At 45.6% G+C, this 576,716-nt stretch overlaps 3 protein-coding genes and 1 non-coding gene across 8 annotated transcripts; 2 read left to right on the forward strand and 2 right to left on the reverse strand.

Moving 5' to 3' along the window:
- The first annotated feature begins 12,582 nt into the window (after window positions 1-12,582).
- Ghsr (growth hormone secretagogue receptor) lies at window positions 12,583-21,461 on the forward strand. Its single transcript, XM_075950699.1, has 2 exons — window positions 12,583-13,510; window positions 16,910-21,461. Exons 1-2 carry the CDS (start codon window positions 12,721-12,723, stop codon window positions 17,212-17,214), a joined length of 1,095 nt encoding a protein of 364 aa, XP_075806814.1. The 5' UTR covers window positions 12,583-12,720; the 3' UTR covers window positions 17,215-21,461.
- Window positions 21,462-53,795: 32,334 nt separating this feature from the next.
- Fndc3b (fibronectin type III domain containing 3B) lies at window positions 53,796-345,522 on the reverse strand. Of its 4 annotated transcripts, none has more exons than XM_075950510.1 (26): window positions 345,389-345,522; window positions 277,320-277,458; window positions 246,565-246,640; window positions 184,510-184,586; window positions 168,988-169,231; window positions 165,870-166,160; window positions 138,337-138,395; window positions 130,996-131,147; window positions 126,912-126,971; window positions 121,175-121,313; window positions 118,426-118,479; window positions 104,171-104,295; window positions 102,962-103,136; window positions 101,029-101,115; window positions 95,465-95,603; window positions 93,551-93,622; window positions 91,365-91,483; window positions 90,056-90,161; window positions 88,905-89,077; window positions 87,367-87,480; window positions 87,022-87,171; window positions 85,304-85,584; window positions 73,203-73,415; window positions 65,914-66,080; window positions 63,164-63,291; window positions 53,796-57,342 (listed from the first exon to the last, which is right to left on the reverse strand). In XM_075950510.1, the coding sequence occupies exons 2-26, from the start codon at window positions 277,428-277,430 to the stop codon at window positions 57,031-57,033; spliced, it is 3,624 nt and encodes a 1,207-aa protein (XP_075806625.1). In that variant the 5' UTR covers window positions 277,431-277,458; window positions 345,389-345,522; the 3' UTR covers window positions 53,796-57,030. The 4 variants fall into 4 exon arrangements, with proteins under 4 accessions (XP_075806625.1, XP_075806629.1, XP_075806626.1 ...); XM_075950514.1 differs by lacking the exon at window positions 345,389-345,522 and adding an exon at window positions 344,604-344,710; XM_075950511.1 differs by lacking the exon at window positions 345,389-345,522 and adding an exon at window positions 344,629-344,704.
- A 169,075-nt stretch (window positions 345,523-514,597) lies between these two features.
- LOC142836689 (small nucleolar RNA SNORA81) lies at window positions 514,598-514,771 on the forward strand. Its single transcript, XR_012908155.1, has one exon. It is a non-coding gene; the product is annotated as a small nucleolar RNA SNORA81 (small nucleolar RNA).
- Window positions 514,772-519,674: 4,903 nt separating this feature from the next.
- Tmem212 (transmembrane protein 212) lies at window positions 519,675-542,172 on the reverse strand. Of its 2 annotated transcripts, none has more exons than XM_075950810.1 (4): window positions 541,993-542,172; window positions 532,186-532,245; window positions 530,603-530,926; window positions 519,675-519,753 (listed from the first exon to the last, which is right to left on the reverse strand). In XM_075950810.1, exons 1-4 carry the CDS (start codon window positions 542,113-542,115, stop codon window positions 519,709-519,711), a joined length of 552 nt encoding a protein of 183 aa, XP_075806925.1. In that variant the 5' UTR covers window positions 542,116-542,172; the 3' UTR covers window positions 519,675-519,708. The 2 variants fall into 2 exon arrangements, with proteins under 2 accessions (XP_075806925.1, XP_075806924.1); XM_075950809.1 differs by lacking the exon at window positions 541,993-542,172 and adding an exon at window positions 540,530-540,688.
- Between the last annotated feature and the right edge of the window lie 34,544 nt (window positions 542,173-576,716).

A 576,716-nucleotide genomic window follows, 5' to 3' on the forward strand; every position in this document is an offset into this window, starting at 1 on the left:
CTGATGTGCACACCTTCCTATGGGATGTGCACACCTTCCTATGGGGATGTGCACACCTTCCTATGCGGATGTGTACACCTTCCTATGCTGATGTGCACACCTTCCTATGGGATGTGCACACCTTCCTATGGGATGTGCACACCTTCCTATGGGATGTGCACACCTTCCTATGGGGATGTGCACACCTTCCTATGCTGATGTGCACACCTTCCTATGGGATGTGCACACCTTCCTATGGGATGTGCACACCTTCCTATGCTGATGTGCACACCTTCCTATGGGATGTGCACACCTTCCTATGCTGATGTGCACACCTTCCTATGGGGATGTGCACACCTTCCTATGGGGATGTGCACACCTTCCTATGGGATGTGCACACCTTCCTATGGGATGTGTACACCTTCCTATGCTGATGTGCACACCTTCCTATGGGGATGTGCACACCTTCCTATGGGGATGTGCACACCTTCCTATGCTGATGTGCACACCTTCCTATGCTGATGTGCACACCTTCCTATGGGATGTGCACACCTTCCTATGGGGATGTGCACACCTTCCTATGGGATGTGCACACCTTCCTATGGGATGTGCACACCTTCCTATGGGATGTGTACACCTTCCTATGGGGATGTGCACACCTTCCTATGCTGATGTGCACACCTTCCTATGGGGATGTGCACACCTTCCTATGGGATGTGCACACCTTCCTATGGGATGTGCACACCTTCCTATGGGATGTGCACACCTTCCTATGCTGATGTGCACACCTTCCTATGGGATGTGCACACCTTCCTATGCTGATGTGCACACCTGCATATGGGGATGTGCACACCTTCCTATGGGATGTGCACACCTTCCTATGCTGATGTGCACACCTTCCTATGGGATGTTCACACCTTCCTATGGGATGTTCACACCTTCCTATGGGATGTGCATACCTTCCTATGGGATGTGCACACCTTCCTATGGGATGTGTACACCTTCCTATGGGATGTGCACACCTGTACATGGGGATGTGCACACCTTCCTATGGGATGTGCACACCTTCCTATGGGATGTGCACACCTTCCTATGCTGATGTGCACACCTTCCTATGCTGATGTGCACACCTTCCTATGGGATGTGCACACCTTCCTATGCTGATGTGCACACCTTCCTATGGGATGTGCACACCTTCCTATGGGGATGTGCACACCTTCCTATGGGGATGTGCACACCTTCCTATGGGGATGTGCACACCTTCCTATGCTGATGTGCACACCTTCCTATGGGATGTGCACACCTTCCTATGCTGATGTGCACACCTTCCTATGGGATGTGCACACCTTCCTATGGGATGTGTACACCTTCCTATGGGATGTGCACACCTTCCTATGGGATGTGTACACCTTCCTATGCTGATGTGCACACCTTCCTATGGGATGTGCACACCTTCCTATGCTGATGTGCACACCTTCCTATGGGATGTGCACACCTTCCTATGCTGATGTGCACACCTTCCTATGGGGATGTGCACACCTTCCTATGCTGATGTGCACACCTTCCTATGGGATGTGCACACCTTCCTATGCTGATGTGCACACCTTCCTATGGGGATGTGCAAACCTTCCTATGCTGATGTGCACACCTTCCTATGGGGATGTGCACACCTTCCTATGGGGATGTGCACACCTTCCTATGGGGATGTGCACACCTTCCTATGCTGATGTGCACACCTTCCTATGGGATGTGCACACCTTCCTATGGGGATGTGCACACCTTCCTATGGAATGTGCACACCTTCCTATGCTGATGTGCACACCTTCCTATGGGATGTGCACACCTTCCTATGGGATGTGCACACCTTCCTATGCTGATGTGCACACCTTCCTATGGGATGTGCACACCTTCCTATGCTGATGTGCACACCTTCCTATGGGATGTGCACACCTTCCTATGGGGATGTGCACACCTTCCTATGGAATGTGCACACCTTCCTATGCTGATGTGCACACCTTCCTATGGGATGTGCACACCTTCCTATGGGATGTGCACACCTTCCTATGCTGATGTGCACACCTTCCTATGGGATGTGTACACCTTCCTATGGGATGTGCACACCTTCCTATGCTGATGTGCACACCTTCCTATGGGATGTGCACACCTTCCAATGGGGATGTGCACACCTTCCTATGGGATGTGCACACCTTCCTATGCTGATGTGCACACCTTCCTATGGGATGTGCACACCTTCCTATGGGGATGTGCACACCTTCCTATGGGATGTGCACACCTTCCTATGCTGATGTGCACACCTTCCTATGGGGATGTGCACACCTTCCTATGGGATGTGCACACCTTCCTATGCTGATGTGCACACCTTCCTATGGGGATGTGCACACCTTCCTATGGGATGTGCACACCTTCCTATGCTGATGTGCACACCTTCCTATGGGATGTGCACACCTTCCTATGGGATGTGTACACCTTCCTATGGGGATGTGCACACCTTCCTATGGGGATGTGCACACCTTCCTATGGGATGTGCACACCTTCCTATGGGGATGTGCACACCTGTACATGGGGATGTGCACACCTTCCTATGGGGATGTGCACACCTCCCTATGGGATGTGCACACCTTCCTATGGGGATGCGTGGATCACTCCTTTAATCCCAGCACTTGGGAGGCAGAGGCACGCGGACTTCCATGAGTTTGAGGCCAGTCTTTTCTACAGAGCTAGTTCCAGGACAGTCAGGGCTATACACAGAGAAACCCTGTCTTGAAACCCACCCCCCAAAAGCAAGAAAATTAAAACTTCTTTTATTTATACCTGTCAAAAGATAATAAAAAATAAACCAGTCTCATAATCATTTAATAAGCCAATTTATCTATATGATGTTATAAACCTACTCATATATTTTAAATAAATATTTAAATAAACATTTAATCTTTAATGTTTATTTATGTATGTGGCGTGAGTGTGCACATGTATGTGAGTGCCCATGAAGCCAGAAGACAGCATCAACGTCTTGGACTTTGTTGGCACAGGTGGTTGTGAGCCACCTAACTTGGGTGCTAATAACCAAATTTAGGTTCCCGTGTAAGAGCAGCAAGTGTTATTAACTCCTGAGCCATCTTTTCAGCCCTGTATGTAGCTTTTAGTGGATAACTATTAACAGAAAATTAAGGTTATTAATCAATGTGACCGTAGTGGTAATCTTCACGGTCCATTTACAGGATTCAGCATCACCTAAGAGACACACTTCTGGACATGTGTGTGAGGCTCTTTCCAGAGAGGTTGACCTGAATTCAGCATCACCTAAGAGACACACTTCTGGACATGTGTGTGAGGCTCTTTCCAGAGATGTTGTCTGAGAATGGAAGGCCTGCGTGGACGTGTGACAGCATCTGCAATCCCAGGCTGAGAAAGAGTGAAAAGGGAAAACACAAGCTAGACCAGCTTTCGTCTCTTCTTCCTTAGTGACAGGGAATGTCTTTATCCCTCTCCCACTCCATTCGTTGAGGCAGAGGCTCTAAATCAAACCTCGAGTCTCCCTAGCCACCTTGTTTTAGGGTACCTGTTTCCACCTTCTGAAGCTGGAATTGCAGGTTGGCCGCCATGCCCACCCTGAATTTACTTGGGTTCTGGGGAATCCCAACTCCAGTCTCCATGCTTGCCAAGTGCTAAAACCGCTGTGCCATCTCCCTAGGCTCCAATATGCTGAGTTTTTTCTTTTCTTTTTTTCTTTCTTTTACTTTTCTTTCTTTTTTTTTTATGCTGCCACTATGGAAGAACATGCTGAGTTTTTAAGGAACATGCTACTCCTCTGATTAGAGAATCTTAATATTTTTAAATGAATTTCTAAGCTGTGTACTTAATTATTCAAAATATTTGCTAATGATAATACATCTTATTCGTTAAATAACAACACTTGTCTTGGATACTAGGAATGATTTCTTTTTATAAATATAATCTTGTATTGATGTACTTAATTTTAAATTTGGATTCTTACAACTTCCTGGTCTGGAAAGAAAGATGTGTGTGCATTTTTACTCTAAAATATGTGCATGAGATTATTTAAATGAGGCCATAAGATATGGTAGAAGGAGTACAAGAGGCCAAGCCAAATGTGTTAGTACATTATCTCCAAAGCTTGAATCGAACATTAACGTAAATGATGTATTTTATGGGAGACACAACGTAATGCTTACATTAAATTAAGTGTCCTATGTTTAAGCATGTAATTTAAATGAAAGATAAATGTAATCAAGTTAGTGAATGTTGCTTGTGGGTACTCCATTGCCTTCACACACACTGCAATAGGTCTCATGGGTCCTGTAATTTCACAGAATATCTTTGCTTTTAAATCATTTGCAACCTGGCTGGGAAGAGCATAGCAAAGAATGCAACTTGTTTTTTCCTCCTTTAGAACTCTGGCAGCAATCTTACGCCCTGCCACAGCACAGGGACCCTCAGTACCTGGTATATACTTCTGTTGTTAATGGCTAATCACCAGAGGTAGACTAAAGTACAATGTCACCAAAGTCCAATTTGGTGAGATCGATGGGTTCATTGGACTTGTGTACAGAGTACGGATGAGGTCACACTTACATGAGTAGGTGACCTCCCACACAGCTTCATCACTGCCAGATCCCAGATCCCGGTGAGGATGACAGCCTCATAGGAGCTCCATCATAGAGTCCCACCTTTAATCAACCTTTTCCTTCTATACTCCAGCATCTCCCAAGATCCCTTGCACCTGGGGGAAGGAATAATCCCGGGCGAGGGTCTCCTCATCTTCAGCATGAGTGTCATTAGCTTCATCGCTGTTACCATTGCAATAGATCTGGTACCACTGTCTTGTTCTGCTTTGGTTGCCGTGGCCACGAGAAAGTCCAAGATGGCATCTTGTTATGCTCACAGGAAAAGATTCCATACAACAACTTCCTTGTCTCTCAGAGATATGTGCTTGGCTAATGCAATAAAGGTGAGAGATTTGAGCTACGTCTTAAGAACATTGTCTTCTGCTCCTTCTTGTTCAGAATTTATTTGGATGAATAGATCTCCTAGTATCAGCCTTGAGCCATAAAGCAAACTTGATGTTGGAAGCCACTCATGAGGGTTAGCAGAACAGAAAGGCAAAGGAACCAGGGGTCCTTAGTATCAGCCAGGAATATTTTCTAATTGAGAAACTTTTGTCTTGTCTCTGTCTCTTTTCAGACTTTGTGGGTGTTTGTTCAATCCTACTCCTTATTAATATGGGAAATATAATGAATAAATACAAAGGTTGAAAGAATGAAGTGAAAGATAATTAGTATTTGGGGTACTGAAAAGATGGCTCAGCAGTTGAAAGTGTTTGCTGCCCTTAAAAAAGACCAGAGTTTGGTTCCTAGGGCCCACACTGGATGGCTCATGACTGTCTGTACCTCCTGCTAGAGGAGATCCTCTTCTGGCCTCTAAAGGCACCTGCATGGGTACACACACACACACACACACACACACACACACACACACACACCTAAATAAGAATAAAATAAATATTTAAAAATAGAATTAGCAGTTTTGCATGCGTACAACACATATGCACATGTGTATGCTGGTTAGAGATTAACTTTGGGTGTCGTTTCTCAGGGCCCACTCACTTGGGATATGTTTTTGGGACAAAGTCTCTCATTGACCTGGAAGTTGCCAGTTCACCTGGGCTGGCTGGCCGGTGAGGCCCAGAAAGCTGCCTGTCTCTGTATTCCCAGCACTCGGATTACATATGTATGCCACTGTGCTTGCCTTTATAAAAGTGGGTTCTAGGCATCAAACTCAGGTCCCCTCCTTGCAAGGCACTGAGCTGTTCCCCAGTCTGTAATTAGCATCTAGTAATTAGTATTTAGTGGAGGAAATGTCACCCAAGAGCAGACAGTTCACTGAATGCCCAAATAAATGCTGCAGAAGTAGAATGTAGGGCCCAAGGGTTGACATTGGAAATATAGAAATTTGATAAATAACAAAAAACAGCTCTAATCAACAGAAGGAAAAAAAAATGAGTGTTTAAATAAATGATGTTGAAACAACTGGATAGGCAGTAAGGAAAAAATAAAATTGGACCCATCCGACACACCATATACCAAGATAAACTGCAAGTAGATTCAGAAATGTGTCAAAAATAAAACATCAAAATAACATAATAAAATGGATGTATTTCTTTGTAAACTGCCAAGGGACATAGCGTCCACAAATGTGGAGACAGCCCGGAGTCACAACAAGCACGGCGAAATAGGCATGAAGATATTTGCATGTCAATAAAGAGGAAAAAAGAATATATAAGCAGAACTGAAATAATAAAACAAATGGAACTTGAGGAAGTATTTTTAATATCCACATTTCCGGGAAGCTCCTCAACACAAGGCTCTTAAAAATTCAGCCAAGAAGAACAATAGCCCCGTGGGAAAACAGGGTGATATCATCACCTAGTGGCTTACACAATAATCAGTAAATTTCTCTCAAATATATGAGATTATGTTCAGTCTCACTCAAACTAAAAGAATGCACATTTAAAACACACAAAAATTTATGTTTTATCTATCAAAGTGGCAAAAGTTCAAGCATTGACAGCCCTGTTCTCATATCCATCACTAGTGAAGATACACTCTGATACGGAGAAACGTGCAATGCAACCCTAGCCGGTTCGCTGCTATCCTGTGATTCAACAGTCTCCCTCCTCGGTATATAACGTGGGTTCTGCCTGTTGCTTTCCACTCAGTTTGCTTAAAGGTTCTTAATGCTTACGCTTCCTGTTTTACCTAGCCTTATCTGTGCAATTTGAAAGATACCAACCTTTGTCATTGTTGGTAAACTGAATTCTTCCTTTTAATGTTATTTCACTCTATCTGCTCATGTAGAAACTATCACAGGCAGCAGTAAACGATTATGAAAACACGCAGCGCATGCCCATGCTTACACATGTGCACACAGACACTCATGGGTGCCCACCACAATAATAACTGAAATAAAATTTTTAAAAAGATAATTTATCAAAGATGTTGTAGCCAGCAGTAAAACCACAGAGGAAGCCCTGTAACTTTCTGTGGATGGAAGTCAACAAACCTTTTAAAAAGGGTATTAACATAAGAGATTCCAGGATATACCATTATGTTTAAAGTAAACAGAAAGGCTACAATATAGTGTAGACAGTCACCTATTAACCACGAGTGGTTTTTTTTCAAGACCTCACATAACCAAAACTTGCAGATGCTCAAGTCCCTTTCATAAATGAGCACAGGATCTGCGGATAATATATGTGCACCTCCTGTGCACACTGAATCATTTCTATATTATTTACAATATTGAATACTATTAGAATCGTGTTGGGAACCCTGAAGAAAAATGTCTCACCTGCTCTCTACAATTACATTTATAAAAGTTGATTGAATTACCCATATCAAACCCGCAGATGTGGAGGAAGGGTGTATTCATCTTTATGTGGCCCAGAACACATGCAGGTTGGGTGAATTTTATTTTATTTATTTTTCATGCTGACTTTTGATATTGTTATGAGTCTACGGCACATACCACATGATAAAGCTATGAGCATATACAATATCTAATGATCAAATCAGAGTAATGCACACTTGCCTCTCTTCAAACATTCATTCTTTCTGCATGTTGGGGAATTTTGTCTTTTTCTAGTCATTTTGAAATCTAGCATGCTGATGACTGGTTCAGTGGGTAAAAGCTTCACTACACTAGCCTGACCACATACTTCAGTCCCTGGAACCCTCGGTGGGAGGAGACAGCGGGGTCCTGAAAGATGTTCTCTGACCTCCATACACACAGCGTGACTTGTGTGTGCTTGCACTCATACACACATAATAATACATCAAATTAAAAAATTAAAATGTAGTGCATCCTAGTTTGTGTGACCAATAGTGAAGCAATGCTTCCTTTCTGTGTGGGTTTTTTTGTTTTTGTTTTTGTTTTTGGTTTTTGGTTTTTGGTTTTTCAAGACAGGGTTTTGCTGTAGTTTTCGAGTCTGTGTTTTAATGGCCACGTTGGAAAGCTTTCTGACCCTCCTCTCCTGGCCCTTCCCAGTCTCCAGTCATCACTCTTCTCTTTTGCTGTCCTACAAGAGCAACTCCTGTTTCTGAAAACGAGTAAGAACATGCTGCACCTTGACTTCCTGTGCCTGGTTTATTTCATTTAACACAATGACCTCTGGTTCTATCGAATTGGCTGCAAATAAAAACACGTAGCCTGTTTTGTGGATGAGTAACATTCCATCATGTATTGTTTATACCACATCTTCCCTTCTATATTCCGCAGCCAATGGATACCTCCCTTGATTTTATATCTTGGATGTTGCGAAGAGTGTTGTGGTAAATAAGAATGCTAGGAACTGCAAATGCCTCTGATATAATTACTCTATTTGTTTTGGCCGTATACTGTTTAATGAGTTGTAATTGGCGTGTGCCAGTGGTGCAATTGCTGGGGTACAGGGACGCTCTCATTTCAGACTGTGCATGCGTGTGAATGTGATATATGTATATGATGAGTGCATGTGTGTACGGAGGTCACATGCCTGTGTGCACACAGAAGCTAACGGGGCATTTGCTTCTCCTCCCTTAACCTCGAGCTACTTTGACTGGTGAGTTGCAGCCGTTCTTCCGCATCCCTCTCATTGCTGGAGTCACAGGGTGAGCAGGATCATGCTGGGTTTGTGATGTTATCACTAGGATCCAAACTCCCACCCTTAGGCTTGCACTCTTGCTCACTGAAACATCTTTCTGGCTCCATCTTCATTTTCAAGGCATCTCCACACTGGTTTCCATTATGGCTGTGCTAACCTATGTGTCCACGAGCAGTGTATGAGCTTCTGTTTCTCTACACCCTTTTCTTGCCAGCATTTGTCATAGCTAACTTTTGGATGACAGCTATCTTACCTGCTGTGATTCAATACCTCATGCTGTTGATTTGCAAGGATTATGATTAGCAGGACTGGGTGTATCTTTGAAAAATGTCTCCTGTCTGTAGTCCATTTAATTGGATTATGGGTAGGGGTTCTTTAATGTAAAATTTTCAGTGTTTCTTATACACACCTTTTGCATGGGAACTCTGTGTGGGAACGCATGATTCCTTTCATCTTTAGACTCTTCCCATCCCACCTTTCTTTGATAAGAAGCAGCTTTCTTTAGTAGAATTTCATTTGACTATTTTCATTTTTTATTGCCTGTTTTTTTTGAGGGGGGAGGTGGATGGATGGAAGGAGATCTTGTCTAAAAATTCTTTGCCTACACATGTAGTAATTTTGTAGTTTCATGTTTCATGCACTTTGAATTGATTTTTATGGGTAGAAGAGGCCGGGACCTAGTTTTCGTCTACAGAAATGACACTGCACTGTCCTTTCTCTGCTCTGTGTTCCACTGGTCTGGCGTCAATGCTTGAACGGCTATAGTTTTGTAGCATTCTGTTTGGCTTTGGTTTTGGTTTTGAGGTGTGGGTGTCAACCCAGAGCCTTGTGCATGCTAGACAAGTTCTCCATGACCGATTCCACCCACAGTCCCCAGAGTGTGTCCTAAGGGCTGGTAACACAGTGCTCTCAGCTTTATTTATGTCTTCTATTTTGCTGTCTATTTCCTTTCAAGGATTTTTTTTTTAGTTATATTCTGGGTCTCCAGAGTGCTGAGATTAAAGGCATATGTGCCATCACTTCAAGCATAAAGTTTTTTAAGTCAATCTATTAGGGAGTATGAAAAGAAACACTTTCCTGGATTTTTTTTTTTATTTTAGAGTTTTACACTTAAGCCATGCTGTGTTTTAAGATCCAATTGAGAGACTAAGAAATGGCTCAGCAGTTCAGAGCCCCAGTTGCTCTTCCAGAGGACCCATCTCTATTCGCAGAACCCATGTGGAGGCCCATAGCCATCTCTAGCTCCAGCGCCAGGACATCTCACTCCCTCTTTTGGCCTCTGTGGGCGTTGCACACACACATACACAAGCAGGCAAAACACCTGTACACATAAAATAAATAAATAAATTGAGAATTCTCTTGAATACACAAGTGCATTGTGTATTTGAAGACAAAGTTGAACATAGCTGCTGAACTTGGAGATAACTGGGAGGTGCATCATGCACTAAGTTGTTAAGGTAACACACGCCGAAGCATTAACCCAGGTAACTGCAGAGCACAGGAATTGCACACACAGGGAATATTTATTATAAGGATAAAAGAGAATTGCAAGAAATTCCCAAGCTTCATTGTCAGTTTTATTAGTAGTGATTTCAATGTTAGTAGGCTGAAATAGATTGAGTATGGTATTAATAAGTTAGATAGTTATGTTTATATTGTTAGGAACATAAATTTAGCTGTTGAAGCTAGATTTCTAACTGCAAGTTGAACTGAGATTATCTACAGAAACATGGCACTCACACCTCTTATGTAAATATGATTTCAAGCTTACAGAAAAGCTGTAAGAAAATACAAGTAAAACTATTATATCATTTTCCCAAATAATCGTGTGTGTGCGCCTGTTGTATGTTTGTGTGGTAATAATCACTTGAGTGTGCAGGTTTGTGCACATGTCTCTAAGTGCATGTGCAGGCCAGAGCAAGATATCTTCCTCATTTCCTCATGATAGGGTCTCCCACTGAGCTTGCCTTTTATGTTAGGCTTGCTGGTTAGTGAGCTCTTGAGATCTGCCTGTCTCCATCCCACAGATGGTACAGAAGGGCTCGACTTTTTCATTAGATGCCAGAGATTCGAACTCAGGTCTCCACAATTGCTGAGCAATCACTTGTACTCACTGATCATCTCCAGCCCCAGACTCAATTGCCATCAACATTTGCACCTCTGTGCCTTATCATTTGCTCTATCTATCCACAAATGGGGACACACACACACCAAGTTATAAGAGAAGGTAAACCATCTAGCAAAGACATGCAGTATCACATTCTGATATGCAAAAATACTCTCAATGGTAGTTAATGGATCCTTTTATGTAGGAGTAGAGGAATGCGGTTAGGTAGGAGCTTAATGGTTGATCTCTATTTGGGTGGATGGTCTCTCTCCTTCCTCACCGAGGTTGTAGGACTGCGCTGTTTGGAAAAGGCTTCAGGCTTGAGGGTGGAGACAGGAGGGCCCGGGCGCTGGCCGAGGTGCTGAAAAGACTCCCGTAAGCGCGTGGAAAGCAGCCAGAGGGGTTTCTAGGCTCTCAAAATGTCTTCTCAGTTTTGTTGGTGGTGGTGGTGGTGAGGTGTGTGTGTGTGTGTGTGTGTGTGTGTGTGTGTGTGTGTGTGTTTCGAGACCTGAACAGCAGATGCATGGGGCTGTTCTCAGAGACCCTTGATACTATAGTGATTCCTTGAAATTCATTTCCACTGAATGAGATTTCCCCCACCCCTTACCAACAACGTGGAGCAACGCAGCCTTTATTAACTTATTGAAAGGTTCATGTATCTCTAAAGTTTGGCTTCCACCCACAATGATCCTCAAGGTGTTTGTAATTTTACAAAAAAAAAAAAAAACAAAACAAAAAAACAAAAAAACCCAACAAACTAAAGTTCAGAAGATTGGAGATCTTGCCAGAAAAAAAAATCACAGATTCTAAACAGCTGATCTCTCCAAGTCCTGCTTTAAAAACATCATGTAAGCTTACTGCGCATCCTCGACGTGTGCCAGCCTTGCAGCACTGGCTGCTTCCGCTCCTGCACTTGCCACCTGCTTTCCTCTGTGCCCTGCTCGGTGGCATTCCCATCCCGCCTGTAGTTTACAACTGGGAAAGGTGACAGACACTCAGGCTCATCCAGCATGCCCCTTCCCCACACCCACTCACAGGGCTAGGATTTAGAACCGCGACTTTTGCACACTGTGGAGTGAACCAGCTCCAGTCTTGTTCTGTTACCTCAGACTGGGAAACATGCTTCTGGTTATAAAATCCGGGCGAACACAAAGATGTGGTCTAAGATTGCCAGAGAGGTTCTTCCCAGGTGTGCACTGCCTCGTCTGATTTGAATACAAATAGCTCCTGTTTTCCCCTCTACCCTTCTTCCCCACCGAGAGGCACGCTCCCCTTTTCATCCTGCCAGGAGCGGAACCTGTTCTCGACCCCTGCGGAGAAAGGGCTTGATACCCCATCCGGCTGCTCAAGGCGTCGTCTTCTACGCCACTACGCCACTACCGTCTCCTCCACCCTTCCCTACTCTACCCGAATGACCTGTCCTTCCCGGCCACCCTAGCGCCCAAGACTAGGGAGAGGAATCCTCACACCCTCACTTTGCAGCGCCTGCCTTCTGTAGAGCCCACGCACTCGGACGCAGTGGGGAGTACGACATGCGACTGGGACGAGATCTCGGGTGCCAGGCAGAGCTGCTGGCTCTGCTCGGGTGACAAGGTGAGGGGTAAGTGACTGTGTGAGCGGTCTCAGATTGGTTTGGGACACAAGGACTATGGGGAAGAATGGGAAGGGGAAGGAAAGAGAGGTGGGGAAGGAGTGAAGAAAAGGAGGGAGGGTGAGAGCCAGGAAGGAAGGGAAAGTGGAAGAGGCACGCAATGGGTCACTTTCTTCCTTTCACCTCTAATCCCTTCATTTTCACCTCATCCCACCTTCTTTCTAGGCTTTTCATTCCCTCTTTCCTCTCCAAACATCCTTCCTGCCACCGGAGCCTATTTCTCCCTCACACTCTCCCGCGCGTTAAGGGGACCTTCTCGGGGGTACCAAATCTCCGCGCGGTTACTACCCCAAGCCTAGCAACATGTGGAACGCGACGCCCAGCGAGGAGCCAGAGGCTAATGTCACTCTGGACCTGGACTGGGACGCTTCCCCAGGCAACGACTCGCTGACTGAGGAGCTACTGCCGCTGTTCCCCGCGCCGCTGCTGGCGGGCGTCACCGCTACCTGCGTGGCGCTCTTTGTGGTGGGCATCTCGGGCAACCTGCTCACCATGCTGGTGGTGTCCCGCTTCCGCGAGCTGCGCACCACCACCAACCTCTACCTGTCCAGCATGGCCTTCTCGGACCTGCTCATCTTCCTGTGCATGCCGCTGGACCTCTTCCGCCTCTGGCAGTACCGGCCTTGGAACTTTGGCGACCTGCTCTGCAAACTCTTCCAGTTCGTCAGCGAGAGCTGCACCTACGCCACGGTCCTCACCATCACCGCGCTGAGCGTCGAGCGCTACTTCGCCATCTGCTTCCCGCTGCGGGCCAAGGTGGTGGTCACCAAGGGCCGCGTGAAGCTGGTCATCCTTGTCATCTGGGCAGTGGCCTTCTGCAGCGCGGGGCCCATCTTCGTGCTGGTGGGCGTGGAGCATGAGAATGGGACCGATCCTCGGGACACCAACGAGTGCCGCGCCACCGAGTTCGCAGTGCGCTCTGGGCTGCTCACGGTCATGGTATGGGTGTCCAGTGTCTTCTTCTTCCTCCCGGTCTTCTGCCTCACCGTGCTCTACAGTCTCATTGGGAGGAAGCTGTGGCGGAGGCGCGGAGACGCGGCGGTGGGCGCTTCGCTCAGGGACCAGAACCACAAGCAGACAGTGAAGATGCTTGGTGAGTCTTGCGCCAGGCAGCTTTTCTTCCTCCCCTGCTTGCCTTTCTCAAGGGCCCCCAATTTTTTGTTTCTAGCCGTCTTTGTGTCCCCATGCCTCCGGAGTCTCTCTTTCTGCACACACCCCCCAGTTCTTGTTCTCCGTTACTGCTTTTCCCTTTCTTTCTCTGTCCCTTCCTGTATCTATCTTCTCTTCTCCACAACAAAGCTTTTTCATATTGGCAATTCCATAAAATGAATATCTCTCGGGAAACCTGCTTTAAGATGGAAATATCTCATCATGGTTTTTTTTGAGGTCCTTGAAGGAGAGGTTCAGCTTCCTGACTCCTATAGAATTTGTGGCCATCAAAGTAACATTACAAACAGAAAAGCATAGGATTGAGAAATTACTCCGTGGTAAATTTAACCAAAAAGTTGGATCACTCTGTTGAAGACTGTTTAATGAATGTATTTGGTTTGCTTTCAATATTGGTTTTTTTTCAGCCCTGTGTATCTTTTGCAGGTAATCACAGCTACACTATTTATTCAGCCCATATAAGGCTTTGTAAGGTGGAATGTGGGAATCTCCTGAGGCTATTTTCGTGATTATCTGTCTCCCCACTAGCACACACCATGGAAGGGTAGAGAAGCTATCTTGCCTGTGCTCAGGAACCTCTGGGGACAGGGTCACAGCTGGGTGCACTGACCATTCCTGCATAGAGTCCTCCTCCTTAGAGGCATGTGAAGTGCATGCACAGGGAAGCCATGAAGGCCGTGCTCATATCCCAGAGGAACAGCTGAGCTCCCTTTCTCTGTTGGCATTTTCTTAGCTTTTGCAGGATGGTTTCCTATTCACAACTTTATTACACTCAAATTCTGCATATCAAAATGTTAGAGAGTTCCCGGGGGATGTCCAAAGTTGTTTCCCAGACAAGGAGGGAGAGATTGTCAGTAAGCTCCCCCTCCCCGTGTCTTCCATGGGGCTGTCTCCCTTGTCCTCCATGGGACTGTCAGCTCTCCAGTTCTCTCACTGAAGAGAGGGACACAGTGCTGCTGTGACATGTCAACTCTTCTTACATGACTTAGTCCGAAGGAGGAATTGCTAATCCCCTCCAGTTTTGTAAGCTACAAATGTTGATGTTTCCCCATTGGCATCTCAATGCTGGTGTCCACTGTATTCTTCCCTTCATCCGAAGAGATTGTTAAGGCAGGATTGGAACCAGAACATTATTTTTCTCTCATTTATGAGTTTTAAAAACTCAAATTTTTAGATTTAGAATTCTTGAAGAAAGTATCTCTCGTATGTGCAATATGAAGCCTTGAATAGGTGGTAATTAATGTTTGCTGGCTTAATAACGCCTTATACTTTATTTATATCTATTGTAGATGACATAGAATGGTCTTTTCAGTTGTTATGAGTCTCTATTGTATATCCAGTCCCCTGTAAAACTTACTTGAAAAATCTGGGTACACTAGTCCATAAAACCTAACAAAACCCTGTCCTAAAATCAGAGAAAAGAAAGGGGAAGACAGGAAAAGAAAACGAAGGTGTTTCCCCCTTCCCTTCCCTAGATAATTTAAGTTAATGAGTCTATTTTATAGTCAAGGAACCTGCATGTGCCCAAGAGGGTGCTGGGGCTATTGCTTAGTGGGAGAGTGCTTACTCAGCATGCTTAGCCCCAGCATGGAGTGGGAGGAGTGCCCTGGGAATTCTGAACCACTGCTGTGGTGGAGTACAAATACCTGGCCTCATTTGTATTTGCGTTCTGTGTAACTCATATAAATGGAGGATAAGCATTAATCAATTGTTTAGTTCAGTCCTTATGGCGAGTCGAACACAAAGTCGAGCAGTTACCAAGTAGGAAGACTGGGAAGATTATTCAGCTGTTTGTCAGTGGGCCTGTCACTCGTGGAATAAAAAAAGCCAAGACTTAAAAAATGTACAGTGGTTTGTGACATGCCCCGCACTGATACAGCAGTGGTTTGTGACATGTCCCGCACTGATACAGTGGTTTGTGACGTGCCTCACACTGATACAGTGGTTTGTGACGTGCCTCACACTGATACAGTGGTTTGTGACGTGCCTCACACTGATACAGTGGTTTGTGACGTGCCTCACACTGACACAGTGGTTTGTGACGTGCCTCACACTGATACAGTGGTTTGTGACGTGCCTCACACTGATACAGTGGTTTGTGACGTGCCTCACACTGACACAGTGGTTTGTGACATGCCCCGCACTGATACAGTGGTTTGTGACGTGCCTCACACTGACACAGTGGTTTGTGACGTGCCTCACACTGATACAGTGGTTTGTGACGTGCCTCACACTGATACAGCAGTGGTTTGTGACATGTCCCGCACTGATACAGTGGTTTGTGACGTGCCTCACACTGACACAGTGGTTTGTGACGTGCCTCACACTGATACAGTGGTTTGTGACGTGCCTCACACTGATACAGTGGTTTGTGACGTGCCTCACACTGATACAGTGGTTTGTGACGTGCCTCACACTGATACAGTGGTTTGTGACGTGCCTCACACTGACACAGTGGTTTGTGACGTGCCTCACACTGATACAGTGGTTTGTGACGTGCCTCACACTGATACAGTGGTTTGTGACGTGCCTCACACTGACACAGTGGTTTGTGACATGCCCCGCACTGATACAGTGGTTTGTGACGTGCCTCACACTGACACAGTGGTTTGTGACGTGCCTCACACTGATACAGTGGTTTGTGACGTGCCTCACACTGATACAGCAGTGGTTTGTGACATGTCCCGCACTGATACAGTGGTTTGTGACGTGCCTCACACTGACACAGTGGTTTGTGACGTGCCTCACACTGATACAGTGGTTTGTGACGTGCCTCACACTGATACAGCAGTGGTTTGTGACATGTCCCGCACTGATACAGTGGTTTGTGACGTGCCTCACACTGACACAGTGGTTTGTGACGTGCCTCACACTGACACAGTGGTTTGTGACGTGCCTCACACTGACACAGTGGTTTGTGACGTGCCTCACACTGATACAGTGGTTTGTGACGTGCCTCACACTGATACAGCAGTGGTTTGTGACATGTCCCGCACTGACACAGTGGTTTGTGACGTGCCTCACACTGATACAGTGGTTTGTGACGTGCCTCACACTGATACAGTGGTTTGTGACGTGCCTCACACTGATACAGTGGTTTGTGACGTGCCTCACACTGATACAGTGGTTTGTGACGTGCCTCACACTGATACAGTGGTTTGTGACGTGCCTCACACTGACACAGTGGTTTGTGACGTGCCTCACACTGATACAGTGGTTTGTGACGTGCCTCACACTGATACAGTGGTTTGTGACGTGCCTCACACTGACACAGTGGTTTGTGACACGCCCCGCCCTGACAGCTTCTCTTGCTCTGTTCCTCCAGCTGCAGTGGTGTTCGCTTTCATCCTCTGCTGGCTGCCCTTCCACGTGGGAAGATACCTGTTTTCCAAGTCCTTCGAGCCCGGCTCTCTGGAGATCGCGCAGATCAGCCAGTACTGCAACCTCGTGTCCTTTGTGCTCTTCTACCTCAGCGCTGCCATCAACCCCATTCTGTACAACATCATGTCCAAGAAGTACAGGGTGGCGGTGTTCAAACTTCTGGGGTTCGAATCCTTCTCCCAGAGAAAGCTCTCCACTCTGAAGGATGAAAGCTCTCGGGCCTGGACCAAGTCAAGCATCAACACCTGACAGCACAGGGCAGCGCCCAGTCATCTCTCACTGCTCCACACCACAAGCCATAGCCGAGCAGAACTTGGGAGGAAGCAGAAAGGCAGGTTAGGATTGGAGACAACTGGGGGCGGGGAGTACAGCCGGATGGGGGGGGAGGGGTCTGTGCGGTTTGATGGGACTGTGCACACATCAGAGTGTTCTTGCGCCATCCCCGCATGTCCCCTGGTTTTGCATTCGGAGCTACTGACAGCTTTGCCACTCGGAGGAAGGAGGAGACAGAGGCTGAGCATCCTTCTTGATGGGCAAACACTAAACTCCATTTGCTTTTCTCATCATAATAAAAATGAAATAACAACACGAATAACTTAAGACACGACTTCTCAAAGCTAGCAATCTCCACAAAGCTCCACAACATTCATGCAAACGCACCGTGACGTAGAGCACATATGTAATCAATGTGAAATGACTGAGAAGTCCCCATTCCTCCCCCCACAGTAATCCTGAAACCTAGCATGTTCCTTACACAGGCAGTGATATTAGTTTCCTTAGTCATATTTGACACATTTAACTTGATCGTGGAAAAATAGATTCAACAGCTTCAATTTCACGAGTACACAAAAACTTAAGTAACATAGTTTATCATTTTTTTAAAATTCAAAGTTACCTAAAATAAGCGATTCAGTTCTTCTAAGTGGTAGCAGGTACATTTCAAGTGTTCAACAGACAAATGCCATTGGTGGTTATCGTAGCAAGCAGACAATCCAGAGTGCATGAGAAATAATTATTAATCTCACATATAATGTTTAAAAATAAGCACCTGTTCCTTCCAAATGATTTTTAGTAGTATAATAGTATTGCAGGGTTTTAGAGCAACAGACGCCAAGGTCACACCTAATGCTCCATCTTCGTGGTGGAAGAGAGCAAACTGCATCTGAAAAGAACCCAGTTTAGTTGCATGCACCAATTCAGGCAGTGAAACATTGTAAAAGACACAGACTGCCTTCACTGACAACGTATTAGCTAATCACGAGCCTTTCATTCGTGGATAGGTAGTTATTATTTATTCTGGCCAGCCCATAGCAACCTAAAGAATATCAGAAAGTTACAAATCGCAAAGTCAGACTCATGCTTTCCCCAACATTTATGCCTTATGTTATCCAAAACTTTAAAAGTTTTAATAATTTATCTCTACTTGTCCCTGCCATGTGACTAGCAAGCTAGACTTGCTGTTCACACCTCATTGCTGAGTGATAGGCACAGCCAATGGGTTTCTGCTCTCATAGTCTCTTAGTCATAATTATGAGTGAGAAAACCTTTCAATAAATATCCTGCATTCGAGCTATGAAGATCAAATTTTCATTTGTAAAGGCACTACTTTCTATATGTTCAACTGCATGATCTAATCTATCTTTCCAAAACGATTGTTTCTGTTCTTCTGTGTACTGCTGTCAAGTAAGCAGCTCCTGCAGAAAGGACTGGTTAAACTATTTAAGGGAATATTACGCTGAAGTAGCAGATTCCCTACTTGCTTTGGAAACATCGAAAAACAAGAATAATGAGAATTACCTTTAAAGAAATATTTCTGGAACCCATGTGGACATGAACTCACCACCCAATGTTCAGTTAATTCCCGGAGTGTGTCAGCAAAGTACGCTGATGTGTTCAGTCCCACGAGGGGTCAGTAGCGCGTTCAGCACGTCCATCTCCTCAAGAGTGCTCAGAAATTAAAAAAAGGAAGTGCAGCTTCCTGATAAGTTTTGTCTGTAAATACAGCACACTTGAGAGGAAACAAGTTTTCAAAACAATGTTTATCACTGTTTTAGAGGGAAACAAGCCTAACTTCTGATTGGGTGCTGAATTTCTGCAGTGGTCCCATCTCTGTGGTCCATGCGACCAGTCCTGAACTCGCATCTGGAGAATGGTCTGCAGAGTAAGGGCTGCTGAGTTTCCCAGTGGCTGTCCTGGGAAGTGGAAGGCTGTGTTTAGAGAAAGGACTCTTTAACTTGTCCTCTCCAACCGTTCCTCCTTTATTACTTGCAAGTTCTTTATGTTATTGCATTCCGTGTATCGTTTAAGACTCGGCTAAAGAAAATTACCCTGAAGGAAACTGTGTGGGAAAGCCTACCATTCCTCAACATTTGGTATGTGCCTGCTACGTTCTGAGCTCTGAGAAATTGATTAACAAGCCAAAGATTTTTTTCTTCTTAGTGATCTCACAGTCATCTGCATGTTGTGTTGCTGTGGGTAGTGGGTAAAAATATTTGAATTATGAAGCGGATCTCTCTAGTATGCCAATATCAAATGTCCCCACCACAGGACTGCAATGGGCTATTCATCCCACTTGGGAGTTGTATTCTTGACTCCAAATATGAATGGGCTGCCACTACAATATTTGTAGACAGAGCTAACATGTTTGTTAGTGGGAATCACATTGAGGGCATTCAAAAAAAGAAGCCAATTTCTCCCTATAGTCCCTGTTTCCGTTGCCTCTATTGTTGTCAGCAGTCAGGGTCCCGTCAAAGTTTATGCACTGACAAAGTCAAGGTCATCATCTTCCGTAGAGGAAGACACTGTTATATGAAGAGGAGCTTTTTAAATAATCATTTATGCCTTTTAATTATTTTAAATCGGAAAATCTAGCTGGGTGTGATGACGCATACTTGTTAAAGTTGAGGCAGGAGGATTACCATTACCAAGGACTGCCTGAGTTTTCTAGTGAGTTCCATCCCAGCCTGGGATGCAGAGTGAAACTCCATTTCAACAAACAAATAAACATGTTAAAATCTGTGACGAGGAAATTTAGAAACACCCTAGCACCCCTCTACCTAGGACAACCATTTGCAGTGACCTGGCTGCAGACAAGGCTGAGGTGAGATCAGACTCAAGTCTAGTTTTGTTTTCAATGCAGCTAGTTTTCTTTTAACTACCCAAGATAGTTATAATTTTGGGTTAAGCATGAACAGTTTAGCTCATTTTTTGTCTTTTTCATTTATCCTTATACTTGAATTTAATATTATTTAAAAAAAAACTGAGATTTTGTGCAAGACTGGTGCCTACACTCTTCCGTCTTTTAAAGAACAGTGTGTACCTCTTTAAAATATTGCAGAATATTTACATATACGAAGTGTTCTTGATGTGTAAGCTAATAGAGTCATTCTGTTTTCAGAAACACTGTGTCTAGTGTAAATAACAGTGTTCGGAGAAAGAGGTGATGTCCTTGAAGACACTGTGCTAGCTGTGGGTGGCCTGTGCCTTCTTGGGGACATAAACTGTAACAGTAGCCAGATAGTACAGCAGTGAGCTGCCCAGAGGACCTGTGACAAACAGAGCTCAGAGAATGGGATCTCATTCTTATTTATTGGTCCATTTTTAGCAGAAAACAAATTACTATTCAAAACCAACAGAGAGCTACATAGTCTGGTGGTGGACACAGACTCCCTACATGAAGCTCAGCCACTGACCAATTCGGGTTCCTCAGATCCGGTCAGCCAGCTCTTTGCAATAATACAAATGTGGAGTCGTTGAGGAGGAAGGTTCTAGTGGGGCTCATCTTTGTGGTTTTCTTTCTGAACGCCAACCTCTTTGGGATGCTGGAGGCAGGTGATTACGCCAACAACATCGCTGTCTTGTTTTCTAAATGCTGCGTGTTGATGCCCCTGCAGTTGGTAGCCTGGCATTGCCATGACTACTTCTTGCCTTTACTGTACAGACCTTTTCTCAAAGGATTGCCTGCTACTCTCAAAACTGGCAAAAAAAGAAGAGACAAACCCTCTACTTTCAGAAAACGTTCCTCATGAAGATGGCCAGAAAGTTCTGTCAAAATATTCACAGATGTCCTTTTTAGTCCCCCCTCCTCACCCAGAACAGAGAGCCCAGGGGGAAACAGCTTGAAAATATGTCCATGGTCTTAACAATTCAAACCCAAATCACATATGCAGCTCAATTCACAAAACTATTTATATTCTTCACATTTCATGTTGTGGATTTAATGTACAAGAGAACATTCGTTCATGTGACTATCGTTAAACACTGTAGTAGCATCACTAAAATACGGAGTCCTGAGCACTTCTGCAGCTGGTCCACGTATGTCACCATAGTGTGTTAGAATGTCACTGGGGGTATTTTGGCTTCTTTCTTCGAAGGATTTGTACATGTTAACTAAGACTTTGCTGTAGCTCTCATATACCTGTCTCACAGAATATGCATTCCCTTTTCTTGGGTGTAATAACCGTCAATTGCTTAATAAATATCTTTTTAAAGCGCGTAGTATTTTGTTAACAGTTATGAGTCCGTGGGTTACTCTCCTGCTCTCTGGTCCTGCTTTAGTTCTGCTTGGGCCTTTACATTCCTACGTCGACAACTTTAAGGAACTGTCTGCTGTACTGAGCCATTTCTCCCAGGCTTTCGGTGTTTGATAAGAAGTCTTGGCCCCGATTTGTGTAAATATTCCGAGGAGCACAGGACCTTGTGAAGGACTGTGATTCTGCCTGTCCCCCAAAGCCATGTGCCCTGCTCAGTGCTGACCTGTGAGCACTTCCGGGCAGGGACAAAGCCCCTTTCACTCAGCAGCTACTCACTTACATTGGTCATATGGGAATTCAAAGGCTGAATACGCACCAGCCACGCACTGGATTCCAGACAGAGCTAAAATTATCCCTAATTAACATCGCCCACTTTCATTTGCTAATTAAAAGGTGTTGGAGTAGTCTACTACCCCGGTGTGACCATCCTTAGTTTCGGTCTTTCTCCAGAGCATTCTCAGGGTGGTCTGCCAGTATCAAGCACCCAAACACCCCTCATTTGCCGAATCATAGCTCATGGCTTCATAGCTAGTTTCCTTCAAGGAATCATAATAAGCATCACAAATCAGTACACAACTCCAAGAACAGCTCGAGAGTCTGTGCAACAAGCTTCCAAATTGTGCATATCTCCCGATGACCATTTCTCATCAACACACGATTGTGGAGAAACACAGAGGTTAATCTACGGAGGAAGCAAACAGTGGTGACTGCATCTGAGTAGCTGGAAAGCCAATCTGGGTGCCAGCCGGAATCCACAGTTTAGAACAATGATGAAGGTCACCATTTATGACACACCATGCTAAAGGCCTGCAATTAATTTTCTTACAATTTCTCCAACATACCCAGGAAGAAATTCTTCTCTTATCCCTTCCAGAAGAAGAAGGAGGGACAGGCGAGGGGGGGGGGAGGGAGAAGGGAGGAGGGGAAGGAGAGATGAAGGGAGAAGAGAAGGGAGAGAGAAGGCTGAGGTTGAGATTAGAACAGGGGGACTGCAGACCCTGAGACAGAGAAGTTTCAGCGCTGCCACGAATAGCAGTGTATCAGATCTGCACTTTGACCACAGATTGGTAAGGCTTGAGACCCCCCATTCCCCCATATCATTTTATTTACGCCAATAAATAAATTGAGTGGGTATATGCACTCAAGTGCAGGTTGCCATGGAGGCCAGAAGCAGGTGTCAGATCCCCTAGAGCTGGACCTGCAGGTGCTTGTGTGCTATCTCTGCACGCTGGGAATGAACTTACATCCTCTGAAAAAGCGACAAGCAATCGTAACGGCTGAGACATCTATCTCGCCAGCACATCATGTCTCTAGGTTAGAGTATCTCATAGACATGAAATCAAACAAAAACGATACTGTAAAATAGTTTTCACAACACGGTTAAACATACTGTCTCATCTTAAAGAAAAAAGGTTTGAACAGTAAAAGGACCAGAAAAATATGAGATTTGGTGGAAAAATTTCTTCTGTTTTCTCATGGTTCCCAAAATTGTTTCTTTGTTTTTCCCCCCGTCATAAATTCAGGGTCTTTAAAATTAAATTTGGGAGGCTAGGTGTACTGGCTAGCTTTTATATCAACTTTACGTAAGCTACAGTCATCTGAGAAAAAGGAATCTTAATTGAGGAAAATGTCTCCAGAAGATTGGCCTGCAGGCAAGTTTGTAGAGTATTTTCTTGTTTGATAATTACTGAGGGAGGGCCTAGATCATTATGGGCTGTGCCACCTCTGAGCCGATGGTGGTCCTGGGGTCTATGAGAAAGCAGGCTGAACAAGTCAGTAAGTGGCATATCTCCATGGCCTCTGTATCACCGCCTGCTTCCAGGTTCCTGCCTCGAGTTCCTGCCCTGACATCTGTGGATGCTGGACTGTGATGTGGAAGTGTAAGAAAAATGAACCTGTGTGCTGACTAGTTTTATGTCAACTTGACACAATCTAGAACCATCAGAGAGGAAGGAGCTTCAACTCCATAGATCTAGTTATAGGCAAACCTGTAGGGTATTTTATTAATTAGTGATTGATGGGAGAGAACCTAACCCACTGTGGATGATACCCCTCTGGGCTGGTGGTCTGAGATTCTGTGAGAAAGCAGTCTGGAAAACCAGAAGACAGACCTCCTCCAAGGTCTCTGCATCAGTTCCTACCTCCAGGTTCTTACCCTGTTTGAGTTCCTGTCCTGACTTCTCAATGATAAACAGTGATATGGAAACATAAGCCAAAAAGGCTCTTTCCTCCCCAAGTTTCTTTGGTCATGGTGTTTCATCATAGCAATAGAAAACCCTAACTAACACAATAAGGGAATGATTCAGTGGCTGAGATGCTTGCTGTGAAGGCAAGAAGACATAAGTTCAAGTCCCCAGGACCCACTTAAAAGTCATCCATGGACACATGCATGCAGAACAAAAAGTTGGGGGCAAAGACAAGCAGATCCTAGGAGCTTGCTCGTCAACTAGCCTAGACCAAAACAGCAAACTTCATAAACTCCATCATCAGTGGGAGACCCTATCTCAAAAACAACTCAAGTCTCTCTCTCTCTCTCTCTCTCTCTCTCTCTCTCTCTCTCTCTCTCTCTCTCTCTCTCTCTCACACACACACACACACACACACACACATACACATTGTACAGCTCCATCAAGCTCCTTAACCTTCTGCTACTCACAGAAGCAGTAGCCACCTACCAGGGACTCATTCCATGCTCACAGTTACTATTTTGTCACTTAGCAAAAGACAAGGTAGTCCCATTTGAGACCTATCCCTGCCCACACTCTGGTATCTACAGGATTTCACTTGCCATCTGGCTTTTCCACTGACCCCAGCCAGGCAGAGGCTTCCCGGTCACTTTACTGATGGTTGTGGAACTCGCGAGAGGTGAGTGAAAGCAGCTGCAGCTCAGCCAGGCTCGGTAATCTCTGCCTTGAGATACTGTCCACGTACTGGCAAGCTGGCCAAAATTCAGCAGATAGAGAAGGTGGAGACAGAGGGCTCCCTGGGCTCCCTGACTAGCCAGTCTAGATGAATCAGCAGGCTCCAGGCCAATGAGGGACCATCTATCAAAAAGCAAGGTGCATGACACCTGAAGAATGATACCTGGGACTGACCTCGGGCCTACACACACACACACACACAGAGAGACAGACAGACAGAGACAGAGAGAGATGACAGAGAGAGACCGTGGTACATATGTACTTGTGTACAGACATACCGTGCAGAAACCCATTGCATCCTCTCCCAGCAGACACAATTTCCTTTATTTCTGGATGAAAATGTAATTTTAGGCTCAGGAGGATGAGGAAGGCTATGGAACCTAGTGAGCATCCCTGGCAGCGTATCTCTGTGCGCATCCCCTTCCTCACTATCCAGGCCTGATCAGTGCTTTAGAACCTGCCCTCAACAGCTTCTTCCACTTGGAGTCTGAACTCCAGAAAGAAGGCTCATGTGGTAAGCATTGACTCTGAAGCCAACAGTTGATGCTATGTGCACCTTCACTACTGACACAGACACTAGTCTCAGACACTAGACAATGATTTAACACCAGACTCTCCACACCGCAGATTACTTGAGCGCACGGTAGGAACAAAGTGCCTTCTTTTGGTCATTGTTGACAGAGTCAAGTATCGTAATCCAAATCTAGTCACACCCTTGCTGTCTCTGCTACCACAAAGGTTACCACATTAGGTAACCACATTAGGTTGTCTCCAATACACTGTTTCCAGCGTTCTGCTTTGTTTCCAGACAGTCTCACTATGTGACCCACATTGACGTCAAACTCAGCCCCCTGATTTCCAGGACTACAGGAGTACACCAGCGTACTGAGTCAGTTTGAAATTTTGATCTTCTTTCTTGAAGATCGAAACTCTAAGTCATGTGTGACGAAGCCTGAACGCAGAATTCTCCCAAGGTTTTTGGACCTTCTTCATCCCAATGTTGAGAGTAACTTCACCTCCATCTGTCAGAAAACTATTCACTGGCTGTCTTTGTGAACTCTTTCCAAAGATTTCAGCATAGTTATGAGAAAACATAATTTTGTGTTGCAATTACATTCAATTCAGGGACATTTTAAGTAAGTAGTTACAATAAAGAGTATAGTTTGGCTAACACAGATCGGTGGAGCAGAAGTGTTTGGACATGTAACAGTGTGGACTTGTGTGACACATGGCATAGTTTGGCCTGAACATCTGTCACAGTCCCTGGGATGCTGAACAGAAAGTGTTGAACCCAAGTCATCTGCTTCAGAGAACTTCTCACCCCTATGCATGAGCACTTAGACCAGAGAATTGTTGATCTCTTGAAAGGGAATAAATTCAAATCCATAACCAACTATTATATATTTTATAAAGGCTTGAAGGGAGGAGTGTGAAGCTTCCCAATACAGAGATGGTGTTTGCAAGAAGAGAGAAATGCTGTTTAGGCCGATCTGGTTATTACATGTTGTATACACGCATCTGAAGATCATGCTGCACCCGATCAATATGTACAATTCTTGCATGCCAACCAAAAATAGCAACAGGTAACATTGTCAAAAAGAATAAACCTGGCACTGGAAACATAGCTCAGTCGGTAGATTGTTTGTCTAGCTGGAAAAACACTCTGGATTTGGTGCCCGGTGCTGCACACAGCGGCCTTGGTGCTGCTCACCTGTGATCCCAGCACTGGGGTGGCAGAGGCCGGAGGAACAGAAGTTCAAGGTCATTTCTGGATACACAGTAGGTTTGAGGCCAGCTTGAATTTCATGAGAACATATCTTTTAAAAACGAAAACAAAGAAAGAAAATAAAAAAATATATAAGTGTTAGAGACTGCCTGGGTTCACCAGAAGCCTTGGCAGCTTCATAAATGGGTTAGTTCCTGTGAGCTGGCTCTTGGACACGCTAAGCTGAGACAGTTTCTAACAGGTTGACACTGAATCCACTCCACATGTGGCAGGGCACCCCTGTTGTCCAGGCACCTCATCCAGTTTGCATTGGGCTTGAACCTTCTCGATTTTCCAGGACAGATCATCAATTAGAAGTAAGCTGGGGTGAGGCCTTTATGTCATCACTGGGTTGCTTCCGGCTTCAGCTACGTCTGTTACAGAGCCCCAGACCTTAGCACCACTGACTCCATGATGGAAGTGCCATTCAGGCTGTAAAACTCAGCACACAGACAGCACCACCTGCCAAAACTAAAACAAAGGCCCAATCCATCAAAACCCATAGTTCTAGGAACGCCTCAAAATGTGCTAACCTTACTTCTTAGCTTCTGTAGTTCCAATTCCGGCTAACTATTCTTGTTAACCGAAGTGTATCAACCCAGAACATGGATTTCGTGCTTAAAAGCTCATCCTGAGAAAGGCTCAGTGCTCTACTGGATCCCAAGCACCCGGTGTAGCTGCTGGCTTGCTAATGAAGGCTGACTGTTGACTTCACCTGTGTCTGAGCAGCCTTCTCTGGTGAATACCCTGCAGCACATCGAGTCACATGACGGGCTCGTGCTCAGGTTCGCTCGTGCTCAGGGAACAGAGCTCTCTCTTCAACCCGCCAGCTGAACTCTTCTCTCTCTGTCTCAGGAAAATTAAGTCTTCTTCTAGAAAGACAGGGGAGGCGCTTACAATTGACTCTGACACACTGGCCGGGCCCTGCTCAATTCATCTCGAGGTGGGGCAGGTGCTTATTGCCCTCTTTGCCTGTGTGGCCATTGTCATTGCTCCCTTTAAGACAGGATGATGTCACCAGGCTGGCAGACATCAGGGTCAATGGGAAATGAAAATTATAGCTTGGATATCTATGGAGTAATGGCAGGCAATAGAAGTTGGACAGCCTTCCTCGGGAGGAAAATGTTACAATGGCAACAGGCTTTTAATTTTTCTGATAAATCTAATCATCTCTCTTTTTTTTTTTTCTGAGACAGAGCTTCTCTGTATAACAGTTCCTGCTGTCCTAGAACTCACTCTGTAGACCAGGCTGGCCTCAGACTCACAGAAATCCACCTGCCTCTGCCTCTGCCTCTGCCTCCAGAGGGATGGTATTAAAGGTGTACACCACACCCGGCTCTAATCATTTTAATAATCCTTTTAAGAAAGCTACACGTTGAGTTGGCCCTTTACCATGGAGGGAGTTTTCAATCCGGTATGCCATATGTGGTTTTTTCACTTAAGTAAGCGATTGTCCTTTCAAACTAATTTTACTGGTTTGGGGTATCCACACCTATACAAAGAGTCCATGGGGCTGCTACTGTGCTGGCCCCATTGCTAGAAGCAGTTCTTGGACACAGTTGATTGGGGCCAATCAGGGTTCCCTGCCCTGTGGGAAGTCCAAGGACCTCCCACCTCCTTCCAGGTCTAGTAAGGTGAGCATCCAAACTGCCTAGGCTCCCACAAAGCCAGTACGTGCAGTAGGATCAAAAACCCATTGCCTGAAGAGCAATCATGGTTTCCTGCTCTTCGGGCTGACGAGGGAGGGGGACTTGATTGGGGGAGAGGGAGGGAAATTGGAGGCAATGGCGGGGAGGAGGCGGAAATCTTTAATAAATAAATTAATAATAATAAAAAAACTATTGCCATTGTTCTTGAGTTCTCAGTAGTCCTCATTGTCTGCTATGTTCAGCGAGTCCGGTTTTATCCCAGGCTTTTTTAGACCCAGGCCAGCTGGCCTTGGTGAGTTCCCGATAGAACATCCCCATTGTCTCAGTGTGTGGGTGCACCCCTCGACCTGAGTTCCTTGCTCGTGCTCTCTCTCCATCTGCTCCTGATTTGGACCTTGAGATTTCTGTCCGGTGCTCCAATGTGGGTCTCTGTCTCTGCCTCCTTTCATCGCCTGATGAAGGTTAATATTCAGGAGGATGCCTATATGTTTTTCTTTGGGTTCTCCTTATTTAGCTTCTCTAGGATCACGAATTATAGGCTCAATGTCCTTTATTTATGGCTAGAAACCAAATATGAGTGAGTACATCCCATGTTCCTCTTTTTGGGTCTGGCTTACCTCACTCAGGATAGTGTTTTCTATTTCCATCCATTTGCATGCAAAATTCAAGAAGTCATTGTTTTTTACTGCTGAGTAGTACTCTAATATGTATATATTCCACACTTTCTTTATCCATTCTTCCATTGAAGGGCATCTCGGTTGTTTCCAGGTTGGCAGTTGCTATCTTATGGCCACATCATAGTGTTTCCCAAGGAGGTGCTGCCTTCTCCTTCGGACTTGTGTGATTACCCCCTCTCTTCTGGCATTTTATATTGCCCCTTTTCTCATGGGATCAACCATCAGTGTTTAAGCCTACTTCACACCATAAGAAATCTTTTTATAGCCCTGCTGTGGACAGAGTTGTGACCGGGACACCCCACCCGTGTTATGTATGAAGTTCTAACCTCCAATGTCATTTAGAAACGTGAGTCTGAGAGGGTGATTAAGCTTAGATGAGGTCATGAGGATGGGGCTCACATGGTAGGATTGTGCCATTGATAAGAAAAGGAAGACAGGACAGGCAAGATGACTTAGTGGATAAAGGCACTGCTGCTAAGCCTAACAGCTTGTGTTAGATCCCTGGGACCCACATGGTGGTAGAAAACTGGCCCCCGTAAGCTGTCCTCTGACTGCGAGGTCACGTGTGTACATATGTGCAAACAGACACACACAAAATCATGGAATTCAGCACTGCCCCCTCAAAAAATGAAAAGACCAGAGCCTCCCTTCCAAGCTGAGGGGACACAATAAGCAAGGGATCATCTACAACCTAGGAAAGAAACTCTTCTGGTGGCCAGTCACACTGGCATTGTAGTATAGACCATATGGCCTCAAGAGCGAGACCCATATTCCTGCGGTTTGATCCAGACAGCCTTGTTATTTAGTACCATAAGCACAGCTTGCCAGTATTACCCACAAATCCCTCTGACTTCTGCCCTAGTTCTTGTTATCCTTTATAAACAAGCCAGTTGAGATATGCAGTCTCCTCTTTCACTTTACACACATATGATTCCCCCAATTTTATTCAGTCCTAAAGAAGAAAATGTAACTCATCCCAGCCATCACAGTGCTGTGACTGACGTTAGTATCCGAGACCACCTGGCCCTGCCCCTTGGGTACCTGGCAGAATGTGTCACCCCTGGGCACATGGCAGGCAGTGCCCTGGCCTCTGTGTAGTCTCTGTGCATGTGTGCTGTGCCCCATCCGTTTAAAAGGCAGAACTCTGTCTACTCCTTCCTCTCCTCTCTCCACTCATCTCTCTCTGATTTCCTGCCTTTCTTTGCCTCTCTCTCTCCCCCTCTCTGTCCGTCTCTCTCTTTTCCCCTCTCTGTCTGTCTGTCTCTCTCCTCTCTCTCTCTTTTCCCAGGGGGCCACTCTGCACTCCCTTTCTCTCTCCCCACACCTTTCCCTTCCCCCAGTAGAACTCCAAGTAAATGCGGTCTGTGTGGCATCTCCTTCACTGACCCACCTGCCAAGGTCCATCTCGTGTCTTATCATAACAGATGCGGTCTGTCCAATGAGGAAAACTAAGGTTACACAAATAATTGCTCAATAGTTATTAATTATAATGGAATTGTGTGCCATAATAGAGATATATTGAGAAACTCTTACATCTACGCAGCGTGCTGGCTACTTTTATATCAACTTGATACAAGGTAGAGTCATCAGAGAGGAGGGAGCCTCAGTTAAAAAAAAAATGACTCCATAAGATCAGGCTGTAGGCGAGCCTGGAGGCATTTTCTTAATTAGTAATTGATGGGGGAGGGCCCAGCCCATTGTGAGTAGTGTCATCCCTGGGCTGGTGGTCCTGGGTTCTATATGAAGGCAGGTTGAGCAAGCCATGAGGAGCAAGCCAGGAAGCAGCACTCCTCCATGGCCTCTGCATCAGCTCCTGCCTCCAGGTTCCTGCCCTGCTTGAGTTCCTGTCCTGATTTGCCTCAGTAATGGAGTAAGATGTGGAAATGTAAGCCAAATAAACCCTTTCCTTCCAAGGCTTTTGGTCATGGCGTTTCATCACAGCAATAGTAAGCTACCTTACAACACAGCTTATAGCACAGGACAGAGCAGGGGTCTTTGAGCGGTGACACTCCACCACGGTGTGAAGAATGAGTGACCACCGAGAGAGAGGGAAGCACTTCCAGAGCAGACCTACAGCGTGAAAGGCGTGAGTTGGAATGGACCATACTTCTGAGTTGTTGAGATGTCTCAGAAGGCTGGAGCAAGGTGGGAGTGGCCCAGTGTGGACACTGCCCCAGGAGTGGGCAGAGCCCAAAAGATATTGCTATGACTTTGGTCATTATCTCTCTTTTATTTATTTATTTTTTCCTTTTGAGACTGGATATCACTATGTAGTCCTTGCAGGACTGAAATTCACTATTTAGACCAGAATGACTTCAAACTTACAGACACGTCCCCTTTCCTCTGCCTCCCATTTGCTGGGATTATGGTGTGAGCCACCACACCTGGTCTGGTCATTATCTTAAGATCAGTGTGGAGCCAACAAAGGCTGGAATAGGAGTCAAGAGGTAGCATTTGCATATAAAGGCTGCCCTGTCAGTGGGGTGGGTTGATGAGAATGAAGCAGAAAATAAAAAGCCTTACCAACAATAAATAAGGGCTTCCCTAGGGAAGTCTTTGAGACAACAATATCACGTCTGACCAGACGGTTGGGCAAGGATACATGAGTATTCAGCCTGAAGAGTGCCCCAGCTTTGCTGAAGACAATGATCAGAGAGGATTCCTCTTCAATCAGGGCCTCAGAATCTCTCTTGTGTTGACCAGCCCAGGGTCCTATGGTTGCTAGGTCACTACATAGTCTGTACGCAGTTGCAAAAGGTCCCTTAAGTGACAAGCTCTGCCTTTTTCCACTCTCTTTCCTTGCTGCTCCCCTGAGGAGGCAGGCTGGTCCTTGCCTCTTCTTCCTCTTCTACTTCCTCTCTGTCTTTCTGCCTTTCTCTGTCTCTCTGTCTCTCTCTCTTCTCCTTTGCCACTCCTGTCCCCAGAGGCTGGTCTCTTCCCTCCCCTTTTCCCTTCCCACATAAGCTCTGCCTGCATGGCGTATTTGTCTCCTGCCCACTGTGAGGCCCTTGGCTCTCACTGCCCAGGTATCTCTTGTGCCATTTCACAACATGTATACTATTTTCATTCCTGGTCTCTTTCCCCAACCCGAGAAGCTTCTTTTGGTTGTAAACAGATATTCATATGCCCTTTACCTCACTTGCTTTATGTATGCGTTCAAATATAAGAAAAGCTATGCCAACGATCCATTATTTACAGTCGGTGGGAAGGTAAACTTGTATAGCCTCAGGGGAAAATCAGTGTAGAGGTTCCTCAAAAATCTAAAACTGCGGCCATCGTGTGGCCCAGCCATATCACTCCTGGGCATGCACCAAAGGACACCATACCTGCACTACTGGGTATGCTTTACCTCTGTTCACAATAGTGAGGAAGCAGAGGCAGCCTAGATGTCCATCAACTGATGAGTCAATGATAAAAATACCAAAAAAAAAAAAAGCAATGGAATTTTTGGAGCCAAAAAGAAAAGTGAAATCACATTTGCTATAAAATGAGTACAAATAGAAATCATAGGAAAAGAAATAAGACATAATTAGAAACAAAACACTGAAATCTTCCCCTAACATATGGAATTGTGATTTAAAATTATATATCTGTGTGTTTTTTTACATGTACACATGCAGGTCATGAACCTAGAAAGAAAATGAGAAAGGAGGTAGAGATCTCAAAGTATGAGGGACATAGAGTAGATCATGGGCCAAATGTGACGAGCAGAAGGTGACTAACCAGGAAGAAAGGGAGCAGTTGGGCGATTGGGGGAGGGAGCACAGAGGGCAGCAGAGTCCAGAGAGAATAAGAGCAAAGTACAGTGACTCCTCTGTGTGAAGATTCCATGAGGAGGCCCATTACTTTTATATTAGCCTACAAAAACGTCTGGATATTTCTCAAAAAAAATAAATAAATAAAAATAGAGCTACCATCAACTCCAGTTATTTAAACCCTGGCCACATGCCCAGAGAACTCCACACCCTACTAATGGAGGAAGGTCATTGGTTAACTAATAAAGAAACTGCTTGGCCCTGATAGGTTAAAAGATAGGTGGGTGGAGTAAACAGAACAGAATACTGGGAGGAAGTGAGGTAAGACACCTCAGACAGACGCCATGCTCCCCTCTCCTGGGCAGACGCGATGAAGCAAGCCACCAGATCAGACATGCTGAATCTTTCCCAGTAAGCACACCTAGTGGTGCTATACAGATTATTGGAAATGGGCTAAATTAATACGTGAGAATTAGCCTAGAAGAGGCTAGATATAATGGGCCAGGCAGTGTTTAAAAGAATACAGTTTGTGTGTTGTTATTTCAGGGTATAAGCTAGCCAGGCAGCTGGGAGCTGGGTGGCAGGAATGCAGGCCCACAGCTCCCTCAACACCCTACTATAAAGATATCCACACCTCTTTGTTTATTGGCGCGTCATTCACCATGGTGAGGAACTGCAATCATCCTGGATGCCCAAAAGACGATGAACAGGTAATGAAAAATTGATATCCATGTATATAAATATTATTCAGCTCTAAAGAAAAAAACACAATCACACAATTTGCAGGAAAATAGATGGATTTAGAATGTATAATATTATGAGGTTACACAATTGCAAAATGAAAAACCTGCATGGTCTCACTCATACATGGAACTTAGTCAATAGTGTGCACATACAGGCAAATAAATGCACATGTAGGTACATATATGAAAACATATATGTAGGCACAGACTGACATGGAGAAAAGGGAAGGCTAAGTAGTAAATGATGAGGAAGGACTGGCCAATGGGCAGGAGTCTATGAGAGAGGATATAAACCTAATTGTTTCTCTAGCTCTAACTCTCACAGTGGTGGGTGAGAATGTCAATATATTTGATAATGGAAGTGTCAAATCCATTGTGAAGCTCGGCAGCTTCCATCACAAATGGCTGCTCTAACTGAATAGACATTCACTGAGATGTATGGGCTATGGATCTGGATAATTTCAGTGTGCAATTTTCCTTTTTAATTTCCAAATACTTGAATGATACAGTTTATTTATTTATTTTTTTTTGAGACAGAGTCTCACTATGTAGCTTTGGCTGACCTGGAACTCGCTATGAAGACCAGGCTGGCCCTGAACTCACAGAGGTATCTACCTTCCTCTATCATCAGAATGTTGAGATTAAGGGTGTGTGCCACCATGCCTGGCCTAATAAAGGTAACTAAGAAAAAATTAATAGAAAAAAAGCTTTCTTTAAATACATAGTACTCTGGTAAACAGGTTTTGAGATTTGACCTCAAAAACTCAGGTAAAAAAGAAAAAAGCAAATAGGCAGGTGGAGCTAGGAGGATCAGATGCTCAAGGTCATTTCCAGTTATATCGCGTTGAGGCCAGCCTTTGTGTGTGTGTGAGGGCGGATGTTGGGGCCCAAACTCAAAGTTTTGTGCATGCTAGGCAAGACTGTAGCACTGATCTAGGTCCCCTTAACCAACACAGGGTATAACAAATACTAACGTAGAGCTTACATTGTATGAAGTGTTAGAAGCAATCTGGAGTTGGTTTAGAGCATAGGATGAGTATTCATGACTTATATGCAAACTGCATCACTTTATATGAGGAAATTGGGCATCCTCAGAGATCCTAGAACCAATTATACTGAGACATCATAGTATGGCTTGACCCATGTATCATGGTACCACTTTGTCCAATAATGTAGTTATAATTTGTTGATATCCTATTATAAAAAAGAAAAGCCTCCCTGGAGGACCATGGGGAATTATAGCCCTTTCCATACCCTTGTTGTATTTACATTCTTCAAACTATAGACCTGGACAGAGTAGAATTCAAGCCATAGGACTGTCAAGAGTGGAAGGTCACTGCAGACTGAGAAACCACGGAGGAGAATATGGACAGCCACAGAGCAGGCTTGGGGAAGAGTTGAGGCAGACAGTAGAGCTTGTAACACAGACCAGGTTTCCTTTGCCGTTGACAGAAGGGAATTTGCTTTTATCAATTACTCTGATGTCTTCCTGTGAGAACCTAGACTCTAATGTGCATGTGAGTTTCCTGGGTATGGGGTTTGTTTTTAGTTTTGGTTTTGGTTTTTGTTTTTTCAAGACAGGGTTTCTCTGTAGCCTGTTTCAGGGTCCTGTCCTGAAACTAGCTCTTATAGACCAAGTTGGCCTTGAACTCACAGAGATCCATCTCCCGAGTGCTAGGAAGGATTAAAGGCATGAACCATCACAGCCCGGTCCGTAGGTGTGTTATTAAGTGTAGTCATGAGGTCTGGGGACAGCCAGAAAGCACACATTTCTAACAAGACCCCTAGCTACTTGAGACTCCTGGTCATAGATCCTTTGGGAGCAGCAGGGGTGTCCCTTGTCCCTTTCTTCCTTCTCCAGAGCTCCTTGCACTGCTGTGTTTCCTTTACCTCAAAGAGTCCTGTTTGCATTTAAGTGGCTTCTGTCCCTGGGTCAGAGTTTGCTCCTACGTGTCTGTTCTAGAAGCCCATGTATGACAATATCCTCGTCTCCAGCTATGGGCTTCAGCTACAGCCTCCCATCGGCATCAGCTGAGATCCAGGCAAAGCCTTTGATGCAGTGTCATGTCCCAAACCAGGTGCAGTCTCTGGAGTCAGAGCCCAGGCTTAAGTATTAACACTACCCAGTGATTCTCTCAAAGGTTCTAATTCTAGATAAATAACCAACTCTACCTGAAATATCTCACACTGAACTTCTTTGAAATTACAAGTACTTATATAGTACAGCTGATTTATTTTAACTTTCATTTAGATTCTGAGACTATATCAATTACTTATTTCTTGAGAGAAATTAAAAAACTGGAAAGTCTGCCTGCTAGCAACTTAGGTATAGAAATACTACCTTATAAAGTATTGAACTGTACACTTTCAGACAATTTTGTTATATAATTCTACTTTGATAAATATGCAAAAAGGAGAAAACCATACTGTTCTTGGGAGATGAATCAAGTTTTCTTAACATGCAAACAATTCAAATGAAGCATATAGACAACATGTCATGGGATATCTGGCTGTGTTGAGTAGGGAGGAACTCTCCCAATCAAAAGACCACTCTAAAAACAATGAGAATTGGGACTTTTCATATTATGGGAATCTCTTCTTTCTAATTACAGGTATATGAAACAGAGATAATTATTTGACGTAAGAGCAGACATGTGATTTGGGCCAATTACTCTTGAGATACTGAATTAATAAAACTCAAAAATCAAGATGAGTTGTCATTAAGAACACTAAACATTTGAAATCAGATCCAGTCTGCCAGGGGTGAAGTTAAAAACTTAAGCAAGTATAAGCCAAATTATAGCCGGCAGAAATTATGACTAAATACAACAGAAGATGAGTGCACATAAGTAGCACATACCTAACCATTAACCATAGAGAAAGATGGTTCACGTGCAGCTCAGGAGTGAGCCCACCTATAATCCCAGCCACTGAGACAGGAGAGCAAGGGTTCGATGTCAGCATGGCCACATAACCAGACTGTGTCAAAAAGCCAGGAAATGGCAGGGCATGGGGGCACACACCTTTAATCTCAACACTTCAGAGGCCAAGGCATGTGGATCTCTGTGAGTTCAAGGCCAGCCTGGACTACATAGCAAATCGCAGGATAGCAATGGTTACATAAATCCCCAGAGTCAGTTTTATTGTGTTCTCTCCACTCTCGGCATATTCCTTCTTGGCACCCTCAAAATCAAATGATGCTAATCCCTCTACAGAACACTTCCTTTCCTTCTTCAACTCCTTGTTGGGCTTCATTTTCCAGAGACTTTAATGTTAAGTAGAATGGATTAGCCCGCCATTCATTCCTTCATTACTAGTTGCGTTTTTATTTATTCCTCCAGACACTTCAGCTATTACCTCCTAGTATTCCATTACAGCCCACTTTCCTCAGCTCATGGTAAATACCATGCTACAAATTTCTGGATAATTTCTTTCTTATTGTACTTACCAAGAAGAGGTAATTATCTACTTCCATGTTTGAGTGGACCACCAGAATGAAAACCTATGTAACCAAGGGGCTCTCCTTTTTAATTTTTCTTCTGGAATAAGAATGGTGCTTTGTACGATGAAAGGGTTTCACCTGTGTTGCTGAAATGATTGAAGGAACATATACTTATGATGTCATGACTTTCTTTCTAAAGACAGAGTCTTACATATCCTAGACTGGTTTCAGCTTACTATGTAGCCCAAGATGACTTTGAACTTCTTACCCTTCGATATCTTCTGAAACACGTGGGTTATAGGCTTGCACCGTCATGCCTCACATCTTGTTTATGTGGTACTGAGGATTGAACCTAGAGTCTCCTGCATACCGGGTAGACACTTTCCTAACCGAGCCTCATGTCATGATTTTTAGACAGTCTAACAATATCTCTGATGACCTGTGCCACACAGTCTAAGACTGCCTGTATGGGTGCCCATCACTGTTGTAATCAAAATCTCATAAAGAATGAGTCTCTAGTTTCACCTCTTAATTAAAAATTGAGCATTGCTACCTACGTCATCGCTTTCACAACACTGTCACACTTCCTCTCTGTCCCACAATGACCTGGTGAAGCAGGACGCATCCTTTCAGTGCAAGTGAACCTCAGCACAGCTCTGTAAGGCACGGTGACCAACAGGATTCTACAGGAGTGTAACCGAGGAACCAGGATTAGAATCTGGGATTAGAGCTTAGCTGTGATGAAGGATGCTCATCATCTTGGGACCAGTTTTATTGACTTAGGAGCAGGTTATTTGGGGGGAAAAACAACCCCAGGCAGGGGGAGAAATCTAGAAACAAGAACCAACAGCAAGGGGAGAAAGCGGCTGTTACTCCCACGCCATTCTTTCCTCCTGATCCTGTAACTCTGTGATCCACCGTGAAGGAAGCAAACAATGCTCCAGTTGTCCAGTACTGTGTTGTAGTTCAAGTTCACCCAATCCATAAACCTTGATGCTACTCCCTCAATGCAAGAGCCTAGGTTAGAACTGAAACAAGCTGAGGGAGAATGCTCTGCCAACCTGGACCTCAATATTTAGTAAAGAGAGTTGGTAATTATATGCAAAAGAATTATCACACAAGAATCTGTGTTCATATAAAAATTTACTTACTCATTCGCTACTGAGTGTCCACTATGTTCTAGGCAGTGTTCGGAGTATATCCTACTATGTTTCATCCCTGTTCTTTTTATTGGAATAGATGATTCAGCTTCAGACAACTGTATGTGGTACACATAGCGACATTTGCTGTAATCCTAGCACTTGGAAGGTAGAAGCACAGAGAACTGAGCATTTGAGACCAACCTGGCCTACACATTACACTGTAGCCCAGGTCGGCCTTAAACTCTAGATCTTTCTGTCTCAGCCGTCTATATGGCGGCACTCCATGTCTGGCTTCATGAAAATAGGTCCTGAAGAAGGGGAAAAAAAGACAAGATCGGAATGACATAATACAAGCAAGTTATTTGGCTATGATGAAATTAATGAGATATCATACATTACTTACAAGGAAGTTTGAGAAATCCACAAAAACATGGAAATTAAATAAAACATTCTTAGATAAGCAATGAAGAAAACAGAGTAGACAGGGATGCCCTTGCAAATGAATGAAAATGAGAAGACAATTTAGGGAACAATTCAAGTTGTACAGAGGCTGTTCTCTATCGTAATTAAATTAGGAAGCACTGCATAAGGCCACCCAGAAATACATCTGAATAACTCACAGTCCAAAGAAGCCAAAAGGAAAATTAGCAAAATATCTTAAACTAAATAAAAATCAAGGCATAGTGGACTTAGGAGACATGGCTCAGTGATTAAGAGCACCTGATGCTCTTGCAAAGGACTGGCTCAAAAGCACCTGTACCTCCAGTCCCAGGGTCACCACTCCTCCTTTTGGCCTCCATGGGCACCAGGCATATGTGTGGAACACAGACACACATGCGAGCAAAAAAAAATACACATAAACAAAAGTGGATAAATCCTTAATAAAAATTCAAGGCACATTTAAAGTTTCTGGGGTGCCATCATCGTAATACCCAGGGAAAAACTAAGTCAGTAAAAGTCATAGGCTAGACAATCAGAATTCTAAATCACAACCTCTGCTTTGGAAACGAGAACCCAGAGTAGAAGAAATCATAAACCAAAGATCCCAACGGAGAATAATGAGACAGAAGTGAGAGAAACAGTAAACTGAGAAAAATAAAAACACTGAAAAGCTGCCGGCCACGCTGACTAGAAGGGAAAAAGACTGAGAGAATAAATTACCAATGTGAAGGAGAGAGATTGCATCATTACAGCCTTTGCAGTTATTAACTGGATAATAACAAGAAATTATGATGTCTTCATGCCAGTAACTTCAGCTTAGATACATTAGACAAAATTCACAAAAGACACTTTCTTAAAGGTGACTAGATAAAAACCAGGCAGGGCAGCACATGTTTACAAAAGGAAACTAGAGTTAAAAGCTACTTTTACAAAGAAATTTGCAAACCGGGCGGTGGTGGCGCACGCCTTTAATCCCAGCACTCTGAGGCAGAGGCAGGTGAATCTCTGTGAGTTCGAGACCAGCCTGGTCTACAAGAGCAAGTTCCAGGACAGGCTCCAAAACCACAGAGAAACCCTGTCTCGAAAAACCAAAAAAAAAAAAAAAAGAAAAGAAAAAAGAAAAAAGAAATTTGCAGGTACAAACAATATTTAACAAATACCATTTTTTGCACAGTTTCTTCCAGAGGGACAAGAGAACGGAATACTTCTCAACCCTTCAGTGTGCGTTACTCCATTCTAACAGCAGGCGAAGGTATTTCAAGAGAGAACAAAATCCCTGCGTCTCAATATTTATCATTGACATTGCTGGTAAATTCCTGGTTTTCAGCAAGTTGAGTCCAATAAAACATATTTGCAACCAGATGGTACCTATCTGGAAGGATGCAAAGTCACATTGACTTTAAAAGTTAACCCACTAAAACAAGAAAACTCTGGCGTGGGTTTGGCGGCAGAATCAAGCAGATCTCTGTGAGTTTGAGGTCAGTCTGGTCTACACAGTGAGCCCAGGCCAGCTGGGGTTACACAGGAAACCCTTCCTAAAAAAAAGGAAAACTCCATGATCATCTTAGCACATATTAAACAAACAAATAAATAAAAGAGAACTTTATCTACTTTATAAAGCCTATTTTTGAAAAACCTATGTATAACTTTAAAAGTTCTGGAGGAATATTGATGATTAACCCTCAGTACAAGAACAGAGCAAGGACTGTCTAGTCTCATTAAATCTTTAGACAGAGGTTCTCAAAAACCAACCAACCAACATCCAATCAACCAAGCATGCAACCAAATCACAACTGGGCAAGAAAAAGAGACCGTGTAAGTCACGTTGGAGAAATCCTTTGGCTATGTCATGAAGGATAAACGGAAGCTTGGAAGGTCTTCACCCTGCATGATATAGGTTGTGTGTGTTAGTTCACAGGCACAGCTCAAAGGTCTTCATGCCCAGCTCCCAGCTGCCACTCAGGAAAACTACCATCATTTGTCTCTACCATTGTAATTAGCATCTGGGAATCGACATCAGGCATTAATTAGGACTCTAATTGTCAGCTGACATAAGTGAACTTTGTTGAAACATTAATATAATTAGTCAGAAATCTTATTGACATTTATTCAAAATTGTGGGACCAGATTTTTCATTTGGTCAGTGTCCCTAAACTGGCCATGGATCTAAGAAGAAACTTCAGAAAGTAAGAAAAAAACCTAAAAATGTGGGTTTATTTCTAAAAAGAATCACATCACCAATCATGAGATAGCAACAGTACACAACTCTCAAGTCCCCCGAGGACTGTAGGAATGGGTTTTGTCTCCTCCCAGCAGCAGAAATGACGAGATCTGCCCCCTACTACTGACCTTGTGTACCTTGGATGCTTGTTTTCTGTTGATCCTGAGCCACCCATGGCTCTCCTACCTTCTACCATTACTTCTGCGACACAGCCCATGCCTGACCTGCTAGCGTGTCCACTACCTTCATCTGAACTCAAAGGAACCGTCAGAGGTTCTTCAGCCACCCACACATCTCCACGGCTTGCTAGGATAAAACTTTCCCGCTTCCACACGAAACCCTCTCACTCGTTTCCCAGGTCAGGCGGTTCTTGCTGGCTATCCTCTAGATGATAACACAGAGGGGCTGCTTTCTGAGAGGCACTTGTTTTTCAAGACACCCCCCTCCTCTTAGCCAGTCATCAACCAAAGAGATTCAATAGGTTTATATATGGCAAACTTCATTGCCAGGCCTGGCAGAGACCCATCACTTCTCCCAACCTCCACAGGACTCCAGCTACTTCCATTGTTGTCAGGAAGCTGCACCAGGACTGGTGTGCCTCCATCTGCCCTAAGGCATCTTCTCAAGGACCATCCAGCAACGGCAGAGCAGTATGACTCCTTGTCCCGGCCTTTCACTATGCACCAATTTTCCTAAAACCTAGAATCCCGGAAGTTAAGTAGAAAATTTGATAAGCAGCCACCTTTGGGAGGAGAAAGCAAGAACAAGACTGGCCGCAAGGTAACTGAAATGCGTGTGGGAGCCTTCTCTGCAGAATTCACACTGTGAAATTCGGTCCCTAACCCATCAGCCAGGAAAATAAACATCGGGCGATAAAAATGTGAGATTTACAGTTGTTTGACATGGTGATCGCACTATGTTTGTAAATTATCTCATGGTGAAGCTATTATTCTATTCGTCTTAGGGGACTCAGTAAAGCGGAGGACAAACTGGATAAGGGAAAAATGGAAGAACAAACTTGGAGGATGTGGGCAGGAAGTGGATGCAATGGCTGACTTGCTAAGACTATTTCCCTGGCTTCTAGTGACTCCTGGGGCTAAGAGACCCTCATCTCTTAAGGAGTAATTACTGTGGGAAAGAAAACACACCGAGTCTGCCCACACCGAGCTAAACACCTCGTGTCTGTCCACACCGGGCTGACAGAGAGACTCCGGCGGGCGATGCTGTCCAAGAGGATGCTTTATGGGAACTGTGCCACTCAGTGATGTCGAGATCAGGATATGGTTCAGGATCATTGCAGAAAAACATGGTAGTGCCATGGTGTTGAGACGGAGACTAACTGTGAGTGCCAGCCCCTTGTTCCTCCTATACAAACTTGTCCAGAGCCAGTGAGAAGGTAACCCAGCTAGTGACAAAGGACTAACAAGCAAGCACGGTTTGTTACAAATGGCACTTAAATGCCATGTGTGGCCCGAGGATAGCCTTGTTTATTAGTTCAGCCATAACAGTAGTGCAGTCCTTTAGAACCGGGAAGAAAACACCCGACAGGCACAGGCCTCTTGAGCTTGGAGTGGCTTAGGTTTCAGTTCAGATGGGGTGTGCCGCTTCGCTGGACGGTGCTAATGAAACGCACGGTCTCACTACTCGTGTCTGCTTGACATTTAATTTGCTTCATGGTTCCTAATATGTTCTGATGTCTGTTGTCACATGGCTTTCTGAGTGAGTAGGGCCTTCTGATTTAAAGAGGTCACAGTGGGACAAGGCACAGAAGGAATGGAAGGTTTAGCTCTGTGAACACTGAAACTCCGAGTTCTAATTCACAAGTTTCTAAATATGACAGGTTGTTTGGGCTCTCAAAGACTGTTGTGGTTTGGGCCTCTTTAAACTTAATGTGGTTGTCAGAAAATCCTGGAGAGCAGTGCAGAGAGTCACCGCATACCTGACACCCTCTTCTGGCATCCACGTGCATAGACGCGCGCGCGCACATACACACACACACACACACACACACACACACACACACACAGAGAGAGAGAGAGAGAGAGAGAGAGAGAGAGAGAGAGAGAGAGAGAGAGAAGAGAAATAAGCCTTAAACAAAAAGCTGGCCTGATACGGTTTTCATGGATCCTGATTTATTCTTTTAAAAAATTATTCATCTGTATTATTTGTACGTTCACATATTATGTGTACTTGAGCACACATATGTGCATGGGTGCACACACATGTGTGCACATCAGTGCAGGTATCTTTGGAGTCTGGAGGCATCAAATCTCCCTGGAGCTGTAGTAGCAGTTTGTTGTGAGCCGCTTGACATGGGTGCTGTGGACCAAACTCAGTTCAGTACACCGAGCCATCTTGCCAGCCAGCCCTTGGGTATTTCTTCTCTGTTGGTATGAGGCTATTATGCATATATTTGTCCTGTTACTCATAACCCCCCAAATATTTGTGTTAGTTACACTTTTCATTGTTGTGGCAAAAAATACCAGACAAAAGCCATCTAAGAAGGAAGGCTGTCTGTTGGCTCGTGATTTGAGCATCATGGCAGATATGGTGTGCTGGCAGGAGCCACAGGCAGCTGGTCACATTTTATCCATAGAGAACACTGCTGCTCATCCTGGCTTTCCTTTTTATTCCACATGAGCCCTGAGGTCATGGAATGGTGATGCCCACATTCAGGCTAGGTCTGACCATTTTAGCTAAACTTTTCTTGAAATGCTACCCCTCCCCATGTCAAGAGGTATGTCTCCTAAGTGATTCTAAAGCCAGATGACAGGGAAGATTCACTATTGATGTAAAGACCAGTAAATTTCTCTGATGATGTTGATCTGAATCTCAGGATGGGGTGAGCTGGAATATTTTTACTTGGAGGGGGGCTTTTAGGGCCTGCAGTCAGATTTCATAAGCTGGGAAGAAAGTCCAGCTGGGTTGAACCAGAGGTGAAAGTAAATGTATACCCATGTTTAGTCTGGACTTCATGGTGGCTGTAGGCATGCCAAAATTCCAATATGTAGTTATCTTAGGATAGAGAAATGTCCAACAGAAACACACGGCATTTCATGACAGTCTTAAAAAGAACATAGGGATATTTTAGACATATTATATTGCTTAAAGGAGTTACAACTCCACCTAGAATGAAGGGGAATTTGACTATTTTGTGAGAAGAGAATGGGCTGCCATATTGCGCAGGATAGGATAGAAAATGTATCACAGCCATCTTTGGTCAGAAGCCATAGTGACCTTGAGGAAATGACTTCTCTGGTAGCTCAGCCATTAAAGGCTAGGCTCACAACCAAACACCAAGAGGAAATAAGTTCTCTGAAGCTCACTTTCCCTATCTATAAAACGAAAAGAATCATGCTATAAAGGATTGCTATGACAAATGAAATCATGCTCATAAGAGGCGTGGCTACATGGGAATTCAACACGTACCTTAAAAATTGTTTGCTAGTCTACTTTTGCTTCTACTTGATAGGCACAAAATCATGTCAGATTTGTTTGGGATCTTCAAATTATAAATGTCTTGAACCCTGCTTCTTACATATCTTTTGAGGTGCTTTTTTTCCTCCTCTGATAATGCTCGACCCCTCCCCAAGTCCTGGCCACTCACTCAGAACGCTGTTTCTTTTCACCCTTCTATGCTGAAGACAATTGCTCGTGGTGAATCGGCACACCATCAAAGGCTGCTCGGTCCTTCCAAAGACATCTTTCCCTGCTTGTCAACATTGTCCTTTCTCCCCAAGCTCTCCATCATCTCCCAGGGCCTCAAAGCCTTTCGCTACTCAACAGCTCTTTCTTGCTTTCCTTGAGAAGATGGAGGTCCTTTTAGGCACGGGATTTCTCATCTCTCTCTCTCCATTACTTTGTTCAGCAGCCATGTTTTCTTCTCACCTGTTTCTGAGGCTAAGTCTTTCAGCTGTTCCAGTTCCCATTTGCTCCATTTTCTGGACTACAGCTTCACAGACTGAACCTCCTTCTACATCTTCTTCAATCGCCTCCACAAGAGTCTACCAAATGCCTATTCCTTTCCTGGTTTCCTGTCTAAACACCAAGCAGCCACACCTTCTCTTCAATCTTGTCTTCCTCTTCAGCTTCTGTATTTGCCTTTTTTCACCTAGGAAACAGCCATGGGATGAGTGGGGTAATTCATTTCTGCATGCCTGTGAGGGTGGGGTAATACACTTCTGCATGGCTGTGAGGGTGGAGTAATACGCTTCTGCATGCCTGTGAGGTACTTTCAGAGAGATGTAACTCATAATGAGAAGGCCTACTTTGAATGTGGCAACTACCACCCTGTAGGCTGGGGTCCCCGGTGGTATAGAAGGGGAAAAGGAGGCCTGAGATTGCTGGAATTCTCTGTCTTTGCTTCCTGGTCCACCGTGATGAGGGGTCTTTATCACACATGTTTTCTGCCATGATCTCCACCATTCCAGACTAAAACCCCCAGATCATGAGACAAAACGAACCTTCCCTCCATTGAATAGTTCTTGCTAGACGATGTGGTCACAGAAATGGGAGAGTGAAGTATATTCTTCCCTACCTTATCTTAGAGAGAGACTAAATGCTGGACAGATTGATGATCCTTTCCTATCTTTCTGTACTAGAAGTTCTTTCATTTTATAGTAAGTTTGGGATGTATTTCCTACTGGGTAAAAATGATCTAATTTTCCACCTTTTTTCCTAGGTATAACTAACATGCTTTGAAATCAACCCTCTAAACATGTCACAAGTCTTCCGGTTCTCATCTTCCAGAAAACTCAGTCAAGAGACACAATGACTTTATCTAAGTTATCTGGTGAGCACAGAAAAGGAAAGTGCACACTCAAAGGGAGACTCTGGCTCTTCTGCGAGGCGAACAACCTGGTGGGTTACCCTGAGCATTTAAAAGTTTTCAGGAGTATTTATTAAGTGGGTGGCACATTCCTGGGCTAAGGCTTCCCCCTTTTCCTCCTGAATCATGGTCGGATTCCCCTCTTAAGGTATTTCCTCCCATGATCCTCGAGAAAAGTCTACAAGGGGGCAGAGAGCTGAAGCTACGATGAATGAGATTTGATAATGAAGTCTGCACCACCTGAAGATGCAGATGCTTCATTAGGACATGTGTGTGACAACTGGAAAAGTGCCCTAACACTTGCATTTCTACCATGGAGATGTCAACTATGGCTCCAACTATGTTTAGCCACAAAGGGGCATTCTGACCTGCAGGAGACACAGCTACCAAGGCAGTGGTGTTTCTTTTCTTGGTTATGTCTAACTCTGTGTTTACCTGGTATCATACAAGTATGTTGTAGAATATTCCTTTATACAGTATGAAGATATGTCTCTGTGACTTATGTAATAGAGCTGAATTCCTGGGTCCTAACATCTTCCTGTGTGTGTGTGTGTGTGTTTGTGAAAAGGCACAAAGTCAATGACCACAGACACAGGGAGTCAGGTAGAAGGCTTACAGCAGACTCGTTTAACAATGGGGAAAAGCTTACATACCCTCCCAGCATCTAGACATTCTGATCCATTGACAGGTGACATTTCATATTTGTCTCTCATTGGCTAGGCATGATCAGGAGCTCTGACAGCGCCTGTTGCTAGGCACTCAGGAAACACCGCTGGTTGCTTCTTATTGGCTAGGCCCTTAGACAGCTCCAGGCAGACTCCAGGTTGGCTCCTTTGGGCCTGGTAAACCTTAACTTCCTACAAAGAGCCATTAGCTAGGTAGGATTAGGTTAGGTGGGACTTCTGGGGACAAAGAGCTTTGGGAAGAAGAAAGGTGGAGTCGCCAGCCAGATGGTGAGGAATCAGGGTGGAAAGTACAGAGTAAAGGTAACTGAGCCACATACAAGTATGTAGATGAATAGATATAGGTTAATCTAAGTTTTAAGAACTAGTTGGGAACAAGCCCAAGCTAAGGTTGAGCTTTCATAATTAACAATAAGTGTCCATGTCATGTTTTTGTGAGCTGGCAGACCAAAGAAAAATCCATTTATATATGGCAACCAATGTAGGATTTGAATATCCAAACACAGGGCCTGAGAAAGCGAAGAAAAGTTCCGGGTAAGGAGCCAGATGTGGCTTTCTAGTCCTGCAGTCTCTCAGGCAGGCTGGTCTCGGTGTGCAGAGGTGTTGCTACTGGCCGCTGCCTATGGGCTGGAGTCAGCTGCTACTGCCATGTGCTGAGCTGAGCCATAGGCAGCTGACCAAGCAGTTTAAGATTTGTCTCATTAGATCACAAAATACTGAAGATGCTCAGTAAAGACAGACCCAGAAGGAAAAAAACTCTAAACAGGTCACAGTGTGTTTAAAAAATGTGTATAGGCTTAAAAAAGAAAATGGGTATAGACAGTCATAGAAAACAAAGTTTAAATAAGATAAAGTCTTTAAAGAGAAAATAAATAATATAAAAGAAATAAGTGATGTGGGATTTCCCTCTGTGTGCTGTGATCACCACTGGTGAGTAAAGAAACTGCCTTGGCCTGTTGGTAGGGCAGAACTTAGGTAGGCGGGGAAAACTGAACTGAACGTTGGGAGAAAGGAGGCAGAGTCAGAAAGAAGCCATGTAGCCCCGCCAGAGACAGATGTCAGAACTTTAGCCGGTAAGCCACAGCCATGTGGTTAAATTAAATAGGTGGTAGGTTAACTTAATAGGTAAGAATTAGCCAATAAGAAGCTAGAGCTAATGGGCCAAGCAGCGATTTAAATAATATGGTTTCTGTGTGATTATTTTCGGGTCTAAGTTGCCAGGAAGCCGGAAACAAGTGATATTTTCTTGCGACAGTCTTTAAAGAGAAAATCAAATAATGTGAAAAAGATCAGCTATATAAAGATGGAAAATATACAAAGAGTCTGGACCTATATGATATCTTGCTGACAATGCTGAGAGACTTTGGACTGTGGAAGGAATTGCTGAATTAAACCAGCCCAGATATTTTAGGAATACCTCAACTTTAAAATAGAACTAAAAAAATGTATTGCTTTGCAGAAGAGGTTATGCTTATGGTTCCACAGAAAACAAAAGGCTGTGAGTTTGTTCAGTTTAAAGAGGATCATGTTTGCCCAGGGCAGGGGGACCCCATGAAAATCCTGGCTACGGACATAAAGAAATAAATGTAAAAAAACAGGTAGGAAGGTAATGTATATTTTACTTGCTCACATATAAAACAAAAACATCATGTTTGGCTGACTTGTGTACATCACATGGTCCATACTTGTGTTAATACAATATATAAGTTATCTTTGAAAGTTACGTGTTTTCAGAGCAAGGGGACCAGACAATGTAAACAGGTGTCTCAGGTGATCCAGCCTCTCTCAGTGCCTCTGTGCAGTTTCCTCAAACTTCTGTATCCAGAGCAGTTCCAAGGCTGCTGGCCGAGCACACTATTAGAATAGCACACAGACTATTCTAGCCACAACTACACATAAGCCTTGCCCTTTCCCATTGCTCAGAGAATGGGCAATAAAAGTCCTAGCTCTGACAGGACTTGACCATTATTCCAATTTTTTCAGGGTCCCCTAAAGGTGTTATTGCTCCCAGAAAATAGGACTCAATCTAGAGAACATGATATCTACATTCCCAAGAGGTGGGTGAGGTGGGTGGTTTTTGGTCATTTGGTGGGTTATGGATAATGTTTGTCATCATTTACAGGGTTGGCTACACTTGGTCTTGTTCAGGGAGAAAGGAGATTAAATTCAGGGATCTCTTCCTGAAGGGAAAAAGGGGGATATAGTATAGAAATGATGGGATAAAAGGGTGCATTGTTGAGTCTACTTTTGAACAACCACTAGTCTCTAATATTTTACATTGGTATGGATTTTTGTATACTGATACAATTTTAAGGTTATTTTTATATTATGTGTGTGTGTGTGTGTGTTTCTAATCTTGTTTAAGGAACTGTACCTATACAGCTCACTTAAAAATGTAAAATTTTAGTCTTTATTATCCTATCACCTAGAATAATAAAGAGATACAGGTTAATAGTAATCTACAAAAATTAAACTTATTGTCATGTCAGGTATGTTTTCAAGGCCATACAGAGATGTATTTTAGATAAGTGATCTTCAAACATTTCAAAGACCTACAGATTATGACATTTAAAATGTTATGGTAAGGCTTTTCATGACAGTGGGATATGTCTGCTCCTGGAAGCAAGAATTTACTTTAAAAAAGGATGATGGGCATTGAAGAACCTCCATATGGATTACTTTCAATGTGGCAATGCTAGCCATTCGAGCAAGAAACTGCCCTTGCCTTGACTGTTGGGAGTTAGGCTGTCCAAACTGGATAAACAGAACACAGAAGAAAATGACTGCTGAACTTTTCCAAAACATGGTAGTAAAGGCCTTCAGAAATTCCTCTTTCACAGAAAAGTCTGTCAGATCTTCTAGGCCCATAGAAGATAGATGTCCTAATGTTACAAAGGAACCTTAGGGTGACTGTCCAGGCAGCCAGAGGTCTCTGTCATTTCTTAGTTTTGGGAGTTGCTTTCTCTGTACTTCCTGTCTTCTCAGGTAATATTACATCTTTCTCAGGTCTTTGATGTGACAAGAGAGATAGTTAATGCAGTATTTTCTCTGAATTTACCAGACACAAATGGACTGAACATTGTTAAGACAGTTCTTACCTGATAATTGTTCTTATTGTATACAGTTTTACTGTGCTAGAGTTAAAACCTTTCCTTTTTATTTAGAGAAAATGGGGGAAATAGAAAATATTCCTTCACTGTGTGAAGATGTGTCACTGTGATTGGTTTAATTAAAAGCCGAATGGCCATTACCTAGGTAGGAAGAGGTTAGGTGGGACTTCTGGGACAGAGAACTATGGGAAGAGGAAAGGCAGATGAAGAAGCTAGATGGAGAGGAAGCAGGATGGGGACCACAGAGTAGAGGTAACTGAGTCACATAAAAGTACATAGATTAATAGGTATGGGTTGATTTAAGTTATAAGAACAAGTCAGAAACAAGCCTAAGCTAAGGCTGAGCTTTCATAATTAATAAGTCTCTGTATCATTATTTGGGAGTTGGCAGGACAAAGAAAGACTTGTTACACAACTACATGATTCTGTGATTCTTAGTATATCCACAAGGCATGAAGCCATCCTCATTTATTTGATTCTTTAATGTTTGATCACCCCCAAAGAAACCATGAACTCACTTAGCACTCACTCTCAATTTAACCGCACGAAGTCCCTGGCAACATCTTTTTGCTTCTTGAATTTCCCGTTCTAAGCATCTCATATAGATATAATGACATAATATGTAGCTTTTTAGCTGGCTTTTTTAATTTAGCATACTGTTTTCAAGATTCACCTGCATTGTAGCAAGTAATAGTACTTTGTTATATGGTATACTCATTCATACAACAAATACACCATTTTGTTTATTCATCTGCTAATGGACATTTGGGTATTATGACTGAACACTGTTCTTTATGTCTGTTAGTGTACTTTGCATTTACAGATGATCTCTTTTGGGGGTAAATCTGGGAACGGAATGGCTGGGTAATATAATTACATGATTAACATTTTGATATTTTGTTCCATTATTTCCTAAAACAGTGGCTCTATTAACAAGTTAATTCCTATTAACAAGGAATGAAGAGTGCTAATACACATTTTCACCAAGTTTTGTCTGTTTGAATATTAAATATTTTGGCACTTTAGTTCATGCACTGACATCTTTGATCCACTTTGACTTTTTTGTTTGTGCTATAAAATAGGGATTTAGGTTCATCCTTTTTGCATGTGGCCATCTGGTCAACCCAACATCATTGAAAGCTGTCCTTCTTCCTTGACTCCTCTTCTTAGTAGCCTTATCAAAAACCAGTTGAAAAATGCAGATTTATTTCTGGACTCCCTGGTCCATTCCAGTTATCTAAGGTTTTGTTTTTATGATAGCATCAGGCTATCTCTATTATTGAATGTTTATATTGAGTTGTGAAATTAGGAAGTGTAACTCTTTCAACTTTGCTGTTCTTTTTCAAGATGTTTTTAACTGCTTTGGGGTTCATGGATATCAAGAATTTTAGCATCTGATTATCGATTTTTCATATGTACCTGGCATTCTCACAGTGACTGTGTTTCAGTCAATTTTAGGAAGTCTCTTTGTGATTTTAAGGTTTCTAACTTATGAACAAAAATTTCTATTTCCATAGAGCTCTATTATTTCTTCTCACCTTTGGTATAGAAGGATTGCATTTCTTTTATTTAACTTGCTGCCAAGCATTTTATTCTTTCACACTGTTGTAGATGGGTTTATTCCCTTAGCTTTATATTTTTGTATAGCTTATTACTAGCCTGGAGAAATGCAGTTCTTTTAATCAATAGCTTATCTTGGAACTCTTGAACCATTTGTTTGGCACTTTCTTTGTACATTCTTTAGGAATTGCTGCATTCATGTCAACAGTAAACACTGTCTCTGTATTCTCTTAAATCTGTAGCCTTTCCCCCTTTTCGGTGCCGCTGCTGGTTAAACTCAGGCATGTTGAACCCCTGACTTTTACTTCTTATTGTTTAGTCACCCCCACCAGAACACTGTACAAAGTCGTATAGGAAGCAAGCGTCATTATACCTGACTTTTTTTGGTGGGGGGTTTCAGTTTTTCTATAGTACCATGTTTATTGTGGGTATGAGATGTTCTTTATCAGGTTGAGAATAAAGCTTTTCTAGCTTGGTAAATATTTTTATTGTGAATTACTTGAATTTTTGTCAAATATTTTGTGCCTTTGGAGGTAGCCTTGTTTTTAAAGAGATCAATTGTTCTATTAATACAGCATAACTTTCATTGGGAGATGTACAATAAAACATCTTTCATTGTTAGCTCATCTTTATTGTCAAGTTGACAGGCTCGCTCCAAAGTTAAATCCTTGGGCATGTTTCTGAGAGTGTTTCCAGAGAGTTTCAACAGTACAGGAAGACCTAGCCCTAATGTGGGCAGCTCCATGCCATGCACTGGACTTCCTGACTGAGTAAAAATGACCAAGTGAGCTGAGCAGCAGACTTCATCTCTGCTTCCTGACTGCAGATGCCTTGTGTGCTCCTCCTGCTGTGCCTTTTCAGCTACCACGGAATTTCTCTTGTTTTAGGTATGTGAGCTAAAGTCAGGCCTTAACTCCTCTTTCCTACTTGATTTTATTAGGAATTTCATCATAGTGGTGAGACATGTAACAAACACATCCATTCTTCAGTAAAACCTCAAGTTGCACTAAAAAGACTCAAGAAAAAAAACCCTTTTACTGAAACAAACAAAAAACAAGCTTCCCAAATAATAAATTTACCATGGTAAAGTAATAGGGCTACATTAGAAAAGTGTATGAACCGTTGTTACTGCTATGCAAACTTTTCCCTGTCAAATTTGTTGAATTCAAGTCAACAGGCCTCTTGTGCCCTCTATTACCTACCCAGATAACATGCCAGCTGCTGCAGTTAGCAGGGGACTCATGCCCTGTCATCTGCACTCCTGCCCAGCTCTTAAGGCACTCATTGACCCTCCAACTTACAACTCTAAAGTCAAAGTGTTGGCATTTTAGCCGTACTTACGGTGACTGGGAAGAGGGTAGGTGAGTGAAAGTTGTATAAATCTATTTGCAGAAAAGGCCAGAGAGCCAAATAGGGGTCTTAAGGAGAAGTATGGAGGTGAGATCCCGTGATCCCCTTTTCCTGTTTTATTATATTACAGGGCAGAGCATATGATGCAGAAATGCCCAGGGGAAGAGCACAATGGAAACCAATCTCTGAGATCTTGCATTTATACAATGTCATCTTTACACTTCATACTATTTCGTTAAGGTGGGACCGGACCTCCTACAGTCTTGAAGTAATGTTGGCTCTGTCTTCTAGCTTCCAACATGGTTCTGGAGAAGTCTAAAGTTACTGAGCTACTATAATCTCTCCATGTAGCCTGATTTTCTGCACTGTTGGAAATCACTCTGGCTCTAGAGTTTTGAAATCTCTGGTTGCCATGGTTTGATGGAAGCCTCCCTTGTCGCTGTGAAGAAGGCATCATGTCTCATTCTGGAAATCAATGTAAGGAGTACCTTTATTTTTCGGCTCCTATTCCCGGAGATTCTGAAGTGTTCTCCTGGGATGTATTGGTCTGATTTTTGCTCTATTTTTTTTGAAGTCTTCACTTTCAGCTTTCTCCCTTCAAAAATTCTAATTTCCAAGATTTTTCTTGTTGCTCTTCAGCTCCTTTCTGGTGCTGTTCATCTTTATGTTACAGACATGCCTTTCCTCCTCTCTGGAGACAGTAATTTAGTGTTTCAGTCTTCTCCCTAATGGGTTCTTCTCAGTTGCTATTTGGGGGTTTATTCATTCATGCTGGAAGCTTCTACCAGCTATCAGGTTGCCTTTGATCGAGACAGAAAACTACAGCAGGCACAACTGGCAGCTGAAATGAGAAAAAGGGTTTCCACCCAGCCATGCGGTGCAGTCAGCTGAAAATCTTAAAATAACCACCAGTCATGACTTCTTGCTTTTGTCTGTGAGTGCAGAGATCTTGAAAAGCTTCCCAGGAGTGTCATCATGCAAGTTAAGATTTAAAAGCCATTTTACTGAGGAGCTTAGAGCTCTGTCCCAGACTCTGTCCTCATCCCTATGGGGCTTCATTGTGCTTGGTACCCTCCTCCTCAGCTCCTGTCACAACTCCTCAGTCAGGGAAGTCCAAGTTGAGCCTCCTCAGGAGCAACTTCTAGGCTGTGGTGAGGATAAGGAGGGGCAATGTACAAGGGGCGGTGATATCAGAGAGCCTCAACCGTTTTGTTCTTCACTCTCATTTCTGGGGAAGATGCGGCCATCTGTTTCCCAGTCTTCAGGACTTTCTGCACTGATTTTGCACTGGTGTTCATTTTCCATCTTGACAAATAGAGATTTTGCATTCCCTGGTCTGGTTTCCAAAATCCTAGTATTAATAGCTTTTTATCCATGTTTCTGTTCGTATGGGAAAACAATCCTCTGCTATATTATCTGCAGTATAAGGTCCATGTACACTTTGATGCTTGTTCAACTTGTCATAGTCCAGTCATGACACAGAGAGGGAGGTATGGATTACTAACAACCTTTGCACACACTCTCCCCATGGGGAGGTGGAGACTAACTAGTGAAACAACTTAACCAAAACGATCAATCAATCACGGGGCTCTGCTCCTCGCCAGCCTAACCTTAACTATTGCAGTTTCTTCCTCCCTGCAGCCTCATGAAGGAGAACACTAGTTTCTTGCTGTTGCTGAGCGACACCCAAAGGAGGAAGGAGTTCAAAACTGTAAGAGTGCATCATGGGACAGGAAACACCCAGTAATGATTGACACAGGGAGACCTGCATGCCTGACTTTCAGCAACAGATAAAGTATCAAGCTAATAACTAACTATACACAGAGACTGAGTAAAGAAGTAGCCTGAAATTTGAGTTACTTTGGAATAGCATTGATGAGATTGAAGGGGGTGCTCCTTCAAGACCTCAAATATCATGAGACAGGCAACAGCAAGCATCATGTATGACGTCACCTGCATGGCTGCTCAAGACACTTAAACTGTAACCCTATTCAAAGCTGAAGAACCCTACTTAAGTCAGAAAGAATTAAAACATTTATTGGGCATAAATATATTACATATACACTACAGATACAGTTAGGTATTACATATAGCATAATATTTGCAAAATCTATACATTAAAATTGATATGGCAGTTTTAATATAATGTATATGAAATAATCTAAAATTTACAAGACAAGAAAACATATGATTATTTTTTTTTCTCCTAAAGTCGAAAAGCTTGGAATGTATGTCCAACAGTGAGGTAAAACATTTCGCCTTTCAATTTAAACAATTGTGCAAGGATAACATTCAGACACATTCTATGAGGGCACTTTTCAATGTTGACACAAATACTGAGTGATTGTAGCCGAAGAAACAGGGTTAGAAAATGTCAACATCTGAAGTTTGATAAAAACAAGGCAGAAAATATGCAAAATAGCCTTTAAAAAAGTTTTCTTGTTAAACATTTTCTTTGAGGACAAAGGGCAGTTTGCTTCAGATGACTGGAATTTCTTGTGTCAGGGATGCGTGTGACATACAGAGAAGCCTCAGAGCATGGGAAAGCCACTCCTACGCTTGGTCAAGGGCAGAAGGAGATTAATAGAACACTTCATCTTACTGTTCCTTTGTAATGACAATATATATATATATAGAGAGAGAGAGAGCTATATATCCATAGCACATATACAGACTTGCGATAGAAAATAGTGCCATGTAGAGGAGTAATTTCCTGACTGAAGAGATTATAATGAAAACAAATAATGGAGAGCAATAGAATAAAGTGCTGTCTGCTCGAGAGTCACACACTTCAGCTCCCTGATGGCCACGGGGCACGGAATCTCCAGAAGATCAGATGCTCAGAGACTTTGGCTGGAAGCATTGTTGCCTTTAAAACCGTTCAACCAGTTCAGAGAATTCTCTACAGCAGCAGTGCTGAAGTGTTTCAAAAAAAGACTCGCCCCACAAATAGCTCTAAAGGTGATCTCGCTGAGTTTGCTCTCGCCTGCTTACACCTGTCTCAGAAAATGCAGATGTAATGTCACAGTGGGTCAGATGACACACTTCGATGAAATGATGAGTTTCTGAAGGCCAGAACTTTGGCAAAAATATATTTACCTTGATACCATCAGTTTACAAGTGTAATTACACTAATTATTATAGTCAATAACAAAATACAGAGCTCTCTAGTACTGAACTACATTGATATAGGCGCACAGTAATGTATTGATCTTAGCACTCTCGAGAGATGATTACGGTTTTCTGGGTACATGTAAACCTTTCAATCACTGATAATGGGATTTTTGGCATTTAATGAGTTAGATGCTCTTCTTATCTTTAAAACCACAAGGAAATGTCAGAAGGTTAATACTACAGATGCTGCCAAGGAACAAACTGACTTAAAATTACAAAAGTATAAAACACACAAAATATAACATGCTACGAGGGCAAATTAGTACATAAGTACATTTAAAATTTTTTACAATAAATAAAGATTGCACTGTAATTGGCATTTAAAGTACTGTATGCAGAATATAGTATAAATAAACCCAAAACAAAATAATGTTGGTTTCCCCATGACTTTGGTATGGGAATATTATAAGCTAGTACAGGGTACTTACTGCATAGACAACATAGACCAAGCACAAAACAGCTATGATCAAGAAAAACCAAGGATCAAAAATATACAAAAAATCAGGAACAGGGGATCGGCTGTGTCTGTCGCACCCTTTTGGAATACAGTTGCACCTCCAACTCTTAAGTGTCCCTGAGGTACTCGAACATTGTGGACTTCATATGAGTAATCCAATGACTTTGGGTTAGAACTGATTATCATGACTCTAAATGAATGTGCGAGATAACATTTGTACTCCAATAGCACCGCTGGATCTAAGATCTCAAAGCACTTACAGATACTGAATCCCCATTTGATTTGACTTGATTTCTCATGCATGGAAAAACAGGCACAGAGAGGTCACAAAGCAAGTTACTGACAGATCCAGGGAGAGAATCTTGGAGGCTCTTTGGCCACAAACACACTGTGCTTCCAGCCGCTTACCACTCCCTCTCTACATGTGGCCGGATGGAGCCCCCAGAAACAGGGCAAGTGTAGATGGTTCCCTTGTGGGCTTTATCAGTAAGACTCGTGTCTACGCTACATTAGTCTTACGGGCGCTGAAATCAGGTACTGGACTTCATTCACTTTACTGATACCCCAAGGGATAGCCAAAGACAAATCTTTCAAAACTAATGGACCAACATGTAAGAAGACAGCCCACAATTGTGAGGCATTCGACTGCCATGAGTTCTCATCACGTAGTTCTGGTCAAACACAACAGAATATAATAACTCTAGTGATTAGAAGTAGTTATATACACAGACAGACAGGCAAGTTAAAGCAGCTTTTAAAGTAGCTGAACAGGAAAACTAACTATTGCACAATGCCCTCTTAAAGTTACTGCTATGGACCGACGTGGAAATCTACAATGCTCCATCACTGATAGGTGCATTTGGCTATGTGATTTCTTAGACAGGCAACTCATAGTGTTAAAATGATAAGGGATACAGAGTAGTAACACATTTAGATTAAAGTACACAGTTTGACTTAAGTGAGCTACACAGTTAAGAACTGAGTGATGACAGATGGTCTGGGTGGCCTCAGCCGAAGGCACACATGTTCTGTATGTTCTCGTGTGGTACTACTCTGACAACAGCAAAATCCCAGCCCTGAACTCCATACACTGTGGTTCTGTTTACAGATGTAGACTGTGAATATAAATTACTAAACTGGAACACACAAAAAAATCAAAGGCTTGTGAAAGACTTCAGTGGAAACAGAATAGAAGCAAACTGGAAAGCTTGAAAACATAAGCTCACTGCGCTCACTGGGCACACTGCGCTCACCGGGCACACCGCGCTCACAGGGCACACCGTGCTCACAGGGCACACCGTGCTCACGGGGCACACTGCGCTCACTGGGCACACTGCGCACACTGCGCTCACTGGGCACACTGTCTCTTGGTGGCTGGTGCTTTCCTGCTGCTCTCCTCTCCTCTTATTTATTTCTTTATTTTTTTTAATCCAGTTTAACCTCTTCCTACTTTTGTATCTCAAATAGGTGCAGCTAAACACCAACTGTTTCTCCTAGCTAAATCTGTAAAACAAGAGAAGTATATAAATCAAAGGACAACAAGGCTGAAAGGGAAGGCTCTGAGTAAATGTGTATTCAATGGGTGGTGCCCCATCCATACCTTTAGTCTGCAGGTCTACTTCATTAAGAAGTACTGTAATATAAAGGCAAATAAAATGGACAAGGTTGCGAAGCCAAGCACAATGAGGGCAGCAAACTGTTCATCAGTAGGCATCATGCCCTTCATTTTGGGATCGTCCATGCTCCCCATGTCTCCTGTAAGCATGACCTCGCGTCGTTGTAACACAAAGGCCACAGAGGGGCTGAAAGCTCCACTGAGCTCCTGGGAGGTGTCCACACAGCGGCGGCACGCGCACACACGGAACCTGTAGTCTGTGTTGTTCTGGAGGCCTGAGATCTGGAATGTGGCTTCTTCTCCCTTGTACACCTTCAGAAAAAGAAAAAGTTGTAGATGAGCAAGTCAGAACGTTGTGGCTGCCACACGAAATATCCTGCACTCCTGGAGCCTTGTGGATACCTGTTCAGATAAACCCTTCACAACAGCAATGTTCTTATGACATCACCCAGGGAACTTACCTGGAACAAAGTGCAATATAAAAATCCAGTGACTTTTCCAGAAGTGGATGCAGCTAACGTGTTAAGTAATCCAGATACACAGAGCTACATTTCTATAGTGCAGACGGCTATTAGAAGAGGCTCAACACACAGCTCTGGCTGTCATCTCCAGACTCAACACCGCTTACAACGAAGCAGTAACCGCTGATGCTGGTGACAAAGCACCGCCTCTCTCTCTCTCTCTCTCTGACAATTGGCTGTCAGGCACATCTAATCTTCTGACATTGTGACGTGTTATCTATGAAGTTCACACATAAGAACTATGTAGTCAAGTCACAAAAGACAAAGCAAAACAAAAAACCACCTTCCCTAACTCTCTCATATTATTAAGAAAATTTGTGTGCTTGTGATGCATCTTATTCCCGGCTGTCATCTGTCCCTGGCTCACCTATCTGCAGCTCACACATGATGATGCAGCCCAGTCACACATGAGACACAGCCCCAGTCATGGTACCCCAGCCCAGGTAAGTACCGCATTGACTTCTAGCTCTGAATCTTCATTTGTCTGTGGTATAAATTCACACATACACACGCACACAGAGAGAGCCTACAGATCAGAGCAGAAGGCCCATGTATCTCTGCACAGAAGAGCCGTCGACACACGTCAAAGGGTACAGAGTACCATGGGTAGGAGATACCATTGGTGCCCCTGTAGTGCTGAGCGTGTGGGAACTAGGGACGGTGGGAGCAGCAGGACCCTGGTGCTGGGAGTTCATGGTCTTAAGTCTTTCCCATGGGTTATAGTAGACCTGCTTTGAGACACAGTCTTTCTACTTTTTCAGTATTAGATCTAAGAAAAATTGAAAACTTCAATCCTTAGATCTACACAAAAACAATCATGATATCAAAAACAAAAGAAAAGAAAAAAAAACCCAAACCCCCAAACCCAAATGTTCACAAAAAAGAAACGAACGCTATGTGCTTTGAAAATCTACTTTTTGGCAGTTTTGTGCTTGCCTATCTGAAGAGATTCGTTGATGCAGTTCAACATAAAAAAAAAAAAACTAATATTGAAGTTAGGTGTGGTACCACATGCCTTTAATTCTATCCAGTCAGGAGGCAGAGGCAGGTGGAAGAATCTCTGTGAGTCTGAGGCCAGTCTGATGATCTACATAGCCAGTTCCAGACACCAGAGTTACATAGTGATAGGCTGTCTCAAACTAACTAACTAACTAACTAACTAACTAACTAACTAACTAGCTAACTCACAAACCCACCAAACCAAACACAAACAAATGCATGCAACTGATAGAGGGGTTTCTTTTAGTAGTCTATGAGCAAAACCAGTCTGCTCTCTCCCATTAAGGATTCTGAGATATGTCCTGCCTCTTAGACCTTGATTGCAATCTCGGAGAGGTTGACTATTTCATAAACTTGAAAGTCAGTTTTCTTAGAAATGATCACACTTTGAATCAGCCGAGCTAACAGGAGGCTGAGGAAGAGTCATTTGTGTGGTATCCATTCTTAGAAAATGTCAAGGAAACAATACATTAAAATGATATGAAAATTAATGGATTGCATTAGGTTTAGCAAATACAGATGGGGGGGGGCTGCAACTAAATCAAATCGGTAATGTTTGGCTAATGAGTGATTTAAGAAACCTGCACTAACTGATCCCTTCCTAGCTGACCCTGTATCTCCCCTGCTGGGACTTTAGAGGATCGCCTACAGCACCTGCGGCGATCAGCTGAAGGAAAGCGCAAAGACCCTGACTTGGTGTGTGGGGCCTGACTGTGGGCACCAGAGCCAGCAGTTCTTATGAGTTGCCATAAAGTCGCTAGGGCCTCAGGCTGTGCCTGTGCAGGGTGATTTCCCAAGGGACCCTGAGATGCCACACAGGTGGCACTGGCTGGTCATGCCTCATATCCTTTTGCTCTGACAGGGCCCTCATTATGGGCCTCTTCTCCTGCCTCAACTCAATTTAGGAGGTGACACTCCATTTAAGATTTTCTTATTGAAGTCATCCATCATAATATGGTAAAAGTAAGGATAGATGTGGAATATTTATTTTTTATAAAGTTATTTTTGTTCTCGATTTGGTGCCATATTTTAAACTCATTTTGAAGTGTTTACACTGAAGCGAGGAATGCAAGAGTTTTACTTCCGATTAACAAGCTGCATGGCTGAAATCCCTTAAGCGGCAGCTTCTGGAGAGGGGCGCCGAGCTGGACTGCTGGGTTTGCTCGAATGCTGCCTCTCCCTCATGGTTTGGCCACACGTTTCCCTGTCACGAGTGGACCGACGTGAGTCACACTGGAACAGTCGAGTTGCTGGGTTAGTAACGGAGGCTTAGCAAAATGAACTAATTCTCCCAAATCCTAGGACCATGGGAGGCAGGCATGTCCTCCCTCAGACATCCTGACTCAAGAGGGAGCCTGCTATCCTGTGACCTCTCCTGGGAGGGGCAGGGGTGGCTGAGCACCCTATGCTGTTCAGCAGACAGGCACGGCAAGGGTGCTGGGTGTCCACTGCAACCTGTCCGTGCACCCGTGTGAACTTCTGCTGAGACACCTCCACAACACAAAGCAGCTGGAAGCTGCAACCTGGGCTCGGTACCTGCACTCAGGAGATCGAACAAATACAGATTATGGGACATTTCAAGTAGATGTTTATACAAGCATTGTTCTAGTTTAGGGGAAGTGGTCTTTATGAGATATGAATATGAAACTGTAAACTTAAAAATTAGTAAAATAAATGATAGCTTGGAAAGATTTCTACTTTGATCTATTTTGTTCTTGCTTTGGATTTGAAACATGGAAAACTTGAGGTGATTAAAACAGCTTTGCAGTTAAGTTATGTGTTCAAAGTCACTGAGACATGCTGGCTCTGGAATCTGCTTTAAAATGACTTTAAAATCAACAGAAGATGCTTCCTCACCAAGCCCCTGGTGAGAACATGAAGGATCGGTATCTACCCCAGTGCTGTCAACATACAGAGACGTGCCAACTCACCAAAGGTGGGCTCCACAGAATTTCTAATGCCTTGGAGGTTTCCCAACTGCAATGAGTCTGAGCTATCATTAACAGGAAATGGTTTCTGGTAATTTGTCAACTCTCTCCTTATCTTTAATGCTTATATTCAGTATTTTTTGGTAAAGACTAATGACGTCTGAAGAGGGATCTGTATACTTCTGCCTCATTCTTTTGTGTGGTGTGCGAAAGTGAACTGCATGTATCTAGAGAAATCTTCACCCTTTCAAGAATGCTTTGCAGTAATGCCGTGGAAAAAAGATTACGATTCTTGAAAACCACTTTGAGCTTGGAATGTTTAAGTGGCAGAAAGACAGACATATACATGCAGTTGAATGTGGAGTGAAGTGCCAGAAAGGATTTGGTAGCTCGTTAAGGCATGCCTGTGTAGTCCTTAAAACAGGCTGCCTGCCACATCATGATGGTGGCAAAAGGGAACTGAACCAAAGGACGCTAGAACCAAAACAAACTCAAGACAGGAAAGGCATCGGACCCGCCTGTCCAGTGGGATCAGCATCACTATTCTTCCTGTCACAAAGCAAACTCACCACTGCAGGTGTAAATTCCCAGCTCCCTGGATCCTGCCTCTTCCATGCACGCAGGATGCACTTGCCGAGTGCCCGAGTATGTGCCAGATCAGAAAACAAATTCAATCAGCGAGCGCTCCTATTAGCGGGTGGTGTGATTAGCACTGTAATGGGGTCTATGCAGTGCAGCATGAGGGTCCTGGCTTGGCTGGGCTGCTGCGCAGGAACAATTACATCCCATCTGCTTTGGCTTTGCTGCTGTGAATTCAAAGCCTGCTTGTCTATTATCCCACACATTATACAAATGGCCTTCATTCCCTCTCCTGTCAGGACAAGGAAAGGCAATACTCAGAACACCACAGCAAGAGAATGGTTACTGAATCGGGAAAGGAAAGGAAAAGAAAAACAACGAAATTCCCAGACCCAGTACTAACTGTCCCTGATAAGCTGTGTCAGCTGAGGCTTCTCATGTCACGACTGCCCTTACTCACTTCTTGGTAAAGGTAGGAACTATGTGGGCATCTCTACTGACGGAAGCAGTCCTGACATGCCACATTCTTGATAATCAATAACCGTTATAGCATTGATGGTAAGAGAATATTCTATGGTAAATATATGACTACACATCGCATCAGGACTTAACACTGAACGGTGGCCTGAGAAAGGCTAACCTGATCAAATCTATTCCTGCAGAGATTAGTCTTCACTCTGACAACGGTGGACGCGCAGAAACTGAGCACACGGTGCTGCCCTTCCTCTGCCAAGCAGCACCCAGTGTGCACTGAGAACAGAACGTCTTTTCCAAGAATTCGTGGAAAAGCATGGTACATGGAACAAAAGGTTTTAAAACCATAGCAGCGAACATGTGATGAATGTCCGGTTGAGAAACGAACTGCTGTTCAGTGTCAAACAAGAGCGAGATGGCCAAGGCTTAACTAGAGCGAGCTGGAGAGAACTCCTTTCTGCTAAGCTGAGCAATGGCATGTGTGACCTGAACGGTTCTGAGATGGCAACAGGATGAGAAGGGAACAGGAAGGTGAAGAGAAGCCCAGGGCTTTGTTCCCTTGTGAGGGGCATGATGGAGGTCTTGGTGACGTCATCGGCTCAGAGGAATCAATACTGGCAGATGTCAGGCTAAAGATAAAGCTTGTGCAGGATGTGGTTAAAATATTCAGCCTATCTGATACTCAGAGTAACAAAATGTATCAACATGTCCAATAACTTCTTTGACATTTTAAGCACATTTTGTTTACAAGTATTTTAAAAATTATCACACAAAACAGCAGCAAGCACTTTAAGCGACATGCTGAATCAGATTTTCCTCTCGTGTGTGCATTTGAAGACTCAAAAGGCTAAAAGCAGCAGCCTTTATAAACAATGCCAGCACTTCCCAGGACAGGCAACACTGAGTTCAATACAAATGGATTATGGAGAGTGCCAAGTGAAGACGGATCTTACTTCCCTGATGGATTAAACAATCACATCCCAGTTCCACCCAAGCTGTCTGTCTTCCAGGGGGCTGAACTCAGTACAGTCAGTGACCCAATAAGGCATTATTCTGTAAGGTATTAAGGATCACGAGGTATGAGAAACAGTAAAACCAAGTTCATGTTTTCTGTTGAATAGGTTTGACTGTGATCTATTTACTCTAACACAACCACATGGCCATGTCACCAAGAGCCATCTCGAATCAGAATCTGGACCCTAAAAGGTCTCCATGTGATGGATATGCATATTAAAGGCTGACAAGAATCAGTCCAGAGCGTGAGTCAGGTCACCCCCCTCACCCTTTCACCGTCACTTCTCTAACAGGCAGAGAGGACCCGGAATTTGAAGGGTAGGTTAAGATGCCTTCCTCTCTGGGGCCACGTCAGCTTCCAATCACACGAAAACTGATTCGTGCAGATTTTACACTGCTAAACAAACACACCGCTTGAATCCCCTCAAGTTTATGCCCGGGGAACTAGGAAGATAGGAAGAACACCACAGATAGGGAAGGAAACGTAAACAATATAAGCCCGTCTCAACCACCGACTCCTAACAAACCCGCAGCTCCCTGCATCAATCAGGGCTGTGCTCAGGGCTCGCAGCCAGCCTGACGCAGAAGAATGGCGCATGCACGGACACTGGGCCTTACCTGTTTGTACTCAGATTCTCTTCCGACCAGTACCTGCAGGATGTAGTTAACAGGATCGCCTTTCATCGGTGGTACCGTCTCCCATAAGATTTCACATGAGTTTCCTTCTAATTGTGTCACTCGAGGTGCTGCGATACAAAACCACACACCCAAGTCAAAACTCAGTCTCCGCGAGTGGTCCCATTCCCGGCACTCAGCCTGGGAGAATGCGACGGTGCCTGTGTCCACCCTGAGAGGGAGCTTTGTTGTTCAGCTTCCTGCGAACCCTACTAGGTAACCCTCACGAAAGGGAGGTTATTCCAGGACCAGGAGGACGGTTCACGGCACGTCTTCTCACTAGCTCATTAACGAGTTGCTGGCCTGGGTCTCGGTTCACTTATTTATCCATCTATCTATTGATCTACCTATCATCCATGTATCTATCCATCCATCTACCTATTATCCATCTACCTACCTATCATCTATCTATCCATCCACCTACCTATCATCCATCTATCTATCCATCCATCTACCTACCTATCATCTATCCATCCATCTGCCTACCTATCATCCATCTATCTATCCATCCACCTACCTATCATCCATCTATCCATCCACCTATCATCCATCTACCTATTATCCATCTACCTACCTATCATCCATCTATCTATCCATCCATCTACCTACCTATCATCCATCTGCCTACCTATCATCTATCTACCTATCATCCATCTATCTATCCATCCATCTACCTACCTATCATCCATCTGCCTACCTATCATCTATCTACCTATCATCCATCTATCTATCCATCCATCTACCTATCATCCATCTATCTATCCATCCATCTACCTACCTATCATCCATCTATCTATCCACCTACCTACTATCCATCTACCTACCTATCATCCATCTATCTATCCATCCATCTACCTATCATCTATCTATCTATCCATCCATCTACCTACCTACCTATCATCCATCTATCTATCCATCCATCTACCTATCATCCATCTATCTATCCATCCATCTACCTACCTATCATCCATCTACCTACTATCCGCCTACCTACCTATCATCCATCTATCTATCCATCCATCTACCTACCTATCATCCATCTATCTATCCACCTACCTACTATCCATCTACCTACCTATCATCCATGTATCTATCCATCCATCTACCTATCATCTATCTATCTATCCATCCATCTACCTACCTATCATCCATATATCTATCCATCCATCTACCTACCTATCATCCATCTATCTATCCATCCATCTACCTATCATCCATCCATCTACCCCCTTCCTTCCCCCCTCCCTCCCATGGCTGTTGATCACCTTCACAAGGTTTATAGCACTTTTCATGTGCCAGGTACTTTAGGGATGTGGAAATGAAGTATATATAAAGGGCACACGACACAGAGAAGTGGCCAAGGTGCCTGTGGGGTGGGGAGCAGGTTGAAAGCACATTGCCATGAAGCAATCCTGGAAGTAGTTACAACAAACCCGGCAGAGCCTAAGCCAGACAGTGATCCAGGTTCTGATAGCCCCTCCTTCCTGAAACCGACTATGTTCCGGGTGTAGGGGCCTCAACTCCTTCATGTGGAAGCCGTCCTAGGGACACATACAGAGGGACTGCCTCCAAAGTCAGTACCCTGCCTGCAGCACACACCACCAGCAGGGTCACTGGACAATGCTGTTTTGTCGGAGAAGTTCCAGGGACCTGTGTGAGAATGTGATGCCTGGTGATAGGGACAAAGCTCTTGTCACCACCAGTTCTCCCATGCAAGTCTGGCACTGACTCATCCACAATTCTGTGACTAGGGACATGGCAGACTTGGAGCCTCGGCCCAGCAGGAGTGTCTCTATCTACCCTCCTTGAGAAAGATGGGAGATTTAGATATTTGCTGTCTTGGCGCTTCTGCAGGACCTGATTCCTCCAAGGGAAAACCTCTGGAGAAACACTTATGGTCACTGCCATAGGTTTTCAACAGTGCCCTCTATGGAGAGGGTATGTGCCCACAGGAAGTGCTGGTGTTGCCCGAATCAGGCTCTAATTTCCAGGCACTAAAATCACCCAGAGATGAATGCCAACCTGTAAAGGGAAGTATTCTCTGTCCCTGCTTGTTTAGACAGAAGGGGTAAGTATTGTGGAAACTCATTCAGCCAACAGCTTTGGGGGGTACTGGACTTAAGGGTGTGGCCTTCAGTCTGTGGACATGATCACTTTTAAGAGAGAGGAGGGGCTCACTCGCTTTCTTGGGTGGTGGTTGGGGACCTGATCACAGTTCCCACCGCCCACAGAGCAGGCCACCACGGCGATTCTCTACCTTGTTCGTGAGTGTTCCCAAATAAACACTCAACATCCTCCTTTATCTCGTGAATCCACTTACACATGCTAGTACTAACCTCTGAATGTCTTCGGGAAAGGAGGCAATTGGTCTTAAGCCACCTCTCACTCACTAACACAAAAGCTGTCATTCACATCAGCTCCCTGTCTATTATGTTTGGAAATTAGAATATCTTTATATATTATACTACTATATTATTTGCAATAAACATGCATATAGAATACAGTAGACTGTCCATGTAGGCATTTACTCCAGATAACCTACCACACAGCTTTTTTTTTTTTTTGAGAAATTCTGATTTCATCTTGTTATTAGAGATATTCAGAATGCATTTATGGTCAGACCTGAACTTCGCAGGTGTGACGTCAGTGCATCCTTCCCCTCCCAGGACAGTGCGGGGTCTACTTCCACACACCTTTGAGGGTGGGAGGGACACTTTTGGTTGTGCTGAAGGTGTAAGTTTCTGAGAAAGGTCCCTCCCCTGCCTCGCTCGCTGCCTGGATTCTGAAGGAGTAGCAGGTGGACTCCGTCAGTCTCTGGACCTTGTAGGTGTGGCTGGGTCCTCTGTAGATGGAAACAAACCTGGACAGAAAGAGGAGCAGAATCCATTAGTCACCTGAGTTCCTTGTGGTGATAAATTCTGAGGCAGACTCATGGAAAGATCAGGGCTAGCTTGATAAATGCCTCGCACCACCTGAAGGGACCGGTTGCTATGTAATGGTTCAGTTCAATGTTCAAGGAATGCTTGTATAAAAGAAAACACACGGTAAAGCACACGCGAAGAGCAGAACTAAGTTCCAGAAACATTAGTCATGCATGTTTTTATTTACTAACAAAAGCAGACTTTTCAAGTGTTTCATTGTGGTTAGTGCTAACCCACGTATTATTTACTTGGCAATGAAGTTACTGTTCAATGGTCACTTGATAAATAAGAGGTCTATTTACTCAGATTTTTCAAATAACGGAAGTTTAAATCCTTTAAATGCTGATCTTTATTTATACAAGACCTCACAAAGCCCTTTCCCAAGCTGGCAAAAAGACATCTATGATTATGTATCTTGGAGAAAATACACAAAAGACAGAAAGGACTGTGTTCGGAATTATCACCGGGGTAAATGAAGTAACATATAAAATGGCACGGGCCATCTGGACAGTTTTTGCTGGCAGATTCTGGTTTCTTCTACCATTTGGTCTGAAACTATTTTATATTTCTGCTAAATTAAAATATTTTTAAAAATCTTAATTTACTATGTGCGTGTGTGACCGAAGCACACTCCTTAATTCTGCACCCACGGCTCTCAAGCTCTCCTCTATGCAGGTGTGCTCAGCAGGTACACTTCCAACCGAGCCTTCTTCCTGCTCTTACTATTACTATGCAACGCAATTACACAAAGTGTGAATTAGAAACAATGCCTTGTACTTTAGGTATTTTCTCAGCATAGCTTGAAAACTTAACTCCTCCCCCAGTGAAACTGGACTACCTACATCTATAAATTGACTTTTATCACCTAATAACTGTATGATTCTGAAAACACAATGCAATTTTTCCAAAAGATCTCCAGTACCTAAACATCACTGGCCCTGGAACATCCTGAGAACCAACACTGAGAAACTCCAGACTCAGGGGCTTTGCTTACACAGGCCATGCTTGGCTACTGGTACCCAGAGCTCCCTCAGCAGTCAAGGACACCCCACTGTCTTCAGAAACGACTGTAAGGCACTAAGTGACAGAATCATCATTGAAAATGTCTGACCTGAGCTTGTTGGGCTCAGGGAGGAGAATTCTTACAATTATTTAGCAGTCATTCTTAGCAGCCTGATGTGTGCTGGGCTCTGGGGTTGAATGAGAACCACACTGAGGTGCTGGCCCTGTGTGGGGGCAGGAAGTTCTGGAGGGCAGTAGCAACTTGGTTCTGTGTGAAACAGTCCTAGGTGGGAGGGTGGGGTGGATCCACGGGCAGTGAGAGACGGACAGACCAAACCCTGTTAACCAATACTCAGTGTACCCCATCCAGGCACGCACCAGTCTTTGAAATGGAGTTCCGGAGCCCTGGCAGGTTCACTTACTGCTCTGCATGTTTTGATCAGGAGGAAGTGTTTTTTTTATTGAAGGCTGAACATCCTCCATTTCAAGGAAAGCCAGAACCCAGGTTGAAACCCACGGATAACCATGGCAACCTACTTAGCACACTCAACACATTACTGCCTTAATGAAGACACCCCAGCTAATGCAGAGGCAAATGGCTACTTATTAACTCAGCTTCACCTGGGCCAGAATCGCCAGCGGGAGTAATTGCCCTTAATTGTATCACAAATGGAAGTCATGGTCTCAGAAGCCACACTGTTAAATCTCCATTATGGTGACCTGCAAGCTCAGTGTTTGTCCGTAGAACTGTTTCCAGCCCCGCCACACTCCAAGGATGGTATTTCCTTTAGAAAAGACGTCTGACACACATTTGTGCCAAGGTCTAATCACGGACCTAGATAGAAGCACTCGCATGCAGTCTCTACGAAACTCCCTGAAGCAAGTCCAGCAATCTGACTTCATACTACGATCCAAACTGAATAAGTAGAACACATATAATTCTCAAAACCATCGAAACTTGCTGACTCTAGACTATTTGGTCCATTCTTGTATTGCTCATGCACTTAACTGGTACTCCGACTTATTAAAAAGCATCGCAGGAAGGGCTAATAGTAATGGCAGATTGATGTCCTTAGGTTCGGAGACAGCGATACCCACATTTGTGAGAAAGGCTGAATTCGTTAGGGTAGAGAAAGTGAATGCAGGGTGAGGACGGTTGGAAGCCATTAACCTGGGGTGCTAACCGCTGGTGGTGTAATGTTGAAGCATCGTGCCTGTAGTGAAGGCAGAATCAGGGAGTCTCAAGAGGCCAACCTGGGACCATCAGTCCCCCTGGGAGGGCAAGCTGGGTCTTGGCAGCCTATAGCTCCCAGTGGGAGGAGTCAGGAATGCCCGGAAAGCAGGCTGCTCTTCCTTTATAACTCCACACCCAACATTTTTTAAAGATTTGTTTTACGTGCATTGGTGTTTTGCCTGCGGAGGATGATCATGTGGACCGGAAGTGCAGGGGGCGGGAAGGAATGGGGAGCACACGGCTGGCTCTGGAATTTGAGAATGGAGCCAGAGTCAGGTCTGTAGCAGAGACTACTGAGAGGGGTCGGTCACACTCTCTAGTCCCTTTAATCAGTTCCCTACAGCATATTCTTTTGGAGTTTAAAGAAACCTTGAAGATGCAGGGTTTTTTTGTTTGTTTGTTTGTTTGTTTTTGTTTTGCTTTTGGTAACAGTCAGTAGCTACCGACACTGGAAGCATACCACAGTTCCATAGTCCCTGGCTTTCGGGGAAGTGTCACAGTTACAGATCCTGATGGGGAGAGCAAGTCGTGACTATTCATTCCACTAGATGCTTCTCCCCTGTCTAATCTCCCTGGAGCCTCACGTTGAAAAACACTGGCTGTCTGAACAAAACCCGAGCAGCAGATTAACCGTAAACACATTCCTGGAATTTACAGCCCTCCTGTTGCAGTCCTGGGCACAATTACCAAGAGCATGGCCCGATGAATTTGGGCTCAACACCAGCTCCAATTCCATTAGACCAGGCACCATTTCATTTCATAAACACAGACAAACGCATCTTCCGAAGTGTCAGGACAGCGCTATGACCTCAGCCTATGAGCTGAAGTTGCTACTCTAGCGAGTGCATCAGGGAAACTTGGCTTTATGAGAATATTTGCTCAGCGTGTGTATTTTTCTCGTGTAACATGGAAACCAGAACCATTCAGATTTTCTATGCTGGATCTGTTAAGAATAATAGACCTAATCACCACAAGGCCAAACTAATCTAATTTTTGCTTTTCTGTTGAAATTAAAATCTCTTGTACTGTCTGTTCACTGTTTAATGCTAATTCATTTTCTCAGCAAGATCAGCTCTTCCAAATCCGCCACATACTTCATGAGGCCGAGCACACGGTGGTGACTCAAGAAAACATTCTGCTAGTTGAATAATCATAATCAAACACTAGGCATAACCTTAGCCCTCTGGAGAGAGGCATGATTGCGATGCTTCTCCATGAACACGGCCCTGCAAGTCTTAGGAAATGCGCGTCAGTCAGCTGGGCCGTAAGAATTCTTGATGTAGTTACCCTGAGGCAAAGCTTTGGGCCATGCTGGCTTGTTCATTTCCTTCTGTTTGTAGGAAAGGAGCTCAAATGGGGAAGGAAAGAGGGAGGAGGGAGGGAGAGGGAAGGAGGGAGAGAGGGAGGGAGAGAGGGAGAGGGAAGGAGGGAGAGGGAGAGAGGGAGGGAGGGAGGGAGGGAGAGGGAGGGGGATATACTAGCATATTTCACTTCTTAGTCAGAGAACTAAATGTAAACAAAGCTCCTAGTGCTTGGCATGTTCTTTGCATGTTCTTGATACACAGAATTTTCCTTCAGAAAGCTTAAAATATGTATTTGAATCCTTGGGTCATCTCGTGCACATGTGTGTGTGTGTGTCAGCACAGGTGTGTGGGTGGGCACATGTGGAGGCCAGAAGTCAACAGTGGTGTTGTCCTCAGGGTAGCTGTCAACCTTTCTTTGCCACAGGGCCTGCCACTTGGACCTGAGAAGGCTAGATTTGCTGGATAGTGAGCTCTTCGGATCCTCATGCCTCCACCACCCCAGTACTGCATAAAATCAAGTGTGGTGTGCATGCCTATAATCTCAGCTCATGGAAGATTGAGGCAGGAACATCAAAAATGTAGGCTCATCCTGGCTACACAGTGAATTGAAAGTCAGCCTGGGATACATGGAACCATCTTGAAGAGAGAAAGAGGGAGGGAGGAAGAGAGGGAGGAAGAAGGAAGGAAGGAAGGAAGGAAGGAAGGAAGGAAGGAAGGAAGGAAGGAAGGAAGGAAGGAAGGAAGGAAGGAAGGAAGGACAGACATTAAGCTAACAGAACTGTGACATATTCAAGTCCAGCGTTTTGTCCTTGATGCTGAGTCAAGAGCTGGCATTAAAGGCTTGGACCATTCACGAGCGTTCACTTTCAGACACTAAGGAAGGTCATCTTCAAACTGAAGTCAGGCTGTCCTCATCCTGTTAAATCCCAGGAAAACGATTCCACAAATAGAATAAGAATGTATTATGCCCAGGACTCACATCACTTTAATAACTTTCTGAGAGCACTGACAAATTTAATTTAGAAAGGATAAATGTGGACTCCAGCTCATAAAATTAAGAAAAATATCGTTCCTAATGGTCAAATTTCTTAAATTGCCAGTTCTGTTTAGGCAAGTGATTTATTTGATGAACAAGGCAAGCCTTAGCATCTCTCTGCCTCCTTCCTTCCCCCACCTCTCTGTCAAAGGAGCAAGCATGCACTGACTCCCGGATTCTGCAGTCTTGTCTGTCTGTCGTATGGAGGTGTCTCATGCGAGCCACACTCCTCTGTAAGATGCTTCTACAGTGTCTGCCCTGTGCTGAGGAGCCACTGTTGACCACCATCTGCGCAGTCTCCACAAAGTACTCCTTGGGTGGCTGTCCCACCAGGGCAGAACTACAGAAGAAAAGAGTGTCTCCCTGCTTCCCAGGTTCTCCAGGTTTATGGAGCAGTACAGCGCAGGCTCCAGCCCTTCTGTGCTATGTTTTTGGAGAACTACACAATACCCCCCAAAAGGTTCTTTCTATTGTCAACAGATGCAAAGGCCTGGAAGAAAAAAAAAACGTTAAGATTTGGAAATATCCCTTAATACTGACTCTCACACATATCGTGACTTCTGTTAGTTCAGAATGCTTGATTTTGCTAGTCCTCTGGGGCTGACAACTTCTTTCAAGGTAGAATAATGGGTAGACCCATTAAAAACAGATCCAAAGAAACATATTCAACAGGATGAATGCTTTTGCATATAAAAGATAATTTTGATCTCCAGTGAACTTGTCAAATCAAGCTCGCTGTGCTTTGGTGCTGGTAATGCCTTCAACAGGACAATGGCTGCTTTCTTTCCACCTGATCTTCCTGGAAAGGCAAGCCAAGTTCAAATGTGTGGTCTGTGTGCACATGGTCCAAACTCTGAGAACATTTTTCCCCATGGCACTAAATTCTAGGGTTTTCTATGAGTTAATGGTATGTACTTGTGCATTCTCCCTTCCTCTTCCCCTCTCTCTATGAATATTATATTTATTTCCATTCGGATATCAACAAGACAGCTGTGACTCTCTCCCGGTTTTTGTTTATTTGTTTATTTTTTTTTGATGCTACCACCCTCTGGTAGAGCTAACTGTGCTGAAGGCCAAGACCTTGCTTTCAGTCTCCACACCAGTTCCTACACCCTATCTTCTGTTCGCGTGTCTCCAGCGACCCTGGGACATTACCAGTGGATAGGAAGGCTGTGTGAGGACATTCAGAACAGAACAGGAAGGCCTAAAGAGGCACTGTGGTCTCTGGAACTTTACCACATCTTTACACATTTGTTTCTTCTTAGCAGACATGGTCTCCACCTCTGCCAACTTCTAAGAAGTTGGCAGAAGCATAGGGGTGCTTTTCCCAGACTCCCTCTGGCACCTTGCACAGTAGACACACAGGACAGTATTTGCCCTGGATTTCTCAGGGTTTCTTTGGCCTTTGCTTGATTGCTTTTCCTCAGCTAAGCACCCACTCACTGCCTATCCCGTTGTCACTGGCCCTGACATTATTTCCACAGAACCCAGGGTACGGCTACTTCTCCGGATCTTGGTTTCCACTCAAGGTCAACAGAGCTCCATGGCAGTAAACTCAGTCTAACCTCCTGACTGCAGAGCAGTGGCCCAAGGACGTATGGGAGAGGAAACCCCATGCACTGGAACAGAATGTGGTCCTATAGACAGGGATACAATAGGGACAACCTCTTCCACGCTTCCCGGAACATCCACTCTAACTCAGGAGTGTCCAACCTGTGGCATACGTATGCCCCATGGCAGCTGTGAATGTGGACCAACACATCTGTATACTGACATCGTGCCATACTGTGGACAAGCTCAACACAGCTAATAGTTCATCACTGCCTTGGTTTTATGATAGTCCTCTTTTCTGCCTGATTCTGATCAGAACCTTTGCTAGCAGAATATTCTGTGACCACTAACTTCTGTCTTCTGATTGGCCATTTTCTGAGGAGATAAAGCTACGATAAGTAAGCGCGATGTGAAAGCCTGAATTTGATTTCAACATCTCCAAGTGTCCTCTGGGCAGGAAGTCTTAGAAGAAACAAATCTCTTATTTGCTCTGGTTAATTTGATATCACAGCACCCATAGTTGCAGAGTACATTCCCCATCTGTACATCACCCACAGCAATTCCAGATTGGTAAACATGTTTGTCCCGATGGTTACTGAATATTTAAAGAGGTACCATTTCTCCCAGGTCCCATTTTCCTCGGCACTTATGACTAATATAATGTTATTAGACAGTGGGGACTTGAATCTGACAATTTTCTCTTTTGATATTTTCTCTCCATCATCGGCCCTTAGAAAGGGAAAAACGTGCATCTGTTGTCACGTCGGGAGATGGGGATGTTTCAAACGCGTAAGAACTCCAGAGGAAGAACAGGGTATACTGCTGAGTAACATGCAAGAGCCTTCTGTAAACAAGGAGGAGGGGTTTCAGAGGAAGACGAGCATAAGACGAACAGCAAAGCTGGACGTGCCAGGAATGCCTGCGCCCCGCTCACCTCTTGCTCCGGTCCTCCAACTGCAGCGTGTACACCAGGTCACCAGCGGCATGCGTCCTGGAGTTACTGTCTCCCCACTTGAGCTTCAGGCTCTGAGGACCAGATGCAGCACACTCTAGTCTAGGAGGCAAGGGTGGCAATGGCCGAGTTTTTGCTTTAATGAACTGACTAAATGGTCCGACTCCAATCTCATTGACGGCCTGAATTCTGATCCTAGAGGTGGGGAAATAAAAAGACAATGAAAGCTTAGGAAGTGGAATTTCCTTCATTCAAAACGGACATTTGCTGTCCTTAAAGCAAGGCTGTGGGAGACCAGCTAGAGTAAACCCTGGGCAGCGAGGAGAGGTTGTGTGCTCTGCTTCTAAACATAGCAAAACAGCGCATTAGCAAATCCCTCAGGATTTTACCTGGAGAAAAGCAGGCTGTGAAGGATTCCTACAGACAAGGTCTTATACTGTGGTCTAGCCACTGACGGTTAGACTACGCATAAAGAATTCATTAAAAGGGGGACACATTCCCGATAGCCCTTTAACAGGACAGCTGGCTTCTCTCCTTAGCCACCTCTGGTAGTAACGGGGTACCACTCAGGTGTACAGAGCTCTTAGCTCGTCGCTTGCTGAGTGCAGTAAGGATGTGTCAATCCTGCCAGAACTTAAAAACCAGCAGAGGTAAATGTGTGCCCGAGACCTCCCACAGTGCAGATACTACCCCCATTTCTGGTCCCTCTGCTTCACCACTTTCTGATTAGCCGGCTCTCCACAGCCACCAAACAACACATGGCTGGCATTGTGCCCCCACTTCAGACCTCTTTACACTGTGTGCTACCGCGGACAGCCCTACCAGCCTACTCCAGGGTATGTCTCCTTTACTGCTCTGAGCAGAGGCCTTCTCTACTTCTCTACCGCGGACGGCCCTACCAGCCAACTCCAGGGTATGTCTCCTTTACTGCTCTGAGCAGAGGCCTTCTCTACCGCGGACGGCCCTACCAGCCTACTCCAGGGTATGTCTCCTTTACTGCTCTGAGCAGAGGCCTTCTCTACCGCGGACGGCCCTACCAGCCAACTCCAGGGTATGTCTCCTTTACTGCTCTGAGCAGAGGCCTTCTCTACTTCTCTACCGCGGACGGCCCTACCAGCCTACTCCAGGGTATGTCTCCTTGACTGCTCTGAGCAGAGGCCTTCTCTACTTCTCTACCGCGGACGGCCCTACCAGCCTACTCCAGGGTATGTCTCCTTGACTGCTCTGAGCAGAGGCCTTCTCTACTCTCGCCTCCTCTCTTTTCTAGGTAATACAAGCGTTTGCTAAAGTTTCACTTTATTAACAGAATTCTCAACCTCATACCTTCATAGTGTCACCCATGTGAAGCACACTTAGGTATGTGGCTTTGAGTTTCTTCCTGAATCCTTACAGCCCCTCCAATCAGACCCTCTCTCCAAATTCCTTGCTAGGTTCCCAGGAATCTCAACTCACTGAGTTGACTGAGAAGGGTAGTATTAACAGCTCAAAAAGTTTCAATATTTAAGACTTGATTTGAATTCATAACAGCTTTTCGAAACACATTATAAGTAATAATATAGTCTAAGAAAGAATATTTAGAAAGCAGATCATTTTTATATATTTCTATGATTTAATTACTTTTATGGTATACTCACTTATAGCTTTTGTACAGGGTTTCTTTGTATAGCCTTGGCTGTCCTGGAACCAGCTGTATAAACCAGGCTGGTCTCGAACTCACAGAGTACCACCTCCTCTGCCTACCCAGTGTTGGGATGAAAGGCGTGCACCGCCTCCCCCAGCCCTCACTACAGCTTTTATTGTTTATACATTAATACAAAGTACCACTTAAACATCACAACACTAAAGCAGAAGCTATGAGGCAAGTTCTTCAAACTCAAAAGAGCGTACAAGTCAACCTGGAGTATCTGTTAACTTAGAAAAAGAAAGGTTTCTCACACACAAGGCAGAACACCACACTCCACCCCTCTTCCTCACCTTGGGGCAAAGGACACAGCTACCTCAGGACTCTGAAACCTTAGGTACCAGCTGGCACACGTCGGCAAGTGTAGGGTTGGGCTTCTCATAAGCCAACAGTATTTGTTTCCCCCTTTATCGTCAAGGGGGTTGGACTAAGCTGAGAAGTGGGCCTCTATGCACAAAGAGCTGCAGAGAAAGGTCACTTCCCTGGCCTTGCATGGCTCTCAATGAGGTGGGAAATTTCCTTAGCAATTCTAGCTTGCTTACAGCCTAAAGGAGAAAAACCAGATGATCATATCAACTGATGAAGTATCTAACACAATCCAATTTCTAGTTGCAATCAAAATGTTTTGCAAACAGGAGACCCTCTTTGATCTGAAGAGGGGCATCGAAGAAAAAGGGCCACAACTACCATAATAGCTGTGAGAGAGGAAATACTGTCCCCCTAAAACTAGAAGAGAGGTCAGCTAGGCCGGACCACAGTGGGGTTGCCTGCCTGGCGGACCACAGTGAGGTTGCCTGCCTGGCGTGCTCTTCTTCCTATTTTTCAGCATTTGTTAAGAATACTACCCTGTCCCGAGAGGAAGAGGTATAGAGAGGTAGAGGAAAAAAGAAAACAGAATCCACAAGATGCCAATGAGAACACTGTAGAGAACCTATCCAGACAAAGAGACACAGGAGTCACAGACTGGGTGCTTCACAGAAAAAGTCTCAGTTGTCTTAGAATTGACCCACAGACAAAATGTCATTAAAATCAATCCTGGTACTTGGGAAGCTGAAGCAGGAGGGTGGAGCGTGTAAGGTCAGCCTGGGCTGCAGTGTAAGGCCTTATCTCCAAAAATCAATAAATACATAAGAATAAACTAAAAAGTCCTGGCAGGATTCTTAGGCAATAAACACAAGCTAATTCTAAAGTTATATGGAAAGGAAGTAGACTGCTAATACAGTGTGAACCCAGACATAAACTACCAAGAGAGTGTGAACCCAGACGTAAACTGCCAAGACAGTGTGAACCCAGACACAAACTGCCAAGACAGTGTGAACCCAGACGTAAACTACCAAGACAGTGTGAACCCAGATGTAAACTACCAAGACAGTGTGAACCCAGACGTAAACTACCAAGACAGTGTGAACCCAGACGCAAACTGCCAAGACAGTGTGAACCCAGACGCAAACTGCCAAGACAGTGTGAACCCAGACGCAAACTGCCAAGACAGTGTGAACCCAGACGCAAACTGCCAAGACAGTGTGAACCCAGACGTAAACTACCAAGACAGTGTGAACCCAGACGTAAACTGCCAAGACAGTGTGAACCCAGACGCAAACTGCCAAGACAGTGTGAACCCAGACGTAAACTACCAAGACAGTGTGAACCCAGATGTAAACTGCCAAGACAGTGTGAACCCAGACGTAAACTACCAAGACAGTGTGAACCCAGACGTAAACTACCAAGACAGTGTGAACCCAGATGTAAACTACCAAGACAGTGTGAACCCAGACGTAAACTACCAAGACAGTGTGAACCCAGACGTAAACTACCAAGACAGTGTGAACCCAGACGTAAACTACCAAGACAGTGTGAACCCAGACGTAAACTACCAAGACAGTGTGAACCCAGACGTAAACTACCAAGACAGTGTGAACCCAGACGCAAACTGCCAAGACAGTGTGAACCCAGACGTAAACTGCCAAGACAGCATGAACCCACTGGTTTTCTTCATCCCACCTGCGACTAGACAAGGTTTGGGGTACAGCAAGTTCATATCCCCAGTAGATGACAGAAAGGCTACCAGCCAACATGATGGGCCTGCCTTTTCCTATTTCTATTATACAAGAAGTCACCTAAAATAACAATAAAAGTCTAGAACTTTCTTTCTTTCTCACAGGAGCCTTCACAAATGCTTCACAGTGTTAGTGGCTGCCCCCTTCTCCACGCCGGAAAGAAAGTGCAACAAAGGCTTCTGCAGCCAGAGAGGGGACATCTTGAAAAGCAGGTTGCGCTGCTGAAGTTATGGCGACCTCTCTCTTCTCAGGGAAAGGGAAGCCATACAGTAAGTCCAGCTCTGCACCGTTGCCTCTAAGGCTGATCTGACAGTCTTTGCAGTGTCCAAGCCATGTGTCTTCCCTTTTATTCAGGACAGGGTCCATCCACACCCCAGGCTGAGGTGTTTCCTGCGATGCTGGCCCACAGCCCTTCAGAGCCACGCTCGCCATGTAGTCCAGGAAGCCCTCTACCCTTTCTTGAGACCTGCGCAGCCCGGCAGTACTCAGTACACAAAAGGCAGCCAGCTGCTTAGGGCTGTTCTTCTGCTGTGCGCATTTCAACATGAAATGAAACCAAACCTAAGACATGAGAATTATTTATAGGAATAAAAATGGTTTTAAAAATTCAAGTTTTAGCTAGTTTGACTAAATTCACTCACTTCCTCAAAGCCTCTAAAGCAGTGGGTCATGACTCCTTTGGGGGTGCTCAGATGGCTTTTTCACAGCGGTCACGGATCAGGTACCCTGCATACTGGCTCTCTACATTACAATTCATAACTACCAAAATTACAGTTATGAAGTGGTAATGAAAATAATTTTCTGACTGGAGGTTGCCCCAGCATGAGGAACTGTATTGGGTGGCAGCATTAGGAAGGGCTCAACACAGCTCTAGGCCTATGGTTTTCTGACTGGTTACGTTTGCTGGCACTTAATCTTCCTTTCATATAACACACCATCAGCCACCAGTGCCAGCAAGAATACCATGGTGGCAGGTATACCACTCTCCTTAGTGGGGCACGTGGTCTCCCCCTTGAAAATATTGCTCATCTGTCCCCAGCACCAGCAGGAACGCTGTGACGACAGCTTCTTTGGGAGCCTCCTCCTCCTCCTCCTGTTCTTCAGCAGTCATCTGACACCTGTAAGCCCGGCTTCCTCATCAGTAAACGAGGGTGGTGCCGCCTTTGCTGAACTAACAGTTAATTAGTTAATTAAGATAGGGAACCGGCTTACTTGCGACTTCTCAATGGGTTTCAATCTGATTCAACCAGAGAAGTGCTGAAGTGGCCAGAAGCACACCGGTGAGATCCAAAGTGATTCTTTATGGCATTCCTGACTCAATGGCCTCAACAGCAGAAGTCTAGCCTTCATATCAAGATGCCATGTCCCATTCTGACCACAAGGCCAGACCTTTGTCTAGTTGACAAAGGAGAGAACCATAGCTCAGCTGCGTTCAGTGGCTCGCACTGACCGACACGTGGGGTGTGCTCAGAGGTGGGTGCATATGGGGTCCCTTTGGCTCAGAATCTTCCTGCATTCCTTAGTTTCCTGTCAAAATCTGGACTCAACATGGCTATGAATCCGATAAAAGGATAATTTTTATTTAAGCCACACGTTCAGGTCACCACCTGCTCTGCTAATAAGAGCCAGTAAGTCTATTTTCACTCATCCAGCATTTGGTCCTAAAACCATCTACACAGACTTCAGAACACGCACTCCAACTGCCCCACACCTACACAAGAATACACTGCGTGTCAGCAGAAACGACATCTGGATCACGAATGCACTGAGCTAATATTAATTAGTCCCAAAGACAAAATTCCACTTGGTGCTGAAATTGAGCTGAAGAGCTAAAAGGAAGCCATCTTGCTCACCAGGGAAATGCCACGTGAGGAACAGAGGTGGCCCGGAAGCCCGGAAAGGACAGACAGCTACCATACTGTTTGTAGGGGTGTGGAAATAATTCCCAATTTCTAAGTTCCTGTGAAAGAACAGTGAGCATGACACACTGGGTAACAACACTAAGAATTCATTTCAGAGAGTTAGAAAAAAAAAGAGCTTTAAGTTTTATTAAATATTAAGATCTATTCCACACCTTAAAGAGAGATGCTTCCTCTTTAGCTGAAGCACGCTCGCCCTGAAACTCAGACAGGACCTACAGAGTTATCTTCAAAGTGTGCATTATGTCAGTTTTCAAAATTTAGAGCAATTAAAATGAATACAAGGGAAGCAGAATACGGCCTCCAAATTAGGAAGTGACATAGTCCTGCTCTAGCGGTATCCTGGCCAGACTGCGGGGGGGGGGGCATTTAAACGTTCCCCAAGTCTGCCCCATTCATCAGTATGCTAATACCACTGAGTGAGTCAAATTAAGAAGCCTGCCTTTCAGGCTTCCAGTATCTTTCTTCTAGATGCCAACTATTCCTTGCTTCAGGAAGTCACACAGTCTTCCACAGTGCACTCTGTATGCACGCTCAGACTTCTGACATTGACTATATTAAAAGAAGAATGACGTTCAAAACAAATTGTCCTTCAGGGAGAAGGTGACTGTCCTTAAGAGATGAGCTACCCAGGCCTCATGTAGCTCTGAGTGTGGGATGGGGTGACTGAGGTCAAGGCCCGGGAAGCCTGGGGTGGCGCAGGCCCCGGGAGCAGGAGAGGCTTCTCACAAGATGCTCAGCATGCCCCACCTCCCTCCTCTAAGAGAAGGTGACTATGGTCAGGGAGAACCTTCTGAAAGACAACGGAGGAAACACAGAATGTTGTTTTTGTGAGGAAAAGTGGACTCAGAGAAAAGCTCTTTGGAGAGGTCTCCCTTGGCCTGGGCCAAGCCCCTCCTGACGCCCCGGTGACAGCAATGCCACCAGCCCACCTCCACACAAGCCCACAAGCCAACCTATAAGGTGGCAACTGCCTGAGTCCTGACTCATTTCTTTCTGATCAAAGCATGAACAGCTAGTAGTCTATTGTGGGCTTATGTCTAACCCAAGAAGGTAGCTGAAACCTCTGCAAACACAGGCAGCACGGCCAGCCGACTGCACTTTTGGCCCGCTTCACAGATGAGGCAACAGAGGCATGAAGAGTTTCAGTTACTTCCACAGGCTGCGAGACACGAGCGAGGGGCTGAACCCGCGGCTAAAGAGTCAGAACTCGGCTCCCCCAAACCCTGCCCCATCTCATTATGGTCAAGGGGTTTATGACTCACTTTCTGCAGTGAACGCTGTGCTTACGACATAGTAAGAACTCAATAAACGCTATTTTCACCCCTTTGACTTAGGAAAAATGGGCATAAGTGAGCCTAACAAACAAACCTATTTTAATTTTTCCTTGTTCTGCAGCTCAGTGTGAGTCAGACATATAATGAGGTTGTGATCTCAGGTGACCTCACAACCAGTTCAGGACGGAGAGAGGCGTCTGCAGCCCTGCCCCCTGCAAGCCACACAGATCACTGCTGCACAGGGAGGCCACCAGGAGACAGGCTGTCAGAGGGGATAATGAAGGAGGCCACGGAAGCCATGCTAGGCAAGAGAGGGCTGATGAGGGGCGAGACACCGGGTGTCTGCCATTATGAGGCCCACTGAGGCTCAGTTTACAGGAGTGGGGCTCAGGCACCTCCCCCTCTCAACCTGCACATGCGTGTACATTCCAGGGCAGAGGTTTCCTTACTTACACACGCTTCTCATGGCGGGCTAATTAAACCGGCACTCCAGATCCCACGCCAGACTTATTATTTTATAGGACACTGCTCTCATTAATGACTGTCACCAAGTTTTACCCATGACCCACAGACAACCAGCCTAGGGTCCTGAAGTTGTAGTTTGCCATGAAGAGCTGGGAACAGGAAAGTTTCTTTACATGGAAGAAAGGAGTTTGGATTCCAGTTCCAAATCTGCCCGGGATCTGTGTGCCTCGGTGTACTTCCTAAATGACAACAATGCTACCTGTCCTCCAGACTGCAAACGACAGTGTGCCATTTCAGGGCCAAGCTCCGTGACCAAGACACATCATCCTTACTATCTCATCCTTAAAATCTCTTACATAATAACTTTTGACCTTTATTTAGTGTGTGTGTGTGTGTGTGTGTGAGAGAGAGAGAGAGAGAGAGAAAGAGAGAGAGAGAGAGAGAGAGAGAGAGAGAGAGAGAGAGAGAGAGAGAGAGAGAGAGAAGAGAGGGCATTTCTGCAAATATGCCACAGCGGAAGTTAGAGAACCATTCACTAGAACCACATTAGCTCTGGGGGTTGAACACAGGCCGGCAGCCTTGGCAGCAGCCACCTCTGCCTGCTGAGCCATACTGCTAGCCTAAATTTTATTTAAAATTCCTTTCCTGTTCTAATTTATAGTTAGTTAATGTGTATGCCACGTGTCTGCGGATGCCTGCAGAGTCCAGAAGAGGGCACTGATTTGCTGAAGCTGAATTACACAGGACAGATGGCTGTGAGCTATCTGATGTGGCTACTGGAGCTGACTGGGTCCTCACAAGAACAGTTAACTGCTGAGCCATTTCTTCAACAACTATCTCAGTTTACTCTTTTTATTTGTTTGTTTGTTTAGGCAGAGACCTATGAGGTAGCCCTGGCTGGCCTGGAACTTGCTATGTAGACCAGGCTGGCTTCCAACTTGTCCCCACCTCTAGACTGGGATACAAGGCACATGCCACCATGCCACGCTTACCCTTTCTCTGCACCATCACTCTCTTTTGCTGACCCATCTTCCTGCACCCAGACTTCTGTACTTCCAGTGGTTTCCCTTTTCCTTTATCATGTGCTCTAGCTCCGGCTCATACGGCTCATTTCTCCCCTTCTTTCGGGCCCCTTTCTGTGTTGGCATCTAACCACTCACTCCATATAAACCTGAGAAGCTGAGGTCCCACTCCTGAGCGAGAGCCTCCTGGATTTACTTTTCTGAGCCGCGGTTACCTCACTATTTCCCAGGCATGGGCTTAGGCCGGATCCTTTGCTCCTCCTCGTGGGTCTTCGGGAGCCACTACTGCTGCTAGCTCTGAGAACTGCTGCTGGAAGAGCGGCTTTGGATACAAAGAGGCTTTGATAAGCTCAAGGGATGAGCTGGACTGCTGGGCAAGCCAAAGCTGGACCACTACCCAGGTCAGGGAGCTGCTCGTGCCCAGGACAGGACAGGTGTCACCAGGTGACCCCCAAGTCTCTCTGCTTATGGTCTGTGACTCTACTTGGCAGGGCATGTACAAAGGAAACCTGTTTTCCATTTTCTCTACAATCCAAAGTAAAATTCAATTTCAGATATAGTTCTAAACTTAAATGTAATACTTTTAACAATTGTTTTTTTTTAATTCCAGCCAAATTTCAAATATAGATTGTGCCAGCAAACCCTTACCAGGCAGTTCTGATAGCAGCGGGCAGAGGGGTCTGTTGGAACGCTGATTTCTGTCCCAAGGGTCATTACAGATGCAGTCTAGAGAGGACAACATGCAACTCCTATACTCACAAACAAACAAAAGGGGCTGGAGAGATGGCTCAGTGGTTAAGAGCATTGGCTGCTCTTCCAGAGGACCTAGGTTCTATTTTCAGTACCTACATGGAAGGTCACAACTGTCTAAAACTCCAGCAGATTCATGGGCACTGCATGTACACTGTGCAGACATACATGCAGGCAAGACATGTAAAAATACTAAAAATAAAAGTAAAAAATAAAGACACAAGCCTTTATCTAAACTTCACACATGGTGATCATCTTAGCTGTATTTTAACCAATTTATGGGACAGAAAAAGGTCAGGGAAAGTTGACCAGACCAAAATGAAGCCCTTAGGTTTGTTTGCAAACAGTGGCAAGACTCACTATAATTGCTCTGACTGTCTCTGAGACAGCAGCACACAGTTCTGTGTTGACTAGACTTCCATGCACAGCATCCAAATGTACTCCTGAGGCAAACAGCTTCACCAGCTGAGCAAGCATCTCACCAGCCATGTTCCCCTTTATTCAGGTCTGACCTGAGGTCCCACTTTTGTGTGTGTCTAAGGATTAAGCATGGGACTCGTGGCTGCACACATTTTAAGCAAGGTCTCCATGTCGAGCCCCAGCCCCAGACATCGCTACTGCCGCCTATGTCATTTAGCGTGACTACAGTGAACCAAGGGACTTGCTCCTTGCACTGATGGTCACCCATTCTCTAAAACTGTGGCGTAAGTGGCCTTGAAATCTTCACATGCGCTCTAAGTCTGCCAGGCACGCTGTGGGCACGTGTGTCCTCAACACGATGAGCGATGAGCATGTTGAAAACAAACAAGGAAAAGTCTGCCACCGCTCTGAAAAGAAAACTGGTTTATGAATTACTCAGAAAAGAGGTATTTGGAAAGAGAGCTGGGAGATAAGAAATGCCAGGATGGAACATCTGGACCTCACAGCTGCTGAGCTGCCTCCTTCTTTAGCTTCTGGCAACAAGGAGAGCCTAGGGCTGGAGACAGCTTCCTCAGCAAATTGCTTGCCCTGCAAGCATCAGGAACTCAGTTCCAGTGTCAGAATTTATGTAAAAAAAAACAAGCCAAATGTATGGCAAGGTCTTGTAATCCCAGCAAAGGGAAGGTAGAGAGGAGTGGATGAGGGCTTGCTGGCCAGCCACCTGAGACTAAGAAGCCAGCACTGGGGGGCTTTAATGCCAGCACTTAGGAGGCAGAGGCACACAGATCGCTGAATTCAAGGCCAACAGGTCTGCATACTGAGTTCCAGGCCAGTCAGGACTACATAGTCTCAAACCAAACAAAATCAAATTAAAACCAAACCATCCCAAACCAACCAAGGTGGGGCTACCTGAGGAAGAGCAGCATCAAAGATCCCTCTGGTTTTTTGTTTGTTTGCTTGCTTTGTTTTGGTTTTTCGAGACAGGGTTTCTCTGTAGCTTTGGAGCCTGTCCTGGAACTAGCTCTGGTAGACCAGGTTGGCCTCGAACTCACAGAGATCCGCCTGCCTCTGCCTCCCAGCTAGATCCCTCTGGTTTCTAGAAGCATGAACACACATGCACACACATAACGTACACACATACACACACATGTGTATCCACGCACACGCGCGCACACACACACACACACTCAAGACTAGAGAATGAGAGCTGGTCCGGGTCTGAAAAAGCATGGGATAAAACCGGACTCGCTGAACATAGCAGACAATGAGGACTACTGAGAACTCAAGAACAATGGCAATGGGTTTTTGATCCTACTGCACGTACTGGCTTTGTGAGAGCCTAGGCAGTTTGGATGCTCACCTTACTAGACCTGGATGGAGGTGGGGGTTCCTCGGACTTCCCACAGGGCAGGGAACCCTGATTGCTCTTTGGGCTGACAAGGGAGGGGGACTTGATGGGGGAGGGGGAGGGAAATGGGAGGCGGTGGCGGGGAGGAGGCAGAAATCTTTAATAAATAAAAAAAAAGACTAGAGAATGAGAAAGCACTGCAGAAAACACAGGAAATGGAAGATTTTCTTCTGAAGCAGCAGCCTGCTGCTGGCCTGCTATCATCCCCGCCCCCAGGAAGCTGGACTTTTGTGGGAGGAGCTTGCTAACATCCCCGCCCCCAGGAAGCTGGACTTTTGTGGGAGGATCGTCAGACTGCTGGCCAACTGCTGTGCTGCTGCTGGCTCAGTGGTCAGCATCTGATACCTTGATACCCACGCATTTCCTCCTTACTTGATGCCCTCCTGGGAATCGGCTTGTTTTCCTCCTAACAGAGGTTGGGACCCGGGCATACCTGGCTTGAAGACAACCAGGTCCCGAGCCTGAGCTGACCCTCCCCCAACCTGATAACCCAGAGCCCCAAAGCAGGAGCTCCTGCTGGGCCACACTTGATTATCCAGACAGGCTTTCTGGATCTCCCCCAGTGAGACACCTGCTGGCTGCAAGCTCTGGGCTTTGCCTGAGTCAAGGCGGCTCTGTGCGAGTGCTAAGTGTTTTGAAAGTGTGAAGGGCCAGCTAGGAGAAACGGTGGGCAAGTGGTATCACCCCACGTGAGGAACTCTGTGAAATCCTGAATGAACCCATGTCTGCTCTGGGGGAGTGAGCAGAATGAGGGTGTCCGCTCTGAAGGTTGTCAGGAAGGTGGCCTGGGATGGAGTATGCAGTCACATGACTCACAGAGAAAAATATACGAAGAAAGGGGAAACCAAAGGTACAAGAGGGGAAAGGGATTTCAAGTCTGAAACAAAATTCTCCCTCAGAAGCTAGGAATTGTGGGAATGTATCACTACTGTAGGTAGAAAGCAGTACAAGCCTTTAAACTATATTTCATCTAGTACCTTTAAAGATGTTAAAGAGGAACGTCTGGAACACAGTAACTTAGGACAGATGCTCAGCCCTGGAACTGACACCGTGGGCCAGATTTCTCATAGCGTTCTGCACTCACCGGTACGTAGTCTCTGGAAGGAGGTCCTTTATCACGTGTGTGGTAGTGTTGCCCACAGTAATGCTAGTGTCTCCGAGATCAACGTTGTAAGCAACGATTTCAGATCCATTATTGCACGGCTCTTCCCAGTTCAGTACAAGACACACAGAGGGCGGGTCCAGGTGGGCATCGAGGGGCTCCTCCTCCAGGACACACAGCGTGGACACAGGGTCAGGGGCAGAGGCAGGTGTCTGGCAGTGGACAAGCTCGCTATACGGCCCTGCACCTGCTGGATTGAAGGCCTGGAAAACAGAAGGGTGTCACCAGGTCACATCATGGCATGAGCACATGCCAGTACCTCCACATTAGCCAATGTTAAATTTTTGGGTGTGTATGTGCGTACATGTATGTGTACATGCATTTGCATGTGGAGGTCAGGGGTCATTCTTAACTGCTCTCCACCTCTGCCCTGATGTCTAGGGTGGCATGTGTACCCTACTGCCTGCGAACACCCAGGAGGTTCCTCAGCTGCCGTCTTCCCTATCCTCCAAGCTGCTCAGGTTGTATCTAGAGTTCTCGGGAGCACCTATGTCCCAGTCACCCACGTCCCGCCCATCAGACCACCTGAAGTCACCCTAGGGCAACCACCTCCTCTCTAGCCAATGTGACACCCTCCCTGGTCTCGGCACTGGCCCCACCCTGGAGTCTGGACCTGCAGTGATTAGAAGGACATGCTAATACAAAAGACAGGACTTCCTGCGGTTTTACGCTTTTCTTTACGTGGAGGAGTGCATGGCACATGTACAGGTGACCCACGTGGCCAGAGAAGGGAGGTGGACATCCTGGAGCTGGAGCAACCTGACATGGGTGCTGGGAATCGAACTTGGGTTCTCTGCAACAACGGGCTTTTAACCACTATGCCCCCTCCAGGACTTTCAGTTCTTTGATGGCATCCATCTTCCCAGAACAGAGACGGAAGCCCTTTATTTACTACAGAAGCACACAGAGACCCTATCTGAGGCTTGTGACCTCACGTCAAAAGCACCATTAGCACTTGGCTTTCATCGCTCACTGTTCTTAATTTCACCAGCTCTGCCGACTTCCTTGCCACTCCTCACGGACATCTACCTCGTCCAGAGGCTTTCCTCCCAGACTTCTCTGGGAGCCCTTGCTAGCATCATGTTTCAGCATCGCCCTCATCACTAGCATAGACAGAGCTTGTTTATCTGCGGGCCTGGAACGCCTCTGACAACTCGACCAGAAGCTGATATGGAAGTGTGTGTGTGTGTTTATGAATCTGTGTATTTGTGCAGATGTGCCCACTCTCTGTGTGTGTCAGTGTGTGCAGTATGTGGTGTGTGGTATGTTTATGTGGTGTGTGTGTGTGTATGTGTGTGTATGTGTGTAGGGAACAGGCCAACATCAGGTGCCTTCCCCTGAGACAAGGTTTTTCACTGAAGGTGGAGCTCACCAGTTTGGCTACTGGTTGCACCACAAGCTCTCTGAAACCCACCTGTATCTAGCCTATCCACCCCAGTGCTGGGGTTCCAGAAAGTATTATAGCACCTAGGTGTTATACGCTGCAGGGATCTGAACTCATGTCTCCATATCTGAGTGGTAAGCACTGCTCCAAGGGAACCCTCTCCCAGTCCACAGAAAATTCTTTCTCCTTGTGATCCTCCCCTACAGCCTTTCAGGGAACACCGGCCTTTGGGAGCGGTGTCCAGATAGTCACCTACCTGTAGTCTGCAGCAATACTGGGCAGCAGGCAACAGATTCTGGATCTCAAAGCAGGTGTCTGGACCATGGTAAATGAGTTCTAAGGATTCTTCATCTTCACCCCATTCCAGCCTGTACTCAGAGATGTCAGCACCAGGGCTCTCCGGGCTCTGCAGGGCACACGTTTGTTAGTCATCTCACTGAGAGGAAGCGGGACAGAACACACGCAAAGGGAAGGGTGGCACTCAGCTTGCTCTCAGCTCTGACCACTTGCACAACTGGAAGTGATACACCCAATCGTCAACTTTGTGTGTGGGTGAAGGCAGAAGCAACAGAAACTGACGGACAGCGCGGGCGTGACTCACCTCCCACCCCACCAAGACGCTTCCATCCGGCGTGAAGGAGATGCATGGAGCTCTGCACTGCCCAGGGGGCCCCGTGGCGGTGGTGATCTCTGACACGTCGGAGTAGGGGCCGTACTGAAAGAGAAGAACACATGTCTCTGCACGTGAGCATGGAAATCTTATAATTGAAGAAAAGGCCAACAGCATCCACAGTACAATTCAATAGCAATATCACCCGATGTTATTTGTTCTGGCCGCTGGCATCCCCACTCCCTTTTGAGACAAGAGTTTGCCATGTAGCCCCAGTTAGTCTTGAACCCACGAAGCTCCTGCCTCAGCCTCTGGAATGGGGAGATTTACAGGCATTCCCACCATGCCCGCTAGTTACTTGTATTCTCTGTTTTGAAAAGCAACACTGGGCTGGAGAGATGGCTCAGAGGTTAAGAGCATTGCCTCCTCTTCTAAAGGTCCTGAGTTCAATTCCCAGCAACCACATGGTGTCTCACAACCATCTGTAATGAGATCTGGTGCCCTCTTCTGGCCTGCAGGCATACACGCAGACAGAATATTGTATACATAATAATAATGAAAAGCAACACTGCTGTAACGTATTTTCAGAATGCCCCTGGGTCTCAAGTGACATGACTTTTCTTTATATTGTCAATGACCTGCACATATTGTCAATTAGCCTTTCTTCTCTTTTTAAATAAATTCTGCCAATTAATGAAATGCGACAATTCTCAGGGAGCTCAGCAGTACACAACACCAAGGCTTTGGGAGCCGCGGGCATCAGCTCATTGTCTTCGCATTTCTGCCCATCCCTTTGTGGGCCACCTACTCCCCATTTCCAAGCCCATCAGTCTACCACTTCACAGAGACAAAAGGACAGTCCCTCTGTGGATCTGTATAGACACACATTCTCTCAGCTTCTGACCTCCAACATCAGACGCATGAGACAGGAGGAGGAGGCAGAGACTTGTGGAGTTTTCAGAGGAATCAAATAAAAACCATTAAGCTGCCCCCTCAGGCCCCACACCCTTTGTCTAGAGAACTAAGCTACTCAAGGCACAGACAATATGTTATAATGCTTTCTGGGGTGTGTATACATTCATGTGTGTACAGTACCTGTGTGTACGTGTGGAGGATGGGAGGCAACCTCTGCTTCTACCTTGTTTTCTAAGGCAGGACTGGACCTCACTAAGTAGGCTAGGCTGGCTGCAGCAAGCCCCAGATATCCCCCTGTTCTCCCTTCTCAGTGTGGAGAGCACAGGCATGCTTCCCCACGCCTAGCTTTCTAAAATGGAGGGTTTGGGCTTGAACTCACCATGTGCAAACGCTCTCCTGACTGACTTTGCCTAATTCCCTTAGAGAACTTTCACTGAGGGAAGCAGAACCTTTGTAGTGCCAGGCCTATAGGAAGTTGTGACAACATTGCTTCTCAAATAGGATCTTACTATATACAGTGCAGCGGCTGTCGGCAGGGGGCACACACTCCTGAGGAACTTGAGGGGGCTGAGGAGGTACGCGTACTCCAGTTATGGGGGTAGCCGCACACTCACCCCTCCGTCATTCAGAGCCCGCACTCGGAAGCGATACACAGTCCCAGGAAGCAGATTGCCGACTGTGCACTCCAGCTCGGGCCCATGGTACACCTCGGAAGCGACATCCTCAGGCTCTGTCATCTCCACGCTGTACTCGGAGACCTCGCAGCCACTCTCAGATGCAGGGACGTCTGAGGATGTAAAAACGGTGTTTCATCTTTGAGCACTGTTTCTGGATTTCTATTTTTTTTTAAGGATGTTTTATTTTTACGGTTGTGTGTGTGGGGGCTGCACGTATGCGCATGCACTGTGTGTGGATGGTGCAGAGGCCAGGAGAGGGCAGTGAAGCCTTTGAAACTGGAGCTGTGTGTGGCTGTGAGACTATGTGGGTGCTGGGAACTGAGCCTGGGTCCCCTGATATAGCAGCAAGTGCTGTCTCAGCCACTGGACCATTTCCTCAGCCTGAACTTTTTGGATTTCAGTTGACTGAGTTACATTTGATTTTTTTAGCAATATTTTCCAAAATATGTAGGTGGTGTGTCCTTTGAGTTTCTGTTCCAAGAGGAGCCTCCCAATTAAAGAAATGAAAAGCTCCTGAACAATCCCAGCCATCCAAAGCAGGTGCGTTTAAACAGGTTTGGTCAGAGTAAAAAGAATCCAGGAATAATGAGCACTAGGAAAAGCATCACACTTCAATAAAGGAGAGGGAAAAAGGGAGGGAAGGAAAAATCTAATGTCAGACGTCATGCCAAGTCTACGGGACCCCACACTGTCTGCTAGCGCTCTACACATTCCACTGGCAGCGTGCATACGCGCTGCTGGCACACTGGAGTGAACGCTGTGGAGAACCAGGACCCACTGAGGAACCAATGAAATTTCTGGTTTAATCTCTACATTTTACACGTTTCCTTCACAGGAATGTGACCTCTGAAAGGTGGAGTAGCAACAGTGTGTGCAGCACCCCAGGAATGGGAGCATGAGCGAAAAGGTGTGGGGTGAGGGGAACCCAGGTGTGGGGTGAGGGGAACCCGCGGTGCAGGTTACGGAGCGCACAGCTATGCTAGCAGGGGCACAGCTTAAGAAGGAAGCCCTGGAGCCGAGTGACAAAGCACCGTGTCTCTACTTCCCACTGTCCTGGCCGATGCCCACATGCAGGTTTATACACTCACCCCACTCTAAGTGGACTTCTTTGTGCTTTGGTCTACCCAAAACCCTCGGCGGTCGGCACTGACCTGGCGCAAGGCTTAGTGTGCGAACGGGGAGGCTTTCAGAACACTGTGGGAGAAACACCGGAGAGACCATTGCTTAGTTACTGTGAACTGCTCAGACCTTACCTACCAGGCTAAGTCTATCCCACAACTGTAAATGGGACGGAAAAGGAATTACACACTAGATGTGTGTGCCTGTCATGTATCAAACTCTTCAGGAGGGCCCACGCCTGTCTACATGTGTGGTGGGCTCTCGCGGCATACAGTGCCGGTTATAACAAGAGCGGCTCCCTCTGACGTCACATGACTAGGATGGAGAAGCGTTTGCCCTAGGCACACTTATTTTCCTTTACGTCAACACTAGAAGGACCCTTTATGAGGATGCGGGAGAACACACACAGCAACTGGATAAATGAAGAATGGCTCCTTAAATGGACAGCCAGTCACAGAAACGGCAGAGGAGGGTCAACGGGAGCACTCGTCCACCAAGCCTGACTTTCACGGTAGTTCTGTAAACGTTAAAATAACTAGGCCTCCCTTTGGTAGGATCTGGCTGTGCCAGGCTGGTGTTAAAAAAGCTCATCATCTTACAAGAATCAAAGAAACAGGGCGCAGCCAGGCAGTTCCAGTTCCTTCCAGAGCAGTGACGAATGGGAAGCGGACTCTGTGCCATCAAGTAACACATATGCTGCCCTGCAGAGCCCTCACGTGGGGGATGCCCCGATGTTCTACGGCTAGGGTCTGGATACACTCCAACAGAGACTTTCCGGGCAGTCCCGCACGGGGGAAGGATGTTCTGACTGGGCTTTTGGAACTGCTATGCTATGCAGGCGTGCATGCGTGCGTGTGAGTGTGTGTAAAATTCAGGAACATGTTAGACAGGGCAAGCCTTATATTCAATAATCAATCTGCTACCGGGTGGCTAGGTCATCTCTCTTTCTCATCACATGGTTCCAAATCATCTACGGTGAAAACACTTTGAACACAGTGCCTATTTTCATGAGTCTCAACACCACACCCACACTCATTTCAAGAGTACTCTGCAAGCATTCGCTGGGTTGTATGGAACCTCTGAGCACTGTGTGTGGCAGAAACCGAGTCTCCTAACAGGTCACCTGGTTGGTCTGCATTCATACAGATGACATGGGAAATTAATCAACAATATTGCTTTTACAACAGCCTCCCAGCAGGTGGCAGTAAAGGACCTGCACGGCTCTGCAGTAAAGGAACTGCCACGTCCGTACGTCCTGTCACACACTGATTGACCAACCTGACTGTGCCCACCGGTGCTGATGCAGCAGACCCGCAGTCTGTACAAAGTGCCTGGTTTCAAGTGGGTAAAGACATACTCCATAGCAGAGCCGCTGTAGGCCACTTCCCACTGACCAGCTGTGAAAGGAGACGCGTGTAAGTTAGAAACAGCATCTGCGGCAGAATACCAAGCGGCTTCCACAGAAGCCCAGCACCACCTGGCACCAATATACACAGGGCCATTTCTTATGGCCACAGAGACGTTGCTGATCATGAGGTTGGGATGTGGGAAGCCATACGCCATGGGCGTTAGCACAGGAGGCGGGTACTAAGACAGTGTTGAGCAGCTGTGAATGCCATGGTGAGGCGGCCACAGGACCAGCTATGCAGGTGCTGCCCAAAGGTGCTTCAGTCGGGACAACTGCACCTTTACAGACCAGGGCCTCCGAGAAGGCTGCTGTGCCCAACGCTGAGGAGTCAGAGGTGGAGCACTTGGAGTGACTCAGGTTGTCTCAGTGGTGCTGAGACTGAAGGGAGCAGATGGGGTGGCTGGGGGGTGTCCCCAGGCTGGTGCCCCTTGGGGAAAGCACCTAGAAGCGATCCCGCCACTGCCTGCTTCAGCATCAGGCTGCAGGGATGTCTGCTCTCATGTGATTTCCAGCTGGGCGCTCTACACAGCCCTCGGATCCACTAGCTATTTCAGGGGAAATACGCTCACCCTGTTCTATGGTGTTTTATACAGTCACGTCCACAAATTCCTTCAGCTGGCTATTACGGTAGACTTTATCCCTCCCTACCTTGTGGTCCTGGGTCTTATTATGTCAGTGTTAGGACAAAGCTCCGTGGGAACTCAGAATTTAGACAGCGGTGCTTGAGTTACGGGCGGACAGCCTACACTGAGGAACAGCTGGGACAACGAGACATGGAAAGTTCTATTAATTACTCCCATGCACGGCCAGCTGCCGGTGCTAAGGTAAAATAAGGCCCACTCTTGCAATGACTCAGCACCCGAGGGAGCTGGATGATGGGAAGCCGACTTTCTCCATAAGCACCTGGGAGACACCGACTTCTCTCCCAGTCTAATGTAAACACTAAGTGTGCTCTTTAGTGCAGAAACGGATTTCGTGTTAAGAACAGCTGTGCCCATCTTCTGGAATTCTCCTATTTTCAGCTTAGTACTTGACAGGCTTTAGAAAAGACAGCAATGAAGCAGCTCCAGATGGGTGTGGTGCACAGACCGAAAGCAGAGTCCCCTGTTCCCAGGGACCCGGGTCCTCTCTTTGGTCACAGGCGTACACACTTTAAACAAATACTGATCACAGCAGCCTTACTGGGAAAGCGAGGCTAGGTTTTAGAGTTTTGACAACTATCTTTGTCTATTGAAGTCCAATGAGCTTTATTAGAAAGAAAGGCAAGAGCATTTTCAGGGCTCTAAAGATTTTCCTTTCTGGCATTGTCCCTCTTAAATTATGACTTCTGTGTGTGGTGGGGATGCACGCTCACGTTCATGTATGTCAGCGCGCATGGGGGTGCTCACAGGACAACCTTGTGGAGTCAGAACACAGTTCCAGGGACTGAACTCAGGTCACTAGACGAGGCAGCAAGCCCCATGGCTGCATCTTAATCCTTGTAGTGAGGCTGCTGATGGGAGTTCTAACTCCAAGGTCACAGTGGAGACCAATTACTATCAAAGTCTGATGCCCATCACTGGCCACACTATGACGTGGCTGCCACTGGACATGGCAGGGTGCCAGGGGGACCATTTCTGACCCTCCGCCCACAATTTCCAGAAGTCTGGCAGCTTAGGGGAGGAAGAGCTTATTTCCCCTGTGGCTTATAATTGACACAGAGAATAGAAAACAAAACAACCCAGGATGCCAAAGATGGGCACTTCAAGCACAGCGAACTGTGGCGTCTGGAAACTGGGATGTACTCAGGGGTACATTCTGGGGTAGAGGGCTTGCTGCAGTACTTGAAGAAAAAACTAACTCAAGATCAAACTCTAGTGAGAGGGAGGGGAGGGTATATATATCATATATCATAGATAGATGGTACATTGACAGACAGACAGACAGACAGGCAGACAGACAGATATAGCTTTACCACACTGCTTGCTGTATATCATAGAACTAAAGGCTGCCTACTGCTGCTACAGAAAGGGTCTGACCACATCAGGACAAGAATTTAAAGTTCCCAAAGCGTCACCTTCAGAAGTTCCATCTGTGATCTCCAGCAGGTACTTCAGGATTTCTGAGCCGCCACTGTCCTTTGGAGCATCTGGAGAGTGGGCAAACACCATCAGTGAGGAGAGGACAGGACGGAACTGGTAAACATCATCACAGAGAACCAAAGAATCTACTGCTACGTGCCCTTCAGTCTGGACAGCACCAAAAGGCGCAATTCCTTATGATCATAACCCCTGCCCCTTTAATTTTTTTTCCTTAAGACAGCATCTCATACTTCAGGCTGGTCCCAAAGTTTCGGCAATCCTCCTGCCTCGGCACCCCACCCGATTATCATGAGATTACAGGTATGAGTGCCCCACTTCCCACACCGGCTCCTCAGTGTCAGGAAGCTGTGACTTTTATCAGGCTTCTATTTAAGGTCGCTGAAATGCAGAACGGAGTGTAAGATTTAGCGTTTATTTAGTGAGACACGCGCAAGACTAGGCAAGCGGAATGGCTTCCAGAACACCGAGTTTACTCTGGAGAATCTGGAGGTGATTCTGAGATTTGGTGACTTTTATGTAAAGTTGAAATGTTTAGATGTTTATCGTGTTTTATTATTTTTACTTCATATACTTTACGAGCAAGCAGATATTTCTGAAAAATGAGAAGGGGAGAGAAAAGAACACGGCACTGACAAAATAAATAAAATTTGGAATGGAGTAAGTTCACTCTGCCACACTTTCTCCCAAATCAACTTTATCCTCACCCTGGAGCCTGGATCAACATGTACCTGGCAGCGTGGGAGGAGGGCTCTGTCAATTTCCAGAGTCCTCTACGTCGCGCTGGGTAAATGGACACACACCCTGCCTGCAAGCGTTTGGTTTTTGAGTATGGAAACGCAAGGCAGAAGAATTTTGCCAAACTGTGAAGAACTCAATTCATGTCTGGCAGCAGCCGGCCACCTCTACATCCCTGGTCATGGGGGAGACTTTGCAAGGCCTGGGCTTTCCTCACACGGACTGAGGAAGCTCACTTTCCCAGATCGTTGCACTACTCAGAGATTTCCATGAAGACAAACCCAGCATAGAGCTGAGGAGAAGGAGGGAGCGCGCAGAGGGACAGGATCCCTGGAGGAAGGACCCACAAGCAGCCCCAAGTCCCTCATCTGCTCTTGACCATACTTGTCCTCCGGGCAGAGGGCCTCAGAGTTCTCTGATAACTCAAGACAGCACACTTGACCTTGGCTGCAGTGATGGCCTGTGCTCTAAACTGCACCCCTCTACAGGACCTTCAGAGCTCTATCTTTTTCTGTTTGCCTTTCACCTGCTCTTTGTACATATCCTCACATGACCTTAGTGCAAAGCACACACGTCTCAACCGTTTCACATGTAACCACAAATGTATCAACCGCACAGTAAGGAATATGCACGTCCCTGAAGTGACCCACACCGCAGAGATGAACTTCACTCTCCTCCCAGGCTGTGTCTCAGCCCGGAGGCTACAGAACAAACAACACAAACTTTTCCTATTTCATTGCGGCACTTTACATGTTAAAAGTTACATTATCTAAATTTGAAATCCAATCTCAGTATTAATTTGAAAATAGTATTCCTATTAAATTTCTAAGGTGAGTCATTAAAGAATGAATTATCTAATTATGAATCCTCAGATTCAAATCAACAATGCATTTATAAAGGGAGGAAAACTGTAATATAAAGAAAATTATGAAATAAATGAGACACTCTTAAAATTGTTCGTTTAAGTAGTCCACTAAAGTCTGGCCATCCATTAAAATCCCATGGCCTCCTCCAGTCCTCAGGATGCTTCTCACACGTGTGTAGCACATGCACGATGCTCCCACACACAATACTGTGTGCTTGCGTTTGATTGGTCACTACGGAAATTAAGATGAGTCAAAAAGGAAAAGCAGCAGCAGAGGCGGAAAACGTACCCCACTTGACACTGAAGCCATGCGATGTGACTGGCCCTTTAATGAGCGGCCTGGTCGGAGGTCCAGGTCGGTCAGGACTGGTCGTACAAACCAGGACTTCACTTGGGCAGCTTCTCCCTTCCATGTTAGAAGCAGTCAGCTGTAACACAGCCAAGAGAAGAGCAGGACACGTAAGTTACAGGCTCCAGCAATGTCGACAGTGACTCTGAGACAGCAAGGCCAGACATGGTGACAGATGCCCAGCCACGCAGCCACCTACCCACTCAGCCACCTACCCAGGCAGCCACCCACATACCCACCCAGCCACCCATCCACCTACCCACCCACCCAGCCAGTGCTTGCTTTCTTCAGACTGTCGATGTGTTTGTCATCATTCATTTTTCTGACATTTGGTTATTAACAATTAAAACTAAAACTATCTAAGGATATTTGCATATCCTTACAGGAAGAAATGTAAGCCTAGGGTAATGGGGCATGCCCATGATCCTAGCATGTGGGAGGTTGAAACCATTCTAGGCTATGTAGGCAGTTCCAGGCAATTCTGAAATAGAGTAAGGCCACGTTTCAATAAAGGAGGGGGAAGAGGAGGCTGTAGTGGAAGTATATATGAAATCAGAATGTTTCCACCTATGTCGTGCTGTTGGGTGAAAGAAAACACGGGCGAGTCAGACAGAAACTTTACTTATGGAAGAGTCAGGCAGTGCCATCTGGTGGAGAAGAGCAGTACAGCTATGATCTGGGAGCCAACACTGGTATTTTTAGCATACCAAAAACAATTATATTCCTCAAATAGTCTCAACACTCCGCTTGATAATCTGACAAATACTGGGGTGACGACATGCCAAATTAAATTACTGTGCCCTAAAATTAGAGACGCGAGGGTGGGGAACCCTCAGGGCACACGAGGAAACTAGTGCGCACCAGTGCCGTGCACAGGACGGACAGAGGAGCTGTGGGACAGGAGGACGCACTGCATGAGCAACGCAAAGCAGCTTCACGTTGCGGCTCTGACACAGGTCCCTGCGGTAACGTTAGCGGTGCCTCTTTATGGGTCCGTGGCTCTCCACCTGTGGGTCAAACGATACTTGCACAGGGGTCGCCTATCAGATATCCTGCATATTAGGCATTTACATTATGATTCATAATAGTAGCAGGATTACAGCTATTAAGTAACAATAAAAGTAATTGTATGGTTGGAGGTCACCACCACATGAGGAGCTGTATTAAAAGGTTGAGAACCTCCGGGCTAAGCTGAGGAAGGAGTGGGAAATGGGAGAGAAGACTAAAACGGGAGGGATGGTCAGAGGGCAGAGCATGCCATCACAGCACAGGAAGGAGGGTATGGCCAGTGAGGGCGGGGACACAGAGTCAGGAGTCACCAGTGAGGGTAGAGACACAGTGTGAGGAGTCCCCAGTGAGGGCGGGGACACAGTGTCAGGAGTCTCTAGTGAGATCAGGGACACACAGTGTCAGGAGTCTCCAGTGAGATCAGGGACACACAGTGTCAGGAGTCTCCAGTGAGATCAGGGACACACAGTGTCAGGAGTCTCTAGTGAGGACGGGGACACACAGTGTCAGGAGTCTCCAGTGAGGACAGGGACACAGTGTCAGGAGTCTCTAGTGAGGACAGGGACACACAGTGTCAGGAGTCTCCAGTGAGATCAGGGACACACAGTGTCAGGAGTCTCCAGTGAGGACAGGGACACACAGTGTCAGGAGTCTCCAGTGAGATCAGGGACACACAGTGTCAGGAGTCTCTAGTGAGGACAGGGACACACAGTGTCAGGAGTCTCCAGTGAGGACAGGGACACACAGTGTCAGGAGTCTCCAGTGAGATCAGGGACACACAGTGTCAGGAGTCTCCAGTGAGATCAGGGACACAGTGTCAGGAGTCTCCAGTGAGGACGGGGACACACAGTGTCAGGAGTCTCCAGTGAGATCAGAGACACACAGTGTCAGGAGTCTCCAGCGAGGACGGGGACACACAGTGTCAGGAGTCTCTAGTGAGGACGGGGACACACAGTGTCAGGAGTCTCCAGTGAGGACGGGGACACACAGTGTCAGGAGTCTCCAGCGAGGACGGGGACACACAGTGTCAGGAGTCTCTAGTGAGGACGGGGACACACAGTGTCAGGAGTCTCCAGTGAGGACGGGGACACACAGTGTCAGGAGTCTCCAGCGAGGACGGGGACACACAGTGTCAGGAGTCTCTAGTGAGGACGGGGACACACAGTGTCAGGAGTCTCCAGTGAGAACGGGGACACACAGTGTCAGGAGTCTCCAGCGAGGACGGGGACACACAGTGTCAGGAGTCTCTAGTGAGGACGGGGACACACAGTGTCAGGAGTCTCCAGCGAGGACGGGGACACACAGTGTCTGGAGTCGCCAGCGAGGACGGGGACACAGAGTGTCAGGAGTCTCTAGTGAGGACGGGGACACACAGTGTCAGGAGTCTCCAGTGAGGACGGGGACACACAGTGTCAGGAGTCTCCAGCGAGGACGGGGACACACAGTGTCAGGAGTCTCCAGTGAGATCAGAGACACACAGTGTCAGGAGTCTCTAGTGAGGACGGGGACACACAGTGTCAGGAGTCTCCAGTGAGGACGGGGACACACAGTGTCAGGAGTCTCCAGTGAGATCAGGGACACACAGTGTCAGGAGTCTCCAGTGAGGACGGGGACACACAGTGTCAGGAGTCTCCAGTGAGAACAGGGACACAGTGTCTGGAGTCTCCAGTGAGGACGGGGACACACAGTGTCAGGAGTCTCCAGTGAGATCAGGGACACAGTGTCAGGAGTCTCCAGTGAGGACGGGGACACACAGTGTCAGGAGTCTCCAGTGAGGACGGGGACACACAGTGTCAGGAGTCTCCAGTGAGATCAGAGACACACAGTGTCAGGAGTCTCCAGTGAGGACGGGGACACACAGTGTCAGGAGTCTCTAGTGAGATCAGGGACACACAGTGTCAGGAGTCTCCAGTGAGGACGGGGACACACAGTGTCAGGAGTCTCCAGTGAGGACGGGGACACACAGTGTCAGGAGTCTCCAGTGAGATCAGAGACACACAGTGTCAGGAGTCTCCAGGGAGATCAGGGACACAGTGTCTGGAGTCTCCAGTGAGATCAGGGACACAGTGTCAGGAGTCTCCAGTGAGGACGGGGACACACAGTGTCAGGAGTCTCCAGTGAGGACGGGGACACACAGTGTCAGGAGTCTCCAGTGAGATCAGGGACACACAGTGTCAGGAGTCTCTAGTGAGGATGGGGACACACAGTGTCAGGAGTCTCCAGTGAGGATGGGGACACACAGTGTCAGGACTCTCCAGTGAGGACGGGGACACACAGTGTCTGGAGTCTCCAGTGAGGACGGGGACACACAGTGTCAGGAGTCTCCAGTGAGTGTGAGGACACACAGTGTCAGGAGTCTCCAGTGAGATCAGGGACACACAGTGTCAGGAGTCTCCAGTGAGTGTGAGGACACACAGTGTCAGGAGTCTCTAGTGAGGTCAGGGACACACAGTGTGAGGAGTCTCCAGTGAGGGTGGACACACAGTGTCAGGAGTCTCCAGTGAGGACGGGGACACACAGTGTCAGGAGTCTCCAGTGAGTGTGGGGACACACAGTGTCAGGAGTCTCCAGTGAGGACGGGGACACAGTGTCAGGAGTCTCCAGTGAGGACGGGGACACACAGTGTCAGGAGTCTCCAGTGAGATCAGAGACACACAGTGTCAGGAGTCTCGAGGACGGGGACACACAGTGTCAGGAGTCTCTAGCTAGGGTGGGGACACACAGTGTCAGGAGTCTCCAGTGAGGACGGGGACACAGTGTCAGGAGTCTCCAGTGAGATCAGGGACACAGTGTCAGGAGTCACCAGTGAGATCAGGGACACACAGTGTCAGGAGTCTCCAGTGAGATCAGGGACACAGTGTCAGGAGTCTCCAGTGAGGACGGGGACACACAGTGTCAGGAGTCTCCAGTGAGGACGGGGACACACAGTGTCAGGAGTCTCCAGCGAGGACGGGGACACACAGTGTCAGGAGTCTCTAGTGAGGACGGGGACACACAGTGTCAGGAGTCTCCAGTGAGATCAGGGACACAGTGTCAGGAGTCTCCAGTGAGGACGGGGACACACAGTGTCAGGAGTCTCCAGTGAGATCAGGGACACAGTGTCAGGAGTCTCCAGTGAGATCAGGGACACAGTGTCAGGAGTCTCCAGCGAGGACGGGGACACACAGTGTCAGGAGTCTCCAGGGAGGACGGGGACACACAGTGTCAGGAGTCTCCAGTGAGGACAGGGACACACAGTGTCTGGAGTCTCCAGTGAGGACGGGGACACACAGTGTCAGGAGTCTCCAGTGAGGACGGGGACACACAGTGTCAGGAGTCTCCAGTGAGATCAGGGACACACAGTGTCAGGAGTCTCCAGTGAGGACGGGGACACACAGTGTCAGGAGTCTCCAGTGAGGACGGGGACACACAGTGTCAGGAGTCTCCAGTGAGATCAGGGACACAGTGTCAGGAGTCTCCAGTGAGGACGGGGACACACAGTGTCAGGAGTCTCCAGTGAGATCAGGGACACAGTGTCAGGAGTCTCCAGCGAGGATGGGGACACACAGTGTCTGGAGTCTCCAGTGAGGACGGGGACACACAGTGTCAGGAGTCTCCAGTGAGGACGGGGACACACAGTGTCTGGAGTCTCCAGTGAGGACGGGGACACAGTGTCAGGAGTCTCCAGTGAGATCAGAGACACACAGTGTCTGGAGTCGCCAGCGAGGACGGGGACACACAGTGTCAGGAGTCTCCAGTGAGATCAGGGACACAGTGTCTGGAGTCTCCAGTGAGATCAGAGACACACAGTGTCTGGAGTCTCCAGTGAGGACGGGGACACACAGTGTCTGGAGTCACCAGTGAGGACGGGGACACACAGTGTCAGGAGTCTCCAGTGAGATCAGGGACACACAGTGTCAGGAGTCTCCAGTGAGATCAGGGACACAGTGTCTGGAGTCTCCAGTGAGATCAGAGACACACAGTGTCTGGAGTCGCCAGCGAGGACGGGGACACACAGTGTCAGGAGTCTCCAGTGAGGACGGGGACACACAGTGTCTGGAGTCGCCAGTGAGGACGGGGACACACAGTGTCTGGAGTCTCCAGTGAGTGTGGACACACAGTGTCTGGAGTCCCCAGTGAGGGTGGGGACACACAGTGTCTGGAGTCTCCAGTGAGATCAGGGACACACAGTTTCAGGAGTCGAGGACGGGGACACACAGTGTCTGGAGTCACCAGTGAGGACGGGGACACAGTGTCTGGAGTCTCCAGTGAGTGTGGACACACAGTGTCTGGAGTTGCCAGCGAGGGCGGGGACACAGTGTCAGGTTAAGGTCTTCCTGGGTGCACAGCTGCCTTCACTGTAACCGCATATTCTCGCATGGGTTTCTGACTAGGGAGTGCGCCTGCTCCTTTGATGGTGCTGCCCACTGTAGCCCTTCTTGACTGCAGACTCCACTGGAAACGTAAGTGGGCAAACACCAAAATGTCAGAGTTAGCGCCGAGGCGATAAGACTCACCCTGAACTTGTACTGTGTGCTTCTTTTGAGATTTTTTACAGTACAGGTCAGATCTTCTCCACTGTACTTCGGGTGGAAATGGTTATCCTGAAAAGGCAAAGACATCAGAATCTTCATACCCACACCTCAAATTCCAAAGAACCCAGGACTTTTTACTGCGGCTTCCTATCACCACCATGAGTCCAGAGGCTGGCATCCATAGCTAAGGGAGGACCAGTCATGGCATGGACAGCTTTCTAACTTAAATTTAGGTCTCATTTGTCACACGGCAGTTGTAGCCTGGCTCTGGCCAATTGTATCATGACAAAGCAGTAAGCATGTGACATATTTTTATTTAACCATTAATTTTTCATGAGAAAAGCCTGCTGTCGGGGAAGCAGACACTGCAAGGGGCTGTGCCATAGCAGGCAGGCAGGGTTCCTGAGCTACAGCACTCTCTTCTTGCTAGCGGAAAAAGCCAGGCTTGGATGGCGAAGGACATACTCCCTCAGGATAGACCTTACCACAGTAGGCAAATGTGCTGAATTCAATCCACAGTGTTCTCTATCCTCCTTCCTTCCCTCCCTTCCTCCCTCCCTCCCTGAGGGACAATGGCCCTATAACCTGTGAAGATTTGTCTCTTGTACTTGTTTAATAAAATGCTGATTGGCCAGTAGCCAGGCAGGAAGAATAGGTGGAGTGATCAGAACAGAATTCTGGGAAAAGGAAAGGGTCAGTCTGTAGTCATCACCCAGACACAGAGGAAGCAAGATGAGAATGCCTCATGATAAAAGGTACCAAGCCATGTGGCTAACACAGACAAGAATTATGGGTTAATGTAAGCTATAAGAGTTAATAAGAAGCCTGAGTTAATAGGCTAACCAGTTTATAATTAATGTAGACCTCTGTGTGTCTTTGGAACTAAACAGCTGTGGGGACCAGGCAGGACAGAAACCTCTGTCAACACTCCCTCCCTCCAAGGCAATGTTTGTGCATCAGGCTCCCTTCAGGCCCGCGGGAATCAGTCCCACTAAAAGACATATAGAGCCTGGTCTGCAAGATGATGGCATATCAGCGAAAGAAGGCAACTGCAAATAGAAAGCCCTACACACAGAGAAGGAGAAGGCATGCCATGTGGGCTGTGAAGGCACAGGGAGGCAAGAGGCAGGCTGCTGGAGCCCCTGGACGCTGTCCCGGCAGCACAAGTTGGTGGCTCTTGGGATTTAAGCTTAATACAATCAAAGACTCCTTTAGTCTGCAGCCATATTTCAAATGCTCACCGCCACACATCCCGCATAAACTACAGGACACATCTACCACTGCAGAGAGTTCCACATGGCCGAGATTGTCCAGAGTGGTCAGGCAAGGGCTATTCTAGGAGGATATTTGCTGAGATGTGAGAGGATACCCAAAGGAAACCAGGAAAGTAAGAAAGGCATCTTCAAGGAGCCCCCGAAGGAGAACACAGGAAATGCAGGTTCACAAGGCCGGGGCACAGTGGGATAAGGAACAAGGGCAGTGAGAAAACCCAAGCACACAGGCCAGTGGGGGTGGGCATTAGGAGAGCCGTGGCTCCTCTGCAAACGGGTGTCTGGGTGGCCTGGGCCCTGTGACAGTGACCACAGAACACCTGGGTGACGTTGGGGCACAGCAGGGGGTCACTGCAGTCATTCAGAGCAAGGGGAAGGCTGCCTAGGAGGCTTTCTCAGCTGTGGAGGTGGTGAACGTCTGTTACATTTCTGGGTAATCCGAAGGACAGTTTAAAGGGTTTGTTGGTTGGTCGTCTCTGGGGTCATAGGGTGACCCCAGCAGAATGGCCAGCGGTCATGTGCAGAGCTGGGAAGGACAGCTGGACCCGCACAGCAACGACAGCAGTGGCAGAAACAAAGAGCAGCCTTGAGTTTGGCCATAAGAGATCATGATGCTTTGCAGGTGTACAGAGAGCAAGACTCACGTTTTCGTCCTCCTGGATGTCCAGGGTGTACGTAATCACTTCCTCCGGCGAGCAGCCTTCAGGCCTGGACCACTGCAGTGTGATCCAGGTGACGCCAGCTCGGACGAGCCTGGGTGCTGAGGGCATCTGTGGGATGTTCCCCAGTGTATAGCACACCACCTCCTGGCTGTAACCACTGCAGAGATGAACAGAGACACCGTGTCGGGAGTCCTGGTGCTTTAAAGGAGGGAGGCGTGCCTCTTCCCAGCCCCACTGCTGTGTGGTGGAAAAGGGTCCTGTACACAGGACATTTCCCACCACAGCTTTCACTTGTCCTCTTGTGCCCCTAGAATCCGCATTTTACGAAAGCACGCCAAGCTATAAGAAAGCAGGTTTATGATTTTATTCCCTCAAAGGCACAGCATGGCAGCACATTTATCGAGGTAAGAGCAGCGGCTACCCAGAGACTGTGGATGACCGTGTACAAACACGTCACGGTGCTGAAGGAACGTGAGTTTTACAAACGGTTTTCCAAGTCTGTGGTGCTTCTGATTCCCTTCAGAATTCCTGAATCGTAGAAGCCTGTATCATTCAACTTTTCTGGCCAGAACACCCTTGAGCTACGCTGCTTTCCAGGCTCTGGGAGCAGTTCTGAGACCTCAGTGAGATCACAGGAGCATCGCCAGGCTGGGGCCACTGAGTGCTTAGAAGGTGCAGTCATGGAACAAAAAGATTTTCCCCTTGATCAACAGTTACGTAGCAAGAACTGAGACATGGCCTCTTTTCAAAGCCCCTAAATCAATGGGTCCTTGGTCAGGTCCCCTTCTTCCCTTCTTCCTGCAGCCTGGGTTTTCCCTGATTCTATAACTTGGCGATAATAGTTGCTCGGCACAAGTTTCTTTGTACTAGCAACAGTTGCACAAATGAAGAGGGAAGACCTGAAGGACAGGCATTAAAAGTGATACAGACCAAGGACTAGGTGTTGGGTGGGGCGAAGGGGAGGGCTTCCTTTATGGAGTTCTACTGCTACCTTCCCCTTGGTCCCTGGGACACTAGTGGGCTGAGTAAGGCCAGTGTGTTCTGTCACCGCAGAGGCTTTCTCCCTCCATAGCACTTCCCCTCAGAATTGCTCGGTGTGGAGGTTGCTTCGTCAAACCTTCACGCAATGTGAGAGACAGCAGGAACCACGCCTCGAAGGCTGAAGGGCTAGAAGCACAGGAGAGGCCATACCTGGTGCCGATGTCATTCCGAGCAGCAAGCCTGAAGGTGTAGCCCATGGCTGGACAGAGTTTTGTCAACTTGCAATGCTTCTGGTTCCCAAAGAAACACTGTCTGAAGCCACTATTCCTCTTTCCCTGGAAGAACAGAGATGAGGGCAGCATTATTATCTACAGAATGGCACCCAGTGCATTGCATTCTTAACTTTCCTGTTTATTATTATCATTAGCCTTGTCAATGCATTCATTTTGAAATTTTAAAAATTATTGTACAAATAAATGGGGCTTTGCTGTGATTTTCCAAATGGATGCAATTAAAGAAACCAAATTACATAAGACAATGAAGAAGTATTTTAAACAACTGTTGAAATTTTAGTTTGGGTAAGCTAGCAACAGAAGAAGATATGCAGAGAGGGACCCATGTGGAGCATAAACGTTGTGGGAGCTCCTTCAGCCAATAGCCTTTAAAAGACACCAGCTCACTTTGGGCATGGTCTCATGTACTATAAATGCAGCCAGAAAGTGTGCACAGCCCCTTTTTCTGCTGGATTCGGTTCCGGTTCCCAGCACACACAGAAGACTACAGATTGCTATCCTTACTGAGAGTTTATCCCCAAATAAATAAACCTTTGTTATCCTCCATTCCGGGATATTGTGGGCCCCCACAGGCCTACCACCAAGGCCCAGAGCCCGTTGGACTTGCACTTCTAACAGTTTTGGTTGACAGTATCCTGGGTGGTGTCCTGGTCAGTCGAGCATGTGAGTTTCTGACAGAGCTGAGGCTCGCCACTGTGGAAGTGGCCTGGTCTTTCTCTGGGGACCTCACACACCCCAAAGACCCATCCCTGTGGGTGAACACCAGGCAGGTGTTTGTCTCTTCTGTCATGGTGGCCCAAAGCCCTTGACACACACATTACAGTGACAATGAGCTGTTTGTTTATGGATCCCTACAAGCTGGTCGCAGTCTTTATAGAAGGGTTCTATAGCAGAACTAGAGCTAGTCTGTGCCAAGGGTCAAGCTGAAGGTGAATCAGGCACCTGGCTTTAGAGACAGCTTTCAGATAAGGTCAGTCCTCCAGGCCCAGGGACATTCTCCAGATAAGGGCAGGGAGAGAGCTGGAAGCCTTGCTGGGGAGGGAGGGAATTCCATATTGCTGAGCTTAGAGAAAGCTGCCAGGCTACTGAAGACTGTGACCTCTGACCAGCCAGCAATGTATTCCAACAAACTCGAAACATATTCATAAAGAACTTAGAATGAATGAAGTGTGGAGAGGGGGAAGGGAGAGGGAATATGTATACTTTCAACCAATCTTCCAAGGATTAACAGACACTGAAGTTCAAGTCCACACGCAGTGCTTGAGCTCTTTTGGGAAGAAAACAGATGTGGTCTGCAGGGATACATGCAGGCAGAACACTGAATACAGTGCCACAGTTAAGGAAAAGGGTCGTTAAATTGGGCTATAACCACAGACATAGAAAATTCATATAAGCAGTTTTCTAGAACAGCATTTCCACACACAGTGCATACTATCTTATTAATGGACAATGAAAACAAACAAGTAAGCACACTACCCTGGCACGGTGGTGCACACATGCAATCCCAACATCATGAGGCACAAGCAAGAAGATAAGCGTAAGTTTGGGGCCAGCCTGGTCTACACACCAAGTTTGAGATCAGCTACACAGGAAAACCCTGTTCCAGACAACACAAAACAAGCTCACATATGAACTAACTAAAAAATCCACAAGAGAGCCAACATCCTCATTGATCCAGAGACTCCAGGAACACACCTGAGACTCTCAGAGACCCCAGGAACACATCTGAGACTTTCAAGAGACCTTAGGACCATGTCTGAAACTCTCAGAGACCCCAGGAACATGTCCGAGACTCTCAGAGACCCCAGGAACACATAGGAGGCTCTCAGAGATGCCAGGAACACATCGGAGATTTTCAGAGACACCAGGAACACATCAGAGATTTTCAGAGACGCCAGGAACACATCGGAGATTTTCAGAGACCCCAGGAACACATCGGAGACTCTCAGAGACCCCAGAAACACATCTGAGACTCTTAGAGAGACTTCAGGAACACATCTGAGACTCTCACAGACCCCAGGAACACATCTGAGACTTTCAAGAGACCTTAGGACCATGTCTGAATCTCTCAGAGACCCCAGGAACATATCTGAGACTTACAGAGACCCCAGGAACACATCTGAGACTCTCGGAGACCCCAGGAACACGTCTGAAACTCTCAGAGACCCCACGAACACATCTGAGATTCCGGAGACCCCAGGAACATATCGGAGATTCTCAGAGACCCCAGGAACACATCTGAGACTCTCCAACCACGTCCTAATCATGAAGTTGGCAGTTTACTTCTAAGCCAATTTAAGCGTCTCCTTTTGGTAAGCAGACTGTGAGCACAGACTGTGAGAACATATTCTAGGTGACATATAATTAAAGACAAATGCACTGCAGTAGACTAAACACAACAGTGTAAACCACACTGCTTATAACCCAACTGCCCCTCTCCTCCCCAAGCACGATGGCAGTGTCTTTGACAGAAGCCCCGACAGTACTGAGGATTCAAAGTTCATTTTGTCAAGGGTTCAGCTATGTCAAAGTTCATTATGTCAAGAGGATAAAAAGTGAAGAATCTTCCATCGCGACAGAGCAGATTCGTTGTGCGTTGGTACACTGCTGATGTGCACTGACCTTCACCTTGAGTGCTAAGGTTGGTATAGTAGATTTGTTCATAGGAAAACTTTATACATCTATTTGCCAAATTACGGCCAGTGTCTGACTATAGCACACGAGCGTCCTAGTGTGTCTGTGTTCCTTTCAGTAGTAGCTGGATCTGCCTTCCTTCTGCCTCTGTTTCAGAACTCCAAGTAAACAGTGTAAGAAAGGCAACCCTGCCAATGAAGCTGCTACCGTTCCAAACCTTGGCTTCCCCAAGTGCTTCGTTTTTCCTTTTTCTATTGGCTTCCATTACCCATTTCTGGTACTTAGAACTAAAGCCAGTAAATAAAAGAGTCCTTTCCTTACTAGACAATTTGCTTTAACATGTAAAAGTCATATTGTCTAGGATTTAAATAAGAATGGAGAGTTGTCTACAGGAGACACTAGTGTTTGCTTTTCAAAGGGGCGTGGCTGTAATGCTTACTGGAGACCTAGCGATGGAAACATCCCAAGTCCTTCAAGACATCGCTCTGACTTTAAATCCTGATGGCTTTAGACGTAATATCCAAACTTTCCTTCTTATTTCTTTTTCCTTTTACATTAAGTGTGTTTGTGTGTAGTTCTTGTTAAGGTCAGAAGAGGGTGTCAGAGGTCCAGGGCTGAGCTCAAGGCAGATGTGAGGCATGAGTGCGGGTGCTGGGACTGACATTCAGGTCTGCAGCAGTTACATGCCCCTAACCACTGGGCGTTCTCTCTCTCACCTCCAAGCTTTCATGCAATAACAACCCCGAGATGTGCTATGACGCAACTAGAACTTAGGAATATGTAGAAAGATTTAGACTTGGTTGGACCTTGGAATTGAATTTCAGAAGCAGTATTTGTAGAGTTTGATCCGGTGATTAAACTTTGCAGGGTTAAAGAATCAAACCTTGTCAGAAGTCCCTGAGTATAAAGCTAATCCAAGAGCAGGCAGGCTGTCAAAAATATTTCACACAATAGAGAGGGTTCTGAATAAAGAAAACACATTCATGTGTGACAGGTTTCCTACTGAAGAGGTACTGGAAAGATAAAGAAAAACTGACATCCATGAAAGCTATTGCTGTTCCAAAAGGGACCACAGGTGAGAGGTTAGAAAGCAGAGATGCAGCAAGAATGCGGTGACACACACGTCTTGCTGGTCTGCCCACCAGCCTGACTTCTACATGGTGAGGCAAAGAGTGTTGAAAACACAGGATTTCTCCTGAAAAATCAACAAATACCATTTATAAAAGACCCCCTCCCCCATAATACATAGGAGGTTTGGGGGAAACGTTAACAAACCAAGTAGGATCCTGGGCTGGTAACATCTATAAATGAAATACTATTGTTTTCTGTGGGCAGAGGTAGGCATGACTAAAAAAAAAAAAACCAGTTAATTCTTTTTTTTTTTTTTTTTTTTTTTTTTGGTTTTTCGAGACAGGGTTTCTCTGTGGTTTTGGAGCCTGTCCTGGAACTAGCTCTTGTAGACCAGGCTGGTCTCGAACTCACAGAGATCCGCCTGCCTCTGCCTCCTGAGTGCTGGGATTAAAGGCGTGCGCCACCACCGCCCGGCCAGTTAATTCTTAAAGATGGAAAAATTCCTACAAACTGACAGGAAGGACAATATAAATGCTCATAATTTTTAAAATCAGAAATTAAATTCATAAAAACTGTCCCTGTCAGTGAAGGTTCACATTGTGTAGATCATGGCTTTTAGATTTAATAGGATTCTGAAAGAGAGAGAGGAGAGAAGAGAGGGAGGGAGGTAGAGGGGGAGAGGGAAAAGGGAAGAGAGAGAGAGAGAGAGAGAGAGAGAGAGAGAGAGAGAGAGAGAGAGAAGCTATGGCATGTTCTCACTTCTAACAAAACCTAACTAAAGTGCCATAGGTTTGCTGATTTGTTTCACCTAGAAAACTTTGTGTTTGTGTGCATACCTGTACAGCTGCACATATCTGAAAACTCTGTGTTTGTGTGCATGTATGTACAGCTGCACATATCTGAAAACTCTGTGTTTGTGTGCATGTATGTACAGCTGCACATATCTGAAAACTCTGTGTTTGTGTGCATGCATGTACAGCTGCACATATCTGAAAACTTTGTGTGTTTGTGTGCATGTATGTACAGCTGCACATATCTGAATGTGAGGACAGAGCTGGAGGACAATCTGGGGTGTTATCCTTGGGCACTGTCCACCCCCTTAAAGACAGTCTCACTGGGTCTGGACCTCACTGGCTTGGCTAGGCTCGCTGCCTCCCTACCTCTGGGGCTGTGTACATCATGGCTTTTACATGTGGGGAGCTGGATTCAGGTACTTATGCTTACATAGCAAGCATTTAACCTTCTTACCCAGGCAACTTTCCCCCCATAACTGAAGTCAGCCATTGCAAAGTTCTCTGCTCCGATGGCCTGAACAGGAATGGATACTATCCTTAGGTATTTCAGGCCTGCTCTCATCAATAATCTGGTCAACGATAGGCAGAAGAGCTGTGGCCAGGCCTAGCTCTGATCGGTCACCCCTCTGGGTTCTCCATGGTGTGGTGCACAGAGAGTCAGGTCCCCTGCAGCAGGACTGCTGCTTGCTGAACCAGGTATGATGAACACGTGCAGTCTGGAGCAGCAGACTGGAAGGCAGGCTCTGTGCTGTCCTTGGTAGAAAATGAATGACAAGTTTATTCCAGTTGGAGAAATGAGTAAGAGTAGCCAAGCTCACGCCCTTGGTCATTTTGAGGCAGACCTGGCTACCAGGCTACTGACTTACTTCGACATGAACTGAAGTAACCCCTGCCATGGTCTGACCTGACTGCGCTGCCAGAGCCTGTGAGTCCCAAAGAAAGGCTGCCTTTCAGGGCTCACTGGCTTGCTTCCGTTCATAAACTGTGGCATGCAGCGATGCGTGTTTCCACAGCTCAACCTGAGTTCATTCCAGGGCAGCGTTAATCTTTACTAGAATGTGAGACCGTCTTGAGAGCAAACTGGGTGCAGACCAGCCTTGAGGTGTTTCACTTCCAATCTCGGGCCGCTTCCTTCTCCAGGCTTCACGATCCCTACCCCCTTGAAGCCCAGTGGTACCAGCTCATCACTCTCGGAACTATTTTCTGAGCAGGGACCAGATGCTGTCCCCGCCCCACAAGCTCCTGGTCAAAACTGCTCTCGAGGAAAAGGACTTGGACTTGCCAGCCAGCTGGCTTGTGTTCACAGCATCTTCAGACCTTCCCATTCCTGAGATCCCATCCCTGTTCCGTTTCCCTCTTCTTTTAGAAGAAAATGCCACTCGGTTCACCCCCTCGACCCTCCATTGTGTTTCTGGAAGCCTGGTCACCATCACAGTAAGGCTAGGGTTCAACTGGCCTAGGCTGAACACTTCATCTGAACTGGGCAAGCAACTGCTTCTCTTTATCCACATTCTAAAGGAGTCCACCATCTTCAGAACTGAACCCCCACGGTCAGCATGTGACCCTCCCACCCCCCTGTAGCCCATTTGGCTGCTCTCAGAGGAATGGCAATCACAGGCAGCTTTCTCTGGCCTGGGAAAGTGCTCAAGCATGGGTAAGTGCGAGAGAAGGGAGCTCAGGGAGGCGCCTGTGTGGGTGCACAGCAGAGCAGGACCCACATTTGCAAACTCTGAGGACGGGATGGGCACTCTAGGGACAGGGACCTTTTCCCCAGGGAGTTCAGATGTCTCACTATATACTTCATGTTAAGTGACACTTGAAGGAGAGATTCTGAGAATTAGGCTACATTTTTCTCTTACCCCTTTAGTGCCTATTTAAATATTTCTATCTTTCTAATCTACAGTGGAAAATTAAAGTTGGTTATGAAGTAAGTTTATAGTTTTGGAAAAGTAATTTACCCCCACCCCAAGGAAATGCTTTGCTGAACTGTGGTGAGTCACCCGAGGAATGGGACACGGGATCCGCTTCTCAGGAGCGCAGACACTCAGGGGTGGGGTCTGACACCCCCAGAGAGCAGGCACAGCGCCTTTCTTCCTGGGGTGGAGAAGAACCAGGGGCACGCTCTTCCAGCTTGCTGGGCTGCGCTGAGGGTCTTATCCTGCTCTCTTACCAAATCCCCCCCCCCTTTCTCTCTCTCTCTCTCTCTCTCTCTCTCTCTCTCTCTGTCTATCTCTGCTTGTCTCTGTCACTGTGACAGGGTCTCACTTCAGAGTTCCAGTTGGCCTGGGACTTGCACGGGGTGCCCTCTCTGCCTCCTGTGTTCTCTGACTACATTTCTGATACCTGTTTCTCCCATTCTTCTTTCTTGCCTGGACACACAACAGAAAAGCAGGAGTAGAAAAAACCACTTTGTGTTCAAAAGTCTGTGATCTTGTATTTGACAGCCTGAGGGCACAGTGCCTGGGCATCTGGTGGTGTCTGTCAGGACTAAAGAAGTCAAGAGAAGCCTATGTCACAAAGGAGCTTTTATGCTCTATCTGTGGAAAAATAAGGTCGTTCTTCAGGCCTCACAGCACAGGGGCATACGTCTCTTAGAACCAAGGTAAAGGAGGGACACACACAACTTCCGGAATGGTGACAAAATCAAATGAAGCATCGGCCTCTTTGTAAGGACATTCACTTTGTAATCCATGCTGCGAGGAATCCTAAGTCCATTAATGGCCTCTGCACCAGAGAACCAAGTAGCTCAGGGGACTCCCACTCAGCCAAAGAGCCCTCCCAGCTGCACCTCAGGATTCCACAGAGCTGACTGCCCATCCGTGAGTTCAGTCCAATCCTTACTCCAGGATCCATGAACACAAGCAAGAGGGGGTAGGGCTGGGATGCGGTCATCTGGCAGAGTGCTCTCCTAGCACGCAGAGACCTGGGTCTGATACCCAGCATCATGGAAACGGGATAATCCCACACATCTGTAATCCCTGCACATAGAGGAAAAGGCAGGGTACCGGGAGTTTAAAGACAAACTAGTCTGCAAAACAAAGTTGAGGCCAGCTTGGGACACAGGAATCTCTGTCTCAGAAACAACCAACTAACTGAAAACTGATCACTGTAAGCCACTGTTCTGGTCACCTGTTCTACAGCTCATACTCATTCATTTGATGGCCCTTGTCTAATTCCAGCAAACTTTTATTGATATCCCTTGCTTGCAGAAGACCACACACCCTCACCTAACAAGGGCTCTGCTTTTTACAGCCTCGTGGACATGCAAAGCCATCCAATAAAGGACCTTTAAGATGCCCCCCAAGTTACTGCAGATGCTGAAATCATCATCAAACTCCTAGACAACAATGATTAACCCAAACTGCCCCTGCAGCAATGTCATTACTTCAGCTATAGAATTACAATTTAGACCAAATAAAACTCTTGCTCTTTTTTTTTTTAGTCCTGAGGGTAGAACCGAAAGGCCCTGGCACAACAGACTAGCATTGCACTACTGAGCCACATTCCCAGTCCCTGGGTTAAAACTTGTTAGCATGCAATTCCAAGGCTTGAGCACAAATAAAACAGCTTTTCCCAGGACCTCGGCTCCTGAGCCGGCTTCCGGTAGCTGAGAGCACACAATGACAAAGGGTCCAGGAGAAAAGCCACTTTACGGGAGGGTCGGCTTGCCTGGAAGCTAGCAGGGAGGCACACAAAAAAGTACTTGATGCTGTTTCTTGGACCTGACTAAAATTAAATTAAAATTAAAGTTAAAATGTGTTTAAAAACAGCATGTCACTGTTTGTGTTAATTTGTCAAAGAATGTAACAGAAAGATTGAAAACAGTAAAAAATACTTTCTCAAGTAGTTTTTTTCTCTGCTGAATATCCTCTGAGCAGCTGTCTTTAGCATGTGGGAAGATGGACTTTCTACAAGGGTTGGCTCCTGCTTCAGGAACTTAACACTTCTGGGCTAATTCTACACACATAATTCACGAGCATCCCAATTAATTCAGGCTCGTGTTTGCCTGCCAGAGTAATTCTGTACACTGTGGGGGCTGTGGTGCCCTGGCTAACATTCCCAGTTAGCTTGGCACCACCAGTGCTGGAAGCGAGGATGTTCGACAGAGCTGGCACCAGCAGATGAAGCTGGCTGGTATTTTCAATTGCCTTGAAATTAATAGATTAGCAATGTCCCCTGTTTATTTTCCACAGCATCTTCATTCTTGGCACACAAGAGTGGGGGCGGATGGCTGACTTGGTAACGCGCCTGCCGTGGAAGCAGGAGAACCCGAGCTGTATCCCAGAATCCATGTAAGAAAAAAGGGTGTGGTGGCACATGCTCGCAATCCAGGGCTGGGGACACAGACACACAGATTCCCAGGGTTGCCGGTCCTACTTGTCTCAAAAACACAAAGCAAAACAAGGTAGACAGTGCCCGAGGAATGTGACACCTGCCTCCACACACGCCTGTACGAACACAGTAACTAAGAACGGCTAAGATGAGGGTGCTAGACCCCATGATGAACCAGCTCTCTCTGGCCACGTGCTTGGATCTGTTGTGGGATCAACTCTCTCCACTGTCCTTCTGACATTACTTTCCAAGTTGCCTGACTGCCTGCTAAGTCAGTTCATGAAGCTGCTGGCGTGTCATCTACTCTGACCATGGCCACGTATCGGGTGCAGACGTGGGCACTCTCTGCAGGAGCTAGTTTAATATGCTAGAAATGCAACTGAAAATCAAAGAAGTGAGGCCGCCCTGGCCAAATGAACTACTGCCAGGTTCTATGCTATAGTTTAGTCTGCTTATGCATCTATATTTAGATGCTGTTCCAGTACTGGCAGACCCTAGGCAACATCAAAGATAAATATTGGCTTGAGATGTGCTCAGCAAGCTATATACTAGGTGGGGACACTCCACATCTGGGTGGATTTATATATTTTCTAGCGCCAGACCTCACTCTGCCCTTTCCAAGACAAGAAGTGGGGTGGGGTGCCTCGTGGCTGCAAACACGGAATAAACAGCTTACATTTCATATTCATTTCCCAGGAGAGGCTTGGTTACCTGAAACAGGCAGGGGTGGTCATCAGGTGCCTAGGTTTAGAGAAGCTGACACGGCTTTGCTACACGCCTCTCCAGGTCCTGGCACAGTCAAGGGCTCTGAGGACTGCTGCAAACGTGTTAAGAATGTTCCAGGGAACGGGGAAGGAAAGGAGCAGCGTGAGTTAACAAAAGCAGCAGTTGCCTGTGGCTGGGGAACGGCTCAGTCTTACAGCACCTGAGGCGGATGTGCCTGTAACGTCAGTGTTGGGGGGTGGCGGCCAGAGGCTACCGGGAGCATGCTGGCCAGTGTAGCTGAACTGGTGATTGCTAAAGTTCAGTGAGAGCTTGTGGTTCAAAAGACAAGGTGGAGAGGATGGAGGAAAAGACGTGACATCAACCTCTGGCCTCCACATGTTTACAAAACACATGATGTGTGTGCAGACAGAGACACAGAGACACAGAGAGAGACAGAGTGGTCTGTACAACTGCTACCTGAACTGAAGGATGGTTGGCCTTGGGCCGCCACACAGGCAAGGCTACGGTGGCTGCCCTCCAGCTGGCAGTAAGCACGACAGATACAGTGGACAGAGTAGGAGTTAGGGATCGAGGTATTTGTGATTTCAGGCAGAACCTTCCTTACTGCTTCCCACTCCATAGCCCCATTCTGCACAGGCAGCGAATAAAGAGAATCTGCCCCTGGTGCCAAGATCCTAATGGGGAGTGGGGAGCTCCTCACCTTCCAACCGTGCTTCTGAGTTCTAAGACCTTTGTGCTGACTAGTTTTATGTCAACTTGGCACAAGCTAGAGTCATCTGAAAGGAGGAAGCCTCAACCGAGAGAATGCCTCTGTAAGATCAGGCTGTAGGCAAACCTGTAGAGCATTTTCTGACTCAGTGATTTATGGGGGTGGGGGTGGGGGTTGTGCCATCGTGGGGGGTGCCATCCCTGGGCAGGTGGTCCTGGGTTCTAAAAGAAAGCAGGTTGAGCAGGCCACAAAGAGCAAGCCAGTAAACAGCACTCCTTGGTTTCTGCATCGGCTCCGGTATCAGGTTCCTGTCCTGATCCTTCAATGATGAACAGTGATGTGGAAGCCCCAGAGGTGTAAGCTCTGTCCTTCCAAAAGCTTTGGCCATGGCCTCTTGTCACAGTAATGGTCACCTAAGACACCTTCTAGGCTGGGTCTCTGGCAGGACACTTATCTGCAAACAGGCAGGGCCATGTTCTCAAAGTCCAGTGGTCACATGACTCACAGCTGCAGGACCCTTGTTTGGTCAGGAAAAGCCACACTACTTCAAATAATGAAAACCATCCCACAGCAAGTGAAAAACTGATCTCACGGCTGAGAAGACAAGGATTTCAGGAGGTTCCATTCTTAGATGTTCATAGTTGGTTATTCCACATGGATTTAAAAACTGAGGAGCTACCAACTTAGTTACTAGGGCAGAAAAATGACCCAGTCTTTTGTTGAAGCCTCACAAGTAACTTTCAAGAGAACTCTATGAGGAAGAAATGGCCACAGGCTTGAATAAGAGTTGTCTGGTGCTGCTCTGTCCCCTTCGGGTCCCCACTGAGTTTTCCCATCCCCTGCAGTGCAGTGCCCAAGGCCCGGCTTTATTCCAGAAGACCTCATGGAGAGGCCTGAGAGCTGAACTTCAGGTATCAATACTTCCAAATGTTTCCTCATCGCCTTATTGGAGATTCTAGATGGAGTTGCCTAGACCATCTAGGTTCCAGGGGCCACCATGCTGTGCTGAGTGCTAAAGCCTGGGGCTCCAGAGGACACCAGGATATATGGTACATATGCGGAGGGGAGCACCTTCCTTCCAGGTTAGCACCCTTGGCCCAGTGAGCTTCCTCAGCACAACCTTGGGACTCATCCATCTTTAAAAAGCATTTTTACATTTATTTACTGCCTCAGTGTGTGTCTCCATGTGTGTGCATGTGTGCAAGGCATGCACACGGAGGTCAGAGGACACGTGAAGGTATTATCTCCCTCCACCATGTCAGGTCCAGGGATTGATTCAGACTGTCAGGCTCTGCAGAGAACAACCTTACTCCCATGACCTTTTTTTTTTTTTTAAACAACATTTTTCACCCATCTTATTCTTGGGCAGTGATCTGTTCCTCTCCATCCCCCACAATTTTTCTCTACACAGGTTTACTTCCAGTCCCTGGACAGCCAAGCCTCTGGGTGTGCGGCTGAGGCAGACACTGGAGAGGCGATGGGAGGTATGTTTCCTGGGAGGGCTGAGCAGGCAGGGCCGGCTGCAGCACAATGGCCATCTCCCAGTCTCTGACACCACCATGCAGTACTAAGGCAGAGACTAGAAACAACCCTGCACCAGGTGCACTGGCTCTAGAAACTTCCAGAAGGTTTCAGAGGGGCAGTCAGGGCTTCATAAGTTTTCATTTCCTGCAGGTGAGACGCCATTTTCTTTCTCTGAACATCAGCTTTGGAACCAGGGCCTGGGCAGTGAGCCACTCCGAGGATGGCCGCCGATCCTCTTGTCCCATTTAGAAACAACAGTACTAGATTATTTTGGTAGAAATTTCACTTCTAAAATGATAAACTGGGCAGGATGAACTAGTTACTATTGTATGTAGTCCCACTGCCATGAACTCCTAGAAACCATTTTTCAACCTTTTTAGGTGGACTGTAGGAGAAACGTGGGGTATAAAACAAAGAGGCAACTAGCTGAAAAAATGTGGAGCCTTTGGCTAGGTTGGCCTTATTTGCATATCATTTACATATGCTCAGAAGTACACAGGAGAAGCACCTGGGAGCCTGCTCAGCTACCAGGGAGGAGGGGCCACCTTCCTCATCATTCTTCCCTCACAGTCTGCCATGTGGAGGCAGGAAGGGGCATGCGCCAAGAATGAATAAGTAGTAAATGAGTACATGAATAACACTGAGAACAATACCCGAATACTCTGATCAGAAAAGGGGAGCACAAACCACCCACACTGACAGCACGGAAGCTTGCGAGCTGATGACTGTCCTTGCTGCCACTTCAGGAGTGGAAAGGTTGGAGAGGAGAGATAAAGAAACATGGAGAGGGCAGAGGATGAAGGAGGGGAAGGGGCAAGAACCCCAGCTAAGCACTGTAAACTCATGACCACCAGTCCACGGTGGGGAGCGCACCAACCCTACAGGAAGGAGGGAGCTGCCCTTCCACCGCTGGCTCCTTTGGGGGTCCACCTAGGAGATTTTCCACTCAATTTTCCGACCTTAGATCGTCACAGTCCTAAGAAGACAAACAGCAAAAAGCATGGGACAAAGAGCCACACACAGGGGATAAGGAGGTGGTTTAGCTGGTACAGTGCTGACAGCATCGTGAAGACCTGAGTTTGATCCCCAGAACCCACGTAAAATCCCAGTGCCACAAGCTTGTGATCTCATCACTGGGGAGGCAGAGACAGGAGGACCCCTGGGGCTTTAGGGCCAGCCAGTTTAGCCTAATTGTTGAACCGAACACATGAGATGCCCTGTCTCTAGAAGCAGGGTGGATGGTCCTGAGGAACAGCATCCGGGTCTCTGCTGGTGCACATACAGGGTTATATACACAGCCCGGGGCTATCGCAGGGTTCCATTGGCTGCTCAAACCACTTTACAATGGAGATCTTTGGAAAGGCAGAGGTTTCACCTATCTCTACCTATGAGGGACTTGTAAGGTTCTACGGCCACCATGGCAATTATCCTTGGTCACTCAAAGCTGTTACGATGCAGCCCAAATGCAGAGACAGCCTACAGAAAGCAGTGAAGATCCCGTGTGTCACTTCAAAAAGTCATCGCTAACTATTTTATGCATCTAAAATGTTCCCTTTTTAAGTTGTCCTCACCTGACAAGTCATGTTTTTGTTCATGCATACGTTCATTTTCAATCTCTTCAAATTCAAGTCACAAAGACTAGTTAACTTCAACTACTCCCCCCGCCCTTTTTTTTTTTACATTTTCTATTTTTTAAGTCCTTAGGCCCTTTCCCAAACCACAGCAAAGGAGACTGAAGCACCGATGGAATGAACACAGCTGAGATAGATCTACAGAACAGACGGCCCAGGACAACTGTCAGGGTCAAGAACTAGCCATGCACACAATCTCCTGCAGGAGGTTCTGGGTGTCTGGGTGTGACGTGTGAGGACAGAGAGGCCGTGGGCACTGGCTCACGGCAGAGTGGCTTTGAGGACAGGCTCCCTCTATCATGGGCACCGTCCCTGTCCACGATGGTCTAATCTACAGGGACTCACGCACGACATGGATGAGACTGCAGGCGCTGTTCCACTCCCAGGCAGATACAAGGAAGACCACCATGTCACACAAGAAAGAAACTAAAGCATGCTTCCCAAACAGCAGGCTTTGTCTTATCAAAACCACCCATGCAGTGGAGAGAACACAAGCATTAATGCCTGGGGAGGCGCTGCGAATTCAGAATGGATAAGACCTCGGCTTTCAGGGGCACTGCATGCATAGAGCAGGTAGATTTATTTTAATGCACGCTCCGCTGTGCTGCTGCAATCTAACTGCTTTTCCATGCCGGCAGCTCCTGAGCAAAATGCTGTATTGATGTGGCATTTCCTTTGTCTGACACGCCTCAGGAAAGACCAGTGTCTTTGAAATGGCATTTTGGATGGATGGACGTAGAAAGATGCTTACCTCATCCCATTCTAAAAGGTAGCTGGTGATTTTTGAACCATTGTCAATTGGAGCCTAAAAAAGAAAATAATGAAATGAGATTGGAGAAAGCTGCTCAGAGACAAGCGAGCAACATGGTCAAAGACAGTGGCTGTCATGGCTCCATGCTATCCCCTCAGAGAAGGAACCAGCAGCTGCCGCGGGGCCTTGGTAGACAGCATTACCTATTAACTTGTACAGCTCAGCTTTAGGAGGGCTCAACCCCAGCAGGCCTCCCGGGACAGTAAAGCAACCAGTCCCACCCCTACCATGCTCCTGCCCTACCGTGCACCCTGCATCCCTAAGACAAAACTCTGAGGAGTCACTTTAGGTTCAGTGCAGCAAGAGACAAAAGACTGCTGTGCTTCAGGACACTGCTTGGAGCTGGGGCAGGAGCGCTCATGCCTGCCATTCTGTGACTTCCCCTCAGAGCTTTGGATTTTTGTTTTGTTCTACTTTTCCTTTAGGTACTTAGGGTTAGAGAACCAGCCGTAGAATTAAATACCTCCATCCCCACTGTACCTCCTCCCCCCTGCACACACGTGTGCCATACACACATGCACACACACACAGACACGCACACACACACAGACACACGCACACACACACGCACACACACACACGCACACACAAGCACACGCGCACAAAAGGAGAGATTACATCCTCTGGATAGACTATCAGAGAGTACTAGCCCTTCACATGTTAGCAAAAACGGGCACCGTCATTTCCTGTGCTCATAAAAGAAAGCTGATACCAGTGTCACTGAGAAGACAAGGTTCAACAAGGCAATGAGAACTTTCTGGGAAAGAGTACTTTACAGAGCCTGAGCTATTGGAAGGGGTGACACCACTGAGCTATCGCAGCACTCAGGGTAAAAAGTCCTCAAAAAACAGACAAAATAAAAGGCAAACAGTAGGAGCCTATCTTGTCTCAAAAATGTGCTTGGGCTTGGTTCTTTCTCAAGAGAGAGAGAGAGAGAGATGTGGGCCCAATGAACTCCACCACACCCTTGCAGACAGAACCCCAGCCCAGCTGTCTGCTTGCCAGTACTCTGGTGTGATCTGTTTAATATCAACACGGAAATTTCATTTCAAGACTGAAGATCCACGATGGGTAACTGGGAGACCTACACATACATCACCCAGGAGCACACCCAGGTTTATAAGAAGCACTCAGCACACGACAGCTGCTACTTTATCATCAGGGCTCTGGAATGGCTAAGGGCCCATCTTCCCCTCCCTCCCTCCTTCCTGCTGAACCAGCTTGCAGGTAAGTGGTGTCAGCTGGGAACTGGTGCTTTGAGCTCTGGTGAGTCTGGGCTGCAGGGTAGGGTAGGGATGTAGGTGAACTTTTAAGTAACTGGCAAAACTTTTAAGAGAACCCAATTCTTTGGCTTTCTTAGTTTCTTTCTGGAGTAAAGAACAGGTGGCAGCCACTTAAACACATAGACGCTGAGCTGAATCCAGGGCCGCCTTATGTTTGCCAATAACTGAATGGAACAGGGTATTTTTGGCCTCCAAGTGACCTCTCTGGGAGCTGCTGGTCCACCTGAGACCCGAATACCACCCGAGCAGAGCAGAGATGCATCAGTGATTCCCAGCTTTAAACCTGTAAGACCCCAGGGTCCCTCTGGTGATCTTCAGATTGCTTATATTTTTTTTCAAAAGAAATAGATTCTAAATCTTTCCTTAGGAAAAGATAGATTTTTATTGACTCACGTAAACTCATTTTTAAATGGATGTGTAATTGCCAAGGAATTAACCAACCATGATGAGCTGTCGGGTGCTAAAACTCTGAAAAGGTGGGAAATCACTGACCTGGATTATCCCTGGAAGCCAGGAAGGAAAATAAAAAAGTTCAGAGTCTAAGCCAGTTGCAATTTTGCCTTTGTCCCAACAACACAGTCAATGTCAGCCACTGACTATGAGCGCATGGCCACACACACCAGGACACAGAAGCCTGGCGACATGTACGCTGTCACTTGCTTCTCTCTCCCGGAACCTCTCACCCCCACTCTCTGGACCATAGCCCTCCATCACCTCCATCCGCCTGACAGTTTCTAACAACATTTTAAGATATCAAGACAGAGAAATAATGACCGGAAAGGATGCAATGATCTGTTTGCTTGGAAACATGAAACTGTGATTAACAGGTTAACTTTAAAGACACGACACACCTAAGACCGCTTGCTAGGCAATGGTTATTTTTAGACAGTACACTGTATCTTATGAGAACTACTACATGGTTCAGGCTGTTAAAAATAGGAATCCTGATTGAGCTAATGACTAATTAGTGAAAATTAATCAAGTCTTAATGGAGTATAGAACACAATATATTCTGGGAAGCTTTAACTATTAAGTATTTCATCTTAGGAAGAAGCTCTAAGAACTCAAACCTACTTTATCTGTAAACCTTCACATTGCATGCTGAAGTTTCCAAATGACCGTAGAAATGAACTCAAGTAGGAGAGTGATGAAACGGAGGTATTTATACCACCCAGGATGCACTGGGAGATCTACCAAGTTCCTGAGAAGGTGCTCATATTGGATCTTGCAGGTCCTTCCTCCACCTCCTTTGCCTCTGCCTGCCATGCAAACATCAACTTCTGATACACCTAACTGGGTTCACGTGGCGATTACACAGGAACCCGAGTCCCCGTGCAAGCGGGCTGTCTGGAACAGCCGCTGACTGCCTCCCATGAGCCGGAGCGCGTTCTTGGCCCTCTACTCACCTTCCACTGCAAGGTGAGCGAACTCCTGCTCCTGTTCGCCAGCTTGGGAGGGAAGGGGCACTCTGGTGCACAGCTGTGGGTGGTGAAGCTGACTGGCTCAGAGCAGGACCCCTTGACAGAATTGTACATGGCATACACCCTGCAAAGGAAACAGACAGGCAGAATGAGTGTCAGTAAACGAGAGCTCTGCTTCCTGGGCTCTCCACAGCGGAGCAGAGTCCTGACACAGGAGCACACTGCGCTCGTGTCCTTGCCTCGCTCTGGTCAGTAAGGACAGTGACAACCATCTCATTCAGCCAGTTCCCACCCAGCCCCACTGCAATGGAGGTAACTCTGCTGACCGGAAAAGACATTGTGCGTATCCGAGTGGAGCCTCACTCCCAAGGTGGCTTCCATATTTACACTCTAAATGCCAACAGGCGTGGCCTGGCTGTCTAGAAAAGGTGAGGAGTGCACCAGCTAGGAGCTGTCGGGAAGGCATGCGAGGCAGCGATCAGAGTCCACAGGCTGCAGAGAATGCACGGAACAACAGGGTAGACACCTCAGCACTACTCAGAGCACCGTGGACATCAAATACGGATGCGTTTCCCTGCGGGCCACTGCCAAATGCACCTCTCTGCAATTCAACAGAGACAGCATTCCAGAACAGTCCATCCACGTGCATATTTAATGCCCACGCACAGCACCGAGGCTAATGATTTTCTCTCGGCACTCTGAAGCACTTGGCTCAGCATTCAACGCATGTGCCTGGTTTTAGCAAAAACGCTAAGCACAAATGTAGACCCGATCCTAAAAGGCAATGTAAGAATCCACCTTGTATTTGTGTTGTTTGCCTTCTGGGAGGACATCATAGCATTTGAGGCAAAGAAATGATACCAATTATGAGGCTGCTCCCTGCCCAACTGAGAAAAGGTTTCTCTGTGCACACAGTGAAGGCGAACAGTTTAACACAAAACCAAACTGCAGTGACCCACCAAGATCACGTCCACATGTCAGGATGGACTTTAATGCATTGTTGCAGACATGGTGGGGTTCAAGCTTAAACTTTATGTCACAATGTTCCTACGCTAGTGGTAAGGTTGTGCCTAGACCAGGATATGTGTATGGGGGGAGCTGGTGTCTTTAAATATCAGTACCTATGAATTTTAGGATTTAGATGAAGATCACCACATAGGAGACAGTCAGATGCTGTGTATCCCCAGTCCATGGTCACAGCACCTGAGCACTATGTGCAGGCCTGATTCTTGCAGGAAGGAGGTCGAAGTGGGATGACCATGAGTTCAGAGGTGCCTTGAGCTACTAACCTAGTCAGTCTTCTGTCAGTGTAACACAAGCTAGAGTCATTTGAGGAAAGGGAACCTCATGGAGAAAATCCCATCATCAGACTGACTTGCAGACAAGCCTGTGGGACATTAGCTTGCCTGATGATTAACGTAGGGTCCCATTGCTTAATAATCAAAGTTCATGGTGGGCAGTGCCATTCCTGGGTAGGTGGTCCCTAGATCGCATAGGAAAACAGGCTGAGCAAGCCAGGAGTGCAAACTATAGGGGTGCTTTCTCCATGGCCTCTGCTTCAGTTCTTCCCGCCTCCAGGTTACTGTCTCGAGTTTCTGCCTTGACTTCCCTCAGTGTGGCCTAAGAGTTTCAACCTCGAGCCAGGTCTGGAGGTGCATGCCTTTAACCCCAGCACTCCAGGGGCGGGGACAGATAGATTTTTGAGTTCAAGGCCAAATTTCAGGATACCTGGAACGACACTCACTCTCCAAAAACAGTGGAAAGCTGAAATAAACTTATTGCTTTCGAAGTAGTTTTTGGTCATGATGTTTTATCACATCAATAGAAACCAACAAATTATAAAATGAGTTCTAGGCTAGCCTATGCTGTATAGTAAGACTAGAGCCTGTGCTGTATAGTAAGACTAGAGCCTGTGCTGTATAGTAAGACTAGAGCCTGTGCTGTATAGTAAGACTAGAGCCTGTGCTGTATAGTAAGATGCACAAACAGAAGATAAGTGAAGAGGACAGGCCACCATATATAAATCTACATGTAGATCTAAGTATATGTCACTGTCACCTTCCCGGAAACTCAGATGACAGGGAAGCCTCAGTCATCTAAAGCAAGTACGGCACACTCCACAGGTCACAAAATGACCCCAATACAGTCATGAGGACCTAAAGGAAACTCTATGGAGTTAAAGAAATTTGAGATCCACTAACCAAATAACATATTCAGGCTACATCTGAATTTTCCTAACAACAGACTTTAAAGAAAGTAAACCCTTCATTTTTAGGACACCTGAGGAAAAGTGAGCAATCTTTGAGCTTTGAAGATACTAAGAATTACTATTGTGTTTTAAGTGGCATGTGAAGAGGGTAACATTATTTTAAAATGAAATACATAATTTCTAATATTGACTTCAGGATATTTGGTAAAACAGAGTCTGGCAGAAAAAGAACCCGAGGGCAGAAGTAAAAGTCCGAGGTGGTTATATGCACCACATGAAGTAAAAGTCTGAGGTGGTTATATGCACCACATGAAGTAAAAGTCTGAGGTGGTTATATGCACCACATGAAGTAAAAGTCTGAGGTGGTTATATGCACCACATGAAGTAAAAGTCTGAGGTGGTTATATGCACCACATGAAGTAAAAGTCTGAGGTGGTTATATGCACCACATGAAGTAAAAGTCTGAGGTGGTTATATGCACCACATGAAGTAAAAGTCTGAGGTGGTTATATGCACCACATGAAGCCACGCTGCTCATCTTTAACTGTGGCGGCTGCTAAATTCGGTGGGTGGACCCTGGTGGGAGAGCGTGCGCTCAGCATGTATGGGGCCCTGGGCTTAATCTCCAGCAAACCCCTCTCCAAAAAGGGACAGCTGTTTAAATGAGAAGTTCAATGATTTCACACATACAAGCTAAGGAAAAATGAGGTTAATTTTAAAGCATACCATTGATGTGCTGCAGATAGTAAAAATTGATACATTATTTAATCACATCAGGATTATTTATTAATCAAAACTGTTCAGCAAATAAATAGTAACTAATTATAACTGTAACAGAGGCTTGCTACATTCTCACCCATGATGTCTATAAAAAGTGAAATCTTTGAAAATGACATATATACTAAATATCCCAGGGGCCAGCAAGATGGCTCAGTGGTTAAAGGACCTGCCGCCAAGCCTGATGACCTGAGTTTGACCCCTGGAACTCATGTCATAGCGAGAACCCATTTCTGCAAGCTGCCCTCTGATCTCCATGCGCAAGCTTCCCTCAAATAAATAAATAAACAGATTAATAATCTGATATGTTTTCCCTAATGTCCTGTAACGGGAAGATCTATAGCACAGGAGAATTTTCTCGGGTTAAATAAATCAGTTGGATTTTCTTTTGCACTTCACCTCCCAAACCAGAACATTTTCCTGCATAACTGATCTGTGTTGGGGTTCCACAGGGTTCCATGTCAATGCCAGGCAAACACTTAGGAAGCAGGTGCTCCAAGAATTTCACCAACAGGCTCGTAGCTCCTTTTCACATGTCTGGGACATCCTAAGAGCCAGAGTCTCCCGGAAGCAGAACCTATTTCATAACTTCACTCTGGGCTGGCCAACCAGGCTTTTAGAAATGGTTCAGCACATCATTTTCTTCTGGGAAATGTCATCCCCTTATGTCACTTCTGGGCACACTGCTACACTGGTGACTGAAAAGTGCCGCCAAGTTTGTCATGGGCTTGCTGTCTATCCCGGCATTCAAATTCCCGGCGGGGCTACACTAACAGAAATAGTAGTTCCTGTTTTTGAAACAAAGCTGGAATTTATTTTTTTTATAGATTGAAGCACAGGCAAAAGAAAGGGGGCAAGGACAGCGATGACAGCGGCTCATGCCCTGCAGTCGGCACAGAGACAGTCTCTAAGGTCTGGGTCCCAGGTTGGCACAGTGGAAACCATCTTAACACCGTATTAACTATAACCCTGACAACTAAAGGAGGAGACACTCCTCTGAGCAATGCCTGGAGCACACGTTTGCAGATCGTTAAATGCTTATTTATAGAAATGTGTGGTGTAGTCAAGCATGAGTACTTACAATGGTATTTTTTACATGATTTTCTTCGTTCCTTTAAAATACGTGTGTAGAGGTGCATGTGTGTGCAGGTGCACATGTGTGTGAGTATTTCCGTAGACAGCAGCTCAAGCTCGGGCACCTTTCCTCTGGAATGCTGTCTACCTTACCTCTCAGTCTCTCCTAGGCTGGGGTTCACCCGTTAGCGGGGTAGGCTAGCAGGAAGTCCCAGGGACCAGACTTCTTAGCACCACGTGCTGTGGTGGCTGGCTGTTTAATGTGTGTTTCAGGATCTCTTTTACTGACTGAAACATCTTTCCACAGGCCAAAACAAAACCAGATTTAAACACGTAATAGTATATGTCTAATGGAAGCACTAATTATACCTTGATAATTATAAATTGATTCTTTTAAAATATTACATCAGTTAATTAAAATTGTTATCTTTATAAAACTCTAAAAATGACCTAAGTTTTATAAATCAATGCATCATTTCATAAAGGTATTCTGCTTCAATTATAATAGTAATAGAAACGTCATGGTGGAACAGATTTGCAGAAATACCACATGTATGTTTATAAAAATGAGAAAGAAAACTTCTTTTAAACATGAAATGAGTTTGGATATAATTTTCCACACAGTACATGGTTCAGATGGCAATGCTAATAAAAGCAGCACATGATTGACAGTTTGGCCTAGAGGATGTCCTGGTCCCAGGAAACCCCACTGATTGGTGGCAGTTTGGCTGGGATTCCAGAGAGGAACTCCCTACTTAGAAAACCAAGCTTCCTGTAGCCCCTCAGTCCTCATAAAGGGTGAGAGAGCTGAAAGCCAGGAAAAGAGCTATGCAGAGACAGCAGACAATCTGTGGGAAGGATAAATCCAAGCAGGAAAATCACAGGAAACCTGAGGCAGAGGACGAGAGCCAGTGAGAAGAGATGGGAACTGAATGAACAAAGTGCAAGGATAAATGAAAATATCACAACGAGGCCCATTATTCTGCACACTGAAACTGAATGAAATCCATGCCCTGCGATGCTGAAGCAGGCATGGGCAGCCCGTGTATGGCGGTTCTGTCGGACTTGTCTGTGTTGGGTTTCATGGTCTAAGTTGATGAGGACGACGGACCAGGTCTCTTCCTCAAGAGACACCAGACCTTATTACAGATGGTTGTGAGTCACCATATGGTTGATGGGAATTGAACTCAGGACCTTCAGAAGAGCAGGCAGTGATGGGGTCCGCACATTAACTCCAGGAAATTCCATCATTAAAGACACAGCAACAAGAAAGTCTACACGTAACTTCAGCACATAATTTAGGAACAAAATATTTATGTGCCAAGATTTCTGTAGGTCTCAATGGAAATGGTAATAGTAAGAACTGGAAAGAGGGCACTGTGTGAACTGGGTGTCGTGGCCCAGACCTGCAATCCCAGAACGTGGGAAGCAGAGGTTGGAAGAGCAGAAGTTCAAGTCATCCCTGGCTACAGAGGCCCTTCCTCCAAACAACAAACAAAACAGAAAAGCGCTGGGTCCTCAAAGCTGCTCTGCTGTGTACAGAGAGTGAACAAATGACCACGGTTCTGGCCCCGCCCTCTCAACACCAGCTTTCTGAAGGGCACGGGACGTATGGTGCCATCTGGGCTCTGCAGCTTCTGCCAGGGCTGGCTCCTAACTCACCTCACGTGGTAATCAGTGGCAGGCCTGAGATCTTTCAGGTTACATTCCAATTCTTCTCCACTGCAACAACAAAGTATTTGTTAGTTTAACATTGGTCTCCAAGGCTTGGGGACTGGGTTTCATGGTTATTAGTCAACAGTAACTTAAGTGCTGCTAAGATCGCATTCACCAAAACCCAGACACAAACCTTATCTGGTGGTTGTCAGCTGTTTTTTTTTTTTTAAATTAAAAATCAGAGTCTTTTGAGTGACACCACTCAGATCTAAAATATAACAAAGTCGATTAAGTTTTAAATGTCTTAATGACTTTCTAAACCAAGACATAAAAGCAAATATGTACACAAACAGGTAGATCTGCAAGAAAACACGCCAGCTGTCTGGCAAAGGTGGTTCCCAGACTTAGCCTGACAGAAACCCTGATGCCCTCAGCACAGCCCCCTCCCCTAATGAACTTGCAGTTCATCCCAGGTCCCCCCAAAACAGTTCTCTGACATAAGTAAAACCACTTCTATGACCAAAAGAGGAAACTGAGCTCAACCTAAGTGATAAAGGAAAAACCCATTCAAAATAAGGCATTTCTGTTTAATTGTTGCCAAAAGGCCAGCTGTGGGAACACACCTGGAATACAGAAAGCAGGATGTTGAGACAGTATAATTGGAAATTTAAGGACAGGCAAGGGAACTACACAGCAAAACACTGATTTAATATTTTTTGAAGTACGCGTGTGTCCATACCTTATTTCTCACTCTTTAAAATTATGAAATGGCCCATTAAAATAGACTAGACAGCTAAGTATATTATCTGACACTGTCCTGAAGGAATAAATCACTATCATGGTTTTCAAATTGAGACATAGTTTTCAAAATAAGAGACTCATAGGGTCAGCTGGTGAAATTGGATCAGGATAATGGGTTAGAAGAAAGTTCTGGGGTGACATGTATTAATAAAATTGATAATTACAACATGGTTATCTACAAAAACATCCTGTGCTCAGAAAACATGAAATACTTAGTGGTAAAGGGTTGCGATGGATGAAACACATGAGAACAAACACACACAGAGAAAAAGACACAGCTAGCGAAGATACGAGGGTGAAAGGTCAGTGACGGAACACAGCTGCCTGCATCCGTTCTTATACCTGATGTCTGAACTTCTCAAATAAAGCTGCTCCTGTTAAGTTTCAAGCCAGAAGCTATGACCACACCTAGCCTACAGCTGCAGCTCGACCTGCATTGCAACTGAAAATGTCTTGTTATCTGCTGGACTAGGTCAACATGAGGAAAACAACACAGGCATTGAGAGCTTTAGCATCTCTTGGAGAGTAAAAATCTCCAAAGAATCAACAAATCCTGACAACTGAGGCCGAGGGGCAGGTGCTCCCTTTGAGCAGAGACAGGCTTCCAACCGCAAGCCACGCTGCATTGTACCTCCTGCCAGGCTCCTGCAAGCCACGCTGCATTGTACCTCCTGCCAGGCTCCTGCAAGCCACGCTGCATTGTACCGCCTGCCAGGCTCCTGCAAGCCACGCTGCATTGTACCGCCTGCCAGGCTCCTGGGCGTACTCGTGACTCCAGCTGCTAGCACCAGAGCTCATCTCTAATCAACAGGATGCAGCCAACTGGGGGCAACGGTGTACACCCATACTCTATGCCAATAGCTCCAGCTCCTGGAGACACTGAGGGGCGAGGATCACATGAGTTCTTCGCCAGCCTGGGCAATAAAGCAATAAAGCCTTCCCTGTCTCTAATTTCTGAGTGAGGACGTGGAGGCTCTATGTTTTTCCACTGAGCACCCGACTGAGGTTTTATTCCAAGCAAAGAGAGCAATCTCTAGAGTGTTCTTGCAAAGCAGTGATGCCACCCATGGTCTCTGGTGTGGCTCTACAGGGAACAGGTCAGATGATGCCAGGGTGAGAGCAGGTGCGGGAAAGTCAGGGGACACAGCAGGGATCAAGGAAGGACCAAAGAGAAGAGTTGGAGGCAAGAGAAATGGTCAGCAGAGGATGGTCCTTTTCCTCTCTTTTCCAGTCCACAAGTCGGCTCATCTGGGCAGCACACCATGAAGGCAGAAGAGAAAGTGGGCAACGCTGCATGGTATCGATGAGATGAGAACTGAAGAAAAATAAGGCTTCTGTGGGAGACACACGTGGGATTCGTGTGAGTTACACGGCTGTGCACAGCTCATCAGGGCTTCTGTGGGAGACACACGCGGGATTCGTGTGAGTTACACGGCTGTGCACAGCTCATCAGGACTTCTGTGGGAGACACACGTGGGATTCGTGTGAGTTACACGGCTGTGCACAGCTCATCAGGGCTTCTGTGGGAGACACACGTGGGATTCGTGTGAGTTACACGGCTGTGCACAGCTCATCAGGACTTCTGTGGGAGACACACGCGGGATTCGTGTGAGTTACACGGCTGTGCACAGCTCACAGGACTTCTGTGGGAGACACACGTGGGATTCGTGTGAGTTACATGGCTGTGCACAGCTCATCAGGACTTCTGTGGGAGACACACGTGGGATTCGTGTGAGTTACACAGCTGTGCACAGCTCATCAGGACTTCTGTGGGAGACACACGTGGGATTCGTGTGAGTTACACGGCTGTGCACAGCTCATCAGGGCTTCTGTGGGAGACACACGTGGGATTCGTGTGAGTTACACGGCTGTGCACAGCTCATCAGGGCTTCTGTGGGAGACACACGTGGGATTCGTGTGAGTTACACGGCTGTGCACAGCTCATCAGGGCTTCTGTGGGAGACACACGTGGGATTCGTGTGAGTTACACGGCTGTGCACAGCTCATCAGGGCTTCTGTGGGAGACACACGTGGGATTCGTGTGAGTTACACGGCTGTGCACAGCTCATCAGGGCTTCTGTGGGAGACACACGTGGGATTCGTGTGAGTTACACGGCTGTGCACAGCTCATCAGGGCTTCTGTGGGAGACACAAGTGGGATTCGTGTGAGTTACACGGCTGTGCACAGCTCATCAGGGCCACCCACAGGCAGGTTCAACAAGGAGTTCAGACAAACCTGACTTTCTGATTTCTTGCTCTGCAAACATGAGCTGTACGAAGGAGAAAGGACTTGACCCTAACCTTTCCATGACATTGAGAAAACAGCTCCAGTCACCAGATCAGCCCCACGTGTGCGGCTCCTTAAAACAGGGGGTGAACTCAACGCAGGGCCATTTAATAAAGCCTCATAACAACATGTTTTAGAGTAACCTTAGTGCAGTATAGAGGGTAAAAGGCAGGGAAAAATGGAAATGAAAATATTGTAGTTTTCAAAAAACAGGCTGTGGTAGTTTGAATGCAATTGGCCTCCACAAGCTCACAGGGCGTACGTGGCACTATTAGGAGGTATGGCTTTGTTGGAACAGGTGTGGTCTTGCTGGAGTAAAAGTACCACCATGGAGGCGGGCTTTAGGTTTTACATGCTCAAGAGTACCCAGTGCCACAGTCCACTTCCTGTTGCCTTCTGATCTAGATGTAGCCAGCACCATGCCTGACTGCATGTTGCCATGCGCCCTGCCATGATGATAATGGACTGAACCTCTGAAGAGTAAGACACCACCTCAATCAAATGCTTTCCTTTATAAGAGTTGCCGTGGCCATGGTGTCTCTTTACAGAAATAGAATCCTAACTAACACAGGCCTAGAAAAAGAATTGGCTCTAACATAATTCACTTCATAGCCACTTAATATATGTAGGAACTGAAAAATTTAGTCACTTTTTGTCCTGACAGACCTTGGTAGAAAATTTTTATTAATACTATATTGGCAATAGTTCTATAAATTTATTTCACCACATAGCCCTATAATATTAATTTATGATCAATAATTACAAAATTAATTAATTCCTAACATGATAATTACCATCCCTCTTTCCAGTACTGAGAGTTGAACCCAAGGCCTCAAGCACGGTAGGCGAGTTCTCTGCCAGTGAGCTATCCCCTCAGCCCTGTCATTACTAATGTTTAAAATTACTGACTTAAAAGGACATTTGTATAGTCTAAATTTCCTAATTTTTCTTTTCAGTGATGCAATTTAGTAGCGATGAAACCCGCGTGGAAACATACACTACCTGTAAATGATCTTGTACTTTCCATCTCGCCCTTTGTCTGATAAGGCAACCTCATAGCTGTAAGGGAAGGAAAGGCCACCGTGGGGTCCACAGGACAGTCCGACAGGGGGTGCCCAGGACAGCACAACTGCTCTTGCCTGGATGTTTGACACCTGAAAAGAGAAGGAGGGGCGGGTTAAAGCGTCTACATGCATTCTACATACATTCAACATGCATTCTACACGCTCCAGCGCAGCTGCCTTGAGTTATGGGTTTGTTAGCAATAACAGCAACACAAAAGTTGATCCAAGGCAACTTTAATTTTAATGAAGGTCTTATCTGTTGCTCTCCTGTCAAAGGCCTGAGGGCCAAAGGACACTCAGCTCCTGCAGTACCATCTTCAATGTGCAGGCTCACGAAGTCTGCCACACACTCAGGCCTCCTGTGCCTGACAACTTCAAGGTAAACAAATATATTCTAGAAGCCTTCACGCTTCACTGGGAGTTGACCTACCCTGTGGAGGTAACACTGGCCCTATGGATTCCCAGTCTCTTCTCACCACTGCTTAGTCTGCTCTAGTTCCAGGCTTTCCTCAGGCATCTCTGGACACTCTGTTGCCCAGAGCTCCAATCTGCTCAGTTTAGAACAAGTCTAGCCTTGGCTGCCTTCCCTGCCTGGCCTCAGCGGCCCCTCTATCTAAGTTATCTTCCCAAACAACTATTATACAACTCTGTTTTCATGCCTGTTTCTAGAGAAACTTAACCTAATGCACAAGGATTAATTCTGTAATACAAATCTAACAACAGACTTCTAAACTTTAATTTCTAAGGACTACCCCGTGGGCCCTGCTCTGGACAACTCATTAGGATGAATAAAGGAGTGAGATCAGTTCAACCTAAAGCTCAGTGTTCACAGAGGCCTCAGAGCTGACGATTTCAGCTCCGGGCGGGAACACACAACCATGCAGGCCTATTGTTTTCTCCTATTTTTGCCACTATCTGATTGATATAAATTATGGAAATCTATATACTCAAAATAATTTGAAAGCACAAACGGTAAGGAGATAAATGCTGAGCACAGCTTTTCAGTTTCAGCAGACATTCCTTCTGTGTAATCTCTGTCCTGTACAGACACGACACCTCGGCGCATTAGCTAGATTCCCATGCATCCTTCGAGATCCCAGGAGAACTTCGCCTCTCTGCCACCAACTAGCCTCGAAGTCTCTCACGCGCTCCACTCAGTACCACACCTGAGTTCTAAGGAACCCAGTGTGGGCTGCAACCACTACTAACCACATCCGCAACCCGGGGACTCTAGCGCCCCCTAAGGGCACAAACCAAGTTATAGTCACTGATGAGCAGCGGCTGCTAAACAAATGTTGGCTGAGTAAAAACTAAACCAGAGAGAATAAGGCACATCCAGTTTCTTTGTTATTTCGTTTTGAGGGAGGGTTTCTCTGTGTAACAGCCCTGGCTGTCCTAAAACTCACTCTGTAGACCAGGCTGGCCTCGAACTCACAGAGATCCACCTGCCTCTGCCTCCCAAGTGCTGGGATTAAAGGTGTGCGCCACCACCACGTGGCTACATTTAGTCTCCCATAGAGGCAGCACAACAAACGACAGCCGATGTGTAGCATCTCCTTGGACACAGGAGAGATCATCAAAGGACCAGTCAGCTGCTGGGGCTCCAGACCACAGCCCTCCTGCTGCCAGCCTTCCGCTCAACTATACCACCTAACGAGCCAGAACGTGGGACCAGGAACCACCCTGCCCTCTGATCTGCAGAATGACCATCCACACCCTCCAAGGTACTCTCCTGCCCCAGACTTGGCTTTGGTCTCTCCTGCTGCCCTAGCCTTAACAAACTTCTAAACGCAGGTCAAAGGTTGCCTTTATTTCTGCATGAGTTGTCACAGTGTCCTTGTGAAGAGCTCTGGACGGAGATGATCAGGACAGTTTCCGGGCTCACAAGTCCAAGGAGTGTGTAATCAAGATAGGCTCTACAAAGGAACAAGCATGCTTCTGTTTGCTTATCGAAGGATTATTGATATCAAATTCATCAAGGTGGGGGGGGACGACCTCCCTGAATGTGGGTGGCACCAATCAATGGGCCAGGGTCCCAGGCTGGATAAAAAGGAGAAAATGAGCTGAGTAACAGCAGTCTTCACCCCTGCTTTCCAGCTAGGAATGCACCTTGACCAGCGGCCTCCTGCGCCTGCCACCAACGCAGCCCACCTTGCTGGGCTATCCTACTTCAAAGTGTGAGCCACTGTGAACGCTTCCTCCCTCGTGCTGCAAGACAAGTAGATAATACAAGAACACGGGGACAGAGCAGGACAGTCTGCACTCGGTGTGCTCTGGGGTACACGGGCTGCAGAACACGGGGACAGAGCAGGACAGTCTGCACTCGGTGTGCTCTGGGGTAGACGGGGGACAGAACACAGGGACAGAGCAGGACAGTCTGTGCACTGGGTGTGCTCTGGGGTAGACGGGGGACAGAACACGGGGACAGAGCAGGACAGTCCACACTCAGTGTGCTCTGGGGTAGATGGGGGACAGAACACGGGGACAGAGCAGGACAGTCTGTGCACTGGGTGTGCTCTGGGGTACACGGGCTGCAGAACACGGGGACAGAGCAGGACAGTCTGCACTGAGTGTGCTCTGGGGTAGACGGGGGACAGAACATGGGGACAGAGCAGGGCAGTCTGTGCACTCGGTGTGCTCTGGCCACATGTTCTGTCTTCTGTGTGGTCATTTCACTGCTGGGACACTGATCTCTTGTTAGCTGGTTTCTTCAATTAGCTTTTCAGACAGTTTCCCACGTAGACCAGGGCATATGCTGGATTCTCCCGCACCCTGACCTATTGGTTATCTTACACAGCCTTACACCGTTCCTTGAACCAGGGGGGCAGGGACATGGACACTAGGATTGGTGGTGTGAACTACACACCCAGCGTTTCAGACACCAAGCACTCATTCATAAAGTTCACGCTTCCTAGCAACTGCTACAAACACACTTTCCTCCTCGAAGACTTAGCTATTTGAATGAGCAGAGACATGTGATGCTAGATGGAACAGCTAATAGTGTTTACTTCTCCCTAGACTATGAGCCAGCCTTGAGATGTGAGTACCTGTGGACCTGCAACCTAGCCAAGGGCTTTCCCGACACAAGTGCACACTGGGAATGCAGCATGCTTCCTAAGGATAGAAGTTCCTATGAATTCCTCCCTTAAGCTCTGAGGGCCACTGGAGTGCTGGGCCTCTCTTTGGACTTAGGAGTCACTACTACCTCAACAAGGACTCCAGGAAACTAGTTTTTGTCTTTGAAGACAATGCCACCCGGGGGGGGGGGGTGTCAATCCTCAGCCCCAAATGTGTTTATGTCAGTGGGTCAGGGCTGGACTGGTAAGGTGAGATGGGACTGGGGGGGGGGGGGGTCAAGCCTATGTCTAGTTACAGCATGTGGCCATGAACTTCACTTTGCCAACTTCTCTCTTTGTGAAAACTTTCTCAGCAGTGCTGATCACCGGGGCAGCCAAGGATGCTGCTCTTTTGTTCACTGCAGTGATCTCCATGGCTACAGAGAATCTCTGGAAGTGTAACAGTTGTATGGACCTTGGAACCACTAGAAGTCAATGCCTTTAGAAGCAGTGATAGAAGGGCTGATTGTTAGTTCTGGTAACACAGGTAACTGATGTCAAAGGGTCTTTGGGAAGTGGATGAGTGAGTCTGCATAGGAATTGGTTAACCATTTAAGAATGCCTCACGGGCTTAGTGAACTATTGTCTACTTCTGAAGGGCTCACTGCCAGAACTTGGACTTTCCCACCTATTTCACAGTGCAGATTCTAACTGGGGAGCGGGCGTGGGTGTGAGCTGTAAAGGGTACCAACTTGTAGCCATCCTTACATCCTTTCTCTCTGCCCCTTCTGCTCAGGGTCTAAATTAGCCTGTAAAAATGTATTATTTTATTCTCAGAATTTAGCTCTGCGGGAGGCCCTCCAATCTGGTGAAGTACTATCCTAAGGAAATATTTCCACAGAAATGCTGGCTTGACTACTGCAGCAGCCTTCATGATGGAGGGAAAGGATAAGTGATGGACACAAAGGCACAACTCTGGGCTCCAATGTGCTGTGCACGGCAGCTGTTCCCAGACCTCTCTCAAGGAAGCACTGACCAATCAACTGTTTCTTCAAACTAAACACTGGCCAATGGAAACGACACACAAACACAGCAGGTTGTCTGCCGCCAATAGGTCCTGAAACCCAGCAGCCCACCAGGACATGGGGGCTGCACTGAGCACCACCATCTGAGAGGATCCAACCAGTGAGTCTGCTAACTCCTAAATCACAGAGGGCAGCATAGAGTTCCCACCTCGGATAGGGCAGTGGCCATGACAGCCAAGTCCGCAAGGCACCCAAGTGCGTCAGCAGACAGGCTTTATGAAACTGGCCAGCTATTTGAGTCTCTTTAAAGGGGACAGTAAGTGACTCACTCAATTTGGGGTGCCTAAAGTTACAGAAAGATGACTGGGGTCTGCAAGCCCCAGATGACACTTCTGCACTTGAATCATTAGCAGTAATTTCAAAGAAAAAGCATTGTTTTTCATTTAGAGTTGGTATAAGAGGTAGCTGAAGGGGACAAGGATAAAGAATTGCTCTTCAATTTATGGCTCAACCTTCTCCTGCAGCCTGGATTTTTCATCTGTTTGGTGCCTGGAGCCCTCCTCATCTCTGAATGCAGTATGGGGCTGCCTCTTGCCTAGCTACATGCTGCAAACTATAAGGAAAGCCTCTTCTAAGTATATAACTTATATAAGTATATAACACAGCATCTAACTCTCTTCTCAGATCCCCATGCTGTCTTTATCACATTAACTTTAAAAGATGAAGATATTGAGGCACTTCAATTAATATCAGGAAGGAGCTAAACCTTGGCTAAGGTCGGGGAGACAGGTAACAGCCATACTGGGTACAAACCTACATGGGTCCCTTCCTCCCAGCTGCTGCCTGGCACTGTGACATCTTCTGTCCGTGCCTTCCTCCACGCTGGCCAGTCTGGAGGCATCTATCCTACCCACCAGAATCCAGGTATGTCTGGCAGACATTTCTTCAGCAACAACTGTCAAGGGTTCAGTATCTGTCAGGGCCAGTGACAGCTAGGTCTGAGGGGCACAAAGACTAAAGACAATCATGCATAAGAACTTTAGAAAGAAGGGACAAGAGAAAGAAGATGGGGTGAGAAAACTATGCAAATACCTAACTGGGCAGGGAATGAGCGGCTGTTAGCCAGCAGAGGCCGTTGACCAGGACGAAGGGACATGTACCAGCAGAACTTCCCACCACCCGCCTCAGTCTGAGAAGCCACCTGGGTCCTACGCAAGAGCAATCCGAACTCTTACTAGCTGAGCCCGCTCTCGGGCCCTCGGCCTACGTTCTGAGACAGGTTCCCTCACTGAGTCTGGGCTCACTGTTTCAGCTGCACCTGTCATAACCAAGCCCTGGGAACCACTCCTCTCTGGCCCTCTCTGCTTAGACTACAGGTGTTCTCACACACTCGGGTTTTTGTTTGTTTGTTTGTTTTGTTGTTTTGATGTGGGTGCTGAGATTCAAGCTCGGGTCCTCATGTCTGCACATCACACATCTGCCCGCTGAGTCATCTCCTTTTCTAACCTCCCTGCTCTTTCCTTCTAGCCCCCATCGGTGTCCACAATGTGGACTTCCATCTCTATGCTACAGTTCCCGTCTCTGCTCTTGGTCCTCCTCTTTCCACAGCACCGAGTCTACCAGACACTCCCAACCGTGTGCTATATTCATTTTCCTGGATGTTCTGCAAGGGAGACAGACCTAATATGTCCAGGAACGGCCAGGAAAACACAAAAGGAGCCTAAGATGAGTGTGCCCTAATGGAAGTGCAGACACCTTCAGAAATACCCTTGAGTGCAATGTGTTCTAAGCAATGGCAAGAATACATCCAGGTCACAGTGGGACTGCAGGCCCCACCAAGTACTACAGACCATGACATCCAGGCCACAGTGGGACTGCAGGCCCCACCAGGTACTACAGACCATGACATCCAGGTCACAGTGGGACTGCAGGCCCCACCAGGTACTACAGACCATGACATCCAGCCACAGTGAGACTAGAGGCCCCACCAGAGGTACTACAGACCATAACATCCAGGTCACAGCTGGACTGCAGGCCCCACCAGGTACTACAGACCATGACATCCAGGTCACAGCGGGACTGCAGGCCCCACCAGGTACTACAGACCATGACATCCAGGTCACAGTGGGACTGCAGGCCCCACCAGGTACTACAGACCATGACATCCAGGCCACAGTGGGACTGCAGGCCCCACCAGAGGTACTACAGACCATGACATCCAGGTCACAGTGGGACTGCAGGCCCCACCAGGTACTACAGACCATGACATCCAGGCCACAGTGGGACTGCAGGCCCCACCAGGTACTACAGACCATGACATCCAGGACACAGTGGGATTGCAGGCCAAAACTCCCCCTCCCCCCCACCCGCCCCACTTCCTCGGCCCATCCTCTTTCCAACTCACCTGGAAACCTGGACCAGTCTGCAAATGCAGCCCTGACTACTTAGCAACTTCGCCTGGGAAATCCCAAAGATCACTGCGTGCCCAGAGTGAGTTCAAATGTCTCAAGTCTCCACCAAGGTCCCTGACAAATGCCCTATAATGTCACCCCCCAACATAACCATGCTCCTTGGTTTAGTGCAGATGAGCCTGAGGTCAATTTGAGGTCTGCCCTTAAAAGGGCTCTGTCTTTGTAACAGACCAAGGATCAAGATTTTCCAATTCAGCCAGAAAAACACTCCCAAAACTTTGGCTCTAGCTCGGACAAAAAGGTTGAATCAACATTATAAATTTCTAGCTGAATTTCAAAACACCTGGCACACAGAACTGCAGTCTAGCATACCACCAGTTCCGCCCTCTTCCCTTGCTATGGTGCCCAGCGTCCTCTAGTATAGAAACACGGCTCTGAAATCTACCCAGGGAGATATCTGCGACCTCTGAGGCTTTCAAAATGTATTCTTCCTCCCTTTACAAAGGTAAAAAGAAATTACCAAGAACAAACTGTTCTGTAGACCCACAAACATCTAGATGCTTCTAACAGAATTCAGAACATCAGCACTAAGGTAGTGGTTCAGTGGGTGGCTACAAAGAATCCCGTTCTAGATTTTCACGATCCATTAATAACTGACTACTGTCTCAAACTTATTATATTTGCAATGGAAAGGGGTCCTTCTGCTTACTGATGGTGTAGCAAAAAGACAAGCACCTGGGAACACTTAAGAACATGCTGTTCTTGCCGAGAGGTCCAGAAGACATACCTGTGGTTTCTCTATTCCCGAAAGAATGTCCTGCACCCTCTTTACTTCCAACTCATACTCTGCAAAGACAAGAAGGGGACAAATGTTAGAAGACTGTCTGTTTCCTTCCCCAAACTGTAGTCACGGAGATCATCAAGTCGCTCAGCTGCACACTACTACACATTGCTGGTGCCACCTGGAGCACTGGCTGATGACATCACTGTGCTTGTGATAGCTTCCCCAGGTACACTGTGTGTACTCTGTATGTATTCTAGCTTCCCCAGGTACACTGTATGTACTCTGTATGTATTCTAGCTTCCCCAGGTACACTGTGTGTACTCTGTATGTATTCTAGATTCCCCGGGTACACTGTATGTACTCTGTATGTATTCTAGCTTCCCCAGGTACACTGTATGTATTCTAGCTTCCCCGGGTACTCTGTATGTACTCTGTATGTATTCTAGCTTCCCCGGGTACACTGTATGTACTCTGTATGTATTCTAGCTTCCCCAGGTACACTGTATGTACTCTGTATGTATTCTAGCTTCCCCAGGTACACTGTATGTACTCTGTATGTATTCTAGCTTCCCCAGGTACACTGTATGTATTCTAGCTTCCCCGGGTACACTGTATTTACTCTGTATGTATTCTAGCTTCCCCGGGTACACTGTATTTACTCTGTATGTATTCTAGCTTCCCCAGGTACACTGTATGTACACTGTATGTATTCTAGCTTCCCAGAGTACACTGTGTGTATTCACTGGGTTGGCTAGATTTGTCCTGCCTCACTCAACACACACTGGGAAATAATGGGTCCTAAGAAGGGCAAGCAGGAGATCCATGCAAATACATAGAACATCTTTGTTGTTGTTGCCTTTTTTTTTTTAAGACAGGGTTTCTCTCTGTGGCTTTGATCCTGTCCTGGAACTCCCTCTGTGGACCAGGCTGGCCTTGAGCTCACAGAGATCCACCTTCCTTTGCTTCCTGAGTGCTGGGATTAAAGGCGTGGGCCACCACCACCTGGCTTCTAAGAGAAGATGATCTTGAGTGACAATGGAGGGATTCCAACTTTTCTTCAGGATGCGTGTATGTACAACGTATCCATGTATTCATGTGTAGTTTTCTTCAGGATGCGTGTGTGTACAATGTATCCATGTATTCATGTGTAGTTTTCTTCAGGATGCGTGTGTGTACAATGTATCCATGTATTCATGTGTAGATTTCTTCAGGATGCGTGTGTGTACAATGTATCCATGTATTCATGTGTAGATTTCTTCAGGATGCGTGTGTGTACAATGTATCCATGTATTCATGTGGAGTTTTCTTCAGGATGCATGTATGTACAATGTATTCATGTATTCAGGTGTAGTTTTCTTCAGGATGCGTGTGTGTACAATGTATCCACGTATTCATTTGTAGTTTGAATTTTACATTTGAACTGCAGTGTTTAAGTGGGAGGACGTATAAGTTGGAGTTTGAAGAAACATTAGACTTCTTCATAAAAATGCACATAAGGAGGGTGTATGTGCTGGGTTATAGTAGATTGCAGCAGTTCTACAGGTAAAGGACATGGCCACCTTTGGCTGGAGTTAGTGGTAAACATGGTGAAAACATGGCTAGGCTGTGAGACACAGCAGCTGCAAAACTGGTGTGACAGCCAGTGGCGAGGGAATGAGCAGGGGCAATTCCAGTCTTCATTAACTAAATAGACAATGGTGTTTTCAATAAGATTAGGAAAGGGACATTTTCATAGTGCAGTAAAACCTGTACTTTAGAAATACAAAACTCTGGCATAGAGGGATGGGAAGGATAGATAGCCAAATTAAAAAAATGTAAGTAAACAGAATTGAATCTGCTTCACTTAAGGAATCTAACTCTTGAGTTGTGGTGGATTCCACACTGTCTATCCTGATTTAACAGCCAATGCTATAAAGATACGATATGATTCCCAGGGCGTAAGTCCTTGACCCCAGTTATTTCTCAGTTCGTGGGGGAAGGCGGCAGGAAATCCAAGAGGTAACTGTAACATCAGAGGACAAAGCTGTCCTCCAGGCAACCTGAGGGAGGGCATCGGGAAAGCTCTAGACCAGCCTAGAAGAAGTAAGTCCCGTGGCCACAGTCATGTGGACACAGAGCTGGGGCAATGATGGGTCAGCCGGCCCTGCACTTCACAGGGCTGCTTGCTCTCTATTCAGGTACAGTCCCATCACTAGCTGAAGGACTGTCTCGCTATCCCCCAGGCTGTCACTTTGGTCCCACTGACTGCTCATCTATTACCAAAATCTGAGAACAGCGATCCTGCTCATTTCCCCTCACGCTCGTGCCTGGTCTTCCCGCTACAATGTGTCTGGAAGGCAGAGATACTTCAGGCCTAGAGCACACGATTTATTTCCCAAATAAAGAAACATGTAATCTCAACACTTGAAAGGAGGAGAACTGAGGATCTGAGTTCCGGGCTAGCCTAGGCTACACAGCAAGATGATAAGCTCCTGACTGAGAATAGCAACAGCTGAAAGAAATAAAAATGGTGATACAAGGTATGGGAGTGGGCTGGGACGACTGAAGAGAAGCCCAATCTAAAATGCTGGAAATGACGGCATGGTGGTCAAGTAAAAAGTTCTGCAGAAATTCCAGTAATGGAGTGGCTCAAGGAGCAGACAGCATGTCTGAACTTGAAGACAAGGTGGAAAGCTGGACAGTCAAGGGAAGGGAATAGTAAGAAGGTACCAGTGGGAACCTCAGGATCTAGGCATGCTCTGGAAAGATCACACCAACCAAGAAAAGATACAAAAGGAAAAGAAACTAATTTTAAAAGGATGGAAACATTGTTATGGAATCCTAAGGGAAACACTTCTTTTTTTTTTCTTTTGTTGTTGGTTCAAGTTTCACCTTGCCCAAGCACCTTTCTTCCCAAGAACTCACAATATCTTTAGCACAGTGAAGGTTAAATTAAAAACACAATAAAGTGAATAGTTTTTCTTTTTTTAAAAAAAGAACACCACACACCAAGGGAGCATGTATTATGTGATGTTTAAACTTTCCATAAATAATGGTTTTCATGTTTGCTCCAAAAAAACACAAGTTCAGACAGTTTAATTAACTGTACAGGCTAAACTAATTTAAACATGACCCCTTTATAAACACAATTTACTCTTTGGATTGTTTCACTTTTTTTTTCCTTCTTAGTAAAGAAACTCGGGTCCACACTTGGCTGTAGCTGTAAAAAGTATTTACATTGTACCAGCACCTTCGTTCCAGCAGAATAATATCCACACTTCCCTCTAGTCCAGACCAGCTGGTGTGGAGATGCCCCTCTGCACATCAGAGACCTCCCAATCTGCCACGGAGCTGCTATGGCTGCCCTTTAAGTGAGCTATGTCTACTGAACCAGTGGGCTAAAATTATAGGCTCTAATCATTTGTCTGTAACAACTAGATGGACAAAAAATATTTGTAGATGAAAAGAGAGCTAGGCATTAATAATAAAAGCAAACTGGAGACCCAGACAAGGTTTGCTAATATTTGTGAAGATGAATAGAGGCAAAGGAAGAAAATAATAAGAATGCTCACAGATAATTCTTTATGTAGAAAATCAAATTGGCTATTACCAATTTAAAAGGTATTACTTCTTGGAGAAAGAGAAAAAAAGGAAAGTACATACAATAGTTTCATTACTCAAGGACTTTCACTTAACGGTTAGGATTTCTAGGTAATGGTCTTAGGTATAAATATGAAAGATAGCTCTCCAGTCCTCTCTAGTGATTTTAGATAGTGCTGTCAGTGTATACTGCCCAAGTACAAGGATTGGGTTCAGAACCCAGCACCCACATAAAGACAGCATGTACCCTGGATATCTTAGCCCCACAGTGGGTGGAGACAGGAGGATCACTGGGGCTTGCTGGATGCCAGCCTAAGCCCCCAAAAATACAACAGGAGCTCTTGCTTTAGCAGAGACCCTAGCTCAAAGGAACAAGGCTGAAAGTGATAAAAGGGGGGGGGGGCTGGAGAGACGGCTCAGAGGTTAAGAGCATTGCCTGCTCTTCCAAAGGTCCTAAGTTCAATTCCCAGCAACCACATGGTGGCTCACAACCATCTGTAATGGGGTCTGGTGCCCTCTTCTGGCCTGCAGGCATACACACACACAGAATATTGTACAATAAATAAATAAATAAATAAATAAATAAATAAATAAATAAATAAATAAAGGGGGGATATCAGATCCCTTCATCTGACCTCCATGCTTGTGCACACAAATGTGTACAAAATACACACATGCATGCACAGACACACCCCAGAACAAAAAAGTTAAGTAAGATCACTGAAAAACACATTTTTATAATATAAGGACATTACAATTGATCGCTATAGAGCAAATATTTAAAAAACAAAAACATAACAAAGTAACCACAAGTGGCTGTGGAGATAACTCAGTAAGTAACATGGCTGGGCTCTACTGGTGAGCCGAGCCATCCCTGTGCCAGATACGGCTCTTTGATTTGGGGAAGACTGATGTCCATGACTGTCCAGCCAGGGCTGGTGCCTCACCTGGGTGTGTGACAGAAAGGCAGTTGCTTTAAGGAGACAGAACACACAAAGGTGATTCAAGTCTGTGCGCCACTTTCTCAGCGGCACCCAGAAGCCTTCCCTCACACAGCTTTTCATTAGGACTTGGTAGGACACAGTGGAAAGTTTTTACTTAGCTTAGTCAATACTTTCTTCAGACCAAGGATGGATGGGCAGAATCCACAGCTTACGGTTCTTTAATACAACAATCCAAGAGAGATCTCCAATAATTATATTATTTACACAGCAAATTTTGAATTGCTTTATAGCAACATTTCCTTAATTATGTTTCATGTAATTAAATTATTTGGGGCTAAGGCTAGACATTCAGTCTACTGTGCTCAGGCACTGACACAAGAATCTCAGGTGGGATCTACTCAAGCATCAGAGTCTGGCACACTGAAAAACTATGACATTATAGGAGACATGCTATTTCCCTCAGGACAGCCCCAGGCGTGTCAAGGCAAATTCGTAGTTAGCAGGCAGAAAATATCAAGGAGTGGAGGAGGCGCTATAAGATGATGAAGAGAAAGAGGAAGAGAAGAAGGAAAAAGGGGAAGAGGAAGAGGAGGAGGAGGAAGAGGAAAAGAAGGAGGAACAAGAAGAAGAAGAGAAGGAGGAGGAGAAGAGAAGAGAAGAAGAAGAAGAAGAAGAAGAAGAAGAAGAAGAAGAAGAAGAAGAAGAAGAAGAAGAAGAAGAAGAAGACGAAGACGACGACGACGACTTTAACTAATGGGACAGCAACAGACATTTAGTTACTCATAGGATAAGCAGTTGGATGAGTATTCTCATTTTTCCAGAGAATATGGAAATTCAATGTTTAATAGGAAATTGCCCAAATCTCTAAAAATGTATACATTAAAATAGTTTAAACATAAAGGGACACCGGAGGAGCATTATACCCACTGATATGGTGGGATGTCTGTTCTCCCGGAATTCATGTTAGCCTCTTTCCAAATGTGATGAGATTGGATGCGGGGTCTCTGAACAGAGATGGGATTAGATGAGGCCTTGGGGATGGAAACTTGGAGACTTGTGAACGGGAGCTGTATTTGAGGATATGGTAGCAAGGTGTGCTCTAGAAAGCAGGAAGCCTGACACTGAATCTGCCCACACAGGATCCAGAGCTTCCCACAATCACAATAAACATTAGTTCCTTAAGCCACCTGGGCTATGACGCTTTGTTTTGGATCCAATGGAGGCCAGATTTCAAGCCTCGGTGTTACTGCTTAGGATGCTGGCCTCCCTGGGACTCACCAACTGGCTGAACTGGCTGGCCAGAACCCCAGAGATCTGTCTGTTTCTGTCTCCCCATGATGGGGATTTCAAGTACAGGTGTGGACCACCACACCTGGCTTTTCCTATGGTTCTGGGGATCAAACTCGGGTCCTCATGGTTGTAGGGCAAGCACTCCCAACCCCTCCAACCCCCAGCTCCCTTCCAGCCTCATATCTTCTCCTTTAAAACACACTTGCAGTAAACAAAGCTGACCTTTGTTAATCTGTATTGTTATGTTGGCAGCTATAAGATAGTGTCTTTCTGAGTCCAACAGTCTATGTGAGTGAGAAGTTCTTTTCATGTTTAAAATATCAATGATTTTTTGTTTTTATTTTATAATCTGTTTACTTAGCACATATGATTTTTAGGTTTCATGGTGGCATTTTCAAATAAAGTCTGTCGTTTCTGTGGGTTCCCCTTCCCCTCCTTGGGCCCTTCTACCCTACCCTGTCTGCTTTATACTTGGGCATCGTGGGTGTCCTACTGCCTCTCTCCCCCAACATCTCCTTTCCATTCCTCAAGTTTCCTTTCTAGTTTCATAGCCTGTACCACAATCATCGCTACTTTCACATAACACGTGAACGTTAGAAGCTTGGCCCTGCAGATGAGAGAGGATTTTCTTTCTGAGTCTGGCTCCTTCCCTTAATAGAGTGCCTCTTAGGAAACACTTTTAATGCCAGTGTGTTAAAACTGGCAAGACTGCATCAGCATCTTTGATATGACGTGCCACAAGGGTAGCCACTGTTCTTTTGTCCCTTGCTAATGGCTTCTCTGTGGAACACCTGTTAAGCACCCTGTTTTAATATGATGTGAGCCACACACTACAAGATACACAGTGCCACCAGACCAGGCTTGTTTAAACATTTTCACCCACGATGCCGGCCGTGTGACTCCGGGTCTGCAGTTACACAAATCAAACATAAGCTGACATAAGCAATTCACAGAGCAACTTCCTTGAAAGCAACTCTTTGCCATACACTTTTTTTTTTACTACTTATTAAGGATGAAACAAATCTGTACACAAATAAAATTGCTGTGCTGACTTATTTTCACATAAAGAATTAAACCTGGCTGCTATCTCATGTGGCGGTTTATGGGGCATCCTAAGTGTTCCAGAGTGGATCACTACTCTCTCTTTATCACCATCAACACTGACAATACTGACAGTGCAGCTGTTTCAGCTCACAGTGTAAAACAGCAGAAGTATGTTTACAGTCATTTCAGAAAGTCTTGGAAATTCCATCTTCACCCAAATCTAAATTTACTGAATGATTTTTTTTAAAAAATGAAACCAAGTCAGCAACTCAAATGGCAGCTTTTACAATCAAGCATTCTGTCACAGCCCAGTCCGGATATGCTCATTTGAGACTCAAATGCAGAGGACTTAAAAGGGCACATGAAAAGTCTGCTTTCTCCAAAACCATTATTTCCATAGGAGCAGACACCTTAGTTTGCACAGGAAACACTTCACGCAAAGCTCAACAACAGCCTTGAACCTGAGCCGAGGTATTTCAGGCAGCAGTGGCCACTGGGATGCAGCACAAGAGCCCAGGCGAAACAACACAAACTGTGTGTGGTCAGAAGGATGGAACCGTGAAATCACGTGACATAACATCTCAGAATCGCTAGGAGTTTAATTCTGAGCTAATTAATAGCTGGTTGCTGAGTGTTAAGGGGTCTTTTATTATTGACCCCGCATCCAGTTACATGCCCTCTCACGAGGGGTGTGGCCCTTGGTCTAAGGTGGGCAGCAGACCACAGACAAGATACTCCAGTAACATACACTGAGTAAACCCAATCATGTTGATCTGTCAAAATCCACTCCTCCCTTAAGGATTTTACTTAACTGTGATTAGAAAGAAAACCCCCAACGGTCAACGTTCCTCTGTTATTTCATAGTACTGAGATTGAATCTTGGGCTTCATGCATGAGGGCAAACAGCCCAGCCCTGAGGAAACCATCTAAGCTCTGTGCCTTTTAGAAAACAAGGTGGAAAGTAAACAAATCAATAACCCAAACTCCATAGTGAGTGACATTTTAGAATATTTCCAACTTCAGTTCTTGCCACTCAAATATGGGCTACAGTACACTTCATGGAGAATCCAGAGCAAATTTACTCTTCTTGTGAGTGTAATTTCTGCCCTCAGTTTAATCGGACTGTGCTTCGCTACCTGCTCTTCCTCATCAACATCTCCCTCTTAGAAACTAGATAATCAAAAGAGACAGCACCATCTGCCTCAATGCCCGGAAGAAAATGTACTGCCTTCTAAGTGCGCCGAGGTGAAAAACGAATTAAAATGAATAGTTAAGATCTGGCGAGGAGGAAGGAAAGCTGGCACTCGGTGCTAGCTGGAGAGGAGGCCAGCTGGGAGCCACTCCAGCACCAGAAGATTCCCATTTACTCTCTGGCATAGGTACGATGAAGAAACATCTGTGGATCCAAGTCAGTCACTAGGAAGGCAGTTTTGATTGTTCTCAAACCTCCTACTTTGTATCAATCTCATTCTAGAGTTCTCCTCAAGTCAAATTACTTGGAACCTAGAGACCCGGCTTTCTATGTAAGGAGCCATCCATCACACGCCATGGGGAGAGATTTCTACTGTCCAAATGGGATGCTCTTGTTGGAAAACATGGCTGACGGCATAAAAATGTCATTTGCACATACATTCACCCCCATTACAATGACACTAACTTTCTCCCAAAATACCAAGAACCGAACACATTTTGACTCCGAATCCGTTCATTTATAGACATGTCGAAGTCTATAGATTCTATGGCACATTCACTTGGCTGCCATATCCTAATAATGGAGGAAGCCATATCCTGAACTCACAGGACTCAAGCAAAAGCAGCTATGTGGATTGTGGTCTAAGCTGGGTGAGAAATAAAATGTACAAAAAGAAAATATAAAAGGTAAGATAGGAAAAATATGAAAGATATGTCCTAAAGTGGGGGATGGTAGATAGAAAAAGGAATGATTGACAGATGAAAAGTTTCAAATTACAGCTTGCAATGACTCTCCTAAACCAATAATTTCCAACCTAGGTAAATAAAATAATTTCTTTGATTTTAATATAAAAATTTCATTATTAATATAAAATTACATAACACAAAAGGTAACAGACAAAATTTAAGTTAACCAGGCCAGGGCAGTGTCAAATATGAAGGGTAACTGTCCCTCCTCTCCTGCCACAGTGGACTCTGCCCACATCACACACCTCTGATGGATGCCAGTTCTCACTGCCTTAGCTCCCAGGGCTACAGTGGCCCTTGCTGTAGGGCTTCCTCTAACATTCTGCCTTCCTTTCCATACATAGTGCAGATTATACAATATTTCAGCCCCTCATCCACGGCAATCTTCCACCTCCCCCCCACACCCCCGTGAATTCAACCTTCGTGAGAGTAGTCAACAAATCTTGGCTGTGGACCACTGACACCCCAGGGCCTGAGTGCCTGGCAAAAGAATTCTAAACAAAAGAGAAATGCAACTCCCGAGACAGACACTGAGTTTTCTTTTCTCATTGTGAGTAAACAAGACATCATGATGGAGTGAACTGCAAGGAAGGTAACTTAGGAAACCACGGCATCGCATCAAATATCACTAGGACAAAACTGTGCCAGCAATCTGTAGATCTCCACTGTCACAGGAGATACAAACACACAATCTAAACACATTCAGTAACCATCTTACATTTCATGTAGACAAGAAATATTTCCCTAGCCAGAGTGAAGTCTGCTTAGCAACACCGTTGGCGGCCATCATACCTGTTGTCAAAGTATAATGTTAAAATGCAGTTTGGGGATTACTGATGCAAGGGAGAGTTCCTGGATCTTGCTGTAGAGGACAGCTTCTTAAACTGTGGGTGACAACCCCAGGTCCCCAGCTGAGGCTACATAGGGAATACGGGTGCTTTGAGAAGTTGGGCAACAGTAAACTGAGCAATGGGTAAAAAGGAACTCAGGACCAAGTTTGCAGTGATCAGAGGTGCATCTGGCAATGCCCCCTCCCCGCCCAGTGCTGGCTGAGGTGTGACCAGGAACAGTCCCCCACAGGCTTGGGCACTAGACTATACTGTCTCCTGCTGCTGTTGATCTCTAGCACATCACCCAGCAGGCAGTGCCACACAAAGTCTTTACAGCAGGGTTAAGGTACGTTTACACTGTTACTATCACATTCAATTACAGAAGCTCAATTTAGAAATTCAAAATCCACGCCTTTAATCCCAGCACTCGGGAGGCAGAGGCAGGAGGATCTCTGTGAGTTCGAGACCAGCCTGGTCTACAAGAGCTAGTTCCAGGACAGGCTCCAAAACCACAGAGAAACCCTGCCTCGAAAAACAAAACAAAATAAAAAAAAATTTCAAATAGAAGCTACTGGAACTCATTTCAAAATCTGGTGGCTAAAAAGACCATTTGCTGGGATAATTTTACAGATTACTTTATGCGAATGTGCTGGAAACACAATATTCTCCCCTTCCCTTCATGCATAGATATATAACATTCAGGATGGTTAGAAGCCAGAGCACTCAGTATTGGGCAATAATTTTATGCTCGAGTGTTTTTGCAGCTGACTATGGCTTGACAGAAAAGGTGCATACCGGTTCCAACAGAACAAAAACTTGGTTGGCCCATAAACTATGGCTGTTTTTGGTGTGCTACACTGTCTGAAATGTCCGAGTGTTCTTCCTGAACAGAGAGTACAGAGTGTTTCCAAACGGCAGAGCTTAGTTGTGACCCCAGCTGCAGCTATTTACGGCACTTCACCCTTGCAGAAGAAAGCAGCCGTTCCTCTCAAGACTTTCAACAAAGATAAAGATTCTGCTCTTATGTAAAGCACCAACCATCAAAATATGAATTCATCTGTGTTAGTTGGATGACATTCTTAACAACCTTAGCAGCCAATGGGCAGAAGTTTCTTTTGTGAAGAAAACACAAAAGTACAGCAAACTTGACCCAGGACTATGTTTTTGAGGATGACTGTGTCAGTCAAAGGCCCCCATGTTATTGCAGGCTAGGACCAAGAAGGCAATGAGGAAGTGGGTACACTAGGGGGACGCAAGTTACACAGGCAGAAAGGAATCAGCAACGAGGAGGAGGAGCTACTGGGGCGAACTGTGCATAAATACTCCTATCAGACATGCACACAAGCTGGAGATGCAGCATCCACTCACAATGAGCTGACCGCCTAGCTCTGGCTGGCTGTGAACTAGTCTTTACTCCCAGGCTTGCAAAATGCGAGTCTTCATTTTGAAAGAAGTGCAGAAGTCTTATTTTCTTCCCTACCCTTTATAGGATAAGCCCATTGTTAAGAGATGGCTACTAAGTTGAGATTTGGAGCAGGAAACTCCAGCATATTATAACGATGCCACCTAAATAAGAGACCTATTAATATTTATCAAATTCAGCAATTTAAAGATCATGAAGGATGAAGCAAGTGAGGAAACCTGGAGAAAATGCCCAGAAGTTTTGTGCAAGCTGTGGTTCTGACTAGCTTCAACTGTGAAACTGCAGGCGCTCCATCTGCTCACCAGCTGTGGCCCTGATCCTCTCTAATAACTTCAGCTTGCGCAAGTCCACAAGAATCAAGATGTCTTCCAAGTTTCATTTCACACTGGCTGCCAGGACTTAGACATCAGCCTAAGTGGAAAGCAGCATCTCCTGGATGTGAGGAGCAGGTGTTTACTGTCGGGGCAGAGAGGGAACAGGAAGGCCAACAGGAGAGGGACACAAAATGGGATGCAAGGTGAGGGCTTTCAGGGGACTGTGCTCACTGGCAGAGGTCCAGGCTTTCAGGGGACTGTGCTCACTGGCAGAGGTCTAGGCTTTCATGGGGACTGTGCTCACTGGCAGAGGTCTAGGGGCCTCAATACAGACTGCCCTCTCCCTGAACTATGAAAATACATTTACCTGAGAACAACATTTGTAGTTAAAAGGTGATGTCTAACTGTCTAGCATGAGGCCATGTCCCTTCCCACTTATCACTTCTGCTGTGTTTGGGGACTGAGCAGAAATGTTCTTAGTCCTGGAACTGTTTCTTGGCCACTGACCTCCACCAAACTCAGAACTGGGTTCTTCAGGCCTATGTGGTACTTTCTTACAAGGCTCCACGCAGGGCAACCATCACAGCCCCACTCCAAACTCATCTGCTAGAGAACACTAAGTCTGAAGGCTGCGGCAGCTCCAGGGTGCTGTTTATTACTCCCATGTGCTGAAGTACGCGTCCACCATGGCCCCAGGATGTTCTTGTTTCTGACGTGTGAGCTTAGCCACACCCATTTGTATTTACTTGTTTACATCCAGTTTTAAGCTCTTGTGCTTTCAATCTATACTGCTAGGATAGTTTTTTCTAAAGCCAGAATTACAAATCTCTGTTAATCCCGCACTGACCTGGACCCAGGTGACAATACACGGGCATGACCTGCGGGCCCTGTTTCTGTGCAGACGTGTATGAGAAGCATGTTTCTATCCCAGGCTACAGCTCTCAAGCGTCCTCTTCCTAGACGCTGTTGTCAGAGAGATGGCTTTGAAAATGCCAGCGCACACACTAACCTGATAGGATCTGTTTGCATCCACGAATAATTCTGCATCTCACACTCTTCCCAACATCTGGCAGGTGACGGTTCTCAGTTTTTATTGTGTTGACATTGTGAACACTCTCGTAAGAACATAGTGACCAGATGGTGCTGCCCTTGCCAGCACAGCCACGTGGACGTGGAGGCAGAGACTCAAGTGTTAGAACCAAGTGCCCAGCAAGGAAGGTTCCACAGTGCCTCCTAACACTTAGGAAGGAGAGTTTTTACCTCATTCTCCGACAGAATCAAGAAGACACAAATCCATCTGAGTCTGGATGGTGCTGACTAATAAAGTTAACACAGCATTTAAAATGCATTTATTCTTCACACGAGTGTTAATGGACTCCAGTGACAGCTGTGACAGAACACACTCCCAAACAAAGACACGCTGAATTGATGGCTCCAAAGTGCTTGTGAAATGGAGTCACAAACATGCTCCTGAAAGTCTGGATTCTCTGAACTGCATGACACATCACAGGATTAGGAGAAAAGAGGGGAGGGACACAAAATTCAGATTCTAAGTGTGGAGAAAAGCCAACGATACAGCTGAGTGGTGGTGGTGCACGCCTTTAATCCCAGCACTTCAGAGGCAGAGGCAGGTGGATTTCTGTGAGTTCGAGGCCAGCCTGGTCTACAACAGCTAGTTCTAGGACAGGCTCCAAAGAAAAACCCTGTCTTGAAAAATAGAAAGAAAATAAAAAACCCCAAAAATAAACAGAAAAAAATGCTAGTAGAAATAACACTGGGCAAGCAGACGTAGCACAGCCACCAAAGGAGGCTCATTCTTCCCTAGAACACATGAAGGAAAGGTGATGGGAATTCTTCACGGTTATTTAGCAGAAGAGAACGCACGGCTTAGTACAGGAGGCCCCATCAGTGAGGATGGGTCAAGCTTAACAGGGAATTTTTACCTGGCATTCAATTTTTCAAGAAAAGCATTTCGTCTCAGCTGTTTCTAATGCCATCCAGCCCTGGTGTGAGGATTAATAAACTATCTCATGATTCTCTCCAGCTACAATGGAATTCTGTATTTTAACAACAGCCTTATAAAATGGAAAACAAAAATGTAAATAAAAAGCAAATTCAGCAATTTATGGTATCTATAAATAATGTTTGGAAGTACCCTTGAGTAAGCTTTGCACCTGAACCTCTGCTGACTCGGTCTGTTCTGGATATATCCAAAGGGTGAGCTCTCATGAGGGATTACAAACAACATGCAGATACACCAATGGATACAAAGGTAGCTAGTGGCTGGAGTCAGCCAACATGGCTCCTTTGACCCTGAATCATTTGGTCTAAGAGAGGAAGGTAAAAAAAAACACCATTGTCCAAAGAGCAGAACTCTCAAGGAGAGAGAAGTCCAGGGCAGGAAGGCTGGGAGCGTGACAGAACTGAAAGGGAGGTGTGTGGTGGAGGCAGGCACAGCCCCTGCTGGGAAGGACCTGCACTCTATGGCTAAGTTTGAAAGGGAAATATGGAGATGGATTAACAGGAGCTCTGCGGCTGCCATGTGAAGAATGACTGGCAGTAGAGAGATGAGAAAACAAGAATTCCATTTCAGACATGGAAGCTCTAGAGACGTGTTCATGCATGTACGCATGTGCATGCACACACAGACATATATACAGACATACGCAGACACACAGATACACGTGCACACACGCACATGCACATAAAGACGGCAGAAAGTTAGGAAAAGTCACACTTCATGAAGCATGTTTTGGATATCCAGAAACTTGTTACTTGTTTTACAAATTTCTCTACCTAAGTGTTCATATATGACACTAACACGTAGGAGGAATTACAAAAGCGCACTCTGAAGAAAGGTTCTGGGACAGAGTGCCTGTTCCATAGTCCAATGGAGCTAAGAAGGGACAGAGCCGAGACTCCGGATCAGCTCCCACCACCACTGTCTCAAACCATCCTGTTTCCATTGCTGCCAGTCAGCGAAACATCAGAGTGGAACATCACTCTAGACAGCAAGCAATACCAAAAGCAGTAAGCCATACTGTCTACATTTAGGATTTCAACATATTTCCACAAATGTGGCCCACAAAAAAGGCAAATTTTAGTAAATGGAAAATATATTCCAGTTTCCAAAGCTGCCCTCAAACAGTAAGATGACTTAACCAGACACACTCAGACAGCTCTGTCCAAAGGCCTTTATTTTTCTCATCTAAATTGGTTCCAAAAGTAACTGGCAGGGCATCCTATCTGCTGTGATCGATGCTCCTCTGGAAAGAACACGTCAGTAACTAAACTACCAGCTCGCAAGGCAGTCAGGGCAAAGCCATGTAGCCGGCGCTCTAGATTCCTCAGAAGTTAGCCTAGAAAAGCTGCCCAGAGAGGCCATGTTGTCTGATGCCCCGCATCCTCCTCGCCCTTCACTGAGATCCCTGCAGCATTCTGAGCAGGGAGCACACAACCAAATGGGCTGATCTGAGACAGACAGCAGGGCGCAGCTCTCGTTACTTCTAGAAGCCTTCTCCTTCCCCTATCTGCAGATAGCCACGCTTACATATCTGCTGTCCTGACATTGTTGGTCATGACCGTGCCTGGTAATTGCATGATCCAGCTGAGTCCGGTCAAAACTTGTTTCGTCTAGATTTGCACAACCTGGGCTCTGTGTCTGAGCTCCACCACTCTCCTCAACTTCCTGTTTTAGAGCACTGTATAGCTCTACAAACTCAAAGGAGAGGGGAGCACCGACTAACTCGATCATCCATTTGATGATGCAGAGGCCGTGTAATGATGCCTTCCGGGCAACGGTGCGTATGTATGTGTGTTTACATGCATGTCCATAACATGGATATAGATCCGTGCATTTATACACATACCTATCCCACCTAATTTGACAAAATTATAGAATTCTGCAAGCAAAGGGAATAACAGGTATCAAATATTATCTTATGTAGTTTATAGTTGGGCAAAATGTCTGCCCAAAAGTAGAAACTGAAAAATCCATAAAGCCCAAGTTCATTGGAACAAGAGAAAATTATTAAAACCACAAGACACTTAGACTTGAATGTATTGCCCAGATGACACACTTACAACTTCAGGAGCCAATAACTCTTTTTCAAGAGCAGACCAAATAGATCTGTATAGATGGCAGCTCTCAAGGAGAAGATACTGGGACCATCGATCATGTCCACAAGCTTGGCCGCTGTGAGTCTTCTTAAATGGAAATAAACTTTGAAGGAATATTACATCTACTAAATTTTCCTTTTAAAAAAAATAACTTGCACAAGCCTTATGCTAGGTAAGAACTGAACTGTTTTTTTTTTTCTTTCAAAGGACATGTACCTAACAAACTGAACAGATTTGTCATTTCTCAAGAAATGGCATTTATTACATCTGCTACTGCATTCTCTACCAAGCTTTCTGGTAGACATGCGGTGAGCGGCTTTCCCAGACCATGTCCTTCCATATGAGTCCGTCCCTGGGCCTGAGAGCAACGGAGCCAGCTGACCACAGACAGACACGGCTAAACCAACCTCCCTCTGTTTGCCATAGCTTCTCTCACGTTGTCTGCCACAACAATAAAAGCTGATGATAAACACAGGAGGGAAGTCATCCCTGCATTCAATCTGAGGACTCACTGCATAAACCACCCTAGATGTGGCCTTCTGTAAGGGCACTGCCTCCCTTAGAAAGGAGACAGTTCTGCCAATGGCTCCTGCCCTGTGTTACTACAGAGACCTGTGTGCTGCCAGGCATTAGACCTTAAATCCTACAGCCATGCTGAGAAGACTAAATTTATCAATCAGACCTAAACAGGACATGTCGTCAAGAGCCAATTCTGCCCAGCTTTTAGAACAGATATGCTGGAAGTAACCTGGGGTGGGTTGAAACAGTCTCTGAAAAGATCCCAGAAACTGACCCTCAGAATGGATGAGTTATCTGATATGGTCCAATCTTCGGGGGATGTGATGGAGGATTCTGAGATGAGAAAACATCCCTGGGTTTTCTAGGTGAGCCCTAAATGAAATCCCATGCAAGAGGAAGCAGAGATAGACTGAACACATGCAGGATCGGGAAAGAACGCTACATGAAGAAAGAGCTAGAGACCTGGAGATGCGAGGGATATGACCACTAGCCAAGGGATGCTGGCATTCACTTATGGGTAGAAAACGTATGGTTTCTTCTAGTGAGACTCTCGAGGGAGCCTGGCCCCACAAGCTAGCTAACCAGCCTCATGACAAACCTCTAGGACCTCTGGCCTCTGAAACTACCCCCAAGCCCTCTACACAAAGAAATAATGATGACTTCCTGTTGCTTTTCACTACCAGCTTTGTTGGACACAGGAAACTAACGGCACTCCCAGTTTTTGATCTATGGTATTAAAATCTGTGGGTGCAGTCAGTACAGTGTGACAAGAGGCAGCAGCGAGAACTGGGCCCCGGAAGAGTGACAGAGATCAGATCTGCCAGGACTGTGACAGCCTCTCTAGACACCATTTTCATACCAAGACAGAACTCAGATCTGCTTTTAATTTTGGTAACAGCAAACAGGCCTATCCAGAATTACCCCAGATAAAGGGTAACACCAGCTAACTCCTGCTCAATGCGGTCTCCTAGGTACAGGAAGTGATGTAGCCTAACTCCTGCTCAATGCGGTCTCCTAGGCGCAGGAAGTGATGAAGCCTAACTCCTGTTGGATCCCGTCTCCTAGGCGCAGGAAGTGACGCAGCTCCATTTCCCCTTCTCATGAGCATCAGAAGAGTTCTGAGCTGTGAGAGAGCATCCACCCGTGACTGGATGCTTCCTAGTGAGCTTGGCTGGGAAGCTCCTAGCAGTAGATTATATACGTGGTGTTCATAGATCCAAGTCTGAAAATGCCCCATGAGACTTGGGAAACTGAATAAAATGGAAAAATTACAAGCAAGTGTTCCCACAAAACATTCAGTCCTCTAATAACCCAAATTTCTCTTGAATAAGAGCAATTTTCCAGGAATGAAACCAGCATCTACATAGAGTATAATTAACATAACTGTCACTCGAATTAGTCCTTCGGAGAGGCTGCCGCTGAGTGGCGCCGTCCTCCCCAGCACTGACAAGAGCATTCCAGTCACTGTAGGAAGTCTCAGACACCAGGCTCCTTCCATTTCAGTCATCAGTATCTTTTGGAGACAAGGTATCGTGTAGCCCAGGCAAGCCCACAGTTCCTATACAGCCAAGGACAGTCTTGAGCTCCTGATCCTGTTTTACATTCCAAATGCTGAGATTCCGGGCATATCCTGCCATGCCAGGCCTTCCTCTTTGATTTCTATAAAATCCAGTGCAGCCTTAAATAGGTTACTGTCCCCACTCCTGGCTCAAAATAGAACATTAAAAAAAATTATGCTAGTTGCAAAAGCTATAGCATTAGTGAACAATTACCCTAGTTCTTTGTGTCCAACGTTCTTCGCCCTAAGCCTTTCAATTACTTTTTGACACTGAAAATAGATGAGAATTAACTCTGGCACAGTAGCAGGTGAGGGAGAGAACAGAGGCACATTGTTTGGATGAATACCAATCGTCAGTCATATTTGAGGTCTGGATATGATCAAATTTTCAATATTTGATTATTACTGACCTAGTAAATAGTAACATCCTTGTACCTATCCAACATTACAAATGAGTCCTAGAAATAAATTCTGAGTAATTCATGTTTCAGCCTTCCTAGGTACAGCAATCTTTACTGCAACTCTTAGCATCAGCAACTGAACATACTCTCTTTTCTAGTCTGCTGACACAGCTACCAAGAAGATTATTAAAGAGAAAAATGGGTAAAAGGAGGTCAGATCCAGTGAAGGTTGAGACAAGAAGATTGTGTGCTCAAGGCCAGCAAGATCTTGGCTCAAAAACATTTAAAAAAATAACAACTGCACAAGTAGACAGAAGGGATAAGCAGGAAGGGTGTGGAAATAGGTGGGGGTCAGTGGGGGTCACCCACCTCCTAAGGGCGGGCCATGGACTTATCTGAATGCCTTCCTAGTCCACAGATGAACCCCGTGAGCATGGAATGGATTTTAATGTAAGAACAATTGAACCTCTCTTTCTTAAAACTTGACAGCTGTGATTTTTTTTTCAAAATGAGTACTAAAAATATCCTTAATATTCATTTCATTCTTTCTGATGTACTCCAAAACATAAAATGAAAATATCTTGGTAAATGGATGAGCAACTTAATAAAAATAAAAAAGATAAAACCCAGACAGGTTATTAGTGATAACAGATATATCTTATAGTCTTATAAGTTAGCTGTAGAGAATGAAGAAATGCAAAGAACAAAGAAAAATATAAAAGAGAAAAGAGAACCCTAACGTCTGTGTGCATCCTATATGTTATCCAGATGAGAAAAACTAAACTTCTGTCATCCTAAGTACAGACAGAGTATGGAGAACATTATATTACAATCATGGAGCGGCCTGGTCACAGAACCACACCAAATGGCCTAACATGATATTTAAAATGTGATACAGGAGGTCTTTAATCCATTTGGACTGGAGTTTTGTGCATGGCGATAGATATGGATCTATTTTCATGTCAGTTATGTTAGGCCTTAGCCAAAGTTGGTTGCTTCAACGCTGCAAATGTGACTTTGGGTGATTGCCCAGGTAGCCAGTTGTCTCTGTGATTTGTTGCATGTTTTGGAAGTTGTTTTACTGAACTTCCTAATTATCCAGGTAACATTATTTCCCTTCTCAGATCTTCGATGGGGCTGAAAACTATATAAATGTAGTTACTTTTCTCTCATGAGTTGGCCAAGTTATTTATTATACAAGACCTAAGCTATTTAGAATAGGATATTTGTACTTATTGTATATAATTTCGTAGTAGGTTTAGAACTCTCTTACTTAAACAAAAGGGGGAGGTGTTGCAGGAGCTCCTCCCACTCCTTCAGCCAATAGCTGCTGAGATACCAGCCCATTGGGGCATGGTCTCTCTCCCTTTAAAAAAGCGACCACTTTCCTCTCCTCTCTCTCTTACTTCCTGCTCTGCTTCTGGCGACTGGACTCCCTTCCTGATTGGGCAGAGGGCTGTTGTCTGGGACAGTGATCTGTAAGTTTTTTCCCCTTTAAATAAATAACCATTCTATTAATCATAATTCCAAACTGGTGTGGGATTGTTGTGAATTACACCTTCGCCTTCATCCAACCCAAAGAAAAACATATAGGCATCCTCCTGAATATTAACCTTCATCAGGCGATGAAAGGAGACAGAGACAGAGACCCACATTGGAGTACCGGACAGAAATCTCAAGGTCCAAATCAGGAGCAGAAGGAGAGAGAGCACGAGCAAGGAACTCAGGACCGCGAGGGGTGCACCCACACACTGAGACAATGGGGATGTTCTATCAGGAACTCACCAAGGCCAGCTGGCCTGGGTCTGAAAAAGCATGGGATAAAACCGGACTTGCTGAACATAGCGGACAATGAGGACTGAGAACTCAAGAACAATGGCAATGGGTTTTTGATCCTACTGCACATACTGGCTTTGTGGGAGCCTAGGCAGTTTGGATGCTCACCTTACTAGACCTGGATGGAGGTGGGTGGTCCTTGGACTTCCCACAGGGCAGGGAACCCTGATTGCTCTTTGGGCTGACGAGGGAGGGGGACTTAATTGGGGGAGGGAGAGGGAAATGGGAGGCGGTGGCGGTGAAGAGACAGAAATCTTAAATAAATAAATAAATAAATAAGTAAGTAAGTAAGTAAATAAATAAATAGAAAAAATGTGATACAGGAAACAAGCATATGTACTTTACAGTATCAGGCAACTGGGAAGTCGAAATGTCAACAACAGAGCTTTCTTTGGGGGAAATATTAATGTGGTGGGGACTACCTAACTCAAAAGAGACAGTTTTGCTTTCAATCATGAGACCACTACAGCCAGAGGTTAAAATACAACAACAACATTTCACATACATGTAATTCTTCTCTGAGCTGAAAACATCATTTTGAAATCAAAGGCATTCTGAGAATTTGAGTCACTGTCCCATGGAGTAAGTAGTAATGATATTGTCAATTTACTTAAAACAAACAACTTGGCAGTTGAGTAACTCAGGCACTGATAGTCCCATTGCACTTACCATCATCTTCCCAAGAGAGTTCCTAAGAAAGAGATCTTGATCCCCTATGAGACTCTTCGGAGCAATACTGCACCAAAAGAGATTGTCCCAAAGGACTACATATTGATTTTTAAAATGTGCTTGGCAAGGCACTCAAATAGTTTTGAGGAACTCAGTGAACCAAAACTATGGTGGCTTCCCTACCCTCTTACTCTAAGACGCTCACTGTTCTCATTTGTCTTTCCAAGTAACAGGAAGAGGTGAGTGGAAGTTCACCGTATGAAGTAGGTCGTAAATGCACTTAAGAAAGACTTGTTCAAAAGATATTGGTAGATCTGGTTCTTCCACACACTTTCCCCATGTCCCTCTCATGGGGATTCGGATAAATCCACAACGCAAGAGTGAGACTTCATGGAAGAACTAACTATACAAATTCTTTCTACTATGTGTAAAGGTAACCTGAGAGAGATTTCAGTTTTCAGAGGACTTAAGAGAATCATGCCAACTCGTCAGAGCAAAGTAACCCAGGGACAAAGGACATGTGTTCATTTCCTCTGTAAGTCTAAATTTTCAACTTAAAACCCAAAATTGGAAAAATTCTGATTCTAGGTTTTAAATGTATCAAAATTCTAAAACATGGTGTAAACCACATTGAATTGACATTCTGAACATGCTGCTATTCTTAAACTCTATTAAACAATCATTTATTTATTTGTTTTGGATAGGGTGTCAGCAGTTCAGATTGGCTCTCAACTTAGCACACTTCGGAAGGTAACCTTTTTGCCTCTGTCTCTGAGAGCTGTGATTATAGGCAAACACCCTCACACTCAGCTTATGCCGGGGCTCAAACCCAGAGTTTCATCAACGCTAGGTAATCACACTTTTTTGAGATCTAAGCTACCTGGTTAGCTTACTGAGCTAGAGCATCTCAGATGCCATATCCGTTTGCTCAACTGCACAGAGGAAGTTAGTGAAACAGAAGATGCTATACACTCAGGTTATGTCATGTCCAGGTAATCACTCCATCCACCATTTCCAGCCAACAACAAAGTAATCTAGATTGCACAGCAGGCTGAGTGGGTTCAGACACAGAGACAATGGTCTATCGCAACTCCCTCCTTGGGCCCACAGAGAGCCCCAATGTGCAGGAAACAGAGGACATTTGTGCTGATAGCTGGTGTCTGGCCCTCTGAAGCACCTTCCTCACCTGTCCCTGACCTCCACTGCCCTATCACTCTGACCCAGACAGCAGGAGGCCTGGCTCCTCTGTACTCTGACAAGAAGCAATTCTCATATCAGGAAAATGTCTTTTTTTCCATAATCCTGAAGATTCTCAAACCCCTCGGTGAGTGTCTGCAATCACACAGAGAGCTCACGGCCTCTGCTCTTACCAATCCCCATTCTATACACAGAAGAAGATGAAGCTATGAGAGCTTTCGTGCCCAAGGCTGCAAGGCTCCCACATGACAGCGACAGGCTGAAAGGAAACCTCAATCCATGAAACGCCAATTCTAAGTGAGTTTGCTTCTAAATACAACACACTGCTGGAGATGATGGCCTCTACCCCAGTTACGCTCAGAATATACTTCAGCAAGAGCAATGTCTCAGTCCAATTGAAAGCTGCACATATACCAGAAAGACACCGTATCATTGCATCTACATGCTGTTTAAAGGGATCTAGGAGATGGCATGCGCTTTGCCGTCATCTAAATGCTGCTCTGATCAGTGTCCAAGAAAGTAAAGCGGCGGAGAAAATAACACAGGTCTGCAGAGCTTGGTGCTAAGTGTGGGGAAACTCCACCAACTCTGCCCTCACCCTTCCATGAACACCGACTTGCAGAGGAAAAGCAGAGGAGTTCTTGTATGTTGTACCTCTGTTTGAAATCTGAGAGGCTCTAAGCATGACGTAATGGGTTAAGATCCAGAAACTGACATGGAAAAGCATCGGTGTCTTGCCTGTTAAGAGACTGTTCCAGGCTGTGGTGGTGCATGCCTTTATCCCAGCACTTGGGGGACAGAGGCAGGAGGATCTCTGTGAGTCTGAGGCCAGCTTGCCTGCTTGGTCTACAGAGCAAGTTCCAGGAGAGCCAGGGCTACATAGTGAAACCCAGACTCAAAAAAGAAAAAAAAATGTCACATGGTTAGCATCTTTAAAATTTTACACTGTAACTAAATACAGGGAGGAGAGAAGGCTAAGGCAAAGGGACATGGCAACTTGACAAGGACACAACTGGCTGCTGAGTTTGGGCTGCCAGTTTCCTCTCTGTGGAGCTTTTAAGTTTTTCTTCATAGAGGTGAAGCTAGCACACCAGTAATGGTGGGGGATGGGCATGCTGCGGCCTTACAGAATCCCTCACAGTTTGGACATAGTTTGGTCCCTCTAGGACCTCACAGAAGAATGGCCCAGTCAGGAAGTTCACATCTGAGCATTACCGTCTGTCTCTCAATCTTCTTCTTCATCCCACAAAGACTAGTCCCTGTGTCAGCTGGGCCCTCACCACAGCCTGCCCGAGGCTGCCCAGGCTGAGGGGCTGGAGCTGGCCACCAATGCAAGACGGAGATGGAAATGGTGGTGCCAGCCGCTGTTTCCCGCTGAGGAGAAAGCTTTTAGCTCTGCTCCAGGGATGCAAACTGTCCTCCGAAAGACTAAAAGCTCTTCGGGCTTGTTCAGACTATTTTCACTTTCCAGACTCTACTTGGCAGAACAAATGGGTGAATTCCAGGGACCTGAGCTCACTTTGAATGCTTTTTCATGTTTTCTTGGTATCTTTGCCATGTTCAAGATTTACAGGAGGCAGAAGGCAAGCAAACACTCGGGATTTCCATCAGCGGCAGAGGTATGCATGGAACACCCTGAAAAGCTACAGTTCCAGTGCAGAGGGGGCAGTTAGTCTCCTCCTCCTCCTCTTTCACATGTGTGTATGCACATCCACACGTGCAGAGGCAGCCCAAAGTTGGTGTCTTCCTCAGTCGCTCTCCATTTTATATACTGAAGGAAGCGTTTCCCAGTTGAACTCTGAGGTCACTGGTTGGCTAGCCTAGCAAGTCCTCTTGGGAAACTGTCACCTCCATTACAATGCTGAGATTAAACATGGCAGCCACACCTGCCTGGCTTTTTCACATGGTGTCTGCTCTCAGATTTGGGTAGCAAGAGCCTTATCCACTGAGCCATTCCCCCAGCACTTGATATTTCTTATTACGAGGAAGTCAACTTGCATGGTAATTTGGGGTAAAAAGACCACTCCCCTCCATGTGTGCTTGTGTGTGCTCTGTTTGTGCGTGTGGGTTCCAGTTTAAGACAGACTCTCTCGATGCATCTCAGGCTAGTCGTCCATCCCCTCCTGGAGAGTACCCCGTTTCTACCTCCCAGGTGCATGTTATTATCCCAAGAGTTAAGTAGGTTCTGAGGACTTGAGGACAGGTGCTCACACTTGCTTGGTCACTGAGCCATTTTCCCAGCTCATGTACACTATCTGAGCAGTGACTGAAAAACATAGGAAGAGAAAAAGATGTCAAGAAGGACCACCCCAGTAAACAGCTGAAATCTAAGCAGTAGATAATGGGGTGTACTGTGGGGGCAGAAGTCACTGATGAAGGAGGAAGGTCAGGAATAACACCCTCCTCCTTGGTGTTCATGCCAGGAGTCTCTCTCTCTGTCTGTCTCTCTCGAGTGGAATCTGCTCTGAAACATACCTGAGTCTTGGGATTCTTATTCATTCCAATGGTCAAATGCCGAAACTAGGCCTGTGTCTGACTCCTCTGTTTGGATTCTTACCATTGTGTCTTCCCCAGAGGTCACAGTGTCAGCTGCCACTCCTATCTTAGCAACACAACAGGATTTCTCCACCATTAATGCATCACTCCACAGAACACATTTCATTTCAACTGAACGATGAATTTTTAGATGCCTCTCACCTCTCTCGACCTGTTCCTACTTCCTTACCCTCGCCACTCTGAATCATGATCAAACTCGATGGCGTTCACCAAGCCACTGTCTGTCCAGCTAAGTGCTGACCATCACTTGGAGTGCCCACTGAGCAGAGGGCAGGCAAGGGCGGGTGATCACTTGAAGTACGAAGCCAGCCTGGTCTATGTATTGAGTTCCAGGCCCGTCAGAGCTACAGAACAAGAAACACTGACCGCTAACTAGGTGGGGGGCGAGATACCCGCTGAGCCTTCTTGCAGGCCCTGTGATTTTTATTTTCTGGTTGTGCCATGTGGAGAGAAGGACCAAGCGATTCTGGAGGCCAAAGCTAACATAATGAGGGAAGGGTCATGGAGAGAGCAGCCCGATCTCATTCTGCCTCTATTCCTTGTGAAACGCTGGGTTCTTTGGGTCCAAAGCAAATGTGAGCTCACCACCACCTTAACAAACAACTGCTTTCTAAACACCAGCCAGGCCACAAGCTCCCCCCAACCATTCCACCCTCTTTCTCTCATAGGGCGTAAAACATGAAATGCCCAAAGACCCAGGAATGCCCATGAGTATTCCGTGGAGACGCCAACACAACGGCAGTTCTTCCACAGGGCGCTGATGCTCACATAGAGCAGAGAGCACACATGGGCACATGCACTGTGAGATAACTGCACACAGAGGAAGTTGTGTGTGTCGACAAAGTGAATCTGCAGCTGCGCTGCGTTCTGCACTACAACACCGCTTCATCCAATCAACCCTCCTCTTTCATCTTTGCCTATGATCTTTTGCTTGAATTTACTTTACTTACTTCTGTTCTAAGTACCTACATCACTTCTGGCAAATCTAGACAACATGAACATTCCCTTTTCACATTTGGGTGAAAAAAATCTTCCTTTGAATAATCTATATTTGTGTGTGTGTGTGAAAGAGAGAGAGACAGAGACAGAGAGAGACAGAGAGTGAGAGAATAACTCTCTTCTTTGGTTGAAATCAAGTATTGTTAATAAAATATCCCTTCTTATATTTAATTTGACACATTATTTCACAATCATAATCAAATAATGTGTCAATCAGGACATAAAATAGTTTAAAATAGGAAAACCAATTCTAAACAGCAACTGTAGCATGATTTGACTGAGTTATTTTAACACGTGGTATGAACCTAAAATCCACAAAACATGGGCGAATGAGCTGGGAAGACAGCTGTGCCCTGGAACACTCCAACAGGAAGCCCCATGCCTCAGAGGAAAGAGTATTTCACAGCCCAGACACAGCACCTCCACTTAGGAGCTGTGTAAAAGATTCTCAACTCGGAGTCTCTTTCACACGCCATCTGTTTGTGTCTTCATTAATAACTGTCCACGTGCAATGATTGCAGGACTCAGCGACAATGCAGAAGATGCTAAGGAGAACATGAAAAGGATTCACACCACCCTCGCAGGCTGTCTCAGCACTGCGCTCTTGAGACGTGACAGCTTCTCGATTGTGAAGGGCCTCCAGGGAAACTCCACCTCCCAGCCTGCCTTCTTCTTACAGGTGCCCATCTTCAGACAGGCAGACACACAGAACTTCTGCCTTTTCCCGCCACAAATGTCGTCACAGCCACAGTCACTGGTTTATGGACATAAGGAAATGGACTAGAGAGAAGACAGAGCAATAGTTCCCAACCTGTGGGTCTCGGCCCCTTGGTTGGGGGCAACCCTTTCACAGTGGTCACCTAAGATCATTGGAAAACAGATATTCACATTACGATTGATAACAGGAGCAAAATTATAGTTAAGAAGTAGCAATGAAAATAATTTTATGGCTGGGGAATCAGCACAACATGAGCAGCTGCACTCAGGAACCCAGCATGAGGAAAGGAGAGACCCACTGGTTTAGAGGACACCCTGCCTGTTGTGCAAGCGTGAGGATGCGAATCTGAATTCAAGCGCCAGGCATGGACATACACACACCTGCACACACTCACACGTATGCACGCACACCCGCACACACTCACACGTATGCACGCACATTCCCACACACTCACACGTATGCACGCACACCTGCACACACTCACACGTACGCACGCACACCCCCACACACTCACACGTACACATGCACATCCCCACACACTCACACGTATGCACGCACACCTCTAACACGAGTGCCGTGGAGCATGGGACAAAAGGATCACTGGGGCTTCCTGGATGCTGGCCTAGCTCCAGGTTTAGCGGAAAGCCCTGTCTGAAAGGAATAAGGTGGAGAGAACAAGCCAGGCACTCAGTGCCCTCCTCTGGCCTCTGCAGTGCACTTAGAGAAGCAATCACAGACATGAGCGCATATACCATACATACCACATTCACATATACACAGTCACACACATATACACACAATGGGCTGGGCCAAATAATCTATCTAAGTCTGAGATTTGTCCATCTTTGCCTGCCAGTATTTATTTAGATTTATAAATTCATAGAGTTGTCAAAATGTTAACTGCTATTTTATTTATATCTTGCATGTCTATATGTTTTTCAGCCATATATATGCATGTCTAATATGTCTCTCAGCCTTCTATATACCTACAGAAAAAGGCTGCTTTTTTTCTCTTGTTGCAATAAAAATGATCACCTCTAAATTTCACCTAAAATATAAATAAAGATAAGCATGCCCTGTCCCCAGCCCCAAAGATCTATCTCCACAAGATTAGGCTACAATGTATACATGGCCTTCTGAGCGGCTGTCTCTGCACATGGTGAGCCTAACCCTGCCGTCTCTTTGGTCTGGGAATGGTGAGAAGATGCCAGTGGACATGCAGGGACCCCTGTCTGAAGCTAAACAGGGATACCCTCCTGCCATGCACGGCCAGCTTCACTACAACATAGCATAACTGCAGCTGTTTTCATGAGGGATTACAGTTAGGACATGCTGCTACAAAGAGATTCAATTCGATACCTTCCATAGCTGTCAATGCAGCATGAAGCAGCAGAAGGTGGCCAATGTGAAAACAATTCCCAACACTGTTTCTGAGATGAAGTGTGATGAAAAATTCACAGAAATAAATAACACTACAGTAGTCTTTCCCTATTAAGAGAGGGATAAGGTCAACTCAACGGTTTCCAGGAAAAGTCATCCATCATGAGATCAAGTTCCCCTGTAACAGACGGGACCCTGAAAATGCCCATGTCTCCACACTACCTTGCAAGTCCGAATCACTGGACTTTGGGCTGCTTCTGGCTCTTCGCTCCGTCTTTTTGATCCCAGGTCCACCTCCGCTTCCACCTCCCACGCCTCCACTGCTTCCAGCGCTGTGGCCCTTCCCATAACCATTGTATACTGTTGCACAGCTGCTCTTATAGATGGTGGAAGGTGGGCTGTTGAGACGGTTCTGGCGGTCAATCTGGCGGTCCTTCAGCTTTTTGTGCGGTGGCTTGCTGTACTGGTCTTCTCGGGTGATGTAGCTTGACATTCCATAAAGTGGGATAATTTCTAGAACGAATGTGGGTAACAGACACGAGCTCAGTTGGCATCGACCACAGTGAGTGATGAAAAAGGTCAAGTAACCTGACCCCTGAGGAAGCAATGCACACAACTACTGTATACATTACAAAACATACTTAGACCATGAGGACACAGCACACGTTCATAGGATCAGCATTCCTTCCCAAATAGTCAAGGTATCATCAGTTATTAAACACAACACAGTGCACTTAGAACTTCCCATAAATTATGGAGAAAGAAGAAGACAAGGTTATTCCCAAAGAATTCCTTGGCTGGTGAATATATAACTAAATCTGACCCTGCCTTTCTTGATATCTTCAGCAGATGCAACACACAGAAGAAATGAAATACCCTTTACATGTATACACGCTAATAACATTTAAAGTATGACTATCTTTAGAGATACAACCGTGTTTCTACTGAAAAGCACAGAGTTAGCATGATATAAAAAGATATTTGGGGCATATCTTTTTTTCATGTGTGTACCACATGTGTGCAGGTAGCATGGAGGCCAGAATCCAGGCTGGACCACCTAGAACTGGAACCAAACACTGGTCCTCTGCAGGCTGGGGAGGTGCTCTGTACCACTGGGCCCCTCTCCGGCCCCAGGACATGTCACACATGGTATTTTAAATTATGTTTTGGCCTCAACAGAAAACGACAACATATAACATAGATGACATTTCCTTATCTCTTTCAGGAATAAAATAGCTTCCCAAATATACAGTAACTATAAATCATATGTCACTGTAGGAATAAAAAGAGAGGACTACCCAGAATTTCTAGATATGAGCGACCTAAAGCCGGACATGCTGAGCAGAAACACACAGGAAACTACATAATTCACCTAATTATAAAAGTACCGCTTCGGTTCTTCAGAGGGAAAACCCCACTGTTCATGTCCTGCCTGTTCACACAGCTTACTTACATCTTTACAAGACAGCCAGTGTGGACTAGAGAATGTCAGACACCGAGCACAGCCATATTTAGAAAGAATGTGTTTAAATTAACTATACTAACATATGTAGAAGCTGGCAACTGTTCTAAACGGCACAAGCATTGCACTCGAGAGTTAAAGAAGGCACTGTGCATACTAATATAAGAACCATTTAAGACAGGGTAAGAATCTTCTAGACATTCATGGTTCCGGGAGTTAATGTTTAATTGCCTTGAGGTATACGCACTGAGAAATCAGATGTTTCTGTGATATGAAGACTTTATCGCCATCTTTAATTGAAGCTAAAGACGGCACCCTCATTATCTGTGTTGCGGTTCTGCGTTACTCTGATGAACTTAGATCAAAGCACACCGTGAAATGTGTGGCAGCGCTGACTTAATTCTAATGATGTTTGAAATCATAGTTTTACCTTGCCTAAGATTTTAGAGCCATGGTTATCCAAGAGTAACTACCAGGCACCCTAGAGGGCATCGTCAGACTGTGAGTCAGAGACCAGGACTCTGCAGGACGTCAGGGAGGTCACAGCCGACCAGACCTGCTGGAACTCTCAGCATTCCACATGGACTATGACAAAGCACTAAATACCTCTTCACACACTAATGAACTGAGTGAGCTGGTACGTGCCTACAATCTCAACACCTGGCTGGCAGAGGCAGGAGGATTGCTGGGAGCTTAACTCCATAGTGAGACCATATCTAAAAAAGGTTAACAAGTTTTTTTCTAAATGTCTTCATAACATGCTTGATTGGCGGGGGCAGGGCTTATGCCATTAAGAAAATAGAGATCAAATTAGTAAATGATTGATGTGGGTGGGGATATTTACCTCGTGTTTGGCTGTGACCTTCCTACACTCCTTTATGAAAGCATGTTAAACTTCCTCTGATTAACTACCAAAACAAACAAAATAATCACATTTCATTCCCAAGCCACAATAGGATATTTAATTAAGATACTCATCTCAGGTTTCTCTTTTGTTCATAATAATAACAGACAATTGACAATGCGAGCTGAACAGAAAGGAGACCATGGGTAAAAGAGCGTTGCTGTGGTAAATGCGCAGGGGAAACTCGCTCAGAATTCCTCTGAACTGACAGAACACACGTTTAAAGCGGCACATGCTCCAATCAGAGTGAGAAGAGCCTTCGCAAAGTCCTAGAGCCAAAGTCTCATTTCGTCCTCCCTCTTCTCCGGCTGCCGAGTGTCCAATCAGACAGTCACAGCTTCAGACTAAATCCACACAGGAACTTTGAAAGACACAATGCCGAGAACTCTGAGACTCTCTTCCTTTCAATGTAAGTATTTGCCTAACAACCAGAGACACTGTGGTCAGGGTAATGGCTAGTCTCAAACTCAAACCAGCTGCGGGACGGCCTCACCAGCAGCAAGATGACTGCTGAGTTCTGCCAAGATAGATCTTTCCGAAAACCCAAAGGATGTGCAGACTTCACAATCTTCTGACCTTTAAAATGGGGCAAAAATCATTTCAATTTCCCTTGTACTGACAGACGATGGTGATGCCAAGGAAATATTGGGGCCCAGCTCTGCCTGAGGCCACCGTTAAAAACCACTCATCAACAGGAACACAGGGCAGCTGGCTGCCTCACTTCCAGAATAAAGAGGAGCTGTCCTACTCCTTGTTCTTGGTGGGGCAGCAGCAAGAAAGAGCCGTGACCCAACCAAGTCAAAGGACTCGTATGAGACAGAACCCAAGACAAAGGAAGCCTGGGACGGCCAGTGGAGTTTCGTACCAGTTAGGTCTCTTTCCACCTTGCTTATCCACAGGAGACGAGGCGAGGAGGCCACACAAGTTACTGCAGTGTACCCAGTTTCCACAGATGCCAGCTGTAACGGACTCACCTTGCTCACTATATATTGTCGGGGGGAGGTGGTGCTGGGGGAAGAACTGTGGCGGCATATCTCCGGGAACGGTGACAGGCGGGTAATAAGCCGTGTGCGAGTTCTGAAGGAAGTGCGGGTGGTGACTCAGATACGGGGGCAGGTGATGGGTTGGAGACATGGCTGAGGGGTAGCTTGGTGGGTAACACTCAGGAGACTGGGGTGTAACCACCACCCGGCGGACTCCAGTACTGTCTTCAATCACCTAAGGAAGGAGACAAAAGGACTGGATGTAATACAGACTATTAACAATCACACCCATGGATACGAAAGTATTAATAACTCCCCTACTAATTATACAAAGGAATTAGTTACTTCCCCATTAATTAAACGATTCCAACTCCACGAAACATTTAGCAAAAATCATTATCTTGCTAGTAATTCTTGTTTTATCATAAAATGTTTATGGTCATAACACTTTTACTGGACAAGTAACTGAGCATGTGTATAAACAGATGCTAGGAGTAACTTTGTACATAACCATAAACTCAATGGGTTTGCAGGAAGAGATTCTATGGGTCATGCAGAACGCTTCCAGGGCTGGGCTTCTGGACCTAGCTGAGAACATAAAGCCTATTTCCGCTTTGGTACACACAGGTCCACGGATATTAGGAAACAAGCCATGGAAATAAACTAAAGTACCATTTACCTAGACTAAGGAGGAGGAAAAAAATGATCCTGACCAACAAATAACTTAGGCAATGGCCAATCAGGATGGTCAAAGGTGTACCTAGCTGTCCTGATTTCACCAAGAACTCTGGCAGACGAGACCTTTCAGGACAACCTATCCTGGTCAACCTCCCACTCGAGGAAGGCAACTAGAGAAGAAGAACCTGAGAAAGCTAATGGTACCTGGCCAGTGCTGAGCTACCATTTTAACCCCAACTATCCTGATACAACCCAGGGAAGGACGAAGTCCATGTAACAGGCACCGCTACGACCAGCAGAGCCGTGAGCCAAGGAAGGGAAATCAGGAAATGTCAGCACTGCAGAAGGCTACAGGGGTCTAAAAGAACCGCAGGGCTGAAGGCTATGGCTCAGTTACAGAGGAAGAGGCCTGGCTGTGGTCAAATTAAAGAAAAACAGGATATACACACACTCATGTACACACTGTTAAACTGGAATCCAGGACCAGGCTCACAAATACTTGAGAGAATCAATTTAAGAAAATGAGGCACACATTCTGATAGGCTTTATTTTTGGTTTCTTTTTCTTTAATGCTTGAATTTGAATCTCTGTATTAAAATAGATTTTTGCATTGCATCTCAAGAAGTTGCTAAGAGGACAAAATAATTTGTGTCTAACAACAAAAACATACTCTATGCTTAGTTTCATGAAAAAAAATAACAAAACAAAAACAACAACAAGAGTATTGCTAAAGTATTGGTGAGTCTCTCAGTGTGTAGTCTACATGTTAGTGCACTAAGTAATTCTGACTTGAATTAACAGGCACTGGCCAGTGTTTAAGAACACAGGAGGTTGCAGAGATAGCTGGATGGTTAAGAGCACTTGCTGCGCTTGCAGAGGACCCAGGTTTATTTTCCAGCATCCTCATAGCTGTTCATAAGAGCCTAGACTCGAGCTCCAGGGATTAGATGCCGTCTTCGGACCCCGTGGGCATCTGCATACACAAGTCGCACATAAACACACACAGGCTCATATACGTGCACATAAAATTAACAAGAAACTTTCTAAACACGAATATTCCATTACAGTCAACATGCACTCCCAGAAACTGAGGCTCTGACTCATTTCCAGCTAGCACCCAGGGCAACCCTTCCTGTCCTTACAGTTGTGAATGAAGTTATCCACTTCCGGGGCACGGCCTGCTAATCATATCACGTTACTTCTGACCATGCAGCTGGAATTTACAAACCCATGTGAAGGAGGGTTTAGGCCAGGACACTGAAAAGCGCGGGGACAGACTGACAGAATCTTGTTCTCAGTCTAAGACACAGAGCACAAATGCTCTTCTCTAGAACATACTTCCTACAACTGCATGTCACACCCGTGCTGGAGATGTGTCTTACCAGTAATACAAAAAACGGCTACCCCAGGGCTCACTCTCCCTCCCTGCCTTCCAGCAGCTACTAGAAAAAGGGGAAGGCACACAGAAGGTGCTCCATTTTCATAAAACATTCCCCGAAGTTCAAAGAAGCAAAGAACTTCCCAGCAGGTCCACATTCCCTCCAGGTGCAGCCACATGGGCCTCACTGATGTAGGGAAGCTGACAGGGGCCACGTTCCACAGCAGTGACTGTAGTGAAATAATTTATCCTCAGCATTTTATAATTTCCGGCTTGCTATAAGCATATTTTTTCTAAAGTTTGTCAACAAGCTAAATGACACACAGATAAAAACCTGTCTTCTTTCCCACTTTTATAAGAACATGTGTCCTTAAAATATTGTTCCTAAAAATTAATAAAATAAGAGGCTGGAGAGACAGCTCAGAGGCTAAGAGCACTGGCTGTGCTTCCAAAGGTCCTGGGTTCAATTCCTGGCACCCACAAGGTGGCTCTGTAATGAAATCTGGTGCCCTCTTCTGGTATGCAGGCAGAACACTGTATATACGTAATAAATAAAGAAATCCTTTAAGAAATAACAATAATAAAATAAATTCACTCTGAAGAGTAAATTATCTTTATCTACACACACGACAGGTTTCTAGGCAGGAAAGTAAGTAGCGTTCTGAAGCTGCAAACTGATGTGCATATAAGCGCTGCCTGAAGTTCTCTGTTCTAATTATCCTGAACTTTCTGTGGTATTTGTGATACCTGCATGCACATATATAATAAGACACTTTCAAAAACCTGTTTTTACCCAAACAGACCTGTCTTTCATCCTCCCAAAATGAAGTATTAATTCTAAAGTAAGAATAAAAACCCAAAACCAAATAATGACAATTTGCCTGCTGCCATTTTATAACACAGATTATAGCACACTTTACTTATCAAATAATGACAATTTGCCTGCTGCTGTTTTATAACACAGATTATATATAACACAGATTATAGCACACTTTACTTCTCAAACTCAGCTGTGAACTCGACCTAAAGAAATTATTCTCAGGTTTCCCTAGAGAATAATGCAACTTCAGAAATGGTGGCAACATTATCTTTTGTTTAATAAAAGTAATTGTCATATATATGCATATATATTTCTAGTAGGAGAAATAAAACATCTGAGAAATTCAGTTCAAAATACTCAAGGCAACAAAATATACCTTCACTCTCCATACTTAATTATTGGAAAAAACAAACTTATTTCCTTTTGTGGGTGAATGAAATTACGGCAATGTCCGGAGGCAGACAAATCCCATATTCAATTCCCCAGTGACTTCCTGACACATATACCGCTGATAACCAATGAATATTCAAAGGAGAGGAGAAAACGGACCTGGGTTCTAATAAGTGCTATTACAAAAGCCCAAATACAATCATTTCAGAAATCAATGGCTCTACAGAAGTGCCACTCACACATCCCTGGGGAAGCAGGGAACTCTGGGAAAGGTGGATGTGTGCTCTGTCTCTGATGGCCACCTACTGTGAGCTGCGCTGTGCACCCGACCAACGTCCCTCTCTTGACTCGTGTGCTCAAGTGTTCCTGTTCAGGACGAGCCTCAGACTGTGTGTGCAGGGAGACGCTAACCCAGAGTGAGAGTAGGCCCACGGCAGACCCTGTGAAGTCACCTAGCAAATACACTCATTTATGGGGCAGAAACAGAGGCCTTGGAAAGTGTTCTGCCATCTTGGACTTTTAGCCTTCAGCAATACGGGACTTTAGGGGCAGCTTTAGTAAAAACCCATGGCACCTACAGGAGTCTTAGGGCAGGGTAGCTGAATCCGGGTCTCCTTTATCTTAAGTCTGTAAGCCTTCCCTGCTACGAAAAACAAAATGAAGTAAAACCAGGAAGTGCTCCGTTCATCTCATACACACAGCGTTCTTCCCTGGTCCACCGAAGAAAGCCAAGCTGACGGCCAACGGTGTCCTGATCTGATTACCATATCTCATCTGAAGTTAGAGAGTCTCACCCTGCCGAGCAGGTGCCCCATCACCGCCTCCTGAGAAGCAGCAGGTGACGGACTAGAGAGTCAGACAAGTGAGACTAGGAGCTGGGCATGCTTGCTGTCTTGTGCCAAAGGCAGAGTGGCCAGTGAGGTGCACCACATTAACGGGGAGCATCTGGTCCTACTTACACAAGTATTTGAGGACATATGACCAAAAGAACCATTAAAAAACACCCCCCCCCAAAAAAAACCAGACTAGTCTAGAGACAACAGCTGAGGGGATCTAGTGGAAGCAGTGTGCAGGGCGGGGGTGGAGCGTTAAGAGGGAAATTCCCAGCCCAATCCCAGCTGTCACACGGAAGCTCCCTGTGCACTGGAGACTTAGACTTGAGCTCGCTGTGTTAGACAAAGAGAGACAGAGCAGAGTGACGTTACCAAGCCGGGGGTCTTTACGATGGTCAACACATCACTTTACCATGAAATTACACAGAAATTCCGAAGGCTAGCCAGTCAATAGGCAATCAACCACTGAGAGTTAGGGCATGTGTGTTGTTAAGAGACATAAGAGGCTTCAAGACACAGCCAAATATACTAAGTCCCTGTAGCTGCTGTGCTTTAAGATCCTCAACCTGAAAGGAGGAAAGGACCTGGAACAGGGCAAGACATGTCCCATTATAAACCTGGTCACCATTACCATTCCCCGTGCCCATCGCCTCGCTAACCCAACAATCCCGAGACATGGAGATATAGCACAGAGCTGGAACAAGCAGGAGGTGCTTAAGGGAGGTCAAGGTAGCTCGCCAAACATGGAACTTACAGGAATAAAAATCAATTTTGATTCCAAGAGTTAGAATGGGCCTTGTAAAACACACGCACAGTTTAAGTGCCTTTTCTCTTAAAATAAAAGCGTTTCACTGGACTGCTTGCTGGGAATGTGAATAAACGCCTTTGTTCTCAAAAGCTTTCTTCCTACTCCCGCCAGCCTGCAGAGGTACAGAAGAAAGGGAGCTTGAAGGGCAGGAGGCAGAAAGCAAAGCAGAAGCCTGCGTCATGGTCAGGCAGGATCTAGGAGTGGACAGAGCAAAGGTTGCCCCACATCCAGACTGGGGTAGCAGGGAACACCCTGAGCTGCACACGCAGAAGCCTGGGACAGAGTGGGAAAGGAAAGGAAAGGAAAGGAAAGGAAAGGAAAGGAAAGGAAAGGAAAGGAAAGGAAAGGAAAGGAAAGGAAAGGAAAGGAAAGGAAAGGAAAGGAAAGGAAGCTAATTGACTGTAACAATCAAAAGCAGTGGTGATGACTTCTGCAATTTATGTATCAATTTATCACTTATAGAGTGCTCGGAACAGAACCTAACTCACAGTAATATACGGTGATCCTAAAGTCTATATGAAAAATCTTCAGGTGAGATCAAGCAATGTAATGTGAGGCGAGTCAGGTAGTCCATATCTTAGATAAAGTCCATATCTAAGTCTGACTAGATACATCACTCCATTTCTATGGGAAAAGTCAGACCAAATTCATCTAACAGTTATGGTACACCAAGGCACTGGGAACATGTAGATAGAATGGTCCCCTAAGTTTCCAGTCACTCCTAAAACAGAGCAATTGCTTCAGAATTAGCACTGCTTTATGGAACAAAGGTCCTATGGTTTAACTCTTTCTGATATTAAAGCAGCCCTTCCCAGCTATCCAGGCATGGTCACGTCCTCAGACTGTTCTAGAGGTACACAGACCTGGGCCCTCTGCAGCCAATTTAATGGGTAAGTAACACCTGTACCACAGTGGCCTCCCCTTCAAGTACTCATTCATGGCCACGCTGTTCGGAGGAAGAACACATACGGGCCCTCAAGACGAAGATATTGAATCAGCAGAGGTAAGCCGGCATCTGGGTGCTCTGAAGTCCATACACGTCTCCTCCTGCACAGTCCCAGTAGAATTTAGGGACCAGGCATCAGGGAATGGAGAAACAGAGCTGCTTTGTTTCCAGTGCTGGGCAGAGGCAAGACTGCAAGCTCCAAATGCTTACTGCGATTCACCAAGTACTAGATCCCAAACCTCAACCAGGACCTCTCCCAAAGCAAGAGAGCACCCGGAGGACCCTCAGTTCAGAAAGCACCCGGAGTACCCCCAGTTCAGAGAGCACCCGGAGTACCCCCAGTTCAGAGAGCACCCGGAGGACCCCCAGTTCAGAGAGCACCCGGAGGACCCCCAGTTCAGAGAGCACCCGGAGGACCCCCAGTTCAGAGAGCACCCGGAGGACCCTCAGTTCAGAGAGCACCCGGAGGACCCTCAGTTCAGAGAGCACCCGGAGGACCCACAGTTCAGAGAGCACTCTGTATTTCTTTCTTAGCTGCTTCCTTTTCTGTTTACAGTGTTGCTAGGGATCAAGCCCATGAGCTTGCACGTGTGTGTTCCAGGGACCAATCTCAAAGCATCACGTGTGCTAGACAAGCAGTCTACCACTGAGCTACAACCCCAGACTGTTTTCTCTAGCTTCTAAACTGTGAATGTCTATTTTCTTTGATTATGAATACACACAATTTACAATGGTACTGGCAGCTACCTTGGCATTGTTACTTATCAAACCCTACATGGTCCCATATCATAAGAGTATTATGGAAATATTAACAATATTTATGCTTCCCACAATGGCGAAGTGACTGTGCTGAACAAAGCCATGCTACACATTGTCATTGAATTTGTTTACATAGCAACAGAACCCAGTGTTATCATCGATTAAAATCTATCTGGCCATTCTATTTGGAACAGCTTGTCTTCCTATCTATCACTTTTTAAAATGCTCCAGCACCATGAAAAAAATTCCTTAGTTCACAAGGTGATTAAGAATCCATTTGGGGGTCGGGTAGTTGTAGCGCACTCCTTTAATCCCAGCATTTGAGAGGCAGAGGCTGGTGGACCTCTGTGAGTTCAAGACCAGCCTGGTCTACTGAGATAGTTCCAGAACAACCAGAGCTGTTACACTGAGAAACACTGTCTCCAAAAGGCAAAACCAAAAGACAAACAACAACAACAAAAGAATCCATTTGGGACCAGTGAGATGGCTAGGCAGATAAAGGTGCTTCAGGATGCTCAGTGGTCAAGGGTACTGGCCGCTCGTCCAGAGAACCCTGGGTAGATCCCCAGCAGCTGACATGGGATCTCACAATCATCTGTATCTCTAGTTTCAGAAAACATGATGCTCTCTTATGGCCTCTGTGGGCACTTCATACACATGGTGCACAGACAAACAAGCAGGGACACATGGGTACACATAACTAAAAATAAGTACAACAAATCAGATATGACAAACGCGTTACTAATTTGGAAAGAGATACTATGATGACTGTGATAAAATCAAATGTTATGTGTGTGGTGTAACAAAGAAACAATTTCTGGATGTGATGCTGTTTCAGTATCAACACTACCATGAACATCGACTGTGGCTCTTGAACGTACGTGAAGAACAGCATTCTAACCAAGAAAGCAGTAAACGCCAGATGGCTGTGCCCGTGAGGGCGGCTGGGGAGACTTAATTACGCTCTCAGGTCATCATCATTGTGAAGGACAAAATAAACAGAAGAGTCGCCTCATTTCCAGTTAGAAGGGACTCAAGATGTCCTCAAATTCTTTCCTCCTCCTGTAAGATAGAAACGGCCCCTCCTCCCAGTGAGTGTTGACAAATGCCTGTGCTATGCCAGGCACCCCCAGATAACTGGGTATCAGTCCACTGATGAGCAGTAATGAAGATAACCCCCCTCTATGGAGCGCCAGTGTTAAAACACAGCTGACATGAGTAGGTAAGAGCCATTCAAATAAATGCCTGGCTGGCACAGGTCCTCTCTGTGTGTTTGCCTACTGACCCTGTCTTCTGTAATCCCATGATGTCAGAATCACAGAAACAAGACAGAAATATGAGAGCAAATGCTGGGCACAGAGAGGGAGAGAGGGCGCAGAGAGAAAACTGCACACCAACTATGTGGCAAGGAGCCGTGCAGAGCTCACTCCTTTAGCTCTGCAATTCTTCCTCATACAAAAAGGTGTAAATTAAGACTAAAACAGCCCCAAATCCACTAACAGTGGACAGGGACTAACCAGGGGCTTTCTCCCTTTCAGGCGCACTCAATGCTGTGGAACAGCCCCCTCACTCCTCATAGGGCAGCGTCTTCAGCAGACCCAAGGCTTGAAAGAGCCCAGCTTCTTTATGACAGCAGCCCAGAGGGCCAGGGCAGAGGGCAACCTCTACCTTCCCTTCTGCTCCTGGTTTCCACAGTGCTGATGGCAGAACAAAGCAGTGGTTTACCCACAGGCTACGGTTATAAAAAGGAGGCAACCTGGGCTAACACTTCCATATAAGCTCATTACTCTGTGACTTTATCTAATCGGTCCATGGCTTCTCTACAGGGGCTCCCATTGCTGGCCAAGTGTGGAGAATAACCAAATAAAAATTTAATCAAAATTTTATTACATTTACTTATTTGTGTGTGCACACACACACAAATATGTAAGGCCATGTGCCACAAAGTATAAGTGGATACTAGAAGACAATTTGCAGGAGTCCCCTTCTCTCATGAGGGTCCAGGGATCTAACACAGGCTGTCAGGCTCGGTGGCAAGCACTTCACCCACGGAGCCATTTTGCTGGCCCACAAATCAAATCTAATGCGTATTCCAATCTATGCTTTTCTCTGCCCAGGCTAGGAGTATCTAATTCATTGAGTACCGATCCATTCACTAACTCCCCCAAAGGAAGGATAGAGGTTAAAAAAAAAAAAAGGTATATCTCTGTTGTCAAAATAAAAAGACACTTATTTGACCAAGGCACGATCTTTCTTATGTCAGCCATCTTGGAGAGGGAAGAGTGGCTCCTAGACCATAGCACACCAGTGGGTGTTCAACTCTTTCCATGTACTTTTTAGATCTTTGGGTCAACATGAAGCTTTCCTATGACATGTGAACAAGCCATCAAAAATTATTAGTTCATAAGGTAGAAAATGAGGTTCATGGCATATGTGTAAGACATCTTTACACATAAATTGTCCAGAAAGCTAAAGGTGGAGGGGCAGGAACCACAGAACCACAGTCAAAATCCAATAGAAGGAAACTCTTTCGTCTGTGTGGTGCACACGGAGCGAGGCAGGCCCTGCCAAACTCTGCGTCTACCAGAGCGGTCTTTTTCATTATGGTGCCTGCAAGGAATGCCACACTTCTACCACACCAAGCAGGCACTCCTGTACCCAGCAAAGGAAAATGGAAAAGTTAAGTGGGAAGGGCTCATGAACAGAGCCTCTATTAATGGGTACAGTGTTTCCGAATGTTCTACTAGCCCTATCTGAAATGCTGTGACCCTTTAACAACACAGTTACTCGTGTGGTGGGGACCCCAACCACGAAATTATTTTCACTGAGACTTCAGAACTATAATTTCGCTACTGTTATAAATCTGTTGTCTAACGGTCTTCGGTGACCCCTGTGAAGGGTCGTGACCCACAGGTTGAGAGCCACCGCTCTGGGTGTGTTTAGGTGAGGGGAATGGCAGCAGTGATGAACAGAAGACCAAGTCCCCTCTGCAACGCTTGCCCTTGACTGCCAGGTCTGGCAGGATTCGGGATCAGGAAACACTGTGAGAACAAAGCTTTGGCAAGTCTGTGAGGCAGTTTCTATATTCGGGTAGTTAAGGAAGCCCTACCCTGAACGTGGGTGGCACCACTTCACAGGGCCACTCAGTCCCAGGCTGGCAAAAGAGGAGAGAAACAGCTGGCAGCAGCACATCATCTCTTTCCGCTTCCTGACGTGGATGTGATGGGACCAGGTGCTTCAGCCCCTGCCTCCTTGCCTCCCCTGCTATGACAGACTGCGGCTTTTGTCAAACACTTAGACAGAAATAGTGAACACGCCGTCTTACCTAGGTGCACTTTCTAGTAGTTGAAATTTTTCTCAAATCTTTCTCAACTCCATAATCCAATCAAAATTAAAGCATCATGCACACACCCCAAATGTGTGAAGTCCTGCTTTATCAGGGGCCACCAAGTCAAATGACAGATGCCTGGCACTCTCGGGTCTTTGGGGAAGTCTTTCTCTCCGAAAGAAATGCAGGCTGTGCCACTGACAGCCCTTCCATGGTTGCTCGCCACTGTGCCTGTCAGCTGTCCTCTCTAAGATTGTCTTCACATGACTGACCACATGAGCATTTAATGCATGGATTTACTGGGTGTATCAGTTTGTCTTCACATGACTGCATGGGCATTTCACGCATGGATTTACTGGACATATGAGTTTGCCTTTAAATGCTTTCAGCTCCTCAACAGCAACTCCAATTACTGCTACATTCAAGATGTCTTCTACCCACCCTGAGATGCTCGTGTGGTAACACAGCTTTATCTGCTTAGCCTCCCTCAGTTTTCTTACACCAACAGACGACACACATAATTAGCAGGTGCTTGTGTTTTGGAGACACACAGCAGGCACACTGCCCAGCGACACTCACACTGCCAGACAGGAGCACCTCCATCAAGGCAGTCTCTGGCACTGACTTGTAGATGGCAGGAAAAGGAAAAGAATCCAGTATATTCAGAAATGCCTGGGCTGCAGACCGACCCTCAGGTTCCTCGCATGTGGTCTGAGGTGAAAACTATAGACAACTAAATCACAGTGGACAGTGTCCCAGACACTCCTACCAGCTCTGCCGCACCAAAAGCACCAAGGCGGCAGGGCTTTCCCCAGCCACCATTATTTCTTGTCTTTCATAGTGCAGTGAGTTTATCACTGTCCCTCTCTTGTGTCACAGCTTTGTTGAATATGATTTGCACAGCAGAAAGTCCATCTTTTGAAAGCATCTGATTTAGTAGATTTCAGCAGTCTCTAGCTTGAACACCATCATCACTATGTACTTTCTGAACAGTCTCATCACCCACACACACTACACCAACTGGTCAGCAGTCAGTCACTCCCCATCACTCCCTCCCCAGCCCTATGCAGCTTTGCACCTAGCTTCTCCTCAATCACCTACCATGTTCTAGTCATCTATCCATTCTTAGCTGACAGGCATGTGGGTTGATCCCACACTGATCATGGCTGATCAGGTGTTAAGAACCTATGTGTGCGTGTGTTTGTACAGTCATGTATTTTCCAGTCTCTTTGCCTACACACCTAATGATGTGGCTGCTGGGACACATGGTAACCCTGCTTCACCACTTGAGACTGTCGTTCAGAGTGGATCGACAACCTGACACCGCCACATACAGTGGATAAGTGTTCCTTGTTTCCCTGGGGTTAGTAATACTTGGTTCTCATTCATATTCTCTGTCTCTCTGTCTCTCTGTCTCTCCCCCCCCCCCCCGTCTTTCTCTCACTACACCCATCCCAGAGTGTGCAATGCATGCTGAACACCTTTACACATCCTAGCTGGCCCAGAGGAGAATGTCTAAGTCTTAGCCTTTTTGCTCTGTTTGCCTGGTTGGTTATTTTCAGTACTGTGTATGAATCCAGGGCCTTGGATGTGTAAGGCGACAGCTCTGCTGCTGAGCTACATCTCCAATGTTTGCTTTATTCAGACAATAAATATGTCTTGCTATGTAGCCCAAGCAGGGCACTGAAAATATCAATACTCATGGCCCACTTTTGGGTTATGTTGTCTGTCCACTCAAGTCATAGGAGGTCTTCACACCCTACAGATACATGAAACTTCTTATGTCATCATATGTGTGTGTGTGTGTTCTCTTATTTTTAGTTGTCTTTGAAACTTTGTTTTTATATATTCTGGAACATACAACAATTCAATTTATAAACAGTCAATGTTACTTTTTCTCCACTATCCTACTGGAGAATACACTCTTCCAGAATCATCATTGTATGTGAAGTCTGTCACTGACCGAAATGATAGGTGGTATGCATCTTACCAACTACATAATACACTCATGCTGTATACAGCCAATATCCTATATGTTCAGCTATAATCCACAGGAAGCAATGATAGTTCTTGGGTGTATATATGTGTGTGTGTGTATGTATATACATATACATACATAAACATCCTGGGACGAAGACAGGACAAAGTGCCCTTTGGTGCTGAGAGAACAGAATGACAGTATCTTAAAGGATTACCTCTATCAGGAGGGTCACTGGGCCAGAAAGGGTGGTTGAACTGCTCAACAAACAAGAGCTCTTAGCTTTTCGAACGGCAAAATAAGGAGCACAAATACATACAATTAAGAAGTGAAAAGTTACCATCTAGAGTCAGATGTTTACCATGCTGAAGTGTGGTTGACGGACCACCATGAAGGTAAGCAAGGCTGAGTGGCAAGGGTCTCAACCCCCAAGCTATGTAACTCTAATAGGAAGTGGGCTCTAGACCTGAGGAAGACACCCATGCCTGCTTCAGGACTGGGCACTGGGAAGGAAACAGAACTGATGGGTTCTAAGCACCCCTGACAAACCCCAGCTGACGTACAACTTCTCTTGGTTTTTATGGTTCTTTCTGTGCTGGCTGATCTTACGTCAACTTGACACACAAACTAGAGTTATCTGAAAGGAGGGAACCTTAATTGAGCAGATACTGACATAAGATCAGGCGGTATGGCATTTTCCTAATTATTGATCACATGGGAGGGCCTAGCCCATCGTGAGTGGTGCCACCCCTGAGTTGGTGGCCCTGGGTCTTTAAGAAAGCAGGCTGAGCAAGCCATGGGGAGCAAGCTAGTCAGAAGCACCCTCCATGGCCTTTGCTTCAGCTCCTGCCTCCAGGATCCTGCTCTCTTTGAGTTCCTGTTTTGACTTCCCTTTAATGATGAACAGTAACGTGGAAGCATAAGTCAAAAAAACCCATTTACTCCCCAACTTGTTTTTGGTCATGGTGTTTCATTGCAGCAACAGAAACCCTGACTAAGACTCTCTCTTCCCACAACTTCATGACAACTCTGTTTCTTGCTCCTCAGATCTCTTGCTGATGACAAGTTTCCCCAGACATTTTTCTCTGGGTTTTTTTGAAGTGTGGAATTCATCCAGCCCTGGAAGATGAACATACATTCTACTGCCTTTTAAATTCAATTTTTTTCATACTAACAACAACTTTCTCGGCCACTTTACCGTAGCATTCTGTTACAGACACAATCTACTGCTGAAGGTTAATAAACTCTCAGCACGCCCTGGGTTCCAAAGCCCAACTGAAACAGCTTCCAGCTGGGACAGAGCTCCTGCCTTGCTGCTTTCAACTTGTGGCCTTGAAAAAAAGTCAGCCTCACACAGGTGGTCACAGGCCTCACAACTGTGGCCTCCTCTTCCTTTCCAACCCCACACCACAATTATTCCATTGTTTCTATATACTTCCAGAATCTTCCAGCAGAACTATCAGCTGGGAAGAACTGTCAGTGTGCTTCAACCATGAATTTACAGCTCTGCTTCTATCCTTTCTATGTTAATTTTAATAGAAGTCTCTCAAAATCAGAAATATCCTAAGGTAGAAAATTTCTCCTTTGTTCTCTTCTAGGATTCCCTACAAATACCGTGCATTTAATAGAACGACAGCAACACCACTAGCAAGAGAAGGCCCACTTTTAACACAGCTTCTCCTCCATTAGAGTGTCCAGTCTTAAATAGTATCCACTAATGGCCTTTAGCAGAAAGGGGGGTGTTATTTCTGCTGTCATAATGGTGAGAACCATACTGTGTTCAATGGAGTGAAACACTTTCTCAAAATAAATGAGCGGGGAGCAGAAGAGAAGGCTGAGATTCTTTGTTCCTCTCTATTAACCGACTGGTGACATGAACGTTATTCATCACCACACCCCGTAAGGAGCCTGGTCTGTACCCTTTCTTCCTCCAGTGAGTCTTATGTGCAGAGATTGAGAGCAGCAGAAGAACTGGCCAACAAACTGGCAACTCAAAGAATGTCAAATTGGCTCACACGAAAGTAAGGGTGGAAAAAAGATGAAATTATAGTGTTTGCTGTATGCCTTGCACGGTGAAGAAATGGCTCTGTTTTTCACATCAAAGAAAGATAAATCTTCATTGATTCTTGCCTGGGCTTCAACAATTTTCCTAAGTAGGTGCCAATTTTTTTTCCTTCTACAAAAGAAAAGAAAAAAACCTCAAAAACCAACCCCCCAAAATATTAATAATGGAAAATTACTGTTTCTAAATATTTTAAGGTATAGATACCAAGGAAAAATTTAAAGGGGGTGTGGAATAGGACCCAAATAAGCTAACAGTGGTCACCATCTCTGAGTAAGCTGTAAATATGTTCTTTTCCAAGTCTTCTGAAGCTTTCTCCCCATTTTCACAATGTTTGTAAGATGTTCTCACAGTTAAGAACAACCAACAAAGGAGACAAAATGAAAAAAATAAAGATGCTTAACTAGTGAGAAATGGTGAAGTATAAGGATCGGCTGAGCCTTGAACAAAAACTCAAAATATAAACACACCCCTGGATTTTAAGCACCCAAACTTCTATCTCCAAACCTCTCCCTCTTATCCAGGCATAGAACTAAAATTTTATCCTTTAAAAGTTTTGTCTTGCCGGGCGGTGGTGGCGCACACCTTTAATCCTAGCACTTGGGAGGCCGAGGCAGGCAGATCTCTGTGAGTTCGAGGCCAGCCTGGTCTACAAGAGCTAGTTCCAGGACAGGAACCAAAAAGCTACAGAGAAACCCTGTCTTGAAAAATCAATAAAAAGAAAAAAAATTTTTTTTGTCTTGTGCAGGATATGGGTCATGCTTGCCTGTAACCAGCATTCAAGAGATGAGGACGGGGGGGTAGACTAGGAGCTCAAAGCTATCCTCGGCCACATGGTCAGTTCAACCTGGGCATTTGAATCATAGGACAGATGGGAGGAAAATCCTAAAACAGAAAGTTCCACAGACAGAGGAATGTCATACAGACATTAGGCGTGTAACTGAACTTATATGTAGGCAGCCTACGGCTCCTTCTGATTTCCTCTGACTCTGGTACCTCAGGTTGCAAGACGTGGGAAGTGTCAACAGTGCCCTAAAAGACAGCAGTCTCTCCTGGTTACATACATTTCTCGTCAACTAAATCTAAGCAGAATTGCCTCTGTCAAATGGCCAATGACAGGTCTGTGGGACAATTTCTGATTAGTGAGTGATGTAGGAGGGTCCAGTGCACTGAGAAAGGTACCATCCCCTAAGCAGGGAGGCAGGGGATGCAGAAGAGAGACAGCTGAACTGTGGGTCTGGGGGCAAGCCAGTTAGAAGGATGCGTTCATGATTCTGCTTAGTTGCTTCCCGAAGTTCCTGCCTTGGCTTCCCCTCCATGAAAAACTGTAATTTGTAGGCTAAAATAAACCTTTTTCCTCCCCAAGTTGGTTTGGTAGTGTTTTTAGCGCAGCAACAGAAAGCAAACAAGGACACGATTCTTTTGTCAGCATAACTAAATTAACTCATGAAAGATGTTTGTTAAGTCTTGAGATGTATTTTGCTGGAAAAATAACAGTATACCAGTGAGGGAGATGCTGGTCAACTGCCATACCTGTGAGATATAACCTGGAGGCACATGGATGGGAGGGATGGACCCATTGGGCGACATCATGGGAACTTCAGCGGGGCCTGAAAGTTATAAGAGCAAAACATTAATAGGTGAAGAGGAACACACGTCATCCAGCGTCATCCCTGGGGTCTGTGACACACCATAACTACTTGAAACCATGGCTGAAGTAATTTCCTGGCTCTACAAGTCAAGGAAACAAACAAAACATATACAAAAAGAGCAACAAGAAAGTTACAACCATCTCTATTAATGTTAAACAATCCCCTACAAGCCACAGATTCCATAAACCAAAACTGTTCTGTCAAAGCCAGCCTAACAGAATGGAACCAAAGCTTTCTCCTAAAGACACAGGGGAATAATTTAAATCTCCTCCTAACAAACGCCAACTCTACTTTTTATAAAAGTGTATTGTAACTAATACATGAACACATTTTTGAAGTGAATGTTTTTTAGTTCAAATGCTCTTATAAGCTTTGGATTTAAGATTTTATGTGATTTTTATTTTCAATAATTTATTATAAAATACCATTAATATGAAACATATAAAATCTTTAAAATACTCCAAAACCTACTGGGCCTGGTAGTAGAGTCCTACAATCCCAGCTAGTTGAGCTGCTATGGCAGGACAAATCACATGTTCAAAGTCTGCCTAAACAACTTCATAAAACTCTACTTCAAAATAAAAAGTTGGGGTATTTTTTTAAAGGGCTTGGAGTATGGTTCAGTAGTAGAACACGTGTTTAATATATGTGAGATCCTAGTTTTAATCCTTAATATCATTAAAAAAAATCAACCAACTGTTTGGTCTGTCTCTCATTAAGTATGGAGAAAAAAATAGATCATATATTAAAATTAAGTAGCATTAAGATTTTTCATGCTGAATAAATTTCTATTTCCCATAGTAAAACGTTAAACTGGCAGGAGCTAGTTCAATGAACGCTTTGCTGTTGTTGCTGTGACTGTCACCTCCCCTTCCCTGCAACTGTTGTTTTGGAGACAGGGTCTCATGTGGTCCAGGCTGGTCTGGAACTCCCACTACGCCCAGTTTTACGCAATACTAGGGATCCTACCAGGGTTTTGTGCATGCTATCCAAGCAATCGACCAACGAATCCTAATCACATGAGTAGGCAATCTAATGAATGGCAAGGTTAACAGTTACCTAAACACATAGTTTGGGTTAATGTTTCATCACAGAAAAACTGCCATGCACCAAAAACAACTTGACTTCCATACAAGGAACCTACAATCCAACAATTTCCCAAGTGAAGGAACCTTAGAACTTCCCGTCCATAGCTAGCTCTCCTATGGAGTTAGCAACTCACCCCCCAAACCTATGTGTTTCTCTATGAGATGCCACTTCCTGGCTCCAAGCACTTAGAACTTCCCGTCCATAGCTAGCTCTCCTATGGAGTTAGCAACTCCCCCCAACCCTATGTGTTTCTCTATGAGATGCCACTTCCTGGCTCCAAGCACTTAGAACTTCCCGTCCATAGCTAGCTCTCCTATGGAGTTAGCAACTCACCCCCCAAACCTATGTGTTTCTCTATGAGATGCCACTTCCTGGCTCCAAGCACTTAGAACTTCCCGTCCATAGCTAGCTCTCCTATGGAGTTAGCAACTCTCCTCCAAACCTATGTGTTTCTCTATGAGATGCCACTTCCTGGCTCCAAGCACTTAGAACTTCCCGTCCATAGCTAGCTCTCCTATGGAGTTAGCAACTCACCCCCCAAACCTATGTGTTTCTCTATGAGATGCCACTTCCTGGCTCCTAGCTCTCGTATGGAGTTAGCAACTCCCCCCAAACCTATGTGTTTCTCTATGAGATGCCACTTCCTGGGTCCCAGCTCTCCTATGGAGTTAGCAACTCCCCCCAAACCTATGTGTTTCTCTATGAGATGCCGCTTCCTGGCTCCTAGCACTGTGCTGTTTATTTGCTTTCTCCTGGTGGGTGTTGAGCTGCTGGCAGTGAAAACTGCCCAGCCGGAACAAAACCCAGGAGAAATCTGCCACTTTACTTGGTAAATGGAGACCACCCTGCCACCCAATCACTGCATTTACAAAACAGCATATGCGCCTTTCACAGCACAGCGCTGCAGCCATGGCAGGAGAGGACGGGCGGGGCGGAGGGTGGGGAAACGGGGTCGAAGGAGCAGGTCTCCAAGCTCAGGGGAAGCAGCAGAAGGGGAGAAAGAGTGAAGGACAACGCAGACAATCCCAAATGAGTGCTCACTGTAAGTTCATGGACAACGCCTCACGTTACTGAACTCCGAGGAGCTCTACACTCGCAAACCCGGTGGTCTCATGCGTGTCTGTGACCAAAACCACAACTCAGTGGTGGAGCATTTTCAAAACCCCGAGTTTGATTTCCACTATGCCCGGCCTTACCAAAACTAAGGATGTCACCATTTTATTTTTAAGTAGAATTAAACTTATATGGTAACCCCTAAGGGTGTTGGTTTCCAAGTTCATCTTCCTCACCAGCCTCCACATTTTTAACACAGCCATCAAGATATAAGGCATTTTTTTAATCCATATTTGAATTGATTCATTTAAAAAGAATTGTACTACCTTTGAAATCCGAAGATGAATGCACATGGTTCCAGAGAGCAGGTTCCAGGAACATGAGCTCCCCCCGTCTCAGACCTGTGTGCCCTTGAACAGTGAGCTCATTCAGCCTCTCTGAGCCTCACTGCTTCACAGTTGTGGGTGAAAATAAGAATGGCTACTTCATAAGGGCAGGATTAAAAACTGAATATATTAATAACTGCAAATGTAGCAAGATCATAACGAGCAAATATCTCTTCGGGACTACAGCACGTACGAAGACCATCTGAGCTAGCCAGGTCATGGATTGAGCAACTACTGGATTTGTGGACTTCCCATCCATAGTCAGCCATTGCTGGGTTAGCTGAACCGCAGCCTCTGAGTTATTCTAATGAACTCCCTTTCTCTATCTAGAGAGTCATTCTATACGTTCCGTTCCTCGAGGGAACCCTGACTAGCAAACGAGCAAAAGGATCAACCAGCCGAAGTATGATAAAAACATCCTAAGGAAAACTGCTACTTTGCATGCTAATTCAAAAAAAAAATCCCAAAATTTAAATGTAAAAAAAGTTTAAATATCATACATACACCTAGGCATGCTAATTCCTCTAATCCAGCGTGTATGAAGCATAGGTAGGATGACCGGACTGCTTGCGAGCTTGAGACCACCCTGATTTACGCAGTGAGTTACTGGCCAAGCAGACCTACCTAGCATGACGGTCTCAAAAGAAAACAAGCTACGGATCCCAAAGAGACAAAAAGAAAGAACTTGGGCTTCCATTTGAGATCATATGTAATGATTAACTCAAAACTGATCATAGAACTAAATATATTCATTGAGTATTAGGTCATGGATCTAATTTTCATGGAAGAAAATCAGACCTAGTCTTTGAGACACCGTAAGTGAGTCAGGCACAATGCCACAAGCACAAGGCACAGAGGAAAAACTGAACTCAATCAAAATTAAAACCTTTATGCATTAAAGTCACTACCAAGAAAATAAAAACTGTATAATGGCAAAATACAAATCCCATTTGAGAATAGACTTCTATCTAGAATATAAAGAATTCTTACACATCAACAGAAAAGAAAAAATACAATAGCTAACTTAAAGATGGGAGGAGGAACTGAATAGACATTTCTCAGAAGAATCCCAAGAGTCACAAGCAGCACTTGGAAAAAGCTCAGCATAGTCAGTTAGGAGGGTTTGGATCAAACCGCAGCAAAAAGCCTCCTGATGCCCAGCAGGGCAGCTTTGTTAATGTGGATGGGGTGGAGATGTGTGTTGGTATGAAAACAGAGAAACTGAACTTTGTATATGGCTGGGGAGAATTCAAAGTGAGAGCTGGAAACTGTACATCCTCACAAAGTGAAGCACAATACTATCTTATGAGCTGATGTCTATGGGAAGCTAACTTGGCTTACACAGTGCGGTCCAAGGCAGCCAGAGCTAGCTAACATGTTTATGCATTCCCCTACCGATTATATACCCCAAAAGTACTACAACAATTACTCAAATAACTACATGCATGGGCATGTTCACAGTAGCACTGTTCACAAGAAACACCACCAAAGTATGGGCCAGGGGATGAACAGGCCAGCAAAACGTATGGTGTGCAAAGAACGCAATAATCTCATCTATAAAAGGCAATACAGCACTGACACGCAACTGGTGGATGAACCTCAGAAACACTCAAGTCACCACTGTCATGCTGTCTGTGACTCTAGTTCCATGAAACATGAGGAAGAAAAATCAACCCACAGAGGGACACTGGTTATAGCTCAGTGAGTGGATGCTAGCTGACCATGTGTGAGGCTCTGGTTTTGATCCCCAGTATGTAAGGAATAATAATTAATCCACGCCGGCAGAACTGATTGATGGCCACAAGAGTAGAGGCAGGGAAGGGAAGCAGAAGAGGACCGGGGGTTACCAAACAGCTGCCCGATGGACAGAGAGTTTCTCTGGCAGTGATGGAAACGTTTAGACAGAGATGGTGTTCACATAGCACAGAAACTAGGTAAATGCCAAGAAACTAAAAATAACTAACTGTACATGCATTTACTTTACTGAAAAAAGTAATACTACAAATAAAACACTATGCATATAACCAATGACAGGTAAGACAGCAGAACTTGAACACAAAGACATAGGGCATACTGGGGCAATGCTTGTTCCAAACACTGCTAGGTAGAGACTGGAACATCCCATCTGCAAGCAGCTAATGGCTTCAGGGTGGACACACAGATATGTTAATAAGGCCTCAAGCACTGATGCAAGCTCGTGTCCTCTCAAAGTGTCATTTCAGATGCTAGGCACTGAGCACATCCCTTTGGCAACAGCAAAGTGGAGAAGGCATACTGCTCTCTCCAACATAAAGTTTCTTCCCAAAGACCAAAAGTTGACTTGCAGAACAGAGCCCTATCCCGACAGAAGCTTGTTTGTGTCTGGCCTGGGCTGCTGCAGTTTCCCCAAGAGGAGAGCACCTGATAATTCCAGGGGTTGCTCTGAGGACAGGACAGTGGGACTCAACAGCACCTCTGCAAGTCTGGTGACTCGGCAACTTTCACACTGCATCTAAGAGAGGCCCAAATGATCTGAAGGAAAAGAATTCCAGCAGAAGCACCAGCCACAGAAACCAAGAGAGCAAGTAACTTGTTTTGCCCTTCAGTTTTTTCTCCAAGTACTTCTATTTTAGCTGCAAAATTATATCCTATTTCAAATATATAAAAAACTACAAATACGTAAATTATAATTTAGACAACAAGAAACAAAAAAGCAAGAGGTGGTTGTTTTCCTTCATTTGGTATCCCTATATCCCTGATCACAACTCCCTATCTCCCAAAATTCCCTGTTCTCGTTCCAGCTTCTAGGAAACCTTCGAGAGTTGGGTGTGCCTAGCTGTCTCAGTGTGCTGGGACAGCTGGATGTCAAAGGGCCGTCCTTGCTCTCTGAAAGTGGCTCTCCTACACTCAACGCTGGCTTTCGGACAAGAATTTCTACTCTGGCCCAACCACTGTTCTTAAAAGCGAACAACCGTAACAGCAAAGGCTTCCTGGAGCTTCCTCCTCAGGTAAATCTCTACCAAGAACCCATGCTTTGTGGGGCAGGGAATTCAGAAGCAGGACACTGTCATCTTCTCAGAAGACAGGGATTAGGGCCCATGGTCTGTCTGCCATCTTCTCTTCTGAGAAGATGGGGCTCAGAGTCTGTGGTCGGTCTGCCCTGTTAGTTTAAAACCTAAATTTTCTTTCAAAGCACTCCTCTAAGAACTGAGTTGTAAAACAAGGCAACAAAAGATGAGGGTTTAGCTCTCACATGAGACTTGGGGCTCAAATCTCAACTTCCTTTTGCTTAAATAAACTCAAGACATCTGTCTACATCACTTATTATCAAATGGCCTTAGACTTCGGTGTTTTAGAAAAATCGGCATAGTTCCTTGTGAATATATCCTACTACAATACATCAGTAAATATTTTATTGATTTCAGTTCAATAAACATTATGCAAGATGTGGAAAGAAAAGTTTCCCGGATTCAATAACAGATCCATAAAAACAACCAACTACCACACAAGGCTCAGCATTTTTTTAAAGAGGCAAACAGCTTTGGGGTTGCAAGGTAGCAATTACTCTTAAAGCAGCTGAGGAATATTTAAGGCCCTCACACTGGCAGCAAACAATAAAGGAGTAGGTGGGCCATTTGCTGCACGAACACTGTACTAACACAGGTTTCAAAGAACTGGATTTAAATTCAGAACTATGAAAACAAAGCCTTAAGATTCTCCAAAGAGATCAGGCCCCAGGGAGAAGCCTGTGATGGAATCTTGAACTCCAGGCTTCCAAACTCTCTTTGGCATGTTCCTGAATTCAGCACACCTTCGTTACATCCAATGTAGGGTCAGGCTATATAGGAAGCCCATGATGGTACAGTGACATTAAAAAAGGGGGGGAGCATTTCCATTCTTAACTGTGTAGAAAAGAACAGAAATCAGCAAGGCACAAAGAGCAATGCAAGGAAGGAGGGGCTCTGAGGTTTGTGACAGACACTAAGTCTCAGCATGGTCTGCGCTTACAGTCCAGATGTCTCTAGCAGATGTTCTTGGTATGTCTAAGCAACAGAAACCGTGAAGGAGTAAGGAAGAAGACCCAAGGGAAAAGGTGCAGGTTGATTTTTGGGAAAACGAAAGACGGTTCATTTTCACTCCCAACTTGAATCAAGCCGATTTCTGAAATTGTGGCGTCCTGTTCTTCATGCTTTGAACCCACGTTAGGAATGAGGCTCACCAGCACTGTGTGCACATGTAAAACATCTGGCACCATCTTATCTGATGTGCCAGCAGCGCGGAAACTCAGACTTCCTGGATTGGTCTTCCATGTGAGACTGGGGATGGAGTATGTCCATGGATTACCTGTTTACAGGGGAGCCAGGACCCTGTACGCTTCAGATCTCTGAAGAATGACACAGATGCAATTCAACAGTGCAGAGGAAGGGTTTCTGGTGGATGAGGAAGGGCTTCTGAGGGACACTGCACATCTACAATCCCTGTGCGCAATAATCACAACTGAGACAGAGCACGTCAAGGCCATGCGCATGTGTGAGCGTGTGTCCATCTGTCCTTGCATGAGGGATGTGTGCACAGTGCATACGACTGTGTGGACACACATGTGGAGGCCAGAGACCGTCCTTACATGCACTCCCCAATCACTCTCCAACTTAAATCTGAGTTTTGGTCTCTCACTGGATGACTGACTTGGCTAGCAAGGTTAGCCCGCTTGCCTTGGGACTTCCCCACCTCCACTGTCCAAATGCTGGGACCACAAGTGGGCTGCCTTCCCTCCATCCATGTAAGTACCAGAGGTCAGACTTGTGAGGCTCAGTTTAAAGCCAGCTCCTCCCAGGATGCTTGTCTGCTACCTACTGGGGTATCAAGTAGAAAGATGCTGCTCATACACCGTGCTGGGCAAAGGAACATTCACTGTTCACCTGATGTTGACTCAAGGGGGGTTTCTAGAAATGGTGTGAAGAAATGGGTGCTCTAGTGATCTTACACATTGTAAAAAGTTTTCCAACGTTGCCCCTTTGAAATAAGGGTATTTCAATTACATTTGAATCACATCATGAGTTAACATGCAAACAATGTTGTTAAAGAATACTATTCAAGTTTATAATCTGGGTAGTAAAGAATCAAAAAGATAGATTGTTTATCATGGGGCAACGCAGGAGAGTTTTGACAGGGCATCCTGAGAGCAGAGCTCACCACTCTGAGTGCTTGGGGCTCCTAAGGGAGTTACAGTCATCTCTCCTAGCAGCTTGCTCCACTCTCTGGAAGGGTCACAAAAGGGAATGAGGAACAGGAGCTTGTGGCTCACTCAGTAGAGTGCCCGCCTAGCACGAAGAAGCCTGAGTTCGATCCTAGGACTGCATCAACATGGCATGTTAGCCCATTCCTGTAATCCCAGCATTTAGAAAGTAGATACAAGAAGTTTAGGAGTTCAAGGTTATCCTTAACTACATAGCAAGTTCCAGGCCAGCAAGGGTTATATGACCTTGTATCAAAACAGGGAGGCCAGGTGGTAGCGGTGAACGACTTTAATTCCAGCACTGGGATCTCTGTGAGTCTGAGGTCAGCCTGGTCTACAAAGCCAGAAAAAAACAAAACAAAACAACAACAACAAAAGCCCCTTGCTTTACCCTTGCAGGAAAGCACCCACTGTCACCAATGGAAGCTATCCCTCAATCCAGTCATTTTCTAAAATGAACTTAAATTTTACAAAGGCATTATACTTGCTAATAAAAATTCTGGAAGCTGCCCAATGGCCAGGACCTGGGAGTAACAGGCTTGGAGATGACTAGTTCCATGAAATTTGCCATCTCCGCCTTTGCTAAACCACACAAAATAAGCCAGCAAGAAACATGAGTTCCTACAGTCAGTCCATGATTGCACAGCCAGGGCTGCACACTCTGGTCGTGAAGGGGGTAACAGCAGACTGGGAACTGGATAATAAAGAGCACTAGCAAGGAGGCTGGGCTGTACCATCTCCTTACTGCCTCAAGTCAGGTGCAGACCTCCAGCTAATTGTGGGTACGGGTGGGAAGTTCGGAAAGGCCTAGAGAGCTGAGCCCAGCTGACTTGGAACCTTCTCAGTGACAGTAAGACTGAGACAGTCCTGTGACTGTACTAAAAGTTCTTTCTCATCCCAGCACACTGTTCCCTAGATCTCAAAAACAACTGGCGATTTCCCAACCGCCAGCTGCTGCACTTTCAAAAGTCAATCCCACGAGGCAGGTGCGGAGACTCATACCTGCAACACCAGCTCCTGGGAGGATGAGGCAAGACTGCCGTTGAGTTTGCCCGCATTTCTATGATTCCATCTGGGTGACCAATTCTGGAAGCACTGGTCTCACTTAGGTCCACAGATTCTAGAGAAGGGCTGTAGGCTGATATTCCCTATAATCCTTCCTGCTGTCACCCTCGGGTGCTTGTTACATGAGAATTTGAGGCCTTTAGAAAATGTTGACTCCTGGGTTTGCTCCTCCGTTCATAAATTGCCCATCTACCCCTCCACCCCGACAGAACCAAGTGATCCACTAGTTCTGAAGCAGATGCTGCTGCATCAGTTTAGAGGGATGGGCGACAGGAAGAACATCACAATCCACCGACAGGGAGACAGCTCAGTGCATAGAGGACTGGCCTATGACCTGAGTCTAGATTCCCTCGAGCTCACATCAAAGCTGGAAGCACAGCTTCTACGAAAAATGCAGGGAGGACACAGGAGAGTCTCCAGAGCTTTGAGCTAGACAGCCTCGCTGACGTGATGGCAAAAGACCTGTCTCCAAACAAGGCGGAGAGGCGAGGGCGGACACCGAAAGCTGTCCTCGGCGTCCACACATACATCACACCACACACACTGACACACATTTGCACATAACACACACAGCAATGCAAGCACAAAAGAACAGCAAACTTCATGAACACTATGAAAAACAGGTGCACACAGATCCTATACGTACAGTTCATTTGTAGTTACTTAAAGTCCAATAAGCTAAGTCTTAATTTCAGTCTAGTATTTTAAAACAAAGAAGAAAAAGTTAACAAGATGTTAACAGAGTACCATAAATTTTATCCTGTTAATGGATATTTAATTTAATAACTTCAACTAACAGAGATGAGTGTAATTTGTCTAAAAATAGTGCCCCAGCTTTCCGCATAATAAATCAATTACTGTGCTTCCATAGCAACAGAACGGGAGTTTATATAACATAAAGTAATAAGCGCTATATTAAGAAGACTTTGTAATTATTGCCTTTTTTTCAATGATTATTAGCTCCTTGTGATAGTTCGATAAAAAAAATGAGCCTAAGTATAAAACAGACAAGCAATAATAGTCTTTCAGAAAATTATTTGAGCATATTATTATATGCATCCATAGGATGTACTAATGTGTTCATGTGGTTCTGTACGTGTGTTGAACATGTGTGTGTGTGTGTGTAGATGTACTGATGTACTCATGTGGTTCTGTACACATGTACGTATGTTGAACATGTGTGTATGTAGATGTATTGATGTACTCACGTGGTTCTGTACACATGCATGTGTATATGAACACACATATACATGTCTGTAGGATGCACTAATGGACCTTTTGGACCATTTGGTTCTATACATATTCATGTGTGCCTGTGCAGAGGCCAGTAAGTCAATTCAAAGTGTCTTTCTTGATCACTTCCTACCTGGTTTTCCGAGAAAGGGAATCACAGAGCCTGATGCTCTCCAACTGGCTGGACCAGCTACCCAATGAGCTCCAAGGATCCACCTGTTTTCAATCCCCGGCGCTGGGGTTACCACACATTCTACCAAGCTTGGCTGCTATTGGCTGCTGAGGATGTGAGCACAGCCTTTCATGCTTGTATGGTAGCGGCATAGTCTCCTGAGTCCAGGATCAGTCAGTAAAATTGTAACATGTTTCTGTCGATAGGGGAACGCAGCAACACACTAACAGTCTCCGTACTCTGGAAACTGAAGGCTGGCCCCGGAATGGCTGTGTCATGTCTTCAAAGTACACACAGTGGGTCAGCTCTCTGGCCACAGTAACTCGACAAAGGAGGCTGATATCCGGATAGAGTGGCAGCTAGGAAGACAGGGGTCGCCCACGATCCTGCAGCAGGCCTAACAGTATCAAAATGTTACATGTCTTATGAGTGTGTGCAGTTCCTAAAACTCTGATTCACAACAATAAAAATAACACAGTTTTATTCCACACTTTGAGAAATCCAGTATCTTCTTAGTCTCACTGAACCTGGGAATCATTAAGTACTTTCCACTAAACGATACTATCTTCTCCATTGGTTTGCCACTTACAATAACGCACTATACCCCTACCTTCTAGGAGAGGGATATATGGGACAGGCTTAAAATAGACACAGGTATTGCTGTCTGAGGGTGGAGAGTGTGCACCTGTCTAGGACAGCTCTAACCACAGTCAGTTCCAGCTACTACTGCCCCGGTAGTGGCTGGGAAAACTGCTGGATTCTCTTACTTGTGCTCCAGCGCACTCTCTGCTTCTCTTCATCCCCAGCCCCAATCACACTGTTCCTACCAATGCCAGTCACAGAGGAGAAAGTTCTTCACAGCTCAGAGGCTCCAAGGAGCGAAAACCAAGTCTTTCCCTTAAAGACTGGGGTACAGGGGTAGAGTATATAAATGTTGGAGTTTTGCTAAGGTACCAGTGTTTCAATTTTACTAGATCTGAGGAAATACAGCTTATCAAAACCTACTAAACAAAAGTAGACTGAAGGAACAGTAAACCCCACTCTCTGACACACAAACTGTGTGTGTGTGTGTGTGTGTGTGTGTGTGTGTGTGTGTGTGTGTGTGTGTTCAAACTTGATACATGATCCACAGGCTGTTCTGGTCACTCTTCTTCCTTTGCAAACCCTGTTGCTAATTTCCCAGCATCCCTCACTGTGGGGCGAGACACTGTGTGGGGAGTCAGAAGAACTGGGCAAGGGTGAAAGGCTTTCATGTGAACTCAAACACAGTGAATCCTAGCCGTTTCTGGTAACTCTTGGGCAGGCAGCATCACGTGGCTTCACTGTAGCCTTGGTTCCGAACGCACAACTTTGCACAGAGCAGGCTGTCATGCCGCCCACGCCAACAATCATGGCCTGAGGAGCCTGGGCTCAGAGCAGAAAAGAAAGCATATGAAAAACGTGGTGACTTCAATGAAGAAATGAAGTTTTCTGCTCTTAGAGAAACACAGGGGTCTAATTATGGGGAAAAGACTTTATATTTTCCTACCAAAAATCTTCAGCATGTGTTTAGATGGCAGTGGTAGCATGTTTGAATTTTAAAACCCTTGTCTGGATTGCTGATTCGAATTTCACTTTCAAATGTTATTAAATGTTCAGGTTTAGAAGAGAATTTCCATCCATTTCTAAATTGACTCTAAACACATTTCTGCTACTTCGTACTACATATTTATGTAACATTGTCTGCACTGACAACTTTAAAAATAAAAGTATCAATTGACTACGAGAAACCTTGTAGATACTTATATAAGGCCACCTCAAATATTTAGCCAGGCTAATTCTTTATTTGGAAAAAAAAACCAAGCATATCTATTTCATTAATATGCACATTACATTTGCTTGTCTTTAGTAAATGGTAAAATTATGTGTACACTGAAGAATTATATAAATATACTTCTTACCAGTTCATGTCTGGTTTGTATCCCTGGTTTAAATACCTATGTACCAAGGTTGTGCAAAACTTCTGCTAAGAAGGGATCAAGAGAGGAAACTTTAAAACGCCTGGTTTGCTTGACACTCACAGAGAGGGACACCAATAACATCGTGAAGCACCTCCATTCCTACTCCTGGGTGCCTGGGGTACAAAGTGATGCTCAACAAAATGCTTCGTATCTCTTCAGCTTATCACGGTAATTAACATCCTGGCCACCTCTGCAGGTGAACCCGTATGTATCTGGGGAGGCCAGCAAGCAGCTAAGAGCAGTACTGTAGCAGTCTCGGGTGGAGCTTAGAGTGTTGGTGCCGGCACATCTGTGGTGAGGGCACCCTTGCTCTGTAGGCCAGAAGCAGGCCCGAGTGGGCACAAGCAGGAAAGCTTGAGAGAAGAGCGGAAAGCTCAAAACAAGGGTTCCAGCAGAAAATCACGGTTCCCTTCTACACTATAATTTCTCCTACAAAAGACAAAACTTGAAAATAAATCAGTTCAGCTAAAACATCTGAAGAAGTTCTCTGTATTCAACAAGTTTGCAAAAACAAATTCAGATACAATGCTTATAAATTACAAAAAATTACAATATATTATGATCCAATTTTATTTCTTTACAATGGATTTTTTTTCAAACTAGATCGCTATAAATACATTCCACAACAAATTTGGGTTCCTGGTGAGCTCCTAGAACTATGTTAATGTTTGGCTTGCGTTTCTCACACCCAGCCATTTGGGGACAGGACTTCCTTTGACAGGTGCTCACAAGAATGCCTGGCACCACTGGCACTCACGTCACACCTTCAGAAAGTCGCCCCAGACCAGCCACGTGCGGTTAGCCTTATGTCCCCTCAAGAAGAGGGAGTTACACTCTCCAATAATCGCATGACTGTGCAGTAGTAAAAACAGTCTGGAAAAGTTCTCTCTCCCCACAAACACACACGCACACACACACACACACGCACACGCACACGCACACACAAAGTCAAAACGCTATGCAAATACTCTATTCTCTTTCTATCATGTAGAAATACATGGTTGCACAATTTACATACCATATATATTGCTTTCTATGTGCATGCATACATACACACACGCACACACATACCTCGTGACTTTGCTCTCAGATACTTTATAATGAACAATTTATTTGAAGCTCAAACTCAAACTGCCAATGAGCTCTGAGCAAACTGAAATGGCCAGCTTTACCTATCAGACCACAACACAATTCAATTAATTTATAATCAACAACAGGGAAAGAATTAAGCAGTAAACTTATTTCCACAATAAAAACAGAAAGATTGATTCACCTACTGAATACAGTATTTATGGTGATCTTAGCTTCATAAATGCTAGATTCTGAGTATCGATAGACCCAAAACCTACAGTGAACTACACATTCCAAACCCTCAGGGGAGATGCATAAAGTCCTGGTCGAGAAGAGCACAGTGGTCTTCGCTGGCCAGTCCCCACTGCACCACGGCAGCACAGGTGCCAAGACCACGCCCCTACAGATTTCACCTCACACTCCACCCCGGGTCTGTTACTAAGCCTCTGTCTATGCCTCAGTCTCCCCCATCCCTAATCCAAAGTGTTCTAGAACCTAAATGTTTCAAGGTCAACAATGTGTGAGCACTGACGATGCTTTAAAGCTCTGGATCTGAATTTTCAGGTTTGGGAGGCTCAGTTAGTAAAGTCACACAACACTTAAAATTCAGATACTTCAACATCCTAGGCATTCCGGTGAGAACAACTGCCCTCCCCCCCATAGAATCAGTCTCTCCAGACTGGTACTGTTTCAGCCAATGAGATGGCATGCATCAAGTGCTCACACGCTCAGCTGGCCAGCTCAGCTAGCTGGTGTCATCATCACAGCCACAGCTGGAGCAGACCTTCCTCTCCTGGCCTAGCCGATACAGTCCAGAGACAAGCCATCAAGGCTTTGGAACTGTACACTTCCAGGTACAGGTATTACTAGATAAGGAAAATAGCAAGTGCTTTGCCTACAGAGTGAGCCAAGAACTGTTTACACCAGCTGAGCGCATCAAGAGTGAGGACTCACTGAGGAGACCAGGCAGTTTTACTTACTGCAGAATGAGACTCTCCTCTCCACTTGTGAAACCATTTGGATCTTGCAGTCAGCTACAGAAAACCCCCTGTGTTTTCTCCACAATGCCAAGCAAAACTCGCCCAGAGCAATAACAGGTACTTAGTAGCCTATTCAGGCCAAAATAAGTAAGCATCTTGTTGTGTGCTCTCAGAGACGGTCTATAAACAGAACTGCTGCCCTGCCCTACTCAACAAGACTTCTTGATTTTAAAACCCAGAACGATGGCTAACCATCGGGGATAGCAATGTTTTCCCATACATCAAGATCTCAATTTATATAGCAAATACTAGACTTTACCAGAACATACAATTACCACAGACTTCAGTACAGAATGTGACATCAGAAAATGCATTTCATTTCATTCTTGTGTACCATAAACTCTGAAATATAAAGGGGTGTTTACAAAGCAACAGGAACTCCTTCATATCAGAAAGCCTTCACGCCTGAGAATTCTTCAGGCTGATGAAAACCTAACATCTACTCAGTAGTACATGACAAGCGTATTCTATGTGGTGGCAGGGCACTACTGTGCTTCGGGGTATGCCAGATCCAAGTGAGCAGAAACACACCATTCCTTGGAAGATCCCTGCAGGAAGTTTTATTTTGCTTAGGAAAAATCAGAACTATTGATACAATTCTATTTGCTAAAAGAACCTGTTTATTTACAAAAACTGGCTACAAGGAGCTAGCAAAAACGCATTTCAATGGAGCTGTCTCTTCCTTTCTTCTGTTCTCTCCACTGCTTTCTCACTCCCCTTGAGAAGTGCCTCCGCTCCATGTTTGGCTTCTAAGGGCCTGATGAGACCCTGGATGCTACATACAGTGAATGCCTGAAAGGATGCTACAGTGAGGCCTGAAAGAAATATTCCTCTCTCCCTCGCTTTGACTCAGAAAGTCTGAACACAACAGGGTCCATTCAAGGCGTGATGGAGTGCCTCACAGAGGCGGCAATATGTTCCCAGTTGGCAAACAGAGACCTGTTTGGACAGTGAGCAAGGCCCATCCACTCAGCAAACACCAGCTTCCCAACGGGTTCAGAGAAGAAAGAGGGAGACGTTCTAGGCCCCCTTTTCAGACTCCAACTCCAATTTGGGACAATCTTTCTAAACAAAACGCCTTTGTTCCCAAAGTCACAATTTAGTGGGTCCCAACTGCTTTCCTAGAAACTATGCCCATCTATTTACAATTGCACTGGGGCCAAAAATCATTTGTAAAGTTCTGAAAGGACAAGAGTGGTGGGAAACACCCCGATTTCCATCTGTATAGTAACAGACAAGGAAGGACTAGGAAGCTGCATGCCGGGCAGCTAGGACGCGGCTGGAAAGCAAAGGATCACGGGGGCTTCTCGGGAGCTCGGGAGCAGAGGTGTTGGTAGTGCTGCAAGCAGGACATAAGATCAAAGGAGAAAATGAGTACGTGAAAGCCAAGCAAATCCTGGTCAGGTTATGTTCCTCTGTGGATGTAGTTCCTCGTTCCATACAGATTTGCAGAAGAAAATCCGTACTCGGCTTCACTAAAACGATTCATATACAGAATGAAATGAAAGACAGAAATTCTGGATAAAAGTCCCACTCAACCCACTTTCGGCCAGTCCTCCAAGACACGAACAAGTCGATGCACACGGAGCACGCGCTTGCCTGGGCTCTGCGTGCTGGGGACGACCTGCTGCAGCTACCAGTATACCCAATGCCAGAAACCTAGCACAATAGGCTTTTGTTAACACAGAGGCAAGGACTAAAATTTGGACAACCTGGGCCCTAGCTCAGTGGGTGGGGATTTGCCTAGTGCTCACAAGGCTCTGAGTCCAGTTGCCAGCATTGCAAACAAGCAAAGGATTTCCAAGGTTTTCACTTTGAAGATAGGGTAATGATAGAGGAGAAGGAGAAGGAGAGAAGAAAGAAAGGCCGTCTCTTCCAGGGCATAAGGGGCCTCACAGTCTTGAAGACATTCTCATTACTTTAAGTGTTGCTTCCCCATCAATGCAATGTGTAAAGGGAAAATGTCAGAGTCCAGACAACTCCCACAAATGTATTTTAAAGAGAACATTCTAACTGGGAAAACGACGGCAGGTCAGTGGCCTTTTGTACACAGAATAAGCAAACAGCTTTCATACTTTTAAAGAGCTATAAGAGAAATACAGAATATATGCAGCAGGACTATATGTCCTCAAAGCATGACATCTTCTTGTCCTTGCCAGAATCAGCATGCCAATCCCTGCACTAAGCGACTACAAAGTCTTAAATAACAATTCCTGGTTCTGCCAGAGACAAATGAAGAATGCATTTTCAAGTAATGCTTGTTAGAGTCAGAGGCCTGAGCCCTGTCAAAGATGAACCGCAAGCGTTAGAACAGAGGACCCAGCTAGGAATCCGCTCACTCGGCAACAAGCAGTTATGAAGACAACTCTAAAACTTTACAATAAGGCAAACCCTTCAGCCTCTGGAAAGAGACCTGATAAATCCTACAACTTGCAGAATTCCTGGCTTATAATAGGCAGGGAAATAACCGCTTGCCTCTACAAGAGGGTATTCACTGACCCAAGTGAGAAAAGGGCCGTGAAGAGAGTGTACCCAGGTGGGAGGGGAGTTACTGTACTGCTGGAGTTCACTCGTCTTCTTGGAGAACATGCCAGAGGTAACACAGACCAAACAGGAGACATCCAAGGAGAGTGTTCTGTCAAACACGCCTCCTCCCGTAAGATGCACACGGGCATCCTCAGATGCCAGTCTGCACCCACACCTTCTCCTTCCATAAGATGCCCACAGTCATCCTCATACAGACAAGTCTGCCCACATCTCCCATAAGATACACACAGACATCCTCAGACAGACCAACCTGCACCCATCCCCTCCCATAACATGCCCACAGGCATCCTCATACTCTGAGATGGGACCCTACTGTCTTGCTGAGTATACCAGATGCCTGACTGTTAGCTTCCAGTCTCTGTCTCCTATATCCCTGCAGAAGCCCCGAGATTACAGCCTTTGTGTGGGCCCTAGGGTTTCAAGCTATGGACCTTAGGAATGCAGGCAAGTACTTTTACCCACTAAAGCATCTCCCCATCCCAAAGAGTCAATTTTCAGAAACTAATCATATATACATGTATGTGAGTACATATGTATATATGCATGCATGGATATGAAATTCTAAATATAACTTCTAGCCAAGACATAACATCATCAAAAAAATTAAAGAGGGTTACCAGGTAAAAGATAAGTCGCACCCAGTTAGCACCAAACTGCCAATGCACTACAAGGAGTTCACACCAGAATGTTCCAGACACTGCATGAGAAAGGCACTAAAAATATATATATTGTATATTTGAAAGTCAGCTTTATCTGGGCATTTCGTGCATTTGCTGGTTAAATGGTACCTTTACCACAGAGACGAAGAAAACATTAACATCTGTTAAACAGCTGCCAGCACACAGCGCTCGCAGACAGGAGGGTGAGAAACTCTGGAGAACAGGGCAGCTCATGTCATCAGAACTTCGTGAAGAGAATAGTCTAGAATGAGGGTTCATGACCTGGCTGGAGGCTGCTGCTGGCCAACTGCAGGGAATCTGGGGGAGACAGTCACCCAAGGACTGCTGCTCTTTCTCAGGAGGTCACTTACCACTTGGCCACGGTGCTGCTGGGAGTTAAGCAAAGGGCCACCCCACTGCACACGCTGTCTTTGTGGCATGAAAGTAACTACAGTGTCATTTTCTCTTTTTACAGAGAAAGAAAAGGTCGGGGAGATGGCTCAGCTACCACGGAACTCTGGATTTTACCCCTAAAATTTATGGTAGAAGTCACTAGTGAAAAATGCTTGTAACCACAGAGCGCGGAAGATGGAGCTAGGAGTATTCCTGGGATTCCCGGGACAGCGTGTCTAGCTGAATGAGTGGGTCAGCCATTTAGGAAACCCCATGTCAAAAAAAAAAGTTAATGAAAGCTAAAAGCTGTAGGGCACTAAAGGTTGACCTCTGGTCTCTAGGCACATGCACACACATGTGCACCTGTACACACACGAGCACACACAGAGTGTGGCAGGGAAGAAAAGAGACTGACTGACTGACTCCAAGGGCATGGAGACTAGCCAAGATGGACCAGGAAAGCTCCGCCCTGTGTGAGCCTTCCCTGCGAGGTGCTTTGTCAGGACATAGACTCTGGGTCTGGTTCCCAAAGGAAGGTACCAAGAGCTCTTCCGTGTGGCAACTGTCAGGGACTGGCAGAAGCAAGGCGCTCTAAGAACAGGGCCAGAGTAAACGGCCACTCAAGTACACGAGCATGAGAATTCATGAAGTTCTGTTCATATAAACCCATCCAGAAGCTGGGCTTAGCTAACAAGGGCTATCCAGACTCAGACTCTGCCTGTGTGCACAGTGAGGAGATTATGGTGGCGATGCCTGCCCCCGTAATAACCGTTTAACCGAAAACACGAGTGTGCATAGGGAGAAAGCACTTCAGCTGTGATTCACGTGACTGGAACAACTCAATTTTTCCCAAGGTGCGACCAGGATGATGGTGTACTTGGGGCAGCTCTACTTGCCCTCACTTGGCATGCTAAAAACACAAACAGTTCTTGTCGTCTTTCTCTTCCTGCTCCTTCTCCCCCACTGGAGATACCTAACACAGGGAAACTGAGCCAGAGTGGGACAGGGAGACATCTGAGTGGGGATCAGACGAGGCTCACATAATGAAGTGAGAGGTACAAAATGCTGGTCCTAGGAACACAGCATCCACGGCAGAGCGCTGGTCCTAGGAACACAGCATCCACGGCAGAGCGCTGGTCCTAGGAACACAGCATCCACGGCAGAGCGCTGGTCCTAGGAACACAGCATCCACGGCAGAGCGCTGGTCCTAGGAACACAGCATCCTTGGGAGCAGATTGGCAATGGTGTCAGTCAAACGGGGTAAAAGGGAGATCTTTGCAAAGTGACAAGAAAGAACCAAGAGGTGAAGCTGAGGAAGCACTGTAGTAGTCACTGTAGTTAGGGTTAGTGGGGCCATACTTACCCCTGTTACCAATATGGTGGGAGTTTCAAAATCAAGCTTGGCACAGTAAAAACAAAATAAAGACGCTATGTGGTACAACACTTGTTTTTTTATAAAGTTCTGGATCATTTCATAAATTCTGATACCAACTGACAAAAATAATTTCATACTTTCTTCCTCACCATCTCCGTCTATCATTCCTCTCTGCATCCCATACATGCTCCCGAGACCACTAATAAATGCAGAGTGTGGGGCAGGGAACACATGCCTAGCCCACAGTTGCTGGGCTCACTACTAGCAAGGATGGCTCTGTTCTATCACCGATCTGACGTCTGAGTCATGACTTAACTTACAATAACTTGGACTTTGCTTTCTGTCAGTTTTCACAAACTCAGGTTGGTTTTTCTCCCGATCAAGATTTATTTGTGACCTGGGAAACAAATTCTGTAAGGTTCTTCATAGCTCTGGTTAGCAACCACCCAGCTAAGGAGTCTAAAGGAGTCATTACCTCACCAAGGCAACTCAAGAGCATAGCAGGTTTCTTAGCAACAGGGTAGTCACAGTAACCATTCACCATGGTGTGAGAATTAGGCTGCCCACTCTCAGTCGAGGCCAGAGCAACATTTTAAACTCATTAAATCTATAGGCTCAAGGTAACCCCAAACTGGCAAAGTCCCATGCAATCCATCTATGAATACATGTTGTTCTCGGATTCTTTGGTGCTGCTGTTCACAATCAGTTCTAATTCTTCCAAATGTTTGTAATACCTTTCTTTTCACATGAAGCCAGGTTTATGCTCAAAATTATATTCTTTCCATAGATTATTCTCCTACAGAGTTATAAGTATCTCAGATCATTTCTATGAGTGGACTTTCTAGGAATGCTGGGGGACTCCATAGCTTTTAAGACGCCAGCCCACTTTGAGCGTGGTCACATATACTATAAATGCAGACAAAAAGCCTGCCTTGAGCCTCTTGGCTGCTGGATTTGGGTCCAGTTCCCAGCACACACAGAGGACTGCAGATCACTACTCTTTCTGTGAGTTCATCCCCTGATAAATAAACCTTTGTTATACTCTATTCTGGGATACTGTGGAACTCTTCTGTATGCCCAACGTGGGGCTCGAACCCACAACCCTGAGATTCAGAGTCTCAGCTTTACTGACTGAGGCTCCATTCCAGGCTACTGTGGAACTCTTTTGTAGGCCAACACAGGAGTTGTGAGGCATCATTTGAAAATGACAAAACAAAGCCACCAAGGATTCTAAATTCCATCTCACAAGCCAATAATCTTTTTTAAAAATAAAGTTATAATGGTTTCAAATTCATTCCAAATCCCTGAGAAACAAAAGAATGGCATTTGCTATGAATGTGCATAGCCATTTGCCTACATATTACAGAAGACTAATAAATGTTCTCCATACAAAGAGACACAAATCCAGAATTTGTATGAATGAAAGTGTCAGAAATAAACATCACATACTGTATGAGCTGAAATATGTCTATTTTGAATTTCAATCAAGAATTACATGCACTACAGGCCTAGGTGTAACTGGACCTCTGCTATGAAGAAACTCAAGAAGGGGATTAATGTCATGAGATCTCTAACTCATAAAAAGCACTGTGTTCCACAAATGTCACTGTTTCACGCTGGGAGCCTCTTCTCAGTCTGTCCCACGCTGTGACGGAATATTCCTAAAGACGCACAGGCCTTATGATTCAATGTGGCCATCACCACATGTGTGCGGCACGCCTGTCCATGCCTTCCTCTCTAGATGGCTGAGCCTGCTCAGACAAGAGCCCCATTTTATGTCACATGTGTGCTACATGCCTATCCATGCCTTCTTCTCTAGATGGGTGAGCCTGCTCAGACAAGAGCCCCACTTCACACCACATGTGTGCTACACGCCTGTCCGTGCCTTCCTCTCTAGATGGGTGAGCCTGCTCAGACAAGAGCCCCATTTTATATCACATGTGTGCTACACGCCTGTCCGTGCCTTCCTCTCTAGATGGGTGAGCCTGCTCAGACAAGAGCCCCATTTTATATCACATGTGTGCTACACGCCTGTCCGTGCCTTCCTCTCTTGATGGCTGAGCCTGCTCAGACAAGAGCCCACTTTACGTTTCCATTACTTTTACAGGGTTCTCAAGAGGCCTCTGGAGCACCTGCAAACTCTGAACCTTCAGCAATGGCTGTTGGGTAAATAAATGTATCCATCAGTATTCAGTTACAAATGCATAGCTCCAGGCATGGTTGTAAACTTTTGTCTGCTCACCTGTAACCAGTCTTGACCCTAAAATGTAACCATTTTTTCCACTCACTGTTGCTCACTGTAGTTCTTTTTTTCAAAGGATGATACAGTTTTGGAAAGACTGTTGATCTTTCTTTTGTGACAATAACTTGCTGCTATTCTCACACATGGGGACCTTTTTAGAAATCAAAAACCTCTTTCTTTCCAACTCAGAGTGCCAGCACGAGAGAAGCAAAGACACCTCACCAAGAAGGACCAACAAATCAGGCTTCCAAATTCAAAGTCCCTGCCCCTCTTGGACTGAGGACAGGCAGCAGAGGTGCCAAACATAGCCTCAGTGTTGTCGTGGGATCTGGGGAACAGAAGACCCCATGAAGAAGGTTGCAAGTCAAGAAAATAAGAAGCACTCCACAGAGGCAGCCTGCAAAGAACCATGCGTGGAACCCTCTGCCACACAGAAGCGGTCTTGCAACTCTCTTATACTTGAGACTAACAAACTAAAAATCGCCAAAAACTTCTGAGTGTCCAAGCAGTTAGATGGCATAAAAGACACAGAGAAGAAAGACTGAGGCCCAAAATTCAACAAAAGTAACACAAAGTATCGGTTTAGAGAAACCAGATGAGAAAGGCAGAAATAAGAGCTCACAAGCCCACTGCACATTTAGATGCTGGTCACCGGCCAATGAGCAGCATTCTTTATGATAACAAACGCTCTGCATATACTTCTCCGAGTTCGGGATTTAAAGATACTGCTCTTTCTGGTCTAGAGAATCTGCACTGGATAAGACCACAGGAACCGATACTAAAGAGTCCCAGTGCTCTGCAACAAAACCCCTGTTAGTCCAGTCAGCCCTAGAGCTTCTGGGTTCTTTATGGGAGGATCCTTGAAACTGCAAAGTCAACCTAAACTAGAGCAACTAGTTTAATCAACCTAAACTGATTTGGATTACAACAGCAAGTCTTCTGCCACCCAACCTCCTCTTCCCTCTGAACTCAATGCTGAATTTCTTATCCCCTCAAAGTAGGAACTACGAAGGTTACGTGGGAAGAAACTGGAGGTCTGGTGACATCCATGGCCCCTGGGCCATCTTGGCTTTACTTCGGGACAGAGCAGGCTAACCCACAGAGCACCACCCCGCCCCCCAGGACCTGAGCGACTCTGGTGAGCACACCAGTCAACTTCAGTGAACTGCCTAGGAGCTGGCAGGGCTGTACACAGCTAACTTTTCCTGTAGAACAGACTATGAGGGGAAATTAGACAAAGTTTGATGCCACAATGAAACCCGTTATTTTATATGCCAATTGAAAATAAAAACAATTTAAACAATAACACAAAGAAGTATCAAGTTGGACCCTTTGTTTGGATGGTTTGCCTAGTTCGTGAGAAACTGGGCTCTCCTGCTGACAGCACGGGACAGGGTGAGAACAGCCTCAGTTCTCCCATGATTGATGGAGACAAGGAGTAAGACCCCAGCCAGGTAAAGCGGTGTTAAATAAGCATCGTTATCAGCTAAACTAAAAACAAACTCCCTCCACCCTCCGCCACCCTCCCTCCCCCTTTCTCCCTCCACCTCCCCTCCCCCAACCCTCCTCAGGCTCTGGCAGAAGCTCCAGTCATCCTGACTCTATAACCCGGGACAGGAAGGTTATCCAGCTGCTCTGGGCCTAGGCCCCTTGGTCCTGAACACACAGGGAGCCGGGTTTACCCTAAGGGACCACTTCCTTCTGAAGCCAGATGACGTCTTAGGTGCCACAAGATAGTCTGTGGTGCAGGATACAAACTCAGCCCCAGCTTTCCCCTATGCTGAAGAACAAGGGGTTAAGCAAAGCAGAGAAGGCTTTACTTTCCTGCCACACCGTCTCTCTAGGATGTTACACTAAGCAAGCCTAACGATTGCAGATGAACTAACTGTCCACTCCTACCAACATTTACCAGCACAAATTTAAAGATGGATCCACACAAAAGGGAGAGCTTCCCTCCTGAAACGGTGGAGATGCTGCTGCGATCAGATGTCCACTGTTCGGAGGAAACTCTCCCCTCATTCTGAACGCTGCCCTACCTCTGGCTCACCTGTATGCAGTCTGCACTAACAGTGAAACTATCTAGTTTGAAAAGTCAGGCCCCGGCATCTGGCCAGCTGAATGTCTGCGCATTTCTACCTTGTACCCTCATCCCCAACAGCACGGTGGTCATCTACTCTTCCAGTCTGTGTGCCCTGAGGCACAATCTTTGAAGGATTTCTCCGAGGAAATTCTCCGAGGCCCGTGCTAAGGGGCCCCACAGGGATGGTGGCATTGTCTAACATAAGGACCTAAAGGCAGGCGACCTGGCTTAGACTCAAATCCCCACTGTTGCGAGTTCCCACAAACCTGTTGAAGCCACTAACTTCATTGAGCTTCTCGGTGTGCGCAACAGACGCAGCTAGTGAGCAAGACCAGTGTCGGTGTCAGGGAATATAGATTCTGAATGTCAGGAATGTGACTATATTGCATAATTTTTAAAGAGGCAAAAAATAACACATCTTCAAAGCTCTGATTTTCTGGAACATCATTTATTATTAGAGATAAGGCAGCACCACTTTTGTGCTCCAAAAATAGGACAGAGTACCTTGTTGCCATGGTGATCACTGGTTGAGATAAGAGCACCCTGCCACAGAAAATTTGGAATGAAAAGCAGCCAATTACCTATGAAGGGCAATTCAGGGACAGAGATGAACTGTGAGCCCCCTACAACCCTATCCTCATCGTGACAACTAATATTGTTACCATGACAATATTGCAATTAAAAACTTCTGTATTCTCTCTTTTAAAACAGAACCATGATAGAAAAAGTAAATTATGTTTTAAAAATTAGAAGCAACTGTGAACATCACATTATTGTGATCAAAATGTATTATTTAGGCATGGTTACCGTTTCTCCATAGCAAATATTAATATAATGGAAAATACAAAGGTCCCCAGTTATGAAAGCATAGCGAATATGTTCTAAATGCTATCCTGTCCTCCATTCCAAGGGCCCCTCTTCCAGTAGGGAAGGAAAACATCCAGCAGAGAAATGGTGATAAACAGAATAAAACCCTGTCAGAAGGAAATGAGCAGACAGCACTAAAAGGACTGTGAAGGAAGGCTGCATGCAGAGCTTCACCCCACAGACAGGGTGCACTGGCCCTGGGGGATCTAGAACAAAGGTCCAAGCGCAGCCCATGCAGGGCGGGCAGTAAAAGTCCCAGACTCCAGCCCCACTGACCCCACCACTCTAACCAGGAGAAACTGCTAGGCTGCTGGGGATAAAATGCTGCTTCAAAATAAAAGCGGGAGGCTGCTGACAGGGCTCAGTGGGTAAAAGGTGCTCACTGCCGAGCACATGGAGGCAGGAAAGACGTGACTCCAACTAGCTGTCCTCTGATCTCTGCGTGGACACCAAAACACTGGTGTGCACGGACACACATATACGTATGGGCAAACACATAAGGAGCAAACATGAAGTAAAAAGTATGGTGGAAAAGCTAATACAAAAGATGTGCTAAGTATAACTCAATGTACATTCTTTAGGTTGAGCTCTAATTTTGTTGGGTTTCTTTTGATTATTATTATTATTTGAGATAGGGTCTCTGTATGTAGCAATGGCTGTCCGGGAAGTCGAGATATAGACCAGGCGGGCCTCAAACTCACAGAGATCCCCTGCCTCTGCTTCCCAAGTGCTGGGATTAAAGGCGTGTGCCACCATGCTTGGTGAGTTCTAATTAATGGTAATACACGTAACGAGATTAATGGTAATACACATATAGAGTTTGGTCAAATATACCTGGAATGTATCTTTGGACCACCACTCATCAGAGTTAATTTGAGAGTTATAAATTAACAAGCTCGTGCATTTTTATTCGGTTTCACTGTTTCTACCACAAACATACTTGAGAATCAATCCATGCTAGGTACATTTCATCATTTCTCTAACGTTCACCTATGACGGAGTCTCGGGCATCACACTGGAATGTGACAAACAAAGCACATAGCATCACTACTCAAATGAGGCTCCGAGAGTCAATGCATATGCAAATAAAACAATTATTTTATTATTTGCATATTATTAGTACTGAACATACACAAAGAGGTCAAGTGTTTGTGTAACACATTTTCATTATTTTTTTTTAAAAAATTATTAAAAAGAGATGACTTTTTTTTCTTTTAGTGCAATCTAGCCAGAACTGGAGTACACTTCTCTAATCCCAGTACCAGGGAGGCTGAGGCAGGAGGGTAGGATGCTCTGAACACGGATTATGATCCATAAAAATAGGATCGCAATACCTACATTTTCAAAAGAAAAAGTTTACAAACACAGGAACATATGCATGCCTGATGCTTTTCATAAGATTTGCGGGAAAGGAGTGAAGCCTGTGTTTCCAGTTTTTGCCATGTTTGTGTTCCCTAGAGTTGGTATCAGGGCCGGTGCCTCTGGTTAACTGAAAGGGTTCTCCGCAGGAAGTGGTAAGTGTCACACAACGGGACCAGGATTTCCCGGTTCCTTACTCCCTGCTCTATTAAAAGTAAGATGGATCATAATGAGTTCTGAAACTCAAGTTACAGAGGCTGGGTGACCTAATCCACTCTGGTTACTGAGGATGACATTGAGACGCCGCAGTGAGGTGCTAGCTGGGAAGAAAGGTCATCTCCACTGTGACTCACAGGAAGTGCAAGCGAGGACAGGGCAGGGCAAGCTGCAGAAATGGAAACTCTTCCATCTTAACCCCTCCACCTTCCCTGTGAAAGGAGGACTGGGGCTTTCTCTTCTGAGCCACTGGGATAGGATTTGGGGAACAGTAGGGGGAAACAGAGATCAGGAAACTGGGGAAAGGCATTTCCCCTCAGGGCAGGCTTCACAGAGTCTGTCAAGACTCTGCAGGGCTACAGGGGCGGCCAAGGAGTCTGGGGACCATTTCCTATGAGGTCACCGCATGGATCCTACCCATAAATCTTTAAATTCTTAACTGAACCAAGAAGACAAATATTTTGGATGTTTCTACAAGGATGTCATCAAGCAGCTGAAATTCCAAATTTGGCGGGTTTTTTTTTTTTTTTGAGGGTTATCATGATGGTAAGGAGAAAAAGCACTTCAGTCTGAGATTCATTTAGATCAAAGAGAGAAAGATGAAGGGCACAGAGTCTCTTGTTTACTTTCTGCAGTTTCCAGAAACTAAACAGAAACTGAAAACAAAAAAAGAAAACGGACTGCACCTCAACAGAAATCACTGCCCTTTTGGTTGAGGGAAGAAGGGAAAAGATGAAATAATGTCGAGAATGCTAAAGGCATGTTAATTCTTTAAGCCCCCAACCCTCTCAACAATTCTCACATCGCTCTTTCTCTTCCAGTCTTTCACCTGAGATGCATATAAGAAATACTACCATTTTCTTAACAGATATATATTCTCTCTCTCTCTCTCTCTCTCTCTCTCTCTCTCTCTCTCTCTCTCTCTCTCTCTCTGTCACTCTTTTTACATCTTAACTCCCAGGTGAAATAGAAGGCAAGCAGAGGCATACATAGGATGCATTTTTTGAAACGCAAAGACAAGAAATTCACACCTAATTCACACAGTACAATTATTTCCTTATAATCAAAACATGTAGCATTGGATAGGCTTTTTGTCTTTGCAGATAGCCAAATTACAAAGCCATGTTTGTTGACTCTATTGGTCCATTATATAACAATATTAAATTTTCTCATAACTAGGAGAAATATACTCTAAAGAAGAATAAACTGGCTGAGTTTGGCGAAGTATGCTTTTAATTCTAGCTTACAGGAGGACGAGGCAGGCGGCTCAGTGAGTTTGAGGCCAGCCTGATCTACAAAGCAAGTTTCAGGACAGCCAGGCCAAACAGAAGCCCTGTCCTGTGGGGGAGGAAGAATAAAGGACATACTATAAGCAACAGGAATTGTTTTGATTGTAAGTTGTTAAAATGAATACATTCCTTTCCAAATCTCAATTAAAATTAAAATACAGATTATTGCAAAAAAAATCCATATCTCTACATATCTTGAAACCAGGTAAGTCGGCCTTGTAGTTCTGAGTGTCTCTAGCCTTCTCAATGGAGGAACTGACATTAAAAATGCTACTTTGTAACACAAATTGCTTTTCAAAGATGAGGCCCTATGTGGGAGAGGGCATCTTCCATGTCTACTTGGTTGCTTGTTTCTAATCAATTTCCAGGTTATCTTTCCAATTAACAAGTGTGGTACAAGGAGGTAAAGGGTAGAAAGAGCTCAGGACATTTTTGGAGTCTGCCTAAAAGAGAAAAAATGGCAGATTCTTTCTCCAGCCTGTTATAAATGAAAAAAATTATAGGTCATGTGAAAAACATTTGGAACTTGACAAAACCTGATGGAGAATGGGAGTTAGGGTCATCCTGTGCCCAAATGATGTCCATGGCAAAGGTCCTTGATGAAATGGCACACCTTCTAAGTGACAAAGTCCAACAGCTTCTCATCCACCCTCCTGAACAACACATAGACAGAAACTTACAGAACAGCCACAACACCCATGACTGTGTGTGTGTGAGAGAAAGACACACACACACACACACACACACACACACACACACACAGAGAGAGAGAGAGAGAGAGAGAGAGAGAGAGAGAGAGAGAGAGAGAGAGAGAGAGAGAATGTGTGTACAAGTGTATACACTATACACCCAGGCACGTGCACAAGCCTACATGCTGCAGATGTCGGAGGAGGAAGTCAGGTGTCCCCCTCCCTCTGTCTCTACTCAGATCCTTACTAACCGTGGGCTAGGCTGGCAGCTGCCGGGCCCCAGGGAAGCCCTGCTCTGCCCTCCACAGCTTGGAGGATACATGTTAATGTGGCCAAATTACCATGGGTGCTGGGGCCCAAATTCAGGTCCTCACGCGTGCCCAGAAAGCACTCTCAAGCATTACGCCATCTCTCCAGTTCCCCAGGTTTGAATTTTAAGTACAAACATATTTTCTAAAGAGAGAAAACATCCATAAGAAAATTCCTCATACATGCTCCCTGATGCAGCTCAGGGACAGCGGATGCTGGTGCTCCTGACTCCCATGCTTTCACCTCTGGGCACTCGGCAGTCCGCTGAGCGCACTATCGAGAGAGGCACGCCGTCACGGAGTTCAGCTCGTCTTCAGGCCAGCCTTCTTTGTTCCAGTACTATGTGAAACAATACGGGTCTGGGTTTCCAGATGTCTTTTCTTTGGATTCTAGAATTGACTCACTTTTTAAGATTTATTTTTAATTAGATCTGTGTATGGATATGTGTACATGTGTGTACATACGGGGGAGAGGTGCTGCCGAGGACAGAGGCACATAACCCTCAGGATGGAATTAGAGGCAGCTGTGAATCACCTAACCTGGATCCTACAAGCCAACAGCTCTGCAACAGCCACAAGAGCTCTGAGCTATCGAGCCATGATCTCCCCAGCCCTGAAAGATTGTGAAATCATGGCCCCCATAGCTGCTTCGGACCACATGACGGCCTCTCATTGATGCACTTGAGAACACAGCACTGGGAGATGCAGAGGGGCCTCTGTTTTTATCATGGCAGGCCAGAGGTTGAGAGAAGGAGAAGCAGAGACAGGAAGTGGGCAGGTGAAACACCAACCTGAAGACCCCCACCAAGACATATTTCTTCCATCTAGGCCCCATTTCAGTTTCCAGAACATTCCCCAAACAGTAGCACCAGGTGAAAAGGAAACTTCCAAAACACAAGCCTGAGGGGAACTTTTCATATCTAAATTTGACTCCATCAAAGGAAATGCGAGTGTGATATCTAAGGACAGAACACTGCATTTTCTTATGAGGCAAGTGAGCAGATGAAGGCTGAAATATTTCCAAGGAAAAGGAACTGTAGATTAAAGATCAATCAATCTCTCTCTCTCTCTCTCTCTCTCTCTCTCTCTCTCTCTCTCTCTCTCACACACACACACACACACACACACACACACACACTGAACATAATTAAGGAAAGTAAATATCTTAATGTGTACTAGTCGTTTACGCATTCATAAAGTAGAGCAGACATTACACACTTTTATACATGGTAAACACACACTTTGGTATTGAAACAGAGAAAGACGGCTCTTTTCATATCCCATTTTATACAAAATTATCAATTAAAACTTATATATGAAAGCATGTCTTCCAAAACCAAATGTCATAGCTCCCTAGTAGAAATGGTGACTCATGGGTCAGAATGTCTTACTTCTTAAAAAGCAAAGAACAAGGTTGGTGTGGATCTGTGCACACAAACTGCAGGAGCCCCGGGCTTGAGGGTGTCACACCTTTCTGTCACGCACACAGCAGCGCTCTAGGACGCTCATCTTTCAGCTGCTCTATCCTGCTCTGACTTGCCAAAGCAGACAAAGCCAACCTTCTGTAATTCCTCTGCTGCCAGGACAGCAGAAGGGTGGAATGCGGTGAAGCTGGGTGCAAAGGTCAGAGTCTTGCTATCCTGTTTCCAAAGTAACTGAACGCAGCGCCTCCACTTCTCCTGTACACTCCCTTTTCAACTGGAGTTTTGTTTCTGTCAGCTTCACACATGTACGTAATGCACTGTGGAGAACCGTCTGGGGATTTTGTTGTCATTGGATGCACTGGGATTGAACTCAGGGCCCCATGCTTGCTCAAGCACTCTACCATAGAGCTATAGCCCAAGCCTGACATACTGCTAGCATATTATGTTCTGATGCCAAATCAAGCAGACCTTCCTGTATGAACAGAGAAAATACACTATAAATATCCCAGTTGTACTTCTCTAACATGAAAGGCATGGAGAGAAAGTCAAGTGGAGAAACCCACTCCGATCCCAGACTGTCCCCTGCCCACAGAGAGTTCTTAGGTTTGTACTTGGTTGCAACAGAAGAGCTTTGCTGGGCTGAGAACTATGTCAAGACAAAAGCATTCATCTTAGAAATGTTGTCAGCAACAGTGTGATAGCCTGGATGAAGAGTGAGCCTCCGTCTGCCAAGATCTTCCATCAAATCCAAGAAGAGCATAGGAGCTCCCTGTCTTGGTGTCTTCACAAACCACATCTCAGGTGTAGCCTGGTCACCAGGCCAGGCTAACTCAACCCAGGTTTCCAGGCTGTATGGAGAAGGTCAAAGGCCTGGAAGTGCTCCTCACTCCTGTGTCCTCTGTCTTCTCTATAGCGGCAGCAGCTCCTTGAGTTGCTCCCTTCAGGGACCTCCCTGTCCTGCTAGGAAAAGGCCTCTCTCCCAGCTGTCCGTTTCTGTTCTGGTAGAGTGATGGGAAGGCACTGCTAAGTGACAGAGTCAAGTCCCTGTGGATCTGGAGCTGGCTCGGTCAATCAGGTGCAAGCACAAGAACCCAAGTTCGATCCTTAGCACCCACCTGAAAAGCCAGGTGTGAAGGCACAAATCTGCGTCGTAGGACATAGGAGAAGGGGTTAAGGCAGATTCCTGGGGCTTGCTGGCTAGCCAGTTGTCTGAGTCAGTGTCCTATTGCTGTAAAGAGACACCATGACCTCAGCAACTCATACAAAGGATTATTTGGGATTGGGCAGTTGGGACTATCTCCATTTCCAATTATATAAGGTGCTTCAACATGGGATCAGAATTTCCACATAAGACCTAACAAAGCTTTAAATTAAGAAGGGTTCTAAACACACAAAAATGGAGCCAAGGGCAGTTTCATAGTTCATGCAGCTCACTGTGGACTGTAGTACAGAACCGAGTTCCCTAGACCAAACCTTGTCCCCTGGTCACAATGGACATGAGCTAAGCTGCATGGTGGGTTCCTGCAGCCTCTTACACAGGCTTTGGTAAAGAAGCTTCTCTCAGCTGCTGCTTGTGGACTCGAGAGCACAGAACACTGCATGGCAGACTTAGGAATTTTGCTCATAACCAAAAATGGTTAGGGATAGACAATAAGGACATATTTAGACAAAAGGGCCTCTGAACAGGTCACAGCATGTTTGAAAAATGACACAGGCTTGAGAGAAAAATGAAAAGGGTATAGACAGTCACAGAAAGAAAGAAATAACTTTAAAAAATGAAGTCTTTAAAGAAACAGTAAAAGTAATATTTAAAAAGGCACATAAACATGGAAAATACAGAGTCTGGATACTATATGCTGTTATGTTGCTTTAAATTGTTTGTTGAGAAAAGAACAAAAGCTACTAAGAGACATTTGATTATAAATGTTGCTGAATTAAACCAACCTATATATTTTAAAAGTGTCTTGACTTCAAATGGAAGTCAAAAGATATGTTACTTTGGAAGAGAGGTTATACCTTTTTTCCCCCACAGGAAATGAGAGGCTCTGAATTCATTCAGGGTTAAGAAAAATCAAGTTTTATCGAGGAAGACTCCCTGAAAATCCTGGCTACAAACATAAAGAAATAAACCTAAAAGAACTACAAGACACATGATATATATTCTCTCTAATCAAACACATAAAACAATTATCTTTGGCTAAGTTGAGTACAATGCACAATCTATACTTGTACTAATACAGACATGTTTGTTACCTCTAAAAGTTTATATATTTTCAGAACAAAGGGACCAAACACCAATGAAAATGTCAGCCCAGGTGATCAGGCAATCCACAACAGCATCCAGGCTGCTGACTGAAATGATCCAGCCTCATAGAATACTACAGTGAAGACTTAACAATTTCATTACCTTAAATTTTCTTAGGGTCCCTCAAAGATCACCAGCACCTACCAATCAGCAGGAAGTAGTCTAGAGAACTAGATTTAAATTCCAAAAATATTGTTTATAAATGTTTGTTTACATTTAAGGGTTGTTGGTTTCGAATTGTTATTGGTCATAGTCAATCTCTTTCTAAAAGAAGAAAGGGGAACATGATACAGAAATGCTGGAAGAAAAAGATAGATTACTATTGAATCTACTTTAATCCAAAACAACTGTACTCAAAATATTTTAAATTGGTATGGATTTTAGTTTATCGATATAAATTTAAGGTTAATTGTGTTATACTGTATGTCTATTTCTACTTTTGTTTAAGGTATTATGTTTATGCAGCACAATTAAAAATGTAATGTATAATTAAGAAATACAGATTAACAAAAATACAGTTAGTTATCTATAATAGTCAAACTTATAGTCATATTAGTTAGGTTTTCTAGATATACAAAGATATTTCAAATAGATAGGTAATTTCAAACATTTCAAAGACCTTAGACTATGGTGTTTAAGATGTTTTAAGAACTTAGACTTTTCATGACAATGAGACATATCTGCTTCTGGCAGCACCAATGTACTCCAGAAAAGATGATGGGCATCAAAGAAACTCTGTGTGGAATTTGTTCTCTTTATGGCAAAAGCTAGTCATGTGGGCAAAGAAATTTCCCTTACCTCAATTTCTGACAGTTGCTGTCCAGCTGGACCAGCAGGACACAAAAAAAAGGAGACTGCTAAGCTTTGCCAAGACAAAATAGGACAGTCCTTCAAAATTCCCTACTCCAAAGAAAAGTCTGTCAGATATTCTAGGCCTGTAGGCCAAAGGTAGATAATCCAATGCTACAGAGGAACCGTGGGTGACTGTCCAGACAGCCAGCTGTTTCTGTCATTTCTCACATTTTTTGGAGATTGCTTGCCCACATTTTCTACTTACTCAGGTAATATATTTCCTTCTTGAGTCTTTGATGCAGCTGGTAGTTATAATTATACATTATAAATAACTATATATAATATATAGAATTATATCACCATATACTGCACTATCCAATAGTGCAAGACACTCTAGGTGTGCCAGGACTGTCTTGTGACCAAAATCATACAAAAGCTCTACATCTCCTTCAGAAAAAGAGCTCTGTGGATGACAGCCAAAAATCACTATTTCCACATGATTTCTTCAAGGCCCAAGTACTTAGAAAACTACTATGCATCCTGATGTTTACCCTAGAAACAATGACTCTACTAATTTTTCCTACACACACACACACACACACACACAGACACACACACACCCCATACTGAATCTCTGAGGATGGTAGACCCTACTACTAAAGAGTAAGCACCCCTATTTCCAGATGCAGAATACCAGGATGTTTCAAGCTCTGCGGATGACTCCGAATGCCCCCCATACTGGTGTGAAGAACATGTACGGCCTTGCTTTTCTAAGCACCGTGGGAAAACACTGAGGCTGCTCAAGCAGACCCACTCACTAACTGGATAACAGACTGCTTCTCCTGCCTTTTGCTTGTTTGGATGTGTTTTGAACTTGCTAGCCATACAATTTGCCAGCGAGCTGCACTTCTTCCCCTGTGCCGTCTTCCCACTAAAGGCCTCCATCTAGCCTTCTTTAGCCTAGAGGGAAGCTGACCTGGTACTGGACAGCTCTCTTATAAAAATACAAGACAACACTCCACTTGGTCCTGAAAAAATAAAAAAACTCAAGGCTTTTTGTTTGTTTGTTTTCGTTTTTGCTCTTAAGAATAAATGTGTTTACTCAGACTGCCTATATCACTTCAAATCTTATTTTCAGGGCTTATGATAGACAAGATTCAAAACCAACTAGGCATTGTTGTTATGACGAAAAAGGAGCCTCCTCAAGTCTGAGAGCAGGTGTGATCTACACACATCCACTAACACCTGCATCTATTGCAGGAGGACCTGAACCAGATCCTCCGAGTGTCCACTTTCCTTAGACTTCAAGAGCCTGAAGCTACATGTCGAAGACCCTCCCACTGATGAGCCATGAACCAGATAGGCATGCTGGCTTTATGACTGCTCGTAGAAATTCAGGCTGAGCATCAGTAGGGTTCCCAAGTCACGGCTGGCTGAGCCAATGCCCATCTCTCTAAAGCATGTAAGATTTCTGTCCCCAGAGAGGTCTTCTGAATCCTCACATACCATCAGCTGCCAAGTCCTGTCCGTTCTGACTCTTCACAGTGTCCTTTCTTCTTGTCCATCACAGTGACTGACACGGTGCTTTGGGTATGACAAGCATGTGGACGCACATTCCAAGAGCAGACAGAGCAGATAAATGCATTGCTTTGAGATGTTCTGGTTATGTTCACTGCCCCCAGCCTCAGCGAGAAAAGATGTGCAGAGGTGAATTAGCCCAGGAACTAGGTGGACAGGCAGTCGGGGAAGAAGAGAGGAGGTACCCATGGCCCAGGAAGAATCAGCAGTTTGGCTGAGGCACAGCAGAATGGCTAGGAATTAACTGCCTACTCAAGAGCCTTCACTGCTCAGCACGGCGGCTAGATAAACACAGGCTTAAGTTAAGAGGAGGCTCGGCCACAACCAAACCAAGACCAGCTGTCTTCACTGCTCACTAGCACAGCAGAAACTCCACCATGCCTTGCCCTCCCCATCTGTTCAGGTGTCTCAATGAGTGTTTGCTTGTTTGTTTGTTCATTATGACGAGACCAATCTCCATCTCAAGATTGATGTTCACAGATTCCAGACATTCATACACATGTACTCAGGAACCAGCTGTTGCAATTAGCAAACTCTTTAGAATTTTTTTCCTTTATCTTAAAAATACTAGATGGAATTTCCAGCAAGTTGAAACTGCCATTCAAATTTGGGAGTTTTTAAATAGATGGGTTTTATGTTTCTCAGGCTAAATATAATAGTCTGCACGTTAAACTCCATGCTGTATAACTAAGCTTCAATTCAAAAGATTCAACCAAGTGGGGGTCTGAGCAGGCAAAAGAAAATACAGCTACAACAGGGCTATTTACGGAATAAGGCCCGGTGTTTGGGAACCTCAAAGAGCTTTCTCAGTAGAAAACATACTCCAGGCTCTCAGATGAATGTGCTGTGGTTGGGGAGAATGGAAACCATTCTGCACCCGGGAGGTAAAGTGGCACTAACTCTCAACCCCCATGCAGAGGCGCCCTCATTCCTCTGGTGTGAGGAGGTACCAAAGGTGGAAACATTTCCCCAATGGGCATCTTTTACTGCACCATGAATGGATCCTCAGTTCGCTGGTGGAGTCCAAGCTTTGCTGGTAAATAACACATTCCTGAGACATACTGTATCAACACTGAACGGGCTTCACTAGAGCTTCCTACCAAGCTGTCTTGGCCACAGCAAGGGCCTTCTATTCTAGCCCAGCAGGAGGTTCCAACCTTCCTAACAAGACTCAAACAAGCTCCAACAACTATGCCTCTTCTCACAGGCCAGTGAAAGAACTCCGCAGAACACGGGAGCACAGATGCTTTCCTCGTGGGAATTTTGAGACGGTATCAATGTGTAGTCCTAGCTGGCCTCAAACTCAGATCCACATGTCTCCCCAGCTGGGATTAAAGGTGTGCGCCACCACGACCAGCCCTCACCTCTTATGGCATCTGTGGATTAACTTTAAACAGTTACAGCCAAATTCAGGACTCACTGATAAGAAGAACTGGAGACACGAGGCCTGTTTCTAGACAACAGCAGATAACATGACAAGCAGAAGAGAGACTGTGTAAATTCCTTTTGGCACATCCCACAACAACAAGGCCCCTTTTTATTTTACTTCTAACATCATACACTAATTTCAGTGTCTTCTTTTCTGACTTCTGAAAGGAGGAATAGAAAACTCTCTTAAACTCCTTACCAATAACTTTTCTATAAATTGTATCAATGGAATTCTCTGTAAACAGCCTAAAGATTGCCACTTGGGCACCCTAAGTATACAGGTAGGAAACACGAGCTGGGATTAAATTTGCCAGGCTGTGGGGAATAGAGGTGCTTGCCACTCAAGTCTGAGGACCTGAGTTCTAATCTCCAGAACCCACAGAGAGCTGGATGCAGAAGAGTTAGCATGTATAGTCCATGCACGATAAGTGGGAGGGGAGGCAGGAGCCCGCCCTGGAGCTCGCTGGCCAGCAGGCTTGGTATAGCAAACTGGAAAAAGGGCAAAACGAAGACATCCCCTCTCAAGTGAAGTGGAAAGTGGGGGCTTACTTGAGGATGTCCTCTGACCCCCACATGTGTACGGGGGCACACATGTATACAGCATTCATACACAGGTGCATGCATGTATGTGCAATCCACATGTATATATCTATCACCCAGAGATGAAATATACTCATAGTACAACTGGCATTATTCATAATAGAAAATATCCTTAGCAACTCACTTCTGAGCTTTGTCTTTTATTGAAGGGTATCTTAAAGGGTGACATACAGGTTCTTACATTTAAACTGTGACCAACGGGAAATCCAGAACGGCACGTTGATGGTGTTATATAGACTAGGGACAGAAACACCCAACCAGAGCGCATGAGCCTGCACTTCAGCAAGCTGCTTCACACACAGGGTTCAAAGGGTCTGAGAATTCTCCAGAGAATTTCCTGGAAACACATCTTCACTGTGTTTTCCTCAACAGACTGAGGAAAACGGTTCACCAGTTTGTTTCCGGTTCTACCTCTTTTCTTCCCCAGAATCGGCCAGGAATGCTCCTTCCCCCCAGGAAATGTGCTGCTTCAGATAACAACATCTTACTTTATCAAATACAAATAAACCAGAAACTGACAGACAGCCAATTCTAGGTCTCCCTACTTGTGGGGGAAGGGAAGTGTGTGTGTGCGCGTGTATGCGTGTGTGTGCGTGTGTGTGCGTGTGTGTACGCACACGTGCGTGCATGTTCATGCTTGTCTCTTCCTCAATCACTGTCTTGTTTTGGGGACAGAGTCTCTAACTGAACCTGGAACTCACTAATCCTGTGAGGCGGGCTGGCCAGCGACCCTAGGATTGTCCTGTCATCTTTTCTCTGTGGTGCCGGCAATGGCAGCAGGACTCGGGTCTCACACCTGCGCAGAGGGCTTTGGCAGCAGGGCCATCTGCCCAGCCACAGAGCTCTATGAGATAGCCTATCATCTAAGTGGTTTTCAGTCATGATAAATACACTTAAAAAATAAAAATGAGCAACAAAGGTGCCATTATGATCCGCTTGGCGGCTTGGCTGGCCCGATGTCTGAACAGAGAGTGGACCACAGAAGTAAAGGAGGAGTACGCAATGGCTGACCAAACACAAAGGCTCTCTAAAAACAATAACCCTTCGACTGCTTCATGTCAATTCCAACAGATCCATTTCACTACACACACACCGACTTTTCCCACAGTCCACATCTCAGATGCTGGCTCCTGCTAGGCAAAATGACATTATAACAGCAGGCAGACATGGGCCAGGCTGGTGTTGACTTGGGAAATCTCTCCATGGGGCGCTCTCTCTCTCTCTCTCTCTCTCTCTCTCTCCTTTCCTCTTTTTAATTTCAGGATCCTTTCATTAGTAATACATCAAGCTGTTTTCTCTGGGCTAACAGCAGAAAGGCAAAATCCATGCCTGCCCACTGCTATGCCAAGCCATTTGTACTGCACTGCAAGAGCAGGACTTGTGAGTCTGGGAGAGCCCTGTACTTTTAGAAGAAACGTTAATACAGCTGTTTTCCTTCCAGGAATGTCCAAAGAATGCAACCCCCAATTCCTCCCCGTAAGCCTCCCCCGAAGCCACCTCCGCAGTACGTGTGAAGGCTGGCAAAGCTGTCTTCTGCTTTGACAGAAAGAATGGGGAGAGGGTGCTATGGATACCAAAGCTGACATTCCCAATGTGTCACAGCGACAACGAAACCCACAGAGGAGATGCTCCGCTGGGTCAGACGTCACTACCCCCGACAAAGGTCACGATGCTCAGGTCACGTCAGAACCAGGTGTTCCGAAGTGCGCATCAGCACATTCTAAGCATATCTTAACATAATTAGCCAAAGTGTTTGCTTTTGTCTGCTGTGACTGTTTCTTAATAAAGGAGCAGCTTCACTGGGAAAATGCAGGTTCAGGAACCACCACGTTCCATTTCTGTAACATCCCCTCACTACCTCCCCAGGGTGATCCTACACAAAAGGTTGCTATACATAATAGAGGTCGGCCATTATCCCCATGCAGCCACAGGCAAAGCCCTCCCCTTATCTCCCTTCTCCCCTGACTGCCCACCAAGGTTTTCTCTCACAGTAGAGATACAATGCTTAACATCAGAGCACCAGTATCGCAGGGCACTGTAAAAGTGGCATCATGAAATAAGCCCAAGTACGCATAATGAAATCCTATTATCTCTGAATACAAAACTAGCTCATTAGCAGAATAAGCAGAGGAGCCGAGGAGGTTCAGCGGGTAAAAATAAGGATCTGTGTTTGGGTCCCCTGCACCCTTGTAAAAAGAAAAGCCACTGCTGGGGAGGTAGACATGGGTGGAACTCTAGGGCCTGCTGGCCAGCTCACTTGTGAGTTCCATGTTCAGGAAAGACTCCTGTCTCAGAAAACAAGGAGGAGAGTGATGGAGCACTGAACTCCATACACACATGCACATGAGCCCCATGACATACACAGAGGAGAGAGACAGAGACAGAGAGAAGTCCACTGTCTAAAGGGTATATATGCAAAATGTTTGAGCTGGCCATTGCAGACCATCTAGGAAGTACCAAAGAGGCAGGAGATGAAAGGCACAAAAGCTGCCAGACGTCTCGTGGATGACATTTGTGGCCGCCGTGCTTCATAGTCTCCAGTCTGACCCTTGGATGAGGCAAGGGTCTACAGATTTGGAGCCTCTCCTTCCCTTCTCCCCATCAGTTTCAGGGTTCCAGAGGAGAAAGGTGGCCAAAGCAAATAAGAAATGGCATGTCCAAAGCAGTGAGCCCGCCTGGCTTGATCCTCTGACCGGTCATTACCACAGCAAAGGGGGACTTCTAGTGCTCGCCCTGGCGCACTGAGCACCTTTGTTCTATGGTCACATCTGCAGCTTGTTGGTCTGGGCAAGAGGGAACACGGAAAGGAGTTCCATGCATCCATGGGCGACCACGGTACTCTGCACCCAGCCAGAAATGCCAGAGAAGTGTGCCAGACCCAGGAAAGGGAGAGCCTGCACATCCTTACAGGGCTGAGAATAATTTCACCTGTGGGCTTACAGGGCATTTATATACTTGTGTGTGCATGTGTGTATATGTGTGTATGTGTATATACGCGTGTGTACACATATATATATGCATGTATGTATATATATATATATATATACAAACTTAAATTTTTAATCAAGTTTTAATTAAATTAAACTTTAGTAATTAAAACATTGCTACCATATTTTAATGTATCATTTAAATAACACAGATAATTAAAATGTAACAAAAAATACCTAGCTCTGAATGCTGGGAGTTCTCCTGAAGTAAAGTACATGGCAAACACTGGTATGAAGTCAGATCAAGGTGACGCGGCAAGAGACGGGGCTAAAAGGACAGGTGAGCAGCTTCAGTCACATGTGAGAGCTAGGGTGGCTCCGAGGTTACCTTGGTCTGGTTGTGCTTGTTTTTGTTTCATTTCTTTCACGTGCTGAGGATTAAACCTAAAGAAAAATGTTCTACCACTAGGCAACACCCCAAGGCCAGCCCTTTCAGTTTCTAAAACTCCCACTTCAGTCGAGTTAAGCCACAAATCTACTCTGTGGGAAGAAAAGGAGAAACTTCATCACGCACGATTTTAGTGAACTTTCAGAGGAAGAACAAGGTGGGTCAGCTTTAAGGCTTGAATGCAAACTGTCCCCTACAGGCTCAATATTCAGTCGCCAGCTGGCAAAGCCACGAACCATTTAGGAGGTGGAGTTTTGCTGGAGGAAGTGTGTCACTGGGCAGCGGGTCTTAGCGGTTAAGGCCAGCCCTGCTTCCTGGTCCACTGGAGTGTAAGAAGCTGCCACCACCAGAGCAGCGCGTCACTCCTTCCGTCATCCCCATCCCTACCATGATGGATCATGTACCCTTCAACCGTGAGCCAGGCAGTTAGTGACCCAGCTGAGGGGCTGAGCCGGGGTGGCCCGCTCCACACAGGCCATGCTCCTCGTCCACTACTGAGTGGCACAGGCTGTGAGGAAGCCAGAGCAGCATCATCAAGTCGGTCCCCGCGGAGAGCTTTCCTGGCTGATGGTCTTATCTATGTAATGTTCTCTAATTATTTGATATTTGCTCAGCAGCCAGGAAACTTATGAGTCATCTCCAGTGTTTTCAATGTTGTTCTCCAACTTAGTTACCCAATCCCTGAAGTAAACAGAATGGACCTGCTGGGGGAAAAAAAAGCCCCTTGGAGGCAGTTAACCCTGAGTCACGGTAACAACTCCATCCCATGTCAGCCAGCCACCAGGTGGCTGGGCTCCCCTGGCAGGCCTGCTTCTGGATCCTGGCCCTCCAACAGATCACATGCAAAACCCTGTGCAGGCAATCCCCCCGATCCCACTGCTGCTGCCCCCAAAGGCCCATGGTGCACCTCTGGGGTACCAACACAGAGGTCCATAAACTACAAGGCTGTAAGATAACAGTGGAAAGGAACCACCAGATGCTGTGGACAGGCTTGCCAACAGTGATGCTTCTAGAGGTTTTATGTGAGAATATGGCTGCCGTAAACAACTAAGCCAAGACAGATGGGGAAAGCTGAGCAATCTAACCTCACTGCTCCAGTGTGAAAACCACTGAACCATATCTCCAAGTGAACCTGTGTTATGAAATGCTAAGTTATCAGCTTTATACATGATCAAACAATAACCAGCTGACCAGAACAGGAGCAAGGATCTACACGCTACTCTTCAAAAGCAACTTTAACTTCCTGAAAAAAAAAAAAAATATATATATATATATATATATATATATATAAATTATGCTAGAATTTAAAAAAAGTTAAGGCTATAAAATTATCCTAGAGCTGTTCATATACAGAAACTGGGACGTTACGGATGGCTTTAAGTAGTAAAAGTAGGTACTGGGTGATCATGAGTTTACGAAGCTGGACAAACTTGAAGGATCAATAGATTCGCCACACACAGTTGTTTGGTTCCTCGCTGAAGGTCTTCACTGCACCTCGCTCTCCTCCTCACTGCAGCTCCCTCTCCTGACTACTGCATTCCTCCACTATAAACAACACGAAAGGAGACAATATCCAAACCCCCTTCTAAGGGTCCCACCGAGCACATGGTGGTAACCTCAGTGCCACAGCCCATGGTGGGGTGAGGAAGACTGGAGTCCAGCATGGCAGCACTCACCGGTTTCCTGGAAAGCCACCTACTCCATGGACACAGTAAGAAAGCAAATGACACTGACATTTTCAATCCTTTTTAAATTTCTCTGAAAGATCTGTATGTAAAGAAGAAAGATGACCAGATCCCCTGAGTGCTGAGCCACCCGACACACGGGATAGCTAATGAGACCACTCAGAGTTCTTTCGGATCCCAGTTTTTCCAGCTACTACCTTAAGACAGCCATTGTTATTTTTGCAAAATAAAAATGGACACAAGATTCCATTGGCCAAGGCTGCAGAGAGGCTGGGTGAAGCCAGCACACGTTGTATGCATCACTTCCGAACACGACGACAAGGGTCGATGGCAAAAGGCCAACACCACCACGTCCCCCATGCTGTCAGCAGTCACACACAGGCTGACAGCCATTCACGCGCTCATTCTTCACGTCATGAAGCCATCCTGGGACAGAGGCATTAAAGGCCAGAAACCATGGAGTCCTCGAAGACTACCTCTTAGCCAAAGGAGCAGAATCTACCTCTGGGCGGGAACGTGCCATTGTCTCCCCCTTAGGAATTAATCCAGTTGGCCCGGCCAATCATCTAGGTACCACCCTTCAGGAAGATGGATTCACTTAATGTTAAGTCAAATAATTGGGAAGAATATTTATTCTTTCCCATGAGATGTTTGCTTCTCCTTCCCAGACTCCCTGCAGTCTTTTATGGTGCCCAGCCACGAAGTCGTGTTAAGTCTGCTCATTACAAGGGTAAATTAACTTTTTTTCCCTATTTATTTTCTAAGCAAACTTGGCTGGCACTTCAGGCTTCCGCACCCTATCTCCACAGGGTGCCATCTCGCGTCCCTGCGCCTGCCATGCAATCACCGTCTGTCATGTGGATGACCTCTACAGAGGAACTGCTGGCTCAACACTAACAGCGTGGCTTTCTCACTTCCTCTTTTCCATCTTCCTCCTCTGGGCAGCTGCCAAGATTCAGAGCTTGCCTGCCCTGGGATTTTTCTTTTAAAGTTTAAGACAACTGTCTTTGAGCTTTCTTCTGAGCTGGTTATGAAATTTTCTATATGACTAAGAACTCTGAGAGGCAATTCAAATACGGCTGATAACAGTTCCCCAAACTTTAGAGGATAGATACTTTCCTTAAGACATTAAAAATCACAACAGGAAATGGAGCTGCCCAGGATACACTGGAAGACCCTGAAGATTCACAAACTGAGAGCTGACTGTTCTCAGGTAAGGGCGGAATGAATGGGCAGCTTTGAAATGCTGGATTTCCACCACAGCAAGCCACACTCTGGAAAGACTGTTGTTTCTTTTATGCTGGGAAGTGACCGCAAGCTCCCTGAAGTATCAATACGTTTGTTAGTAGAAATTAAAGATATTTGTTTACATTTCTCCTGAAGCCAATATTCTTGACACTCTTGGTACTCCACACCTACGATACAGAAAGAGCCTTCAAAGAACAACACCCAGACCTCCTTAAAGAGACAGAATGGAACAATTTCTCCTGCTAGTCAAGGTCTTTCTAGCAGCTGTGCTTGAGATTCCTGTGTTTCTAGACCTCAAGCAATTCATGAAAACTACATAAATTTCGGGTAACATCCGTCTGGATGAGGAGACAGTCCCTGAACTTTCTCTTGATTTGCAACTACTTTCAAACATTGCTTTATATAACAATATATATAATATATATATAACAATATAAATATATAATATAACAACTTTAAGAGATCATCAATAAAAAAATCTTAGCTAGAGAGAACACAAGTAATATCTGTACAATCTTAAGACTGAAATTTAATCTTTCTACGTTTTTATTATTTTGAGCGTGTATGGGGGGTGACACATGTGGGCAGAACTTCCAAGAGTCAGTGTTTTCCTTCCATCACAGGAGATCAAGAGATCAAGGCCAAGTCATCAGGTTGGCAGCAAGCGCCTGGACATAATGAGCCATCCTGCTGGCCCAAAACAAAATCCACAGCACAGCAGATCTAAGTCTAGAATTAAGTTTATAAGACACTGCGGTTACATAAAGAAATTCATAAGGAAATATACCTATAATTTGATGTGAAGCAGTCAAATTCAAACAAAGAATGTAAACCTATTCAGCAGGTTCATCTGATGTCCAGATCAACAGTGCTGCCTCTTGCCTTCTCTTTTTTGAAATTGCTCACCTCTGAAAAAAGTACATAATTCAAACACAGAATTCACTCTGAGGTATGATCTCTTTACAGCATTGAAGAGTAAATAGCCCTGAGCTGTCACTAAATGCCTAACTACCAAAAGCAAACAACACAATTCCTATTAGCTGAAACGCTAATGGGTGGTTATTATTTCAAGAGATGGAGAACGGAGGCCAGCACCTCTCTCCCGCAGATGAACCGAGCCTTGATTTATCCACAGTCAAGGATCAAAAGCAAAGGCAGCAAGTAATCTGTTCATTTTCACCTCTTAAAACATCATATAAATCACTAAGAAAGATGAAATTTAACAAAAATTATTACAATAGTGGATTAGAGCTAAAACAAAGGACATGGGCTCTCCTAGCAAAGGGAGGGCCTCAGTTTGCTCCTCCGTGCAGCAAGTCAATAAATAAGTAAAGAAATGGCATATATAAATACATATACATCTGTATATGTGCATACCCATATATAAAATATGAATAAATGAATCCAAAGGTGAAAATAGGGCTATCTTAAATTATTTTAGACTTTTATTAGTTATAATCAATCTTTAAGTAATAATTTACTATTATGTAGCTTCTTAACTTTTAAACTCAAATAAAAATAACCCAGAGCAAACGTAATAAAAACCAAAGTTTAGCTTCATTCCTTACGGAGCATACATAGTTTTAGGCAGTTCTATAGACCCCCTGGCCACTCCTGCTGTACACTGAGCCTTGGACATCTGACCGGGGCTCGGATTCTTCCCTGACCTTCCCATTTCCTGTAAAGGGACAGCTAGAAGCAGTGTGGCAGTGTTAGTAGCCGTGAGGACCAGGTGGTGGGACTGAAGATGGAGAAAGTCTTGGGTACAGTCAGCAAGGCAAGGCCAGCCCTGGGTGGGAGTCGGGGTGCAAGAAACCCTTCTTCATCAAACGGCTAACTACAGACCCAGTGACTCCATTCAGTCTGGCTCCAGCATGGAGCTATAGCTACAGGGTCTTACGCAGAATTGACGGGGACTGAATTCTAGAGAGGCACCCACTGAGCTTGGCTTCTGAGCCAACTCATATGAAAAAGAGTAATAGCAGGCATATGAGAAGACAGAAGGCCGACAGCCCCCTCGGCCACTGCCCACCTCCCTACTCCCCTTTGGGCTGGGGAAGAAGTGAGGAAGAGGAAGATGGAAAAAATGTTTCTTTTTCAAAAAAAAAAAACTCTGTGTGTGTGTCAACGTGAACATGAATGCCAGTTTGTCCTGCAGAGTGAGCTCTTCAGAAAAACCTGGAAAGGTTACCTCAGCCACTTCTCTGTGGAGGCCAAAGGACAATTTGCAGAAATCGGCTGTCTCTTTCTTAGGTCCCAGAGATCAAACTTCGGTTGTCGGTCTTGGCAGCAAGCACCCCTACCCACTGAAGCCATACTGCCAGCTTTGATATTGTTTCTTCACACTTACAGATATACGCTGGCAGCTTACGCCGTTAAATGTAGACGCCTTGTTGAACACCACAGGTATGACGAGTCACCTGCTCTGCAAGTTTTCATATGCTACATGAAAATGTGACTTTTCTTTCTCTCCTGGTGGATAAAATAGCATCGATGTGTAAGAGCAACACACACATCACCATGTAGACTGTTGAGCACAAATGAGCTTTTTATAGTCTCTAAATCGGTGAAATACACCTCAAAAGGTTAAGCAAACACTCTACAGGGGAAAGTGCTTTGCCCCGGATTTTGATAGGGTTCATTTCCCCCATCAAGATCAAACGGATTAATTAACTCCTTTTTAACCAACAAATTCCAGTTTGCTCTGCAGAGTGAGCACTTGAGAAAAACTTCAAAAGGTGACCTCAGCCACTTCTCTGTAGATCTGTTCCACAGTTGGGCTTTCCAGGTCCCAGATGCAGAAAGAAGACAAAGAAAGCTTCATTCCGCTGGCAATCTGACACCCTCAGGCCTACCTGGTATCCTCTTGCAAATTAACGGAAATTCCTGTGTCCCGTCCTTGCCAACAGAAGGCCACAGCTAGCCTTGGGGGTAATGATTTGCCCAGCTACATTCTGCCCTCAGCTCTAACTTCCGGCTTGCCTTCAACCAACACCAGGATGTACTCCTGCTTGGCAGCGGAGGCAAGCTCTTAGAATGAGATGCCCGAATGTTGGGAACAGTATTTCTGGGTCAGACTTGGTCAAATTACATTTGGGAAAAAGAAAAGCAATTTTAAAAGACACCACACAAATGATGTCCTAAGTTCCTTTCTGCAAAACAATTGCATTAATTTATTCAATTGATGACGGGAAAGCATACGAAACCAATAAAAAGAGAGGCAGTAATGTGGCTTAGCAAGGCTCTGAAGTTTCCTTTAAACAAAGAGTCTCCTGAAAAATCTGTAATGCAGAAATTATCTCATTACCAACACACAAAAGAATGACCGCCCCACTGCTGTGGCTCCCTACGCACAGCTGTATTGGAAAAAAAGATTCACAGGGAACATTAGGAAAAAAAGAGTCTTCGGGCATTTTTCTTCCAGAATGAGTTCAGAAAAAAAGAGGGAGGGGGCCTATCATTGCAGACACAGCACCTCTGCCACTGAGGAGGGAAGACCAAAGAGAGCTATTTCTCCCCTTCTAAGCATGCGAAGGATAACCTCATCTAAAACGCAGCAATAAGAACAGCGAAGGCCTGGGCGATTGACACATGGGAAAGTTATTAAATGACTTACTGAAATGGAATTAGACTTACTGCTGTTGATTTTCCCTCTCGGTCCCATTGCTATGGAATTTGGTGTGCATGCATGAGCTGCACATGCATGGCAGGTGCGTGTGCTACACGGAGGACAGCCTGAGCTGTACCACTCGCGGTCCTATTTAGAGGCAGGGTCTACAGCTGACCAAGGAGACCTGGCTGTCAGGCCAACAAACCCCAGGTATCATTTGTCTTGTCTCCTCAGGCCTGAGATTACACTGTATCCATCATTTTTAACTTTTAAACAGACCAGAAGCTCACTATGCCCATGCTGACCCAGAATTCACAGGACCCTGCTCCTTCTGCCTAAGAGTGCTAACATTAAATATGTGCCTACCTCTTTTCACCTGGGTTCTAGTCAAGCCCTCTAGCTTGCAAGGTAACTGAGCCATCTTCCCAGCCCTGAAATTTAACTTCTAGGAACAGGCCTCTGCTGCCTGACATAGGTATAGAATGACGCGCAGCAAAGGAACACGGCTAACGGACAAAGAGAAACACTGGGGCATTTGATCAACACGAACCATTTCTGAAGTCTAGCTTCGCAAATCCAGGAAAACTGAAACGGGAGAATATTTTTCTCAAACAATTATCTCTGTTAGACGGCCTTCTCTACTTTCTCTCAACCTCTCACTGCCCTCCTCTCTGGACTAGGTCTATAAGATCTTTACATTTTCCTAGAAAGCTTCCAATTCCAATTTCTGTCATCTCTCATCTCTCCCCAGCCCCCATCTCTCTCTCCTGAGGCAGGGTTTGACTTTGTAGTTTGACTTTGTAGCCTGGGCTGGGCTGAAACTCACAGAGATCCTCCTGCCTCTGCCTCTTGACTGCTGAGACAGGCATATTCTACCACATTCGGCAGTGATCATAAATTTAAGCACTGATGGTTCTTCCTCTCAAACGTTCGCCTGCACCTCCACCATCTGTATGTGAGTCCATATGCCAATGTGGGCAGATGTGTGAGCAGGCCTGCGGCTGACATCCGGTTGTTCCTCAGCGTCACTTTCCATCTCATTCAGTGTATCAATAAGCCTGGCTAGCTGGCCACCTCCAGGGATGACCCTCCCCCCACCCCACCTCACCCCTCAGTGCTGTGCTGGCTTTTCCCATGAGCACTGGGGAGCTGAGCTCACATCCTCACCCTCACGTCTCTCTGGAGAGCAGGCTCTCTCCCCAGATTCCGCATCTCTGACCGTCCAGTCACCTGGGAACATCTGGGGGTTCTCTCTGGCCGGCAACCACAACTGCTTCCAGTCTGCGGCACCGCAGAAGCCACTGCACTGGGATCTACAACAGACCCTGCCCACGGCAGGGATCTCATGGACAAGATGAGAACAGTGCCCACAGTCAGTGGTTCTCAGCATGGCTCGAAGTGAGCTCAGGGTGATGGGCAGAGAAATGCCACAGGTCACCACAGGAGAAAGAGAAGCAGGACCTCAGGCAGCAACCTAGACCTCCCGCGGGCACTAGGGTGAGGTAACTGAAGAAACCATTCTGTATCAACTCTAAAAATAGAGGAAACCGAAGAATTATCACTGGAATCGTTCAACCCAGCAAACTGAAAGGTACTTAATGCACAGAACAGCCACCTAGATGCTGCTGCCACAGGCGAAAGGGACCTGTGCGGTTTCTGAATCCTCAGCTTGAGTCCTGAGCAGGCTTCTTCCAACAAGACACACACTCTGCTTGCTAGCTTTTATGCTATGCTTATCTACTTTTTTAGTTTTTTCCTTTGCCCCCAGCATCTGCCTGTCCATCGGCTGCAGGGGACGGCTAAGAGCACAGACAGATGCCCCCAGCCCCAGCAAGAGTATGGCCCCCGAAGGCTACAGCACGCAGTCTAGCTTTCTCCAGCCTATCACACATCTGGGAAGACTGGGTATAATCCCATCCAGGAAGTTCACTCCCACTGGGCTGACTGGGGAATAATCCCATCCCGGAAGTTCACTCCCACTGATAAGACTCCTCCTAGAGCCAAAAAAACCACTATTCCTTGGGCAGCCTTCACTCCTCCCTTCTCCCTCTTCCCCTCCCTCTTCCTCTCCCTCTCCCTCCCTCCCTCTAAGAAAGGTGTCTTTCACAGCTATCTGTAGGGAAACCTCAACAGTTAGGCGCTTGCTTTCCCCCCCTGCTTGCTCCTTGTCCAGCTGGAGACGCCCACCTTCCTGGCTCCCTGCTCAGCACACTGAGATGCTCTGTTCTGCTCAGTGGCAGGAGGCCACGTCAGCAGGAAACAGCATTGGCTGCCAGGTCACATTCAAGGCTGTCTGGAGCAGGGCGGCCCACAGCCTAGGACAGAGGCCGCCTCTGTGGCTTTTCTCCAGCCTAGAGGAAGGCAGGCTCGGAACATCAGCGACAAGAGCTCAGGGAGACACCAAACACCTTGGTTCTGTCTCCCCAAATAGCTGCAGTTACAGTAATCCTCCTCTCCCCCTCCGTCTCTTCTCAGAGCACTCACTGTATTACTTCCAAATTAATATTTGGAAAAGGCTGCCTCAAGCCAAATCAAACTTCAGCGTGGCTTTCTGGCTCCAGAGTGCGACAGAGGAAATTCTACAAACCCAGGCGAGCAATCTCCGCAGCCTGCTAGGCATGAGTCAGGGTGGAAAACTTGACCTAAGGGGCTGACGCAGAACAGTGGTCAGTACAGGTCTCCTTTTCTTTCTTCTGAACTCACACAGTAAATACAGTACACAAAGAAGCCATGTCATGGCAGGCGACACCTCACAAGATGGACTCATGGCAGGCGGCAAGCCGCCCTGTTCGGACATCCCGAAGCAAAGACAAGCCTGTATTCATGAGGCTGCCTCACTAAACACCAAACAAACCATCTTTGAAACCAGCACGATCCAAGCCGATATGTGCTAGGCCAGCAAATGCAAAGATGGGAGTGGAAGCCTCAGGAACTTTTAAAATGGAAAGGACAGGTTTCACAAAAAGGCTAGGTAAAACAGAATGAATACAAGCTGCGGCAGGACTGCAAATGTGAACACTCACAGTACAGATGTGACCACACGCCAACAGGCATATGTACACAGACTTAGAAAACATAAGCATCTTGGGGTTAGGGAGATGGCTCAGTGAATAAATTACTTGCTGTACTAGCAATGAGGTCTTGAGTTCAGATTCGCAGCACCCCCACAAAAAGCTGGGCTTGACAGTATGTGTCTGGAACTCAGGACGGGGTGGAGTGTGCACCAACAGGCAGACGCCTCAGGCTCCCTGCCTTATTCAGTGTGATACCAGTTCAGGAAACAAAGTAGAACGCAACAGAGGAAGACACCCAATATTGAGGTTGGGCGTCACACAGAATGTGCCCGCGGATACATGCACACCACACGCGCACACTCTGGCATGAGACAGAAGCTGAAGCTCATGAAGATCATCGTCAGATCATGACTACAGAAGTCTTCTAGTGCATACTCGTGTGATGTTTAAAAGAATCCAGTCATACTGAGGCACAAACAGCACCTGGCTCAGGACAGGGGAGACGGCAAGAGCACAATCGCCTCACCTGAGTGCCTTGGGGAAAATGATAAATAATTTACTGATTTAGTTAATAGCAGACATAAAAAATAAAATCCACATTTTTTTGAGGCAAAATGTAAACTAGATACTCGTGACAACACTATCCTTTAAAATACATGTGGACAGGAGCCAGTAGATAGCTCAGGGAATAAACAATCTGCTAAGCAAGCAAGAAGGCCAGGATTTGGATCCCACAGCCCACATAAATGCCAGGTGGGCGTCACCATGTATGTAAACCAGACACACACAGACATGGAAAAAATACAGATAATTTAAAAATATAATATACATAAACTAAATGTAATTTCTCAGACACTGAGCATCAAACATTGAATATTTAGTCTTGTGTTGTTTTCTGTATTTAAGTGTGTGTGTGTGTGTGTGTGTGTGTGTGTGTGTGTGTGTGTGTTTGTGGTGTGTGTACACATGTAGAGGTCAGAGGCCAACATCATGTGTGATTCTTCAGAAGCTGTCCAGGAATTCTCCTCATAGGCTTAGAAGGCTGGCCGGCTGGCCAGTAAGCCCCACCTACCTCTGCTTCCCCGTATTCCGAGGATTGAACTGTTTCTGTCCATTACCCACAGAGCAATCCATCTTTTTAACTCTGGGTAATCCAACCTACAGTTAGAATAGATGATGACAGCATAAAGCTATGTGGGTGAAGGTGATAAAACAATGCTAAACCTGTAAGCTAACTAAAAACTAAACAGTAAAGAAAAACACCAGGCCTTTTACTTTATCTTTTGTTACTAGCTCAGGTTAGATACATTCCTACATTTCAGAGAAATTAATATATTACCAAACGTAGAAGTCTCGAGCAATAATTGAATACCTCACTTTCAAATAAAAAAAATCTGAACTCTTGAAATATGTCACATTACAATTTATTCAAATGTTAGCATTCTTGTGGAAGTAAAAATTTAAAAAGAGAAATTTGGTGGCCACAGAATATGAGCAAATGACTGGGTGGCTTCTCCACTGTGTGGTGGGGAACCCCCGGGCCCTGATGAGAGGGACCAGGCTGGACAGAAGTCATCCCTGCATCAGGAGACCCCACTGCTCTTCTCTGGAAGCTCAGAGGTTTGTCAGGTTTTCTTTAGTTAAAAACAAAGAGAAATTTTTCAGCTGTAACCAACCGATTTTTATTGCGTGGGCCCAAGTCCAGTGACCTTTGACATAGACCTGTCTGTAGAAAGTGGCAAGAAGCAGAGAGCGTGGACAGCCCAGTTAGCAAGTTAGAGCAGTGCAGGTCGAGGCCGCCTGATTGGCTTTCCTGCTGAACCATTCCTCAGGCTTTTCAGCACTCGGGCTCAAACTCTAAAGACTTTCACTGCATCAGTCTGTCCTTTGGCTAATTCCCTGCCTTCTGATTGCTCTAGGGAGCGCCAAGAAGCAGGCAGAATGCACCTGTTGTTCTTGAGTTATATCTGAGCTGCAGGCTGGCATTCTCTTTGCTTCTCAAGAATGTTAATTGCAAATACCAGCATGGCAGGTGCAATAAGAAGTCAAAAAATGATCAATAAAGTCTGCTCAAAAAACAGTCAAAGAACGCCTACTCCCCCACCCCCTCGCACCCCTATATCCACCAGCCTCTAAGACACTCCTTGGCATTTTTGACTGCTGTAGACAACTGCTCTGGGAATAAACAATGTGAGCCTCAAACGGGTCTTTAAATGTGAGCCCAAAGTCCTAAAGTTCTACAATGGGCCCCTGTCTACACGGAGCAGTGAAAAATGACAGAAGCAGTCATGTGATCTGTGTTACCATGGCACCCCCTCCCCTCAATGAGACCCTCCCAGGCTGCTTCCCTCTCCTGCAGCCAGGGCTCAGGCAAGCAGGCTCCTGTCTCTCCTGAACTGACTCACTTCCTTTCTCCCTGGTTTTCTGCTTGAGCCCTTTCCTGTTTCTTGAGATTATTTTCCATGCCAGACCTCCCACTTTTGAATTGCCCCCACTTTGGGGCTTTCCTGCACTGTGAAAGCTGACTGAGACATGGGCTTGCTTCTTACAGGCATTCGGATCATGTTCCACATCTAAGTTTCCTAACTCAGGTATCTCCAAGTACTAGGATCTAAAATACCACTAGGATGTCTTTCCTAATCCTAGCATTATGTGGGAACCGAGGCAAACAGAAGAGAAAAGGAACTCCCCAAGCAAACAAACAAACCAACAAAGCCTTTCAAAGCAGAGTCTGGTGCAGACTTCAGTTCACTAGAACTAAATAGAACAAGAAAGAGGAAAATTTCAGACACACAAGAAGGAAAATGATTCTATGAACGAATGCCTTCAGAAATTTGTGTGTAATCTGGGCACTGGTGCACACATCTTTAATTCCAGTACTCAGGAAGGCAGGGGCAGGTAGATACCCATGAGTTCCAAGACAGCCAGGGCAGGTATACAGGGCAACCACGTCTCAAAAGCCCAAGACAAACAGAAGCGTGATGTATATGTGTGTACATGCTTCTATATGTGCAGGTACATGCAAGTGCATATGTTTGTGTGTTCATGTGGAGGCCAGAGGTTGACACTGGCTGTTTTCCTCATTAGCTCTTCACTTTATCTTAAGATTTATTCTTATTACTTATATTTATGTATTATTTACATGAGTGTGTGCCACATTTGGGGGAGGGTACCCAGGAAGCCAAGAACAGTGATTGGAGCTGGAGTTACAGGTGTTTGTAGTAACCCAACAAGAGCACCAGGAACCAAACTCTGGTCCTCTGAAGACCAGCAAGCTTTCTTGACTGCCGAGCCATCTCTCCTGCCCCTACCATATTTTTGATACATGGTTTTGATACATGGCTTACCAATTGGCTGGACTAGCTGACCTGTGTGGTCCAAGGAGCCTCCTATGCTGGCCTCTCAGTGCTATGGTTATAGGCATGTGTACATGCCCATTAACCCGGCCTTTCTAGTTCAGTGCAAATATAGGAGCAAAGCTTTATATTAAAAGAAGAAGAAAAAAACACAAAAAAATTTAGGCAAAATCTAAAAGCCTACAAGCCACGAAGTTAAAAGTGACAGACAGCTGGGTCAGGTGGCATTGTTTGCTCTTCTGGGTTGCCTGACAAGGAAGATCTGTGACATTTAAAGAACTGCAAACAATGGTGTCACCTTCAGAGGTGACATTTTAATCGCTGGTTAACAAGCCTAAAAAGCAAAAGGGTTCAGAAGGTGCATTCCTGTTGCAAAATTCTTAAGCATATTATTTTGAAGTGTTAGGACAAAAATGTTAGACATCTTTAAAAAGAATCACAGTAACTCCAGAGCGTTTTCTGTAATGACAGAGGGTGGAGTAATAACAACGAGGAGCTGTTCAGCCTCTACCCGTGACCTGGAGCTTGGCCTGCCTTGTTTCTGGTGGTCTCTCTGTGACTCAGAAGGTGTGCTTTTTTTCTATTCTTTTTCATGAATATGCATGTATGGTGTGTGTGCATGTAAGTATGCATGTTCCTAGGTATATGTGCATACGAGTATGTATGTTCCTAGGTATGTGGGTATGCAAGTATGCATGTTCATAGGTATATGTACATACAAGTATGTATGTTCCTAGGTATGTGGGTACGCAAGTGCACATGTTCACAGGTGTGTGGACATGCAACTTGAGGGTGTCACTCAACTGAGGGTTAACAGGTGTTTGCTTCTGTCACTCCTCACCTCAATTTTTTGAGTGTCTTCCGCTGAACCTGCAGTTCACCACTTTGGCCAGGCTAGCTAGCAGCAAGCCCCAAGGACTGATCTCCTGCCTCCATCTCCAGGAGACTGGGATTACAGGGATGCAGCAGCATGTCTAACGCTTGCATGGGTGCTGGGAATCTAAACTCCGGTATTCTTGCTTGTGCAGCCAGCACCTGCACTGAGCCATCTCCGCAGTCCTGAATTCTTAGTGCTTTCTGCAGCATCTCCTTTAGACACACAGCAGTCCTTCAATACTGACATTGTTCTAAGTTTAGAGAGGTGGAAACTGAGGGAAGAAAAGGGAAGGGACTCGCTGCATAATTTATAACAGTTATTTCATTTGTGGTATGTTTACTTTTAAGCACACACACACACATACTCACATGTAGGTATGCGCACATCAATACCCTGAAGAAGCCAGGTGAGTGTGGCAGATCCCCTGAAGCTGGAGTTCTAAGCAGTTGTGAGCCACCTCACATGGGTGCTGGGAATTGAACCAGAGGCTTCTGCAAGAGCAGCAAGGGCTCTGAAGTGCTGAGCCACCTGTCCAGGCAAAGAGCTCTAGGCCAGACAATGTCACTTAAGAACCTTACCAAAATGCCTTCCTGCCTGTGGTATTCATTTTCAGTGTCAACTTCCCTGAACTTAGAACCACCTAGAAGGCACTCCTCTGAGAACGTCTGTAGAGGATTTCCAGAAAGGTTTATCTGAGGAGGGAAGATTCCCCCTAAATGTGGACAACACCAACCTGTGGGGGTACCCAAACTGAATAAATAAAAAGGAAAAAGCAAGCTGAGTACCAGTACTGTTTCCTGATGCAGATACAGGGAGCCAACCCCATGGTCCCACCACGACATGACGGGTGTCCAACTGTTCTCAAGGTATGAGCCAATATAAGTGCCTCCTCCTTGAATGGCTTCCGTGACGTGTGGGAGGAAAGTCACTAATACATTGCCCTCTCAGTGTTACTCAAGAACAGGACATATTAGATTAGATAAAGACAGAAAGAAGGCTAAGAGTGGACGGCAATGCCCCCAGACGGGAGGCATCCTGAGAGGGCCTACTTTCCTGAGTATAGTAAGAGGGGCTAAAAGCCTGTGTGGGAATAGCGGCTCAGGCTTTGTGTGAAACTGAACAGCTACGTCCAAAAGAAGAGCGACATCCCAGGCTCGGGCTACAGGAGGCCTACTCTGGATGTGGACAACAGTACCACTGTGCTCCAGACAGGCCTATAGCTGAGCAGTGTGCACAGTCCAAAAGAGCTCCGGCAGAAAGGTTTCCACAGGTGCCGCCATCAGCACCCGGGGAAGCAGTAGGCTGGAGGCCGGACCTTCACCTAACTGATCTCCACAATAGGACTGTAAGTCCCTCCCCACTATAAATCATACAAGTGCTTTAAGAAGACAACTGACATTGTGTACAATACTAGATAATGATGATAATGACGATGACAACAGTGATTACGACGACAATGATATGTCAATAACTGTGACATTGATAGTAGCTCTCACAATGAATTTTCTCACAATCCTATCAGAGAGTTACTGTCACTGGCCCCATGGTAAGACCACAGACACACTAGGCATCGCGTCTGCTGGGAGAGGTGTCAGGCACCAATGGAACCTGGTTCTATGACCCACTCGGTCCCCATGTGACGAAGGCAGTCAAGCCACTCCTAGCCCTCGGTCTCCCCGTCCATACCCTGGACTTCCTGCTCTGCCTCCAGCCAGCTGCCTGCTCTGAGGGCATGCCCATCAGGTCAGCATGCGGGAGGAAGATGTGGCACGACAGCATGCATCGTTCAGTCCATGTTTGGAAAAAGACGACACTGCCTATGAAGTGAAGCTAAGAAGCATCGCAGGGAAAAGGTGTGCCTCAACACTGCCGCCGTTCCTCTCCACTCATGAGAACAGATCTAAGAATGGAGAGGCGTTTTTTAAAGCTAGAAATGAAAACACACAAACAGTTGAAGGAATAGTTTGTCCTGAGGGAACATTCAAGTCTTGTGAGTTGTGGCAACCCAGCTCAGGGATGGAGTATTAACCTAGCTCGCAGGAGGCGTGTGTTTCATACCCAATATAATCCAGATTCTCTTACGAGCTCAGCTATCCGTGGCTTGGAGTCTCCCAGGAGGGAGGAGCTCTTTCTCATGTGCAACAGCTCTGGGACACTGTGAAAGACGGCAAGACACTGAGGCGAGCCTGGGCAAAAGACCTACAAGTTTCAATGCTCAGATTTTCAAATCACAGAATCTCTTCAGCTGTTCGGAATCCTTCACCGAGTCCGAAGCAACTTCTCATGGAGAAAAATGAGCCACCACATCCTAACCCCGGATAGAAAGAATCACTTGTAATATGGATAGGTCACAAGTAAAGACACACCATCAAACCATCAGTTCCATACCCAACATCCTGCAATAAGCGAAAGCAGTAGGTACACTCAGGCTACAGTAACTTCGCCTTCAAACCACCTCAAGATTCACCCCAAAACTCAACATGGTTTCATTTAGGCCCAGGCAGGGTTGGCTTTGGAAGCACAGAAAGCCATCTCTGTTTCCTTGGTTTTAAGTTAGAGAGTAATTTCTCATTAATGTTCAGCTCACATTTAAGAAGCTGAAATTACAGTCTACCTCAGCTTGTGAAGCCCAGCTACAACACCATTCACAGCAAGGAGCAACCTGAGTTCCCTTGGACCTCGGACCTGCCATGAAGTTGTTGGAAAGGGTGAGAGCCACTGTTTCCATGCGTCCAAATCTAACAAATGCACTGGAAGGACACAATGTTTCGGAAGGGCACCCTGCGCAGCTCCTCCTGCTGAATCACATGTTGGGGGAAAGGGACAAATGGGGAAGTCCAACGTGAACTCCTCTCAACAGTGTCATTCACAGAGCCACAGAGCAGAGCGCAGTGTCCGTCAAAGACACAGTTCCCACACTCTCTGCTGGAGGAGAAGAATGGCATGGAGCTGGGGAGGGCTGCGCACACTGTCAGGGATTCAAAGCTTCTTTATCTCAGTGCGGCTCTACGGTCATTTCTCACGTTTCCTCCAGATGCTGCTGTCATTTCAAGGTCTTGACCCACTTAACACAAGTTAGCAGAATAATGCTGTTGTAAAAAAAATACTGAAATCATTCTGGACAAAACTATTGGCAAGGGAACATTTTTAGATAATAATGTATTTACTAAAATAATGATGCTTTCTAAGCAATTTAATCTTTTTTGCTTAAATTGTCATGACATTCCTATTTTTTTTCAGGCCTTAAAACACAGAAACTGTATCATTTACAGAAGGTCATTATGATAATTCTTCACAACTTAAAGATGTTACGCTGGAAATGTTAGTCAACAGAAGAGTGCATGTGTAAAAATCCTGGGTTCAAGTCCCAAGTCCCAGTATCAGGGAGAAAAGGAAGCAGAAGGGGGTGAGGAGGGAGAGTTGGGGGTGGAGGAGGGAGGAAGAGAATGAGCATGCGCAGGAGCAACTGACTAAAAGAAGTCGCTGACCGGTTCTCTAAAGCAAACAGGTGGCTTTGAGCATCAGTGTGATTGAAATTCTCAAAGTTCAAGGAAGATTTCTGAGAAAGCATACTGACTCAACATAATTAAAATCTCACTGAAAGAGTAAAGTGTAAAAGACTCACACTCGGCATAACGCAAACTAGCATGAGTCCACTCACAATCAAGCTGGACTGCTGAGGAGCAGGGTGGAGGAGCGCTGGCCTTCCTAGTCTAACCTAGGGAAAGGTTTACATCCATCAGCAACCCGGGTGCTGCTCCCTACCTGCTCCTCCCTAGGCCAGAGAACAGTCAAAGTGGACTGGCTGTGGTCCAGAAGGGCTCTAGGAACGGGCAGACCTAAGGCCTTCCAGGAAGTGGAATGTTTGTTTTGGCAGGATGCTGCAGAGAGCAGAGAAATGGCCCAGATAAAGAGATGGCATGTGTAGACAGGAAGGAAGGTTACCCTGCCAGCGCCTCGGCTCAGACAGGGACACGACAATAACGAGACCCACACTGCGTCTATTAATTCCTGACTGTAAGCAAAGGCCAGAATTCATATTGATTACTAAGACTCTTTTCCTTGTCTGTTCTTTATACAATTTTGTTTGACCAAAGAAGGAAAATTATTTGGCCTCTGCCGCTTCAGGTATCGTACAGTCTCCAAGTGACTATATGCTGTGCCCTGTGGTGGTCCCGTCTAACACTTAGGATTCATACTTCATGGAAAATATTGAGAAATATTCCATCAGCAATGAATCTGACTTCACAGCATATAGTATGTTTCCTGTGTTGTTCTTCCTTCGTTATCACCAAGGACATTCCCAAAAATACAAATCTTTTTTTCCAAAGCAATCATATTCCTCAACATTAATCTGCTCTCAACTTCCAAGCTGCTGTTTAATGACATCACGCTGGGTTTCTGGGGTCTTTTTTAGTGAAGTCAAAATGATGTAGAGAGAAAGTTATGTGGCAAATCAATTAAACTATAAACAAAAGGGCTGGCCTCAGTATGATTTCAAAATTTCCAGAACTCTAATCTTCTATCACTAGCTTCCCCAAAAGTGTTCTCTAGCCTGCAGGCTGCTGTGCAAAGGCAAGTTAGCAGGCTGACAATGCCAACCAAGGTGCAAAACAATGTGTGCACCTAGGAATTTCTAGGATGGTCACCTCCACTAATGACTTATACTGAGAAATTAACCGGGGCAATCTCATTCTCAATTTAAAGACTTCTTTCAGAGGGCTGTACAATACGACTCAACTTCTAATTCTTTTTTTTTTTCATAGGTTTTGACAAGGCACAAGGGGCTGGGAGACGGTCCTCCCTGGGAAGGAGCTTGCTTTGCAAGCATAGAGGCCGAAACCCAGTCCCCAGACCCACATTAAAAAACTAGGCATGAGCTGGGTGGTGGTGGCACAAGTCTTTAATCCCAGCACTGGGAGGCAGAGGCAGATAGATCTCTGTGAGTTCAAGGTCAGCCTGGTCTACAAAGTAAGCTCTGGGACAGCCAGGGCTGTTACACAGAGAAACCCTGTCTCAAAAAAAACCAAAAAGAGAGAGAAGAGAAGGAGAGAGGGAGGGAGGGAGGGAGGGAGAGAGGGAGGGAGGGAGGGAGGGAGGGAGGGAGGGAGGGAGGGAGGGAGGGAAAAAGAATGAAGGAAGGAAGGAAGAGCTGGGCATGACGATGCGCACTTGTCATCCCAGTGCTAGGGAGAAGGAAACTAGACCTGGGGCTTACTGGAGAGAGCCTCATCTATTAGACAAGCTCAGGATAAGAGACAGTCTTAGAAAACAAGGTAAATGGTACCTGAGCTTGTCCCATGACTTCTGTGTGCACACAGTGACACATGCACAACCACACAGCCACAGTCACACCCACGTGTACCCACAAGCACCCACACAAACATGCAAACATACAAACACACACAGACACAAAGGGAAAAGTGGCTCTCCTGGGCCCCACTACTCCATTGCTATACCCTCCTTTCTCGGGAATGAGAATGAAGTGCCAACGTGGAAGCTGGGTTCAATCGTGGCACTGGACAAAAAGAATTTAAGTTCTACACATTGTCTGCTTTCCTGAACTAATAGGTGCGCCATAGCTCCACCAGCAAAGTGAGTCTGCAGCTATGCAAAGCAGCTCTGCCTCATTCTGGTCTTCGAGTCCCAAGGCTTCTTCCTGGGTAAATCTTGTGATGTGGCTGACAGACAGAAAACCACAGGGCATGGAAATAGAGAAGCTGGGCTATGGAGTCAGCCACATCAGGGACGCAAAGTGGCTCTGCTCTCTCAGGGCACGAGCTTTCAGAATATGTGTCAGTATACACATACCTCAGCCTCCTCCCGTGTCCGTCACGCTCACTAAAGGAGAGCACACGCACTATAGCCCGAGTGCAAAAGACGCTACAGCAACAAGGATGAAATCCTGGTTAACGGAAGGAAGCCATAACACCCTGCGCCAGAAGTTGCCATGGACAGGCAGCCCCCACATCCTACCGACTGAATCAACACATGTGGGTGACCAGTTCACAGTGGCACTCAGGTGAAGACTGAATTTTCTGGCTGGGTGCCTGCCTGTGCTCTAGACCTGGGGGCAGGGCTTATGGGTCCACCTGCCGGCTACTTCCCTTCCACACTTCTAAGCTAGCCCAGTTGCCCCGTCCTCCCCAGAACCCTAGCACAGCATGTAGTTCCTGGTTCCTGCCTCTCTCATTCTGTATGGTGGCATTTCAGCTAACTGGGCCAGAACCCCCAAACTGTAGAAAAGAACAAAGAATAGGAAGGAAGGCTGAGGCAGCCAAAGATAATGAGACTCCATAATTCTGCTTTCGTCAAAGGCATTCTTAAATCACTGGGAGGGTGTTAGGATCCGCTTATCACCAAAATCACCATGAATAAACAAAACACAAAGGTCCCTTGTGAACAAAGCAATGTACTTCCAGCATTGCCTGTGGAGAGCACCGGGTTACCAAAATGGAGTCAAGTTTTAGACAGGTCAACTCTATGAATATGTAGACACATGTCTAAGCACATGTACTAAATAGTCCCATTCGTATCCATACACACACTCCTGCGACACCAACTACAAGGACCTCTGCTGACCTGTGGAGCATTTTGCTTCTGGTTGTTCCATATGGTTCCACTGTCACCATAACGAGTAGAGTCTCAGCCACTATGGAGTTTGTCTGAGATAGAATTTCACAGTAGCCCAGGTTGGCCATGAAGTCTTATTATGTAGCTGAGGATGACCTTAACTTCAGAACTTCCTGGCTCTGTCTCCCAATTGCTCGGGTTTTTGAACTGCTTTCTTCCTAAACTGAAAACCTCAGCTTTTACCTACAGAAGTGAGTTTCCATCTAACCTTCTCGTGTGAATCCGGAAGAGATGGACTTGGAGGTTTTTAACTGCAGACAAAGTCTGTTTATGATGGTGCTAGAAGCAGGAAATATCTCATACTAATTCAAAATGGTTGTCACTCTCGTCCTTGACTTGAAGTTTCATCAAACTTTTTCTGAATGAAGACTAAGTTTATAATATGAAAATTAATTGAAACAGCACTGGCCAGAGAAGTACAGTCAGCAAAAAATCATTAACAAAATCATTAAATTATTCCAGTTTAACTCCAATTAAAATTCATTAGGCTTAAATCTTTAACATATGTTCATTTCTTTAAGTTATAAATTACTGTTCTTCCAATCCAAGCAGTAAAGCAACGATCTGTTGCTATGAAGGCCAGTGCAGTACAGCAAAGACAACACGAGTTTCCTCTCTCCTAATAGGTATTGATAAACATGGCCAGGTTTTATAAATTAATCTTCTGGTTAGATTCTGTCTAATCAATAACCTAACACTGAGCTCAATTTCATCACAATTTACTCCCCGCCCCACAATCCAACCACTATCAAGAAGAGCTCTCATGAGCTACACTTCCAACACGGTCCAGGTGCAGGGTTGGCAGCGTCACTCCACACGGAACTCCCCATGGAGCGGCATGCCTGAGAAGAGCTCTGCAAGGGGCCCACAGAGAGCACAGCAAGCACAAGCCAGCGGATGTCTGGGACGTGGGGCTTAAAGACCTCTATCCGCAGTGTCTCACTCACACATGGGCCTTGTTTAGGAACAAGATTCTGGATTCTGGGGACAGTGGACTAGGGTAAGCCTGGTGGCGATCTCAGGAGGGGCATTTTACATGTGGAAAAAGGCATGAACCATCAGGGGCCACAGGGTAAACAGTGGCTGGCAGCTGCCTCCTGGTATTCATGACCTTGATTTCCCATCTGCAGGAGGGTGGGGGCATAGCTCTGACCCCCTCTTCTCTCGAAGTTAGTCCCTCTGATCAAGCCGGCAGTCACATATGCACACTACTCCATCCTCCACAGAGGTCCCCTCAGCAAGGAAACAAGGGAACGTTCTACGAGGAGCCTCACAAAACCCAAAGTCACCAGCAGGGATCTGAATGTCTAGATGCGTATCTAGCCTTGTCAGAAGACTGCAGTCCATACCCACCCTTTGACTCAAGCTTTCTGAGTCCCAGAGCCCTGGGACACAGCTAAGCCACTCCCTGGGCCACAGAAACTGAGGTGATGAGTGGTCTGTATTATGCCACTCAGCAATGGATAACTAACAGGTATCCAGTACATAATACCACTGGATGTATCATAATAATGTAGACTTGAGACCGACCATATGACAGAAGAATAAAGAGAAGATATATTTGCTTGTAGGAAATCTTACGTAAACACGAGGGGAATGTTTACTTCCTTTATAATGAAGGGGAAACCCTTTGGTTAGAATGTTTACCGAGAGCCTTCCTTACCTTGGATGCACTGCAGTGTCCCATCCTCGGCTCTTATTGTGAAGGTCTCACCCGGGTTAACTTGGACAAGAATAACCTGTGAGAACAGCACAGAAACTTCCAGTTAGCACCAACACGCCGCACATTCTGTTCTCTTCCGACTTGAGATTCTCAAATTGGCAGGAAGCGCATGACACCAAACCAGCGCAAAATTTAGTGTGTAAATGAACTCCACTCAAATTTTGGGAAACATAGGAAAATGTGCATTTGCACACAGCCTAGTATCCTGTCCCATATTGTTCATATTATATAACTAAAGCTTGGCAGTTTTCTTTTCTCTTTCATGAGTTTAGACACAAACATTAGTTATAAAAACAACACACACACAAACTTTACATACAAAGGAAAGCCGCACAAGAAATGACCATTTGACCGGCCACCACTGGGAGACGTGGTTGCATTAAATAATAGTAGAAGGCAATTCACAAAATTAAAAAGGTTGGAAAAGAAGATCTGCATATAAAACAAACAGCATAAACTAAATGAACCTCAGCAAACACCCAAATGTTTCAATACATAACCTAGAATTAGTGTCTTCTTCACACAGACACAGATATTTAACATCGGAAAATAACCTCCAAATCACGCGATGGGAAGCCAACATGGTGAGGCAGGATCTCCCTGGCGGTCTCGCAGATTTGTTGCAAATCAAAGGATAACAGGGAAAATCGCCGATTTGACACTGAAGACAAATGAGGTTCCTAACTGCAGCCGTGCATCAGCAGGGACGACCAGCACTGTCACGTTGTCCCCAGGCACTGACCACAACGCTGCCATTCCCTCACGGGCCTGGCAAAAAGCCTGCTCCAACACTGAAATCTTCAAGAAGGCCCCTTATTCCTGAGCTCGATCCTCCGCACACAACACTGCTCTTTTCTCTAGAACTCATAACTGCACCTAACTAATTATTTTTAGCAGCTACTTCCTTCTTTAACTGAGGTGCTATAAGGATAAGATCTGACTGACTAACCCCATGGGTGACAATACTTTCCCGGAATGAATAATGGTTGCAAAATCTAAGGAAAACTGTCTCAATGGATTAGTCAGGAATTAAGATTTCATAAAGTTAGAGACTGGACTGAGGGCTCAGTGGTTCAGAGAGCTCACTGCTTTCGCTGAGGACCTGAGGTCATTCTCCAAACCCACACAGTGCTCACAGTCACCTGCAGCTCCAGTTTCAGGGGCTCCAATGCCCTCTCCTGACCTCTGCAGATGCGTGTGCACAATATACTCATGTGGGACCATACATAAACACAGATTTAATGGTTTTATTTTAAAGGATCTCATGAGGAGCAATTTAAACATTAACTTCTTTTATGTACCACCATTTATCTAGTTTGTAATGCTATTCAGATCAAAGTCATGTCATTTATAATATAAATCTTTAATATCCACATATATTGTTCAAATAGTAATTCACAGCAGGAAATAATTTTGAGGCATGAATTCCTTTTAATTAGGAAATACATTAACTGTAAAATCATCAGGATCATTCAGAGGAAAGTAGTCCAAGCCTCACCCCAGATGCTTCACCTTATTTTGAAGGATAAATTGTTTCAAGATAATTTGCTTTTCCCCCACGGTACTGGCATCAATAATCTTCCAAACTTCCCCACCCCAGTTCTCACCAATGTGAAAGTGGTGTATGCCCACCCCAGTTCTCACCAATGTGAAAGTGGTGTATGCCCACCCCAGTTCTCACCAATGTGAAGGTGGTGTATGCCCACCCCAGTTCTCACCAATGTGAAGGCAGTGTGTCCACCCCAGTTCTCACCAATGTGAAGGCAGTGTGTCCACCCCAGTTCTCACCAATGTGAAGGCAGTGTGTGTCCACCCCAGTTCTCACCAATGTGAAGGCAGTGTGTCCACCCCAGTTCTCACCAATGTGAAGGCAGTGTGTGTCCACCCCAGTTCTCACCAATGTGAAGGTGGTGTGTGTCCACCCCAGTTCTCACCAATGTGAAGGCAGTGTGTCCACCCCAGTTCTCACCAATGTGAAGGCAGTGTGTCCACCCCAGTTCTCACCAATGTGAAGGCAGTGTGCCCACCCCAGTTCTCACCAATGTGAAGGTGGTGTGTGTCCACCCCAGTTCTCACCAATGTGAAGGCAGTGTGTCCACCCCAGTTCTCACCAATGTGAAGGCAGTGTGTCCACCCCAGTTCTCACCAATGTGAAGGCAGTGTGTCCACCCCAGTTCTCACCAATGTGAAGGCAGTGTGTGTCCACCCCAGTTCTCACCAATGTGAAGGCGGTGTGCCATTTTAAGAAGTCAAAAGGAAATCCCTTTAGATCTCCAAAGTGATTAAAGCATCTCCGCTGCTTTCCCCAGCCGGAGGTTTTAGTCATTCCCTTAACACGGAAACCGTCTGAGTCAGCTTTGTTTTTACATAAACATACATCACGACTCTATTACACTACGCCCAGTAAAGCAGCCCTTCAATAAAGGGAGGGAAATGAGCCCAAGGAGGGGAGGCCACGGAATACAAGGGATAGCAGGCAAAGGGGGGGGGACAGGGAGTGAGGTTTAAGTGGGGAGAGGGATGGGAGAAGAAGACAACGAGGGATGAAGAACAAAGACAGCAGGATGTTAAGGAAAACCACATGGAAATCTAGTACTTCATAAGCTCCCTAAATCTATTTATTATTCATATTTTCATTTGATTGAACTTAACCTACACAGGGGATAATGCTTGTCCAAAACTCCAGTGTCGGGTGTGGGAAATCTCCCCTCAGGTAGTTGGCCAGACCCCCAGAACAATATAAGCTGTTACCATTGCTCTTGGTTGGCCACCGGAACTTGGTAGATAAAACCCTATTGCTGAAGACTCCAGTACTCTGGTCACAGGAAATAGAGGAATCAGGTTGGTACTGACCCCGCAGCTCCCTCAGTGTAGGTGAACTCACACAGTACCACAAGATGCTCTCTAAGCTGCAGGAGAAGGCCATCAGTGCTCCTCCTCAGCTGGGAGCGCTGGGAGCCCAACAGTGGCCAGCATGGTTTCAATAGTGGGGTGAATGTCATGGGGGTATCCGACCAATTTCTAATTCAGAGATCCTTTTTCTTTCATGGACCTTTTTGTAACATTGCTGGGTTGTATTTTCAGGAACACTGCTGACAGATGTGGGGAGAGAGAGTACATGAACTGGTGGTTGTCAAGAACAATCTAGGACACAGTCCAGGTGCGGGTCCACCGACATTTTTCCCTGCCCTAAATCGACAGGCATTCTTTATAAACTTATTCTTAGAAGTTTAAGCATAAAGCAGATGATTTTGATCCCATCACCATGATGCTAGAACTTGCCTAAGGACTTACAAAAATACAAGTATGGCTTTCTTTTAAAAAAAATAATACTTTAATTTTTAATTCTATCCATGTATACAATGTATTTGATCACATTCAGTCCACACTAACTTCTCCCAAGCCCACTGTCTACTCCATGTCATTTTTTTCCCGCAATAATCCACTGATTCAAATTTGTGTTGCCCAAATATTCATAGGTGTGGGACCACCGTGATGTGGGAGTGTCATATATCAATCTGTTGATTTCTTTGGTTAAGCAATAAAGAAACTGCTTGGCCCTCATAGGTTAAAACATAGGTGGGAGGAGTAAACAGAACAGAATGCTGGGAGGAAGAGAAAGTGAGCTCAAGACTCGACAGCTATGCGCTCTGGAGAGAGATGCATGCTCCCCTCTCCCGGGTGGACGTAATAGCTCTGCTCTCTGAGACACACACGATGAAGCTCCAACCCAGGATGGACGTAGGCTAGAATCTCCCTGGTAAGCGCACCTCGTGGTGCTACATAGATTATTAGAAATGGGTTAAGAGGCTGAAACTAGTGGGCCAAGCAGTGCTTAAAAGAATACAGTTTCCCTGTAATTATTTAGGGGCATAAGCTAGCCAGGCGGCCGGGGTGCTGGGGACGCAGCCCTGCCGCTCCTATTACTACACCACCGGAATGTGGCCATGCTACAAAAGGCCACACTCTCCATCCCTAGCTGCCATCAGCTGTCACTAGTTCCTCAACCAGAGGCAGGGGCATGGCGCGCCTTGCCTCCTTCTAGGCCAGGATGTCAAGTGACTGGAGACTGTGTGGCCATGCACAGCTGCTACAAGCACACAAGTGCAGTTCAATTGACTGCACGGCCATGCTCAGCTGCAGCGAGCACACAAGTGCAGTTCAACTGACTGTGTGGCCATGCACAGCTGCAGCAAGCACACAAATGCAGCTCCACTGACTATGGCCATGCACAGCTGCAGTAAGCACATGAGTGCAGCTCGACTGACTATGGCCATGCACAGCTGCAATGAGCACACAAATGCAGCCATGCACAGCTGCAGCAAGCACACAAGTGCAGTTCAACTGACTGCATGGCCATGCACAGCTGCAGTGAGCATACGAGTGCAGCTGTTCTGTCATGGCCAGAAGACTTTCCATCCAGTCCTCCCTGACCTCTGGCTCTTACAACCTTTCTGCCCCATCTTCTATAATGGTCCATGAGCCCTGAGGGAAAGGGGCATGACAGACCCACTTACGGTGGAGCACAGCGCAGAGACTTACATTCTACGTCTTGACCCTTTGGGCTTGCTGACCACTATCCACTGCACATAGAGTTCTCTGATGAGGTCTGATCACTAATCAGGAAAGCTAAATTTAGAGGGTATTTTGATATTATGTTCATTTAGCAAACTACAATAGCAGGCTCAGCCCTGGGCCTATGAGCTTCTGACCAAGAGGTAAGAATCTTGGTCAGATTAAAGTATCAGGCATGTATTTCCTTCTGGAGAGGAGGCTTACTCCGCTTTGACAATTCATGCTCATATGTTCTCTTCTCCCACACAACTGTCTGCAATGGACCAGAGAACACAACCCAGTAGAAAGATGATTTCTGAACTGATGTCGTACCGTCTGCCTACCAGACTGCATGAAAAGTCATTACAGCATTTTATAATCATTGATACCAGACCACAGTTCAAAGCACTGAAACGCCCGGCCTCCTCCACACACACACACACACACACACACACACACACACTAGCTTACAGAGTTCAGTTCCTAATCTCCTATACTTCAATTCTTCAGGAAAAAAGATACATAAATGGCCATCATACCAACACATCTCTCCTCAAATGTTCAGTTCATGTAATTTCACTGCTACAGAGTTGCTATGGCAACCAGATTGTACTCTACCAAGCTACCTTAGAAATGAGGCAAAGTTCATGCCTCCTAATGGCGATTGCTCCTCTCACAAGAGCAGAAGTCACAATTGGAATGGACTGCCCACTGTGCCAATGCCACTGTCAATGGCAGAGATAAAAACAGCTGTGGCACGGCACCCCAGGGGCCCGTCCTGACAGCGGGCATGGATGAGCCACCAGCATCACCTCGCATTGTGAAGCCTGAAGAAGCGTAAGTCACCAAATCTCTTGTGCCGCGCGAGCAGTTCTCTTCTGCCCCCACCTCTCTCCATTGCTGCCCTCCACTGACATGGCGATTGTGAGTTTCCGTTACTGCAGTATGTGAAACAAGTCAGTTCTCTTCGGCCCCCGCCTCTCTCCCCATAGCTGCCCTCCACTGACATGGCGGTTGCGAGTTTCCGTTACTGCAGTATGTGAGTTCTCTTCTGCCCCCGCCTCCCTCCCCATAGCTGCCCTCCACTGACATGGCTGTTGCGAGTTTCCGTTACTGCAGTATGTGAGTTCTCTTCTGCCCCCGCCTCTCCCCATTGCTGCCCTCCACTGACATGGCTGTTGCGAGTTTCCGTTACTGCAGTATGTCAGTTCTCTTCTGCCCCCGCCTCCCTCCCCACAGCTGCCCTCCACTGACATGGCGGTTGCGAGTTTCCGTTACTGCAGTATGTGAAACAAGTCAGTTCTCTTCTGCCCCCGCCTCTCTCCCCATAGCTGCCCTCCACTGACATGGCTGTTGCGAGTTTCCTTTACTGCAGTATGTGAAACCCGTCGTCACTTCTTTTCACTCATTGGTCACTTTCTACTTCTCAAAGTCAACATTAAACCAATTCACATTCATGCTATGCTGTCTGTCTTTTGTCAAAGGGGAAAAAGGGGTTTTTGTTGTTGTTGCATTTGAGATGGTTTCTCTGTGTAGCCGTGGCTATCCTGGAACTCGCTCTATAGACCAACCTGGCCTCAAACTCACAGAGATCTGCCTGCCTCTGCTTCCTGAGAGCTGAGATTAAAGGCATGCGCCACCACACAGATTTTACTTTCCCAGATACAGTGACACAGAAGTAAGCTGTCAGAGCAGAAAGCAGGCATGCTTCAAACCTCAGGCTACATTGCTTATCAGATCTGTTCCAACTGCAAATGCCACCTATGCCAATATGCACACCCGTGTACACACACACATACAAGCACACCCAAACACAGTACACATACACCAACCACTTCAGATTCTCAAACGCATACATTCCACACACACCTTTGACATACTCACCTCTCTGGCACAAAACACAATAGACCTCAGATATAACTGAAGTTGTACAGATTTGTTTCCTGAATTCGGTCTCTTTTCTCCAAAAGGGAAGTGATGGTTTGCAAACAACCAAAACTCACATTTGTAGCAACAATACAGTCGAGGAAAACATCTTGGGCTGAAGAAGCAAGCAGGCAGACCGCAAAGATGCTGCAGGAGACAAGAGAGCACCTGGTATCGTGTCCTGCTCACCCATCCCCTGCACCAGATTTCAGTCTGCAGAAGCGGAGGAGCTAAGATGCCACCAGGTGGGTTCCACAAACACTGGCTCACCCCAGTGTGGCAAAGGCACAGCTGACAAGACAAACTTGGTTATTCTGCTTCTTCCTGGATTTTAGGACTCTTTCCAAAGGGTCCTAGATGTTCTAATATCTCATTTTTCTCAAAAGATCGGAGGTCCACCCGATGAAATTATTAACCAGATTTTATGGGTGGGAAAACGGAAGCTTAAAGAACACAAAAGAAACTGACCTAAAGTAACGTGACTAAACGGCTGGGCTAGGCTAGAACCCAGCTCGGACTGAGCAGAATGGATGCCTTGCACTCACTGACGTCACCTGCACCTCTAAGAGGCATGAACTTCGCCGTCTGAAGTGACACTAATTCTGCCACCCAATGATGCATCTGCCTGCGCACAGCAACAGCCAGTGCGTGTCTCCGGGTGCCTCCTCCTGCCTTCCACATCCTCTTCTGCTGTAGCTGCTGCGTGTGCTCCTGATGCTCCCTTCTTCTGGACTTGCTCTTCCCCTACGTTTATTTCTCTTTTCATTTCCGGGCTTTTGCTCTAAAATACTAGCCGGAAAAGCTCTCAGCAATCAGCTCAGCCTTTTCCTCTGGCCAGCTCCCAGCAGTCACGGTGGACAGTCTCTGTACCTAGTACAGTTTTTCTCTTGTGCAGACCCAAAGAAAAGACTTCCTGGGAAACAAATCTAGGGCTCTAAGGAGAATCCGCACGCTCTCCTTCGGGTCCATGTTAACCGGAGCTTCAGAACGCCCACTTTAACTCCCAAGTAATTCCATTTTAAACTGTCTAAATGATTGGTTCCTTATTTCTTGAAATTACAATCCAGCCTTTATCATATTATACATACTCAAAATGGTCTTAAAAGAATAAGAAATCTAAATTGCAGATAAGAAATAGTATCTCCTAAGCTGAGGATATACCTCAGTAAAATGTTTGCTGCGCAAGCTTCAACTCAGAACCCATAAGCAAAAATAAGCTAGTCATGGTGGCACATGCTCATAATCCCCTGTGGAAAGGTGAAGACAGGTCAAGTGAATCCCGAAGGTTTGCTGGCCAACCAGCCTGATCCAGGTTCCAGACCAAGCAGAGACCTCCCCCCACCCCAACTCAAAAGGCAAGGTAGATGGTGTCAACCCAAGGTTGACCTCTGACCTTTGTGTACATGTGCATCCATGCACAGGGAGGGAAGGAGGGAGAAATGGAGGGAGGGAGGATAAGAGGGAAAGAGAGAGAAAGAAAATGTATCTCTTATAATTCACTTTCAATGGAAAATAAAAAAAATAACCTTAAGTACTTTGAACATGTCAAACCTGAGAACAAGCTCCTAGGCACATAATGTCCGTCGCCTGTAGAGGGCGTTGAGGCCGGAGCTGTGTTCCAACGTTTAATAATATATAAATGCCTTCAGAGCCTTTTAAGGATGTAAACAATGAATCGTTAGGCCACTCTCTGCTAGACTTGGGGGTTTTCTCTGAGTTTAAAAACCAATTAAGGCCGGGCGGTGGTGGCGCACGCCTTTAATCCCAGCACTCGGGAGGCAGAGGCAGGCGGATCTCTGTGAGTTCCAGGACAGGAACCAAAAAAACTACGGAGAAACCCTGTCTTGAAAATAAATAAATAAATAAGATATAACCACATGTCTAAGGACACCAGGACACAGGGAAAAGAGCCAGTGAGAAAGAGGCTTGGCCCTGGCTCTGCCAGGCAGCCCACTTGACCTCGGTCCCAGTTCTGACAGGTATCCCACTTGACCTTTCAAGGCCCGCATTTCCTCATTTATAAAAAGCAGAGAATATTTACCCACCTCCCACAGGAACAGGCCTTACTCAGTTAGTAGTTATTATTAATACTTCTTACCACTGTCAAGTCTGAACTACATGAGGGAGATTAAAGAAAAACAATTTACCCAGTTTACCATGCTTCATGTCCTCAGTAAAATCTAACGCCAGCAGACTCTCACTTCGAGCCCAGTTTCCGCTCAGTCACTATGGCTCACTGACGTGAACCTACCGAGCATGCGCATTCCGGGCTCTGTTCAGCCTCTTTGGAGCCTGGCAACAGGGTAAGTCTAGAATCTACTTGCAGAGGTTCTGAAATCTAAGTCCCTTACAGCTTTGCAATGATGTGCCCTGCCTGGAAACGCTTCTAATAAAGATCGCCACAATGCAAGCAAGCAGTGAAGGTTGCTTATTGTGGAGAGCCCTATCCGGCTGTTTTGGTTTTGAGATCTTAATTTCAGATATTTTGTATTAACATATTTGAAATTTAAGTAGCATACCACACAGTTCCATCTACATGAAGTGTTTTTACTCTAATCACATAGCTGGTAGCCATGACACAAAATATTTTAGGAAATTTTCAACGCCCTGTCTTCATTCCCTACCTTCCCTCAATTCCTGTCTAATGTACTCCTGGTCGCTGTGTGTTTGTCCACTGTGGACCTTACACGAAGACAAAAGTAACACAACGAGAATGAATTCTTTCACTTCACATAGTTACCAAGGCCGTCTGTGTCACCTCGTCACTGCTTCATCCTTCTTTCTCTGAGTAATAGTCCATCTTATGAATATACTCCATTTATCAGTTAACTCACAATTGATTTGTGTCTAAAACGCTGGCTTGTTTTGCATAATCGTGCCCCAAATACTCACAGTCGGATTTCGATGGCAAAATAACTCCTGTTTCTAGAGTACAGGCTCTGCGGAACTTCTAGATAACACTCTAGATATTACTCTAAACCAACTATTTTAGAAGAGCTCATACAGGCGGAAGTACTTAACACCCAAAAGTCATCCTCGCCAAGCACACTGAAGATGCAAACTCAGACAGACCCCTCAGGAGGCTCCAAACATTTAGCTTACTTACAGAATGCACTAAGAGTCGCCCACCACACTCGGATGAAAGAGCTCAACAGGTAAACAAATGGCTACCTCGACCTACATGGTTACACAAATGGCTACCTCGGACCTACATGGTTACTCAAATGGCTACTGAGGACCTACATGGTTACACATGGCTACTGAGGACCTACATGGTTACACATGGCTACTGAGGACCTACATGGTTACACATGGCTACTGAGGACCTACATGGTTACACATGGATACTGAGGACCTACATGGTTACACATGGATACTGAGGACCTACATGGTTACACATGGCTACTGAGGACCTACATGGTTACACATGGATACTGAGGACCTACATGGTTACACATGGCTACTGAGGACCTACATGGTTACAAATGGATACTGAGGACCTACATGGTTACACATGGATACTGAGGACCTACATGGTTACACATGGATACTGAGGACCTACATGATTACACATGGCTACTGAGGACCTACATGATTACACATGGCTACTGAGGACCTACATGGTTACACATGGATACTGAGGACTACATGGTTACACATGGATACTGAGGACCTACATGGTTACACATGGATACTGAGGACCTACATGGTTACACATGGATACTGAGGACCTACATGGTTACACATGGATACTGAGGACCTACATGGTTACACATGGATACTGAGGACCTACATGGTTACACATGGATACTGAGGACCTACATGGTTACACATGGATACTGAGGACCTACATGGTTACACATGGCTACTGAGGACCTACATGGTTACACATGGATACTGAGGACCTACATGGTTACACATGGATACTGAGGACCTACATGGTTACACATGGCTACTGAGGACCTACATGGTTACACATGGATACTGAGGACCTACATGGTTACACATGGATACTGAGGACCTACATGGTTACACATGGCTACTGAGGACCTACATGGTTACACATGGCTACTGAGGACCTACATGGTTACACATGGCTACTGAGGACCTACATGGTTACACATGGCTACCTTGGACCTACATGGTTACACATGGATACTGAGGACCTACATGATTACACATGGCTACTGAGGACCTACATGGTTACACATGGCTACTGAGGACCTACATGGTTACACATGGCTACTGAGGACCTACATGGTTACACATGGATACTGAGGACCTACATGGTTACACATGGATACTGAGGACCTACATGGTTACACATGGATACTGAGGACCTACATGGTTACACATGGATACTGAGGACCTACATGGTTACACATGGCTACTGAGGACCTACATGGTTACACATGGATACTGAGGACCTACATGGTTACACATGGCTACTGAGGACCTACATGGTTACACATGGCTACTGAGGACCTACATGGTTACACATGGATACTGAGGACCTACATGGTTACACATGGATACTGAGGACCTACATGGTTACACATGGATACTGAGGACCTACATGGTTACACATGGATACTGAGGACCTACATGGTTACACATGGATACTGAGGACCTACATGGTTACACATGGCTACTGAGGACCTACATGGTTACACAAATGGCTACTGAGGACCTACATGGTTACACATGGATACTGAGGACCTACATGGTTACACATGGATACTGAGGACCTACATGGTTACACATGGATACTGAGGACCTACATGGTTACACATGGCTACTGAGGACCTACATGGTTACACATGGATACTGAGGACCTACATGGTTACACATGGATACTGAGGACCTACATGGTTACACATGGATACTGAGGACCTACATGGTTACACATGGATACTGAGGACCTACATGGTTACACATGGATACTGAGGACCTACATGGTTACACATGGCTACTGAGGACCTACATGGTTACACATGGATACTGAGGACCTACATGGTTACACATGGATACTGAGGACCTACATGGTTACACATGGATACTGAGGACCTACATGGTTACACATGGCTACTGAGGACCTACATGGTTACACATGGATACTGAGGACCTACATGGTTACACATGGATACTGAGGACCTACATGGTTACACATGGATACTGAGGACCTACATGGTTACAAATGGATACTGAGGACCTACATGGTTACACATGGATACTGAGGACCTACATGGTTACACATGGATACTGAGGACCTACATGGTTACACATGGATACTGAGGACCTACATGGTTACACATGGATACTGAGGACCTACATGGTTACACATGGCTACTGAGGACCTACATGGTTACACATGGATACTGAGGACCTACATGGTTACACATGGATACTGAGGACCTACATGGTTACACATGGCTACTGAGGACCTACATGGTTACACATGGATACTGAGGACCATTACACAGTTTAAGGCAACTGTCTTCCTTAATGATATAAGGAAAAAAGACTGAAAGTTTTCTTCAAAACTGTAGAGTTTTGTGAAAACAGCCGTGTATACTACCAAAATCAGCATTTGGAAAGGGGAGGCAGGATTTGGAGGTCAAAGCCAAAATTGGCTTCAAATGAGTTCAAGGCTAGGCTGGACTACTGGAGACCTTGTCTGGTGTGGGGGCACGAATGATTTGTCTCAAGAAAACAAAGAGGTAATGCTTTGGGGATGAAGACATGCCTCAGCATGAGGACATTCATCCAACATATACAAGGACCTAGGTACAAACCCACCGCCATCATTGTGTGAAGGGAGGGAGGGAAGGGGAGAGGGGGAGGGAGGGGGAGGGCTGGAGGGCGGGCAAATGCTTTCCAGTTTTCTGTTTTGTATTTGAGTCCAGGAGCCTCTCTGCTAAGAAACTGTGGGAAAGCCAGGCCTAGCACACACCTCGTCTCAGGAGAGCAGGCCTTGAGCACACTCGAATGCCAACTTGTACATCACTGATCTTTCCAAACCTTGTCTCTGCACTAAGTCCACAGTCAGGACAGGCACTAGTCTCTGAAGAGTGCACAGACAAGAAACGTGGCAAAGGTTTCCCAGTCTGCCCTGCGGCTCCTCCCCACAGCCCCTTGCTGCACACCAGCACAGAGCTGATTCCCTGCACATTGAATCTAGGGCCAGCTGGTGTACCATGACGTCAGTGCTGCGCTCTGAGCCAAGTGTAAGCTCCATCTGGGACAAATAATGTCCAGGCACACTGTGACTTCTTTTGTTTATATACACTGACTAAATATGTCTTGGTGGTAAATGAACTAACTCTTGAGATTTATTTCCCAAGGCCTTCAGAACAATATTCTGCACCCCAAAGAAACTCCCTGTTGTTTAGAGTTCTTTCCAAGGGTGTGTGTAAGTGATTTTTAACAGAACACATGATTTTGGAACATGTAATTAACATCTTGAGGAGAGTCTAAGTCCAAGCAGCCCTTCCTCAAGCTGAAACAAAGAAAAGGAGGAATTCACTAGCAAGTGGGTGTGGTGAGGATAACACAGTTCAACACAAAGCCACACGACACTTGATCCCACCTCGTTTAAGACCAGTGAAAGCTTTAAGATATAACTGGGCAGCCAATGGGGCCATTTCCCTTCCTTTTGAAGAATAAAACCCAGCTTGTGTTTTTACCCTGGCATTACTTAAGAGAAATAATTGCAAATTCAGAAAGAAAAACAAACTACCTAATAGTTTCAAGTTCTCATTCTCTCTCTCCCTCTCTCTCTCTCTCTCTCTCTCTCTCTCTCTCTCTCTCTCTCTCTCTCTCTCTCTCGGCAGGATGGAACTCACTCTATATCCTGGGACTCACTCCATAAACTAGGCTGTCCTCTAACTCAGAGATCCACCTGCCTCTGCCTCCCTACTGCTGGGGCTAAAGGCATGTGCCACCACCACCATCAAGTCTTCTAACAAGGTTTTTGGCGTCTGAAAACCTGTCTCTAGGATGATTTACCTTTTGAGTGGAAATGAAGGGTGGGTCTGGGAGAACAGACAAAGGGAGAGGCCCTCTCCTACACCCCTCATCTCCATGGGGAAGATTCTTGGCTACCCTTCTCTGCTCACTAGTAATCTCACCAGTGCTGACTCCAGAAGGGAACTGCTGCCAACCCCAAGGAAAGAATCATTACTAATTAAAAGCCCTGGGACCCTACAGAGACCTAGGCTGGATCTGAAAAACTTGACTCCCAACTTCTTTTCCAAAGGAGAATCAGACCTCCAGAAATCCTCATTGTTGCTTGCTTCTCACATCTGAGTCAGTCACTTGCCAGCTCTTGAAAATAATACGGAGATCATAATCATATGAACTAGTGAAGGGGGGTATGTCTGTGTGTGTGTGCGCGCGCATGTGTGTTAGAGAGGAGAGAGAGAATGGTCATCTCTCTCGTACGCACACACTTGTGAAGATCAGAAGTGAATGGTAGGCACCCTCCTCTACTGCTCTTGTCACTCACCTGTACACTACAAATGAAGAAAGGCCCAACCCAGGCAACTCTAGCTTCCTGGAAGTTCCTAAAAGAGGTGAGTTCAAGACACAGCTGTGGGACTATCCAGCTGTAAGCCCTAACCTTTCTCCCCACTGGCCTCTCTAGAAATACAGAAGGTTCAGCTCACATGCTGTATGACCACCTGATGATTAAGTCAGTGCTAAGCACAGACACTCTCACTTCATAAGCCCTCAACTCCAGCATCCTTCCCTTCCTTCAGAAGAAGCAAAGGAATCAAACTTTGAACTAAAATCCATTCTTTCCAGTGGTTCAACTACTGTGCTCAAGTGACTGTTCAACTAAAAGTTATTGAAACTCAAGGTTTTCCAGTGACCAGCAAGTTTACAAATCACACGTTGAACTTGAGGGGAAACCGTAAGTCTAATCAAACACATCTTTGTTTATCACATTGTTAAAGCAATGGAGCATCTTTAGTGTCAGTTCACAGACTGGTGTCCTAAGTGTCCCCCGAGGTTATGGGGTAAACAGCACAGAACCAGCCACTGTCCTCTCTAGCAAGTGCTCATGCTGATGAGATGACGTCTTTAAGGAATGTTCACTGAGAGGCTCAAGCAGCGTGAGGTGGGGGACAATTACTGTAAGGTAGAGGTTCTAAGCACTCAACCACAGCAAGCCACTTTATAAATACAAAAGTGTATAAGAAGTAAAGTGGAAGCCAGGCGGTGGTGACACACGTCTTTAATCCCAGTACTTGGGAGGCAGAGGCAGGCAGATTTCTGAGTTCAAAGCCAGCCTGGTCTACAAAGTGAGTTCCAGGACAGCTGGGGAGACACCAACCACACTTGGCATCTCAAAATACATGTTCTGTCTTTCGGGTGATCTGATCTGGTGGTTGTCTGTGACATAAAAGCAAGAGGCCGAGAAGCAGCTACCAGCATAGGCCGGAGGCTGACAGCACTGAATTCTACTGTTCCTGGGGCTTCACGTTATTATTATAACACTAGGGCTAAGAGGGGTGTGACGGGGGGACAATGGCCACGTAAACAGAGGGAGTAGTATAACCTGAAAGGAGCTGAATCCACGTTACCTAGAATGATGACACATTAGTGGCAACCTACTTAGAAGGGTGTGTTTTACATGTGGAAAAGCAAGAGCGGAAAATGAAGGCGAATATCTATATTCAGGATAAGGAGATTCATGTTTCTATATTATGTGACTTGGTTGCTATGGTCATCTTTGGAATATAACAGTCATACTGTCATACTACACAGTCATTTTTAAACTTTAGTGATTTTAATGAGCTATACATTTTTCTCTGCTCCCCTCCCTGCCTCTCCCTTCACCTTCTACTATCTCCCATGGTCCCCATGCTCCCAATTTACTCCTAATTTACTTTTTCTACTTCCCATGTAGATTAAATCCATGTATGTCTTTCTTAGGGTCCTCATTATTGTCCAGGTTCTCGGGGATTGTGAATTGTAGGCTGGTTTTCTTTGCTTTATGTCTAAAAGTCACTTATGAATGAGTACATGTGATATTTGTCTTTTTGGGTCTGGGTTATCTCACTCAATATAATGTTTTCTAGATCCATCCATTTGCCTGCAAATCTCAAGATGTCATTTTTTTCTGCTGTGTAGTACTCCATTGTGTAAATGTACCACATTTTCCTTATCCATTCTTCGGTTGAGGGGCATTTAGGTTGTTTCCAAGTTCTGGCTATGACAAACAAAGCAGCTATGAACACAGTTGAACACGTCTTTGTGGCATGATTGTGCGTCCTTTGGGTATATACCTAAAAGTGGTATTGCTGGGTCTTGAGGAAGGTTGTTTCCTAATTTTCTGAGAAATCACTATAATGATATCCAAAGGGGCTGTACCGAGTTTTTACATCTATCATTAGACCACAAAATGCCTACCAGAAGCAATTATGTACCAACATATGTCTTAACATATTCTGGATTTAGAAAAATCTCATCTTCCCGCACATATAAATTATTTTTATTATATGATACATCAAAAGCTATCATATCACATCCAATGTGACAAATACATATTCAAAACAAAAGACTACAGGTTGGAAATCTCATCACGTTCAAACAAACCCATTCCTACATGTGTGTTATGATTAGGGTTCTTAACCCGACAGAATCCAGAGCAGCTGGGAGACGGGCATGCCTGTGGCGACTATCTAGGTTACATGAACTGGTCATGGGACGGTTCCCCAGATGGGGGTCCTAGACCGTATAAACAGAGCAAACAAGAGGAGCCCTGGTACTGTGTGTTCATTCCATCGCTTTCTGACTGTGGATGCCACGCGGCAGCTGCTTCACGTGCCACGCAGCAGCTGCTTCACGTGGACTGCATCCTGAACTGTGAGTCTCTAGTGCTGCGAAGAGATCACAGCAACTTCCATAAAGGAAAACATTTAATCGAGGAAGTGGTTAACAGTTTCAGAGGTTTAGCCCATTATCGCTATGGCAGGATTTTTTTTTATTTAATTCTCAATCATTTAATTTTACTGATAAATACTCAGGAGCCAAATGCTGGGGTGAAAGCTTAGAGAGGCAGAGAAAGCACCCGGCTGGCCTTCCCTCTCTGCCAACATGCCACAGAAAGAACTCTCTCCTATGCCACCATCTCAAACAAAACTCAAACTGAATGTCCCTCCCTTCTACTTCCTGTGCATCTCTCTATCCATCCTCCTGACTTCCTCTTTCTCTCTAGGAATATTTCCTGTCAACTGGTTGCTTGCTCTGCCCCCTAACCTAGGATCGATTGTATTTAATCCTGTTTACAACATTTAAGCAGAGGCTCTTGGGTAAAAGGCACGTGTCAGGGCTAAGCCACACCCCAGCTAGAAGCAGGTTTCTCCAGTAAACAAGGCAATCTTGGTTTCATAGTGGGATCCAATGTCCTGCACCCCAGCTAGAAGCAGGTTTCTCCAGTACACAAGGCAATCTTGGTTTCATAGTATGATCCAATGTCCTGCAACAGCAGGGAACATGGTGGCATGTAAGCACATATTTGTTGGGGACTGCAGACACCTGGCCCCCTGACTTTCTTTGCCTGCCTCACGCCGTTTGCCTGCTGGAGTGAAACAACTTGTTTTCCTGTGCCTGCAGCTGCTCTGAGCATGAGACCCTCATGACTTCCCGATGGCAGGGCAGTGAATTCTGGTGGGTTTTACAGCTGGAAATCCCAAGAGCTGGGGCATGGCTATCAGTTAAGGATCCCTATATAAGCTTCCCTGGAGCACATTAAAGTTGGCATTCGTGTTTCAGGATGACCCATGTCCCCGTGTCTCTGTCTGTATGTGTATGTTTTTAAATCTCCGGCCTAGTTCCCGGCTCGTGTACCATCCTCTAATGCAGGCGCTACACATATGGTTCTGGCGGTATCTTGATCAAAGGTAACAGGAAGCAGACCAAGACACTGGGTGGTATCTTGAGCATATATGAGACCTCAAAGCCCCATCCACAGTGAAACACTTCCTCCACCAAAACCACACCTTCTAATAGTGCCATTACCTCTGGGGGACATTTCCCTCCAAATACCACATTATGTTTTGCAAAAAAAGTTTCAGCTAGGCAGTAACATAAAAGTTTACTTTTTAAAAAACTCCCACTCAAGACTCCATGTAAAGAAGCTACATCTTTACCTCTAGAATGCTTACTTGGACCTTGAAACTGTCCACTGTCCCCTAATTGAACTGTAACAGAGGAACCAATGCATCAGGTTTGGTAAGCACTCTATAGAGAAGTTCAAACATTATTCACTGAAAAGCTGGGGCCACAAACAATAAGTAGGCTCTAACCTGTTACAGACACCTTCCTACAAAAACAGCCACCCAAGCTTCCTGCTTCACAATATACATCATCAGGCAAGTCCAACAGAAAGGTTGAATCTGTTTGAGGACATTAAGTATGCCTAAGAATGGGAATGATTCCCATTATAATAAAAATACAATTCACATATATAAAATTGTCAAAGAATAATTTTTTCAAAACTAAGCTATGGTATGCATGAGCATAAGATGCAAGGGCAAGGGCCAATAAGTTTAAAATATTCAGATGAAACTGAGTGAAACTCTGAGGCCAAGTGCCATGTGGTCAGACTGCAGGCTGAGAACCACAGCCCAGCAGACGCAGCGGCTACTCCTGCCAGTCCCCTGCTGATACCTTAGGACATCCAAGCCAGTGTGGCCAGACTGCTGGACTCCCAAATAAGCAAATGAGCTCCCAAAGATCAGGGTTTCATCCTAACCTTCCTCTCTTATCAACAGTTGTTCCTCAGGATTTAAGGGGAATTGGTTAGAGGCCCCATTCTTCCACCAGTAGCCACCAAAATGTAAAAAGACTCAGGTCCCTCAGCTGGGATGGTGGCTGCACATCTAACGATACTTGGGAGACAGAGGCAAGAGCGTGTGGTGTCCAGGGTCATATTCAGTTACAGGCTCGTGGGGAACACAGAGGAGCTTGTCCTGAAAACCCAAGACAAGCAACAAAGGGCAGAATATCTGCATATAACCTTCATACATATTCTGCAGGCTTCACAACATCTTTAAATGCTATGCAAATATGCAACACTGGATTATTACTTAGGGGTTAATGACCAAGGACACATGTTGCTTGACGACACCATTTGCCTTCGTTTCGTAAATATTTTCAATCCATAGCAATTGGGTGAATCTGAGAATAAGAAGCCCAGAGACATAGAAGGCCAACTATTTGGAAAATGAGTCTCCTTTTTTCCTTTTAACTATTATCCAAAAGAGGTACACAGGTGTAATAAAACATTAATTAAGGGGGGGGGGATAGCTGAGCAGGTAAACCTGCTTGCCCCACCCCCAACCTGACAACCTGAAGTCAATTCCTGTAACCTACGTAAAGAGAGAAGGAGAGAATGGATTCCACAAAAGTTGCCTCCAATCTCCACACATGCTCATGCATACACATGGTATGCATTACCACACACACACCCATATACACGCATGCTCATGCATACACATGGTATGCATTACCACACACACACCCATATATACGCATGCTCATGCATACACATGGTATGCATTACCACACACACACCCATATACACGCATGCTCGTGCATACACATGGTATGCATTACCACACACACACCCATATACACGCATGCTCATGCATACACATGGTATGCATTACCACACACACACCCATATACACGCATGCTCATGCATACACATGGTATGCATTACCACACACACACCCATATACACGCATGCTCATGCATACACATGGAATGCATTACCACACATACACCCATATACACGCATGCTCATGCATGCACATGGTATGCATTACCACACATACACCCATATACACGCATGCTCATGCATACACATGGTATGCATTACCACACATACACCCATATACACGCATGCTCATGCATGCACATGGTATGCATTACCACACATACACCCATATACACGCATGCTCATGCATGCACATGGTATGCATTACCACACGTACACCCATATACACGCATGCTCATGCATACACATGGTATGCATTACCACACGTACACCCATATACACGCATGCTCATGCATACACATGGAATGCATTACCACACGTACACCCATATACACGCATGCTCATGCATACACATGGTATGCATTACCACACGTACACCCATATACACGCATGCTCATGCATACACATGGTATGCATTACCACACGTACACCCATATACACGCATGCTCATGCATACACATGGAATGCATTACCACACATACACCGATATACATGCATGCTCATGCATACACATGGTATGCATTACCACACGTACACCCATATACACACATGCTCATGCATACACATGGAATGCATTACCACACGTACACCCATATACACGCATGCTCATGCATACACATGGAATGCATTACCACACGTACACCCATATACACGCATGCTCATGCATACACATGGAATGCATTACCACACGTACACCCATATACACGCATGCTCATGCATACACATGGAATGCATTACCACACGTACACCCATATACACGCATGCTCATGCATACACATGGTATGCATTACCACACATACACCCATATACACGCATGCTCATGCATACACATGGTATGCATTACCACACATACACCCATATACACGCATGCTCATGCATACACATGGTATGCATTACCACACGTACACCCATATACACGCATGCTCATGCATACACATGGAATGCATTACCACACGTACACCGATATACACGCACACGCATGGTCTACATACCCACACATGCATGCACATACACACAGTCACTGTCTGCATGTACCACACACATGCAAACAAGCATGTACACACAAAAACAATAAAGAATTTTATGTGTAAAGGCTTATGGCAAATTTAAAAAGTAGCCAGTTGTTTAAACTCTGTTTTAAATGAATCAAATTTGCTCATTTCTCTCATCCTTCATCCATTCACAAAGATTTCCTGCATGTGAGATGTGGGACACAGAGTGAACAAGAGAGACAGGACTTCTTTCTCCTAATGACACGGAATCAGACAAAGACAGAGAAGTTGCTAACAATGGTAAAGCTTGAACCATCAGAGGCTCTCACTGCCTCTGCTGTGCAGTGCAGCCCAAGCACACCAGTGTCTGCCTTCATCTCCTGAAGGCAGCTCCACTGCCGCCATTTGCTGGCTGCTGCAGACCATTGTTGCCTTTGGCTAATTCAATTCTGAAGTGTCTTTCAACCCAGACAGTTCAGAAATGTCATAATTACGTGTTGTGTGTCCTAATTATTGCGGGTGCCACATATAACAACACCTTCCAAAAATACAGATCAACGTTCACCTTCCCAAGGCCAGGACTCTGACCATGCTGTGCCTTTTTGGAAGCCTCTGTAGTGAGAAGAAACCTAACACAAAAAGGACTGAACTACCAGACCACAGACTGGAAGAACTCATACTTTTTCTAAAGCTGCAAGGAGACCCTGGTATCAAGGCTGACTTTTCTGCAGCTGGGAAACTGCTCTGGATGAGGGATGCTCGCTATCTGTGATTCCAGGGAGTCAGTGATGCTGAGAAACAGACGACACAGGGCGACTAACCACCAGATTGGAACACTGAGGGTTAAGCAGAATTCCTAAAGAAAAAACTAAAAGCAAAAGTTCAAGTAAGATATCAGAGCTTGGGGGGGGGGGGGGGGGACGGGCCCTGCTCATTGGGTAAGGCACTTGCCTCGAAAGCAGGAAGAAGATCTGAGCTCGATTCCCATGATCAGCATAAAAATGCCCGGAGAGAGATGGAAAAAAAAAAGGAGGATCCCTGAAAGGTGGTGGCAGCACAGGCCTGTAATCCCAGCACTTGGGAGACAGAGGCAGGTGGATCTCTGAGTTCAAGGCCAGCCTGGTCTGCAAGATCTAGTTCCAGGACAGCTAGGACTGTTACACAGAGAAACCCTGTCTCGAAAAACAAAAATAAACAAATAAAGAAACAAAACAGAGGATCCCTGGGGCTCACTGGCTAGCTGACCTAGCCTAACTGGTTAGCTCCACCAGTGAGAGACCATTCCATAGACGTAGACAGTGTTCCTGCGGCAGCATGTAAAAACGACCCTCACCCTCAGCCTGCACATGCACACATGCACCTGCACACAAATATGCACAAAAGAGGATTCATTAAAGAGAAATCAAAAACTATTCACAAGAGATTTGCTCGTGTTAAACTTAAAATATTAACTCTCCATTGAACAAATAATCTTTACAGAACCCGATCGTTCAATAAAACTGAAGTAGGTTTGCTGTGGGATAATGCTCTTGTTCACTGTAAAGAGTTGTCGTTCATATTAATTTAATAAAATGGTGATTGGCCAGTAGCCAGCCAGAAGTATAGGCAGCGTGACCAGACTAAGAGAATTCTGGGAAGAGGAAAGGCAGAGAGACAGTTGTCATCCAGAAGCAGAGGAAGCAAGATGAGAATGCCTTACTGAGAAAAGGTACCAAACCATATGGCTAAACATAGGTAAGAATTATGGGTTAATTTAAGCTGTAAGAGGTAGTTAGTGATAAGCATAAACAACAGATCAAACAGTTTATAATTGATATAAGTTTCTGTGTGTTTATTTGGGACTGGATGGCTGTGGGACTGGGCAGGACAGAAACTTCTGTCTCCAACGGTTAACTGATCCGAGACACCTAATGGCTACCAACATCAGAAGATCCTAGGGCAAGGTTGGTGTCCCTTTGCCCAGCTCACGGTTTTCCTCCCTATTCCATTTCCTCAGTCTGTCCTCTATGCTCTGGTATATTCTGCATCCCAAGCATTCACGTAGCCTAACACATACGTAAATACAGAAGCTGGGGACAGATTTAAGCAGCAATTGAACTGCTCGTTCCTCTCAGGCAAGGGTCGTGTCTATTTCTGTGTCTCCAGTGCCTAAGAAGTGGCTGCCATAGAAGACATTTGCAAATCCTTAAGATGACATATCTATTAATCAATCCATAATCCATCCCACGAACCCTACCCTCTTGTTCCTTGGTCTCTCTGGATTTGAATGATGGAGAGAAGCTGGGGACCAGTCTGAAAGAAGGCTAAACGCCTATACAAGGTGTGACTATCCTATGTACCAGATGCTGAAGAGTGTGGCCCAAGGCCAAGCCATGCTTCCTTACCCATTCCAGCTGAAGACCCTGTTCCAAACAGACATTATACCCGAGGAGGAGAGGTGCACATGGCACTATTCACCAGTAGAGCAGCAGCCGCCATTTCAATGGCTGGTCCCATTCTCATTTGAATAAGCAAGAGGTATTTATCCATTTTTACCCACTTTATTAATTGTTAAGACTTCCTTTCCACTGGTTTTTAGCAGAAATGGTGAGTTGTAAATGTACAACTCCACACGGGGCCAAACCTGTGCTGTGTGAGGTTGGAAGCACTGAACGCAAGAGGGAAGCTGTGGGGGGAAATGTTATTAAGAAGAGCTCAGCTACGACGGCAAAGGTCACGGAACTAAAAGAGTATGCTTGATGTCACAGACACACCAGTGACGAGCACTGTCTGAAGCACGGAAACTCCTCAGCCTAGCACACTGCCTAGAGGCATGTATTAAAAAACATCAGGAAAACTCTGGCTGTAGAGTATGTCCTGGTGAAATAAAAGATTTCAAAACAAAACGGGAAAAAAAAATCGGGAAAAAAAAGCTCAATCTCAATAAAACAAAGTGCTACAGTTCAGTCCCTAGGAATAAACCAAGCCAAGACAATTAGAAATGAGATCTCGGTAGCCTGGTCTCAGAACGAGCCAGAGGGCGTTATCCTGGGCTGGCTAGACTGATGAAGGTCTTTACATTTCAGATTAATTCCTGAAGAAGCTTTAAAAAAAAGAAAAACAGAAGCTTAAAAACAAATATTCTAGAAGTTTAAAACTAAGAAGGAAGCCAGAGATAAGAAATATCCCAAAAAGAACATTTACCACATGTCCTGTTCCAAACGCTACACAGTGTAAAGGACCACAGTCCAGGTCCTTGCCCCTGGAGCCGATCCTCAGTGAACTCAACCATTACCTTCTCTCCACATGTAAGTGACAAGGTCTGGGGACACCTTAGCAAGTCCCCTCACTCCAGCAGCTTGTGCGAGCATCTGTCCTTCACCTCACAGTTCCTGGGAGCCCTTACAGTTCCAGATCAGAATGTTGTCAGAAATTGTAGATACTGACTCCTTTCATGCTCAAACCACCTGCTGCATCTTATGCTAAAAACCAGATCAAAATCTGCATTTTATACCAAGAACAGTAAATAACTCGTTATTAAAGAGAAGCAAAGTTTATTTAGCTTTGGTGATCTCTGCTTATCCAGAGTTCGACTGTGGGGGTGCGGTGGACAGACTGTACGGAGGGATTGAAAAGACAGCTCACCAGGCTAAAGGGCCTTGCAGCCACATGGGATCTGCTGTATGAGGGACTGAAAAGACAGCTCAAAAGGCTGAAAGCCCTTGCCGCCACCCTGGGATCCAAGCTGGGTCCCTAGAACTGGTGTGCAGAGAGATTCAAGTCCCGCAAGTTGTCCTCACCTCTGCTGCCTCCCACGGTGCCACACCAGCCCACACAAAATAAACACATCGTTTAAAACGCTTAAAGAAAAGGACACTTGGGAAATAGCAGTTGCAGAGGGGGCTGTTGCCCATCATTCTTGGGATGTATCTGAGAGACATGAAAGCATGTGCACAGAGGTGCACAGGGGACCTGCACATGTGTTCACGGCACCACTGCTTATACTGCCCAAAGAGTGGAAACAACCAAACTGTCAGCCTCTGAATACTGACTGCCAAGCTGCAGGACCAACAGTCACCCAGGAAACACACCTCTGCAGACACCTGTGACAGTCTACCAGGGTTAGCTACAGTCACCCAGGAAACACACCTCTGCAGACACCTGTGACTGTCTACCAGGGTTAGCTACAGTCACCCAGGAAACACACCTCTGCAGACACCTGTGACAGTCTACCAGGTCAGCTGAGGTGGGGAGATGGCACCACCACCCAAGGCTGGGGCACTGAACTGGATTTTGTGAATCCAAAGGTGAGCTGAGCACCAGCATCCATTGTTGGCGACCATCAGTGGTCCCCTGGCTCACACCCTCACTGCTCGACTGTCCCGTCATTGTGGACTGTACCCTCAGACTGAACCAAAACAAGCCCTTTCTTCCTCGAGCTGCTTCGTCAAGTCTTTGTCACAGCGAGGAGAAAGCAATGAACTCACTTGACAGATGACCCAAACAAATGTGCTATTTCATAATATGGACTAATTGGCAAAGAAGAAACAAAACGTTGGTGCACATCCCATACCCCCCTCCCCCATCTCTCTCCCTTCCCCCCTCCTCTCCCTCCCTCCCATTTCATGAAGTGAGCAGTTCTGCCCACTGTGCCCTGTCCGTCATATGCTCTGCCTTGCTTGGCCCCAAAGACAAGGAGCCTCTGAAACACTGAGCCAAAATTAACTTTTCTTACCTCAAGATGTTCAGCTCAGGTTATCTTTCAGTACGGTAAAAACTGACCAGCACACAAAGTTCCATGACTGTTCATGTAAATTCGTGAGGTGCATGTGTGTGACTATCTCAAGATAGCTGCTAAAAAAGGCCAAGGAAGCTAAGGAAGGACTGCAGGGTAAGTCATCCCTGCTCACAAAATATTCTGCTCTTCATTTTCTAAATGATAATGTATCTATTAAATTTTCATTTAGGATGAGGATAACTTTCTTTAAAAATACTGTCTTCCACTATCCACTCATTTCCCCCTTTCTCTTACCTACATAAAACAACAAATCAAAGTATTAAACATAGCATGACTTCAAAGAATGAAAATAATGGCTTCTCTTATCTAGACTAGAGCCAGAACACAGCTGAAAATCCTGACCAGAACTAACGCAACCCAGAAAGCTTCAGACAGGAGGAAGATGAGGCTAATGTCGGCTCCCTTAGCCGGCATAGGCCCTTGGCACTGGTACAAGTGCTGAGAGTGTCCTCTGCACAGCTCTGAAATACTAAGAGCACAGTCAACACAGGCAAGGTGTGCCTGCTCCTCACAAACATTCGAGCCAGCTCCTCACAGGAGAAGCCTGTGGCCGGGGGTCACTGCCTGCAGCAAGTGGTATTGAAGCTGCCATAGCTCTGCTTACCATTCATCACCCATGCATGATGGATCTTGCTCTGGTACCACTGAGTAAGAGATTTCAAATAGTTTGCTTACAAAACAATGTTCCCTTTAAGAAAATTTACATTAACATCAAATTGTTGTGGGATAATCTTTCTGTACACTGTGAAGATCTGACTTTGTTAAGGCACCTTCTGATTGGTTTAATAAAGAGCTTAACGGCCAATAGCTAGGCAGGAGAGGCTAGATGGGGTTTCTGAGAAGAAATGGAAACTCTGCAAAGAGAGGTGGGATCTGCTAGCCAGACATGCAGGAAGTGGGACTCCCAGTACTAAGCAGAGGTAATGAGCCATGTGGCAGAACACAGACGAGCATAAATGGGTTAATTTAAGTTTTAAGAGCTAGTTGGGAACAAGACTAAGCTAAGACCAAGTTTTCATAATTAATAAGTCTCTGTGTCATTATTTAGGGCTGGCAGCCCAAAGAAAGTCCACCTATACCAAATAGTTAAGTGTAAATGTTAAATCTTCCAGAAAAATCTAACACAGATTAAGAAGGCTGAAACACTCTCCATGATGTTGTGTGTGCATATACATGTTTGTGCAAGTGCACACGGATGAGCACACGTGTTTATGCAAGTTCATAAGCATGCACACGAGGGGCCGTTGTGCACGTCTATACATCCATGTAGAGGTCAGATCAACTCCTGTGCTGCTATTCAAACATAGACAACTTTACTCTGAGACAGTCTCTCGCTGACCTGGAACTTGCCAAGTGGTCTAAACCAGCTGGCCAGAATGACTTACAGATCCCTGTCTCCACTATTCCAGCACCGGGATCACGGGATGCCCCCATCGCAGTTTAGTTTGTTTGTTTGTTATTTTATCATGGGTTCTGGGGATCAGACACAAGCCCAATACTTTACTGAGTAGTGAACTCCCATCCCAGACACTGTGATATTATTTAAGTGTACTCTCCAATTGGAAAAGCTTGGCATCTATTTACAAAATATATAAATTGATAAATTTTCCACTTTTAGCTTTCTAGAATTCTTCCTGGTGGAGCAGATTTACTAAGTCAGTGTCGGAGCACAGGGTAGGAACGTGCTATGTGTTCTTCTGGGACACCCAGTCTTTCCGGTCTTCAGTCCCGTCTCTGTGGCCGAGTTCACATTTGAAGGAAGACTGGAAAAGTCTGAAACTGAGGGCTCTTTATGCAGGCTAATAAGCTACAAAAGTCTTCTCTGGGCAAACTGAATCATAAAAATGAGGGCAAAGTCACCAAAGCACAAATCTGGGCTGAAGCAACAAGGAAAGGTGGCTTTGGGAAGCCTGGCTGCGTCTCCACGGGGAGTCCTGATGCTGTCCAAGCTAATCACATTTGAGTACCTTGGATTCTAAAACTCTTTTAATGAGTAAATATGAGGGAGACAGAACTTAAAATCCTGAAACCATTTACAGCACTACCATAGCTTTCCAAAAACAGCTGCAAGACTAGAGGAAAGGAGAGTCCAGTCAGTGATAGAGAAAAGGCCAGGGCACGGCAAGGTTACCAGGCTAAGAGATAGGATTTGCTCCAGGGGCGACAGGGTGGCTTTGAATAAGGGATGAACATGAAAGACACTGTATTTTGAGCAGATGGCTCTGGCTTCTGTCCAGAGAATCGAGCAAAAAATCAGAAGCAGACAGACCAGTGAAGACAAGTGCCAGGCACTGGCAAGGCATGGGCACGGGGCCCAGGTAGTCCCAGAAATGAAACAGACCTGGCAAGGTATGGACTCAGCAGGCACTGCCAATGGAAAGCCCAGAGTTTAGAATGAAATACCAGAACCCTACGGTGAGAAGACACTGTGGAGACTGCAAAGCTGAAGGCTGGGAGGAAAAGAGAGGTGGAGGACTCGGCCATCAGTTCACTGCAGAGGGAGGGGAGGAAGCAGAGCAGCCGTGAGCCGGGCTTGTTTGCTGAGTGCGGTGTGGCTGTTTATGGGTATAAAGGAGCAGGTGTTACACAGTGTGACAGGGTCTGATCCAGACAGAAAGAAGTACTGCTACCGAGGTGATAAGGGGTGAGCCACACCCAAACAACCAACGCTAGAAAGCACGCGTTAGCTGTATGCAGTTTTTTTGTTTTATAAGATTCATTTTGTTTTTATTTGATGATGTGTGAGAAAGGTGTGTGTGTGTGCACGTGTGTGTGTGCACGTGTGTGTGTGTGTACTCATGTGTGTATTCGTGTGTAGTACCCATGAAGGCCTGAAGAGGATGGCAGATCCCCCCAAAGTTGCAGTTACAAGTGGCTAACCCAACATGTTAGGAATTGAACAAATGTTCTTAACTGCTAAGTCATTTCTCTAGCCCTTGTTAGATATATTTCGTTCATAAGAGGTATATTTTGTTGGTAAGAACACCACAATACAGAGGAAAGTAATAAATGATTGAGCATCAAGGTCAGACCCATAGGCAATGCATACAAAGTACCTCTGTTAGGTACCTGACCAAGTATGACATGTCAATATCAGGTCATGATGGGGCAATGGGGAGCAGAAGCTCGTATCAGACAGGTCACTGTTCAACTTACTTGAATTATTAATATGCTTTGATTAACTATTTTTCAAGTTTACTCCCAACTCAACCATTCAAAAAACAAGTATGTTTATGCTTCAAAAAAAATGCAGTGCAGTCTGTACTCACTCCTAAGTGGATACTAGCTGTAAAGCAAAGGCTAACCAGGCTACAACCCACAGCCCCAGAGCAGATAGGTAACAAAGAGAACCATATGAGGGATGTGTGGATCTCCCCGAGAAGAGGAAAGAGAACATGCCCTGGGTAAACTGGGGGCACAGAGGAGTAGGGGGAGGGGATGGGGGATGAGAACATGAGGGATCAGGATGGGGGCAGGAAGGAATGGGAGGGAAATCAAAGAGATGTCATGATAGAGGGGTCCATTCTGGGGTTAGGAAGAAACCTGATGCCAGGGAAACCCCCAGGAATCCACAAGGACAACACCAACTAAGACTCTTAGCAATGTAGAGAGGTTCCTGAACTGGCCTTCCCCTGCAATCAGATTGGTGACCGCCCTAATTGTCATCATGGAGCCTTTGTCCAGTACCTGATGGAAGCAGATGCAGAGATCCACAGGCAGGCACTGGGCTGAGCTCCATGAGTCCAGTTGAAGAGGGGGGAAGGGATTATATGAGCAAGCGGGGGATGGAGATCACGATGGGGAAACCCACAGATAGAGTTTCCCTGAGCTTGTGGGAGCTTATGGATTCTGGACAGATAGCTAGGGAGCCGGTATGGGACCAACCTGGGCCCTCTGCATCTGCGTGACAGTTGTGTAGCTTGGGCTTTTGTGGGGCTCCTAGCAGAGGAACCAGGACCTGTCCCCGGTGCATGAGCTGGCTCTTTGGAACCTATTGCCAGTGGTGGGACGCCTGTTCACCCTTGAAGCAGGGGAAAGCACTTGGTCCTGCCTCACTTTGATTCTCATGGGAGGCCTTACCCCATCTGGATGGAGACAGAGGAGGAGTGGGGGAGTAGAAAGGAAGTGAGGTAGGGGAATGGGAGGAGAGGAGGGAAGAGAAACTGTGCTTAGTTTACAAAATAAGTTTAAAAAATGATTTTAAAAAAAGAAAGAAAGAAAATGGCCCCCAAAGGGAGTGGCACTATTAGGAGGTGTAACCTTGGAGTATGTGTGGTCTTGTTGGAAAAAGTGTGTCACTATGGAGGCAGGCTTTCAGGTCAAGCTCAAAGCTCAAGCCACGCCCAGTGTCTCAGAACACTTCCTGCTGCCTATGAGTCAAGATACAGGACTGACTCTCAGCTCCTTCTCCAGCACCATGCCTGTCTGCATGCCACCATGCCGCACCACAACGATAATGGACTAAACCTCTGAAAATGTAAACCACCCCAATTAAATGTCCTTTCTTTTTAAGAGCTGTTACTGTCATGATGTCTCTTCACAGCAAGAGAAACCCTAACCAAGACAGAAATGTACAAAGAAAAAATATTTAGATAATTACAAGATAGAACAAGCACAATTTTAGTTGTCAGGTTTTTTTAAAAAAAAAATAACATTATTAGGGACAATTCAGTTCCAATGATAAAAGGGCAACTGACCTTACAGTTCAGATTTTCCCTAAGAGCTACAAAGCTGACTTCCTAAACAGCTGCTGTGTGCCACACTGTGAAGCCATGAATGGCGCAGGAGTAGAGCATCTGGTAAATATTCTCATATGGAAACTTTAGGAGTTCCACAGAGGAGGGGTAACCCCAGGTTCCACAGAGGAGGGGTCAGCTCAGGCTCCACAAAGGAGGGGTCAGCCCAGGCTCCACAGAGGAGGGGTCACCCCAGGTTCCACTAAGGAGGGGTCAGCTCAGGCTCCACAAAGGAGGGGTCAGCCCAGGCTCCACAGAGGAGGGGTCACTCCAGGTTCCATAGAGGAAGGGTCACCCCAGGTCCACAGAGCAAGGGTCACCCCAGGTTCCATGGTAGAAGGGTCACCCCAGGTTCCACAGAGCAAGGGTCACCCCAGGCTCCATGGTAGAAGGGTCACCCCAGGTTCCACAGAGCAAGGGTCACCCCAGGTTCCATGGTAGAAGGGTCACCCCAGTTTCATGGTAGAAGGGTCACCCCAGATTCCATAGAGGAAGGGTCACCCCAGGTTCCATGGTGGAAGGTCACCCCAGTTTCATGGTAGAAGGGTCACCTAAGGTTCCATAGAGGAAGGGTCACCCCAGGCTCCATGGTGGAAGGGTCACCCCAGGTTCCATAGAGGAAGAGTCATCCCAGAATTCTGGGTAGGTTCTTCTGGACATGTGCAGATTTGTCAAGTATAATGAATGAATGAATGAATGGTTTCACAATGAGTCATTTAAAAACTAACATATTTTTGGTTCTTTAAGAATATTAGCTGAGTTTCTGATCTCAATTTTTTCAAGTATTTTAAAAATCATACAATACTTATATGATAACAAAAACATCTCTAGAACCAGGAAAGTTCAGAAGGCGAAGACTTCCGAATCCCCAAATCAATCAAATACCAGGTAAGGTCTCCCTGTCAAACAAGGTCACCAACCTGCTGGGCTGCTTCTCCATTCACCAAGTGGGGCATCATGGCCACCTCCCCGTTGAGCAGGGGTGGCAGTTCCAGGGGGATCTGGTCGGTCATCATCATGGTGACGTACATTCATGGAGAATTGCCCTCAACTTGCTATCTGCAAGAGACAAGAGAAACACCCATGCTTACAAAAATAAAAAATAAAAGGCCCATGACTACAGTTATGAGCAATCCAGGTGTTCTCTGTAGGAGTCCATGCACCCTTGTCACAGAGCGCTGCTGGTAAGTTTTATGTCCATCCCCACAGTGAACCAGGGAAGGACAAGGAAATAAGCAGAATTCGAAGACCAAAATCAGGCTCCCAGAATTTTGTTCAAAACTTTAAAACACGAATAATGGTAACAACCCCACCCCATTTTATCTGAGGATAAAATGAGATTGCATTTTCTAAAATAATTATTATGTGTATGCCACATGTGTGCAGACACCGCAGAGGCCAGAGTGTTCTGTCCGGTGAAGCTGGAGCTACAGGCTAGTCGTGAGCCACCCAATGTGGCTGCTAAGAGCTGCACTGAGGTCCTCTGCCAGAGCAACAAGTGCCTGTAATTTGGGGTCACATTTGAAGACAGTAAAAATGACAACCAGAAACTACAGTGGTCATCATAAGGTAATGACCAAAACAGAGGTTACATTCCCAAAGAACTATACTTTCCCTTCCATCGAGATCAACATAATTTAGAAGCATTTAACATGAGCAAACTGATGTTAATACATACACTGGAGCCTCAATTATCACGTAAAAAGACTAAGTAATCTGATAATCACCCATGTTTTAACTATTTCTCCTTGATCATTTCTTTGAGTCGGACACATAGGATCTCTCTTTCTCAGACACTCTTTGGGCTCCCCTGTATCTATTTCACACCCAAACCAGCTGGGCCCCAAAGCTGATTCCCTTGTTTACAAGGAATAAATGAAATTCACACTATATTCAAAATATCATAAATTCAAACGAGCTTTTTTTCTCTTCCATAATTGCACCTTCCTCGTGTAGTCGGTGTGACAGCACACCAGGAAGAAAGTACAATAAATCCCTGGGGAATCACAGCTGTTCCACAAAAACTACATGTGTATTCATGCACTGTGGCACGAAAAGTCTGGGAACACGGAAACATCTGTGTGTATGTGCACGCATTTGCATGTGTGTGATATATATAGATCACACACACCGAATTTTAAATAATTTCAGAAAAAAATATTTATTTAAAGGCCAAAGTTTTATCATTCATAAAAACTCCCTCAAAATTACACATTCAAAGCTATTTGACTAATGAATAATTTATTGTTAGTGTCTCACTGCAGGCTCACACACACACACACATGCACGCGCACACACACTGCAGGCCGGCTTACAGTGCTGTATAGCGGGGCTACTGTTAAGTAAGAAGTAGTCTCTGCTCTTTTCCCCTACTCTTCCCATCCAGGAGCTTCCGGAAGTTGCTGGAGAAAGTGACGGTTGACTCTGCCTTCTCTCTTCCTCACTTTCTGCAGCAATGAGCACTAGGTCCTCTACCTCCTCTCCCACTGAGATGGCCCAACATTCCCTGGACCATCTTCTAGACTACACGGAACCTGAACTCTCTGTTGTCACCCAAAGGCAGGAGTAAACCAATGGTAGGTACTTCCCCACCCCACCTGGACCTGGTAGGTCCTGGAATTCCCACCAATATGTAAGAGTATAGAAAAAAAAGACAGATGTTTCGGAGGCTAGGAAGGAGGGTGCTGGGAGAATGCTTCCCTAACCAGGAGGGTGCTGGGGGAATGCTTCCCTAACCAGGAGGGTGCTGAGAGAATACTTCCCTAACCAGGAGGGTGCTGGGAGAATGCTTCCCTAACCAGGAGGGTGCTGGGGGAGTGCTTCCCTAACCAGGAGGGTGCTGAGAGAATGCTTCCCTAACCAAGGTCTGCTGACAGCCAACGCTATTTATGCTGCACATGGTTCAACACAGCCAACTAACATTGTTTAAACTGGAGTGAGTCTTAACTAGACACAAAATTCAAGTATTCCAGGTCCCCTAGGACTACAGAAAAACTCCACACCACCTAGTCTAAGGCTGACAGTTCATTCTAAAAACCTTCCTGGCTTTCTTCATGTTGAAGAAGCCTGTTATCAAGAAGACATGGCCTACCCAACCCCACTCAGCAGGACTCTCGCACATGAGTGTCCCAGGACAGAGCTAGACTCCAAGTTCTGCAAGAGTGGGTAAGGTGTGATCATAAAAACAACTCCTGGAAGATGCCCTCTGACTCCCATGCACGGCATGGCATACACACAAACAAATACACAGCACACACACAGAGAGATCATACATCATATATAAAATTTTAGAAAACGATTAACTTTATCTTCAACAGACTATAAGGTAGGAGACTAAGGTAGAAGAGATAACCATGCAGTCAGCATTTAAACAGCCATTTCTGTGTGAGCACACATGGGGAACTCACCATCTGACCAGAATGCAAGGCAAACACAGAAGCAATCGGCTCTACCCAGATACTTAAGGCAACCACCTATCACGTTGCCTCTAAAATTATTCTAGGACAGAAACAGCCTAGCACCATGGACCCCAGAGAGAAGAGACAGGCAAGCAAGAGGACTGCCCAAGAATGAAGCGTGTGCAGGAGAAACGTTAGGATAAGCAGTGGATCTTTTGGTGGAGGCTTGCTATCCAGCAGCATTCGTCTGTAAGGATTTGGGGTGGGAATTACAGATTCAAGAGCAGACCACACAGTTTTCATAAAATAGGGCCGGAGCCATTATTCACAACAGTAAATTCATTCATAAGAGGGTGACCTGCCTGGGAGCCCCTGTAACATTCTGGGCTTAGGTACCCAAAGAAACTCACATCTGCTTTGAGGTGTTTCTTGTGATTTCTTTGGCTTACAGAGATGAGTCATGGCTATGTAGCACAGGTTGGCCTCCAACTTGTGAATTTCAAACATTCCACCTCCACAGTTAGCTCCTTAGAGTTGTTATACTCAGTCTCTCTTGTGTCCTATATCCCAAGCCCGCTCTCCTTCCTCCCTCCCTCCCTCTCTCTCCCTCCCTCTTCCTCCCTCCCTCTATCTCCCTCCCTCCCTCTCTCTCTCTCTCACTCTCTCTCTCTCTCTCTCTCTCTCTCTCTCTCTCTCTCTCTCTCTCTCTCACACACACACACACACACACACACAAGTGAGCACACGCACACAGTATTAATGATCACTTTCTCTCATCTCAGGACTACACTATAAGTCTGGAGTCCTTTACTCTGGAAACCCAATTGTCACTTATATACACAGAAGAAGAGCGGTCTCTGGGTGAGGCCTCAGAAACCCCTCATACACCCTAAAACAACATCTGCCGTGGTCACTGCTTCCTCATCAACTTCAAGAGCAGCTGAGGGGCCCGTGTGCACTCTCTGGTGAAGATGGACACCCGAGTCAGAAAGTCTCAGGAGTAGCCACCCTAAGAAGGGATTTGTTTACTTGCCGTCTTCCCAAGAGACGTGGATTTGAACTAGACAAATCTACCTTAAGATTCATGTATTTTAGTCCAAGAAGCTCCAAACCCACAGGATCTACCACCAGTCAGGAGATCTCACACTGTATGGTTAAAGGAGCCCATTAAACTTTACATGCTACAGATCCAACCAGAAGAAATAAAGTGGACCGAGTCTAGAGCATACTCTCTACTGAGCTCAGCGGGCATGTGCACACAGCTCCCCAGTTCCCTCTGTATCTTTCTTAGACCTAGACTTCCAGCTTGAAAGAATCTGGTAACAACCACAGGCCTCACAACCTTTCCCTTTCACCACACAACGAAACACTAAAGCCACAGTGCTTTGTACCCAACCAGTTGTGATCTGAATGAAAGGGGCAGATGCCACGTGAGCCCTTATGGTCACAGCTCTTCTCCTAGGAGAGCACATCCCTGGTTTGCTCCTAGCTACAAAACGCCCACCATTAGTTCCTGAGCTCCAAGAGTGGGGAACAGGCACTCTAGAAACGAAAGGAGCAGCTCCTCCCTGTTAATAATTAACGCCTTTGTTAAAGACTACCTTATTTTAAAATAACTTCACCAGGCCCGCCAGTTTCCCCATCTCTCTAGGCATTTGGCTTGGTGCCTTTTCTCCTTTCTTTGCGCTTTGGCCCTCGTCTAGCCTATGAAACATGAAAGTCAAATCATGAAAAACCTGATTTGCAGAAGAGATCTGATGACCCATCTCCAGAGGAGCAACTGTACACAGGAAGAACGTCTTCTTAGAGGGCAAAGCCTGAAGCACTGCTGAAGTTCTTATGTCTGCAAAGCTACCTTCAAATTAGTAACAAAATGTCCTGATCCTCACTCAGTGGGCCAATGACCCAAATTTCCATACATTAATTCAAGATGTGAGTTGGCAGTACAGTGCACAAATTAGTTTCAGATGACAAGAGAAAGAACAACAGAACACCACCAAAAGGAGCAAGGTAAGGCCACCAGAGCTCTAGGAGCAGGGCCAGGATACAGGAAGAGCAAGCAAAGACAAGCAAAGGCTCAGGCCCAGGCTCACCTCCCAATACGCTGGCCCCTGCGCTACGTAAACCCACAAGTCAGTTTGAACTTTTGCTTCCATGACCAAATTTCAAATGCAATTATTTTTTGCACTGTGTGTGTGCCATGTATGTGCATGTGTGTATACATGTTCAAATGTGTGTAGACACACATGTACAAGTGCATTTGCAGACTATTTATTGAGGCACAGTTTCACAATGAACTTGAAGCTTGGGAATTCTTGCTAGTCTATCCAGCCCGTTCACCCCAGGCTTCTGTCTCCTCACCCCACAAACGCACGTTCCAAAACCAATAAACACAAGGACCTAACAGGAACTTGCAGATAACCTCAAAGTTGATGCTCAGACGTCACTGGTGTTAACTTCTAGTCCACTCACTCCACAGAGCTACTTACTATCTTTTCAATGAAAAACAGTCCAACTAGGCACTATCAGACAGACTAGATACCATGAAAATAATCAAATTCTACATGCTACATGTTTGGTCTGTAGTCTAAGGAACATACTGATGATGGGCTCCCTGGAAAATTCACAGCCCGATTCAGATTTCATGAAAGGCTCCTTCTCTGTTAAAAAATACCAATGGAAGTCAAGTGAGACAGTATGACCTGGAGTCCCACCCGCTCAGGAGACCAAGGCAGGTGAAGAGCCGACACACTGGTACAAATCGGTTCTAATAGTGAGACTAGCACAGGCCAAGTCTCTGAAAACTGTGACTGCTATACCAGAAAAAGGGTCTAGCTATCTAACACTAAAGCAGCCTTTCTAATGGTTCTTGGAAATGGGGAAAGTATACGTGCAGACACTTGTGAAAGCATCAGAAGCCAGGGAGAGGGGTTATGCTGTTGGGGGGGGGGGGGCTGTGCTGTTAGGGATGGGGGATGGGGAGAGAGGGCTGTGCTGTTAGGGATGAGGGAGGTCTGTGCTGCTGAGGGTCGGGGAGAGCTGTGTTGTTGTGGGGGGGGGGGGGGGAGTTAGGAAGGCTATTGAGGAATCACTATATCGTATATTTTCTTTTAAACTAATTTAACCATGAGATGGCTGAGGTTTTACAAGACTGACTTCTAAATCGCTTCCAACAGAAAAGCAAAACCTAATAAAACTTAAGTAATGACAGACATTTGTGCAGCTGATTTATGTGTTTATGTTGAAGTTGTAGCAAAAAAACAAAAATCAAAACCTGACACAGAATCACAGAGAAGAAAAGGCTGCACCCCAGAGCCTCCCCCATTCAGGTGCTCGCTCCATCCAGAGGCTGCCAGTCTCAGGACAGACAGCTTTTTTCTGTCTCTTTAGCAGCAAGCTTCAGAAAGAGGGCCAGGAAACCAGCCAGAGCCTGCTTTACGCAGTTCTGAAACAGAGGCTCCAGCAGCACCTCCATTTCCCTCTCCCCTTCTTGACCAGATACTACTTGGAAATGTAAACCCTTGACTGCTAATTCTGACCTAGAAACTCTGAAGATGTCTCCATCCTATAAGCCTTTCCCAGCAAAGCTAGCCTGTGTGTGTGTGTGTGTGTGTGTGTGTGTGTGTGTGTGTGTGTGTGTGTGTTTGGCTTGTGTGTACCATATGTGCACCTGGTGCCTGAGGAGGTCAGAAGAGAGCATCAGCTCCCCAACTGGATTTTGGATGATTATGGACCAATGTGTGGTTGCCGGGAATCAAAATCGGGCCGTCTGCAAGCACAGGTACTCCTAATCACTGAGCCATTTCTCCAACCACCTAACCAGGGGTTTTTAACATAAAAACTACGAAAACAGTAGCAGAATCAACAAGGGAAGGAGGAAAGGATTAAAACAATATAGAAGTATACTGCCATCTCCATTACCTCCAAACTCCTAAGAACATGTGCTCATCCATGCACACACAGCCGCTTAGACCACGTTCCTGAAACACAGGGCTTCCCCTGCCTCTTCCAGGAGCGCTGTGCTATTTTAGCACAGTGGCCAGCTCAGCCTTGTGGAATTCCAGTGTGGCCACCAGGAGTCTGATGTGGGGACACGGACATTAGATACGAAAGCCCAGGGGTAGTTCCATGAGTTTCCTTGAACTATATCTTTTTGTGTGACCATGAGGAAAGGTAGGCAGTGCAGGTAAATGCTCCCTTTACTGTTTCAGAAACCAAATTAATAGATGGAGGGAAAAGAAAAGGATAGGAAAACAGAGACAGAGGGGTGACCGCAACTGAACTTTCCCCATGTCAACTGCTGAAAACAGCTCAAGGAACCAGGGAGGAGAGGGGAGGGGAGGGGAGGGGAGGGGAGGGGAGGGGAGGGGAGGGGAGGGGAGGGGAGGGGAGGGGAGGGGAGGGGAGACTGATGGGGAGGCTGTCCCAACACTAACTCCTAGAAAACAGGAGATCTAATATGGAGTTTATCAGCCATTGACTCTAAAGTTGAGTAATTAATTTTGTCTTTTATAAAGTAACACAATAAGGGATGAACCTTTGAAGGTCCTTTCTGTTCTTAGCGCCAATTCCCTACCATGGTTACTGAATATAGATTAAACCAAAGCTAGACTCAAGAAGGAGAATCTGAAAACTTCCTGTCTGTCTTCCTTGTTTAGGAGTGCCTTCAGTCTCCTTATTCAAAGGGAGGAACAACTCCACCGGAATGGTGAAAACCAAAACACACTCAGCATGCTGTGCTCGTCCTGGCTGCTGTTTCCGTGCCAGTGAAATCTAACTTTACAGCTGAGCTCCACGCTGCAAGAAAGACACTTGCCATGGCTTGCCACTCGAATGAAGGAAGGGGAGGTGATAATTGTTCATGCAGAAAACCTCTTGAGACATGAGCAGTACCTGGAGGTATGTGCCCAGCTGGTTGGTTGAGGCACGAATAGTCTGGAATTTGCCTTCTTGTCTGATATGTGTTCATTAGTGAAGTCAAGTCACTTGTCTGGGAGAAAAAAATCTTAACCTTAAAAACATTTCAGCTTTTTGCATCCAATTAGAAGCACAGGAGGTTTGACAGAAATCCCGTGAAACTGAGCTCTTCCCATTAAAAATAACACTATAAATAGTCAAAATGAAGGACAAGCCCTGGAGAAAGGGCCCACTTGCTCTTGTGAGAAAGGAGGGTAACTGACTGGTTGGCTGCGCTGGCCCTGTCTTCAGCAATCCCCACATCCATAGGTGCGGCAGGGGATAGAGCCTAGCCTGCTCCCCACATCCACAGGTGTGGGCAGGGGATAGAGCCTAGCCTGCTCCCCACATCCACAGGTGTGGGCAGGGGATAGAGCCTGCTCCCCACATCCACAGGTGTGGGCAGGGGATAGAGCCTAGCCTGCTCCCCACATCCACAGGTGTGAGCAGGGGATAGCCTGCTCCCCACATCCATAGGTGTGAGCAGGGGATAGAGCCTAGCCTGCTCCCCACATCCACAGGTGTGGGCAGGGGATAGCCTGCTCCCCACATCCATAGGTGTGAGCAGGGGATAGAGCCTAGCCTGCTCCCCACATCCATAGGTGTGAGCAGGGGATAGAGCCTAGCCTGCTCCCCACATCCATAGGTGTGAGCAGGGGATAGAGCCTAGCCTGCTCCCCACATCCACAGGTGTGGGCAGGGGATAGAGCCTGCTCCCCACATCCATAGGTGTGGGCAGGGGATAGAGCCTGCTCCCCACATCCATAGGTGTGGGCAGGGGATAGAGCCTAGCCTGCTCCCCACATCCACAGGTGTGGGCAGGGGATAGAGCCTGCTCCCCACATCCACAGGTGTGGGCAGGGGATAGAGCCTAGCCTGATCCCCACATCCACAGGTGTGGGCAGGGGATAGAGCCTGCTCCCCACATCCATAGGTGTGGGCAGGGGATAGAGCCTAGCCTGCTCCCCACATCCATAGGTGTGGGCAGGGGATAGAGCCTAGTATGCTCATGCCCAGGATGTGAGGGGTTAGGACAGTGCTCACAGACGATCCCTTCGGTGACTTGGCTTTGATCACTTCTAAGCAGCTTTGCTTAAATCATACACAGTGCAGTCATGGCAGAACTCAGAGTTACTCGGGAAAAGTACTACCTTCAGGAGGAAAAACGTGCTAATATAAGTCTCCATTAATATGCAGAGGTGGTTTTCAGAGTACCCCCCCCCCAGCCAAACCTTCACAGAAAAAAAATACATCACTATTTACATACAATCTTATGACTTCAAATGCACATTGCACATAGTCTGCAAATATTAACTGAGGGGAGACAGGGGCTTATCTACAGAAAGCTTACCAAAGCTTGTTGGCTTTATTCACTGTATCGAATAGCGTTTAAGCAGGGATGCTGGAATAATTAGACATTTTTATTGGAACACCTAGATTCCAGGTCCCCTCATACCACAGTAACTCCCACACCCCTCTCTGCCATCCCAAAGATGACAGCCTAGCATCACAAGAACATTCCAGAACTATGAGCCCTTCTCGCACACAGCAAAGCCAACTTGGTGGCATACCTTTTCTACGGACAGCAGTGATGGAAAGAATGTATTGTCGGTGAATGTGGAGTTTCATGTACATTTCCTATCCTCTTTTCCATGGGCCGATAGACGGTAAGCTAGATAAGGGCCGTCTGAGAGCCACCTTGAAAGCCTGCTGGGTGGGGGTGAGGAAGTCAGACACCCCGCGCTCCCTACCAGCCCAGCTCCTGCCTTAGCCAGCCTGCAGCAGCCTGCAGATACAGATGCCTGACACCCTGAAAGCACTGTGAGGAGCCTTCTGTACAGTGCACAGGCTCCCTGACTCTCAGGATATCTACCTATAGCGTAAGTGATCGGTTCTTCTAGACTGTTTCATACCACCAAAGCGCACTTTCTGTCTCCACCAGGAGATCACGTATGAACCAAGTTCATGTGCACACGATCTGAGCATCCATCTGGGTACTAACAACCAAGGACAGCATCCTTTCAAGGGGAAGGGTCTTGTGAACAGAATTAATGGATTGCTTTCTGGAAGGGTGTGGAGGAGTTCCACAACATTCCTTCAGCCTGCTGTCAGAGCATCTTCCACACTAATTCCATGTGGCCTCACAACACTCACATGAATAGTCAGCACCGTTTTCATGACAACCAAGTCATCTGCCCAAGGAGAAGCAGACCAAAGTGCACACGGCGGGTGGGGAGCCAGGCTCTTCGGTGACGCTGGAGCTCTAACAACGACGGCAGACTGTGAGCTGGCGAGTTTGACGATTCGATGAAATGGACGCAGTAGACAGAACCCAGGAGTGTGCAAGTGAATTCCAAAGACACCCTAAGAGAGTCAGCCTCCCCTCCCAGCCCACCCCGCCCTTCTGCAACAGCAACTGGCTTCCAGCTTCAGGTGAACCTTTACCAAGACAGAGATTTCATCATTTCACAGGCCATTTTAAGACATCTTAAGGAAAGCTAAACAAATCCAACATACACTAACTTAGCCCAGATGGCGGAAACTTAGAGCAGAGGGCGGAGAGAGAGAACCCAGTGGGTAAAGGTATTTACTTTTACCTAGAGACCTGAGGTCTATCCCTGCAAACAACACAGCAGAAGGAGAGAACCAATTCTAACCTCTGTCTGACTGTCTGTCTCTTTCTGTGTCTCTCTCTGTCTCTGTCTCTCTCTCACACACACACACAGAAAACGAACATGGTGGAAGGAGAGGGCCAATTCTAACCTCTGTCTGACCGTCTGTCTCTCTCTGTCTCTGTCTCTCACACACACACAGAAAACCAACATGGTGAAAGGAGAGGACCAATTTAACCTCTGTCTGACCGTCTGTCTCTCTCTGTCTCTGTCTCTCACACACACACAGAAAACCAACATGGTGGAAGGAGAGGACCAATTTAACCTCTGTCTGACCGTCTGTCTCTCTCTGTCTCTCTCTCTCTCACACACACACACACACACACGCATCATACACATACACATGCAAATATAGTAAAACTTAAAATATAGTAGAAAATGGCATAAATCAAATTATAAAAGACTAAAGTTTGGCTTCTGTAATGACTAGGAGGTGTGTCATCATCGAAAACAAAATTACAGGACAGGGGGCAGCTTTGCAAGTTACTGACTGCTGGGGAGTTGTTCAAGCTTTGCTACAAAAGTTCTCAAGTTTTTAGGGCCTTGTATCTAGTACATAGAAAAAACGCTTGGATGCTTCTCTCTATAAGAAACAAACTAATACCGGCCATGTTCCACAAAGGACTTAGACAAAAGGCACCTTCTAAAATAACATCAGTGAAGCTGACCAGATAACCAACCCCTAGCTAACAAACACCACTGTGTGCCAGGACCTGTTGCAGGAGTCTAAACTACAGGCCAGAGGGTAAGTGACATTGTAATGAAACACTATATGGGATTAGGTAGGAATCAGTCCACACCAGACTTCTGGCAAAACTCCATGCATGTCTGCAGCCCTCCACTCTGCCTGAAGCCTTTCATCTATAAGCCCCATTGTCTAAATTTAGTTTCTCAGCTGTGGCCTCTCTATTATCTTTGAAATCTGGCAGGTGTTGACAAGGTAAATATCTGCAGAACATGCCCCCTGCCTTAATCTTCACTTTAAAATAATATTTATTATTTTTAATTATACATATGTGTGTATGTCTGTGTGTGGTGCCCACGGACCTAAGATCTTCTGGAGTTAGTGACTGCAGACAGGTGCTAGGAACTGAGCTCGGATCCTCGTCAATAGTGTGCTCTCAACCACTGAGGCCACTCTCCAGCACGCACAGTCATTTCCAGCGGGGCCCGACTTCGGTCCCATCGCCTCTGTGCCCGCCAGGCTGTTCAGTGTAGCTCCCACACCTCATCAAAGGCGCATCCTTTTGCAACAATGACTACTACAGAGACCCACATGGTCAAAGCGAAGAGTGTCTGTGGAGTGCCCAGCCACAATGGTACACCTGCAGTGCAAACTCTACACCCCATCCCTCTGTAATCAAAGATCAGCATCACGGATGTCAGGACAATCAACACTGCGCGGGCACTCCTGGACTCTTACCTGCTCAGGTGTCCGCACCCTCCCCGGCTGTGCACTCGAGCCCACTTGAAATCTCGCGAGGATTTCATTAAGTATTGTCTAGCATCGCTCCTCTATTTATATCCTTCAAAGAACCCAAAAAAGAGTTTTCCTGGGGCATAAAGAGAACTCTTCAGACAAGAACCTCAAGTTTCAAAGAGACAGAATGATCAAGAAGACATTGAAATTCACTTCCTAAAGTAGTGAGCTAACAAAATCTAAATACACCACAGCAAACAGACTTGCATTCAGCAAAAGCAATGTGGACGAGAGACTTCCCTTTCACTTTTAAAAATAGATTTAATAGGCATATTAATTTTCCACTGGCCACTATAAATAAGTGGAACTCCAAAATATCTTTCTTTGCAAGGGACTTCTAGCCAGGCCCTGCTCGCCTGACCCCAACTGGAAGGCGTGTTTACATTGCCCAGAGGCTGCATTGTGAGCTGTGGGAACCACTTTTCACAGACCTCCCATTCAAAGGCGGCTCCACAATAGGTGCTCACACAGGAAGCAGGCCTCAGCGCAGAGCACCTCTGCAGTTCCAGAGAACTTGCCAAGGTCGCCAGGATGGTGAGCCACTCCAAATGCCATGTTCACAGGCCCGGGCTGCACTTGTAGGCCAACAAAGCTTGTGTTGTTTATTGCGATTCCCTGGAATTCCTCCCAAGGTGAAAGCAAAGCTGGCGAAGGGAAGGGTCCATTTCATTTCTCTAGATAAATCTTTCAAGGGATCACTTTGCTTAATTAACACACACACACACACACACACACACACAACTGGGAAGCTAACTCAGTGCTGCCTTTCAAGTGTAAGGACCTGGGCTGATCCCAGAACCTACCCTATCCAGTGAGCTGTAAGTCAGTAAGAGACCTTGTCTCAAAAAAGAAGGTGGACAGCCTCTGAGGAGCAACAGTCAATATCTCTCTGGCTTCCATGTGTGAAATGAAACAATTTAAATATATAAAGCCCTGAGCTATTTTCCTAAACTCAATAATAGAAAACCCTCTCAAGAAGCTACTGTTTTTTAATGCCTGAAAAGCATAGCTTCGAAAGCATGGCTACTGATATTTGACAGCGTAGCAAAAAGAAAAATGATCATGTTACCTCAATTAGAAAAGCATAGGTTTTCAGGGATACAGCAAAGGGACTAAAGATACCAGAGGCCACTGACACGTAACTATCAGGTGGATCAACCAGCAGGTGAAAATACAGTGACCAAATCTGGTCAGCTCGGTACTAAATTACTGATATGACTTCTCCCGCTCTACACGGTTAGAACTCTTTCTCTGCGCAAACACAGCCTGCTTCTGTAAGGAACATTTGATTCCACTCTCAATACCTCAGCTTCTCAACTTGCAAAAGAGAAATAATGTCCACTCCCTAGTGGTAATATTTTGAGGCCATAAAAAGTGATGCAATCATTGGGCAAAGGGCAGCTCATCTGGCTTTCTTTTCTCATTTCTCAAATTAAAGTACTCAATTGCTTGTCAGCCTTTAATAAACAACAGACCCCAGGAGAGCAACAAGATCACAATTAGCATAAAGAGTCTCTATATTTTATAGACCACTGCTACAGACCACTACTCTATGCCTGCCAATCAGAAATCATGTCTAGGGGTGTGCACATGTGTGCGTGCATGCGTGCTGTGTGTGCGCGCATGTCCACCTATCCCTGCCTCCCCAACACGGGGACTGTAGACATGCCCCACCATATCCCGCTTTGCGTATGTGGGTTCCAGAACTCAGGCCAAGAATTTTACCAATGGAGCCATCTCCCCAGCCCAGAAATCCTACCTCCCGCTGGCTTCAGGAAGCCACTATGCAATGGGAAGAAGGCTCAGAGAAATGCACACAGCTGGATTATATAAATTATTGAAAAGATTGACCTGCAATAGAAACAAAATGCTGACAGGCTGACCTGCGGGCTAACGCAGCCACGAATGAATTATGGTTTTCCTTTTCTACTTAGACTTTTAACACAACCTAAAATGAGCATCTATCATTTGTATAGTGATAAAAAGTAACTTTTAAAAACCCATATAACTCAATTATTTTACAGCATGTGACTGTTGGAATTTTTATAATGAAATATTCTGAAACTACCATTGAACAAAAAGAGCTGGGGGAGCTGGGTTTGTCCAAATCTCACAGAACTAATAACCACCATTCAACTCTGACTGTGGGACCCAACAATGGCAGAACATCTGTGGTTAAGTAATAGTTTGGTAACATTCACAAAACCAGCCCTTGGGTCATCTTGCTGAGTAATCCCTAAATTAGGCATGCTCACTAAGACCAACCCAAACATCTAAAGGGGGGTGATGGGTGGGGCCCGTTCCCCAGGCTTACTTTTTTTAGATAACCTGATCCATAAAAGCCTCCTCTTTTGCCAAAATAAATCAGACTTTCTGGGTGGAGTGCGCTCTGTCAATCAAGTGAGAACCAGCTAGGCTAAACCTAAGAATAGAATCTGCTACATACTTTAGCTGCAGCAACTATGCTAGTCCCTAACTGCCATAAAAGAGTTCAAAAGCTCTGACTGAGCGGCATACAGGGTGGGGTCAGAGCTGTTCCTGAGAGTGAGTAGGCCTAGTCGGCCAGTACTGAAGAAGCCACTACCCAGTGCTATCTAAGCAGGTTCGCTCTACTCCCAGCCCTCTTTCAGAATCTTAAAAAACCATTTGTGCCACGTTTTTGTCTCACGTTCCCCTATGGAACACACAGGCTCAATCTTAAAATACATTAAAGAATGAAGCCAGGTATAACTGTTCATAATCCCATACTCCGAGACAGCCTCAAATAAAATGATGTCAGCATGTCAATCTTGTTGTGTGTGTGTGTGAGTGTGTGTGTGTGTGTTACACGCACATTACTGTGTAGACACATGCACACACACACACACACACACACACACACACACCCATACATGAGCATGTAGAGACAAAATCAAGCTGTCTGGACTTCCTCTATTGCTCTCCACCTTACCTCTTCTCTTACTGAAGCTGAACCTTGCCGTGTTGGCTACACTGGCTGGCCAGCAAGCTCTCTGGATTGGTCTTTCTCCAGTCCATAATCCTGGGGTTAGAAGCACATGCCTGGCTTTTTACATGGGCGCTGGGGACTTGAAGTTGGGGTCCTATGTTTGCATAGTAAGTATTCTTACCCACTGAGCCATCTCTCCAACCTGTATCTTTTATTTCTGATGGTTATGATGATAAGACAGACAACTTTTGAAAACTAAGACTGGAGAGAGAGCTCAGTTGATGGAGCCTTTGCCCAGCAGGAACAAAGCCCTGGTCTACCCTTACCATGATATAAACTAAGTGAGCTGCTTCCTGTCTGCAGGTCCAGCACTCATGAGGCAGATGCAAGACGGTCAATTCCAGGTCATCCTTGCTATACCCTTGCTATAGAGGACAGTCTATACAAGAGACAATAATAATAATAATAATAGACCTAAGCAAGAACTGGTTCCTACCCTTAGCAGAAAGGTGGAAGAAGCAGCTAGGAGAGCATGCACTGGTGAGCCACGGGTGCACAAAGGCATTTTTGATTTCTTAGGAAATGATAGTAGACTGGAAGGGCGTATCACTCAGATGCATACATCTCTTGAGGAGAATTATGAATGAACTCTAAATTAATTAGAATACAATTATGCATCTATGTCTACCATGCATGCAAGTTTCTGAAAAAACCACAAAGTTCATTCCAAATCTCTATTAGAGCAAAGAAAAGACATTTCCTGCTGGCTGTTCACACCTCTTTCACAACTGGCACACACCAACAATCAAATGCCAGGACACTTGGCCCCAAAACACTTCACCTTGAGCAACGAGGCATATTTTGCCAGTAAAAATATTAATAGAGACAAAACTGGCAAAATGTATGGCATGACTCCAAATACCTTTGCATATAAAGGTAAACACCGAAGCATGGACAGCTGGAAGTTGGGAGGAACTTCATCCATGCAATGAAACACACTATGGCGATTTGAACGGCTGTTGAAAGGAATCTGCTATCACTGCACAGCCATTGAGAGATGAGGGGTTATCACTGCACAGCCATTCAGAGATGAGGGTTATCACTGCACAGCCATTCAGAGATGGGGGGGGTTATCACTGCAGAGCCATTCAGAGATGGGGGGATTATCACTGCACAGCCATTCAGAGATGGGGGTTATCACTGCACAGCCATTCAGAGATGAGGGGCCATCACTGCACAGACATTGAGAGATGGGGGGGGGGTATCACTGCACAGCCATTCAGAGATGGGGGGGAGTTATCACTGCAGAGCCATTCAGAGATGGGGGGATTTTTCACTGCACAGCCATTCAGAGATGAGGGGGTTATCACTACACAGCCATTCAGAGATGGGGGGATTATCACTGCACAGCCATTCAGAGATGGGGGGATTATCACTGCACAGCCATTCAGAGATGGGGGGATTATCACTGCACAGCCATTCAGAGATGGGGGGATTATCACTGCACAGCCATTCAGAGATGGGGGGATTATCACTGCACAGCCATTCAGAGATGGGGGGATTATCACTGCACAGCCATTCAGAGATGGGGGGATTATCACTGCACAGCCATTCAGAGATGGGGGGATTATCACTGCACAGCCATTCAGAGATGGGGGGATTATCACTGCACAGCCATTCAGAGATGGGGGGATTATCACTGCACAGCCATTCAGAGATGGGGGGATTATCACTGCACAGCCATTCAGAGATGGGGGTTATCACTGCAGAGCCATTCAGAGATGGGGGGGGCCATCACTGCACAGCCATTGAGAGATGAGGGGGCTATCACTGCACAGCCATTCAGAGATGAACACATTGACACCAACAAGGCTCAAGCTGCAGGCCTATCTGTGTAAAAAAGAGTGGGTACACGTTGACTCTCTCATGGAATGGGGGTAGGGTTCTAGGGAGGGTGACTGCACACCTGTGATCCCATTGCATCAGAGGTAGAAGCAGGAGTCACAAGATCACAGTCAGTCTGAACACACAAGAAAACTCTCAAGAAAGCAAGGGTGTAGGAAGAGAGGGAGAAAAAAACAGATAGGAGAGAGAAGGAAAAGGAATAGAAATGAAGAGGAAACAAAGAAAAGAGAAAAGCTAACAGTCTTCCCACTATGGAAGTAGGTAAGATGAAGCTTTCCTCTTCTTCCTGGCAGCGCCACAGAGCTCAGGGCCACGCCAAGCTAGAGAAAGCCTCTACCACAGACTCCAGGGCCTCACACAAGCTAGAGAAAGCCTCTACCACAGAGCCCAGGGCCTCACACAAACTAGAGAAAGGCTCTACCACAGAGCCCAGGGCCTCACACATGCTAGAGGAACGTTCTACCACACAGCAGAGTCTCAGCCCTTTTTTTTACTTTTAATTTTGAAATAGTCTCACTCAGTCGCCCCGGTTAAGTCTGAACTCACATTAGAGCCAAGGTATGCCTTGAACTGTGACCCTCCTGCCCCAATGTTCTCAGTGCTTTACCAGGCCCAGCATTTCTGGAGATTTCCATCAGCTGTATCAACCATGGTGGGAATAGAGCAGAGCATTTCCCTACCAACTGCCAGGACCTGGGTTCGGTCCCTAGTCGATTCCTATGTCTTTCCATTACTTCAAGGCAGTAACACACTCAGGGCTACCCTCTCCTACAACCAAATGGTCTTCTGGAACAACTCCAGAAGGATCACATGAGCATGTTTACATCTCATCACCATGGAAATGTGTGATGACATTCGGTGGCAGGAATTGTTCAGAATCTTATGGGACTTCCATAGTTACAGAGAGCATCTTTGGGTAAAACCATGCTGTCAAATGTTCTGGTGAAAAGATGAGAAGCAAAGAATCAACATCTGGGGAAAGACAATTCTATTACAAAAAAAAAACAAAACAAAAAACACCCCCACAACTTCCAGTTCTGAACCACTGGCTGTGACAGCCCACTCCCTACACTCTAGCTCCCCCACAGCCCACCTAACCACACAGCCCACCTCCCCACATCTGTCAGTGAGACAGTTCATCATGGAAGATGTGGATATTAGAAAATATGCCCCCCTTCAATTGCAGGACCCCCTGAGCCACCGGCAAGACCATCATGTTTGTGAACCCCCCAGAAACTACTTTAAATTTCAAAATATACTACAAAATCCGGTCTAAAAAGGAACTTCACAAATTTCAACTCTGACTCAGACTTGCAGAATATGTAAACATCCCCCATATACCAGAGCTTCAAAATATCATAACCCAGAATTTTCTTTTATTACAGCATATCCTTCGGTTAGTTACCCAGGATTTCCTCTGTCGAACAGTCAATAAAATGTACTTGCTACAACAACAGGAAGGTACGAATAGTTAAGGTCGGAATTAGAACTGCTCCTGAGTCAATGAAAAACATGAATTGTTGGATATTTTTAAGCCATGCTTGCTGAATGGTATCTTGATTTGAAGACGTCTGTCACCTCTGCGCCTTCCTCTCCAATGACACTAGTAAGCACAGCAGGCCCCTAGCTCTGAAGTGAATCCAGACACATTTATATTTGAAAAAAAAGGGTAGGACCAGTTTCCCCAGTCCGCTCTTTCTCTCTCTCCTTTCCCTTTGGTCCACTTCATCCAGCAATGCAGGCCACATGACTCACTTCCAGGACATCCTTCCCACCAAGCTCCTTCATTCACTGAGCAGAGATTTTCCAAGCAGGGGCTGGGTCAGAAGAGCATCATGGGAGATGGAACGGTCAAGGGGATAGTTCCACAAAACAACTATTTTGGTTACGGTCTCTCCAGGTCTGTTACTGGGCCTGTTGTCAGCAGAACCCAAGGGGCTGCAGGTTTGAAATGGAGACTCCTGACAGATAACGATGGAAGAGCCACACAGCAAAAACATTTTAACAATAAAAAGAGTGAAGTGCTGATACAGGTTACATGACCCTTGAAAAAATTTACTCAAGGAAAAAGTTCACAAAGGCTCATACATTGTATGATCCCCTCTAAACGAAATGTTCAGAACATGCATAAACAGAAAGAGGACCGTCTTGGGTTGTTTGGAGTTTGGGTAAGAAGCAACTGCTACTCCTAATACAGGCAGAGTTTTGACTTTTTAAAGCATGTGGTAACAGCAATGAATGCACACCTTTAGAAATATGCTTGCGATATTGCCGTTTGTAAATCAAACCAACGGACTGCACTATATATGGACTATAACTCACAGGTATTAAATGGCTCAGTCAGTAAAGTGCTTAGCCAAGCAAGCAGGAGGACTTGAGTTTAATCCCCACAACCCACATTTAAAAAGCCAAGCCCTGGGGTTTTCTAGTTGAACACCCCCAATCTGAAAATCCATAATGCTCCAAAATCATAATAGTTTTAAGTATGAGCTCAGCTCTCAGAAAGTTCGAGAATAACTTCGATTTCCGGGTTGGGGCACCCACCCGCCAATGATGGGGAACACCTGCCAGGGTACAGCTATGCTCACAGCTCACCTTCCTTCGTCAGCTTCAGTAATCCCTGGGATCTCATGGAAGCAGCGACCAAACCCACAGACTTAAACACAGCTGAAGCCTTCAGCGGCTAAATAAAGACCTATGAGCTATGATAGCAAATTCAGCAGGACAGACAGGGGCTGCTGTTCCAACACAACTCCTTCCAAAGCACTTCAGGAGAACGCAATCGCATCCAACTGCCGCCTCTGCCTGTACCCAAGCTCAGTCTTGTCCTGCAAGGCTCTCCCATACTTCTCACGGGCAGGAAAGACCACTGAGATGAAAACCTGAGCATAGTCGTGTATCTTCCGTACCCAGATCCTACAAAGAACAACGTCACTATGTGAGCTGGAGCCCGAGAAAGGCTATTTTCATAACCTCATCCATCCTCCTACGTGAACAAGCAAACTGGTACATAGCCCTGGGCTGGGAAATAAAGGCACCTTCGTTCTTGTGATTCCACCGGGAACTACTTCTCTGTTCCCCAGCGCAATTTGTACTCACTTCCTGGTATTCACTGTTCGGTGACTGCTGACCAGACCCCCATCTGGTGCTTGCCTGGAGAGCGATGCTGAGACAGATTGACTGCCCAGGTTCAGTGGTCATCAGAGATGACTGTCCAAGGCCACAATATTACAGAATAATGAGATACATGCCACACATATTCCCCAGTGGTGTGAAAACAGCATCCATGCAATCCGCCCTTCCTGGAGTTGACACAGGCACACAATGCTGAACAAGTCACACGCACAGTGTCCAGCCCTCCTTCAGAGAGCTGGCCCAGCCTGCACAAAGCCCTGGGGTTCATCCACAGCACTGCATCAAACTGGGTGCGGTAGTACATGCCTGCCACCCCTGCAACAGTCTGGGCTACGTGAAACCACATCCAGAAAACTAGATGGTGGGTGGGTGAGTGGGTGGATGGATGGATGGACAGACGGCTAGCCCATTCAATAGACACCATATCTAAGAGCTGTCACACTTCAAACAGTGATATGGCTGAAGAATATGCACTACAATCACATTGTAACTGAAGTGTAAGAGATGAGAGTAAATTCATCCCTCCGTTGTTCAGACACCCACTGTGCAGACTGTTTCACACCCGTGATTTTCACAGAATGGTCTGTCTGCAATCTGTTTGCAGTGTTCCGAGACCCTCCGTCATAACTAAGACAGTGCTCTGACTGCCGTTGCTCCTTAAAGTCTTTACAGTGTGGAGAGCCTGACAAAACTCACATTCACAGTGGGTGCTGTACTGTGCAGCCGCATCAACCGTCCAATGACTCAAGCCTCACCACCTAGGGCAACCCTCAGACACACACACACACAGCTGTGCCATAAGGCATCCTGTCTCCAACATTCCTCCGGAAACTTACTCATCCCTGATGAATTCCTACTGGTTTTCTGTGGGGGGTTAAGAAAATTCTGTGGTAAGCTTCTTGCCTCTAATGTCATATCCTATCAGCTATTTCATAGGATGTCGTTATATGTTCTTGATTCTTTTATCTAACTCAGAAGCCAAAATCAGTGAAGATTAGCAATGATTTCCTCAAATCTAATTTTTATCTTGTGGGTATTAGTTGATTCCGGTGAGTTTAAGAAACTCAAGAAATTGAAAAGCGTATGTATTCAAAACTAATTCTGTGCAATTCAATTCCCATATACAGTTCTCTATCAATGCCTGCTCTATCCCACAAGAAAGCTAATGTCCTTACCACTTAAGACCCTTAGTGCCATCTGGCCATTGTCTGTACATCTTCAAAGCTTGATGAATGGAATGAATATGTGCTGCTTTTTCTCTCTTCAGTGCACACTTACCACCTTCGGATCACACATTCCATACAGCCCTGCTAGCGTAAACAAAGCCCTGCATTCACGGCTGCTACCTTTTGAGAGCTATTTTGAAAGTGCTTCTTAGCAATCAATTATACTTCTAAACATCATCATGAAGAAACAGGCTCCAGTAATCTACCAAAGAGTAACTATATTTAAGTGGAAAAGACATTTCTCAAGGATTCCAGCCACATGCCATCGTGGCACGAATCAATCTCTGTGATACTGAGGAAGACGTGGCAAGCTTGAGAGCTAAGCCCAATCCGAGTTCCTCCCTGAGTGACTCAATCTCTCAGACGGCTGTGTATTTACGGTATCGAGTACTGAGCCCAGATGACAGACTCCCTCCTACTGTGAGGGTCTGTGATTATGATTTGGAGCTTTGTGTCTGTGAGATCAGAGTTACCAATAGAGGAGGACGCCTGCCCTAGAAAGCTCCTCGCGTAGCCACAGACCTCTGAAGAAAGCAGGACTGCTGTACAACCACTGCGGGGGTCACGCCTTCGAAGATAAGCATTTCTGAACTGCTAGCTGTTCCGGAACAAGACGCGGCAAGCAGTTTCCTGGTTCTACGTCGCTCCTTCCTCACTAAGGAAAATGAACAGCTGGGAGGGGGAGCGGAGATCCAGGAAGAGGACCACACTCCTCTCGGTCCTTACAGGCTGGACTGTCCCTGCTACACACGGATAATTATTTTGAGGGAGGGGTTTCTGGATTTCTTTCATGAGTTATACAAGACAGACAAGGAACACTTTAGTTTTTACAGCCCCTGGCAAACACAAGGATTCCAAATCTATTTTCACATCAGTATTACTGCTCTGCCACTGGATGTGATTTCCCTTCTAGCACATGACTATCGGCACTAATTTGAAAAACTTAACTTCAGCATTTAAAATTTGCAATGGAAATTTTAAAAATATTCTTTAATCGGCAGCCCCTTTGAGATTATCTATATTCTGTTTCTTATTTTTCAGGATCCAAATGACAAAGAAAGGCCTCTTGATTTTCGAATCACTTTGCATTTATAAATATATTCTCCATCTAAGTTTATACAATTTATATTTTCCACACAACCAAGTTACAATCTCTTTACCACATCCACACCAAGACAGACTCCGTCTTATTTACCAGACTCTCTAAATGACACCATTGTCTCTGCCCAGCACATCAGCTTCTGCAGACAGTCCTAACACAAGTGCTGGGAGTCAGGACTACCTCTGAGTGACAGCAGCTCCTCAGGAGCAGGAGCTCTCCCCACGACTAGGTTGGCAGCTTGTAACACAGCCACGGTAAACTGGGTGCCCCGCCTAGAAGCTGGAGGATAACAATTTCTTACAACATAGATAATCTTCTAGTCCCCAAATAAAGACTCAACAATTATTTTCTCCATTCCGTCTCAATTCTAGACCAAATTATATTCCTGAGAGTATCCTTGGAGAAATGTCATTATAAAACCAGGTTAGAAGTAAGGGAAGCAAAAAACAGTCCTCAGACCAAGAGTTACCATGTGTGGTGTCTTTGCTCCCGAATCCATCTGGGCGAGAATTTCCAAATTTTCCATGGGAAAAATACCATACTACATACAATTACATTCCACAGGAAAAGGAATGCCCTCAGCAAGTCAGCTGAGAAAGCTAAGCAGTAGAAGGTTCTTGAACACTAGACCTCAAAGCAGCAACCTGCAGAAGGAATCACCTCAGGATGAACACGGCTGACTATCAAAGTTCCCCAGACCTCATGCTCACAGGAGAATGCCCTGGGTAACTGTGATCTATAACAACATAAATCTCAATTTTTCTAATTAAATCTGAATCTTATAGAGATAAGAAGAACATATAAAATGTTATTAGCATGCCATTTACATAATCCCTTCAAGTAAGAACTTTGTTCAATTCTCAGGTAAAGAGTCAAATAAAATCAGTTCTACTAGCCAAGCCCATAATTAAATAAGCAGTTCGGATGTCTAAAAGAATCATCGCACAATCTTATTCACCCATTTAGTATCAACATAGAAGCTGCTTTTCTCCTCAAGCATAGTTTGAAATCCCCCATTCTAACACTCCAGGGCTTGCTGCCACGTGTAATGACAGGGGACCTGAGATTTGTTCTGTCCTGACAAAGTTTCATTTCCCTAAGCAATTGTTTTTAATCGTTGGCATTTTATAGCACCGTTACAAATAGAAACAATGACTGTCTCTCCAGTAAGAGATATATGTTGTATCTTTAGGGCTCTGCAGTGTTTTATCTGGCTGCCATCCACGTGGCCAACGCCCTCCTCTTTACGCCTGTTAATTACCAGTTAACAACTGAGGTAAATTCCCATTCTCCTACACACAGAGCGCTGAGCTTGTATTTCGGGGATAACTCTCTCTCACTCTTGCATACTGTCAGCAATCAAAACCACAAACTCTAAAGGAGGAGGACTCAGTTCTCTAGACACATAGACATCAGGCGCTACGGTGTTCCCATCAGCACCAAATCTGCCTCCCTGCCCACACAGCACAGAAGATGGCTACAGAGGGCTAGGTTTCCATATTTAGTTGTTTACGCTATTACATGATAGCAAAATTGCTTACTTCTGTGTTACAGAGTAAACAGAGGGAGACATGGGGACACACTGTAGAGCAAGCGTCCCTTCTGAACACCAGGTCATGGAGGCAGGTCACAGAGACAGGTTTCTCAGTATTTCAAATAAAACTAGAAATCTTTTCTATGAATCACTTAAGTACTTAAATGCCACTTCCAATTTTCCATAAACACAAAACGGAAGCCAAAATCTGAGCCAAATCTATAGGTTCCATCTTGTCATCCGAGTTGATAAATTCCGTCTCATAGAATGAGGCGAGGCAGTGCACGGCATCCAAAGACATCCAATACAACCAACCACCTGCCCAAGACTGGGAGCTGATGAGCTGAGAGACTGGCCTTGTCTCCTTGCAGGAGCATGGACATTCACCCTGACAGCTGAATCATGGACACACAGCAGGACACGTACTGTGGTGTAGTGCTGGTAAAGACGCTGGAGAAAGGTCACCAGCCCCCGTTTTCATGAGCTCAGATTATGGTGTGGAGAAATAATGAAAGTAATAACTAAATTACATAATATGCAAGAAAAACCACATAAGATTAAAAACAAACAGGGTAGCTAGAATCGCAAGTTCTCCATACTTAGCCTCCTACATTTTTAGCATGGATCTTACTTGGGGAAAGTGCGCATATGAGAGAGAGTGGGGGAGCAGGTGAGCGCACGGACCAACCCAGGTCAAAGACAGATCCCTGGAGCTGAAGGCAGCTGACTGCAAACCACCAGTCTCTATGTTAGGTAAGTTTCATTTGTGGAGCTGGAAAAATGGTTAAGGACAGCAAGCACTTGCTACCCAAGCATAAAGATGGGGGCTCAGCTGCCCAGCACCCACATCAAGGGATGCTCAGGGCAAACAGGCTAGATGAACTAGCTGAGCCAGGGAGCTCTTGGTCAGCAACAGACCCTCAAAGAACAAAGCACAGAGAAACTGAAGACACTACATGCCAACCCCTAGCCTCCACATGCAGCACACACAGGTGGACATATACCTGTATATGCACACACACACATGTGAACATGTCTACACACATGCACACTACACAGGTGGACATATACCTGTATATGCACACACACACACACATGTGAACATGTCTACACACATGCACACTACACAGAATTAAAAGCAAACAAACTAATTCCTCCCACACCAATTAATCAGTTAATTTAAATGACAAGAATAATGTTTTTCAAATAAAAGTGTTTTTAAACGATAAGAAGCTGGGCTGGCACAATGGCTCAGCAGTTTAGAGCACTGGTTACTCTTCCAGAGGACCTGGGTTCAATTCCCAGCACTGACCTGATAGGTCAGACCATCTTTAACTCCAGTTACAGAAGACTGTGACACCCTCTTCTGGACTCTGCAGGCAATACACACACTATACACAGGCATACATGCAGGCAAAACAATTAAATACAAAAAATAAAAATAAGTAAATCTTTAAGAAATAGAAAAAAAGAGACAAACCGTTTGCCAAGCAACGAACCCGTAAGCTCAGTTCTCTCCATAAGGTGCTCTGTGGCCTGCACACTCCCTTCGGTCCCTCTGTGTAGTCCAAGGTCACAAACAGCAGCCTTCTTGAGCACTGGAGAGGCAAGGACAGGGCTTGCCTTTCCTACCCCTAATCTGAAAATAATTTTTATAAAGAATATGAAGAACTTCTATGCTTTAAACAAAGATCAAAACGCATGGGAAACAGCCAATCAAATGTGTGCATCCAAAGGGCTAACTTTGTTTGAACCTCACAAAAAGATACATGGATTTAATGAGATCCAAAACATGACCTGTAACCCTTTTTGTTTGTTTGTTAGACAAACATGTTAATTTGTAGTGTGAAACTACCGTATCCTGAAGTCATGGTAATGTTGATTTATGAAAGACATCAAATTTAACATCTGTATTTTCCTTCCATTTTGAGGCTCTCGATTATCCAACATTAACATTCTCTATTATGAATATGTTTCTCAAAAAAAAAAACCTATCTTTTCTCTCCTATGAAGCTGCCCGTACTATTCCACTTACTCATCAGTTTCTCCTTTAAAACTTCTTATTGCATTTAGTGTATGTGTGTGTGCATGTACACACACTCACCTGTGCACGTGTGCACGCCATAGCGCGTGTGCTGAGGTGAGAGGACAACCCGTGCAAGTCAGTTCTCTCCTTCTACCAGGTGACCCCAAGGGTCAAACTGAAGTCGTCAGGGTGGTTGGAGGCAAGTGCCGTTTCCAGCTAAGCCTTCGCATTTGCCCTCATCTTTCCTTCCATATAACTGGACAGAAACCAAAGAGCATCACTACTGCGAGAGTCTCCTCTACAGAGCTCTCATCGCATGCTCCTGCGTGTCCTCTCAGCCTGTTTGCACTGGGGTCATTTCTCCGAATTATGTTTGCAGGAACAGCCTTGCTCCTGGAGCAAGAAGCAAGCTCATCTACTGACTGCGTGCTGTAAAAGCAGAGAGGCTCCAAGTTCAGCACTGCTGGGCAGCAACGCAAACTCACTGCTGAGTGAGATGAAGCCATCTGAACAACTCCCTATCACCCCACAGAAGCTAGAGCAAGGACTGACCAATATGTCGATGTGTATCCTATTTGATGACCCAAGCAACAAAGCCCTTACTCCATGAGGCAGGCCTTGCTCCTCTTCTACGGTGAGATAGTCAGAGGCCACAGAGGACTCAAACATGAGTCAAATGGAACCCAAGATTCAATGTCAAGTTAAAGAATGTTTATTTATTCGTTCATTCATATATTTATTCAGAAACATCCCTCTGTCTTTATAAGCCCATGTACATTTGACAACCCCTCAGTTCTAATAGCATGCCTAATTCATTATTATTTGCTCATTTGAGCACACCATCACACATACACATATACACTCCATATTAGGTTTCATAAAGAGTTATGACTCCAATGGAATTCAGCTGTCACAAACTCACCACTTCTAAACAAGGAGCTAGCGTCCTGCTTGTCGAACTGAACCTGCCCACCACCTCCTCCACCCTCCCTTAGCACAGAACACTTCAGAACAGCACTGGAAGTTCTAGGCAGACCTACAAGTCCAGCCAGATGAAGTCACACTGTTCTGGGTCTAAATCTGCTTTCCCTTGTCACAAGAAAGCCAGAGCAGAGGGAACCGAGTCTTTTTCCAGCTTTAATTCCAATAACCCGAGTTCAGTCCATACACAAGGGCAACATTCCTGCTGCTTTGTTCAGTGCTGGGGTGGTTTGTGGACCGTGGCCTTGCTGAAAGGCTAGAGAATGAACTAGATGTCCTCTCAGGATGCCTCTCAGCCTGAGAATCCCATGATGTGCTCCTAATGGAATTTGGCTGCTCTTATAATTAGAAATGGAGCTCGCTAGTCACACATCTGGATCAGATAAACCTGCACAAATAGCATTTCACGAGAAGCAGAAATGCCAGGCATTCAACAGCTGTGTTGTTACATCAGCCTCACAAATAACAAGGAATACTACTTATCCCTGGAAAGGAAATGATTAGGACAGACGGGAATAAAGCTTCAAGTTAATTTTGGGGCAGGAAAATGTTTATAAAAGAAAAAATATGTATTTGACCAAATTTCATATTAATTCATGTAAGTGGTACAGAAAAAGATTCCCATACATAAAAAAGCCTCAATTTCCATTTATTTCTAATAATCTTAGTGAATGAAGAGTCTCGTCGGTCCCCCGACTTACAGCAACATGTTACATGTGACTGTGACTGTTCTTAAACAAAGTAGGATCCGAGCGTCAAATGCACTCGGGAAATAGTCACATCCATAAGCCATGTGCTGCAGGTTAAAAGTGATTTCACCAAAGAAAAAACCGTTGCTCTCAACAGAACAAAAGTTCTTCCGGGGCCAGTCCGGTTAGCATTAAGCACCACTCTGAAGCACATCTCCAAAGTCTAGAAGCTAAACACATGGACCTAATCCCTCTGAGGAATAATGACCACAAAGGCAGGAATGGGAGAGTTGTCCCCTATCAGCACCCTGACCAACACAGGCCCCTGGCTTCTAATTTACAACACTGCTCTTCATTAGCTTTGGCGCCCTAAATGAATTCACTACTCTTTGAAGGTAAAAGAAATCTATACCAAGTCAACACTGTATTACAATCAACGCATGTATGTGTGAGAGAGATGCATACATGTATGCATACGTACACCGCATGATGGCTTCATGCCCTCAAATGTCAGAACAGGGTGTCATGTCCCCTGGAACTGAAGTTACAGGAGATTGCAAAGTACCATGTGGGTGCTGGAAACTGTACCTGGGTCCTTGAAGAGCAGCAAATGCTCTTAACCACTGTGCATTCTCTCCAGGCCTTGGGCCATAGGATTTTTAAATGATAAAATGCAAACCTCAAAATATAGGAGCCGGTTTATATCTGCAGAGAGCACAGGGTTGGTATATGCAAGACCTTTAGCTCAATCCTGGTGGGGAGGGAACTCAAAAGTCTCTTTATACACAGCACAAATGTGGAAAACCTCAATTCTTCCAACCAGCCCAAACTTAAGACTTCTAGATCTTAGGGTGTGGCTCATTGAGCATGAGTAAGGCCTAGGTACAGCCACCACCGCCGAAAAAGATGAGGAGACGAGAGGGTAGAGGGGAGTAGGAAGGAGCAAAAACGGTAAAATTCAAAATGCCCATGAGACAAAAGAAAGGCCACCAGGACTCCACTTTGGATTGGTGAAGAAATAGCTACTCCTACTCAAGACAGAAAAGCGGCACAGAGGCAATTTCCATGGTTGCTACAACAGGAGAACCCAAAAGATAATTAAATCCTTCCTTTTCATAACCTACAAGCACTAGTAAAGACCAAGGTTTCAGCCAATCCTAAAGGGATACAAGAGTAAATGGAACAGATAACACTTAGGCAAACAGTAAATGAACCACAGGTTCCAGTCTTTGCGTATCAAGTTTTAAACAAACAAATCTTTGGCTCCAGTGACCTCCTGACAATCAGCTCACCAGTTTTCAGAGACACATTAGTTACTACCAAGCCCTGGGAAACGTAAGCGATGAGGTTCTTAGCTGGCACTTCCTCACGTGGTCTGAATGGCAGCAGAGGTTCTGCAAAGGCTCCAACACCCAGATTCAAAGACTCTAAACTACGCGAAGTTGTCTGCAGCCTGGGAGATGCCCTAACTAAACTCAAACAACGGACTCACAACTTCTGTATGTGCTCCTTGGGGTGAGCAGGTTTTTACTTAAATGAATGTCAACTTTGAATCCAAGATATGTCAATCTGTCTACCATATTACAGGTGGGAACTGGGCTCTAATCTACACCCCAAAATGAGTTCCAGACACACAGCTTTGTTCCCCTTTAACTAACAACAATCCCAAATTCCAAGCTTTAAAAGGATGCTTTCAAATTGAAGACTCCCAAGATACAGTCACTACTGAACTATGCCAAACCTTGAACAGTCATTCACTACCAAACTACACCAAACCTTGAAAAGCCATACTCTACCAAACTACACCAAACCTCCAACAGCCACAATCACTACCAAACTACACCAAACCTCCAACAGCCACAATCACTACCAAACTACACCAAACCTCCAACAGACACAGTCACTACCGAACTACACCAAACCTCCAACAGCCACAGTCACTACCAAACTACACCAAACCTCCAACAGCCACAGTCACTACCAAACTATGCCAAACCTCCAACAAGTCACAGTCACTACTGAACTACACCAAACCTCCAACAGCCAGTCAGTCTCTACCGAACTACACCAAACCTCCAACAGTCAATCTCTACTGAACTACACCAAACCTCCAACAGCCAGTCAGTCTCTACCGAACTACACCAAACCTCCAACAGTCAATCTCTACTGAACTACACCAAACCTCTAACAGTCAGTCAGTCACTACCAAACTACACCAAACCTCGAACATCCACTCCATGACTCCAAATCTCCCTTGAACTCTGGACTCTGGGGAGCCAGGTGGGACACACACAGCCACACACTCAGTAAGTTTCCTGGGGACGTGAGTGTGACATTTGAACATTTTATAAAGTCACCCTTACTTTTATGCTTTTGGGTTGTGCACTGCTGTTTTGGTGATTGAGACCAACTCCTCGTGGGCATTTGAGAATCTTCACAGCCACAAACAAAGAGGACAGACTACAGCTGTGACTTTCTGCCGCCCTGAGGTTCCCTTCCAGGAACAACACCCTCCATGACAAGTAGAGACTTGCCAAACGAACAAGGAACACTCAGAAACAAGCCTGGCTCCTCCCCACCCAGCACCTTCCTCCATGGGCACTGGCAAGTTCCCAGGCTGCGGCTATCTAGGAATTAGTTATCGCACCACATATCCCACATGCTCCTGCAGATCTGCGTGTCAAGGGAGCCCTCCTGACAAGGCTCTTTCCAACGATCTAAAGACCTATTAATTCACTCCCATTGGCTGACTTCCCCTGCTCTTTCCTTCTCCTAAATTAGCAAAAGCATGTGTGTGTGTGCGTAAGTGTGGGTGTGCACGCGTGCACCAGGGTATAGACCTTGACAAGCTCTCCAGTTTTGGAAAACCCCACAGCCTGTTCAGGATGCTAAGAGGCAAGAGGACGAGGCAGGCCACTAGAATTCTTGTTCTATTTCTTGCTTCTCTTCAACCAGCACTCACAACCCTCAGGTCTCAGCTCAAATTCTGTGTCGACAGCATGACTTCTATCCAGACCTTACAAAAATCCACAAAGTTCTATTTTTAAAGCCATGTCTTCCCAGTTCTGGGATAATGCAGACTAATCACTCCCCCACGCCCCAGAATCTAGAAAACGCTGACTATCCTATTAAGTGTGAGTGAATTACCACCTGCATCGCATATCAGTAGGACAGAAACCATAGACCAGTCTTCCTCATCTCCTGTATCACTGTCAAGGCCTGTCAAAGGAGCACGGCTCCCAGGGATCATGTGACTTCTTCAGCACAGGTCAAATGAGTACAGACCCATCAGGATCTCGTGACTCTTCAAAAAGCTGCTTTGCAGGACGATGTGATACCCCACCCCCAACTCGTATTTGTGGAATGCCCCTCAAATTGTCGAGAATAAGGAAGCCTCCCGGGATGGCAGCCAGGGGAGATCTATCATTAAATGCCTAAGTGTTTACACTTTCCTCAGCCACGGCCAATGTTTTCATCTAAAGCAGCCCAATTATTTCCATACATTGAAATTGCCACACATTTTACACATGCTAGGATGGAAGGTAGAGGTAGGCTTTTTCACAAGCTGAAACTAGCATTTCCATGTAACACAAGGGGACATAACGAGGTCCGTCAGTCGAGTGGCTCATCCCCCTCAGATACAGAGATCGGCATTCCACTGACAGGAGCATGGGCTTCATGTACTCCAAGACTCCGCAGATACTGGCACACTATAACAATTACTTCTACAGATTTCAGTCTGAGGAAAAGGCGCATTTTAAAAACTGAAATGCTGCATGTGCTCCCGGGGATGATGTCGTGCGTTCCTGGGTGTGCAGGAGTATGCACGTGCACAGAGGCCAAAGGTTAACAGCAAGAGTCTTGTCATCTCTCCGCACCCTCCTCAGAGGCAAGGTTTCTTTAGCTACCTGGCTACCAATCTAGCAGCTGCTCTAGGCAGCTTGTCTCCGCCTCCCAGGTGCTGTGATTACAGGTGCTGGTGACACCCACCCACCTGGCATTTTCAAGGGTGCTGAGGAGCTGAAGGAAGTCAGGTCCTCAAGTTTGTATGGTACGTGGTCTATCCACTGAGCCATCTCCCTAGCCCAAGGAATAAACTCTTTATGAAAATCAATCCAAAGGAAAAATGTAAATTATGAAAAATATTAATAAGCTTTAAAACATGAGCTCTATTTTCAGAATTTCTCTCACTTCTCTGGATGCTTTATTTTAGATGCTGGGGACATCACTCTGGTTTGAAACTGAAACCGTGACATTGGAGAATTGAATGCCTCCTGTCTAAGCTCCATTTCAGTCTACCTTCGTGAGCTTAACCTGCAGGCAAATTACAGCATCCATGTTGTAGATTTTCACCATGATACCACAACAATATGGCTTACTAGAGAAGCCCAGGGCAAGTTCAACACCAATAGACAAGCTACATGGAAAGGGGAAATCTCATAAAGCCACGGAAGGAAGGAAGGAAGGAAGGAAGGAAGGAAGGAAGGAAGGAAGGAAGGAAGGAAGGAAGGAAGGAAGGAAGGAAAACTACAGGCAACTAAGAACTGCCAACAGCACAAGGAATAAGGCCTCAGTGATGAGCCCCTAGCTGGTTATCCAGTACTAAGCAGTCAGACCCCAAATCATACACACACAAGGAATACTAAACAGACTGAGCAAAACCAGCAATGACTAAAAAAAGATTTTGAGGGAGCAGGCAAGTATGTACAAGGGCTTTCTGAACATGTATTCACGTCTGGAAACAATGAGATAGGAAAATGTGGCAAAGGGACTTGCAGCCATGCTTGATAACCGAAGTCCAATTCCTCCAGAGACTCACAATGGTAGGAGAAGAAGCGATTCACCCTACCTGTCCTCTGAGCACCAAATGTTTATACACACACACACACACACACACACACACACTTTTTTTAAGTATTCAAGTTTCCTTCTTTGGCAGGGGAAGTCAAATACTTCTATAGTGAGGACCTTTCTTTATGAGATCACAGAAAATAATTCACTGATTTTCTCTCAGACAACCACACAGGAGGCCAAGGTCTTCGTTCCAGGAGGGGAGGGTGCACTCGTGAGTTAAGTCCAGCAGCATTCCCAGCTTGTTTCAAGGCAGATGTAAACTGACATCTGCTAACGTGGACTAGAGAGCTTTAACTGATAGCTGTGTAGATCAGATCACGGAAAGGAGAGCTTTGTGTGAACACTCCCGGATGATCGCCACCTCCTGAGCCACACCATCTTCCCACGGGCTACGGTCACAGAGAGGCTTGCTTCCTGTGCCCCTGTAGCAGCTACACCTCTCAGAGATCTCTTCCTGTCTTCTATGACAAACTCCTAAGTTGCTAATTTTTCAAAAGAAGTCAGATTCAGACAATTTCTACAAGAGAAAAGACAGCAACTTCCCTTCTGCAGATATTTTGGATGACCCGATTCCTTAAATTACCTTCCTGCAACATCCACGGTTACCTTCGATGGCAGGAACCATCACTTGCTTACTTGGTCCACTGCGACTTCTCTCCAGGACCACACATATTTTAATAATTTCAAGCTCTCAGACGATCATTGACTCAAATCCGCCCAAGACAGTATAACTCCAGGTGAGTTTGAATTTTGTTTCCTAAGGACATGTCACGTTCCCAAAGGGCTAACGATGGTCTTGCTGTTCCTGGGACCTGGACTGAGCGTGTCCTTATCTTTGCTAAACCACTCAGGACCTCAGCATGGCCTTCCAGCTCTACCTTCAAACCACCCTGTTCAACAAGCTAAAATTCAAAAGGGGAATAATACACAGCTCTCTTCCCTAGAAACTGTCTCTTCACCTCTCCAAAATGTGTGCTTAAGTGGAGAGGCCGGAGGAGCTCACAGTCTGAATTTCTAATGCCAAACAAGTACGCCATTACCCCGAGCTCAAAGGGCCTCACATAAGCCAGCACTAAACAGGGGCCTCTGAGAAAGAGGCTGGTAGATCTAGTTCACAGTCCTGGAGGCTAGGACAAGTCTCCACAAAGTTCGCCTGAGAGCAGTCTCTGTGACGGTGGTGGCCACAGGAACCATGAACTGTCTTCACACACAGGGGAACCTGTGAACGTGGGCAGGACAAGACTCTACATAAAAAATAAGCAACACGGAAGCAAAAGGAGACCAGGAGGTCCACTTCCAGCTTGCAATTACATGTCTCCATTACTGTACTTTAAGAGAACCCTAGATCCAGAGACGCTGCTCAGGATGGAATTAAGTCAAAATCAAGTTAAATCAAGTCAGGGCAATCTCAAGAGCTGGAACCACAAGCCAGAGAAGAAGGTACACGCTGCAAAGTGACCCAGCCAAGCTGCCTCTGTGAAGACGCAGGTCTCTTCTAGGTTACAACAGGTCAAACCCACTGCTGGACATATAAACAAGTCATTGCATCGCTGACCAGCATTCTTCTGCTAGAAACTAACAGGAGAGAACCACACGGCAAAGAGAAATGCAAGCGTGGATTGTGAAACTTCTGATTCAGTTAGATGCATATAAATACCTCTGTGTTTACAAGCACACTGAAGCCGTTCTGAACTATAAGAGATTTCACAAACCAAGACTTAGTGTATGTCTCTCTCCTCACAGCTGAAGCCCCATGCTGTGGCCGCTCCCAGATTATCAAGCAGGAACCTTCATGGCCATGTTCCGCTTTTCTCCCAGAATGAAGTTACCTACACGCCATGCAGGATGGTGGTATGGAGGCACAGGCTGTGGTTCGCCTGGCTCCTCACGGTTAAGGCTGCATGAGCTAACAGACATCACCCATCTAGCAGGGTCAGACTTGTAGATTATCAGCATACAGACCATGAAGAGACTTCTTTTAGAGAACTCAGAACCCCAAGCATGGTTTAAAGAAATAAGAAAAAAATTAAAAATAAATGAGTGGTCCATAGTAAATCTGGGAAGAGAATTAACTAGCTTTTCTCTAGCTAAAATTAAAATAAGTGAACTATTAAAACTCTGACCTCATCCCCAATGGATCACAAAGGCCTCCTCTCCAACCTTCCTTCGCCCATCCCAGTATCCCAGCCTCCAACATCAGCAGCACTCCCTGTGACCACATCAGCTGAGCAAGACAGGGAAACAGGAATACACTCCAATTTTTTATTTTGTATTCATAAGCAATTCTGGAAGTCTTTTATAAACCTGAAATTCAATATATTTACTCAAACTACACAGGGGACATTTTTATTAAAATTATATAATAATTTTCTGTATATTGGTTAAGTTTACTCACTTTTAATAAAATGGTATGATTATTCTTTTTTTAAAGATTTATTAATTATGTATACAGTAATCTCAGTATTCTGTCTACATGTATGTCTGCAAGCCAGAAGAGAGCACCAGATCTTATTACAGATGGTTATGAGCCACCATGTGGTTGCTGGGAATTGAACTTAGGGCCTTTGAAAGAGCAAGCAGTGCTCTTAACCACTGAGCCATCTCTCCAGCCCCCATAATTATTCTTTAAAGAAAAAACTCTAATAAAGTAAAGATTAGGTTAGTCTCAATGAGAACAAACATACTCTATCTTTAGATAAGTTTTAGAAACTTGGGGTCTTGGAAATCAAAATGCCCCTTTGTTGTGTTTTCCCCATAGAGAGAAGTGAACCCCTAAGCCTCGAGTGTCTGCAGAAAGTAGAAGTGTTTAGGAAGACTGGTTTGCACAGCTCCCCATCTATTACCCATCCCCACTCCATTTACAAGAACAAAATGGCTCCTTCTAGCAAACTCCACAAGAAACATCCACTGATTTCCATAAAACCAACAACCACCATTCAATACTCATAGTATTCAACACTCTCCAGTTACTGGATCACTTTTAGAGGGCCACCTATTCCTGTAATTTCTTTTAGAAAGAAAACACAAAGTAATTGCCATATTCAGGACAATCTTTGTCTCTTCCTCCTAACCCACTTGGTAAGAAGAAACCCACAAATTTCCCAACTATGGGGATGAGGAGAAGGGCAAGATCTTCAGGTTCCGGGGCTGAGGGTAGCTCACTCACGGGTAGAGCTCTTGCCTAGCTCCACACAGGGTCCGGGGTTCAACCCCAGTACGGTACTGGCGGCAGCGGGAGGAGAGTGGTTGCCTCATGTTTAAACCGTAGTTAATTCTACACAAGGAGAGCAAGAAGCTGTTGTCACGGGAAGTCGGCGGGATGGGTGACAGCACCAATTACGCCAGATGCAGTTCTGCAATCAGCTAACGACGGGTCCCCAACTGGCAATCAATCCTGTGACTGTGACCACTAATGAGCTTCGGGCCGGCCAAGTTTCACGTGACTGATAGTTATGAAATCGTTTCCTTTCCATGTGTCTCAAAACAGACTTAAATTACCTTGTTTTTTAGCCTTAAAAGCATGACCAGTGCTGCAAAATAGCAAGCTAGGATATCCGCAACCACCGTGAAATCACCCTGTACAGTCAGAAGATTCCATGGTGCAGGCAACAGACATGGCTGACTGTGGAACAAGTTACGACATACAAAAACATGGAGAGACAATTTGCTCTGAACTGGATCCATCTAATGTTTTTTGGTATGGACTTAACCTTATGCTATTTTTTTCCTGTTGAAAAAGGGGTCAAGGCTAGGGAGTTGGTTCAGTGGATAATACTCTTGCCTCAGAAGCATGAAGAGCAGGACTCAGATCCAGAGCCCATGTCAAAGCTGGAGGCGTGGCAGCCTGCCTGTAATCCCAGCTCTCTGTGAGCAGAGATACAGACGCAGGGCTCCTGGGGCAAGGTGAGGGACACACTAGCCAAATCATCAAGCACCGAATTCAGTCAGAGATCCTGCCTCCCCAAATAGTAGAACATACGTACGAACGCACACAACATGTAATAAATACAACACACTAAACACGTAACTCATTTAATATAGAGATGAAGGATCAAATGTCTTTAGGAATCCTTGTATGGGAGGGGTGGGTCTCATGTGATTACACACATCAGGGTCTGCGTGCCGCCTCGGTTATGGAAACTAAGGAATCTACAAAGAGAGAAACAGCTTTGAACGCCTGCCTAATGGAACACTTCTACTCACACAGCAAGACGGCCCCTCAGAGTCAGTCACGATGTCCACAAGCAGGGGCTCATGAATGCCTCTCTCAGTTCTTTCAAGATGACGTCTAACAGGGTCAGTCCACTCGCAGGCCATTTCAACCTGAGGTCCCCAAGGTCATAACCAAAGTCACCTATGGGACCCATCCCATGCTTGAAGATATACTGAACAATCACCAAAATTAACAACCAAAGGCCTGGCTTTCAAGAAGAGAACAGTTCTAAAGGACAGTTTAACAGGGGAAGAGCCCAGTCTAAGAGGGAAAAGATATACAACAGAAAACTAATTTTGTTTGTCTACTTGCTCACCATGTTTGGAGAAACAAACTTTGTTTTAAAAAAAAAAAAATTCAAAGCTGAATTCCAGACCCAAGACTTAACAAGGAAGTGGGTAACTGCACCTGGCTAGATATTCGCTAATATTAACAGTTCAAACCATAAACATTAAAATGTCTGTGCTAGTACGCTACATGAGAGGACCACAGACATGTTTAAGTTCGTCAGCTGAGTGGCTAATATCCAAAACCTGCCGTCATCTGGAGGCTCTGCCTGCTTCAGAGCTCCTCTGCGGCCGGTGGAGCAGCCACCCAGGCCCTTTTCATCAGCATAAAGAACAGATTAAAATCATCAGGCTTAAGAGCCTCGTAAAGGCTGGGGTGGAAGTGCATTTTAAGAGGCACCCGGCCATGGTTAATGTGATCTCATTGGAAATGAAACTCAGCTTCATCACCGCTGAATCACCTGCTGCACATCCACGGGCAAGGGACTCTGTCAGCAGGAGTCTGCAGCGCCTGACTGCAGGAGGAAGACACTGCACACGGGGACTTCACAGGATGAACACATCACACACTGGCTTCACAGGGTGACACGCAGCACACACTGGCTTCACAGGATGACACGCAGCACACACTGGCTTCACAGGTGACACGCAGAACACACTGGCTTCACCAGGACGCTGTTAACCGAAAAGTCCACTTTAGTCTCTGACCATCACCACTCCCTTATTGTTAAGCTTGATCAAGATGCTGGAGTCTCTACAAATGGGGAGCTCCTGTGAGGCTGGGAAGGACAAAGGCGTCAAAGCAACTTTTGCTGAGCTAAAAGGAATTGAAGAGATCCCTCCAGGTGTGGCAGGCTGGCAATCTCGGATGTAAGTGATCAAACAGGATTTTGTTCTGAGGCATTCTAATTTTAAACATTCAATTATCTGATTTGTAAATCTACCTTCACTCTCATTAACACCACTACTATGTAATCACACAATCGCACGCTACCCTAATAAGGCCAAGACACAGCCACAAAAATGGTCAGATATGGCCATTCCCCCAAGAAAGGACACACTCTAAACTCTTCTGAGTTTCACTCTAAAACCTCCCTGTTGAGTTTAAAAGCTCATTGAAACAAAATAAAATCTTAATTTCTGCTGCTTGGTCTCACTAGCCACATTTTGAGCGCTCAGTGGAGTGTGTGACCAGGTTTGTCAGATAACACACAGGGTGGTTCCACGATTCCAAAAGCACAAGTCAACAGCCAATGCTATGGAACGCCATGAGCTTTGATTTGAGGTTTTGCTATAGTTTTAGCAGGTCACATAGCCCAGGCTGGCCTAACACTCCCCATGTAACAAAAGATGGTCTTCATCTCTTGTTCCTCCCCTACCTCCTAATGCTGGGGTTCCAGGCATGGAACCTGGTTTGCGCGGTGCTGGGTGGGGATGGAGCCAGGGCACCTATATGCTAGGTTAGTACTCTGTGCTATTTCACTAAAGCACAGACACAGCCACCTACAGAATGGAAAACAAGTATTTCACCTCAGAGGGCAAATGAGACTCTGCAGCAGGGCTATTAGTGATAACTCTTCATCCTTGGTCAACCACTTAACTACCAATGGGATTAGGTTAATAACTACACCTCTCTGAACCTCAGCTGTCTATCTGTGAATCAAAGACAATTAAAAGGCCTGCCTACATCTGGGTCAGCAAGTTAGCTCAACAGTAAAGAGGCTTGCCACCCAGCCAGATGACACAGGTTTGATCCCCGGGGAGTAATACCAGGTACAGAAACTAAATCCCTACAGTTTGCCTGCTGACTTCTATTGGAATACACTGATGAAGAAGAACACTTAACACCCAGCTTCCACCACCAAAACCACCACACACAGCAAAATATAACAATAATTTTTAAAGACTGACCTTGAGCTACTGTGAATGGACTTATAAATATTAATTCTCCTATAGTGTTCTTTCTTCAATCTCTACTTATTTTGTGGGTGGAGTGGAGGCCAGAAGGTAACTCTGCAGAGTTGGTTCTCTCCTTCCGCCTTCCTGGGGCTTGAACTCAAGTCACCAAGCTTATGTAGCAATGACTCTCACCCACAGAAGCGGCTCACTGGTCTCCAGGGTTCTTACTTTGAGGAAGCCCTACGTGTTTTCAAAGCCTTCAAAAAAATGCTCATAGCCTTTCCTCGTTAAGAACCATTCCCTCCTTCTTATGTGTGCATCTACTGGCCCACCAATGCGTCCACCAATTCCAAGGGACCTCAGAGAACACAACTGGGATTCCTTCTGAAGGGTTACCGCTAAGCGGAATGCTCGGCCAGCGCATGCTAGCACTGGGGCTGGTCTCTAGCACCGTACGAAGAGAAGCAGGTCATCAGCCAAGATGGCCTCCTAAGTCTAGGACATTTCACAAACTATGTTTTTACCAAGAATGAGTTTAAAAAAAAATTCAACCCTGATTTTGTTTTCATTATTTAAAATAAATCTGTAATCCTGGCATGTGGGAGGTTAAGGCAGGAGGATCAGGAGTTCAAGGCCAGCTTAAGTTACAGGAGAAATGTGAAGCTAGCCTGACCAGGGCTACATGAGACCTGTCTCCAAAAATATTTTTTTTATTGAATCACTTAACTGATTTAACAAATACAAGAGTTTTCCTAGGTAGAATAAATTCACAGCATCCAGTATATAATTTTCTTTTCTCATTATCTATTTATCTATTATGTGTAATGTGTGTGTGCCCGGGAGGCACTTCCTTATATTCTCCAGTCTCCTTAACCTCCTGTAAGTGCACTCTTCAGTGAAGTGTAGGAAAACCTTACGTTCATTTACTATAACTCAAGTCAACGGAGTCTAACGAAAGACTGCGATGCTCTGGGATACTCTGTGAACCACGTAAACAGCTGAAAATACAGCAGCCATAAAATCCAAGCCTGAAAACCACTATGCTCCTACACAGCAGTTTAACAGGTAATAAACCATACTGTTTCTTCCGATAAAAAAGACAAGCGTAAAAAGTACTGACTTTCAGCATTATTAAGGCATGTGTTTGTCAGCCAGAACAGGAAAATGAATATATGATTAGCCCAAGTGACCTCAAGTCAACCGAGTGTTAACTGTTTCATGTAACTTGGTTTTGGATTTTTGTCTCATTCTTCACCAATTCCAAAGTAAACAACGGAGTAAATTAGCAAACAATATGGAAATAGTCAGGGTCTTATTTCATATCATATTATAATTCTTGAGTCTGAGTTCAAAATGTGATCCTTTTGTTCAAAAAGCCAATATGTAAAACAAAATAAACTAAAAACTCAAGGCTGAAGTAGCAGTATCCTTGTGGACCCCGTGGCACTAACGCCTGAAAGCTACAGCCGCCTAGTGCGCTGTCTCTGCTTCCCCTGCCTAGAGAGGACAACGTCAATACACTCCATTAACAACAGTCAGGAGAGCATGTCAGCAGGACGCCCGATGTCAAGCACACAGACACACCTACACGTTTGCAGCTACAGATTAGCGACTTTGAGACATCGTGTCCTAGAAGAAATGGGGCGAGAACGTGGAACTGAACTGTTGCTCAGCGTCCGTGCTCTGTGCTCCCTCAGACTAGCTTCTCTTGCCTGTTAATAGGAACATCAACTGCTCTGTTTACTTCAGGTCACAGTGAGAACACAACAAACGAGACACCGGAAACAGGTCCTCACACATCAGGCGTCAACACGTGAGCTACGTCAGCGGTCTCTCTGGGAATGGGTTCAGGCTAGTCCCCTATTTCAATTCCGAAAGACAAGAAAATAACCTCTGCGGGGACTCCAGGACTCCTTCCTGGAGAGGATGGCATAAGGGCCATTGGGCCAATACCTGAAAACTCAGAGGGAAGAGCCGGGCTTTAGAAAGAGGATATGCCCAAGGGACAGAGGCTTGCAACGGCGACTTGCAAAACCATTGATTCTCTGACTGCATCTCGTGAAGATACTCCAAACAGACCCCGGTGGGCATGAGTCCCTCACTGCATCTCGTGAAGATACTCCAAACAGGCCCTGGTGGCCAGAGTTCAACCCAAGGACCCACGTGGTGAAGGAGAGCACAGACTCCCCCAAGCTGTCCTCTGCCCTCCACACGCGTTCACTCTGGCATGTGTGCACCCCACACTCACACACACACAATCAATCAATGAAGGAAAGCGTGGTTCAAAGACAGTAGACTAAAGGGCTAAGTGGGCAGACATGTGCCCAGCAGGCATGAGGCTCTGGGTTCAATCTTTTAGTTTCCTCACAACAGAGATACTGGAAACTGCCTCCTGTGAGGATGGGAGCAACACGATCACCTCCTGCAGGGCAGGCTTACGGTCTCTCCCCCTTCCCACATCCTCCAGACTTACAAATGCAAGGGAACAAGACAGCACCAGGTAACGCTGACAGTGAGGTTCTACAGTAGCAGTGAGAGAAGCTGACCCAAGCCACCAGACTTGTCGAGGAAACATTCGCTGGGGCTGTTTACAAGGAATCAGACATTTCCAGAAGAGCTCATCTGCCGTTCCCCATCTCACAGACCGCAGAGGAATGGGTACCTCTACTCTGTATCTTAGCTCTAGTGAGGCACGGCTTCTGGCGGCCTCAGTTTCTTCCCTCACCAGGTGGAGGTGATGCCAAGTCCCTGGGTAAGCTGTGACCAGTATATACCAAGAGCTTAGGACCTGGTAGGTAGTAGGAGCTCAGTCCAGGGCTGAGTCCCTAGAAAACACTCTTATTCTTGCATAAACCACTTATTCTTCAAACAAGTTTTTAAAACTAGGTTCTGGTCCAAATACTTGGTAACAGTTCTAAAGGAGACACATTAGCTGAAGTAAACGTCTTAAGGCAGGGAAAGAGTGCTAGTTTTGGTTGGTTGGTTGGTCTTTGTCTTCCTGGGCTCAGCATTATACCCCCTACAACAAATGTCTGTGGTTCTGGGAATATAAAAGGGACGCTACACTCCTTCTGACGGAGCCCAGCTTCGGGAGTCTGGGGGGCAACACCCTCTGACTAATGGCAACCACCTGGAAGACAAAGAGAAGCTGCTGGAAACGCTGTGGGGGCCATTACCTCTTGGACTTTAAAACCCTTCAAAGGCTTTGTCTCCAGCCTTTGGTACTGGCAGGTGATAGAACCTAAGGAGGTGGATCCAACAGGGGCTCTTGAAGGGGTCACTGGCTCCTCCCACATACACATCTTTCTCCTCCCTGAACAGGCTGGGGCAAGCATCTTTGCTACTCCAACCTGCTGCGGTGCCAGAACCATGAAGTCACCACTACTCTGGCCAGCCACTGGCCCCAAACAGCAAAGCCCCTGGGGCACGGACTAAAGCCTCGGAACCACAAGGCAAATAAACCATTCCTCCTCTACATCAATGTCCCTCAAGTCCTGTCCCAGAGAGACAATGGCTAACAGAAGGGCTATGCTCCTGAAAACCAAGAACTGAACACAAATCCTAGACAGAGGAGGAGGAGCTCAGCCGGCATCTGGGGACCACTGGCAAGCAGCAAGCTGAACACCATCAGGAAGGCTACAGAGGCAACAAGATGTCCTGATTACTGGGGTTTCTGGGTGGTACAGATGCTCTACCACCAATTCCCAGAATCCTATTAGAAACAAGCGGGGAAGGAAAGCACTGAAAGGTGTCTCAGGGGTGAAGCAGTAACGGGGTCTTCCTAGCCCATAGTGCAAGGGAGACCACAAGCCCTGGGCAGATTCAAACTTCCACTCTCAATGGGCCTATCAGTAGTAACTTTGTTTCATGAATGATGACATCACATTCTATTAAGGCAAGGAAGAACAAAAAGCACATGAAAAGTCACACCAAGACTTCGTCCGGGTGACAAACCTGTTGAAACTCCAGCTCTGACTCACAGCCTTTGTCTTCTTTTAATACATTAAAAAAAAAAAAAGGAAATGTTCCTTTAGTATTTTATAATGCTTCATTCGTAATTGAAATGAAGACATAAAAGAGAAAAGAGCCTTACTCTGGTGCCACTGTGGAGACAGAAAAGCCTGAACGGTCAGATTGGCAAACCCGCCTCCATACTTTTCATTGTTATTCTGAAAAGGGTGAGGGGCTTCAAGAAGCACATCAATTTAGGACACGGTGCCCAAGGAGTTCAAGAGCTAACTGAGGCAGGTAATGGGCACCTGCTGCGGGAACAGGAGGCGGAGTGTGAGTCCTGGAAACTGAGGCAGAACACGAACACGAAAGGCCTCCAGGCTGCTGCTGGCTCACGCAGACTGGCGGGGGGGGGGGGGGGTGACTGGTGAGAAGAGTCCTGGCCAGGAAGAGCATCAACCTAAGAAACTGTTCCATCCAGAGCAGAAACCCAAGAAAGAGGAAAGGGGAGCTGGTTCAAGTCCCCAAGAAACCACAATAAAGGATCTTGTGTCTGCAACCGAGCAACCACAACATGAATCTGTTCACTTTTCATCGAAGGTGCCTCAAACGCACTGCCTAGAACACCCTTGCAGCCTCTCAGAAGTAACAGTCAAACAGCTATTTAAAAGTTATCTCAACGATACATCGAAATCTCAAGAGGGATAAGTACTCCTTACTGAAGCATGCAATAGAACGTCCCTTCCCGCCTGGGCAGCGTTTTCTTCGAAAACATGAAGCAGTGTTAATGTCTTTCAACCTTCCCAGGTTACTCAATAACCACAGCAGTAACTGAACATTGTTAGAGCAACAGGCCCGTTTAGGGCTTAATCGGAGCCCTGTGACCATGCTTTACTTAAAAGGCTCAACTCAGGCGAGCCTTGAGTTTCCCAGGGGAAAAGGGAGCTGTATTTCATGAAGCCTGTAGCAGTCACCGGAATGAGCAGAGACCTTCTCACGGTTTCACCAGGGCTGCATGTGGGCAGGCAGCAGGGAGTTTCCCTGTTGTTAACCTGGGCAGATACTATTTCCCCCAGTCTCACCGCTCTCATCTGGAAACTAAGAACCACAGTTCACCCCCCTCTGGGGTTAATCAGAAGGAACATAAAGTTAGGTGCAGCCCTTTTAAGAGAACGTTTAGGCCGGTGTATAGCCGTGGGCTTCAGCGCGGCATTTCCTTACTAAGTGTGACTAGACTTAAGGAAGTTCTGGGGTCCAGAACAGCGAACCTTGGTGACCGTTGGTTGCTTAGTGCCCTGACCCCTTTCACTGCTTATCTTGCAAGACTACACAAGAAATTTCATCGTTGCCATAGTGACCACAGAATCCTGGGGAAATGAAAGGAGATGAAGAAAGAAAAGCTACTAACTTACCGGTGAGAACTAGAGCCAGCCTGTCCGAGCAGCACTGGGAACCTCAGTGAAGCTTCCTACCGATGCCCACCTACAACAGCCATGGGAACTAGAACCAGCCTGTTTGAGCAGCATAGGGAACCCCAGTGAAGCCTCCTACCGATGACCAGCTACATCGGTCATGGGCTAGCTCCACGGTCAGTACCTTTCGGCATCCTTTGGAAATATAAAGCCATCACAGCTACCAAAGGGACAGGGCAAGCATATCCACCATAGATCACACCTCCACACCACTCTCACCAAGATCAAAGGTATTCAGAAAGTTAGATTCCGTAAGTCCAGACACAGTGTGTCCTCTCCGAGGCAGAGGTGGTGGAGAGAGCTGTGCAGAGGGACGAAGCAGGAAGGCATTGCTTTCACACAAACGTGATCAGCCCAGGTCTATCGCTGCAATACACTTTCTCACTTTAGCACAAGGCTTTGCTGACCATCTGGAGCTACTCCAGGCACAGGGCCAAAACTTCGTAATTCCTTTGCAAAGTAAATGACAGATCAGTAACTGCCACGTCTCCAGCAGCGGCCAATGAGAGCACCTCACATCCTCTGTGCTCCCTGGAGCTTCACACACACAGTACAAACAATGTGCTTCCAGCAAAACCTGTGAGTAATGCAGCAACAGCATTACTTCGGAAAAAGACAACGTGTGTGTGTGTGTGTGTGTGTACACTACTGCATACACTGAAGTAGGGCATTTGTGAGCTAAATGAAAAGGGCCACCTCTGGACTGCAGTAAAGCTTGTATGCATCCATTACTGCTATGCAGACTGCACTAGAGAAATGTGAAATGCCTGCCCCTCCCTCAGGGCATCAAACATCACAGTCATGTGATTACATTACATACCAGGCTACAGTGGTGAACTCCGTATTGATGGCAACCTGTACATGGGCAGGAGATTCTTAAGCCCAGAGATCAGCAACATCCCTTTTTTCATCACCATACCAAATGGTCCGCTATGATGCGCCGGGTTCAATGGCAAAGGACAAAACACAAATCTGCAAAGTCCTTGATAGGCACCTGACAGTAGGTGCCTCTCACCTAAACATGAGAACCTGAGTCTGGATCTCCAGAATGCAAGTCCAAGGCAGATACGGAAGAGCACATGTGTAACCCCAGCACTGGGGGGAAGGGTGGGGGCATGCAGAGACAGGCAGACCGCGAAACACACTGGCCAGCCAACCTAGCCAAATCAATAAACCTCGTGGTCAATGAGAGACTCTAACTCAAAGTCTCAAGATGGAAAGGAAAGAAAAAAAGACACCTAATATTACTTCTGGTCCATGTGCACCCAGGTGTACACACATACACACACACACTAAAAATTACATATACCACATACACAAGATATCTCACACATACCTACAAAAACTAGTTAAAAATACATTTGAAAATCTTTCCCTGAAGCACAATGAGAAGACATCAACCAGTACAGACTTTCTAAAAAGGTTTTTTGGAGGGAGCAGGGTCCAAAGACTTGATAGCTACCTTACCATTCAGCACTGGAGAACTTTCTTATATTTCTAATTATAGTATTTTAAAACAGAGCCATCTGAAGTTGGATGCAGTAGTAGCAAAGACAGCTTCTAAAAGAGAAGTCGTAAGGAGTTCCACAGATGAGTAAAATGGCTGTGGACTTCAAAGCAGGCTGCAGACAGAGTCAATAAAAATATAAACTAAGAGATTAGTCTGCCCAATTAGGCTACTCTAAAATACCTCTGACTGGATAATAAACAACAGAAACATATTCCTGGCGGGGAGGAGGGATCAGCAGGTAGAGTGCTCGCCAGTGTGCAGAGTCCTGCCTGAGCTTTCTTCCAGTCCTCTTTCCTTTATGAGCCGCTGGCCTTCAGAGTAGTGCTTACTCACGTCTACATCTATGGCCACTCCATGTCCTGCACTGAGTCCCCTCGCAGCCCTCAGCATCTACCCTGCGAAGAGGGAAGGGACTGGTGACTTAGTGACTTAGCATGGAGTCACACAGAACTCAGAACTGTGACAGAGGAAAAGGGCTCCCTGGGACAGCCTCACTGCAGGACCACAAGAGGAAAAGGGACACTGAGAAAATCGCATTTCCCACAAACTTGGTATCACACGTTCAAGTGGAGCCTCAAAGGCAGAGCCACCAAGAAACTGCTGGGAGCAGAGTGGCTAGGAAGAGAACGCCAGCAATGGTTGGCAGCCAACCAGGGGGAAGAAGACTCAAAACAAAAGCAGGGCCCCAATATGGCTCATGAGCTAAAGTGCTTGTCCTTACAAGTCTGATGGCCTGAGTTCAATCCTGGAACCCACAGTCCCACAGTGAAGGACAGAACTGACCCCTGAAAGTTGTTCTCTGACCTTCACAAGCATACTATGCTATACACACACACACACAAATATATACACACATACATACACAAAAACATACACACAAACACACTCACACATACACACAAACACACATAGAAATAATAAATAAGTAAAAATAATTAAAAGCAAAGGCAAGAGCTCCGGGAAAGAGCAAAGATATAAATGTCAAGTGAGAGAATGACAAAGACTGAGAATGCCGTGTTACTTTTAAGGAACTAGGGAACTGGAAAAAGTGGGGAAAACAGACAAAATGAGGACATCCCAGTGCAAGAGCTCAAAGCTACAGTCACAGCCCTTAGAGGTAGAAACAGGACTGGGAGTTCAAGGCCAGCTCCCAGAACACAGTTACCCTGGGCTACACGAAAACTGGCTCCAAAAAGAAACAAAGGTCTTATAATAAAATACTTAGCAAATAAGAAAAGACAGCTAAGACACAAATACATTTTTAAAAAAATGTTGGTGGGTCCTTCAATAGAGAGCCAGCCTTACCTACCTACAGGAGCGGAGCATGCTTCTGTAGCAAAAGTTCACAGCGACTTCTGTCCAGGGGTCAGAGGGCTAAGGAGAACCCATTCCTGACTCTGCCTCCACTCAGCTCTGCCGTTCTCCTAGAACTCTGACACTTATCACTCACTTGATATTGTATCCACACCATATACTATGGGACTCAGAAAGAACCAACAGAAATCAAACTGAGAAGGAAAGAGAGAAAAGGGGAGGGGTAGAGGAAGGGAAGAACTAGTGCGCACACCTTTAATCGCAGCACACGGGTGGCAGAGGACAGCCTGGCTACAAAGCTAATTCCAGGGCTGCACTAAGAAACCTTGTCCTTAAAAAATTAAAACGAACGAACAAACAAACAAAGATTTAGGCAGAAAGCAGAAAGCTGGGCCTGGTGGCAAATGCCTATAATCAGAGCACTTGGGGGATGGTGGTCAGAGGATCAGAGGTTAAAAGGCCAGCTTCATCTGCGCAGCCAAGTTCGATTAAAGCCAGCTTGAACTTTATGAGACTCTGCCTCAAATAAACAAAAACAAACAAACAAACAGACTTAGGCTAGGTCATAAAGTGCATTAAAATAGTACATACAAAATCAGTCCTACTAAAACTATGAAATAGCAAGCACTGAGCCTAGAGAGCAGGGACAAAGGAAATGCCACTTTCTAGGAGAAAAGTAGCTGACAGCTGGGGTATAGAGGGCAGGGATGGGCAGGTGGGGAAAAGGAAGCCACTTCCCAGCCTTAGAAAAGGAACGTGGCCAACTTATCAACAGCCGTCAAGAGGGCCTGGGAAAGGACAGAACCCTCCAAGCTGGGAGGCACCAGCATCAGGCCATCTCCACAGCCTGTGTGGGAAGCCATAGAGAAAAACTGAGACCTGCACAAGCCACACACAGCTTTTCCCTACACAGGTATTCCTGCCCTACCGACAGACAAACCATATGTTAACAATATCCCCAGTGACCTGGCCGTGCTCATTTGTGCAACTGGAGGTTAACCCTAAGAAAAACCAGAGGTCCCTTTGGCTCCCCGCCCTGACTTCGTTAAGATTGTGCAACTTGTACAAATAGAACCATTTCCTGTGCACTGCACAAAGCAGTTACTGGGCTGGTACAATCCGGGGGATGATTTAATGGAAGAAGTCAGTCTGGTGGTGTCTTACTGCACTCCGTTTTTAAAAGGCACAAGAGGAGAGGAAAACACTGGTCACCGGTATCTTGCCGAACAGCAGTCCCTCCTTTGTGCTGTCTTCCCACACACACTGCAGATGGCGAAGCTGGGAGAATTCGCTTGGAAACAGCTATGGAACAATGAGTTTCACCCGTTCTTCAGCATTTGTTGTCAGCAGAGTTATAGGGAGGCCTGGCAGCTCTGGCTCACCAGGTAAAGGCACTTGCTGCACAAACCTGATGAGCCAAGTTCAAGCCCCAGAACTAAGAAGAGAACCAGCTTCCAAAAATGTCCCAGACTCTCACGAGTGTTACGGCACACAAGCATCTATACTCACACACACACACACACACACACATACACACACACACACACACACACCACACACAATAATAACACCACTTTTAATCTTTAAAGGAATATACAAACTAGATTCAGCTATGGGGCTTGGGGTAGAGCTCCACCAGCCAGCATCATGAAGCCCCGAGTTCCACCCCCCGTATGCAGTCCATGCCCAGACACCCAGCATTTGGTAGAAGCAGGAAGATCAGAAGTGAAGGCCACCTCTGTTACAGGGTGGCCTTCAAGGCCAGGCTGAGCTACACAGACCTTGCCTCCCAAAACACCTGGCATAACTTTATAAGTTCAGAAGCATCCAATTTCCACATAATATAAATTCTAATTCTACAGGACAGGTAGGAAGGAAGGAAGAAAAGGAAGAAGAGAGAAGAAGCAGGAACACATCCTGCGGCCCACATTCCCCTCCAATAAGTCAAGCCCTTTTGAGTAAGCTAGGTGGAGTGGGTTTTTATTATGTACAAACACAATAAACTTTCCCTGAACAGTACAATTCTTTCCATCTGCACACATATCCAAACAGCACAGTTGCTGCTGCCTTTGGTTGAAATTTCCCTACAGTTCTGAGAAATAGAATTAGAACTCTGCTTCAGAGAAAATCCACCGGCAGTATCCCACTAGCTGGAGCACATGGCATCTCTGTAGCAGAACAGCAGATGTCTTACGCTCATTCAGCCACTTGTTCAATAAACACTAATTGAGCACTCACTGTTTGCCAGACACTGTGTCTAAGAGAACAAGGAACACATGGAACCTGCCTTCAGTGAATTCCTATTTAGCGGGAAAGCACTGGGAAGAGGACTCAGAAGTCGGCCCCATCCTGGCCACCGCCTTGTCACACCTAAGCGCCAGCACCCTGAGCAGACAGCAGACTTCAGGGACTGGTCCATGTGGTCCATCGGCCCCTATCATACTCCCCTTCTAAAGGGCAAGGGAAATGCAAGGCATGGAGCATACTTAAAGGTGTTCTCCTCGTGTGATGGGGTGGTGGGGGATCAACTTTATGAGCTCAGGGATACAGAAGAAAACCTAAAGATGAGTTTAGAAGTATCCAGTATTCATACAGGACAGAGTTTCCAGGAAAGAAAATGGGGTGGGGGGACCAACTTATAATAGGCTTCACCACTGCCCAGCACTACCAACCCAGAACACAGCACTCCAAAGCTACAACAGAACTGAGGGGCTGGAGAGAAGGCTCAGCAGTTGAGAGCAAACACTGCTCCTGCAGAAGACCCAATGATTCCCAGCCCCTCATTAGGAAGTTCACAACTGCCTGTTCCTCCAGTTCCAGGTGATCGTCTCCCATCCTCTTCTGGTAACAGGCAACCACCATCTCACAACTAAATAAAAAGCAAAAAAAATGAATCTTTTATAAAAGTCCCCATTGGTCATTATTTATACCTTTCAGGGAGTCTGCAACAAGACTGGTCTAAGAACCCTTAAAAAAAAAATCAAGAAACAGTAATTAGTCTCACTGTTCACCGGGTATCTTTCACAATGGTAACAGGTCTATAAAAAACAGACATTCAGTAAGGTCATTTAAAACAAAGATCTCTCACTGTCTATAGCAACTGACTTTGTGGCTAAATCCTAGAAAAGCAAAATATGCATTCCCTAAGGCTAAAGTTCACAGCATGGCTAGCTAACTAGTTTGAAACATTTCTAAATGAAGGTTGTAATAGTCAAATAAATCAAAGGGACAGGAATATTTGCCAACTAGGTTTGATTGACGGGGCGATAAACATCCTTGTATGTAAGCATTAGATCCACATCCTGGAAACAATAAAACAGCATTATGCTCAAGGTTAGGCAAGTTTATACACGTTATCAAGTAAAATATGGTCAATGGTTGCTTTTCCATGGCAAAACAAACTGCCTTATTGACTAAGAAAAATAAACATTCACACCTAACCTGTATCTATACCCTAATTTCTTGCCAAACTGAAGTACATTAGATACATTTCAAATAAATCCATTACTCTACACCTGTCCAGATAGTTAATAATCCATACAATAACTTTTAAATCTGAATACCCAGCCAAGTAATTTTTCAGATCAGAAGTTTTACTCCCAAATTTTTAGCTAACAAGAGAACTTTTTCAAAGCCTTTGACTCTCTTGTAAAAGCTTCAAACTCTCCATTGTCACAGGTCACAATTAGTGTCAAGAGTCCTGAGAACAGATGTCACAGAAATCTCAACACAGCATCTGTGGGTCCTACGGCCTCTGCCATGGAAAAGGTCACAAAAAATGCCTGATCGTTTTATAAATGAAATATAAAATTTGGAAAAGGTTAGTGGCGCATTTCCTGATATATATCCCACGGGGTGCTACCATCCGATGCCCAGTCATGACTCTAGTCAAGGGCCTGGCTTCCTGTATGCAGTTGTAAGGAATGAGGCAACTAAGCCTGGAAAACGCTGGCAGACATGAGACCTGTAATAACAATTAATGTGGATAACTTGTCAAAGGTAAAGGGGCCGACACTATAGAAAGCCTTGTACCCAATGCTTTACTAATTAAGACAAAGACAAAGAGAAATGCTGATGACCCTACCCTCTCTGCCGTCCTCCTGCAAAGATGCTGGGAGCTCCTTGCTTTCCTATGTACCACTTCAGAAAGCAAGAGAAAGTTCTCCATGGACCCATACTGAATGCAAAATGTATATATGGCCTGAGCTACGGTGCGAACACAGAAGTTTTCTTTAGTGTGAACTACAGAGGCATTTAGATGAGAGACGGATGCATCTCCTGTTGACTGTCACCTTCTAACAGGGTGACATGATGCTAAGCAAGTCCCTGTGACTCAAGGTCTTCCTCTCGTGATGTATCTCACAAACAATGGGTGTCTCAGAGTGAACTAGACAACTGAAGAGCCAGAACAAAACATCTCAATAAATCAAAGAACCTATCAAAATAGCAATAAAGATCTCATCGCTTAAGCTGGGTGGTGGTGGCGCACGCCTTTAATCCTAGCACTCGGGAAGCAAAGGCAGGCAGATCTCTGTGAGTTTGAGGCTAGAATGGTCTACAAAGTGAGTTCCAGGATAGCCGGGACTGCTACACAGATGCCTTGAGGAAAAAAAAAAAAACCAACAACAGCAAAAAAATCTCATGGCTTATAAGAAAAACAATGATTAAAAAAGGATGGTTGTCAAACAAAGAAATAAATCTTAAACACAGCACAGCATATATAATCAATTGATACAGATTCCAACTCACACTGGGATCACATAAGTTCTTCTCTGTACCAATACTATTTCTTTCTTGCTAGAGAAATCACAAAGCTGCTTACCCTAAAGAATACAGATTCTCTCCAACATGACTGGTGTGTGTGCGCGCGCGCATGTGTATGTGTTTGTGAAAGGAGCTCAGGTAACTAGGCCAACCTCAAACTCCATATGCAGCCTGAGGACAGACTTGAACTCTTGACCCTTCCACCTCTGCTTCCTGGGTTCTGAGATTACAGACGTGTCCTACCATAGCAGTGTGAAGCCTCGCTGGAGAGCCAACCCAGGGTGTCACGCATGCTCTAAAGAAGCACGCTACCAACTAAATGCATGTCCAGCCCAAGGTGTGCTTGGGAATCTGCAAAGTCTTCTATGAGAAACAGGTCACCAACTGCCGAGGAATGTGGAGCAACAGGGTAACTTGCAAACGTATGATTAGGAAAAGAAAAAGGCCAAAATTGGGTCAGTCTGAAGTCCATCAGGTAAGGCTGCCTAAATGCCTAACTTGCACATAATTTTTTTCACTATTTCCAAGTGGAAAAAGGCCAAACGTCCCAATAACTAAAAACCTGCAAAGTTTTTAAAATGACACTCTTCTCACTCCAACAGTGAGTCCCCATGGCACAGTGTTGGGACTTTTTCCCTTCCTCCTTGGAAAATTAGATTTTCTTCTTTTCCAGCCAGGGCCACTCCAACAGATCTGATGGGAGCCCACAGCACTTCCGGCCGCTGAAAGACAATAATGGGACTGCCATTACTAACATGGCCCGAGGCCTGCACTGAGGTGGAGCTCAGTCCGGAGAAAAGGACCTTTCATTTTCATCAGTTTGCCTGGGCGGCTTTAGAAAGGAAAAGGGGGTGATATTCCCCAGCAGGAAGGCCTAACGCTAGCTCACTCGTCCTTCTGATGCAGGACAGGGTGCAGTCCCCATCATGCTCGCCATTCAACCGTGTTTATGGCTACAAAAGAACCTGCCAGCAAACAGCTGGCTGGAACTTAGTGCTGTGTTTACCACTTCCGAGGTCAGTGAGGGTTCGGCACTGCTAAAGCAGAGAAAGCTACTTGAGCCATCAGGACTTTCGGCGTCATTTACTTGACTTATTGCAACTGTGTGTATGTGTGTGTGTCTGGCAATCCGACGACAACCTGGTAGACTCCATTCTCTTCCACTCTTCAGGTGGATTCTGGGGCTAGAACTTAGGTTTCCGGGCCTGCACCAAGAGTACCTGTAACCTGCTGAGCCATCTTGCAGGCCCTCCAGGTCACTGTAATGAAAGAGGACATCTTGCCAAGGAGTTCTGATGTCTAAAGAGGGAGGAAAGCATCTGAGGTGCTGACTCAGAGATGAAAGGCAGGATCTAGGATCCCCGTGGTTTCACCCACTCATATCAAGGCTGGGTCTCACTTTGAAAATGAGAGCTATCCACAGAAAGAGAAAGGGGGTGGAGGAGAGGGACTCTCCCTTATCACTGCCTTTGATCCCAGATGGAGAAGAGGAGGAAGCAGGCCCACCATATATGTTTTAAAAAGAACAACCTTTCTTCATAGAGGCAAGGAGAAAGAAAAACACTAGGAATAAAGTTGGCCATCCTAAGCAAAGCTTGCCCTTCAGAAATGCCCTTCCCACCCACCCACCCCAGCCCAAAGTGCTTCACAGGTCCTGAGCGCCCACTAGCTCACTAACATGAGCAGCTCAGGAGTGACGTGAAAGAGGTAGGAAGTGCCGTCACCTGTGCAGACGTGAGGACGTGATGAGCGGAAGCTCAGAGGAAGGGGGCAGACATCCGACACAACTGGGCTGTTCAGGTACCTGCTATCCCACTGGGAATGCACCTCACCAATCTCTGAGTGCTAACGAAAGCAAGAAAACAGTAAGATGGCAATGTCACTTTCTGAGCAGGTGGCAGTCCTGCGGAGTCCTCCAGACAGACAAGACTGGACTTACGGACTGGACGAAACCCTCCGGGCACTCAGCTTCAGCCATGGACTACAAATCATTTAAATTAGGGTTTCTCTTCTTACCGAAACATGAATACCAAGCGAAGTGAGTGATTTCCTATGGCCCCAAGCATGAAAACCATGTGATAATGATCTATTATTTATGCACAGGGCTAAAGAATGCCAAAGAAATGGTTTTCCTAAAAAGATGTTTCCTTTACATATAACATATCCTATAATCTAATTTTCTAAAAAATCATTCTATATTTTCATTCATGTATATATTTATTGGTTATGATTTCTTAAAAATGTTGATCAAATATACTTTTTGGTTAGAAATGAAAAGTATTGAAGGCATACAAACACTCCAGTCAGCTTTGTTGTTTTGAAGGGAGGGAGGGAGGGAGGGAGGGAGGGAGGGAGGGAGGGAGGGAGGGAGGGAGGGAGGGAGGGAGGGAGGATTCTCGTCAAAGAGCAGGGCAGTCGCTCTCCTAAACTGGCCCATGACTCAGTGAATGGAAAATCTGTCACCCCACATGAAATGCAATAGAACAAACTCACCTCTGCTGGTTCCCCATCCTTCCTCAAGTACCCGCCTACCAACCAGTCTATGCCCAACCATCTCAGCTCCTCAAACTAACAAAAACAAACTTGCAAAACAAGGAAGTGAACGGCAAACACTTGGGACCCAAACTTACAGTAACAGAGGAAAGCTAGAAGAATCCATATTGGAGACACTGACTGGAGCTCTCTATTCTTTCTTAACCAAGTGCTGAGTCTTGCTGCATTTAAATAAGCTTTTTTTTTACATTTATTTCTTTTTATTTTGTGTTCATTATTGTTTTACCTGCATGTATGTCTATGTGAGTGTGTAAGATCCCCTGGAACTGTAGTTACAGACAGTTGCGAGCTGTCATGTGGATGTTGGGTCCTCTGGAAAAGCAGCCAGTGCTCTTAACCACTGAACCATCTCTCCAGTCCTTAAATACACTCCTAAGAAGCATGAAGTGAATTTTCAAAAATAGATGGTATAAATACATAAATAGAAAGTGCCACTCTTCCCACACCGACCTCGAATCTAACAAGCAAACAAGAAAATTGCATCCTAAGATCTCTCAAGATTGCCACAGGCAATAAGGGCACAAGATGGGTTACAGCGCAGGTTAAATTATGTCCAAAAATCAAAATCCTGTAAGTAACAGTCTCTTCAATAATGATGAACTGTTGTGGAAATTTAAAGTACTGGTCTGAAATAAAATAAAAGCTACGAAATGTGTTAATCTATTTCTTCCATTGTCATCACAGACCTCCCGCTTTTAAAAAAAAAAAAAGATTTCTAATAATGAACTTACTTCTTAAAAGACTATAATTTCATAAAAATATCCTCAAATATGGGTGTAGAGGGCAGAGTGTCCTCAGCATGGAGGAGTCAAGAGACTAACCATAAACTTGAAGGCAGCCCAGTCTACACAGTGAGTTGCAGGGTTATATAGTCAAACTTGGTTCAAAACAAGGAGTGTGTGGTGGGGGTGGGGTGTCAGACACACAAGCAAATTTTGGCATTTCTTCTCCAAAATTAATTAATTAAATCTCCACTTGTAGGAGACGGTGGTAAAGTGAGAAACAAGTTCAAGTGATTAAAAGTATAAGCAAACAGAACTGAAAGAAGGCCCCGTGGGGAAAAGTGCTTTCTCTGAAAGCAGGAAGGCTTGAGTTCAAATCCCCAGACCCACATAAAAAGCCTGGTGTGGCCACACACTCCTGTAACCACGCACAATGGGAAGTGGGACCGGAGGCTTGTTGGGGCTTGGTGCCTACTACTCTAGCTCCAGGTTCATTCAGGGAAGAAACCTGTCTCAAGACAATGAGGCAGACAGTGACAGACTAGGACCCTGGCATTCTCCTCTGGCTTCCACAGCTAATACACACACAGGGTCACATCCCAAAGTTAAAGTATATTCATCTTCTTTCTATCCCAGGGGAAAATACTCTTACAAACACTCAAACATTAACTTGCTCTTCATGCTGTGCTTCATGAGGTATAAGGGTGTCCCCAATCAGCCAGCCCTGACAGCCAGGATGAGGGCCCTCTGCGGAGATGCACAAAGGCTCGAAGGACTGGTTTCGGTGGGGTGCTTCCTGTTTCAGCATACGCAGCCAAACCAGAAGATGATCTGAACCTCTGTGACCAGCGCAAGTAGACAGCAACCTAGGCCCCTCTGCACCATGACCACACTTCCATGAAGGAGCGAGAAAATGGCCTTGGGTGGTGGTCATGAGGAGCATCTCTACATGTTCTTTGTCCACACAGACTTAACAAGGACAGAAACCAGTGAGGCCTCACTTCAGCCCCTTGTCCTTAACTCACCTCCAGGGAACTGGCTTCTAAATACGAAGCAGAAAGCTAAGTGACGTCTAACAAAGGAAGCATTTAGGGCTGCCAGCTAGCCGGGTTTAGCCTCGGCTGGTCCAGGAAGGCGCAGGCTCCAGGCTCCTCCGATCTTGAGGTCCCCTTTAATTAAGCACAGGAGCCTGTCCCCCAGCTCTAGGCAGACCTGGGCATCCCAGACCTGTGCCGGCCTCGGTACAGCCGACGGCACCACAGGGTTCACTGTGAAAACAGAGACAGGTCAGGAATGTGTTTGCTTTTCCAGGTGCAAATGAGGGGTACAGCATGCCATTCCACAGAGTAGCTTAACTCAAAGACACAGAGTGGGCTTTCAAAGAGTCCCGAGGCCCTCTGCATAGCCTCCCTCACATAGAACACGTCTGTTCGGCGAGGCCTCACTGCTGCTTGTGAAGCAATGCCTCACATTTTCCCCGTTCTCCACACTTAGACGCGTACAGATTGCTTTCTGGGAAGCCTACCTTTGTTCTCCATGTTCTCTCAATCTAAGCTTAAATTGGCGTTAAAGAAAACAATCCAGGAAAAAGCTCCCTCTTGGGAGAGCTCAGAATATTATCATTGTATCAAAAACAAAAAAAAAATAGGTTTCTAAGCAATAGACAAGAACATAGGAAGAATCCAACTTTGGTTGGCCTTAATATTCAGCTACCTGGGAACACACACCCCCATTGTTCCAAGACTGAAGAAACATGCATGATGATAAATGTAGAAGTGGGCACGGTGACACATGCCTGTAATCCCAGCACCTTAGAGACTGAGGGAGAAGCATCATGAGTCTGAAATTACCCTAGGCTATAAAGCAAGTTCTAGGCTATCCTGAGCTATATGACAGACCTGATCTAATGTGTGTGTATGTATATATGTATTTGCATATATATGTGAACACAAATATATATACATATATATGTGTGTGTGTGGTTATGGTGGTAGTTATAATTTCTGCTGGTTCCAATAACAAGTGAAACCTATATATCAAAGGCCACATTTTTAGTAAATAAAATTTTCTAAATCAACAATCTGAGTTCAGGGAAAAGTCCACAAAACTCTTAGAAGTAGTTTGATTTTTCTAAAATAGCAATAGATGAAAATCTAATTAAACAAATTAAGTGTCTTTAATTTGTTTCAATGTGTATTACCCTGAATGGGAAAAAAAACTCAACATAATAGGAACTCAAAATGTCTATAATTAACAAGATTCTTCAGTAGAAGAATCCCAACTGAGTGCTTGAAGAGAGGTAATAAGTTCAAACTCAACGTGGGACACATCTATTAACACGTAGACCCTTTAGTTAGGCTGGGGGTCCAGCACATTGGTAAAGTGCTTGCTCATAGCACATGGGCCCTGGCCATCTCAGCACCAGAGAAGGGAGGTGGAGGGGAGGGGAAGGGAGGGGAGCAGAGGGGAGGGGAAGCCTAATTTAGATCAGCAGTCACCTCTATTGTCCAGAGAGACAATGAGACAATCCAACAACCCTGAAGAGGTCGTGTTCTAGGAGATGTTCAAGTCTGAGAAAACGATAATGCAGCAGTGGGTCACGACCCCCACAACCCCTTTGGGGGTCGCGTATCAGATAGCCTGCATATCAGATATTTACATTACTCTTCATAGCAGAAGCAAAGTCACAGTTGTGAATAGCCGCCAATGACGTTTATCGTAGGAGTCCCCACAACATGAGGAACTGCAGTAGAGGGTCACAGCACTGGGAAGGTTGAGAGCCACTGGGATAAAGTATCTAAAGTGATAATGCTGGAACACACTGATGATAGCAAAGAATGGCCCATTGTTTGCCCCTCCGTGACTCTCTAAGCGCAGTGTGGCTCTCTTCACACTGCTCCGCAATACAAGACCATGACTCTAGCATCTTTTCCTACTGCTCGGGAATAGTTTTCCTCTTGAGAAAAAAAGTCACAAAAATGACCGGCCACGGTATAAACACTCACACGGTGGCATTGGGCCAAGCCACTTACAAATACGGTAATATTTTTTATAATGTATACATAGATATACAATATATAACTATACGTGGTTATAGTCAAAAGGAAATGTACCCACTTGGAGAATACACATGCCCACTGCTGATACACCCTTGTGATTTCACTATTTCCAAGAGCAGCAGGAGTGGGGTCCAATTGTCCCTAGAGTGTATCTGTATGTGAATGTAAGTCTTTCCACTGGCGTATGTATCTGATAGTTTCCAACGTCTCAAATGTATAAATTACCCATGATGCCCAGGGTTCTTATCCCATCACTTAAGTGACTGTCGCCCACACGACTACTCAAGATGACCAGGCTAGTTTCTTAGATAGAAACAGCCACGTGTTTCATAAAAGTGAATCGAGAGCTCAAGCAAGGTTCAGAACGGTCCATCTAGTTCACTTCGCAGCTCAGCGAGCATGTCAGGAAAGACTGTGTTCTTATGCGGCCATACACACAAACAGGCCACCTGCTCTGTGTAAGTACTGAGGTGCCTCTCTCACCCTCAGGGAGCTACAACCTTTGCTTCCTCCTCACTGGAAACCAGTTAAAACTGAGGAAACACATCTTCACACAGGGAGGGGACAGTGGTATTCAGAAATGCCTAGCACACAGAAAGTCCCAGGCTTGACCCCCAGCACTACATAGTGTGAGTGACGCCCGTGAAACCTTTAATCTAAGCACCCAGGAGGTGGAAGTGGGAGGGAAGATCAGAGGTTTATCCTGAGCTACACAGCAAGCTGGAGGTCAGCCTGGGCTATGTGAGCCCTCATCTCAAAAAATAAACAAAAGATGAAAGAGGAGTCTGCCTTACCAGATTATAGCTTCAATTTTTCTCTTAGTTTGTAAAATTTTTCACACAATACAGTAACAAGTTCACATTCTAGTCATTTTTAAGCTTGCAATTCATAGGGTTACATACAACCATCTTCACAATCCAAGTTTAGTTCCTCATCATTCCGAACAAAGACCCTAGCCATCCATTACTGCCCCCTGCCCAGCTACTTTGTCTCCGCCACTTTACTGATCCCTGGTATCCCATACAAGTAGAAATGTATAAGCCGGGCGGTGGTGGCGCACGCCTTTAATCCCAGCACTCGGGAGGCAGAGGCAGGCGGATCTCTGTGAGTTTGAGGCCAGCCTGGTCTACAAGAGCTAGTTCCAGGACAGGAACCAAAAAGCTACGGAGAAACCCTGTCTCGAAAATCCAAAAAAAGAAAAAAAATAAATGTATGATGTTTAATATATGATACATATCTATGGTGGTTTAAATGAAAAACCTCTCCCACAGGCTCATGGGTGTGAACACTTTATCCCCATTTGGTGGGGCCATCTGGGAAGGTTAGGGAACATTTGGGTGGTGGACCCATGCTGAGGAAGTACGTCAAGAAGGGTGAGCTTAGAAGGTTTATGGTCTTGTCCCACTTTCTCTTTTCTCCTCTCTCCTCCGGTCTTTACTCCTCTCTCTCCTCTCTCTTCTTCCTCCTTCAACAGGAAGCTTCCCACACCTGCCTGCGGCCATGCCTTCCCCACCATGATGGACTTTTATACATCCGGACCCACAAGCCAAAATAAACTACTCCCTGAGTTGCTTTTCTTCGGGCATTTTAGCACAGCAACTACTACGTGTCCTTCTGTGCCTCAGGGTCCATGAACACTGCAGGGCGCACTGTATCCTCCTCGGGGCTGAATATTATTCATGGGATACCGTATTTGGTCTACGCGCCCACCTCCGGCCTGCTTCAAATAATGCCGCTATAAACCGTGACTTAAACACATCTGAGTCCCCACTGTCTTCTGGGTCAAAACCTCGGAAGAAAGTTGCTGGCAATATGGTAATTCTGGATGAATATTTTTATGAACTACAAAACTTTTCCACAGAAAATATACTATTTCACAGGCCCAACAGCAACACACACCAGGGACTTGATTCAATGGATTTTTAAGTATTCTCCAATTCAATAATCCAGAACGGTGTTACTCTAAAACGGAGCTATTTTTCCTGAGGTAAGAAAGCACACAATAGAAAAAAAGAAGACTGCAATATTTATCACTTTCCTTATTTTCCTCAACTGATTTAAACAATGGAGGACACCAGGTGGCTGTGGCTGGCTGGCTATGATTAAGAACTGTGCAGAAATTAAACCAAGGGCTTCTACACTAGGTGAGCGCTGTATCTTACATGCCCTCCAGGACCCCCAGAAAACCTCTTAAAACATGAGAGAAATGGAGCACGCATCCTAAAAATACATTGAAGATTTTACACTACTATAAAAACTTGGCAATCCCCTGAGCTTTCACCTCAGACTGAAGAGCTGCCGGCAGCTGGTGACTGCTACAAGGGTCGGCTTGCTCTGGAACTGTGGCCAGCGGTTGACTCCTTGTACCCCAGCAGGAGTACACACAACACGAATTCCGTGGGTTAGACACATAATAGATACAAAAATTTGTTGTTGTTGTTGTTGTTTCATTTTATTTTGTTTTTTTGACACGGGGTTTCTCTGTGTAGCTCTGGCTGTCCTGAAACTCGCTCTGTAAACCAGACTGGCCTCAAACTCAGAGATCCGCCTGTCACTGCCTCCTGAGTGCTGGGGCTAAAGGTGTGTGCCACCACCTCCTGACAAATAATTTTTTAAGTTGAAAGATCTATTGCCACAGTGGTTATGCTGTAAAAACTCTCATACTTGAGTGACTGGGTGTAACATATACTGAGATGTTATTCCAGCTTGCTTATTGTTACTATGATAAAACACTAACTCCATCCAACTCATAAGGAAAGGGGTTATTTGGCTTACAGGTTACAGTTTGTCACAAAAGGAAGCCACTACAGGAACACAGAGCAAGGACTGAAGTGCGGAGGACCACCGTGGACTTCGCTACCGGGCTTATGTTCAGCTACGCTTCTGACACAGTGCAGAATCAGCAGCCTAGGGAATGGTACCACCACGTCAATTATCAATCGTGAAAATGCCTCACAGACTTGCCCACGAGCCACTTGACAGAGGCAATTCTTCAACGGAGGGTCCTCTTCCCAGGCGTGTCAAGTTGACAACCAAGATTAGTCTTCACAGATGTGTTTAAAGATATTTACTTATTTCTGGTAAATTCCTCCCGTCACTCAGAACGTCTTTCTTTAGTAGAAATCTAAATACTTAATTCACGAATACCTACAAGTAGGCTCAAGGCAGAGGCACAGCAGACAGTCAACTGGCAGAAGGCCTGCTCCGCAAACCTAAGGCTAACACACAGCCGTAATCCCAGCACTCAATCCCAGTCCTCGGTCCTACACCTGAGAGGCACAGACAGGAGGAGCAGACATTGAAGGCACCCTCAGCACACAGTGATGGAGGACAGCCTGGGCTAAGTGAGAGCCTGTCTTGAAAAGGAAAACAAAAGCAACGACGACGTCCTTAAAGCCTTTAGGGGACAAGGAGATGCACAGGCCTGGAAAGGCGTTTGTCATGCAAGCCTTGGCAGCCAGTGCCTTCACTGGCTGAGTGAGCCACTTTGGTGACCCTAAAACCGTTTCATTAGGAATAGGAGGTCAAGCCTCATCCTGGTTCTGTCTAGATAGTTAAACATTTCTAATTAGCTGCATCTAGAACAATGAAGGCACTTCTAACACTCCCAGCTCCAACACAGTCATTAAACACTGATGCTAAAATGTCAACTCATATCACTCAACATCAGCTCACAACCCCTTCCCTGGCACACACACTCAAAAAGTCTGTTATTGAAAAGTTACAGGGAGGTTAAATGACACTATAGTTATGAAATGTAATACAGGCTCCGATTAGGAACTGTATCGGAACTGACAATACTGCCAGGAACATCAGGACTTACGAGTGCAAAACCGGCGCATCTCAAACCAGGGCAGAGAGGAGAGATGCAGAGACTGATCTATTGTCACAGGAGGAAACATCCTCACTGGCAGACAGCCGGCCACTGAACCTCACAGGCTGGCACGCAGTAGGTTTAAACTCCACACCCTCTGATCCTCCTCTCCTGCCCCACATACCTCTGATCTCCAAGGACTGATCCTTGCTGCTAAATCTACTACAAAGAACCGTCCCCCAGGTGAGCCACAACTTCAGACTGGCATCTCCTTGGTTGGATATTGCAAAGGGCTCAGGTAATCCCCAAGTGACCCTCCTATGAGTGCCTGTACTTGGTTTGACCGAGCTCCCCTGTCTAGCCACCACAATCCAAGCATGCTCCATCGCTCCAAAACATAGAACCTAAGCATATGTTTATGAACATTATATTAATTCAAATATCACCAAAGAAAACTGAAGAATAAAGTTGCTCCTCCACCACCCACAGGCTAAGGTTTCCCTGGAAATGGAGTCCTACCACGAAACTCCAGTTCTAGCACACTGACTCCAATGTGAAGAGTAACAGTTGTGACGCAGAGAGCAAGGAGGCTGTGGCCTGCACGGAGACCATGACTCGTTTGCCAGCTCCAAGGGCTGAGAGCTCAAGGGAAAGGCGCAGATAGCCCAAGGACTGAAGCCTTGCCCAGCATTTAGCATTGGAAGCGCTCCTCTCAGAAACTGCACTTCCTGCTTCATCTCAGCAGTGATCCCGAGCCGAGAAAACCACGCTGGCCAGGCCACGCACTCAGCGTGCTAGTCCAGCCGTACCATGACTTGCCAACAGTTCAGAGAGGATAGCTAAGGTGCAGCACCAGCCTTTGAGACCTCACTCACGGGCTGGTCCATTGAGAGTACGGAGGAAGTAAGGAAACCATAGAAGCTTCAAGGTTCATTTACTGACCACAGAAGGAAAACTAAGTTATTTTTTTCAAACTGTCCCAACACAAATCTACAGTCGCTAAAAACATGCAAATTCCAAAGGGCAGCTCCAATGGAAACTCTGGAGAATAATGGACTATTACTGAGTTCATATAAAGCTTTGTCAAACACATTTAAAGACACCGACTAATGTCTGTGGGAACCATTTAAAGACAGATGAGTTGCTTTTTCCGTATATTAAGATGGAAAAACCCAAATTGAGAGACATGTGGGTGAACGTGGAAATGATTCCTTGACAAGCTAGGTTTGATGACACCGAAACGATGCTAAGATGCAGCCCTCAGTCTCTGCCTGTCACTCGGCATCTTGAAGATCACAGTGAGGCTCTCATTTGTATTAAGCATCTTGATGTCCTAGCAAAGTGAACCACGCATATATCACAGTTAAATCTTGTTTCCATATTTGGCACACTCCCTAGGACACTATAATTCTATTTATAACACGGTTCTTACCCTGATTCTGAGAAAACAGTGCGATGTTCCCCACGGCCCAGGAATGGGTATGAACAAGACATTCATATGTCTGCATGCTCTCATTCACCAATGCTTCGCCTGTAGTTGAGTTTGTAACTTTCCCATAGCTGGAGGCAATGTGACTTATACTCACACTAAAATAACACTGCAGTTTAAAACTGGTTCATTGACATAAGTCTTCGGGATCCTACTGTGTTGTGGAGTCACAATTATGACCTGCAATTATCCCTGTGACCCTAGAAGATACACACAGATTCAAACATCTTTATACTGAACATGGAAGTTGTTTCTTTCTTATTAAAGTGTGGGCTGAAAAGCTGGCTCAGCAGTTAAGAGTTTGCTCTACTGCGGTGGAGGGACAGAGTTCAGTCCCCAGCATTAACTCGGGACAGCTCACAACCACCTGTGACTCCAGCTGCGGGAGACCTTTTACAGTGTGGGCCCCCAGAGCACCGCATTCACACGCACAGGTCCCCACAAAAAAAAAAACGCACATAATGAAAAATAAGTTTTCTTTAAAATCCCAATAAGCAGACGTTATTCCTCACCTGTCTTCTCCTGCAGTGTCTGGGAAACAAGGCCAAGTGATTAAAAGTATAAGCAAACAGAACTGAGAGAAGGCTCCGTGGGGAAAAGTGCTTTCTCTGCAAGCATGAAGGATTGAGTTCAAATCCCCAGACCCACAGCACAATGGGAAGTGGGACCGGAGGCTTGTTGGGGCTTGGTGCCTGCTACACTAGCTCCAGGTTCATTCAGGGAGGAAACCTGTCTCAAGAGAGTGAGGCAGACAGTGATAGACTAGGACCCTGGCATTCTCCTCTGGCTTCCACAACTAATACACGTGCACACACATTCACAAATAAAACACATCCCAAAGTAAAAATGTATTTCTCTTCTTTCTATCGTGGGGGAAAATACTTTTTACAAATTAAACACTCAAACATTAACTTGATCTTCCTGCAGTGCAGTCATGAAGAATGAGCATGCCCCTTCCGACCTCCTCCACCCTCCCCTATCCTCAAAACAAAAACAAAAACGAGTACTGAGTTCTGGAATATCTACAGATAGAACTGAGTCGGATAAATAAGCCTGGAGTTTCACTATCTCATACAAGATCAGGAAGTTTTTGGAATTCCTTTGACCAAATGAAACTTCAAAAATGCGACAGATGGAAATTAAACCTACTTGTCAAAAAAAAAAAAATTCTCTGCCCATTTGCTTATTGCTATGTGCAGGGTCATTCCGGATGCTGTAGTCTAGCACAATTTGTGAATAAATCTTGTGCTGGACTGCTTCAGGGTCTGGTTTGTTTTTCGAAACAGTGTATCAGTAAACATCCTTGGCTGCAGCTCCCTATGTAGACCAGGCTAGCCTTAAACTTCCAGAGATCCACTTGCCTCTGCCTCCCGAGTGCTGAGACTAAGGCATGGGCCACCACACCCTGCTTGATGATTTAATTTTATGTTTTCATAATAAGGCTACTTAAACTCCAGCCCAATGCAGCAACTCCAGAAAGACAACCTCGAGGTCATCGAAAAGAACTGCCCAAGGAACAGGTGATGGAGTGTGCAGGGTTGTGCTTCTGTTTCTTCCAACTCTACTAATGTCTTGCATCTTGCTTCCTAACATTTATACTACTTTGAGGAGGGACAGTGTGAGACATGAGTCTCTCTTCTTAGACAAACTGACCTGGGATTTACTATGTAACCCATCAAACTCACTTGATCTTCCTGCCTCTGCCTCCTGAATGCCAGGATTCGAGGTGTGAGCCACAATGCCTGGCTATGCTACTTCATTGCCCTGAAATGCAGGTAAGAACTGGCTAATTTTCCAGCAATTCCTACACACAATTATTCCAACTAAATAACTATTTAAAGACCAGCCCATCAGTTTTGACTATGACATATAAGCATTTAAAAATGTTAAGTACTTAGATTTTCTCACTCTTTTTGGAAAAGCACAGCCATGCTAGACTTTAAATTCCATTTACAATATGAATTCAAGGGCTGAGCTGAGGATCTAGTACTGTGGTAAATACTTGCCTCAGACATGCACAAGGCCCTGGGTTCAATAGCAAACACTAAAAATGTAGCCCTAAGTCTTCTGGTTGTGAATAAAGAACACTTAACGTGGAGATTCAAACAGCAATGCAGGTCAGCTGAATGCCTCAGGAGTCGGAAAGTTCTGTGTCTCACATTTAAGTTTAAAATAATTTAGAGAAAATAAAATTCAAAGCAGTTCTTGAATCACCTGCCACATTTTAACAGTCAGTTTGCATGTGCCTCCTGGCTGCAGTATGACAGTCTAGACAGAACATGTCTAGCCTGGAGAAACTCTACTGGACGGTGTTTGGATCTACTTGATCCTGATCTGTGACCTTAGATGGCCTTGTTTGCAAAATGTACATGTACTACAACTTAAATCAAAATTCGAGAATTTTAGTCAAATAATGTATAAAGGGCAGAAATGGTGTTTATCTAAGAAGGAACAAACTGTAAGTGCATCTCGAACAGGCACGGTGCTTCATCCTCTCATCCCAGCACCAGGGGAGCCAAAGCAGGGGACAGCTCTGGGGGACCAGCCAGGGCTACACCACAGAAATCCTGTATTTTGTTCTATGATCCTAACTCTGAACCAGTCCCTTCCCTGCCCTATGGATCATTCTCCTAAACAGAGAAGTTTGGGAAGTTTTAAGAGTCGAGCAGAAAGGGCACAAATGCCGGGGAAATAAACAGCTAGCCAGTTCCTAGTGCCCATCCTCAACATTCCTCCAGAAGCCCCCTCCATCCAGCCAATGCTCTAAAGACAGCTATTTTTAAGGGTCTTAAAAGATTACCAGTATGTCCTTCTGAAACTGTATATACTGTCATCAGATACTGCAAGCCCCCACCCCAGAATCTCAAAATTTTAAGAGATCCTCAAGGAACACTATCTTATCAAACAAATGTTTTCCCTCATAAGCATTCAAACCAAAATGCTTAAAAAGCACATGTGGCTAAAACAATATTAGGACAGCAATTCCTTTAAAAAAAACAATTATCAATTAACTATGCTTCATTTTTTTAGCCAGGCCAGGATCTCAGCAAAAAAGAACTGCTGTTGAGAACTGTGCCATTCCAGCCAGAAGCATGCCCGGAGAGCCTTTACCCTCTTCAACAGCTGCTCCTGGGGAGCCAGGAAATTAACTGCAACCAGTCTTTACTGCATCCAGAGTCAGCCTCCGAAGAGGAGTGAAGCAACAGCCCCCCCCAAAAGTCACAAACCCAGGTCAGAGCTGCTGTGGACTCTGTGGCATCGCTCAAGTTCCCGGACCCAGGCTAACTTTGAGGTGCAGGAGGCCCGGGGACTCAAATCCGAACAGAGCAGTGATTTTTTGCTCAAAGCCTGAATTTTGTTTTGTTTTGTTGTTGTTGTTTTAAAAAGAATGTTATTCCAGAACGGATTCCTTTTCTTCCGGGTCTGTCTGTTCCTACTGACTCTCTGCCATAACCACGGTGCCTCCCCTTTCCCAATGCCCCACCTCTTGCCACATTTATAAAAAAGGAGAAAAAAAAAGAAAAGAAAAGAAAGTGGCATATTCCTTCTCCCCCAGCTTTTCCTAGTAAGGCCTGAAAACTGGAGGAAATTCAAATCAAATTAGCTGCATATTAAAAAATAAACAGACAAGCATCAAGGGTGGCTACCCAACAAAGCCCTCACCAGTTCCAAAATATGATTAAGCCAGGGAGGGGAGAGGGGGAGGGGGGCTAGTTGGGATGGAGATAAACGTGTGCATTTTTGGCCCCAGCGTCAGCCTCAGAGCGGCCAAATTCTACATTTTGTTTAAAGAAAACGCTGGGCCTGCGAGAAAAGAAAATAAAAAGTTGTAACTTTTAAGGAAGTCTGCAATCGGCACTGTCTGGATAAAATGCCAGTGCTTCCTTAGTCTGGGATCGCCGGGTGGGAGCCGAGATTCGAAAAATCTCCAAGCCCAGCCACTCGCTCCGGGAAGGCTCCCGGCCAGCGGCGCCGCCCGGCGGCCCAGCCAGGTCTCCCGGGACGGCCGCAGAGTCCCCGGGGCTCCCGCGGCCCTGCGCTGGGGACTCCAGGCGGGCACGGCCCCGGGCCCCGCTTTCCGCGAGGAGTGACAGGCCCTTCCCACGGCAGCCCGTCCCTGCCTGCCATCCGAACCAGACGGTCCCCGCGGCCCGCCCAGCCCGCCCGCCGCCTCAGGGCGCGGATTCCACCCGCTCCGTCTCCCGGCCGCCCCACCCCCGACAGGGGCGCCCCTCGAGGCTGACCGACTGACCCGCGCTCCGCTGGCCCACACGCACCGGGTCGTCCTCTGCTTCCCGCCGCGCCCCGCTCCCCCGCCCGAGCCTGCAGCCGCCTGGCTCGCCGAGTCCAGCCGCGGCCGCCGGTTCCCGCCCCTAGCCCGGGGGGAGCCCAGGGGGCAGGACGGGGAGGGAGGACGTGGCGCGCAGAGGTGGCCAGCGGCGGGCGGGGAGTGTCCCCAAGAGGCCCTGGCGGGGGCGGGGGCGACCGGTCGTCCAGGGACCCTCCCGGGAAGCATCCCGGGTCCCGGGTCGCAGCCCGGCGCCCCCGAGGGGGCAGAGGCGTCCCCGACTCCCAGCTCGGCGCGCACTCACGCCCTCCTCCCTCCACCATATGGAAATCTACAGCCTCCCAAAGTGACACGTCGAAGATTCCTCGGCCTGGCCGCGCGCCCTCCCCCTCCCGGGCAGCGGTCCTGCCGCGGGGATCTGGGCGGGGGAGCGGATTCCTCCTCGGAGCGACGGGCCGGGGAGGAGGGGAGCTCCGAGTCCCGCATCCTCCGCTTTCTTCCACGGCGAGCGGGGGCGAGTGGGGGGCAGGCGGGGCCGCCCCCTACTCGTCCGGGAGCTTGGGGTAGCAGAGCGGTCGCGGGGCGACCGGGACTCCGCAGCCAAGTTTTCCTCGGGCATCCCGGAGCGCTCCGGGGCCAGCAGCGCACTCGGGCGGACTCGATGTCCGCCCGGGCTCCGAAGCGCGGGGACCCGAGAGCGACCGTGGGTGGCACGTCCCCAGGCAGCCCGCCGCTCCCGCACGCCTTACCTCCCCTCGGGCTGAAACGGGGCTCCAGGCGCCCGTCCCAGCCAGCCGTCCGCGGGATCCCCGCCGCCCCCTGCGCCGCTGCCGCCGCTGCCGCCGCTGCTCTCCGCCGCCTCCTCGGGCCGCCGCCGCTGCTCAAATAACTACCAGGAGGGTTTGATGGGGGATTCCGCCATGTCAATGATGTCGGGACCACATGGGGATTCGGGGCCCGCCCACTGCCGTATGCCTTAGACTACACACGCAGTCACAATTGCAGGCTCACTGTAGCTTGGCCAGGCCTCCCTTTCCCCGAAGCCAGGCCTGACTACTCACCGGCTCTGTTTGGTTCCGCAGGATGGAGAAGTCTGAACTGAAGGGAGTTAGGACACTCCGGAGGAGGTGCTGATGGCGGAAACGTGACTATAAATGCAATCTTTGCTCAGTAATTTTTCAAGCTGACTTGTAAGTTTCACCTAGAACACATATTTCCTTTTTCATTTGTAATCTCCGGAGGAATCTTTCAGGTATTTGTACTCCTTAAATTTGCCACAGCATTCTGATCATGTGGCTAATAGCGTGGGCAAACTTTATGCTATCAAAATTTAAATGTCTATTTTCCCCTCGGTACCAGCTATGAGCATTACTCTATTTTGTTTGTTTTGTTTTGTTTTGTTTTTTGAGGCAAGGTTTCTCTGTGTAGCTTTGGAGCCTGTCCTGGAACTAGCTTTGTAGACCAGGCTGGCCTTGAACTCACAGAGATCTGCCTGCCTCTGCCTCCTGCATGCTAAGATTCTTCTTTTTAGTTTCCAGTAATACCTGGTTTGGGCATACTTTATTTCTGTTGCATGAGCGAATGTGTGTGTGACTTCAGGTACACAGGCACCATGGCTTCTGTGTGGGTGAGAAGCTTGAAAGAGTTCTGTCCACCTCACGTGGGTCTGGGTATCCAACTCTGGTTGTCAGGCTTGGAGAGCAAGTGCCCTTACACGCTGTCTGGCCGGTCCTGAAGACTTTTTCTTGTTGTTTATCTGGATTTTATGTGTCAAATACAAAAGGACTCAATAGCTGTCGGCTGTGTATTAATTAAATATGCAATATATTCCTGTTTCGTGGGCTCTGTCGAAGGTTAAGAGAGCTGTGGCATCCCACTCCACAAATAGAAAGGGTTTCTGAAAGCAGGAATATTAACTTGCAACTCTCCTTCTCTATTACTTAGGTATTCTGAATAACTCCATCCGGCATCTACTATTAAACTGTTCTACAATGACCAAAAATGATCTATCACGTTCATTAGCTTAAAATATAACAGTAAATACGACTTTATTAAAACCCAAGGACACATGAACCCTAAGAAACAGCTCTTTCCCTAGTGGAATTTGTAATTCTTTTTTATTTTTAAGATAGTGAATATAATCAAGCTCAACCCTTTCATGCAGATGTCCCTGGAGGCTATGGAATCCATCGTTCTGAAATATAGTTCCAGTCCTAGACCTGGTCCTATCTGGAAGAGAAACCCTGCCTTAAAGGCAATGGGTTCCTCGGTACCAACAGAGCTCATTTCCAATGTTTCAGGCTCCGGCCATGCATTCTGCGTTCGGGTCAGTGCCTTCTCCCTCCTCCCCTGACCATGCCTTCCAGCCTCACTTACCTTCCCTGGTTCCCAAAGACACTTCTGACCCTACATGTGCTTCTTTCCCTTTGCCCAAGGTGATCTTACTCCTCACAATTCCCACCCAAAGCTCTTGCCTGTACCCAGCCTCCAGTCCACAGTTCTTTCCTCCAAAATTATTTCCTGTTCTCATATTGCTCAGCAGTTGTTTATATCTCTTCCACTTGGCTGAGTCATGTTCGTCTTCTCTGCTTTGGCCTGGAACTGTCCTTTGACTATAGAGCCCCCCTTTGTTTGTTTAATATATTGATTATAAAGTGTGTGGGAGAATTTGAAGGACGAGATAAATGAGCAAACTTCAGAGGGAGAAAGGTTAAATCCAGGAATTAAAGGACAAGCTTGGCAAAGAAGGTCAAAGTAGACGAGAAAAATTAAGAGAACAAACCTAGTTCTGCCTATTTCTTCCAACAGACTGACTGGATTTCTCTTTATTAAGAAGGGTCAACACACCAGGTGCAGTGACACCTCCCTAAAAACCGCAGCCCTCTGCAGGCTCAGTCCAAGGCCAGCCAGAGATAAGGACTTGTCTTAAATCCTGCCTCTCCCAAGAATCAGTGCACAATGATGCACAAACCTAACGGGCATGTCCACAGGTGTGCTCTCTGTGCTTAGCCTTCTTCTTAGCCCAGCCTCTGAAACAGGTTTAACACTGGAAAAGAAACATAGTAGACGCTCGCAAACTGTAGCAAACAGTGAATAAGGAAAAGCATGATCGTCATAGCCACAGGCAAGTTACCAAAATCCCCTATGCCTGAATTTCCTGTTGAAATTGTGCCATTGTTTCCTGCTAAAATCATAACCTTCAGTACCTGATACTCAACAAATAAATATTAATTCCTCTTTGAATGAGCGAGCAAATGAATGGAAGAGTGAAAGAAGCTGTCTCTCCGAGAGGTATTAACAAGACAGAAAATTGGAAGCTTCAAAGAAAAAGAGGGACTTTTGATCACGGGCTCCTGACCACCGAGGACTTAGCTTTCATACAGTGGGAAACATTGGGATTACTGAGGCATGAACTGATTGAAATGGGTTTCAAGGTTGATTGTTTTCACAGCAGGATAGAGAACAAAGCTTGAGTCAGAGACATATTCTGAACATACTTGGGAAATGATGAAGACTGGGCCCCGAGTCATGTTTCTAGAAATGGAAAGAGGGGCCTCAGTCTAGAGTGATGATATCCACTACCCCATGTCAGCAACCTGAGCCACCAGCCCTGCATCTCAAGTCATGAAACCATGCTGACAGTTAAGACTCTACTCCCAAAGAGTTTAGGTTTTATTTAAATCAAATAAATAACATCTGAATGAAGATGCTATGAAATTAAAATGATCGCACGAGCCTCATAACACAAACCTGGCAGTGGTGGATCAGACCTTTCATTCCAGCATAGGCAGGTGGATCTCTGTGAGTTCGAGATTACCCTGGTCTACACATGGAGATCCAGAACAGCAGAGCTGTTACACAGAGAAACACTGTCTTGAGAAAAGAAAAAAAAATAGATAATACAGTATAGAGATTGCAAAACATTCTGTCACTCGTGCAGTGTGTAGGTTACCTCAAAGCTAAAGAATGCAAAGTTAGACTTCCCTGAACTCGATTTACATTGTAACAAAAGAAGGCAACACTATCATACCGGAAACAGGGAAACATGAAGCCTGAACCCTCGTAGTCAATCCCGTTTGGACTTGAGAGGCTTTCGAAGGTGGAAGTGGCTAATGTTCACAACTTCTCCAAGCCCCAACTGCTGCCCAACCTCAGCATCCTTCCTCCCAGGGTCGCTGAGGCTACAGCATAGGCAGGCTCAGGCTTGCTCTCATTTTTGAAACCTAATCTTAGCTTTATATGTTAAGATGTTAACTCTTTCTACATATAAGTTATTCTTGCTTGTTTGTTTGTTTTGTTTTGTTTTTTCAAAATAAGGTTTTTTTTGTAGTTTTGGAGCCTGTACTGGAAACTAGCTCTTGTAGACCAGGCTGGCCTCGAACTCACAGAGATCCTCCTGCCTCTGCCTTCCTAGTGCTGGGATTAAAAGCCTGTGCTACCACCTCCCGGCTTTTTTGTTCGTTTGTTTACAATTTATTCTTATGTCCAAAGACAGACCTGGAGTCAGCGTTTGGATGAATGATGACAAAGCCAATCACTCCTTTCTGAAGACCATTCAGAATTTACCAGACTACTACTAAAGGACAGTCAATTGTGTTCACAGTATAATATAAAGGAGCAAAGCAACTTCAGTGAAACAGATTCTTCCAGAACAATTTAGCTAGATAAAGTTGTGGTTCTGTCTTCTTTACTATTGCCCAAGGCAAAATATGAACAAATATTAGACAAATGTTAAAGAGAGAGGAGGAGAAGGAGGAGGAGGTGGAGGAGGAGGAGGAGGAGAAGGAGAAGGAGAAGGAGAAGGAGAAGGAGAAGAAGAAGAAGAAGAAGAAGAAGAAGAAGAAGAAGAAGAAGAAGAAGAAGAAGAAGAAGAAGAAGAGGAAGATCTCCAATGAGATCTGCGTTGCAGTTACCAAGATAAAGAATGGTTGTCAGTTCTCATGATTTTGAGCCTGGGGTTGGCTCCCATGCAGGTTGGAGATGACTCCAAGTGTCATGCCTCATATTGTTTCAGGACAGGTTCTCTCATTGGCCCAGAACCTTCCAAGTAGGCCAGACTGGCAGGCCGTTAAGACCTAGGGAGCCTCCTGTTTCTCCCTTCCCTGAACTAGGGTCACACATGAATGGCATCACTTGCAGCTCTCAGTGTGGGCACTGGGAATCAAACCCAGGTTTGTATAGATGGTGAGGGCTTTACCCAAATGCGGTGTCTCCCCAGCTCTCGGGTCTTACTCTGTCTCTCAAAGCAGCATCCCTCCATCCATACCCTGAAACCTGAAAAGCCAAACTTAGACCAAAGACCACTGAAGAAAAGGAGAGTGCTTCTTGTGAAGGCAACCCTCAGCCTCAGCTCCAGCTCCAAACCAAGGCTTTTGGAACCTGCGTCTTTGCAGCACTCCCCCTGCCTCTGCCCTCGGGAAACAGACACACAGACAATACTAATCTTTCACGCACCTGCCATTATTCCCCGAAGAGTATATTTAAATGTCTGTGGCACTTGGAAGTCTTCAAGGATGTCCTACCACTTCCGGGGACCCGGTTGTTCATCTCTGAAAGCGAGGTGTCTGCTTTCTGTTCAGTGTTTCAGGCATGACCAGGATATAACCCCAAACAGTGGTTCTTGTTCTGGCTCCAGTTTGGTCAAAATACGATATTAACGTTGTTACTAAATTTCTCATCCTGTTAACTCAAGCTTTTGTGCCTCAGAAACATGTCAAGATGCACACTGCCTAATCAACTGATAAAATCTTAATATTAGCTTGTTAATTGATGGGATACTTAATTTTATTAAATTTTATTTATGCTACAGCCTCCTATTTCAGCTAATTAAGACTTTTGGAACCCAGCCACATCATGGTTAGTGTTAGCTGTCAGCCTGACAGACTCACCAGAGAGAAAGAGGGCCTTCTGGGCACAGCCGGGGGTGATTACCCTGCGTTTGTTAATTGACCTGGGAAGATCCATCTTAACTGTGGGTGGAATCACTTCCTGGGCAGGGGATGCTGAACCATGTAATTTGGAGAAAGCAAACGGACTACTAACAAGCATTCTTGTTAATTCTGCACTTAACAACAGAAGCAGTGTGACCAGCGCCTGCCTCTGTGACTCTCCTGCTCACCCTTCAGGCCATGCAGTCACAGTGAACAGAAGAAGAAATGAAGACAGTCAATGAACTTCCTTTCTTGGTGTTTTGGCGTTGGTCAAAATGATAGGAACGCTTTCCACATTGCCATCGAAGTCACTAATAAAGTCACAAGGCCAAGGACACCCCAGTCCAAACTGTTTATTTAAGAATCTGATGACATTCATCACACCGACTTGCTCTGAACTGTGTCACCTCAGAAAAGCAGCATGGTCCAATCGTGTCTGAGTGGGGATTGCCATCTTTCTTGCCCATCCTCCCATCTGATTTGCTACTATGGTCATTATCTCTTCCTTTGGAATCAAGACTACTAAATGATATGCCCATATGTATTCCTGCCTAGCTGGTGTGGATTCAAAATGCTCTGGGGGAGGGGGTCCATCCTAGCCAGATGGAGATTCTATAAAAGAATACCACATACTAGGTGGCTTAAACACTGGAAATGTATTTCTGACAGCCCTGACTGGGGAATCTAAGATCAATGCGCTGACTGATCTTTTGTAGGGTGGAGATCAGACTCGGGCTATGTGCCCCTAAAGGAGAGCTAGAGAGGACGGGAAGAGAGAAACGAAAGCAAAGGCAAGGAGATCAAATACACATGGAAACATCACTCCTCTTTCTGAAGTTCTCCACACTCATGAGCTAATCACCTGCTTTCCCATCTCCAACCTGAGAGGTTGAGATTTGGGGGAAGACATAGTTAATTCCTTCTCACGGAAATAAACCAGGAAAAGTATTTGGTTTGAGCAGGTTGGCTCTAAGATAAACAGTTTTGGTAAAGGAAAGAGTCCGACCTGAAAACAAGACATTGCAGAGACAATGGGGCTGCCTCTGGCTTGGGGAGGGTGAAGCACACTAGGTAAAATTGTTTCTCATCTTTTAAGAAAAGCGTTCATTTTATTGATTATTGTGTGTATGATGTACACAGGTGCATGTCCAGGAGGGTGGATGTGTTCGGGGGGGGCACGTGTCCCATAGCGGACATGTGAGATCAGAAAACAGTCGTGAAGGGATCAAAGTTAAGCGGCCAAGCTTAAGCTCCATTGCTCCTGTGCACCCACCTCGCAGGCCTCCATTTTTCATACCTCATAAGACAATATTTGTCTTGGTTCTTGGAAGCATGGGCTGTCATGGTTCCTTTGTAATTCCTGTGTCTCCAACCTTACTAGTCAGGGTGTCTAATTTAAACCCATTAACCCCAAGAAACATTCTTTCTCTGTTTTATTATAGAACTTCGGGAGTACTCCCAAAATTGTCCACTTCTTTCTAGAAGTTTCCTGTGTGTCTGTGAGGAACTTTTTCAGTCTGTTAATGCCTGAGAGATGACTTGGGAGTCCAGCCAGAGGTCCCCTCCGCATCTCTCCATAAAGTCACGCCAATCTTCTGGCAGACTTCCTTCTCAATGCCATATTTAGTTATACTGATAACCAACAAAAGAGCCCTTGGCTTCCAATATCTTACGGCCGTTGTTCATTAATTCACTGAGTGCCCGGGTGATGCAGCTGCTACTTTATGGATTGTGGATGGGAGCTAGTCACCTACACTAAGTCTTATGGCCTTAGAGACAATCTCTGAGTCAATGTATAACTACATGGAGAAAAGAAGTACAAAGGAAGAGATCTCGGTGAGGGGATGGCCATAAAAAGGAGAGGGCAGGGGAATGCTCAGATAGGACTCTCTATAGGAAGGATTCATACACGAAAGCTCACTACGGTGAGGAGGCAGAGGGGGCTCAGACACTCAAGTGCAGAGTGACAGCAAAAAAGAAGGAAGAGGCTGATGCTGAGGAGAACTTAGTGTCCTGACCTTGAACTCCGGTGGCTCTCAGATTGAGTGACCAGTGAGGACACTGGACTGATAAGCAGTCAGGTCATGTAAGACTTTGCAGGTCAGAGTGGAGGTTCAGCTGCTCTCCCAAAAGCCAATGCCTGCCTGCCTGCCTGCCGATTGCTGGCTTGCTTATTTTTGAATCAGTCTCACGTGGCTCAGGCTAGCCTTGAACTTGTGATATAGATGAGGATGACCTTGAACTTCTGATCCTCCTGCCTCTACCTCCCAATCTCTGGGGTTATGATTGTTTACCAACAACCCATATTTATGCTGGGGATGAAACCCAAGGCTTCTATGAATGACAGGCAAGCATTGTACCAACTGAAGCTGCACCCCCAGTTTGCAGGATGAAGTTTAGAAGGGGGAAATCACATGATTTGACTTACTCTGCAAAATCATTGCTCTGTCCAGCCACCTGGACAGCAGGCAGACAAGCCTTTTTCATTGGCTCAGGTAAGAGATGGTCTCTTAGCTTGGGCTAGGGCAGCGGTGGTAAAGATAGACAGAAGTAAATGAACTAATACGAGGGATGTCTGATAGGACAGACCCGAGCTCGTTGACTTCTCATTGGAGGCAGAAGGATGTGTGAAGAAACTACTTTCTCCATTGTCAGTTGTCCTTGGAACACAGACACTACCTCCTGAAGGCTAAGTCGGTAACGAAGCAAGCCCAAGCTGTGGCGTGGACCACCATGCCTCCCTTCTCCGTCCCGGATCCCTGACCAATGGGGACAGCTGGGACCCATTCCACCACAGACAGTGCTCCTGGGCTTTTCTCACAAGGAGCTTCTCAGAGGATAAGATTGCTCCCCAGCTTCTCACAGATTCTCCACACCAACCTTGCAGGGGCCTTCAGACATTCAACCCCAACCTTCAGCCCAGTCTGTTCTCCAAACAAATACCTCAGTGATGAGCAAAGCGCTTCCCCTCGCATTCCACCCCAGTCAGAGCAAAATGTGAGCCTGTTAATCTTATCTAAGGGACGGGGCACTGGTGGACAGACCAGCAGCTTAACTGTTACCATGACAACCTGACTTCTGTGGTGCTCAGACTGCATCTGATATATCAGTAGAGTCATTTGCTTCTAATGTCTGGGTCCTACAGACGAGTGAACTAGCTTTCTTTTTGATAACCCAAACATATCTGTATTTTGCTCATAAAGGGATCACAAGACTTGTCTCTAGGCCATTCTACTAGCCTGGTAACCCTATCTGTCAGATGAACCTGATATGTGTCGGGACTTGTTGCATACACATGGCTCTGGTGACTCATTCTCCTCAGCACTTCAGAATGACAGCTACTCATAGGCTTCCGCGCAGTGCAGGGGACAGCTGTGCTGTTGGCCTGATGTCACTGAATCCCGTGACACGACAAAAATGAAGTTTCTCTCAATCCTTGTATGTGGGCTAGGGATGAACATTGCTGGGGGTTTTCCCATGGGCTGATGATCAGGGATTCATATAATTTGATCACAATAAATCACCAACAAAGTTCAATAAGTAAATATCTCTAAGTTCTTTCTTTCAGTGACCCTTATGTAAAAGTCCCTAACAATTTACTTTATTCTTGGAAGCTTGGTTCAAGAAGCATTCTCTCTCTCTCTCTCTCTCTCTCTCTCTCTCTCTCTCTCTCTCTCTCTCTCTCTCTCTCTGCTTTTCCAAGACAGTGTTTCTTTGTGTAACTGTCCTGGCTGTCCTGGAACTACCTCTGTAGACCAGGTTGGCCTGGAACTCACAGAGATCCTCCTGCCTCTGCTTCCTGAGTGCTGGGATTAAAGGCATGCACCACGACCACCACCAGGCAATATTTTCTTTCGTGAAGAAATGATATACTCTTTTACTTAACAGGAATAAAGTAATTCATTTTGGTTCCTTTTTGTCTTGGCAGCTAAGAAAGTCAGAGGTAACTTTTGCTCCCAATTACAGCAATTATCCTTAGCCTGGGTTTCTGGTAAGGCAATTCTTCCTTTGTCTTTATCACATAATTCTTATTCATTCTTAGTCATTAGGTCCTTATTTTAATTAACTGTTTGATCTGAGTCTATGCTGTCCTATCCTTAGGAGAGGCAGGTATATTACTTTGGATTATTTTGGTTTAAAGGGACAAGAATCTCATTCAAAGTGAGGCAAAATAAATTATATATAATGGCTTCTGCTAAGCCTATCTTAGAACTCCTGAGTCATAACAATACTGATATCACATGAAACTAACCATAGTCATTTTCTTTAGTTCTTATATAAAGAAAACTATATAGTATGCATTTTTTTTATTTTATTGTTGATATTATAATAAAATTACAACATGTCTTCCTTCCCTTTCCTCCCTCCATGCCCTCCTACGTACTGCTTCTCACTCATCTTCAAACCCGTGGCCTCTTTCTTTCCCTAGTTGTTGCTGTATTCTAAAGACAACCTGTTCAGTCCATATGAGGTTACTTGTATGCATGCCTGCAGGGCTGGCCATTTGGCACTGGACAGCCAGTTGCTGTACTCTTCCCTGGGAGGGCCACCTCTCCTGCTCCCAGGTCTCCTCAGTTACCTATGGTACATTGTGTAGGGTTGAGCCTTGTGAGCTTCGCCTGCCTATTTGGGCATGCTCATTGGTGCTGTCCTTGTTTAACGCACATTTGGGCTCTCATGATGCTGAGACTTTATGGGTTTCTTTTAGTAACTTTTGGAGTTACTGAGAAGCAGTCTCACGGCAGACTCCCTCTTTCTCTGGCTCTTACAATCTTCCTGCCCTCTCTTCTGCAATGTCCTTTGAGCCTTTGGTGTACGAGTGTTCTGTAGATGTATTGAGACAGGATCTCTTGTATCCCAGGCTGGTCTTGACTCTTTATATAGCCAAGGATGATCTTGAACCTCTGATCCTCCTGACTCCACGTTCCAGATGCTGAGATTACAGATGTGCAGAGACCCAGGACTGTCTCCACTCCACCAACTGAGCTGCATCACCAGCCTCAGCTCCGTTATTTATTCTCATTAGGTCAAGTTTTACTTACTTGACAAACCTAACTAACAACATTTACTATCCGGCCTACATTCTTTATCTCACTAAAGAAGAATAAACTTCAACATTGTTGTTCTCGTTAGGTAATCTGTAACCTAAGTAAGATTATTTTGAAGATTATGTTGAAAAACTTAATATAAAGTTTGAATCACAGGCTGTATGAGCTTCTCCAGACCCAATAGACTGTGTATATTGGAAGAAAGACAGAGAGCAGGGGGAGATTTTTTTAAGAAATAAGTTCACACAAACCGTAGAAAAGTTGAACAGGCTGGAGCCCCAGAGAAGTCTCAGTTCAAGTCCAAAGACAATTTATAGAAGTTCCTCTGGGAGGACACCAACCCTTTTTGCCCTCTCTACTCTGCTGAGCCTAGTGAATGAAGCCCACTTATACTATACAGGGCAAATTGCTTCACTCAGAATGCTGATTTAAATGTTAATGGGATCAGAATTGAAAGGCAGAGGGCCTAGGCCTCCTCACAGCGTTCCTTCCTTCCTAGGAAAAACTTCTAGTTCTAAGAACAAAGTTCTCATCAGGGACTGATTTACAGGGACTCCCCCCAGGTTGCACCTTCCCCTTCAAGAGTGATACAAATCAACGGACTGCCAGCAATGAGCTTTTACCAACCACCTCCATCTAAAGATGAGAACTGCACAAAAGGATCTTAAAGCCTGTACTGAGTTACAGTGATCTAGGATGCTGGCGCGCCCCGTTCACAGCTGTGTTGGCTTACCAAATAAATCCTTGTCCCAATAACTGGCACTTGATTGGCTGGGTGTATTTGGAGCAGTTAGTAATGGAGTTGGCCCCCTCCGTAGCGGTTTTAGAGTTCTGTACAGCTCACAGTTTCAGTTTGTAATGCATCCTTACCACTCCGCGGGGGCCTGAGCCTGGGCAACAGTCTAGACAGAAGTGAAGAAGCACGTTAGCATTGCCTTGCACAGCAACCGACTAGGAGAGACCGCTGCTGTTTCCTCAGGAAAACATTACCTATTGACCGGGAGGAATTTCTCCAAAGAAGTCAGTTCATAGGATTCTAGAAGATGAAAAAAAATCTACCTGCAGCAGAAAGAACTGGGGGGGGGGGGTGTTGATCAGTCTCATGGTGCCAGGGGATTCAGTCAGGTGTGCAAAAGCAAGGTGACAGGATTGGGAGGAGGGTAACGTCACACTACACCCACAGTCGGGAAGCAGAGAGAAATGAGTGCTGGAACAAACTTTCCTTATAGAAATTTTGGAAGAAATTTGAGACACTTTCCAGAAGACAAAGGAAACCCACTATGTGTGTTATTGTGTTTAAACTATGCAATAACTTCTAGAATCCATTATTCTCATTATCTCCTTGTATATGAAGAAAGGGAGCTGAAAAAATTATATAATTTTTGCAAGCTTTTAGAACCAGTAAAAGTTTAAGTGGATTCTGCAAGTAAATTAAATGCCTATACAGAAACACCAGAAAGAAACCTAGTTTTTAATGTCTATAATATTGCTTTCTTTTCAGAAATATATCTTTAAAACTTTAACTTAGTGCAAAAGTAATGGACTTCATCGCAGCATTTTATTTATTTATTTATTAAAGATTTCTGTCTCTTCCCTGCCACCGCCTCCCATTTCCCTCCCCCTCCCCCAATTAAGTCCCCCCCCAGCCCGAAAAGCAATCAGGGTTCCCTGTCCTGTGGGAAGTCCAAGGAACCCCCACCTCCATCCAGGTCTAGTAAGTTGAGCATCCAAACTGCCTAGGCTCCCACAAAGCCAGTGCATGCAGTAGGATCAGAAACCCATTGCCATTGTTCTTGAGTTCTCAGTAGTCCTCATTGTCCGCTATGTTCAGAGAGTCCTGTTTTATCCCAGGCTTTTCCAGACATGGGCACAGGAGATCACTTCTTTCACTTCTTACGTATAACCCCAGCAGCACAGACATTAAGGACCTCATTGAATAAATGGGACCTCCTGAGACTGAGAAGCTTCTGTAAAGCAAAGGACACTGTCGCTAAGACACAAAGGCAACCCACTAACTGGGAGAAGATCTTCACCAACCCCGCAACTGACAAAGGTCTGATCTCCAAAATATATAAAGATCTCAAGAAACTAGACCGTAAAAGGCTAATCAACCCAATTATAAAAAGGGCATTGAGCTGAACAGAGAATTCTCAACAGAAGAACTTCAAATGGCCAAAAGACACTTAAGGTCATGCTCAACTTCCTTAGCGATCAGGGAAATGCAAATCAAGACAACTTTAAGATACCATCTTACACCTGTCAGAATGGCTAAAATAAAAAACACCAATGATAGCCTTTGCTGGAGATGTTGTGGAGAAAGGGGTACACTCATCCATTGCTGGTGGGAATGCAAACTTGTGCAACCACTTTGGAAAGCAGTGTGGCGGTTTCTCATCGCAGCATTTCCCATACTTTGTCCTTCCACTCCTCTGCCCCACCCTGATCTTCCCGCGTTTGTAACTTGCTCAGAAGTAAACATGCCAGGGCTCTGTGGTTAAGAGTGTGTGATGCTTCTGCAGGCCCCAAATTTGGTTCCCAGAATAGGCATGGAGGACTCACAACCACCTACAGCTCCAGCCCCAAGGACTTTGACACCTTCTTCTGTCCTCCAGAGACACCACCAGTGCTCACAGATGCACACATACATGCACACACACACACACACACACACACACACACACACACACACACACACATAACTACACACGCAAACACATATACATACACATAAATAAAAACTGTACAAAATAACCAGGTTGATTGTCTTGCATAAAGTTCCAGGAGTGGCCTTTGTGTGTGCTAAATAAGATTTCATCAGTGGATCATATGCCGTATTTATTCTTGGCGATCTCCTGGCTTTCGTTGATGAATCTACTCCAAAGCTATCGCCTGACACCTCAACCAATCAGCTATTTTTTTTGTTACACACCAAGTCAATTTTCTTAATACATTTGTACCCATTTTGGGGTTTCTTGTCTGTGTTTAAGCTGGTCTGGCCTATCTGACCCCACACTGACCAGGGTGGTCGAGAATACACAGACTGTTTTCCAGGAGCCATCTGGACATCTGCTTCCATGGAATTGAGCCCGCCCTTCCAAAGCTTTTTCTTCCTCTCTTACACATCCACACTTACACATCCCCTCCTACACATCCACACTTACAAGTCCCCTCTTACACATCCCCTCTTACACGCCCACACTTACACATCCCCTCTTGCACGTCCACACTTCACCTCCACCTCTTCCCCTACACCATAAATTCACACCTACCCTTTTTTTGCTATGTAATTTTATCTTTCTTACAATAAACATGGCAGTTTATTTCCAACTATGTGTCATTAAGTCGCACAAGTTTTTATGCCCCTCCTAACCGGAGCTTTGGCTGTACTTGACATAGACATGGAAGCAATTTCCACTTTGCATTTGTTCTGTTATTTTGTTCTTCAACTTAACTGCATTAATTTAACAAGATGTTGGCCAATCCAGACAGGTAGGGTAAATTAACTTCTACTCAACAGATACTTGTGCTGGTAAACTGAGACTTCATACCATCCTGCCGGCAATGCACTAATAAAGACTCATTGTCTCAGGTTCATTGCCTTCTTCCTGCTGGTTAGCCTTAAAATGTAAATAACCCAGGGCAGAGTAAGGCATCGCTAGGCAAAGCTGTAGTGAGAAGGGTTGTAAGAATTAGGTTGATTAACAGTTCCATTTATAGAGAGCTGTCTCTGAACACAGCAGCCACCATCTTCGTCAGAGTGGTTGTGCACTCCTTGCACGAGACCCCTGAGGTCAGGACTGTAGGCTTTTGACATTCCCACACAGAAGAAGGAGGTGGAGAGGGTCTTTGGAATTCCCTCCTGTACCTTCCAGCCGGCTGTTTGTGATTCTGACCTAACTGCGAGTTTTCTTGTGGTCTCAGGTGGTTACAGAGCACACAAAGGTGGCAGGTGAACAGAAGGGGCCTCCATCCTTGCAACTGTAGCGAGTGACAATCAGCACTGTGGTGGGACTTGGGTTTGACTGCTTTGGGGTCATCTATGTTCCTGAAAAGTGGCCCCCATCCATGCTGTTTAAGTGACCCTCATGCAAGCTTTGTAAGCAATCACGATGGACTCATTTGTTCCCCAAGTTTCATGTAGATACATTCATACTTTGGTTTGTCTTTTGGTGCCCTTTTAGGGTGGTATTAACATTTGTTTACGTTTCCCCTGGGAAAGAGTTCCCAGAGACACTTCACAGGACAATTCTGAATAGACTAACAGAAGTAGAAGGGAGTCTGCCCTGGTAACACCTCTTACCCCCCAGTATCCCCCACCCCCCACTCCCCAATACCTCCCACCCCCTCAACCCCCCCCCAACTCCCCACTCCCTCTCGCCCAGGAGCAGAGCAGGCAGACCCTAATGCTTGGTTTTGCATAATGCCTTGTAATTAGCTTGTTCCTGGTATAAGATACAATGTTACAACCAAGCTTCTCACCTTAGAGAGCTTCTGTCACAACAGGAAGGGAGGACTAACAACAAGCTGAGGAAGTAAACTCCGTTCTTTGCCGATCTACTTCTAGGAATCTACTTCTAGGAATCTCTCCTTCCTGCCTTTTCTTTTCTTTCTTAGAAAGGGCCTCATATGGTTATATGTGGTGCTGGTAATCAAACCCAAGACCTCCTGCATGCATGCTAGGCTGACAATCCACCTACTGAGTTGCAGTCCCATCCCTACTATGAGGATATCTGTATGAGACTATTCCAGGTCACGGAAGAAGCGGGGTGTGTGTGTGTGTGTGTGATCAAATGGGCGTGTCCTGGTTTTTCAAGGACTAGCAAGAAGATAGATGGATTTAGAGTGCACAGAGCAAGGACATAGTAACAGGAAGTAATGCTAGCAGACAGATGCTGGAAGGTTCTGTAGGTACCTACAGCGTAGTGCTTTGAACAAGCTATGTCCCCCATAGGCGCAGGCATTTGAATACTTGGTCCTTTAGGTGGAGGCACTGTCTGAGGAGGTACTGGGACCTTTGGAGGAAGGATGTCACTGGGGGTAGTCTTTGGAGTTTATAGCCTTGGCCTACTTTCAGCTCCCTCTCTTTCCTGTGTATGGTTAAAAACGTGATCTCTCGGCTTCCAGCTCAGGACAACAGCGGCCAGGCCTCCCTTGCTATTATGGACTCTCCCTTCGGAACTGTCAGCCAAATCAAACTGTCTCTTCCAGAGGTCACTTTCGGGCAAGCCGTTTATTGCAGCGACAGAAAGCAGCTCATGCACATGAGAATGAGGAACTGCAGGGCTGGAGGAGGACTGCAAGGGTGACCTGAACTAACTACCTTTGAAGTGCGCTGCTGCATGCGGCTTAAAAATAGACAGTCTGGGAAAAGAGCGGAGTAGGAAGGCTCTGACAAATTCTAGGAGTCACAGGAGGGCACCCTGGGCAGGGTGGTCCATAGAGCGTGATGGAGTAGAGAAGATTGCTAGCCTATTAGACACGGGGCACAAGAACAAGGGAAAGAGAACCTGGAGGAGGTGCTTAACCAAGGGAGGGAAGCCACCTGAGCAGCAGGCTGGGGACAACAGGAGCCATTGGGATCACAGTGTCACGTGTTGAGTGTGAGACATTGATGAAACACAGCTGTTTGTGAGCCAGGGGAAGTCACTTAGCTCCTCTAGACTTCCATAAAGTGGGACATTTGCAGTAGATGCACTACAAGGTCATTTTAATTAGTTTTTGAATTTTTATTTCGTTTTGAGCCACCTTCGCCTCAAACTAGCAATCTTACTGGCTCAGCCTATTCAGATGACAAGTGTGTTCAGGCCTTGAACATTTTTTTATTTAGTTTTTTTTTCTGTGCATGCGATGTATGTACGTATGTATGTGCCTGTGTGGTGTCTGTGTATATTCACATGTGTGCATGGTGTAGGTGTGTGCATGTGTGTGCTCACATGTGAGTGTGTGTATGTGGTATGTGTTCACATGTGAGTACATGTAAGTGGATCAGGATGTCTTCCTTAGTCACTTCACATTTTTTCCTTTTTTTCTTTCTCCCTCCCTCTTTCTTTTTTTTTATCCTTTAAGACAGACTCTCTCATTTAACCTGGAGTCAGCAAGTTTGGGCTCCATCTGTCTATGTCCCCCAGCTCACAAACATGTCATATGGATGACAAGAATCTTAACTCAAGCCGCCATGTTTGCCCAGGAGGAGCTTCACTCATGGAACCTCCTCCCTAGGGAACCTCTTCTCCACGGAATACCCTCCCCAGGGAACCACTTCTCCATGGAGCCCCCTCCCTAGGGAACCGCCTCCTCAGGGAACGCCCTCCCAAGGGAAGCCCCTCCCCAGGGAACCTCCTCTCCAGGGAACTTCCTCCCCAGGGAACCTCTCCCCCACCCCCTCCCCAGGGAACTGCCTCCACCAGCCCTTGACTCAGGCACTCAGGTGTTTGGCGCCAATGCACACTACTTATCTATTAATAGAGTGGTAAATGCAGGCTGGTTTGAAAAGATGGCTTTTAAACAAGGGAGACAAAGAGGTTGAACATGGAAGTGTCAGATCTTGAGTGCTTCAGGAAGAGAAAAGAGAACACTCAGAGACTGGGAGAGCAGACTTGTTCTAGTAGTGAGTCTGTCTGGTACATGTGGGTTAAGCTTGGGCTACCGTGGTGGGTAAAACCCACAAACATCACAGGGTTTTAAGGATTCAAAACCCAGTAGATCAGCAAATAGCGTCTGTAAAACCATTTGATGAAGTAAGCACAAATGAATTAAAAATGCAAGAATTTCTTTTTCCCTTAAATTGCTATGGTCAGGCTAAAAATTATTGGCAGATATGTTTGGATAGCTTCTTAATCTTTTTCTCTTCTTCATCGAGCCTGAATTTTCTAATTTCAAATGCCAGCTTTGTAAACACTCTAAAATTGGCTTTAATGAAATAACATTTCAAATTAGTTCTGGGAGTAGAAGAAGGGCTATTGAAAGAGAAAAATCAGTTGGTTATGTGCTTGCCTAGTGTGTGCAAACCCTGGGTTTTGTCCCCAGGACTGTACTGACCCAGTGTGGTGTGTTCGACGCCTGTATTCCTAGCACTTTAGAGGTGGACTCGGGAGGGTGGAGCTCAAGCCATCCTCAGTATAAAGATTTTGAAGCATGCTTGGACCAGAACACTAACTTAAAGTAAATATATTAATAATATCAGTAATAATTGAATAATGATGAATGTGCCAACTATGAGGAAAAAAAGCTATCACGACACAATGAATGCATGTGTGTTTGTGTATCAGAGTGTATGCGTGAATATGTATATGTGTGTATGTGTTTAAGTGTGAGAGTGTATGAATGTCTAAGTGTAATGTATGTATGTGTGTGTACCTGTAAATGTGAGAATGTATGCATATGTATGTACAATAGTATGAATGTATATATATTTGTGTGTGTGTGTGAGAGTGTGTTTGTATGTGTGTGAGTATATACGTATGTGACTTGTATGAGTCTGAGTGTGTATATATGTAAGGGAGCGTGTTTATATATGTATGAATGTGAATGTGAGTGTGTGTGTGGTGTGTATGTATGTGCTGCTGGGGGTGGAACGCAGAAAAAAAACACAGAACTTTCTGACAATGCTAAGAGTTTAAACATTAAAGGAATGCAAAGGAAATCTCATGAAACCGGCAAAATTTTCTCTGGTCTTGGCGTCTTCCAGGCTTCTGACATATCCTAAGACTTAGGCAGACCGTGTGTATTCTCTTTTCTCCTTGAGATTTGCTGGATCTGACTAACTAGAACACCAGGACAACGAAGCCACCAGCTCAGAGAAAAGAGGCCTTTTCTATTGTCCCTGGGCTAAAACCAGCGCAGTGTGCAGTGGGAAAGAGAGGAGGAGGAGGGTGGGTCGGGAGGAGGGAGGCAGATGGCACGTGTGGAATGCCAGGAGAAGTCTGCAGCCCAGGAAGGTAGATTAGCAGGCTCTGTCGGCAAAACCCTCCCCACCAACCTTTGCTCTGTGCCGCGGACCACGCGTGACCACATGAAAGTCGTCCAGACTTCCCCAACAAGGTAGCAAGCAACTAGTCAGAAGAGTTTTAGGTTGAGGGATTTCTAAGGATATAAAGGAGATTCCAACACCAGGAAACTTTTCCTCCTCTTTATGAAGCTCTTCTTATTTTAATTCTGCGTGGAAGCTTGTAAGACTTCTCTCCTCCTCCTTGAGTAAATAGCAGGGAACATTTGATACTGGAGGGGTCACACATAGCTCATTCAGCACTATGAGGCTTTGGAACTGAAGGTTGCCATTCTGTTACAGGTGAAAAAAAAAAGGAACAGAACGGAAAGGAGATTAAGTGAGTTGTTGATCTAAATAAATTACTTTCCACTGATTGTAAGGATAGCCAGAAGGAAGGGATGAGGGATGGGGAAATCCCCAAAGACTTCGTGGAGACTCTGCTTACAGAACGCAGGACGCGTGGAAAGGGGCGACAGTACCGTTCAGGTTACTAGTTCTGCGCGCTGGTTGTTAATCAAGGGTCTGAAGCCTGGCCTAGTCTATCACATTCTTTCTTTCCCGCACTGTAATTGAGTGGGGACAAGTTCTCTCCTGTGGTCCCTGGGACCTCTCGTGTGTGGACCTCTGTGTACTCGTGTTTCTGTTCGTTTTGGCCACCCAGCCTCGCTGCCCCCTCTGAAGTCTGGGGAATCCACAACCCTTCCAGAGCTCCGCTCCCTGCTGTAAACCACGTAGCTCTAACAGTTCCGCTTATCAGCAGGGGAAAGACAGCCCTGTGAAAGGCGAAAGGGCTGGCAATGTTTAACCCAGAGGAGAGGAGACTTTGGTGGGGGTGGGCGGGTGAAGGCCACCATTGATAGAGACCTCTTCAAATATTTGGAGAGCTGAGTAAATGAAAGAAAGCAGAGAGTGAGGAGCATGGTGGGGGTGGGGTGGGGTGGGGGATGGAAGGAGAGAGAGAGAGAGAGAGAGAGAGAGAGAGAGAGAGAGAGAGAGAGAGAAAGAGAGAGAGAGAGAGAGAGCGCGCGCACGCGCGCGCAAAAGGGACAGGGGAAGTAAGTTTAAGCATGTCCTCCCAAATCATTCCTGCCTCCGCCACTTTTAAAAAGCAACTGAATGCAGGTGAGCTGACTCTGAGTGAATGAGGGCGACTGTCCCCAAGCCTGGTGACCTGAATTTAATCCCTGGGACCCACGAGGCAGAAGAAGGGAACAAATGCCCAAATGTCCTCTTACCCTCACACATTCGCCGTGGTATGCATGTGTAAGTTCACCCAGCTCCCACCCAGTCACCCATACACACACATACACACACGCACACATACACACTCACATACACACACATACACACACACATATACACACATACACACATGCACACATAAACACATACACACACATATACACACACAGACTCACATATACACACACACATACACACATGCACACATACACACTCACATACACACACATGTACACACACACAGACTCACACATACACACATGCACACATACACACTCACATACACACACATATACACACACACAGACTCACACATACACACACACATACATACACACATGCACACATACACACTCACATACACACACATATACACACACACAGACTCACACATACACACACACATACATACACACATACACACTCACATACACACACATATACACACACACAGACTCACACATACACACACACACATACATACACACATGCACACATACACACTCACATACACACACATATACACACACACAGACTCACACATACACACACACATACACACTACATACACACACAGACTCACACATACACACACACTGCATACACACATACATACACACATGCACACACACACACACAAGCACACACACAGAGTTTTAGACAGCAATGTTAAGGACCTATAGTTTCCCACAACAGAATGCGTCTTCTTTACATTGTCAGGACTCTGATAAATGCCTATGCCCAGCCAGTTAGACCATCTTTATCACTTTATGAAGCTCCATCACAGTCATTGAGCCCCAAGCCAGACCACGACAGCTACTGGTTCTGATTTTGGCATCTGTAGACTATGTTGGGCTTTTCCTTCCATCACTCTGTGGTGTGCTTCTTTGCCCCAGAGCGGCATTGCTGAGGCCACCTTGGTTAAGAAGTGCACCAGGCCTTGACTTCCCCTCACTGGCCCACAGTTGCCCATGGATACAGATGACAGATGTGCTGACCCATTCGTTTGGGGTTCAGTCCTTGGCTTGTTCCAAATTTTTGCTGTACTTTTTCAAAATTTACTACATTTTAGTTCTTTCTCTCTTGGGAGTGTGCACAGGGGAGGCACACATGGCACAGTATGTGTGTGGAGGTCACGTGACATTTTCAGGACTTGCTGAACTCCCTTCACCGTCTAAGCCCTGGAACTGAACTCAGGTCATCAGGTTGAGCAGCAAGTGTCTTTGCTTGCTGAGCCACAGCCCTTGCCCTCTTTGTATTTTTTGAGACAATCTACATGACCCAGAAAAGCCATAAGCCCCAGATCCTTCACTAACCATGCCTTGCTTCAGAAAAAGGGTTAATCTCAATGAAATTCAATTCAGCTAGTTCTCTTTTCCCTCAAAGGTTCATACTGGGTTTTCTAGTTTTAAAAAACTGCCTAACTGAAGGCCACAAGGGTTTATTTTTTTCTTAGAGTCTTATTTCAGCTTTTATATTTAGGACTAGATCTGTTTGGAAGTAAATGTATTTATTTGGTTTTGTGTGTGTATATCCGTGTGTGTGTGTACATATGTTCCACATTGTTCATGTAATAGTCAGAGAACAACTTTTGGAGGAGTCAACTCTCCCCTTCCACCTTGTTTTAATCAGGGTCTCTTGTTTTTGTCCATGCTCTAAATACTCTATGTTAGCTGACAGGGCAGTTTCTGGATGATTCCTTGTCTCTGCCTCCCATCTCACTGCAGGAATTCTGGATTACAGAAGCATGCGTGCATCAGCTCTCTCTCCTCTCCCCCTCCCCTCTCCTCTTTTTCTTCCTCTCTCTATCTCTCTCTCTCTCTGTCTCTCTGTCGGTGAGACTTGATGGCCATAGGTTCTGATATTCCTGGGAGACCCACTCTCTCATCTTTCTCTGGCTCTTACAGTCTTTGCCTCTCTTTGTCAATAATCCATGAGATTTTGGTGCAGGAGCTGAGTTGTAGATGTATGATCTGACATTGGGCCCAGAACTCTGCATTTTGATTGACTGTGGTTTTCTGTAATGGTCTCTTTAAAGATAAACAGGCCATAAATCTGAACATACCAATTCTAGCATGTGTATGTGTATACATGCATGTGTATGTGTGTGAGTGTGTGTGTGTGTAGTTTGATGGTCTCAGAAACATTTAAAAGAGGTTATTTATTAGTACACTGTATTGCTATAAACAGCCAAAAAAAATCTTTGCATTTTTTTAAAGTGCCAAGTGAAAGAAGCCAGACAGAAAATGCCAAAAACGGTATGATTCTATTTACACGCAAACACAGAATGGAAAACTTCATGGAGACTGAAAGTGCTTCGGCGATTGCCGCTGGCTGGGGAAGGGAAGCCTAGGACTGTGACAGGTAGGGGTTTTGTTTGCAGCTAACAGGCTCTGAGAGCTTGGTGCGGGCAGTTGAACAGCACTGAATGTTCTCATACTCGAACTAGGTCACCCCATGGCTGGTTTGAGGGCAGTGAGACAGTTCAATGGGTAAAGGCGATGCTAGAACCTGTGACCTGATTCAAGTCTCCAGCATTCCAGTGACGTCACAAAGCTGACCTCTGGTGCACACCCATCATGTATAGTGTACTCTTGGGTCTCCAGAAACAACTCCCCATCTCCTCAGTAAAGCGATGACATTGAAATTCTGCTATAATTTTCTTTCTTTTTACATTTATTTAAATTCTATTTATTTAATGTATGCAGTGTGTGTGTGCGTGCACGGTTGTTCCCTGGGCTTTGCACCAAGGTGGTCAGGCTCAGGAGCAGGTGCTTTGACCTGGATGTGTCCGCCTGTTCCCCACTCCCCTCCCCCTGACAAGTTCTCACTGTGTAGCCCAGGCTGGACTCCCTGAGATCCCCAAAACTGGGGTCCTAGGTGTGATGCAGTGTCCTAGTGTGGTTCTTATTACAGAGACAGACATTCTGACTGCAGCAACTTGAAAAGGAAAGAATTTCTCTACCACAGCCCATCTGTCTTGGATAATCTTTTTCTACACTGTGAAGATGTGTCTTTGCCAAGGTACCTTCTTGTTGTTTTAATAAAAAGCGAAACAGCTATTAGTGAGGCAGGAGGTATAGGTGAGACAGCCAGACATGGAGGATGATAGAAAAAAGAAGGGCAGAGAAGCCAGAAAAAAAATCACAAATTAGTCAGACAGATAAAATGGAACAGAGGTAAGTGTCACATGGTAGAACACACACTAACTAAAAATGTGGGTTAATTTGAGTTATAAGAGCTAGTTAAAAATAAGCCTAAGCTATTGGCCAAGATTCCATAATAGTAAGTCTCCATGTTATGATTTGGGAGCTGGCTGGTGGAACAGAAAGATCCACTTACACCCATCATCAAGGGAAGTTAAGGCAGGAACTCAAAGCAGGAACCTGGAGGCAGAACTCAACCAGAGGCGGTGGAGGAGTGCTGCTTCATGGCTTGCTCTCCTTGGCTTACTTAGCTTGTTTTTGAAGACAACTCAAGACTACCTGGCCATGGGAGGCACCACCCACAGTGGACTGGGTCCTCCCAAATCTTTCATGAATCAAGACAATGTCTCCCCCTCCACTTGCCGACAGGACAATCTGATGGAGTTATTTCCTCAACTGAAGTTACCTCTTCCCAAATGATCCTGGCTTGTGTCAAGTTGACAAAAAAATCAAAACAAAACAAAAACTAACATAAGTATAATATAGTATAAACACTATGCCCTGCTCAGTCTTAATAAGAAACCTTAGAAAAAGAAAAGGGAAGCATAATTTTAAATCTCTCGCTCTCCTCCCTCTCTCTTACGCACACACAGACACACACACACAGTAATTAACATGCATCATTATTTGTCAAAATTAAAGCAGCAACATTTTATATAATGAAATTGTAGGTACACACACAAGGAAAGGACCAGACCTGATGAAGGAATTTGTGAGCCTTGCTCTCACTCAGCAGGTGTGTGCATGACCTTCTGACCCCAGGAGGGACAAGAAAAGTGACAGAGGATAAACAGACCTTTCTTGCTGCCTTTCAGGACACTCACTATCAGTGTAGTGACAACTTCTGGGTAGGTCATCAGCCCTGAACTGTCACAAATTGGGAAAGAGCAAGCTGTCAGGAGAGAGGAGTAAAGCCCACACTCAGAGCAGGATTACAGTGAGACAGGGTGGCCTAGGACACAAATCAGAAAAGAAGTCATTAGGAATAAGGAAGGTGACGTGATTTGATGCAGAAGATGTTCTGGATTAATGGCATACAAAAATCGGTACACTTTTAAATTCATCCCCTCCCACAAATGGTGAGGGTTCAGAAGCAACTGACTGGAAACTGGACCAGGAAACACTCCAACGGTTGGGGAATGACTTTGATGTGGGACTTTCCTTTATATGCTGTGAATATGTTTTATTATCATTGGTTAATAAAGAGGCTTCTTTGGCCTTCCATGTATCTCTCTTAGGGTTCTTTTTGTTGTCTAGGTTCTCTGGGATTGTGAACTGTAGGCTGGTTTTTCTTTGTTTTATGTCTAAAAGTCACTTATGAGTGAGTATATACGATATTTGTCTTTCTGGGTCTGGGCTTACCTCACCACTTATATGGTGGATTACATTGACAGATTTTCTATGTAGAACCATCCCTGTTTCTCTGGGATGAAGCCAACTTGGTCATGGTGGATGATTTTTCTAGTGTGTTCTTGGATTTGGTTTGCTGGTATTTTAATGAGTAGTTTTGCACTGGTGCTCATGAGTTCGAGATGGTCTGTATTTCTCTTTCTTTTGTTGTTGTTTGGATATCAGGGTAACTGTACACTTGGGAAGAGTTTGGCAATATTCCTTCTGATTTTATTGTGTGGAACAATTTGAGGAGTATTAGTGTTAGTTCTTCTTTGAAAAACTTGTAGAATTCTGAGCTGAAACCATGTGGTCCTGGTTTTTTTTTTTTTTTGTTGTTGTTGAGAGACTTTTGATGACTGTCTCTATTTTTTTTTTACAAGTTATAGGTCTATTTAATTTGCTTATCTGGTCTTAATTTGATTTTGGTAAGTGATATTTATTCAGAAAATTGTTCATTTCCTTTACATTTTCTAATTTTGTAGAGCACAGGTTTTCGAAGTATGACCTGATCGTTCTCTGGATTTCCTTCGTGTCTGTTGTTATAGCCCCCTTTTCGTTTCTGATTTTGTTCATTCGGATATTTGCTCTCTGCCTTTTGGTTAGTTTGGATAAAGATTTGTCTATTTTGTTGATTTTCTTGAAGAACCAACTCTTTGCCTCATTGATTCCTTGTGTTGTTTTCTTTGTTTCTATTTTGTTGAGTTCAGCTCTCAATTTGATTATTTCCTGTAATCTAATTTTCCTGAGTGAGTTTGCTTCTTTTTGTTCTAGAGTTTTCAGATGTTCTGTTAACTCACTAGTGTGGGATTTTTTCCAACGTCTTTATGTAGGCATTTAGTGCTATGAACTTACCTCTTAATACTGCTTTCATTGTGATCTATAAATTTGGATATGTTGTGTGGTCATTTTCATTGAATTTTAGAAAGTCTTTAACTTATTCTTTGACCAATTGGTGATCCAAGTGAGCATTGTTTAATTTTCATGTTTTTGTGGGCTTTCTGAAATTAGTGTTGCTGTTGAATTCTAATTTTATGCCATGGTGACTTGATAAGATACATGTGGTTATCCCATTTTTTTTAAATCGGTTAAGGTTTGTTTTGTTACCTAGTACATGGTCAATTTTTGAGAAGGTTCCATGAGGTGCCTAGAAAAAGGTATATTCTTTTATGTTTGAGTAGAATCATTATGTGGTGAGGGGACATTTTTTGGTCTAGTCTGTTTTGTATTTTGTAAGCTTCTTGCATCTTCCTTCTTTAGGTTGGGAAACTTTTCTTCTATGATTTTGTTGAATATATTTTCTGTGCTTTTGAGTTGTATTTCTTCTTCTTTTTCTAACCCTATTATTCTTAGGTTTGGTGTTTTCATGGTACTCCACATTTCCTGGATATTTTGTGTGTTAAGCTTTTGTTAGATTTAGCATTTTCTTTGGCTATCTATTTCCTGTATCATATCTTCAATGCTTGAGACTCTCTCTTCCATCTCTTGTATTCTGCTGTTTATGCTTGCCATTTGTGGTTCCTGAGATCATTTCCCCATATTTTCCATTTCCAGAATTTTCTTGGTTTAAGTTTTCTTTATTGTCTCTATTTTGGTTTGGTCTTGAATCATTTCTTTCACCTATTTGATTGCTTTTTCTTGGTTTTCTTTAAGGGATTTCCTGATTTTTTTTCCAATTTTTTGTTTGTCTTTTTCTCCATTTCTTTGAGAGAATTTTTCAATTCTTCAAACATTCTCCTAAAGTTATTTTTTAGGTAATTTTCTTCTGCTTCATCTGTACTGGGGTGCATCTGTACTGGGGAGCCACTAGTTTTTGGAAGTGTCATGTCGCTCTTTGTGGTGTTGTGTTTTTTCCGTGTCCACCTATCTTTTCCTCTGATTGGTTGGTTGGAGCTGTGTCTCTGACGATCCCTCTTCCAGATGCCAATGGATCCAAGGCTCAGATGATTGTTCCTCAAGGTGGAGTCGGGGCTACAGTTTCAGTCACCCCGACGGCACTCCGGAGTTTGCTTGGTGCTCCTGGAGGTCACTCTGCAATCCTGGAGGTCATTAGGACCTGCTCCCATAAAGGCTGTTTGCTTGGGCCTGCTCCCATGGAAGTCCCACGGAGTTGGTTGAATTGGTTCTACTCCTGTGGAGGTCACTGGCTCGAGCCTGCTCCTGAGGAGGTTGTTGGCCTGGCTTGGCCAGGTAGGTCGCTGGCCTGGGCCTGGTCCGATGGAATTCACTAGCTTGGGGCTACTCCTGTGGAGGTTGTTGGTTTGGGCCATCCCACAGAGGTCACTGGCTCAGGCCTGCTCTCTTGGAGTTTGCTCCCTCATTGCAACTCAAAATCTTATGCACTATTAAAGCATTACCTCAACTCTGGAATTCTCCTTTCCAAAGTCAGCACCAGGAAGACGGGATGTCCAAAATCAACTAAGATATGTTTCTTCCCTGTTGAAATGAAATATGTTTGCAGACATGTAAGGATTCAGAGAGGTGACACACACAACTTGTCTGGGGGAAATACTGAAAAGGTCTTTCTACAAAGAAAAGCAAATGCAACAGATTTGAAGAGATGGCGACAGTGAGCAAGGATGCCAAGCTGTGACAAACGTGTGTGACGCTGGGGTGGGGGCACGCAGGGTGCCTGCTGAACGACAACACTGGAGAGGATGCCTAAGTAGAGGAAGCTTTGATCCCTGAGCCCAAGGTGAAGCAGTATCCACCTCAGCGGAACTGAAGTGTGGCGGGGGAGGGGTGGAGAAGCCAGGAGTTCCAACCGCCCTAAGCTTCATCTCTCAGGAGAAAAGGGAGGAGGAAGTGATGAGGAGCTTCTCTGCAGGCTGTTCCTCTGGGTGGAGAGGAGTAATGAAAGCTCTCAGCTGGAGGGAGAGTTGATGTCTCGTTTTCATGTAATAATAGGGGAATTTTGTTTGATTACATAGGAGAGTTGGTAAAGGGCGGGCAGCTGTGAAATATGAAAGGCCAGCAGAATCTCGGAGTGGGTTGGCCAGAGGCACAGGGCGCTTGCCAGCCAGCCTGATGAAACTACCAACCTAAGTCCAATCCCTGGAGCCCACATGGTAGAAACAGAGAACGGACTTCTCTAAGAAAGCCTCCACATAAGCACTGTGATATGACTGAGCACACATACACACACATGCACGCACGCACGCATGCACGTACACACACATACTGTAATATGATTATGAACATAGAACATAGAATTTAAGCTTAAAAGCTGCAAATTAACAAAAGGGGGGGACTCTAATAATACAAAGATTAATTGATGAGGAAAATGGAAGCTATTACCTTTTCATGCATGCAAACTAATAGCAAAACAAAGTTTTAGATTATTTAAAATATAACTGTTAGGGACTAGAGATGTGTTCAGACGGTAGAGCATCTCAGGCCCTGGCTCTACCCCTCAAGGGTGGTGGCACATGCCTGTCGTCCTAGCACCCGGGAGGTGGAGGCAGGAGGCTCAGAAATTCAAGGTGGCTGCACAGTGCATTCGATGCCCTTGCTGATAACAGTCCTCACCCACCTGCCATGCTTCTCCACTGTAAAGCTTTGCCTTTCCCTTTGTAGTTGGGTTTAGTGTTTTGATACTAGTCCTGCCTGCCTCTCACTCACCAGCCTTTGGCTGGATGCTTTTGGCCTGAGTTCATTACTATTACCGTGGTTATATAATGCATACATCCAACTGCCTACGTCTTTTGCTCTTAGTGGTTGACATCGTGCCGTAAGGAAGAACTTTCTTTTCTACTTTGTTCATTTATGTCACTATGGACTACGAGTTACCCAGGAACACGGTCCTTTCCTGTCATCATTTACTTCCTGTCTTATCAGGAACACGGCCTTTCCTACAGCTAGCTGTTGTCTATCTTGACTCGTGACGGCCCTATAACTTTGTTCCTGGTTCCCTTCTTGTATATATGTTTCTTTCTTTGTGGTCACATCGCCATGTTTCATCACAGCAAGGTGGACTTACCCTTTACTTTCTCATTCGGTTCTTGACATCAATTGCATTAGTTAAGGTTCTCTTAAAGCCACAAAAACAATACAAGAAAATGGATATTTGCTGCATTTGCTTATATAATTAGAAGCTGGGTAGTCAGACAATGGTCATGTACCTGTACAAGGAAGGAGAGAGAACCTGGTGACCACACAATCAAAGAAATGGGAGTCTCAGTAAGAAAATAGCACCAGTCAGATGTTGAAGGACTGAAGAGCGCCCCAGTGAAACACACAAGAAGCAGGACATCCATTAGAAACCACGGCCACAGAACCCACCGACTCAGGCACTAATTGTTGGCTTTTTGTTCTTTCCTTTTTGTTCTGCCCATGTCCCCAGCTTATTGGGTGATACTGCCCACATTCAGAGCACATTATTTTTCCTCAGTTGCTTTTCCGTATGTCAATCATCCTGGAAATGCCCTTGTATCCAGAAGTGCGTTTTACTTACCTAGACCTAGCTGATTAGAATGCAGTTGACAATTAAGATTCAAGATTAACCATGCTCCAGCCGGTTTACTAAAGGCCCTGCCTTCACATGAAAAGAAAATATGTTTAGAAACCAAGATGAGACAGAGATGAGGATGTAGCTAAGTTGTGAGAGTGTAGGTTTGATGGTCTGCACCAAAGAAAACCCACATGGTGGTCCACACCTGTAACCTCAACACTCACTTTAGAGGAAGAATCGAGAGGATCAAAAGTCTAAGGTCATCCTTAACTACGTGCTGCCTTGGAGGCCAGCCAGCATACATGAGGATATGTCCTGAAAGAACAGGGAGAAGAACCCAAAACTTGGCAATCCGAGCATCTAGAAAGCTGAGACCTTCTAGTTCAAGTCCAGCCTGAGCTACATAAACACTGCCAAAAATGAAAGAGGAAAGAAAGAAGGAAGGAAGAGATGGTAGAGAGGAAAGAAGGGAACAAAGAAGGAAGGGAGGGGACCAAAGTCCGTCTGTATATGTGTTGCTTTTATTGGTTAATGAATAAGGAATCTGCATTGACCTGTGAGAGGGCAGAGTAGAGCTAGGCGGGGAAAACTAAACTGAATGCTGGGAGAAAGAAGGCTGAGTGAGGAGACACTATGTAGCCTTCATTGGGAACAGACACTGGAACCTTGCTGGTAAGCCACAGTCACATGGCAATACACAGATTAATAAAAGGGATTAAATTAAGATGTAAGAACTACCTAATAAGAAGCTAGAGCTAATAGGCCAAGCAGTGATTTAATTAATACAGTTTCTGTGTGGTTATTTGGAGTCTGGGCAGCCAGGAACAAAGAAGCAGCCTTTGCCTACAACAGAAGGAAGGAAAGAAGGAAGGAAGGGAAGAGATGGAAAAGAAGAAAGGAAAGGAAAGGAAAGGAAAGAGAAAAAAGGAAAGAAAAGGAGGGAAGGCAGGAAGGAAGGAAGGGATGGTAGAGAGGAAAGAAGTGATCAAAGAAGAAAAGGAGGGGACCAAATCCAGGTTCCTGGTGGTTACTATTAAAGTGTTGCAGTTTCCTGACTCTCTAAGGAGATAGAGCTAGAAATATATGTAAGTTAAAACTATAAGAAACCCAGCAGTCTCACTAGAATGACTGTAATTAGATATATATTAATAATATATTATTGTATATATTATATTTATATAATATAAATGTACTCATGTAATATAGTTATAATATAATTTATATTGTATAAATATAGCATATTTAATAATATTAGATATATATCTAAATATACCCATTGTAATTTATGTAGAAATATATATGTACACACACACACATATATATGTACACATATATATCTCTATACATATATCAGACAGGATATGGCAAAACCACTCCCAGCAGTGCCGATAGGAAAGGACAGTCACTTCAGCAAATGGCTTTGCAGTATCTGAAAAGGTTAAACACTCGGATCTACATGACCCAGTGATTCCCCTCTTAGGTCCATATCCCAAAGAATTCAAATGTTTGCATGACAACGTGAATTTGTGAATGTTCATAGAAGTATTTGTTGTTATAGTTGGAACAACTCAAAAGTCCACAAGGTGAAAGGCATATACACAAAGTACGGTACACAAAGTACGGCTGTCCAATGGAGCATTGTTCGGGAACGAGAACACTGACACACGCTACTGCACAGAGAAATGGCTAGCCTAGACTGAATGGCAGCCTCCCACAAGATAGTCTATTACCTTAGTTTCTAGAATATGTTGGGGTCACTTGGAAAGAGGATCTTTGTGGGTATAATTTAATGGTGGATGCTGAGATGAGATTAGCCTAGGCTATCGGGGTGCGACCAGCCCTGGTTTGTTCTTTGTTGCTGTGGTTAATACTAGGAGCAACTTGGAGGAGGAAAGGGTTTAATTGTGGTCCTCCTCGAGGAAAGCCAAGAGCAGAAGTACAATGTGGGATCCTGGAGTCAGGACTAAACCAGAGACCGTGGAGGAACGCTGCTTCCTGGCTTGCTTTCCTTGGCTGGCTCAGTTTGTTCATCCTTGCTCAGGGTGGTGTTGGCTACCATGGGACAAGTCACTGTATTACACCAGTTAGCACTTAGGAAAATGCCTCATAGGAATGACCACAGGCTCATCCGCTCTGGGCCACTCTCCAGCAGAGGTGACTTGGTGACAAAGATCAACCAGCACAGAACCCAGAGCAGCAGCAAGCGTCCATATAAGGGAAGGCATGCAGGAAGATACCTCAGAGTCAGACTAGGAAAGGAAGGCTAAGGGGACGGCTGGATGACGCTGTAGGCAGAGAGACCAGTTGTCACCGTTCCTTTTCCTGTTGCTGTGACCCTTAACAATTGGGACTCGAGGGAAAGCGTCACAGTTAAAGATCTCTCACCACTCTTGTAGAGGACCCACGCTCAGTTCCCAGCATCCACATAGTGACCCGAAGCTGTCCACGTCCTAGGGGACCTGACCTCTTTTGGCTTCCACAGACACTTGCACATAGGTGGTGAACATAATCTCACATAGGTAAACATACACATAGATAAACAAACAACAACAAAAAATCTTTTTAAAAAGTCGACAAAAGCTGGGCGGTGGTGGCGCACGCCTTTAATCCCAGCACTTGGGAGGCAGAGGCAGGCGGATCTCTGTGAGTTCAAGGCCAGCCTGGTCTACAAGAGCTAGTTCCAGGACAGGCTCCAAAACCACAGAGAAACCCTGTCTCGAAAAAAGCAAAAAAAAAAAAAAAAGTCGACAAAAGCAGCTTAGGGAAGAAAGGGCCCACTTCAGCTCACAAGTGCAGGTTCCCTTCCATCTTAGGAGGAAGCCACAGCAGCAAGAATTTGAAAACCACTCAGCTCCACAGTCAAGAGCAGCAGGAGCACGGGTGAGCATGCTTGTGTTCAGCTCCACAGTCAAGAGCAGCAGGAGCACAGGTGAGCATGCTTGTGTTCAGCTAGCTCTGCACCCTGGTGCAGCCCAAACTCGAAGAATGCTGCCATCCGCTTCTGCTGGTTTCTCATGATAACACAGCACCCACAGACACGCCTGAAGGCCAAGTCAATCTAAATAATCTCTCCCTGGCACTCACAGGCATGCCAACAGCAGCTGCACACAGCTCAGAGGAGGAGGAGAAAGAGGAGGAGGAGGAGGAGGAGGAGGAGGAGGAGGAGGAGGAGGAGGAGGAGGAGGAGGAGGAAGAGGAGGAGGAGGAAGAGGAAGAGGAGGAGGAGGAGGAGGCAGAAAGGCACATCTTCCCACCATGCTTAGCAAAAGCATCCCCGTGACACCTTAGTTCTGGCCTCTGTCTTCCAGAGACTCACACATTTCTACTGTTTGGGCCACTCAGTTTGGAGTCTTTGCTGTGATCACATCAGAAAACAACCTTAAAACATGAATCTAGGAAAATAATGCCGGACACCAAAAGCTATTTGTTAAACCTCATACAAAATACACAGAAAAGGCTACACAGTCTGAAAGCAACCCGGGGTGCCAGGAGCTGCGACGAGAAGGCACGGACTAAGGCAGAATGAGGAAACACAGTAGGATAGGTGGGGAAGTATGCAAGGACAAAAGCTTGCTAGAGACATTGCACTCTACATAGGCGTAGATGTGTTTGATGGGTGTGTGTTATGCCTCAGTGAGGTGATTATTAAAGGAAAATTTCAAAATATACAGAAGTACATTTGAAAAGAACTTACATAAAAACTGTAAAACATTCTTTCTTTGGGTATGGGTAATATAAAAATGGAAGGCATTCTTTACTAATGAAATCCTTCAGTGATATTATTTGTTAAATTTGAACATATACAACTAAAAGCTAAATAGTTTTATGACCAAAAAGTGCCATATGGAAGATCAGCTTCAAAAATGATCTATTTGAGAAAAACTTTATCAGGTGTCAAAATGAACCTTTGTTACTGGACTCCTTTAAACAGTACATGAGAAATAGAAAAGAAACAGGCGAGAAAATAGACGAGGACATGAAGAGCGAGACATCTGAGGAGATACACTTTCCATCTATCAACCAAAGCATGCCGAAATCATGCCAACTCAAGCATCCAAGAAGCAACCAAGAAGCCGCTTAGGGGAGGGAACGGTCCAGTGCAGCCCATAATTCCAGGTTACAGTACACTGCAGTTGACTCAGCCATCGAAGTGGAAGAGGCATTGAGCAGCAGTGTTTACTGTTGGTGAGAATGTGATGGAGGAACAAGAGCCCTTCCACCATTCTTGTAGAAACGTGTGTACTACCATCAGACCATTTGAATTAAAATATCAAAAATGTGTTTGTGTGTGGTATATATGCTTGTGTGTGTTCCTGTGTGTCCACAGCATCCACAAAAGGACATCGAATGTCCTGCTGTCACCCTCCACTTTATGCCCCTGGGACAGAGTTTCTCACTGATCTCAACGAGGCTGGCCAGCCAGTGGTACCCCGGGGATCGTATTGTCTGTACCCATCCCATCCAGGAGGCTGTAGGCATTCCTGGCCATGCCTTGCATTTCATGTGGTTTCTGGGGCCGCTGCGTTCAAGTCCTCATGCTTGTGTGGTGAGGACTCTTACCACCACCTCATCTCCCCAACTCCTGAGAGGCAGTCTTGTATTGGGCATTACATTAGTATAGATGGTATATATACATTGGGTCCCCTCTTGAATGCCATGAATCAACTCAAAAGTCATATTAACAAGGATACCTATTTCATAATATTATCCGTAGAGGTAGCAATTCGGGATGGCATAGCGGGATCAATACATCATGCTGTATTCATTACCACAGAATGTTGTTCAGAATTTAAAAGGTTAAGAGATGGCAAACTAGAATTATCTAATTCTGTGCCATTCTGTTGTATGAGAAACACAAGATTCATTGAAGTGTATACTTAAGAAGGTTTATGTACTTATATGTGTGTGTATGAATGGGTATATCATCTATAGTCTTCTATCGTTATGGTATCACCTCTCTTTGTAACTAATACGCCACCTATGGATTGCTTCTCTGAAGTCAAATCAATAACATGTTTCCCTGTTACCTTTTATCCTGTGAGTATCCCATCACAGATCCAAGCCTCAATCAATCACTCCATTGGTGGTTGCAAAAGAGAAGTGTACTTATTTAAAATAAACTCTATTGGAGAATATCCAATCATTTCTAAAACTCCTTTTGCTCACAGCAGGCTTCAGGGGCCGCATGATCTATGATAGAGGTGGCCTTCCTCTCCTTCAACTTGGCCCTATGGACTAAACATAAAAAGAGACTTACCCCAAGCCTTTCAATATCATGTCTTGTTTCCACCACAGCCAAACGGAATGTGGCCAACATTGTGTTTTCTTCGAGACTATCTTACACTTTAAGAAAAAAATATTAGTGAAAGAGAGAGGTAAACTATACCTGTGATTTTGGGGGCTGCATTGGTGGCGTAGATTAGTAAAACCAGAATAAAATTATTCATCTACTCTAACACTTCTGCCTGTGACAGTTTCCTTTTGAAGTTCTGCCAAAGGCTAGCATTGTGATATTACCCATGAGTAGTATTTTTCTGAGTAGACTAAAGAAAAAAAAATCTGTCTCTATAAAACAGATTGGGAAATTTCACAACGCTGCATATTTCTTCCTGCCTGTTTTTTTTTTTTATGTTTAGTGCTTGGGCTCTTTGAAAATAAACTAGATCATTTTTAGTACCAGGGACTAAAAATGTAAATTATCTTGATTTAAACTGAATTGTCTGAAGGTGTGGTTCTGTAAGGCCCTGGGTTCCAGAGAGAGAGAGAGAGAGAGAGAGAGAGAGAGAGAGAGAGAGAGAGAGAGAGAGAGGAGACTGTGTACATGAAAAGTTTTCAAGTCTGTTCCAATGATGCTACAGATGATGCACTCTGGCTCCCTTAGAGTCTAAACTGGAAAGAGTCAAGCGAGTAACCCTTTGTCTGAACAGCCAGGTTCTGTGCTGATCTCTTCAGAGCTGCTCTAGAAGTAGCATGGACGCTCATCACGACTTGCATTTCCAGCCTTTTGTCAATGAAAGCATACAATTTAAAAGCAGTTTCGAGACTTTGGGTAGAGTTCAATGGCAGAGCACAGAGGAGGATCTAGGGGGTTGATTCCCACACTGAACAAAAAGACATGTAAATCTTAATCAGAAGGTTTCCCACTTTATGTAGAGGTATGAAGAAAATTCACTGAGGAATTACCGGAACATTTATTTTTACATCGTAGGATTCCCCCCCCCCCCTTGCAATTTCTCTCTACCTGGAACTGATGGTAATTCTAGGCTTATAAAGTTACATAAAGCAAAAGCTTTATTCATGTATCATGATGTTTTAGCTAAAAGGAAGATGGGTTTGGTTCCAGCCCTGTTTGTGTGGTAATCTCTAGATTATGGGATGGGTACTACATTCTAAAATCTCTCTCTCTCTCTCCCACTTCCCCTCCCTCCCTCCTCCCTCCCCCTCTCTCTCTGTGTGCGCATATGCACGTGTGGTCATGTATATGCACATATGCATCTATAATTTCTTTTCCTGTTTAAAATTCCATATTGTTAGACCAGTGATGCCTCTTTACCTAACAAAAAATGGTACCAAATACTTCATTCGTCCATTCCGGCATATGTCCTAGACACACCCCTGTGGCCTGCATTGTTCTAGACAGAAGAAACAGAGGAACTGCCAGCTCAGCTCAAATATGGAGGAAGTAAAGGTCCATCCTGTCAAAGGCATAGACGCTCTTCCTCCTGAGAGTACTGGGCTCCTCTGGGAAGTTCTCATTTTCTCATCATTCTGCCAGAACCCTTGCATCACCAGGGACCTGCTATGGCCACGCCTCTTCTGTTCACAGCTTCACCACCTCATCTCATTGGCAACTTGTGACCTAGTTCGTACCTTCCTTCAGGGCGGTTTCCTCCCTGGCCATGAGGACTGTAGCCAACAGCCCCACTGTCTCAGTGGTTGTATCTCTTCAATCTTCTTTATAAATTCCTGACATTCACTGATTTGTAAATGCCAGAGGGACTCTGAAATTTCACTCTTGGGCCCCTTGTCTTTTCTTTCTACTCCCGGAGCCTTTTATGTAGTTCCATGGCTTTGAGAATTGCTGCAATTCCCAAATTCCTATCTTGAGCTCCACTTCTGCCTCGCACGACGGAGTCACATGACTGGTATTTACTAACCAAGGGAGAATAAAATCCAAATGCAGACAGGGATGCTTGCTGAGATTTCCTGGTGACGGACAAGAAGGAGAAATTGGGCTTCAGATGAAGTTAGAGTAGAGATTGGGGGACCATATAGGCAGCTATGGAGCTAGGGAACCCTCAGAATCGTTCCAGTTGAGGCAAGACAGGTCTATGCATGTGTGACCCAATTCATCAGACTCGTTCCCCCTCAGTGAGGAGAAAGCCTGGAGGAGCTCCCTTCCACTGAGAACAGCTCCTGGTTAAGATCCAGTTGGGAACTCTTGGCAGACATTTGCAGCATCCAGGGGAAGGAGCCTCGCATCCTCTAGGGTAATCCAGGTGACACCACACAGCTTCCGCTGCCATCCAGCATCAGGTGGCTGCTAACATCTGCTACTTACTTAGCTTTTTCTTCAAAGTATGTATTCTTGGGCTCATCGCGTATTTGCTCCTCATTCCTTTCTAGAGCACAACACCATGGGACCAAACACTTTCTCTCTTTCGTTGTTAAGTTTTATATAACCCAGCTTCTGCCTAGACTAACCGTAACGCAGTAAATGCATACTATTAGATATGCTGTATGCTTACTAAATGCTAGGAACTATTTTACAGAGACAGATGAAGCGACTGTCCTCGTGGAACTGAGAATGAAGTAGAAATTATTTGCACACACAGCACCCAGGACAAAGGTGTACATCTATACTGCAGTGTTTAAAGAGGAATTGGAGGGTCTGAGGATGTATCTCAGCTGGTAGAGTACTTGCTTAGCATTCAGAAAGCCCTGGGCTCCATCCGGCACAGGGGCACACACCCATGATCCTGTGCACGAGAGGTAGAGGCAAGAGGATCAGAAGTTGAAGGTCATTCTTGGCTGTCTAGTGAGTTTGAGGGAAGCCTAGAGCACACAAAATCTTGTCTCAGACAACAGCGAAGTGGATGTACAGTTAAATTATGCTGATTAGTATTTTTCTGATCTATCTGCATTAGGCAATCTGTCAAACAAGTTTTCAATGATTTTTGTGAAAATGGTGCAGACTAGGCTTAAAGTCATTCATTTGCTTGTTAAAAAGAAAATCTTATATCGCTGGGACACGCTTGTTTTGGCTAGTTGATGAGTGAAGGATACGAGGTGGTGGGAGGGAATAAGAAACCCCAGCTCCTGTCCCCCCAAATAAAAGGGAACACTTACTTAACTGGAATTTTTATCAGCCTGCATTCCTTCCTCTACAGCTAAAGAGCAAGGCTGTAATTACATTTGAATAGATACGGGATAAAGTGTTTTTGCCATGAATGGATAATTTATGGTTACTTTGCATATACAAATATAATTTTTCCATTACTTTAGTTTTAGTGACAGTTAAGATGTAATAAAGACCAGGAAATAACACTTTAGCTTTTATATCATTATCATAGAGCCACAGATGCAGCTTTTAATAGCAGCCATCTCCTTAAAAGCTGTGTTTTCTGTGGCATGTTTGATCTGCTTCCACAGCCAACGGTTTCCCATCACCGAGCTTCGGTGGGGCAGAGCTTGCCCCCTTGCCTGTTTTTGCCAATAATGTGAACATCTCCGTTATGTGTTTTCTTTGTGAAGTGAACATGACCACTGATAGTCAACTCTTGGTTTGGGACACATGAGCTGCTTGCCCTTTCTAGCATTTTTGCATGGGAAATCTCAGGTTGCTCAGGACATGTGAATCTATGTGCAGGTCTCTTCCATCCTTGCACGTTACTGTCTAAGGTGTGCAAACTAATTCAGGGAGAAAATTCCCTGTCCCTGCTTCTGCAAGTCATTTCATCCTAGCAGTGAAAGAAGCTTGGAGCAGACCCAAGCCCATAAGAATGTTTACATTTGAGCCAGTAAGATGGTTCAGTGGGCAATGGCACCTGCCACCAAGTCTGGTGACCTGAGATCAATCCTCAAACTCACATGCGGGAAGGAGAGAGCCGACTCCTGCCACTTGTCCTCTGACTGCATGTGTACATGCACACACATTTGTGCATACGTACATGTACACATTCACGCATACGTTCAGACACATGTTCATGCATACGTACATATGTGCATTCACGCATACGTTCATGCATTTACACATTCGTGCACATTCACGCATACGTTCATACACACGTTCGTGCATATGTACATCATATGCACATTCATGCATACGTTCACACACATGTTCGTGCACAATAGATAGATCCATGCATAAGACAAGGTTAACAAGAACATTGGTTTATTCATCTGAGGCAGTGTGTGATGGTCAGTGCTAATGGTCTGCTTTGCAAGACTAGAGTCCTTAGGATGGGACTCTCTGGGCATGCCTATGGGGAATGTCTTGATTACATTAATTGGTGTGGGAAGACCCATCTTACCTGTAGGCAGGAACAATTTCTGGACAGAGATCCTGAACTGTAGAGAATGAAGAAGCGGGCTGAGCCTGGATTCATTGCTCCCTGTTCTTGATGGTGGATGTAATGCTATGACCAGCTGCTTTGAGCCCCTATAGCCTTGACTTCCCCACCATGATGAATTGTGAGCCAAAATAAACATATTCTTTCTTAAGTTTTTTTGGACGGGGAGGTGGTTCAGGGTTTTTTTTATCCAAGCGAAAGGAAAAGAAATTAAGAGTCTCATGTACCCCGGGCTAGGCTTCATATCACGACGTAGCTGAGGCTAGCCTTGAATTCCTTCCTGCTGCAACTTCCTTTGTGCTGAGATTACACTCCTGCAGTGCTGGAGCCCAGGACTTTGTCCATGCTGTGAAGCATCTGCCAAGTGAGCTACAGTTCCAGCTCTAGGAATGTCTATGTGAAAACTGAAAAAAAAAGACGAGATAGTATTTGTATGTTTGCACTGTTTGCATGCGTGTGCGTATGAGTGTTTGTGCTATCCTGTCTGTACATGTGTGGAGACAAGAAACTGACTTCACAGATCTTCCTCTATTGCTCTCCACTTTATTATTTTGCTACAGGGTTTCTCACTGAACCTAGAGGATGCTGAATAGACTAGACCCACGGTCATCAAGCCTTTGGGATCTAGCCATCTCCACCCATTAGGGCTTGGGTTACAGGTGCATATTACAGTGCAGGTTACAGGTGTGGGTTGCAGGTATGGGCTACAGGTATAGGCTACCAGTTTTTTATATGGAAGCTGGGGATTCAAGCTCAGGTTTGTGCAGAAAACACGTTACCCACGTAGCCATCTCCATAGCCCCAAATTTCATTTTTAATGATATGAAGTAATAAAATCATTGGGCCACACTGTTCTCGACTGAAGTGATGTGATGTCATAACCAGTTCATGTATTGCTAGAGCTGGAGCTTCTTTACTAAGACGAATTTTAGTTTCCCGGCCAATATCAGTTCAATGTTAGTTGGCTGAGAGATTACTTCCATTTTTGACAGAATTTTAGTTTCCTGGCGAATGCCAATATCAGTTCAACATTAACTGGCTGAGAGATCACCTCCATTTTTGATATTTAAAGCAAGGTCTTACATATCCCAGGCTTGCCTAAAACTCACTATGCAGACTGTGTGTGGTGGAGGATGCCCCAGAACATCGCCCATCCTGTTTCATGGGGTGGTGAGATGGCAGGTGTGCTCGGCTCCTGCTGACCGTTGGATGGTTAGTATCAGGTTGTCAATCCTGAAACAGGGTTGCAGACATTCTGGCTCCCACATTGCGTCCTCCACAGCATCTCTTCGCTGTGGTTTGGAGGAGGCATTTCTTGTTTGCTGTGTGAGTAGTCTAGAACTATCACACATACGTGGTGCTGGGAACTGCTCCAGACTGTGTTGGCTTCATACGATGCCTTTCCACTGTGCTCTTGCAGAAACTCTGGTGTGTATGCAGTGTTTTGAAAATATTTTTAGTTGATCTTTGAATTTTTCACCAGGCAGTGGTGGTGGAAGCCTTTAATCCCAGCACTTGGGAGGCAGAGGCAGTTGACTCTCTGAGTTCAAAGCCAGCCTGGTCTACAAAGTGAGTTCTAGGACAGCTAGGGCTACACAGAGAAACACTGTCTCAAAAAAAAAAAATTCATACGTGTATACAATGTATCTCGATTATATCCACCACCATTCAGTCTCTCCAGTTCCTACTGAGACCCCACAAACAAATCTCTCTTCCAACTTCATGTTACTATTATTATTTTCTAAAATTTCTGTTCTTCTCTCATACATTACATCCCTAGAGCAGTTTCCCCTCCTGCCACTCCTCCTAGTTCCTACCCCACCCCTCCCACCCCCCAGATCGAGAGAGAGAGAGAGAGAGAGAGAGAGAGAGAGAGAGAGAGAGAGAGAGAGAGAATTGGCATCCCAGGGTAATCAACCAAACACGACAAATCAAGCTGCAAAAAGACTATGCCAAACCCTCATACCAGTGCGGGACGAGGTAACCCAGCAGGCGGAAAAGGGGGCCTCTCCCAGTATTAGAACTCCCACAGAAGCACCCAGCTACACAACCCTAACATATATGCAGAGGGCCTAGGGCAGACACATACAGGCTCCTTGGTGGTCGCCTCAGTCTCTGTGAGCCTCTGTGAGCCTTGCCTAGTTGATTCTGTGGGCCGTGTAAAAACATCAAGTGATGTCTTAGACCCCTCTGGCTCTTAAAATTCTTCTTCCCCCTCTTCTGAGGGATTTCCCTGGTTCTACCTTGTCTTTGGCTGTGGATTGCTTCATCTGCTCCCATCAATTGCTGGATAATGCCTCTCTGATGAAAATTGGGCTAGGCACTAATCTAGGAGTATAGCAGAATGTCATTAGCTTGATGTTCCTCCAATCTCACAGCTGGGAGCCCAGCCTGGTTACAGAAGAAGTCGCCCCCCCCCCTCCCGCTTTAGGCTCCATGTCCCGCATTACTAGGAGACTGTACTAGCTTCACACGCATAGATTCGGGGAAGTTTCCACTGCACTAGGTTTCTATATCACCACCCCACCCCCAAAGACCTTTAATTCTCTCTCTCAGAACTCTCTCGTCTTCCACCCTCTGCCCCCATCTAATCCCTCCTATCCCCCCCCCCACACACACACGTCTTCCCTTGAATCCTCCTTGTCACTTAGAGTCTCTGGGTCTGTGAATTGTACCACGATTATCCTTCACTTAACAGCTAATATCCACCTATAAGTGAGTGCATACCATGTTTGTCTTTCTAGGTCTGGGTTACCTGACTCAAGGTGATTTTTTTTTCTAGTTCCATCCATTTGTCATTTGTGTATAGGAAGTCTACTGATTTTTTTGAGTTGATGTTGTATCCAGCCCCTTTGCTGAAGGCATGTATCAGCTGTAAGAGTTCCCTGGTAGAATTTTTGGGATCTCTGTCTGGTATTATTATCTTTGAATATCAATACTTGAACTTTTTCCTTTCCAATTTGTATCTCCTTGATCTCCTTAAGTTGTGTTCTTGCTCCAGATAGAACTTCAAGTACTTTATTGAATAATATGGAAAGAGTGGACAACCTTGATTTTTGCCTGATTTTAGTGGAATCCCTTTGCTTTTCTCTCCATTTAATTTGATGTTGGGATAGTCTTGCTGTAAACTGCCTTTATTATGTTTAGGTATGTTCGTTCTGTCTCTGATCTCTGCAGGACTTTTATCATGAAGAGGGTTGGATTTTGTCAGAGCCTTTTCTTCATCTAATGAGATGATAGTCGTGTGTTTTTTTCCTTTGTTCAGTTTGTTTATATGGTGGATTACATTTACTGATTTTCATGTGTTGAACCATTCCTGTATCTCTCAGATGAAGCCTACTTGGGTGGATGATGTTTTTGATGTGTTCTTGGATTTGGTTTGCAAGTATTTTTTTGTGTATTTTTGCATAAATGTTCATGGGGGAAATTGTTCTGTAATTCTCCTTCTTTGTTAAATCCATGTAGTTGGGGTATCAAGGAATCTGTGGCTTCATAGAATGAGTTTGGCAATGTTCCTTCTGTTTCTATTCTGCAGAAAAGTTTGAGGAGTATTGCTGTTAGCTCTTCTTTGAGGGTCTGGTAGAATTCTGCTCTAAAACTGTCTGGCCTTGAGGGTTTTTTATTTTTAGGGGAGTGGATTTTAATGACTGCTTCTATTTCCTTAGGGATTATAGATCTATTTAAATTGGTTTTCTGATTGCCATTTAACTTGGTAAGTGGCATCTATCGAGAAACTTACCCATTTCTTTTAGGTTTTCTAATTTTGTGAAGCACAGGTTTTTAAAGTATGACCTAATGATTCTTTGGGTTTCCTTAGTGTCTGTTGTTTTATCCCCCTTTTCATTTCTGATTTGTTAATTTGTTTATTCTCGCTCTGTCTTTTGGTTAGCTTAAATAAAGATTTGTCTATCTTGTTGATTTTCTCAAATAACCAAGTCTTTTCTCATTGATTCTTTATATTACTATCTTGTTTCTATATTTCAGTCTTCAGCATGATTGTTTCTTATCATCTACTCATTTTGGGTGAGCTTATTTCTTTTCTTTTTTTTCTAGAGCTTTCAGGTGTGTTGTTAAATTGCTAGTATAAGATCTCTCGATTTTCTTTATGTAGGCATGAGTGCTATGAAATTTTCTCTTAACACTGCTTTCATTGTATCTCATAAATTTGGGTATGGTGTGTATTCATTTTCATTGAATTCTCGGAAGTCTTTAATTTATTCCTTCCTTCCTTCCTTCCCTCCCTCCCTCCCCCCCTCTCTTTCTGTCTTTACGCAGAAACTATTCAGTAGAGAGTTGTTCTGTTTTTATGAGTTTATAGACATTTTGTTCTTTCTGTTTTGAAATCCAGATTTAATCCATGTTGGTCTGATAGGATGCAGGGAGGTATTTCAGTTTTCTTCTATCTGTTGAGCTTTGTTTTGTGACCAAATATGTGGTCAGTTTTGGAGAATGTTCCATGAAGTACTGAGAAGACATATTTTGTGTGTTTGCGTGAAATGTTCTGTTAAGTCCATTTGGGTCATAAAATCTGTTAGTTCCAATATTTATCTGTTTAGTTTTTGTCTGGATGACATGTTCATTGGTGAGAATGGGGTATTGAAATCTTCCACTCTCAGTGTGTGAGGGTCAATGTGTGGTTTAACCTTAGTAGTGCTTCCTTTATAAATGTGCGTGCCCTGTGTTTGTGGCATAGATGTTAAGAATTGAAGAGTCAGGGCTGGATAGCTATCTCAATTCTTAAGATCACTGAATGTTTTTCTAGAGGACCCAGGTTCAATTCCCAGCACCCATGTAGCAGCTCACAACTGTAGCTCCTGTTCCAGTGGATCCGACACCTTCACAAATACATACATGCAGGCAAAGCATCAGTGTACATATAATACAAATACATTCTTTTACTTGGTGGATTTTCCTTGATGAGTATGAAGTATCCTTCCCTATCTCTTCTGATTAATTTTGGTTTAAAGTCTATTTTCTTAGACACTAGATGACTATATCACCTTGTGTCTTAAGTCCATTTGCTTAAAAAATATTTTTCCAACTTTTTATTTTGATGTAATATTTACCTATGATGTTGATTTGTATTTCTCGTTTGTAGCAGGATGATAGATCCTGTTTTTACATTACATCCATTCTGTTAGCCTTTGTCTTTTTATTGAGGAAAATTGAGTCCATTGATATTGAGAGATTGTTAATTTCTGTTATCTTGTTGTTGTTGTTGTGTATGTGTATGTGCTTCCCTTCTTTGGGTTTTGCCCATGTGATATAGTTGATTTCCTGTGTTTTCATTAGTATAGTTAACCTGCTTTGGTTGGAGTTTTCCTTCTAGTACCTTCTGTAGGGCTGGACTTGTAGATAATATATTGTTTAAATTTGATTTCATCATGGAATATCTTGTTTTCGCCATCTATGGTGATTGAAAGTTTTGTTTGATATAGTAGTCTGGGCTGGCATCTGTGGTCTCTTAGAGTCTGCAGGATCTCTGTCCAGGCCCTTCTGGCTTTTAGAGTCTCCATTGAGAAGTTGAATAAATTCTTTTTGTTGTTGTTTGCTTGCTTTTTGAGACAAGGTTTCTTTGTGTAGCTCTGGCTTTCCTGGAACTTGTTCTATAGACCAGGCTAGCCTCGAACTCAGAGTTCCACCTTCTTCTGCCCCTCAAGTGTTGGGATTAAAGGCATGCACCATGACATCATGGCTGGGTGTAATTCTGGATAGGTCTGCCTTTATTTGTTACTTGGCCTTTTTCTCTTGCTACTTTTAATATTCTTTCTTTGTTCTGTTTTTTTAGTGTTTTGGTTATTATGTGGTGAGAGGACTTTCTTTTTGGTCCAACCTATTCGCTGTTCTATATGCTTCTTATACTTGTATGGGCATTAGGTTAGGAAAATTTTCTTCTATCTATGATTTTGTTAAAGATATTTTTTCTGAGCCTTTGAGCTGAGATTCTTCTCCTTCTATTCCCATTATTCTTAGGTTTGGTCTTTTCATGATTCCTCAGATTTCCTGGATGTTTTGTGTCAGAAATTTTTGGATTTAACATTTTCTTTTCATCAATGTATCTATTTCTTCTAATGTATCTTCAATGCCTACAATTCTCTTCCATCTCTTGTCTTCTGTTGGTGTTGTTTGAGTCTACAGTTCCTGTTCGCCTACCTAAAATTTCCATTTACAGAATTCTCTCAGTTTATTTTCTTTATTGCTTCTATTTCCATGTTAAGGTCTTGAATAGCTCTATTTATTTCCTTCAACTGTTTGTTTGTCTGTCTTTAAGGGATTTATTCATTTCCTCCAAATTTTGTTTATCATTTTCTTGATTTCTTTAATGGATTTATTAGTCTCCTCTTTGAGGAACTCTATTGTCTTCATAAAGTTGAATCTCAGGTCATTCTCTTGTACTTCAGGTATGTTGTAATATTCAGGGTCTGCTGTAGTAGGATACCTGGGCTCTGGTGGTACCATATTGCCTGACTGGCAGGGTTTGTTGTAGTAGGATACCTGGGCTCTGGTGGTACCATATTGCCTGCCTGGCAGGGTTTGCTGTAGTAGGATACCTGGGCTCTGGTGGTGCAACAGTCCAGGCAAGAGCAGTTTCTTGCCCAAGTGGCTATCAAACTCCATAAGAAGCCTCTTCGATGCCCATCTTCCTCTTGAAGTAGATTGGTGCTGCCAGGAGCAGACATGTCTCATCGTCATGAAAAACCCTAAGTTATTAAAACATTTAAAATGCCATATTCTACAGTCTTTGAAAGATTTGAAGAATGCCTATCTGAAATATATCTATGCACGTCTAGAAAATCTAACTAACATGACTACAAGCTTGACTATTATTGATGATTATCCATTAACATTACATTTTTACAAGAACTACACAATCACAATATCTTAGTCAAGAGCAGAAATACATATACATATAACAAAATTGACCTTAAATTTAAATCACTAAAGCAAAATCGATATCAATGCAAATTATTCATATCTATATCATATCTCCTTTAAATGTAAAAGAACATTTATAAACAATATTTGGAAATATGGGCTCAGTTATTTCTCTCCAAACTGCTTTGTGCTGAATGGGGGCACTGTTATTCAGGTCTTTCATGGTATAACCTGTGTGCTAGGTTAATCTCAGTTGGCAGTTGAATGAAGTAATTTTCTGAAGGTGTTCACAGCAACCTTTCAGGAGGGTGTGGTCTATCATACCATTTGGGATAGAAGAAATCCACAGGGTCTCATCCTCTGTAAAAACGAAAGAAGAATCTCTTTTCCAAAGTATCATATCCTTAGATCCAAATTCTGAAGTCAAGGTATTTTCAAAATATCTATCTTGGATTAGTTCAGCAGCATTTATAAACAAATATCTTTTAACAGCTGTTGCTCCTTCCTCAGCACTCAAACAAGTCAAAGAGACCATAACAGCATACAGTATCAAGATTCTCATTGTATTTTCCATCTTTGTGCAGTTTTATTTTAACCTCTATTTCTACTTTTATTTTTTGAGACAGGTTCTCTGTATATCTTTGTCCTGGAATAACTCTGTAGACCAGGCTGTCCTTGAACTCTCAGAGATCCATCTGTCTCTGCCTCCCAGGCATTGGGATTAAAGGTGTGCCCTACCACACCTTGAAGTCTCAGAGGTCAATCTCCCTCTGCCTCCCAAGTGTTGGGATTAGAAGTGTGTACTACCACACCCAACTACTCTCTTTCTTCTTTTTTTTTTTGTTTTTTACTTTAAGAACTTTAACTTTTAGCCTGCATATATTTTTAACACACTGTAAATCATTTAAAGGTTTTCTTTGTTTTTGAATCTCTCTTTACTGTATCTCTCTCTCTTTTTCTGACCACATGAGCCTTTAAATTACTGAGCAATATGGGTAGGATTAAAGCCGTGGCTTTCCTGGCTAGATCCAGCCCATTCCTTAGTTTTCCAGCCTTATGGCAGAGATACTGCCTGTAGCCATTTTTATTGCCACAACTCTATGGTGTTTCAAGGTCCCTGCCAGCAAGCAAGCTTCATCAGCGTGTGCTTGCAAACCACATGAACCACCTGCACGAAAGAGTCAGAGTTTGTCCTGTCAGGACAGCCCAGAAAGCCAGCTTTATAAAATGGCACAGCTTTTTTCCTGCTACGACTGAAAACCGAAAATCATGCATTCAGCTTTTCATCAACACCATTTAAGTGTTTTGTGGCAGGATCTCTTAAAGGAGCCACAGGGTTTTGCAGCTAAAGCTGAGTCAGGAAGCCTCTCTTAGATGAGAGTGCTTGCTTGCCTCTAGCAAACAGAGCAGACCCGGGAAATTGCTGCTACCAAGAAAACATGCTTTACTCTATTCTTTCCCAAGCTTTCTGTGGATTCAGTTATCCATGTTGGGCAGCCATTTGTAGTAGGAGCTGCAGGCTGTGTTCCTGCTGCCCATCTCCTGGCCGCCTGGCTAGCTTATGCCCCGAAATAACAACACATAAACTGTATCCATATAACACTGCCTGGCCCATTATATCTAGCCTCTTCTTGGCTAACTCTCATATCTTGCTTAACCCATTTCTAATAATCTGTGTAGCACCACAAAGTGGTGGCTTTTGAGAAAAGATTCAGCATGTCTGACCTGCGTCCATCTTGGGCCGGAGTTTCATCACATCTGCCCTGGAGAGGAGAGGCATGGCGTCTGAGCTCACTTCCCTTCTTCCCAGCATTCTGTTCTGTCTACTCCACCCACCTAAGGGCTGGCCTATCAAATGGGCCAAGGCAGTTTCTTTATTAATGAAATCAACAGATTGATATATGACCTACCCACATCAGGTCAAGATGTGGTGAGGAGAGGAGGGGAGGCTGGGAGCAGGGTGGGTGGGTACTGAAGGAGAGTGTTGGTAGTCTGCAGCAGGGGCCTTGTCTCCTAGGCTGAAAATTTTAACTAGCTTGATTTTCTGCAGGTAGTCACAGCCGCTGTGAGGTATGATGGTGATAGCCATGCCATGTTCAGGAGACAGAATTTCACAACATACCTCCCATCTTTTGGCTCTTAAATTCTTTCCATACCCTCTTCTGAGATGCTCCCTGAGCCCTTGGGGGTAGGAGTTGTTGACACAGGTGTTCTATCTATTGCTGAGAATATGCAGCTGTGGAAATTCCTGTCAGGTCACCTGAATAATAAATGTAGAGTGGGGGGTCACATCTCAAAATTGTGACTTACGGTCAGCGTAGGAGCTTTTCTGAGTGTTTGTTTGTTTGTTTGTGCTTTTGTTTTTTTTGTTTTGTATTTTGTCTTCTTGAAATCTCACACTCAAGGCAAACTAGCCTAGAACTCATTTTTAGCAGGAATTCTCTTGCTCTGCCTTCTAAGTACTAAACTCACCCAGTAAAACCCACTGTTTTCTATTGCATCTGATTGTAAATTAATTATGATATTACAAGAGCAAGACACAAGTTTCAACTTTGGGGAGGTCTTTCTGTATGTCTATACACTCACAAATTTGTTTTTCTCTAGTTGCTCATTGATCTGCTACAAAATCTCCCTCCACTGTTAACAAGCTTGTATCAAGAACAATTTTAGGGTTCATGAGATGAGCATTTGCTACTATGATGACTCAGGTTCAACTGCCCAGACCCACAGGGTGAATGAAGAGAACTGTGTTCCATGGGTTACCCTCTGACTTCCACATACATGTCACAGCCTATGAGTTTTCACACATGCAAAGATATACACATACATACAGATGGACTGCATGTCTGTATACAGAAGGACTGCATGTCTGTATACAGATGGACTGCATGTCTGTATACAGTTGATGGACTGCATGTCTGTATACAGATGGACTGCATGTCTGTATACAGATGATGGACTGCATGTCTGTATACAGATGAAGGACTGCATGTCTGTATACAGATGATGGACTGCATGTCTGTATACAGATGATGGACTGCATGTCTGTATACAGATGATGGACTGCATGTCTGTATACAGATGAAGGACTGCATGTCTGTGTACAGAAGGACTGCATGTCTGTATAGAGAAGGACTGCATGTCTGTATACAGATGAAGGACTGCATGTCTGTGTACAGAAGGACTGCATGTCTGTATACAGATGAAGGACTGCATGTCTGTATACAGATGAAGGACTACATGTCTGTATACAGATGATGAACTGCATGCCTGTATACAGAAGGACTGCATGCCTGTATACAGATTATGGACGCACACCAGTACACATTGGTCCTGGAGACAGAAGTTGCTATTCAAATGAATTTTTTTCCATCTAATTTCTCCCCTCCCCTCCTGACAGGATCTTGCTACATAGCCCAGACTTGCCTGGAACTCGTGATCTTCCTGTCTCTGCTGTTGACCTCTGGGATGGCAGATGCATGCTAATACATCTGGCTATGATGTAAGTCCTTGAACGCTTCCTTTTTCTCCTTCATTATCTTCTCATCTCCTCCCCAAGGCATTTTGCTTCCTTTTTCTCTTAGGTAGACATGAACTTCTGTTGTTTCACATTCTGAATTCTAGAATTTTCTGGGCTCAGCCTCCCAGGCCTGGCTAGCAAGGCTAGTTTTGCTACACACTGAAACAGACAGACAGAAAGACAGAGAATTAAGCTGAGTTGTGAGTAATTGTTCACATCGACCATCTATTGTTACATAAGAAATTATCCTCCCACCAGCTTAGCAATGTCAAACAAGTATAGTGTCCCTGTATCTGAGGGCTGGGAGTGTAGGAGTGGCTAGGCTCCTGAGGTCATGGTCAAACTGTTTGTGGTGAGGTTTCTGAAGCTGTGACTGCAGCTGGGGCATCCTCCCCAAGCTCGTGAGCGTGGCTGTGGAGAGGAGGCTTCACTTCCTTACCAGGGACCTTTTCATAAGACTGCTCATGACACGGATTTCCTCCGAGCAAGGGACATGAGGACAGTGAGCAAGACCGTACAATCTTTCAAAGGTTAATCTGGGACATGGCATGCCATTGTTTCTGTCATACCCTTCTGGTCTCCTGGGCTGACTTTAGTATACAGTGTGAGAGAAAGCATACAGATGGAAGCAACCAGACGTGAGGATTGTTGGGTGCCATCTTGGAGGCTGTTTATCATCGTGTTCTGTCAGTGTCCCCAGAAGGAACAGCTTGGCCATCAGCTCAGGGCGATTCTTTGTGAAGCAGGATTGTGACGGACATTGTTGAGCCCTCAACAAATGCTAGCAGGGTCCTCCGTCACTGGAAGAACCGAAAGTACTTCCAAACCATTTCATGTGTAGTCTTCATGTGATTCAGAGGGACCTAGGCTCTGAGGACTAATGTAAGTTTAAGATCAGTCTATATTTTCAAAAACATTAAAACCTTTGGTTCTGAAGTCACTGAAGTTTGGCTGCACTGTCACACAGAGGGTTGGACAAAGAGTTTGGAAATGAACTCAGTCCCACTTCTTCCACTCCTCAGCAAAAGGCCTGGAGCCATTGCAGCTGCTAAACTTTAACCTTCTGTGAATGAGAGATGGATGGTACTTCCTAACTCATCTTACCTCCTAAGGCTCAAGGTTCTTCAATAAAGTTATGCAAATGCTACAGAGAAAGGAGCTGGCCCACATGAGCTCACTCCTTCCAGGGAACTGGGGTCCCAATGGAAGAGTCAAAACTACATTTTAAGTTTTAATGACTACGCCTCAGAGAGCCATAAAACAAAAATGTCTCTGATCTGCAAGCCTCTTGCTCAGGGACAGATAGTTCCTGGGATGCTGGAGGTGTTGTTTCTGGGAGATAACAAGTCACATGTTTTCACTCCCCTAAACACGGTTGTCTGACCCATCTGCACCAGATGTTCTTGAAGATGTGCTTGATCTCATGTGTGCGGGAACTCCAAAGGCAGAAAGTATGTCGGGATAGATGCCTGTGCCTGATTGGATGTAGGCTGAAAGTATACCAGGGTATGTGCTTGTCCCCGATAGGACCTGATAGGAAATGCAATGAATTATGGGCTTTTCTTTTTAAGCCCTTGCCATGCTTCAATCTGGGCCATTTCCCAGGAACCTAGGTATGGACCTGGCCAGAGTCCATCCACCTGGTCAGTATTTAATGAAAACTTGCTTCAAATTTGGCTTTAAACTCTGGTAGTGCTCTTATTCTCAATTGGTGGGATTAGCACTCCAGCCTAGAGGTATAAACTTTCCACGTGGAAGGCCACAGAGGCCACTGATCCCCTTGGGCCTAGGTGATGACAATTGTTTTTGACTCTTCAGAACACCTGGCAGTGCTCTCGGCTCTGCCATCTTCCAGCCTTCTTCCTCAGTTTCCTGGTGTCCCTGTACCCTACCTGGTCCTGTTTGCCCTCTTTTCTGATGAGTCTCTCTGCCCTTCTGTATAACTCACGGCTCTCAGTATCTGACTTTATTCTCTTCGTCTCCTGTGCATGCTTCCTACATGATCTCACCCATTTTCATGAATACAGTTTATGCGCCTACATCCATCGCCCTGGAAAACGTGCTATGGTCTGAGCTTTGGTCTTGGAAGCTCAAGAGTTTTCCAGATGTTTGCACCTGGAGGTGCCAAGACAGCTCTGTTTAGCTGGGAAGGACTGGCATTCTTCTCTTTGTTTCTCTCCTCTCTCCTGGACATGTTTCTGCTCCTTCTCCTGCCCGACCCCTGCATCCAGTCAATGACCAGCCCGGGAAGATCCTGACTCCCCAGCAGTCCTCAGCTCTAAGGGTTTGCCTCTACTTACACACTGGCTTAGCTTGGTTACCCTTGCAGATCACCACCATGGCTCTGAATGAGCACCTTGATTTCTGATATTATTGAACACACGGCGATCTTTCTCAAGTTCTAGCCATGTCCCTTCCTGGTCCCCGCTCAGTCTTGCACTCTTCATGACACAGTCCCTCGTCAGCCTGTGTTTGACCTCCTCTGCCTCCATTTACCCCTCAACTTCCTGAAGCTGTGTATACTTCTCTAAAGATGTCTGCTGTGTTTCACTTCTGGACTTTTTTGTTTGTTTGTTTTTGTTTTTTGAGACAGGGTTTCTCTGTAGCTTTGGAGCCTGTCCTGGAACTAGCTCTTGTAGACCAGGCTGACCTCGAACTCACAGAGATCTGCCTGCTTCTGCCTGTTATATGAGAGAGAAGATACGGTAGCTGTCTGCACACTGGGGTTGCCTCATCAGGACAAATTTCCCAGTTCCATCCAGGTTCCTGTATATTTTGATTTTCTTTACAGCTGAATAATACTCCACTGTGTGTATGTCCCACATATTTCTTATCAGTTCATCTGTTGATGGGCATCTAGGTTGACTCCATTTCCTAGCTACTGTGAACAAAGTCTTAATAAACAAGAATGTGTCAGTGTCTCCACTGTAGAATATGCTCCCACTAGCAGTGTCTGAGAGATCTGAGATAGTCTCATGTGTTCCAGGCTGGCCTCCAAATCAAGATGGAGCTGGGAATGACTTTGAACTCCTGATCCTCTTGATTCTACCTCACAAGTGCTGGAATTACAGTAGGAACGAACCAGCATGCCCAGTTTATGGGGTGCTCAGAATCAAACCCAGAGTTTCATGCATGCTAGGAGAACACTCTACCAACTAAGCTACAATACTAGCCCCATATGGTACCTTGTTAAAACAGCTGGAACAGAGCGAGATCATGGAATATTGTAACAAATGTCTGCAGCTGTGCAGCAGGGTGACAGGTCAGACCCTGGAGTGTGCACTCTGGGGTACATGGAAAGGAAGGAATGGGCTGTCATAAATGTGACCTTAAACCTGATTCTAAGAGAGTATGCCTTGCCTTGGTAGCTCAAGCTAGTAACAATTATTATTGTGTTTTTGAATAAAATTTTATAAGGTTGGCGAGAAGGCCTGGGGTTAAGACCATTAGCTGCTCTTGCAGAGAGCTTGAATTTGGGTTTTAGCACCCACATGGTGGCTTACAACCATCTGTAACTCCAGTTCCAGGGATCCAGTGCCGTCTCCTGGCCTCTGTGGGCACCAGGCATGCACATGGTGCATGTAGCTGGTGCCTGAGTCTTGGCTGGGGAGATTAATGCAGAAGAGTCACCACAGCTGAGCACTCACAGTTGCTTGTGACTCTCCCACCACTGACGGCTTTCTGCATTAGTTCCCACCCATTGCTACAAAAGAGGCTTCTCCGATCGAAGTTGAGAGCGGCATCAATCCCTGAGTATAAACATACTTAGAAGATAGTTTGACAACATGACTATTTGTCATAACAACAATGGTAAATTCCCACTAGGGCCTAGGATCTCCCCAGTCATAGGCTTTTGGCCAGGTTTATGGATCCAGGCAAGAAATCCCTCCCATTCTACAGGTTTCATATCCAATCTGAAATTGGCCACCCTGATAACTATCATGCCATTACTGCACCGGCAGCCACATAGGGCCAGGCGGGTTGATATTGTACTAAGAAGGATATAGCTTTGGGTGACATCCCTAATGTTTTTTCTCTACCAGAACAGCCTGCGAAGGATGTAAGCTAACCAGCAGTGCGGGAGTCTTCTGGTTAGTTAAGGTCTTCCATCCAATAAATAAATAAATAAACAATAAAAAGTTGTTTCTGTTTATTTTTGAATACCAGGCTGTCCTTTCATTGGCGTTCCTCAGATTCTTGCATAATGGTGTTTCTGTAGCTAGCAATAACGGGGCATTCCTTCTTCAGCAAGGACCTGGTATTGAGTACCCACCCTCTTTCAACCACTGCATCAAACACTTTGTGAACATCGTCGGACAGTCATTCAAGCAAGATGACCAGCATGGTGAAAAGCATAGCTCTGGAGGCTCATTTACCTTCCAAATTTCAAGACAATGTCACCAAACCAACTATCTACAACTCCTCATTTGTTAGTTTTGCAAACTGCCCATCCTCCCCAAGTCCCCTTCTTTCTTAACTAAAACAGGTTTTTCTTCCTCTCCCCACCCTACCTCTCTATTCCCAACACCAAGAATACTGTGAGGGAGCCAGGATGTGCGTTTGAAAACGTTTAATGATTTGATGGTTTTGACCTTAGCATTTTGTTTCCATGTCCCTACAGAGTCCATGTTAGCAGATCTTGCAGTTGAGTCCTGGGAGCAAAATGACCATTTTAAACATTTGCATGTGAAGAACACATTCTTCTTTGCTGTAAATAAAGCTCAAGCTTCCCTCCCCAGTGACCCCGATTCACAGGTGTGCATCCTGGGAACCAGAAACATCTGGGTGAAGACAGAGGACAAACCCTGCAGCGTTCCAGCCCGACAAAGGATGCTTTAAGAGAGAAATGTGAGAGAAAGTGCCAGGAACAGCCAAAGCCTTTTGCAAAAAGAACTCCCTGGTGGGATGACGGAAAAGTTTGGAACTGAGGTTTCCCTAGGGCTAGAAGTGTTACTGGCCTCAAGGACTGAACCAATAATGTTGCTGCAATGGGTGTGGATTTCAGAACAGCGCCTGCCAAATCCAGGATTCCTTCTCCCTAGCTCTGAAGGGAAACCAGAGAGAAATGAAATCTGCTGGAGAACCGAGGTACTGTGGAAAGTACGTGTGGCTGTGACCAAGAGAAGTTGTTTCTGTTTATTTTTGAATACCAGGCTGTCCTTTCATTGACGTTCCTCAGATTCTTGCATAATGGTGTTTCTGTAGCTAGCAGTAATGGGGCATTCCTTCTTCAGCAAATAAGGCAGATGAGGGACCTGAGCCCTGAAAGTGTTAGTTGTTCCTCCTTCCCAACTTTTAAGATGAGATTGTTTCTAAATATCCTCTACATTAAAAAAAAATCAGAAAATTCTAAACACTAAATAATTCTAAAACTTCTGCCCAGAAAATTGTCATTCATATATCATACATATATTTGCAGGTTATCATAATTCCCAGGCTGGCCGCATACTCCTTTTGTAGCCTGGAATGGATTTCTTAGCTCTGCCTCCCGAGAGCTTGGATTATAGGCAGGCCCTATCGCATTTGGTTTATGCAATACTGGTTGTAGGAATGTGGGGATTGAACCTAGAGCACTGTGTCTTCTAGGCAAGCTCTCCACCAACTGAACTACATCCCCATGTCATTATTTTTTTAAAGTCTTATTCTCTATGTATGATTCTTTTCACCACACATGTGCTTGGTGCCCACAGAGACCAGAAGAAGACATTGGATCTCCTGATACTTAAGTTACAGATGATTCTGGGCCACCAAGTTGGTGCTGGGTATTGAACCTGGATCCTCTGGAAGAGCAGCCATGCTTTTAAACACTGAGCCTTCTATCCAGCCTGCCTCGCCATCTCATTTTAAAATGGTATTTTCTGATCTTCTGTTAAATCTTTTACTTATTTTTCACCTATGTTACAAAAGAAAGAGCAGAATTTCTTCCTTCCTGGCCCATCCTTTGTGTTTAATGCCATCTTTGAAGCGATAACGCCAAGGTCAGAGTGAATTTCTCTAAGTGGAAGAAGCCTTTCTCTTGCCAAGGACACAGAGTGAGGAGAAGGGAACATCTGGTTTTCTGGCTCCAAGTGTATGGAAAGAGGAAACTGATGATCTTTTTGTAAACTCGCTTATCTCCCCACCACTCCCCTCATCTAAAGGTCACGATTGACTAACACTGGTGTGAGCGTCCTCTGCCTTGACTGGGATACCATAAAGCCAGCCATTCCTCCACTTAAGAGATATCTGTGCAAACCATGTTGTCAGACTGCTTTCTGGATGCTCATGTTTTAAGCACATAGCTGAGCTATCCATCTTGGCCAGAGAGGTTTCCTTTTACAATGGGCCGCAGTCAGTGCAGAGTCTCCTAACAGGTTAGAGCGCTGAGCAGCAACCGTGAGTGCTCAGCTGTAAAGGAGACATCGATCTCCTCACCTTCGGAGCTAAGGGGACACTACAGAAGAGGAGGCAGCAAAGCTTAAGAGCCGAAGGAAAGAAAGGAGTGCTGTGTAGGGCTGCATTCTGTTTCCCATGCTCTGGGGATAGCCCCATACCCATGCACAGACGGGGAGCTCTAGCTTGACTTGGTGGGTTGTCAATCAATACAGATAAAAAGACTGAATAAGTGAAAGGCAGGGCGTTAGGAGGGGGGATGTTAGGATTAACATGGGGCAGTTGGAAAAGGGAATAAGGCAGGGATAAATACGATCGAATTTCATTGCCAACATGTATAAAATTCTCGGAAATAACCAAACCAGACAAAACAGAGACTGGAGAAGTGCCTTAGTCTGCAAAGTACTTGCTGTACAATCACGAGGACCCAAGTTTGGATCCCTAGCCCTCATACAGGAAGCGGAGCACAGTCGAGCATTCCTGCAATCGCAGGGCTAGGGAGGTGGAGACAGAGGATCCCTGAAGCTTTCTGGCCAGCCAGTCTAGCCAATCATGACTCTGGATTCAGCGAAAGACTCTGTCTCAAAGGGATTAAGTACAGAGCAATGGACAAAGACATCTGGTTCATTGTTCAGCTCTAGTCTCCACACGTGTGTGTGTGTGTGCACACATAAGAACACACATCCCCATGGATATACACACAAGAAAACAAAAACAATGTACCGTAGACTTAGGGTTTTATCAAAACATGTTTATTTTTGACAGTTGTAGTCCCATATCGAGTGCCAGCGTGGTCACCATCTGCCAAGGGCCTCTTCTAAGTGTTAGCCTCCTGTTGAACTCTCGCATAGCAGAACAATCTCAGGAAGGCTCTAAGTCCTGGCAAGGTGCAGATAATATCTATAGAGTGCTCAACTATAAGAACATACCCTGCCCCGCCCCCAAGGCTTAGGGACCATCAAGAAAGAGCTTATGAGCCAGAGGCAAGTGATGTGGGAAGGTCATATGTCAATCTGTTGATTTCATTGATTAATTAAAAAAACTTCATTGGCCCATTTGATAGGCTAGCGCTTAGGTGGGTGGAGTACATAGAACAAAATGCTGGGAAGAAGGGAAGTGAGCTCAGACGCCATGCCTCTCCTCTCCAGGGCAGATGCCAAAAAGCTCTGACCCAAGATGGACATAGGCTAGCATCTTCCTGGTAAGACACCACTTCGTGGTGCTGCACAGATTATTAGAGATGGGTTGATTGGGATGTGAGAGTTAGCCAGTGGGAGGCTGGAGCTGGTGAGCCAGGCAGTGTTTAAAAGAATACAGTTTGTGTGTTGTTATTTCGGATGTAAAGCTAACCATGCGGGAGCCTGCCCGCAGCCCACTACAGGCAAGGGGGGATCGGATGAAGCAGTGTCTTCTGGATATGATAGAACTCCTTAACTCCAGGCAACCGTGGCTGCCTGCATAAGACCTGTACAAAATCAAGCCAGGCAACATCCCAGCACGGAGAAGGAGGGGCTCCTGAGTCCCCACTTCTAGTGGAGGGGTTATTGACAGATGATGACATCTGAGGGAAGGAAGGTCAGTTTTCTTTAAGAGTGTGGGCCCTGGAGTTTGAGTGGTGGATGGCCCCATAAAAATGAATATATGGACAGTACAAATTAGACTTGGTAGATTCTGAAAAAAGAGCATGAAATTGGAAGGACTTGGGGGGGGGGTGGCAGATCGGAGAAGAGGTGTGCACAGGGAATGTGGGGGAAATACATTCAAAATACACCATATGCACATATGAGGCTCTCAAAGAATTTATATATACGTGTGTGTGTGTGTGTGAATATGTCTTAGCCACAGAAATCTCAGTGAGTTCTCCTCAGTAAGGACACGTCCCACTCACAGCCCCATCCCAATCACTTCTCATTCTGAGGTAGGATTCCACATGTGAACTGGGGAGGAAACCAGAGTATTCAGCCCACAGCACACACTTAGAACAACTGTTGTCAGATTCACATCCCCCGAGACGTAGCACCTAGCTTCAGTCGGCCATGAGGAGAGTCCACATCCATCGAGAGTGGCTTCCATACTTCGTCACGCTAGACAGGGATTAAACTCAGATAGCAAGGCTTGGGTGACGTCTTGATGGCTTGTTGAGTGCTGCCGTAGCAGGAGTGTATACCACTATGTTCAGTTTCTGATTGGATTCAAGGCAGGCGATAATCCTGATCTCATGCCTATCTGGCTGTGGGCTGAGACTGCCTTAGTTGTACGTCTGCAATCTTTCCCCTTCAATAGACACAATCTCTGCAAGAATAGAGGCCTTGTTCTCGTTTCCCGTATTCCTGGTCCATGCAATGGTTCACACAGTAGGTACTAATAAGTGCAATGAAAAAGTGACGAATGAATGAATGAACGTGTCCAGACTGGAAACAACATTGATGAATTTGATCTTTACTGATGCAGACATGTGGAAGTAAGGTAGCAGGGCTGAGATGTTCCAAGATGAGTTTCTAGCTGGTTCCAGGAAGAATGTTATACAGAAGGCCCCCACTCTTTTCCTACACCCCACCCAAGGCCCCCCACTCTTTTCCTACACACAACCCAAGGCCCCCACTCTTTTCCTACACCCAACTCAAGGCCCCAACTGTTGTTCTACAGCCCAACTCCCACCCTTTTGCACTTTCAGTGTGCAAAGTCAGTCTTTAAGAGTGACTCTTCAAAAATAGTTTTGTGTGCATGTGTGTGTGGTATGTGCTTGTTAGTATGTGTGTTCACATGTGCATCATGGTGTCGGTGTAGGTGCATATGTGGAGGTCACAGCTTGATATTAGGTGTTTTTTATCGACAGCTACTCTGGTTAGTGTTCATCGTCAACCTGACAGAATCTATACTTTGGTAAGAGACAAACCATTGGGCACACCGGAGAGATTTTTCCAGGCTTAGTTTGTGGTACATTATCTTGATTAAGCTAAATGAAGTGGAAAGACCCACCCTCTGTGCGTGGCACCATTCCTTTAGACCTTGGGAGATGTGTGGAGTCAGGAACTGTGCAGTACCACGGGTGGTTTTGATGTGACCAGTTGCCTCCAGCTCCTGCTTCATACGTTCGAGCTGAGAGTCAGGACGAGCTCTTTCTCCCCTGCATTGCTCTTGTCAGAGTTAGCTGTCTGTGTGTTCTTTAATCACAGCAACACAGCGATAACTAAACAATTGGCCTCCACCTTTATTTCTGAGGTGGGCTATTTGGTTTGGCTAGGCCGACTAGCCAACTGACTGCTGGGATCTGCCTGTCTCCACCCACTGCCCTCCATGCTGGTATTTCTGACACACACTACCATGCTAGGAATCTACGCTCAGGATCTCCCTTAGCCAGCCTTACCCACAGAGTCATCTCTTTCAACCAATATTTGAATAGTGTTTTGACCTACCAGGGTCTTTAACTATATACTGTCATTGTCCATTGCTGCTTTCTATTAATTTGGTTGGAGGTTTGACAATGCAATTTGTCTTGATTTTCTTTTCTATTGAGAAGGTTTCCAGATAGGAGCCCCTTCTCAGTTTTGTGGTAGTTTCCGGACCCCTGTAGGCTGGGGAGATAGCTCAGTTGGTAAAGTTCTCGCCAGTCATGAAGAACTGAGTTTGATACCCAGGACCACTGTATAAAAGCCAGTTGTATATAGTTGGAATACCTGCACTGGAGAGGTAGAGACAGGAGGGTCCCTGGGCTTACCAGCAGCCAGCCTGGCCCAATGAGAGGCCTGTCACAGGAAGAAGAAAAAAAGAAAAGAAATGCTGTCTGAGGTTCATCTCCGACCTTCATACACACTCACATGAACGTCTATATACACACATGCAGACACATACACAGACAGGCACAGACAGACAGACAGACAGACAGACAGACAGACACACACACACACACACACACACACATTTCAGGATCCTTGGAGTTACACACAATGAACCTCTAAGACTTATCTTTAACTGGCCACATAAGAATCCAGGGCTTGGCAAGGATGCACATCCCCACACACAAGGATTCCAAGATTTAAAACGCTTCTTAAGAAGAGACAGGACATTTGTGAGTCAGGATTATATTAAAAGCAGACAGGAAAGATGGGTTTTCAACTCCAGTATGCAAGGAAGGGCAAGTCAGAAGAAACTGTCCTGGGGAATTGAGCAAAATGGAAGGATGTGTGGCTTGAGGCAGTAGTGAGGAATGACCATATAGTGTCGGAGTATTGGAAACATGAGAGTCCAGTAGCAGAACCATGGAGTCAGGATTACATTTAAGCAATTGGTCTCTTTCTGCTGCTAGTAGTGGCCTGGTTCCAACAGGGGAGGTGTTGGGGGTGGGAGTCTTGATGGAGGAGGCGGTCCTTGCATTGTCGTGCTGAGAGGGCCAACAGCGGAGGGCCCTGGCTCTGAGATGTGTGAACCTGGGAGTGGCTTGCATCTGCATCCTACTGGATGCTTGCCCAGGCAGGGAGAGGATAAGTGCAGGATGCTGATGGATGTGTGTTTCTCAGCTCTAGGTGGTCTTCTGACTTACTGTCTGTCAGCATGACTGTACACCCCATTGCAGGGTCTAGGAGGATCTTCCCCAGGATGGAATGGGAATGTGGCCTGCTAGGGAGATGCAAATGCTACGGGTAAGAAGGGTGGACCTTTGATGTGATCCGCCTCTGGGGACAGAACTGTCCTCTGCATCTGTCATTTGGTATTGGCTTCCTCTGTGTGCTGTTTGCATTATCCCTGTTGTGACTTCCCATACTCTTTTCTTATGTGATTGGGATTGGGTCTGGAGGGGTCTGTGTGTGTGTGTGTGTGTGTGTGTGTGTGTGTATGTGTGTGCATGTGTGTATGTGTATGTGTGTATACATGTGTGTATGTGTGTATGCATGTGTGTATGTGTGTGTGAGCATGTGTGTGCATGTGTGTATGTGTGTGCATGTGTGTATGTATGTATACATGTATGTGTGTATGCCAGTGTTTATGTATGCACATGTATGTGTGCGTGTGTATATGTGTATGCGTGTGTGTACGTGTGTGTGTGTGTGTGTGTGTGTGTGTGTGTGTGTGTGTAGAATTTTCTTTATCAGTCCCACAGGAAAAACCAGATTTCTTCAAGGGAAGGGCTCTGGTCACCTTCTAGGTTACCAGTGACTCAAAGACCAAACTTAACTATGCCAGACACGGAGAAGGCCTCTGAGCAGACTACTAACAACCACATATATTTGAGCTGTAGAGAAAATTACATCCATCAGATGTTTCCTTCTCCCGTGATGAAGAGATCCCATTATTTTCTTAGAGCAACTTGACATAAAAAAAATTATTTAAAAAGTTTTCCGTTAAGGTCAGTTTGCAACCTGAATTTAAAAGGATTGGTGAGTGATTACGCAATGCTTCTAGAAATGACTGTGACTGGATTAGGCGGCAGGAGTGTTTTGCGGAGGACCCAATGTGCGCTGTATGTTTTCAGACTTGCCATCTGGTTCTAGTCTCTGTTTGGCAACAGGGTTTTATACGTGGCTTGGTTCATGCAGCCAAGAAACCTTGCATGCTTTGCAATTTGCCCCTTTTTTCAAAGATCTACTTAGAGGCCAAAGCTTATAGCGCAGGCTGCCAGATTTGAGAGTCTTAAGTTAGTCTCGGGGGCCCGAAATATCTCTTGTACCCACACATTTCCTGGTAGGCCAAACTTCACAAAATAAACACAGATGACCTCTCTCCCATCCAGGCTTCCGGAAAGTTTAGAAATGATGCAACTTCTTGGCAATACGATATGACACATCGCTTTGCTTGTGCTAGCTGTGAGCTTCCTCCGCTCTGCACCAGCACGGACGAAGAAGCTGGGGTGGCCTCGCTGGGGACTCAGAACCGCATTGACTTCAACAAAACTAAATGCTAAGCAACTGGCCTCTGTGTGAGAGAGGAGCCAGCGTGTGACCCCAGGGGACACCTCGTGGTCACTTTACAGTACCATCCAGGGCAGATGAGGAAATGGAAGCGAGTTTTCCCGTCAATGCCTCAGTTTCTCTTCCTTTCTCCACCTCCCCGGTGTGCAGGAATCAATGTCTGGAATCTCCTCAGGGCTCTTCAGTTGGCTGAGAGAGTGTCCCCTCCCTCCCCCAGTGGTGCCGGCTTTACTCTTTCCTTTTGCAGGAGTGTGAGCTCTGACGCTTCCTGTTCCTTCCTGCCTGCCCCACTGTCACCATTAAGCTGGCTCTCATCCCAGCTTCCTCCCGGGATGCTTTCTTCTGATTTCTCCCACTCAATAAATGTAAATAAATGTGTGAGGGCCGCTGGTGTGCTCGGGACCTCTTTTAACCCCTTTCGGTTATTCCATATGCTATTTTCTGATCCCGATTTGGAGTACATAGGCCTTTATTTATTTCCATGAAGTTTGTTTTCATTAAAATTTTTCTTTTCCCTCCAACTTCCTGATTACTCTGTTTTCTCTAGGGCCAAAGAGGCAGTCCATACTTAGAAGTGTCAAGGCACACAGCTGGGCTGCAGAACTAGGCACGCCTGACTAAGGGATCCTAAGCATTAATGGCTGAGGTGGGCTGCTGTGATCTGTACTTGCAAAGTCCCTGCAGGCTGATGCTCTGAATGCCCCTCTCCCTGCTCCTGGCTCTGCTTTGAAGACTATGCAGCATGGGCAGCAGGCAAAGGTCACCAGGGTTGGGTCTTGGAGATCTACACCTGCCACATTTTCCAGCTCGGCTCTCTGCTTCTTAGCCTCTCTGCCATGTGAGCAACAACAAACTCCTACTGCACGGACTGAGCTGAGCTCCTACCATGATGGACTGAGGCCCCCGGAAGGAGGGGCCGCACCAAATCTTCTCTCTCTTGTTTCTGTCAAAAATTTTTGGTCACAGAAACAAGACAAGTAACTAATGTGTGTGTGTGTGTGTGTGTGTGTGTGTGTGTGTGTGTGTGTGTGTCTGTGATGAGCCTGACCACGTGACTCTCAGGCCTTAAGAACTGTTTGGAGGGTGTGGCAAAGCTGGACCGGCAGGAAGCTCTAGGCCGCTGTCAGCAGAGTTTAATGAGCCATTGTGATGGACGTTTGGAAGACCACAACAGTCATGGGAAGGTGGACAGAAAACACGGGGTCCATGAGGTATCAGCTGAAATAAAACAAAACAAGCAAACAAAAACTCCATCAGGGGTGGAGCTAAAAACCGCGGGTGTTCCGTCCTGCAAAAGACCCTGGTTACACTCTGTCGTCCTGAAACAGGAGTGAAGCGCCATTAAAAATGGACTAATTGATGCAGTAGGAGAAATTTCAAGCGAGCATGACGTTCAGACTATGAGAATCGTTAGACGCTGCTTTCAGCCAGATTTACAGTGAGAAACGGGGGCAGACGTGAAGCAGAAAGATGCCGAAAATGTGTGGCTTAGGGTGCTCCCGATGAGTAGTCTCTGCGGTGAACGGGACTTGCTGAACGAGACTGGTGACCTGGCCCAGGACCTACGTAGATACGGAAAGGAGAGCCGACCGCGAAGTTGTCCTCTGACCTGAGCGCATGTGTCAAGGAGTGCGTATACATTCCTCACATCTACGTTCCTTGTACATACATCCCACTGCTTTGTGAACGTAAAGAAATGCTCCCTGCAGAGAGAACAGGAGTGCAAACAAGGCTAAAGTTGGTGTCAGGGCAAATGTGGACAGAGTGGGTATAATTGTGCAAGAGATTCGTGCTATTGACACTGCAAAGGGTCATGGGACAGTAGAAAGTGTGCCTTGAAGGACAGACCCAACCTAGACTCCAAAGCGTAAAAGCGTAAACCCATGTCAACACTTTTCCTTAAAGGAGACAGCTGAAGGGTTCCTTGATGAAAGTGACAACCTGAGGGATATTTTCTCCGGTTTATCACACAGGCGCTCTGTCTCCTGCAGCATGAGGGGGACATGAAGGCATGGAGAGCTGGCAGCAGAGCCTGGCATCGTCTCTGTGGTGTTGCCTCACAAATACGCTCAATACAAGACTCGTGGAGTCAGAGAGGCTTATACCAAGGCTCCAGAGAAAATCTGGGAGGCCAGACAGTGTACCGTAGGTACCAGAAATGATGTGGTTTGACCCTAAAATGTCCTTCAATGGATAATGTTTTGAATGCTTGTCTTATAGCTCCTTGTGATATTTTGCGAGATGTGGAGGCCTCAGGAGGGTGGGGCCTTCCTGACAGAAGTAGGCCCTCTGGGGAGGACTTAGTGTCTAAGCTGCCCCTCACTCTAGGCTGCATTTTCTCCTTCGTCTGTCCAGGTGGCAGCTGCCACTGTCTCTCCCACTGCCATGTCTTCTCAGTCAACATGGACTCGGTCCCTTGAAAACTGAGACCAGAATAACCCATTCCTCCCCAACTGTCTACAGGAATGAAAAAAGGAACAGCATAAGGCCCCGAACTATTCTTTTCTTTTTACACATGGTCCCCAGTGTGTTTTTCCAGCTCGTTGCTCTGTAGTGTATTTCTTATGATGGTGTTTCTCAAGCTGTGAAAAGGGAGGGACCAGCTGTTTTCATTGGCAGTCGGTCAAGCTTCCCCTTGTGGTCCTACTGTGCGTGCCTAGTAGCTATTTTATTAGCTTTGTCCAGCCCCTGCTCTGTCCTACGTGTCCAGCTGCTGGTGTTCCCTGCTCACCCTCAGTCTCTCTTCTTATAGGGTCAACAGAATGTTGCAAACAAGTCATAGTCCACTGGCCACAGGGCTCTGTCTTTATCAGATTGTTACTATGTGTTGGACAAAAGTCTGTTATTACTTCTGAGCTTTGACCCACAGTGTTCCATCCCTCTGCCTCTCCTCTGCCCCCCTGTGTCTCTACCCTCTCCCTCTCTGTCCCCCTGTGTCTCCATCCTCTCCCTCTCTGTCCCCCTGTGTCTCCATCCCTCTGTCTCTCCTCTGTCCCCCTGTGTCTCCATCCTCTCCTCTGTCCCCCTGTGTCTCCATCCTCTCCCTCTCTGTCCCCCTGTGTCTCCATCCTCTGCCTGTGTCTTTATTCCTCTAGTTTCTCTTTTGTGAGTTCTTAAATTGGTTTTTGAGAATATTTCACATAAGGAAATCGTGGCAATGCACAGTGTAAATTCCAGGAGTTTAATACATCTAGAGTGTTGAGCAAGTGTCGCTACAGTCTAGACAATTTGTGTCCTTCTCTTAACAAAGATTGAATCCATCTGCCTTCCCTTCCCTTCCCTTTCTTTCCTGGTCACTGGAAGACAATCTTTTTAATCTTTATGGGCTTTCCCATTCCAGATATTTTCTGACAATGAAATTGTGCACAATGACCTTTTGCGACAGCCTGGCATTTTCAAGATTCGTCTCTTAGCAAATATCACCTTTAGTTCCTTTTCATGGATGAAAACTGTCCCATTGTATGGATAAGGGACATTTTCTTTTTTTCTTTTCTCCAGGAGTGGCACTGCTAGCAACCCGTATTCACTTCACAAATTCCAGTGACTGAAGAACATGCATTAACACCGTTGCTTATGACTCCTGTTTTCTTAATTCTGAGAATGGCTTCTAAGAGAACAAATGTTTAATAGAGTGGAAATATTCCCAAGTAGCACCATGGTATTTCTCCTTTCAAAATTTTATTATTGTGTGTTTGTGTTCATGTGTGTGTGTGTGTGTGTGTGTGTGCAAAAGCAGTGTGCGTGCCACACCACCTGTGTGTGGGTCAGAGGCCAAGTGCGGGGAGTTGGTTCTCATCTTCCCCCTTGCTGAAGGAGGTCCCTTGTTTCCTGTGCTGCAGACTCCGGGACAGTTTAAGGATGAGTCCATCTCTCCTCCCATCTGCTGGAGTGTGCAGAGCAGCACTCAGTTTCCCCCGGTGCTGAGTATCCCAGTTCAAGTCATCAGGAGCCAGCTCCCTCACCCAAAGAAGTGTTTTTGGAATTATTATTGGAATAGATTATTCAGCAGCTAGTTTCTTTCAGGCTTCACCACGCTGGACTCCATGATGGACTTTTTGAGAAACTCCCTCTGTTTTCTCAGGGGGACACACATTCGTTATCAGCATTTTTCCTTTTAAAGAAACTGTAAACTGGATGGTGGTGGTACATGGCTTTAATCCCAGCACCCGGGATTAGAGACAAGCAGTTCTCTGTGAGTTCGAGGCCACCCTGATTTACAAAGCTAGTTCCAGGATAGCCAGGGCTGTTACACAGAGAAACCTTGTCTCAAAAAAACCAAAAAAGAAAAAAAAAAAAGGAAGAAAAGAATCTGGATTTTGCTGCGCACCTGTAATCCTAGAATTTAAAAGGTGAAGACTTGGGTACAATCAGGAGTTCAAGGCCAGCCTCTGCTACCTAGCCAGTTTCAGAACAGCCTGAGTTATCTGAGACCCTGTCTTTATGAAAACAAACAAGGAGCTGGAGAGATAGCTCGGTGGTCAACAGCATTAATTGCTCTTCCAGAGGACCTGGGTTCAATTCTCAGCACCTACATGGGAGCTCACAACTGTCTGTAACTCCAATTCCAGGAAACCTGACACTCTCTTCTGGCCTCTCTGTACTCCAGGCTTGCATGTGGTGTCCGAACATTTGTACAGAGAAAACACCCATACACACACAAGAAAAATAAATTGAAAAATAAATGAAAGTGAACAGCAACTGTAGTTATTCAAGGGGCTGAGAGAAATCTTTTTCTTCTCCCAAAACTCATCCACATATTCGTCCCATCTGCTCGTAGAAGAACGTGCGGTGCGGTGCAGTCATGACTTTCTGCGCATTTATGCAAGGCTGAGTTCCTATGCCAGGTTCTTACACTATGCGCTTTCTATGTGTGAGGCATTAAGTCTTCACGACGTCTTTGAGAGGCTGGTGTTAATATCTTGACAGGGAGGACACAGAGAGACAATCATAGGAGCAATGACTGGGGTCTGAACTCCTGGCCACCTCTGACCTCAAAGCTACTTACTCTTTCTAAACTCTGTGAGGGTTTTGCCTGCATGTATGTCTGTGAACCATATGTGTGCCTGGTGCCAGCGGTCAGGAGAGGACATAAGACCCCGAAACCAGAGGTACAGACAGCTGTGAGTCACCGCATGGACTCTGGGAGTCGAATCTGGGTCCTCTGCTCCCAAAGCAACTCTTCTTAAGTTTCAGGTTTCAGCAGGTAGAAGCTGTTACTACCAACTTCTCTCTAACAGGCCTGTTGTGTTGGGAAAGGCACTGTTTCACTCCTGAAGATCAGGTGGACCTTCATCCCTGATTCACTCAAGAAGGCTTATGAGACACACAGTCAAGAGTTCTGATGTTTTCGTTTGAATATGTCCAAGCTTCAGCAGAGTGGCCTGGAGCTGACTTCATCCCCAACACTGAAGACTCTGGACAGTTTTATGTGCTTCTTTTCAGACACTAACAGGTCCTGACTAGGAATGGGTGTGCTCTCTGCCTCTGTGTTTAGATTTCATTGTGGAGAAAAGTATTTGGAATTCATGTGTGTCTTTATTCGAATCTCTCCTTCAATTGCTGTGCGCAGCGAAGGCTTTTTCCTTGTTGATTTCCTCTTTCCCTTTGGGAAATAAGATTCAGGACCCTCGTGCTAAAACATCATCACCATTTCTACCCTTGCCCTTCCTTCCCATAGCACAGCAGCCCCAGGTACACGGGTCTAGCCTGTACCTTCATTGGGGACATGCCCCAGGCAGGCCTGATCCCTCCTCACCTCATTGTTTCACCTGTAGGATGGGGTAAGGCATCGTGTGTAATTAGAGTGCTAATTCCAAGATGGAGCGGTAAAGACACACATGTGCATTTTCAAACTAATAAAAAGGTCAATGGTAAAAATTAATTTTGCAGTAAAGACTCGTTCTTTTTCTCCATTTTTGAAACAAGAGCCTTTATTTTGTGACTGATCACTGAAATCCTCACAATGAAGAGGATGCTGCCCCACCTCCCGCGGGGATTCAGCTGTTGTTCCCCCACAGATTCGTGTCTGAATTGGGGACAGACAGTTTCAGGTGCCTCATTGGCCCAGTCCTGGTAGTGTTTGGCCCTTTGGCCTTGGGGCAAGGTTATACTTTTCTGTGGGCTTGGCAGGGCAGTCACATTTGCCACAAGTCGCTGGCATCTGTAGGGAAAAGAGCAACTGGTTGGCACAATGCACGTGTGTTGTGTGTGAGTTTTCCAGGTGATGGTGGCGATCTTGCTTCTGTTTCGGGGTCAAAGAGACCGAAGTGGAGATCTGTTTAGAGAGCTGACCACGAAATGCTTCCTCCCACATTTTTTTAAACAACACGTCTAGAAATAATTCAGGAGTCTGTCTGAATGCAGTCTTCCCTCCCCCGGCTTTGTCATCCTGGTGACAAGTTCCCAGAAGGAGTTAATCACTTCCTCCTCCTTCCTGCCTAGGCCACTGTGTCATGGTTTTGAGGATGCTATATTGTAATTTATTTGTTTACTTGTCTCCCTCCCTTGGAGGCAGAGGCCTGTCTTATTTATCTTCATTTTCCAATGCCATGCTTAAAAACCGAAAAGGACCAGCGTGGTGACATCGATCTGAGCAATCGTCAGTGTAGCCTTCGGCGTGAGAGCATCACTTGGAATCCGCTTGCTCAGAAACCAGGCAGAAAGGAAACCATCGGTTTGCATCCGGATTTCAAATCTATAGCTAACTGGGCATCAGGGCAGGCCTCGAACCGCGCTGCTGGCCGGAACAGGTCTGTGAGCATTTGTTTGTAAGATTGGGGTGAGATGCTAGCAGGCCACGCTGGTAAGACACTGCTTTTCAAAGTTCTGTTCTATTCTCAGATGCTGTGTTTGATTCCCATCCCTTCACCCGACAGCTGTTCTCAACTGCTCATTCTGCTTCTAGATACAGCTAGGGAAAACTGGGGTGTGTGTCCTCTGTCTTGGATTCTGTGCTGACAATCCTCATAGGGCGTGTTTTCTTCAGGCCGTGGTCTGCTGTCCTGTCCCGTCTAGCTCTCTGCCTTTGCTCCACTTCAATCTTGGCTACGGTTCTACTTTCATTTCTGTCACTGGAATAAAATGCCCTCCCAAAAAGCAACTTAGAGGAGAAAGGGTTTTTGCTTTCGTTTAGTTTAGTTTTGTGTCTGTTGTTTTGTTTTTCGCTGTTTTTTTTTGTAATTCCAGCTTTGAGTCTGTCATTGCAGGAATGTTTCAGTGCCAGCAGCTGGAAACGGCAGCAGCTGGAAGCAGTGGAGTGAGTCACTCCAGATGCAAGGGCAGAGAGGAAGGAGTACACACACAGTCACTTGCCTGTGCTCAGTTTGAGGTCTCCACCCCCTCCCCCACAGTTCAGGATGCCTGCCTTGGAAATAGTGCCACCCACATTGTCCTGGGTCACCCCACATTGATTGATTTAATGAAGACAATCCCTTTTAGACATGCCACAGGCCAACCCAATGCAGATAATTCTTATTGGGACTCTTCTCAGGAGACTCTAGTTTGCATCAAGCTGACGACTGGGGCCCACCATTACAGAGATAAAAACTGGTTCAGCTGTTGTAGTAGTTTGCATGAGAAATGTCCCCGGGGCTCACGGATTGAAATGTGTGGTCCTGGGTTCGAGGCACTGCTGGAGAAGGTTGTGGAATCTCTAGGAGGTGCAGCCTTGTTGGAGGAAGAACATCACTGGAGATGGCTTTGAGGGTTTATGTTCTTGGCCCCTTCTGGTTTGCTCTCTCTGGTTTTTCTGTGTGGTTGATGTGGTCACCCAGCTCCCTGCTCTGGCTGCCTGCTGCCACCACGGACTCCCCCTCTGGAACTGGAAGCCAAAGCGAACTCTTTCTCCCATAAGTTAGTTTCGGTCGTGATATTCTCTCATCGCATCCGAAAGTAACCAGTAAAGGTGTCCTTCTCTTTCCATTACGCTTCCCGGTGATCAGTGTCCCCAAAGAATAGTGCCATTCCAATGAAGGAGAGTTCAGTGAAAAGAAAAAAAAATGAGAATTATAAAACAGACTGGGGACATGGCTCAGTTGGCAGCTACCTTGCCTGGCACACATGAAGCCCTGGGTTTGACCCCACCACCACATAAACCAGGTGTGAGAACCTATGCCTATTATTCCAGCACACAGAGGGCTATCCTTGGCTATGTAGGGAGTTTGAGGTCAGCCTGGGCTACACGAGGCTTTGTCTCCGGGTGGGGTGGGGGGCAGTGAGATGGCTCAGCGTGTGAGAGCACTTGCTGAGCAAATCCGGGCAAATCTGACAACCTGAGTTCAGTCCCCAAAGTTGTTCTCCGACCACCACAGCACCCTGAGTCATACACGCATAAATATAACTCAAAATAAGATGGCACAAAGGATGAATTGTAAAAATTTAAATTTGTTTAAAACTTGAAAAAAATTTAAAAGCCACAAACTGAAAAATTTTAAAAAAATATTGAGACAAAAAACTAACACTAACAAGGTGAGCATCCAAACTGCCTAGGCTCCCACAAAGCCAGTACGTGCAGTAGGATCAGAAACCCATTGCCATTGTTCTTGGGTTCTCAGTAGTCCTCATTGTCCTCTGTGTTCAGCAAGTCTGGATTTATCCCAGGCTTTTTCAGACCCAGGCCAGCTGGCCTTGGTGAGTTCCCAGTAGAACATCCCCATTGTCTCAGTGTGTGGGTGCACCCCTTGCGGTCCTGAGTTCCTTGCTCGTGCTCTCTCTCCTTCTGCTCCTGATTTGGACCTTGAGATTTCTGTCCGGTGCTCCAATGTGGATCTCTGTCTCTGTCTCCTTTCATCGCTTGATGAAGGTTAATATTCAGGAGGATGCCTATATGTTTTTCTTTGGGTTCTCCTTCTTATTTAGCTTCTCTAGGATCACTAATTATTTGGATGCTCACCTTACTAGACCTGGATGGAGGTGGGTGGTCCTTGGACTTCCCACAGGGCAGGGAACCCTGATTGCTCTTTGGGCTGATGAGGGAGGGGGGACTTGATTGGGGGAGGGGAGGGAAACGGGAGGCAGTGGCGGGGAAGAGACAGAAATCTTTAATAAATAAATAAATTAATTAAAAAAACACAAAAAACTAACACTAACAACATTAACACCAGAAACTGGTGGTTGGCAAGGACAGACAATGGGATAGCCGTTGTAACATTGTGTGGCCCTGGAGACACGACTGATGAGGGTAAGTCATTCTATGGGCTTCAGAATAGCTAATGGGTGTGCATGTTCTTTAAATGTTTGGGCTGACCGTGTTCCAGTAACCGTGATCTGACCGCCAGGCATCACGTGCAGTATGCATTGAGATGTCACGTTACTTCTAACGGCCAAACAACATGTGTGCACACCGACAGCTATGAACTTTGCTATTGAGACAGCTTAGATATTAGTGCTGTAGATGAGGAAGAAGAAAGGGAGGGGAAAGGGTTTTCTGAGAAGCCAGGAGCTCCCACCTCCTGGCTCTTTCCCAACAATCTGTCAGGGTCATTCTCCTTGGTCCCTGAAGGTGAGTTTTCCCACAGCTGAGCAAGCACTCGCTTGGGGTTCCTGACTTCTGGGAAGTGCTAGGGCTTGGGGGTATCACCTTGTAAGAGTCACAATGAAACAAACTGCCTTCTAGACCTGTAAAAATAGCTTAGTCAGCTCCACCACATCCAAGACTGTACCTGATAATCAAAATCCAGTGACATCACTCAAGATAACCAGACACTGTCCGAGAATGCCATGATGCCCACTGGACACTATGTAAGTAGAGACCAGAAGCATCTGGAGAGATGCCACCTTGATCTGTCCTGCAACTGGAGAGACGGCCCCAGGATCCCTACCTTTGAATCAGAAACTTTTGTTAGAGACTGGACCTGACCTTTGGCTAAGAATCCATGTAGGCAAGCAGCTTTGGGGAGCTAAGCTTAGGATCTTAGAATTAGGAATTTAGAGTGTGAATCTTGTGTGATGACCCTTCACATAATAAAATATAACTTTTGTTATACTAACTGCACGTCTCTACCTTCTTGCTCGAGACGCACCTGCACTTGCTTACCTCAGAAGGATAGCCCTGGCCTGAGGCTGGGTGTCTGTAAGAGAGAAGTTTGGTGTTCCAAAGGTTCCTTCATCACAGCCAGGCCTTCACTAGACTTCTTATTTCAATCAGTCCCCTGCTTCAGAAGCAGCTTCAGGGCCAGTGGCTGAATGAGTAAGGGCACTTGCCACTAAGTCTGATGCCCTGTCTTCAGTTCCTGGTATTCACAGAGGAAAAGGAGCAAGGCAACTTCCAAAGGTTGCCCTCTGACCTCTACAGACTCATCCTGGTATGCCCATGAAAAACACATACACACACACACACACACACACACACACACAGAGAGAGAGAGAGAGAGAGAGAGAGAGAGAGAAAGAATTTTAAAAATTAACTATTTATGATATTTATACGCACATAAGTGTTTTGCCTGCATGTATGACTGTGTACCACAGGGTTCCCTGGTGTACCTGCTATGTGTAAAAGACTGAACATCAACCTCAGGAGTTATTCCTCAAGAGTCATCCACCTTGCTTTTTGAGACAGTGTCTCTCATTGGCCAAGAGCTTGCCTGAGTAGGCTAGGCTGGTTGGCCAGCGAGCCCTAGGAATCTGCTTGTCTTTACCTCCCCAGCCCAGAGATTACGAACATGCGCCACCACATCTGTCTTTCTAGGTGAAAGCTGGGGCTCACACTCAGGTCTTCATACTTGGGCAGCAGATTTTATCAACTCAGCCAGCTCGCAAGTCCCCTCTCAGTGCTCTGGGCTCCAGGACCTAACGCATGACTGACACATAGCCATGACAACCCACTGTCAGCCTCCAGGACATAGACTTTCATCCTGGACCGAATGCTCCACTCATAATACCCAGTTAATTTGCATTTGGGGACCATCTAACTGCCAGGCCCCTCCTGCCTCCTCCCGACACATTAAAGAATGTGTAGCAAGATACTTACTCTTACAGTGGGATTAATTCCTTCCTCAAGTCTTCAAACTTCCTGAAGACAGGGGCTGTGTCCATTTCTCTCCGAGTTTTACATCATCTACTTGTAGGCAAAAGCACAGTCATTCAGGAAAGGCACATAAACTGCTCTGGACCCTGTGCCATCCTCTCTCATCCTGGGAGAAATCAACAGGAAGCGGCAACACCTCAGGGAGTGATCCAGGTGAGTCTGTCAGTCCGCCTACCTGCTCTGATTGGGGAGGGGTAGGGCTAACCAAAAGTTAAGTTTATTTCCATTTTCCAAATACTGTCAAAATTAATTACAAGAAAGATTTAGTCAAAACCTGCTGAAGTGGGAACCAATCAATTTTAGGTCCAAACCTGGTATAGGAGGTCCTTCTGTCTTTGTGTTGCTCTCATTGGTTAATGAAGAAACTGTGTTGGGCCTGGTGATAGGGCAGAACTTAGGTAGGCAGGGAAAACTAAATGGCATGCTGGGAGAAAGGAGGCAGAGTCAGAGAGACACCATGGATCCGCCAGAGACAGACGTACCGAATCTTTCCTGGTAAGCCACTGCTACGTGGAAATACACAGATTAATAGAAATGGGTTAAACTGAGATGTAAGAGTTAGCCAATAAGAAGTTAGAGCTAATGGGCCAAGCAGTGTTTTAATTAATACAGTTTCTGTGTGGTTATTTTAGGTGTAAGCTAGCCGGGCGGCCGCGATAAACAAGCAAGCCCCCTCCTTGCAACCCAAACCTTGCTCTGATCCTAAGATACGTCACCAGACAGAGTAGATCTTCTGGGGCGCATCCATAGTTTCCTATGAAGTAAAGTCCTTAGTGAGGATTTGAGAAGATAGCAGAGTTAGAAGGAACTAGGTGATGCACCTCTTAGACGACACATGATTTTGAAAGCAAGGCGCATCAACCTAGTGCCTACAACTGACTCAGCCTGCCAAGTCTGTGTGTATCTAGATCTTATGATGCATTTGCTACCATTAGCTGTCTAGAGATGATAGTAATGGCGATGACAAGGTGAGTTTACAAACGTCTTGACATCACGCAGAACTTACTAGACTATCTTCAGTTCTAGTGATCTCTGCGTATCCTGGAGTCAGTTTGTTAATAGACAGTCAGAGGAGCCAGCAGGGGTGGCACTGAGAGAGAAGGGGCCTATGCCTTCCCAACGCCCTCACTTATATACCTTAGAGTGTTACAGAAACGGGTCTTATGCCGTTTGTCCTATGATGCTAAGAGTTCCTTCCCTCCTTTTCTGCAGTGAACTGCTTGAGAGTAAGCAAGAAGAGGGCAGCGGGAAGTGCTTTGGAAGCTGAGGCCAAAGTTGAACTATGTCATACCTTGAATGCTTGTTAAATAAACTATTTTTGTTTCGGTGTGCATGTATGTGTGTGCGTGCTCCTGTGTATGTGTATGTGTGCATGTGCCTGTGTGTGTGTGTGTGTGTGCGTGCATGTGCCTGTGTGTGTGTGTTCTGGGGCTCAGTGGTTGTCACATTTTGCACAGTTGCCTTTCCCTGCTGAACCATCTCACCGACTCCCCCAACAATGTGTGTTTCAAACCCAACCTTTTATTAGCTGGAAATGTGATCTTCTTTAGAGATAGGCTCATTATAGAAGCAATCATGTTAAAAATGAGGTTATTGGGGTAAGTCCCAACCTTACACAGTTAGTGTCCCTACGGGAAGCTGAAAAAAGACGCCAAGGGAGAAGGTGACCATGAAATAGGAGGAAGGTGTCTGCAAGCCAATGGCTGCTGAGAATAGCTGGCAAACACCATGAACTAGAAGAGGCAGGACAGAGTTCTCCAGAGTGACCAGAGAGCCTGGTCTTGCCAGCTCTTGATCTTGGACCTCTCTTCTCTGGAATTCTGAGATAACCAGTTTCTGCAGCTGTAAAGAACCCACTTTATTTGACGGTTTGTCAGGGCAGCCTTAAGAAAGGGAAACTGCTGAGTGCGTTGTCTTTCCACATACTAACCAGGTTCCAGCATTGGAGAGCTATGGTCGGTGCTCAGAATGCCATGGTGGTAGACTACAGCTGGGTTTTGTTGCGTGAATGTGAGGTCACGGTGGTGGTGGAGGAGGAGGTGGTGATGGTGGTGGTGAAGGGTTTTGCTGTTTTAGATGAGAGTTTACCTTGGGGATGGCTATGTCTCAGGCCCATTGTTATGAAAGACTTGAAGTCATCAGCAGACTCCCCTCTGATTCTTTTCTGGCCTTGCCTTGTGGCAAGCCCTGCCCACTTTGCTGCATGGCTCCTTCCTTCAGAAGGGACATTTTATTTGGAGGTTTACTTAGAAATGTCAGTGCTGCGGTGTGGTTGAGGAGCTCTCTGGGTGAGGAGATGGACCAAAGCCTCCTGCTTAGGGGCTGTTTGGTGAGGCTCAGACCCAGCTGGGTGGTACCAGTGAGAGGTGGCCGCGCACGGTGAACTGTGCCTCCCTTCAGTGTGGGAGCCCTTGGACACTGGCATAATGAATGCTGTATACGAAGGCTGCTGAGTTCTCCCCCTGTGCTCTCTGGGCGCCTGACAGAGCCCTTACCCTCTGCAGGGTGAAGGGTGGAAAGGCCCTCTCTACCTCCATCCCAGCTTTCTACTGCCTCTGGGTCGGGGCCGCCCGGCTTCAATGAAGGATTGTTCTCTTGCAGCCAGCGGCCGGCAGAGCGGCCAAGTCCAACACGAAAAACAGGGCTGCTTTTAAAAGAGAGCAGAGGGCGCGGAATCAATCAAGGATGCAGGGGTTCCCTCCTAAACACACTACAGTTCTGTTCTGGCTCTCCCTCAGAAAAGAGGCCTGAAGCTTCCAGAAGGCCAACTCCCCCAGGCTCTACCTCCAGACCAACAGAAAGTAGGTGTCTCTGGAACAGACTTTTCATTGGGCAGGCTCAAGGCCCAATCTTTCCTTGTCCAACAACACACCCTGAAAGCTGTATTTGACGAGCTGCCTTCTAAAGGCGTGGTGTGGACGTCTAGGCTGTGGAGAGATGGCATGGGACCTTGTCTATGGCTCAACTACTAAGTACACTGGCTGCAGAAGCCCAGCATCTTGATTCAGTCCCCGGAAGGAGACCACAAGCTGTCCTCTGATCTACACACACACACACACACACACACCACAAACACCCCTTGTCATGGACATTCACACCCCACCCCAATCTTACATGCACACACTATAGTAAAAATTTAAAGTGTTTAGAAATTACGCTTGTACACTTTCCTACTGATCAGTTGCAATTACTTGGTCAAATTCTCACATTTAATTCTTAGGAAGAAACCCCTTAGTATTGTATTGAAATATTAATATTTTTCACATAATACCAAGTAGGAAAACCTAAGGAATTAATTTAGTACAAACAGCATTTTTTTTAAATGAAAGGGACCAAAATTATGAGACCTCTTAAGTGACTGGATCACCATAAATAAAAGCCTTGCTTCAAAGTCAAGTTTATTATCACAGTCTGTGCTCTGGTTTTTAGAAGCCCATGGGAGCTTGGATATAGAGAAAATAGAGGTTAAAATAGAAATCACGTTTTCTTTTGTAATGAGAAGAAGGTGAAATAGGGTAGCTCCTGGCTGTCTGCTAGCAATTCAGCCAAATCATTTTATTTGAAAAAAACAACAGAAACCATTTTCCCTCCTGTGCCTTCGTGAGGTGCCAGGGAGGAGGGCCTCCACGGGTGCGAAGCCTCTCTCTTCTGAGCACTGTTAGCAAGTCTTCCCTGAAATAGCTACAAACACAGGAATGTCCCCTTTGCCAGCCTGGAGGACAAAGACAAGGAATGTAGATGCAGTAACCATACAGAATTTCTAGAGGAACCCCCAAAGGGATTAAAAACTGGCACTCCCACAGCATGAATGGGTCTGGAAAAGGCAAACGTATCAGAGCACAGGTGCGCCTCATTGAAAAGACGTTCGCCTCCCATTGTTCCTGCGTGGTGCAGAGCAGGAAGCTGGAGAGAGACGTTCAGTTCGTCTGAAAGGAAATGCTTCGAAGCTCGCCATATTTGGACTTCAATTTAAAAGGTCCCCTGCCCTGTTTACCAAATGAGCATCCTTTAACCCAACCCCTTTGTAAGACCGAGCCCTGTTGCTCTGGTGAACCAATCTGACACTTGAATTTGCCACAAAAATAGCTAATTGAAGTGATTTGCCTTTTTCTCCCAATTTCAGATTAGAAGGGGGAGGGCAATGGTGGAATTTAAAATCCAATAACCATTGTTTTATTGATTGTGTTTGAATGCTGACTGTGTTTTCACTAAAGAAACAATGTTGTGTTCTCAGAATCTTAAAGTGGGCTTGCCAGAGTACCTAATCAAATCTATAGTAGGAAGTCCGAGGAGAACAATGTGCTGGTTGCTGTGTTTGACTGTGCTGTCTCCATGGTAATAAGCATGAACAAATAAAGAAAAATATGAACAAATTGTCTTAAGGTTAGCACTCTGTCAAACCTTATTTAGTCTAATTAGTTATTAAACTAATGATACTTCCACCAATTAAAATGTTTACCCAGGAATTTTTCTTGCAAAACTTTATTGTATTTACTGACTTTGTTACAATTAAATATATGAACTGTTAGGGCAAACTGGATGTGGAAAGAGAATTGTAAGCCGACAATTGTAAAGCGACAATTTGACAAAGGCTATGTTGGTAAGAAGTCAAAACAACTGCAAGATATTAGAATCTTTAGATTGCTAAACAAAACTATAAACTTCATTTCTTTTTATGCTTACTATTTTTTATTTTATATAGGTGTTTTGCCTACATGTGCACTGTATGCATGCCTGGTGCCTTGCAGAGTCAGAAGAGAGTATTGAATCCTCTGGAACTAGAGTTATGGGTGGGTGTGAGCCACCATGGAGGTGCAGGGAACTGAACCCAGGTCCTCTCCAAGAGCAGCCAGTGCACTTCATGGCTGTGCCATTTATAGGTGAGGGCAGCTGAAACTCCATCTGTGCCATTTTACAGGTAAACTTTACCTTAGTGGAGAGAAAGTACTGGGAAAGAAGGAGCTTAACATTGTAAGTACACTTAAGATCCCTATAGCCTGGGCCTTGGCGGCAGAGGAAGATGACAGAAGGAAGGGGCATCCTTTGGGGAACGCTCAGGAAGTGCACACACTGTGCCGCGGCTGTGGTTCTATGGCCTACAACCTTCAGAAGTCCAGACCGGCAAATGTGGCTACATTACCGAGTGCAAGAGAAAGTATCATTGGAGTGCCCAGGCTAAGGGAGGAAACACTGCCAGGACTGGGCAGATGAGGCTCCTGAAACTGTCTATCACAGATTCAGGCACGGATTCACTGAGGGACCAGCACCCTAAACCCAAGAGGGTAGCTGTTGCAGCATCAATCCATCTTAAGGAGCTCAATCAATCACAAAATAAATGGTCTGGTTCCAAAAATTAAGCATAAAAACAAACAAAAACCCCAAACTCTACAGTGCTAAATCACATTTTTAATTTTTAAAAGACATTTAAAAATTACATTTAAAAAAATCACATACACACTTTTTAAAACAAGATCTCTCTGTGCAACAGTTGGACCTCAGTCAGACATGAGAGCCTCTGGTCTCAGCCTCCTTCATGCTAGTATCATAGGCATGTGCCACCATACACAACTTACAAACATTATAAAAGTATTTGGTGTAGGTGTGTGTGTGTGTGTGTGTGTGTGCATGTGTGTGCATGTATGCGCAGGTACACTGGAGGTCAGCAGAGGGCTCAGTAACACTGGAACTGGAGTGACAGATGGCTGTCAGTGTCCTGTGGTGACTTCTGGGATCTGAACTCCAGTCCTCTGCAAGAACAACAAATGCTCTTAACTACTGAATGAAGGTTTACTAAACTAAGTAGATGAACTATTCCAGTACCATTAAATACATTTCCAGTGTAGATTATTTTCAGAGGTGGGGCATACATCTTTCCCACAGTCTAGCTTTGTCCTTGGGCCAACTAAACACAACAGAGGAGAAGCTGCTGGTCTCTAGAGGGCATGACAAGAGACCCCCAGATAGGCCAAAGTTCAAGGGTCCCTACTTCACAATGAATTCGTAATGTTAGAAACCACCACCTTCTACAGAAGACTGGAGAGACACGTGCAGCTATTTCTACTGGCATGCCTTCAAGAGGCTGCAGAATGGATCAATAAACAACAGAGGGGCCAGGCTGTAGTTCAGTCAGGAGAATACTTGCCTAGGGTGTGCAATACCTGGATTCCATATCTAGGGCTGCACAAACTCAATCTGGTGGCTCATTCTTGTAATCCCAGCACTTTGGGAGGTGGAGCTGGAGGAACAGGGTTCAAATTATTGACTACATAGCCAGCTTGGGCTGTTGACTGAGGTTTCTGTCCTGCCTGAATCCCACAGTCGTTCAGTCCCAAAGAAGCACACAGAGGCCTACATTAATTATAAACTAGTTGGCCTACTAGCTCAGGCTTCTTATTAATTAACTCTTACATCTCAAACTAGTTCGTTATTCTTGCTTATGTTAGCCATGAGGCTTAGTACATTTATCGGTGAGGTGTTCTCATCTTGCTTCCTCTGTGACGACTGCAGACTGACTCCTCTTCCCAGAATTCTCCTGTTCTTGTCACCCCACCTCTACTTCCTGCCTGGCCACTGGCCAATCAGTGTTTTATTAAAGCAATACAATATAAGTGACAGAATAAAAGACCACTATCCCACAGCACTGGGCTAGGTGACAACAACAAAGCAGCAGGAGGGCGTCTCCTTTGGCCTTTTATGGTTGATAACAAGAGTCGCTGCTTGAGCTATGAAAAAGTTTTGGTGAAGAGTTAAAAAATACAAAGACCAAAAACCTTGAGCTTTGAGCACCTGCACACAGAGCACAAGCGCCCCCTTCTCGATCAGAGTTATGTGGCTCAACACAAGGAATCACTTGCTGTTGCTTCACCCTAGAGAAGGTGACAGACAACACAAGTCCGTGGAGAGAAGCAGGGAAATGTATAGGAGAAGAACAGGGGAGGGAAGGGCTAGGGATCCTGTTGAACGAATGTGCATTTTGTTGTCATCTTTCTTCTCTCTTCCCTCTCCCTGTTTCTCTTTCCCTTCTTGTCCCCAGTGTATGCATGTGTGTCTGTGTGTGCGAGCACGTGTGTGTGTGTGTGCACACTTGTGTGTGTTTCTATCTGTGTTTACAAATCACATTCTGTAACATACTGCATTCTCAGTAAAACTTTATAGGTTCTGAATTTTGAAAGAGTATTGTTAGGCCCATGCAACTGACCTAGGAGGCCCCCTGACAATTAGTCACCCTCCTGCATGGAAAGAAAATTGGTAGCCTTAGTATGTGATCCTGGCTGGCTGGAGCTGGCTATATAGACCAGTCTTTGTCTTGAACTCAAAGTGATCTTTCTGTTTCTGGCCCTTGAGTGTTGGGAATACGGCCTCTGTGCCACCCAGAGTTACAACACTCTCTCTTGACTTGAGTTGTGTCTGAGGACATTGCTGACCTTGAGTGTTGGGAATACGGCCTCTGTGCCACCCAGAGTTACAACACTCTCTCTTGACTTGAGTTGTGTCTGAGGACATTGCTGACCTTGGCTTGGTGACCATTCAGGGAAGACTCAATGGTGTCCACCAGCAGAGGAATCTATGTTCAAACTGTGACACATTTATGTGCTTGAGAACTAGTCAACCATTCAGAGAAAAGAAGTGAGCCACTAACACAGGCCATGGTGCTCATTTTCCCATGACCTATTATGACTCAGATAGTCCAGAGACGGAATTCAGCAATAGCAGAACTGTGATTGTCTGTGAGGGGTTGGAAGGGAAGAAGAACAGAGCTCTCGGGAGTGATGGGATGTTGGTAACAGGTCTGGACTGATGGATTCCTGAGCGTGCACATTATCAGGAAGATGACGATTGATACCCTCCATCTGCGTGATTTCATACGTAAATTTTATATGCAAAATTTGCCTTAGTGGAGAGAAAAGATTGGAAAAGAAAGAGTTCGACATTTTAAGTGGACTTGTCTTTTTGTATGCTAGCTGGTGATGAATGAAGGGTGGTAAAGAACCCTGAGTCGGAGGCAGAGCAACAAACCCATCTGAGGAGTAGGGAGAGTCTGTCCTTCAGCATATCCTGAGGTAGGAAGAGCCATTCGGTATTCCACTAGGCTGATGAGAGACAAAATATCAATAAGTTAGTCAATTTGTGACAAAATAGATGCTAGCCCTAAGTTCAATTGTATAGGATCAGAGCTGCACTATGTGGTTTCTCTTGTCTTAGGACAGGTACAGGTTAAGTTCAGTAAGAAGCCTCATGTCAAGTTGATGGATTGAAATAGTGGCCCTTCCCTCCCAGGAGGTTCTCCCGGGACTTCTCTGGGAGTCTGTTCTTCTACACTAGGTGAAGGAGGTAAGCTGCCTGCTTGGTTTCTCCACTCTCAGCAGGTTGGAGGAAGCAAATTAGCAACCAGGAGGCAATGAAATGAGCCAGTCACTCAGAGGGCATGTGACAGATGACAGCGGGCAGAAGGATGAAAGGCAGGGGGACCGGAAAAGCTAGCCTGAACACCCCAGAACACCAGGTTTGAGGCCAGCACTCACACTGCTCAATTTATCTGAATAGCTCCTCCATGCATCCAGCGTTCCGCAGACCAGCCCTTTCCACGTCCCCAAAGAACCAGCGGCTGAATAACATCCATTCTGCGTTGTCTAAGAAGCCAGAGAAATGGGATATTTACCCCAATTTTTAATGCAATAGGACTAGAATAATATTTAAGGATTTTTTGAGCTGAGATATAAATTTTACTAATCTAAATAAAAAAAAAAAGCACAGGTCAGAGATATGGCTCATTGGGGGTAAGGGCATTTGCCGCACAGCAACAGAAACCCTAACAAAGACAGTGGCTGTTGGACCATTCTCAGCCCAATCCTGTCTTGTGACTTAGATTTTGTAAGGTCCTAGTTAACTTTGTTTAACTATTAAGTTATTCAAGCATCAGTGACGAGGTGAAGACATGCTGACTGAAAAAGAAAATAAAGACTATAGGGTCAGTATTGTCTTAAAATGTGTCCCTAATAATATTTATGTTGAAAAAATAAGCAGGTTGGTGTGTAAGTGCGTGGATGTGTATATGTGTATCACAAGTACACATGGATACGGAGGCCAGAGGCTGGGGTCAGACATTTCACTCAGTTACTCTCCACTTTATTTACTGAGACATGACCTCTCCCTGACCTTGGAGCTGGCAAAGTTGCCTAGTGTGACTGATCAGAACTCTCCAGAAGCACTAGGATTGCTCGGGTGAACCACTGCACCCAGCTGTTTCTGGGGTTCCCGAGACTGAGCTCAGGCCCTCATGCTTATTGTACCCGCACTGCAAGCCCTTCATTGCCCCGTCTCCCCAGCCCTGCAATCAGATGTTTTTGTGTAAGCAGAGGCTGTCTATTCATTTCCTGGCTGCCCAGACCTGAATAATCACACAAAAACTATATTAATTACAACATTGTTTGGCCAATAGCTTATGTGTATTCCTGCCTAGCTCTTATATCTTAAATTAACCCATTTCTTTTCATCTGTGTTCAGGCACAAGGCTGTGTCTTACTGGATAGGTTCCAGTGTCTGTCTTTTCTAATGTCTGGCATCTCCCTGACTCCACCTTCTCTCTCTCTCTCTCTCTCTCTCTCTCTCTCTCTCTCTCTCTCTCTTTGGATTTCTTGCCTGGCTTTATTTTGCTAAGCCATTGGCCAAAACAGCTTGATTCATCAACCAATAAAAAAACAACACACATACAGAAGGACATCCCACATCAGTTTTGTCAAGTTTTCACAGGTCTTAGAAGAAACTGACAGGTCACACAAGTAAGCCCTTTGCCTACCACGGGCTTCTGTGATGATCTGAATGAGATTGTCCCCCTGTATTAATGCCTGGCTCCCAGTTGGCAGTGCTGTTTGGAAAGACTTAAGAGGCGTGGCCTTGCAGGATAAAGTAAGTCTCTGGTGGAAGACTGAGTTTCAGATCACTCCTGGTTCATCCTCTCCGCTTCCTGCCGGTGGTTTAAGAAGCAAGCCCTCAGCTTGCTAGCCTACCAGCTATACATTGCCTGCTGCTACGTTACTACTCGTGGTCGAAGACTCTTCTCCCTCTGGAACTGGGAACCCAAAGGTCTACTGAGCATACACTAGTCTTTTCATATTTTTGGGTTGAAAACGTTTTGGAGATTATTAACTACAGAATGGTAAGTTTCCACCCTCCCTGGTTATGAGAGCCCTGGAACCGAGCTCCCTGGCTTTCATTTTCAGTCACTTTTAGCAAAGCCTTGAGCTTATGATAGTCACTCAGGGAGGACTTATGAATTCAAGTTTCTGCGCAGATTATTCAGAAAATCTGGTAAATTGACTACACGAAGAAATAGGGTTTATTAGAGAGTTATTTTATCACAAATTCTGTTGCTTTGTGGGAACAAATATAAACCTGGGTGCAGACACAGCCCATTCTTTTGAAAGCTTACATCCATTACTCTAGATTTTTATAAGAAAGAAGTAAGAGTTTTTTTAAAACATAATGTTTTTGTTGATTATTTGGGAATTTCACACAATGCACCCCAATTACTCTTATTTCCCAGTCCACTTCCTCCCCACCTTTCTGACCTCCCTCACAAAAAGATCAACAACAATAACAAAGAAGCCTAATTTGAGTGTTGTTCATATAGTCACTGGAGCGTGGTCAAACTTCTGGTGTCCAGCTCCTTAAAGAAAACCGAGTCCTCCCCCGCTCCCCCGGCCCCCCATCAGTCACCATCTATTCTGGAGACCTACACGTCAGCATCCTTATCACGATTTTCATGAGTTCTCTTGGGAGGCTTCCTTGCTAGGTTGCTCCTTTGGGGTGGGGCTTGGGGGTTGCTACAGAAGCCTTTTGTGTCTCTCGTTCTCCACTGTGAGTCTGCAGTCATGGACAGCGCTGCAGAGGCTACACTGTCCTTTACAGTCAGGCAGTGGCAGCGCAGACCATAGACTTGCACGTGGCATTGGACAACAGTACACACCGTGGGCATCTGCCCAGCCTCTTTCAACAGCATGTGCCACGGACCTCAGCATGGTCCCTAGAGTCAGTACAGGCCACAGACAACAACACGGTCCCTGGCAGAATCCTGGCCTATAGATATCAACATGGCTTCACATGGCAGTACAGACCGTGGACATCGGCATGGCTTTTCGTGAGAACAGGGGCCACGGACATCAACGTGGTCTGACTGGAGCAGGACCACGGACCCATCCGTGGCAGCACAGACCACGGACATCACTATGGCCCTGGCGGTAGCACAGACCATGGACATCCACGTGGCTTCCATGGCCTTCTGTGGGAACATGGCCGCAGACATCACCATGGACTCAGGTGATAGTAAAGGCAGCATACACATCAGCATGGCTCCGAGCAATAGCGTGGGCCTGGACCTCCGCATGGCTCTGCCTCCCTCCTCCTTATATGCACTGCTTTGTTCCTCCATCTTCCCCAGTTCTCCGTCGCAAACTCATTTGTTGTAGTGACATTGGAAACTGCAGTGTGTCACTCGGTATATGTATTTGCCCAAACATCTTCATACACAAACAGCACTCATTGCCATGAGTCACTGGCCTGGTTTAAGGGTTGTGGTTTCCGAAGCATCATCAATTCTGGACCACACTGAACTTCGGCAAGGATATCCCGGTGTTGCCCAGAGTCAGGACGGTCCTGGCTAGGTAGGGCAACCAGGGCAGGAGCAGAGCAAGCTCCAGACTGCCTCCCTCCCTCCTCCACTCCACGCTACCCTGAGAGGTACTGGGCACGACTGTTGCGCTTGCGTTCTGTGGGCAGTGGTGGGCCCTCAACTCCTTCTCCCAGCGTGGCTAGCCCTAGTGGTAGCTCCCTGCTTCTGGCCATCCCGCAGGCAAAGGACTGATTCTGTTCAGGGTTGCTCTGTTATTTATCCGCCCTAGCTGCACTTCCACATTGCTCCCATGCCCTCCTTCGCTACATCTGTAGTTTAGCATCCACCCCCGTGTGCTGCTCTGTCCCACCATCTTTTGTACTAATTTAGTACATTTTTTAAATAGCATCTTCCCATGGGGACATCCTTGAGTCTTGCAGCCTCCTCGGAATTGCTTCTTGGTTCTGCGGCAGATGTTGGTGACCACTGCCATCTTCAATGGCAGTCATGCTTCAGGGTTCATCTTTGGTGGCCATTATGGGCTCCTGGATCTGGTTCTGCAGCACCGGCTCCTCCTTGCGGTCTACCAGCTCATAGATAGAGCAGTTGGTGGGGTTGATGGCTCTAAGCCCTGGATCCCCACTCCCACAAGCCACACACACTGCATGCTCAAGGCAGGCTCTTCAAAATGGTAGTTTTTGAACATTGTATCTTTATAATGATGGTTCTGGCCTATGCGAGAGAGTTCTCAGCTGTAAGAAAGCAATAAAACCTCATGAAAACCATGTAGGTGCCTACAGGCTGGCGTAGGTCGGTGCCAAAATCTCAAACAGGCTAAGTATCACAGGTTTAGATTTACGTAAGTTGTAGGGTAAAGGGGACAACTGGAGCAGGAAACCAACCAATCGCTGAGCACCCTGACTCTAAACCCAGAGTCAGAGAAAGAAACACACCCTGTATTTGAGACCTGGACCACGGACAGAAGCATCTTTATCCCTGACTAAAGACACGTGTCCTGACTCTGAAACTAGTGTCAAAAAACACACTTTGTGCGGGGCGGTGGTGGCACACGCCTTTAATCCCAGCACTCGGGAGACAGAGGTAGGCGGATCTCCGTGAGTTCGAGGCCAGCCTGGTCTACAAGAGCTAGTTCCAGGACAGGAACCAAAAGCTACGGAGAAACCCTGTCTTGAAAATTAAAAACAAACAAACAAACAAACAAAAAAAACCCACACACTTTGTCCCTAGAATCAGAGTCACTGGAAGAAATACGCCCTGGTCCTAAGATTAAAGTCAAAAAGTGAAAGAAACACAGTTTGACCATGAAGTCAGAACTATCTCTACCCCTGACCAACTAAACTGACCAATCCCTGAGCGGGGAAAACTAACCAATCCCCCCTCTCCCTGGGAAAACTCTGCCTCTAAGAAGCCTTATATAAATAAGCCTCTCCACCCCTTCAGTTAAAAGTTGCCTTAATTTCTCCCTGGCAGAGGCAGCCATTTTCCTGGACTCCACCTTCCCAAATAAATCTCTTTCTCAAGAGTCTTGGGTGACCTTAATTCAGCTGCTGGCAGAGCAGAAGAACCTGGCTGGGACGTCCCTTAGGGGACTGAGCTGAAAGACCTTGCTGAGACGCTCCCTAAAGGGCCTCAGCAAGGCGGAGCAGAACAGAAGACCCTTACTAGGATGTTCCTTAAGGTGGCCGAGCAAGGTCTGGTATGGGGAGTAACAACTTTTCGCCTAAGCGGAAGAAGATGGCTACATTTCTGCAGGGGGCTTTCCTTAGCAGAGTCTTAGCAGAAGAAGCAGACAGTTCTGCTAGGGCGTTCCCTCCCGTAAGGGAACAGAGCAGAACTCAGCTGTAGCGGCTTCTCCAGGAGAACAGGATCCTTATATCCTGCTGGGAGAACATCTCCCACTGCACCCCAGTAGGCACCCTGAAGGTAGCCTGGCTTTCCAGTAAAGACACCTTTCCTCAAAGACTGAGCTGTCCCATTACAGCTCCAGCCTCCAGAGCTGTCCTGTTGTGACTCTACCCCCCCCCCCCCCAGAGCTGTCCTATTTCAGTTCTAACCCTCCAGAACTGTCCTATTGTGACTCTACCCCCCCAGAGCTGTTCTATTGCGGCTCTACCCCTCCAGAGCTGTGATATTGTGGTTCCAAGTATAGCCTGGCTTCCCCATAAGTCAGGATACCCCACACACCACTACTGTAACACATTCCCCTACGTAAGTCAGGAGACCCCACACACCACTACTGTAACACATTCCCCTACGTAAGTCAGGATACCCCACACACCACTGTTGTAACACATTCCCCTACATAAGTCAGGATACCCCACACACCACTGTTGTAACACATTCCCCTACATAAGTCAGGATACCCCACACACCACTACTATAACACATTCCCCTACATAAGTCAGGATACACCAAACACCACCACTGTAACACATTCCCCTACATAAGTCAGGATACCCCACACACCACTACTGTAACACATTCCCCTACGTAAGTCAGGATACCCCACACACCACTACTGTAACACATTCCCCTACGTAAGTCAGGATACCCCACACACCACTGTTGTAACACATTCCCCTACATAGGTCAGGATACCCCAAACACCACTACTGTAACACATTCCCCTACATAAGTCAGGATACCCCACACACCACTACTGTAACACATTCCCCTACATAAGTCAGGATACCCCACACACCACTGTAACACATTCCCCTACATAAGTCAGGATACCCCACACACCACTACTGTAACACATTCCCCTACATAAGTCAGGATACCCCACACACCACTGTTGTAACACATTCCCCTACATAAGTCAGGATACCCCACACACCACTACTGTAACACATTCCCCTACATAAGTAGTGAAATTCCTTAAAACCACAAATGTTTCCCATTAGTTGTAGTAGTGCACACCTTTAATCCCAGCATGGGAGTGGGGTGAGGTGTTCCAATTGTTTGTCAACTTCCTTTAAGTTGGAATATTATCAGAAAACATTAGAGAAAATAGGGGGGAAAAATGAAGCCAGGATTATTTTTAAATGCCTATTAAACCAAGAAAAACAAAACTGGGTGACTCCCCCAAAACTCAGCTTGCAAATTTGCCAGAACATTTTGAAAATAGCCACGTGACTCTTCAGCCTCACCTAGTGTGACTCCCTCAACTCCAAGTCAACAGCTGTTACCAAGAGCACAAGCACATGGTCTTGCCCCACAGCTGAGCAGTGGGCGAAAGAAGCACAGTCCACGGAGGGTTCCTACTGCCTCCCACATTGGCCTCCCCCTTCGTCTCCCCTTCTGAGGGTTCCTACCTGCCTCCCACACTGGCCTCCCCCTTCGTCTCCCCTTCTGAGGGTTCCTACCTGCCTCCCACACTGGCCTCCCCCCTCGTCTCCCCTTCTGAGGGTTCCTACCTGCCTCCCACACTGGCCTCCCCCTTTGTCTCCCCTTCTGAGGGTTCCTACCTGCCTCCCACACTGGCCTCCTCCCTCGTCTCCCCTTCTGAGGGTTCCTACCTGCCTCCCACACTGGCCTCCCCCTTTGTCTCCCCTTCTGAGGGTTCCTACCTGCCTCCCACACTGGCCTCCCCCTTTGTCTCCCCTTCTGAGGGTTCCTACCTGCCTCCCACACTGGCCTCCTCCCTCGTCTCCCCTTCTGAGGGTTCCTACCTGCCTCCCACACTGGCCTCCCCCTTCGTCTCCCCTTCTGAGGGTTCCTACCTGCCTCCCACACTGGCCTCCCCCTTCGTCTCCCCTTCTGAGGGTTCCTACCTGCCTCCCACACTGGCCTCCCCCTTCGTCTCCCCTTCTGAGGGTTCCTACCTGCCTCCCACACTGGCCTCCCCCTTTGTCTCCACCTCTGTTCCCAGACTTCTTCCACCCTTGTCAACAAAGCAACAGTAGTAGAGTATGGTACAGGCCCTCTCGGGTGAACTGATTGGCTTTTGTTACTTGACAATGGATAGCGAAGGATGTCATTTCGCCCCCTGTAGACCTCTCTTAGCAGCTGCCTTTCCTGTCATATTTTTTTGAGCCTCAAATGACATGAGAACCACGAAGCAGTGAACTGAAAATACAGCTACTGCTTGTTTCACATGGTGCCTTCCCAAACATCTCAGTGACAGCTTAGGCTGGCGGGAGAAGGACTCAGTGGGCCAGAGGGCTGGCTACCCAGGCATGCGGACCTGAGTTTAGATCCCAGCGTTTACTTAAAGAGCCTGGCGTGATTGGCTGCACCTGTAGCCTGCATGCGCACTAGCAAGAAGGACCAGGAGTCAGGAGGATCACTGGGGTTGGTGAGTCACCAGGCTAGCGCAGGGTCCAGTGAGAGACTCTCAAGGGAATGAGGTAGATAATGATAGAGCAGGACACCAGATGTGTTCCTCCGGTCTCCACAGGCACAGAAGCACACCAACCGCACACACGCATGCCCCGCTCCCTCCTCCCACACACCCATACAAAGGAAAATGAAGTCTAGGCTTGTGAGCCTGCAGGTTGCAGGCTCCTTTCTCTTGCTACATTGGTGAGTTCCGGCAGGGCCCAGGCTTCTCTCAACCACCAAGACATTACTTCATTAAGGAAAAGGCTGAGTGGATTAGCGGTTTGTATGGCAAACTACTTCCTGTGTTCTTATCTGACTTGGCCATTGTGTGGTTACTGCCCCGGGGAGAAGCTTGATGCCTTAATTTGCTGTAAAAACAAATGCATATCAGGGATTTTCACGTGGAAAAGGGTCACGAAGCTCAGCGGATTCAAACAAGCTTTCTAAGTGAAGTTTGTCCTTTGGAGCCAACTTTATTTTCAAAAGCAATTATATATTATATATTCAAAATTGAGACGAAAAGGACTAATTTGGGTCAGGCTTTCTTTCCTCTGGAACACTGTGCATACCTTCTTATTCAGCCTTTGCAAGATGTAAGGTATTTTCCATTCGGCCTGTTTGAGATCACCAGCTATAGAAGACAGAAGAATTCCACTCCTCCCTGGTGCGAAGTCCTTGCTCTATGAGCTAGACCAGCGTTCTTCAGTGTGGACCCTATAACCACAGGGTCTGTGCCATGTGCGATCTAGTTGGAAACACAGAATCTCACTAACTCATAAATTACATTTTAACAAGATGTATAACCCAACTTTGAGAACCTTGGACCAGACCACGCACATGGCTTCTTGGGTTGCTGGCGCAATGCTGAACTCAGAGCGGACTCTATTCTTGCATGAGCCACTAACAGCTACAGATATCAGTCACCAGAAGTCCTAGGTGAAGCAAATTACTACTTTCTTAAACTGGTTTATTGGAACATGGTCGCCTCTTTGAACTGTGATGTTGTTCATCTTACATGATTTTTTTCTGTGCTGAAGGGACACATTATGAGGCAGGAGTCAGTAGTACTCGCCTGTGAGTCCTTCATGGCTGGAACTGAGATAACGTCTGACTGGGTGGATAAATATGTGATTCTGCAACACTGGGACTGGAGAGAGCTACAGGAGATTAGCATACACAAGAAGTTAGTAGGCAGAGTGGACCAGAAGCACTTCCCCACCTAAGGAGTGAGAAAACGTACAAACGATCCTACCTAGCTGTAAATCCTGTGAACCACAATAACAATTGACCTGGCGAGATGTGCCCAGTGATGCCATAGTGACACTAATATCTTGGGAGTAACCAACAGCTGTCAGATTGGACTTAAGTTCTCCGCAATCGGAGGGACTTGATGTTTGGTACTGTAAACATAGCCGGCTTCCATGGCGGGAGAGGCATAGACTGTGGAAGAGAACCTGCTATTACCTTTCGGCTAAATTGATGCGGTATCCAACTGCCTTCAAAATACCTTTCCTACCCATAGATTAGTGCAGTTCTTGGCCCTCATCAAAGCTGGTTCCTTTTGCAGCAGACAGAGGTTATTATAGAGGTCCACACTTGTCAAAACGAAGAGAGTAAGTGACTGTGGAGTCCCAGCCCCAAAGCTAACATGAGCAACACAGCCCCTTTCCCCGTGACTAAGGGAGCGTCGTGGAAGGAGGGTGGAAAGATCGGAAGAGCCAGAGGACTTGGAGGACTGCCGCAAATTACTCTCTGCTGGGCATGGCGGATGCTGCGCCCGTGAACTACCAACAGCTGTGGTTGTCTACAAAAGGTTTGAACAAGGCCAGGTCAACACTGTAGCATGGATGAAGCGAGGGTTCACAACTTCCCAGCCCTGGTTGGGGAGATATAGGTAGTGAGCAGCTGCTGAAGGAGGAAGAGGTGGTTTCCTTCAGGGATGAGCCCTCTACAAGTTGCCCATGACCCGGTGGTCCTTTATCTACACTTAGAGGAAAACCAACCAACTCAACAGCCAAAGGAATCTATTGTGACGGTGCCGCCTCACCATCAGCCTGACTGGATTTAGAGTCAGTGTCTAATATAGCTCTGGGCGTGTCTGCAAAAGTATTTCCTAAAAGATATAACCAAGAAAGAGAGAGCCCACCTTAAATGCGGGGGGCACCATGCCATGGGCCCAAGTCCCAGACTGAATAAAAAGGAAACAGCAAATGAGCGCTAGTCTTTGCGGCACTGTTCTCCTGACTGTAGATAGAATATGGTCGGCTGCTTCAGGCTCTAGCCGCCGTGCCTTCCCCGCCACAGTGGATTGTAGCCCCTGGAGTTAGTAAACCAAAACACATCCTTTCTTCCTTCCTCTGGTTGCTTCTTGGTGTATATGTTGGCATATCAAGGAGATAAGTAACTAATACAACAAACAGAAATGAAGACAGGGTTTCTCTGTAGCTTTCGAGCCTGTCCTGGAACTAGCTCTTGTAGACCAGGCTGGCCTCGAACTCACAGAGATCCACCTGCCTCTGCCTCCCTAGTGCTGGGATTAAAGGCCTGCGCCACCACCACCTGGCCGGGAAGAATGTTTTCTTACCAATCTTAATACCCTGCCCCCAACGAAGAGACTCCTGAGAGAAAGAGATCCCGTGAAGAGGTGCATCGGCCAGTTTTCCTAATCGTGACCATTTCTTAATCTGGCAGCTCTGATGTTATTTTTTGAGGATGCCACCTTGGTTTGACACCCAGGATATCATCTATAAAGACTCCCATTGAAGCAGTTGTATGTAAAACCATATTCAGTCTCAAGCGTGGGGGAAGATCTTTTGTCTCAAGACCCAGCTGTGAAGTGCGTCCCAAATTGATGTGGGAGTGATTTCTTTCTAATCTGTTGCTTTCATTGGTTAATTAAGAAAGAAACTGCCTAGGCCCATTTAATAGGCCAACCCTTAGGTGGGTGGAGTAAACAGAACAGAAGGCTGGGAGAAGAAAGCTGAGTCAAGGAGTCGCCGTGGTTCTCCCACTCCAGACAGATGCAGGTTAAGATCTTTCCTGGTAAGCACACCTCGTGGTGCTACATAGATTATTAGAAATGGGTTAAGAGGCTGAAACTAATGGGCCAGGCAGTGTTTAAAAGAATACAGTTTCCGTGTAATTATTTCGGGTAAAGCTAGCTGTGCGGGCGGCCGGGTGCCAGGAAAGTAGCCCGCCGCTCCTAACACAACACCAAATCTTGTAAAAGTTAGAAGAAATTAATATTTGTAAGTTATTTGTCTCTTCCTTCTCTTCACAGTGTAAGTCTGAGTTTATCCTGACTGCTGTGTGGTGATGACTCTGATCACTTGACTGGAACGGCAAACACTTGAAAGAGAGGAAAGGGCGCCTCTGGGTATGTCTGTGACGCTGTTTCCAGAGATCAGCAAAGGCTAGAGGCCTAGCCTGACAGTGGGTGGTGCCACCCCCTAGGCTGGAGGCCTTGCCCTGATGTGTGTGTGTGTGTGTGTGTGTGTGTGTGTGTGTGTGTGTGTGGTGCCACCCCCTAGGCTGGAGGCCTCGCCCTGATGTGTGTGTGTGTATGTGTGTGTGGTGCCACCCCCTAGGCTGGAGGCCTCGCCCTGATGTGTGTGTGTGCGTGTGTGTGTGTGTGTGTGGTGCCACCCCCAGGCTGGAGGCCTCGCCCTGATGTGTGTGGTGCCACCCCTAGGCTGGAGGCCTCGCCCTGATGTGTGTGTGTGTATGTGTGTGGTGCCACCCCCCAGGCTGGAGGCCTAGCCTGACAGTGGGTGGTGCCACCCCCCAGGCTGGAGGCCTAGCCTGACAGTGGGTGGTGCCACCCCCTAGGCTGGAGGCCTCGCCCTGATGTGTGTGTGTGTGTGTGTGTGTGTGGTGCCACCCTCCAGGCTGGAGGCCTCGCCCTGATGTGTGTGTGTGTGTGTGTGTGTGTGTGTGTGTGTGTGTGTGTGGTGCCACCCCCAGGCTGGAGGCCTAGCCTGACAGTGGGCGGTGCCACCCCCCAGGCTGGAGGCCTCGCCCTGATGTGTGTGTGTGTGTGTGTGTGTGTGTGTATGTGTGTGTGTGGTGCCACCCCCCAGGCTAGAGGCCTCGCCCTGATGTGTGTGTGTGTGTGTGTGTGTGGTGCCACCCCCAGGCTGGAGGCCTCACCCTGATGTGTGTGGTGCCACCCCTAGGCTGGAGGCCTCGCCCTGATGTGTGTGTGTGTATGTGTGTGGTGCCACCCCCCAGGCTGGAGGCCTAGCCTGACAGTGGGTGGTGCCACCCCCTAGGCTGGAGGCCTCGCCCTGATGTGTGTGTGTGTGTGTGTGTGTGTGTGTGTGTGGTGCCACCCCCAGGCTGGAGGCTTCACCCTGATGTGTGTGTGTGTGTGTGTGTGTGTGTGTGTGGTGCCACCCTCCAGGCTGGAGGCCTAGCCTGACAGTGGGTGGTGCCACCCCCCAGGCTGGAGGCCTAGCCTGACAGTGGGTGGTGCCACCCCCTAGGCTGGAGGCCTCACCCTGATGTGTGTGGTGCCACCCCCTAGGCTGGAGGCCTCGCCCTGGTGTGTGTGTGTGTGTGTGTGTGTGTGGTGCCACCCCCCAGGCTGGAGGCCTAGCCTGACAGTGGGTGGTGCCACCCCCTAGGCTGGAGGCCTCACCCTGATGTGTGTGTGTGTGTGTGTGTGTGTGTGTGTGTGTGTGTGTGTGTGGTGCCACCCCTAGGCTGGAGGCCTGAATAGAAATGGATAGGAGTCAGTTCCTCAGCACCAGGGTGCTGCTTCCTGTCTGCCCCATGAGAGCAGCCCTTGCCACACATTCCCATTGTTGTGGTGCCCAGAGTTAAAAGAACCAGACTATACAGGCTGAAAACCACAAGCCCTGAGCCATACATCCTTCCTTCCTTACGTCATGTGTCAGATGTGTTCAAAGGCACAATGAGTACATGCTGTTTTTCATTTCTGCCATCCCTTGCTGTCCTGAGTGGACGAAGGAGGCGGTGTTAGAGACAGCTCTCAGGACGTTTCCTACAACCAAGACTTTAGCCGTCTGGGGGTAGCCAAAGCAGTGTATGGTGAATGTTATTTCTCTCTGTGTGTTCTAGAGTTAACAGTGTGAATTTGGGCCTGTCATGTTTTCTTATGTGACTTTCACGGCTTGTTGAAGAGAAAAATAGGTTTGCACGGCAATTCCAGACTGAAGATAGGGAATATTTTCCACTGGTGTCTGAAGATTTGATGGCTGTGGTTTTCTCCACTACTATTAAAGAGGTTGCTTTCAAATTATTTTGACTGAATTGCAGAAAGAAATACATTATTATAAGTATTCATGAGCCCGTGGCTGGGGAATTTCTTATTTGGGAGAATACTTGCCATGCATACATGAGGCCTAACATCTTGCCACAGAGGAAGAAAGAAAGAAAGAAAGAAAGAAAGAAAGAAAGAAAGAAAGAAAGAAAGAAAGAAAGAAAGAGAAAGAAAGAGAAATCATGGTCTGTAGATGTGTGTATGTACATAGACACATACATGTATATTGTGTATACTAGCTTACATACAATATTTATAAGTATAATGATTTAACATGACATAATAAAATTATTAATTTTGACCATGTAATAAAAATTATTAAATATAAAATAAATAATTTTATAAATATTAAATCTAGAATTTCACAAAGCTATAATTATTCCTACTGTATGTAATTCTTTAAAGTGTTCTGCATGTAATCTACTAAACTGATTTCACATCCCTGGATAGCTCACAAATCAGAAGGCATTGCTTCAGAGTACCCATGGTTCAGTCTCGAACTGTCGGACAGAGGACAAGACAGGGCCCAGGGTTCTGGCTGCAGAACAGGACAGTTGCCTTAGAAGCACTAGTTCAGTGTTTGGACCAAAACAAACAAAAGAAACCTCCGGTTTTCCATTTCGTGGAACTCTTGTGAATTTTATAAAACATAGACCCACGCAGCTGCCGCATAGCCATTCACAAACACATTGTCCAATTTTGCACACTGTAAAATCACTTTGCCACACTGTGTTGCCCAGTCCAGAGAGAAAGAAGCATCAAGCTATGGTTGCAGTGTTTCAGTTCTGTATAGTATCAGCCAGCCCTTGGCTATAACTTCAATATTATTCTTCTCCAGCTCCTGAGAAAATTCCTTGTGAGTCTCATAGCCGCTTCAAACTTCCCTCTTCTTTTTCTGCCTTGAAGGAATTACAAATTGTAGGATATAAGCTTTGTTTACAAGTTAAAAAAATTTCAAAGTCTACATCAGCAAGCCAGGTTTTAATGTGATAAGTAACTTTCTTTTACTGCTGAAACGTCCACAAACACACACAGCGAAACCAAATAAAAATAAGAAACTTTCCACAGATTTTTATTGTTGGAGGTAACTGATCTGATTTCAACTTTCCTAAATAAAAACAAATAAGTAAAGGAAAAAGAAGTACCACTTTTGTTTATTCAAAATAAGTGTTTCTTTTCTGGTCGTCCCTTTAAAATCTGTTCTGAGTCGAGATTCTTCTGGGATACACCAACTCACTAAGCAGGCCTGCACGTTAGGGAGCAAACACTGCTAGACATTAGAAGGGGTGGAAACCATTTTTTTTTTTATAAACTCAACAAAGAGTTTAAGGGGAACAAAACCATTAAGGTGTTGAGGGCAGATCATAGATCAAAGTTTGAGGTCTTCCTCAAGAAATCTTCATCTTTTTTTTGAGACTGAGTTTGAGACTAGGGTCTCACTGGATCCATAGCTTGAGGCTAGACTGGCCAATCAGCGAGCTTCATGTATCCTGTGTCCTTCCTCCCCGGTCCAGGGTCACAGGCTTGTGTCATCACACCCGGCTTTCTACATGGGTCCTGCCTTACTTAGGGTGACTATTGTGTGATCCAACACCATGATCAAAGCAACTTGGGAAGGAAAGGTTGACTGGGCTTGCCCTTCCACATTCTAGTCTATTGTTCAGGACAGGAAGTCAGGACAGACACTCACACAGGACAGAGCTTGGGGACAGGAGCTGACGCCGAGGCCACGGAGGGGTGCTGCTCACTGCTCTGCTCTCTTGCCTTGCTCAGCCTGCTTTCTTATAGAATCCAGGGTCACCAGCCCAGGAATGGCAGCATCCACAATGGGCTGGGCTCTCTCCCATTGATCACTAATGAAGACAATGCCTTACAGCTGGATCTTATAGAGGCATTTATTCAACTGCGGCTCTGTCCTCATTAACTTGTGTCAAGGTGATGTAAGACTAGCCAGGAAAGGTACTGAGGATCCGAACACATGTCTTCAAGACGACACACCAAGCAGCTTACCCACAGAGCCACCTCTCTCGTCCTAAGCCTTAAGATTGTGTTGCATGCAGATTGGGAGGTAGGGCATATGCTTTTATGTTTGTAGGCTGGAAACCTGGCTTGGCATTTCTGAATTTTGTCCGTGGGTAGAGACGACTGTAGGGAAGTAGCCCATGGCAGGTACTTGAGGAGTTCAGTGTTCTATTCAGGAATATGAGCTGGGTCTATAAGTAGGGTTCTATTGTGTATAATTTGAAACACATTTTTAAAAGATTTATTTACATTTGAAGAGTGTGTGTGTGTGTGTGTGTGCGCGCGCGCGCGCGCGCGTGCGTGCGTGCACTCATGCATGCTGGTGCCCACAGAGGCCAGCAGAGGGTGTCAGGCCCTGGAACTGGAGTTATAGGCAGTTAGGAGCCACCGCACATCCAAACTCTGGTCCTCTGTAAGAGCAGCAAGCACTCTGTTTTGCTGTTGTTTGCTTGTTTATTGTTTTTGTTGTTTGAGACAGGGTTTCTCTGTGTAACCCTGGCTGTCCTGGAGCTCACTCTGTAGACCAGGCTGACCTCCAGCTGAGATCTGCCTGCCTCTACCTCCTGGGTATAGAGACTTAAGATGTGTGCCTCCACTGCCTGGCTAAAGCAAGCACTCTTGACTGCTGAGTCATCTCTCAGTCCTCAAGCATTCTTTAAACCAGAATCTGAGCATCGATGTGGGCTTGAGGTCTCCTGTGTTCAGGATACTGCCCAGTGTTCCATTGACTTCCTATTGCCTGTAAGATGTAGGCCTCTCTAGCACAATGTCTGTCTGCATTATGCCATGCTCCCTGCCATGATGATAAAGGGTCTGAGCCTCTGAAACTGTAAGGGAGCCACCTTAATGAAACGTTTCCTTTATAATAGTGTCTGTAGTTATGGTGTCTCTTCATAGCAACAGAAACCTTAATTGAGACACTCACCGAAACTTCTCTCAGATATCTTGCTGTTGCCCCAAGTCATGGAGAGCCTGCTGATGTAGGGTGGGGTAGATGTTGGGGCAGGCCAACTCAGAGCCCTGGATATACACCTGGGAGGTAGATGAGATGGTCAGGACGGGTCTCCATTGGGACCTCAGGCAAGAGTGTTTGCCTGTGCCCAAACCACCGATGTCAACTCTCCCTCTTGCTTGGTAAGTGGTGAGACTAGTTCTTCCATGTATGGGGCCAGCTCTCTCTTTGCAGTGACTGCAGATTGGGGGGCAGTTCACCCTGGGACATCAAGAGTCAGAGCCAGTTCTCCTGGCCAGTTCTGGGGATGTAACTCTTCCATTGAGGCAGCTGGTTAGGGCCACCAGAGACAGTTCTCCCATGGTATGGCCCCCAGCGGTTACATGGACCATGGACATCAACATAGACCACGATTGGGGTAGGACCATGGACCCAGGAATGGTTCTTGGCTGAAACGTGGGTCTTGACATCAGTATGGCCTCGGATGGCAGTACTGGTCAATCAAATCAGTATGACCCTAGCAGCAGCATGACCCTTGGACATCAACATGGGCAGCTCAGAACACAGGCTTCCAAGGTAACTCTGGCCATGGACATCAACACAACCCCTGACTGTGATAAGGCCACAGTCCCAGACATCTTGGGGTGTTGGTGTGTGCATTAGTTAGAACTCCAGCAACTGTGACAACATGCCTGATGAGAACGATTTAAAGAGAAAAGAATCGATTTTGGTTCATGGTCAGCGTCTCTCACAGAAGCGAAGGCATCATGGCAGGAGCCGGCATGTGTCTGCGGTCAGAGATGGATGTTGGGCTCAGCTTACCTGCTCCTATTTATTGAGCCCAGGACCCCAGCCTATCTGGATGGTACCATCCACATTTAGGGTGGAATTTCTCACCTCAATTCTCACTTAATGCTTAGTCTAGAAGCAACCCACAGACATGCCCAGAAGTGATTCTAGATCCCGACCATATTAACCAGTTTAACAGCAAGAGAAATAGACTAAAATGCCCAGGGTCACTCATTTCAGGAGGAAGTCAGTTCTGAGGCAGGACATGGGGCAGGTATAGGAAGGAAGGATCTGCCTCTAATTGGGCAAATGGTTTCCATTAGGAGATGGCCATTGGCTACCTAGGGACTGCTGGGAGGCAGATGGCCGCTCCACAGATCTAGGTTGTGACCTGAATCTCTCAGGTCACAAGTTCATAACATTAGGATGAGAGTTAACTTTCGTGTGCTTTAGCCTAGATACAGAACTTGTCAGTCAAATACAACTGCACCAAGAAAGAAGAGGGGACCAGAAAGATGGCGCAGTGGGTAAAACGTTTGCTACCAACACCCGAGGACTTGAGTTCGATCCCCAGAACCACATCAAGGGCTGCACACCACCTGTAACTTCTCCATGGACCCAACACATAATATATAACACCTGTCTCCGTACACACAAAATCAAAGCAGTAACTTGCTTGCCATTTGTATTGGTTAAACACAGCATGTTATTTTCTGCTTTCTAGTTCAGGGAGAGTCCCCTCTTACTGGGGGTCTCCCATGTAGTTCTTCTATCGCAGTGGTTCTCAGCCTTCCTAATGTTGCAACCCTCCTGCTGCGATGAGCCCCAACCACAAAATTATTTCCCTTGCTACTTCATAACTGTGGTTTGCTACTGTTATGAACCGCAGTGTAAACACCTGTTTTCTGATGGTCTTAGGTGACCCCAGTGAAAAGGTTTTTTGACCCCCAGAAGGGTGGTAACCCACGTGTTGGGAACTGTCCTAAAGTCCTTTTTGTTTGTTTGAGACAGGATTTCATATAGCCAGGACTGGTCTTGAACCCCTCAAGCACCCACATGCTGGGATCACAGGTGGGGGAATGACAATGCCTGGCTTCCATAGCTCCCTAAGCACCGTAAAGAGAGGGTAACCAGACAGACATCAGCGCAAACTGCCAAAGGTAGAACTAAGGTTTCTACCGTCTGCTTTCTATTTCATGAAGTTCTAGAAAGTTCCAAGTTATGTTGGTTTGCTGCACACACTGGCTCTCTTCCTTGACAATTTGACTAATAGCTGAAACTGTCAATGGACACAAGATCACGGAATGATAGAGAGCAAAGTGGAATTATTTATTTTCTATGTTTATGGCCCTAGCTGTAGAATAAGCTAAATAAATATTTACCCCATGTGTTATTGTTGTGTTCTTGCACACACACACACACACACACACACACACACACACACACACACACACGAGAAAGAGACAGAGAGTCGGGGGAGGAATGAGTTGAAAGAGTTGCCTTTTTGATTTAAATGATTTTTGAACTTTTATACACATTGGTTTTTGCATATATATCTGTGTGAGGTGAGGGTGTCAAATCACTTGGAGCTGGAGCTACAGACAGTTGTGAACTACCTTGTGGGTGCTGGGAATTAAGCCTGGGTCCTCTGGAAGAGCAACCAATGCTTCTAATCTCTCCAGTTGCCTTTTAAATATTTATTTATATTCAAAATGTAAAGACGTTCTCAGCCTTAATCAGAGAATCTCAATTTTGTAGGGGGCAGCGGCTAATGCAGAGACTCATAACTGGCCACGAAAGGGAGAGTAAAATGACCACTGAGTGTTCAACCCAGACAGGCTAGCTAAATTACTCCCTGCAAAGCTCAGGGAGCATTGAAGAGGGAGCAGAAGGAGCCGGAGGACAGGGCGCGGTGCTGTGAGGTACTGTCTGTCTTCTCCATGTGACATGGCCGACGTGCTCACAAACCCACAACAGCTGTGGCTGTCTGCACATGACCAGGCCAGACATCATTCTTTCAGGACCTGGAGAGGAGCTCATGAGGTCCCGCCCCTCCCTGAGGAGCTCTAGGTCCTTAACAGTAGCTGAAGGCTGAGGGGGTCATTTTTCCTCCGTAGTGTAGCCGCAGGTGAGTTGCTCATGCTCACGCAAGCTACTCTAGTTAAATTCCGTGGAGTGCACATGTTAAAATGGCATGAAAGTGTAGGGGGGATCATTGGGAAGGGGAAAGGTCTTAGGGGGAGGAGGGGCAAAGCAGGTAAGGTCAAGAAACAGTAGTGAAGGAATAACTAAAGCTGCGTGTTTTACCACAAGCAAACCACAGAATCAACTAACCAGGGCTCAGAGAGGCTCACCCGGACTGACCCGCCCACCAGAGAGCTTGCATGGGACTGACCTAGGCCCTCTGCATACATGTCACAATTGTGAAGCTTGGTCTCCCCGTGAGACTCCTAACAGAGGCTGTCTCTGACTCTGTGGCCTGCTTTTGGGACCCTTTCCTCCTGCTGGGTTTGCCTCGTCCAGCCTCAATAGGAGAGGAGTCCCCAGTCTGCCTGCAGCTTGATATACCATGGCTGACTCATGTCCACGGGAGGCCCGCACTTTTCTGAAGACAAAGAAGGAGTGGATGGGGATGTGGGTGGGGAAGGGACTGGGAGGAGAGGAGGGAGAGGAAGCTGTGATCAGGCCGGGGAAAATTAGTTAATTAATACTAAAATGAATCGTGTTTTAAAGAAAGAAAGGAAGTATTGCTACATCTGGAACATAGTGTCATTCCTGAAAGCAAAAATGAGTCGGAAGTCATTTACATGGAGTAAAATCACCAGGCTTCCTGGTAAGTGAATGCGTGCTATAATAACCCAGAGTATCTCCTAGGACCAAATGTGAGTGAGAAGTGTTTTTTATAATAAAACGTAAGTAGTTTCTTCTTTAAAACCTTGTTTTCAAAGGGTGTGGGAGAAGCTGCCTTTCACAGGTGAGCCGAGTGTCTATATGCATTTACATATTATTCTGATCAAGATGAGGGAAAAATTATCGATTATAGACCTGTATACTTTGACCTGGGAAACAATCTCCTAGAGTAGAGAATGACATCAATTAGAACACTTCAATTAGCTTTAAAATAACATTGAATTGAGCTACAGGTTGTAAGTTTAGGAACCCTGTGAGCATTTGTAATTCTTTCTTCACTAACTCCTCAATGACAAATAAAAGAAGTTCACGCAGAGTTCAAGAGGCAGGACATTTTTTAAATTATTATTTTGCAATCTGTGCTATCATAGCTAAATGAAATAAGGAATAAAGAGTCGTGCCTATTTTACTTTCTTTTTTTTTTTTTTTCGTATTTCTTTAGGTAGAGCCGAAACTCAAGGTTTCACAGGTTTTGGCTTTGAGAGGCAAATGGGGCAGATGTGGTTCAGTTGCCAGATGGCTTCCCAGGCATGCCCCAGGCTGTGGCTTCCATTGCTAGTACCAAGTAAGGCAGCTGTGGTGGCTGGCGGCTGTTTTCCCAGCACTGGGGAGGTAGCGTTCCGGCAGAGTTCCGCTTGTCCTCACCACAGCCCGGCTCACTTGAGAAAAGAGGAGATAAGATAAAGACAAGGAACAGATGCGTGGCGCTGGGCCCTGGCAACGAGAAACAGACATGTATTTGTGACTTGGAAATTTTAGTGAAGTCTCCTAATATTAGGATAAAAACTGCGGGTCTTCTTCTGGATAAATATGTTCCCTGGTAAAGATTAAACTTGAAAAATGTCAAAGGGGAACCAGCAAATGGCTTGGTTCGAACAGTGTTCGCTGCACAAGCTCAAGGGCCCGAGTTCAAGCCCTAGGACCCACGTAAAAACTAAATCAAACCCATGAGTGACGGGAGTGACAGGCACTGCGTAGCTGTAACCCTTGTGTCCAGAGGCTGAGAGAGACAGGAGATCCCTGGGGCTTGCTGGCCACCCAACCTAGGCTGCTCGGTGAGTTCCAGATCAGAGCGAGACCCTGTCCCAAACAAAACACAAGGTGGACGGCACCTTAGGGACAGACAGCATGACACCAGAGGTGTCCCTCTCGTTTTCATATGCCTGTCAACATGCACCCACACACCGCATCACCAAATACACGCACAGACACAGCACACACAGACACACCACACACACACACACGAGAGAGAGAGAGAGAGGGAGGGAAGGAGGGAGGTCAAGGGACTAAGAGAGACCTCACCACATTTAGAGCCTGGCATCTGGATGCTTTGGGGCGCTTATCCTTGTTGTCAGAGAGGAAGACGTGCTTGTCTGTCTTACGGAAGAGAAAGTACTCCCTTTACACCCACCCAGCTGTTAGGAGCAGGAACCACCCCCAATAGCCTCCCCCAGTAGCCACCCCCAGTAGCGTCCAGGAGGCCTGAAACCTGACTGCAGCGAGGGGGCGGGGTTAGGGAGGAGAGGAGAGAGGAATTACACGTGCAAAGAAAACTTAGATGGACAAAAATGTCAGTTGAAGAAGTTGTCGGTGCCAAACTTGACCTAGGAAACTTCTGGATCCATGGTCACCTGCAAACTCCCATGACCACTAACATAGACATGTGCCCCTATGTGCTGAGGACCCTCCCGTGGGTGGCCATTTTCTTTGTGGTTTGAAAGAAACCAGGAAGGACCAAGTTCCTCCAAATTGCAGTTTGGGGAATAAGCCCAAATGCTATTGACCCAGTCATTTCTTTATAGTAGGGATTATCTCATTTTAGCTAGAATTTTCTTAAAATTGCAAATGGGAGCTGAAAAGATGACTCGGTAGAATTTCCCATGTTCTTTCGGCTGCTATGGCAAAACATTTTGAACAAGAAACAGAGAAAGGAAAAGATTTATTTCACCCTGTATTCCAGGTCACAGTCCACCATTGAGGGAAGCTGGGGCAGGAGGTGAAGGTGAGAACCAGGAGGGGGGAACCACGGAGGATCAGTGCTGCTGGCTGGCTCTCTGGTTGGCTCACAGGCTCAAGCTTAACTTGGTTCTTATACAACCTAGGACCAATGGCTTAGGGATGGGACCACCCAGAATAAGCTGGTCCCTCCCCTCCTGCATCAGCTGATAATCAAGATAAGCCCACAGACCAGCATGATCTAGACAAGAAAAATGAAAGTGTGAACCAAACCTGCAAGAACACTAAGAACATGGCAGGCTCTCTCCTCCAGCCATTAATATTCAAACTTGAGACCTTGCTCCTAGGTACCAGAACCTTTAAGGTACAGATACAAATGAAAGATAGTGACATTTATATTCACACACACTCCCCCCCACACTTCCTGAGACAGAGTCTGACACGGTCCAATCTGGCCTTGAGTTACTATGTAGCCTGGGATGAAGTTCACCTTGGGATCTTCCTGCCTTCACCAACCACAGTAGACTACTGAGATTTTAGCCTTGTGCCAGGACGCTCTGTTTTATGCAGTGCTGAGACCAAGCCCAGGGCCTCCTGTAAGGTACTGTAAGCTAGGCAGGCCCTGAGCTAACTCCCAACCCCACCCCAGATATATTCTCTATTGCTAATACCGACACTTCTTAAAGGAGGTGTGAAAACCTCGAGAGAAGCAGAGGATGGAGCTACAATCCCCCAGCTGCCTCAGGTACCACGATGCTACACTGTGAGCTCGCATGCAGAAAAAGGAAGGGTTTACCCAGAATTCCACAGGACCATGTCACGTACTCTGGCTAGAATGTAAGGTTGTCGAGGTGGCTTCTCCGGTTTGTTACATACAACTGCTTGTGTGGGGATCTACAGGATACCTGCCATTGTACTTACCTGCTAGGAAAAGGGTTTCCCTTTTGGTTGTGAGATGGTCCCTGTCACCCTCCCTAGACCCTATGCAATGAGTGTATGATCTGCCCATCCCTCTTTGGCATGAAGCCCAAGGCTTCCATCAGAAATGAAAACAGAATCACTTAGTATGTTTTACGGTTTTAAAGAAACAGTGTGATAATTAAACTGTTAGCTTCACTACTCAGTTCCTTCCAAATCCATATTCCCAATGCATCCTTAAACTAATTGCTTTCGTTGTATAGCTCGTGATATAGCTGGGCATGGCAGCTCATGCCTCTAATCCCAGTACAGGAGACGTTGCTGCAGGAGGTTAAGAATTTGAGGCCAGCGTGGCCTCAGTGAAACCCTGTCTCAAGAGGGAGGAAGAGGAGAAAGGTCTTCTGAGACACTACCTGGGTTTCTTGCCTACGAGGTTAGTTACACTGGCCTACTACTATCACAGTAAATTCTCCAGTGTTGCCCCTACTCTGAAGGGAAAACACTGTCCCAGGGAGGGACTGAAGGATGCAGTCAGAAAGGAAGGAAAGTGTTCAGCAGCTGGAGGTGGGCTGTGGAGACCATCAACACTGTGTGGTTTTGTTTAGCTCGGGTTGGAGAAGTCTGGCCATGTGAGTAAACTAGGAACACACAGGTGCATGCACACACATGCACACAGGCGTGCACACACGCGCGTGCACACACACACACACACATGCACACACACACACAGGTACACAGGCTCTGGAGTCTCTTCCTGCATCAACTCAAATCTGAGCTTTCCCGGCTTTCTTCCACAGGTCTCTGCGGTGTGCCTGTGGTGGCTAGCTTTTATTGCCAGCTTGCCAGGGTCTCAGGATACCTAGACCCACTCCTGGGCATATCTGTGAGGGAGTTCAGTGACTTCAACTGAGCATGAGGGAACCACCTTGCACGTGACTGATATCTTCCCAGGGTTGGAGTCCGAGACTGACTCAAAAGGAGAAGGTAAACTGTGCACCAGCATCCGTCTCCTCGGCATCCTCACTGTGGATGCTATGGACCAGCTGACTAAAGTTCCTAATGTCACATCTATGCAGTCATGATGAACTGTCCCCTGACACCCCATCTGTGCAGTCATGACGGACTGTCCCCTGAAGACACCACACCTGTGCAGTCATGACGGACTGTACCCTTAAACTATAAGCTGTGAAACAAAACAAAGCCCCTACCCCCTTAAGTCATTTGTTACAGCATCAAGAAAACATGAGTAATCCAGTACTCTGGTATCACTCCAGTACCCAGGTGTCACCCCAGTAGCCAGATGATGTCACTCCAATACCTGGGTGTCACTCTGGTACCCGGGTGTCACCCCAGTAGCCAGATGTCACTCCAATACCCGGGAGTCACTCTGGTACCCGGTGTCACCCCAGTAGCCAGATGTCACTCCAATACCCGGGTGTCACTCCGGTACCCGGGTGTTGCTTCAGTACCCAGATGTTAATCCAGTACCCAGGTGTTACCCCAGAGATGGGGTGAGGCCTTTAGAAGGTCTCCTAGGACACCCAATAAATAAACTCGGAATCTGTGTAGAGACTTGGTGTGTTTGGTGCTCTTCCCATCCCTCCGGGCTCCTCTTCCTGCCATCTGGGGATGCACCATTTTGCTTTAGTCACACAGACACCCTTCACTCCCACTTTCCATGCCTGCTCCCACAATCCTCAGACCCTTCCCTCGATTTTCTTACCCTTATCCTCTCTCAACCGATTCCCTGACTAATTCATCCCCAGAAGCGATATAATTACAGCTGTATCTTGACATTTGCAACTAAAAATACCTAGTTAATTACACTGAGCCAAACAACCCATCAGGGTGATTTCATTATCCTCATTTCCCATGAAGACAAACACAAGCTCAGAGACTCGTTTGTTTGTGTGGATTGTGGGCTCCACCATCAATCTTACAAGCAATGTGATTGCCTGGGCCATGCCTCTCTGCCTCAGTCTACCTGGGCTTCCCAGCAGGCCACAGGCCTCAAAGAGGTGAGAAAGATGCTTCATTAGGGTCTACTTTTAAAGTTAGAGAAAAGAAAAGAAAAAAAGTGGAAGTATACAATTTTTTTGGATGTTCGGTCACTTTTTCTCTCTTCTTAGAGCAGCTCTCCTCTTTCACAGATACCCTAGTCCACTGCCATGATTACTATGCCTGTGTTTATTGGACAAAGTCTGATCCCCCATATGGGGGAAGCACCTCCTTAGAGGAATCCACAGAAGAGAAGGCCCAGGGTCTCCTGGGAGCAAGTGTCAGAGAGGGACACTGGCTGAAAAGGGTGAAAAAGGAATTCTAGGGTTTGTTCCTGTCGGAGCTCCTTGGGCCGGGAGGGGAGGGCTGGAGAAGGGAGGTTTTACAAACGACTTTGCAAGAAGCAGTGCTGGTCCCAAGCCCAGCGAGTGAGGAGTGAGGGGCAGCAGTGGAGAGAGGCACATCCTATCTGAGAGAACCGAGTTGCTGGTGGGGAAGCTTGCCAGGAGTTCAGCTCGTGTGCCGTTGAGTGAGGCAGCAGAAGGCGCGTGGACGAAAGCAGTTCTCTCCCAGGCAGGCGAGCCACAGCTCTGGGAGCCTGAGAGGAAAGGGGGCTCTCAGGAAATGGTAGATGCACTCTGGACTCCCACAAAAAAACCTGGGGTACTTACGCTACTGGGGGAAGGTCTTGCAATTATACAAAAAGGAGCTGATGAAAATGCCACACACGTTGGCAGGGACCTCTGTGTCTGTAATTAGCAAGCCCCCGGGATGCAGAATTACAAATGCTGAACTCTCTGACTGTAAACAATATGTAGTTCTGGAGCTGGAGTGCTGCTCAGTTGATAGAGTACTTGTCCAGCCTTCATGGAGCCCTGCACCTCGTGGCTGTGCCCGTAATCCCAGCTCTTAAGAGGCAGAGTCGGGAAGAGCAGAAATCCAAGGTCATCCTCAGCTGCATACCCAGTCTGAGATCAGCCTAGGCTAGAGACCCTGCTTCAAAAAAGGGCGCGAGAGAAATGGGGAGGAATTGTGAAATAATACAGAAAAATAATGAACTTATAAAGTATTCCTGCTTTCAAATGCTTATTTTTAAAAGATGTGTACAGTGGCTCACACCTATAATACCAGAACTTGTTCGGTCAGGGCAAACTGATTGATTGCTGAGTTCTATGAGAGCCCAGAATGAGACTATGCAAAGAAGAAATAAAATAAAGAAGGAAGAAAAGAAAGGAGAGATGAGGGGAGGGGAGAAGAGGGGAGGAAAGGAGAGGAGAGGAGATGAAAGGAGGAAAGGGGAGAGGAAAAAGGAAAGGAAAGGAAAGGAAAGGAAAGGAAAGGAAAGGAAAGGAAAGGAAAGGAAAGGAAAGGAAAGGAAAGGAAAGGAAAGGAAAAAGATCTTTTCCTCAGAACTATTTACTGGCGTCCTGGCCCATCAGGCCACGCCCAGGCCATCAGGCCACGCCCAGGCGTCCAGGCAGGGGATGTTAAACTGAGAGGAATGATGATTCAGCCAGAGCAGCCTCTCTGCTCCAGGCTCAGTAACCTCTGACAGAGACTCCTGTGAATCTGAGGCTTGAGGCAGGACATACACATCGGGTCATCCTGTAGGAACAGAGGCAAAGAAGAAAATGGAGGGAAGGTGCATCTTACTCGTCCATTTCCTCATTATTTCTCCATGATAAGTGTATATGAGCAAGTCTCTCCAACACTGCGAGTACCGGTGGGGAGGCCTGAAACTGTGAGCGCATTTCCACCTTGTCTGAAGGTCAGGGAGTTTCAGCTTGCTCAGAGTTGTTGACCACAAGTGTGTCGACACACCCTGTCCTAAGGTGTGGTTGCTTAGTGCTTTGGACGGTAAGACGACTCAGAGAGGTAGATCCTCTCCACTCTGACCACCGGTCAGAATTCAAGCAGACTTCTGCTCCTTCTTTTGAATTAGGAGGTTTGACCTAGGGAGTGGCTGCCTTCACGTCTAGGGTGGGTTCACTGCCGAAACAACAGAATGCTTTTCTCAAGAATGAGTGACTTGGTGTCTCCAGTATCGAAGGAAGTAACTGCTCTAGTTGTCCATGTATCATGTTAAAGCAGTCTTTCTGCCTTCTCCCTCCTGTTGCATTGGGGTATAAAAGTTTATGGAAAATTAAATATTGGCAAATTTTCAGTATTCACTGGAACTCCCTCGCAGTAAAATCCGATGTTTCTGATTTATTATTTTCACTTGTGTCTTCTTTCTCTTTACTTATTTTTTCAGTCCCCAGGCCCCTTCCCTGGTGAGTGATATCCTTGTGGAAGCTGCGTCCGGCAAATGGGAAGACCCAATGGCACCGGCTGTGGAGGACAGGGTCACATCCCAACTAGGAACTCCGCCTTCAGCTGTCCAGGTGTGAGCTGCTTCTGGGCAAGGCCTGCGATGTCTGTGCACTTCAGCTTACTGCCTATAAAAGCGTTGCTAGTTCCTAACCTCTATAAGACTAGAAGATAAAAGCTCCTAAGACTCAAAAGCCCTTGGTGTGTTGTTGCTCAGTGTTTGTTAACTGTGAATATCCTTAAAATAAGCCCTTTCATTCACATTTTTGTTTTAATATGTTTTTGTTGCTTGTTTGAGGATAACCTGGAATGCGCTACATGGCAGAGGACTCTCCTACTTCTGCTACAGAGTGTAGCAGTAAGGGAATGGACCACCACACCGATGCTGAGGGATGCTGGACAAGTGCTGTACCAGCTGGGCTGTATCTCTGCTTGGTGGTATGTTTGATATATTTGTCTTTATTCCAGGGGCTACACTTTCTTTAATGACCACTTATCTTGTGTTCGTTACAGGTTGCTTTCCTCTTTGAGAAGGGGTTATTATTCTTGATTCAAGACTCTTCCCCTCCAGACTGACATATTTTATATGTATGGGTGTTTTGTCTATCTGTCTGTCTGTCTGTGTACCAGATATATACAATGCCCAAGGAGGCCAGAAGAGGGTATTGGATCCCCCAGGACTGGAGTTATAGACAGTTGTGAGCCACTGTCTGGGTACTGGAATTGAACCCAAGTCCTCCAGAAAAATATAGTCAGTGTTCTTAACCTTTGAGCCATCTTTCCACCAGTCTCTGTTTTACACTTTTAGAATAGATACCCAATTCAAATGTATACCAAAAATTTTATTGAAATTTTATTGTATTTGTATTTTCTTGTTTCTTTCATTAACTTACAGACTGTTTGAGGACCACAGTACTTTTCTCAAAGCCCAGCAAAGACAACAGACCTTTACTAACTTCTCTGAGATAAACTCAAACATGATGAGATTTCCTTCTTTGAGAGATATTTATATGAAAAGGGAGAAAAAAAATCCTGAAATCCTACCTTACAGTACACAGCAAAAAAACAATCCTTATGAAAGACCCGGATAAATCCAGACCCCCTCTAGCAGGAAGAGGAGAGCCAAAAATCTAGGTTAGCCGGTTCAGTGACTGTTTCAGGAACTAGCTGAAGATAAAGTTAGATTATAATCTTGAGAAACCAGGAATTACCACCCTGTGATTATCACTGGTATTTTTGGAATTTTCCAATGACGCCCTCCCTCCTTTGGATTACTGGGTTGTGGTTTCTTCCCCTAAATACCCCTTTTCCCAGCTACTGGGGAGGGGGGTCGAACTCGCTACCCCTGCGTGGGAAATGAGTTTCGGCCCCAGGCCCCAGTTCCTGTCCTGTCAATAAACCTCATGTGATTGCAGCAGGGACAGTCTCTCGTGAGTTCCTGGGGGGTCGTGTTATCCCAAGACTTGAGAGTCTCCCTGCTCCAGAGGTCTTTCACTTACAGCTGGATACAAACTAAAACTGAGAAACTTTGTCTATGTTTTGGTTGGATCGTTCTAGAGTGTGTGTGCCTGTGTGTATGTATGTGTGTGTATATGCCTGTTCGTATGTGTAGGTGTGAGTGTGTGTATATGTATATAGGTGTATACACAGGTGTTGCGTGCTGCCTGCTTTTTTCTCTGCCCCTGAGATCACAGGTCCATGACTCCTTATGGTTAACTTTTAAATGTTTTAACCAGGCTTTCTGACAAGAATGAGTATATTCTAAAGAGATACCTGTGCTTCCTGATTTGACATCAGACAGTTGACATAATAAACCCCAAGAAATTTGAATTTATTCAGGGGTTTCCTGACAGGAGAGGAGATGGCCAAAGCCTTGAGGACACCTATAGAAGAACCTGTCTCCTGGATGAAGATTTACAGCTTGTTGGAGGACCTTGTGGGAGACCCTTAGAGCTGGCGCAGTCATGGTCTGGAAGCCACTTTACCTGGATCTTTAGTTATGGTTTCCTATTTAAAACCTTGAGGCAGGGAGGCGGCCGGAACACTGGATGGTGGACGCCCTCCGCAGCCAGCAGGGACCGACTGGGACCAGCTGGGATCGGCTGGGACCGGAGTGGCAGCAGAGGACACAGGCCGCAGGTGGCGGGAAGCAGGCTGCAGGGACCGTGCGCAACACCGAGAGCAGATCACCCCACTACAATTAAATCAAAGAGGTAGGCCTTCGGTTGGGGACGTCCCTGGCAAAGGAGGAGCCAGGTCCTATTCCTGAAGACCCTTCTGAGGGGTGAGAGGGATCTTGGCCCCCGGCAGGAACCAGGAAACAGAGCAAGGGCATTTTGTAAGAGGAGCCCCTGGCCAGCAGGGAAACCTGAACCAGTTTTAACAGACCCCTTAGATAGCATCCATAGGAGGAGATGGGCAGGCGCCAAGGTAAGAATTCACCCAATAATCTGAAAAACAGCATGAAAACACCAGAACCCAATGATCTTACAACAGAAGGTCTTCAACACCCTAACACAGAAGAAGTGGAAAAAATTGACTTTATGAAAGCAATAGAGTCCCTTAAACAACATGTGAAAAATGCCCTTATAGAAATGGATGAGAAGTATAACCAAAAATTTGAAGAAATGAGTAAATACATACATAATACCCTGGGAAACCAAGAAAGAATGATCAAACAGGTAATGGAAACAGTTCAAGAATTGAAAACTGAAATGGAAGCAAGGAAGAAAACACAAACTGAGGACCAGCTGGATATGGAAAATCTAGGTCAACGAGCAGAGCCTACAGAAACAAGCATAATCAATAGAATACAAGAAATAAAAGAAAGAATCTCAGATTCTGAGGACACCATAGAGAAAATAAATGCAATGATCAAAGAAAACTGCAAAGCCAACAAATTCTCATCACAAAACATTCAGGAATTATGGGACACAATAAAAAGACCAAACCTAAGAATAATAGGAATAGAAGAAGGAGAAGAGTCACAGCTCAAAGGGCCAGAAAATATTTTGAACAAAATTATGGAAGAAAACTTTCCCAACATACAGAAAGATATTCCTTTGAATATTCAAGAAGCATACAGAACACCAAACAGACTGGATCAAAGTAAAACATCCCCTCGCCATATAATAATCAAAACACAAAATATACAGGTTAAAGAAAGAATATTAAGAGCTGCAAAGGAAAAAGGCCAGGTAACTTATAAAGACAAACCGATCAGACTTACACCTGACTTCTCTATGGAAACAATGAAAGCCAGAAGGTCCTGGATAGAAGTACTGCAGAAGCTAAGAGACCATGGATGCAAGCCCAGACTACTATACCCAGCCAAGATTTCGTTCACTATAAATGGAGAAAACAAGACATTCCAGGATAAGAACAAATTTAAACAATACGTAGCCACGAACCCAGCCCTACAGAAAATAATAGAAGGAAAATCGCAACCCAAGGAATCCAACATTGCCAACACTGCCTACAATAACTGAGGCATCTAGCAACCCTTCACTAGCACAACTCAAAGAAGGGAGACACACAAATTCTACTTCCAAAAACAATAAGAATATCTGGCGTAAACAACCACTGGTCATTAATATCACTTAATATTAATGGTCTCAATTCACCTATAAAAAGGCACAGGCTAAGAGATTGGATACGAAAACAGGATCCAACATTCTGCTGTTTGCAAGAAACACATCTCAACCACAAAGACAGGCATCTACTCAGAGTAAAGGGTTGGGAAAAGGTCTTTTAAGCAAATGGTCCTAAGAAAAAAGCAGGTGTGGCCATATTAATTTCTAACAAAACTGACTTCAAACTAAAATCAATCAGAAGAGATCGAGATGGACACTTTATACTCATAACAGGAACAATTTGTCAGGATGACGTCTCAATCCTGAATATTTACACCCCTAATATAAAAGCACCCACTTATGTAAAAGAAATATTACTAAAACTCAAGGCAGACATCAAACCACACACACTAGTAGTAGGAGACTTCAACATCCTCTCTCAGCAATGGACAGGTCAATCAGACAGAAACCTAATAGAGAATTAAGAGAACTACTGGAGGTAATGAAGCAAATGGACTTAACAGACATCTATAGAACATTCCACCCAAATAGGAAAGAATATACCTTCTTCTCTGCAGCTCATGGAACTTTCTCGAAAATTGACCACATACTCGGAAACAAAGGAAACCTCCACAGATACAAAAAAATATCAGTGTCCACCTGTGTCTTATCAGATCACCACGGATTAAAGTTAGAATTCAACAACAATCCTACCTCCAGAAAGCCAACAAACTCATGGAAACTGAACAGTCAACTACTGAACCACACCTGGGTCAAGGAAGAAATCAAGAAAGAAATTAAAGTCTTCCTTGAATTTAATGAAAATAAAGGGACAACATACTTAAACCTATGGGACACCATGAAAGCAGTGCTAAGAGGAAAGTTCATAGTATTAAGTGCCCACTTAAAGAAAACAGAGAAAGCATACATCGGAGACTTAACAGCACACCTGAAAGCTTTAGAAAAAAAAGAAGCAGACGTGCCCAGGAGGAGTAGAAGACTGGAAATAATCAAACTGAGGGCGGAAATCAACAAAATAGAAACACAGAAAACAGTCCAAAGAATCAATGAAACAAAAAGTTGGTTCTTGGAGAAAATCAACAAGATCGACAAACCCCTATCCAAACTAATTAAACGACAGAGAGAGAACACGCAAATAAATAAGATCAGAAATGAAAAGGGGGACATAACCACAGACACAGAGGAAATCCAGAGACTCATTAAATCTTACTACAAAAGCCTGTATGCCACAAAACTAGAAAATGCAAAAGAAATGGACATTTTTTTTAGATAAGTACCACATACCAAAGCTAAACCAAGACCAGGTGAATGATCTAAATAGACCTGTTAGTCGCGAAGAACTAGAAACCGTTATCAAAAATCTCCCTTCCAAAAAAAGCCCAGGACCAGATGGTTTCAATACAGAATTCTACCAGAACTTCCAAGAAGAGCTAACACCTATACTCCTTAAGGTATTTCACAATATAGAAACAGAAGAGTCATTGCCAAATTCCTTTTATGAAGCTACAGTTACCCTGATACCAAAACCACACAAAGACCCAACCAAGAAAGAGAATTACAGGCCTATCTCACTCATGAATATCGACGCAAAAATTCTCAATAAAATACTGGCAAACTGAATCCAAGAACACATTAGAAAAATTATCCATCATGATCAAGTAGGCTTCATCCCAGAGATGCAGGGCTGGTTCAACATACGAAAATCTATCAATGTAATCCACCATATAAATAAACTGAAAGAAAAAAAACCATATGATCATTTCATTAGATGCTGAAAAAGCATTTGACAAAATTCAACACCCCTTTATGATAAAAGTCTTGGAGAGATTAGGGATACAAGGATCATACCTAAATATAATAAAAGCTATTTACAGCAAGCCGTCAGCTAACATTAAATTAAATGGAGAAAAACTCAAAGCCATCCCACTAAAATCAGGAACACGACAAGGCTGTCCACTCTCTCCATACCTCTTCAATATAGTGCTTGAAGTTCTAGCAATAGCAATAAGACAACATAAGGGGATCAAGGGGATTCATATCGCAAAAGAAGAAGTTAAGCTCTCATTATTTGCAGATGATATGATAGTATACATAAGCGACCCCAAAAACTCTACCAAAGAACTCCTACAGCTGATAAACACCTTTAGTAATGTGGCAGGATACAAGATCATCTCCAAAAAATCAGTGGCCTTCCTATACACTAAGGATAAGGAAACAGAGAGGGAAATTAGAGAAGCATCACCTTTCACGATAGCCACAAATAGCATAAAATATCTTGGGGTAACTCTGACCAAGGGTGTGAAAGATCTATTTGACAAGAAGTTTAAGTCTTTGAAGAAAGAAATTGAAGAGGACACCAGAAAATGGAAGGATCTCCCTTGCTCCTGGATTGGGAGGATCAACATAGTAAAAATGGCAATTCTACCAAAAGCAATCTATAGATTCAATGCAATCCCCATCCAAATCCCATCAAAATTCTTCACAGATCTGGAGAAGACAATAATCAACTTTATATGGAAAAATAAAAAACCCAGGATAGCCAAAACAATCTTATACAACAAAGGATCGTCTGGAGGCATTACCATCCCTGACTTCAAACTCTACTACAGAGCTACAGTATTAAAAACAGCTTGGTATTGGCATAAAAACAGAGAAGTCAACCAATGGAATCGAACAGAAGACCCTGACATTAACCCACAAACCTATGAACACCTGATTTTCGATAAAGGAGCTAAAAGTATACAATGGAAAAAAGAGAGCATCTTCAACAAATTGTGCTGGCAAAACTGGATGTCAACCTGTAGAAGAATGAAAATAGATCCATATCTATCACCATGCACAAAACTCAAGTCCAAATGGATTAAAGACCTCAATATCAGTCCGAACACACTGAACCTGATAGAAGAGAAAGTGGGAAGTACTCTACAACACATGGGCACAGGAGACCACTTCCTACGTATAACCCCAGCAGCACAGACATTAAGGGCCTCATTGAATAGATGGGACCTCCTGAGACTGAGAAGCTTCTGTAAAGCAAAGGACACTGTCGCTAAGACACAAAGGCAACCCACTGACTGGGAGAAGATCTTCACCAACTCCGCAACTGACAAAGGTCTGATCTCCAAAATATATAAAGAACTCAAGAAACTAGACCGTAAAAGGCTAATCAACCCAATTATAAAATGTGGCATTGAGCTGAACAGAGAATTCTCAACAGAAGAAGTTCAAATGGCCAAAAGACACTTAAGGTCATGCTCAACTTCCCTAGCCATCAGGGAAATGCAAATCAAGACAACTTTAAGATACCATCTTACACCTGTCAGAATGGCTAAAATAAAAAAGACCAATGATAGCCTTTGTTGGAGAGGTTGTGGAGAAAGGGGTACACTCATCCATTGCTGGTGGGAATGCAAACTTGTGCAACCACTAGGGAAAGCAGTGTGGCGGTTTCTCAGGAAATTCGGGATCAACCTACCCCTGGACCCAGCAATACCACTCTTGGGAATATACCCAAGAGATACCCTATCATACAACAAAAGTATATGCTCTACTATGTTCATAGCAGCATTGTTTGTAATAGCCAGAACCTGGAAACCACCTAGATGCCCTTCAATGGAAGAATGGATGAAGAAAGTACGGAATATATACATATTAGAGTATTACTCAGCAGTAAAAAACAAGGGCTTCTTGAATTTTGCATGCAAATGGATGGAAATAGAAAACACTATCCTGAGTGAGGTAAGCCAGACCCAAAAAGAGGAGCATGGGATGTACTCACTCATATTTGGTTTCTAGCCATAAACCAAGGACATTGAGCCTATAATTAGTGATCCTAGAGAAGCTAAATAAGGAGAACCCAAAGAAAAACATATAGGCATCCTCCTGAATATTAACCTTCAGCAGGCGATGAAAGGAGACAGAGACAGAGACCAACATTGGAGCACCGGACATAAATCTCAAGGTTCAAATCAGGAGCAGAAGGAGAGAGAGCAGGAGCAAGGAACTCAGGACCGCAAGGGGTGCACCCACACACTGAGACAATGGGGATGTTCTACTGGGAACTCACCAAGTCCAGCTGGCCTGGGTCTGGAAAAGCCTGGGATAAAACCGGACTCTCAGAACATAGCGGACAATGAGGACTACTGAGAACTCAAGAACAATGGCAATGGGTTTCTGATCCTACTGCACGCACTGGCTTTGTGGGAGCCTAGGCAGTTTGAGGCCAGCCTGGTGTATGAAGTGAGTTCAAAGACAGCCAGAGCTGTTACACAGAGAGACCCCATCCCAAAAAACTAATAAAGAAAACTTTTAAAAGCTGAAGAATGCTTTTGTAGTTTGGAGAGCTTTATTCTAGGATTCTATTCTATTCTGCAGTAGGATATTATTGTCTCCATTAAAAGTTAGTGTCTAGTCTTTCTCTTGGTCTGCTTTTCTCTCCGTTAGCTGCCCTGTGAACAGATGGCTGGTTATCAGATCTTTTAACCTGTCAAACTATGGTTAATGAAGGTAGTTTTACTTTTTTCTTTTTTTCTCTCTTTTTGTTTTATTGTGTTTCTTCTCGTGTGTGGGAGGTTTCAAGACAGGGTTTCTCTGTGTAGCTCTGGCTGTCTTTGAACTCACTTTGTAGGCCAGGCTGGCCTTGAACTCACAGATATCCTCCTGCCTCTGTCTCCCATAAAACATAAAAATGTTTGTGAAAGGCCTAAGAAGATAGCTAAGTGGGTAAAGGCTTTGCTACTCAAGTCTGAGGACCTGAGTTCAATCTTCAGTATACACATACAAAAACAAAACCTGGGCATAGTGGCATTTACCTGCTATCTCAGAGATGGGGAGGCAGAGACAGAAGAGCTCTGGGTCTTTCTGGCCAGCCAGAGCAGCATAGTCTGTGTGCCTCAGATCCCAGTGAGAGACCCTGGGAACCAAGGTGGGTGATGCCACATGTGTGGGCACACATGTTTCTCTTGGGGCTGGAACGATGGCTCAGCAGTTGAGAGCTCTTGTTCTTCTAGGGGTCCCAGTCTCAGTTCCAACACCCACTTCAGGTGGCTCTTGACTGTCTGTGAGTCCAGCTTCAGCAAATCTGATGTGATTTTCTGGCCACCATGGGAGCCCCAACATATATACAAACAAAAATAAAATAAATATTTTTAAAATTAAAAAAAAAACAAACTAAATTCCAATGACTCTGGTAACCTTATCTTTCCTAACCATATCTTCCTGTCTTCTTCGGTCTCCTCCATGCAATGTGCCTACTGGCTCTGCTCACTGTGTGAGGGTCACAGGGTCCCCAACCCACACGGTTGTTAGAACTTGCTTGGTCCTCGAGTTCCACGGCGACCACGTTTTTCTTCCCAGAAGGAATATTCCGTCTGAAGCAATTTTTCTTTTTTCCCTAATATAAATCAAGTCTCATGAAAAATTCTGTGATTTTAATTTTAAACACTCTCTCCTGTAGCTGGGCGGTGGTGGTACACACCTTTAATCCCAGCTCTAGGGAGGCAGAGGCAGGCAGATCTCTGTGAGTTCAAGACCAGCCTGGTCTACAGAGCCAGTTCCAGGATAGCCAGAGCTGTTAAACAGAGAACCCTGTTTTGAGGGAAAAAAAAAAAAAACGAAACAAACAAAAAACCTTTCTCCCACCAAGCACTGTTTTTCTGAAACAGTCTTCATACTTGTTCTAAGTGGTTTTTCTTCTTCCCCTTGATTCTTGGTAGGAATTTCTCCCGAACCACTGTCATATAAAGGAGATTTAGAGATGGCATGCCATCTTGTCAAGCAAAAGTTCTTGCCACCAAAATTAACAACCAGAATTGATCCTTGGGACTCACATGTGGAAACAGAGCTGACGCCTAAAAGTTGACCTCTGACCTTTATATTTTTGCCATGACGTAAGTGAACCCACTCCACCCTCCCACCCATTTACCAATAAATAGATAAATGTAATATTTTTTTTTTAGAGAGGCCTTTCTTCTTCCATCAAAGCTTTCTGGAAATACCCTCATGGGCACACCTAGAGATGTGTTTCCATTGTTAGAGTGTGTCTTCCTACTTCAGTTAAATCCTTCTGGAAATACTCTCCTAGATAGACTCAGAGATGTGTTTCCATGGTGATGTTAGTCCAGTCAAGCAGACAATAAAGTTAACTCCTGAAGTCCCTTCGAATGTGAGTGCCCAGCTTGAATCTACCTGAACGTGCCTGTCCAACCTGGCTTGGAGTCCAGACAAGGTAGCTTATACTTGGAGATCTGAGGTAGGAGGATTGATACAAGTTCAAGGCATCTTTGAATTGTAGTCAATCCAAGGGCAGCCTGGGCTATAAACTGAGACTCTTTCTCAAAAGCAAACAGAACAAGACACTAGATGGGTCCTGCTGAAGCAGGTAGCCCATGTTATGGATTTTGGATTCCTACTGTGAGGCCACCGGAGTTTAGGGAGCCAGGGATGAAATAGACTTCCAAGTCCTTTGCTTGGGTAGAACTCCTGGAGTGACAGTGAAGGGCAACTGACTTTGTGTTATTCTTGTTTTAAATATTAAAATTGGTTAGTGAGAAAGAAATATTTTTGACCACAATCCAGCTTTTTGGTTTTTTTTTTTTTTACTGCATAAAAAAGGCAAATTTCCAATGTGAACTATTGACCTTAGTGAAGAAAATTGTTGGGGCCGGGCGGTGGTGGCACACGCCTTTAATCCCAGCACTTTGGAGGCGGAGACAGGCGGATCTTTGTGAGTTCGAGACCAGCCTGGTCTACAAGAGCTAGTTCCAGGACAGGCTTCAAAACCACAGAGAAACCCTGTCTCAAAAAAAAAAAAAAAAAAAAAAGAAAGAAAGAAAATTGTTGGAGACCAGCCTCACAAAAATACCACTTTCTAGGGTAGGGACATTGGGATTTAAAAATATTAGTAAAGAATATGAAGATGCCTGTGAAAATAATAAAACAGAAAAACATAGATTAGTATTGGGAGGGAGTTCAAGTAAATACTGAAATCACTGCATTTAATTTTTAATTGCTTAAAATGCCCTTGACCTCAAAAGGTAGGAGTAAGAAAAAAACTGCATTAGCATGATACAAGGAAATGAACAGACAAGTTGAAGGTCACAGGCTACGTCCACAGTTAAACATTCTGTTGCTATAGCAAAATAAGTCACACTAACACCCTAGACCAAAACATTCTGTAGGCAAACCACTCCCTGGGTGGAATCCAATGTTATCTCCTTAAAGGAACTGGAACTTAGTTGGATCCTTAGACTTTTGTTTGAGACAGAAACATCTCTACCTCTCCAATCCTGAAATACAAGGTCTGGATATTAGCCACACCTGTTGACAATAACCTTGCTCTAGCAGAACTCTCTGACCTAAAATCTAGGTGGAACCTTTGAAGTAGAAACACAATAACCTCTAAGGAATAGAGGTAAGTTCCAACTCTCTGACCTTGGTCAGTGTGGAAGGGGCTCACATTTTTGGGCCTCCACAGAAAATTAATTAAAGTTCTGTTTCACATTTCCAAGAACTCAAAGTCCAGTGGCTTAGAGAGCCTGGGATTGTACTGCCATGAAAGCTCTGAAAATCACCTTGGAGAAAGGAGTTAACAGAGTCTACAGTGCATTCAAGCAGTGGAAGAACACTTGAGGAGGCCTTCCTTCCATTGCCGTGTTATGTGTTGGGTGCTTGCCTGCGTGCAGGTATGGGTACCATGTGAGTGCCTGGTGCCTGTGGAGGGCAGAGGAAGCCACTGGATGAACCTTGTGGGTGTGGGAATTGAACATGGGTCCTCTGAAAGATCTCTTAACAGCTGTGACACCTCTCCAGCCCCTAAGGGAGACATTTTTGATAACCATGCTCAGTTTCAAGCTTGACTGCCCCTGGATACAGTGCCTCTAAGGGTTCTATCTACACAGGTAAAAATTTTCAGTTGTGAGCACATTTTTCCTGAGCTCCCCTGGCTTCCTGTTGTGTTTTTACTGCTAAATCTTGTTTATTTCCAATATCCTTATAATATAGATTCCTTCTTAATTCAAAATACATTTTAATATTCTTGGTTTGGGGCATGACTTTTCATAACCAGTCACTTCCAAAAGTGACTGTGTCTAAGTGTTCATAGAAAAGGCTTTATAGTACACAGAGATGTTTATTCATTAAAACATCATTAGATCAGATTAGCCAAGAAAATCTAATAAATGCCAAAATGAGCCCACTTAGAAACTTAACTTTTATCCTTTAACATAAGTCAGTACCATGGAAACACAAGGAGGATAAATGAGATGAACATTAATTTTAAATGTCACAATTTAATTTTTTTAACTTATCAAAAAAGCCACTTCTAATTATGGAATATTTAGAAAAAGTCAAAAGACACTAATAGGAGAACAAGCCACAAGCTCTATGGTTTCAATATGAAGATAATCACTAGTAGAATCTTGAGTATTTAACACGTGTTATATACCAATACATAATTCTTTCATGTTTTTATAAGCTGTATTGTCTTAGTCCTTATGTCTCAAGTAGTTTGGAAGCTATCGTAAGGTCCAGAAACACTGAAGAAGCCCCCAGACTCAAATAGGATGTAAAAGCAAAGAGCATTTATTCTTCATTCTGCAGAAACAGCCAGCATATGTGGGGTTGCTTACCTGTGCAAAATGCGGCTCCTGTTCAGCACAGCTGGGGGTTGTTTCAAGAACAGCCAGGTCATCTCAAACATAATTGATTAAGTAAGCAGCAGTTGCGTTAGTATCCTTCTTTGGACGTACTTGGGTCAGTTTCAAGGAAGTTGCAACTAGAGCTGACTCAAGCCTACAGTTCTCTCTCCCTCATCGTTAAATGCTAGGGTGTTGCGGGTAACATTGTTGGCCCTTCGTTGGGAGAGACACGCAGTTTGCCCTTCTCTGAGAACTGAAACTTAGATTCAGGTGTGAAAGTCGTAGAGTTTAATCCCTTCACTATAATCATATTTATTTTTAATAGTGACTTTTTTCTGTTTATAAGATTTATGTGTTTTTATGTGTGTGTGTGTGTGTGTGTGTGTGCTATCATGTATGTGCACCATGTGTTTGCCTGGTGTCCTCAGAGATCAGAAAAGGGCATTGGATCCCCTGGAACTAGAGTTATGGATTGTTGTGAGTCATCACATGAGTGATAAGAATTAGACAAAAGCAGGTTCTGGGGCTGAAGAGATGAAGTTGTTCCTTCTAGGCACCCACATGATGACTGATCATTATCTATAACTCTGGTTCCAGGGGACCTGACACCCTCTTCTGACCTCCAAGGGCATTAAGCATGTATATGGTGGGACATATATTATTTTGTAGGCCTGGCTGGCCTCGAACTCACAAAGATTTATTTGTCTGCTTCCACCTCCTAAGTGCTGGGATTAAAGGACGGCACCACAATGCCTGGCAAAAGGATTTTGAAACTCTTTTGTCTCTGCGAATCAACATTTTAAGAATGTATTTGTTACTAATTAATCACCAACTGTATAAAACAAAGATCTTTCAGACTTTTATTGTGCTTACTGTTTCTTGTCTAGCTACTTAATTCTGTCCAATTTAGAGATTTAGAGCTAAATTGCTGTTGTTTTATAGCACTAACCTTTTTCTTTTAATACTAATGTTTGAAATGTGTCTTGTTTTCTAATTGTATTAATGACTAGATGTATTATGCTAATTACATATTAATTAAATATGTTAACGACCAATGTTGCAAGGTTTAACTCGCTTTTACTGCTTTCTTTTTTAGATTTAAATTTTTATTTATTTTTATGCACGTGAGTGTTTTGCCTATATGTATGAATATATACCATATATGTGGTGCCTATGGAGGTCAGATCCCCTGAAGCTGGAGTTATGAATGGTTTGACTCATGACATGGGTGCTGAGGGTGGAGTCCAGGTCCTTGGCAAGACCAGCAAGAGCTTTACACAGCGAGCCACCTTTCCAGTTCCTCTCCATTGCTTTCCAGTAGTTCCTTGTGCTGCGGCACCCTAGTTCTGGGATCCTCAGCGTTGACCCCTTTTTAGGTGTTCTGTACTGTGTCCTGAAACTGTGAGTACAGTTCTGGCTGCGACCGTGGTGCTTTCTGAGGACTGGCTTGCGGGAGAATGTTGGGTTTTCCTACAAACAAGCGATTGACTTAAGTACATAATTTTTCCCCTCCCTAGATTGGAAGAAATTCTTCACTTATTGGTGCTATTTAGCTTTCTGGAAAAGTCGATGCTTTTTTTCCCCCTCAAGGCAGTGTTTTTTCAACTCTGGCTGCACATTTAAATTACTGAGGGATTTCTTTTTAGAAATGTCTGTACCCAGGATCCAACTTTATTTATTTATGATTAAATAAAACCCTTTAAGATGGGGCCTGGACACTACTACCTATTACAAGGCTTGCCCAGTGATTTCAAAGCGTAACCAGAGTTGAGAACCACTCCTAGGAAATGGGCCTCAGATGCCTGATGCTCACAGGGCTGTTTCAGCTCTCCTTAGCTCTCCAGACCTTGCACGGGATTCTTATAGGTGCTCATATCTCACAGTCGAGTCTGCCAGGAAATCTCCCGTTTAGAAACTCATTGTTCCTTTATTTTAACTTAGAATATTGCTCCCATTCTACTTGCTCTCTTGAGCCTTAAGTCATCTTGGTTGTTTATGTCAGGCCATTTGAAACTGTTTGGCTTGTTAAGATGAGAAATGATTTCTTTTTTTTTTTTGGTTTTTTGAGACAAGATTTCTCTGTAGCTTTGGTGCCTGTCCCAGAACTAGCTCTTGTATTCTGTAGTAATAGGAGCGGTGGGGCTGTGTCCCCGGCACCCCGGCCACCTGGCTAGCTTATGCCCTGAAATAACAACACACAAACTATATTCTTTTAAACACTGCCTGGCCCATTAGTTTCAGCCTCTTAACCCATTTCTAATAATCTATGTAGCACCACAAGGTGCGCTTACCAGGAAAGATTCAGCATGTCTGACCTGGTGGCTGGCTGCATCACTGTCTGCCTCAGAGGGCAGAGCTATCGCGTCTGCCTGGGAGAGGGGAGCATGGCATCTCTGCTGCAGAGAGCAGAGCTGTCGAGTCTGAGCTCACTTCCTCTTCTTCCCAGCATTCTGTTCTGTTTACTCCTCCCACCTATGTTTTAACCTATGAGGCCAAGAAGTTTCTTTATTACTTAACCAATGACCTTCCTCCATCACTTGTACACCAGGCTGGCCTCAAACTCACAGAGATCTGCCTGCCTCTGCCTCCCAAGTGCTGGGATTAAAGGTGTGCACCACCACTGTCTGGCAAGAAGTTAATCTCTTAAATTATGGAGGCTGGTAAGTCCAAGGTTAGGATGCCCAGAGATTTGGTGTCTGGGATGGGGCTGTTTCCTTGTTCATGGTCATCTGATTGCTTCCTCATACAGCAGGATCCAGTAGTTATTTCTGGGGCCTCTTTTACAGGGATTTTCATCTCAGGAAGGCTTTGCGCTCATGACTTGGTCAGCTCCCCAAATTTCTACCTCCTAACTTTGAGATTAGTTTTTTTTGTTTTGATTTGGTTTGGGGGTATTTTAACTTATTTTTATTTTTTATTTATATGTGTGTAGACTATAAGAGCTATAAGATTCCTATTGGCTGGAGTTACAAGTGGTTGTGCACTATTTGACATGGGTGCTAGGAACTAAACTTGGCCTTCAAAAGAGCAGCCATTGCTGTTAATGTCACTGGGCCATCTCTCCAGGCCTTCAAATGTTCTTGCTAATGGGAAATTCTTTTCATAGACTGAGTCCTTCACAGGCAACATCACTGCAGAGTTTTCCTCCAGCCATGGTCTACCCTACACTCCTCTACACTGTCTTTTATTAAACTGAAGCTCCTCTGTTTAACCAAATTCAATACCTTTCCTTCGCAGACAAGTGTTTGGGTGGCCTATCTGAGATATTTTGCCCAAGCAAAGATTATGAAGAGGGCTGATTCCCTTGGTTCACTTTTCCCGTAGTCATCTGAAGTCCATCTCAAATTATATATATTATGTGAAAAGGGAATTTTTTTTTTTAATGTAGTGACCTGAACTTCACTTTCACTGTATTTATTTGATTTTGGTCACTTGTCTCACTTGTCTCTTACGGGTCAAGATGACCTGGAACTCAGTTCAGTACATGTAACTGTGTAAGAATTCACCCTGAACTTCTGATGTCCTAGGTGCTGGGGGTACAGGCACGGCCACCAGTCCTGGACTTTTCCACACAAGGGATCAAATTTGCTGTGGCTCTGCACGCCCTGGCAGTGAGCTGCTTCCGGTGCTGGGACCCCAGCTCAACGCTGGTTTCTGGTCAGGTGTCACTGGTATCACCCAAGATGGCTGCTGTCACCAATAGCACAAGGGTCCAGCTCCATGGAGACTATGAAAATTTCTGGGCCTTTAGAAGTCAAAAATGCAAGTACAGCTGCCAAGCACAGGTTTCCGCAGGGAATGTTTGCCACTGCGTGCCAACCTGGCCCGTCTGGCATCTGAAGAGCCCCAGGAGCCAGGTGAGTCCTGCTACCAGCATCCTGTCTCTGGGGCTAAACCGTTCTTCTGCAGTTGTGGGCTTGGTCCTGGATGCCCTTTTTTAATCTGGTCCCAATTGCAAAGGATTTCAAAGAAATTCTTTGAAGTTTTTGGCATTTGAGTGGTTTCCTTCCCCAGCCTCCATTCCTGATTCAGGGTTTTACATATTTTAAAAGTTTCTGGGTCATTTTGGATGGAACATGGAAGCAGGTGGTTCAAATATGTGCCCTCAGCCTCCACTGTGTACCAGGAACATCAGGACGCTGCTTTATCGCCAGCTTTACGAGGATGATGAGAACTCAGGGTCCAGTCTAGGGAAAAAATGCTGCTATTAATAGTAAACATTACTCATGCTAAAGATATTCATTGTTTATCTACTCACATACTTGCTTGTTATATGTATTTTAGTCTTTTTAGAGAGCTTTTTGAAATGTGATCAAGCTCTTACTATATCAATTTTATGTTATATATAAAACTTGCCATTTTTATAGAAACATCATTGCTTCAAACCATTGATATTTTTTTTCTTTTGAATGCATTCAAGTTCAGTTTTTAAAGACTTTGCATATGTTGGATGTGGTGGTGAATGACTTAATCCCAGCACTTTAGAGGCAACAGAAGGCAGAGTTCTAAACTAGTCTGACTGATCTCCTTGGTGGGTTCTTGGTCAGCCAGGGTACATAGACTCTGTCTCAAAGAAAATCTAGTATGTGTGCATATCTGGGTGTGTTTTACGGACAAAGGAAACTCTCTAGAAAGACATGCCAGACACAGGCAGGTGGAGAGGGGACTTGAAGGAGAGGCGGTGGGTGGTGATGCTAACTCCAGAAATATCTATATTGCTTGCATTGTTACCCAAAAATGTGATTTGTTTCTGGTTGAGGCAGGGTGACCCAGTTTGGCCTGAAACTGAACGTGTCGCCCAGACTGGCCTCGGCACGTGTGGCAGTCCTCCCCTGAAGTGCCGGGACTATACACGTCAACCACAGTACCTGGCTGTTTAGTTGTTGATGTTGTTTTCCATACAACGGTTGTATCTGATTTTTAATGTTATTATGTTAAATATTTAGACAGTTTCTATTTTTCTTAAATTGTGACGGTGTTAGAAAAATATCCACATATTTGATTACTATTGTTATAATGTAGGTCTTGATGCAGAATTACTCAGCAAGAACATCACAAGCCAAATGCGTAACCATTTTCCAAAGCTTATTTTTACTTCTCTTTTACCATCAGAGCATAAAATTGTCCATTTGTTTGAATCGTCGTTAGGTTTGACAGTTAACAATGCTTTCGTTCTAGTTTTCATTGTTAGTTCTTCGAGAGGTTCAAGTTTTGTGCAATGTGTTTTCGCCACAGTCACCTCCCCAGCTCTTCCCAGGTTCACTCTGAGTTCTCTATCTACCCCGTTTTGTGCCCCCCCCCCACTCCTTTTAAAACCTTTTAAGACCGATTGGTGCCACCCAAACATTCTTGGATGGGCGGTCTTCCATTGGGGTGTAAAGCTCTTTCTGCGACAGTCTGTGATGTCACCCAGGCTGGCCTCTAAGTCACTGTGTAGCTGTCTTGGTTGTTTCCTCTTGCTGTGAAGAGACACAAACCATGACCAAAGCAACTCATATTGGAAAGCATTTACCTGGGCTTTGGAACAGTAGCTGAGAGTCCAGCTGGGTCTGTAAGCTAGGGCAGAGCAAAGACTAACTGGGAGATGATGGAAAAGGTCATTGGTTAATAAAGAAACTGCCTTGGCCCTTTTGATAGGACAGTAGCTTAGATAGGCAGAGTAGACAGAACAGAATGCTGGGAGAAAGAAAGCCAAGTCAGTCAGTCGCCATGATTCTCCTCTCTGAGGCAGACACAGGTTAAGAATCTCCCTGATAAGCTCGTGGTGCTACACAGATTATTAGAAATGGGTTAATCAAGATGTGGGAATTAGCCAATAAGAGGCTAGAACTAATGGGCCAAGTATTTAAAAGAATACAATTTATGTGTAATTATTTTGGGTAAAGCTAGCCGTGCAGGAGCCGGGCAGAGGGAAGCTGCCCTCAGCTCCTCACAACAGGGAGAGGCAAGAACTTTTGAATCCTGAATGCTCACCCCCATTGACACTCCTCCTCAGGCAAGGCCACGGTTCCTAATCCTTCCCAAATAGTTCTAGCAGCTGGAGCCGCGAGCAGTCACATTCTTGTGCACACAAGGGCCATCCTCTTCCAAACCACGGCAGCTGAGAGACCTTCAGTTTCTCATCTTCTTGCCTCCACCTCCCAAGTGTGAGACTATGTGCATCTGCCACCACACCTACTTATAAAGAAAAATCAAAACTGACAGGGCCTCGAATACCAAATGTTGATCAAATTTCCTACATACACACCAAAGTTTGTGGAGTGCTAAGTGAAGAGGCAGTATCGCATGAAATTGTTAGCAGTTAGGTGTCTTGTACGCACGCTGTGGCTTTCAGCCTCCACAGAATGGCTGCTGGAGCTCCAGCTATTGCACTCCTATTCCAGGCAGTAGGGAAAGCATAGAGACACCCAACAAGCACCAGGCATTTAGATATACTCTCCACAAGATCCCTCTGGAGGAGATGCAACAGCTGTGTCATAGTTGTGTGACCACTACAACCTTGTAGTCGAGCACAGACTTCCCCAGATAAAACTGATTCTTTCTGTTAAGAACAAGGGAGACGGAACCCACTGCTGTGTTACAATGTCCATCATCCTGCTTTCTGATGTGAACTTGCACCATGATTTTGTTAGCAGAGAGCCTTTATACACGTGTCCATAGATCACAGGCGAGGTTCTCCAGAAAGCAGGTTCTGAACAGATATGGAAAACAGGAAAGTCCTTGTGGTTAGTGTCTTTGGCGTAAGGGAGGGTTTAGGACTGACAGAGAGACATTGGCTGAGGAACAGCTATAATCCGTGTCTTAGGTCTAGCAGAAGGAACTCTGGGAAGTGTCTAGAATCTTTCACAGTCTGAGTGAGAGAGCTGGCAAGGTCAGCTGCACAGACCGGGTCACTGGAGGAAGGGAAACTGGGCTAGGGAGCCTGCGAGGGTCCAGGCAGCTGTCCCGGTTACAGCATTTCTGCAGCTGGAGGAACACTTAGTTACTTTTCTCATTCTTGTGATGAAATAGCCGAGAGAATCACATTAAGAACAAGGTGTTCATTTTCACTTTTGGTTTGAAGGTTTAGTCCATCTTGGTGGGGAAGCCATCCCACTTGGGACTGAGTGTTTCAAGGTCTTTCACTTTCTGTGCAGTGTCTGGCTGGGAGTCTATATTTCCCCCTCTGCTACAAGAGGAAGTGTCTCTGAAGATGGTTGAATAAGACACCAAGCTATGAGAATAGCAGAATATTGTCAGGAGTAATTGTATCACTACATTTTTGTTTCGTTTTGTTTTGTTGTAGACAAGAAGTATCCTTTGGTTTAAGCCTAGATCCCTGGCCTATCTAGTCTCTGGTTCTTGTTCACCCAAGCAGTGTAAGCACTGGTTCCGTCTTGCAGAGAGGGGCTTCAGTCAAATCAGTTATAGGTTGGGTGCTCCTGTAAGCTTTGTGCCACTGCTACGTTAGTATATCTTACACACACTTCAGATCAAAGGTGTGTGGCTCGTTTGAGATTTGCATTTCTTTTGTGTCAGTGTGTAGACGTCATCCCCGAACCATTGGAAGATAGGGCTGAAGACTCTACTTAGGCACCAGCTCCGCCTCTCCAGTGTTCTGTGAGCTGGGTAGGCGCTGTCTTCAGCAATGGAGCCCTGCCTTCAGTTTACAGAGAGACATCTATATTCTTAGAAACAGCCTGGTTGTCTGGGGATTTCCATGGGGCACTTTGGCCAACAACCCATTTAGATGGGACCCAACCCCTGTACTGAGAGCTTCCTTTGGGGACACGAAAAGGCCAGTTGGGGCTCTGTCTGTCTCCCTCCTTGTTGGATGGTTTTACTTACATTGCCGGCATATTTTAGGAACCTTCTACTGTATGAGGTTTCCATACTTCTCTTCAGTAGCCTTAATTTTACTTGTCTCTTCCCCAGTGTCTTCCTCATCTCTTCCTTTCCCCTTCCGACTTGATATTTCTGCTCCAGCTCCCCCATCTGTCCATAATTATCTATTCTATTTCCTTTTCCTTTTTTTCTTCTTTTTTTATTTATTAAAACTTTCCACCTCCTCCCATTTCCCTCCCACTCCCCCCACTCCCTCTGCCTGTCCCTCTCCAGTCCTAAGAGCAGTCAGGGCTTCCTGCCCTGTGGGAAGTCCAATGCCCTCCACCCTCCATCCAGGTCTAGGAAGGTGAGCATCCAAACAGACTAGTCTCCCACAAGGCCAGTCCATGCAGTAGAATCAAATCCCAGTGCCATTATCATTGGCTTCTCAGTCAGCCCTCATTGTCAGCCACATTCAGAGAGCCCAGTTTGATCACATGCTCCATCCGTCCCAGTCCAGCTGGCCTTGGTGAGCTCCCATTAGATCGGTCCCATTGTCTCAGTGGGTGGACACACTTTTCGCGGTCCTGACTTTCTTGCTCATGTTCTCCATCCTTCTGCTCCTCATTTGGACCTTGGGAGCTCAGTCCAGAATGAGATCTATCTGCTTCCTCTAGTTCCTTACTCTGTACCACCCTTCTGTGATTCTACAGATTGTAGCTTGGTTACCATTGACCTCACAGCTAGTATATGGATATATACCATATTGGTCTACCTGGATCTGAGATACCTCACTCAGGATAATTTTTTTCTAGTTCCACCCATTTGCCTGAAAATTTCAGGATGTCGTTACTTCATTTTAATGGTGGAGTAATACTCCACTGTTGTAGATGGACCACCTTTTCTTTATTTGTTCTTCCATTAAGGGACATCTAGGATGTTTCCAGTTTCTGGCTACAATGAACAGAGCATCAGTGAGCATGGCTGAGCAAGTGTCCCTGTGGTATAGTGAAGTGACCTTTGGGTATATGCCCAAGAGTGGTTTAGCTGGATTTTGAGGTAGATCAATTTCCATCTTCCCGAGGAACTGATTTCCACAGTGGCTGTATAAATTTTCACTCCCACCAACAGTAGATGAGTGTTCCTCTTACTTCACATCCTCACCAGCATGAGGTGTCAACTATTTTGTTGTTCTTAGCCATTCTGACAAGTATAAGATGAAATCTCAAAGTAGTTTAACATACATAAATCAATAAATGTAACCCATCATTTAAACAAAGTTAAAGACAGAAACCACACGATCATATCAGTGCATGCAGACAAGGCTTTTGACAAAATCCAACACTGCTTCATGATAAAAGTTCTGGGGAGATTAGGGGTACAAGGGACATTCCTCAACATAATAAAGGCAGCTTGCAATGATTTCATAACCAACTTCAACTCAATGGAGAAAAACTAAAAGCAATTCTACTAAAATCAGGAACTCAAGAAAAGGTTACTTTCCTTCCCTCCCTCCCTCCCTCCCTTCCTTCTTCCCTCCTTCCATGCCTATGCAATATAGTATTTGAAGTCTCAGCTGGAGGAATAAGAGAACTGAAGGAGTTCAAGGGGATACAAGTTGGAAAGGAAGAAGTCAAAGTATCTTTATTTGCAGATGATCTGATAGTATACTTAAGTGACCCTAAAAGCTCCACCAGGAAACTCTTAGAGCTGATAAACACTTTCCACAAAGTAGCTGGATGCAAAACCAATATCAGCAACTCTCCGTATACAAATAGTAAACAGTCTGAGGGCGAAATCATTGCTTTTTTTGTATTGTTTGTTTTCTTTCTGTTTTATAGATCTCAGCCCCAAGTTTGATTATTTCTTCCTTTCTACTCCTTTTGGGTGTTATTTCTTCCTCCTCCTCCTCCTCCTCCTCCTCCTCCTCCTCCTTCCATCATCTTCTTCTTTCCCTACAACTTTCAGAGGTGATGATTAGTTGGCACTGTGAGACCTCACCACTTTTTTTCATGTGAGCACTTAATGCTATAAACTTGCCTTTTAGAACTGCCTTCATTGTGTCCTATAAGTTTTGGGGTGTTGTGTATTCATTTTCATTCAATTCTAGAAAGTCTTTAATTTTTTTTCTTCATTTCTGTCTTGACCCATTTTTTCTTCAGTAGAGACTTGTTCAGACTCCATGAGTTTGTCAGCTTCCTGTTGTTTCTTTTGTTGATAACCAGCTTTAATCCTTGGTGGTCTGATAGGATTCAGGGTATTATTTGTATTTTCTTGTGTCTGTTTTGGTTTGTTTTGTGTCTGAGCACACGGTTAATTTTGGAGGAAGCTCCGTGAAGCGCTGAGAAGAATGTATATCCTTCTGTGTTTGGGTGAAGTGTTCTGTAAACATCTGTTAAGTTCATCTAGTTTATAACTTCACTTAGCTCCAGTGCTTCTCTGTTTAGCTTTGTCTGGGTGAGCCGTCTATGGGTTAGAGCGGGGTAGTGAGTTCCCCCACTATCGGTGTGTGAAGGTCAATGTGTGATTTAGGCTATTGGTGCCCTTGTGCTTGGGCACAGATGCTAAAAACTGAATTGTCCTTTGGTGGATTTTCCCTCCAGTGACTATGTAGTGTCCTTCACTATCTCTTCTGGTTAGTTTTGGTTTGAAGTCTATTTCGTTAGAGATTAAAATGGCTACATGAGCTTGTTTCTTAGGTTCATTTGCTTGGAGTATCTTTTCTCAACCTTTTGCCCTGAGGGGATGTCTATTCTTGATGCTAAGATCTGTTTCTTGGGTGCAGCAGAAGGATGGATTCTGTTTTTGCATCCACTCTCTTAGTCTATATCTTTATATTGCGGAATTGAGACCATTATTGTTGAGAGATATTAATGTTCAGTGATTGTTATTCATGTAATATTGCTGTTGCTGCTGCTGTTGTTGTTGTTGTTGGTGGTGGTGGTGGTGTGTGTGTGTAAGCACTTTGATTTTGATGGTCTAAGATTATTTATTTCCTATATTTTCACGGGTCTAGTCAACATCTTTAGGTTGGAGTTTACCATTTAGCACCTTCTGTGGGTTGGATTTGTAGATAGATGCTGCTTAAATTTGGTTTATCATGGAATGTCTTGTGTTCTCTATCTATGGTGATTGAAAGTTTTGCTGAGTATAGTAGTCTGGGCTGGCATCTGTGGTCTCTTAGAGTCTGCAGACCCTTCTGGCTTTTAGAGTCCAATGAGAAGTTGGATGTTATTCTAGTAGGTGTAGCTTTACATGTGATTTGGCCTTTCCCCCTTGCACTTTTAATATCCTTTCTTTTGTACATTTAGTGTTTTGATTATTATGAGCTGAGGGATCTTTATTTTCTAGTCCAGTATATTTGATGTTCTGTCTGCTTCTTGATCTTTGATAGATGTCTCCTTTTTAAGTTAGGAAATTTTCTTCTATGGTATTGTTGAAAATATGTTATGTGCCTTTGACATGTTGACATGTTTTCTTCAGCTATATTGCAATATTTGGGGCCTGCTGTGGTAGGATTTGCTGGGCTCTAGAGGAGACATATCATCCTGGCTGGTTTTGATTGTGGTTTTATGCTAGCATCTGGGATTGGTAAGATTGTTATTCTAGGAGCTGTTATCTGGTCTTGTCTTTGTGGGTGGGTGCTCCATCCCTTGATGTCTTGTTTCTTTTATTGTTTGGAGGGGAGTGTGGTGGTTGTGTGTAGCCTCATAGGAAATTCTTCTGGAATTCTGATAGATGTGGCTGCTGGGGGCTCTAGATAACATGAGTATTTGAGTACTGGGAGTTGGTATTTAGGAATGGGCTGGGCTAGGAAGGTGGAGGACTGTCACAGGAGAGAGGAGCACCGCTTCCATAACCAGCCAGTGCTCACAGCTGCTTGCACTCCCGCTCTTGGGGCCCCGAGACTTTTCCCTGGCTTCCACCCGTACTGTGTGCACACGCCCTCTCCCACACTCACATATACGTCATTAAAAAAATACTTAAAAAACATTAAGAAATCTCATGCCCAGATTCTCTTGCAAACCCCAGGAGAAGACCATTTCTTTGTAAAGCCATTCTCATCGACTGAGGTCTCCTATCATTGTACAGAGGTACCAAAGTCAGTGACCAAAAAAAAAATAAAAAATGATAAAGTTCCTGAGAGTGGAAATGGAGGGGAGGGTGTTGCTATTGACTCTGCACAGAAAATAAAGAGTCTAAGGCAAGGAGGAGCACGCATGTGCCCACAGTTAGAGAGAGAGCACCTGGATAACATTGACAAACTCAGAGGAGATGCAACGTGGAAAGCAGATCCAGGGACAAAATAGAAAACCTAAACAAGCATGTAACTAACAAACCGAGATCTAGCAATAAAATCTTTCCTAATACAGAGACCTCGGAGTCACCTGGCTGCCCTGTGAACTCCACCAAAGACTCAGGACAGCTAGCACAAACCCTTCATGGGCTCAGTTCTCAGGAAGAACTACTTTTTGACGTATTCTATGAAGCTGCTCCTAGCCAAATACAAAAACTAGATAAAAATCCTCACAATGAAACCAAATCACCTTAATGCATATAGATTTAAAACCCTCAACAGAATTCCAGAACACCAAGCTTGACAATACTAAAGAAAATGCTATATCATGGCTAAATAGGTTCAGAAATGGAATTGTACCCAACATGTGAAGACCAGTTACTGCAATATACTATCATGGAGACCAATTACTGTAATATACTAGCATGAAGACAGAATGAAAGAACTTCACCAAGATGAACAAAAGCATTTGCCAAAATGTTAACATATTTTAAACGTCCAGAGAACTAGGAATAGAGCAACCACCCTCACCTTGACAGACGTCATTTACAGGACACTCACAGTCTGCATAGAGGTGAACGGTTGGAAGTTCCTGTCCAAAGATCAGAAATAAGATAGGTCAACAATGTGCTGATGTTTCTAGCCAGAGAGGAGAGAGAGAGAGAAGAGGAGAAAGAAGCTAGTTCACTCTTCAGCTGAACCTGTATTTAGAAGTTTCACAGGAACACAAAACAAACAGAGATTTTTCAGGACTAATTAACAATGTTAGAAATGTTACAGACTCAACGCACAAGGGTCAGTAGCCTTCCTGTGTGCTGACAGTGAGAAATCTGAAATAAAATTAAGAAACCAGTTTTATTTACAATAACATCAAGCAGAAAAATACTCAGGAATAAAATTAACAAAAAAAATGAAAGAGTTTTTCATGGAGACTGTGGAACTGTTACCTGAGGAAAATCTCAATACACAGAAACACAAATGGAGTTTCTGAACTGGAAACCCAAATACTGTCAGGACAATAAGTCTCAAATTAATCCACACTCTGATTCAGTTGCATTACATATATTGTAAAAGATAGAAAAGTGAAAACAGACAAAGCAAACTTCACGATATCCTTATCTGCAGATTCCTCTGATGACAAGAGGGACGGTAAATCTATAGACCTTGTTCCACAAGCAGACACGGTTGGCAAAGGAAAAACTTCAGCCTAAAAGTTCAAGTTGGAGAAAAGATTCACTAAACTAAGTAAAAACTGTGGATCCAAGGTATCTGCCAGAGTTTGCGTAGGTCCGGGATGAAGGCTGGGGGTACACGGGGGCCATGTTTAAATAGACTTGTGACAGACAGTGTCTTTGTCCCTGGTGCGTCCTTGGGGAAGAATTTAGAAGCTGAAATTGAAGAAAGGAAAGGACAAAGAAACACAAAGCCACAACCAAGCAGAGATCCTGAGTGTTAATATAAGGGTCTATCTTCAGCATTTATTTCTAGATAAGTCTTTGTAGTGCCTAAGAGCTATAGAGAAGAATTTTCTAATTAATGTGATTTTGATTAGCTGCAGTTTCCGACTACTTATTTGCTTTTCAGCTTTCAGGACACCTGTCACAAAATTACAAAGAGAATGAGAGCCAGGCCTCTGCTTGATCTTGGCAGAGGAACTCGGGAAGTATTGGGAACAGAATCCCCGAAGACCACTCTGGGTCACTGCAGAGATAACAAGCCTGTGTTTGTCTTTCTAGGTGGCCTTGGGGAGGTTCTGAGAATCAGACTCCCGAGAATTGCTGTCCTGTGGTTGTGAGACAGATGTAGCGAGGGTGTCAGGGTGACCGCATGGGCAGTGACTCTCACTGTGAAGAACTAAAATGTAAGTCTTACAGGAGAAACAGGAGATAGAGAGGTGCTCCGAAGACAAAAATAGCTTGGCCAGGGTTCGTGGGATCCTCGTGGATAGAACTGTGCAAGAGATTTCCTGTAGCCAAACTCTGGAAACAATTATATAGAGCATTTGTGGTTTTATCCTTCTTTTTATTTTTGAGTACGCAATGAACACATTTTTCTCTTGCCCGCCTCCAGCCACCAGCTCAGCTCAGGAGCCACCTCGTGCTTCTCCGACTCAAACCCTGCATAGGATGTGACGCCAGGAGCCTGGCAGCACTGGTTCCAGGGAAAGGACAGGCAAGATACGAAAGCCACGAGTAACCTTGAGTTTTGGCTCCCTCCTCTGAGGTCAGGTTGGCAATGGGAGGATAATTTGGCTGATGAAGGCAGAACAGTGGTCCAGGAGCTTGGGTAGTGCCCTGCAGCGGGACACAGAGGACTTCCAAGGGCTAGAGCAGAATCGTACTGACATTACTCTCGTGTGACGCTCATCTCTGGGTGCCAGAAGGTTCTAGTGCAAGCTGATCCTTGCAAGGGATTGAGATGATGGAAACTTCCATCCTGTTCGTATAAAAATGGAGAAATGGGCTGGAGAGAAGGCCTAGCAATTAAGAGCAGTTAATTGTTCAAGAATCCACACAGTTGGACTAGACTGCAGGCATGAGGTGCACAGACAGAAAGACATGCAGTTCAAAACTCCCATACACATAAAATAAAAATAAATATATCTTTAGAAAAAAAATGGAAGCAAACTCTGACCGAATCAGGAGCCAGTATGTGCTCACAAACACACGCAAGGCGATCTCACTAAGCCATAGGAGATGGACAAATGTTTTTCCTGCAAACCCCTTTTTTAGCTCTCAGGGCCCTTTCCCTTCTACTTCCTTCATCTCCTGTGTGGCTGCACTAGTGTGTAAGGTCACCTCGAGGTCACTCCCTTCAGCACTGTACCATTTATCTGCACCCTACGAACACCATCTGAACAGGGAAGAGGCTTCACATTTGAGCCTCGACTGATACAGTTTTGTGACCAGTTAAGGCAGGTCATTTATCCTTCCTGAGCCTCAGTTCCCACATCTGTAAAACCGAGGACTACCCATTATTTCGCAGGCTTGCTAAGCAAAGCAATTATAAAAATACTCAGCAATATTAAAGAAAAACACAATGATGTAGATAGGTAGGTTAGTTTATCAGGCAGCTCCCCACACTTCAGAAACCTTTGCTGCTGAGAGAGGGGGTGGTCCCTTCTTTGGGTGACGTGGGTGCTTCTGTCTGGAGCTCCGGGGTATATTCTCATCACAGGACTGCCCTGTAGAGGTGCGTGATGTGTAGGTTAGGCTGGGCTCACGAGAGTGTCAGGGTGTAGAAGAATCTCCTCCAGAGAGAGAGAGAGAGAGAGAGAGAGAGAGAGAGAGAGAGAGAGAGAGAGAGAGAGAGAGAACGTGGAAACTGATAGGGACTGAAAGACAGGGTGATCTCGGAGTGGCTGCAGGTGACACCAACTACAAAGTAGAGATTGAAATTTGTGTCTGTTTCAAGGTGACAGCAAGGTGCCTGAGACGCTGTGATGCCCCAAAAGCCTCATGAAGTCAAGTGACCTTTTTTTGTGGTAACCATATGCATTAATCCATCTGCAATATAAGAAACAATACGAAGAAAGGTTTGTGTGGTTTCTAGTGCGGGAGGTACTGGCTGCTCTGTCTCCAATAAGAACTGCCCGCTGGTGTTTGTCACACGTGACAGAGAAGCACAGAAGGAGACGGATGCCTGGAAAATAGATAAGTGTATGGATTGGAGTGGACTCTGTTGGAAACTACCTCACTCTGACTTGAGTCCTTTCTGAAGGTGGGGCCACGGTGACTTGATCATCTTTCCTGACCTGCAGTGAGGCCATTGAAGATGGCCTGTCCAACTCCATAGCCCCGGTGAGCTGACACTTTGCATGGACCAAGTGAACTGATCACCTTCCATGATGCCCAGCGACCTAATCACTTTCTGCTGGATTTTAATGTTTTTATTTATTAATAAAGACATTTTTAATTAATAATCACTGACATTTTCATGAATGTATGGAATATTTTGATCATATTCACCCCATCACTGTCTCTTTTCCTCACCCACTCTTGCTGGTCCTCTTCCTCGTCCTGAGTTCTCCATTGCTTTCATGGCTTTGGTTTTTCATCGGGGTTACTTACGGGGTCTGGGCACCCTACTAGTGGCTATTCCACCGAAGGACATGCTCTCCTTTCCCCAGCAGCCCTTGCCTGTCTCTAGACCTCCAGGGAGCGTTCACACCTCACTAGCTCTTAGTTACCTCCTTAGCTATCTGTCTATAAATCTATAAAGGAGGGGGCATCCATGTGAGCTCCCTCTCCATTCCTAAGAGGAGTCGATGGGCCTAATCTTGTCTTGGTAAAGAGCAGCTGAGTTCAGAGGGCCATGGCCACGACATGCCCTGAAGAGTAGCTCTCAATGCTACACCCTGTCTTCCAGCCCTTCCATTCTTTCTGCCTCTCTTTTGTGAGGCTCCCGAATGTCGGAGGGTGCTGTAGAGGTCTGAGCATCCACAGTCGCTGTTTTCTGCACATTGCCAGTTAAGAGTCTGCAGATATGGTGATCAGACCCACCTCCTAAGACTCTGCCATCTTTCAGACCTCCACACTGGAGACAACGCCCCTGGCATGTGAACTCTGGCAAACAAACCACATCCAAACCCAGGATACCATAAAACCAAAGTAAATGAATGAAAAAAACCAAAACTGCATGTTTGTATATCAAATTTTATGTGTAGATTTTTATTTCTTTTTATTTCAAATTTTCCGCAGTTTATATATTTATTTATGTAATTATAAAAGTGAACTTAAAAATAATTTTAGATGGAAATAATCTGATAACCCCAAATAGGCATGATAATATAATCATGGCACTTTGAAAATCAGCTAAAAAGAGAATAAAGGTTGCAAAAATCAACATTAAAAAATATATTTTATATGTATAAAAATGACTGTGGTATTGTGGAAAGTATAATAAAAGGTAGCAATTTTATATAAATTATGACTAAATGCTATAGAATATTATATGAATATGAACAGTAGAAGGGAATATACAAAAATACTAAACTGTTTTTTTGACAAATTGAAAACACAAGCCATTGTAAATTGTTCTCTAGTTTGGAAGCCTTTTAAAAACAGTTTTATTATTTGAAACCCATTGAGACATAATAAAAATGATGCATTCTTTAAAGGATTCTTAAAAAGAGAGAACAGAATTTTAAAAACGTGAATGCGAATTCTTCCCATGGAATGGCTGTGGGCTGCAGCTATGGAGGCAGCTTTACCAGGTGGAAAGAACTGGGAGCTGAGAGCGAGAGCCAGGAGGGACTCACACTTGTTCCTCTGACAAGGAGCTGAGTTTGCAGAGCACAGAGATTCCTGTTGCTCTCTGGATTTCTGTAATTCCCAAGCAAACTCTGCTTTGCGTACTCTGACCTCGGGTGGGACTGTAGCTAGGTTTGTAGGTAGAGTGCTTGCTCAAGAGGCACAAGGTTCCACCTCTAGCTCTGATCAAGCAGGGGTGCTGACCTCCCAGCCCTGGGGAGACAGAGAAGTAGAAGACCAAGATAGAAGAAATAGATGGCCACCTTTGGTTGCACGATGATTTTGATCCTATTTGTGTGGGCTACAGAAGAGTTCGAAAATAAAAACACAACTGTCCTCATTTACTTTTTCAGAGGAATCATATCACAGACCACTGCATGCACGTATGAAAGGGTCATAATAAAGTCTTTAGCTTGTGTAATTAACATGTGCTTAAAGATAAAGCAGACTACAAAATCCCAGAAGTCATTTCTGTGAACCTCACAGTCCCAGAGACCAGACTGTGGAGCCAGACAAAGAGTCTCGGGGGGTCCTGGGTGCTAAGTTGTCCCTTCTCTGGTTGAAAAGAATTGGTTCCTAGTGAGGACCTGGAAACTTCCTGGTTTAATTCCATTTCGGGAAGAGAGCATTTCCCACCGTCTGCTAGGTAGCTGAGGATGGTGTGAGTCGAGGTCAAGACCATTGTCTGAAATGGCCAGCGTTGCGGTCGCTGTATGGTCAGCACTGATCGGCTTTGGTTTTGCCCCCACTCAAAAGGAAACCCAGGCTGAGACCTCTTCCCGACACAGCTCCGTCAATATGAGGCAGAAGGGGCTGAGGCTAGTTCTATCAGAAGTGCTGGCCATACAAGCAGCGAGGACCTGAACTTAGATCCTCAGCTTCAGCGTGCATCAGTGTGTACTGGAAAGAGTTTATGTGTGGTGCGGGCATGGTGATGGTGAAACAGGACCCCAAAGCTCATTGGCTAGTCAGTCGAGCCAAAATGGGCTAGCGAGAGACCTTTGCTCAAGTAATAACCCCTCAGCCATGCTCATGCAAGTAACCCTAATTAAATGCATGAAGCAAAGAAGGAAGGTAGAAAGGGGAGAGAGACAGAGAGAGAGAGAAATAAAAGGGGGAATTGCTAGAAAGGAGTCTGGTGGGAATGGAAATGGAATAAAAGAGAAAAGGAGGACAATGAGAGCAAATGTGATCAAAGTGTGTGTGTACACGATACATATAGATAGTTATATATTTCCATAGTAATTATACACACACACATATTATGTATATATGTGATTGTGAGGGAATAATAAAATAGTAACAACAAAGTTAGGTGGAGAGTAACTGAGGTGGACACTTGGTCTCTGTGTGCCCCCCATGACAGTGTCTAAAGAATAACATCCACACCTAATTTCAACCTCTGGCTCCACACACATGCACACACATATGAGGAAATAAGAGACAGGGAAGACCTCCCAGCTCAGGGTCATTCTTAGCCATGACGTGCCCCCAGCCTCAGCTCTACCAGAGACTCCTAAGCAGGTATTCCGTGCATGGCCTCCTCCAGCCACACAGAGCCTCATCTGAGACTTTATAGCTTGTTCACTCCTAGAACCCAAGAATTGATTCCCCTGCGTGGACTCTTAGGAACTCCACCCCAAGCTGCCAGAGTGATACTTTAAAACATAATCTTGATTATTTGACTCTCATATTTAAAACTTTGGGTGCCCTTATTTATTGATACAGGAATATAGTATAATTTTCTTTTTTCCTCTCCTTAACTATTTTTCTTTCTTTGAGATAGAATTTTATGTAGCCCAGGCTGACCTTGAGCCTCAGACTCACCATCTAGCTGAGGAGTACCATGAATTGCCTCCATCTCCCAAGCTCTGGGCTTCTAAGCAGGCACCACACCTGGGAGTCCAGGTTTCTTCCTCTGAGATGTAAGGTGCCACCGTTCTGTGTTTCTCTCTTAGCTGGATGCTATGGCCATCTTCGCCTTGACACAGTGCTCAGAGGGGCTGTTGTATGGCCCTTTCTCTCTTTTCCTCCCTTTCTCTTCCCAGTTTCACTTCTTATAACAGTAGACGCAACAACAAGACTTGACGAGAATGCAGAGTACCCGATAAGGGTGTCCTAGCTCCTGGTTTAACATAGGAGATAAAAAGGAAGGATTCAAAATTCAACAACCAAAGTAATAATTATTTTGATGATGCTTGTTGATAATTTCTTATCTCTTTATGTACATAAATGTGTGTTCTGGGTTACAGACATTTTGTTACTTGTTTTTTGTTTGTTTGTTTGTTTTGTTTTTCAAGGTAGGGTTTCACTGTAGCTTTGGAGCCTGTCCTGTAACTAACTCTTATAGACCAGACTGGCCTCAAACTCACAGAGATCTGCCTGCCTCTGCCTCCCGAGTGCTGGGATTAAAGGCGTGCACCACCACCGCCCGGCTTTATTACTCTTTTCAGTGATGAAATAGAGGTTCAGATAAATCAAAACACATTTTCCTTCCTTCCTTCCTTCCTTCCTTCCTTCCTTCCTTCCTTCCTTCCTTCCTTCCTTCCTTCCTTCCTTCCTTTTGTCTCTCTTCATTTCTCCATCTTCTTCCTCTGTTCCTTCCATCCCTTCCCCTTCTCTCCCCTCTCTTCCCCTCCTCTTTCCAACCCTTCTCCTCCTCTTTCCATCTCTCTTCTTTTGAGACAGGCTTTCACAACCCAGCATAGACTGGTCTTGAACTCATGATCCTTTTGCCTTAGCTTCCAGTGCTGGGTTCACTGGCATGTGCCACCACGTTCATATTATTCCAGTGTCATTTCAAACTACATTACCTGTAGTTTTAATGACACTTCGAAAGCACAGAACTGCCCATGTATGCAGAAGAAAGGGATGCTTCTCGCCATTTGCGTCTCTCTGGCTGAGTATCACCTTTTCTTTCAGATTCCATTATTAGGCAAAGATGGAAACAATTGCAATTGACTCAGCACACTCCCAACGCTGACGGGCAGGCCCCAGGCCCCAGTACCACCTAGCCATGAGCACTCAGCACACTCCCAACACTGACAGGCAGGCTCCAGGCCCCAGAATCACCTAGCCATGAGCACTCAGCACACTCCCAACGCTGACGGGCAGGCCCCAGGCCCCAGAATCACCTAGCCATGAGCACTCAGCACACTCCCAACACTGACGGGCAGGCTCCAGGCCCCAGAATCACCTAGCCTTGTGCACACCTGCCTAGATATTTCTCAGGATCGTGTCTTGAATGGCATTTCATGCCAGTTGCTTAACAGAGGACCCCTCCCGCTCCTTCATCTGTGTTCAGGGCATCATAGTACAAGGGTTGGTTATAGGGGTGCTGATCTTCAACCCTCATACCATAGCACAGTTGAGAGACCTTACCATTAGCCATGCCGCAAGCACTGGGAGAACTCACACACCCCAGAGGATGGCCTGGGAGGAAGCCGTGCCCCTTTCTGGGGCTCACCATGTCATTTTCCTCCTGTGCTTCCCTGCCTCCTCTTTGCTGATATTATCTGGGAACTCAGAAAGAAGAGACGACTCCTTTTTTTGCATGGTGCTCCCCTAGCTTCTTTGCAAGATGACGTGGAAAGAAGAGGTAGCACAGGAAGAACAGGAAATGCTGTTAACCTTTGACAAACGCCCTTGACACCGTAGCCCTGATAAAATTCTGCTCTATCTCTTTATTGGTGGTAAGTGTTTCCAAACGTCACTCCTTAGTCTTTCAAACTGGACTTCTCAGTACTTGTCTGATAACAGACTGCTGAAGCTTTCAACAGGGCGCAGGGCTGTGTTCCTTTGGTTACGGGGAACCATTATGGCTAGGAAAGTGGGCTGGCCTCCTAGGCGGAGCAGCGGTGCGCTCAGGGTCACAGGCGACTTCGGTATCCTCGGCAGTCTTCTTTTCTCTAGGCAGACTCTCACACAGTCGAGGCTACCCTCAGAGCCCAGGGTGACTGAGGATGACCTTGAACTGATCATCTTGTCACCTCCACTTCCGTGGTGCTGGGAGTATGGATCTCCTGCACTGCATCCAGTTCTTTTGGTGCCAAGGGTTGAACCCAGGGTCTCGTGTATGCTACGCAAGCACTCTGGAGATGGAGTAGCAGCAGCTTCTTCCCGTTGCTGTTAGGAAAAAGACTTAGGAATTATGACATAGATTAGACATATCTGTTACGTGTGAGGGTATACACGTATATATGGGCGCACGTGCCTGCCCATGCATCCGTGGAGGCCAGAAGTCGCTGCTGGTTCTCTTATGTCTTACTCTATTGCTCTCCACCTTAACTTTTGAGACAGTTTGCCAGAACTGAAGCTGACTGTTTTAGCCAGGCCAGCTGCTCAGCAAGGCCCCTGAAATCTGTCTCTTCACACTCCTCAGTGTTGGGGTCACAGATGTGTGCCACCATTCCGGTCCTTCTCATGAGTTTTGGGGAGCCTGCCTCATGCTTGCACAGGAAGCACTTTATTCAGGCAGCTGTCTCCCCAACCCAAATCAGATACATTTATTGAGCCGGTGTACACGGGAGAAAGGGCTTTTACAGTTATGGGCTCCTGGTAGTCTGATGCTGTCGGAAGGCAATCAATATCTACTTCATATTTTCTTGATGTTCATTGTTGAGTAGGAAACTCAGTAAGAATGTCATAAATTTGCAGACAGCTTGGGGAAAATAACTTAAAAGATTTAGGTGACTGGTTAAAATTTTTTTCTTTTTTCTTTTTTTTTTTGGATTTTCAAGACAGGGTTTCTCCATAGCTTTTTGGTTCCTGTCCTGGAACTAGCTCTTGTAGACCAGGCTGGCCTCGAACTCACAGAGATCCGCCTGCCTCTGCCTCCCGAGTGCTGGGATTAAAGGCGTGTGCTACCACCGCCCGGCCTGGTTAAAATTTTTAATTTGCTGGTCTTGTGGTATACGACACACAGGACTGAATTCAGTGCAGAGTTTGAACTAATACAACCCTTTGTTTTGTTCACATGTAACACGACACAGTGCAAACACCATTGCTTCTAGGATTTCTGCTGAGTGTGACCTCAGATGACAAACTTGTTAAAGAGGAAGCAGGCTGAAATGCAGCGGAGTTGATAAAATGTTTTCTTGGCATGCCAGAAGCCCTGGGTTTGAGCCCCAGCACCATATAAAACCAAGTGTGTTGGTGCACACCTGTAATATCAGCATTAGGGGTGGAGGCTGGTGCACTTGGGGTGGAGGCTGGTGCACTTGGGGGGGGGTGGAGGCTGGTGCACTTGGGGTGGAGGCTGGTGCACACAGTCTCAGTGCTTGGGTGGTAGGGACAAGTAAATTAGTTCAAGGTCATCTTCACTTACTTAGCAAGTTTGAGATCATCCTGGGCTACCCGATACTCTGCCTCAGAAAGAGTGAGAGAATGAGAGTTTCCCGGCACGCACAAGGCTTCCCACTCACATTGCGTGTTTGGGGATGGGCATTGTTTGTGTGTAATAAGGACAAATGCCATATCCACAACCACTCGGGGTGCAGCCCTGACGTCCAGCACAGGCTCGAAGGCTCTGGCAGACCTGAGCATCTACTTGAATCTGGAGCTGTTTACCGAGTGCTGAGTTTTCCCTTGGAGTATTGATAGCCATGTCCACCTGCTAAGGGTGCTGTGAGTTCAGACAGCGTGGTCAGGATTGGTCTAGGAGAGCCATTCTTGCTGTCCCTATTGCCTTCCACAGCATGTATGAACAGAAACAGGGTGATTGTGGAGGAAAGATGAGGTTACAGAAACAAAACCAGTCTCAACACCAAGGAATCACTTACCCTGTGCTGACTGTCCTTTGGGGAGTCTTAAAAGCTGGTCCACTTGATTTCATCAGGCCCCCTCTCCCTGGCCCCGCACTGTATTGTGTGACATGTTTATTGGATTGAATAATTTCACTTCAATCAAGTTGAGAATTTTGTAACACCCTTTGCGCTACTGAAGATCCTCTGGGGAATTTCAAAACTAGGATTAAGATTTCCTTTAAAATATTAACAAAAAAGTAAATAAATAATCTTGCTCTACTTGACTCAGGCAGAGCCAGGATAACATCTATTAAAAAGCTGGTTTTATACAAAGGCTGTAAATCGAGTGCTGTTTAAACCCCCCAATCTTCGTCCTTCCCTCATCTTACTCCTCCAAGGCCCCCGTCAGTCCTCCCTAAATAAGCATTGGAAATAAAAACCTGCAATGGGAACCCAAAACAATTGTCTTACTGCACAGATAAGACCTGGGAGAAAGAACAGGACCTGAGTCAGCAATAACCAAGGGCTGTGGGTGATGAGATGTAGCCCTAGGGGTGGGGTGGGGATAACGGTGGCTAGCGCTGCCTGGTTTGTGCAGATGCTGGACTTGGGGGAGGAGAAAGGATAACAGTGATGCCCACAGGAAGTCGGCTTCACTGAACTCATCCTCACCTCTTCTAGCTTCCTTGTGTGGTGTCTCCAAAGCATAACTGCCAGCTCTTGCATAGAGGTCAAAGCCCTTGCCTGACCCACCCTCACCACCTTGACAAGGCGGGGTCTCTTAGACAAGTGTCACGCTTGCCCCTGTGCTGTCTTAATGACTTAGGAGTGTTTGAAGGATCTTTTTTTTTAAAGCTTGTTTTGACCCCAGTACCTCTGCTTGTATTCTTCTGTTAAGTAAATATTTGTGAGGCTCTTCCAGAAGCCAGGTATTGTGCTAAACCCTGCTGGGAAAGAGAACAAAGGAGACACGGTCTCTGACTTTGTGAGGAGAACAAACAATGAACCTCGTCATCGCAAAGGTGCACCAAGGAGGGAGCATGGCAGGCAGGTCCTGAGGCTGGCCAGAGATGGCCATGAGATGACAGTGGCAGTGGAGTCCAGACGATACAGCAGGGAGGGAACTTCAGAGGCCTCAAGATAGCGTTGGACTGCAGGCCTTGTAAGCATGGGCTTGTCAGACTATGGGCTCCTACTGGAGACAATGAAAGGCTCATGGAAGAACGGAAAAGGAGGTTGGAAGACCCAGAGATAGCTTATAAAGCTATTCATGTTCCTGTTTGTTCACAAATTTTATTATTTTGTGTGTTGTGTGTATGCATATTTGAATATGTGTGTATGCATGTTTGGATGTGTGTGTGTGTGTGTATGCATGTTTGGATGTGTGTGTGTAAGCGAGAGATCAAACTCAAGCGCTTCTAGAGAACATTTCTTGACAGAAAAAGAGGATGCAACAAGTGTCTTGCTGTGTCTTGCGTCTCTCATAAAGAGAAAGCTACACTCCACCAATCACGGCCTCTGTGGGCATTCTAAGCCCTTTAGATTTAAGTATTTTCGGGTCCAATGAGACTCAGCAGGTTTCCCATGGCAGGGAACCAGAACCACAAGGTCTGTTTTGAAGAGAGTTAACAGATGGCATCTGAACAAAGGACCGGCCACCCACCTGAATGCTGGGATTACAGGTAGGCACCGCTATTCCTGGTTTGTGTGGCTCTGGGAGTTGAACACGGCTTGAGCATGCTAAGTGAGCTCTCCACTAAGGGAGCAGCAGCCCAGTTTAGCAGCCCTTTAACTCCCTTTCCTGGTGGCAGCTTGAGGAGGAAATAAAGGCAGAAGGCAGCCCACAGGGCTTATGGAGCGAGGACCTGCCTTTTAAAGCTCATTGAAATCTCGGCCGACCAGGGGAAAGCGGGATGAAGAGCTTTCTTAGGTAGCATTTCCTGTGGTCTGGACAGTATTAAGGGCAGCATTCTACATGGTCTAGGGAGGGGCTGTGAGAGCAGACCCTAGCTTTTCTCCTTCTATTTGGCCTCTAAACTCAGCGTTCCACCTTCCCCTGTAGAATCTCGTGCAGCTGGGGGCCCTTTAAAAATGCTTCAGTCTCCTCCGACTTATCTGTTAGTTTTTCTTTTTTTTCCTTCTTCCGGAATGTTGAGTCCTCCTAGAGAAGTCCTGCAATCATTTTCCTTGAACCTGTAAGGACCTTGTTAACGCTGCGATACAGAGTAAACCAAACATTTGTGTAGTGTCTGTCTGCCTGTGAGATAAAGCTGTTCTTCCAATTAAGGTCCTGGAAGACATCAATAGTCTCCTTGTGCTTTAGACGATTCAAGTATTCAGGCGAGGGAGGATGGGAGGGGGGAGAGAAGGGGAAAGCAAAAGAGGGGAGGGGGAGACTAGGAGGAGAAGAGAGAAAAGAGAAGGAGGGAGAGTGGGGACAGGAAGGGAGAGAAAGGGGAAGAAAGCAAAGGAGAACAAGAAGAGAAAGTAAGGAAAGAAGGGAAGAAGAAGGAAGGAAAGTCTAGAGAATGTCAGTTTCCTGAGATTTAAAAAAAAATGGCTATACCTGAGCAAGTTTTTTATATTATTTATTTATTTATTTATTTATTTATTTATTTTTGCTTTTAGGCAATGTCTGAGGTAGCATCGACTAATCTGAAACTCCTTACGTAGCCAAGAAGACTGGCCTTGAACTCCTGACCCTCATGCCTCTGCAAGATTGGAGTTACAAGCTACCACAAGCTGCTCTGAAGCAGTGTTTGGAAGGAAAGACAGTATTCTTCAGTAGTAGCAGACCAAGCCTTCTTTAACGGAAAGTATTGGGGAGGGGGCAGGCATTTAAAATAAAAAGCCTCGCTTTACCTAATGAAGCCACCTCTGGTTTCATTAGTGTTAGCTTTATGTATAGCGCATGTGTTGGATTTTCTAAATAATTGGTAGAAAGAAAGTTCGGCTTATTTTGGCTGCGGTATGTGTTCCTGTGTATTGGATTGTGCGTGTGTTTACAGGCGCGTGTGCACATGTGTGCATGGCATGTAGAGGCCTAAAGTCACACCTCAGTTGTGAAGTTCCACCTGGAGGTCATGGAGTAGGCTCAGCTGACAGGCTAGCAAGTCCCCGTTTCCTCCTGATTGTCCTTCATCAGTGCTCAGGTTCCAATTGCATGCCGCCACGCCAGCCTTCTTTAGCTCTATTTCTCAATGTGGGTGCCTGAAGAGCAAACTCACTTTACTACTGAGCTATCAACCCCAGCCCAGACTCCAGCTTATAATAACGTCATTCGTTATATCAAAGATTAGAGAAAGGATCAGGCCTAAGGCCAGATCTCATTAGGCTTTTCATCCAGATGCCACAGAACCAAGGCTAAAATTCAATTTGAAAGGATTCTGTCCACGTTCAAGACCATCAAAGGTTACAAAGCAAATTTGAGGCACACCTGAGCTCCAGGAAATCCTGTTTCCAAATTCAAAACCCCAACCCAAAGTCAAAATCACTCCCCACAAGAACAGCAACCTCCCCCAACCAAACAAACAAAAACCAAAAACCCAGCAACAAAACTCTTCCCGCCAGCATCAATTAGATCATTTTGTAAACGACCATCAAAATCACAGCAGCTTGCTTTGAGGGTTGCAGTGCCCGGCTGTGAAGGCAAAGGGGACATTTTGTGAAAATCTCTTGCATGAAAGAGCACACCAATCAATATAAAGTGACTGTAAACATGGCTCATCTATTGTCTGAGGAACTCTCGGTTTCTGCTGTTCCGGGACCGAATCTGTTTCTCCATTTTCTAGCTAGAATCCTCTGTACAAACATGTGTGCTTGTGGGTGTCCATGTTTGTTTAAGAGAGGTGAGGGCGATTAAGGATGGAATTTGGTCTGGTCAATAAGGTCTATGTCATTTGACAAATGAACACAGTGAAATCCATGCCCTGTGATGCTGAAGCAGGCATGGGCAGCCCGTGTATGCCGGTCCTGTTGGACTTGTCTGTGTTGGGTTTCATGGTCTAAGTTGATGAGGACGACGGGCCAGGTCTCTTCCTCAAGAAGGCACAAGATCTCACTACAGATGGCTGTGAGCCACCATGTGGTTGCTGGGAATTGAACTCAGGACCTTTGGAAGAGCAGGCAATGCTCTTAGCTGCTGAGTCTTCTCTGTAGCCCATCAAAATAACATCATAGCCTGGAAGCGAAAAGTTGTTCCTCAATTACTTTCTTGTTTTTGTAAAAACAAACAAACAAACCCAAAAAAATACTTGACAAAATTAGCACAGGGAAAGAAAGCTCATTTGAACATCAGAGTTTGAGGGTGTATTGTCAGTGCACCATGGTTGGGGAGGGCGTGGTTGAGGGTGTGAGGTAGCTGGACACACTGCATCCACAGCCAGGAAGCAGACAGAGGAAGATGCTGGGCTCAGCCCACTTTCTACTTCTTATTCCATCCATAACGGCTGACCATGGAATGACTTTGCTCAGCCATTGTCTTGCCATCCTAACTAACCTAATGTAGAAACTCCCTCACAGGCATGCCCACAGACCTGCCTCCGGGGTGATTTTAGATCATGTCCATCAACAGCAACCATGGAAGTCCATTATTGAAATACCCAGGTTTACTTATTTGCTAGCCTGCTGAGTTTTCTTATCAACTCCACTTGACTGAGAGCTTTTTGAGGAACAAGAACTTCAATGAGATAATGCCCCCAGCAGACCAGCTTAGAGGCAAGCCCACCAGGCATCTTCTGGGTTAATGATTGATATGAGAGGGCCTGTTGCACTGTGGACTATGCCCTGGTGGTCCTGAGTTGTATAAGAAAGTAGGCTAAACAAGCCATGGTCTCTGTCTCAGTTCCTCTCTCCTAGCTCCTGCCTCGGCTTCCTTCATGGATGGAGTATGACCTGAGAGCTTTAAGCAGAAAGAAACTTTCCTCCCCAAGTTGCTTTTGGCCATGGTGTTTATCACAGCAATAGAAACCCCAGCAAGGGCCGCTGTTATTTGCAAACCTAAGATGACATGAATCCCATCAGCTAGCTCAAACCCTTGAGCCACTTTTTTTTTTTTTTTTGGCAATGTCTCTCGGGAATCTCTGATTTAAAGGGAAACCACAGTTTCTGGTCCCCACCCCTGTTTTCAATCCACAATGGGCAAAGTCAGACAGATTGTACGATATATGCCAATCATGTTCCACTGACATGTATTGAATTTGAAATGATTCTGATGCTGTCAGCATTGTGCCCAAATATTTCATCAATAATTTGGATGGCTGATCTTGACTATCAATTTGATTGGATTTGTAATCAACTAAGAGACATGCCTTTGTTGAGTCCATGAAGGCCTTTCTAGAAATGACCAACAGAGAGGAGAAGACCCTGTGGCCAAGTGGCAGCACCTTCCAGTGGCAGCCTAGACACGAAGGGGAAACATGCTCCTTTTGCCTGCTTGCCTGCACTCCCTGCTGAGAAGCCCATCGACTGCACTGCTGCCGCTGCGGCTACCACCACACTTCACTAACAGTGGAATCCACCATTGTGGCCTTCCAGTGTGAACCAAAGTTCACAAGCTTTCCAGGATTCCTGTAACACCCTCAGCACCAGCCTGAGCAGCTGAGGCATCCAACCTCCAAGGGCTGAGGTCTACCAAGCTCTCTAGTTCTCCACATGCAGCACCTGGACTACTTAGCATGTACTATGCAATCCAGCCCATATCCTTTTGTAATATACATTCATTCTATACATTGTTTCTCTAGAGAATCCTAATGCAGATATGGAGTAACTAACTCAGTTAATAATCATTTTTAAAATCCTACAATGACTTGCGGGGTTTAAGATGCGTCTTGGTTGTCAGAGGTCTTGCCTTGCATGCAGAGCCATGAGTTTGATCCAGCACTGCATTAGCTGGATGTGTTGGCACACACCTGTAATTATGGCACTTAGGAGGTGGAGGTCATAGGATCAGAAGTTAAAGGTCATCTCTGGCTCCATAGTGACTTTGAGATCAGCCGAGGCTACATGAAACCCTGCTTCTAAAAACAGGACAACAAACCCAACGAATGGCAGAAAACTGATCAGGTCTGAGAAATTAAGATCTAATCTCTACTCAGTGTACATGAAGAGCTTCCGATGCATTTGCTTCAAGGAGTATCAAAGGGACAATGGATGTGAAGCGGAAAAGCTGGCAATGGCTGCTGCCCCTCATTGAGCTCGTGTTGGAAGAGTATAAATTTAGTGCCCTTTTGAGATCTTTGTTTGCAATATTCCATGGTTCTAGGACCTAAACAGTGTGATGCTCAGGAACAGACGCCTAGAACCCTTTCTGTAGTGTAGCAGGACGATTGGAAGTCATCAGTGCTCTGGTGCCTGAGAAAACACAGACTGAAAGAGAAAAGGGAGAAAAAGAAGAGAAAGAGGGAGCGGCCAATGAGAGGGGAGCAGGGGCGGAAATGCATTTAGTATTTAGAGGTCCACAGGGCTTCAGTTTGCACATTCGGCACGGTCTCCCCTTATGCTGTGTGTGTGTGTGTGTGTGTGTGTGTGTGTGTGTGTGTGTGTTTGTGTGTGTGTGTGTGTGTGCAGAGATCTGCTTTTCTTTTGTTTTGGAATTTGCTATTTTTCAAAATGTATCAGACACAAAAAGCTTAGCCTAAAGCCTCCCTCACACATGGTAGCCGCTGGGCAAAGACATCTGTGGACTGGTGGTCAACCGAAAAACCGAGAGGGTGTATTTTGTTTGGCTGGGGGGGGGGGGGTGGTTTTCATCCTCTCCATTGTGTATGGTACTGTGTTCATAAGGATATTTTCACGAAAGAACATGCTGTCCATTGAGTGTGTTCTCCCAACCGCCTCTCTTTCCTCGGTTATTCCCTCCCCATTCATCTCCTATGTGCCCACTAGATAATTCAACTTCTTCTTTTTATTTCTTCTTTTTAATTTCTTTATATTTTTTGAGATAGGATCTCACTGTGTAGCCCTAGGTGGCCTAGAACTATCTATGTAGATTAGGCTGGACTCGAACTCAGAGATCTGTTTGCTTCTGCCTCTCAAGTGTTGGTATTTAAAGTATGCACCAATATATCAAATGTATGTGTCTATATGAAACATAGGAACCACATATGAAAGAAAACAAATAATATTTTCATTTTTCTTTTTGCTTTGTTTTTCTTGATACACTGTTTCCCTGTGTAGCCCTGGCTATCCTGGAACTTGTTCTGTAGACCAGGGTGGCCTCGAATTCAGAGATCTGCCTGCCTCTGCCTCCTGAGTGCTGGGACTAAAGGCGTGTGCTACCACCATTAAGCTCTAGTTTAATCCATCTCATTGGACCCCTGGGCTAGGGAAGACCATCTTTTTTAAAGAATTACAAGTAGTTTGCCCGAAAACATACATAGTAGATTTTCTATGAAACCTTCTAAGGTTCAACTTTGCTGACTTTGGCCAGAAGGTAGCCCCACTTCTGCTCTTCCAGGAAAGCTCACAGTGATGATGATGATGATAATGATGACGATGATGATGATGATAACAATGACGATGACAATGATGATGATAATGATGACGATGATGATGATGACGATGATGATAATGATCACGATGATGATGATGATAATGATCACGATGATGATGATGACGATATGATGACGATGACGACGATGATGATAATGATGACGATGACAATGACGATGATGATGATGATGACGATGATGATAATGATGACGATGATGATATAATGATGATGATGATGGTGATACCCACTGTACCTGTAGCATCCATTTCAAGTTTCTTATTTTAACAAAAGAAACATTCAGGGTGGTCAGCTCAGCTCTGCGTGGTGTGGCATGGTAGGAAAGAGCAGTTGCCTCGAGTGGTGGTGTGTTCCACACGCTCAAACAACACTCAGTCTACCAAAATGTCCTGCTCCAATTTCTCTTCAGAAGCCCCATCTTAATGGTCAAAGGCCTATTCAAACTAATTTCCTTCTTTTCTTTTGTTTTGCCTGGGACACGCTGTTCAGTTTAGGGTTTGGATTTTTTTTTCTTTTCTAGATGGGTCTGTGACTAGTGCGTGACAAGAGATCATTCCAGACACTCGGTGTTTGCAGAGTGCTCCCCAGCCTCTCCCCAGCTTGCCCGTGCACAGCAATGTGGCTGTGCATGGCTTATCTTATGAGTTTCCAATAGACGAAGAAGCACTGAGGTTAAGTAACTTGCCTGAGGTGTGATAGTATATGCTAATGCTTCCCAAGTCCCAGTGAAAAATAACATCTGTATTTTTTTTCTAATTTGGGGGGGGGGAGAGTAGAATCCTAAAGCTATGCCCAAGCTGCCATGTTGCAGGATGGTGGAAACATTTGGTTTGTGGTTTTCTTTTGCCAGGAGGTCAAGATCCTTTCATGGAGTAGAACTGACTGGAGACATTTAAAATAGCTCAGGGTGGAGGAGGTTCCTTCGTGGGACGTGGGGAGCTGTGTTTTCTCACCACAGCAGCCAAATAGTTTGGACCTCAGTTAAAGACTACCAATAGGGGCCAGTCAGATGGCTCAGCATGCAAAGATACTCGCTGTCAAGCCTGAAGACTTGTGTCTCTTGTCCTGTGACTGGTGTTCTCAGCAGCAGGTGGGCCACACCTGGAGAAATTAGCTCTGCATAAAGTTGACCTTCCCCCAAGGCGACTGCCGGTTCTGCTCCGGCACATCATTTTCCAGTTCCTCCTCCCCTGCTCAGCCCTGTGTTAGGGTTTGAGCTCGCATACACATTGACTTAATGGGAGTCACCCCCAGGCTTTAGGGCCAATTTCTTCTTTCCTGGGGCTCTGAAAACTGGGCAGTTGGCTGTTCTCCTACTCAACATATTGAGACATGGTTTTATGCTGGGGGTGGAGGGGTAGAACATTTACAAAGTCCTAGTGAAACCTTGGCCTACAAGTCCAGCACAGCAAAACAAAACAAAGGTACCAACAAAACAAACAGCAAATGTGTTTATGGGAAAGAGCTGTCCACCTGTCCATTGAGACTGGACTTCCCTGTCTTGGAAACTGCTTGCCATACAGCTTTTAACAGTTTATATGCACTAGGTAGGATTGGATCACGGAAGAATCCACAAAGAGATTCATTCAAATGCTACTTCTAGGGAAAGATAAGTTTTCCTATTTGAAGTGGCTGATCTCATTCTTTGGGACAAGACCTTTTGCCTATTTGAGGCAAACAGGGTCACAGTAATCCTTGGACTCTGGCGAAGAGAGGTAATGAAGGAACTTTAATCCTTTCTCATGGCTGCCTTTGTCTCCCATCTGCATGCAGCCGAGTCTTTAGAAATATAGTGTTTGGTCATCGTCAATACATCAATTAGTGTTGAAATAATTTTGTAATCTTAAGACTGATTTATTTTAATGAGCTAGAATCTTTTCCTTCCACTATATTATTAAAGGCCAGTTAAATCAGCGAGACCTGTCCTGCCTCAGGAGACATGAAACCAAATAAAATAGTCACTGTGGAAATGACGCCCCGAGCAAGGAGAAAGGAGCCACAAAACCACAGAGCGGAACCAAAAGAACAGATCTGTAAGACAGAGCCACAGAGCAAAACCATAGAACTTGGAGGTACACAATGCCCTTCAGCTCCACAGCTGCATATCCATCCCTCTACAAAGAACCTTGACACTAAAACCATTCTCCTGTTAGCTGGGCACAGTGTGCACACCTCAATCCCAGCCCTGGGGAAGGAGAGGCTGGAGGACCTGGAATACGAGGCCAGCCTTGGCTGCACAGTGATTCCGAGGCCACTCTAGGGTGTGTGAGACTCATCTCATCACAGCAAAACAGAACAAAACCAGAACCAAAGCAATCAAACAAAGAGGCAAAACAAACCCAAACAAGCAAATAAAATAGCCTCTTTCCTTGATCAAGGTGAGGTCCTGGACTGTGAGGGAGGCGTGTGTGCACACTCACGGAGGGGTGTGTGCACACTCACAGAAGGGTGCTAGGTTCCTGTGCACTAACAGCACCTGGCAGGTTCACCTCCCCACCCCAGTTTGTAGCAATGCCGTGCCTCAGAGAGGCCCAGGGTTAGTATCAATTTGTTGGGTTTTAGTACCAATAGTAGAAAAATAACAGGAGGCGGCTATCAGATGCAGTCTATGTAAGAAGCTTAAAAATTCTGTGATAAGCCACACATGGTGGCTCATGCCTTTAGTTCCAGCACTCGGGAGACAGACAGGCCTGTGAGTTTGAGGCCAGCCATGTCTACAGAGTGTGTTCCAGAATAGCCAGAGCTATAGAGTGAGACCTTGTGTTGAAAAAAATGAAACAAACAAAACACCCTATGCTAGATCTGGGCCTGAGGCACTAACTGGGAATTCCAACAATGGAGAGGTGGAGGCAGGAGCAGGTAGAGGCTAGCTTTGGCAACACAGTGACTTCAAGGACAACCTGGGTAACACAGGAGAATAAACCACCCTAAAAAAACAAAACAAAGAAATAAATTCAAGCATGGTGGTGGTCAGCATGTCTTTACTGACAGCACTTAGGAAGCTTGGGAAGCAGAGGCAGAAGCAGGAGATCAGGGCAAGTAGGAGGCCAGCGTAGTACACGTAGTGACCTCCAGACCAGGTTCGCTTTATCTCAAACAACAACAACAACAACACATACACACACACCGATCCAGACTTCACATTACATTATAAAAACCGAATGCAAGACCTGGAATGGTGGCTCTGTGGGAAAAGCACTTGCCGCACAGCCTGAAGACACGTCAAAGCCCAGAATGCATGTGAAAACTCAGATGTGCTGAGTGTGCACACCTTTAATTCCAGCACTCAGGAGCCAGAGGCAGGTAAGTTCTGTGAGTTCCAGGCCAGTCTAGACTACAAAGTGAGATTTTATCTTAAAAAAAATGCCAGATGCAGCGATGTGCCTCTATAATCCAGGCCCTCCTACAGCAAGGTGAAGCTGGAGACAGGAGTGTCACAGGCCAGCTAATGCACACAGCACAGCAGTGGAACCAAGAGAGACCCTGCTTCAATAAGGGGGAGCACAAGAAAGTTACAGGCTACCACACATGTAAGGCCAGATTAGAGTCCTTCAGTAGCCTGTGACTGAGAGACCTCTCAACAAGGACGCTCAGAGGTACCGTGTTTATAACACTAAGGCCCACAGTGATGTCACTGTCTGGTGTAGGTGAGGGGCACCTGGTAACATTTGTTTTGGCTATGCCTTCGACAGCTGTGTTGGTTATGTATCTGGGCATGCTCAGGTTGGTGGAAAGTCCTGAGTGTGACAGGAAGACAGACATGACTTTCTGGGGGTCAGGGCCTGAAAGGCACAATGGCGTCAACTCCCGCAAGCCGTCATCTTATCTCCACATACGTGTTGTGTGTGTATGCACATATGTACACAAGGGTGCCCCTTGACTCCTCCATGTGAACACACGCACATATGCATACAGCAACCAACTCACAGAACCACGGTAAATGTAAAAATAATTCAATTCTAGAACCTAATATAGAGAAAGAGTGTTGTTACTCAGGAGTGGAAAGGTATTCATTCAACAGAACACATGAAAAAGAAGCGCTAACCGAGGAAAAGACTAACACACAGAGCTTCAACAGAATTAATAGTTTTTATCATCAAAAGACGGCATTAAGATTAAAAAGACCAACCACAAAAAGGAGAAAATGCATTTGTAAAGCACAGAACTCACCATCGACTCGTGGACAGGATGCTTAAAGAACCGCTGGTCGATAAGGAAGAGACAAAAGCCGTTAACAGGTAGGCTAGGCGGACTGGCCAGCAGTGAGGCCCAGACTTCGTTTGCCTGAATCTGCTTCCCCAGCACTGGGATTATAAGCCTGTCACCTGTCATGTTTTTAAAAGTGAATTCTGGGGCTCAACGTCAGATCTTCATGCTTTCAGGACAAGCGTCTGCTAGTTGAGGCATCTCCTCAGCCCTTGCACTTAGATTTGATTGAATGAAGTAAGTCATGGCATTGCTGCTGCTGCATGACTGCATCCAAAAAGGCCAGCAGAGCGGAATCTACCAAACAGCGAGAAAGAAGAGATGCAGAAATACTGAAAGAGTGTCTAACACTGGTGGACCCCAATGAAACAGTACTTATTGGGAAGAGAGGAAAAGAATTCCACAAAAGACAGGATGTGGAGGGTGTGGGTCAACCAGGGGGCACAAACATGGGTGAGGGTAAGGACTCCATCAGTTTACTAATAGTTTTTGCTTGTTTGGTTGGGTTTCGTTTTGTTTTTTCAAAATCGGATTTTTCTGTGCAGCCCTGACTGTCCTGGACACTCTGAAAGCAAACTGGCTTCAAACTCACAGAGATCCACCTAGTTCTGTGTCACGAATGCTGGGATTAAAGACATGTGCAACCACTGCCTAGCACTAATGGGACATTTTTAAGAAGGAATCTTTTGGCTTATAAAATGGCATGAGCTGCAACAGGTCTTTCTTAGGACCACCAGCTCCCAAATAATGACATGGTGATTTTTTATTAGTTATGAAAGTTTGGCCTTATCTTTGGCTTGTTCCCAGCTGGCACTTAAAACTTGACTCCTTTACTTTAATCTACATTCTGCCCTGTGGCTCGTTACATTTCCTCAGTACTCTACACCCATCTTTCTCCGCATCTTGCTGATGATTCCTCATCTCTCAGACTCTTCCCCTGAGTTCTTCTCTCTCCCTGGAAGTCCAGCCTAGCCTCTCCTTCCTAGCTATTGGTCATTCAGCTCTTTATTAAACCATTCAGGAGGTGCCTTGAAGGCAGCAGAAGTAAAAGAGAGAAACAACTTTACGCAGTGTGATCAAATATCCTGAAACGACAAACATTTGAGTAGATATTGCCCATGTATTTTCAGTGAGAAGATTCAGGTAAAGTGAGAAGTCAGGGCTGATGGGGTGGCTCAGTGGGTAAAGGTGACTGTGGCCAAGACTGAGAACCTGAGTTTGATTCAATGCATCCCACGGTGGCAGGAGATCATCCAATGAGAGACCAATAAAGGAGACTTGAGATGAATTTTGAAGAATATCAATATTTAGATATGTGCTGTATTTTTTTTTGTCAACTAGACATAAGCTAGGGTCGTTTTGGAAGAAGGAACCACAGTTGAGAAAATGTTTTCGCTAGATTGGCCCATAAGTGTCCAGCAGGGTGGTGCCTTCAGAGCTGGTGGTCCTGGATGCTGTAACAGACCAGGCTGAGCAGGCCATGGGGAACAATCCAGAGAGTAGCTTCCATGGTGCTGTATTGCACAGGCAAGGACTTAAACAGAACCTTTGGATTGGCCGCTAAGGTAACAGGTGATCTTTGGAAAAGCCATTTTAGTTCAGAAGTGGGGCTAGAGGCCAGGGAGATTATGGAAAGTCAGGAAGGGGCAGAGTCTAGTGGAATGAAATAGGGACAGGAGCCGAGTTCCCAAGTACCTTTGCTCCTTGCCGTGTTCAAAACTTGTAAGACCTCAGTTTGGACTCTTCATTATGGATGTCGGTTAGTTTCCCTTCGTACCAAAATGAGTTTGAATTAGCAATCAATGATTAAATTATTTTGAGACAGGGTCTCGTGTAACCCAGGCTAGTAGTCAAGGATGACTTTGAATTCCTAATCCTCCTGCCTCTGCCTCCCTCGTACTGGGATTACGGATATGCACTGATATTTACTATATTACTATATGCATACATACAGTGTATGCAGTGCTAAGGACTGAATCTGGGGCCCTGTGGTGGTTTGAATGAAAATGGTCCCAATAGGATCATAGGGACTGGAATTATTTGAAAGGATTAGGGCATGTGGTCTTGTTGGAGTAGGTGTGGTCTTGAATCTGGGGCCCTGTGATGGTTTGAATGAAAATGGTCCCCATAGGCTCATAGGGACTGGAATTATTTGAAAAGATTAGGACATGTGGTCTTGTTGGAGTAGGTGTGGTCTTGCTGGCAAAAGAGTGTCACTGCGGGGGGGGGGCTTTGAAATTTCAGAAGCTCAAGTCAGGACCAGTGTCTCATTCTCTCTTTCTGCTGCCTGCCAATCCAGATAAAGAACTCGGGGCTCCTTCTCCAGCACCACGTCTCCTGAGCTGCACACTCAGAGCCGCCTGTTGTTCCGTTCTAACAGCATCTTCTCCAGCTGTGGATACCGACAACTGGCCGCATCCCAGGTGGGACTGTCAAGCCTAAATAGCTATATCCTGAAGCCACCAGGGCGTGTGCTGACGGAAACAGTGCTCAGAACGGAGCTGAGTGCAGCCTTCCCTTCGTTAAATTGTGTGAGTAGCAAAAATGTTGCAGCCGAGTGAACAGCAACTTTGAGCCGCTTACACTGTTTCCTTTGAGATACAGTTATGGGCAGCATGTGACTTGAATTATTTAGTTTTTTTTCCCTCAAATGGAATTATTTGAGAAGCAAAATGTCATTGTCGTTGACCAAACGATAATATCTTTGATCTTTTTAAGGGACAAAAAGTTTCCATCTTCGTACAGTAATTGGGAGGTCAGCGAGGACCTGTTCCCACACACGCTGCCTGCACTAGACTTTCTTACTTGGGTTTGGATCAAGTCCCAGTTGGCATCAGCCAGAACAACAAGCCCCCCCTTTCTCCTTTGTGAGCTATCAAGCAAGATCAATTTGTGAGTTGTACATACCCAAATTCTCCCTAAAAGATTCCCCTGAAGTTGCCCCGCGGCCAAGGGATGTGGAATTGCTTAGAATTCTTCCTAGGTCGAAATGTGACCATTCAAAAGGAGCAGGAAGCGGCCTGGCCACCATAAATCACCAGGAAGCAAGTGTTCAGAGGCGGCCAGCTTGATATTAATAGAGGCCACGTTTTGTTCTTGCAGCAGGAAAGACCTTTCAGTGTGCTGGGCACAGACAGCCTTCAAACCCCGAGACTCCAGAATCCTTCTTGTTTTATGTACTTGAGCATGTTGCTTCCCCTAATTGGAAGCTAGTTGCATTCAAATAGCCCAATTACGTGCAGCGTTTGTAAGCTCCACACATGTGAGGCCACCCAGTTCACTTTTTGTTTATATGTCAATGCTTTCGGCTAATTCAGCTTTTATTCAATAGAAATAAAAGTGCAGCATGTCAAAGAGCTAGTGTTTGGACCTTGCACAGAAAGGTCCTCTTTCTTTTATTTATTTTTCTCTTCCTCCTCCTTCTCATTCTCTTCCTTATCCCCTTTCTCGTCCTGCCTCTCCTCATCTCCTCTTCCTCTTTTCTGGTTTTCTTTGAGGTGGGAATGCAGCATACATACTGACCTCACACTCATGACCTCCCTGCTTCGGCCTCCTAAGCGCTGGGGTTACAGATGTGGCTCTGCAGATGTTTCCTTAGTTTAGTATCACTCATTAAATGGTAAAGGGTAGAGACTTGGGGGGGATGGGGGCAGTCAGAGAGTTGAGTCTTGAATCTCTCTGTGGCTTCCAGTGGCGACACTGAGAGATGAGCGAATCTCTGTGGATCCACTAAGTGAATCTAAGTGTTTCCTCAGCACTTGCAGGAGGGCTCTGGGCTGCTCTGTCTAGCATTTAGCTCAGCTCAGGCTGCTGTGGCTAAGTAACTATTACACCAAATTTGTTGGCCTAAGAGAACAATTGCTTTCACCATACAACCAGATTCAGTGGATCAAATACTCACACAGGTCTCAGCTGTGTGACTCTTTGGCTTCTTGGGTCCGTAACGGATGTCACTCAGAGGTGTACAGCCAGCAGACGAGCTGGACTGGAGGACCCAAGACAGCTTCAATCACAGGCTGAGCCACAGACGAATTCATCTGTCAGCCGGAGTGCATGACTATCGTCTGATCCTTGTGATGGCCTCTCCAGCTGTTAGCCTCCAGTTGTCTGGCCTGTGACATGGCTTCTCACAGGTGAACATCCCAAAGGAATTGGGGAGTTTTGATCTGGTCTTGGAAGTCAGCACTTCCTTTTATAGCCCGGATTCACTAATCTCAGTGTCCCATTTCGAGACTTTTTCGCCATTGTGTTGAATGGCTTTGCAGTGGCCACTGCCTTCAGAAGGTGTGTATTTGATGGCTGGGGCCTATAGCTCCGCTGCTTGAACGCTTGTATACCATGTGAAAAGCTCTAGACTGGATTCCCACACCGCATAACCCAGGTCTGGCTTCCACACCAGTAATCCAGCACTCAGGAAGTAGAGGAAGGAAGATCAGAAGTACAAGGTCATTCTCAGTTACACAGTAAGTTTGGGGTCAGTCTGAGCTGCATGAGTCTCTGTCTCAAAGTACGTAAATAAATAAACAGAAATGAGGCTGACATTATAAAAGTTTATTTTAGACACTTATTGTCTGTGTTATTATATAAAGTTTATGAAATGGCAAAGTTATAAAAATTGGGAATGGATACGTGGTTTCCAGGAATTTCTAGGGACTGAGGCAGGAGAGTGAACGTGTGAGACCACGGAAGGGCAGCAGGAGGGATCCCAACCACGACAGACGTGGCTTTCATCTGGGCTCTGAATCTGTGCTATAGTTTTGCACGATAGTATTGCTGAGGGGCCTTTGATACAGGGTACACAGGATACTTCCCTGTGTGACTTTTCGCAGCTGAATCTAAAACCACCAAGCAAAGACAACCCTGTGTAAATATGGTTTGTCAAGTATTTGGCTATGCTTTCATGGAATTGGTTGCCTGAGATTCGTTTTTGCCACTGTGATTAAATATCCCAACACAAAGCAGCTCAGGGGAGAAAACATGTTAAATCACAAATCCATCATAGCAGGAAGCTGAGACTGGCAAGAGCTTACACTAGCTAGTCATGTCCACAGCCAAGAGCAGAGAGAAACCAGGGCATGTGTAATCAGTACTCAGTTTGCCTCCTCCATTCTTAGAGAGCTAAGAACCCAAACCCTGGGAGAGGCTGGCCAAGGTGGGCTTGGTCTTTCTGTATCAGTTAATGTAATAGAGACAATCTCAGCTCACAGACCAACCTGAACTAGCCACACACCAATTGAAACTCTGTTTCCAAGTGATTCTACATTGTCACAAGGACAAGCAACGTTGACCACCACACACAGCTAGCATAACTTAGTTCCTTCAGTGATCCACATCTTGCCAGTTGCTGTTTCCAGTTATGCATCCTTGTCTACTTATCTGTGTGCTGCTTCGCATTGTACCTGCAGAGAATGCAAAAGTTGTTCATCTGTGTGCCCTGTGGAGTCAAATGACTATAATGAGAACTGGTAAACTGAACAAATCACAGTGATTAGCGCTGCAAGGAGCCACGGGGGATGAGTGGCTCCAGGCGCTCTGTTCCCCTGGTGAGGAAACTGAGGCTGCAGGATACTGTTGCTCCTGGGCTTCATGACGTCCAGCACTGGCAGTCGGCACTGGTTAAAGTTTAGCAGCTCTCTTGCAAACAGCTTTGTTCCAGGACACACCTGCTGGGTTCCTGCCTCAGCTCAGCGAGCGCAGTTATTCATACGGTGAATGACACCATCCATCTATCTTAGAAACCAGTGTTCACCCCACAGGCTCTCAGAGGCTGCTAACAAGTGTCCCCCGATTTCACCCACCTCTGTGTCTTCGCTCCTTGACCTTTAAGGCTTCCTGGTGCCAGAGTGTCTGCAGCCAGGGAATCAAAGACCCTTGGAGAGGTAACCAGTGCTTAGACGACGTGAAGACGATGCGGTGAGTTATTAGGAAAAGCCAGCTAGGTGCCCCAGAGCCCTTCCTCATCTGGAAAATGCCTGAACTATATCCTAAGAATAAACACAAAGCCTCAAGACCTAAACACAGGATGAGTCATAGGCAGAGCTAATACTAAAAGCTCATACCTCCTGCCTGCCCCTCCACATTCACACGCCATCTGCCCCCCCCCCAAAGGCTCCCACGTGCCTCACCCAGAGGACTCAACCACTGTCTTTGAAAAAGTTGAAAGAAGGAGATAACTTCCAACGAAAGATGGGAATGGAAAACAAAGAGGGAAATAAAAAAGAGAAGGAGTTAAATATTTAAGTCCTAGAATTCAGTCCCGCATCTGTCTCAGCTTCCTGGCGGGCATGGCAGCAAGAGCACCGCACCGCACTTCAAGGTTTTACTTCACGGTCTTGCACCGCACTTCACGGTCTCGAGTTTTAAGAGCGCCTGGCCCGAAGAGCGCCCTGTGATCTCTTTGTGGTTCTCTCTGGAGAAGTGAGTCCGGTGGGAAATCCTGACTACCAAGGCACCTTTTATATTTTGAGAACATCTAAAGCTTGTTCTTTGGTTCACGGTCAAAGTGCTTTTTTTTTGTTAGCACTGTGTCCCCTCCCAAGCTGGCTGCGCAGTCTACTTAAAGAGGATAAATCCATTTGGGTTCCCATTCTCGGCTGCTGCTACTGCCCTTTCTTCACAGTCCCCAGGCAGGCCCCACTGTTTCGGCTCAGCCTCAGAGCATTCTTGGAATAGTTCCTGAGCCCTCTCTGGTTACCCAGGCCCTTTCCCTCCCTAGTCTTACAGAGCTAGTCGCTAGGATATTTTTGCAATCTACTACACTCAGCGGGGCATATAATCCTTGGCCATGTTATCTCAGGCACCCCCGTAAGAATCCCTTGACAAATAAAGTAACCTGAGTCAAATTAAATCCTTGTTGATTGATTGGCCTGAGTGAGCGGCTCTCAGCCGGCTCTCCCTTCTGTCCAGGCTGCCTGTGGCAAGAGACATTCTTGCATATCTGTGGCCAAGCTCGGGCCTCCCTGCCTGTTGTTTCCTCGGCCCAGTGATAGCATCCACTTCCCTGTCTGAAGTCATAATTCCGCGAGCTTATCTTTTTCATGAAATCTGACAAACAAAGCCTGTGGGGGCTTAATGTTGTACACTAGCACATGTATGTTAAGTCCCAGGATTCTATACATGATAGTTAATTTTGGCTTCTTTGTTTTACGTGTGAGAAAAGAGAGGACCCCCCCCCCACACACACACACATACCCCAAGAGGAGAAAGGGTTTGGTTTTCGGTCCTTTTCTTAATGTATAACTGGCTCAACTTTGTGGTTTATCTTCTATATCATCTCTGTTTTGTGGACTGGAGTGTTGTTGTTGTTGTTTGCTGTTGTTGTTTTTAAAATTATTTGTGCGAGCACATGTGAATATGGGCCCACGTGCCACGGCCACATGTGTGGAGGTCAGAGGAAAGCAAGCCAGCAGGAGGTGTGTCCCAGAGATAGAACATGGTTCCTTAGGCTTAGTGGAACGTGCTTCTTCACCGAGCCTCTTGTTGGCCCCTGGGCTGGGAGATTTGTTTTTCCAAATCATTGTGCCGTATTGAGACTACACAATCTCGTACCTTGTATATTCTTTATCAATAACAATTGATGAGCTAAATGAAGTCAGTTATTATTATTTACTTTCTATTCTCCTCCAATATGAAAGGAATTAATAACTAAATAGGCCAGGGCCACTTTTTTTAAAAAAAATGTTAGCTATGGTGAGTATTCAAGGCAGAATTCATCATAGAAAAGCTGCATTGTTCTGCATCAGTCTTGTCAGAAGGTAGCCATTTCCGGGTCTTCTCATCACCCGACAAACCCTGCACTGCTTCTCTCTGCTTAACGCTGTGAGTTTTAAAAGTTGGAATGAGTTGGTTCCATAACCGTGAAAGACATCTCAAAGTAAAGACTCTACACTTGTGGGAGAGTCCCTGTCCCTGGGATGCCAAATGAGCAATGGGCTCTTGTTTATAAGAAGGAGGGTTATAGAACAGACAAACGCGGAGGTTTTGTAGGCGCTTCTGCAAACAGGAGATGGGGGAAGGGTTCAGAACAAAGCAGGGGTCATCCTGGAAAAAGCCAGGCGGCTTTGATCTTCCTCCTTGCCTAGAGCAAGGTGAAAGGGGAGTCTGCAGTCAGTGAGATCTGTGTATTTAAGCTAAACAGCACTCTCAACATGTGTGGGCAAGCATGAGGGCTATTCAGATGGTGAGAAATGCAAGCCTCAGATTCCGTGATCAAATACCCAGTGTAAAACAAATTTCCTTTCCCTGTAGGGTTAACTGTAGAGAACCAAGAACTGCTTAAAGGGAGTGTTCAGAGAGCACAAAAATGCCAATTTGGCAGAAAAATAAAACCTCAGAAATTGTGAGCATTGAAGTAAAATTCTTTCTATCTGTCTCTCTAGATTTGCTCTGCTTCCTGGCTGTGCAGCAGCTTGAGCGTTCAACAGATCTTGGGGACAGTGACTCAGGAAGATGCCCCGCCCCCAGGAGAATGAGGGAGAAGACTGGGTGAGCCCTCCTGGGTATAGGTCCACCTGTCACCTATGTGTGCGAGTTTCCCCAAGAGCATATATGTCTCTGCATGGTTTCCCCCAGTTTGGGTAAAATAACTCCCTAAAACTTAGATTAGATGGGCCTCCTGGTACTGACTCAGATGCTGCAGGGTTGCTCTGGCATGACTGGGACAGTCCTTGTAGTACATTACCCCATCCAGGGGGCTAAGAAGTGGCACTGTAAAAGTGATTTAATGTCAATTGTTTTTTTTAAAAAAAATACATATTAAAGTCTCAAGAAGCTGTGATCTGCTGATCTTACCTGGAGTTGGTGTTTGGTGGCTCCTGCTAACTTCCAACAGGATCTAAATGGGGAGAACAAAAAAAGTGGCAAAGTTTATGACAATGGCAACAGACACTCAGTTACAGGAGGCAGCCACGCAGTCAGTGAGCAAGGTACAGAGCGGAAGCCCAGTTCTCCAAACCCTGCTCTCTGATCAGAGGTGGAAAGCTATGGGGCAATGGTCTGTACCCTGTCACTTGTATTTTAATAAAACTCTGATTGGCCAGTAGCCAGACATAATAGGTGGGGCCACCAGGCAGGAAGTAGAGGCGGGGCAACAAGAACAGGAGACTTTTGGGAAGAGGAAGGAAGCAAGGTAAGAATGCCTCATTGCTAAAGGTACCAAGCCACATGGCTAACATAGTGGGCTAATTTAAGATGTAAGAAATAGTTAATAAGAAGCCTGAACTAATAGGCCAACCAGTTTATAATTAATATGGTACCTCTGTACGTCTGTATATTTCTTTGGGACGAAAGGCTGTGGGACTGGGCGGAACAGAAATCCCTGCCAACAGTGGAATAGCAGGGCGCTCCCATGCAACCTCTCTCTGTGTTGGCCAGAGCCCTGAAATCCTTGACTTGATTCAGGGCTGAACAAGTTGGATGGAATCCAGGTCAGGCTCCGCCACTGGGGAGGCCAGGAGTGCCATCATAACTGCACACATTGTACACAATCACATGGCCAGGCTGGCACCTGGTCCAGGGCCTCCTGGGACCTGTGTTAGTGCCTTGAAGACACCTTCCTGTCAGCCTGCAAAAGCGATCTGTATGTGTTTAGGGATGTCCACTCAGGAGGCTTATGTTGCCCAAACCTCACCATCAGGCAAATTCTCAAGCTTAGACTTCTGAGCACACTCCACAAGGAAGGCACCCACAGAATCATGGGGCTACTAAGGAAAGTCTGGTCATCTGCTTCACACTGTGTTCAGGATAAGGTCATTACAGCTGCTTCTGCTGGACTGAAACAGTCCCTCTGAGGAGAAGGAGGACAGCTCAGGGAATTCACAGGAAGGTTCCGAGTCTCAGGAGGATCCCACAGGATTCAAAGCTGCCCCTCCACGTGCCCCGAATTCATCAGAGCAGCAGCCGGGAAGAGAAGTCACTTCTATGGAGCTGCCAGCAAGCTGTACACTTGTATGGCACCGTTTCTTCTGTCTGCTGTCCCCCTGTGTAGCTGAGTTACTAGGCCTTGATACCCACATCTCCAGGAAGGTCAGTGCAGCACAGAGATCCCCCTTTACTGCTCAGGAGACAATTGCTTGAGTCAGAAAAGGGCCGATGTATCCCTGCACCAGGACTGGCAGTTGGACACTGAAACAGGTTTTTATCTTAATTCTTCCCCTTGCACCAGCCACAGGATAATAGCAGTGGGCCAGGTTCTAGGTCACTCTTCTCTCCTGGTCTCTTTCCCTCAATCTCCCGAACTGTGCTCTCTTACGTCTATCCCCCACCACACACACACATTTTCTCCCAATCTCTACCTTTCTTCCGTGGATTCTGGGACTCAACTGTGGCCAGGCCTCCCTAGTCATGTATTTCCCCCTTCATGGAATTGACATTGCTTCACCGCATTGCAAGAAAATGATGTCATCGTGTGGGGCCCTGCTCCATTTCCGGGCTTTTAACCGGAGTCTCCTGACCTTTCTCAGCTGTCCTGCTTGGACAAAACGAAACACGTTGAAATGGACAGGCCAGCAAACCTCAGCAAGGCCCCTGTGTCTCCAGGATGCGGCTAAGTTCTGCAGCTACATTAACGACCCAAAGACCTTATCTGGGTGTCACATCTGGGACACAGCAAGAACCCACGTCTGTAAAATGGAGAGGAAATAGACTTCAGATTGTGCCTGCAGTTTCCTGGCCAGCAGACCTTTCTTCCCCTATACTGGGTTTAATTACTAGTGATAATGTTCAGTGAAATTCGGCCTCTGCGTATTTTTTTTGGTCTGGGCTTTGTATTAAAGTCTGGGCGAAAACTTAAATCTTACACACTGCACTTGTGTCTCCATGTCGCAGGGCGGGTGAAACCCCAGCCCGAGTGATGTTCTGGAATAATTTCCTGGAATGTCAAAGGCTGAAACTGCCCTGTCAAGAACAACTCTGTTCTCGCAGGACTGCAGAGAGCCTGGCTGACTGCATCCTTCTTCCCTGGTCTAAGTTTTTCTCCTCCAGGAAACCACTGCTTACAGATCATTTGCATACAGCCAATGAGAGTCGTCTCCTGTTCTGTGGAGGTCTTGGAGATTGTATGACGACATCCTGGAAGAATCTCAGCTGGGGAAAGGGGATTTTTCCCCCCTTTCCCTAAGCCCCATTTTAAATAGTTTCCTTCCCACAGCCCATGTGTCCACATTCAAAGTAAGTAACCCAGCCCGTTTCCCTGCCCCGACTCCTGTCACTAGCTCAGGAATCTCAACAGCTACACTCTGAAACAAAGGTGCCGTATATATTTGTTCCAGTCTGTAAACTAGATGGTTTTGGCACACAGGGGTTAGAATTAACTCTTTCATTTCTCCCAGGCAAGGGCACAGTAAAATGCCTGCTCTTTTCTTCGTGACCAGAATGGCAAGCACTAACCTGTTGATACCCAGTGTAGTTCTTAGCGTTATGAACGGGGTTGTGGTTAACCTAAGACATATGCTACTGCCTTGTACACATGATACCACAAAGACTGGATAAATTTCCAGGCCCCCAAATTGCGCACATTTTCCTCAGATTTTCTTGCCTCAATTCTAGAAAGAAACTACTGAATTTCCAGGTCTTCCAGGAGTGTGGTAACAACCAGAGATCTAGCTTGTTGATAAAATGCCCAGGGCCACCTTAAATTATTCCAGCCCAGAGAGGGGCATAAATAAGAAAGCAGGATGTATGCGCATGAATAAGCAGGGTGTCCGGGGCTTAGGCGGACACTCAACTGTTTAATTCAGACATTAGACAAACACCAAGTCCCTACGTGTGCACTGGCCAGACCCTGGCTAGAAATCTTATCTTAACGAGTCAGATAACAGTGTGTTGAAGACTTGGGACCTGGGAGGCGTGTCCTGGATCGCTAGTTAGCGCTGTTTCAGCTCTATGCCCTTGAACAAGTCATGAAGCCTCTCCCAGTCGCAGATACTGCATCTGTGAGATGAAGGTGTTTATGTCTTGTGTCTAAAATGTTATGTCTAAAATGTTTACTCAGAACTTTCTGTTTTCAAATGAGTGGAATCCCTCCTAGCTGATGTTTGAAGACATCTACTAAAAGTGTTGAATGAAGTCCAAACCCTTATAACTTAGTGTGTGTGTGTGTGTGTGTGTGTGTGCGTGTGCATGTGTGTGTGTGTGGTGTATAGGCATGCATGTGTCACACAACACATGTCTGGAGGTCACAAGACAATTTTGTGGAGTCCTCTCCTTCCCCATTAAGTGCATTCTGGGAATAAAAATCGGATCAGCGAAATGGATCCCTGAGCGATCGATGTCGCCAGCACTGGGTGTTTCGAGAATCTCAGGTGGGTCGGGCTTTCTGCTGTGCACTTTCCTGCTGGAATCTCATTGCTTTCTCTCAGCAAGACTATGAATTAGCTGCCCATTGGACTATGAGGAAGTCGAGAGTCTGTCCTAAAATGCAGAAAAAGGAAGTTTTCCCATGCCGGGGTTTTTTTCTTTCTAAAGCTCTGTCAATTTCCTTTCCCAGAACACCTGTGTGTTCCAGACTGTCCTGTGTGTCAGAATCATCACAGGAGGGCTTCCTGGAGCTGATGGCTGGGATCTGACTATTCCCAGTTCCTGCAAGTTCCCTGGGCTGCGGATGATACTGAGCTGGGTCACTGATCTCAATCCAGCAATGAGTTGGGGTGAGCCACAAACCAAGGGCAAGCACACAGATGCTAAGAAGCACCTTTCCGATTCAACTGTCTTGTTGTAGTCAAGCAGTAACTGCGTACCATGCCTTCTTGGCAAAGACTGTAAGGGGCCAGCCATACAGATCTTGGAGCGTTTATTGAGAAATCGGCCTAACGTGTATCTAAGGTTCTTGGATCTACAAAATGTATTTTGTTTGTTTGTATGGTTGGTTTTTTTTTTAAATTGTAATTTAAAAATTATTTATGTGCATGCTAATGGGAGTTTAAACAGTACCTATGGGAAGACGGCAGACCGTATGTGAGAGCTGGTTCCCTCCTTCCGTGTGGGTGGCAGGGGTTGATCTCAGGCTGGCAGGTATGGCAGCAAGTGTCTTTACTGGCTGAGCCACCTTGTAGATCTGCTTACAGCATTTTTGACACAGGGTCTCATGTAGCCCAGGCTAACCTCCAACTCATTATGTGACAGAGATGGCCTTATCCTCCGGCCTCATCTCCCAAGTGCTGGATTACAGGGGTCACAGACACCCAGTTTTATGGAGTGCTAGGGATCAAACCCAGGCCTCACACACGCTGGAGATGAAGTGACAGACCAACGGAGGGTCATTCTTAGTTCCTAAGTGGGTTGTTCTTAGGGCTAAAAGCAAGAACGGGAAGGCAGCTGCTGGTGGGGGCAATGAGGTTCCCCTGCAGGTCTCAAGTCCACGTTTTGTGTCTTGAAGTTTTAGAGCCACGCTGGTGGTGGTAAAGAAGGAAAACTAAGAGAAATGTCCCTTCATTTATGTGATATGGGATTGCCATCAGATGAGACTCCACTCGTAAAATAATGAAAATGAAAACAAATCATTTATTGGCTATAAAGTTATATTTCATATTTCTATGGCAACAATAATATTTCCATAATGGGAGGACCAAAGTATACAATTGTTTCTATTTTATTTCAAAAGAACATAGAGGGGGGGAGTTTAAAGAACACAATTACTTTGTAAATATTTCAAAATAATGACCAGAAATTAAGGTCAATTTAAGGGGAACACAACTCCGAATTTATTATCCATTCTTTTGACCCTAGAAAGAGAAGAAAAAGAGAAGTATTTATTTGTACAGTTTATCAAAGAAAATACAATTTTGCTTCTGACATTTAATTTAGTCATTTTTATGTCCCAGAAAGCCCTGAAGGATGACACAGATCATAGCACCATGGAGCCAGTTACAGATTTAAGAGGCATCCGCAGAGAGAGCCACATTGCTGGGAGTGGTGCAAAGAGTGTCAGCAAGGTATAAAAAAGAAATACACGCACAATCAAGACTCTGGCAGGAACACAGCACCGGCAGGCCATTGCCGTGGCAGGCAGGGGCCGTGTGTGCAAGTGGGGATCTTGGCACGGAGTATTTCTTCTGGACGTTTGCTGTTTGTGTTGTCTGGATTGGCTTGGGGCTTTTCAAAACCCAACAGGAGATGAAAGGGAACTTTCGGAAATCTTTAGTTGGGAGCCAAGAACTTGGATTTGGTTAGAAGGGAGGGAAGGAAGCGAGTATTTCTTAAGTACTTCTCCAGGACCCTGCTGGCCTGCTTGGTCTCACATCAGAAATGATGTCGTTCCTGAGGGGCTGAAGATGGGGTTGGCCCTGTTTTCCAAAAAGGAAAGTAGGCTCACGTGAAGCGATTTGATCCTGAGTTACTGAAAGCTGCCCGGACACCCAGACGGGAAGGGTGAGAGGAGAGGATTAAACCCCAATCTGAGGGCAAAAGTGCCAAAGAAGGGCTAGGTAAAAAGCCAGGGAAGGCTGCAGGTGCCTGTAACCCTTGCATTGTGCGGTGAAGACAAATAGACCCTAGGCCTTACCTGCCTGTTAGCCTAGCCACAAACAGCCAGCTTCTAGTTCAGTGAGAAATGAGACACTTGACGTGATCGGTTCTATCCCATGCGTGCGAGTACACACACATGCACGCACATGCACACACACTCATATGTAGACATTCTCCCCGCCCCACACACTGCCATGGCACGTTGGCTTCTCTATGTACCCTTAATAATGCTAGCACAACCACTTTCCTTGGGTAGAAACCCAAGCCGCTTTCCCTTATATTCCTTCCTGGAGATGTTTCTTGATTGCATGGCCATAGCAAATTCCCTGTAGCGTGACAATTGTTTTAAGACTTAAAATATGACTACTGTAGGCTTAAGTGAGATTTTAGCTATAGCTGGGAAGGTATAAAAATGGAATTTAATGTTCATCCTGCTTTCCTTTGACCCTATGCTCCTGTCTTGCATTTCTGGCCCCTTTGTTTGTCTTGATAACCATCTACGAATACGCTGTTCTACTTTTTAAATGATGTGTGTTATTTATCGTATATCTCTCCTGCTAGGAGGTGAGCTGTATTTTTGGTGTGTCCAGCACATGTCAAGTGCTTAAAAGAGGGACTGGGTGGTTTTTCTGCAAGGAGCCAGTTGATGCGTATTTTAGGTTTAACTGGTCGCACGGTCTCTGTCATTGATATTCTGCCTCTCCAGGTGAGAGTAGCCTCATACAGGGGTGGCCGTTTTCTGATAGGACTTTCTCTATGGACATGGAGATCTGTATATGATGGAACTTTTAAGTGTCATGAGATTTTGATTTTTTTCTCCAAACATTAAAAGAGTATAAGTAACTTTGTTGTTAAGGAGGGTGCTATAATTTCAAAAAGTGGGATTGTGTCTTGGATTTTGTCACAATGCCAAGAGAGTACGCAGAGGACGAGAAGTGGCTGCATTGGGCCCTAAAGACTGGGTGTGGTGAGCCTCCTTCTTAATGTCCAGTGTCTTTCTATTTGGTGAAATGTGTCTTTAAAATTTTCAAGGAAGGTTGAAATTAAATTTATTTATTTACATTTATTTAGTGTGTATATGGAGGCAGAAACACACATGCTACTATTTGTATATATCAAAGGAAAATTTTTGGGAGTTGAATCTCTTCTATTATGTGGGTCTTTGGGATTGAACTCAGGTCAGTAGACTTGGCAGCAACCTTCACCTATTAAGCCTTCTCTTGGGCCCAGAAATTAGATTTGAGAGTTACCTTTCTCTAACAAAATCTATAATAATAATAATAAAAATAATAAATAGAACTATTTTTAGCTTTAGATTCAAAAGTCCCCAAAAGACAGTTGGTCTTCTTTAGCCCCTGGGTTGTAGCTTGCTGACCGCTGGTCTAGAAAATAGTGCCTGGAACACAGCAGGTGCTCAGAAAATGGAGCGCCCTGTGATTGGTCCAACGGCAGCCCCCACATGATTCCTATGAGTCTCCCCATGACAGGAGAACAATAGCCAGAATAGCAGGCTCCACACTGCCCTCCAGTCTGACGCCTGCATGAGCTGAAGGGACCTCCCACACACCCACAGGCTGAGAGGACCTTTTCCGACGTCGTCTACAAAGAAGCCATGTATCATTACATTGTTCAAAAGTCTAGTTTAATTCCACCTGAGACACTGGCAGCACGGTCGTGTGCTTTGGCAGGGTCATGGTGCAGCGAGCCTTTGAAGCCAGTCCTGAGGAGGCAGAAGCCCGAAGACATCATGTTTGAGGCTGCCCTGGATCATATTCTGAGTAAAAGCCTTATTTCCGGGCTACAGAACAAGACTGTCTTATCCACCCAAAGCAATTATTTTACATTTCAAATAAAATTGTTTGGGGATAGCTCTGTTGTTAAAATGCTTCTTTGCAAGCGTGAGGACGTGAGTCCCACCTCTAAATTGTACATGGAAACAAAAAGATGTATATGGTGTTACTTGGTCACCACAGAGCTGGGAAGGCAGAGACGGGGAGATGCCGGTGGCTACTAGGTAGCCAGACTGGACTACTTGGTGAAGTGAAGACTCTATCTCAAAAAACAGTGTTTAAAGTACCCGAGGATGATGCCTGAAGCCACCCTTTGGGCTCCACATCCATGCACACACATGCAAGAGTACACATGCAAACACGTACACACATGGAAGCTCATATAAAAACATGCACACAGAGAAAGAATTGTTTGCCGTCCTCTGAGACGTGTTTCATCTCAGAATATTTCTGTGTGCCATAGCTGTTTAAACGACTGCCCATTTGAATTATTTCCTTGACGTAATTGATATAACAATACTCTTTGGAAAAAGAAAGATGAAAAGAAACACTGATGCCAAAATCAAGGTTTAAAAAAAAAAGCATAACAATGATGATCATTTTGACACTATGCCTCAAGATTATTTTCCCCAAATCTTCGGATTACATTTTTCTCCCTAACGGTGCGCTCACTGGCCAGCCATTCTGACCTGGTGGGTGAGCTCTGGCCAGTGAGAGAGCTCGTCTTACAGGAGATGGCTGACATTCCCGAGGATGACATCCAGCGCTGTCCTCTGGACTTCATGGACACATCCACACAGAGAAACATACACATACATACATTAAAATAACTTCTGAAAACCATACGCTTGCTGACCAACTGTCAAGACATAACTAGAAAGAACCATTGGTGCTGTTGTGTGGCCATTTATGAAGACTTCAAGAAGACAGATTTCAAAAAAAAAAAATTCCTTGCCATTAAATCTGGCCATTTTGCTTGGCCATTTTCTTGAACTTGTTCTGTTGTTGATATTTTACTTGACTTTCTCCCTCCCTTCCTCCTTCCCTCCCTCTCTCCCTCCCTCCCTCCCTCCCTCCCTCTCTCCCTCCCTTTCTCCCTCCCTCTCTCCCTCCCTTCCTCCCTCCCTCTCTCCTTCCTTTTTTCCTTCTCCACTTCCTTCTCCTGCCTCCTCCTTTAGGTAAAACTTTGCTATATGCCCCAGGCTGGCCTCAAACTCATTCCTGGTTGTCTCAGCCTCTCAAATGCTGGGATAGCAGCACATACTGATGCATACAATTTGAAAAGTTTATTTAAATATTTTATTTTATGTGCATGGTTGTTTTGCCTGCAGGTATGTCTATGCACCATGTGTACTGAGTGCCTGTAGAGGCCGGACAAGGGCTTTGGAGCCTATGAAACCGGAGGAACAGATAGTTGTGAGCTGCCATGTCAGTGCTGGGTATAAAACCTGGATCCTCTGGAAGAGTAGCCAATGGTCTCATCACTGAGCCATTTCTGCAGCTCCCAACTTGAAGTTTTCAGCATGCAGCCATTCCTTGGTACCCCAGAGGATTGTTCCTAAGGCTGCCCTTGGATAGAAAAATCTGTGCTGCTCAAGTCCCCAATATAAAACAATGATACTTCCCCCAGAATTTTGATCTGAGATCAATGGAACAAAAGAATTTGGAACCCATGTCAACTGAAGAACAGTTCTATATTATTTGTAAAATGAGTTGGATGTCAATAATATTTTGAGAACTAAGACCCAGATGAAAAAAAAATCAATAGAGGAGACTTAACAATCCCTAAGAGTGGGATTTATTTATTTAAAAAATAGTTTTTAAGCTAGATAATATCCTGGGAGTGAGAAATCAGAAATAAATCAGAGTTGAATTGCCTCGGCCTCTTCCGTCAAACTTTCAAGACTACCAAAATACGAAACATTAAAAAAAAATGTTAAAGCCGCATCACTGGACATCTGCATGGACTGCAGAGTTAACATAGGAGTTGATGGGCTGCTGGGTTCATGGCTGAAGGGAAAATCAACTCATAGGCTTGGCCCTAAGCAGGATAACGATGACATACCACTTCCACTCAAGTTCAGGAAACATTGGCAAGTGGGGGTGAAGGGACAGTCAGAGGGAAAAGTCAGAGGACCACCGCCCAACAGTGTCTCTGGACATGACAGCAGCCGTGCTGGCCTGAATAAGACCAACACAAGATCTAGCCAGCCAACATTCCAGTGTGGATCAGACATGCTCACAAGCTCCCACCCCAGCCTGAGGAGCTCCTGCTCCAGGGAAGAGAGAGTCAGTTTTCTTCAAGGTCCAGGGGATAGCCCAGTATCCACGTGCATACAAGCAGTGTTAACTAGACTCAGTGAGGAGGAGGAAAAATGAAACTGGAAGGGGTTCTGGGAGGAGGTAGAGGAAAAGTATCAGGTGCATATGATATACATTGTATTCATGAAAGAAACAAAAGAGTTTTAAAAAACAAAAACTTGTATAGAGGGTCACAGAGACAGTCCCTGCCTCCAAGAAACTCACAGACTCGGCGAAGAGCTGAATGTACCAGGCTGTGCTGGGACTGAGGTTTGGATGGTAGCCCGAGGATGAAGGGGTGGCATAGAGGAATTCTGTCTACTGCCTTGGTCAGTTTTTTTTGGTTTTTTGCTGTGAAGAGACACCACAGCTTAGGCAACTCTTATAAAAGAAAGCATTTAATTGAGACTTGCTTACAGTTTCAGATATTTAGTCCATTATCAGCGTGGCAGGAAGCAAGGCAGCAGGCCCAGCAGACGTGCTGGAGAAGGAGCTGAGAGTTCTACATCTGAACCCACAAGCAGCAGGAAGGAGGAGACTCTGGGCTTAGAATAGGGTTTTTGAAACCTCAAGACCTACCCCTCAGTGCTATGAGTCCAACAAGGCAACCCCTTCCAATCCTTTCAAATACTGCCACTCCCTTGTGACCAAGTATTTAAATAGATGAGCCTACGGGGCCAGTCTCATTCACATCACCACAGACATCAAGCCAGGGAGTAGCTAGGGAGTGATAAAAGGAGATTTGAACTTGATAGAGATCATTCTAGAATCGAGGTTCTAGAATGGACACACATGATGTGTCCTAGTGGGACAGAAGGTGGCATGCCGAACCTGAGGTAGCAATCGGCGATGTGAGGAAACAACGGAGACTCTTTAGATGGCATTGTCAGGATTTGGTAGCTGACCTGAGGTGTAAGGTGCGGGCAGAAAATCAGGTCTCCAGCTGCGCCCTGTGTCACGAGTGCTGGGAACTCAAGAGGCGGGGAAGAGGAATGGGAGCCTGAGAGGAGATCTCCCAAGCCCAGCAACATCGTGAGGCTCAGTCGATGCCTCAGGGAGGTGTCCAGGAAACAGACAATTGTATGGCTCCTTAGAACAACAGGAGAGGGGACTCAGTTACAGAATTGGAGGTGTGAGGCCAAACAGCTTGAAGGCTGGTAAGGAGGCCACCATCCTAAGGGGTGATCTTAGGAGGGGAGACTGGGTAGAGGTTGTGGCGAAAAGGGGGAGCCATGGACTGATGCAAGGGCCTGGAAGGGTGGTGCTGGAGGCAGAACCTGGCCACCTTTGAGTCCCTGCCTGAGCTCTTCATCATGAAAGGAAGGGAAAACGGTGATGGTTAAGACTGTCAGTATGGCAGGATCTAGAGTCACCGAGCAGACAGACCTCTGGACATATCTGTGAGGGCGTGTGGAGAGAGAGTTAACTGAGGTGGGGAGACCCACCCTAAACGCGGGCAGCATCACATCATGGGCAAGGGCCTGTGCCAGGTAAAAAGGAGAGAAGGAGAGGCGCTGACATTCATCTGTCTCTGCTGCCTGACTACAGCGCAGTGTGGCCACCACCTCACGCTGTTGCTGTGACTTCCCCATCAGCCCCTCAAGCTGGGAGCCCAAACCAACTCTTCCTCAAGCTGCCTTGGTCGGGCATTTTGTCATAGCAACAGGAAAAGAAACACATGCATAAATCATTTCATAATACTGAGTTAAATTAAGACTCTTACAGCCCACGGCATTGAACACTAGATTTATTACGAGTTCAAGGGCAAGGCACTGTTTGTATGGACTATGTAAACAACTTAAGTCTGGAGGATTCCGGGACTCTCTGGCTGGGCTTGCTGGCCTCGGCTTTCTCTTCAGTCCTCACAATGACTTTCGCTTGGTGCTGAGAGACTTGGAACTGTTTACCTGTTGAGATTACGGCTCACATTAAAGTGGATCACTCAATTTCACCTCTCATGATCCTTTTCGCGTCTGTGTGCATCTCCCGTCTCCACGGTAACTCTCTAGGCGCCACTGTTTGGGTACTCTCTGGTGCTGAATCTTGGATGTCCACCTGACTAGGTTAACGGTCGCTCAGAAAATTTGCAAATCATACTTCTGGGTATGGCTGTGAGGTGTGTTTCCAAAAAGAATTGGCACATGGGTCAGTGAATCCAGGGGAAAGACCTGCACTGAAGGTGGGTAGTACCGTCCAGGGCGGGGACACGGAACAAAGCAATGGAAGAAGAGAAGCCTGTGTGCATGCTTTCCCCTACTGAGCAGGCGCCCACTGTGCTGCTGTCGGACTCCAGACTTGAGCGTTCCATGTCTTTCCATGGGGCCGGAGGACCTTCAGGCTCTTCCGGGAGCTGGGTCATTGGTCTTGTTGCTTCTGAGGCTTCTAACTGCTCAGACTCATCAGCTACTGCTTTCTCTAGCTGTCTAGCCTTGGACAGCCATTGTGGGATTGGATTGTTCGGTAACTGACCTTATAAAGCTGTCTTAACATGACGTATAGAGTCTGTTGGGTTTGTTGCTCTAGAGAATTCTACATAATGCAATCTCTAAGATGGGTGTCTTCTTCCCACTTGCTACAAGTCACTCCTAGACCAGACCCTGCAGTCCCTCACCTGGCCTCTTGCTTCCAAGTCTCTGGTTCATTTTTCTCCGTCAGTCACTAGAACGCAAGGACACAGTCTAGCCGTCTCCCTCTTTATTGTAATTTGCGGCGAGTGATCAGTGGGAAGCAGGGTGAAGGATGACTGTTTAAGTAATGCTTGAGTTTATGAATGTGGACATTACGAGGAAGACCATCTTCATAAGGTTAATGCTTCTAAGGTAAATGCTCTTGTCAAAGAGGCTCGGACTATAGCCCAGCCCTGGTGCCACAGCCGCTTTTCCCCTTGTGGCATGAGACTGCCCTACGATATAAGAGAGGAAAGGAATACCTGATTTTTCATCCATTTCATATTGTGGGCGTTTCAGGAGGGTAGTACTGGGCATTCATTTTAGAGGTGTTTTTTTTTTAAGATTTATACACACACGCATATATGTATGCGTGTGTGTATGTCCTGTCTGTCTCTTGTGGAACTGGAGCTACAGACAGTATGAGCTGCCTGATAAGGGTGGTGAGAGTCCAGCTCAGGTCCTCTGGACGAGTGGGAACTGCTCTTGACTCTGGAGCCCTCTCTCTTGCCTTTATGTTTAGTTTTTTTTAAGACAACCTTTTGCTATTATAGAGCAGACTGACTCAAATTCATGATCCTCCTACACCAGATGCCTGCTTATTGGGATTGCAAGCATGCATCATATGGCTAAGAAAAACATTTTATATACATATATATACGTATATGTACATATATATACATGTATATACATTTGAATTGAAATCTAGATTCTACACATGAAAGAAAACACACAGAATATCTCTTTGTGGGTCTGGCTTGCTTTGCTCAGCATGGTGACAGTCAATTATATTCTTTCTTGCAAAGGCCATGACTTCATTGTTCTTTACAGATGAGTAAAATTCCATTGTGGACATGTACCATATTTCTTTATCCATTCTTCTATTGCTGGAGATCTAGGCTGATCCCATCACCTGCCGGTTGTGGCGAACGCAGCAGTAGGCACATGCGGGTGTCTCTGTGTTGATTTCACACCCTCAGGTTTATGCCCAGGAGCGGTGCAGCTGGGCCATTTAGGGTTCTAGGTTTAGATTTGGAGAAGGCTCCATCCTGAGGTCCACAGTGGCTGCATCACCTTGTATCCCCCCAGAAGCACAAGGGTTCCCCTTTGCCCCACATTTTCCCTAGTGCCTGTTACTGTTGGATTTTTAATGATAGCCATTCTGAGTGGGGTGAGATGGGATTTAAGAAACAGCTTAAATTCATGTTTCCTCAATGGCTAAAGACACTGTGTACCTTTTCAAATATTTATTGTATATCTGTATTTCTTCTTTTGGAGACTGTCAATTCATTTTACTGGCCCATTTATTGATTACATATTTTTTGGTGTTTAAGTTTTTCATTTCTTTTTATATTCTAAATACTAATCCCTTGCTTGGTGCATAGTGGACAAAGACTGCCATTCTGAACATCTGTTGATTATGTAGGGAAAATATTTTAAAAGAACACTCCTCCTCTTCTTCCTCTTCTTTTTCCTCATCTTCTTGCAAATAAACTGGAGACTATTCAATAATCAAGTGGAAAGTTGATTGTTTTCCCAGACAGCAAACCCAAAAGCTCTTGTAATTTGATATGAGAGACTGGAGATTGGGTAAAGAAAACTTTTTTCCTCGGGGGCTGGAGAGATGGCTCTTCCAAAGGTCCTGAGTTCAATTCCCAGCAACTACATGGTGGCTCACAACCATCTGTAATGAGGTCTGGTGCCCAATTCTGGCCTGCAGGCATACACGCAGACAGAATATTGTATACATAATACAAGGATATTTCATGTTAAAAGGTGAAACTGTGGGCGTAGCAAAAGGCAACAGGTCAACACTAAGGGTGGTTGCTACCGTGAAAACTGACCAAGTGGAGCTGTCAAGGACCCAGTCCTCCGGTCGACCCAGCCCACCCACGCCCACTACAAGAAACACTCGTCTCATCATTTCCCCTCACAAGCCGCTGCCATCTTTGGTGTTGACCCCATGGGTTAAGTGAAATGCAAGCATCCTAAGAACAAACATCAAACGCTCCCCAGTGAGAAGCCATTCAGGAATGAGAGAAGCAAGCCTGTGCAAGGTCACAGGATTAATGACACCCTGCCTGATAAGGTACAGCGATCAGGGGCTTGATCGACCCTGCAAGAGTCAGACGGGACAAGAGTCCAGATTCTGCAAGAGTGCATGGGGCCAACTCAGTGTGCGCATCTGTGAAACGGGCACATAAACTTCTGAGTATTGAGGGATAAAGAAGCAAAGCACCTGGACTGGGCCTGCAGAGGTGACACAGCTAAAGAGGTTGGTAAACAGCCCCTATGGTCACTCTCCTATGACCAGGCTGGTGTCACCATTCTTCGCAGAACTTAAGATCGCAGGCGTGGGAGTACCCTGTGTCATGACTGTCTGTCCTCTCTCTCCTCTCCTCCTCTTTCTCCTCCTTCCCCACCCCTCTAACTGTGGCATGTGTGTGCGCATGTGTGTGTCTGCGTACATTGTCACCCGTGTGTGCATGTGAAAGCCACAAGTTGATATCTGCTAGCTTCTTCTATGTCTCTTCACCTTGCTCTTTGACACAGATCCTGGAGCTCCTATTTCCAGTACAATGCCTGACCCATGAGCCCCAGAGGTCAGCACTTTAACTGCTACCCCCCCCCCCCCGCCGTCTCTGCAGACCTGTGATTATCCTTCTAGATTCTGATTTCTCTACTGACTCAACTGAAGACAACACAATCAAGAGGGAGAAATGCAATGGATTCTGACTGCTACCCCACCCACCTCAGCCCTGCTGTGTCCGCCTAAGAGGACTGAGTTCCCAGTGTTCCTACAAAGATCTTTTTGGCGTTCAGTTTCAGGACTCAGACCCTAATGCAGGAGTTATAGCTGAAGCCCCTCACTCGTTCCTGGAAGCAAACCCAATTAAACTCACTGAACCAAGAAAAAAAACTAAAAACATGAAAGCAAAAGGGGGTCAGTTGGGAGGAGGAAGGGACTTACTGGGAATGGGAGGGAGCAAGAGAGGTGATGGGGGTTATGATCAAAGTGGGCTTTACACGTATAAAAACATCACAGTGAAACCCAGGAGTAATTACTCTAAATAATGACTGGATACTCACAAAAATTTGAAAGTAGCTTCAGGTGAACCTATTTCAAAGTTTATTAATAATCGCAGGGCTGGGGAGATGGTTTGAGGGGGAGGTTAGGGTGCTAATGTAGAGACAGGCAGATCCCTGGGGCTCATGGGCCAGCAAATCTAAGGAGAGAGGAGCTTCAGGATCAACGAGAGACCTGTGCCAAAGGACAAGGTGGAGGAAGACGCTAGCAGACATCAGCCACATATCTGCACACAGGTGACACCTCCTACATATACACGCACACACATTTACAGACGCCCTGTGCGGTGGACCATACCTGTCATCCCAACACTGCAGAAGCTGAGGCAGGAGGATTGCTGAAAGTTCCAATCCAGCCCCATCTACATAGAGAGATCCTGTCTCAAAAATATATCCCTCCCAATACATTTATATTTGTAATAAGGCAGAGAATTCTACTCAAGATGTGGGCCACTGCATGGTGCTTATTGTCTTCCACTGTGAAAAAGAGCTGCCCATTAACGAGTATTTCGCTTGAGTGTCTTTAAATTGCACTTGCAGGGTTTACCAGCGTCTTTTATGTGAAGCAAGCAGATCTCCATTCAAAAAAAACAAAACAAAACTAAACTAAAGCCATGGTTCACATGACAAGGGGGGAATGTTTTCCTTCCCCCTTTCATTAAAAAAAAGCCATAAACATAACAAAAAATAATGAAAGAAAAATAAAAGGAGCCATCCCACCGGGCGGGGGAGGGGGAGGGCAGCTGCAGGGAATGCCTGCAGGGTGCCAGAAATCCTTCCTCTTACTTTCTCATAACTTCATTACTTACTGGACCAAGGACACACACAGTTCTGGCTGTGGTGTTCCTGGTGTTCTGTCCTACCTAAACTGTGGGTGGGGCTGTGTGAGGAAGGTGGTCCGTCCTATTTGTAGCCCAGAGGCCTTCCCACCCATCCACTGAAGTCAGAATGACTGCACACGAGTCTTCACAATTCTCAGAGTCTCCAAATGCTCCATGCCTCTCTTAATCATTTATTTCTTGGGGTGATTTGCTTGGGGTTGAACTGCCCTTTGTCCATGCAACCTGTAACAAGATGACCTCAAATCTACTAAAGACAGCTGTGGAGGAGGGAGGGAGATGTGGTGCCCGACTCCTTTCTGAAAACATGTATCTGCACTTATAAGACAAACCCTCAGAAGGATGTAGCTCTGGTTGTTGGAGAACAAGTGTGCCCACCCCACACACCATGTCCCGTCATCTCCCTTCAAACACGATCTTCTTCAGGTTTCTGTGTTTATCAAACATAATTATTATTTCCAGACAATTGTGTACATTTACAATGTATGTTGATCATTGTTTTCTCTTTTTAAAAGACAGAGCCTTCTGACTCTCACAGTTGTGAGATCATGCCGTTCTCCTGAAGAGCAGTGATGTTCAGAGTAACACAACTGCCACTTTAAAGTATTTCCAACTTTTCATGTGTAAGAAGACAAAGTACCAGCCAGGATCATGTTTTATAATAAGTATCATAGTTCAAAGGAAAATTTAGGTTGTTATTAGAAAATAAAAACAAAACAAAAACTCAGTCACTTTCTGGCAACACAGTCTGGTAGTGCGGAACAAGTCTATATTCTGTCAATTATATTTTAAATAAATGCTGATTGACTGATAGCCAAGCAGGAAGTATAGGTGGAAAAACCAGACAGGAAGTAGAGGTGGGACAATGAGAACAGGAGTATTCTGGGTAGAAGGAAGCTCTTTCCGCAGTCCTGCCCAAACCATGGAAGAAGCAGGATGTGACCTGCCCCGCTGAAAAAGGTACTGAGCCATGTGGCCAACATAGATAAGAATAATGGGCTAATATACGTTATAAGACCTAATACAAAGCCTGAACTAATGGGCCAATCAGTTTATAACTTATGGAGACATTTGTGTAATTTTTCTTTTGGACTTGCTAAATGTGGGAACTGGGCAGGACAGAAACCCCAACGAGCAGACCTCCTGTTATAGAATGGCACCCAACGTGGGGCCAATCTGTAACAGGAACAAGTGGGCTGCTTGTCATCCCAGCCACCCAGCTAGTTTATACCTGAAATAATTACACAGAAACTGTATTCATTTAAACACTGCCTGACTCATTAGCTCTAACTTCTTATTGACTAGTTCTTACATCTTGATTTAACCCATTTCTGTGAATCTGTATATTATCACGTGGCAGTGGCCTACCAGGAAAGATTCATCATGTCTGTCTCTGGCAGCTTCATGGTGGCTCTCTGTCTGCCCTTCTTCCCAGCATTCAGTTCTGTCTACTCCACCTACCTAAGTGCTGCCCTATCAAAAGGCCAAGGCAATTTCTTTATTCAACCAATGAAAGCAACATATACACAGTCAGGTGAGATGGTTCAGCACAGTCACTGACCAAACTCCGCATCCAGTTTCCCTTCCTTTCTCCCTGCCCTCTATCTGTGCGAAATGTAGGGATTAGGAGCATCAAGCATAATGGGGGACAGCCATATGCTGTGGATCTCCCATGGTGGGGAATTGTGGGACCCAGCCACGACAAGCTCAGTAGAGGCCTGAGTCTCAGTAGTTTACCCTGGTTCCAAGAAAGACCACAAACTGAGACTACCCAGGCACCACCCAGGAACAGACCATCCAAAAAAATTCCTAACGTTCCAACCTTTGTAGATAGGATCACCTGCCAGCACACACCCATCACTTTTCATCAGGACACCCCTAGCCAAACGTCAGCCAATCAGGGGTTTTGACCTTCAGAAATCCCTCACTCTCACCTTTGCTACCACAAAAATCAACCCCAACTGAGTTCGGGGCTCTCTAACTGCTCCAATAGTATGGCCAGATGGGGAGTCCAAGTTTGCAAACTTGTGTACCAATAAGAGAGCTCTTTGCTTTTACATACAGGACTCGGTCTCCAGTTGGTTTTGGGGGGGGGGACTTTGTGATGAGGGCATAGCGTTATTACGACTGCCAGTAATTCTCTGGCTTTCATAGCCATGGGTTCTATCTAACAAGAAGTCTAGAAAATGTGGGCTATTTACTACCTGGGCGAAATCTCAGCTCCTGACTTTCCAGATGCCCTGGCAGTACAGAGAGGGGGGTAATGTAGGCTGACTTGCCTGGCTTGGCAGGCCTCCCTGCAAAATCAGCCCTGTCTTAGGAATGGACAGGATTTCCTCTGCAGACTCAAGCAGAAGCCAATGAGGACGGGACTGACCTCAAAAGGCACCCAGAGTGCCAACTTCCTGTATTCCAGCTTTGCTGGTTGGGTACAGAGGATTGAACTGGAAGAAAATACGCCAGCAGCTCGACCTGACCCTAGTAGATAGAAATCTGAATCACTAAAGCTGCGTTGGCAGAGGGAGCATTTCTGCCTAAGGAAGGGTCTTCCAACAGCGGGGGATCGACATGGGCCACACCTGGAAGAATTAGTGCGGAGATCACGTGTGCTTTTCCACCTTCAGGTCTGTTGCAGTGGACTGGGCTAGGGCCAGCAGGCCAGCAGTAGGAATAAGGAAGCAACAAGGTGCCCTGGGTTCTGCCTCTTAGCTGAGTGAGCTGAGGAAAGTTATATTTTTCCTGTTTTTTTTTTGAGACTGGTCTCATGTACCTTACGAGTGTTGAACTTTCTATATAACCAAGGATGACTTTGAACTCTTGATCCACTTGCTTCTGCCTCGTAAGTGCTGGGATTACAGATGTGTGCAAACCATACCTCATTTTGAGGTGCTCGGGATCAAACTCAGAGCTATGTACACACTAGGCAAGTACTCTACCAACACCCCCAGCCCTAAGTGAACTGGTTAGGCAGAGCATACAACCTGTAAAATGCAAACAGTCCACCCAGTCTGAAGCTGGCTAGGACCAAGCATTAGTATTATAACTAGTTCTCTTGGAGAAAATAGGATGCTCAGCTTGGTTTGGGATACACAGACTTCGGTACCAAGGTCCAAACAGAAATACGGGGACAACTTTTTCTGTATGTTGTTTTGCCACCAAATTAAAAAGTCCGTATTTGACAAATACTTAAAGCACTAAGGATGTTTCTACAGCCAGTTTCCACAAAGCTTTTAGTATTCTCTATTAGAATAATTTTATATGGTAAAGCTGAATGTGGTTAAAGTAGCAAATGACTGACTTTATTCTAACGCCAGAGGAATTACAAAGGAACAGGCCAAAGCATGATTTAAATTTTGGTTTGTGACTGACAAGATGTTTAGCAGGCAAGAGTGCTGGCTGCTCGTGCATGGGACTCAGATTCTGTCCCCAGTACCCATGTGACAGTTCACAACTTTGGAACTTCCGTTCCGAGGATCCCAAGCCCTCTCTGGCCGCCACAGATATGTTACGCACATGCTCCATAGATATACATGCAGGAAAAACACCCATACACATAAAATAAAATAAAAATATATAAATGTGAGAATCAGATGCAGTGAGGCACACGTATAATTGCAGCATATAAAAGATGGGGATTGCCAAGACTTTGAGGTCATCCTAGGCTACATAGCTCCAGTTAGCCTGGGCTACAAAGAGAGACCTCCTCTCAAAAATAAACAAACAAAGCTATTATTTTGAAGCTTGAAATTTGAGGTTAGTTTATTTTAATACCCATTTTGCTAGAAGAAAAACCCACTGTCCACTCTGAGCTTATACCCTACAGGACAAGGTGGACACATGCCTTTTCTCCAAGTAAGAAACTGACTTTTCTCAAATTTATTGAAGCAAACTAGACTAGATAAGCAATTCTGTCTAAATTTAGGATGTACAATATGGAGTGTTGGCAAATGCCTTTCCACAGTCAGATTATTGAGTCTGTCATCAGTCCGCCCAAGTTTCACCGTGACTGTCTGTAAGCAGGCATTTGTATGGTGAGAACACTGGAGACTACTGCTTAAGAGACCTGGGGAAGCAGCTCAATGGGTAAGAGCACTTGCTGTGCAAACCTGGGGACATGGGCACCCATGAAAAACTGGCAAGAGATCCTAAGATTTCACTGGTTGGCCAGCCTAACCTGATCAGCCAGAGATCCTGCATCACAGGATAGAGGGAGAGCAATAGAGAGAGACACAGGGGGAGCAATAGAGAGAGACACAGGGGGAGCAATAGAGAGAGACACAGGGGGAGCAATAGAGAGAGACACAGGGGGAGCAATAGAGAGAGACACAGGGGGAGCAATAGAGAGAGACACTTGACACCGTCCTCGGGTTTCCATGCACATATGTGGACATTACAGCCCCAACTCACACATGTGCACTTACACAAGTTTTACTCCTGAAGACTGGGAGGCACATACCCACACTCCTGGCATGGGAAAACTGAGGCATGAGGGTACAGGGTATGAGGCCCGCCTGGGCTCTAAAGTAAGATCTCGATGAAAATACTGTAAATATACAGATGGTATGTATATGTTTGTGTGTATTCTCTTAGAAAATCTTGTGTACATGATGCAGTATTGTTATCTATTGTCTCATGGTGTATATTATGCCCCAAACTATTTACTCACATCTAAAATTTATATTCTTTGACAAAAATCTTCCCATTTCTTGATTCCCCAACTTCTGTCAATAACTACACTCTGCTCTGTTTTGTGAATTTGACTTTGTTGATTTCAGATAGTAGATCGCACAATGTTTGCTTTTGTCCTACCTTTTGCTATGGCCTGAGGCAGGAGCACCTGTTTAAAGTTCAGCCTTCCTCAGAAAAGTGGATGGCAGCGGTTACTACAGACTCACAATGCTCTAAGGGCTGAGCCTGAGTGACTGTTGTCACCTCCCCCAAGGCATTACAGAGGTGGAGCTGGGGAGAATTCAAGGACTGGAGGATTGGGAGGAGGGCTGTGAAATGCTTCCAGACACCACCTGGCCTGTGTGCTCGTGAACTCACAGCTGCTATAGCTCCCTAGTTCCTTGTCAATAAGACTGGATCAGCCAACACTCTGTCATGGGGAGGGCTGGGGGGAGCTTTCATGGGCCTCACCCCTTCCTGGGGAGCTCTTGGCAGTTAATAATTGCTGGAGTAAGAGGAGATGTTGTCGGGGTTTCTGTCTTGCCCAGTTCCCACAGTCCTTAAGTCCCAAAGAAATAACACAGAGGTCTACATTAACTATAAACTGATTGGCCCATTAGCTCAGGCTTCTTATTAACTCTTATAACTTATATTCTAGTATATGCTAGACACATGGCTCAGTACCTTTTTCAGCAGGGCAGGTCACATCTTGTTTCTTCTATGGTGGGCTCACAACTGCTGAGGAATGAGCTTCCTCCTTCCCAGAATTCTCCTGTTCTCATTGACCCGCCTCTACTTCCTGCCTGGCTACTGGCCAATCAGTGTTTATTTAAAATATAATTAGAATATGTCGCCTCATGGGTTAACTGCTCACGTGCCAGTAAAGGTCCACTCAACTATGATCTTGTAAGAAATGTCAGTGAAACCCATCGGGCCAAGTGAGCTCACTGCATGCACAGACACATGCACACAAGCACATGCACACACACACATATACACTGCCCACACTCTCTCACTCACACTCACTCACAAACATGCATATGTGTATACACACACACCTACACATGCACAAAAACGTGAAAGTAGAAGGGGCTCAGAGGAAGAGAAAAGAGGGACGAGAGAAAGTAATGCGAGGAGAGCAGGACCTAATATGTTACATACATGTCAGTTAACTTAAAATTTTTAAAATGAACCTAAAAGGAGATAAATGTCAAGAGGTGGGAGTATGTATGTACTATTATTTATTCCAGTACAGCTTTAAAATGCTAGTTTGAGATAAAAATTAGCAGATAGTGCCTAGTATTGGGGATAAACAAGTTATTCCCTCAATGTAAGTCCTCCCATTCATCCAAAATCACTTATTGAGAGCCTGTAACATGCTGGACCCTGGTTACCATGGCAGCAGATCGCGGTAGACCTCTTAGGAATTCCCATGTGGTCCTTCCCCTCACCTTCCGGAGTGAGCAAGGCCCAGCCTCCCTCCATTGAGAACTTACATTTACGTGTCCGTTCTGCACCAGTCGTGTGGAAAGCTTGACGAACACGGCCAGGGACACACAGAATAGGACGAGGCTCAGGCACAGGTCCAGGACTTGAAGGGTCAGGTGATACTCTTCATAGTGGAGCGGGTCCACGCAGACTGATGGGAACGCCGTGTACGGGAAAGGAAAGGTGACTGCGTAACCAAGGTAATTGGTCCCTGACACCCCTGAAAAGGAGTAGAAGCAATATGGACCAAGGAGAGCAGATTCCAAGGCTACTGCAAAATGAAGTGGACATCCCATCATGCTCAGAACCGCAAAGGTGAAGCCAGCTTCCCACTGGAAAAGAGGAGAAACAAGCTGTTACTTAGATGAAGAGCCGGTGGCCCTCAGTCTCCCCTACATGCTGAAGGAGAAACACACACAATTTTCATATCTCATCCACTCTAGTCGGAGTCTCCTATAGCCCAGGCTAGCCTCAGATTTCTGTGTTCCTAAGGTTGGCCTTGAACTCTTGGTCTTTCCTGCTTCTACATCCCAAGTGCCACATTGGATTACCGCCCCCTCCCCCCACACACACTCATCCCCCGTGCTGCCATTTCAAATTTAGACCCAAGGCCTCCTTGGCTGCTAGACCAAAAAAGCCTCCACCATTGACCTCCACTCCCTGTCCCCTCAACCTTCCTGTTAGGACCCGTTCCTCTTATGCCAATCTAGGCTACAAGAGGAAACCAATTGGAGCTAAAATGAGATCAATTCAATAAATATTTGCTTATTCCCTATCGTGCACAGAGGGCCAGCTGGTGTTGGGGAAACAAGGCCCTCTCTAGGACGGTGGTTCTCAGGTGCCATCTGTGCCTGGGTCGCGCTACACTGCTGAAGAGCCTCTCAGACCTCGTCCAGACCTTCACCAGAGCCTGTGCGCTAGCCCAAGCTCCAGCTGACCCACTCCAGCCTTTGCCATGGAAATGAGACCTGGAATTAGATACCACGCTCCTCCTGTAGCCTGGAAAGAGCCGGCTCACTGCTGTTAAATTCAAGCAGGCTTGGAGTTCTCATCCTTCCCAGATCTGAGAGAGCTCGGGAGGTGACCTCAGGCTGAGGAGTTGAGCTGTGAACTGCATTATTGAGGCTGGAGGTGGAATCCAGTGGGCAGGGTGTTTGTCTGGTAGACACCAAGTCTTGGGTTCAGTCTATACCTCCCCCACCACCCTACGGACACTTACATTATTTAAAGTCGTTTCATTTCTGTGTTAAACTCCAGAGCCCTGACACTGACCTCAAACAATAATCATGAACTTAGATAAATTATTTGGAGTAAGAACTGGATAAAAATTATATGCAGAGGACCAGCTGTGTATTATATTAAATTAAATAATATAAGTAATATATGTAAAAAAATACATAGTTTATAAAATTGGGCAAAGTGGCACTGCCTGTAATCCCAGAACTTGGAAGACAGAAGGAAGGTTAGAAATTTGAGGTCATCATCAGCTATATGGCAAGTTCAAGGACAATACACTTCACACGTGCACACACACATGCACACATGACTGCCAAGCTCACTGTACCATCCCTGCCGACATTTTTGTGTTTACCAAGTGTCTCTGGCTCCACTCTCGGTGAGCAAGCAGTACAAGTGCCCCAGCTGTGATGGCCTGTGAAAAGAAAATTGGAAAAAAATAACTTCCCCAGTGGAAAGGACCTCTGCAAAGAGTTCAATCTGTCTCACAGCGTGACAACTTTATCACAAGCTGGAAGGCAGGGCAAGGGGTGAAATGGATTTACGGCTCTGATCCCATCTTCGTCTGGGGGAGGAACTGTGTTGACAGGGAGGAAAATAGCCATTAGAGTCACCGGGACGTGAGTCACATCCCGCTCATTTCCATTCCCTGTGCTGCCTTCTCACAGCCACCACAGCTAAATCCTGCTTCGCAATTCTGGACTTATGCTTTGTGTGGTGGTTGGGATGAGAAATGCCCCCCAATCGGCTCGTGGGTTTGGTCACTTGGTTCCAAGCTGGTGGTGCTGTTTGGGAAGGGTCTAGACTCTTTAGGAAATGGCAGCCTTGCCAGAGAGTATGTAAAGCCCACTGGGGGTGGATCTGGAGGGGTTATAGTCTTGCCCCACTTCCTGCTAGCTCCCTCTGCTTTCTGTGTGGTGGGGAAAATGTACAGAGCCAACTTCCTCCTCCTGCTGGCATGCCGCACGTTTCCTGCTGCCGTAGACTCTGGAACCATAAGCCAAAATAAACCTCGAAGTTGCTTTTGGTTGTGGTATTTTTTAATCACAGCAACAGAAAAGTAACACACACAAATTTTAAGAATTTTTAATATTTATTTATCTTTATTTGCCTCCCCTCCCCCGTGAGTGTGTGTGTGTGTGTGTGTGTGTGTGTGTGTGTGTGTGTGGATTGGTTCTGTCCTTCTACCACGTAGGTCCCGGGAATTGAACCCAGGGTGACAGGCTTGGCTGCAAGCATCTTTACTCACTGAGCCATGTTGCCAGCCCAGTATTCTGGTTTTCATCTTTCCAGATGGGACAGACTGAAATGGAGACCTGTCTCCCAGGCCTGAGTCATCCCCAGCCCTGGCCTGGTCTTTCACAGCTTGCTTTCGTTTCATTTTGTGGCCTTGACCCTCTGAGGGGATGCAGACACGTGACCTCTGTTTCCTGAGTAACAAAGACAGTCGTTAGGATGGACTCCGGCAAGGCATTAGTGTTCCAGGTGCAGGCGCGTCTGCTTTGATGAAGAGTTTTCCTCCACAGTTCATGTTTAAAGAAAAAGGCCCAGAGTGAAGAAAGAAAATAGTTACTAAGGAGGGGGCGGTGTGTCCAGAATGCAGCAGTAGATAATGGAAAAAGAATTTCTGAGCTCATCTTGGATTCATCGTGAGGTCTGAAGAAGGAGCCGTTTGTGGTTATTGAGACTAGAAATCACTTATCCCCAAACCACAGAAATCCTTCTTCTCAATCAAAGCTTGGGTTTGGAAGTCCGGGTAGAAAGTCAGAAAGAGATGAGCCGAGTGCAGAAAGGTTTAAACACAGACCAATTTCGATTCTGTCTGAGGAGTAAGTATGAATCAGCTCTCAGACCTGCTGGGTGCAGGGGAAACGAGAGCTTTCCCGTGCGAGCCAGTGGGATGCTGCAGCCAGTGGGATGCTGCGCGCGGAGCTCCAAACTTAGTCTATTTACCGTTTTGAAACTTGGATTTAGAGAGACTGGGAGAGAGAAACTCCTGCTCACGCATAGCTCCAGTTGACGAGCCCAAGACTGCAGACTTGGCGTGGATCTGCCATGAATGTCCCATGGATAAAAACAGGACCATCTGCACTCAAAAGAAGTTCCTGGCTTGATTCTGCAAGAGGAACCTTTCCAGAGGATGTTAAGGAGGCAGCGGCGGCACAAACAGCCCAGCAAACGGGAGAAGTACTAAGAGCTGAGCCATGGAGCCTGGGGCTGTCTCAGCTTCCAGACCTACACACGGCTCACCTGTCATCAATCAGAACCTCAGAAGGAGGGCGGGAGACTGCTCCTGTCCCTTGGCTGGCTTAGCTTTGGAGACAGCAGACATTGTGGGATGCTGAGACTCTAGCTTGCCTTAATGTGCTGGCAGGAGTTTCTTTCCTTTTGAAAGCTGAAACACGCTACAGAATTGCAGTCAGTTTCCTGTTATTTTGGTCACAGCCGCCAGCTTGAATTTTGCCTTGTTTACACACGGCTCTGAGAAAACTCTTCCACCAAGTGGAAGCCTAGGATGTTTGACTGCTCCATAACTTTTTAAATCCACTTGGCTGATGGGATGGGGCTGAGAACACCCATCTTCCCGGTGCTCACTTTTATATTTAGATAAGAAGAGGGAAAGAATGAAAAAGGAAGAGATTTGAGAGTAGGGAACGGAAGTCACGAGGGCAAAGAAAAGGAGGAAGGAGCAGGCTGTCTGGGAAGCGAAGGCCTGGTGAATCAGTGGGGTTTGGGGAGGGACAGGAGGTGAGGAACCCGCTGCAGGAGAGAGGGCGCTCCCTCCCTCTGCCGTGCTATTGGCTGGCTTTCCGGGGTAATTGTGAGCCCTTCCACTGGACTTTTAAACTGCTTAAGTACAGCGTGCAGTTCCCAGAAGCAGATGAATTGAAGGAAGCGATTTTAGAGGTATCATGCGAAGATAGGATACACAACGCAGTCACTTACAAGCATCTACTACAGTAAGCAGTGAGCTAGTCGTGAGGCAGATAAAGTAGTGATAGCAAATCTTCATGCCGCCTGAATAGAGGGCAGACCCGGTGGTAAGCACGCCAGCGTTCACACGTTGCATCTATACAATGAGGCTGAAGGTGTAGTTCTGTTAGCAACATGCTTTCCTAACATGCAGAAGAACTGACTGTGATCCCCGGCTTTACATGAACTGGGCACGGTGGCCCAGATTTGTAGTTTTACCACTCGGCATACGGAGGCAGGAGGATCAGAAATTCAGTGTTCCTCTCCATACACAGAGTCTGAGGCCAGCCTGGACTCCCTGAGACCCTGTATTGGTTACTTTCCTATTTCTGTCATAAAATACCCTGACAAAAGCGGCTTACGGGAGGGAGGATTTATTTCGCCTGACAGTTTCAGGGAGATACTGTCCACTGGGGATGAGAAGACATGGCGGCTCGCTAGGAAGAAGATGCTGCGGCAGGTGGGAAAGATGCGGCGGCAGGCGGGGAAGGCATGGTGGCAGGTAGCGTCAAGAGCGGGAGGCTGGCTGGCCACGGTGCATCTATATTCATGACGCAGGTAATGAACGGGAAAATGGAACTGTCTGTGTCCCAAACACAAGGTCACTTCATTGCCTCTGCAGATGCTGGTCTCTGGCTGGACCTGCCCATCGCCTGTCATGGCCTTCCTTGAGACTTGCTCCAGGCTCTATCTCTCTTGTTTTCCTACTAAAATTAATACCTACATACTTCTAGTGTACCAAACTCGCATCCTCATCTACTTTTACTTTATTTCCTTTAGTAAATTTGTTGATTTGTTGTGTGTGTGTGTGTGTGTGTGTGTGTGTGTGTGTGTGTGCGCGCGCGCGCAAGAGAGAGAGGGAAAGAGAGAGAGTTCCTTAGAGGCCAGAAAAGATTCATCACACAGACCCCCCCGAAGCTGGTGTTTCGGGCAGGTTTGAGTTGCCTCCCATGGGTGTTGGAAACTGAACTCAGGTCATCTGTAAGAGTTGTATAGCTTGCCTTCTATAGATCCCCAGCACTGACCCTGCTGCCCATAGATCCCCGGCACTGACTACAGATCCCCGGTGCTGACCCTGCTGCCCATAGATCCCCAGTGCTGACCCTGCCTTCTATAGATCCCCAGTGCTGACCCTGCTGCCCATAGATCCCCAGTGTTAATCCTGCCGTCTATAGATCCCCAGTGTTAATCCTGCCGTCTATAGATCCCCAGTGTTAATCCTGCCGTCTATAGATCCCCAGTGTTAATCCTGCCGTCTATAGATCCCCAGTGTTAATCCTGCCGTCTATAGATCGCCAGTGCTGCCGGGCGGTGGTGGCGCACGCCTTTAATCCCAGCACTCGGGAGGCAGAGGCAGGCGGATCTCTGTGAGTTCGAGACCAGCCTGGTCTACAAGAGCTAGTTCCAGGACAGGCTCCAAAACCACAGAGAAACCCTGTCTCAAAAAAAAAAAAAACAAAAAACAAAAAAAATTAGTAGATCGCCAGTGCTGACCCTCTTGTCCATAGTTTCCCCAGCACTGACCCTTCTACCCGTAGATTCCCCCAGCTCTGACCCTGTCTCCCATTGGTTCCCAGTGATTTATCTCCACAGTCTGAAAAGCGACTACGTTAGCAGAAAGAATTGAGTCAAAGGTCATTCTTGGTTTGAAATTGATTTCCCAACACAAAGAAAGGGAAATTGGAGAAGAAAGAATTAGTTTGGATGACGAGATGACTAATTTGTTTTTAGGCAGGATGACTAAAAAGAGGCTTGGACTATTCAAGTGGGAAACTAACCGCGGACAAAGATCAATTTGCTTACTCCAACCGGCCAAACTGCCAGAATCAGCACTTCCTTGTTAAGATCTTCCTGGGGACCTGTGAAAGAGATGGCTCAGCAGGTAAGGGCTCTTGCTGCCAAGACAAAGGCCTGAGTTTGACCCCACATGGTGTAAGGAGAGAACTGGCTGCTGAATGCTGTTCTCTGACTCCCACAATTGCACAGGGGCACCCATGTATGTTCACATACACAACAAATGAATTAAAAGACAGTAGTAGATAAATAAAAACATTTAACCAAGATATTTGATTAACCGTGTGTTCGATCTACTTATCCTTTAGCATCACCCTGCAGACAATGTCTGATCACCTAGTCTGTCCTCAGCAAAAATCCCCATAATTTCTCCTTGCTGTTTCCTCTGTGTAATTTCCTATCCACTGCCCCACTCCCTGCTCCTTGACCTACATTCTCTGCTGTGCTGCAGCATCTGGAGTAGAACCTGGTCCTGTCCGAAGCTCTCCTTCTCCACTCTGCATTAGTACTGAATAAACTCTGATTTCATTATTTTAACCACTGCCAAACACTGTCTCTCCTTTGCTGCTGTCTGGTAAATGGTAGTCCCATGACTGCTAAGCCCCACATGGCTGAGCCCCATCTACAACAGTTGCGAAGCCTGCTCAGCAGGACGCAAGGGGAACCCTGATCTTGTACTAGCAAAGCTCTGGGAGGTACGCTGTGGCTTGTTTCTGGCCAAGACCCTCACTCTCTACATGTAAATTCTTTAATTGAATGCATGGGATCCAGTCTCTTCACCAGAGCCGGCTTTTCAGGCCATGTGTTTAGGATCCAGTGTCTTCATCAGAGATGGCTCTGCGGGCCATGTGTTCATGGATCCATGTCTTCATCAGAGACGGCTCTGCGGGCCATGTGTTCATGGATCCAGTGTCTTCGTCAGAGATGGCTCTGCGGGCCATGTGTTCATGGATCCAGTGTCTTCGTCAGAGATGGCTCTGTGGGCCATGTGTTCATGGATCCAGTGTCTTCATCAGAGATGGCTCTGCGGGCCATGTGTTCATGGATCCAGTGTCTTCATCAGAGATGGCTCTGCAGGCCACGTGTTCATGGATCCATGTCTTCATCAGAGATGGCTCTGGGGGCCATGTGTTCATGGATCCATGTCTTCATCAGAGATGGCTCTGCGGGCCATGTGTTCATGGATCCAGTGTCTTCATCAGAGACGGCCCTTCAGGCTATGTGTTTATGGATCCAGTCTCCTCATCAGAAGGCTCTGCGGGCCATGTGTTCATGGATCCAGTGTCTTCACTAGAGACGGCTCTGCAGGCCATGTGTTCATGGAGCCATGTCTTCATCAGAGACGGCTCTGCAGGCCATGTGTTTATGGATCCATGTCTTCATCAGAGATTTCTGCAGGCCATGTGTTCATGGATCCAGTGTCCTCATTAAAGATTTCTGCAGGCCATGTGTTCATGAATCCATGTCTTCATCAGAGACAGCTCTGCAGGCCATGTGTTCACAGGATCCAGTCCCTTTATTGAAGACGGCTCTGCGGGCCATGTGTTGAGGGTTAACAGGGCTCAGTTCTGGAGGACATCTGACCTGCTGGCTGCATGCTTCCTAGCAGGTGATATCTTTAAATAGCCTTGCTCAGACATCCTAGGAAAATTGTGTGCCATGTGGCCTTAGAACAGAATTAGGAGGGTGTGGATGAAAACGCTGGTTGGACTTTAGAAAGTCTTGAATAAAAGCTTTGAACAAATACAAGGGACTGTATCACATGCAAAAACTTCTCTCTTTCACGGCTCAAAAGAAATACAAAGTCATTTGTAAAGGAGATTGCAATATGATTGAAATATCCAATTCATCTTTCACTGGAGGAAGATGTGTCTCAGCGGCAATTAAAGACGTGATTGGCAGGGGTGGTGTGGAAAAGGCAGCGGCCTTGCGAAGCTGACCTTGATCAGACAAAGCTAGCTTAGTAAGAAGCTCAAGAGGAAGAAAATGATTGTTGCTCCAGATTTAGACATGGGAGGAGTGGGCACTCTACCGCTTCCTTCTGGGGTTTCTTCTGCACAGACCCAGCCTCACCTGTCGTCCTCACGACCCAACCAGAGTTCAGCACAACACAGTCTGTTGCCAGAATGCAGGGCCTGGGAGACATCCACTCAGTCAAGAGTTTCCATCAATTGCTACTTTTTTCAAAATCTAGCAGGTGGCTGTCTTTTTTCTAAGCTCTGGAGACGGAGAAACAGAACCCTTTTTTAGTGTAAAGCACAGGAAGTAGTTAAGTCATACAGCAGTGTAGACAAGGGTGAGCTCAAAGGATTGGGAACTGTAGACTGGGAGGGCAGGGTTACAGTGTAGACTGGGGGGGACCATAGGCTTGGGAGCCAGAGATGGGGGCATGGTTACAGTGTAGACGGGGGTGGGCTCACAGGATTGGGAACTGCAGATGGGGGCAGGGGTTACAGTTTTAAAGATGCCTTTCACATTTGTTTTATTTATTTATTTTGTGTGGGGTTCAGGGATTGGGCACATGGGAACCATAAAACACAAGCAGAGATCAGAGAACCTCTGATGGGAGTTGACTCTCTCCTTCTACCGTGTGGTTCCAGGTATCAAACTTGAGTCTTCCAACTCGATGACAAGCACTTTTACCGGCTGGGTCATCTCTGCTGGCATCTAGGGGTTGCAGTTTGAATAGCATAAAAGAGGGAGGATGTTGGTGGAAAAGCGGTGTTTGACTGATAATTGACGGCAGGGAGCTGGGTGTGGAGCCGTTGCCTTGAAGCATGAAGCCCTGGGCTGGATCTGCAGGACTGCGGAAGCTGGGCGTGGTGGTGGTTGCTTGTCACCCCAGCACTGGGAAGGTGGGAGTGGGCAGGTCGGAAGTTCTAGGCTTCATAGAGAGTTCTAGAACAGCCTGAGACATGAGATCCTGCCTTTGAAAATATGGTTTGGGAGCCAGCCAGATACAGGAAGGTTTTAGACAAAGAGACCCCAGAGCAAAGGGTCTGAGTGAAACCCACCTTGGCGTTCTTGAAATGGCAGCCTTGAATAGGAAGGGGGAGACGTCAACTAAGAACAAGCTGTCTGGCAATGAGTCCAGGAAGCTACACTCCGGAGAGGAGGATAACAGAGCAGGGTTGGTAGCGAGTGGGTAAGAAGAGGGAGTTTGGGCAGAGCACACGGTACGGGAATAGAGTACAAAATCTTTGCTCAAATTGCCTTCACCCTCACCAAGTGTCTTATGGTTAGACAGTTGTTCACATGGTCTCTTTATGCCCATGAATGTACTCACAGCGCAGGAAAGAACAAGAAGGAGCTAGCTGGCCGAGACGCCTGCTTCAGACCAAGTATTAATAACATTAAAGTCAGAACTTGAGCACAGGCTACTTCCCTGCCCTTTGTGCCTCTGATTCCGTGCCCAACCCCAGCCTGCCCCGCTCTACCTCCTGTAGCCACTCAGTGGCATGTTAGAGACATGCATGCCGTTTCTCTTGGCCTACGCCTACAATATATGCTCAGCCTGCACCAAACGTATATAATCTTAGTCAAAACTATGCCCGGCGTGGTGACATGAGCTTGGCAGGGACGAACGGCTGCATAACAATCAGAGCCTCACTGTGTAGCCCAGGCTAGCCTCCAGCTCCCATCCCTCTTCAGTCTCCCAGGAGCTGGGGTCACAGATCTGTGCCACCAGGCCCCATAAGAATTTCTTTAACGTTTCGCTGTATACCTGACATACAAATACATATAAAACAATGCTAAGAAAAATTGCATGCTTAAAATTCAGTTCATAGAAATTCCTGCTCCCAACTCAGGAGTACGGTTTTCTGCAGGTTATATACTTCTTTGAATTATTGGAAAACTCTTAACTGATATATTTTACTTCCCCTTTCTTCTCATCTCCCTTTACGTCAGTGTGTTAATGAAATACGTCCTACCAAAGCCCCGTTCCAGATGGGACAGGCGATCCAAACGCTCCATCCTGCATACCGAAGATTGCAAGAGAAGACGGGGAAGAAGGCAAGCACTCCAGAGAGGATGCTGAGGCTCCCTAAGGTAAGCAGGGTCCTGCCGGCAGCCTGGTAGGGGCCCTTCATCTTCCTCTGTGACTTGAGTCTTTGCTCTGAGATAATCTGTTACCAAAACACAAGGGCAAGCCAACCTTCCATAAACATAAGTTTCTTAGAGACCGTAACTGCAATGACTGCAAACACGGGCAACAAGTTCCTGCAGACAACAAAGCCCTGCTTCTCCAAAGGTGAGCAGAGGGCATGCTCAAGCCCTAGATGTGAGTTAGACAGGTAAACTCTAACACTGTCCTTTTTCAGAGAGAGGGGGTTGATTTCTCCGTTTGGAGTGGCTACCTTGACTCCCTTCATCTGCTACGTCCTGGGGAGTGACCACTTCCTGTCTTAATCAGATTCAAAGGCTCGGGGACTGAGCTAATTGTTTCTGAGCTCAACCTGCCTGGTGGTTACAGTATAAAGCCAACATCCTCTTGCACAATAGAACCACATTCCCAGCAAGAGTTCCCACAAAGCAAGGCAAGAACCACACAGCCAATCACTTTTCCCTTTTCGCTATATTTAATTTAAACGGTTTAAGCAAACAAACCTTTCCTTCCCAAGTTTAATTTGATACACTTATTTATTATTATTACTTTAGTCAAGGTCTGGGAACTTGCTGTGGAGACCAGGCTGGCCCTGAATTTTCAGGGATTTTCCTGCCTCTGTCTTCCAATGGCTGATATTATAGGCATAACACTCAGCTACTTTCAATTTTTTAAATTACATTTATTGGTGCTGGAGAGGTAGCTTACTGGTTAAGAGCACTGACTGCTCTTCCAGAGGACCTGGGTTCAATTCCCGGTATCCATTTGGTGGCTCACAAGTGTCTATAACTCCAGTCTCGGGGAACCTGATACCCTTTACTGGCATCCTTGGGCACCAGGCATACATGTGGTATACATACATAAAATAGTCACACATATTACTAGTGTGTGTGTGTGTGTGTGCGCGCACGTGTGCGTGAGTGCACACGCGTGTGTTTTAAAGGGGGATGCTCATGCCATAGTATGACAGCTTACAGAAGTCAGTTCTCTTCCTCCCCGATGTTGGGCCTGACTTTGAACTTAGGTCTTCAGGTTTGGAGTCAGTGCTGCCTCATCAGCTCAGAACTTGGGTTTGAAGACAGGCAGAGCAGGGTCTGATTCTAGTTTCACCGTCTGCTGGGCTTGTATCCTGAGGAAGAACAAAGCTCTTCTGGGTCTGTTTCTTCATGAGAGAAGCAGGAGACACTAATGTTTATCTCACCAGGTGGCTGGGTGAGAACAGCAGTTCAGCTCACTTGCGTAGATGCTTAGGGTGGAGCAAGCTCTGCACAGAGAACACCCTGAACTCACCTTTCTTCCAGGTTCTTGTGACAGTGGCTCAGATATCATTGATCTTCTTGTCCAACACCTTGGAAACACTAGGCTTGACTCTTGCTGATCAGATTGATGAGGGTTTCCGACAGGCCCTGCCATGTACTGGAGAGGGGCCCCTCTCGCCTGTTCTCCGCTTCTCCCGCTTCTGTCTTCTGATCTACAACAGTCATTCCGCAAGCTGACCCAGATTTCAAAACAGCTGTATGCAGATATGCAGAATCCGGGAAAGCTGCTCAGACTGTCTGGCACGGCCACTGTGCCCTGGTTCCTCTCAGTGCTGTGGGCTAGATTCTCAGACCGTTTTCTTCCTCCATATAAACTAGCGAAGTTCCTCAAGGGCAAAGAACTTGAGAGTCTTCATACGCATGGCCTCTCTGACAGCTTACGACTGTGTCTATGGAGCAGATCCACATTAGTAAATACTTGTTGAATAAACTTATGGAGGTGTTAGCCTGTCCAGTCTGCATTTGGGTCCCACGGAGCAGCACAAGGGTGAATGTAGGTGAGTTCAAGTTCACCAGAGCTGATGCCGAGGCCAGCTTGCTCCCTCACGCCCGGGGAAAGGGTCTGGGGAAGAAACGTTTGTCTGCATTCATATTTGGTTGAGCTGTTTTGACTTTTTCCTCTACTTCTTATCTCGAGATTACAGCTCTGTGGTGTGCTTGCACACCCCGGGTCAGCTCACTCTCTGCTGCTTGCGCGTTTGGAAAACAGACTGTTGAAATCTCCTTGTTAAACAGTGCAAAGGCTGACAAACAAAGACAGAATGTTTCCTTTTAATGTGGGGAGATTTTAAGAGGCCATAACATTCCAGATTAACCCAAATGTTGTCCATATAACTTTATTAGTGGTTCAAAGGTGTTAGCACTAAATATGACCGCGTAGAAGATGAAGTGGAGCTAGTGACATCTCCCTCCATGATTCCCAGAGAGGTTGGACTCGTGTTTACTTTGTTAAAGCAAGAGCATCTTTCAGCGGGCACAGAAGTGGGTGTGCAGTTGTTCCCGGCTTCCACTATCAACCATTCTGAACCTAGGCACCAGCAGCTGCCACCACCGGGGAAGCCCCTTCTCCTTCTTGGCACCAATTTCCTAGAGCAGGAATTCTGTAAATTCTTCTAGAAGGAGGCAGAGTCAAAGTCTTGGCACACCTTCCCTTCTCTTCAACCCAAAGAAACCCCAAGATCTTGGCTCAAGGGAGGATGGTGCAGGCTCCACCAACATTTCAATCCCACTTTTCCACTAAAGACAAAATGAAAAACAAACCAAAACAGTGTTGGGCGTCGCATGCTTATCCTAGCACTGGGAGCCTGAGGCCGGAGGATCAGTACTTCAAGATCAGCTTGGATTACACAGCAAATCTCTATCTCAACCAAAACAAAATTTAAAAAAAAACCACACAAAAATGGACATTTGAATCCAACTCACCTCCGCACACTGCACACAGTCAAGCAAGGAATCCCAGACTCACAAAGGCTTGATGATAGCAGAGATGCTGAGGGCGACCCTGATTCCATCATCCCGGGTCTTTTTAAGTACATCCCTTCACATATAATCCTTATGAATAACAGCCCTGTGGGTGCTAGAGGTTTAAGGCTTAAAAGGGCTTAAAACTACAGGAAAGATTCATTTATATTAAAAAGAGAAAAGAAGTCCTCATTGTCCGCTATGTTCAGCGAGTCTGGTTTTATCCCAGGCTTTTTCAGACCCAGGCCAGCTGGCCTTGGTGAGTTTCCCATAGAACATCCCCTTTGTCTCAGTGTGTGGGTGCACCCCTTGCGGTCCTGAGTTCCTTGCTCGTGCTCTCTCTCCTTCTGCTCCTGATTTGGACCTTGAGATTTCAGTCCTGTGCTCCAATGTGGATCTCTGTCTCTGTCTCCTTTCATCGCCTGATGAAGGTTAATATTCAGGAGGATGCCTATATGTTTTTCTTTGGGTTCACCTTCTTATTTAGCTTCTCTAGGATCATGAATTATAGGCTCAATGTCCTTTATTTATGGCTAGAAACCAAATATGAATGAGTACATCTCAAGAACAATGGCAATGGGTTTTTGATCCTACTGCACATACTGGCTTTGTGGGAGCCTAGGCAGTTTGGATGCTCACCTTCCTAGACCTGGATGGAGGTGGGCGGTCCTTGGACTTCCCACAGGGCAGGGAGCCCTGATTGCTCTTTGGACTGATGAGGGAGGGGGACTTGGTTGGGAGTGGGGGAGGGAAATGGGAGGCGGTGGTGGGGAGGAGGCAGAAATCTTTAATAAATAAATAAATAAAAAGAAAAAAATTAAAAAAAAACAAAAATAAAATAAAAAGAGAAAGGAAAGAAAATGGGCTTCCAGAGAGAGCCGTACTTAAGATATATTGTCCTAGTAGCTTCAGACATCTGTCTTATTTTAGAATTGAGGGGTGGTCACCCATATAGCAGATAAAGCATACATCTAGTGTCGGAAAGATCTGAGTTTGCTGGCTTGGTGGTACACATCTATAATCCTAAGGGAGGCAGAGTTGGAGGATCCAGACTCCAGGTCACCCTTCACCACATAGCAAGTTAGAAACCCAGTTTAGAAAAGTGGGTGGCGTTGCTAGGGAGATGGCCCCACAGATAAAGTGCTGACTGCTCAAGAATTGAAGACCAGAACTGGAATTCTCAGAACCTACATGCGTGAGTGTGTGCGTGCATGTGTGAGTGTGTGTGTGTGTGTGTGTGTGTGTGTGTGTGTGTAATTCATGAGGCAAGATAAAGTGTATAGAGACAAGGGAAGAGTATAAGAGAACTTCCTGGAATCTACCAGGCCAACTAGCTCAGCTTATCTAAGGTACGTAAAGGACCCTGTCTCAGAGTGGCAGCTCAGGGTGGACGCCTGACTTGTCCTCCTCCAGCCACATGCACGCCATAGCTGTCTAGCCGTACACTCTCTCCCTCCCTCCCACCCCAACGAAGAAAGGACCTTAGTTTAGTATTGAACATTCTTTCTAATAAGTACAAAAAAAATCTAAAAAATAAACCACTGCTAATAGCAGTGTAGTAACTGACTCCAGCAGGGTTCATCCATGGATATTGGAGGAAGAGAAAGGCAGTGTAGTGTGCCAGTTGTCATAGGAACGAGTGATCACACTATGACAATAACAGGACTAACCGACCTCACCACCTCCTAGTATGATGGGATGGCCTGCTCAGGGTCACCTGCGTAGCATTTGTGCAAGAGTATCTCAATGGAACCTGATTTTAAAAAAAGAAACAATTAAATAAATTCAGGTACTAAATGTCTGAACTCGTCAGCATTGCTTGAATAGTTAAGTCTGCACCTGGGAGAGTTGGACTGGGAACACAGGAGTCATGGAAGTTGCAAGCTGCTTGTGTGCAGGTCACAAAACTTTTAAAAAGTGAAGGAAAGTGAAAGAAACAGAAAAGAGAGATAAAAATAAGCAAATCAAGGTTGCCAGGTGCCTGGAAAATTCTCGTATTGTTTTTTAAAGATTGCCTTAAGGGAGAAAGTTTGAAAGCTTTGATTCATATATGTATGCATGTACACACTTAAGTAAGTGTGTGTGTATGTATGTATCTCACTATGTAGTCCTGGCTGGTCTGGAACTTGGTGCATAGACCAGTAGTAGCCTGGAGCTTGCCTCTGCCTCCCAAGTTCTAGGATTACCCCTATGTCCCACCACCTTGGCCTCAGTCTTTGCAATCAGGAAATGTACCATTACTTAACTCCTTGTTTTGACATATTTAAAAAAAAACAAAAAAACAAACAGCAAATTTTCCTTGGTTCCCTTTGTGATCCGGGGCTGCAATGCTTTGCTGACCTTCTGTGGTGTGCGGTATCAGTCCCGCTCTGAATTCTGCCTCCTGGGCTCTGGAGATTGAAGTTTTCATTCTTCTCCACTAGACCAGCGCAGAGGAGTTCCTCTGTCTCTCCTCCCTCCCTCCCTCTCTCTCTCTCTCCTGCCCCCCCCCCAGTTGTGTGTACACCTGAACATTTTAGCAAGCACACAGAACTGTATTCAATCTAAGCACACGAGAGGATATAGTGATGAAGCCGACACACCAAGGAGATGTCAGACATGAAATAATGACTTTACTCCCACATTTTAAAAAGAAGTGAACAAAGACACTTATTAAGATTTCTCCCCACCATTCTCTTAAATTAAACTAAAGAAGAGAGCTAAAATCAAAGCTTTGTTTCTATACACAAATATAAAAATCTATGGCAAGGTAGATGGCTCATTGAAAAAAAATTGCTGCTCATACCTGACATCCTGAGTTATCCCCAGAATCCAAGTGAAGGTATAAGAAGAGAGCCAATTCCACGGGGTGGTCCTCTTACCTCTCCATGGGCACCATGACATGCACCACCCTGATAATGATACATACAATCTCAGTTAAAGTGTGTGTGTGTGCATGTGAGTGTGTGCGCAAGAGTATGTGCATGTGTGTAGGTGTATTTACCGGTGTATGTGTGTATATGTGTGTATACATGTGTATGTCTGTATGTTTGAGAGTGTGTGTAGGTGTGTTTACCTGTGTATGTGTGTATATGTGTGTATACATGTGTATGTCTGTATGTTTGAGAGTGTGTGTAGGTGTGTTTGCCTGTGTGTGTGCATGTGTGTAGGTGTGTTTGCCTGTGTGTGTGCATGTATGTAGGTGTGTTTGCCTGTGTGTGTGCATGTGTGTGTAGGTGTGTTTGCCTGTGTGTGTGCATGTGTGTGTAGGTGTGTTTGCCTGTGTGTGCATGTGTATAACTTTTAACTTTCACTTAGAATAACTGATGAACATAAACTTGAACATCTGATGTGTGGAAGTTTCCGGAATACAAAACAAAACACCTCTTGGTGGAACAAGAAGGGAAGAATGACGTTTCATAAGTTCCAACCTTTCCTAACCTCATTATATGTAGAGATAGGGCTTGACAGTTTCTGAGATGCTTTGTCTCTGAATTTTTATGACTTAGGTCTCTAAAGAGCAGACACACCTGTGTGAGCAGACTTTATGCCTCTAGGAAACCTTCATTCCTTGCACCGTGGTCTGGAAAGTTGAGATCAAGTCACAGAGCTCCTTGATGTGCAAGCCAAAGACAGCAAGATCTTTGAGCACTGGGTTTGGACTAGGTGGATCCTTGCTTGAGACATTTCGCCCAGCCTTACTATACAGAAGCTTCCCTTTGAACCTGGGGGAACAATGGCAGCCAGGGTAGTTAGCGGCTACCAGTTAAACACTTAGCAGCTTCAGCTTTGTTAACCTCAGTCATGATGGTTGAGCCATCAGCTGATGGTTGTCTGTGCTATAAAGAAATCAAAACACGTGAGCAGACAGCAGACAAAGAATCACTACTCTTTTCTATCTTCTTTAAAAAAAATTTTCTTTTATTTTTATTTTATGTGTTTCGAAGGTTTCACTGCATGTTCATCTGTGTACCCTGTGTGTGCAGTGCCCACAGAGGCCAGAAGAGGGCATCAGATCTCCAGGAAGGACTGGATCTAGAGATGGTTGTGATGGATATTGGGGAAGGAGAGGTCTGTTTTCCCCAGCTTCTTGAGCTCAAAGGCAATTGACTGGCAAAGACTGGGTAAAGCAAACCTCCAGATTACCATCTTTTATTCGTTAATTTTGTAATTTAACAATCTCATAAATGTATATAATGTATTTTAATTACTAGCTCTCACAGCCTGTCTTATTTCTCTCCCACCCCTAGCACCCTACCATACAACACCCTACCAGTCCCTTTCCTGGGTTTGTGACTTTTGGTTGGTTTTAGTGACCTATTTGGTTAACCATCTTTGTGACTGTGGATTAGAAGTGTCAGCGGGGTCTAACGGGGTGGTGGATGAGTACATGGGTGAAGGTAATGATTGCTCTCTGATTCCATTAGAAGCAAATAATTCGGCAATGAAAAGTAGAACCCCTGAGCCCTTCTCCACCCATGCCTGACAGTTGAATGGTCCACTCTTGTGCTGACCGGGTGTAAGCATGGGTAGCTGCTGAGAGTTCATGGTTGCCATGGCTATAGCCGCTGAGAGTTCATGGTTGCCATGGCTATGGCTGCTGAGAGTTTGTGGTTGCCATGGCTATGGCTGCTGAGAGTTCGTGGTTGCCATGGCTATGACTGCTGTGAGTTCACGGTTGCCATGGCTATGGCCGCTGAGAGTTCATGGTTGCCATGGCTATGGCTGCTGAGAGTTCGTGGTTGCCATGGCTATGGCCGCTGAGAGTTCATGGTTGCCATGGCTATGGCTGCTGAGAGTTTGTGGTTGCCATGGCTATGGCTGCTGAGAGTTCATGGTTACCATGGCTACGGCTGCTGAGAGTTTGTGGTTGCCATTGCTGTGTCTTGCTCAAACGTTGAGATTTTTGCAGACATTCTCCCTATTTTCCAGCTTTTCCATTCTGACCCCTCTTCTTCAAGGTGCTCTGAGCCTTGAAGTATAAATCAGTATAAATGTCTATTGGGCCTCTAGAAATCTGTGACCAATCTGGAAACAAAATACTTTTTCTGTGCGTTCCAAGTAGCTTCAGGGTTCTGTTTTCACACAAGTGGGGAACCCAGGTGAGGTAAAAGTGTCATAAACAATCCCTTCCTCTCACACCAGTCTCTGCACAAAGCCCCCGCAGCACATGCCCAGTGCTCTTCCCACTATTTGGGGGCTCTATTACTTTTCTTGTTGTGACCAAATACCTGACAGGAAGAAGACTTGAAGGAGGGTGGAACTGTTTGGGCTCACAGTTCAGGGTGACACAGTCCACTAAAGGAGGAAGGCATGATGACAGTAGCGAAGGCAGCTGGTCACGGCACCAGCATTCAGGAAGCATAGGGGGAACCGAGAGTGGACACAGAGAGACCAGCCTATAAAATCTCAAGACCTGTGCCCAGTGACTCCCTTCCTCCAGTGAGGCTCCATGTCTTAAAGGTTCTGAGCCTATTCCAAATATTCTGAGCCACCAGCTTGGGGCCAAGTATTTGGACTTACCAGCCTGTGGGATTCATTTTATACTATGACACGGTTTTATCACACCTGATTTGTCTTCAAGTTCTTGGATTATGTGTTTATTGTGCATCTTCCCCCACCAGAGGGAAGCCCTGTGAATGCAAGGCCTTTTTCTTTAGTTATGCATACTACATCCCAAAACAATGTCCAGCCTGGAGTACAGGATTAGGGTGGATTGTTGGGCTGATAAACCACTTCTCACAACCACTAGTACATCTAAGCCATCTGCTGTAGAAGACAGCCCCACAGGTCTTCCCCGAGAAGCATGTGGTGGCTGGTTCCTTGAACCAGGCTCTCCTCTCTGAAAAGCCCACATAGGAGCACCAGGGTTGCCTTCCAGGAGAGCCAAGCCAGTTGGAGATCTGCACTGTACACACTGTAGTGGTTTAGATAAAACGGCATGGTTCTCCAAGGGGCAGCAGCAGGCCACAGGGGGCAGCCGGGTCTGACCAGCTGAGGCCTCTGTGGGTCCCAGGTGGGTGGGAGGCTGTGGGTTAGAGATCTCAGAGGGTCAGAGGGGCAGCCAGTCCCAGGAGGAGCCACAGTGGATGAGAGATAGACAGACACCATGCAGAGAAAGTGGGTATAGTTTATTTAGTGGGTTATGGAAGAGAAGGGGAAAGGGGAGAGGGAGGGAGGGAGGGAGGAAGGGAAGGAGGGAGGAAGGGAAGGAAGGAGGGAGAGAGGAAGGAAAGGAAGGAGGGAGGGAGGGAGAGGGAGAGAGAGAGAGAGAGAGAGAGAGAGAGAGAGAGAGAGAGAGAGAACCCTGGTGTGTACTTCTTCAATCCGCTAGTGCTGGTCTGTAAAGCAGGCCCTCCTCATGATAAATTACAAGGACCTAGGGGCAGACTCAGTGGGTAGGCTGCTTGCCTAGCAAGTATGAAGCCTTTGGGTTCCATCCCTCCATTGGACAAAACTGTTGTGGTGGTACACACTTGTAATCCAAGCATTTGGGCTGGAGTAGAGAAGGGGGATCACAAGTTCCGGGTCCTCGTCAGCTACATAGTGAGTTTAAGGCCAGCGTGGAATACCTATTATCCTGACAAGAAGGGGGGGAGGGGAGGAAAAGGGAGGATAGAACTTTTTCCCACCGAATCTCCATATAGATGATATCACAATCTTTTCTGAGATACAAAAATTGATCATCTGAATAAACCCTTTGGGTATAGCTTTGGGTCTCAACGCAAGCATCACCCTTTGGCAGATCTATAGCATGAGCAATGACTAACTTTCCCTTTTCAGCCCAGGTTTCTGTCCTTGGTGGTGTTTGTTTCCACGCTAGGAAAAGGAAGCATTTGTGCAACTTCCAAATGACAAAGTGCTTCCATTCCTTCCTCACTGTCTGTACAAAGCAAGCTGAGAAAGCTGGGGCCAAGCACAGCCACCATGCCCAACAGGCAAGGTCACTGAGAAGAATGTGTGGCACTAACAATGGAAAGCATGAAGGGATAAGCCAACGGGAGAGCCACAGACAGAGCCAGAGGGACATTAAGAACTCATCTTGCTTAGCCTATCATTCCCTGGAGCAAATCCACAGTTAAACTCCCAAGAAGGCATCCTCCGCTTGCCTCTGTAGTAATAGGAGTGGCGGGGCTGCGTCCCCAGAACCCCGGCCGCCTGCTAGCTTATGCCCCGAAATAATTACACGGACACTGTATTCTTTTAAACACTGCTTGGCCCATTCGCTCTAGCCCTTACTGGCTAATTCTGATATCCAGATCAACCCATCTCTAATGAACCGTGTAGCACCGGTCTTACCGGGAAAGATTCAGCATGTCTGACCTGGCAGCTTGCTTCATCGCGTGTGTCTGCCCGGGAGAGGGGAGCATGGCCTCTCCTCCAGAGCGCAGAGCTGTGGAGTCTGAGCTCACTTCCTCGTCCTCCCAGCATTCTGTTCTGTTTACTCCTCCCACCTATGTTTTAACCTATGAGGCCAAGCAGTTTCCTTATTACTTAACCAATGACCTTCCTCCATCATGCCTCCCAGCCCACCCTTCAGTAGGCCTGCTGTTACATCCCTCTGCTATGTCTGGGTGTATCGCTAGGTGCTGCTCTACTGCTATTTATAGACACGTGTTTCCTTGCGAGGTGGCAGGAGCCTAACCTCTCCATCACACTCTCCTTGGTCGCCCTGTGCCAGCACATCCAACGTCATGGTCATTCCTCTGATCGGAGCAGGTGTGACAAACTGAAACCACAGCCCTGGGAAGGAAGGATCGATACATGCTGGGGGGGGGGGGGCTACTCCAAAGTTAGAGTTCTGTAATTGTCCTAATTCAAATATTTACTTAAACTCTTTTTATATTATGCACAGTTCAAGGGCAATGACATTGTCAGCTCTGTTTCCTGGAACTGGCTGCCTCCCACAAGGCCACAGATAAAGCTTGTTTGTAGAAAAACAAAATATGAAAAAAAAAAGAGACACTGTTCTTTGGGGTTTTATACTCCCACACATACTTGAGTGGGACAGGGGACAATGTTCTAGGACTTTCCCCGCTGATAACAAAAGGCATAAATGCTTTCACTCCATGGGGCGTGGGTGTGCCATTACTCAGCTTACCAGTGGCTCTTCCCATTGCTGTGACCTGACACCTGACCAGAAGTCGTGTAAGAAAGCAGGCTTTATCTTGCTGATAGTTTGAGGGAACCCAGACCATCATGGTGAGGGACACGTGGTGAGAGGAAAATCCATGCTCTGTCCCACTGTCACCTCCAGTCGGGATGCAGTGATGAATGCTGGCCTTCAGTTTATTTTCACCTCTTAATTAAATATTGGGACCCTAATCTATAGAATGGTGTCACCCACATTTAGGATGGGTCTTCTCACCTTAATGAATTCAGTGTAGAAACTCCCAGGTATATTCCGATATTTGTCTCTAGGTATCCTAGATCCTGACAAGTTGGCGATATTAACCATCACAGAGAGTTTAGGAAGAAAGCAAATTTTCGATTTACCTTTAAAGTTTTTTTGTTTTTGTTTGGTTGGTTGGTTGGTTTTTCGAGACAGAGTTTCTTTGTAACTTTGCCACCTGTCCTGGAACTAGCCCTTGTAGACCAGGCTGGCCTCGAACTCACAGAGATCCACCCGCCTGCCTCTGCCTCCTAAGTGCTGGGATTAGAGGCCTGTGCCACCACCGCCTGGCCTACCCTTAAGTTTTAAAGAACCAGTTAGTTGTGTTTCTTTAAACCAGATGAGGCAGGAGGGTTGCTGTGAATCTTGGGCAACAGTGGCTCAAAGAAACAAGCAAACAAATGGGCAATCAAACAACAACAACAACAACAGATTCCTAAAAGTCAAAAGTCAGCTTTCTTGCCCTGTGAGTCCTCAGCATCATTGCTTGGTCCTACGGTGTGAGATGAACTCAGGCGGGCTTGCCACAGCACAGAGGTTCCAGGCCTGCAAGTTGCTTGTGCTGTGATTGCACAATGCTAAGTTGGAAACTTTTCTGCACGTGTGTAACCAACCAGCACACAGCTTGTTGCTCTGTCCATGCTATTTTCATTATTTGGCACTTACTGTTTACAGTAGTGGCCATCCGGCAACATGTTCACAGCACTGCTAGAGTTTGCCTTTGTTTTACTGCTTGTGTTAGTGGTGTTGGCTGCTGAGGCTTCATGTAGGCCCTCTGCACATTGAGCATGCGCTCTTCTATTGAAGGATCCACCTATCCTCAGCCTTTCTGTTGAAAGAAAAGTGGGAAGGGAGGGCTGGGGAGATGGCTCAGTGGTGAAGTGATCACACTGTAAGCAGGAGGACCTACCTGAGTTCCATTCCCAGCATCCATGTTTAAAATCTAAAAGAAGGAAAAGCCAATGTGGCTGTTCACACCTTTGATACCAGCATCAGGGAAGCACAGGCCAGAGGATCCTCTGGGCTGGCAGCCAGTCAGTGTAACTGAGTCTGTGAGCTCCAGCCTCAGGAAGGGAACTCTGTCAAGATCTAGAGAGCAGCTGAGGAAGGTACCTGATGTCAAACCCTCACCTCCACAAGTGTGTGCACACACAAACACATCCATGCACAAGCTGACAGAAAGGGGGCGGCAGGAAGGGGCCTGAGCTTGTAGCTCAATCAGTGGAATGATTGCCTAGCACAAACCCCAGGTGGCACACACCTGCGAACTCAGCACTCAGGAAATGGGGGCAGGATGATAGGGAGCCACAGGCCAGCCTGGGACAGATGAGATAAAAGTGTGGAAGAGGTGCGGTGGGGCAGAGGGAGGGAGGAAGGGAGGGACAAAGGGAAGTAGAAAGATGGAAATCTTAATTTTATTACAGAGCTTGGGAAACACGGAAGGAAGCACAAAGAGTCAGCCGCTAGGACCACAGCTCAGCCTTTCAGTCTGCCCTGAAGAGAGGGTTTCTTCTCCTTCCTAAAGTGCTGGCCTAAGGGTTGATGGAAATAAACACATGGCTAAAATCTGGCCTTTTTACAGACTGTTCTCCCAGCTCTCTTCCTGCCGCAAACACGGCCCTTCGTTTCTGAACATTCTATCTCTATCCTTCGACAATGGAACGGTGAGCTGCGGCCTTGGTGTTGATTAGTCGGGACATTTAGAAACGGACTAGGCCTGTGCTCTGTCTCTTGCCTTCCTCGTCAAGGTCTTCCTTGCCCTCCTCCCGTAGCCTGAGCACAGACACTCACACAGGGGAGACACAGACAACGTGAAGTAGTAACCCCCTGCTCCGCGCTTCTCTCCTCAGCCTCCAGGAAGAGATGTTTATATATCCATCAAATTATCCACTTCCTGTGAGAGTGGAGAAAGAATTTTAGAAGAATTTGTCTTGGAGATAAATGGTACAATAATGAGAGAAGACAGGATGAGTAGGCTGCGCCTTTATGGATAATGCGAGTTCTACTTAGCAGAGTCTATGGACTGGCTCAGAGGGGTGAGACCTGTGAAAGCCTGGGGAAACGGGGAAGTCTATGCTGCTAAAGTTCATGAACCCTGGTGTGGTGGTTTGGAAGAAAGTGGCCCCCAAAGGGAGTGGCACTATTAGGAGGTGTGGCTTTGTAGGAGCGGGTGTGGGCTTGTCAGAGGAAGTGTAGCATTGTGAAGAAGGGCTTTGAGGTCTCATATAAGCTAATGTCGTGCCCAGTCTCTGAGGCCACTTCCTGTTGCCAGCAAGTCAAGATAAAGGACACTTGGTTCCTTCTCCAGCACCATGTCTGCCTGCTTACAACCATGTCACACCATGATCATAGTGGACTAAACCTCTGAAAATGGAAGCTGGTACTGTAATGGTCTGTCCTGTCTCTTTAAGAGACAAGCTCCACCCACTCCCTCCCCCATCCACCAGCAAGGCAGGAGAAACTTCCTTCTGCTTCCAGTCTGAGCCCCTTCCTTTCTTCTGCCTCTCTCCCTTCTTCCCCCTTCTCCCCTTCGCCCTCCTCCCTCTCTCTCTCTCTCTCTCTCTCTCTCTCTCTCTCTCTCTCTCTCTCTCTCTGGTTCTCTTTTTCTCTCTGCTCTTCCCCTTTATCCCCCTTTTCCTTCCCTTCCATAACCCACTAAATAAATATCCAACCTCACTGCATGGCGTGTGCCTAGCCGTTTCTCACCTACCGTATGACTCCTTGCCTGGGACCTGCTACCTTCGTGGCTGCCATGGTCTCATGGCCCACTGCCCACTGCCACCACTCGGGGACCTGCAGTGTTTGACCATAACAGGCACCTCAGTTAAATGTTTTCCTTTATAAGAGTTGCCATGGTTGTGATGTAAAGAGTTTACAGCAATAGAAACCCAACTAAGACACCTGGCATCCCTAGCACCCACATGAAGCCAGACTCAGTGACTTGTGTTTATAACCCAGGGGTGGAGTGGCAGGGGCAAGATGATCTCTGGGACTCTCTGGTCAGTTAGTGTAAGAGAACCTGTAAGAGACCCTATCTCCAAAACCAAATGAGAAGCAGTAGAGAGCGGCACCTGACACTGACCTCTGGTTACACACACACACACACACACACACACACACACACACACACACACGCACACACAGACACGCACACACACACACACACAATCTATGGAGACTTACATATAACACAGAAATAAAAAAAATCCTGTGAAAATAGACTTATATTTATACATGGATACATCCTCAAATTACCAAATATTTACTTTTAGGTTTTCTTTCTGCTAAACTGATCAAAGTTATAAAAACCCTGGTGTGGGAGCTTTTTAAATGTCACCTGCTAATCTCTTCCATCCCTTTCTATCCACCAGAGGTTTCATTTACGTAATCCCAGGAGGTGGCTTGAGTCTTATTCTCTACTAAAGATTAGTTCCAGTTTGGTTTGACAATTGTTTTTCAGTTTTATTTCCAATTTGAGACAAAATTTCACTCTACTAACAGTGAAACAAAAGTCAGAATTCCTAGCCTGCTGCTTCAATGCATGTTTTCATTATTTTCTTCCGTAATGTGAAGCTTTATAAATATTGAAAGGAAACATGATCCGTACTACAAAGGCAATCCTGGTTGGAATCCCCAGAAGATATCCATTTCAGGCCCCATAAAATTTTCCTACTTCCTTGAATCCGAAAAGAGAAATTACAAAAATCATTAAAAAATACGAGCGTTGAGGGCCAATGTGAAGCCATGGGGAGACTTTTTGAGTTTCAGTCCTCAGGGCTGAATCCAGAGCCTCTCAGGTGTTTGACAAAGACTCTGCCCCTGAGCCACATCCCAAGCCCAGCCAAGGATTTTTAATGCAAATGACAGAGTTGGTTTAAGTTTTGGCCCCAGGATTGCTTGATGTCAGGTAAGACTGAAACATACAAATCATAACATTTAGTGACAAGAACCAACCATGTTATAACAGCTGCTCCTACCGGGGCTGAGATGCTTGGGCAATAAGGGTGCTATCTACTGCCAAGACTGAGGACCTCGGCTGGGTCTCTGGGACCCATGTGGTAGGAGAAGAAGAGAACTGACTTCTGCACGTTGCCCTTTGAGTTCCACACTGGGCCGTGGCACATTCGTACCTCATCCCCACATCAAGTAAGGAAAATGTTTTAAAATCTATGCCTATAAAGAAGGAAAAAGCTTCACAGAGTTAAGCATTTGCCTAGTGCTTTTGTTTGTTTGTTCGAGACAGGGTCTCAGGTGGCATGATAGTGCATGCCTTTAGTCCCTCAGGAAGGCTTGAGCTTGAAGCCAGCCTCATCTACGTAGTGAGTTCCAATACAGCCAGAGCTGCAGAGTGAGACTCTGTTTCAAAAAAACAAGCAAGCAAGCAAACAAACAAACAAACAAACAAGCAAAAAGAGACAGGGCTGTTCAGTTCAGGCTGGCCTTGGAGTCCCCGTGTAGGCATTCGGGAACTGTGGTGTGTTTACCAGAGAGTGTCTGGGTTGTCGGGGTGGAACCCAGGACTTCATCATGCTAAGCAAGCCTTCCACCAACTGAGCTACATACCAGCCAATATTGGATCTTTCTAAGTCAAATTTCCCCTTTTAAGGAATGTGGAGTTGATTTACCAAAATCTCTATTTACTATAGTTTAACTTCTTGGACATTTTAATCTAGTTTTCTGCTTTATTGAAGCCACAGTAAATATGGAATCTGACATTTTCATGGAGTTTCCATCTGCAAACTTAATGGACACAGTTATTTAAGATTCCCATTTAAGTTATTCACGAAAGACTGTTCCCTGGGGGCGTGCCTCCTCCTCTAAGCCCAAACACTAAGGGGATATGGCCAGTAAAAAGAAAAAGCTGGACATAGTGACTAGTGCCTGTGCAGGCAAGAGGAGCACGTTCCGATTGTCTTAGTGAATATGGTCAGAACAATAACGAGAGATCCTACGGGGAGGGGGATGAGGGGAGGGAAAGAGAGAAGAAGGGGAGGGGAGAAGAGAAGGAGGGGAGTAGGCCGGGGGTCATTTTCTTCATGGTATAGCACGGGTAAGTTACCTCTACATTTTTGGACTCAGTGTGTGACCCAGATGGCTGTTGAATTTTCACTTTTGCTTCAAAATCCCAAAAGCTGGTATCTCTAGGATACATTAACATGCTCATATCAAATGTTTCTTATAAAGATTGATTTTAGTTTTATTTTCATGTATGTTTATATACAAGTGTGTGTGTGTGTGTGTGTGTGTGTGTGTGTGTGTGTGTGCTGCCAGAAGACAGGCATTGGATCCCCTGGAGCTAGAGTTAGAGGTGGTTGTGAGTTGATAGATGTGGGTGCTGAGAAACAAACGTTAGTCCTCTAGAAGAACAGCAGGCACTCATAACTGCTGAGGCTTCTCTCCAGCCCCTCGAATAGTTCTGAAATTAGATCCCTATGGTCTGTAGGCCACTGGGGAGTGTCTGGACAGAGGAGACCCAGTGCAGGCTTACAGGGAAAGAAATAAAGTGAGCTGGTCACGATGAGATTTCATCAGTTCACCGTCACCTTGAACTGCAGAGACTGAGGGCAGCCCGGGATACACAAAGTGTGGTGGTGAGGATGGGGTATTGTGACCTCCTGCTCTGCCATCCTAAGGACCAGTGTTTAGATCCCAGCACCCACATAACAAGCTGGGTGTCCTGCAAACACCTTGTATCTCTAACTCTGAGGGGAGCCGAGATGAGGGGGTTGCACAGTTTGCCAGCTTCCAACAAAGCTCAGAAAATCCTGGGCTCCAGGTTCAGGCAGAGATGTGACCTCAGAAGAAAAGGCGGAGTGATAAAGGGTTCCCACACTTTGTTCTTGTCTGCATTCATGAAAAGTTCACACGCCTGCACACACATTTGGATGGACACAATTCAAATAGATAAAACACACAAAAAAGTTAATGATAGCCTTCAGATTAGAACGCAAAGCAGGAATTGAAAATTAGGACAAAATCGGAGCAGGAAAGCAAATCACACAGCAGCGCATCTTAATACCCTCACCCCGGAGATGGCCACTCTGTCCTTGTTTGTGAGATGATCTTCAACTATCCCTTGAATCCTTACCACTCACTTATCCTGAACTCTGACCTGAAAGCACTTCCTGTCTCATTCCCATCCCCCCACAAGTCTGCGGGATGTGACCAGCACATTGAACCTCAACTGTGAATGCCTTCCAGATATTTTTCCCTACAAGCTTACTTTTTGCCCATTTAACTCAGAAGACACACATTACTGAAGGGGCATGTTGTTCTTCATTTTTGCATAACAATTCTCAGTCCTGGAGACAGGGAGACGGTTTTGATTTTTATGTTCATGCTGGAGCTATTGTCCTGAGTCAGAGTCTCAAGTAGCCCACATGGACCTCAAAATTGTATGTGGCCAATGACGATCCTGTTGGAATTGCAGGCTTAAGCCACCATGCCTGGATCAAGTTCAAATTTTAATTATTTTTTCACATTTTATCACTTAAAAACATTTTAATTAACTTCACAGTAAGCATTTTATTGTATCATAATTTATATAAACATAATTATAAAAAATTTTGTGACTTCTACTTTTATGACACTATAATATTCTTTTTACTTCTTCCTTTTCCTTTCCTCCCCTTCTTCCCTGTCTTCCTGCCTTCCTGCTTTTTTTCTTTTCTTCCTTCCATTCTTTTCTTCCTTCCATTCTCTCTCTCTCTCTGTCTCTCTCTGTCTCTGTCTCTCTCTCTCTCTCTTTTTATTGGGGCAGGGTCTCATTGTAGCTGGGGGTTGTCTTCAAGTCACCATGGAGCCAAGTTTAATCCTTCTGACCACTCTGCCTGCCTCTCTTAAGAGCTGGGATCAGAAATTTGTGCCATCGACGCTGACATAATCTTAATTCTTTTATGGTTAGTTATCGCTACTCTAGTATGAAAAAATCCTGCAAATAAGATTTTTAAGACAAAGAATTAAGAAAAATATTTTAAAATATTGCCACATTAGCCTGAGTAACTTTCCAAATATAAAAAGTTTCAAAATAATAGGTTTTACTTTATTTATATATTCACCTGTTTATATTGTCTGTTTGTTTTGCTGACTGAAAAGTTTGTGTCCCAGTAAACCTCTCCGCCAACACAATAACCCAAATCAAACCTACTTAGAAAAGGCGCAGGTTTAATGGATGCCAGTGCTCCCTGGTGGCCTTCCAGTTCCCCAGAGAGGAGATAAGAAAGGAAGACCAGAAAACCACATGTTTGTTCTCTGGGTTGCAGTTTAAATACCCCGTGGGTCTTGAGCTCTCTGGGGAGGGGTCACCATTTGGCAGGCTTTCTTAAAGGTGGAGTCTGGACTGAGGCAGCTCCCAGGGGAGGGGGCTTGGGATGGAGCTTCCACCCAAACATTCTAGACTCTTTGGATATATGGATGCCAGGGGTTGGGGTGATGCTTCCATCCAAACACTGACTTTTTTTTTTTTTGATGGAGTCTTTCTGTTCCATAGCTGTGGCTGTCCTAGAACCTCACTATGTAGCCCAAACTGGTCACCTGCCTCTGCCTCCTGAATACTGGGGTTAAAAACAAACCCCACTATATATATGTGCGTGTGTGTGTGTGTGTGTGTGTGTGTGTGTAATATATAATTTTTTTTTTTTGGTTTTTTTGAGACAGGGTTTCTCTGTGGCTTTGGAGCCTGTCCTGGAACTAGTTCTTGTAGACCAGGCTGGTCTCGAACTCACAGAGATCCGCCTGCCTCTGCCTCCCGAGTGCTGGGATTAAAGGCGTGTGCCACCACCGCCCGGTTTTCTTTTTATATTTTTGAGACAAAGTTTTGTACTCCCTGGGAGGGTCAGGACCACTCCCCCAGGCTATTTAGGCTTGCCCGGGAAAGAAGAACAAGTGGTTTTTGGGTCTGCATGGATCCCTCGTGTCTCTCTCTCTCTCTCTCTCTCTCTCTCTCTCTCTCTCTCTCTCTCTCTCTCTCCCTTACCATGCTCTCCCTGCCACCGGAGAGTGCAACCTTTATTAAATATGGGCATTTTAATTTGGCATATCTGGTTTGGTTGGATTTCTTTGTGCTGGCAGAGTGGCTTGTCTTAGGAAATATTCCTAACAGTTACCAGCAATTGCGACCCAGTGTTGGTGCTGGGAACTGAACTCAGCCTCTCAAAGAGCACCAAGCACTCTCATTCTCTGAGCCATCTCTCCAGCCCCTTCCCTACCACTTTAAGAAATAAAATACAGTTTCTACGTATGAAAGAAATCTTGCAATACAGGGGCTTAGCGACTACTTTTGTTAAAAAGCACCGGCTCATCCTTGGGTCCTCGCAACTGTGCCCTCTTGTGGCATCTGTCTCCTTGAGTGTGTGTTGGTCTCCTGCACGACTCCGTAAAGGCATGAATCAGGAGGGAGTGTCTGTCAGCGTAACCTGTCTCATCCCCCTTCAGAGCTGAGGACACAAAGATGCTATTTTCTTGCACCTGCTTCCAGCCAGTTCCAGAGCAACCCCTCAGCTTCCCGGGTCAGTGCGATCAGCAGGACACACACTTCCCAGATAAGAACTGTCGTCATTTATTTTAAAACGCTGTGAAGAGAAGTCATGTCCTGCAACAGGGCTCACATGGGAGGTTTATTGGAAGAGGAGAGAGAAGAGGCTGAGAAGGGGGCAGAGACTGATCCCTGAGAACAAGATTGGTGAAGAGAGAGAGAAAGACACAGGAGGTGGGCAAAACCACCTTTTAAAGGGGGATGTGCATAGGAGATGTTCTTAGTGGCTGCTGCTGAAGAAGTAGCCTCTCAGGACACTAAGGGCAGGCAGTGCAGATGTTTGAATACTAACAAGAACAATCACATGCCAGCAGGAGGCTGCACCCAAGCACAGCAACCCAGAGCATAGCAACCAGGTGGAATCACACTGGTCCTTTTGTGACGGCAGTGATGAGCAGATAACAGTGTATCAGGCTCAGCCAGCCTTAGCTATGCCTGGGCAGGAGAGGCAGGAGGATTGTTCTAAGTTCCATGACAGCTGGGGCTAGTGGTCGGTTGAATGAGAATGGCCTCCATAGGCTCACTGGGAGCGGCACTATTAGGAGGTGTGGCGTTGTTGGAGGAAGTGTGTCACTGGGAGAGGACTTTGAGGTTTCAGAAGTTCTCTCTCTTCCTGCTGACGTTGGGTCCAGATTAGAACTCTCCGCCTCTTCTCCCGCACCATGTCTGGGTCTTTGTGCCACCATGCTTCTTACCATGATGACGATGGACTAAACATTTGAACTATAAGCAAACCCCAATTAAATGCTTTCCTTTATAAGAGTTGTGGTGGTCATGGTTCCCTTCACAGCAATAAACCCTAAAACAGACTATAAAATGACCTCGTATCAAAACAAAGGAAGAAACCTTTATGGTTATAGTACCAAGATGAGACAACAATGGATGCAACCACACCTTGACACAGACTGCTTAATCCTGCTTACCTCTTGGCCCCTACAATTCTCTGTCTAATCCAGAGCTCCCGTCAGCATTCCAAGATGACATCTCAGTCTCCCTTTTCATCTTCCAATGCGCTGAGCAAGCTTCCTTTCTCCACTTTCCCCATCCTTTGCCCGGCTGTCACTTGTTTGTCTGGACAGGGTAGCCTAGAACTTGCTCTACAGGACAGGCTGCCCTAGATCATGAGTCTGCCAGGGCCTGACCAGTGCTAGAGGTAAAAGTGTGTGCCACAATGCCTGGCATCCTGTCCATCTCTCTGGTTAGCACGTTGGGATGGGTGGCTAAGCCTGGCTTTTGGTGACTGTAGGAATGGGGGTCCAAGCCCAGTTTAACAGCGGCTTTCATTTTTTAACTTACCGCGGTGATCTCCATTGCCATCCATGCTGCGGCAATGATAGAAATTTCTTCTTCATCAAGGCCAAATAAAGCTCGATTGCGTACGTGATGGCTATTCTTGATTGTCACCTTGACTATATCTGGAATGAACTACAATCTAGAAATAGCGTGTGCACTTGTGATCCAATCTTGAGGCAGGGAGACAGCACGCCATTAATCCGGATATTGAGGTGGGAAGACACACCTTCAATCTGGGCCTCGCTTTCTGCTGGAAGTCTGTATCAGGACATGACATCACTCATTCTTTGCCTGTTTAATCTCACCTTGCCAGCACATCCATCCCTTCACTGGCTTTGGAACCTACTTCTGGATTCCAGCATACACAGAAAACCAGCGGAGACACCCAGCATTGTGGGAGTAAGCAACTAGTGGACGTTTGGAGTTTCGTTCCGCAGGTAGCCACTGTTGGGCTCTAGCCTGTCGGCCACTCCCATGTATGCACGTTCATTCCGTAAGTTCTGTGACTCTAGAGAAGCCCGAGTAACGCAGTGTGTACATCATATTTTCTGTAACCTTGCCCCTGCCCGTGGGCATGGGTTCCCTACTTCAGCTACCGTAAATAGTGTAGCAATAAGCGTGGTTGGGCAAGCATCTATTCTGAGACAGGGTTTTTTGTTATGCTTCCTTTTGTTGTTTGGATAAAAAAAAAATTGTTTTATCATGAACTTTTGACATATACATACCCACAGCTGTATACACACTCGTGCACACACATACACAGCCCCCAGGAATGCACACACACACACACACACACACACACACACACACGTCAGTGGTACAGGAGTGCAACTCCATGGTAGTTTGTGCTGTGCGAGGATTTGACCCAGGGCTTGGGCAGCTAAGTACTCTACAATCTGAGCTCCAACCTCGGCCTTCCCAGTGACATTCTTCGTTTGTTTTGTTTTTGAGACAAGATCTTGCTCTGTAGTCCAGGCTGTCAGACTCACTTTGTAGTCAGGCTTGCCTCCAACTTGTGGTGATTCTCCTGCCTCAGCATTTTAAGCACTGGAATCAGTCTCATTTTAATGGATTTTTTTTCTATTTAAGATACAATAAAATTTATAAGATATCTTCAATTTAATTTCAAGAGCTGGAGAACAGAAAAAAGTGAGGGATGGGGACAATTCACCAGCTGACAAGCGTTAGGTCAGAGCAAAGACCATTTCACTGGCCTGAATGTATGTTTTTTTTTTTGTTATCTTTTTTTTTTATTGAGAAAATGAGAAAAAAAAAACAAGTTTCCACCTCCTCCCAGCCTCCCATTTCCCTCCCCCTCCTCCCACCCTTCTCCCCCTCCTCCCACCCTTCTCCCCCTCCCCCCACTCCTTTCCCCCTCCCTTTCGAGTCCAAAGAGCTGTCAGGGTTCCCTGCCCTGTGGTAAGTCCTAGGTCCTCCCCCCTCCGTCCATATCTAGGAAGGTGAACATCCAAACTGGGTAGGCTCCCACAAAGCCAGCACATTACGTAGGATCAAAACCCTTGCCATTGTCCTTGGCGTCTCATCAGCTCTCATTGTTCACCATGTTCAGAGAGTCCAGTTTTTATCCCATGCTTTTTCAGTCACAGTCCAGCTGGCCTTGGTGAGCTCCCAATACATCAGCTCCGCTGTCTCAGTGGGTGGGTGCACCCCTCGTGGTCCCGACTTCTTTGCTCTTGTTCTCCCTCCTTCTGCTCCTCATTGGGACCTTGGGAGCTCAGTCCAGTGCTCCAGTGTGGGTCTCTGTCTCTATCTCCATCCTTCACCAGATGAAGGTTCTATGATGATATGCAAGATATTCGTCAGTATTGCTATAGGATAGGGTCATTTCAGGTTGCCTATCCCCAGCTGCCCAAGGAATTAACTGGGGGCCTCGGCTTGGGCACCTGGGAGCCATTCTAGGTTCAAATCTCTTGCCAACCCTAAGGTGGCTCCCTTAACTAAGAATTGTGCTTCCGTGCTCCCCTATCCAACCTTCCTTTATCCCAATCCTCCTTTTTCTCCAAGTTCCCCCCTTCCTCCCCTTCTCCCTTTTCTCTCCCCATCTCCCCTTACCCCCATCCCACCCCACCCGCAAGATCTCAATTTTCTCTCCGGCAGCTTTGTCTACTTCCCATAGCCAAGAGGATAGCTATATGTTTTTCCTTTGGTTCACCTTCTTACTTAGCTTCTTTAGGATCACCAATTGTAGGCTCCGTGTCCCTTATTTATGGCTAGAAACCAATTATGAGTGAGTACATCCCATTTTCATCTTTTTGGGTCTGGGTTACCTCACTCAGGATAGTGTTTTCTATTTCCATCCATTTGCATGCAAAATTCGAGAAGTCATTGTTTTTTACCGCAGCATAGTACTCTAATGTGTAGATATTCCACACTTTCTTCATCCATTCTTCCATTGAAGGGCATCTAGGTTGTTTCCAGGTTCTGGCTATTACAAATAATGCGGCTATGAACATAGTTGAACAAATGCTCTTGTCATATGATAGGGCCTCTCTTGGGTATATTCCCAGGAGTGGTATTGCTGGGTCCAGGGGTAGGTTGATCCCAAATTTCCTGAGAAACCGAATCACTGATTTCCAAAGTGGTTGCACAAGATTGCATTCCCACCAGCAATGGATGAGGGTACCCCTTCCTCTGAATGTATGTTTAAACCTTAACTCAGAACCCATGACCAGGCTGTTTCCTGTTTACAGTCCCAACTCTAGGCACCTATCCCTTCTGCTGCAAACTGCAATCTCAGCCTTGGCCTCCACCTTTGGAGGCCCCTTCCCTGTGCCCCTCAAACACTGACCCCTCTCCAGGAAAGGTCAAGACCACTCCCCACAGGCTATTTAAACTGCTCCCCAGAAAATAAACATGCATTTTCCCCTCTTCCTCTTGGTGGTCTTTAGGCGGCTTCCCGTTTGCCCTTGGGGCCACCCCAGACTGCTGGTGTCTAATTAAACCTGAATATCTTTTAATTTGATCTGATTTGGTTTGATTGGGATTATTTTGTGTAGGTGGAGTAGCTCGGTTAGGAAATATTCCTAGCACAAGCCTTTCACATCAGCCCATGCAAAACCCAAACTTCTTAACTGTAACCAGTGTTAGGTGTGATGTAAACTATTTAAATCTTTCTTCTCCCAAGTCTTTTGTAAAGTATTGACCATAGAGCTGACCCAGTGAAGGTTTCCCAATAGCTGCTGTAATTTGCTAGAATCTGTGGGGACTGGCCTCAAGACATGGTCCAGCTACAGCTACAATGGCTCACTAACCCCTGCTCGGTTGGTTGGTTGGTGTATTCATAATATGTTATGTAGCACAGGCTAGCCTCATGCTTATTAGACGCCAAGGACCGCTTGAGCTTCTTGTTTTTCCTGCGTCCATCTCCTGGAGAGCTGGCCTTACAGTCCTTCCTCTCCGGAGCCTTTGTTAAGCCAAAAAGGGCAGAAGTGAGAAGTCATTCCTAGCGAGCCCCACCCAGCTCAAGTCCCATAGAAGTGGGGCACGGGTCTACCCCTGCTCCCCAGGTTCATCTCGAGGACAGTTTCTGGCCAGCCAGCTAAACATCCCTTTTGCTCCTGAGCTCCCTTTGCCCTTCCGGTGTTTAGCTATAAGGCCATTGTTTACTCCACCTTGGGCCTGGGGGGAATTCCATTGTGCAGCAGCTAGGTGTATAGGGATTTTCCTAAACTCAATAAAGGGCATTGGCTGATCTCCTTTCGAATGACCCAGGTCTCATGTGTTCTTTCAGTATCCAGACCCTTGTCGGGCTCAAGAATGGTACAGTGGCCGGGGGTGGTGGGTGGTGGTGGTGATGGCGCACGCCTTTAATCCCAGCACTCGGGAGGCAGAGGCAGGCGTATCTCTGTGAGTTCGAGGCCAGCCTGGTCTACAAGAGCTAGTTCCAGGACAGGAACCAAAAGCTACGGAGAAACCCTGTCTCTAAAATCAAAATAATAATAATAATAAAAAAAGAACAGTACAGTGGCACAAGAACTGTACCGAGGATAACGCAGGGGTTACAGGGCACCCAGCCCAGGGGCTGACTCGCTGGTACCTTCCCCATAGAGTTTCTCCCCTCGTCCTCACTGGCCCAGGCCCTTGTTTGCAGAGCAGCTCGACCTTTCAGACTGAGTCCTGTCTACCTTTACTTTTCCTCTTCTAACCCAATTCCTTCTCCTCACTTTCCTGAGTTTAGATGACGGGGTGTGTGGGGGGGGGGCACCTGGTGGGGAGGGGAGTGGGGAGAAACTGCCCAGTCACCTCACACCCTGCTCTATTTTGTTCAGGGTCTGGGGTGTTGGCACCCATTGGCCTCTAGGGTCACCACCAACAGATGTATTACAGGTATTTAGGCAGGTTTGGGGTAACTTTGGACAAGGAAGAACTGCCTCTCATCCCCTATTAACTCCAAAAAACACCTTAGTTTCTGAGTCCAGAATCTAATTTTGCTTTATATATAAGTTAAAAAATGTTCTTTGTACATGTTTATATGTTTTACAATGTTTTCTGAGAAGTGATGCTAGTATACAAATTGAGGAATACTCTTTTATTTGACAGAGAGAGCTGCTCAGCCCCAAGTCTTACTTATCCAACAGCGGCAACTGCTCATAACCCATTTAGCAGTGTAGGAGCTAGCCATGATAAGCTAAATATGAACAGATCACCCAAAGGAAGTTCTTTACTTCCAACCATTTTAACTCAGCCTGAGTCTCAGTATTTTACCCTGAAGCAATGCCTGGTTGCAGAAGGGATCATAAACTAAGATTACCTGAGCACCACCCAAGAACAGACCATCCAAAGGAAATGCCTAACATTCCAACCTCTATAGATAGGCTCACCCACCCTCCAGCACAGTCACCAGGACACCCCCCCCCAGACAAATGTCAGCCAATCAGGGGTCCTGAACCTCAGAAGCCCCTCACCCCCACCTTTACTACTATAAAAACCCAATTCTAACTGAGCTCGAGGCTCTCTGTTTATTCCAATACGGACATGTGGAGAGACTGAGTTTGCAAACTTGCATAAAATAAAGGCTCTTTGTTTTTATGTATGGGACTTGGTCTCCTTGTTGGCTTTTGGGGGACCTCGCGGATTTGGGCATGACAGCAGCAGAACCAGGCTTAGCTGATTTGAGGTTATTTTAAAAAATCATGGTTCCGCCTGGCAGTGGTGGCGCACGCCTTTAATCTCAGCACTTGGGAGGCAGAGGCAGGCAGATCTCTGAGTTCGAGGCTAGTCTGGTCTACAAGAGCTAGTTCCAAGACAGCCTCCAAAGCCACAGAAAAATCCTGTCTCGAAAACCAAAACCAAAACAAACAAACAAAAAAATCATGGCTCTGCCAACAGCAGTATAAAAAAGAGAAAAGTGCAGGGTGAAAAGTTTCTGTGCCCCATTAACCTCTCTGCCAGTATAATAATCCAAATTAGACAAAATAAACGGAATAAGAAAAAGCCCAGGTTTAATGGATATCAATGCTCCCTGGTGGCCTTCCAGCCCACCCAGAGAGGAGACCTGGAAGGAAAACTGGAAAACCACGAGTTTGTTCTGGGGGGGGGGGGTAGTTTAAAGTGGTAGTGGTCTTCAGCATCTCTGGGGAGAGGTCATCTTTTGGCAGGTGGAGTCTGGATTGAAGCAACTCCCAGGGGAGGGGGCTTGGGATGGAACTTCCAAACATTCCAGAGTCTTTGGATCTATGGATGCCAGGGGTTGGGGTGATGCTTCCACCCAAACACAGGCTCTCTTTCTTCCCCTTCCCAAAGTGGTCCCTGGTCTGAGGGTGGCTTCAGTGGTCTAGAACAAAAGCCTCACTTGTTTGGTGTGAGGCTGTGCTTGGTTCCTGGTTATGCAAAATAAATGCAAATAACAAACTGGGCCACGGGGAGTGGCTAGCACTGCTTGTAATGTTTAGGAAGCCAGGGAAGGAGGAATGCTCAGAGTTTCAGGTAAGGAGACCATGCATAGGGACACTTGAGTCACCTCAAGACACCCTAAAACCAATTTCTCATATGTCCCGGAGAGACCAAGGCAGGAATAAGAGACAAAAACAAGAAATAGAATGTGAACAAGTGGGGTGAGGGGAGTATTTGCCCTGGAGTGGGACAAAGGACTGCCTCTGTATAGGGAAGAGACAGATGTGGCTCACAGGAAAATTGCAGCTTATAATGGTAAAAGAACAACCTCCTTATCCCCCCCCCCCAACCGGTCTTATGATGAGGCGTTTAATTTTGATTTGGCATGTTAATTAGGGTGGTCACAGGGGGCTTTTGATTGCTGGACTTCAATAGTTTGGTAACTGGACCTTTGGATCGTCTGTTTTCCTTGGTATTTCACCTCTTTAGTCTGAATATATATAAACTGTTAAATATATATATATATATATATATATATATCCTTTAAAAGTTTATATATTTAAATATGTATATACATGTATTAATGTAAGTATAGACTGTGCATTGTACACAACTCAGTCAAAGATGATTTTTTACTTTATATTAGAGCAAGTAAAATAGTCATCATGTCTCTCCTGTAGTTTTTCTAGGTTCATTTCTTTATGTTTGAAGATAGGATTTTCAGGCATCCTCCTCAATCAAACCTGATCATTTTTAACTTTGAACAAATCCACAGCCTTTGATTTCTGTGGAGATAAAAATATAACTGCTTCCCCAAAGTAATATATCTTTGGACTTTCATTTTGAAGTCAAGACATTTTAAAAATATGCAAGTTGGTTTAATCCAGCAACATTTATATAATCAAGTGTCTCTTAGCAGCTAGTGCTCCTTCCTCAGCAGTAAAAAAATTCAAAGACAGCACAATAGCAAAAAATCCGTACTCCCTGTGTATTTTCTTTTTACCTAGTTTTTTTTCTTTTCTATTAGTTTACTACCTTCTCTCTGCCAAGCATATACATATTTTTAAACACTCTGTAAACTGCTTAGAGTTTTTTTCCCCCTCTGAATCTCTCTTTATTACTTATCTGTAATCTTTTTCTATTTACATGAGCAAACCCCCAAACCTGCCATGCAATGTGCTGGTGGAGCTTGTGCTGGCAGCTTAAGCCCTCAAGAGGCAGCTGGGAGACACCTTTCTGTATGGCTGCCTGTGTGAGAGACTGCTGGAATCCACTGTTTGTCTTAGCTCATGGATTCTGGCAGCTGCTGGGAGACATTTTTCTGTACTGTGGCTGGCATGAGAGATACAAGCCTAGGACGCTGAGTTTGGCTCCATTTTTATGTGTTTAGAACCTTTTAAATGCTTTTTCAGTTTTTTTGCGGATCTATGCAGGATTGTGGGCATCATTTGTAGGTAGAGTTTTTCCCAAGAAATCACACAGAGGTTTATATTAATTACAAATGCTCAGTTGATAGCTCAGGCTTATTACTAACTAACTCTTACAATTTAAATTAACCCATTTCTATTAATCCATGTATTGCCACGTGTTTCATGGCTTTACCTGTTCTCCAACATGTCTTATTTCCTCTGTTTCTCTTGGTGACCCTGTCCTTCTTCCTCTCAACATTCTGTGTGACCATCCCTCCTTTACATCCTACTTGGCTACCAACCAGTCTGTTCTTTACTACCCAATGCCTAATTTACATTCATAGTGTACAGAAGGATTATTCCACAGCAACAGGAAACAAGGGGAAGTGCGTTAAGGAGGAAATGTATCACCTGTGCTCAGATTTTGAGAATAAAGAGAATGTTATGCAAAGACAGGCCTATGCAAAACATGTGTCTACACAAATAAGGACAAAATGTTACTTTGGCTGCAGTAAATTTTGGATCCCTGGATTTTGCAAATAGCTCCAGAGAACATTCCCGTTGCTTTAATTCAATGCATGAAACTCTGGCAGCAAAGATGCAAAGTCAGGAGTCTGAAATCTGCTATCTAATGTCACTGACAGAGTATGAAGGTGAATAGGCTGAAGGCTGCTGGGACAGCCATTGAGATAGATGTGTTTGTGAGGATATTTCTGGGAGAGATTTGCATAGTAATCCACTGACCAAATAAAAGCAATTTACCAGTGTCTTAGTTTGGATCACCATTGCTGTGATAAAACGCCACGACCAAAAGCAGGTTTTGGAGAGTAGTAGTTTGAATGTAATCAGCCCACATAATCTCGTAGGGAGCGGCACTGTGAGGAGGTGTGGCTTTGTTGGAGTGGGTGTGGTCTTGTTAGAGGAAGTGCGTCACTGTGGAGGTGGGCTTTGAGGTTTCTTCCATTCAGGAAGTCTCAGTTGACTTTCTGTTGTGTGCAAGGTGTAGGACTTGCAGCTATTTCTCCAGCACCACGTCTGCCTGCACACTGCCATGCTCCTCACCGTGATGATAACGGACGGAACCTCTGAAACTGTAAGCCAGTCTCCACTATTAAATGCTTTCCTTTTGTGCTGTGGTCATGGTGTCTCTTCACAGTAATGAAAGCCCTAATTAAGACAGGGAGGAAAGTGTTTACTTGATTTATGCTTCCACATCTCTGTTCATATTGGAGGAAGTCAGGGCAGGAACTCAAGCAGGGCAGGCACCTGGAGGCAGGAGTTGATGCAGAGGCCAGAGGCTATGAAAGAGTGCTTCTTACTGGTTTATTCCTCTTGGCTTGCTCAACTTGCTTTCTTCTAGGACCGAGGCCCACCAGCCCAGGGATGGCCCCACCCACAATGGACTGGGCTCCCCCCAGGTCAGTCACTAATTAAGAAAATGCCCTGTAGGCTTGCCTGCAACCCTATTTTATGGAGGCATTTTCTTAATCTAGGTTCCCTCTTTTCAGATGAGCCCAGCTTGTGTCTAGCTGACATAAAACTATGTAGCACACATCAGTTTGGTGGGTACCACACAACCTACTGAAGCAGAAAGAACAAAATGGCAAGGATATGACCAGTTGAGTCTTTCTGAGATGGGACCTCCAGCTTCTGCCCTTGAGTGCCTGCTTGTCTTGTTCTCAGAGTTGGACATGGATTAGAATTTGCCCTTTGCCCGGAGCTGCTCAGCCAACTTTCCTGTCTTTGATTTAGAAATAGCATAGTTTGGAACTTCTCAGCTTCTGTAACTGTGTAAGCCACTTCCTTCCTCCTAGTAAGTCTGTATTTGTTTGTTTGTTTGTATGCGTGTGTGTATGTGTGTGTGCGTGTGTTTGTGTATGTGTGTGTGTGTATAGGAGTTGTTTCTCTCCTTTCACCGTGTGGGATTCTGGGATTAAACTCAGGTTGTTGGGCTTAGCAATAAGTGCCCTTATCACTGAGTCATCTCACAGCCTCCAAAATCCGTATTTTGTGTATCTCTATATATTCTGTTGGTACTGTTGCTTCTTTGGGTAGGGTCTATAGTTAATTGTCAAAATGTTAGTCAGAAAACACATACACTCACACACATGCACACACACACACATGCGCGCCACATGTGTGCACGTGTGCATGGACACACATTCTTCTATTTCATTTTGTGCTTACCAGGAAGTCCTGATTCCCCGGAGTACCATGAACTCATCTGAAACAGAGAAGTGACTGAGGTGCTGTTGCTTCAGCTGGATTGTGCAAAAGAGCGGCCTTGACCGCCTCCCGAGCTGAGGGCATGTGTCTGAAACACAAGCGTGAAAGCTGGTGTCATTCACAGCTGTGTGTGCCCACAGGGTCCACATTCATGTGGGAAAATAAAAATCATGGCAGAGATGGAGTTGATCCCTACCTGCCTTAGTATTGACCAGTGTTCACCAATGAAACACTTCCCATGTTTCTCTGGAGGTCCAAAACGCTAAGAAAGCACACATGCAGGGATCAGGGTCAACCCTGGAAGACGCTTGCATCACTAAGGGAAACTGTATGACAACCCTTACCGTTTCTAGCCTTTGTTTTACTTGGAAACGTTTGCTGATACCACAAACATGACTTCCTAAATCTGAACTAAATCTGAAGGGTGTGAAATCAAACAAATGTTTGCAGAGACATTTTGCTTAGGAGCTGTATAGTGCGCTGATGTGTAACCATCTTAGGGCGGATGACTTCGAGACCTAAAGGTGTGGTATCGGCTTTCCAACTAAAACATCTCACCCTGCTCTGTCTTATCTCATGGAAGCTTGAAGCACAGCTTGATGGGAAGGAAAGTTTATCTTTAGGGTCTATCAGAGAGCTCAGTGGTTGACGCTGTATGTACAGGCTTTGATGGCCTGAGTTCTGTCCCCAGATCCAAGGTGGTAAGAAGCAACTCTAGAGAGATGTTTTCTGACCTTCACACACCCGTGCCTTGGCCTGTGAGTATTGCACACTCCCACTCCACACACAATAAATAAACACAATTATTAAAAGAAAAATTGTTTTCACCTTTGAAACGGAGTGCAGTCTGACACACGTGTTGGCCTAATAATGGTAGAACCACAGCTCAGACTTACACTTAAAAGACAAACAGCACTGTTTAGCGAAAGTTTCAAAGTACAGGGTCTGGGAACATAGCTCAGTTGGTAGAGTCTGTGTCTAGCTTCATGAAGCCTGGGGTTCAGTTCCCAGCACCAGGAAAATACAGGCATGGTGACACAGGCCACACTTGGAAAGCATAGGAAGAAGGATCAAGGTCATTTTCAGAGACACTGCTGGCTTGGCTTCTTGAGCCTCCTTAATCCCAGGGAAAGGGGAGTGTGCTATCCAGCCATATACTCTTCCCCACCCCCACCCTGTCCCAGCCCCACAGTAGATGCAGGACAATCAGTGGCCACAGGGAGTTGAGTCAAGCAGGAAATCAGTTTATTGCTGTGAGCCTCAGCTTATATAGCTTAAGTGACATGGTGTGATGTGGGGGTACCTCCAGCCAATGAGAGACAGCCAAGCCCTCCCTCTGGCTGGAGAGTCGACTGCCTTATTTTTGCTGTCTTATCCTCACTCAAACTTGAGCCATCAGTTTGCTCAAGGGCTAAGTAACGCCCCTGCTAAATAAGGCTTATTTGGTTCCCCACAGATGTGCTCACTCTAAAACTCACGTTGAACCTAAACACTTGGAACTCATCTGGCTGGAGTCCTTCTTTGCTTGGACCACTGCTTCTTCTGTTCCCCAGCTTTCACTTTGCATGCACACAGGTTTTCTTTAAAGAGGTCTGTGGTAGTCTGAATGTGATTGGCCCCCTCGTCTCCTAGGGAGAGGCACTATTAGGAGGGGTGACTTTGTTGAAGTGGGCATGGCCTTGTTGGAAGATGTGTGTCACTGCTGTTGAGCTTCTTTATGCCCAGCATACTGCCCAGTGTCTCAGTTGACATCTTGTTGCTTGCAAGACATAGGACTCTCAGCTCCAGCACCATGTTGGCCTGCATACCATCATGATCCCTGTCATGACGATAATGGGCTGAATCTCTGAAACTGTAAGTGAGCTCCCTCAATTAAATATTTTCCTTTATAAGAATCGCCATGATCATGGTGTATTTTCACAGCAATAAAAAACTAAAGCACTTTCACTTTTTTAAAAAAAATCTATTTATTAGCCAGGCAGTGGTGGCACACACCTTTAATCTCAGCATTCAGGAGTCAGAGGCAGGGAGATCTCTGTGAGTTCAAGGTTATCCTGGTCTACAGATTAAGTTCCAGGACAGTCAGAGCTGTTAAACAGAGAAACCCTATCTCAAGAAACAATAAAATAAACAAACACATAAATAAAATAAACACTTATTTATTTATTGAGACAATCTCATTTTGTACACCAAGCTGTCCTGGAACTCATAATACAACCCAGGCTGGCTTTAAAATTGTGGCACTCTTCCTGCACGGCTTTCTAGGTGCTAGCACGTCAGGCGTGAGCCACCATGCCTAGCTGTATGGTCTACTGAAACAAAGGCAGATCACATTGCTGCTCTATCCAGAGCTTTCCGTGCCAATCCACACTTGACATCCTTTCCTCCAGGAGTGTGCCCAGCCTTCACCCTCATCCCCAGCCTTCGTGTTGAGATAAAATGATTCAAATTGTCTGTATAGCAGTGTGCTAAGGTTGCAACACTTATGCATAGAAATAAACTTAAAAGAAATGTTGCTAAGTATTAATAATGAGTGTATATTATTTTGATTAAATAGGTTTTTTCTGAAGAATTACTGTCTCCCCCATTTTCTCCCATGAAAGTCTCTGTGGTGGTTTGGAAGAAAGGGATTGGCACTATTAGGAGGTATGGTTTTGTTGGAGTAGGTATGGCCTTGTTGGAGAAAGTATATCACTGTGGGTGTTAGTTAGCGTTCAGGCATTACGCTGGCCCGCTCCCTGTCACCTAGCAGGATGTATTTGCCAGTACTTAGGGAAATACTTAGCCCAGCACCCTACAACTGGCCATAGGTCACTATGTAATCTACCTACAAGGCTCTGTTCGCAGGCACAAAAGGTCCCTTTAAGAAACAAGCTGCCCATTTTTCCTCGTTCACCACAGCTTCTCTGAAGAGGCAGGCTGCCTCTGCCTCTCCCCCTCTCTCTCTCTTCTCTTCTGCTGCTCCTGTCCCCAGAGGCTGATCTTTCCCCTCCCCTACCCCTTTTTTACATTCCCACCCTCTCAATAAAATGCCTGCAGATGTATGCTGCCTGCATGCTTGCTCTCTCTCTCTCTCTCTCTCTCTCTCTCTCTCTCTCTCTCTCTCTCTCTCTCTCTCTCCTTCAGTGGGTGGCTGCCAAGGTCCCTCTCCCACTGATTTATAACAGTGGGAATGGGTTTTGAGGTTTCAGATTTGCTAGAACCACTCCCAGTGACTCAGATCACTTCCTGTTGCCTGTGGGTCAAGACCGAGAGCTCTCATCTCTTCTCTAGCTCCATGTCTGCCTGCATGGTGCCTTGCTTCCCATCATGACGATAATGGACTAAATTTCTGAACTGTAAGCAAGACACCAAAATAAAATGTTTTCCTTTTTAAGAGTTTCCATGGTCATGGTGTCTCTTCATAGCAACAGAAGCCCTAAGACAGAAGTTGGTACTAGGTGTTTGGTTGGAGGCCCTGGCTCACCTCTGGCATGATCCTGAAAGCCCCATTCCTGGTCTCTCTTTCCAAACCTCACCTACCCAGAGACTCTCTGAACAAAGGAAAAGTGCCAAAAAGCCCAGTTCACCATTCTTGGCAGCTACTGCAGCTACTCCTCTGAAGTTACCAACCCCACCCCCCAAATTCCACCTAAACTGTTCAACTTTTGACCATACTTGGACACAAACCCAGCTCATGGTGGATATGTCATCACTTCTCGCCTACAACTCATAAAGTCTCCTTCCTTTTGTTCAGGCATGTAGTTTCTCTGGCTTTGATCTCTGGGACCGGAGAACCCACCTGGGAGTTGCTTTGCTCAAAAAAATCTGTTGTTATACTTTTTCAGTTCAGCTTTATTTGGCTTACTGCATCAACAGAGAAAGCTATTATCAGGAAGCAGAAAGCACATTGCCAGGGACTGGGGTATTGTTGTGATGGGCCTGACCATGCTTTTGTTTGAAGGAATATAGATTTTGGGATTGTGGATTAGAAAAGCAGTTAAACACTAAATGCTGTTTAATGGACCAAACTAGTAGGAGCATGGAAGACAATGGGACTGAATGTGATCTGATAAACTGTGGAGGGCTGGCTCAGGATGTTTCAGAGGGGAAGAATTGTAATACGTGGCCACGTGATTGTTCTCATATTATTTTTTTGGTGAAGAAAGTGGCTGCTTTTCGCCCGTGTCCAAAGAGTCTGTCTGAGGCTAAAGTGAAGAGATTTGGATTAATTTCATCGGCAGAGGAAATCTCAACACAGCCTAGTATAGACTCTGCTGTGTGGTTATTAGTGGTCATTCTTACACAGATTTATAATGAAAAAGAGCAGGAAAATGTACAATTTGAGGCAAAAAAAGAGCACCAGGAAGTGGAATGGAGCTAATTCCTGCATTCAAGGAGATTGGTAGATTAAGACATGGAACCATGGAAGTGGTGACCCTCAGGGCAAGATGCTACCCAGCTATATTTCCAATTTGTGAAAAGGAGTTAAAGTAAAACTTAGAGCTGGGTGTGGTAGTGTGTGTCTTTAATGGCAGCACTCCAAGGGTAGAGGCTGTCAGATCTCTGAGTCTGAGGCTAGCCTGGTCTACAGATCCAGTTCCAGAACAGCCAAGCTTAGGCAGTGAAGGAAAGCACGGAAAAGAAAACTGGTAAAGATTTGATTGAGCAAGGGGGCTGTGTTCCAGTTACAGCAAAACTCGGCAGCTTTGGCCACATTGTTATGGCTTTAGAGTCAAGGATAGAAGAAAGGGTTTATGGAACAGCCCTTTGTGATTAAGGAAAGTGTCTAAGGCCAGGCACATATCAGCGTGTCTCTTCGTGGAGGCCCAGGGAAGCCTTTGTATGAAGCTGTGAAGGTGAAGCCCTGACTATCTTGGAGACTCCATGTTGGAGATGCCAGAGTCATGGGACCTGCTGAGTACAGCTGCTAACAGTGAGTGGAACCAGCACAAGAGAAAGGAATGTATTGCAGTCAAAAAAGCTAAAAAGTGTTGACGATCTGAAGAGAGCTCTGACATCACACTTGGAGATGCAGAGTTTGGAGTCTTGGTCTTGTTTTAGTCCAGTGTTTCCTCACTGTGCTCCTTTCCTCCCTTTTGGAATGATAATAGTTATTTTATGCCATTGTTTGTTGGAAGTATGTGATTTTTTTTCATTTTGATTTTACAAGGAATTATAATTAAGAGATTGTCATGAATATCAGAGACTTTGAATTGTGGGCTTTTACATAGTGGTAGATTATGGGAACTTTGAAGTTGGACTAAATGCATTTTGCATTATGATATGGCTACAAGGCTACAGGGGCCAGGGAGTAGAATTGTGGTGGTGTGAATGAAACTGTCCCGTGTAGGCTCAGAGAATGGATTGGGACTTGTGGTCTTGTTGGAGTAGGTGTGACCTTGTTACAGGAACTATGTCACTGGGGGTGGGCTTTGAGGTTTCAGAAGCTTGTTGACAGAGATTTTTGTCCCGCCCAGTCCTGCAGTCGTTCAGTCCCAAAACAACACACAGAGGTTTACATTAATTATAAACGGGTTGGTCTATTAGCTCAGGCTGCTTATGAACTC

Source organism: Microtus pennsylvanicus, chromosome 16 (assembly GCF_037038515.1).
Source record: "Microtus pennsylvanicus isolate mMicPen1 chromosome 16, mMicPen1.hap1, whole genome shotgun sequence".
Taxonomy (NCBI): domain Eukaryota; kingdom Metazoa; phylum Chordata; class Mammalia; order Rodentia; family Cricetidae; genus Microtus; species Microtus pennsylvanicus.

What these genes read in the sequence shown, in the direction of transcription:
- Ghsr (XM_075950699.1), top strand. Translation starts at nt 12,721, where the DNA reads ATGTGGAACGCGACGCCCAGCGAGGAGCCAGAGGCTAATGTCACTCTG. An exon ending in GCAGACAGTGAAGATGCTTG is followed by an intron (nt 13,511 to 16,909) that starts GTGAGTCTTGCG and finishes CTGTTCCTCCAG; the next exon opens with CTGCAGTGGTGTTCGCTTTC.
- Fndc3b (XM_075950510.1), bottom strand. Translation starts at nt 277,430, where the DNA reads ATGTACGTCACCATGATGATGACCGACCAGATCCCCCTGGAACTGCCA. An exon ending in CTCCAGGTTATATCTCACAG is followed by an intron (nt 169,232 to 184,509) that starts GTATGGCAGTTG and finishes CTCCTTCCTTAG; the next exon opens with GTGATTGAAGACAGTACTGG. An exon ending in ACCTTTTAGAATGGGATGAG is followed by an intron (nt 104,296 to 118,425) that starts GTAAGCATCTTT and finishes CTGTTCTTCCAG; the next exon opens with GGAAAGAGGAATAGTGGCTT.
- Tmem212 (XM_075950809.1), bottom strand. Translation starts at nt 540,688, where the DNA reads ATGAAGGGCCCCTACCAGGCTGCCGGCAGGACCCTGCTTACCTTAGGG. An exon ending in CCATCTGGAACGGGGCTTTG is followed by an intron (nt 532,246 to 540,529) that starts GTAGGACGTATT and finishes TTCTTTTCACAG; the next exon opens with GCCATCACAGCTGGGGCACT. An exon ending in TGCAGAACGGACACGTAAAT is followed by an intron (nt 519,754 to 530,602) that starts GTAAGTTCTCAA and finishes TAATCTCAACAG; the next exon opens with GTAAACAGTTCCAAGTCTCT.